The sequence below is a fragment of the Lepidochelys kempii genome, chromosome 1, assembly GCF_965140265.1.
Source record: "Lepidochelys kempii isolate rLepKem1 chromosome 1, rLepKem1.hap2, whole genome shotgun sequence".
Classification (NCBI taxonomy): domain Eukaryota; kingdom Metazoa; phylum Chordata; order Testudines; family Cheloniidae; genus Lepidochelys; species Lepidochelys kempii.
Window position 1 is genome coordinate 311,545,082 of NC_133256.1, and position 533,749 is coordinate 312,078,830.

At 40.9% G+C, this 533,749-nt stretch overlaps 1 protein-coding gene across 7 annotated transcripts; it reads right to left on the reverse strand.

The window, feature by feature from the left end:
- Positions 1-23,838: 23,838 nt before the first annotated feature.
- Positions 23,839-479,001, reverse strand: GRM8 (glutamate metabotropic receptor 8). Of its 7 annotated transcripts, none has more exons than XM_073328250.1 (11): positions 478,907-479,001; positions 469,409-470,256; positions 387,561-387,777; positions 255,458-255,593; positions 254,845-254,999; positions 254,213-254,350; positions 192,044-192,244; positions 109,626-109,762; positions 81,710-82,645; positions 35,482-35,728; positions 23,839-24,390 (listed from the first exon to the last, which is right to left on the reverse strand). In XM_073328250.1, the coding sequence occupies exons 2-11, from the start codon at positions 469,916-469,918 to the stop codon at positions 24,341-24,343; spliced, it is 2,727 nt and encodes a 908-aa protein (XP_073184351.1). In that variant the 5' UTR covers positions 469,919-470,256; positions 478,907-479,001; the 3' UTR covers positions 23,839-24,340. The 7 variants fall into 7 exon arrangements, with proteins under 7 accessions (XP_073184351.1, XP_073184349.1, XP_073184350.1 ...); XM_073328248.1 differs by having other exon boundaries at positions 35,427-35,728; XM_073328249.1 differs by lacking the exon at positions 478,907-479,001 and adding an exon at positions 478,298-478,380 and having other exon boundaries at positions 35,427-35,728.
- Between the last annotated feature and the right edge of the window lie 54,748 nt (positions 479,002-533,749).

Consider the following 533,749-nt stretch of genomic DNA (forward strand, 5'->3'; position numbering starts at 1 on the left):
GCAGCCAGGGCCTGCAGCTCAATTATGCAGACTGCCTCAGGGCCAGGAACCTCCGAGCTTCTTGATGCAGAACAGAATTTTTTATCCCAGATCACTGTGAATAAAGCAAAGGAGGAACTTGAATCTGAGCTGCCTATATCTTAGCCCCATTCCCTCTCCACCAGCCTATGGAGTGAGAGACTTAGGGTTTTTTTTTTTCTCCCACTAGAAGTGACCAGGGAGCCCTGGGCCTGAAAAAACTTAATGCAAACCAGACATCTCTGCAAAACACTTGGCCCGAACACCAAATGTTCCAGCCAACTCCAGGCACAATAGACCTACTGAAAGGTGGCACAGCAGCTGTACTGGAAGAGGCACTGGGTCTCCATGAGCCTAGGTGCCTCTAATTGCTCGTGCTGTTCAAGTGCTACTAATGCACAATTTTCTCCAAAGGCCACACTGAAATGCAGTTGATAGATAGAAAGCTTGACAGAGATCTTGTAGGTGTTTGTCTCTGTCTGAGGGGTGGGAGCAAATGCGGTTGTATCGCAGAGCTTGGCTGTAGACGATGGATCGTGTGGTGTGGTCAGGGTGAAAGCTGGAGGCATGCAGGTTTATACACTCTTACAAACTCTGAAATACCAAGGATCAAAATATACATGCTTCAACACTCCTCTGCAAATAGCGTGGTCAGAAAGATCAGTGACGCCATCGAACGGTCTAAGCAAAGCCGTTCGTAATAAAGGCTGTCATGCCGATGCACCATCTGAACTGCGGACGCTTTTGTAAATGGCATTACTCCCATAAAACTATATTGCTTCCAATCTAAATACTGACTTTAAATTATGAAGTCAAAAGATTTGTAATAATGGGATTTTGTGAAATAAAAACATTGTACATAATTCAAGGACACTGTAAAATTCCTAATTACTCAGGCAAGTGAACTGGCATTAATATTGACAAAGTAAGGGCTACACTATGACATGCCTATACAGGGTAACACGAAACCCCTTTTATTGTGGGCTACCTGGATGTGGGGACTGGACACCCCACTGCACCATTCAAGGAACTATCCTGAGATTGTTATTTACCTACATACTCATGCTATTGCTGAAAGCCACAGCTCTTCTGGTGAGTAGTTGCTACACATTGCAGGGGGTGGGGGGAAGGGAGGCCACTGTGAATTTGGGGGATGGAGATATGGAAGGGGAGTGAGGGGAAATACTGAAAATGGGCCATGTGGGAGAGCCAGCCTGGCTGGGAATGGGCATCCAGGCAATTTCTTGGTAGCTGGTGTCCAGTGCTCCCCCCCTTCAAAGCTTGGTGCCCTGTGTGTTGACACCCTTCTTCCCCCACCCTCGTGCAGTGCCATGTCCCATTCCCCACCCCACCCCCACCTCCAGCTCAGGTATCTCTGCCTGGACAAGTGGTGACTGGAAAACAGGAAGAGGAAAGTTATTCCTATCTGCTTTCTATTGGCCAGACTGATTTCATGCACCATGGCAGCCACTCCAGTCCAGCCTCTAAGTCCCATTCTCACCTCCGCCTTTCCCACCCTAGCCTCACCATGCATGCACTTGGGGGTGGAACATGGCCTGGTACTGCTCTTGCATCCACGAGATATTGGGAGGGAGGGGCAGAAATCATTGAGGGGAAGAAACATACATCACCCCTTTCCCCACAATATTTATGTTTTGGGGTCGCTAGGTCCCGGCACCTAACCTCCAGTTCTGCATCCCCTGCTACACAAGGTTAATTTTACATTGTTCTGCGGGAAAACATATAAGACACCAGAAATGTGGTTTTACTGTGCTGCAGCTTTATTAGATAACACATCTTGGAACTATCCAGCAGTAACTCATCCAGTGCAGCCATCCTTCCTTGGTAATCCACATCAGCTGGTGTACAGACTGCCATCAGCCCCCCCACCCCATTCCACCTGGCCCCAGCACCATTACTGGAACCTAATTACTCTGCCCTCATACAAAGGTCAAGGGAATGGGGAAGAGGAGACTGACCACATGATGTACGAGATGTTAGGAGTCTCATATCTATTATCCAATTTCTTTAGGAGATGCCTTCTCCCAATCCAACCTAACCTACCCACTGGATCCCTGGGATGCTAAGAAGAGGGTGAATAAATCTTACAAAGCCCAGGCTTATCTGGCAGGAACAGAATAATTCCTTCCCAGCCCCAAAAAGGCAACTAACATGATGACAAAGCAAGGCCACAAAATCCAGTCCTACACTAATGATAACAGGGTGGAGGTGGGAGCTTTTCTCCCAGCACAGAATAGCAGCCCCCAAGCAGGAGGACGGTTTTAGAAATCCTCTCCTTTGGTATGCAGGAACCAATAGGTTTATGTAGCACTGTTTTGTCCAGCCAATCAGGCACAGAGTCCCCATCCTTCAGCCCACAAGGAGCTGAGTGTCCACAAGGAGGGGAGGGGGGATGCAATCATTAAAGCTTTTCTTTCCTCTCCTGGTCCAGACAAAGCTGCCCAACTTCTGAGGCTGCTGAAGGACTTTGTAGCACTGTATGATCTAATTGTTTTGTTCCATGTTTCCAGGGCACCTTCATAACACTCTGCGAAGGAATCTGTTTTGATGACACAGCTAGTATCACCGACTTTAATCCTTCTTATGTCTACAGTAGCTCTTGCTCTTTAACTCACGAGGTGGGAGGACTTAACATTAGGTCCTTCATGTTGATCAGCTACATCATTTGCTTATCATGCACTGAAAAAGTTAATAAGTTATGGCTAGAACATTCATAAATAAACTTGTGATGTTTCTAGACTACTTATGATGTTCAGCAATATTTTTTGCAAAATACAGAAATCATCAAACACAAAACATCAACTGCTACATACAGGCAATTCTTTGTGGGAAATGCTAATTATTTATTTTCAGAGAATGCTGGATATTTTGTTTTATCTTAATATAAGAGACTTTTAGCTTTCTTGTAGTGCAGGAATTGTGCCTTTTTAGACTCATCTAATTGTTCAGTGAGAATGTGGCTGACTGTAGGAGTTCTTTGATCTCTTTATATATGTCAGCACATAGTTATTTACATAGTACATCTAAGCAGAAAACAGCAATAGCATATCAAGCAGGCCTTTCTTTCTAAATAGGGAAACTGACTTTCATTACACAAAAGGTGATATAAAATGTGCACGTGCAGTGGATGTCTAAATTGTAGTTTCCCTATTCACGTGCATCAGGCATATTACTTATGTCAAAGTCAACCTTCATCATTGTAGCTTTAAAATTAATTTGGGGTGCAAAGCTCACTTGTCACTAATAAGACGTTCATTTTTTGGTGACTTCTTAGGGCTAAATTAAGAAGATGATTGGCCAGACACGCAGAGGGGATTTATGTTTTATTAATACCATGATCTATATAAGCAAATTCACAGAACTAGAAAAACAAGATAAGAATAACAACAGAATCCGCACCACATATACTCACAACTCTGTGGGATTGTGGGTTCCCCTTAAGCTGACATTAAGCATAGACCTGTTATGCTGAAGTCCTGCTGACAGTTGGTTTGATTCCCTTTATATGCACCTATTCCTTACACCAACATAAGAACAGCCATACTGGATCAAACCAATGGTCCACCTAGCCCAGTATCCTGTCTTCCAACATTGACCAATGCCAGATGCTTCAAAGGGAATGAACAGAACAGAGCAATCATCAAGTGATCCACCCCTGTCATCTGGTTCCAGTATCTGGCAGTCAGATGCTTCGGAACACCCAGAGCATGGTGTTGCATTACTGACCATATTGGTGAATAGCCATTGATGGACCCATCCTCCATGAACTTATATAATTCTTTTTTTAAAACCAGTTATAGTTTCAGCATCATAACATCCTCTGGCAATGAGTTCCACAGGTTGACTGCATTGTGTGAAGAAGTACGTCATTTTGTCTGTTTTAAACCTGCTGACTCTTAATTTCATTGGGTGACCCCTGGTTCCCTTTTTATATGAAGAGGTAAATAACACTTCCTTATTCACTTTCTCCAAACCATTCATGAATTTTTAGACCTCTATTATATCCTCCCTTAGTCATTTCTTTTCTAAGATGGACAGTTCCAGTCTTTTTAATCTCTCCTCATACGGAAACTGTTTCATAACCTTTACAATTTTTGTTGCCCTTCTCTGTACCTTTTCCATTCCTAATACACCTTTTTTGAGATGGGGTGACCAGAACTCCATGCAATATTCAAGGTATGGGTGCACTATGAATTATATGGTAGCATCATGCTATTTACTATCTTATTATTTACCCATTTCCTAATAGTTTCTAACATTGCTAGCTTTTTTGACTCCTGCTGTACATTGAGTGGATGTTTTCAGAGTACTATCCACAATGACTCCAAGATCTCTTTCTTGAGTGGTATCAGCTAATTTAGACCCCTCACTTTGTATGTATAGTTGGGATAATATATTCTCATGTGCATTACTTTGCATTTATCAACACTGAATTTCATTTGCCACTTTGTTGCCCAGTCAATCAGTTTTGTGAGGTCCCTTTGTAACTCTTTGCAGTCAGCTTTGGACTTAACTATCTTGAGTAATTCTGTATCTTCTCCAAAGTTTTCCATCTGACTATTTATCCCTTTCTTCAGATCATTTATGAATATGTTGATACCAGTACAGACCCCTTGGGGAGATGGCTATTTACCTCTCTCCATTCTGAAAACGGATCATTTATTCCTCCCTTTGTTTCCTGACTTTTAAGCAGAGAGGAACTTCCCTCTTATCCCCTGACTGCTTAATTTGCTTAAGATCCTTCAGTGAAGGACCTTGTCAAAGGCTTTCTGAAAATCCAAGCACACTATATCCACTGGATAACCCTTGTCCACATGTTTATTGACTCCCTCAAAGAATTCTAATACATTGGTATCTTTACAAATGCTATGCTGACTCTTCCCCAACAGGTCATGTTCATCTATGTGTCTGATAATTCTGTCCTTTATCATAGTTTCAACCAATTTTCTAGGTACTGAAATTAGGCTTACAAGCCTGTAATTACTAGGATCATCTCAGGAGCCTTTTTTAAAATTAGCATCTCATTAGCTATCCTCCAGTTAGCAGGTACACTATTCTGTCATTCCTATATATTTTGTACCTGGTATTATAGTGTCTCATTAACTGCCATCATTCCACCAAGTTTCTGTGATGCCTGTTATGTCAATATCCTCATTTAATACCAGGCACTCAAGTTTACACCTATTTCTGAGACCTTATTTCATTAAGTCTTGGCCTCTTGTCCATATTTGCCATTCCTTCTATCCATTTGTGGGGGTTCCAACAACTGTCATAAGTACTTGTGTAGATAGAATGTTCTCTATGCAATGAAGTTAAGAAAGTCTGGCTAAATAAAACCATACAGTCTACACAGCTTATCACAAGATATATATTGTTAATTCTTCTGACCCAAAGTTACTTACTAATGCTAACTTTTATTAGTCCAAATGTGCCCTAATTTTTATTAGGACTTTTATTAGTCCTAATGTGGCATAACTGTTACTACCACTGGGCCTCAAGGTAAATACTAGGTTTCAGGCTTACTCCAAAGCCCATTTTAAAATAAACTGTGTGGTTTTTTCCTTATTCCTACTTGCATCATAATTTTAGTTTCATTTACAATAATTTAGAAAGCATCTTAACTCTTTCTAAGATATATATAATTATTTACCTGGTCACCAGAGCTCAGATCAGGGGGCAATGGACAACACCATTGTCAGGGTTCCTTCCTTACTCTGAACTCTAGGGTACAGATGTGGGGACCCACATGAAAGACCCCCTAAGGTTATTCTTAACAGTTTAGGTTAAAAACTTCCCCAAGGTACAAACTTTGCCTTGTCCTTGAACAGTATGCTGCTACCACCAAGCGTTTTAAACAAAGAACAGGGAAAGAGACCACTTGGAGACGTCTTTCCCAAAAATATCCCCCCAAGTCCTACACCCCCTTTCCTAGAGAAGGCTTGATAATAATATCCTCACCAATTGGTACAGGTAAACACAGACCTAAACCCTTGGATCTTAAGAACAATGAAAAAATCAATCACGTTCTTAAAAAAAGAATTTTAATTAAAGAAAAGGTAAAAGAATCACCTGTAAAATCAGGATGAAAAATACTTTATAGGGTATTCAGATTCAAAACACAGAGAATCCCTCTAGGCAAAACCTTAAAGTTACAGAAAACAGGAATAAACCTCCCTCTTAACACAGGGAAAATTCACATAAAACAAAAGATAAACTAATCCGCCCTGCCTGGCTTACCTATACCTGTTGCAATACTGGAGACTTGGATTAGGATGGGCTGGAGAAGATGGATTTCTTTCTGGCCTCCCTCAGTCCCAAGAGAGAACAATCATGTAAACAAAGAGCACAAACAAAAGCCTTTCCCCCCACAAGATTTGAAAGTATCTTGTTCCCTTATTGGTCCTTTGGGTCAGGCTCCCGCCAGCTTAGATGAACTTCTTAACCCTTTACAGGTAACAGGATGTTGCCTCTGGCCAGGAGGGATTTTATAGCACTGTATACAGAAAGGTGGTTACCCTTCCCTTGGGTAAAGAAACTTTGGAAGGTTGAAAGTGACCTGGCTTCAGTCTTCTGAATCTGTAACCTCAGAGGAATCTTGATTGGTATCAAGTCACAATAAAGTTAGCTTAGTATGTTCAGGTGCTGGAAAGACTTTGGCAGAGCAGAAATCCACAATTATTCTACCAAACAAACAAAAAAATAAATAAAGAGTACCAATTGGTCACCAAACAATGTGCAAGACAAATAGTTTAATATCCATGTTATATATCTCACTGTTGAGCATGTGTTGCAGATTTCTTCCCCGACACCCCTGTGCCAATCCACAGAGGGTGTGAGTTCATATAGCCAAGGGGATGGCTATCACACTTACATTTACCAGCAAAGGCAATAACCAGATCTTGACACCATATCTGAGAGCAATATCCCAGATGAAAATAGTTTCAAGAATGATGTTGCCACACCACTTTGCTGGCCTTTGAGAATAACGTCAGACAGTAGATCAGGAGCTTTGGCAGGCACCTTGCTATTAAGAGGAGTACCTGCAGGCACTCAAGAGGATTCAGTAACAAAATACTTACAGATTTCTATCTAGGACAGCATCACTTTGCTTAAGTGGGGAAACAAGATTAATTATATAATAAAATATATATAAATTCCCCTTTCTGTTCTTGAAAGTTGTGTTTTAATTAGGCATTATTAGGGAAGATTTTAGCATAACCTTTAAATGAATTTAAAATACAAGCCATAAGTCAGAAGTAAGCATATAAGAGCATTTTAGAATGAGAAGAAGTGTATGGTATACATTTTGCATGCAGACCATTCAGAAAACATTGTTTTTGTTGTTGTTTTTAAGTGTGTTATTTGCATCATCTCATTTATATTTCCTTGGCAAAGCAATAAACATAAGTAGTAAATGAATCAAATTAATCTTACTTGCTGAGTAAATAAATGGCTCCTTTTTTTCCCCATAATATTTGTGCTGTCATTGCCGAAGCTGCGTTTTTTTCTCCTTTCTGCTTTTACATTCTGCCTGTTTCAAGGAATCACAGTTCATTTTCCTAAGTGAAGAAATAGGTTCTGAAACACCATCTTTCTAAACTATCTCCAGAACACACTTTCAAGGCAGCTGTCCAAAACATTCAATGCTTTAGGCAATAACTTATAACCTACCATCAGTCTGGCATTTGAAATAATCACATTTTTGTTATTTTACCTTGCAAATTGTGCATTTCATAGCTGTCATTCAGAGAAAAATACCCCAAATTCCAGATAAAACTAATCATTCTGTCATTCCATGTTCAGCGTCACTGTGGAGATGATGGTGACAGATGAAAAGTCTCACAAGGATTGATAACCTCTGCATAGAAAAGCGATAGCAACTTATTTTGTATTGTCAGATAACAGCATCAACTATAGAAATGAAGAAATCAGCATTGGGGCATCGTGAGAAAAGTCCATCACTTGATATTCACTAGTGAGGAGTAAACAGGAGTGTGGGAGAAATACACATACATTTCTGTTTGTATGTATATAATATGTACAGTATACATACAGTAATGATTTTATGTATTATATACATATACAGAAAAGGTGTACACAATATGAATCTGAATTCTAACCTCATACTTACCTACTGGAAAATACATCATACTGTTCCCTGTTGTATGGATATCTAAGAGATGTATACTGATGCTGTTAAGGCTGGGAATAAGGTTTTACATTGTAGTGTATGGTATGTATATTTTATTGCTGTACACATTGGAGGCATATGGGACTCATTTAGAAATGGGAAGAGTCTGACAATAAATGTGGTGAATATGATGTGCTTAAAGCATGTTAAAGAACGATACCTTAACTGCAAGTTTCCTCGCTTTTAAGAATTCCCCTGAAGCAATATCACTGGTTGTTAATGATAGTTGGTCTTTGTGGGAATACATATATATCACTGTTGAGACACCCAAAGCTTGCAAATGCAATGTAGCTCATTGTAAGCAAACATTTTTATTCAGCTCCAAAACTTATTTTATCTCTCACACTCTCCCACTCTCTCTCCTCTTCTTTTTGATGGTATGTTTCCTTTAAAACTAAATATATATCATCTAGGCTAGGGTTCAAGGGTTAACTCAGCAGCTGTTAAGACTCATTGGGAAAACCGGAAGTCACTGAAGAAGACCCATCTGTCACAAAGATTTATTGTATCAACAGTTTGTGGATGCTATTCTTAAGTTTGTTTGATAACAATGTTTGCCTTTCATGTTAGCTGCAATCTCTCTCTCAACAATCAGGCAATTTCTCACTTCTTGTCCTATTTGTCTTGTCCTGGAGTGTAGTGTGTTTTGTTTTTTTTTAAGAGTTTCCAGGGCCTACTCCACTTCTTGGTCCTATTTGGCAAGCATTTCCAAAAATATGTTCTCTTCCATACTGCTGACTTCCCACTGGGGTCAGAATAGGTCTGTATTTGGATGGGAGATGTGGAGAAGAAACACATAGGTGCTAAAAAAGTGATGTTGTGATTAAGTAGGTGAGCAATTGATATATTGCCACAAGTATATTGGAATACAAAATGCCCAAACATCCTAGAGGGTAACAAAATATTGTTTACATGGAACATAAATAGTGTACTTTCTGGCCAGCTCTAAGAATTTGCTTCCCCTCCTCAACTGTTGTGCAACACTTAAGGCTGTTAAAAAGCTGCAAATTTTCACCTCAGAAATTACTATATTTCAGTAGATGGTGATGTAGCTCCTAAATAGGGCATGCAACAAACAAACAAAAATAGAAACCTACTGAAAGCAGACTTTTTATAGCCTGAAAAAAGAAGACGAGACAGAGACATCATGAAGTTCTGTAGGGACTTCAGAATTGTGAATCTCTGTAATCTGGAGGGTGTTCAGATACTATTGTGGCAGGCAGAAATATCAAACCAATAGAGATGAGATAGATTCTAAAACACTTGTGTGTTGGGAGGGCATGCTTACCAGTGGCATCACCTAGTGCTTAGATCATTGGGCCCTCAATTTCCCTCTCTCAATATCTGGTGCCTCCCACCAGCAACTCCTCCAGTACTGGGCTAGCCTACCGTTAGGTGGGTGAAGACTTGGCTCTCCAGCCAGGTCACCAATTCAGGTCAACCCCCCTTTTCAGGGTAGTGGTGTGCAATGAAGTAGGGGGTTCAGTAGAATATTAGGGTTGCAAGAGACTCAGGAGATCATCTAGTCCAATCCCCTGCTCAAAGCAGGACCAACCCCAACTAAATCATCCCAGCCAGGGCTTTGTCAAGCCGGGCTTTAAAAACCTCTAAGGGTAGAGATTCCACCACCTTCCTAGGTAACCCATTCCAGTACTTCACCACCCTCCTAGTGAAATAGTGTTTCCTAATATCCAATCTAAACCTCCCCCACTGCAACTTGAGACCATTGCTTCTTGTTCTGTAATCTGCCACCACTGAGAACAGCCTAGTTGCATCCTCTTTGGAACCCGCCTTCAGGTAGTTGAAGGTTGCTATCAAATCCCACCTCACTCTTCTCTTCTGCAGACTAAATAAGCCCAGTTCCCTCAGCGTCTCCTCATAAGTCATGTGTCCCAGCCCCCTAATCATTTTTGTTGCCCTCCGCTGGACTTTCTCCAATTTGTCCACATCCCTTCTGTAGTGGGGGGACCAAAACTGGATGCAATACTCCAAGTGTGGCCTCACCAGTGCCAAATAGAGGAGAATAATCTCATTCCTTGATCTGCTGGCAATCCTCCTACTAATACAGCCCAATATGCTGTTGGTCTTCTTGGCAACAAGGGCACACTGTTGACTCATAGCCAGCTTCTCGTCCACTGTAATCCCCAGGTCCTTTTCTGCAGAACTGCTGCTTAGCCAGTCTGTCCCCAGCCTGTAGCAGTGCATGAGATTCTTCCTTCCTAAGTGCAGGACTCTGCAATTGTCCTTGTTGAACCTCATCAGATTTCTTTTGGCCCAATCCTCCAATTTGTCTAGGTCACTTTGGACCTTATCCCTACCCTCCAGCACATCTGCTTCTCCCCCCCAGCTTAGTGTCATCTGCGAACTTGCTGAGGGTGCAATTCATCCCATCATCCAGATCATTAGTAAAGATGTTGAACAAAATCGGCCCCCGGACCGACCCCTGGGGTACTCCACTTGATACTGGCTGCCACCTAGACATCGAACCATTGATCACTACCTGTTGAGCCTGATAATCTAGCCAGCTTTCTATCCACCTTATAGTCCATTCATTCAATCCATACTTCTTTAAGTTGCTGGCAAGAATACTGTGGGAGACAATATCAAAAGCTTTGCTAATGTCAAGATATATCACATCCACCGCTTTCCCCATATCCACAGAGCCAGTTATCTCATCATAGAAGGCAATCAGGTTGGTCAGGCATGACTTGTCCTGGGTGAATCCATGTTGACTGTTCCTGACCACCTTCCTCTCCTCCAACTGCTTCAAAATGGATTCCTTGAGGACCTGCTCCATGATTTTGCCAGTGACTGAAGTGAGGCTGTAGTTCTGTAGTTCTCCAGGTTCTCTTTCTTCCCTTTTTAAAATATGGGCACTATATTTGCCTTTTTCCAGTCGTCTGGGACCTCCCCTGATCACCACGAATTTTCAAAGATAATGACCAGTGGCTCTGCAATCACATCACCCAAGTCCGTCAGCACCCTTGGATGCATTAGGTCTGAACTCATCCCTTGAAACAGGGATGGGCCCTCATTCTGTCTCCTGGCCCCTGGAAGTGGCTTGTCCTTGCCATGAAGCTTTCAGGGTCTCTTGCTACTCATGAGAGGGGAGGAAATGAGGTTTATGTCCTTATATGGCAGGTTGTTTGGTACGGGATCCTGGACCCTCCCACTCCATAAGGCTCTGGCCATATGAGAGGCTAATATCAGGCACCAGAGTATGTCTCAAGACTGCCTCCCTGGGTCACTTTCTACTATCTACCACCCTCTGCAGCCTCAAAGTCCAACTTAAGCTAGCAAAGGGGAAAAAAAGAGTAACTGAACTTTTAGCATGGCTGAGCTCAGATGTAGTCGCCAGCGGCAGCTTCTGTGGCAGGTTTGGTCAGGAGGTCTCAGGGTAGATCTGCCCTTTTCCCACATCTGAGGCATCTGGCTCCCTTTTAAGATGTAGTATGCTCTACAGGTTCAGGGCGATGAATGCACTTAGGCCCAGAACTGCTACTTAACCCCTTCAGTTCTAGAGGGAGTGGTTTACTAATCTATTTTTCTGGATAAAATACTATATAAATGTTAGCTGTTAAGTAGTAGCCTACACTACTGATTTCAGGGGGTCCCTTGTTCAATTATTATTATAGACTGATACCTTAGTAATCTGCCAAAGGTGAATACCAAGTCTGAAGTCTTCTAGTTGGGGCATACTTTAGGCTCTGTGGTAACCTTCAATACTCAGGTCACTTAAACACTTGGTTGGATGACCTTGAGCCTGTGTCAAACAAAACCACTTCAGATTCACCATTAAAATTACATAGTACAGTGGTCACTGTTGAAAAATAGCTCCTCCACAGAATTCCTCTCTCTTTGTGACTAGTTGTGGGTAAATGCTTATTATATATTGATGGCTGACTACTGTACTTTTAATGACTTAAAAGTATATCATCTCATGTAATTAAAGAGTTTTCACTCTTGTTTAAAATGGACATTATTTACATATATTAATATCTTAATAGATTATGGTTTTTTTTTAAATTTGTTTTTAATCTCAAGGTGTGCTAATAGCCCAGGAATTTCACCTGATAAAGTTTTGATTGCTGTTGCACAACAGAATAACTAATATGTCGTAGGTACAACTTCTGTTTGATTATTAAGTTGACATTTGTGGTATAATTTTGCTAATTACTATACAGATATATCCTTCCCTTGGTTGCTTACGTCCTTCCATATAAACTTCATGGTGAATCTCCTTCTTTACCAGACACAGCCTTCCTCCATTTAATATACAGTTACTTTTTGTAGAGTTGGTCATACTTACTTAAAAAAACACCACCACCAAGAGTGGAATACTTGTTTTTCAAAAAGACAACACAGTAACAGAAAATATTATGTGGGCGTTGAAAAGAGAGTTGAGAACAAAAAGGGCGGTTTAATTTTGAAGTTGCCCAACTTTTGAAAAGCATAATTTTCAAATCACATTTTTAAAAATATATATTATTTGATTGAAGTAGTACCTAAGAAGACCCAGTCATGGATTACGGCAGTCTTGTGCTAGGTATCATACAAACAAAGAACAAAAAGACAGGCGGTTATACTCAGGTACCTCACTATTAGTGAGAGACACGGAGAGAACTGATTGAAAAATACCCAACAGAATCATTTTTTGTTTGAAAGTGCTGCATCAGCTAAATCAAAATAGTTTGCAGGAATGTATTGATTTCATTTTTATGGAAAATTATAGAAATGTTTCATTTTGATAAGGTTGTTTTGATACTATCAACATTTTTGGTTACTGTTTTAACTTAATATATAATTACCAGTATATTATATCCTTGTCTTTATCAAAATGAAACATTTCAATAAGGTCAAAAGGACACTTTTTGGAATATTTCATTTTGCAAATAATGCCGCAATGTCACAATAGGGGATGAAACCAAATTCAGAAATCTCAGAATTTTTCATGGGACATAAAATCTATCTTTTCATCAGCTTTAGACAGGGCAGAGCTGTAGAATTAGGACCAGTTCTCAAAACAAATGTCCATGAACTTAGATCAGAGGTTTGATGCCAAGGTTTGGCTTTTGTTTTCAAATCCAGTAGCTCTCTCCTCATTCACTTCACCAATAGTCAGTACATTGTGTGAAAATATTGTGGCATGTTGTGCTATTTGATGCTTTCCTGTGCATCCCAGACACTGTCATGTGTCTCTACTGCTCTGGGAGACAAAATACACTTTTTTCTTTCCCTTACTTAAAGGCATGGCAGTTGGTAGACAAGAACTATTGCTATAGCACCAGAGTTTAGAGTGTTACTGTCCCTCCCCTTCTCCCTCCCACACAATTATGTAATGCTGCTAAACATGGGTGAAATATTGACCCCTTTGAAGTCACGGGAGATTTGACATTGACTTCAATAGGGCCCAGATTTCACCCATTGTGTTTCCAGAACTCTCTGCAGGCTATGTCCTCAGCTCGTATAAATTGGCATAGTTCCACTGAGTCAATGGATCTACCCTAATTTAAAACAGCTGATGAGAGGGCCCTTACATCCCAGATGCACATTTCCTAATGGTTTCTCTGCGATCAATTTTATACGGTCCCTGATCGGCAGAGTTAAAGCCCCAGTTGAAGTCGCAGTCCCTTTTCTTTTTTGTCTTTGGGGAGCCTGCAAGCATCTTCTTGAAGATCCAGACAACAGCACTCCTTTCACCATTTCCCGAGTACTGTGTCTGGAAGCCGAAGCTGTAGATTGCAACACATCTCCAGGAGGTGTTCTCCTGTGTGTAACACAGGAGTGTTCCTTTAGTAAAGAGGCCTACAAGTGGCGCTGCTTCACCTGATGTTTATGGGGCCCAAACTCCTGATGTCTGGTATACAGGACCGTATTATTTAATAGACCTGTGGGGCCTGAGCACAGAGATTTTGGAGACACTGTTTTTGTGATGCAGCACCATCATGGGAAAACAGACACAAAGAGCCTGAAACACTTTCCAAGCAGAATATATGTAGCACTGCAGTAGAGTAGGCCATTCTAACACTAAAATTGTAGCTACATGCCAGCTGATACATGGGTGGGAGGATGACAGACAAGCTAGGGGAATGAACTGCAGAGGTGGCCCTTGGAAAAGAAAGGGTGGCATCCTTATCATCATGTTGCAACATTTGATCTAAAGGTTAAGTGTTGAGGGTAAGGGGTCACAATAGTGACTGGGGGCTGGACAACACTGTGGATCCTGTGCATGCTGGTTGTATGCTCCCAGTAACTTTTCCTTATTTGCTCTCTCCCCAGGACAATCAGAGTGCATGTTCATCCTACTACCCCATCAACTATTAGCATTAATTATCTCCAATCAATGGTTCTCTCCTGCTTCCCCTTTAAATTATGGTAAGTTCTAGGTAGTGTATATGGATGAACACTCATGCTCCAGGGAGGTTTCTGTGCCCTTGATGGAAGTTGTTATGGACCTTTTAAGGTTAACAGGATGCTTTTAAAGGAGGTGGTTCCCAATATTTTGTTCTCTTTTCATTTGGACTTTGATTACCACAACGGCGTCACCAGTCCTTTTCCTCTTCTCTTCATACACCTCTGAGTATGCCATGTGTGCTACTTCCTCAGTGGTACTTGTCATTTCTGTAACATACACATAAGGTTGACTTGCCTTCCAGGATGTTGTGGATCCTACTGTGCTTCTCACCGTTGTTTGGTTTAGCTTTGGGAGAAATGCTGCTTGCCCTTCTCTTCCTACTGCCTCACTACTGAAAACGAAAGTTCCTGGAGCTTACTACTTACTACACACCATCATGCCAAGCAAGAAAATGATTCCATTCAGTATTGCAATATGATGGGGCAAGTATCAATATTCATGGAATGTGTCAGGAATTTTACATGGAAATTTTGTAGGTGACCCTTCTGCAGATTTCTTCAGACTATTTCTAAAGCCAGTGTAGCACACACCCAACTTTGCAGAATTCTTTTACCATTATATCTAGCCCACAACTGTGTCTGATTAGATACAGCTTTTGCTTCCTTTACATTATTAACCAGAAATATTGCCCAGTGAATGTGTTCTTTCACATCAAACACATGCCCTTTGCTTTCACAGCATAAGTGTAGCAATTCAATTCTACCAGCAATATACTTTCTAAAATCCATGACATGACTCAGACATTTGGGCCAAGGAAATAGGTGAAATGGGCCAAACTACAGAAAACAGTTCACAAATGAAGACTTTTCTTCTTAAATATGCAGTATTAACTGGATCCCATTAGTCACAAGGGCAATTAGTGCACAGTGCATTTCACTTTCTATTCTTAGCAATCATGAAAGTATATAGTGAAGTCATGCATTAGACTTCTGCCAATTACATGAGTTTGGCTCCCTTCTGAAGCTCACCTGAATATAAAAGAGGAAGAAAGATCCAATTGCAATGGAAACCAGGCAGCAATCCTCTCCTGCCCTCTTCCACCTCCCCAAGAGCACCTCTCCATGTAACCTTTGCCTTTTCAGTGAAAATAAATAAATTAGCATTAAGTTGAAGCTGTCATTGGAGCAGATGGTATGGCTATATTCCACTTAGACACATGTGGCGGGCCTGTGCTCAGGCTAAGGGACGGTTTAATGGTGAGGTCGATGTTCAGGATCGGGCTGCAGCCCCAGCTCTGGGACCCTCCCACTTCACAGAGTCCTAGATCCCGGCTCCAGCCTGAGCCCAAACATCTACACCGCAATTAAACAGCTCTTTAGCCTGAGTCCTACGAGCTGGAGTTAGCTGGCACAAGCCAGCCGCGGCTCTTTAATTGCAGCATAGACATACCTCCAAAAGTTGTGATCATGTCCACAATGACTGAATTTTTGGTCCTGATTCTGATATCCTTTACACCAACGTAATACCATTATAACTCCATTAAAATGAATAACGTTAAACACTTGTGTAAGCGAAATCAGTGGAAAACGGGTATAAGAGAAATCAAAATCAAGCCGGATGAGACTGTGCTTTTCCATTCCATGCTCAAGCTTTGCCCAGTGCAATTTTTAACAGGCACTAGTTTGCAGAGACATATTTGTTTGTCTTAAGCTCACCCTATGATAAGCAGCCTATCTGCAAATGTGTTACCATATTAAACCATCTTTCTAAATTAGTGGCTGACACGATGTTGCAATAAGCTGCATCATACAGGTGAATTTTAAAATTAGAGCACAATAAAGGAACACTATAAAAGAGACATTTTCTCTTTATACATCATATTATGTCCGCCACTTTCATGTTCTGCTTGAGATACATAAAGAAGGTAATTGTATTTTAATACACCATATTTACAAATGTGAGATGTTAAAATGTCTTCTAGCATTTCTTCCCTTGGTTAGTGATAAAAATTATCTATTCATTGGGAGAGAATTGATGCTATTCGTTAAAAACCCTACTGTGTAAATTGCTATTTAGGCATTTCTTGAAAAGTGGATTTTTGACACAGTGGTCCATTATCGTTTCTACAGAATGTTTAACGTCTCTCTCTTATAAATCCTGTTCAATTTCTGGTTCATTGGTCTGATACATAGCACCATTAGAGTCCATTGTATCTATCCTGCAGTCACAAAACCACATTAAGGACCGGTATCTGATTTTCAAAGTATAATAGTATAAGTCATCTGTCCTGATGAATTAGCTTCCCTGTGCACACATGCATGCACAGTAATTGAGTTTTTAAGCTATGGTCTCTCGCTTTTCTTCTGTGATCAGAATTGAGCCCTAAAAGTCTGTGTGATAAAGAACCCTTATGGATTTTTTTTTTTGGCTGAAAACGTTACTGTGCCTATGTAGCCATTTATCTTTTACACATTAAGAACTCAGATGAGGCGGTTAAATTTTTAGTACTCTGGGAATTGACTGGATTGAAATCACTCAAGACTGAAGCACTTTGCGTAACAAAAGCCAACGGGAAGCATGGGCAGCCACAGTTCACACACTGCCTTGCTGACGTGCCTGAGTTGTGGTGTGAGAGGCTGTGCAGATACAGCCGTCCGCCTCTTTGCTGAGACAGCCTGCCAGGGGCCCAGCTAGACTTCTGCCAATTACATGAGTTTGGCTCCCTTCTGAAGCTCACCTGAATATAAAAGAGGAAGAAAGATCCAATTGCAATGGAAACCAGGAAGCAATCCTCTCCTGCCCTCTTCCACCTCCCCAAGAGCACCTCTCCATGTAACCTTTGCCTTCTCAGTGAAAATGAATAAATTAGCATTAAGTTGAAGCTGTCATTGGAGCAGATGGTATGGCTATATTCCACTTAGACACATGTGGCGGGCCTGTGCTCAGGCTAAGGGACTGTGGTGGCTTCTGAGGTTAAAAATTAGGAATGGACTGTAGACTGACGTATAAGGCATGTGTGATTCATAAAGGCCATATTGTGGCATTAAGCCCAGGGCCTGGGCTGAGAGTGAGGCGTTTGCAGGAGTGGGCCCTGGTTCAGCGTAGGCACACCCTCCCCATATTTTGACTGACATGGCAGGCTCTCTGACCCAGCTCCTCAAAGGCATTTAGGCACCTATCTGCCTCTTTAGGTGCCTAATCCACCCCTTAGGCACCACTGACATTTTCAGAACTGATGCCCAGCTGCTACCTAATTATTTAGGATCCTACATCCCCTAGGTGCCCACGTTTCCACCAGTCAGCATTCACAAAGCTGGGTGACCCCTGACACCATCCCGTAGCTAACAAGCAGCTCAGAACCTCAGTTTAAGCCCTGGAGGTCCCAAAGCAGCATTCTCAAACCAGTGGCAGTCAGGTTTTGTAACAAGGTGGGGTGGGGTGGGGAGGGTGATGGGTCATTAGTAGTGCCTCCCTATTCAATGGGAGCATTCCTCCTTCCCTGACAAAGGGGCACCAGCAGCACCGTCTGCCCTGTCACTGCAACCCTCATTTTGGACTGGTGCAGAGGTGAGGCCCCAGACTGGGATGGGAGCATCAGTTTGAAAAGCAAGATGGCCCTGCATTCAACAGGCAGTGGTGGCTCCTGTACCGTGAGGCTGAGCCTGGCTCCCCACTCTGGGCATTGCAATCTGGTGCCCAGATTTGCAGCATCGCTCAGGTTTGGCCTGGCCACCCCTCCATCATAATAAAGGAGCAACCATCCAAAAGTGAGCAAGTGGCGCTGTGACAAGTTGCATAGGGTCTCAGTGTCACATGGCCCCATGCACCATGGCACACCGCCCAGAGCAGGGAGCCAGGTCCAGCCCCGCAGGAGAGGAGATTGACTTGTATATGCATGTGTGGTTTTTCTGGGTCAGTGCAGGGTGGGCTCGCTCTCCAGCCCCATGTGAAAAGGCGCCACACATATTAAACATCACCCTGCCCCGCATTTACTCCACTACTGTCTCAAACTAGGCAGGGGAACGCCTATCTCAGCAGTGGAGCCCAATCCTGTAGACATGCTGTGAGCACAACTGAGAGCTGATACCTATCAGACCCTGCAACAGGAGGGCTGGATGCAGCCCATAGATGGCATGGAGGTCAACACAGCATCCATGCAAAAGATAGCCAAGGGCACAGTGAAATATAGGGTGAGCAAGAGACAGATATTGAGTGTAAGCAGGAGAGAGAGAGAGAGGGAGGTAGGGTGGTTTGACTGCTAGAGCAGCGGTACCTAACCAGAGTGCCTAACTCCAGGAGAGGGTTCAAGGATGAGGATCTTGAATGGAGGCAGGTACTGATTTCCAGCCCATCATCCCAGCACCACTGGTCAGAGACTTAGGTGCCCATGCTGCTTGCTCCTCTTCTCTCTCCTGTCCTTGCACGTCTCGACATTTCAATCCTGGCTAATTAGGCAGCTTCCTGTTTGGCTTGCTGGCTTCTAAGGATGCCTTTCTTAGGTGCCTTATGCTCCCCATACATTGTATGGGAACCTGGGCACTTAGCTTAGGGCTGGGGATTCCACTAGGCATCAGCTGGCTGTGGGTTAGGCATTGCAGTGCTGCTGTGGAGCAAGGCCGAAGTACTTTTGAGGACTGAGCTTTTGTCTCTGCTCCCCCCTCCCCCGCCATTGGGTCAGCTAAACCAATTCCCTAGCAGCCTGATTTTCAAGACGAAGCACCTGCAGAGCCTAGTGAAGCCAATGGGATCTGAAAGGGTGCTATGCCTCTGAAAATCTGGCCCATATAAGATGCTTAGTACCCATTAAACACTAATTCACATGTAAGCAAAGGCCATGTAAACACACACAGTTTATGCACCTGAATTGCTCATGTGCATTAGTGATGGTGGGATCAGCTCCTAAGAATGCACACATAATATTTAATGTAGCTCTCAGCATAACTCTGCTCACAACGGTTTACACAGTGTTACTAGGTGAGAAAGCAGTGACCTACATTATTGATTAAATCACATGGAGCCAAATCCAAACCCTATTGAAATCAATGGGGAAGCTTTTATGGACCCTTAAACAAAGAAAAAAACATACACTGAAGATGGGTCAAGGATTATAGCTTAGTATGTGTCTTTTACATACTGTGTAAACCTAATTCTTCAAACTGTAGCACAAGCAATTGGAAGACATTATGTGATAATCATTGGCCAACATTCAGGTTTTAAATTGCTACCGCCCTTCAGTTATATGTGTTTGGGAGATACGTTCAATGTATAAGCTTTTCATTTTTAACCTACATAAAACTTCAATGGAAAAAACGATGATGATGTTTTTGAAGAGAGTATTTCAGACCCATTCTTAGACTATACATGCCAAGTTTCATCCTGCAGCGTCTTTGTAAGGCTGTGTTAAATAGTAGAATTTATAATGAAAAATACTGACAGGTTTAACTACAGCTTAATGACTGGCAAGGCTATAAACGAAAGAGTAGAATGGGCTAGACCGAGAGAAGAAGGTTGTGAAAAAAGCAATGTGTTTCCTGTATAAAAGGAACGAGTGATGGTTAATTCCAAGAGAGAGGGAGAATGTGTGGGAGAAATTAAGAAGCTTCCTGAGTATTCACAGACACAATAAGCACAGATCCTACGGGATTTTCTCTTATTGCTGTCCAACCTCCTGATAAAAAGGGACCTGGTAATGTAAAGTAAAAAGTATAGCAGAAGTCATTTTTCCATAGCTCATTCCATTATATTCCCATGCTCCAATTGTAGCAATTTTTTCTCCAACCCTGTCATGACATTGCTCTTTTTATTGTTTTATTTTTATTGGTTAGTCTCTAAGGTGCCACAAGTCCTCCTGTTCTTTTTGTGGATACAGATTAACACGGCTGCTACTCTGACACCTCTCTTTTTAGGAGCAGAATTTTTATAGTGGTTAAATTGGGGAGAAAGAACCAAATAAGGTAAGAACAAAATAGGTAAAAAGAAGAGGAGGACTTGTGGCACCTTAGAGACTAACCAATTTATTTGAGCATGAGCTTTCGTGAGCGAAAAGGAGTACTTGTGGCACCTTAGAGACTAACCAATTTATTTGAGCATGAGCTTTCGTGAGCTGCTCACGAAAGCTCATGCTCAAATAAATTGGTTAGTCTCTAAGGTGCCACAAGTACTCCTTTTCTTTTTGCAAAGACAGACTAACACGGCTGTTACTCTGAAACAAAATAGGTGTTACACCATGGCCATTGCAAAAAAACCCCAAAAAACCTTTCTTCTGTTTTGAGTTAGTTTACTAGTAACGCTGGCATATCTCTGAGAAAGTTGTGGTGCTCTTGTATGGACTCTATGCTGCACTACAAAAATTCCAGTAACTTCACTGTGTGTTCTGCATGCTGAGGTAAGCAGGATCTGGACCAATATATCTTAATAATGTATGGTGCCCTGTGTTTTTGACTGACACAGTGCTAATATGAGCGAACAAAGAAGTTCCTTCCTGACTACTGTGACACCCCCCCCCCCATTCAACAAGGTACATAAACAAAAGCATAACTTAAAAGTTTGTGAAGTCAACGGGACTACTCACATTCTGAAAGTTAGGCATGTGTGTAAATAGCCTGTTGAAGTGAAACCAATACATCAGTAGTGTAAGTTAGACATTGCAGGCTAGATTCACAAAGGGACTTATATTTAGGTACACTGATGACTAGTGGACTTCACAACCCTGAGTGAGGTGCTCAGGCTCCCTATACATTGCATGGGGACAGCTAGGCACCTAAGAATGGGATTCACAAAAGCCAGCATGATGAGCAGAGAGGTGCCTAAGGTAGCCAATAGGAAATGGCAAGGAGAGGGGTGTGATCTACGTCCCGCCCCTCAAAGGGCTGGAAGGAGGTGCCTATTTCCACTTGGGATTTGCAGCCATGAATCCACTCCTGGAGTCAGGCACCTAAGCCATTTTTTGCAAGAATGATGTTGATGCTTCCCCTCCCCCCCCATTTTTATAACTTTTAGTCCAGGGGACAGGACACTCACCTAGTATGTGGGTGATGCTGGTTCAATTCCCTGCTTCTCCCTGATGTGGAGGAGTGATTTGAATTTGGGTCTTCCGCATTGCCGGAGTATGCCCTGACCACTGGGCTAAAAGTTATAAAGGGGCTGCCTTCACTCCCCCACCCCACCTGCGGTGCGCATCCCAGCCATAAGATTGGCTTTTTTCACATCTCTGACGTTAACATGTTTGGCCTGATCCTGCAAATCCCTACTCACAAGAGTAATTCCACTGTGGGTAATGGATTGTAGGCTCATTCATCATAATAACATTGCCTCTTAGTGTTCTTCTTCACAACAGATTAATGGGCTATTTCTTACTTTACCTGAAAATTCACTAGCTTCAATCAGCGTCACATGCAGAGAACAACTTCAGGATCAGGCCCATTACTGATTAAGGGCTTCGCCCAGCAAACACTCATGCAGATCTTTTGAGCAGGCCGGAAGACAACAATTCCATTTCATGACAACTTTCAGCATTTGTTTTCATTCTGCACTGGAATGAAATCAAAACCTTTTAAAGGTTTTTGCAAACTGCAATTGTGTTGAAATGCCTGTTTACAGTTAGAAAACGTCAGGTCTCTCTGACTTTCTCTCTCACATCCCCCTGAACTTGAGAAACTGTCCCATTGAAACCTTAGTCAAAACTGATATATTTTGGTTTGGACACAGTGGCATTCTCTGCAACTAAACATTTCATCAAAAAGTTTCCAAGCAGCTCTACTGAACTTTAAACGTGTGAATACTGCCCATTGACAGCAACGGCACTAGTCGTCCATAATACTAAGTGTATGTATGTCTGTAGGGTAGGGACCATAGTATGCTTAATGGCTTTCAAGCATAGTCAATAGAAAAAGTAATTAATCCCTGGTTCTTTATTTTTTCATTTATAATAATTTTGTAGTTTGGTGAGTGGTCAGTCATAAACATTTCAATTACACTATAGTGAATGATACATCATCAGTAACTCAGGCGTCCAAATATTGGGATAGATCCTTCCTAACTGTACTTTGTTGAAGTGCTTTGGAACATGGACATTCACTGAGGCGATAGTTGACTGAAAACAGTTTGCTGGCTGCACAAGAGGGTAAAGTACAGAACTGTAACATGTAGGAGATTCAGTTTCAAATAAATTAACCTTCCCTTATTCAATAATGTAATCCAGGGTCCACTGCAGCCTCCTTGGAGAAGGTATGTTACAAAGAGATAGCGCCTATTGGAAAGAAGAACAATGAGCCGTCCAGGCTAAATCAGCAGAAAGAACATTTAATAACAAACTGATTGCGAAGACCCATTGACTTGATGAATGGCAGATATTGTATAGAGTAGAAAAAGTCTCAAAGCGCATCATAGACATTGGTGACAGAGCTGAAAGCCTCTAGCAGTCTGCTTTTAACTTGTCTAGAGTGGCTTATTAACATGATAGATCTCTACACTGGTTCCAATCTCTCTTGTTTTCTCTCTGTCTTTGGTACAACCATTTCTAATGGCATGGCACCATTAACTACTGAATAATTTAATTCTGAAAATTAGAAGACATCAGAATTGTACTCGAATAGCCATTTCCTTTGCTTTTGAAAGGTTTGATAAGTTAGTTCATATATCCACTTTACTGCTTTCCAAATATTCTACTGATTCCTTTCCATGTTATTTCTAAGGCATTCATCAATAAGATGTGATTGCCAGCAATGGCACGTCATCATAGCTGATGGGGGAGTATCAGCAACATAATACTATTGTACAGGATAATAAGATTAACCTTTTATTTCAGTTTGCTGGTTCTGATTACTATAAGAAATCCGAGTTTTTCGTTTTTATCATCTTTGCTATAATTGTCTGATAATTTTTTTCAAAAGAAAAAAACCAGTTGCTGAATCATAAATGATGAGCACAACATCAGAAATCCTTCATTTCACAAAATCTTATAAAATGTATTTACTTTGGGAAAAACTCCCATCAGCAATTTTAAAATAATCACAATTTTTAAAACAAATAAAGTCACCCACCTCGGAGGGTACACACACACACACACACACACACGGACACCTCCGTCAACATGCTTCGACTTTACACTGCATTCTTCTGACACCATTATTATTGTTTTATTTATACCTGCTCCCCCCTTTACTGCACATTCTAAACAAACAATAGACAATACTGTCCGGACTTAAAATATTATTTGTTTTTCCTTCCTTAAAACTGCAACGAAACAAGTCTGAACATTTGCAAAACATTCCTTTATTATTAGAAATAAATTATTTTGTATAAAAATTTGCATGCGTCAATCATTGCACTTATTTTAGCACAACCCAGGGCTTCAATTCAGTCAGTCATCACAAGAAACAAACTCATCTTCTTATACAAGTTCAACAATGTGGGACAGGAATGGAAATTCTCACAATCACAAAAAAGTACTTACAAGTATAACATCAGACATGGTTTATTTCAACAGCATTTTTTTTTCACAAGCTAACATTTACTTCCTTTTGTGAGTAAACAGTTCAGAAGTTTGACATTCGGTCTGAAGTGTATAAAACTGAGCTTTTTCCTTCCCCACCCTTCCTGCTTTTGGCTCGTGGTTAATCTTTGTCCATTAAGAGACTGACTATTGATTCGATTGTAGTCTACAGCTCTTTCCAAGACCGAGGTTTTGGTGGTAGTAAATTCATTGTTTATTTTTTTTTATTTTCACATACTTCAGGTGCATTTCATTTCCCTGCTCAGTTTGCATGATTGCTGTAGCTGACATACGTTGTCTTGGTAGAGGAAGCTGCAAAGCAAAAAAGAAGAAGAAGAAAAGAAAAGAACAAAGTTACATTTCAGGTTTTGGAATCAACATAAAGCACTTTGTGTAGCAATAAGAACAGTTGTACTTGTGGCACCTTAGAGACTAACAAATTTATTAGAGCATAATAAATGTTGTGTGGTGTGTGGTTGCTGGTATTTGCTTCAGGTTGGGGGGCTGTCTGTAAGCAAGGACTGATCTGTCTCCCAAGATCTGTGAGAGTGAGGGATCAGACAGACCAGTCCTTGCTTTCAGACAGCCCCCCAACCTGAAGCAAATACTCACCAGCAACCACTCACCACACAACAAAAACACTAACCCAAGAACCTATCCTTGCAACAAAGTCCGATGCCAACTGTGTCCACATATTTATTCAAGTGACACCATCATAGGACCTAATCACATTAGCCATGCCATCAGGGGCTCATTCACCTCCACATCTACCAATGTGATAGATGCCATCATATGCCAGCAATGCCCCTCTGCCATGTACATTGGCCAAACCGGACAGTCTCTATGCAAAATAATAAATGGACACAAATCTGACATCAGGAATCATAACATGCAAAAACCGGTAGGAGAACACCTCAACCTCGCTGGCCACTCAGTAAAAAATTTAAGGGTGGCAATTTTGCAACAGAAAAGCTTCAAAAATAGACTCCAAGGAGAAACTGCTGAGCTTGAATTGATATGCAAACTAGATACCATTAACTTGGGTTTGAATAGAGACTGGGAGTGGCTGGGTCATTACACATAGTGAATCTATTTCCCTAAGTTAAGTATCTTCACACCTTCTTGTCAACTGTCTAAATGGGCCATCTTGATTATCACTATAAAAGTTTTTTTCTTCTGCTGATAATAGCTCATCTTAACTAATTAGTCTCTCACAGTTTGTATGGTAACTTCCAACTTATCTGTCTCTCTCTCTCTCTATATATATATATCTATATCTTACTATATGTTCCATTCTATGCATCCAATGAAGTGGGCTGTAGCCCACGAAAGCTTATGCGCTAATAAATTTGTTAGTCTCTAAGGTGCCACAAGTACTCCTGTTCTTTTTGTGGATACGGACTAACACAGCTGCTACTCTGAAACCTGTGTAGCAATGAAATTAATTTAGTATTTAGTCAGCATTCAGCTGTATAATCAACTTCACCAAGGTTCCAATTCAAGAAATCACATGAGCATATTCTTGACTTGAACCATATGTTTAAGTGCTTTTCTAAATAGCTTGCTGGAAACAGGGCCCAAATACTGTGCTTTTGATGACATTTTATTTGTGTGTGCTTTAGGGGTAATATGATGGCTGCTGGGTGAGAAAAAGACACACAGCTCTTTATTCTACAAGCTATTCGGCATATTTCATATCTCTTCCTGGCTAGTTGTGTTTTTTTTAAATATAGTGTGCTGTGCCTTAGTTTCAACATTTTATTTGGCTAATTTAAAAAAAAAACAAATTAGCAAAACAGTTGCTGGCACATCTGGGGCTTGAGTCACGCTCCAATTTCCACTGACTGAGGCCGGCTAGGCATCCACTGGTGGAACGGAGACCTAGGAGGGAGTTACAGGCATACAAGACATCCACAACACCTGTTATATGAGGGGAAAGAGGCCAAAGGTGGCTGATGCAGCCCTGAAAGTGGCAATGCTGGCTGATGAAGGTATGTGACCAGCATCCTCAGGAGATGCTCTGACATAGAACATCTCTCTTCCAGGAAGTGTCCACAGGCATGTTTACTAGAAAGCTCAGACTGTACTTTAAAACTGCCCTCCTGTGGTGATATTCCTCAGGCAGATTAACAGCATCAACTGCACCACCCTTTCTTACAAGTGAATTTCCCCTTCCGGCAGATATTCTCCTGCTTGTTCAGAAAGGTGCAATATGTGAGGATGAGTCAACTCCTGGACTACTATTAAGGTAAAATGGTGACAAGTCACTGAACCTAAATATAGTACTGGGCATTTCTACATGGCAGCCACTGTCCCTTATTGTTGTTAGAGATGTAGCCAGTTCTCCATTACGTGTTCAGATAGAGTGGGCAGTGGTGGCTTCAGAGAGCCACCTGGAGCTCTCTGATCCCCAGCTGCATGGACCCAGCAGAACTTAGAGCAGTAGGGTGCTGACTGTATCTTCCACCACTGTTATAAAGTCTGTACGGCATCAGGTGCAGAGGGACTCGGCTTCAGCATACCCCTTTCTGCCTCTAGCCTGCCTCTGACATACTCCATTTACCCCAGTGGGTGGAGGCAGCTGGCAGCACAAAATGAACGTAGTGGTCTAGAGAATCTGGCCCATATAATTCTATACGCACGCCAATTTAAATCATGAGTAACTGCACTGACGTCACTTCTCCATAAGACTGCAATTCTCCAAAGACTTAGGCCACGAGTAGTCACATTGTCTTCATTTGGATGGCTCATATGCTTAAAGTTAAGTAGCGCAGGATCAGGCCTAAATCTATAACTCCATTGAGGTCAATGAAGTTACACCAGTGTAAACTGGTGTGAACTCAGAATCAAGGCTAACACAGTATCAATCAAGCTTTTTTGCTCTCTCTCTCTCTCTCTCTCTCTCAAGACAGTCCTTTGCTATGTTTTATTGGATAGAAATCCACTGATGTTTTTACATAACTGAAATAGGAAAAGAAATCCTCACACTGTCTAAACCTGACCTGGGAATCTGAAGGTGATGGTGGAAGAACAGAAATACAGAAGCAGGGAAATAAAATCTTCTCTGGGTATAAGCTTTCATGGGTAAAACATCACTTCTTCAGATGAGGAAGTGGAGTTTTACCCATAAAAGCTTATGCCCAAATAAATCTGTTAGTCTTTAAGGTACCACCAGACTCTTTGTTTTTGCGGATACAGACTAACACTGCTACCCCCTGAATCTTCTCTGGCCCAATCCCCAGTTCCACTACATTATGTACAGAACCGTATTATTGTAAGATTTCTAGGGAATGTGACTCTAATCCTGCAGTTGCAGCTTTGGAAGATACCAGGGAACCAGCCCACGGAAATTCAAATAGGATTTGACTTTTTCCATTAGGATATTGGAATGCATAATCATGAGAACACACACATCAAAGAAACTGTCAAAGAGCTTGTTGTTTATCACCACACATACAGGTACCTCCAGTTTTGGAGTTTCAGAAGTATGACCCCTGGGAAGGTTTGGATCTGAGAAAATGAATGTGAATTCTAAAACTCAGCTCAGTGGAAACTGGCAAGCAAATTGTGTTGCTTACAAAAATAAGAGACCAGTGGCCATCCAAGTTCAAGAGAAGACTACTCTGAGCAGGTGCTGGGCAAGGCCTTCATATGACTCTGCCTAAGCATCAGAGTACCGCATTCCTGAGAGGAAATAGCCCTGCTTTTGGAGTACCAGGACTCTTTAAGCAAGTATAGGCAAATTCATGTTTTTTCAGAACTTTCGCATGGGACATGAGACTCCTTTGTGAGCTCGCTCTCATGCTCCCACAGCTGGATTGGTGAGGAGACTGTTCTCACTCTGCCCTGCATTCTCCCATCTGGGAATATACTAGGATTGCTGAAACTGGACCAATTTCTTTAGAACATAAAGTGATTTTTTTCGCAGTAAAACATGAGTAAATAAAGCACACGTACTCAAATTGGACAGGTTTCTTTTTTGTGTGTGGGAAAAGAAGTAATGTTGAATTATCTGCCAGTCTGAATACATAGCTTTGATGCATCTAGTGTTGGATGAGTCAAGAAGAAGAAAGTAAAAATCAATAAATAGGTGTATTCCTTACAGTATGACTTTGAAAATAAAATCAGATTTATTCCAAAGTATTCCCATGGAGGGTTTATATAGTAGTTCATACTGCCAGACTGGAAAAATCAGACCACTGGCATATTCAGCTTTTCTCTTTTTATTTGATTAATACCTTACATATCTATACAGTTTATGCTAATGAGCCTGCAGCTCCTGTTTGGAATTTAAGAGCCTCAACATCTAGTTTCTTGGTCTTTAAGACTGTGAACATTTCAGAGTTGTTGCATAGACCACACTCAGCAAGCTTATCTGGCCAGGGAGGGCAACAAATTTGACTTATCATGCTCCTGAAAATAGCCTTTTCAAGGCCCATTTATTACTCTGCTCTTGGAATGAGACAACAGAAGTAAACCAAAACAAAAGGATTTAGAATTGTATAGAAACACTATCATGAAATGTCCTGTACATATTTAAAATAGGTGACATAGTTGTTTCTTCGGTTGACCCATCTGCACATCTTTTTTTCTTCACTTCCTGTCCTAGACAGCTGTCTAATTTGTTTGACACTGGTAAATGTGCACCATACTCCACTCAACAAGGACCTGTGTTTCAATGAGGGTGAAATGGAGCTGGGACGGAGGGGATGTAGAGTACAGGGGCCTTGCATGGGAGATTAAAGGACTTCTGACCCCTGTCTCCTACTTTCTGTAAATTTACTGAGGTATGCTGGGAGGAGATTCCCCAGTGTCTCTTGCCCCTTCCTTACGAGCAGCAGGATGTTTGATAAGACCTGCCTAAGCACGAAGATTTAACCCACCACCACCGAACTTTAAATGCCTCATTAGGACCACACCCAAACCCCCAAAAGCCTTAACTTGTCCCCTGCCAAGCCTGTTTTGGATCAATCCCTAGCAGAGGAATTATAAACTGATTGAGGTTCATTTGGGGCTCAGGAGCCAATCTGGTCCTTAGGAGTCTACAAAACCAGTTTGCAGAGTCCAATGGTATGTCCTCACTTTGAGCTGAGGGTGTGATTCCCATCTGGAGGAGACATACTAGCTTTGGTGGAGCTAGCATGCTAAAAATATTGTGTAGACATGGTGGCACAAGTGGCAGGAGTTACATTTGCTGTTATTCATTTATTTTATTGATTTTTAGAGCAGCTCTTGCTGTAGCAGCCAGACATTTATTTACACAGAAGGATAAAACTACCCCAGGATTCAATCAGGGGTATTTATGGTGTAAGTCATGGACAGGTCACAGGCTGTGATTTTTTTTATTTCTTGTCCATGACCTGTCCATGACTTTTACTAAAAATACCAATGATTAAATCGTAGCCTTAGTAATGACAAAGCAGCACATCGAGGCCCTAAAGTTGCATGCGTCCCAATGTGGTTCAGTCCCTGCACTCCTGTGGAACCCCCCGGGTGTGGAGATGTGCCCACATGAAATAGCTTGCAGGATCAGTGCCTTGGTGTAGAGACATCTATTAGTGAAACAAAGTATAAAACCAGCATCCTGTGGTGCACATTTTCCTTCCCCTCCATGCAAATAAGGAACAATGGTAGGCTAATATTAGCATGAGTTCAGAGATTTGGAAGTCTAAGTGCCCTGTTTGAGAAATGCAATTTCACTTCTGCATTTCCCAGGTTTTGAATGTTTTAACTCTTTCGAAAAGTAAAATGTAGTCAAACCATTGATATGTGCTTGAACCTTAATGACAACTTAAAAAAATAAAAAAAAGATAAAAGATATCTGTCGGAACATATATTTGCATAAGAGTTTCATAGTAGAGAGGAATAAATGTACAGTTGTGGTTACCTATGAGAACCACAATATTATTTGGAAAGCAATTTAAAACCTATATTTTATTAAAACCAAAGGAAGGTTGTGTTTAGTCCAGTTATTACAGCTGGCCAAGATTCTCCAAATATTGAGTTTGTTATGCAATTTTTGTAAAATAATTCAGTGAAAGTCGGGTTTTTTTAACCATCTCTACCTATGATTTAGCATATAAAGCATCTGTGATTAAGTTGTCTTGGATGAAAGTTACTACATAGAGATATGGTGCTATCATTTATTTTATTTTCATACTGTATTACAAAACCTCCACGTTTCTTCTTCTTACTAGATGTTTATCAGTGGCATCATTAGGATAAAAAAAAGGCACAGGAAACTCCTTCATACTTGTTTGAGTATTTTTTTCTTCCAGTTTTACCAGGCAATGCCAATTATGGAAATTAGCATTGAATATTCAGGATTAGCTTTGTGAAAATAGACTGGGAATATATTAGTGGCTTTGTCTCAATAGTTCTCTACTGAATACCAAGTTATTGATGGGCCCATATTGATTCCCATAGCTTGCTTCAGCTCACTGCAACTTCTAGAAGGACAGAAAGAGCTTGTTGCAAACACAAACAAAACAGAAGATAGAGTTTTGGGTCATAATCCAACACAAAATAAAAACAGAGAGTGAAATCACAAACATCAAACAGAGAGGGCAGAGAAGTAAACAAACATGAAGAAAGAAACAAAGAAAGGAAACACAAAAGAATGGGGGGAAAACTAACAGAGAACATGACAGTGAATCAGTTGACGCATGTGACTGGGAACAGAGAAGCTAATGGAAACAATCAGCATTGGAAAGGGCTAGAATACCTGGTCCCTTGGTGCCTGGAAAGAGGACAAGGGGTGAGGGGCACTGAGATTCACTATTACCTGTTGTGGGAGAAGAAGATTCTGATATGAGCCATGTAGAGTGCTCTGTTAGGTATAATGTGTTTGATCCCAGCCCAAAAGACGCTAAAGTAGAGGACTGCTTGGCCTGCCCTGAGTGGGAGTAGCATGGAAGCTTCAACAGAAATTGTTTAAGCCCCTAGGTCATCCCTTGCTCTCTGCAAAGGTTTGGTGAATTTGGATGAATGGAGGTTGAATGAAGACTAAGAACTCCTGTTTAATCAAGCCACTTGAGGTGTCCTGTTAGGCAGTAACAACTAAACTGCAGTGAGTGATGCTGTAATATATGAATTTTGTACATGACCACAGAGAGATCTCATTTAGCTCAAGCAGTGTGGTTTCTCCTTTGTAGAACTGAAGGATAAGGGTTCTACTCCCAGATCTCAAGAGTTGTGTGTAATTTATCTTGCATTTTTTTCTCTGCTGTCTGAAGCAAATGGCTTTGGTTCAGTCTATGGGTGAAATCCTGGCCCCACTGAAATCTGTGAGTTTTGCCATTGACTTCAACAGGGCCAGGATTTCAGTCCATGTGCCTAGAAGATTTTGACAGAAAAAAAATGATTTGTGAATGGTCAAGCACAGGAGTGTAGGGGAACAGATTAAAAGAGATGGACCCAAGAAATGTAAAAAAAAAAAAAAAAAGATATAAAGGACAGACCTAAAGCACAGAATAAGGGCAGCCAAAAAGGAAAAATAACAAAAGAGTAAATGGCTGTAGTGAGTAAAATATAAACAAACAGGACAGAAGACAAAGAATAGGAAGGGAAAATAAAAAATAAAACACTCAGTATATAAAAAGCATAGGAAGAAGAATAATTTAAAGAGAGAAAAAGTGTGTGGAGGAGAGTGAGTAAGGAATTGCAAAGCACCAAAAAGGGGGTCGGGGGGAAGAAAATGCACCAGAAACAAAGACACTAAGAAAAAGAAAAAGGCAGAGAGCAAGGAATGACAGAGAACAGAACAATGAAAAGGTGGACTATGGAAAAATCAAAATATATATGACAATGAAAAAAACAAAAAGGCACCTGAGAAAGACAGCAAGAATAATACAGATCATGTCAGAGGAATCATCAGAATGAGATGGGTAGGAGAGAAGAAAACCAAATTTGGTGACTGTCTGGTTTTAACCTCCTTGTCCCTCTGTTTATTGCCTAGTGTTCACTTGACCACATGCTGACTTTCACTCTGCCCTGTCTGCTCACTCTCTGCTGGTGACTGATCAGGCACACCTGATCCCTGCTTTGGACCTGATCTTGCAGACCTTTTGAAAGAAAAATCTTCTTTTGATTTCAACAGGAATTACTTCTGCATCTAGGCTGTTGAACCAAGCCTTCTGGGCCAGATCTTGAACTGGTATAAATTGGTATAGCTCCATCAAAGTCCATGTTTTACAGCAGTTGAGTATACAATCCTGTTGTAGTTATCCTGATGTATCACGCCTACTGATTACTCTCTCTTGCCCTCCTGCCTCTTCAAGTGGCAAATTTTGTCCTCAGACACATGCACACAGCTCCCTTTACTTTAGCATATACAGGTATATATAAATGGAATCAGAATTTGGCTGCGTATCTTTAAATAAGAAATCCCAGAATGCACCATTGATGCCTCCCAAAACTCAGCACAGAAATTCACTTCTTCCTGTTTGTGCTTTGGTGGTAAGTTGTGGTTGTTGTCATCAGTATCAGCATTGTCGGGGTAAGGGGAGGGAAACTTCTCTCTCCATTTCTGGAGTGCTAGTGATACCCTGATTTTGTATATTCTGTAACTTTCTCCATTTTAGGAGTTTGAGTAACACCCTGCTATTCTCTAGGTAAGACTTACGTGCTGGAACTGTGATCACCTAATAACAATTTGAGACTGGGTTACAGGTGTCAGTTCGAAGAGACATTTTTCTGTATTTTGTGGGTTATTACAGCAGATCTAGGGGAACAGATTTATTTTAATGTGTCCTTCACTACAGCCTCAAAAACTTGTTGACAATAATTATTTCAGCAGAAAAGAGAAAAGTTAACAAAATCTAATGGATATAGTATATTTTTGAAAGCCTAACAGCCCATTCTTTTAGCCAAGCCAGCTCAATTACATGGGGCTGGCTCTCTAGAATAGGGCTTTGTTGATTTTTCTGAACACTTGCCTATGGAGTATAACAGTACATGGATCAAAGCCTTGAAGAGATGTACTACTGAGGCACTTGAAAATTATAGGTGTGCTAGTGTTAAATCAGGTTTAGAATATGGTAAATTGATACTTCCCTGCCTGCGTCACACTGCTGGAGAAAGCATATTTGCTTCTAGTGGCAGCTGTTTTCATGAATTATGCATAGTCATAGTTAAAAGAATACCAGACACAGCATTTCTTCTTCATTAGGTACAGCTGATAAATCTCAGGTACACAGGACTTTCTTACCATCTTCCTATGTACCCCATTGTGGAACTATATTTGACCTTTTTCTCTGATGTTGATCATTTTGCCAACTCAGCAAGGAAACTCTCTTTCTCCCTCCTCCCTCTCTATTTTCTTTTGGTGACTTCTGAAGAATTGTAAAAGATGTAGGGGTTTTCGTATTTACAGGCTGACATCTGATCTACAGAGAATTTCATCATGATTTCTCCCTCTGTCCCCTGTCATAGGTTGTAGTATGAACCTATCGAAATCCAAAGGGCAGTGGCTCCATTGCTTCATCTGGTAGTTACACACTTTTGAATGACCATAAGTTTTGCAGGCGAATTATTGAATTTTTAAAAGATAATCTGTACCCAGTATCCTCCAACAAGTGAGTTATGGAACAAATCTAAGATCCTCACTCACTTTTTACACTGTACTTCACTCTGGTGAACTCTGACTGAATTCATTCGGAGTTCCATGTGAAAGGAGTAACTTTCACAATCATACATGCAGTGGTAACGTGCAGGAGTAACTTTCACAATCATACGTGCAGTGGTTTGTCTGCATGTACAAGCAAAATATTATTATTCAACTTTCCTTCAACCTCAGGAGTAGTAATAATTCAGAAAACTCTAGAGGATCCATTTGCAGCATAATGGCAGGAATTAGTCCTTAACTATAACAGGAACTACCATTTCACTGAAGCTCTAACTATAACATAGGGTATGTCTTCACTACCCACCGGATCTGCGGGCAGCAATCAATCCAGCAGGGATCGATTTATCGCGTCTAGTCTGGACGTAATAAATCGACCCCCAAGCACTCTCCCATCGACTCCTGTACTCCAGGGCCTCAAGAGGTGCAGGCAGAGTCAACGGGGGAGTGGCAGCAGTCAACTCACCACAGTGAAGACACCACGGTAAGTTGATCTAAGTACGTCAACTTCAGCTACGTTATTCACGTAGCTGAAGTTGCGTAACTTTGATTGATTCCCCCTCGTGTAGGTCAGGGAATAGAAACTTATGTTCTATTACCACCGGATTTGGGAAAGGGGATTCATTAGCTTTATTCAAAACTTTTTTATTATTTTTGTTCAGAAGTACAGTTAATCAGGCTTTATTACTAGAGTTGGGCAAAACATTGATTTTTCAATTTGCTGGCAATTCCAAAAAATGTAAAAAAAAATCTTTAAAACAATATTTTAGGTTGACCCAACAACAACATTTTTGGTGAATCAAAGAGTAAAATAAAATTTGTTTGGAGCTGAATGAAACATTTTGTTTTCATCAAATTGAAACGTTTCATTTCAGTTTTGACCATTTTATATGGTTTTGATTTTTTAAACGTACAATTAAAGGAAATGTTCAAATGAAAAGTCATTTCAAACTAAAAAATCAAAAGAAAATGTCAAAATAAAACACTTTGGGTTTTGTGGAAATTTTTTTAATTTCCAAAACAATTTTGGCAAAGCCAATATGAATTCACTAAATGTTTTGGTGTCACTGAATCTGCGATTGTGACTGAAAAAGGCCAAGTACAGAAAACATTCACTCAGCTCTATTTATGACATGCTGCTGTCTGGAAGTTATAATAATTTATCAATTCCTAAGAGATGTGCCAGGATTCAAAGACCTTCCAGATGTGGAAAATACTCTCTTCCCACTTCTATCCTTTGGTAACTCTAAAAATATAGTGCCTAATCTATATGTGCATGAACACTTGGAACATAGATACTTATGTTAAATTTTTGTAAACTTAAAAAGAGATCCAGTACTATTTGTACAAAATGAAAAACTACAGCAAAGATTTGGGTGATGGGATCATGCGGTACTTTCTCCCAAAAGTCCTCACAAGGTAGAGGCAGGCAGCTAAATATATCCTAAGAAGCATCAGTATATAATGAGACTACCATAGTAAAATCCGATGCAACAAATTAGTGCTTGCTAGGCCAGATCATTTAAAAAGATGTAGTTTTTTCAAAATGTGTTCATTTTTTTAATCACCAGTTGTCACCCCTAAAAAAGATTTGCATGTAGGCAAACCGTAGGCATTTCTGTGCTCAAAGGTACTTGAATTCTGACACGTCTCTGCATTCATGCAGGACAAGCAAAGAAAAGAATAGCGTTTACAATTAAAAGTGAGTGCATTCTTGCGAACGTACATCTATTAGGAAGTGTTCCCACTCTTGACCATGGGAAAGTCTACAGATGACTTACTGTTGGTGTCAAGACTTTCACACAGTTCAGTTTTGACCTCGCCATTTGGTCTGTCGTTTCCTTTTTGGATCAGTTTGCTTTGCATTGTGGCAGCTGTCACAACAGCCTTGAAGCTCCTCTTCCGTTTTTGAACATTCTGCTCTGGATGAAAAATGATAATATAAACCTTGGGCATGTACAGCATGCCCAGAGATACTGAAGCACTTAAACTCATGGAGACAGTAAGTGTTGTTGTCTGGATGTACATCTGTGGGGGGGAAAACAACATAAAAAACAATGTTTGTAAGACTGATAGAAAATGCATAGGCAAATGCAGTAATTATCTTAAAAATACTAACTGAACATGGAAATGGTATCATGCTGTCACTTGACTGTGTGTACATTAGAAGGAAGCTTCACTCAGATTGTCTTTAATTATAGTCAAGCGTTCTTTTTTCTTCCACTAAAGAGTGGGTGGTAGAAGCAGCTAATGCTTATTAAACTCCATTCCCCTAAAAATAATTAAGCCTCTGAACCACCTCCATTTTCAGATTATAAACAAATGTGTCTGTGCAGACATAATATACAACAAAGCTGACAACAAGGTTAGCCCTGTATCATCTATTCTAATAAACTGAAACTTCTGACATAATGTACCATTCCCTGATGCACCAGTGCATGCAATACTGTTCAACTGGCAACATGCTTAACACAGAATCTAATGAGAAACATTTGATTTACTGTTTGACTCCTGTGCCTGGAAGAAAATGAGTTTCTCCACAGTAAAGCCTGAATACCATTTCCTTTAACATTTGTACATTACAGTCGAATTCTAATCATACTATTATGTGGCACATAACAAATACTCTTATATGCTATGGACTTTGTAAATAGGAAATTGGAATATAGTGTCTCCAGGGAACCAGTTTGAAATAGACCTCTATCCCCTATAGACAAACAGAAAGAATTACCATTTCAAAGGGAGTGTTCTGTCTATCACTTATTACTTTGAAAACCAAGCTATTCTGATCTTTTCCTGCTGCCTGGGAAGAAAAGGTGATGATGGCTCCATGGTAATAAACACCAAGTGCAAATATCTATTCAAAAAAGCACATTAAAATACTCATTGTGGCTTTGTTCAACATTTACCTCTCATAGAGGATTTTATATTATTAAACAAGAATTTTACGTACAATTCTGCATGGTTTACTCCAATTTCTCTTTCTAGCTCAGCAATACTGTGACTGTATCAGAAGGAACACTGAGCCCACTCTATGGGACAGAATAAAACCTATTCCACCTCCTAACAGAGCTTCAATAACATTTAATCTCAGTGTGGGGTGTGTTTTTATGGCATAGCGACTATCATCATGAGATACAGTACTAAGAATCTGTCAATAATGTCAATCTCCAAATCACCTGTTTTCACTACAGCCAATCCCTCAGTAAATCGGCCCTAAGCAGAAAACTAATGATATAATAAACTGGCCTAGAATAGTCCAAACAAAAGCACATTTTGAGTATTCTTCAACTCATGAACAATGTTTTTCCATTAGCTACTTTACCCTTAGAGATCACAAACAGTGCTATCACTTAAAACACCATTACATGAAAAGTGTAACAGATTTGCTTAAGTGGTGTGAACTCACACCATGGGGACACTCCACAAACTATCTGTGTTATTCTATAGATAATGTGTAAAATCTCACCAAAAAGCCAAGAGTGCCCTGTGCAATTTACCACTTGAGTAGAGATCTGGCACTTTTAAACCTGACAACACTAAGCATACTAAATGTAGAGTTGTCATTCTCCACGGAGTTGTCTGCATGCAACTGTCAGGATAATAAGGTCCAAAGGATTTCGCATTTTGTTACTGAAAGTGGTATGCAGCAATTCCTTCATTTAAATAATACATCACTATAATAGCTCCAAAAGTGGATAAACCCCAATTGTGTACTCACACCAGTATAAATCTGGAATAACGCCACTGATTTCAATCCAGTTGATCTGGATTTACATTGGTGTAACTAAGAGCAGAGTCTGGCCCACAGAATGCCTTAAGATTTGTCCAGGTAACGTTATATGGAAGGTAACCTTAAAATAACTGGAAGGTTTTTCCAACCTTATATGGAAAGATGTTTGCACATACATGAAATGCATATTTTACATACAAATGGCATCAATGCCTGTTGGCTGCTTTAAATAGTGAATGGTTTCAGAGTAACAGCCGTGTTAGTCTGTATTCGCAAAAAGAAAAGGAGTACTTGTGGCACCTTAGCGACTAACCAATTTATTTGAGCATAAGTTTTCGTAAGCTACAGCTCATTTCATCAATAAATTGGTTAGTCTCTAAGGTGCCACAAGTACTCCTTTTCTTTTTATAAATAGTGAATATAATCTGAAGACAAAGCACATTACAGACACCTTTCCTGCCAGTAGGACTATTCAGCAGCTAACAATTGTTAGTCCTTTCAGGTTCCATTTATTTGGTATAACTAATATGCCCAGTGTTTTACCGACCGAGGGAAAGGGGATTGCATTCATTGCTGGAATAAATTTAAACCCATTGTTGGCATAATTTAAACCCAAAGAGTTATAATTTACACTCCAAGGATCTTATTACTGTGGATTACATTGCGCCACTTAGATACAGCCCTGGGCTAATGCAACCCCAGTGTCTTCAAAGGGTTTGGATCAGGCCCTCTTATAAAATGTATCTGTTGCTAAAATTGTATCTACCTGCAAATTTTCTCTGGATTATGCTAATCTAAACTTCAATTAAAAAAAAAAAAAAAAAAAAAGCTTTTGCCTTTCAGGTTGCAAAGATAACTTTTAACAATAAAGTATTTATAATGACTGTTGTGTTTTTGAATCAGACACCAGGCATACTGAAACATTAGCACTAAAATAGGCGTGACCATAGCCTATTGTTCTTAATGGTGCATTGCCTCTGAAACTTAATTATGGCTACTTAAATGCTGAGATTGTCAAGCATTTTACTGCTAATTATTTTACCAGGAACATTGAGATGCTGTGATTAATACAGTGCTGCTGAACATATCTGTCAAATTCTCATGTCCCATTAATAAAAAGGTTTCATGTTTTGATTATGGAAACAGCAAATGATTTTTAATGACATCATTTGATTATTTGGCTAATGTTGGGGTAAAGGTGGTGTTTTCTAGCATCTAAAACTTATCCCACTAACAGAGAAAACTGCCTGGAGCCCTGAGTGGAGGAATCCCCTGTGAACAAGTATGTTGTACCCATGATTTGAGCATTGCGCTGGCTTCCAATTAGTGTCTGGCTGACTTCAAGAAAGACATTGCTGAGGTGTCCTGTTCTTTGCAGGTCCAACCCTGCAAGGTGATAAGCACCAACTCCTGCTGAAGCCAACTGGAGCCGAGGGCACTGAACAACTTGCTAGACTTGTAAAGGCAGTCTCTTGATCACTTTACTGCATACCCCCATTGCAGCATTCAGCTCCGCTAGGAGAAAGTCTGACAGCCCCTGTGCTTAAACACTCCGGGCCTGATTCTCCGTTCTTCTGCACCTTGTACCATCATTTATACTAATGCAAAGCAAGTGCAAATGACTACACAAGATGAAGGGCAATGGGAAAAGAGCCTCTCCATGTCTAGTGACAGACTTTTCTCTTATGATGGTCTTTTCAATCTTTAGAATTCACTCCTTTGGCACCCTGCCAGAGCCCAGGTCTAGTGAACTGCAGAGCATTATGTATTTGGTTTAACTTTTGTCTGACTCTTACCTTCTGTTTGATTTTATTCCTGACAAAAAGATAGCGGTTTTTTAATTGCTATGCATTGTGGGTAGTTTTATCCTTCTGTGTAAATAAATGGCTGGCTGCTACAGCAAAAGCTGCACTAAAAATCAATAAAATAAATGAACAGCAGCAAAGACAGTTTAGTTTAATAAGCTAGCAAATACTGAATGATCCTCCATGTGTCTCACAGTGGTAGCTAACCTTAAGATATAGAAGTCTAGGAGCTAGGCTGCCACCGCTGGGGTAAGTTTAAAAGAACTACACACACACTTAGGCCGTAACTACCACTTACTTCAGTATAACTTACATCACTCAGGGGTGTGAATAAGTCACCCTCCTGAGCGACATAAGTTACACCGACCCAAGCACCGGTGTGGACAGCGCTATGCTGGTGGGAGAAGCTCTCCCGCCGACATAGCTACTGCCTCTCACGCAGGTGGATTCATTATGCCGAGGGGAGAGCTCTCTCCCATCGGCATAGAATTTCTTCACCAGACGTACTACAGCAGCATAGCTGCGCCAATGTCGCACGTGTAGTGTAGCCTAGCCCTTTAGACCCCTCCCAAACTACACCCCTTTTGTCCAGCAAAGCCCCTTCCAAAGTCCACACATACACGGTTCATGGTACTGCGAAAGCAAGATCCAGCTTTGCTTAAAAGAAGGCATTACAAGTGTACCCATTACATTTAAAGATATCATGATTTTCATTATTTTGCCCAAAGATACATAAAAATACAAAGCCAGTGTCCGTGGACAAGATTTTGCTTTAAACTTCTTTGTGGGTTAGAAAATATGGGGCACTAATCAATTTTTTTTTTATCCTTATTAAATAATCTTTTGCCAAACCTATCAATTAAAATCAGGCTGTGAGAAAAATGAAATCTCTCCCACCATGTTCATTTGCTTATTATCATTAACAGTAAACACAGATTTGATTCTGTGTACTGCACAGAAGATTGGGAAAACCAATTCTGGCTCCTTAGCTGTACATTTCAGTAGCTTTCAGATTTTAAGGGGAAGGAAAGATCTGAGGGTAGATTTGAAATTAAATGTGTATGAATGCATGACTTGGTATAAAGCTGAGGTGACATCATGAGAGCTATGGAAACCTATAGCCTCACTGGAGCCCATGTGTACCTGCGCTCCCCAAAATTACTGATGGTAACGGCTCCACTGTCCAGATATTTTTCATTTAAGTCATATGTCTATAAGCATCCCATTTTTATCTAAAAATTCTTCTGTTGTGACAAGGGAATAGCTTCTGAATGGCTTCTTTATTTTCTTTTCATATTTTCTTTGTTATTTTAAATAACGTAACAATATCAAGGGCTCGAATTTGCAACCCACTCTTGGAAGGCTGTATGTCCAGTAATTGTAGATGACAAATATTACATAGGTGATTCATATACTAAGTAACAACTACTATTAATTGCCAGTATGTTACCAAAAATGCTTTCCCCCCAGGTGCCTGAAGCTATTATATGATGGGGCTCTCGAGCTAGCTAAAACAAGTCCCAGAGGGTTTTTCCCACTTCAGCCTGCCACAAACTTTGGGTACATCTACTCTGCATCTTGGATGTGTAATTCCCAGTTTGGGTAGATGTACATGCACCAACTCTGCTCAAGCTTGCGGGCTAAAGCTAGAAGTGTGGCCACAGCAGTATGAGCAGCAGCTTGAGTTAACCACCTGAATGCGTACCTAGAATCTCATTCAGACAGCTAGCCCAAGCCACCACCTGCACAGCCACAGCCACATGGCTATTTTTAAGATGCTATCTAGCAGAAGCAGAGCCTACAAGATGGGAATTACACCTCCCAGCTGCTGTATAGACATCCCCAGGGTAGCTTCCGGAGATAGTTTCTAATGAAGAGGAACCCGAACTTCAGAGTAGGACAACTCTAGTCCAAACAAACATACCTCCCGGAACCCACTCAATGAGGGACAAGTGAACTCCCGTTCCCTCACCTAGTCCCAAATATCCAGTCATGACTACCCAGCAGCACCCCTTTCCCTGTTCCTCTCTGCCCAGTCATGGTCATCCAGTGCCCCCTACAAATTCCCTCACTTCATACACTACCACCTGTACCTTGCTTTCTCTACTCCATTTCCAGTAAAGGGGCCATCTGGACACCTTCTAATGCATCAAAGGAAAGGAGGGATAGCAGGCCACTTGGATTTCTCTAACCCTGAAAACAAATAAGGTAAAGGGGAGTCTGGGCCTCTAAGAGGAAGGCTGTGCAGGGAGACAAAGTACACAGCAGCATGAAAATTGCCCCAAACTCAGTGGAAACTCAGACCAGTTTTCATGAGTTGCTTTCATAACGAAACCCCAGAAAAGATGTTTTCCCCTTCTTTTTGTTACAGACATTGTAACCTCTGGAGACCGAGCCTGCGGCCTGGTAGGTAACCTATGGTAAAGGAAGCTGTACTTAAAATATTGTATTGCAACATGTGGGGAAAATTAGTAAGAGACATCAAATGTTGTGCTATCAAATGCTGTGATCATTGGAAATCCCCAGAAAAAAAGCTAGGTTAAAACAGTTATGGTTCAGATTTGTTTAATTTACAATGGTTATTATGTTTTACTTAGAAAATAACAAATGTTTGAAAGTAAAGCTACTTAAAGTTTAAGTTCCTTCTACAACTACCTTAAATCTTGCCCTGCAGCTTGGTCCATCCTCTCTAACATTCAAATGCAAGCTCACCCCACACACTCAGAGAGAACTCTTCAGATTAGCTTGCAAAACTCCAGACTCACTTATTACTACTAGGTGGAAGGTTTGACTATTCTCCCTTCTCCTGACACAGATCGGATACAACAGCATCTCACAGACTACATTCCATGCACCACACCACTTCCATCCATTACACCACTGTGGGTTGTCCATCCTACTGTAATCCATTCACCCCACAATCCGTATTGTGAAGAGGCCCTGCTGTGTACACACTGGTTCGAGATCAATCTCTAAAATTCCCATTCTACACAAAGATCCTGATACTCAGAAGTAATACGTTCCCAAACCTTAAATTACACACAGTGGGAGCTGTGATTCACCCCATCCAAAAAATACTCTGCAATGCTCACCACCTCTGAAAAATCAAGCCACTCTGGGGTGAAAATCTCCAAACACTAGTCGCACCATTGCATTATTGGATTGAGATCTGCAGGCACTACAGGCCAGAACGGTTGGTGCAAGTTATATAGTTAAAAAAAAAAGGAAGAACATATGTACTAAAAGACAGAAAATCCTACCATTAAGTGAGGGGTGCATTGTGCGAAGAGGGCAGAGTTCTATAAGAGTGAGGAGTTTCTTTGGTATTGAACATTTAAGTTTTACTTTTATCCCAATTGCATTTTATTTGCATCATCTATAAAAGATATATATTCACAACCTTAATTATTTCCAACTGAAGCCTTTTTGGGAAAAGGGATACAGGGGAAAGATGTAAAGATTATAGTGGCCCTGCTGCCTCAGCAATGCACAATGATATACATTTTTAAACTAACAAACTCTCTTACATGCAATTGAGGGCTATTCTCTGTCTTAAGACACTGTGAATTTCAGGTTTCAGAGTAGCAGCCGTGTTAGTCTGTATTCGCAAAAAGAAAAGGAGGACTTGTGGCACCTTAGAGACTAACCAATTTATTTGAGCATAAGCTTTTGTGATCTACAGCTCACTTCATCAGTACTCCTTTTCTTTTTGTGAATTTCAGATATTCACAGTGGGTGAAATTCACTCCTGAGGCTGGGAAGTAAGCAGTACTTTAAGCCTTGTGCTGGCTTCCTACATGGGTGTGAATTTCACCTTTCATATTTCCAGTTGTCCTTTCACAGTCAATGCTAGAGACTTTCCTGTACAGATATGTTCAAGTTCACAACACATTTCCAACCTCTTTTCAAAGACTTGAAACACGCTATCTTCTGTTCTGTCTTGTTCATACTTACACTATCCACGTGGATAGATAAAGCTAAACAGAACACAACATGATTTAAAGAATCATTTTATATTTGCTCTTTTGGAATTTTGCAGAAAAACATCCTTTTAGAGAAGATGCTAGTCTGTAGTTAATTCAGTTTGCAGGTATCTTCTCTCAATGCAAAATGTAATAGCTGTCCAAAAGCTAAACCAACTAGCAAAAGTGGCAGATGGGCAACTATTCAAAATAAATTCATGTACATTGGCACATCTTCAATTATAATCCCTTTGAAAATATGGGAGATGACATTTTGGAACATTCAAAACTCAAGAAGCCAGTTGGCAATACCAAAGTTGTCAATTTCATATGCATGATTGTCTTGTAATGGAAAAGAAAAAAAATGTTGATTTAAGGAGAATTACAGAGATATGAGCTAAGTGAAGAAATGTGGATTGAAATTGATTTCTCCATTTTCATGATTTTAAAAATGAGTGGTTTCCCACAGCATAAACTGACCCTTTAATTGACTGGCACAACCTTTGATCTGCAGTATTCTAGCTGAACAGCAAAGATTATAATTTCTTGTTCAATTATGAAACATAAAGAATGTTCCTGTTCTGCATATATTTGCTAAATGACCTAACCAACAGTAGTGGAGTTCCATTTCCATGTCTGAAAGACACAGAAAAGAATTATTAATCCTGCTGATGCATAATGCTATTAATTACATTTCACTTCCTAATTTCTGAAACACCTAACCTGCAATATAACTTCACTAAACAAATAATGGAGAGCACTACAAATACTATAAAACAATCTGGAGTCCGGTGGCACCTTAAAGACTAACAGATTTATTTGGGCATAAGCTTTCATGGGTAAAAACCCACTTCTTCAGATGTATGGAGTGAAAACAAAACAGTCTTCAAAAACAGACTTCAAAGAGAGACTGCAGAACTACAATTCATTTGCAAACTTAACACCATTAATTTGGGCTTGAATAGGGACTGGGAGTGGCTGACAAAAGCAATTTTCCCTCTCTTGGTATTGACACCTCCTCATCAGTTATTGGGAGTGGACCACATCCACCCTGACTGAATTGGCCTTGTTATCATTGGTTCTCCATTTGTAAGGTAACTCCCTCCTCTTCATGTGCCAGTACATCTATGCCTGTATCTGTACCATAATTTTAACTCCATGCATTTGAAGAAGTGGGATTTTACCCACAAAAGCTCATGCCCAAACAAATCTGTTAGTCTTTAAGGTGTCACCGGACTCCTTGTTGTTTTTGTGGATACAGACTAACACGGCTACCTCTCTGATATAAAACAACCTCTGATTATATAATAATTAACCTGCTAGTAGGTTTGGCTTTAAAATGTTTTTATTTATTTTAATGCATATGGCACAAGTGACAGAGTTCAAGTACTTGACAGAAAAATATTAAGTGAAGTACATTTGTTCGGAAGATAATTTTATTTAGCATCTTTAAGCAGGGCATAATTAAGATACTGTGTCATACAAAATGATTGAGGCTTACGTAAGTAACAGCTGGTTACCCCAATGGCTGTACAGCTGCAGGGCAGCCATTCGCAAGAAAATCTGTGCAAACACAAATAATGTACTATGCTAATGGACACAATGTAATAAGCAAGGAAACAGCTAAAATGGAAAGACAAAAAGAAAATCAAACAATCAAACAAATCCCTTTAGACCTCAGCATGCATTTAAATTGCAATTAGTACATGAAAATCTTACAGAAGTACTACCCTTATTTGCAAATGTTAGTAGAGTAAATTTCTTATGTCGGCTGAAGTTTAGTGACAATAAGAGCGCTCCTCAGCTGCTGTAAATTGATATAGTTTATAGACTTCAATTAAATTAGAAAGCGGCACCAATTGAGGTCCACTGATTATAGGGGTAATTAGGATATTTTTCACAACTGTCCTCTCCCACCTTTTAGAAGGAAAATAAGCAAGCTGCAATTTAAATGGTCATAATTAGACGAAACTATGTCCACGATGGATTTATGGCAGAAAATCAAAAAGGAATCCTACAAAAACTGGAAATGTGGACAAATTGCTAAGGATGAGTACAACAGAATAGCACAAGTATGTAGGGACAAAATCATAAAGGCTAAAGTGCAAAATGAGTTATACCTAGTAAGGAACATAAAAGGCAATATGAAGTTCTTTAAATACATTAGAAGAAAAAGATGAAGGAAAGTGCAGGTCCTCTACTTAGCAGGGAAGAGGAGCTAATAACTGATGACATCAAGAAGGCTGAGATGTTTAATACTTAGTTTGCTTCAGTCTTTACTAAAAAAGACATTAGTGACCAGATTATCAACACAATTAATACCAACAACAAGGGGGATGGAATGCAAGCCAAAAGAGGGAAAAAACAGTTAGAGCAGTGGGAATAGCATATTGCTATTCCCAGAAGACTGTGGCGGGCGCTGGACACCCCGCTGCCGAAATGCCGCCGCAAAAAGCGACAGTGGGAAGAAGCGTCACTGCTGAAATGCCTCCGAGAAACGGCAACGCTTCTTGGCAGCATTTCGGCTGCAGGGTGTCCTGTGGGCACGCAAAAATGCCCCGGTGGGCACCATGGCGCCCACGGGCACCACGTTGGGGACCCCTGAGTGAGAGAATATGTAGATAAATTAGATGTATTCAGGTTGGCAGGGCTTGATGAAAGTATTTAGAATATGTTGCATGTAATATTTATACATTTCTCAAAAACAATCATCATAGGTATGATGGTAAAGCGAACAAGTTTTATATGAGGGTCCACCTTTGTAGCTCTGCTGCATTACCTTGTCATTTATTGTACAAACTTTTCTGTGGCCTCAATTATTACAAAAAGATTACATAAAACCCATCTGATTTCACATTCAGCCCCTGCCATACACATTGCTCCATCAATGACATTAGTCTTAAGAAGTGAGCATTTTCCCATTCCATGGGAATTTCTGAGATTTAAAAAAATGTTTCTCAGCACAAATGGCATGAATAATTGAAATCTCAATTTTTGGAAAACCAAAAATCCACCCAAAAAATGCAGTTTGGATCAATTGAGCTAAAACATTTCCTTTCGATAATTTCAAAATGTTTCATTTCCATTTCAACTTTTTGATTTATTTTACTTTTTTTTTAACTATAAATTAACTAAAAAGAAAGTTGTTTCAAACAAAAAAATGGAACTGTTCATTTCAAAGAGGTCACACTGGGACATTTTGACAGTTTTGAGTTTTTTTTCAAAACATGTTTGAAATGGGAACTTCATCAAAACTGACTTTTTTCCATGAACAGTTTCAATTTTGAAAAACTGGCAATTTCTGACAAGAAAATTGAGTCAAAAAATTCTGACCACTTCTAGCCAATCTCTTCTTTCATCTCCTTCTCTCACAAATACCTCTGTGCCTTCTTCCATGCTTCTGCTGGGGACATTCAATTCAAATCTATTCACTGAGCCACCTCCCTCTGCTTGTGTAAATCCCTCAGAAAAATACAGTTATGCTATGTCACCGACAAGAAGTTAGCAGGAAGGAAAGGTTATGATAATAATAATGAGTCATGATCATTGACTGGAACTATCAAGATGTGTTACTGAGTTATCACATGGTCTTACTATAGTCAGCTTTGGCCTTCTTTTTCCTTTTCCGACAGTCTAGTCTTTAAACCTCCCTTGTGTCTTCTTGAATTGAGAATATAAGCACTTCGGGGCAGGGAGCATATTTTCATTTGTTTTTGTGAGACGCCTAGCACATTTTTGAGTAATCAAATATACAATAACTAGTAGCAATAATTTAAAAATAGTATTCAACCTTAAGTGCTAAATTTTGGTTCCACCTATATAATATACATACAATTTAGGCCTGCCTAATATAATATTTTGTATTTATATGGCACATTTTAGACCTTGCACAAAGGTCTAAGCTCAGTGGTTTGAGCATTGGCCTGCTAAACCCAGGGTTGTGAGTTCAATCCTTGAGGGGGCCATTTAGGGATGGGGCAAAAATTGGGGATTGGTCCTGCTTTGAGCAGGGGGTTGGACTAGATGACCTCCTGAGGTCCCTTCCAACCCTGATATTCTATGATTCTATGATTCTATGAAAAAGTCCTATCCCAGAAGGTACTCTATAAATTAGGGCTGTCAATTAATCGCAGTTAACTCATGCGATTAACTAAAAAAAGTAATTGCGAGTAAAAAAATTAATTTTAATTAATCCCACTGTTAAACAATAGAATACCAATTGAAATGTATTAAATATTTTTGGATGTTTTTTCACATTTTCAAATATATTGATTTCTATACAACACAGAATACAAAGTGTACACTGCTCACTTTATATTATTATTTTTATTACAGATATTTGCACTGTAAAAATGAACAAAAGAAATAGTATTTTTCAATTCACTTCATACAAGTACTATAGAGCAATCTCTTTATCATGAAAATGTAACTTACAAATGTAGATTTTTTTTGTTTGTTACAGAACTGCACTCAACAACAAAACAATGTAAAACTTTAGAGCCTTCAAGTCCACTCAGTCCTACTTCTTGTTCAGCCAACCACTCAGACAAACAAGTGTGTTTATATTTATGGGAGATACTGCTGCCTGCTTCTTATTTACAATGTCACCTGAAAGTGAGAACAGGCATTCGCATGGCACTTTTGTAGCCCGCGTTGCAAGGTATTTACGTCCCAGATGCGGAAACTACAGAACCCTAACCACCAAAAAATAAAATTAACCTTCTGCTGGTGGCATCTGACTAAGATGATGAAAATGAACATGCGCTGGTCCGCTCTGCTTTGGATCGTTATCGAGCAGATTCCATCATCAGCATAGATGCGTGTCCTCTGGAATGGTTGTTGAAGTATGAAGGGACATATAAATCTTTACCACATCTGGCACATAAATATTTTGTAACGCTGGCTACACCAGTGTCATGTGAATGCCTTTTCTCACTTTCAGGTGACATTGGAAACCAGAAGCAGACAGCATTATCTCCTGCAAATTGTAACCAGACTTGTTTGTCTGAGTGATTGGCTGAAGTAGGACTCTGTTTTACGCTCTAAAGTTTTACATTGTTTTATTTTTGAATGCAGTTATTTTTTGTACATAATTCTACATTTGTAAGTTTAAATTTTATGATAAAGCTGTGGTGGGCAACCTGCGGAACCATGGGCTGCACGTGGCCCATCAGGGTAATCTTCTGGCAGGCCGTGAGACAGTTTGTTTACATTGACCGTCCACAGGTACGGCTGCCCGCAGCTCCAAGTGGCCGCAGTTCACCATTCTGGCCAATGGGAGCTGCGGAACAGCGAACCGTGGCAACTGGGAGTTGCGGGTGGCTGTGCCTGCAGACGGTCAATGTTAACAAAATGTCTCGCAGCCTGCCAGCGGATTACCCTGATGGGCCGTGTGCGGCCTGCGCGTTACAGGTTGCCCACCACTGTGATAAAGAGATTGCACTGCAGTACTTGTATTAAGTGAATTTAAAAATACTATTTGTTTTGCTTTTTACAGTGCAAATATTTGTAATCAAAAATGAATATGAAGTGAGCATGGTACACTTTGTATTCCGTGTTGTAATTGAAATCAATATATTTGAAAATGTAGAAAACATCCAAAATTATTTAAATAAAAGGTATTCTATTCTTGTTTAACAGCGGGATTAATCACGACTAAGTTTTTTTAATCGCTTGACAGCCCTACTATAAATATTAATCATTAATCTTAGATAAACCATTTTCTATGGTGCTATGATTCCTATGCTGGATTTAAATCCAATACACAACAGATCGCTCATTTTCAAAGTGATGGCAAAGCTTTAAACCTGACAGACAAACCTCTTGATTATGATTTTTCAGACTATTCGGAGTGCCTCTACAAATCTATTGTAATGATTAAATAAGAAGACACTCCACCTCTCAAGGAAACACCGGTTCAGATGTGCTAGCAGGCAAATGGGTACATTTCTCCCCCGTTGTCCCCACACACTCATTTTTAGAAATAATTGACATTTCTTCTCCCTATTTATTTGCAAAAAGAAAAGGAGTACGTGTGGCACCTTAGAGACGAACAAATGTATTGTTTTCAAACTTTAATGAACACTTCTCATTATATTACTGAATGTATAGGGAACTGTTGCATGCTACCAGTTGTACAATATCCCAATTACTATTTACTAAATAATTATTTTCTATCATCATAGACTATTAACAGTCAACAGGAATTATTAGTTACAGTTCCAAAGCAGCTAAATGAGGAACACAAGACCAACCTTTTCTTTCAAACTAATGAGAAAATCTAGCTGCTTCCCCATGAGTGCATTTCACTCAAGGAATTGGAATGCAGAGTCTCAAGACTGCAAACTGGTGGCCAGATAATGGAGCCAATCTCACCAATTAGCCAGTTCCTCCAACCCGTCACAGGACTCACCCAAACACATTTTTCTTAGCTGACAGGCCACAATTTGTAAGTGCAGTATTGAGAATGTTAAAAACGATGCCTCCAAAACATGACAGAAATGGAAACCCATGTGATGGATTTGCCTGTTATGTCGCCCAGGCTTAAATGTGGACTTTCAGGGTCCATAGGCCTTGGCTTGATTATGTGAGAATAAAGGTGCCTTTCCCTGCCAGTAGAGGTCGCTGTGAGCTTGTTTCAGCTGGAAAATGCTGTACATATATCAGGGAGGAAGGATAGTGCAGTGATGAGGTTGCTAGCCCAATACCTGGGTTCAGTTCTGTGTGTGACCTTAAGCAAGTCTCCTAACACCCAATGGAAGTTAGATGCCTAGCTGCATTTTTTGGTGCCTAAATATCTGCCTAAAAAACCTGTCTCTTAGTCTCTCTGTGGCTCAGTTTGCCATCTGTAAAATGGGATAGCATCTCGCAGGGGTGTAGGGATAAATTAAAAGATTCTGTGGTGCTCAGATATGAAGGTAATGGGACCACTGAAGTAGTGAAAACAGATGATAGCTCACACTGACTTCTCTCCTGCAGAATCTCATCAAATTCCTGCCTGACTCTGGTTGGAATTTTACAACATTTCCACCTCTCATTCTTATTAAACCTGAAGGATTTTTTAGATTAATGGCTAATAAATTTGGACTGTGCAGCAGAAAACCCCAACATTAGTCTTCTGAGGAAAAGATGGGTTTTGTTTCATGCTCTGCAATCGGCATAAACAGCAAGCAGGAAATATTCATGGCACAATCAGATGTAAACTATTATTTTATTCTCCTTCAACTTTATCACAGTATAAATAATCTGTCTTGAAGTCGTAACAGTCCACTGTGGAATTTAGCACACTACTGATAGCAAACAGTGGTGGTTTGAGTAAATTGCGCAGAGTGACAGGCTGTACTACTGCGAGGCAATATTTCAGAGAGAAGTACCATGATAACTTGAGGTAAAATATATCTGTGGTGTAACACAGATAATAAGCATACTGTGTTCAGTCTACTGAGTTTCAGTTGAGAGGCATAATAATACATGGTTGGCCTTAAAGCAAAATTCAAAAGTTTAACCCCCTTCATCCAGCAGCTTCCCACAGCCACCCCTTTCTCCTCACTCAGACAACATGTTCACCTGACTCATGCCATATTCTCTTGACTCCTCCTTTATTAAATTTTCTTCCTACATTAAATCCTCTGGTGTCCACACCATTTCCCTTCTCTTGCTCCCCCTTCTCTCTTTATTTCCTCACCTTGCTGTCTGTTTCCCCAATTCTTTTAGAGTATTTTATATTTGTAATTTGATATTCAAGGCATGAGACTGGGCACCTAAGTTATATGGAATGGTATTGTCTTTCCCTGATTGGAATACTTAATTTATATAAACAGGAGCAGCTTTATATAAACAGGAGCAGCTTCCCATTTCTCACTGGCGACGGCAGTGGGATTGATTTTCCTCCCCTTTGACATTGTGGTGATGGGTGACGATCATGCTGAAAGTTGATATACTTCTCCCTGGACCATGGTAGATGCAGGGGATAATCCATTTTTGACCACATTGTCTTGAGGCTGGACCTCATGTAAGTGTCTCTAGGCAAGGGACCTTTCTGCTGCTCATATTTTCGTTCCCTTCACCCACATTTTTCCCTCTCCTACTTACTAGTGCTCATGCTGATGATGCCTTGATTTGGTTGAGAACACCAGTGATTTTACAATAGCCTTCTTGTCTCATCCCTTTCTCTTATGCCCTGACTCACAAATATGTAAAGCAAATGTGTACAGGAGCAGGCGTGGTAGGATGCTGAGTTGAAAACCCATATTTACGTGACTATTTGCTCCATCACAAATGCACTTAAATAAAAAAAACAGATGTTTGGGAAAAAAGTGATATTTAAAAAAAAAGAGTATAAAGGTGTTTGAATTGAATCAAAAATCATATTAAGTGAATACAATCAGAAATACATTTTTCTATTATTCACCCATCTTTAAGTCTCTTAGCAAATAACATTTTGTCGCATAAGATTGGAAATCCCATCTTCTCTCTAAATCTACCCTCCTCTGTCTCTTGTATTTGACTTACACTGAACCAACAGAAGAAAGTGACAGTTAATGCTAAATTGCTCCTCCCTGTGTTTAGGGATTGCAGGGGTCTCCCAACAGCAAGTGGTTTTCCTCAACATATGTGCTTCTTTGTCTTGGCCCAGCAAGACTGGAAAACACATTTCACAATTTTAAAATCTATATTTACTATTTAAGTATTGATTGCAATGATTTGCTGTGTCTTTCCTTTCACTGTAAACACTGCAACTCGATACAAATGCAAAAGTGAATTAGTGTGAGACCAAACCCCAGATTATGTATTTGTTGCTGACAGGCCACCCAGTTTATAAGTGTAATATTGAAAACCTTACCCACAGTTACTACAGTATATGACAGAAATGGAATAGCATTTAAATTTGTTGGTTTAAACAATGGGTGTTCAGTTCCAGGTTTCATAGACTGGACTGTAGTCAGTCTCTGCATGGGTGCACTAAGGAGGAAAGTGGGAGTGTATAAGGAGCATACTTTCTGTATTGCATCTGCTATACAGCTAAAACTGCAGCCCTTGTGCATTAGGTTTGGGGGAGACAATATGCTATCATCAGGTATCGTACTTTTTCCCCTTCTTGTACCTCAGCTTACCTTTCTGCTACGGTACAGGCCAGAGTTTAGTCTTTTCAGGACTTTGATATCTATCTGTCTATATTATAGAGAATTAAATTTCTGTTAGAAGGAGAGTGACCCAAACTCTCTAAAGGAAACTGTTTACTAAATCACTCACTCACTGTCTCTCTCTCTTTGAATATGTAAGAGTTTACTTGTATCTTGAAACAACTGTGAATATCATCAATAACAACTCTTTGAAAGACAATGTTTTGGGGAAGGGGTCCTCCCAATTTATAGTACTTGTTATTATCACGAATTCAAATGCAAAATATAATTATGCATACACCTACTTTCCCAGGGCTCTTCTCTGGGAGGATTTACTGTCTAAGGCTCTTTGGAATGCACAAGCTCCTTAAAGGCTTGGAAACAAATGATAGTCCCACTACTCCTTCACACTCCCTTTGAGTCTCTGTAGTGACAGCCTGAAGCAATTCTAGTTGTCATCTTCTCTCATGGGGTGAGGGAATCTGCAGTTTAAATCAGCAAACTGGCAAAGTCCCTGGAACACAATCCGGACAACAGACCCTTCTGATCCTTGTTGCACTGCTCCACTGCTGAGTGTTCCAGTCAGGCTCCCACTCCCATTTATAAGCTCCCCACTCTCTCCTTGAGTTCCCATTCATTCCACTCTCAGAGAGTGATTCTGGATGTGTCCTGTCACCCTGCTTGCCCACAATGGAAATCAACTAAGCAGTTTTAAACAACTAATGAGCTTCTCTATCCACTTTCTGGATGATTCTAGCTCATACAGCGGAGTCAATTCCCTCCCTGGCTCCAGCAAGTCTGCAGGCACACAAAGTCCCCCAAAACAAAGAACCAAGAACTATGTATTCTCCCTGCGATGTCCTGCACCTTTAAGCACTTCTCCCTCCCCACTGCAAAGCCTCCCTTTTATGTTAATTTCAGTTCTGCTGCCTGAACAATATAGTGAACCATCACAGCAGAGAGCTGTGTTTCTATCACCTCCCTCTGTGTTTGTGTCTGTCTCCTTCTCTGCTGGGTCCAAATATAACATTCCCTACTGTTCTGTCCCTTATTTACACCACTAAAAACTGCAATGCAAACATGTGTTGCATTTGTATTCTCCTGAGCAAGAGGGCATGTCCCACTGAATGCTGTTACTGAAAGGGGTGGCATGGGGAGATGCTGGAGCCATGGACCACCTCTCTATCTCCACTGTGGCCAGCACAGATTACCAACTGCAGAGAGAAGCAGCCTTTGCACCCATTAAAGCAGATTTACTACCTTTGCATACAGGGGTACTATGAGAGGCCTTCTACTAAAAGGCCATCTATAGCTCCTACGGTATTCCAACTCCACACCACCCTAAACTTGCGGTAGTACTTTAAAGGCACTATATATAGTCTATAACAGTGGTGGGCAACCTGTGGCCCATCAGGGTAATCCGCTGGCGGGCCACGAGACAGGTTGTTTACATTGGCCGGGAACGGTGAACCGCGGCCACTAGGAGCTGCGGGTGGCTGTGTCTGTGGACAGTCAATGTAAACAAACTGTCTTGCGACCTGCCAACGGATTACCCTGACGGGCCGTGTGGTTGCCCACCACTGGTCTATAATGAGGGAGGAAGCCCTTCTACCTAGATTCTTATATTGGCACCCATTACTGCTGTATCAAAGTGCCTGGAGATTCCTGAGGTTCTAATCTTTTACTGGAGAAAATGTGGATTTTAAATGTAACTCACAGCTTGCCTATTAGATTTAGGCCCCTCTACACAAATCTAATTCAGGCCCTGGACTAATTCATATCATGTTCTTCATATCATGGGTCAATCAAATATGTACAGAAGCTGTTTAACTTCAGACATGGTCTCATATTGCAAGGCCGCTAATAGTTTCTCAATGTTCACAGGGCCCCATGAAAATCATGGTCCTGTCTAAATCCACTCTTTTTTCCACCACCATTCAAAAAAATAAATCATAAAAAATACACCCCAAAACAAACAAAAGAGCAGCACCCTCTTCAACCCTCCCCAAAACCCCTTATTATTGCAATAACATAAAATCACCTATGAACTTTCTGAAATTCTTGACTCACAATCTCCCAAAATAACAGATATCTTTGCTGTCACTGATTACCTGATGGTACAAAAATAAAAGTAAAATAGATTTTTATTTATACTAGTTAGCCAAATGGTGAAATAAATTTAAAATGAGCAAAAACAGGCAGCATTTATTTTAGCTATGTATCTTCAAACCATTAAAGGATTAGTTTATATTTTAGTAGAACTCATTAAAGTCTAATCATGGGTGGCAATATATTTTAATTTCACACTTGTCTCCTTCTTGCTTCTCAGCCAAAACTTTGTAAGTTAAAATACTTCTGAAGATTTTTTTCCCTAAGAAAATCATTCTGCGAAGTCTTGCGGCAAATTCTTTTGTTGTTGTAGTAGTAGTAAAGTAATTTAATTTAATGAAAAGGAACAGTAACAAACTCATTTGAAAAAAAAAGCTTTCTTTATCATGCCAAATTAACATAGCAGACCACAGTCCTACAAGGAAATTATGTCAATGGAGCAAGAAAATGAACATATAGTGTCTAACACGAAATGTGTTCTATTTCTTCTTAGAAAAATTACTGTAAATCATGCTAACATTGCCTTCAAATGTAAAACCTACAGAACCCAAAGTTTATGACTAACATAAGTGAACAGAATTGGTTTGACATTAGAAGTGTTTAGGGAAAGATTGTGTGGTACCGTAATTTGCTTGGTCTACACTAGAAAATTAAGTCAGATTAACTATGTTGCTCAGGGATGTGAGCGGCTTAGTTAAACTGACCTAACTCCCAGTGTGGACAGCTCTAGGTCAACAGAAGAATTCTTCCATCAACCTAGCTATCACCTCTCAGGAAGGTGGATTACCTACACCAACAGCAAAACTCCTTCCATTAGCATAGGTAGTGTCTACACTGAAGTGCTGCAGCAGTGAGATTTCACTTGCTGAAGTATTCTCTATTTATACACCACTGAAATGCTTTATATGTGCAGTTACAGCACGTTTTATTTTCTGTTTTTTCCTTGTGCAACAAAGAACTGCCATGTATTTACTCATGCATCACAGAGAAATCTCCTGCTGCTATGCTGACAAAAGTTAATAATTGTGGTTGAAAGTTTCCATATGCTGCAAATACAGAGACAAGAGTCAATGCAATATACACATTCATGACACTGGTAAATGTGAACATCTTCTAGGGATGGTCAAAGATGGAATTCCACAATATAACATGTAGTTTTCGAGTCCTGATTTGTGCTTGGAGAAGGTAGTTTCTGACCAGAGAAGTGGTGTCATTTTTGTGGCCCTTGTGTCCACATCTAGGGTGGAGATTCAATCTACTGTGTGTTTTGTGTGGCTGGGAACAGAAAACATCTGAAAAAATCTCATAGGGGTTTGGATGGAAATGTGGGGCAGGGGAGTGTCCTGCGTATTGTCATGGTCAACATGGCTATTAAAGTCTCTCAGAGATGAGTTTTGGGGATTCTCTGACCATTGCAGACCCTTGTTAGCTTTTCTAGAAAACAGTTTCTGTGGTAGCCTGTAGACCATTTCTCCAGTGTTGGCCTTTTCAATGATTCATAAATTAAGTAAACTGACTTGCAGGACATTGTTTTTTGTGGGGTCCTTTCTGATACAAGCTGGGTTGGTGTTGGTATTAGTCCATTACAAGATGGAAATACAAAAATAATCAATAATAATGCAGGAAAGACAGAGTGTTTATTAAATATTTCTGTTCTGTATCTGGGAAAAAACAAATTACGCAGCCTTATCGTATGCTGCTGATAATACTCTTTCAATTCCGGTAGTATTGCTGGAGGCTGTTATACAGAAGCTACTGAAGATAGACATTTTAAATCAGCAGGTCCAGATTACTTGCATCCAGGAGTTTTAAAAGTGATGGCTGAGGGGCTTTCTGGACCATTAATGTTGATTTTCAGTAAGTCTTGGAGCACTAGGGAAGTAACAAAAGACTGGAAGAAAGCTAATGCTGTGCCAACTTTTTAAAAGGCTAAATGGGATGACCTGGGTACTTATAGGCCTGTCAGCCTGACATCAATCCAGGAAGAAAGTGGAGCAGCTGCTACAGGACTCAATTAATAAGGAATTAAACAGAGGGTAATGTAATTAATGCAACTCAACCTGGGTTTATGGAAAATAGGTCCCTTCAAAGCAACTTGATATATTTTTAGATGAGATTACAAGTTTGGTTGATAAAGGTAATAGTGTTGATGTAGTACACTTAGACTTCTGTAAAGTATTTGACTTGTACCACACATGTTATTGAAAAACTGGAACAATATAAAATTAATATTTTTGTTTTCAATGTTGTAGCCATGTTGGGGTCCCAGGATATGAGAGAGACAAGGTGGGTGAGATAATATCTTTTATCAGACCAACTTCTGTGGGTGGAAGAGAAAGAGATATATCTCTGCTGCTATGATGATCAACAATCCCAACAACACTTTTTCAAAATCCGTGGGTCTTACACAGGCCTATCACAACATGTCGTGTAACTCATCCAGTGCATCAAATGCTATGTGGGTGAAACTAGACAATCACTCTGCTCTTTAATGAACTCACAGAGGAAAATGATAAAAGACAAAATCACCCTATCACTAACAATCAACAAAACAATCACACCATATCTGACCTCTCAGGCTTCACCTTCAAAGGAAACCTGAAGAATACCTTCAAAAGATGAGCCTGGGAGCTTAAATGCATAACTTTGCTTGACACTAAAAATCATGCACTCAGCAGAGATACTGGTTTTATATCTCCTTGCAGCAATCTGTAACCTACTAACCCTCCCTTGTCTTAGGACTGCAGAAGTGTTAATGGCCCACTTCAATTTGTATGGTCCCTTACAATGTGTTAACTCCTATGCATGTATTTATAGACATAGACTTTAAGGCCAGAAGGGACCATCATGATCATCCAGTCTGACCTCCTGCACATTGCAAGCCACAGAACCTCACCCACCCACTCCTGTAATAGACTCATAACCTCTGGCTGAGCTACGGAAGTCCTCAAATCATGATTTAAAGACATCAAGATACAGAGAATCATTTACACTACTGTAAACCTGCAAGTGACCAATGCCCCACACTGTGTTAGCTATAACATTCTGATTACTTTCCCCAGACCTGAAGGAGAGCTCCATGTAGCTGGAAAGTTTGTCTCTGTCTCTTCCACTGACAGAAGTTTGTCCAACAAAAGACATTATTTTACCCACCTTGGCTTTCTCATAAAGTCATATGGCACACACAAAATGGATTAAAAACTGGCAAATTGATAGGTCTCAAAATGTAACTGTAAACTAGAATGATTGAGTGGGTGTGTTTCCAGTGGGACCACACAAGGATTGGTTCTTGGCCCTATGCTATTTAACATTTTTTATCAAAGAAGAAAACAAAATAATCACTGATAAAGTTTGCAGGTGATACAAAAATTGGGGGAGTGGTAAATAATGAAGGGGACAAGTCACTGATCAATCTGGATTGCTTGATAAACTGGGTGCAAACAAACAATATGCACTTTTAATATGGCTAAATGTAAATGTATACATCCTGGAATGAAGAATGTAGGCCATACTTACAGGATGGAGACTCCATCCATGGGAAGCAGGGACTGAAAAACAGTTGGGGGTCATAGTGGATAATCAGGTGAACATGAGCTACCAGTGGGATCCTAAAAGAGCTAATGCAATCCTGGGATGCATAAATAGGGGAATCCTGAGTAAGAATAGAGAGGTTAATTTACCTCTATATTTGGCATTGGTGTGGTCACTGCTGAAATACTGTGTCCAGTTTTGGTGTCCACAATTCAAGAAGGAGGTTGATAAATTGGGGAGAGTTCAGAGAAGAGCCATGAGAATGATTAAAGGAATAGAAAACATGCCTTATAGTGATAGACTATAGTTTAACAGAGAAAAGGTTAATGGGTGATTTTATTACAGTCTATAAATATCTACACAGGAAACAAATATTTAACAATGGGCTCTTCAATCTAGCAGAAAAAGGTATAAAACTATCCAATGGCTAGAAGTTGAATCTAGACTAATTCAGACTGGAAATAAGGCATAAATTTTTAACAGTACAAATAATGAACTACTAGACCAATGTGAATTCTTCATCACTCTCAATTTTTAAAACAAGATTGGATGTTCTTACAAAAAATGTTTTTCTAGGAATTATTTTGGGGAAGTTCTATGGTCTTTGTTACACAGGAGGTCAGACTAGATGATCACAATGGTCCTTTATGGCCTTGGAATCTATGAATCTTACATTGGGCTTGTTGTAGTTGATATTTTATTTTAAAGGGGTTGTTTCAGATGCCTGAATTTGTTCTTACTACTGTTGCTGGGCCAGTTCCTTCTACCAAAGACAAAGACACTGAAGTATATCGGAAGAGAAGTGGCCAGCATATATAAGTTCTTGTGTAGTAGTAGCTTGCCAGATACCTAGGTTGCTGCATTACTGCTCTGCTGTATCCTTCCAGACACTGGCCACAAGTGAGGGAAAGGAGCATTTATGCAGAAGTGGAGTGCAAAGTAGAGTGAGGGAAGAGCGAATGAAAGTGGAGGAAAGTGTTAGAGCTAGCATTTTGGCTCAAAGTAACAGTATGTGTGTCCTGGGTGTTATGCTCATATTGGAGCTGTTTTCCTCTGTCCTTTGGTTATGAATCCTCTTTCATTGCTGGTGTATGAGTGTGGCATTTTGAGGGATTGTGGAATTAGTGTTACTATGCTGATACTATACCAGGGACGAATCTGGCCTGCCAGCATTTTCTTAAATCAACATTTTACCATGCTATTGAACTTTGTTTTCTTGTTTCTCACTGCGCTGCTGGAACTGATTTATTTTTTTTTTAATTTGCCAACGTAAAAAGTGTTGTTAGGAGTTGCATCAGTAAAATGCAGAAACATCCATGTTGAAATACATCAGGCCAGAGATGTTTCATGGCAAGTTAAACTGGCAAAAATTTCAATAAAAATCAAACTATTACGTTAGAACATCATTCCCCATTAGCTTTTGTGATCATAATAATAACATATTCTAAGGGTTAGATCCACAGGGATTTAGGTGCCTATCTGCCATTTTAGTGCCAAAAATGTAGAACTTCAAAATCGCCACTCAGCAACTGCCTAATCCTGTAGGTGCCTAACGTCCATTTGGCACCCAAGTTCCCATTGATAAAGCTCCTTAGGTGCCTAAAAGTCTGCTAGTGGACATGCACACAGCCACCACATTCCTGAAAACCCAGGCTATCTATCCTATTACTAAAATGAAGCACGCTCCTCAAACTAGGCATTCCTCCTCCTATCTCACCTTCAGGGCCCAATTCTCAGATGTCATCTAACAGATTGGGCCCCACACAAAACAAGGGGAGGAGTTGCTGCTGCCCATATCACCTTTACCCCAGTGAGCAGAGCACTTGCCCAGGATGTGAGAGACCCATTCAATCCACCCCTCTGCTAATGGGGAGCATAGACTTGAACTCATATCTCCCACTTTCCCCAGGACTACCTTAACCACTAGGCCACTGGGTATTCTGCAGTAGGGTATTCTCAGTCTCTTCTGTTGAAGCCATTCTACTTTGTAGCCCAAAAGAAACAAGTCTTTTCTACTCTTTCTGCCTCTGCTTCCATTCCCATCCTTTGCCTGTCTTTTCTATTTAGATTGGAAACTCTTTGCAGCCGGGACCATCTCTTACTATGTGTTTGCCCAGTGCCTAGCACAACAGGGCTCCAGCTTTGGTTATAGCCTCTAAGTCCTACCATAATAGAAATATGAGGCAATTCATAATTATGTACACAACACACAGTCCCCCACCTCCCACACACTTGTAATACTCCTATATTCGTTTTTCAACTAAAGTATAGATGGAAAGTAATTTACAAGTGTTTTGTTGTTTTTTTCTGAAAACTACCATCTCTTTACTCTGATTTGTTTGGAGGACATTCTCAATTTATTAAAAACAAAATTGAAACATGGCCCATGAACTGAAGTTAAAGGTGCTTCAATTTTAAAAGAAAAAAAATCACATGCAAATTGCACTGAGTTTTAGTGGAGGTATCAGCACTATGATACAATCTATTCAGGCTCAGCTATAATGCTCATAAATTACATTTCAAAACAAGTCCCAGGTTGCCCTGTGAGCTATGTTATGGAACTCAGTGTAATTGTTGGTGCAGTATCATTATGTTTCCACTAATCGTCTGAATTTATATTATCCAATATATCCAATTATCCAATATAATAACAAATTATCCAATATAAATTCAGACCAACCATGTGCTGAGTGCCATGCCATTTCACAGGAGTGTTCAGAAGAAAGAGAAGAGGAAGGACAATCTTTTCCTTCTGCAGTCTTTACTTCCAAACTTGCAACTAGGCAGCTCATTAGTAAACACAGCAGTGCTTTCTCCTCATTTAAAACGACAGGAAGAGGAGAAAGGAGTAGCTCGGAACAGAACTATACACAGGTAGCCTCATCTACGTGAAGAGGTATTCTGTAAACGGCTGATGCCTTAACAATTATGTCAAATTAGGGAATCTCACTAACTGTGTGAAATGCAAAAGCCTCTGTTAGGATGAAAAGTCAGACATTATGCACTTAGAAGGTATTAAACATTGTGACTTGCATTATCAGATGAAAAGAACTTGGTAATGAGGAGAAATCAAGACACAAACCTGCAGTATTTCTCTTTAAGAAGTACACTGTTGGTATGCAAGTGGGATATCACAGCAGGATTATAGATGCAGATTTACTTAGCTGCATGAATACAAATGTATTTAAAACCTTCAGGGACAACCACTATACATAGAGAAACACCTTTCTTGTTATAACCAGAGACACTTAACGAGGGATTTTTGCAGCACTTTATCTTTCACACAGAATAAATGACCAGATCTCTCACATACAGAATAAATGGAAAAAACAGATGGTGCACAAATTTACAAGGTTGCACATCAAAAGACAGTCTCAGAAGCTCAAGAACTGAAAGAAAACTGCCTTAGAGGTAGATCCTAGGAATGCCACACTATGAAGGGGGAGAGGCCAGAGACATAAGAGAAAAAAATATTACAGTATCCAGACTAATTTATTTTTAACAGCTGCTGTTTCTTCTGGGGAAAAAAAACACATAAAATATTTTGTCCTTAAAATGTTTAAGAATGTATCAGCATAGGAAATGTCAAATTGGATCAGACACATGGTCCATCTAATCCCGTGTGCTATCTCTGACCATGGGCAGTGCTGGACTCTTCAGAGGAAGATGCAAGAAACCCCACAGTAGGCTGATGGTGAAGTTTTCATCCTAATCACTAATATTCTAAGGAGTGCATTAAGGTCTGAAGCATGATGTTTTATATCCTTCCAAAATTTGCACTAGCATTAACAAATATGAACTGGTATTGTTATTAATTTAAATCTAGTCCCTCTTTGAATTATGCTGAATTCTCATCAAGTGGGGCAGGAGTTCATTTTTTGTATAATTCTCAAATGACATAACTCTGTTTTGGGGGCCTACCCAGTGTTTTAGCAGCAGTATAAAATGCTATTATGATGGGCATTAGAATTAAGAATTTGAGCTCAGTCCCTCACTCCTCAGCTGTCAGGATCAAGGATTATTGCAGCAGCAGCATACTCAGACTCTGGGTGCACAAAAAAACATACTTCACTCTACAACAATGAAGGCCAGCTCCTGAACTACCATGATTTACTCTAGCTGAGAATCTGGCCCTGTATTTTTTATCTTTCTATAGTCCTGGACTCTGGCTGATAAAGCCTTAATTGCTTGGCAATAGAGGCATACAATCTGCATCGCTACAAGGATACAGGTAGCCCAAATAATAGGTGTTGTTGGATGTCAAAGGATGCAATTAATCTATGCATCACCTCACCAGCCTCTGCTGTAGCAAGTCTCCTACGGAGCCAGCCGTGAATTTTGGAGCTGTCCCCGTTTCGGAGAAACTCTAAAGAAGGGTTAGATCCTTCTTAGATGCAAAGAGGTGTAATTTAAGAAGAGATAACATTCATTCTTCAAAAAGAAAAGGAGGACTTGTGGCACCTTAGAGACTAACAAATTTATTTGAGCACAAGCTTTCATGAGCTACAGCTCACCGATGAAGTGAGCTGTGGCTCACGAAAGCTTATGCTCAAATAAATTTGTTAGTCTCTAAGGTGCCACAAGTCCTCCTGTTCTTTTTGCAGATACAGACTAACACGGCTGCTGCTCTGAAACCATTCATTCTTCAGACTGTTTCATTGGTCTTATCTCACAAACAGCTTGTCCTATTATCCCATAGGTTTTCAGACAATCGCCTCTACTAGAGGAGTATACCTTGTAATTTTCAGACAATCTTGGTCAGTTTTGGTGAAGACAGAGGAGTGGAAGGTCAATGTCCAGCTTGTAACAGTAAGCTGGCTCCATTCTTAACAATAGTGAGACTGCGCACTCTCTCTCTCTTTCTCTCTCTCTCCATAATACAAAGAAATGTGTCGCTACTGATCCTGCAGCGTGTCCACAAGCCTGTTGCAAGGATGATTAGTGAAACGTGGTGTGAAATGAATGAGATAAACAGTAGTATCATAATACTTGCTAAAGTGTCTCCAGGATGCAAAGGCAGGGATAATTGCAGTGCTGACAGCCTTTCTCTCTAGGCGAAGGACCTGTGCTGATCTTATGTGTTTGCTACATTTTAGTCATGGGTCAACACTCACTACTGACTGTAGCCAGAGGCTGGTTGTCTCTCCTTTAGCTCATCTGGAGAATAGTATACGCACAATGGCCTTGGAGGAGGATTGTAAGAGAGGAAAAAAGAGAGGCCCTGAATGAAATCCTAGTAAGAACGCTAACTCACTTGACTGCTGCACTCTCCCCTTGCACAGAATTTATAGAAGTGAAACCACCCAGCCTCGTATTATAGGCTGGGTCAATCTGGAAATCAAAAATAATCATATTCACATTCTAAGGTCATCTGCTTTAAATTACAGTCATGTTTTACAAAGCAAACTGCCCTGCTAGTAGCTGTACTTGTAGCATGTGGGGTTGTGGCAAAGTTGTAACTTCTGACAGTAAGTAGTAGGGCTGGGCAAATCTCTTTTGTGGGGAAAAGAACTATAGAAAACCCTAGCTAGATTCTGAGTGTTTCTCCATAATCAGTGCCTCCCAGAGTTCCCAGGTGCACAAGGAGAGCATGCCCCTAACTCTACCACTGTTGGGGGCTTTGGGGGAGGAGGGCATTTGGGGATGCTGAGTGCAGGGTGAGGGGGCCTGGGTCCTGTTGCAATTGAGCTGAGCAGCTCCAGTGGGAGGGTTGTGGATGGGGAGTAAGTGCCCAGCCCTGGGGGTAGAGGAGGCTTGGAGAGGGTTCGGAGGGGCCGATGGGGGGGGGGTTCCCAATCCTGGGGGGTGGAGGATAAGGCCGGGGGAGTGGCCCCGGTCAGAATTAATCTCTTTTGTTTGTTAGAATATGTTTCTCCTAATCAGGCTAGATTCACTAGGGCACTCTAGTTCCTATGCAACATTTTGACAATAGAAAACCATTGTCTGATCAGCCAGGTAAATTGAGTTTATGGAGTGGCTCAAAAATAGCTGGAGCATACCAGTGAATCTTGCCCCATATGGGGTAGGATCAAACCTTATCTGAATAGCATGTGTGTCTTAGTGGTACTTAAATGTAACAGATGGTGCTGAGGACTGGCTTTTTATCCAGCTCAGGTAACATTTCTATGTTATGGAAGCAGACATACCATAAGTCCCTGATTTAGGGTTTCTCTACCCAAGCATTTAGTTCACAGTAAGCTACAGTGTGAATTGAGCCCACATTAGCCTGCTGCAGACTAACTGTTTGGGTGCACCTTGCTGGTGCACACTAGCAGTCCGCTAATATGCTTTTAATCAAGTCCTGTTTCTAAGAGGACTAGATCAAAGCTCTCCAGCAAACTGTTAACCCACGTCAGGCTAACACAGGGTAGATTCACATGCCAGCTTGCCACACTCTAATTGTTCATGTAGACAAGACCTAAGTAACATAAAATGGACGAGGTATCGTGATCTTTGAAAAGTGCTGACGATAGAGTTCTTTTAAGAGGTTTTTGTTCTGCTTTGTTTTATTTTCATGGCACTATGGATTCCTGTGTTTGGTTTCTGAGACACAGAGACCACATTTTCAAAAATGGTCTGTCTATTTGTGACAACACTTGCTTGCTTTTGGTGCCCAGGCTCATGACTGGTGAATGCAAAACAAATGCGGTTTTGCAAACGCAAAACAAATTGCAAATTTTTCCATAGCAAAATTATGGGTTCAGTTATAAAGTTTTGAGGCTTGATTCCCCATTGCATTACTTCCTTTTACAGCTGTAGGTCCATTAGAGATGCACCAACTTGAAACTGGAGTATCTACGTGGCTCTGGGAAGAAGGATAAAGGAGTTTGAGGCGCAAGTGGTGTTCTCGTCCATCTTCCCCGTGGAAGAAAAAGACCTGGGTAGGGACCGTCGAATTGTGGAAGTCAACGAATGGCTACGCAGGTGGTGTCGGAGAGAAGGCTTTGGATTCTTTGACCATGGGATGGTGTTCCATGAAGGAGGAGTGCTAGGCAGAGATGGGCTCCACCTTACGAAGAGAGGGAAGAGCACCTTTGCGAGCAGGCTGGCAAACCTAGTGAGGAGGGCTTTAAACTAGGTTCACCTGGGGAAGGAGACCAAAGCCCTGAGGTAAGTGGGAAAGCGGGATACCAGGAGGAAGCACAGGCAGGAATGTCTGTGAGGGGAGGGCTCCTGCCTCATACTGGGAATGAGGGGCGATCAGCAGGTTATCTCAAGTGCTTATATACGAATGCACAAAGCCTTGGAAACAAGCAGGGAGAACTGGAGGTCCTGGTGATGTCAAGGAATTATGACGTGATTGGAATAACAGAGACTTGGTGGGATAACTCACATGACTGGAGTACTGTCATGGATGGTTATAAACTGTTCAGGAAGGACAGGCAGGGCAGAAAAGGTGGGGGAGTAGCACTGTATGTAAGGGAGCAGTATGACTGCTCAGAGCTCCGGTACGAAACTGCAGAAAAACCTGAGTGTCTCTGGATTAAGTTTAGAAGCGTGAGCGACAAGAGTGATGTCGTGGTGGGAGTCTGCTATAGACCACCAGACTAGGGGGATGAGGTGGATGAGGCTTTCTTCCGGCAGCTCGCAGAAGCTACTAGATCGCACGCCCTGGTTGTCATGGGTGACTTTAATTTTCCTGATATCTGCTGGGAGAGCAATACAGCGGTGCATAGACAATCCAGGAAGTTTTTGGAAAGCGTAGGGGACAATTTCCTGGTGCAAGTGCTAGAGGAGCCAACTAGCGGGGGAGCTTTTCTTGACCTGCTGCTCACAAACCGGAAAGAATTAGTAGGGGAAGCAAAAGTGGATGGGAATCTGGGAGGCAGTGACCATGAGTTGGTTGAGTTCAGGATCCTGACACAGGGAAGAAAGGTAAGCAGCAGGATACGGACCTTGGACTTCAGGAAAGCAGACTTCGACTCCCTCAGGGAACGGATGGGTAGGATCCCCTGGGGAACTACATGAAGGGGAAAGAAGTCCAGGAGAGCTGGCTGTAGTTCAAGGAATCCTTGTTGAGGTTACAGGGACAAACCATCCCAATGTGTCGAAAGAATAGTAAATATGGCAGGCGACCAGCTTGGCTTAACGGTGAAATCCTAGCGGATCTTAAACATAAAAAAAGAAGCTTACAAGAAGTGGAAGGTTGGACATATAACCAGGGAAGAGTATGAAAATATTGCTCGGGCATGTAGAAATGAAATCAGGAGGGCCAAATCGCACCTGGAGCTGCAGCTAGCGAGAGATGTTAGGAGTAACAAGAAGGGTTTCTTCAGGTATGTTGGCAAGAAGAAGAAAGCCAAGGAAAGTGTGGGCCCCTTAATGAATGAGGGAGGCAACCTAGTGACAGAGGATGTGGAAAAAGCTAATGTACTCAATGCTTTTTTTGCCTCTGTTTTCACGAACAAGGTCAGCTCCCAGACTGCTGCACTGGGCATCACAACATGGGTAATAGATGGCCAGCCCTCTGTGGAGAAAGAGGTGGTTAGGGACTATTTAGAAAAGCTGGACGTGCACAAGTCCATGGGGCCGGACGAGTTGCATCCGAGAGTGCTAAAGGAACTGGCGGCTGTGATTGCAGAGCCATTAGCCATTATCTTTGAAAACTTGTGGCGAACGGGGGAAGTCCCAGATGACTGGAAAAAGGCTAATGTAGTGCCAATCTTTAAAAAAGGGAAGAAGGAGGATCCTGGGAACTACAGGCCAGTTAGCCTCACTTCAGTCCCTGGAAAAATCATGGAGCAGGTCCTCAAAGAATCAATTTTGAAGCACTTACATGAGAGGAAAGTGATCAGGAACAGTCAGCATGGATTCACCAAGGGAAGGTCATGCCTGACTAATCTAATTGCCTTCTATGATGAGATTACTGGTTCTGTGGATGAAGGGAAAGCAGTGGATGTATTGTTTCTTGACTTTAGCAAAGCTTTTGACACGGTCTCCCACAGTATTCTTGTCAGCAAGTTAAAGAAGTACGGGCTGGATGAATGCACTATAAGGTGGGTAGAAAGTTGGATAGATTGTCGGGCTCAACGGGTAGTGATCAATGGCTCCATGTCTAGTTGGCAGCCGGTGTCAAGTGGAGTGCCCCAGGGGTCGGTCCTGGGGCCGGTTTTGTTCAATATCTTCATAAATGATCTGGAGGATGGTGTGGATTGCACTCTCAGCAAATTTGTGGATGATACTAAACTGGGAGGAGTGGTAGATACGCTGGAGGGCAGGGATAGGATACAGAGGGACCTAGACAAATTGGAGGATTGGGCCAAAAGAAATCTGATGAGGTTCAATAAGGATAAGTACAGGGTCCTACACTTAGGAAGGAAGAACCCAATGCACAGCTACAGACTAGGGACCGAATGGCTAGGCAGCAGTTCTGCGGAAAAGGACCTAGGGGTGACAGTGGACGAGAAGCTGGATATGAGTCAGCAGTGTGCCCTTGTTGCCAAGAAGGCCAATGGCATTTTGGGATGTATAAGTAGGGGCATAGCGAGCAGATCGAGGGACGTGATTGTCCCCCTCTATTCGACATTGGTGAGGCCTCATCTGGAGTCCTGGGTCCAGTTTTGGGCCCCACACTACAAGAAGGATGTGGATAAATTGGAAAGAGTCCAGCGAAGGGCAACAAAAATGATTAGGGGACTGGAACACATGACTTATGAGGAGAGGCTGAGGGAACTGGGATTGTTTAATCTGCAGAAGAGAAGAATGAGGGGGGATTTGATAGCTGCTTTCAACTACCTGAGAGGTGATTCCAGAGAGGATGGTTCTAGACTATTCTCAGTGGTAGAAGATGACAGGACAAGGAGTAATGGTCTCAAGTTGCAGTGGGGGAGGTTTAGGTTGGATATTAGGAAAAACTTTTTCACTAGGAGGGTGGTGAAACACTGGAATGTGTTGCCTAGGGAGGTGGTGGAATCTCCTTCCTTAGAAGTTTTTAAGGTCAGGCTTGACAAAGCCCTGGCTGGGATGATTTAATTGGGGATTGGTCCTGCTTTTGAGCAGGGGGTTGGACTAGATGACCTCCTGAGGTCCCTTCCAACCCTGATATTCTATGATTCTATCACCATGAAGGCTCAAGCCCTTGGACTTTTTGACTAATGACGTGTACTCTGGATGTGCCTTGCTACTTGGTTTAAAGTTTGGCATTTAAACACTGAGTTATGCATGTTTTATGTTGGTACAATATGTGTATTTATTACTAATATGTAAAATTTCATAATTGCTGTTATGCAGATTTTCAATTAGCTAACTTTTACTGGAAAAACGTTAGTTACGTTGTGAGTATGGGTGTTTTATCTTATGATGACATCACACATATCTATGTCTCACGTGACAGAATGACCAACTTGAGATCAATTCTGCAGGGTTCTGGCACTACATGTGTAGATAGCCTGCAAAAATTTATAGACAGAACCTGCATATCATGTTTGTGTAGGTGTGGATAAGATGGATATATTCTGATTTTCCAACATGGTGAAAGGAAGCAAAATTTTAGATTTTGGAATCAAGAAGGGGGCCCCTAACCTATTTTTGCAACCGGGTCTTCTGGGGTCTTGTTATGCCCCTGAAACCAAGTACATAGGGAGGCATGTTGCCGATGGAAATCTCTTCCCTTATCAAAATGTCCTAAAGTATCTATAATAGAGATGAAACTTAGAATTTTAGATACATTTAAAAGAGCTCTATAGAAATTACTGTAAAATCCTATACACCTTAATAGGGAATGAGATCCTTTCCACAGGTGTTATAACCTGTCCTGTAGAATTCTATAGCACGGCTAGCATCCTGTATTAAATTCCCCAGGATAGTCAAAATCACCTATAAAAAATTATCTGTTTTAGTTAGATATTGTATTCAATTGACTAGAAGTTTTCCATAAGGATGTGCCTCCACAGAGGCCCCACAGAGTGAGAAATGAGTTCATCGGATTTCACTCTAATCACAATTTTTTTTTTAAAAGTGAAAATTAGCATTGTGAATGTCTATCCTTCTGGCCTTAACAAAACTGAAGCCACTAGCTCCTTTCCATGCCTTCTCTTCCTGTTCTCATCCCACAAAACCATCTCCCGCACAGGACCTGCCCCATTAGGGTTGCCAACTGTCTAATCACACAAACCCAAACTCCCTTGCCCAGCCCCATGCCCTGCCCCTTCCCCAAGGCCCCAGCCTGCTCACTCCATCCCCCCTCCCTCCGTCGCTCACTGTCCCCCACCCTCACTCACTTTAACCAGGCTGGGGCAGGGAGTTGGAGTGCAGGCTCTGGGTTGGGGTCAAGGGATTCAGAGTGTGGGAGGGGGCTCTGGGCTGGGGCAGGGGTTTGGGGTACAGGAGGGGGTGAGGGGTGCAGCTGGGCAGCATTTACCTCAGGTGGCTCCCAGTCGGCGGCACAGTGGGGCTAAGGCAGGCCCCCTGTCAGCCCTGGCTCCGCGCCGCTCCCGGAAGCAGCCAGCATGTCCCTGCATCCCCTGAGAGGGGGTCCAAGGGAATCCATGCATTGCCCCTGCCTGCAGGCACCACCCCCGCAGCTCCCGTTGTCTGCAGTTCCCGGCCAGTGGGAGCTGCAGAGTCGGTGCTTGGGGTTTAAAACTTCCTGCCAGTTGATGCAGCCAACCCTGTCATCTCCTCTTCTTCTTGCTCTCTGAAGAAACTGCACTCCCTAGTAGTCATCTGCATATTTATCTGAAAATAATCAGACATGACTAGATAGCTGCAGACAACTGCATTATTTTAATACAGTATAATTATGGGTGCTTTGCCTGAGGAAAAAAACTAAGAACTGCAAGATTTGGCTTAGAAACATCCTTGCACTGTAGAGGTCCTTTAATACTCTATAATAAAAATAAGTATTTTAGTCTTTTCAGAAGTGACATTATCTTTTTTTTTTTTAGACTTAGTCCAGCCATCACTCATGTAGTTTTCTTCAAAAACTGCTTGAGTGCAAAATGCATAGTCCTATAACATGAATATAAAAACAGATTGTCACATCTAAAATCTCTGAAGAACAAAAATGCACTCGTTCTCCAAAATAAATTAAAGGCTCTGAAAAACAAAAAAAAGTATATAAATTGAAACATGGATGAAATGCAATTTCAACAAGAAGGCAATAAGGCATTGACCATGGGGCTTCTATGAAAATATTCTTCACCCAAATGGATGGTTTTGTAGGAGGGAAAAGAATATTGCTTAGCAGGGTTGACAAGCGGGGGAGGGGAAGACTCGAGGAGAAAGAAGAACACTGGTGCACTGAAATGCATAGCTGCTGGCTAACCTGACAGGCTAGATCTAACTTACTTGCTTACATACTGTCATTTTAAACAGCATGCTAGTGCTAACTGCTGTAAAAATAGGTCTTGGCATCGACTTTTAGGCATTACATGTGTTGGAGAGGTGCCCAGTGTTTCATTTTGCAGTCATAGGCATCTATTCTCTGTGTGTGTGAGTGCATCCATGGGCAAAGAGACCCCAAAGAGCTCACTTTAGTATTCAGGTAGATTCAGGTAGCATAATTAATAAGGCTGAATTTATAATTTCCACTGTATAGATAAAAAGTCTAGTATAATTTTATAAAAGCTTTTATTTCAGGCATGCACAATAGATAGAAATTATTATTTAGGCTCATAGTTAAACAGTAAGATTAGCATTTTCCATATAGTATTAGTGTATTCTGTGTGATAAAATCTACATAAAACTCTGCATTTATTAACTTTTATCTTATATGCTGCAGTAGCTGATCTATCTTTGCACATAGCTAATCTCTAATTACTGCAGCTCTCTTGAAGCACTAAGAATAATATCCCCCCATGCTCTTCAGTATTGGTGTTTCCCACAGACTGGAGTAGAAACTATGTGAATTTCCTCCTCTATCTTCCATCATACAGGAGAGGCTAGTTTGCCCCCCCAGACATGCAGCTCCTTTTAAACCATGGTGCTCTTGGGAAATCCACCAGTGGTATGGGCCATCCACACTCCCCTTAGACCCTGCATTGCTATAGAGAGTCTCTGGCTCCCTACAGCAGCTAGATATGTCAGCTCCATCGGGAGCCATACCACTAGTGGCTTACCTGACTATACTGCCCAGAAGAGGTGTTCCAGAGTCCAAAGAGGAAACCCATACAAGCACCACAAGAGTCAATGTTTCTTGGCAGCATGTGTGTAAAGGGAAAGCATGGCCCGAAGAACAGCCATTCCCCAAGACTTGCCTCTTGCCACCTCATCCCAACCTGCAGATATGGTTTCCCTTGGACCTCTTATGAAGGGGTTGCCATAGGATCTAAGAGAAGGAACAGGGAGCGTACCATGAAACCCGCTTTCCTACTTCTGTGTGTCTCCCATCTCAAACAGAGATTTCGGCTGCCCTCCATTTGTAAACTGGAGAGATGTAGGAAACTCTATATTTTAAGGATAGGACACATTTAGTACTCTTTACTAGTAGGGATGTTTAGGAGACCAAACCTGCCTGGAGAGTAATTTTTATTTCATTTCTTCTTTTCTCAAGGTGTATACTAGTTATCGTATACTAGTTGTGAGCAGAACTACAGAAGGTTGCAGTGTATTTATTGGAAACACGCAAAAAAGTATGGTAGAATATTCTGCAAAGCAGCTATTGGTAAAGTTTGGTTAAATCAGATTCAAGCTCTTGGATTTTTACTTTCATGCTAGATAAACAATGAAAAATACAACAACAAATTCAAACTTTTCATTATTAATTGTTACTAGTATAGTGCCATTGGTGTGCAAAATGCTAGCACATAATTTAGATAGATCCTTGCCTCAAACAGCTTGTAATCTAAATGGGATGGATGTTTTGCAAACAATGAAAGGATTCAGGGCACTGGTAGGAAGAGATAGGGCAGTGACCTACGTCAATGGTAAAATTTCCATTGGCTTCACTGGGGCCAGGATTTCACTCATAGTCTGTCAACTATGAAAGGCTAAACAAAAAGAAGTGGGTCTTGGATAGATTTGACCATGGAAATGATGGGTGCTAAGTGATCAGTGGCATGCCAAAAGCTTCAGGGGTTCAACAAGATTGCCAATGATGGACACAAGCTGAATATACAAATAAACCACCTTAAGCAACTTGTCACACACTGATCTGGGTGGCATTTGATTTGCCTATGGGATTTGCTATGACGCGATGATGGTGATGATAGTAGATGGAAGGAATGGAAATTGTTTTAACAATAGCATAAGACTAGGCATGAAGTTAGGAGTGGGAGTTGGGAATAAAAGGAACATTAAGGAGAGAACATTGAGCAGAGCATAGTGTCCATGAGGGAGAGTAGGATGAAAGAAGAGCTGGATTGTAGGCAGTGCATGTAAAGTTTTAAAGGTGAGGATTAGGTTTTTGGATATGAAGGGGAAAGATGTGGAAGCCATTGGCTGACATGGTTAGGACAACAGCAGAGGAAGGTTAATTAATGGTGGTATTTTGGATAAACTAAAATGAAGTGGACTGGAGACAAGAGAGGAGGATATTAGAGTAACTGAGGTGAGGGGTAATGAGAGCATGGATCAGGGCTTTGGCATTTGGGAGAAAGAGAGTTGACAAGTCTCCCTGACTGCAAGGACAATGCAGAGAAAATAGCAACTTAATCTGTAATTAGGAAATCTAGAAACTTTTATGAAGTTGGATGACTTTTGTTGCAAAGTGAAAGCTTATCATAACAATTCAAAAAGGTATAAGACAAAGCATTCTGGAGGATGTAAGCCCATTATATTGAGTTTTATCTGACCATATTGTACCTAGCATTGCATGTGTAAGATTTCTATTTCTGCATCATCACTTCAGCAGCTCAACTTTAAAGGAAACATATGGTACAAACAAGTCCCTCACAGAGACGGTGTGAACAGCACTCTGTTGGCAGGAGCGCTCTCCTGCCGACAACACTAATGCTGCTCGTTGGGAGTGGAAGTTTTTTGTCCGTAGGAGAGCTCTCTCTTGCCGACAAACAGCGGCTGCACTACACACCTTTTAGCAGCACGGCTGTAGCAGCACAGCCATGTCACTAAAAGCTGCGTAGTGTAGACATAGCCTGAGTGAAATGCGAAACAAAGTCAAAAGCTGTCGAAAGTACAGACGAACATTTTGTGGCAACATATATGAATGAATTGGTTTTTTTACAGTAACAACTAGGTCACTGCTTAGTCTTGAGTGGTTTGTAAAAACTTTAACCGTTGTAATAACATTGTGTCTAGCTGCACAACCATGTTGGCTGCGACAGGTGTTTCTGTACTCTATCATTATTCTGAGCAGAATGGCCAACAAAGCCACTGATAGTTTTGCATAAAAAGTAATGGCAGGCTATGGTCCAGACAGTACACCTCACTCTTCGTTTTCAATCACTTTGTGCTCCAGTGGTCTTGGCATGACAAACACGCCCTCCTTGCACACTGCATCTGAGAAGGATCTTCAGCAATTCTAACAGTTTAGTAAATGTGGGTTTCCCTTGCTCATTTACAAGCCTAGCCTCAATGTGTGCACTGATCAATGTCAAGGTGATCCTGGTAAAGTGTGTATCATAGGTCAAGAAAATGGATTAAAGGGCAAATCCAGACTCCACCTCTTGGTAGTACAAGCAGTGCAGTTCTGTTATGTGAGGCGAGCACTAGATGTGTGTGGAGGTGTGAGTTTGTATCCAGCAACATAGCACAGAGCCCATCTCCACAGAGGCTCCCTGTTGGGCAGTGTTGATGTTCATGTAAATCCTCCAGCTCTCCCTTAGAGGAAGTGTGTTGGGACCAAAGCAGGATGTTGCACTTCATGCATTGTCTCATGACACCTGTGTAGAGTGTTCTGCAAAGCTACTTCATTGCCTGAGGGAAGGATTCTCTTCCCCCCAGTCATGTTTAGGGGTAGATTTAAGATTTGGCCTATGTGCACTATGTTCTTTTATATTCTTCTTTGTCTTGATAAGAATAGGTTTATTTTGCGCCACTTTTAATCCTGTTAACAGCTTTTTGTCCTGAAAATATGGCTTTAGTAATTGGCAAACCTAAAAGAAACTATTGTGTAGAAATCAGGATGGAAATCTTGCTGGAACAGCCTTTCTTGTGAGATTCCTGGTACTTCTTAGTTCCTGCTGAGTTGGAAATAGAACAGAAATAGCCTTTCTTGTGGCATCACAGTATTTTTACTTTGGTCATAAGTAGAGAAGCACATGTAAAAAAATGCAAAAGAGAAAAAGGTTCACACATTAAAGAAAGCTTTTGTCTGAATTTTGCATGGAGATTCAGGTTATTTTTTATTTTTATCCACCCCTAGTAAGAACGCTAATTCTATATATGCTTTGTAACACTGAACTAGCCTACCTAGATTTTGTCAATATTGTGCAGTTTGATTATTTGAGAATTTCTATTCATCCCTGTTTATATGTTCAAGAAGCCGCAAGAGCTAAAGCAGGAAGCCAATTAAAATACAAGATATATCCTTGGAGCTTCATTGGGTATTGGCAATACTGTATTTTAGTCCAGATTTTACAAATCTAGTCAAATATTATAGTCTGTTATGGAGGATATTAGGCATTAAAATGACATCTCACACTCATTATAAAGATGGTAACATTGAGAGTCAGATAATGAAAGAAATCTGATTTACACTCTCGCTGTGTGGGCTTAATATTTACTATTAAAATACAAAATTATTTTCAGGAATATAGTTACTATTAAATTGCTACCACTGAATATATTTGTTTTCTATTTTACACTTCTCATTACACTATTGTGGTCAAAATAGACAGACTCTTTTCTCTGTTACTAGAGAAAAAAGAGTCTGTGCCTTTAAAATGGCCAAGAGGCTGTAGTTCCAATCCATATTTGGCAACCCTCCAAGAAACAAAAAAAAAGTGTAACTGGGCTCAATGAAGCTTACGTTTTAATAGTTTCCTTGGAGCCCTCTTATGAAGAGATAAAATGAGGGTGGAGATGTCCACAGCATCGCTTGTCATCGGCAAAACTTTTGTCTTTTGGGGGTGGGGGGGCTTTTAACACCTCTGAAAGACAAAATTTCTCAAGCCTCAAGCTGCCCCAATAGCCTTGCTTTCTCAGAAGCTATCTGCAGAGACCTGAGAAGCTGGTGCCTAAGACAAAAAGATGTCATTTGAGGTGAATTCCACACTTTTGATCAACAAAGACCTCGAGCGTATGCAGATAGGGTGAAATTCTTGTCTATGCAGAGGACCAGCACATGGCCTATGCACCATATACATCCCACTACGGATATGTCTACACTCCACAGTTTGGACGAAGAGCGTGTGAACAGCAGTGCACACCAAAGTTCCACTCTGTAATTCCCACTGTGGACACTGCAGGTGCAAACTTAACGGTTCCAAGTTCATATGGAGCATAAGCACTCCCTTACTGACTTTCACTGGTTATCTGGATTGTGGGTGGGAAAGAAAGGGATAATAGCCTTGCAGTACTTCTGCATTCACTAGTTGAACATGTGGACAGAAGTGGATCTGGTCCACAACTGCACAGGGGAGCTTCACTGTCTGACACATAGCGGGAAGTGTGCTGCTCCAGGTATGGACCTGGAGCAGGGAACTTCCCCCACAGACCTCACGGAGCCTAGATTCTGAGTCAGACCATAGGTCCCATTCTGCTCCTGGAGCATCGTAAAAAACACATGGTCTCTTGCTCAGCCCTTTGAAGATATCAAATGTCATGATTTATTTGAGATTACTAGAAAAAGTTTAAAACTGAAGAACTAATTTAATTAATAAAACACTTTTTGGAACAACAAAAAAACTTAGGGCCTGATTCTCTTCTCACTTATACTGGTGCAAATCAAGAGTAATGCCACTGAAATCAACTGAGTTCAACTGGAGCAAAAATAGTGAAAGTTAGAGGAATATCAATCCCACAGTCTGCTAAGTGTGCACACCCGAGCACTGTACACTGATGGGTCTACCAAAAAAGTGTTCATCACCGCTAGCTGAATTCTTATGCGGTTTGTTACACTGGAACAAAGGATTCAATTAAACTCAATACAGACATTATGAACAAAATGAAATAAATGTTAACATGATGAGTTCCCTTTCTCAAGATCTGCTTTCTTTCTTTGGTGCTGTGACGTGTACACGATGGACAACCTTCAGAGACACATCTCTGAATATCATCTGAACTAGGGGGATGATACTTTGAGATGAAGAAAACTCTCAGTGCAGGCTGGTTCATTAACAAAGTCTGAAGCATTATCAGACATTTTGTTTTCTTAATGTCACCTTCAAATCATTTTGAATTCATCGTAAGTGAAATAAAAATTAGAAGAAAAAAATTTGACCAACATCTCCAGAAATGTAGGGGGGGCAGAGGGAATTTACCTGCACCAGAGTTTTCAAGCTTTTTCATCGTTTGGACCACATTTTAACAGATAGTCTCCTGTGGTCGCCTCTCCCTCCCACTGGAAATTGAATAATATCCTTATTACAAGTACAGCAACAGTTTGCATGGACAATTAGTATTATGAAATGATCAGATGTATTTGTATCTTCTTTTAAGTGACTTAGCAGCTGGTAACAAATAGGAGAGCCATGTTATGTGACCAGCAAGTTCTCTACCCACTCCCAGCTATTGCTCCCTCAGTCACCTTGAGTCTATGTACAAGAGCTTAAGAACTGTGAGACTAGTAAAGCCGCAAGAATAATGATGTATTGTAACACTCATATGATCTGTTTATGCCATACTTTTTAATTTGCCTTTACTCCACTTGTTGGAGAAAAGATCAAAGTTGTAGGCAGAGTTTGGAAATATGCTGAAATGTTCCTGTCTCTTTAAATTACCCCTTTTGGTTATTTCACTGCTTCCAGAATGGGGAGAAGAACAGGAAGGGGGGAGAATGACTTAGTGTTTTCTATGGGTCCTTTTTCCTTATCAAAAAGTTCAGCCTCCTTTCTTTTGCAAAATGGAAAACAAGTATTCGTATGTTCACTCAAAACAGAAAAGTACTAGGCTAATATAATAAATTATATCTTCATTATCTGAATGAACATGATTCATCCACCTGTCAAAACTTGTAAAACAAGTAATGCAAGGAAATTAAGTAGATCTTTTCATTGAATAGAGATGTATTTTAGACAGTCATTTATCCTCTGCCAATTCTGGTGCAGTCTGCCGTTGTAACATAATTTTACCCAGTGGTTCATAAAACATCTGTTTTAATCATTCAGCCAACTTCACTTTTTATTCTACAGCATTCCAACCATCATGACATTTAAAGAGATCTCTATTTCAGAAAATCCCAGTACTTTAACACTCTGCCATGCAAATGTGAGGTCAAAGGATATGCAGGCTGGAATGCTATCTTGTACAGTTTTGCCACTTTCCACTTCAAGCACCTCAGTGACATTTACTTCTGTGCAAAGGATATAGTGTTTTATGTCTTGAGGTAAATTTTCTCCCATTATCCCCATATAGCTTCGAAATATCTTTCAATGCTTTTAGTAGGTTTCCTTTTTTTTATAGTAGAAGACAACAGCATAATCATGAAGTGACAAAATAAGAAAGAGAAAATTAGTCCAAAAATACTCAGCAGAGTCATTGCCCTTTTTTGCTCTTACACTTAGGCTGATGATGGAATCTGCTGATGAACAAAACCTGCATACTGTTCTCGTCTGCATCTTTTGAATCCCGCTAGTAGCAACAACCACAAACTGAAATGCTACAGAAATAATAATCAGAAGAAAGGCTTTCTTAGGCATGTATGTTGGTTTGATGTTCTGCTGGTTGAGATTCAAGATAACTGAAGTGTCTGGAAATTTATAAAAACCATCAGACTAGGATGAAGGGAGGTTCAGAAGGTTTTTTTGTGCCTTTGCTTATTTGCTACTTTAAATTTACTTCTTTTTCTCATATGTTTCTAAATCCTCCCAACTATGTTTTATTTTTACACCTACATAATTACAGATAACCAGAAGGTGAGTAGAAAAACGATCATAATGGGACTATTAATAACAAACTACATACGTTGGGCCTGAACCTGAGCGGGGGTAATCAGCCTAGCCCTATTGACTTCAGTGAAGTTACGCTAATTTCCACCAGCTGAGGATTTGGCCTAGTAATTATAATCTTGAATACCCACATAAGCCTTTTCTTTTCCTCAATCTCCAGTGTCCCTTACATATGTCTAAAGTCCAATCCAGCATCTTGCTCATTAAGACACTGATGCAGCAAATTCAGCAAAACACTTAACCACATTCTTAACTTTCGGCATGTGTTTGAGTCCTATTAACATCGGTGCTTAATTGTTGACTTAATTAATCAGGGTCCAAAGTTTTTGTAATAGTTGTACATTCAAACTCAGCTTCATCCTGTCCAAAATCTCACTGGACTCTTATATCTTCTAGGATTTCTTCAAATACCATGAAAGTCAATGGGCATCTTTCCATACATTAATTGACTTTGGATCAGGCTTTCTGTTAGTTTCAAATAGCAAGCTGTTTAAATTACCTTGTCTCTCTGTTTATCAGTATAAATATCTTGGGAGTGGAAGAACAACAGGAGATACTAAAACATTTTCTACCTAAATTGTGTGCTCATTAGTTCTTGGAATGGGCAATTGTGTATATGATCCTTCCAGAAAATATATTGGTTTCTGCTGCTTGTTGTGGGTATCAGTAACATTTAGGGGACAAAGAAGTGCCCATCAGGAAGCAGGGCCTGCAGCAGAGCCAGTCTCTCGGCAACCTGCCCCAGTACAGCTGGCCTGTAGTAGGCTGCCTGAATTGCTACACCACCTGATTGGCTGGAAAAGTCAGCAGACCGGCTCTTAATCCCCATAGAAGCACCACCATCAATAGCACCACAGTGACTGCTCAAAGTGTATCCCATGGCTGCAAAAGCTCCTGTGTCTGCTTGCCCGCAGCCCTGCTCTGGGCCTGTTTCAGTCTTGGACCCAGCCTTGCCTGTCTTGCCTCACTCCAGGTTAACTGGTTCTGACCCTTGACTCCAATTCCTGACTTCTGACTCCAGCTCAGACTCCTGCTCAGGCCACTAGGCCCCTGATTCCTGCTCACGCCCCAGTTCTGACAGTGCCCCAGAACACTTTCAGAGATGTTTTGACTATTTATTATTATGATTTATTATTAATTATTATTATTATTATTAATAGGAACATGTCTAGAGATACAGATGCTGTAAAATACCAGTTGGGAATAGATTTGGGATGTAAAGACTGCCTTGCTCAATTTTATTCCTTTCAGCATTTCAAGAATGCAACCCTTGCTCTTATTCTGTCCTTTAAATTCCCCAATTTATAGCTAGATTCCCTTTGAACAAGCTCAAGCCATATAGCCAAATAATATAAGGGCTCTAAAATCAACTGCAGATAAGGTCCAGGGTGATGAGCATCTCAGAAACCACCACTTCATTTAATTTATCCCATTATTTCCTTATTAGATAAAAATAGGTGTACAAAAAGCAATTCCAATTACCAGATTTTATAGTGTATTAGCTTTCCTTAGAACATGCGTCTTTAGAAGTTCTATATTAACTGAGAAAACTACAAGTAACTTTGCCTAAGTATATTCAGAGACTTATTATATATGTGAGCACTAATCATTACATTTTTGTCCCATTTAGAGAAATAATTTAATTGCATGCATGCTTGAGCTATTGTGATGATGTCCATAAGGCTCAGTGTGGAAACATGTTTTTATTTACAACAAGAAGCAGAAGGCTGAAAGAATTATTTGAATTGCAAAACTACTGTATTAACATTTTAATTTGTTTTTTCCCTCCTGAAAGTCATTATATGAAGAACAAGAATAACTGATCATTTTTTTAAAAATGCAACAACTAAATAACAGAGTTTAGTGCCAGAACCCAGGAGATTTAGTTATGTTCATTTGTCCACTTTGGGAGTTCACATAAGAAACCAAACAGAGGGGTTTATTATTCTCTTCTTTCGAAGTGGAGAGCGTGTCATCTCTTGCGTCAAATAAATGAGAACCTATTGTGTAAATTAAAAGTCATTGCGGAACCACCGGCCAATAGCATTTTCCATTATCCAGAAATACATGTGTTTAGTCACAAATACCATGCCTTGCTAAACTCAGCATGCCCTGAATGGTAAAACATTCTCTTTCAAATAATAAGTATTGCATCCCTAGCCACACAAGTTTTTACTGACTTAAACCTATACATAAAAGCATCAGCATTTAAACTCTGTTCACACATACGATTATCAGCTAAAAGTATTTCCCTGTTCCAATTATAAGTGTCAGAATTCTTCAGCTTTACTTACTTCACCTATGCTGTGCCACTACCTTAGGGTTTAATTCTCCATAAAATATTAATGGCCTTTCATTCTGAACAAGGCCATGCAAGTCATGACAGGTCACAGATCTTGGCTTTGTGGCAGCCTGACCTATTCAGCAGTGAGTGTGCTTAGTACTTTTTTTTTTTTTTTTTTTAAGAAAGCTGGCTGAAAACCACATTGATCTATGGAAATGAAAAAAATCATACTAATGAGCTCTGCTCCCCCTGAAAACTTTTATGACTGAATCAGCAGGTGTTTTATTTAGTCACACATTACCACTTTTTGAATTTTGAAGCCAAGGGGGTTATGCCAGCCGAAAGCATGTGGCTGTTTTGCATATACGTTAATGGGGATAGATTCTGTAGTCCATTTTCTGAAAAAATATTTTGGATAATTTAAAAAATATTTTTTTTAAAAATCACCCATTAGGAATGGGAGTGGGGGGAGGCTCTGGTTCAGAGATTCACACCCTACATTTCTGCTTTTCAAGATTTTCCAAACCGTCTTGGCGATTGATCTGTGTTTTATTGCTCTTTCCTGGCAGATTTGCCATCTTTCCCAATGTCAGCTGGAGACAAACTCACATAGCTGACATGTGTCTCTGTCTTCCCATTAGAAGCACGAGAGAGAGAGTTAAATGTCTGAGATATTGTATATGGTTCTCGCTGACTGATATTACGAAAGGATCTTGTCAACTGAACAAGGAAGAACTGACCTCTGAACATGTTAGACTGAATCTCTCATCAAAAGAGCTCATTTTCCTGAGCCTAATTTCCTCAAAAAGAACAGGAGGACTTGTGGCACCTTAGAGACTAACAAATTTATTTGAGCATAAGCTTCCGTGAGCTACAGCTCACTAACACAGCTGCTACTCTGAAACCTGTAATTTCCTCAAGGCGCTATTAATTAATTAACTGAGCCCTTATGTAAAGTTTTAAATGAGATAAATATTCAATTTACTGGGTATTTTTCTCTCCATATTTGTATTTATTTATTTATTTATTTGTATGTGTGGCTGACAGGTAAAGGTAATGACTTTCATTCTACCCAAACATTCTTCTTCATTATTTTTGACAAGTGTAAGTAGATCTTGGTGGAGTTTTGAAATATATCTATTTACATCAGTTCTGTGCTAGGCAGCAAACATTTATAGCATTTTGTATAACAGACTGGAGCATCATGAATAATAACAACACCCATTAGTGGAAGCAGTCATTTAAGGAAAAGATGTATCCAGAAAATAACTTGGTCATTTTGGCAATCATGGCAGTTATGGCAGTCATGTCATAATCAGATCCCAGATCTTGTTACAAATCCCAGGAAATGTACCTCTCCAAAGACACATGCCATTACCTTCCATTTCTTAATATTCTAGCAATTTGTGTTCACATTCAGAATTAGTAATTTATAAGACTGAATTAATGTAATGTTACAAATATTGTAATGGAAAAAGGCAGGTTAACATTTGATTCTTAATTTTATTGTCACTTACCTTCTCTGTGGACTGCGCAGTACCAAAAAAGATTGGAATAAAAGCTAACCAAATTATGCAGGTGGTGTACATAGTAAATCCAATGGGTTTTGCTTCATTGAAGGTCTCTGGAACCCCTCTTGTTTTAATAGCATACACAGTGCATGTGACCATCAAGAGAATACTGTATCCAAGGGAACAAATGAGAGAAAGATCAGAAATGTCACATTTGAGAACTCCCCTGGCATTTTCAGGATCTAGTGTCCTCTGCTCTCCATAGTCTACTACGATATGTGGTGGATCAACAGCAAACCAGATGAAGACTCCAAGAAGCTGCATGGATATGAGGCTGAAAGTGATCACCAACTGGGAAGCTGGGCTAATAAACTTTGGAGCTGTGACAGATTTTTTACCTTGCTCAAATATTCTGTGGATTCTATTAGTTTTTGTGAGCAAGGCAGAGTAACTGAAGCACATGCCGAGTCCTAAAAAGAGCCGTCGAAATGAGCAGATCACTGTGTCCGGAGCGGCGATCATTAAAAAAGTGATAGAGTAACAGAGAAAAATCCCAGTCAATAGCACATAGCTGAGTTCGCGGCCCGATGCTCTGACGATGGGTGTGTCATTGTAGCGGACAAATGTCACGATGACAAAGGTGGTTGCAATAATTCCGAGAATAGCTATGAACACAGGCACAATGGCCCAGGGAGAATGCCACTCCAGTTTGATTATTGGGATAAGCTGGCAATCTGTGCGGTTGGCATTTGGTCGCTTATTAAATGGGCACAGTTCACAGGTGAGCTCATCCACTTGATAATGGTACCCTTCACAGCGTTCACAGTGCCAACAGCAAGGCACTCCTTTTACTGTTTTCTTTCTTTCCCCAGGTTTACAGGGCAGGCTGCAAACAGAAGCTGGATGTGTATGATCTCTGTTAGCCCACTGCATGTCTTCTACCTATGGGTATAAAAAATTAATGAGCCTTCCATTTTCCTTCATTTATAATATCCTAATCCTGGCCACAGGTTTGTTATAAATCATGGTTTGCTGACAGTACAAATACAGTTTACCATAATAAGCAACCTGTTTCTTTCCCTTATATTGACTTTATGAAAGTGTTAAATGATCGTGCCCAATAAATCATTCATGCCATGGGCTTGATGAGTGTCATTTGTTTCTATTTACCTCTTTACTGCCGACCAAATTGACATCTGTAAAGAGATTTATTGACTCCAGGCTAGTTTAAAGGCAAAATGTCCTACAGAAAGAAGTGTATAAACTAATCACATGCAAGTATAAATACCAGTAGTTTTCCAACATTTAATTAGGAAATGTGGATGATGTGGGTTTTGAATTAATTTCTGGTACAGCAAAAGGACAGATTAAAATCTCCATGCATCAACTCTGACAGAATAAAAAGGACCAGGGAAGGATCCACTTCCATTTAGACATAATGCTATCTCTTCCAAGAAGAACCTGTTATCTGTTCATATGTTTTCATCCTTCAACTTTTGCTCAAAATGCATAAGAATATCTTTTTTTCCCACTTCTAGTAGGTAAAAATGTGTATACACCACAATATAATTAATAATTTAAAGAGATGTCACAGCTGCACTTCAGTCCTCCTGGTTTAAAAATTCCAATTTTTTTTATAATTTAAAATTCATACACGCAGTGCAACCTTGTTTCAAAGGGGGCATCAATCCTGGATCTCTCCACAATGACATATAACAAAACAGGAAGTCTCCCCCACAAAAAATAAAATAAAATCTATAAAGAAAACTAACGGATCTAACAAAATTCTTGCTTAACTTCTGCAGCTTGGCCCAGATTCTGCCACCTTTACTCAGGTTGAGTAGCACTTTGTTCCACAAGGGATCCCACTGCTTTAAATAGAGCTACTTACAGAATAAGGTATTATTGCAAGGATGGCAGAATCTGGCCCTTTTCTTTGTGCTGCATCCATGCCCCATCCTTCATGTGTACATTATTTAATTAGATTGTAAGCTCTTAAGTGCAGGGACTGTGTCTTGATCCTTGCCTGTAAAGTGCCTAGCACAGTTCTGGATTTATAAATAAAACAGCAATAATAAACCTTTGTGTGGCATGGGTGTTTTCACCTCCCACTGGCAGAGGACAGAGTAAGGCCAGGTTGGCAAAGGTGATCATTTTGGCCTTAGCAGTTCCAGCAGTGTTACCACAAATTTCAGAGAGCAGCACACCATGTAAGGCAGCTGCTTCACAGCCCCACTCCTCTGCCTCCAAGCAGCCAAGCACCAACCATACAGCCATGTTGACGTGACAGTGGAGCCTCCATTCCCTTCTTCTGTGCCATAGGTGACCTTCTGGTTCATTTTATTCTTCACAGCAAAAGTGCCCAATTATAATGATGTGTCAAACATAAACACACTCATAAAGTCAAGTCTCTAAGGCCTAAATCTTCAAAGGGATTTCGGCATCTAACTCCCATTACAATCAATGGGAGTTTAGGTACTTAAATATCTTTGATGATCTGGGTCTAAGGGCCTGATGCAAAGCTCACTCAAGTCTATAGGAGTATGTCTACACTGGAATAAAACAGCTGTAGCTAAACTGTGTCAGCTAGGGTTGCCAGCTTTCTAATTGCACAAAACCAAACACGCTTGGCCCAGCCTCCTGCCCTGCCCCTTCTCTGAGGCCCTGCCCCACCACATCCTGGCCAATGGGAGCTGCAGCCCCAGCCTGCCTGAGCCCCACTGCGCTGCTGACTGGACTTTTAACATCCCGGTCAGCAGTGCTGACCAGAGCCACCAGTGGCCCTTTTTGACTGGGTGTTCTGATCAAAAACTGGATGCTTTGCAACCCTAGTGTCAGCTTACTCAAGGTCATGAGCAGTGTTCCCTCTAATTTTTCCCACACATGTATGGAATGAATTTTGTTATGTCACACATCACCTCCATATAGGTGCACATAACAAAATTCATGTGGTGGGGGTGGGGCCAAGGGGTTTGGAGTGTGGGAGGGGGGCTCAGGGCAAAAGCAGAGGATTTGGGTGCAGTGGGGAGGGTGAGGGACTCAGGACTGGGGCAGAAGTTTGGGGTGCAGGGAGGAGGTGAGGGCTCTGCCTGGGGGTGCAGGTTCTGGAGTGGGGCCGGGGATGAGGGGTTTGGGATGCAGGCTGCCCGGGGGCTACAGCAGGGAGAGAGGACTCCCCCCAGCTCTTTCTCCCCACAGAAGCACCTGGGCTGGCAAGGGGAGAGGCACCTCTCCCCTGGCTGTGGCAGGTACATGCTGGGGCACGGTGGGGAGAGGCACCTCCCCCGTCACGGCAGGTCCCTGCTGGGGCTGGCAGAAAGAGGTGCCTCTCCCCACCATGGCAGGTCCGTGCTGGGGGAGAGGCATCTTTCTCCACCACAGCCCTGAGCCCTTGCGTGGGGCTTAATAGGCAGCTGTGCAGCTTAGAGGGAACTTAGGTAATGAGGCTTAGGCTACAGGGCTGTAAAATTGCAGTGTAGTCTTTTGGGCTCAGGTTGGAACCCGGGTTCTGGGACCCCACAAGTGGGGAGAGTCCCAGAGCCTGGGCTGTAGGCCAAGCCCAAACGTCTACACTGCAGTGTTATAGCCCCACAGCCCAAGCCACACGAGTCTGAGTCAGCTGACATAGGCCAACCAACATGGGCCAGCCATGGGTGTTTTATCACAGAGTAGACATAACTGTGGAGTCTTAAGCTATTCTACAGTCCTCTTGATTCTCAAGACCAGCAATCATACTATTTTGAGCAACCTAATTCATCCAATAGGAATGAAGGAAAAGTGTTGCTATGATTCTGAATGATAAGTACAGTATTAGCACTTTTCCCTCACATCGGTGCTATGAAGATAAATACATTAAAGACTGTGGGTAGAATTCTTTGAGGGGTCAACAAGCATGTGGACCAAGGAGATCCAGTGGATATAGTGTACTTAGATTTTTAGAAAGCCTTTGACCATGTCCCTCACCAAAGGCTCTTATGCAAAATAAGCTGCCACGGGATAAGGGAAGGTGCTTTCATGGATTGGTAACGGGTTAAAAGATAGGAAACAAAGGGTAGGTATAAATGGTCAGTTTTAAGAATGGAGGGAAGTAAATAGTGGTGTCCCCCAGGTGTCTGTACTGGGACCAGTACTATTCAACATAATCATAAATGATCTGAAAAAGGGGGTAAACAGTGAGGTGTTGTAGATGATACAAAATTACTAAAAGTAGTTAAGACCCAGGGAGACTGCAAAGAGCTACAAAAGGATCTCTCAAAACTGGGTGACTGGTCAACAAAATGGCAGATTAAATTTAATGCTGATAAATGCAAAGTAATGCACATTGGAAAGCATAATTCCAACTATACATATAAAATGATGGAGTCCAAATTAGCTGTTACCACTCATGAAAGAGATCTTGGAGTCATTGTGGATAGCTCTCTGAAAACATCAACTCTATGTGTAACAACAGTCAAAAAAGCGATCAGAATGCTGGGAATAATTAAGAAAGGGATAGATAATAGGACAGAAAATATCATGTTGCCTCTATATAAATCCATGGAACGCCGACGTCTTGAATACTGTGTGCAGATGTGGTCGCCCCATCGCAAAAAAGATATATTAGAATTGGAAAAGGTTCAGAAAACGGCAACAAAAATTATTAGGAGTATGGAATGGCTTCCATATGAGGAGAGATTAATAAGACTGGGTCTTTTCAGCTTGGAAAAGAGACGGCTAAGGGGAGATATGATTGAAGTCTATAAAATCATGACTGGTGTAGAGAAAGTAGATAAGAAAATGTTGTTTACTCCTTCTCATAACACAAGAACAAGGGGTCACCAAATGAAATTAATAGGCAGCAGGTTTAAAATAAATAAAAGAAAGATTTTCTTCACATAATGCACAGTCAACCTGTGGAACTCCTTGCCAGAGGATGTTCTGAAGGCCAAGACCATAACAGGGTTCAAAACAGAACTAGATATATTCATGGAGGATAGGTCCATCAATGGCTATTAGCCAGAATGGGCCAAAAATGGTGTCTCTAGCCTCTGTTTGCCAGAAGCTGGGAATGAGTGACAGGAGATGGATCTGTTCATTCCTGTTCTGTTCATTCCTTTTAGGGCACCTGGCACTGGCCACTGTCAGAAGACAGGATACTGGGCTAGATGGACCTTTGGTCTGACCCAGTAGGGCCATTCTAATGTTCTTACATAATAGTAAGGTAATGGGTGGGCATACAAATACATCATTCATATTATATAAATCACTCGGGTACTTCTGAGTGTTTCCCTTGTTCAACTGGGCAAAATGGGCATGGTTTATTTTAATCTACTACTATGCAGTATTTGTTCTTGAATGTCCCTCAAAACTCTTGTGGTTGGTGAAAACACTTGAATGTCTCACAAGTTACATGATCCAGTGACAACAGAGGTAATAAATGCCCATCTTGAGAAGGTCAGTAGTAATGATTCACATTATAGTTTTCATTCCAGTAGATCTGGCACACAAAATATGTACCACATAATTCATATTATGACAATATAACGTTACAAATATTGGAAAAACTTCCCAGAAGAGCAAACTTGCTTCTTATTTTCTTAAAAAAAAAAAGTAATCATTTAAATCTTCTAAGCCTAGAATTATCTAAAACAGAGTGATCTTTCAAGGCTCAGAAAATGTATGTAAAAATAGGAAATATTCAATATTTGAGGTGGGTTGGAATGTTTTATTCCCCTATTTCACTTTATTTCTCCCAATTTTTTTTAAGGCTAATCTGATTATTAGATTCATAGATCCAGATTGCCCCAGACATGGAAAAAAGGTCCCTAGCAGACAGGAAATTCTGTGAGTCCCTGCTTATGGGATTTTCATTGCATCATTAAACCTTAGGAGAAAGAAGAAGTAGTAAGCAACTGGGCCTTCTAAATCCAAGGACACCCAGTAATCTTCAAAGTTGTTTTCCCTTCACAGAGTTTCACATTCAGCACTTCTTCTATACTTGGATATTCCTTTGGGTCTGGGGAAGGGTACAATGCTGCAGAAAGCAACTGTTCCCCCAGCTTTGCTCCATCCCACTCTACCACCCTCTTCCCCCCCCCTCCACTGCTAGGGATCCCTGCAGATCACTCAGAGACCACTCCCATGGAGGCAGAGTGAGAGCAGGATGATACCACAGAGCAAGCGTTACTTTTCTTTGGTGTCCCCAGACCTGCTAGAGGTCCCCTTTACTCGCAGAAAGGGAAGCGGCAATCCAACTCACATAAATTAAAGACTGGAAAGACATGTTGCTGTAGGTCATCTAGCTGAACCCCCATGTACCTATAAACTTCCAGTATGCTATGCACTTCATATGTTTTAAAAACTTTATTTTACTTAATATGAATGTATTGAAGTAACTCAGTACATTTCACAATGGCCAGAGTCTTTTACAACACTCTCAAAAGCCCTTGCAGTTTTTCTAACATAAAGTGAACAATATAAAAATGGATTAAGCACCCCAAACCTCAAGGCATAATCAACCCGTAAATTGACAGGATTGCATTTTTCTCTGAATTTAACTGGAGACCCACTGGTTATAAGAAAGGATAGTAAGATACGAAAAGGAGAGGGAAGAAGACATGGGACAAGACTTTCACAATTGTTTGCCTAAAGCTAGGTTCCTAAATCCACACTGAGGCACTAAAATAAATGGTCTAATTTTCAGAAGTGTTGAATGTCCATAACTTCCACTGAAGTCAAAGGGAGCTGCTGGATGCTCAGCACTTTTGGTAATCAGGTCATTTATGTTGGTGTGTAAATATGGATTTAGGGGCAGAATTTTCAAAAGTGCCTAATGGAATGCATTTAATTCAATTCATTGATTTAAATGCAAGTTAGTCTCCTTACATGCTTGGGTGCTTTGGAAACTCCCTCATGGGTCCTATCTGCATTTTTAGATGCCTAAATGCCTCTAAAAATCTCACAAAAAGTGATTTAGGAGCTTAACTTTACATGCCTATTTTTTAAAAACTTGGTTTAGAAGAATAAAAATAAAAATAAGACAAAAATAAGATAGGAGAGAGGAGAAAGAAGAGAAAGTCCCAGTAAGAAAAAATAATAATTATTGTGTCACTTCTGGGACTATTTTACCCAGGGTGAACAAGAGGCAGACCTTCTGTTGCTCAGACTCTGCTAAAGCTGGCTGAGGTCACTCAGATTATTTGATAGTCCTTGGTAAACTTTATTTCTGGTAGGCTCATTTTTGTTACTTACGTTTGTGTGTGCCAGCTTCTTAGTGCTCTCAACTACAACATCAGCACACGACCAGGCAAATTACTATTTTAAATCCATCCTAATCTGTTGCCCAGGTTAGGTGAGTACAGAATAGGCTAGCTCAGATTTTATTATTGGTAATAGTTTAAACCTGATTATCAATTTTATTTCAGTGGCTCCTCTGAATTTTCAAACCAAACTCCTTGATGGAATTATGTGCTACCAAGATGTGTCTAAAGTTCCCTTAGCAAAAAAGGCATTAGATGATGAGCTGCCATTTTCCACTCTCTTAATGATTATCCGCATAATAACCAAAAACAGAGTTTATAATAATTTCCTTAAATTACAATATTTGTTCGTTTTAGCACTAATTTGTCCGGACAGAGAGAATGTGCCTTCCTTGCTATTTAATCCGGAATAACCATCATAAAAATCAACTATGTAGGAGATGTATGCCTGATGGAGTTGTAATTTGTTCAGATTTACAGCCCTAAAACTCATTATATCAGCTAACTGATATATATAACATAGACTGAATGCCGTTTCATAACAACGCTGAGTAAATAGTGCCAGCCTTTTATGAACAGTACAACTACATTTGTTCTTTCACCTCTAATAACAAAACTAAAAAATAACGCTGAGAGAGCTGGGTTAATACAAGGCATGATCTGTACATGCCGCAGTACAGCATACAGCAGGCATATTCGCAATCCAGCACCTACGTTCCTTTAGCTACTCAGCAACTAATTTAATTAGCAGCGCTCTTAGACACTAAAGGAGACCAACCATTAATGTTCTTAATAGGTTCCATAACAGGTTTTTTGAAGCAGACTTTCCATTATTAATGACAATAGTATTTGAGGGAGGGCCAAATTCTGCCCTCCCTCAAATACTACAGTAACCAATGACAATATCAGAACCTGGACGAGAGAGAGAGAGAGAGAGAGAGAAACAGATTGATCTTATTGCTGGGGCAACCCCACTGACTTTCCTGGGAAGGACAGAATCTGAAGAATAAATCATGATTTTATAGGTGTTCATCAGGGCTCTAACTAAATATTATTGCAAGGCCCATAAAATTGCTTCAAGATATATAATATTATAACTTATCATTAGGAAATTACCTTGTATTTCAACTTTTTAAAACATTAGTTCAGAACCTGATATTTACTCAATGACAATTCAATAACAGAAAGATATTTCTTTAAGGATAATGCTGTAATGAGCTGAATAATACTAGCTATAGACAGAGGAAGTCATCAATCAGTAGTATCTCTCTAGGATATAAATGGTGTATTCTGGTGGCATTAATTGAACAAACAGGCTAATGTTTTCATTTAGAGTCAGGCAACTCAGTTCTTCAGAAGCATCAAGACTTCTGGGTATCAGTTAATATGCTTTTAAAACATATTCTAATCCTGATTTATAAAAATGACCAAGAACTAAAATGTTACCCACAGCTCTTTCCAAGAGTTTTGCTTAGTTCTGTCACAGATCCCTACAATTATGTCTTTTCTGACTAAAGGTTCATCACTGAAGCAAAACAACTGCATGATATAATACAATTTAGTCTAATATTTAGCCTTTTGCATTCTATAATGTATCTATAACTCCCAAAGTACAAGTTAAACTCTCATGTACCTTGTCCAACCAAGTAATTTGAACCATTACGTTCAGAAATTAAACTGAAACTGACTCACCAAAAGTGAATGTTATTCATTACAAGCCTAAATATGATGATCATTGGATTTGGCCTGCTAGCCAGTTTTTATAGCTCCCAAGACAGGCTGGTGTACTTACAGGCTGAAATTACAAATATTTAACTATGGATGTTTAGACAGGAAACAAGTCAAGGGCAACCAATCCATCAGAAAGCAAACAGAGTCAGAGATAAAAACTGTCAGGAATCTGGTTTGCCAATGGCAGTGTCAAGTCAGTTTCATTACTAACTTCATCATGTTTGCTGTGAAATGTAAGCCCCTGACCGCACTGCCTGATGTTTTCCTGCACATTGAATATTGATTGTCATTTCCTGGATGCCCAGGTTTAGACATCTGCCTAAAGCTTGACAAAGTCTTCTACTTTACTACAATCAGTTATAAAATAATCCAATCCTAAATGAAGCAGACTGAATGAAGATTCTGAATAACAGAATCAAATATAATTATCACTAATGCACCAGCTTGGAATGTTGTGAGAAATGTCATTATCTCCATTTTAAATCAGGAAAAAGAGAGGCATGGAAAAGCTAAGTCATTACATACTGAATCTCTGTTAGAATCAGGATGAGAGATTAAGACTCCTCTTAACACATTAGCCCACAATCCTTCCTAGGCAAACCACTGAACCTCTCTATGGGTACATCTACATTTTGTGCTGCAGGTGTATATTCCCGCTCAAGGAGGCATACTTGCAGTAGGTCTGACTGAGCTAGCATTTTAAAAACAGAGTGTAGCCATGGCAGCACAAGCTGCAGGAAGACTAGCTGCCCATAGTACAGTCTCGTCTGGAATGCTAGGCATGTACTCAGGGTGGCTTGTCCACTTGTGCCACTGTATTTTTAAGCACACTAGCTCAATCAGCACTAGTGTGGATATGTCTCCTCAAGTTTGTCTACACCTCCAGCTCAAAGTGTAGACAGACGCTACTACCTCTCAGTTTCACTAGTTATAAGATGGGGCAATGATATTTACCATATCTGAAACCCTGAAAATATATAAGATTTAAGATATCCCCAATTACATGTAGGTAGGTCAATTATCCCCATTATTTGGGAAGAGAGATACAGAAAGATGAACTGACAATAATGTGTTCTAAAGGAATTTGTATAGGACTGACAGTCAATAGGCCTGGTTGTGTGATACTAGTGTGATGTTGAACCCTATAAGGCTTTATGGAAATATGCTTATGAATGTATATATGACCTAACTGGAATATATTTTATGCTACATATGCCATGTAACCTATCTCTGTAAAGGTTATGATTTACTGAATCTATTCATCCTATTTGTATGCATGTATCATTTTTGTATTCGAAGTTATGAATATTGGCTCTGTACTGGTTTGATTTTAAGTAACCTTAGTAAGGCATTTCGGCAGCTTCTTTAGAAAGGAATTTGCAAGTTAAGTGCCCAGTCAAGAAACACTTAATGGACAATGGATCTTGGAAGGCTCTAATCCACATAAGAAGACTACTTGAGGACATTCAAGGTAGCATGTGAACCATGGCTGCTACCTGTAAGTTCTGAATCATGCATGGACATGTGACTTGCCCATGTGACTCCAAAACTCCATTTTGTAGCTGGATTCTACACAGTGGGAGGGAGGGGTGTCCACCCACAAGAGAAAGTCTATTTAAACCCCTGGGAGACTCCTCTATTTGGTCTTCAGCTGGCTCAAGAGGTAGCAGCTCCACCCCAAAGGATACCTTAAAGAAACTGGAACAAAGGACAGTAACTACAGGGGGTGTGAATGATTGCTGGATCCAGACTAGAAGGAGACTAGTCTGTAAAAGGAAGCTTACTGGAACACCTTTGTGGGTGAGGTTTTACCTGTATTCAGTTATCTTACTGGCATAGACTTGTGTGTTTTATCTTATTTTGCTTGGTAATTCACTGGGAAGATCTGAGGGTGCAAGGGAGCATGGCCTGCAAACCAACCCTCAGGTTTATAATCCACCAAAGCCATTGGTGCCCATTGACATCTGCATTGGAACAACCCTTCTGGGTACTTTGGGGTGATAACCTCAGCTAGATAATAGTTTTAAATAAAGTTGTGGCCTCTGCATTTAACCATATTATGATGTCTGTCTCTTATTGTTGCTGTGTCCATATAAATAACAACATCTACCAACTTGACTAAAAAATATCTGTAAAATTCTATATCAGAACAAAGTACTATTAAAGCCTGACAGGGATAGAGTAATTCTGGAAAACGTGACTCACAGTTGGGTGTTTAATACATTAGACCCCAAGACCTCTCGAGACCACCATGTTCTCTTGTCTTTTTACAAAACTATTTCTGTATTTTCAGAACAAAAATGATTTTCAATCTTTCTCAAGCATTCCAATAGAGTAAAAATAATGTGCATGAAATTTTGAAATAAACGTTGATTATTTTAAATGCTCCAATTTCACACGCTTTTTTTTAACTTATAAACAGAAAAAAAATGTAACAACAACAACAAACATGAGTTTGTGTAAGAAATACTTCTCCCAATATTACCACAAAAGCAGCTTGGGTAGATAAGGACAGTTGTGGTACTGAAGCTGCTGACAGGAACTGGAAGTCCTGGCACAGTCAAGGAATTATGATGTGATTGGAATAATAGATACTTGGTGGGATAACTCACATGACTGCAGTACTGTCATAGAGGGATATAAACTGTTCAGGAAGGACAGGCAGGGCAGAAAAGGTGGGGGAGTTGCACTGTATGTAAGGGAGCAGTATGACTGCGCAGAGCTCAAGGATGAAACTGCAGAAAAACGTGAGTGTCTCTGGATTAAGTTTAGAAGTGTGAGCAACAAGGGTGATGTCGTGGTGGGAGTCTGCTATAGACCACCAGACCAGGGGGATGAGGTGGAAAAGGCTTTCTTCCTACTCACAGAAGTTACTAGATTGCAGACCCTGGTTCTCATGGAAGACTTCAATCACCCTGATATCTGTTGGGAGAGCAATACAGCAGTGCACAGAGAATCCAGGAAGTTTTTGGAAAATGTAGGGGACAATTTCCTGGTGCAAGTGCTGGAGGAACCAATTAGGGGCAGAGCTCTTCTTGACCTGCTGCTCACAAACCGGGAAGAATTAGTTGGGGAAGCTAAAGTGGATGGGAACCTGGGAGGAAGTGACCATGAGATGGTTGAGTTCAGGATCCTGACACAGGGAAGAAAGGAGAGCAGCAGAATACAGACCCTGGACTTCAGAAAAGCAGACTTTGACTCCCTCAGGGAACTGATGGACAGGATCCCCTGGGAGAATAACTTGAGGGGGAAAGGAGTCCAGGAGAGCTGGCTGTATTTTAAAGAATCCTTACTGAGGTTACAGGGACAAACCATCCTGATGTGTAGAAAGAACAGTAAATATGGCAGGCGACCAGCTTGGCTTAACAGTGAAATCCTTGCTGATCTTAACCACAAAAAAGAAGCTTACAAAAAGTGGAAGATTGGACAAATGACCAGGGAAGAGTATAAAAATATTGCTCGGGCATGCAGGAGTGAAATCAGGAAGGCCAAATCACACCTAGAGTTGCAGCTAGCAAGAGATGTTAAGAGTAACAAGAAGGGTTTCTTCAGGTATGTTAGCAACAAGAAGAAAGTCAAGGAAAGTGTGGGCCCCTTACTGAATGAGGGAGGCAACCTAGTGACAGAGGATGTGGAAAAAGCTAACGTACTCAATGCTTTTTTTGCCTCTGTCTTCACAAACAAGGTCAGCTCCCAGACTGCTGCACTGGGCAGCACAGCATGGGGAGGAGGTGACCAGCCCTCTGTGGAGAAAGAGGTGGTTAGGGACTATTTAGAAAAGCTGGACGAGCACAAGTCCACGGGGCCGGATGTGCTGCATCTGAGAGTGCTAAAGGAGTTGGTGGATGTGATTGCAGAGCCATTGGCCATTATCTTTGAAAACTCATGGTGATCGGGGGAGGTCACGGACGACTGGAAAAAGGCTAATGTAGTGCCCATCTTTAAAAAAGGGAAGAAGGAGGATCCTGGGAACTATAGGCCAGTCAGCCTCACCTCAGTCCCTGGAAAAATCATGGAACAGGTCCTCAAGGAATCAATTCTGAAGCACTTAGAGGAGAGGAAAGTGATCAGGAACAGTCAGCATGGATTCACCAAGGGCAAGTCACGCCTGACTAATCTAATTGCCTTCTATGACAAGATAACTGGCTCTGTGGATGAAGGGAAAGCCGTGGACGTGATGTTCCTTGACTTTAGCAAAGCTTTCGACACGGTCTCCCACAGTATTCTTGCCAGCAAGTTAAAGAAGTATGGGCTGGATGAATAGAAGATAAGGTGGATAGAAAGTTGGCTAGATTGTCAGGCTCAACGAGTAGTGATCAATGGCTCACTAGTTGGCAGTCGGTATCAAGTGGAGTGCCCCAAGGGTCGGTCCTCGGGCCGGTTTTGTTCAATATCTTCAAAAATGATCTGGAGGATGGTGTGGATTGCACCCTCAGCAAGTTTGCAGATGACACTAAACTGGAAGGAGAGGTAGATAAGCTGGAGGGTAGGGATAGGATACAGAGGGCCCTAGACAAATTAGAGGATTGGGCCAAAAGAAATCTGAAGAGGTTCAACAAGGACAAGTGCAGAGTCCTGCACATAGGACGGAAGAATCCAATGCACTGCTACAGACTAGGGACCGAATGGTTAGGCAGCAGTTCTGCAGAAAAGGACCTAGGGGTTACAGTGGACGAGAAGCTGAATATGAGTCAACAGTGTGCCCTTGTTGCCAAGAAGGCCAATGGCATTTTGGGATGTATAAGTAGGGGCATTGCCAGCAGATCGAGGGACGTGATTGTTCCCCTCTATTCGACATTGGTGAGGCCTCATCTGGAGTACTGGGTCCAGTTTTGGCCCCACACTACAAGAAGGATGTGGAAAAATTGGAAGGAGTCCAGCAGAGGGCAACAAAAAGGATTAGGGGACTGGAACACATGACTTATGAGGAGAGGCTGAGGGAACTGGGATTGTTTAGTCTGCGGAAGAGAAGAATGAGGGGGGATTTGATAGCTGCTTTCAACTACCTGAAAGGGGGTTCCAAAGAGGATGGCTCTAGACTGTTCTCAGTGGTAGCTGATGACAGAACAAGGAGTAATGGTCTCAAGTTGCAGTGGGGGAGATTTTAGGTTGGATATTAGGAAAAACTTTTTCACTAGGAGGGGGTGAAAAACTGAAATGCGTTACCTAGGGAGGTGGTGGAATCTCCTTCCTTAGATATTTTTAAGGTCAGGCTTGACAAAGCCCTGGCTGGGATGATTTAGTTGGGGATTGGTCCTGCTTTGAGCAGGGGGTTGGACTAGATGACCTCCTGAGGTCCCTTCCAACCCTGATATTCTATAATTCTATGATATCGAATCAGAATGATAATTGAGTGTATTCATTTGACACATATATTCATCAGCTATATGGCATGTTACTAGAGGATATAAGGGGTAAATTGTTTTTGGTTGTTGGTATTTGTGTGGCTTAATCTTTTCAATAGATCCATCAGTTAGAAAAAATAATATGCTTTACTTCATGTTAAAGTACTAAATGCTCCTGCTAGTTGTTTTTCCTTTGTTGCTGCTTGTTTGTTTTAAAGTTATATTTGTGTGGGTGAAAAAATCTGTATATTCATTCCTCCCACAGCAAAATAACTGACTGCAAGTATACAATGAATATATTCTCATGCATTCCACTTGACACTGTATTTCCATTGTGTTTGAAACCCTTGCTTAGAAATCAGCAACTCAAAAGGCAACTCATTTTGTTGAAAATAACCTGTGAAAGAGGGGAAAATTTTAGGGGGGAGGGATAGCTCAGCGGTTTGAGCATTGGCCTGCTAAAGCCAGGACTGTGAGTTCAATCCTTGAGGGGGTCATTTAGAGATCTGGGACAAAAATTGGGGATTGGTCCTGCTTTGAGCAGCGGGTTGGACTAGATGACCTCCTGAGGTCCCTTCCAACCCTGATATTCTATGATTATGATTCTATGAACTTGAAGCATTTCACCTTGCTAAATCCAGAGATTTATATATTGATATTACTTTAAGTGCTATCAGCTGTCACTATAATAAGTCATATTTCTTTTTTTAACTACATGCCAGTTCTTTTTAGGGAAAAGTCAGATCTTCCTACTGTAATTAGCTCCTGATATGTCAGTTCTACATAGACAAAAGAAAATCACATCGGCGTTTTAAACATGATTCCAGTGCTGTGTGAACAAACTGGATCCAAACATCTGAAAACCTGAACTGGTTCAGAACTGTGAGACAAATGTTTGTTTGTATTTTGAGACATCTAGCTGCAAAGGAAAAGCTTGTTTTCAGGTCTGTTTTGCCACTTATATGAAGAGTCAATACATAATTTGAAAATTCTACACTTGGACTTAGTGAGCTGCGAACACAGAAAACAAGCAAGAGAAACAAATTTAAGCTACAGAAAATACTGTCAAGAAGATTTACTAGAAGAAATATCTTTTTGCTAGGGATAAAAGACAAACATGAACAAAAAAGTAGAGAAGACTCAAAGCATAAAACATTTTGAGCTGCAATAAAAATTAAATAAAGAGAAACAGTAGTAAAAGTAAAACATTTGATGTCACATTGGAGACCCCCAGTTAAAAGGTTTCAGTATCTGACTGCTGGGACACTAAAGACCAGATATATCACAGAGATTGAAAATTTTGTTTCCAAGGGGGGAAAATAAGAGGGGATTGCTGATGATCACACCATTCCTCATGATTTCCCAGCCACCTGATTATACAGCATTAGAGATATCAAAAGTAGAGATGCTGGATTCATCCCAGTTATCCAGAGGGAAAGTGCTGCTGTGAGGGAAAGCAAAGGAAGGGCTCAAAGTAAATGAGAAGGGCCCCAGATTGTAGGCATGGTTTTTGGGGTAAGCTGTGTACCTACATCCCACCCACAAATGAGGGGAAATGCATCAACATGTGTGTCATGGACATATTTCAGTTTGGAAAATAATTAAGTGGGCTTCATATATTGTCCCACGTGAAGGAGCAAAATCCAATCCGGAGGTAATAAAGGCATGGGTTACCATGGTGAATTCTGTGTCTGAATGTAAAGATCTTATGCATCTAGCAAGGAACAGATCTAAAAGGCACATTTCACTACTGAAACCCTCTGAAGTGGCATCAGGTATACTGCAAGTTAGTGAATGCATAGTGCAAAAAATGGAAAACAGCCTCAATATTGAAGGCATTAATCTTCTCTACTATAACAGCCCTGTCAAATGCTTCCTCCACACCACGAACATCACCTCCCTCATATCCAGACTGAGCTTCAACTTCACTATCATTCAAGTACTAATCTGGAGAGATTCATAGATTCTAAGGCCAGAAGGGACCATTGTGACATCTAGTCTGACTTCTTGTATGACACAGGCAATAGAACTGTCCCAAAATAATTCCTAGAGCTTTTTAATAGAACATCCTGTCTTGATTTAAAAATGGTCAGTGATTGAGAATACACCCACAACCCTTAGTAAATTGTTCAAATGTTTAATTACTCTCGCCATTAAAAATGTATGCTTTATTTCCAGTCTCAATTAATCCAGCTTGAACTTCGAGCCATTGGATCATGTTATACTTTTCTCTGCTAGATTGAAGAGCCCATTATTAAATATTTGTTCCCCATGTAGGTACTTATTGACTGTAATCAAGTCATCTGTGAGGGAGCAGAGGAACTGCCACCTGGCACAACAGGGTTAGAGAAAACGTGTGTGCTCAGCTAGCCCCACCCCAGTATACATACAGTGGATGCCAGGCCTGGAGCAGGGAGAAGAGAAGGGAGCCTGGCTCAATTGGGGGCTGACTGGCAAGGAGGCGGGAGCTCTCTGTTTGCCTGCCTGAAGCCAACACAGCCACTGGTGGCAAATAAGCCTTCCCCTGCCAAGGGGAGCCTGCAGGTATGCCCCAACTGCAGGGTAATTGAATTAGCGGGGCCAGGACCCAGATTAAAGAGACTTTAATTGGATGTAGCCCAAGGAAATGGGTCTTGAACACACACCCCGGCCAAGAGGCAGACCCATCTCTCCTGTTAAGGGGTTGAACTACACAGGGCCCTGGGGAGGGTCCAGGTCCCCCTCCAACCCCTCTGACCAATGGTATAGCCACTAGGCCACCCAGTCACCAAAGGCCCCTATCACATTATACCTTAAACCTCTTTGTAAAGTTAAATAGAATGAACCCTTTTAGTTTATCACTATAAGGCATGTTTTCCAATCCTTTAATCATTCACATGGCTCTTCTCAGAACCCTTTCCAGTTTATCAACATCCTTCTTGAATTGTGGGCACAAAAACTGGACACAGTATTCCAGCAGCTGTCACACTAGAGCCAAATACAGGAGTAAAATAATCTCTCTCCTCCTACTCAAGATTCCCCTATTTATGCATTCCAGGATCACATTAGTTCTTTTGGCCACCGTGTTACACTGGGAGCTCATGTTCAGCTGATTATCCACCATGACCCTCAAATCTTTTTCAGAGTCACTGCTTCCCAGACTAGAGTTGTCCATCCTGTAAGTATGTTCTTTATTCCTAGATATATACAGTAATAATAAAATGTATGCATTTACAATTGGCCAAATTAACGTGCACGTTTGCTTACACCCAGTTTACCAAGCGATCCAGATTGCTCTGAATCAGTGACCTGTGCTCTTCATTACATATCACTCCCCCGGTTTTTATGTCATCTGCAACCTTTATCAGTGATGATTTTATGTTTTCTTCCAGGTCATAGAAAAAGTGTTAAATGGTGTAGACCCAAGAACCAGTCCCTGAGAGGTTGATGATGATTCCTCAATCACAGTTACATTTTAAGACCTATCAGTTAGACAGTTTTTAATCTATTTAATGTATTCCATGTTAATGTTCTATTGTTCTAGTTTATTTATGGAACTATTGTGTGGTACCAGCCAAAAGCCCTTATATATTATGACAACACTATTACCTTTACCAACCAAATTTGTAATCTCATCAAAAAAAATACCAAGTTAGTTTGAGTGGATCTATTTTCCATAAACCCAGGTTGATTTGTATTAATTACATTATCCTTCTTTAGCTCTTTATTAACCAAGTCCTGTATCAGTTGCTCCATTATTCTTGCCTGGGATTAATGTCAGGCTGACAGGCCTATAACTACCCCGATCATCCCATTTATCCTTTTTAAAATTGGCACAACAATAGCTTTATTCCAGTCTTCTGGAACTTCCCTAGTGCTCCAAGACTTACTGAAGAGCAACATTAACAGTCAAGCCAGTTCCTCAGCCAGCTTTTAAAAAATTCTTCGATGCAACTTAAATGGACCTGCTGATTTAAACATGTCTAACTTTAGTAGCTCCTGTTTAACCTTGTGGAATGAAAAGAGTGTTATCACTAGCATATGATGAAACTATATAATTTGTTTTCCCACAAATACAGAACAGAAATATGTATTGAACAGTTCTGCCTTTTTTGCATTATTATTGATAATTCTACCATTTCCATCTAGTAGCAGATAGATATCATTGTCAGGATTCTTTTTGTTCCTAATGTATTTTTAAAAACTTCTTATTGTCCTTAAGTCTTCTGGTCATAGATTTCTCCTTGTGTCCCTTGGCTTCCTTATCAATAATCTACATTTTCTAACTTCTGATTTATATTCATTACTATCATTACTTCCCCTTTCTTCTGTTTGTTATATATATTATTTTTTACAAACTGCCTTCACTTCCCTCTAAATCAGGTCTTTTGTCGTTGTTGTTTTTTTAACCACCACAAGGGCTCTTCCTCAGTTGTAAGATTGTGGGGTTTGGGGAATCTAATAAGGTGTTCTTAAATGATTCCCAATTATCATTCACATTTTTCTGATTAAATTCTTCCTCACAGCTGATTTGTCTCATAATTGTCTTCAACTTTGTGAAACTGGCGCTATTAAAGTACCAAGTATGTATAAAACTGGTCTGGACTTTATTTTGCTTGCACATTATAAATTGATCCATGAGCACTTGTATACAAGCTACTATTAATTTTTAATCATGGGATCAGTTCATGTTTATCTGTTAGGACCAGGTCAAATATAGAATTCCCTGTGTTGACTTCAGCACAGCAGAACTAAGTGTCATCCACGTACAGCTGCAACCACACCCCAAATTGCCCCATAGTTCTATACCATCCCCTATTTCCCTACACCCCAGTGACCTCAGAACACTTCCTAAAAAGACTTTCCTAAATTCAGCTAAAGTTTCAGTGCAATTTGGTATTCTGTCTTCACTTCCTACTCTAAACTGTAATGGTGAATAAACTGTTAATTAGTAACTCTATTTTTCCCAATGTTGGGTGGTTTCCAGAAATACTCAAAGGGATTACTTTGCATATCAGTTAATAAAATTTGCTTTGAGATTGATCTGGATGAAAGACGCTATATAAATATACAAACATTAACAATATTTTGTGCTATAAATTAGTTAATACTATTGTGAGGGACATAACAAGCCAGGACAGAAAGTATGATAAAGTAAACAGAAAGAAATATGAATTAGTAAATGAGCTGCCACGTGATGGTGGTTCTCTTTTACAAGACTCTATCCCCTGAAAATTCTATTCCAGAATGTTTTCTTTAATTTAATGATTTTTCATTTAGTAGTAGAGTTCAGTTATTTAAAGCAAATGCACAAAAATTAAAGGTAATTTAATCAACTACCCTGGCTGTTAACAATAAACATTATACCTCCAGATTTAAAGTACAGTTTAATTTTCAGCGACAAAAACAACCAACCAATGCTGGTGGCCTTAGCCTACTTTTTGCCCCATGTTCCACACTGCCTCACAATTTGCTGCATACATACTGTTGGCAACCCATTCACTGAACTACTTGTTATACCTGAATAGATGTTTCTCTGTGTCAAATTCACATTGACAATAATCACATTGACAAGTTCCATAGAGCAACTTACCCAACACTCGATGGCTCTTAGTTGCTCTATCATTGTACAGTGGCCTTACGTGTGAAAGAGGAATTACTTATTTAAAAACCGAATAAGATTATTTAATTTATCATATGTCATAGGGGCTCTTTATATTTCTTGAAATGATCAGAAGTACATAAAAATAATCTGCAATCCCTCATGCTATGGCTATTTAAAGTGTAGTTCTTTCAAAGCGTATTTGTTCCTGTATGTAAGGATCACAAAAATGATAGAATACTTACTGCTGAAGCAAGAGGCTTGTGACAAATTCATAGTCAAGTTTTTCATCACACTTCCCAGTGTTTTACTGTGTAAGCAACCCCATACTTCACTGGAGAAATCTGACTTTCACTGACCTGGACAAGGTGGGAAAAATCTCTATTTGTCTTAGCTCTGGAGCAGAGGCAGTTTTATTGGCAATGTAGCATCTTTCTAATGATGAACAAATGGTTATCCAAGTCCAGGGCATTTCCTCTGCATCTCACTTTGTTTCCCCTGTACATAGCATTTCATGGAAGCCTGACTTCTATTTCATTGGGGGAAAAAAAGACTATTAATTCTGTCACACAGTAAGCTTTCGAGGAGAAGATATGTTCTTTTTATGTATCTTTCTATTCATTGAACCCTGAATCAAAGGTCTGTTCAGGTGTTCAATAATGTACTATATGCTTCCTAATCTAATAGAAGTACTTCTCCAAACCAACTGCTGTCTTTTCTACATCTATATTCATTTTGCTTTTTTCTTCAAAGGTAAAATGTTTAATAACATTGGGATGTGCAGTCTCCCAATGCTACAAATGTTCCATTTTCCCACTTTTTTCCTAATTAGGCAATCACAGAAGTGCTACTTTTAAAAATAATTTCTTTTTGGCCCAACCTACCTATTTCACAGACTGTCCCACAGACTACATTAATTGTCTGCTGTTATTGATTGGGCTGTTAAGTCTGGCATCTGCACTTCCTGCGAAGAGGCTCCCTGATGTATTCAGACTGTTAGTGAAGGAGAACATGAGTCATACTCATCTGTCAATTCTATTGAACACCCAGGTCTATTTTAGTGGAGCCTAGCAACTGTCCCCAGCATTATCTAATGGTCTTTTCCTGCCTGGCTTTGAGCTACCATATACTACAGAGAAAGTCAATGGAACTTTTTCAGGAACAGTAGAGAAAATTCACTTCTTCGTCCATCCATTCAGTATTATTCTTAAGACATCCTGACCAATGTCATGATCATTTGCATTGTTGGAAAGCAAGGCTGAACTGTATTGCTATGAGATTATTTGCATGCAAAAGCACACCCATCAACTACCCTGGTCACCATATAGTAAAATATATTAGGATGATGACGAGTGGTCCAACTTTTTATTATCTTCCATTAGGTGCTCCTACTAGGAATTCTTGTTTTGTTTTTTAAATTTTTCCAATGTTATACTTCGAGTTTGGATTCAGCAATGTTCTATAAAATCAAATTTATATTAGCCATCAGAGGAAAATAGATTCTTTGGGTCCTTTAATGAAATGTAATGGCCTAGAGCAAGTCCTGAATCATGTTTACTACAGGTAGAGAAAACATCATGACCATCTTATATCATTTGCTTTTGCTGCAGGTAGACAAGAAGTCAGTATAGTTTTAATTCTGACTCATAAAAATTGAGGGATCTCAATTCTGATCCTCTCCTACAGGGCTAGGCTTATAATTTGTGAGGCCTCTAGCCACTGGACAGAGACTGAGCAATGACTCACCTCCTCTGGTGACATTACTGCCAGAAGGTAAGTTCTGTCTGCTCTCTAGGATTTCCAGTGTTCAACTGTTCACCAAAGCTTGTGCTTCAGGTCAGCACTGTCTTCTTATGATTACGACTATCTCTGCTAGATCTTCATATCCACAAAGGTTTAATTTAACCCTTCCTTAGCTGAAAAGCACTGCAAATTAAGATGCAGCCACAGAATAAAAGCCATAAACAAGTCACTTAACATTCTTGTATACAGTCTCTGATAATCTGAGTGACCAGGCTTCTTCTTACTGCTAAAACAATCTTGTAAATCTGTGATGCTTTTTTTTCTTCCCTAACTTCTATTCAGTGTAGGAGGAAAGAAATCTAATGTTAAGTAGAGTTTTTCATAAACCTCCCTGTGTTTCACTGAAAAGTTTTATTATGTTTAGATGTCTTCTTGTCTTGCATCTCAAAGATGGTGATAATTCCAGTGTGCCTTTGCTTCAGCTTTTCATAGCCTCAACCAAGCCCCAAATATTAGCTGTTCTAAATCCTGGGTCAAACCAAAGCCCAGGTCAACATGACCAACTTCAAGTTCAGATTTGAATCTGATCTTCCTGGCTCAGGAATTTGTCTAGTTACTGCAGTTGAGAGAAGCGGTCAGTAAGCATTTCTAGCTAGCACTCATGTTACAACACATACTACTAAGTGACACAAGTTCTAAAAGGGGATTCATTATTAATCATAGAAGGAAGTACATTTGCCAATTCATAAATACCAAGGACTGCTAGCTTGTTTTTAACAGCTTTCCTCCTGTGGAGATTACATGGCTGAGGGCTCAAATTTGCTAAACCCACACATTTGTTGGGAAGTACTACATCTGACCTGGTATGCAGAGTACTGTAGCTAAATGAATAAAACATGATTTTCTGGTGGAAATAAAACTCCCGTCCTTTATGTGTTTCTTATTTGTTATGAATATGAGCACCTTTTTATGCAAATATTACTTCTTTCAATGTTTGCTCTGAAATACCTTGCCTGCTACTAGTAATAAAGAAATGGAAATCACAAACAGACACTTAACTTATTGTCAAAGATCATACTTTATAATAGCCCTAAATTTCTGTCATCATAATATAAAAATCAAGTGCTTTGTGTCTGGTTATTATTTATACTGAGCCCCTTTTACAGGAGTCTGGGAGTGTAAAGGGATTTTAAAGTGGGTGTAAATGTACACTGCCACAGCGGTAAAACATGGCCTTATTGTGAATGAGAATCAGGCTCTTTGGGTTTGTGATATTCATTTGACAGCTTTAAGCATCTGCATTCAGATTGGTCTGGTAAAGGTCAAGTGTCTGATGTCTCCAAGCCAAAGAAAATTCTGTTCTTGTTTTCAAGTGTATATATAGGAGCTAACTATGCTTTTTTATATTTTGACTTCTATATTGTGTTTGCCAGATGTTTTGCTTCCATATTAGCATTGTCAGGTTAAAGTGTTTATTCTTGTTGGTTCAGTGTTGAGCAGTAATCATAAACCCTGATTCTGGAAGCTATAGCTGCTGCAGAGGGAATCTGAAAGGTCAGTCAGCCTGAAGGAAAGCTGAAGATTAAAGGAAGAAACCCATATCATAGCTAGAAGAAGCTCTGAAGCCGGTCAAGTCTGCTAACAAACAAACCTTTAGGGATTCGATATAGAGTCTTTATCTAAATACTCTATCTAAATACTAGTGTTAGTATTTTCTGCACCATGTGAAAGCCAATATCACACAAAAAGAGGGACAAGTTGCCAATGAGACCCTGAGGAACCAGTGAAAACTTTTGAAGAACCAAAGGTCCCAGCACACAAATCCTGAAGGTCTGGCTTAGAGTCAGGACCAGACAAGAGGGTAGTCTGATGCACTGCAGCCAAAATCTGATAGAAAAAATATCGGGGACAATCCTGAAAAAAAATTCTAGTTCAATACTCCACAACAGAGAAATGTACTAATCCTTAGCTAAACTTAACAGTGGCTATTGATTGTTCACAGAGAAAGCCCTAAGAATAGACACAAAACTTTTATGAAGTTTCACTATCCTGCTCAAAAAAATATAGTTCATTGAAGTATGGCATTTACTGAATAAAGTAGATTTATGAGAAAAGTGTATTAGCTTATGAAGCAGTTTGAAATGAAAATGTCGGCAAAAGCTGGAATAGACCATATGAACAGAAGTGTAGCATCATGCATCAAACGTTAGAGTGGCACAGCAGGGACCTGAGTTCTAGTTTCTGGCCTGCTGGGTCCCCTTGGGCAGTATTCCTTCTGTAAAATGGGGGTGATGATACTGTACTTACCTCCTTTGTAAAGCACTTTGAAATCTACTGATGAAAAAATTTAGTGTTAGGTATTATAGATGATATTTGGTTAATATTCATTAAAAATCGCAGTCATTTAACAACTGGGTATGTAATGTAGCTTCATTAAAAGGAAGGTATCCACTCTGGAGGGTGAGAAAGATATTGAAATAAAAAGGCCTGTCCTTTGTAGGTCAGTAATGTAAAAAGTTGGTCTATTATCTTACACCAGTATATTGCCTTTGATACACCCATTGCCATCAATGGAAATTCCACTGGGGATCAAAGACTATAATATGGTTTGCAGTGTGATGATTAACAGTGCTGGTAATTATCAGTAAAGGTTACCCAGTGCCCAATAAATGTTGTCTAGTGAAAGAAATATATTATTTTGTTACAATAGGTAACCAGTAGATAAAATAACACCCACCCATGAACTAAGCTTGGTGAAAAAGGAAATAGGGCCTAAACAAAATCTATCATCATCATCAATAATTAATTTATTTCTATTGTGCGAGTGGCTAAGGATCCAAACAGGGATTAGGACCCATTGCACTAGGCACTTTGCAAACACGATTACACGGAAACAGTCCCTGCCCCAGAGAGTTTATAATCTAAAATTTAGACAATATGTGGCAGGTGAATAAGAAATAAATAGGAGAGGAAGTAGGAGAGAAAGAGATGGGAGGACAAGATTGTAGCAGACACAGGTGTGCTTGTATTCAGTGTTTTCACTTGTAACAGTGTTTTCAGTACTCCCTGGTACTTGCCAGCCTCACCTTATATTTCACACACCATCATAATTACCATATGACAATGACATACAGGCGCTATATAGAAAAGAACAAACAACCAGCAGCAACAGGACTGAAAAGCTAAAAGACTGAATGGGAGCTTTAGTCATCTTTTTCTGGAAGAAAACATGAATGCAGTTACAACTAAATCAAACAGAACAAAGCACAAATAATTATGAAAAGTGTAAATATTTAAATAGAAATATTTCTCTTCACCGACAAGCTATATCATGCTACCGAAACTGTAGCATTTCATGGAATATGGAATCTATCCCAAAACTGTAAGGAACACAAATTTAGTTTCAAGTTCTTGTTCTCATGTGTTCAGGACCTGGCTAGTACATTTCTCCTTATGTTGTTGAGCACTTCTCTTTCACGTCTCCTATTTCTCTTACACTACTCAGCAGACTGATACAAAGAGGAACTCTCCCTTTCATAGAAGACTACAGGAAGGAGATAATACAGGCACATAACCTGTTGTCAAAGGCTGCATATTTGTAGGCTTCTATTTGGGCCCCAAAAATAAACCAATAGTGTCTGGCCAAGCAGCAATAGAAACTTAATAGTAGATATGGTAAGGTGATTTATCAGAGCTGTGGCTGAAAAGGGGAAGCTATAATATTGGTAGCACTCTGATAATTACTGCAAAGTAGTCTCAAAGGAACAATAATTTGTAAATACTTATAGCTTTGTTTTTGTTATTATTTATGTACCTGTTATACTGAAAACCAGAGCTGTGTGAAACCAACTCTTTGAGGTTTGCATGATATCAGGATCCAATGGGTGGATCCAGTCATCAAGGTTCACAATTCCTTAAGTTCATTTTGTGTTTCACGTTTGCAGAGACCCAGAGCTTAATTTGTAATGAAAGAAGTACTGGAGCTCAAGCAATTTTTTTTTACATTCATAACTGATGCAGCAAGCCCAGGGGTACTGAGGCTATGAATGGTCAAGTTTAGAGGTGCTGGGGCTCAGCCCTCATGAGCCCTGGCACAAATTAAGCACTACAGAGACTCCAAACCAACCTCACACCAAACCCTGTAAGTTTTTTGGGGGTTTACACTGAACCTGGTGAATTTCAGCACCCTCCTCCTATGATCATAATTTCCCCTCCTCCTTACATTGTGCTATTTTCTGAAGGAAAGGTGATGTTCCATGGCCTCTCCTCTTTAGGTTGTAGCTATCTGCATCTTTGGGGTGTGCATAGCTGGCCCTATCCCTTGTTGCAGGGATTCCCCATTTGATATGGTGTTTTCTGCTGAAAATATACTCCAGAGGGAGGTAAAGTGTCTTCAGTGAGGCAGCAATGGATCTTAAGAGCAATTCCAAGTTTAACTACTGATGGTGACAGAATTGGCTGCCAATTCACCTGCATTTTATGGATTAGACTTAGATTTCCACTCAAAAAAACCCAACCAAACAAAAAACGTGCTAGATGGGGAGCAGACCAGCCAGCCAGCCATTTTCTGAAGATCTGATGGCGTGGGGAAAGGATTGTTGGCCTTTTCTTCACCAGCAGAGACCACCAGGTAGGGATGGTTTTGGGACTACCTGAATTAAGCAGGGTGCATGAAGGGTATGAAGGGATTTGGTATCTATTGGGAGGGTGGATATAATGAGGAGAACAGCATTCTGTGAAGGGGAATCATAGAATCATAGAATATCAGGGTTGGAAGGGACCCCAGAAGGTCATCTAGTCCAACCCCCTGCTCGAAGCAGGACCAATTCCCAGTTAAATCATCCCAGCCAGGGCTTTGTCAAGCCTGACCTTAAAAACCTCTAAGGAAGGAGATTCTACCACCTCCCTAGGTAACGCATTCCAGTGTTTCACCACCCTCTTAGTGAAAAAGTTTTTCCTAATATCCAATCTAAACCTCCCCCACTGCAACTTGAAACCATTACTCCTCGTTCTGTCATCTACTACCATTGAGAACAGTCTAGAGCCATCCTCTTTGGAACCCCCTTTCAGGTAGTTGAAAGCAGCTATCAAATCCCCCCTCATTCTTCTCTTCTGCAGACTAAACAATCCCAGCTCCCTCAGCCTCTCCTCATAAGTCATGTGTTCCAGACCCCTAATCATTTTTGTTGCCCTTTGCTGGACTCTCTCCAATTTATCCACATCCTTCTTGTAGTGTGGGGCCCAAAACTGGACACAGTACTCCAGATGAGGCCTCACCAATGTCGAATAGAGGGGAACGATCACGTCCCTCAATCTGCTCTCTATGCCCCTACTTATACATCCCAAAATGCCATTGGCCTTCTTGGCAACAAGGGCACACTGCTGACTCATATCCAGCTTCTCATCCACTGTCACCCCTAGGTCCTTTTCCGCAGAACTGCTGCCTAGCCATTCGGCCCCTAGTCTGTAGCGGTGCATTGGATTCTTCTGTCCTAAGTGTAGGACCCTGCACTTATCCTTATTGAACCTCATCAGATTTCTTTTGGGAAGGAGGATCCCCAGTCAGCTCAATTCTTCTTTGATGTTCCCTAAAGCCTGAACAGTGGTTTGGATTCATACTAAAACCCAGGATCTGGTAAAACTGCTCGCTTTCAGGTTTTGATGTGAAATGTTCCCACAGCCCAAATGAACACTATGTACAACAGCTAACCACAGAAGAAATGTATATTTTCATTTCATGGCACCTTAACGCATGAATCTGGGCTATTTATTGTTCTTGTTGAATTGTTATCCAAATTAACAGTATAAATATATAGCCATAACTTCATTCCAGCCTCTCCCTTTTTTATGTTCAGAAATTAACATTTTATTGGTCTGGCGGCACAGTAGCCCTGTACTTCGCTTTCATGTGGGTGATCTGAAGTCAGGAGTGATTGCTGGACAAATCTGCCCCTTGACTTCAAGGACATTGCATCCATTTGCATCAAGGACATGAGTGGTGTACATCCAATCTTTTTGTGTAATAGCCTACTTATGAAGAAGAAACTTCCATTACCCCTACCTGGCTATAGAGAAGATTCTACAATACAGTTTAACAGAACAGAGGAACACAAGGGGAAATCTGTGCTAAAATACAAGATATTGTTTTAGCTCCCTTGCTTAGGAGAAAAATGGGAATTTTCTTGCTGCTGACAATTATAAAAAATAATATATGTTTTTTAAATGAAAGCTCAAATGCTCTAACTTCTCATTAATGAGAACTATGTAATCAGCCTGCTACTTACAGTTAGGTGAAGTTGATTTGTCCAGTGACCAATTACTTTGTATTCTGCACTTTTGTTGGTCATTTGATACTGAAATATATCATAGCGCCCAGGTGCATCTCCATTTTCATTGAAAATAACAGGCGTTCCAGCACTCCCTACAAAACAGTTGAACAACAATTGATATAAAGTTCCTCCAAAAATATTCTCATAAATCTACTTTAGCTTCTATTTTTTTTTCTTTAACATGTGCTGGAAAAAATGAGACAATATGATATAATTACATCAAGCAAGTTTTCATGCAATGTTGCCAGCATTATAATAAACCTAAAAAACTTGTAGAGAAAGGCCATTGTTACTTGTAGAGAAAGGCCATTGAAAGGACGTTATTACTTGCATCACAATATAAACTGTCCGTCAGTGCCAGCTAACCTATGTAAAATTAATCAAACCAAATTACAAAGGTAAATGTTCAGTTAAATGTTTAACACTGATTAACATTAGATGGCTATTTTAAGAAGCAGGGATAAAATCCTGGCCTGTTGAAGTCAATGGCAAAACTCACACTGACTTCAATGGGGGTCAAAACTTCACCTCAGGACTGAGTACAGTGTAACAAAAGTGCAGGCAATAGTCAGGCTGTGTCTGGTCAGCTGAGAGTTCCACAGGCATAGGGGAGCTCTCAGCTAAGCTGGCATAGCCTGGTCTTGCACCACACACCCCAAGGCCCATCATATGGGGCATGCTAACAGCAGCAAAGGGTTTTGCTGGAGTGCTACTGGACTCTGGCTGGTCTCAGCTAGTGAACAGTCACTTTGGGACAATTGCCAACTGGCATAGAGTTAAACCAGCATAGAACGGGTGTAACTCAGTGACGAATAAAGCCCAGAGTTTCTCAGCAATTACAATTGTCAGGAGTGGTGTACTGAAGGAGTGGCGAATTCCAACTCCCTCCACCCTGAAAATTAGAAAATGAGAGAACAGTCAAAGTGTTGGAGGAAGAAAGCAATGTGGGATTCCACTTGTGGAAGTGAGTAGCTACTTGCTATGGTATAATGTTAAAAGACTTTGGGGGCCTGTATCATGACTTAGCTAGAATATCTAGAATATCTTCAGCGGAGGATGAGGTTGGAGATCCACATCTGGGAGTTGCCTTTTGGTGGACCTACCTGTGTGAAATGACTTGGGTTGGTTTTGTGAAAATTTTGCAATATTGCAAAGCTCTGGTGGCTGAAAACAATGGCTAAAACAACATGGAAAACCAAGTCTCAGTTCTCTGCACGTTCCTCTATCCCCACTCCGGAGGCAGCGAGGCATTCAAACGATGAGAGGCTGCAAAGAATCTCAGGTGCCAGGTCGCCAAAAGGAAACTGGACAACTCTCAGTGTGCACTTATAACTGCAGAACACTGACGAGGGAGGAATCAATAAACCATCTCATGGAGGAAAAGGCAAAAACAGCATGCGATGTGCTGGGTGTTTGCGAAACATGAGGAAAGAAGGAGATGGAGGTCAGCTGGAGGGATGGAAGCATAACATTCTAGGAAAAGGAGAAGGCACGAGGACAGTTGGAGGAGTCAGATTCATCATAAACAAGGAATGGTCTTCGAAAATTGTCTCATGTCATTTTAAGTCATTGTGTATCGGGGTGCTTTACCTCTGATTGAACCGAAATAGTACCCTCAAAATCATCCAGATCTATGCTCCCACAAGTGCATGAGAAGACGATGATGTGGAAGGATTCTATCAGCAACTGGAGGAAACCCTCGTTCAGAGTTCCACATAAACTATTGTAATGGGAGATTTTAATGCCAAGGTTGGAAGAGGGAGAGAGGGTGAAAAGTTCATAGGAAGGTATGGTATCGGAGAATGAAACATGCAAAGAGAATGACTAGCTATATTGGCAGAGACGAGGAAAATGTTCATTGGTAACACCTGGTTCTGAAAGAAGGCCAACAGAAGATGGACCTGGATTGCACCAAACGCGATGACAAAAAATGAAATCAATTACTTTCTGATCGATAGATGATGCATCGTGCAGGATATATCAGTAGTGCCATCATTCAATATTGGTAGCGATCATCGCCTACTGAGAGCCAGACTCACGTTCACTGTGAAGGTGGAGAAAAGAGCGCTGTGTATGGTAAACAGAAGGTGCCAACCAGTAGCTTTCGATGAGGCAATCCTGAAGGAAAACATTTCTAGGGAAGATTGGAGCCTCCTGGACGACTGCAACGATGATTATGAGAACTTCAGTAAGAGACTGAAACGGTGTGTGAAATCAGCTGAGCATGAAAGACCAAGAAGAGCTAGCGGAAGAATCTCGGAGAATACAAAGACTTTATTGGACAAGAGGAGGAAAATGAAAAGAAATGGCAGTGACAGGCTTGAGTACTCCCCTCTCTGCAAGCTCATATGAATGAAGTTGAAGGAAGACTTTGAGAAATTTTGAACTGAAAAGCTCCTAAAGGCTGCTGAAGATCGCAAAAGTCTCAAAAAATGCAAATGGGAACTGGAGTTGTAAGGTCATCATTATCGGCTTTGAAGAACAGGGACGGAGAATCAGTAACCGATTGAACAGAGGTGGAGGCAATTTCTATACCCAGCTGTTTGCATCCCATATAGATGTACCAAGGCCATCACTTCACCAAACCGATGAACACATACTTCCGGTTCTCATCAGCAAAGTCCGTCATGCAGTCCATCAAAATAAAGAGGGGAAGGCTCCAGGCAAGGACGGTCTGACAGCAGAAGTGCATAAGGTGGGAAGTCAGGAACTTTGGAAAGCTCTCACCCAAAGGTTTAGCTGCTACCTGGAAATCCAGAAGATAACGTCCAGTTGGAAAGAGTTCAATACCGTCTTGTTCCATAAGAAAGGCGATCGAGAAAATCTAAAGAACTATCACCCAATCTGCCTGCTTTTGCATATCTATAAGTTGTTCACTAAAATAATAACAAATTGACTGTCACGAAACCTGGATGAACAGCAACCTAGAGAGCAGGCCGGCTTTTGAAGGAATTACAGCATGAGAGACCACATCTTCACTCTAAACCAACTACTAGAGCATTCAAGGGAATACAAGTTCCCTTTGTGCATTGCCTTCGTGGAATACAAGAAGGCTTTCGACAGCATAGAGACTAACGCCATTCTTGAAGCTCTTTCAGAACAGGGCATCAGCATGAAATATATCACATTACTAAAGGAAGCGAACTCTGGCTGCAGCACGGACATATCGCTGTTCGATACTCCCCTCCGAATCCCCATCAAGAAAGGTGTGAAACAAGGAGATACTGTTTCACCAAAATTATTCACAGCCTGTCTCGAATTGGTTTTTCAACTAGCAGACTTGAAAGGCTGGATTAATATCAACGGCGAGCGGCTAAATCATCTCAGGTTCACAGATGATATAGTACTGATAGCCGAAAATATAGCCCAGCTTGAGAGAATGCTTAAAGAACTGAATGCGAAAAGTAGTCAAGTTGGATTAAAAATGAACTAGTCAAAAACAAAATACATGAGATCAGATGTTCTGCCAAGAACCCAAATAACTCTTGGAGGAGAGCAGATCCAAGAGGTTGATAAATATGTTTATTTGGGCCAGGAAGTCAACATGCGCCATGATCAGAAAGGCGAACTGTCGTGCAGAAAAAAAGTTGGATGGTGCACATTCAATAACATCAAGGACATCCTCCAAGGAAAGATCAGCAAAACAACTTGTGCAAATCTTTTTAACTCAACCGTGCTTCCAGCGATGTTATATGGCAGCGAAACATGGTCACTGACAAAGACTGAAGAATATCAACTGTCTGTCACACAGAGGGCAATGAAACAAAGATTTCTGGACATTTCGCTCCACGATCACATCCCCAGTGAAATAATTAGGCAGCAGTCTGGAGTGCGAGACGTTGTTGTTGAAAGTAGGCTCAGCAAAAAGCAGTGGGTGGGACATGTGGCCTGACTCAGCGACAACAGATAGACCGCAGCTTTTTCCGAGTGGTATCCGTGAGAACAGAAACGGCCATGTGGTCGGCCTCCAAAGAGGTGGGATGATTTCCTAACAAAGAGATATGGACAAGCATGGTGAAGGATGGCCAGAATAAGAGAAGATTGGAAGACGTGTTGTGGTCGGCTCAGTCTCAACTGATGAAGGACCGACAGTCTATGCAGTCTACGCAAAGCTCATACCAAAAATCTCTAGACATTCTGTTCAAACTACAAACAATTGTTATAAGTTCAAATTCATTTTATGATCATTTGTCAGCAACCATTTAACACTGTATTTTAAAAGTAAGTAAATGGAGGCTTTCCATGTTTTATCCACTTATAGTGTAGTTATGCTGCAATCTATTATTTTAACCTATGATTGATGCAGGTACTTATATGCAACATGTCACCATTGTAACTATATTGAGTGCTTCACAACAGAAGGTATATGGTAGAAATCTTAGGAATGAGAGAACTGGTTTGGATAAACTTAGAGCTTAGCTGGACCTTCACCTGACCCTCAAACCAAACTTTTTCTGAGGCTCAAATGCATTTATGTTTTGTTGTCCATTTCTTACTCACTTTCAGAACCAAAAGTATCAAAATATTTCAAGAAAGTCTGTATTTCTAGCCTGCCTGGAATCAGGAAGTACCTCAATCTCTATTCATAAGGTCTCCAGACCATTTTAAAAAGCCCAAATGGGAAGTATGTGGAAACATTACTCTAACCAGTCTCCCCCACATGCCAACCAAAAGTGAGTGGGGTGACTATGCTGAACCTTCAAAGAAGTGCAGCAAATTATATTCTTCTCAGCGCAACATCAATACTTCCCAATACTCCCCCTGGGGGTGCAGCGGTGCACCAGCCCTTCTGTAGGACTGTAGTTCAATCGTGATATAGCCCTAAAGAGTCATACAGAAGGACAAGCAGATGGGCTGGATATCTGAACCAGTCCCCTGAACTTTGCACATCACTAACATAGTCCTTTTTAGGTGTGCATTTTTCAATTTTTAGCATCCTTTTAAAGGGAGTTTCTGTGATTGACAATGCATATTGTAAGTATTCTGTGGCCTCCTAACGTCCTCAGAGCTCTACAGGGGCAGTGGGGCTAGAACTCAGAACCACCTCCTCCCACCTGAACAAGAAGAGACTCTTTCTTAACATGACACATAGCTGGGTAGTTCTGATTGCATCCAGCTGAAGGCAATGTATATCAGACAGTTCAACACAAAATAAAGGGAAAGATTACCATTTATTAAGGCTAAAGTCATATTTCCTTATCATAATTTGAAGTAATAATCTAGTACTGAAAAATCCCATCCACCCTGGGTAGCAGCAAATGACTTTTTGTGGTCAACTAGCATATTAGCGAAACAGTATTAAATAATGGCCTTCTGACCCAATCATAGGTGAACCCTTCAAAACTGAGGTCGTTTAAACAAGGCCAACACTGTGATTCAGGAAAAACAAAAACAAAAAAAAAAACCCATAAATGAGGTGTATGTATGAGAGAGGGGAGCAAAAGGAAGCTAACATTATAGAAGAGTTTGATTTTTTTAAACCTTTTGGCAAGAAGGATTCTTTATGGTAAACAATTGTTTCACAAGAGATTCCTTAGACATGAAACATAAAGTCAGTGAAAGTGTAAAATATCACAGATCCACAAGCATGATACAGCTAGCTGAATATAATGTATGACAATACATCCTGTAACACATTCGGTGTTAATATTACTGAATCTGAGAGGAATTAAAGAGTCCTTAATGAAAATGAATGTGTGTGGTGTTGTGTGTGGAGGACTCTGAACAGCAAGAAAAGCAGATACTGAGATAGTGGTTGACTCTGATAGACAGGCATTGATTCCCCAGTAAAGGACCTTAAAATTAGTGCAGTGGTCAGCCTTTTAGATATGTAATTGGCTTTTTGAGAGAGGAAAAATGCTAATTTCTATCATAGTCCTGGGATTCCTCATATAGAAATGTTTAATGCTTCAGGAACTTGGTGTAAATGCTAAAAAAAAAAATGGCTGTGATGATAGGCTGAATCAGGGCCACATACCAACAATTCCAAACTCTCCTGCAGCAGATTCAGTACAACGATTTCCATAATATTCCATCAAATCTCAACACCTTGCCATTCTTATCATGCCAGCATATCAAACTGTATCTATTTTCTTAAAGACAGGTTTCAGAGTAGTAGTCGTGTTAGTCTGTATTCACAAAAAGAAAAGGAGTACTTGTGGCACCTTAGAGACTAACAAATTTATTTGAGCATAAGCTTTCGTGAGCTACAGCTCACTTCATCGGATGCATTCAGTGGAAAAACTGAATGCATCCAATGAAGTGAGCTGTAGCTCACGAAAGCTTATGCTCAAATAAATTTGTTCGTCTCTAAGGTGCCACAAGCACTCCTTTTATTTTCTTAAAGTAAGTGTTAATACAGAAAAGCCTCATTATTGAAACCCTAATCCTGGAAGCTGATCCATGTGGGTGGATCCTTTTTTCCACTGGAAGTCCCACTGAAAATGAAGTCTCATTGTGGGGGTATGCCCAGGTAGATCAGCGTACAGGACTGAGTCCTTTTGATGCATTCAAATATAGACAATAGACTGGTCTACAGAGAAAATCTCAGAATGTACTATAGCTTAAAAAATGTGTTAGAATTAAGACATATTGGAAGAGTGTGGCAGTTTATAGGATCATCAGTCATTATGATTAATAATATAATCAGTTTTGAGTGCTAAGGATTTTTATATAGCTTCTCTTTTTAATTAACTGTTAAAAACAACAAAGAGAATGTCTGATGTACATTAATTAAAATGTGATTGGGAGAGTAGCAAAGAAAAAGCTCATATTTGAACTGACAATACTTAGAAATCCCAAAAGGGAAGGAAGTATCTTTAACATTTAAAAGGAACTATTTGTCACTGATATGCATTTCAACAAGACAGAAGAAAATAGAAGGGTTAAATGAAATCAACTCAGAGAAAAAAGAGGAGTTGTTAAAACATTTTATACTTGGTTAAGGGACAGAAACGGCAAAGAATTATCAACAATTAGGTAGAACTGAGGGAGTCTAATTTGCGAATGTTAGGCTGGAAGACAAAAGAGCAATATGCACTGTATCCAGTTATGTAAGGTTCAGTTATAAATGCAGCTATTATCTATGCAATCTCCATACAGAAGATCATATTCAAACAATGAACAATATGGTCTCTAAAATAGCAAACAATTATTGTTCTACAGCTATTAAAATTTGCATTTTCAAACAAAGATCTTTGATAACAGCACTCTAGAATTACTGATCATGAGCTGTTTCAAAGTAGCAGCCGTGTTAGTCTGTATGAAGCCAGTGAACCATTCTCCCTTATCATGTGAGATGATACTGTTGCCAAGTGGCTGGCTCACAGAGAAGATAAGGGGCCCAGGTACTACAGTTCACATTGTAGAAGCCTATTTTAGGAGGTGCTGGATGATTCTAGTTCTGATTCCACAGAGGTGGGGTAATTTGTCTGGTGTCTGTTGCCTGCAGCATATGGATTCATTATAAACCTGCTGCCCATTACATTTCTGCACAAGAGACAGCCAGAATCCCACACCCTTCTATTCCTATGCACAAAGGGGAAGTGTTAGTGCCATGAGTGATAACAGATGTCCAGAAGGGAGCAGACTAGAGCTACGGCTTCACTGCCTCCTGCACTATCAGCTATATCAGAGCTAATACTGGGACGAGCACTCTGCACCCTATGTGCACGCAGGGGCTGATCCACATGTGCTTCCTTCTCCCAGCAAACCTTGAGGCATTCTGCCAGTTCTCTACATAATCAGGAAGTGTATCAGAGAAGCTTATCTGGCTTACAGCTGGACTGCACAGTAAGTTAACGGAGAACTACTAGAGTCACACAGTAAGTACATCGCTGTATTCCTATGAAAATGGAAACGTACAGAAGAATCCATTAAAAAGTCAACATTTTCCTACCCACATAACTCCTATTCTATTTATATAGAAAACCAGTGGTAATCTCACCTACCATGTGACTGTTGGCAAATCACATGGATACAGTGAGACATCAGAAAAAAATCAGTTTTTGTGCAGCAACCACAGCACTAGGATGCATCAGAGACACAATGTTGCATTTGTGTGAAAGAATGGGCTGGAGTCTATCAAAATGTCAGTGGGCAGATAAAATTCATTTTTTAAAAATGTAAACAAATACACAATGATTTTAAAAGTTGGGGTTTTTTTAACATATCTTGCACCTTCAACAGTAGCTGGTGTATTTTTCACAGTCCTTCTCAGAACAGCTAATGGTCCTGGTGTTCTGCAGAGGGAAAATGAGAGCTCTTTTGCCTTAAATGAATGCCGGGAACTGAGTGAGTCGAGAACTGCTAGGGAGCCTCTGTCACAAATATAACTGAACTTCATTTGCAGTAGTGTCAGCAAAATAGTACATAAAGCTCAAGAGAACAGTATAGTTGTCACTGACTCCCTCCCCTCAGAAATCACATATCCTCCCTAGCTCTCACTCCTCTACCATCCTCTCACACTCATTTTTCCTGAGCCACCTTCCTCCTCCCAGGTCCCATTACCAACCTTCACTTTTCCACTGTTTTCTTTCATGCAGATCCACCCCACTTACCTAGAAAGATATACTTATTGTACCATAATTACTTCTTCACTGCTGGCCCTCCATTGCCCTTTGCTACGTTGTCATTCCATTAGGACATTCCTGTTCGGCAGCACAGCAGGTGAATTCTCCCTAGAACACTTGGTACTAATCAGGAGGTAAACATGATACCCTGATGACTTAATTTATAGCCCAAGATATTCTGGAGCAGTGGTCTCATTGCAAAGTAAATAAATAAATGAAAAAGTTAAAAGGAGGGGGCATAAGTGTGGACCTTACAAAGGGCTCTATATGAAGTTAAATGTGCAACTCATGATTTTATAAGACTTCTTCATCTCCCATTGGTATCTGGATTGTTTCCTCTGAACTGAGCCCTTGTGGTGGGTTGTATTCCACAAGGATGCTTTCAATGTCACTTCCATACTACACCCTATTTTCGACATGTGCACACACCCTTAACTTTGCAAATAAAGACTTATTGAGCTGAAAATTGGTAGAATGCTTCTTGGGCCAAGGTAGAATATTTCCTACCAATTTACCGAGATACTGAAAGTGGGGAGGAGGGGTTCTGGAATTACTGTCTCTTCAAATACAGGGGGTGCCTATAGTTTGAAAATTCTTCTCTCTTTTTTTGCTCACTCATAATTCCAATATTAGAGGTGGTGCAGACATAACACACACCTATCGGAGGACTCCCTTTGGGCACACACTAGTGCCAGTATCAGACCAATAAAAACACAGAATTCATTCAGATTATTTTGGGGAACAACCTTTGGAAATGTCAGCAAACAGGAAGTTATTGCACAATCACTGGAAGAAGAGATTTCTTCTTCTGATTCCAAAAAGCATGGCCATGGGGAGCCAGGGAAATGACAGTGTGTGTTGTGAGGGAGTGGGAGAGGAGCAGAGATATGGGAGTACATGAAGGGCTCAGTGGAGGGCATAAGCACGGAGTTGGATCATGCATAGCGTCACAGTACAGTACAAGGGGCTCAACAGGGAGTTGAACTGGGTGGGAAAGTTGTAGATGAGATGAAATCCACAGAGCTATCTATAGCCATGTGGTATTGCCCAGAGATGAGATTCAGACTCCTGAGTAGAACTTCCAGGCTCATGGACTCCTGGAGGCTTGCCAGAGCATAGCTGCTCTCTGGTGAATCATGGTGGTTTGTTAGAGGGAGAAGCTACTATGGTTCAGAACAACACCTGTGTGAGGAGCAGTGAGCACCTTTGGAGTCTGGCGGACTGTTAAAGTAGCATTACTGGGAGGACTTAAATGTCCCCCTAATGTGCCTCATTCCCATGACTTGAGCTTCTACCCAGTCTCCAGTGATACCCACTGCCTGTGAGTCCAGGTCTTCAACCTCCCTGCCAGATGATCCAGTCTGATGAACCAGTTCTTCAGCAAATTTCTACTTTTATCTGCCAGCCTATGGGACAGCTGGTGGTAGCTGGGGTTTTGACAAACCTTCAGCTATCAGGCTCCTCCTCTCCTCTGCCCCTTCCAACCAAAATAAAGGGCATGGAGGAGTGAGTTGGAGGGGAGAAACTAATAACTGAAACTCTGTCAGAGCCGTTAGGCTCTCCTAAACCATGACCACACCCTTTGAAGTCTGTACACAATACTTTAATTTCATAATTTTATTAGTACTTACGTTCAAGGAAGCATATATTTGATGGCATATTTACTCTCTCTGTCCTGTCACTCCTCTCAAAAATTACACTGTCAGGAGTAAAAGAAAAATCACTAGGGAAATTGCAACTCTCCAAAATTATGTTACAATGAAGTTGAGGTTTTGGCCATCATGACCTTCCTCAATGCTAGTTTAAATCCTTGAAATGTTAGGACAAATCAGGAAATATTTATCTTCCCTTGCACCAGTCCTGCAAAAAGTTTTAGAGATTTTTGTTTTTTGAAAATGTGAGAAATGTGAGAAAAACAGGACATGAAGAGAAAGTTTTATTCTTCTCAAACAAGACACAGATGTAGCCTTAATTCCTCCCCGTTAGGAATGCTAGTAGGAAATCAGAACATCACATCAACTTAGCCCATTGTAACAAACATCATTTTTCTGTATGTCCAACACAACTCCAGTTGAGGACTCCTGTTCATGCAATACAACAGGATCCCAAATAAGAACAATGTAATACCATTAATCCATAGATCAACTAGTTATGGTTCAGCAAGATCACATTAGACACACTGAGCTCTCTCTTCTTCCCACAGTATTCTTGCCAGCAAGTTAAAGAAGTATGGGCTGGATGAATGGACTATAAGGTGGATAGAAAGCTGGCTAGATTGTCAGGCTCAACAGGTAGTGATCAATGGCTCCATGTCTAGTTGGCAGCCGGTATCAAGCGGAGTGTGCCAGGGGTTGGTCCTGGGGCTGGCTTTATTCAACATTCATTAATGATCTGGATGATGGGATGGATTGCACCCTCAGCAAGTTCGCGGATGACACTTAAGCTGGGGGAGAGGTAGATACACTGGAGGGTATGGATAGGATCCAGAGGGACCTAGACAAATTGGAGGATTGGGCCAAAAGAAATCTGAAGAGGTTCAATAAGGACAAGTGCAGAGTCCTGCACTTAGGACGGAAGAATCCCATGCACCGCTACAGACTAGGGACCGAATGGCTAGGCAGCAGTTCTGCAGAAAAGGACCTAGGGGTTACAGTGGACAAGAAGCTGGATATGAGTCAACAGTGTGCCGTTGTTGCCACGAAGGCCAATGGCATTTTGGGATGTATAAGTAGGGGCATTGCCAGCAGATCGAGGGATGTGATCGTTGCCCTCTATTCGACATTGGAGTACTGTGTCCAGTTTTGGGCCCCACACTACAAGAAGGATGTGGAAAAATTGGAAAGAGTCCAGCGGAGGGCAACAAAAATTATTGGGGGACTGGAACACATGACTTATGAGGAGAGGCTGAGGGAACTGGGGATGTTTAGTCTTCAGAACAGAAGAATGAGGGGGGATTTGATAGCTGCTTTCAACTACTTGAAAGGGGGTTCCAAAGAGGATGGATCTAGATTGTTCTCAGTGGTAGCAGATGACAGAACAAGGAGTAATGGTCTCAAGTTGCAGTGGGAGAGATTTAGGTTGAATATTAGGAAAAACTTTTTCACTAGAAGGGTGGTGAAACACTGGAATGTGTTACCTAGGGAGGTGGTGGAATCTCCTTCCCTAGAAGTTTTTAAGGTCAGGCTTGACAAAGCCCTGGCTGGGATGATTTAGTCAGGGATCGGTCCTGCTTTGAGCAGGGGGTTGGACTAGATGACCTCCTGAGGTCCCTTCCAACCCTGATATTCTGTGATTCTATGATTGTTGTTTCTAGCTGTATAATAAGCTGTGCAATAATTAAACAGGCTAACAATACATTAGGAAATCTCCTCATATGATTTTCCAGTAATTGACACAGGTCACAAAAGGCTTCATTTTCTAACTATGCTGGAAGGAGGAAAAGAGACACTGGATGTTGTTTAATTAGGCCACAACTTTATTCCCAAGGCTTTGTCTACACTTCCAGGGTAAATCAACATAAGTTATTCTGCTCCAGCTACGGCTATGTCTACACTTCCGCAGGACTGATGCTGCTGTGATCGATACACCAGGGGTCGATTTAGTGGCTCTAGTGAGGACCCGCTAAATTGATTGCAGAGCACTCTCCAGTTGACTCCGGTATTCCACTGGGAATGAGAGGAGTAAGGTGAGTCGATGGGAGAGTGTCTCCCATCTACCCAGCATGGTGTAAACACCGCAGTAAGTTGACCCAAGCTATGTCTACTCCAGCTACATTATTTACATAGCTGGAGTAGTGTAACTTAGGTCTACTTACTCCGGTAGTGTAGACATAGCCTACGTGAATAACATAGATGGAGTTGACATAGCTTAGGTTGACTTACTGCAGTGTCTGTACTACACTGGGTTGACAAGAAATGCTCTCCCATGGACTTACCTTACTCCTCTTGCTCTCGATGGAGTACCAGAGTCAACCGGAGAGTGCTCTGCTGTCGATTCAATGGGTCTTCACTAGACCCACTTAATTGATCCCCGGTGCATTGATTGCAGCAGCATCGATCCTGCGGTAGTGTAGACATAGCCTAAGTGTCAGGAAGTGTCCAGCCAATAAAAGTGTACTATGCAGGTAATTCCATAATCATTTGCATATACCTAGAGGTCTTCTGTCAGCCCTCCCTCTTTACCCATCCTGGTCTCCAGTCAACACGCCGATGGGACCTCACCATACCCTCTTAAATGAGGGTTAAGGGAGCTATAAAGGAAGGAGAGTTTGGCTCCCTGCCATATCAATCAGAGGAGCCCCAAACCCCTCATGTTTCTACTCCTTTAAGGAATACCTCCTTTAAATCCTTTACCAATCCATGTTATGTGACCACTGTATCTATTCCCTAGAAAGGACATGCACTGGACATTCACCACAAGAAGGCACCAGCAATTAGTTGGCTGCCATCCTCCCTCTGCCCCCCATACCTAGCTGGGTTTCCAGACTTCTACTAAGTGCCCTCTTTAATATGGACCAAAAAGGAGTCAGCTCCAAAGTCTGACAAGTGGACCCCAACCTCCCTGAATAATTCTGGTGCCCTGTATGCTATGTCCAGATTAAAAATTACCAGCCCGCCCCTCCCCCGACTTTGCCAACTGTAAATTTGGCCACCTCCCTATTTACATACCTCCTAGCCTTGTCAACCTGAGGGGACTTCACAACTGCCTGCCACACCCGTCATGTCCAACCAAATAATTTTTACTCCTAGGAAAAGTTCCAGGATCTGCCCCAAGTCCTTCTGAGCTCTAATCATTAAGTACACCACTTTAAATGTTCCCAAATTATTTTCCCTGAGGTGAATCACAATCATATCTGCTGTAGGCTCAGGGGCCATAATGGTGTATAGAAGGGGCAAGAGCTTGTCTCATAACATGCCCTTCCTCCCACACCAGCTCAAGACTGCTTCACCACGAGGCCCAGCAGTGAACCTCCCGACAACCTGGAAGCCTACCTATGTGCCCAGTAAACAACAGCGTGACCGCAAATCCACACCATCAGCCAGGCCCATGTGCCAGCATCTGGAATGAAAGCACAAAGGAAAAGGAATGCTGATTCCCCAACTGTGGTCTCACATGCATTCAGTATGCTTTATGTCAACGCCCAATTGCCTGAATTGCACTAGCCCCCAGAACCAGCTTAGTCGCTTCTGAATGAGTGGGAACCAAATTCATGCGCTGGAAGCCCCAACTTGATCAGTCCCCGTCTTAAAACTGTAACAAACTGGTATGTTGTGAGGGGACTCCCATCCTGGTGAATCAAGAAGGGCCCATCACACCCTGACTTATTTCCATATATGCCCTCACAGTCTCCACAGGGCACATCCCAAGCTCACCACCCTCCTGTAGAATAATGGATGCACCCAAGCCTCCTATAGAATAATGGATGCACCCCCGTATTTCACCTCCTTGAGGTTAATATCACAGATTGCCTCTCCCAATATGTATCCCTCAGTTCCAAAGCCCATCCAGGAGAGTCCCTACAGGACCCAGGTACTAGTTCGCTGATCCTAAAAGCTCAAAAAAACACTACCAGAAATGCCACCCCAAACAAGGTTGCATCTTGTTCACAATAACACACGGCTCTAGAATCCATACCATATCCCTGAGCATATTACCCGGGATGGGATGGGTATCTTCTATAGGGCTGGTGCCTCTAGACCACCCTGTTAGAAATCTCTGAACTAAAAACCCATTAGCAGGATCTGGGTAATCATTCAGCCTACTGGCAAATGTAAGGGCTGCTAGGCAAGTGGAGATGGTTGTCAGGTTGCTAAAGGGATGTACTGCAGCCCCCATTCCTCCATAATGGGCTATATCGGTGACAGGCCCTCCCACTCCCAAAATTGCACAAAATCATTAAAACTTCTCTCATAGCTCCACAATGTTTATGGAGCCACTGATCTCCGCACTATCCTGACAGCCATCATATTCCAAGTTTCCACAATGCTAGTGGCATCCATTCAGGTTCCTTGCTAGCTCCTGATTCTGGCTCCCAGAATCTGCCCATCTGAAAATGAGACAAATTGTCAAGGTTCCTTCCCCACTCTGAACTCTAGGGTTCAGATGTGGGGACGTGCATGAAAAACCCCCTAAGCTTATTTTTACCAGCTTAGATTAAAACTTCCCCACGGTATGAACTATTTTACCTTTTGCCCTTGGACTTTATTGCTGCCACCACCAAGCGTCTAACAAATATATTACAGGGAAAGAGCCCACTTGGAAACATCTTTCCCCCCACCCCAAAATCCTCCCCAAACTCTACACCCCCTTTCCTGGGGAAAGCTTGATAAAAATCCTCTCCAATTTGCATAGGTGAACACAGACCCAAACCCTTGGATCTTAAGAACAATGAAAAAGCAATCAGGTTCTTAAAAGAAGAATTTTAATTGAAGAAAAAGTGAAAGAATCACCTCTGTAAAATCAGGATGGTAAATACCTTACAGGGTAATCAGACTCAAAACATAGAAAATTCCTCTAAGCAAAACCTTAAGTTACAAAAAGACACAAAAACAGGAATATACATTCCATTCAGCACAGCTTGTTTTATCAGCCATTTAAACAAAACAGACTCTAACGCGTATCTAGCTAGATTGCTTATTAACCCTTCACAGGAGTTCTGACCTGCATTCCTGCTCTGGTCCCGGCAAAGGCAACACACAGACCGAGAGAGCCTTTGTTTCTCTCCCCCCATTCCAGCTTTGAAAGTATCTTGTCTCCTCATTGCTCATTTTGGTCAGGTGCCAGCGAGGTTGTCTTTGCTTCTTAACCCTTTACAGGTGAAAGTGTTTTGCCTCTGGCCAGGAGGGATTTAAAGGTGTTTACCCTTCCCTTTATATTTATGACAGTGAGCATCTGCTATGCCGTTATCAACCCCAGGCACATGTTTGGAAGAGAAAAGATGTCAAAGCTTAAACATTGTAGCATAAATGCCCTACCACCAATCTCATAACTCTGTTTGATCTGGACAACTGGCTATTGATAACATGTATCACGGCCATGTGGTCCCGTCAGAAACATACCTTTTTATTAGCTAACTCTATTTCCCAAATGACCAAAATGGAGGAAAAAAATCCAGAAATGTTAAATCCTGCACTATTTTTGTATCCAGGTGGAGCGCCATCTCTGGGCACATTACCTCCCTTGGTAAAATACCCCCAAACCCATACCTCCTGAAGCATGTGAGTGGATCTTTAAATCAGCCTCAAGTATCCATTCCTCCCTCCCCACAATAGACATTCCACCAAAATGGCTCAGAGACTGCTCCCACACCCCCAAATCCTCCTTCACCCTTCTAGAAACTCACCACAAGTTGCCCCAGGGCTACCATCCAGTAGGCAAAATTAAGAAGCCCAATAATGGATTGAGCTCCCAAAGTGTAACTTTCCTAGATGCTCTGCCTCTCCTAATCAAGCCTGGGAGCTCTTGAAGCTTATCCTGAGGGAGTCGTGATATACCCATTAGTGTGCCTAGTTCAGTCCCCAGGTAGGTAAGAGTTGTGGAAGGCTCCTCTGTTTTTCCTTTGCTAGGCGTACCTGCAATTTTTTGCCCAGGGTCAGAAAGAGATCCATCAGGCTAACACACTTATCTGAAGAGCAGCAGAATATGGACCCTAGACTTCAGAAAAGCAGACTTTGACTCTCTCAGGGAACTGATGGGCAGACCCCCTGAGGGGCTAATATGAGGGGGAAAGGAGTCCAGGAGAGCTGGCTGTATTTTAAAGGAGCCTTATTGAGGGCGCAGGAACAAACCATCCCGATGTGCAGAAAGAATAGCAAATATGGCAGGCAACCATCTTGGTTTAACAGAGAAATCTTCAATGAGCTTAAACACAAAAAAGGAAGCTTACAAGAAGTGGAAACTTGGACAGATGACTAGGGAGGAGTATAAATATATTGCTTCAGCATGCAGGGGTGTAATGAGGAAGGCCAAAGCACAACTGGAGTTGCAGCTAGCAAGGGATGTGAAGGGTAACAAGAAGGGTTTCTACAGGTATGTTAGCAACAAGAACAAGGTCAGGGAAAGTGTGGGACCCTTACTGAATGGGGGAGGCAACTTAGTGACAGATGATGTGGAAAAAACTGAAGTACTCAATGCATTTTTTGCCCTGGTCTTCACAGATAAGGTCAGCTCCCAGACTGCTGCCCTGGTCAGCACAGTCTGGGGAGAAGGTGAGCAGCCCACAGTGGTGAAAGAACAGGTTAAGACTATTTAGAACAGCCAAACATGCACAAGTCCATGGGGCTAGATGCAATGCATCCAAGGGTGCTGAGGCAGTTGGCTAATGCGACTGCAGAGCTATTGGCCATTATCTTTGAAAACCCGTAGCAATTGGGGGATGTCACATACGATTGGAAAAAGGCAAATATAGTGTCCATCTTTAAAAAGGGGAAGAAGGAGAATCCTGGGAACTGCAGACCAGTCAGCCTCAGCTCAGTCCCTGGAAAAATCAAGGAGCAGGTCCTCAAGGAATCCATTTTGAAGCACTTAGAGGAGAGGAAAGTGATCAGGAACAGTAGGCATGGATTCACCAAGGACAAGTCATGCCTGACCAACCTGATTGCCTTCTATGATGAGATAACTGGCTCTGTGGATATGGGGAAAGCGGTGGATGTGATATACCTTGACATTAGCAGAGCTTTTGATAGGGTCTCCCACAGTATTCATGCCAGCAAGTTAAAAAAGTATGGATTGGATGAATGGACTATAAGGTACATAGAAAGCTGGCTAGATCATCGGGCTCAACGTGTAGTGACCAATGGCTCAATGTCTCGTTGGCAGCCGGTATCAAGCAGAGTGCCCCAGGGGTTGGTCCTGGGACTGGCTTTATTCAACATTCATTAATGATCTGGATGATGGGATGGATTGCACCCTCAGCAAGTTTGCGGATGACACTTAAGCTGGGGGAGAGGTAGATACACTGGACGGTAGGGATAGGATCCAGAGGGACCTAGACAAATTGGAGGATTGGGCCAAAAGAAATCTGATGAGGTTCAACACGGACAAGTGCAGAGTCTTGTACTTAGGATGGGAGAATCCCCATGCACTGCTACAGGCTGCGGACCGACTGGCTAAGCAGCAGTTCTGCAGAAAAGGACCTGGGGATTACAGTGGACAAGAAGCTGGATATGAGTCAACAATGTCCCTTGTTTCCAAGAAGGCCAACAGCATATTGGGCTGCATTAGTAGGAGCATTGCCAGCAGATCCAGGGAAGTTATTATTCTCCTCTATTTGGCACTAGTGAGCTACATCTGGAGTATTGCGTCCAGTTTTGGGCCCCCCACTACAGAAAGGATGTGGACAAATTGGAGAGAGTCCAGTGGAGGGCAACAAAAATGATTAGGGGGTTGGAGCACATGACTTCTGAGAAGAGGCTGAGGGAACTGGGCTTATTTAGTCTGCAGAAGAGAAAAGTGAGGGGGGATTTGATAGCAGCCTTCAACTACTTGTAGGGGGAGTCCAAAGAGGATGGAGCTAGGCTGTTCTCAGTGGTGGCAGATGACAGAACAAGGAGCAATGGTCTCCAGTTGCAGTGGGGACGGTATAGGTTGGATATTAGGAAACACTATTTTACTAGGAGGGTGGTGAAGCACTGGAATGGGTTATCTAGGGAGGTGGTAGAATCTCCATCCTTAGAGGATTTTAAGGCCTGGCGTGACCAAGCCCTGGCTGGGATGATTTAGTTGGGGTTGGTTGCGATGTGAGCAGGGGGATGGACTAGATGACCTCCTGAGATCTCTTCCAACCCTAATCTTCTATGAGGCTCTGATTATATGAATTCACTCTGCCCGCAAACAAGAAGTCATCTAAGTAATGAACTACCTGCCGTAAACCAACTTCTCGCATCACTGCCTAGTGTAGCATTGTACTAAATTTCTCAGATGCTGAACAGATTCCATGGACACCGTTTTATCAAAATAAAATTGTCCTTCAACAGAGAAATCCAAAAGGTTAAAGTCAATATGCACCGGCAGCAATGGAAAAGCAGACTTGATATCACACTTGGCTATCAGCGCCCCTGGGTGACAAAAACTAAACCATACGCGCAGCCTCATCAATGGATAAACACAAGGCTGGGTCTATTCCATCGTTAACTGATCTACCCTGTTGGTGTGACAAGTGGTGAATTAAGCAGTTTTCTCCCAGAGCTTTCTAGGGACCAAGCCAAAGGAGAATCCTGCAAATTCTGCATAGGTAGATGACTGCATGGCCATGCTACCCTATTCTACTTTATTTCTTGTGTAATCTTTTTCTTTACCCCAACCATTCCCACTAAGGATATCAATTATTTGTACATCACATGACTTCTTTCCCCCATAAAGAGGATCCTAAATCCTGCAGTGAACCCATCCCACAAATATACCCCTTTCATCTCATCAGGGTAATCCCACAAGAGCACCCTTAACACCTCCACCTTAACTGGAGATAGTACTCTTGTCCAGCCCCCCGTTTCAGTTCACCCTCCATCGCTTTCTTTGTCTTGGCCCTCATACCCTGCTCCTGATCCCATGGATCTGTGGGAAGCGCCTGACTTATCCCTCTTTACGTTTCCCCCCTGAGGCCTTCCCAAGTTGCTGTGGCAATTGCTGGCTGTATGCTCCCCAAAGCACATTTCACACTCAGGCCTACATTTGCACATGCCGTGAAAACAACAACTTCCATTAAATGCCCAGCAAATGTCATTATGAGCCTCGGGCCTCTGGCAGGCTTCCTGCAGAATGAACAGGACACTATCAGTATGGATACCAAGCTCCTATCGTGTCATCCACTCTAATCACAGTGTTTAATGTGGTTTGTGCCACCGGATCCCGGTTTGTGATGTCACTCTCAATTTAAACGGTTTGTCATAGCTAACCCAAGCCAGGTCCCCAAATGCATTATATGCATATATTTGAACAACACTGGGCTTCGGTCTGGATAGGCTTCTGCAATAACACCTTCCTAGATCAGCAAGGCAGCTTCCACATTTTCTGATGTTCTAACCTCCCTGGCCTAGTTGGGCATTTCATTGCCCTGCTTGCTCTGTCCCGACTTACTCTCTGTCATCAGCTCCCTGTGCAACAGTGACAATATGTCTACATATTCACCTCTCAAAATGTTATCTTAGTAGTACTGTGAAGGTGAATTCCCATTGGGTCAGCCACCCCAGCATACTCACAATCAAACTGACCATTGGGGCACCCTCTGTGCTCTGTTGCCCCCCAGCTATCCCTGGGGCAGCAATTCTACCCCACAAATTCACATTCCCTACCAGTGGCTGAGTCGTAGGGTGCTCATAAGTCACCCCCACGCTCACATTAAGGGCTATCGCCCCTGGTGAGAGATTTGCCCCACTTGACTATTGTCTGTTTCCTAAATTCAAGCCCAGGCTGGATTTCCATTATTACCACTTTCAGACCCCACCACAGTACCCATTGAAGCTCCCAGCTGCTGCAACAACTTAGCTTGCAAACGCCATATAATGCCATTAGCTTCTGTAAAAGGTGTGTGTAGCCCAGACAACTCCAACACAGGTCCTAGAACACCAGATTCTTACTCAACTACCCCCACACCCTTTAGCCTATTTGCTAGTTCTGCTACTGTTAGGTTCAATGTCTCCTGCATTCCATGTGGGGAGGGGTAAGTGACCACCCTCCCCTCCCCCACTTAGGTCCTCCAAGAGAAAATGTGGGCAAGTTCCCTGAACCCCACCAACGTCATCCTTCAGACACCTATTTCAGCACTGGATGGAAGAGAATCACTTTCACACCCTGCCCCTGCAACCTTCATCTGGTGCTGGGTACACTCCCCCCTGCTAGCCGTGTCACTCTCCTATCCTGCAATCTGTTCATTCAACTGTCCTGGCTCTGGTTGACACACTACACCTTGTAAGCCTTGTAGTGCTGCAGTAACAATTACAAAAACAACTTCCCAGATTACTTGAATAAATTCTCTCCTGGCTCCCCTACCACCAAATGCAGCTGGCTCACCACCAAGAGAGTTTGGTTCCCCATGATCCAGCTTACTTCCCATTTGAGGGAAAGCATTTGGCAGACAGATAGAGTAGCCTGGGATCTGCCCATCATGGTCCTGTGACCAACTCCTTGCCCATGTGACGAGGATCCTATCCTCTAGTCTCCCAGGGCCCCTCGAACCCCACTCAGCTGGGTTTGGAACTCCCTCCCCATCTGCTCTAACACACCTGCTATGGCTTGCTGGAAGGAGAGGGATACCCTGTTTTCACTGGTTTGCTATGGTCCCACACCAATGAGTTTGAAAAGGCCTCCCGTTTTCCTCTTTTGCTACAAAATACCTGCTTCTGCCACTGTGGGCTGGAAGGGTGGGTGGGAGACTTCCCCACCTCCCTGTTCTCACCAATCTGCTATGGTCCCAAGATGAGTTTGAAACTCCCTTCTCTGTTGCCAGATGCCTGCTTCTACCACTGCAGGCTGGAAAAGTGGGAGTGGGCGGCCAGAAGTGGGATTGGATAACAAGGGATTGATCACTCTATAAATTGCCCTGTTCTGTTTATTCCCTTTGAAGCATCTGGCACTGGCCATTGTCAGAAGACAGAATACTAGGCTAGGTGGACCACTGATGTGACCCAGTACGGCCGTTCTTATGTTTTGCAAGTCTCTCTCTGACTTAGCCCTTAAAGGGACCCAATGCTTTTCCTACAAGCCAGACAATGGCCTCAACCACTTAATGTGCAGTTCAGTCACTCTCCAAAGAATGAATCTTGCATCTTCTTTGTGAATTGTAACTTTTAACTCTGCCTTTTCCACTTTTTCTGTGTATTATTTTAGATTTCATTTTGTCTCTAATGTTCTAGCATGGATTTTGCATAGGATATTAGCTCAACCTTTTCTGTTTCTCCAACTTTTCAGTTGGAGAATTTAAACTCTTATGTCCAGGAAGAATGAGGAAGACCTTGATGAACTATGTACCCACACTCTTAACACCATCTTAGCAAAGCATTTTGCACTGGAATAATGTTCTATATCAGAACCTGTTTTTCCTTTATAAAATCTATGCCTTAAAGAAATGAACTTTTTTAAAAACTAACTTTAAAGTTACTCCTTAGTTACCAAGAAGCATATAAAGAAGTGTCATGCTGAGATGTCCCTGTTTGAATCAGTGCTTCATTTCTCTCAAAGTATCCAAGGCATTATGTTCTCTCACTGCCACATGTCCTTGTCATGTCTTGTTGTAGATGTTTCAGAAATGTTAAGTTTTCTAAAGTTATTCAGAATTAATACCTTTTATTAATTCTAAGTAGTATTACTTGTGTCATATAGACAGGGCAGGCACCACAGGAGCAGATGTTGAGACGTTTGAGGTACTGCATTCAAAAGTAATAAACTAAAGTAATTATAAAAATAAAAACCCTGAAATGCCATAGTCTCTCAGCAGTTATTGCATTAAAGTAGGGCTGGTTTGTCCCTCTTTACAGCTAATAATTTATAAATTAGAGACTAAGAATAACAAATCATTTCTGGTTTTAATAATCTTGTTTCCTTGCAATTACTGCAACTGTCCATGAATAATTGGTCAGTGTAACAAGTGCTAATTTACGGGTTATTTCAGGCTGTATTGGTAATTCTCAAAGGCATCAAGCAATATTCAACCCATCTATAAAACATTAAGACAGCATTTTAATTTACAAGGATTTGGAAGTATATTATTGGTTACAGCTCTATTTATGAACTGACAAATTTGGAATGGTGATTGTTTTATACTTCTATCAGCTACAGATTCACTTCCTCACCTCCAACCTTTATGGGGGGACGAAGAGGTAGTGGGGATGAAGGAACTCCAGCTTTGGAGATCATCATGTTCCTTTGTGAAATGAAGTCTTTAGAGCTAAGTTTGGAGAAGCCTATACAGGTGTTACCATTTGGAGTTGGTGTATATATACTGAAGGGCATGCAGCACACCAGAAGGAGAGATACATGGGGAGGTAATCTGCTTCCATCCATGACAAATGCACAGAACTGTTTTTGAACAGCAAACAGATGGATGACTGTGCCTCTGAATACCTGTCAACAACAGTCTGTAGATTGCCATTCAATGGAACTAGCTGAATAAGGTTCTTTCACTAACTCAGTTTACAATATCCGAATGTACTTTGCTTTGCCGTCAACATATGTCACATTGCTAAGGCACTAAAGACAGAGACTGCGAGTTCAGGAGTTATACACTACTAATCTTAGTCTCTACACTACCCCCAATTTAACCTTTTGATTTAGACAGTCATATACAAATGGAGTTACCAGGAGGAATAAGAAGCCAACAGTGTTAACATACCATGCAATTTTATTGCTAGTTGCATAATATTTGGTATTTGTCTGATAGTCCCAGGTCCTGAAATCATGTGAATTTCTGACAATCTGAGTTTTCATTTAAAAAAAATGTTTCTAGCCTTCATCGTTGCAGAGAAAAGCTTAAAAAATTGACCCACATGTATACTGAAGACAAAAAATAGAACACAAATAAAATGAGTCCAAAATGTTTTTTTAAGTATCATGATTATTCTCTAGTTTACAATATCTGCAGCACAATATTGGATATTGAAGGTAAATGTTTATTTTCTAAATTAAGAGACTACTTAATGTATTTATAGGTCAGGTTTGCCATCATGATTTGCATCCTAAAACTTCACAGACAGATGAAGTCCTTACATCCTTCCACTGTACAGTGAATGTCATATGTTACTACAATTCCAAATTTCCAAATTTGGCACAGTCATCTCGGATAATAATAATATATATATTTAATTCTGTCATATTTGTCCCAAGTCCTAAAAAAAGTGTTATCACAACAACTGAAGGAACATCTGTACAGTGATAATATATATCATTACTGTCTGAGTTTAAGCACATACATAGCAATGACACTGCCCTCATGACCCACTTTTCACAATAGATATGTTTCAGCTGACATACATGTTGCTTTAGGTCTATCTGAAGCTTCCAATACATAGGATTATAAGGTAGTTGAATTGCCTAAGGAGCAGATCAAATGTGTTGAACTGGGTACGATCATACCTGACAGAAGAGTTCCAGTCAGTGATACTTGATAATATGAGTCTGTTTTGGTTCTGGTGCTTTTCAGAAAATATTATATATTATATTATTATAATTAATTATATTATATTATATTATATTATATTATATTATATTATATTATATTATATACACACAAAATCACAAGCTAAAGATATAGATATGATACCCTACTTTTCAAGAATATACTGCTATTAGGAATGTATGCAGATAATACTCAGACAAATATTTCTTTATCTTCAGAGTCTGAGAGTAATATATTGTACCTAAAAGTCTACATCGCTGAGATGGGATGTCTAGGAACTGGCTAAGATTGAATCCTAGCAAACAAAGTAAGTAGATTAGTTTGGTTTCAGAGTAACAGCCGTGTTAGTCTGTATTCGCAAAAAGAAAAGGAGTACTTGTGGCACCTTAGAGACTAACCAATTTATTTGAGCATAAGCTTTCGATGAAGTGAGCTGTAGCTCACGAAAGCTCATGCTCAAATAAATTGGTTAGTCTCTAAGGTGCCACAAGTCCTCCTTTTCTTTTTGCGAATACAGACAAACACGGCTGTTACTCTAAAAACTGAGACTAGGATGCTGTTCAGTCTGAATGAGAGGAGCGCAGTGAAACATTATGAATTTCCAGGAGAAAACTATTGGTTCTTAAACACAGTCTACATCATGCTGACCAACACCCCTGTGATTGACCCACAGCTCTTCAGAGACATAACACATTGCATGAGGCTAGAACTGATCTGAATATGTTGAAAATTGTAATGATATGACTATACAAACTATACATGCCTTAAGCAGATGTAACATATAGTCGGTTTCAGAAAAATACTAAATCATCAAAAAAACTCAAGTTTTGGTTTGATTTGATTTTTTATAAACACCAATAAAATAAATCAGTTTATATTATTTTTATTTATTTACCAGTGTAGATTTCATTGCAATAGAACAAAAGATGGTTGCTAACCATCAGCATCAAGGAGTATCCTTTATAAATAATAAAGAAGTTGATTATCACACAGCAAAAAAGTTAGGGCAGTTGAAGTGACTCTTCAGATAAACCAAAGAGAAATTGACTCACTTAATGCTTATTACTTTATACTTAGACTCATGGAGGCGGGAACTTAAACTCATTAAATGTATTCAGAAAGGTGAAATTTTTACAAAACCAGATAGAGAGCCATATCATTTCAAGATATTTATTCAGTTGCCTTATCAGATTCAATTTTAGGTCTATCACAAATTTTAGATCAGTAAAACTATCTGTCAATTAAACTCACAGCTCAGGACAATTCCTGGCAATATTCATTACTGAATGCTGCAACAGACACTTGTGGACTTCGAGTACTACTGGGTTAATTTACCACCTATGGCCTAGATTTCAGATTTATACACTTGCTATCCGCCTCCAGTGTGTGAGAGACTGGCCCATCCATTCAGGAAAGAATATATGACATTTGCACATTACTCTGAAGATAAACATTTTGGGGGGGGGAGGAGTTGGTGGAATTTTGATTGACATTTACTGATTAACAATTTCAGTATAGGAAAAGTGCATGGAGATCTATACTTCATGGGTCGCTGGGAACTTAAATTTGGTTGAAAATATGTACTGTAAAAAGAAGACCAATATAAATGTTTCCATATTTTTTTACACTTAAACAAATAAACATTCCCTTGCAGTGTCTGAAACCCAAACATTTCAGTATTAAAAGCTTGCAAATGAACTAACTAAACAAAATGGAACTATTGTTTTTCATTGTTCAGCACTGAAAGAAATACAAACAAATAAAGACAGGAACATTGGATTTTTTTAAAAAATCATCTTCCTTTAGGGTCAGATTGTGATGGGCTTTTACACAGGTGCATGTGGTAGAAGGGGAGTGCAAGGATGGTGCAACTCCACACATCACTTGTGGGGGGGGAGGGGCTTAGGGGAAGGAGTGAATTGTGCCCCAAGCTCTAAATGGGGTACTCTGGTGCCACACTATACACTAACCCCAGCACAGGCCAGTGGCTAAATACCACGATTAGACCCATAGTGATTAAAAGTGTTATTGATGGCATAGATAAAAAATGTGTTTGTCATCAACATATAGATCTTGATTTTTGGCTGCATCTTCAGAGAGACGCTGCACAGAAGGTGCAGACCAGGAGGAGAGGGAGAAAGGTTGCTTTGTGACATTTTTGGACTGCCCAGATGTTAGGATGCTGATGGAGCCAAAATGGTCACCAGTATAACTCAGAGCAGTCAAACAGCTTACCCAGAGCACTCAGGCAGCTGCTACACCCATGTGTAACATAGAGTAGCCCTGAGGCTGTTCTGAGTAGCCCCAAAGACCAAATCAGTTTCCAGACAGACTCAAGTTCAGGGAGGGAGTAAGGTGATGTACAGTCATCTTCCTATCTCTCCCCCACCCCAATTCTTATATCAAATCCTGCACCAAGAGCACTTTAGCTGGGCCAGAGGTTTGGGCTTTCTGTTGCAGGATAGCTTTGTTGATACCATTGTAATAATGGTACAGAGTCAAATCATTATAATTTAGAAATGAAAGAATGTAAGAAAGCCATGTTGGTTTGTGCTTTTAAGGAACATAAGAAAAATCTAAAGTTTGCTATTGAGTTAATATTAACCCACAGTTTGCTACACAGTACAATTTCAAGGTGCTATACAAGAAAAGACAAACAGGAAGGGAAAGAATACTATGCGTTTAAAGTGATATTAAAGCTCTGAAGAGTAAAAATAACTTTACAAAAATATTTCAGAGTTTACTGTATGTCTCAACAGCTTCTAACCGCTTCTATCTGTCATTTTATAGCCACAATTACTTTTGTCCCACGCAAACTGCTGTTATCTCAGTTCTATAATGGCAAATTGGCAGGGAAATGGACAGGATGATCTAATAGGTCTTTCCATCTCTAATGTCTTCAGTGAAATTATTTATATTACTAATGATGAATCTTGGAACTGAGGTCAAAGAAAAAGTTTTTCTATACCAAAGGAATTATTCCCACACTGTTTTAAGCTTCCTGAACTATTGCTTTTCTTTGTGCTTCTCAGCTTGCATCTTTGCCTGAAATCTAAACTGTTACTGTAGGATAAGGGGCATGCTATTAACCATTTCAATGTCATTAAGCTGGATCTTTATCATGTCAGAAAACAGAGTTGTAGATTCATTGATTCCGAGGCCAGAAGGAATCTGATTATTTAGTCTGACATCATGTATAACACAGGCCACAGAACTTTCTCAAAATAATCCCTAGAGCATATCTTTTAGAAAAACCTCAAATCTTGTTTTTAAAATGGTCAAAGATGGAGAATACACCATGATGATTGGTAAATTGTTCCAATGGTTAATTACTCTCACTGCTAAAAATGTAAGCCTTATTTCCAGTCGGAATTTGTCTTGCATCCATTTGTAACCTGATATATAGCTTACATAATTATTATAAAAAGAAAAGGAGTACTTGTGGCACCTCAGAGACTAACCAATTTATTTGAGCATAAGCTTTCGTGAGCTACAGCTCACTTCATCGGATGCATACTGTGGAAAATACAGAACATGTTTTTATACACACAAACCATGAAAAAATGTGTGTTTATCACTACAAAAGGTTTTCTCTCCCCCCATCCTACTCTCCTGCTGGTAATAGCTTATCTAAAATGATCACTCTCCTTACAATTGTATGATAATCAAGGTGGACCATTTCCAGCACAAATCCAGGTTTTCTCTCCCCCTCCACCCCCCACCCCCGACACACAAACCCACTCTCCTGTTGGTAATAGCTTATCTAAAGTGATCACTCTCCTTACAATGTGTATGATAATCAAGGTGGGCCATTTCCAGCACAAATCCAGGGTTTAATAAGAACGTCTGAGGAACAGTGTGGGGAGGGGGGGGATAATAAACAAGGGGAAATAGGTTACTTTTTATAATGACTCAACCATTCCCAGTCTCTGTTCAAGCCTAAGTTAATTGTATCCAATTTGCAAATTAATTCCAATTCAACAGTCTCTCGTTGGAGTCTGTTTTCGAAGTTTTTTTGTTGAAGGATAGTCACTTTGAGATCAGAAATTGAGTGACCAGAGAGATTGAAGTGTTCTCCGGCTGGTTTATGAATGTTATAATTCTTGACATCTGATTTGTGTCCATTTATTCTTTTACATAGAGACTGTCCAGTTTGACCAATGTACATGGCAGAGGGGCATTGCTGGCACATGTCACATTGGTGGATGTGCAGGTGAATGAGCCTTTGATAGTGTGGCTGATGTTATTAGGCCTTATGATGGTGTCCCCTGAATAGATATGTGGGCACAGTTGGCAACGGGCTTTGTTGCAAGGATAGGTTCCTGGGTTAATGGTTCTGCTGTGTGGTATGTGGTTGCTGGTGAGTATTCGCTTCAGGTTGGGGGGCTGTCTGTAGGCAAGGACTGGCCTGTCTCCCAAGATTTGTGAGAGTGTTGGGTCATCCTTCAGGATAGGTTGTAGATCCTTGATAATGCGTTGGTTTTAGTTGGGGGCTGAAGGTGACGGCTAGTGGTGTTCTGTTATTTTCTTTGTTGCACCTGTCCTGTAGTAGGTGACTTCTGTGTACTCTTCTGGCTATATCAATCTGTTTCTTCACTTCCACAGGTGGGTATTGTAGTTGTAAGAATGTTTGATAGAGATCTTGTAGGTGTTTGTCTCTGTCTGAGGGGTTGGAGCAAATGCGGTTGTATCGCAGAGCTTGGCTGTAGACAATGGATCATGTGGTGTGGTCAGGATGAAAGCTGGAGGTATGTAGGTAGGAATAGCAGTCAGTAGGTTTCCGGTATAGGGTGGTGTTTATGTGACCATTGTTTATTAGCACTGTAGTGTCCAGGAAGTGGATCTCTTGTGTGGACTGGACCAGGCTGAGGTTGATGGTGGGATGGAAATTGTTGAAATCATGGTGGAATTCCTCAAGGGCTTCTTTTCCATGGGTCCAGATGATGTATATTGTCATCAATATAATGCAAGTAGAATAGGGGCGTTAGGGGACAAGAGCTGAGGAAGCGTTGTTCTAAGTCAGCCATAAAAATGTTGGCATACTGTGGGGCCATGCGGGTACCCATAGCAGTGCTGCTGATTTGAAGGTATACATTGTCCCCAAATGTAAAATAGTTATCGGTAAGGACAATGTCACAAAGTTCAGCCACCAGGTTAGCTGTGACATTATCGGGGATAGTGTTCTTGATGGCTTGTAGTCCATCTTTGTGTGGAATGTTGGTGTAGAGGGCTTCTACATCCAAAGTAACCTATTTCCCCTTGTTTATTATTCGCCCCCCCCCCCCCACTGTTCCTCGGACATTCTTGTTAAACCCTGGATTTGTGCTGGAAATGGCCCACCTTGATTATCATACACATTGTAAGGAGAGTGATCACTTTAGATAAGCTATTACCAGCTGGAGAGTGGGGTGGGGGGAGAGAAAACCTTTTGTAGTGATAAACACCCATTTTTTCATGATTTGTGTGTATAAAAGCAAACATCTTCTGTATTTTCCACAGTATGCATCTGATGAAGTGAGCTGTAGCTCACGAAAGTTTATGCTCAAATAAATTGGTTAGTCTCTAAGGTGCCACAAGTACTCCTTTTCTTTTTGCAAATACAGACTAACATGGCTGTTACTCTGAAACATATAATTATTATACTGATTACTTAAGAATTCCCTGTTATTACTTTGAGGGTTGACAGGTTCTTGTCCCAAGATCAGGCCCAGTATTATTCAAATTATTATATAGTTCGGAACCCCGATGTACACAGCTGCAACACTCACATTATAGGAACTCTTCTTACAAATATTTTATTAATATATTTATCATAGTCAGAAACACCCCAACTCAGTAAGGTAGATCGAGGTACTACAGAATGTACATCTGTACATCCATATACTCACACCATCCCAATCTGAAATATTAGCCATCTTTTTAATCACCATCATCTTCTCCCTCATCACCACTGGCCATCATTCTGGCACCTCCCCAGCACTGTATCTCTCTCTCTCCTACTGCCCCTAGGCTGGGATGCCATTTTTATAATATTTTTATGCTGTCAGATGCATATTCAGTAGCGGGTTTTCCCTTTTTCCTTATTTGTATTTCCTCACCTTACCAAGGTTGGAGTGCCCTTCTCCTCTAGGTTAGTATATCAATTATCTCAACTTATTATCATATATGTTAATTTGTTGCCATGGCCCTCTTGTGATTGGTCTCATGTTCCTATGGTCAAAAGTTCCCCTTGAACACTCTATTTTCAGCTCCCCAATACTTGGGGTTTTCCATTGGGCCATATATCTGTTCCAAGTTCATAGGCCTCAAGCTTTATGCTAAGTTGCTGAAGCTAATGTCTTACAGGATACAAACCTGTAGGTTCCTTGCATTACTGCTGAATATAACAAAGTCAGAAATCAATGAACACAAAGCAGTGAATATAATAAAGGCAAGCTAGCACTAAGGGCTACACATTGGTCACGTTATACCTTTTCTCTACTAGACTGACGAGCCCATTGTTAAATATTTGTTCCCCATGTAGTTATTTATTGACTGCAATCAAGTCCCCCTTAACCTTCTCTATGTTAAGCTAAATAGATTGAGTCTACCACTATAAGGCATGTTTTCCAATCCTTTAATCATTCTTGTAAATAGGAAAATACAAAAACCTTTAGCTTTGTCATAGCAAAAATACAAAAGTAATATTTTAAAGATCATGACAAAATATTCAATTAATTTTAAGGTTTTTTGTTATGGAACCATTTTGAGATGACTCATATAAATGTTTTAAAATAATGTTTATCTAAACCAGGGATTGGCAACCTTCGGCATGCGGCCCATCAGGGAAATCCGCTGCAGGTTTGTTTACTGGGAAGGTTTGTTTACCTGCAGCATCCACAGGTTTGGCTGATTGCAGCTCCCGCTGGCCGCGGCTCCCACTGGCCAATTGCAGCTCCCACTGGCCGCGGTTTGCCATTCCAGGCCAATGGGGGCTGCAGGAAGCAGTGTAGGCCAAGGGATGTACTGGCCGCCGCTTCCCACAGCCCCCCAGTGGCATGGAACAGCGAACCGCGGCCAGTGGGAGCTGCAATTGGCCGAACCTGCGGACGCTGCCGGGAAACAAACTGGCCCGGCCTGCCAGTGGATTTCCCTGACGGGCCGCGTGCAAAGGTTGCCGATCCCTGATCTAAACTATTTAATAGCACTTAAGCAGGGTCTGAATGAGCTCTCCCGTGACATCTAGTGATGAGCTGGGGGAAAAGATTTCAGGAACGGACTCTATTTGCAGAGACACACTGATTCTGCCTAGGTGCGCAGAACGATGGAGCTGCTTTGCCAAAATAACCACTTTTGGCCGGTGTTGGGTTACAAATAACTTTAGAATTGAGTGCAGGGTAATGAAATGTTGTTATCCTTATTGTATGAATAAAGGGCAGCAGAACTTTACTTCGCGTGCCCTGATTGCGGGGGTCCCCCTAAATGGAACCTCACTTACTAAGCAGGGACTAGCGATGCCAACTCTCACTAAAGAAGAGAGAAGAGAAAGGGTGGGGGGCCACGCGTTCCTACCTGGTGCTGAGGGTTCTGCCTAAGGAGTCCTAGATGCACCAATCTGACCCACTCCATTGTTTAAAGACAGAGCTGATTGTATTCAGCTGAGAGTCCTTGTTTTGTTCAGTGATCACTAGACCTGGGACCAGGTGCTGAGCCTTAGACCTGGTATGGGATAGTGTTGTAGTGAAAGACATTGCACAGCCTGCACTAGTAGTGAGGTTGCCCACTACCTGCTGAAATCACTGAGAGCTGGATTAAATGGTGGACCCTCAGACTGTGATGTCGCAGCAGCAACACAGTGGTAGCAGAGGGCGCTGTCAGAATGAACAACCGCAGCGGTAGCAACTGAGGCGTTGCTCAGCGCTTCCCTGTTCCCCTGGGATAGGAGGGGAACTCACATGAATGTACCTCTGAACTCTGGGTCTCGTTTGTTGGACTTTCACCGACCACACTGAGCAACACGGCTGAAAAATGTAGGCCAGTGTTTCATTTACATGATGCACAGAAACGTTACAGAAAACACATGAGATAACAAAACAGTATAATAGTATATTGAATTTCTTTAATATGTCTACCCAATACTTTCCAATACAGTTGGAGGTACATTCAATAACATAAACACCAGTTCCCAGCTTCTCAATGTTTGGCTGAAATCATCACTGGGGGGTTGAAAGTTGAAGTTAGACAAATTCAGATTGGAAATCAGTTGTACATTTATAACAGTGAAGATAATTAACCAGAGGAAGAATTTATCAAATTGTTGTTGTGGATTCTCCATTATAGGCAACTTTTAAATTAAAATTGAATTTTTTTTTTAAACATACACTCTATTTCAAACAGGAATTATTTGGGGGAAGTTCTAACATCTGTGTTATACAGGAGGCTAGATTAGATGATCACAATGGTCCCTCTGGCCCTGAAATCTATAAATCATCAAAAATCAATCTACAATGAAAAGAGTCTACAAAAGCTCCAAATTTGGGGGGGAAATTGGTCAGCTCTTAGTAGAAACCAGCTAACACCGGTGTCTTATTATCATTTAAATATGTCATTTATACCAAACGTTCTGGATTGCAGCCCTTCAAAAGCCTGCCTCCCATGGCCAGTTTTAACACTAGGCAGTTTTTAACACTAGTTTGAGATACATATACTTAATATATTTGCAGTTGCATTGTGCAGAAGTGAAATGAACCTTTCGGTGCTAAATAATGTGGAAAACTAATGTTGCTGTTTCCATTCAGAGAGATGTGGCCACCAATCACTTGTGCTAATTCCTCACAGTACTTCTTGGAATCATGTAAATTTAATTTGAAAGCAAAAACAATATTAATTAATGCAGTCATATTAGCAGAAAACCAAGTTATGAATGTCTTAAACATACATTCTATCATACCAGATAGGCTGTTTTCCTTCTCCCTATGTTCTCCTCTGGTCATATTGCATTTGCAGGGCATATTTGTCTGGTTAATAAAGTGAAACTGGATGATACAATTTGTAATCTCAGGATGAGAATCTGAAATCTCCAGTTTGAAATCTCAATTTCACTGGGGATTCAGATGAAAATCTGAACCCACTGAAACACCATGTATTCATGTCTCCCAAACTAATCCCAGATTATTGCAAACTCATATTTGGTAAAGAGAAATGTCATTGCTGTCAAACATAGAGAAGATGTCACCCAAGAAGTTTCATGCTGAAGGAGCCTGACTCTGGGACACAGACATAAAAAAGAGGCTTTGTCTGAGCATTTGTAGTTAACACAGTTCTGAACCCAAACTTCTGGTTTGGCCTTATCTATCTTGAAGGAACATTGGGACTGCAGATTAGATAAGTAAAATCCTTATCTCCAGTGGTAACAGCAAACTTTCTGTGAACTTGGGCCAGCCACTGCTGAGCGTAATTTAGTGTATGGATGGTTTGAGGTTTTCTTTATCAGTCCATAATTGAGTAAATCTATTCAAGCTAATTAAATTTGCATTTACATCAAGGGAAACACATTTTCTACATAAAAGATACACCTACAATAGTGGTTCTCAAACTTTTGTACTGGTGACCCCTTTCACATAGCAAGCCTATGAGTGCGATTCACCCCCCCCCCCATATATTAAAAACACATTTTTATATATTTAACACCATTATAAATGCTGGAGGAAAAGCAGGGTTTGGGGTGGAGGCTGACAGCTCGCAACCTCCTGAAGGGTCCCGACCCCCAGTTGGAGAACCTCTGACCTACAGAAAGGTTCTCTTAGGCTTCTGAGGGGATGTCACATCACATACTCTGCTCTGAGATAAAGTTGTTTTGTAGACAATATGTCATCCATGAACTGGAGAAGTGAAATCCTTCTAATGTTGCTAGTCTGTAATTCTTGTACACTATGGGTGGTTCTATTACTTGCAAGAACAGAGGAATATTTCTAATTGACAGTAAATGTTTGCCCTAAATGTTTGAAGAATACATTATTGCTTTCCAAAGGCAATTCCTACATTTATTATCTCTATAAATAAATGTGTTCATATGTTTAATGTATAAATAATACATGTATTCATTATTTTTATTAATGATCTGTGCTCAAAAAGTAGGATACATTTCCTGAAATGAAATTAGCTGATGATACAAAGTTGAGAGGCATTGACAATACAGAGGAGGATCAGAACAGCACACAGGAAAATCTGGATGACCATGAAGACTGGAATGACAGAAATGGGATAAAAATCAATAGTGCAAAGTGAAAGGTCATGCGCTCTGTGTCTAATAATAAGAACTTCAGCTATGCACTGTGGGCTCATCACTTGGAAGTGACAAAGGAGGAGAGAGACATGGGTGTATGGGTGGTTCATAGAAGCCACCAATGTGATGTGACCGCGACAAAGGCAAATGCAATCCTAGGATGTATCAGGCGAGACATTTCCACTCTCAATAGGGAAGTTTTAATGTCATTGTACAAGGAACTGGTAAAACCTCATGTCATAAATATACAGGGAAGGGTAACCACCATTCTGTATACAGAACTATAAAATCTCTCCTGACCAGAGGCAAAACCCTTTCACCTGTAAAGGGTGAAGAAGCTAGGATAACCTTGCTGGCACCTGACCAAAATGACCAATGAGGAGACAAGTTACTTTCAAAGCTGGAGGGGGAGGGGGGGAACAAAGGTTCTCTCTGTCTGTGTGATGCTTTTGCCAGGAACAGAAAAGGAATGGAGTCTTAGAACTTAGTAAGTAATCTAGCTAGATATGCGTTAGAGTCTGTTTTGTTTAAATGGCTCATAAAATAGCTGTGCTGAATGGAATGTATATTCCTGTTTTTGTGTCTTTTTGTAACTTAAGGTTTTGCCTAGAGGGATTCTCTCTGTTTTGAATCTGATTACCCTGCAAGGTATTTACCATCCTGATTTTACAGAGGTGATTCTTTTACTTTTTTTCTTCCATTAAAATTCTTCTTTGAAGAACCTGATTGCTTTTTCATTGTTTTTAAGATCCAAGGGTTTGCGTCTGTGTTCACCTATGCAAACTGGTGAGGATTTTTATCAAGTCTTCCCCAGGAAAGGGGGTGTAGGGTTTGGGGAGGCTTTTGGGGGGAAAGACCTTTCCAAGCGGGCTCTTTCCTGTTATATATCTGTTAGACGCTTGGTGGTGGCAGCAATAAAGTCCAAGGGTAAAAGGTAAAATAGTTTGTACCTTGGGGAACTTTTAACCTAAGCTGGAAAAATAAGCTTAGGGGTTTTTCATGCAGGTCCCCACATCTGTACCCTAGAGTTCAGCGTGGGGAAGGAAACTTGACACCTCATTTGGAATGTTGTGTACAATTTTGGTCACCCATGTTCAAGAAAGATGAATTCAGACTGGAACAGGAGCAGAGATGAGCTATTAGGATGATTGGGGAATGGAGCGTTTAGCTTATGAGAGAAGACTGGAAGAGGTGGGCTTCTTTAGCATTGCAAAAAGAAGACAGAGGGAATATGAGTCTCTGTAAAAACAGAGGAGTAAACAGCAGGAGGGTGAAGAGCTATCTAAGATAAAGGACAATGTTGGCACAAAAACAAATGGATATAAACTGGCCATGAGCAAATTAGAAATTAACTGAAAAGTTTCTAACCATCACAGGGATGAAATTGTGGAACAGCCTCCTAGTAGGATTTATGGGGGCAGACAACTTAATTAGTTTTAAGAGAGAGCTGGACAAATTTATGAGTGCATTTGTATGATGAAGTTGTGCATGGTTAGGGGGAAAGGCTCAGCAGCCCCAGGGCTCGTTTTCTAGTTTATGTCTTATGTTCCTAGAATCTCATGCTTCAGGGTTTCAGCTGGCCCCTACGGGGACAGAAAGGGATTTCTTTCCCCAGTGTATTTTAGGGTGGGATTTTTTGTCTCCTTCCTTGAAACATCATGGGTAACCACAGTTGTAGACAGGACATTGGACAGCAAGGGATGTGGCTCTGAAGTGGCACCAAGAATGGTCTCTTTCGGGTGCTCAGCTGGGTGGTTCTTCCTCACATGCTCAGGTTTGAACTGAGTGCCATATGTAGTGTCAGGAAGGAATTTCCCCACAGGTAAGATTGGCAGTGACCTTGATGGGTTTTCACATTCCTCTGCAGTGTGTGAGTGGGGGTCACTTGCCAGGATTATCTGGGTATATATCACTTAATCATTTCCCTGCCATTGCAGGAGCCTCAGGCATTGTTGCACCTCAGTCCCTCCGATTCTCTCCCTGAGGCACAGAATAGTTTAGTCTCTTGTGATCTAAGGGGGGGAGGGATAGCTCAGTGGTTTGAACATTGGCCTTCTAAACCCAGGGTTGTGAGTTCAATCCTTGAGGGGGCCACTTAGGGATCTGGGGCAAAAATTGGGGATTGGTCCTGCTTTGAGCAGGGGGTTGGACTAGATGACCTCCTGAGGTCCCTTCCAACCCTGATCTTCTATGATCTGTACTACTTTGGTTTAATTTCAGTCCTGGGTTTAGTGTGGGGGTTCTAGGTGGTGTTGGTGGCCTGTAATATATAGGATGTCAGACCAGATGATCTGGTGGTCCTACTGGCCTTAAACTATACGACTCTACGACTTTATTTAGGTGTCCAGTCAGACCTACATGGTATAAGTGATTGGAGTAGATGGGTTATTGTATCCAGATCCTGGTCTAAAAGTGGAACAGTTGTGAAATTCCATCCCAAGTCAGGTGGAGTCATGACGTCTAACATCTGAGGTGGGGCACTCAGACAGACCACAGAAAAGGCAACAGGGTGCAAGCTGCCCCAATCCACGACAAAGATATTGTTATTTTGTTCTCTGAAACTGGCACGACACTCAGATATTTGAGTGATGCATGTGGTACATCATCACTAGCTAGATAGGCAGATAGTAATAGACATGTCACACTGCATGTTTTATAGATTCAGTGATTTTAAGGGCAAAAGTGACCACTGTAACCATCTAATCTAAATAAGTACACTGAAAGACTGTGAGGAGCTGAGATGGTATGGTAATGGAGGTACGCAATGAAGATAGATGGTTAGTCTGATCTCCTGCATAACACAGGCCATACACTTTCATCAAGTGATTCCTTTATCAAGTCTATAACTTCTGGCTGAGCTAAAGTGTAACTTTTAGAAAGAAATCAATCTTGATTTAAAGACTTCAAGTGATAGAGAATCCACCAGACCCCTAGGTAATTTAATGTCTAATTACACTCACTTAAAAATGTACACCTTATTTCTAGTCTGAATGTGTCTAGCTTTAGCTTCCACCCATTGGATCTTGTCATGTCTTTGCCTATGAAATTAAGGAGCCCTCCAACTCAGAAATCTTCTCCCATGTATCTATTTACAGACAATGATCAAGTAACCTCTTAATTTTCTCTTGAATAAACTACATAGATTGAGTTTCTTAAGTCTCTCACTGTAAGGAAAGTTTTCCAGACCACTAATCATTGTTGTAGCTCTTTCCTGAACTCTTTCCAATATGTTAACATTATTTTAAACAGAACTGAATGCAGTACTCCAGTCATGGGCTCACTAATGCTGTATACAGTGATATTAACACCTTTCTACTTTTAATCAATATTTCCCTGTTTATACACTAAAGGATCACTTTTGTTCTCTTAGCCACAACATCGCACTGGGAGCTCGTGCTCAGTTGGTTATCCACCATGACCTCTAAGTCAGTTTCTGAGTCACTTCTCTCCAGGATGCAGTCCCACATCCTTAATGCATTTTTTTTTCCAGGAGTGCGGAGCTGGTTAATTTATTTATTCATTTAGGGCCCAGTCCAAAGGTCATACCCAATGGGTTTTAGATCAGCTCCTTACCCTTTAAAAATGCTTTTTAAAGCCTTTATATCATAGTATGGAAAATGTTTAATTACGTTTCCTGGCTTACCTGGGCAACTTGTGTCTCCACAGGATGCACAATAAGTATTTTATAGAAAAAAAAAAAGCGCCAAGAAGAATATTGCTGTTTGACAGTGATAATTCTGTTTGCTTTACTTCAAAAAAGCAATAATAATAATTCCAACATTATACAGATGTTTAATGTTAATAGGTTTAACTGATATTGATACCTCTAATGTAATATAATTGTTTTGTAAAGTTTTACTGTAGCTTATAATCACCATGAAACAGATTGGGATCATTTCAGTGTAATAAAACATTTTAAATAACCAGATTATTCAACATTTTATATCATGTAACCTTCCACTATAGATTCATTTAATGTACTATATACAGTATATTCATATAACCATGCTATTTTTATACCAGGGCAAGTTGGGAAGTCAGCTCTTTAAAAAAGTTTCATAGATTTCCAAGCCTAGGGCAAGTTTAATCACAGTCAATGAAGGATTTCAAAGTGAGAAGAAAATTCAAGTAGTAAGAAATGGGGGAAAATGTCTACTAATGCATTTGAAAGTTGTCCAGGAGAAGTCAAAAGGATCAGATGTTAATGATCATTGATTAAAAGGGTGGAATATGTTAAAGGTAAGAAAAGGCAAATGGAAACTATTCTTAGGAAACCTGACTTTAGAATATGTGTATTGGGCTGGGGGGCCATTGGAAAAGGAATTTTCTGCTGAGAGTGTAGAATGGATTGCTACGAAAGCTTGTGTATTAATATCTGGTGCTTGACACTGCGGAAAGAAAGACAAAAATATTACAAGATCTTGTGTGTTTCTTTGATTTCCCATTGTGTCCCTTAATCTAGTCATTATCATCTTGTCTGTATGAAATAAAACTCATCTAGATGGTGGAAAAACAAACAAATGGACCTTTGGTTGGAACAAACAGTTATCTTGAAGTTAGTTTATTCTGTCCATTATCTTTTCTGTATATTGTGCCATATCCCTCTCAGGAAGGATAGAGTTCTTTAATTCTGTTCTTATATCTTTGGACTCCTTTTCAGAGGATTTCATTTTAGGTGTTTATTTTGAACTGAAATGACACATTCTCTTCCCTCCTCAGTATGAGAATCTATTTCACCACCTCTGACTGTATAAGTAGCTAGAGTTATGTGAAAATATTCTAATATCTGTAAAAACTGGTGGAAAATCCCATTATCATGGTTTCGGCAAATTGTTTTTATCCTTCAATTTTGCAGTTTCCCCTCAAATATTTACACTGCCTTGTATAAAATAAATGGTATTTTTCACATGTGAAAAAAAGAAGTGCATTTTGTTCACAAGAACAGATTACTCTATGAAAAAGACAAACTTTCTTCACGGTGAAGCCAAAAACAACCACAAACATCTAACACTGCTTATTTTTTCATTTGGGATATGAGGAGATAGCAGGTTTTACAAGGACAGAGGGAAGGCTGTTCAAGTGATGTTAGTGCTATATTTCTATCCGTTCTCATGTTTATTTTATTTTGTATGAGAAGTCCCTTGAATGGATTGTCAAAGCAGTAAAGCAGTGCCAGTAGATTAGCAATCAGCTGTTATTGCCCATAGCAACGGCCAAGCCAGGTATTTCAAAGATCACCAGTTTCACTCTTCCGTATTGTTTTTGTTTTGCCTGTTGGGTTGGTGGGAGTAAGCTTTTTCTGCTTTCTGGTGATTTTGATTATTTTTGCTACACTGCACTCATCTGTGGACTAAAACCAGGCTCAGCTTTGATACAGCCAGTGATAATCCTCAACCCCTCTTAGCCCAACATTAATTAAAATGTCACGTTGTATCATGATCTTCTTTCTTTATGAATTTTATACTATTTTTAAATCCTTGCTTCCTGAATAAGAAATACTAATAAATATGAATGTCAGACCTACTGAATAAGGAAGCCTGGTCTCTCTTTATCAGCATTCCCAGATGTGATGAAAATCTCCTCCCTAAGAAGACATTAATTTCAACAGCTGCAATCATTTATTATCAAGGCTCCAAATCCAAATTCTTTTAGGATCCAGGCAAAGGTTAGATTTCATGCAGCTTTAAAGTAATCTTTCACCACAGAGTTCCACCACCATGTTTCAACAGTGCATGTTTTCTCATGTGCTTTACTGGCAAACAGCAATCACATTTGGAGTTGCATGTCAGCAAATTGTCTATTCATAAAAAAAAAAAAAAAAAAAAACTTTAAATATTGTCAAGTTTTGGTTGTGGATTTTTTTGTTTCTTTGTTTGTTTGGTTAGTTTTTTGTTTTGTTTTTTGGCTTTTTGTTTTATTTTTTTAATGAGGTAAAAGTAATATAATGTTGGGAGTTTCAAAGGCACCTTCTGGGATTTGGCTCTCCAATCCCTATTAGAAATCAATGAAAATTGGCCATCCAAATCCCCTAGATCAGTGGTTCTCAAAGCCGGTCAGCCGCTTGTTCAGGGTAAGCCCCCTGGTGGGCCCGGCCAGTTTGTTTACCTGCCACGTCCGCAGGTTCAGACAATCGTGGCTCCCACTGGCCGCGGTTCACTGCTCCAGGCCAATGGGGGCTGCAGGAAGTGGCACGGGCTGAGGGATGTGCTGGCCGCCCTTCCCACAGCCCCCATTGGCTTGGAGCAGCAAACCACAGCCAGTGGGAGCCGCAGTCGACCGAACCTGCAGATGCGGCAGGTAAAGAAACCGGCCCGGCCCGCCAGGGGCTTTCCCTGAACAAGCGGCAGAACACCTTTGAGAACCACTGCCCTAGATACTTTTGAAAATCCCACACTAAAAATAGATGAAAAACCCCAAACCAGAAGAAATTTAGGCTTAGAAGTACAGGGTAAACTAAAAGCATCTGACCACATAGACCAGTGGTTCTCAACCAGGGGTACATATACCCCTGGGGGGATGCAGCGGTGTTCCAGGGGGTACACCAACTCATCTAGATATTTGCCTAGTTTTACAACAGGTGACATCAAAAGCACTAGCAAAGTCAGTACAAACTAAAATTTCATACAGACAATGACTTGTTTATACTGCTCTTTATACCATACACTGAAATGTAAGTACAATATTTATATTCTAATTGATTTATTTTATAATTATATGGTAAAATGAGAAAGTACGCAATTTTTCAGTAATAGTGTGGCTGTGACACATTTGTATTTTTATGTCTGATTTTGTAAGCAAGTAGTTTTTTAAGTGAGGTGCAACTTGGGAGTATGCAAGACAACTCAGACTTCTGAAAGGTGTACAGTAGTCTGGAAAAGTTGAGAACCACGGATATGGCAAATACATCTCAGTGACTACAGTATGTCTACTATAACAAAAGTTACACCATCCAGGCAATATAGATATTGGTCTACTCTATACCTGGGGATTAGGATTGTTCAAAAGTCTTCCTTACATTATTCATACACCAAAGCCTGTAATACTTTGTCCCTTTTGATCAAAGAAAATGATCACATAGCTAAACTGTGACTGCAATATTCTTTCTGAAAATATTAGGCATCAAAGCAATCTTTTGGGGTACCCACATTTCCAATGACAAATTGATACAGCAATTCAGCAGGCAGGATTGCTATCCAGAACAGGCGGTGGGGAGGAATATTACCTGAACAGGCATATTTACCAGGTATACTGAATTTATAACAGATCCAAAGAACAAGAGTATTTACAGGGTATGTCTACACTGCAGTTAAACATGGTGTCTGGCCTGTGTCAGCTGACTTGGGTTCATAGGGCTGCAGTGCAGATGTTTGAGCTCAGGATGGAGCCCAGGCTCTCGGACCCCGTGAAGGGGAATGGTCTCAGATTCTGGGTTCTAGCCTGAGCCAGAATGTCTGTACTGCAGTTTTACACCCTGCAGCCTGAACACTAGACGCCTGAGCCAGCTGACATGGACTAGCCACGGGTGTTTTATTGCAGACATAACAGTGTCCAGATAACTCAATTATACATGGAAATACTGTCACCCAAATGACTATTATCGACGTTTTGTTCCATTAGTATATGATCAAAGTTCTCTGTTGTTTCTTTTTGTGCTTCACCCAATCCTGAAAAGTTATATGAAGACAATGACACTGAGACAGGATAGGCATTTAGGCCATTAGCAAAGAAGCCTCCCAGAGAGATGACTACTTTACCTTTGTCATAACTTGTTGAGGAGTAATCCAGAGTAGCCTTGAGAAATAAAAATGCTATGAGGGTTTTTTTTCTTCCTTTCTTGGTTAATCCATTAGAAAGTATATTTGCTTTCATCTATTTTTTATCGCCTGAGAGCACACGTTGAATTTTGTAAAGATGAATGTTGCGTACTCAGTTTTTTTTTCCTCTCTCTCTTCACTGATTAGTGCCTGGGATCCTGTGTAAATTCCTTTATAAATACTAACCTGATGGAGAATTTCTGATGTAATCTTCAGGTTTGCTCACCTCTTTCTTTTATCTTTACTTTTGTATGGCATCCCATTGTGGTACAAGGATGTCTCACTTTCTCCTGATCTCAGTGAAGGTATTTATTTATAATCACAGGGCCTTAACTTTTTTTGATTTTGTAGTCCATATGCCACATTAATTGTGATTGTGTTACTATTACACAGTACCTGCTGAATCCAATGAATAATACCACAGTTTTTATCTGAAGCTCACATTAGTGTCCTCCATTAACTATATATAAATAACAAATCTAAATAAATTTCTAAGAACAAAATATTAAAGCATTTTGAAGAGATGTTGCACTTGTCTTTTCTTCTCCTTCATTTGGTTCAGATATATGAAAGGCAAATGTCACACAGATCTCCCAAAGTTTATCAAAATTGCTATTTTGGTGGTCAGCTCTTGCCCTCCTCTTCTGTCCTGTTTCATCTTTTTCTGCTCCTTGTATGTTATTCTGACTATTCCTTTTACAGTTCACCATCTTGGTTGGTTTCTGTGCTTGGAGCAATATGAATTTCCTTCTGGCTCAAGAGCACAATTTTCATTGTCTCTTTAGGCTCTGTCGTCATCATGATTTTAACTAACATGCTTCTCCAGGCTTGAGAGGAAAAGCAATCCTGCCGTGCCAATGGCAGTAAGTCCACAAGGGGTTTGATAACCAGAGATTGTAGCTTTTTTAGTTTTTACGTTATGCATTATAAGGAGCAATAATAAATATGATGCCACAGCAGTAAGTAATGGAAAATATGCTTATCACATACACTTGATCTAATTCGGCCCAGAGACAGAAAGATGTTTTGCATACATCATATCATCTGAGTTGACTAGTGCGAGGAAACAGATTAGACTGTGTGGGGAGGGAAATGACTGGTACATAAGGCGTGTTATGACATCACGTGAACACCAATATTAACACCAGAGGTTTACAATAGCGGTTTTACTTCACATATAGTGAACCTAACTAGATAAATACAAGCAATGTAGCAAAAGAGTATTGGTGCTTTTTTCGACAGACATCACACAAAAGAATTTCTTAGGATTATAGTGGACAGTAGCACATAGCAGAAGGCTACCCTCAAAGCTTGAATGGGAAAGTGGGTAAAAGTGAATGTCCCCAATGTGTGTTTGGGCGGGGGGGGGGGGCTAGGAGATATCCACAGGTAAGCAATGGGTGATTTGGTCTTGCATGAGGAGAGGAAGGGTCCTGCAGTTATATATGGGAAGGTGATTGTAGGAGGGGAAGATGTTCTGGAATAAGAGAAAGGGGACTCCCAGGAATGTATGGGGGTGGTGGGAAGGGAGAGTGTTCTTGGGATAGGAAGTGTTACAAAAGGGATGTTTAAATCCACAACTAATTGGTCATTGTGTACCCTTTTTCAAAGAATTACTGCACAATCATGATCATTACTCACACAAATTATCCATGTGAACTTTTGCACAAAAATCTTAAAACTGGTCCCATGTATTACATTTGCTCAATCCTGCTCTATTGAGGTTGCATTAAATATACCAGTTTAAAAGAAATGTCAGTGTATTAAGAAACCAAATCACGATTACCAGTGTAAATTTCCTATGTATTAATCTGAAACACTTTAAGTTTTATCAAGATGTCTGGCTTTTAAATCTGAAGCAAGTGGAGCAGCCCAAAGTAACCATTAAATTTATCACTGGAAGATAAAATGTAGATAAAAAGACCATTATTTAAAATAGAGGAAGAAAACACAGCATTGATCCTAATTTTAATGCCATTTAAAGTATTCTTTGTGGGAGGCAGCAGCTTGCAGGAAACATCTGATGATTTTGGCTTCTTAACCCCTTTTGGTTGAAACTCACCATGCTACCAAGAAGAGTATATTAAACTTCATATTTAGAGAACATCATAATTTAAAGACAGCAAGAACTAAATGTGACTCATAAATACTTTGCTGTTTTATTACTGTACCTACACAATATTGCGAAGAGTGAATCATATAGGAGCTATTTTTTGTCTAGGGAGCATCAGAATCTTAACTACTCTAAATTCCCCTACTCAGTATCCCAAATATGATTTGAGGTCATTAAAACGGCTATCCATATCAATAAAACTGCATCTAGCATCTTGCTATTAATTTGAATATCCAGGGACAATAGCCAAGTTGCAGCTCTTGTACAACAAGTCAGGTATTTCCATATCCAATCTGCTGATTACAGGAAATGTTCTGGCCCAGCTCTGCCTTTGTGTGCTATGATATCTTGTTAAGTTTACACACCTGAGGTGAATAAAGTGTTTGTCATTTCTGCCATAGGAAAATGCTTGTATCTTAGAGACCTTGGCAGTTCTTTGAATGGTAGAACACAACCTAAAATACAGGACAAGAATCAGGCAGAAAGCTGCTTAATTAGACCTGATTCTATGGTATGTGCACACAATTCCCATTAAAGTCATGTGTGAAAGTACTACAGGTTCAGTCCCCAAAATAATACCACAGGCAGCAACCTATACTTTAAACTGGAGTAACTGCATTGACTTCACCAGCATTACTCCTGGTTTACGGTGGTCCAAGATCAGAAGCAGGCCAATCTGTATTTTCTCTGTAACACGGTAGCACTGTCCTGGCCAACTCAGTGCTGCAGGGATGCCTCACATATTACTAGATCACCAAGAAGTATGGAACTTGAAAGCAGATAAGCGAATATCTACGGAGGGGATGTAGCTTTTCCAATAGCAGCTGCTAAGATAAAAGGCAATCTCATGCCTGAGAAAAATTCAGGCAAAACATGCTTTTTCTTCCAGTGTTGCCAAAAATGTCTCCTCCTCCCCCGAGCGCTCTAATCCTAGGAATCTTAAACTTCAGGCGTCCGGATGGTGATTCATTCATAGAATTATCTTCATTGCTATCTCAGCATCAATTTGTGATAATATCCACAGCTTCATTTAATAAACAATGTGTGCAATCAATAGCCATTACAGCATTCACTTTGTCTTTTAAAAATGCTTAGTAATCACTCCAGTGACCTCACCTTGTATATCAGAGAACGAGGGACTTTACTTTCAATGCAGTGAACTAATGACATTAATTAACCGTAAGCCTTGACAACACACATGATTTTTACCCGAGAGCATAACTTCTCCATCAGAGAGAGGGAGGGGAGAGTAACAGCAACCTGAAAATCAGAAAAAAATTCATCTAATTTAATGTGTTTCTGGAGGAGACATGGTCAGATGAAATACAATTGGCACTGTGGAGATCTAGACTGCATTCCTGAATTTAGGAGAGTTACTCCAGATTTATTCCTATGTAAATGAGATCTGAGTAAGGCCATTTGAGCCTCAATTTATCAATGTGAAATACATGTGGATTCAGTGCAAAATAGGTGTGAAGTATATATGTTTTGATATGAAACACACACTAGTCTGTTAGCAAAATAAAGTCAGACTTCATCTTTTCCACCTTTCACCCGTCTCTACCCTCCATGACAGGTCTCCTGATTTTTCACTTTGGAAATACAGTCACCCTATTCTTCTTAATGTCTTTAAAAGGCCCAATTTTCAGTCATCCTCAAAAACAGCCTTTGAGTTTATGCACACAGATTTTGTGGGAATAGATGTGTATGTAAATTTGGTAAGTGTGTGTCACATTTCCCAGTCGGGACACACAAATTCTTGCCCTTCTAAATCCTCAAGTCTAGATTTTCCCCATGCAAAAGATGGATGCATTTCTGAGGTTGTAAGAATTAGAAGATGCCATCAGAAGTATGACCCCATGTGACTATGCAACTTAAAGAAAGTGTTTTAAATGTGCCACCTACGTTGGACCTTCAATTTTGTTCTCCATGCATCTAAATATATATATTTTTATTAAAATCTAATATTAACTCCTGGCAAAGAGACTGACCACGTGCTTCCAAGTCCAAACACCTTCCTACATTTTCTGAGCCCACATTTAAGATTGGTGGATAGAAAAGAATCCCATTCAAATTAAAACACTAACAATGATTGCCCACTATCCATCATTATAATGTGGATGTAATTACAGCAAATGCAGATCTATTTTTCAGGTACACTTCAACTATTTTCATGAGGGGTAAGGACACATGCTTAGGCCTGAATTTTTATTCTCCTTGAAGTCCTATCTACATATACTCTCAATAAACTAGGTTTTTGTGATAACAAATGCAATAAATCCTGTAAAAACTATAGAGCACAAAAAAAAAAAAAAAGAAAGGCAATAAAGAAGATTATTAATGATGATGGCAGCCTAACAATAAAGTGCATCTGTTGGAAAGTACTCCCTACAGAAATCCAATATGTTATTTTATTTAAGTAAGTCTGTCTCTATCTCTGCAGAGTAAAAGCAAAAGTCTCTTAAACTGTCCACCTAAGAACAACTGATGCTTCAAGGATATATGACATAATTTTCTTGCAATTAACTAAGACTTTTTGTTTCTTTCTTCTTTGTTTTTAATGCTACCTTCCTAGAATGAACATGTTTATAAAATTTAACACATGCTGTCAAGACTGAAGTTATCTTTTAATGATGTTATAATACTAGGGTGACCAGATGTCCCGTTTTTATAGGGACAGACCTATGGGGACTTTTTCTTATATAGGCGCCTATCACCCCCCACCTCCTGTCCCGTTTTTTCACAGTTGCTATCTGGTCACCCTATATAATACAGTATATTAAAGACAATCTGTTGTACTGTATAGAAGGGAAACCATGCATGATTATATTTGCCAGTGCATCAGCATTATCAGGATGAGGTCCAAAGAAATGTTTCAAAAGGGTGATCTCACAGAGAACTCAGTCTTAATTTCTCTTGTTGCAAACTCTCCAAATGTTCTGGTGCTATGTACTCAGAGGAAATGCTGGTCAAGCAAAATCTAGACAAATAAAAATGCTATTATGGACACAATCATTTACCTCTGTCTAGTCATTGTGAGTTTTGTTAAACTGATGGATGAGTGTCACTTCACATTTCTCTTTCTCTTCCCCTCCCTCACACACGTGCACATTTAGAGCTTTGTTGAGTGCATTAAAATTCTCCTGTTACAGAGATTGTCAATATTCAACTTGAAGTGGTTTTGACAGGTGGATTGGCTTTAATGATGGTAACCCTGATAGCTGTGAAATTTAAAATCATTTTGCTTTTTTTCATTTCAGCCTTCTTTTTCCACCCCAACTCAGTGATGGTCCTTCATTATTCCACATACATTAAATGAGATATGAAAAGTATAGGAAGTTACAAGTGGAGGACCTTTCATTACTGAATGGTGGACCATCAGGGAAATTTACAAACCTGGAATAAATACATGTTAGCCACCTTGCTCGGTAATGAAATACAATTTTATGTCACTATCAAGCTGCAATATATTTTTGCCTTGTAATTATATTCCAGAGTAAAAAAACGAACAGTGGGCTTAGGAAACATAAGGGTTCCATTTTTTCTTGCTGATAACTTCTAGCTGGAGAATTCCAGTTCAGGACAGTTGATACTGTATATAGCTATAATAGTATGGGCTTCTATGGATTTGGTTTCATATTTAAGCTGAATAAACTTTGAATGTTGAGAGTATTTTTAGGCTATTTGTCAATGCATTCTATGTCCTTTGTGGTGGAATGATTTTAACCAACCTTAAGACATAGAGTTTGATCTTGGTGACTTAACATAGAAATGTTTCCTATTGACTCTGCTAACAGTTCAAATTGTAGAAAGCATTTCCTATATAAAATGTACACCTGTACAAAATCACCTGTACAAAAAATACATACTTCTTTTTAATTAGATGGCATCAGTAATGTGAGTCATTGAAAATAAGTGGGTCATGCCAGGGGTTAAAATTTGTTCTCAGTTCTGCACTTGACTCTAGATCTTGACTCTAATATTCTGGGAGATCTATTTAAGCAGGGGGAACAGAATGCCAATATTAAGATAGTCTGGGCAGACTATAGTGGGAACTTTTGCTCTAAAGGTCTGTTTTCAGAACTACTGAACAACCACAACTCCATCTGAATTCAGTGGAAGCAACAGGAGTTCTGCACGTCAGACAATCAGGCCCTAACTATATAATCTTCGGCACTGAAGATGACTACTATGCCTTCCCCACCACTGTTTCTTCTAGGATTCTTTAAAGAAGTTTAAAACATAAATATTTTCTATACAAATCTTAAGCATTTTCAAACCATTCACTATGTATATCAATTCTTCTGAATTAGACACATGAAAAAACTTCTTCTAAGTTGGCAACTATATAATATTTATATATACCACCAAACATTACTCCGAAGAGTACATAAATAAGGTAACTATACCCGAACTGAAGCATTTCTAAACAAGTAAACGCAAATTATATATATTCTGCGCAAAACCCTCTGACACCAACATACAGATTTTTGAAATTATATTGATAACGCTGCACAATTAGGCTACTAAAAGTATCTTGCATTGTGAAGCTATATCATTCAGTACTGTCCATTGACTATATATCGCTATATGAACAACAGCTCTAGCAGAAGACCACAAAGTACAGCAAGGAAAGCAACCTATTTTTGAGACCTTTCTCGAAAAACTATTTGGCCTCTTTACTAAAAACTATGCCCAGCTACCTGCTGATACTTGACAACAAGGGTATCTGCTGATAGTATGAACAAATGAAAGATACAAAATGAGTACCTGAAGTTTTAATATAAAAAATAGACTCTGGGGTAAGCATTTGAACCCAGGAGCATATACAGCAGGTATTTCTGCTAAAGGATATAACATGGCAGTTAAAAAAAGTCATTCTCCCTTACAGTTAGAGTCATACATTACAGCCTAATGTGCTGTAATTCTGATCCAATGAAAAAATATCAGCTATTTTCAGTTTTAAATATTTGGAGACTCACAATGTAATGTGCCCAAAATGGAGATTGATTTGCAATACATGTGCTATTAAAATGTTCCACTTTTCACTTCATACCCAGCAGAAGCCTCTCTGACAAGTTTTAAAAATGATCCTGGATTAGACTTCAATCATAATCACATTGAAAACCCAAATGCTTCAATGTGTGAGCTGAGTCCAGGGAAAATATGTTACTCTGACCGAGCACTGCCTTTCCTTTGTGGTGGAATTTAAGGCTAAAATCTGTGCATTTGAGGCCTTTCAAAATTCATGTCCCTGCTTTATGCATCCAGATTTTGTAATGGGCTTCAAACTGCTTTTCCATTAATAATAATTATATTAAAGTATTTGTATTAGAGGACCGCCCAAAGACCCCAGTCTACTTCAGTGGGACTCTGCAGGGGCACAGAGGCCTACTCATGCAATTCTCTTACAAGGATCAGGATCTTACATTCCAAGACCCCGATGCTGCAACTGGAACATTACAGGTGTACCTTTAAGTTTGTGTGAACTCCTAGTAAAGTAATGTGCATAGATTTGTGTGAATCCAAGGCAAAATATATTTTTGTTTGCTAGGTAGTCTGTTTAAATAATAAATAAGATCATTTGAAAGTATTATCAGTCTCCATTTATTCCCACCAGTCTGTGGGTGTGTGTATGAACACTTGTAAACCCTAGCTATTGCTGTTGATTCACACATCTTTTGTTATTTAAATGTTTCAGGTGAGTCTTCAGGTGACTACTTCTAGAAACATATAGGGAAGCCTTAATTATTTCCAGAACTTTTTCCACATATCCTATGTCATCACTTATTACAATACTAGTTAAGATGGATTTTTCAGGAGTTGCTAACAAGCTCACCCCTTGAATGCTAACATACAGTAGCACTGAGGACTGGATCCAATGAAGCACTTGAGAACATGTGTAATGTTAAGTATGTTCAATGAGTCAATGGAATTACTTGCATGATTATACTGTATGCAGGTATTTCAGTGCTTTGCTGGATCAGGGTCTATAAACTCGGCTTCTAAATCTTGTTTAATATTACCTTCCAGTTCATTTTGCACAGCATTGAACGTTTAAGCTATTCACAAATGCTGTCGTACAAATGATTTTAAGAGACAATGGTATCAGACTCAAGGATTGCCTAGGAAGTGCTGGTAGGTAATAATATCATGTGAGTGGTTTTTCTTTTCTCTTTTAAATTGTAGGTAAAACAATATTACACATAGAATCCTCCCTCCATTCTCTCCACAAACAAACTGGAGCTCCATTCTCTCCACAAACAAACTCGCAACAAACTCCATTCTCTCTACAAACCTCAGGACCAATGAGGTTTTGCTTGAATAAATTCAGGATTGGGCCTATAAAGTATTTTACCAATAGATCCAATTTAATATCAATGCATTATTTTAACAAATCTCAGTTCCCTCACATTTTATATTGAAATATAATTACTTTGTGAGGAAAAATAAGGGCCAGATTCTGCCACCCCGATGATCTCTGAGTAGCACTTTACTTAGCAATTAGTTCTATTGAAATCAGTGAGCACAGTAGTATTCACCATATGTAAGAGTGGACTAATCTGATCCCATGTGAATACAAAATCCATATAACAATTTCCTGTGACATGCTGATGTGATTATGTTGCGATTATTATTATTTCAATACTTCAAATATTTTTAAAAGCAGTGGCAGGAACATAAAGAATCCTTCAACCAGCCCTAAATGGGTAGATAAGTATTCCCCTGGCATGGATTCCCACCTCCCTTCAGAGTAAGGGGCATATCAAGAGTGGGAAGGGGTTAAGAAGAGGCAATTCAGGCCAGGAGACTGGCAGGACAGAAGTATATGCTTCAGTGATCTGGAGCTGCTGGAAGAGTCCTGAGATGACCATCCCACTTGGCATAAGTAAGAGCAGACATGTGGCTACACAAACACGTACCAGTGGCCAATATGGCCCCAGGAGTAGAGCGGAAAAAAGTGGCTTAGAGCCACCTTGCCTTTCAGCTGCTGAATCCTAAACTCAGGGCAGCTGAGGGTTCAAACCATTACTTTTCCATATGAATCGCTAGTGTATGAGGATGTTTTGTAATTATAAATGGCAATTCAATGTGGTTTACATAATCATGAATGGGAAAGGAAGTGGCCTACAAAACACTCTCTGTTAAGATATTGCCTACATTGTAGAAAAGTTTAAGAACCCCTGCACTAACCAGCTCCCTATTAAAAATCTTAACACGGATCAGTTACTCAGGGTGTAGTACATGTATCACAGCTACTTAAGGACACTCTTGCATATTCATACATGATCTTTCCACGTTTTCTGGCATGGCTACAAGTGATGTTTCTGCTTTAAAAACAAGCATAATTAGTATGGAGGACGGGATAGCTCAGAGGACTAGTACAAAGAAACAAGTCCTTTCACCTCTCTAACAATTTCAAGTCTAGACCAGGCTGGTAGTGATCAAACATCCTTACCATGTGATGGCAATGTGCCAATCCATGTGAAATTAGCTGGTGGTCTTCATCCGTGGACATCAGAAATACTTCTAACACAACTGGAACTAACTGGCATGCTCATGGGCAATTTCAGCAGAGGCCAATGAATGAATACACAAAAACACTGAGCTAACATCTCACATTTTGGACTGATCCTTGCAAGTAAGGTTTGAGACATATTATAAGCACAGAGTGAGAAATCTTTGCTGCCACTCCCAACATTATATCTGTTATAAAAATAAATAGAGAACTATATCTTCCTTACCTTTCCTTGATACACTGGCCCTAAATACCACATAGTACTTTCAGGAATATTGGTACATTGTCAGAAATGATTATACCTTTTAGATTTGGGAATAATGGCACAGTTCAGTACAACAAGCAGGGTTCTGGAACTACGGCAGCTGGGGGTGCAGCAGTACCCCTTGGCTTGAAGTGGTTTCCATCATATACAGAGTTTACAGTTTTGTTCAGTGGCTTTCAGCATCCCCACTATAAAAATTGTTCCAATGCCACTGACAGTAGGATTATATTGCAAGTTCAATTGTACCTCTTTGGGGACTATCGAGTGCTGATGGCTATCAAGTATTACTGTAATAGTGCCTTCTCTTGTTTGTACTAAACGGTGCTTTCAGCATTAATTTAGAAATTAATTACAACCCCCACTGGATATTATTACTGCAACAGAAATCTAAATCTCAGATTAAGTTTTGCCACTGCTTAACAAGGAATTATTTTTTAGTTACCGTACTAATTGTGACTCTAGTGTTAATATGAAATTCATTAAAATGTCTCCAGATAACACAAATTCAATCCAGTTTGCCAACAACCAGTGCCAGCTCTGAAATTAGTGCTTTTTGCAAATCTTGGCAACTGCCCTATGTGATAAAAAGTACATCATAGAATCATAGAATCATAGAATATCAGGGTTGGAAGGGACCTCAGGAGGTCATCTAGTCCAACCCCCTGCTCAAAAGCAGGACCCATCCCCAATTAAATCATCCCAGCCAAGGCTTTGTCAAGCCTGACCTTAAAAACTTCTAAGGAAGGAGATTCCACCACCTCCCTAGGCAACGCATTCCAGTGTTTCACCACCCTCCTAGTGAAAAAGTTTTTCCTAATATCCAACCTAAACCTCCCCCACTGCAACTTGAGACCATTACTCCTTGTCCTGTCCTCTTCCACCATTGAGAATAGTCTAGAACCATCCTTTCTGGAACTACCTCTCAGGTAGTTGAAAGCAGCTATCAAATCCCCCCTCATTCTTCTCTTCTGCAGACTAAACAATCCCAGTTCCCTCAGCCTCTCCTCATAAGTCATGTGTTCCAGACCCCTAATCATTTTTGTTGCCCTTCACTTGACTCTCTCCAATTTATCCACATCCTTCTTGTAGTGTGGGGCCCAAAACTGGACACAGTACTCCAGATGAGGCCTCACCAATGTCGAATAGAGGGGAACGATCACGTCCCTCGATCTGCTCGCTATGCCCCTACTTATACATCCCAAAATGCCATTGGCCTTCTTGGCAACAAGGGCACACTGCTGACTCATATCCAGCTTCTCGTCCACTGTCACCCCTAGGTCCTTTTCTGCAGAACTGCTGCCTAGCCATTCGGTCCCTAGTCTGTAGCTGTACATTGGTTTCTTCCATCCTAAGTGCAGGACCCTGCACTTATCCTTATTGAACCTCATCAGATTTCTTTTGGCCCAATCCTCCAATTTGTCTAGGTCCCTCTGTATCCTATCCCTACCCTCCAGTGTATCTACCACTCCTCCTCCTAGTTTAGTATCATCCGCAAATTTGCTGAGAGTGCAATCCACACCATCCTCCAGATCATTTATGAAGATATTGAACAAAACCGGCCCCAGCACCGACCCCTGGGGCACTCCACTTGACACCAGCTGCCAACTAGACATGGAGCCATTGATCACTACCCATTGAGCCCGACAATCTAGCCAACTTTCTACCCACCTTATAGTGCATTCATCCAGCCCATACTTCTTTAACTTGCTGACAAGAATACTGTGGGAGACAGTGTCAAAAGCTTTGCTAAAGTCAAGATACAATACATCCACTGCTTTCCCTTCATCCACAGAACCAGTAATCTCATCATAGAAGGCGATTAGATTAGTCAGGCATGACCTTCCCTTGGTGAATCCATGCTGACTGTTCCTGATCACTTTCCTCTCATGTAAGTGCTTCAGGATTGATTCTTTGAGGACCTGCTCCATGATTTTTCCGGGGACTGAAGTGAGGCTGACTGGCCTGTAGTTCCCAGGATCCTCCTTCTTCCCTTTTTTAAAGATTGGCACTACATTAGCCTTTTTCCAGTCATCCGGGACTTCCCCCATTCGCCACGAGTTTTCAAAGATAATGGCCAATGGCTCTGCAATCACAGCCGCCATGGGTATATATATATAACAATATTATATGTGAAGTTATGAAATCCACCTGACGATGCTATTAGCACATGTTCAAAACTACCACAGCCCAGCCCAAGCAAAAGGTGTTAAACGGGTCTGTCCTAAACAAAGGAATGTGTGTTTACCTTAGTTTACATAGAAGTAGTAAAGAGGGTCCTCAAGACAGCAAGGAGGGAGATGGCAGGAGACTAATCAAATTTGCATTTCAGCAAACATGGGTGAGGCAAAAGAACATGGAGCCTCCCTCACCACCAGACTCCATGTCACCCTCTTTACTGCTTGAATAAACTTTATTTTGAAGGCTAACACTCAGAATCCACTTCAAAGGTTCACTGTACTACAAAAGAGAGGGGCAGAAAATCCCAAATTATCTCTATTTCACCTAAAAAGACAATGGTACCAGCACATTTGTGCCTCTGGGAAGATTCTGACCAAGGAAAAGGTCAGTCACCATCTTGCTGGGAGTCTGGGGTTAAGAAAGACCATTTTAAACAAAGCCTTGAACCAAAACTTGCTAGATTAAGTTTTAGACTTTTAGATGTATGTTTTCACTTTTATTTGCTTTTCCAACTTTCTTTCTTATACCTGAATTCACTTAAAATCCTGTCTTCTCTTGTTAATAAACTTGTTTTATATTTTTAATCTAAACCACTCTGGTGCTGTTTTTAAACTGAACTGTTTGGTAACTCCAGATACAGTAAAAAACTGTTGAATATTGACTCTGTACAGAGCAACAAACCTTAATATCCGAACTGTCCGGGAGAGGGCTGGACATTGTGTAACACATGCTTTTGGGGAAATTTGCAAGTATGTTGCAGTCACTCTGAAAATAGTAACCAGGGCTGGTGGAATCCAGAGTGTCGCTGGTGTGTTGCTGACTGGCTGCTGTGATCAGCACTTCTGGACCAGGCTGCAAATATACACAGACACTCGGAGTGTGACCTGCAAGCTGGCAGACTTTTTCTGAGTGGTCCAAAATGGGAGCTACAACAGCAAAGCATTGTGAGGCAACCAAGGTTACAAGGCAGTATCATAAGCCTTTACTATCTGGATTGCACCCACAATGTGACACCCAACTATTTAAAAAAATCCACCAGGTCCAGATTTTCTGACACACTGGACTGCATTAAGCAACTGTTCCTTCAGTCTTTTCAGGAGACCATGCTTGTTCTTCACAAAAACTACAATGAAGATTGTAAGGAAATTACCCTGGCAGCAAAGAAACCCATCATAATCTCAAGAAGTTTTTAAATCCCATATTATCCCTCTCTTTACTGTACTGTCTATTATCTTCTTTCATTCCATCCTTCTTGGATATTCAAGGTATCCATAAAAACATCCATGCACATTAAGAACTTATTACTTATTGCCTTAAGTATGTCAAAGTCTTTCTCCTTTATATTTGTCTCTGTATTTGATAATTACTCGGGACTTCTTTATTTTATCAGCATATCCAAATTTACTTTACAAACTCTCCTCCTTCAGCTAGAGCACTTAGTCTTGGAAGCATTTTGATGTAGTGGTACATCAATTTCCTAATCAGGCCACTGAACTAAGTCATGCCAGACAACCTCTTACTAAAGCAGTAAATTCATCTCTCCTAAAACTAGCTTTCAGACTTACACACATTTTCTATATCAAGGGATTTTACATACTTTTCTCATAATATATTTTGTTCTCTCTAGGAAATGCCCAACCATTTAGACTTGACAGACAGATGCTATTATGATAGAGTCGGTGAATACTACAGAACAGTGAACTATATATTTTCATCTCACTTCAATAGCCATAGTTTTCAGGATTTCTCTCTTCCTCGGCAATATGTTGACAACTGTCAAGATGCTGACAACTAAAAAATTAATGTATCATCCCTTTCGTTTTCTAATAGCCTCCAGAATTAAATGAAGAGCATTTCTACCACCCTCTCATTCTGTTTCTCAAATAATATCCTTAATATATGAAGTTCCTGAATTACAAATAATCTGACAAATACTAACACTAGATTCCATAACCTACCTCCCCTTTTCCTACCTTTATTTCTGCAGTCTCATCAATACCTACAATTTATTGCTTAACTTATTCCAGTAGTTATTGGATCTTTTCTGCAAAGACCCACTGCATTTACAGGGTTCCCCCCCACCACACACACACATCCTGCTCTACCCTTTGTCCTTTTACGGGCTCTTTTCAAGGATATAATTTTATATTAACCTTTTAAGATTGGTCCTTTCTCACCTCCTCCTTGGTGCTTTTCTTGTGTTTAACCTTTACAAACTCCATCTAACTTTTTAGAGGCTCTAAAAGGCATGTTCGCACTGCTACAATTTAAAATAATTTTTAACCAACACACTATATCTTAGTCAGCATTGATGTTGTTGCAGTGTCAGCAGCCTATCTCTCATGATACTATATTGTTCAAATATATTTTAGTTAAAATTAACACATTGTAAGAATGTGAATTTTTAGGAAAGAACTGAGTATGTGTGAGAGAAAGAGCAAGAGAAAGGGAGAGCAAACCCATACAGAGAGCAAACCCATCTCTCTTTCACTTCTTTTAAAGCAGCAATTTGTACCATCAAATATTTTTCCCGTTAAATACTAGACTAACTCCATGTTTAACTAATTTATGCTAGTTACTCCTCTCAATAATTTGATTCTTATATTAACCTATTCTATATTCTTCTTGTGTCTGTTCATTCCTTAGCTTAAGTTCGTGCCCCTTTTATCTTTTATGTAGCAGTTAACTCAGATGTCTTAGAATATCAATACTCTCTATTCCCTTCAGTGTGCTGTGTACCTCAATGACATCTCTGCTTAATCTCCTTCCCCACCTCCCACCCCCAAAGAACAGTTTCTCTAATCTTTATGAATAACTAAGATCCTCATGTCCCTGTATCTTTCTGGTTGCCCTCTATTGTGCCTTATACTTTTTATAATATCCTTTTTATAACAAGGTGAACAGAACCGCTCAGAGTACTCCAGATAAGATGTTTCACAATCCTAGAATAAACTAAGCCTTACAGTCTCTATCTTTGTTTATGCATCTGAATATTGTTTGCTCTTTCCCCTTCTGTTAAGCATTGTGAATAAAGCTTTAGAGTTTCAGCCAAGATTTACCCCAGATCTATCAAGTGTTCACCATTTGTCGTATGTTACTTGTTGAAGGTATAATCCCTCCCCTTGGTGTTTGTGCCTAGCCTTACTACTTTATACTTTTTTGCAATGAATCATGTAAGTCAGGTACCAGCCTCTAACCCTGCTCTATGCAAGTCATGCTCACTTGCTCTCATCCTCAGTGATCTGGCCCCTGATTATTAAATATCATCCTGGCAATTCAGACCAAGGCCTGTGCTCACTTCTATTAAACATTCCATTACAAGTCACTAGTAAGTCATGGCCACCAACACAATATATTTTACATTTTCAAAAATATTCTGTCACTGCTCTAGATGTTATGGGTTGTGCCAGAATGATCTCCAAGGAAGTACAGGATGATAAAGAAGCAATTATGGCTGTACCAAAAAAGCATACATAATTTTTACAACAGCTGTACAACACAAGAGGAGTAGCAGATGTATAAAGTCAGTCTGGAAGATATTTAAGTTGAAGTTAATATAAACAGGGCTAAATGTGCTTTTCCGCACAGCCCTCAGTAAAGGATAGTGCATTGCTGCATCACCCTCAGGGTAGCCCCAGCAGGCAATGTACCTCACAATAATTATTCCCTCACAAGGCCACTACATTAGGCACAATCTATTTATCTTCAAGACTTTTATGGTCCCCACATCCAGAGTATCTGAGCGCCTCACCGTCACTGTTCCCTCTAAGCTGTGGGTGTGTGCGTGTGCACACAGATCCTAAACCCCACGCACATGGCGAAACGCTGCGTGCACAAAAATTTGCACAGCCCAACAATTTGCAGAGGAAATTTTTTTGCGGACACAGCCTGTCAAAAATTAGAGGGAACATTGTCCACCATCTTTAATCTATTGAGCCTCACTGATACTCCTGGGAGGTGGGTAGTAACATTATTGTCATTATACAGATTGGGGACTGAGGCACAGGAAGGCCAGGTGACTTGCCCAAAATCAAGTGGCAGAACACGGACACAAATACAGGTCTTCTAACTCCTAGTCTAGTGCCTCAACTACTGGATCACCCTGGCTCTGCTCTTTCTCTGAATATGAATACTAAGTTCACCGTGAATAGTTTCCCAAACAAACCAGAGGTGGTTTCTCAGTTTTAACCTATGTCAAACAGTTAGCAAATAAAAATTAAGCCTCTTTTTTAAAAAGTGGCATATGTAGATATTACACTGGCTACTGACTGATAATGAAGTTTACGGATTATAATCAGGTCTGGTTTAAAGAAGACTGGTTTAAAGCTGAAACATCAGTGCATGTACACATTGCCATTATGCCAATGTAATTCCACTGGTAGGGGGCTTAGGCTGCAGCAAAAAAGGCAATAACTATGCTTGGAGATTTTTTTCAGTAGACGAAAGATTTGAGTGTCGTGAGCTCAGCCAATATAATTGATTACAATCTTTGTCATAGCAAAGGATTATTGTGTGTGGTCATTTATTTTCTAGCTGCAATCTTTACCATAAAAATGGAGTACAAGATATTTAGGGGCTTGTTTTTAAAACCTGAGAAGCCCAGGGTCACACGGAAAAACACATGCGCAGATGCATGCCTAATCTAAATGTGAAATTACATAATTGCATGTACAAATTGCCATTTAGTCATTTCACTAGCAATTTGCAAATTCAAATACAACTTGCATGCACGAACAAGTCAGATTTAGAACTGCATATGCATTTTCCACATGGTCATAGGCATCTCAAGCCTAGTAATCAATATATTATACAGATGGATGCAATACCATTTAGACATTTGTAGTAATTTATTTTCATTCCTGCTGTGAACATAGTATATATTTATTTGTATATTATGAAGGAAAAAGGGGTGCTCTGGAAGAGATAAAATGAATGAGGAGATTTCATTACAATGAGTCTGTATGCTCTGACCAACATTTTATTAGATTTGAATCACATCATAATTTCTTACATGGTAATAGAACCATTTTTATTATTGAAAACTAATGGACTTCAGAAGAGTGTTAATAATGGAAAATCCCATAAACCACAGGCATGAAAGCTCAGGAAAGACAGCTTTTTGGGTATCCTCTGCTAGCAAACCTGACTTCAACAAAATGCATTAGAAGCATATATGTGGTCTCTTGGCTGCACATACTCTGTTCACATGGCATTATAGTCACTCATACATTTCTCAGACCCTTCCCATGAGATACAAGAGTCATGCAGTTCTGGGGTAAATGGGCTGCTTACATATCAATACAAATGTTATTTCTGTTACATCAAGTCTTTTCTTTATGCCCATTTGGAAACATTGCTTCTACTTGAAGTGAGCTGTAGCTCACGAAAGCTTATGCTCAAATAAATTGGATAGTCTCTAAGGTGCCACAAGTACTCCTGTTCTTTTTGCGAATACAGACTAACATGGCTGTTACTCTGAAACCTGTCATACTTTTCTTCTGGCACTGGATTTAAACGTTTGATATTTATGTGCTAAAAAGGAATGCCTGGCCACTCCTGTTAGGGGTTGGTCTACATAAGAGAACTTGAACTACTTTAACTGAGCCTACTTACACCAATGTAAATCCCTCAATGTAGATGCCCTTAAGCTGCTTTAAATCAGTTTAATGTAATTCAGCAATTCACTGCTTTAACTACGTCAATTTAAGGAAGGGTTAAATAGTTAAAATCCATCCACATTAGGGGATTGATTTAAAATCGATTCAGTTAAAGTGGTGCATTAATTTTCAAAATTACCAAATTAAACTGATGCAGACTAGTTCTTAGTCTGGCCCTGTTAAATCTACTTTGCTGCTCAAGAGTTGCAAAGCAGATTAAAAGGCCACCTGAGGATTTTCCTGGTGTAGGGTTATCCTCCAATGCTGAAGAGAAAGCATAGCCATCCCAATACCACTCCTTCTTGGTGAGCACAGCAGAATTTGGACTATTAACTCTTTATGTCAGGGATTTCCTTTTTACTACATGTTTGTACAGCACCTAGCATCACCTCTGATTGACGCCTTTACTGTAATATAAATAAAAAATAATAATAAGAGACCCATTGGCATCTGTTGCAGCTGGGGATAGCTTGAAATGGTCTGGCTGGCCCAAGGACTGGGGAAGGACAGGAGGCATACAGCCACCTATGCCTCAACCCTTCATGTACTGCACCAAGTGGAGCTTAGACAGACCTGAGATTTGAGCCCATAGCACTTATGGGCACCTGTGATTAATCAGCTGAAGAGCCTGCAGCACCTGAGGCTGCCTTGAAAAGCTATGGGGTTGTCTTGAGGAGTGTCAAAATATAATTAAAATGAAGTAGTGTGATAGTGTGACAGTAATCCAATGACACAGAATCACCAGGAGACCAACTGAACCTCAAAGAAATAATAGTGAATCTCACAAAGTTCAGGATTAGCTATGGAGCAAAGCAGATAAAATAAGAAACCACCTGAACCCCATGCAACCATAACTGGAACCACATTTATTAGAGGTTATAGAAAAATTGCCTGAATATTGTGGTGGTGGTGTTTTCTTTTTTCAGGTGCCTCTCTACTTCTTGATTCCTCTGGATTGGGAGGGTAATCATGAAAATACTCTGACAAGGGCTCTTCTCACATTACTTTCCAGATAACAATTAAAAAAGCTCTACAAACTTTCCAATGAGTCTTTTCTCATGAGATTTCCTACTTAGTTTAGTAGGCTAGAGGGGTTCAGATACTTTGAGTAAGGTTTAGAGAAGTATTCAAACTTTTGTTTATCCAAACAAAGCGTCTGAATATTTGGCTCAAGATATACTGTACATTTTCCACTGAAGGGACATAACCACAAGAGAAACAAGAAAGTGTGTAATGCATCTTTTCAAAAATTTTGATTAGGGATGGCATAGAAACAGTGTCAGTAAACTTTTGGCTCCTGACTCAGGATTAGGCTGCATTGAAGCACTATTCGACATTGGTGAGGCCTCATCTGGAGTACTGTGTCCAGTTTTGGGCCCCACACTACAAGAAGGATGTGGATAAATTGGAGAGAGTCCAGCGAAGGGCAACAAAAATGATTAGGGGTCTGGAACACATGACTTATGAGGAGAGGCTGAGGGAGCTGGGCTTGTTTAGCCTGCAGATGAGAAGAATGAGGGGGGATTTGATAGCTGCTTTCAACTACCTGAAAGGGGGTTCCAAAGAGGATGGCTCTAGACTGTTCTCAATGGTAGCAGATGACAGAACGAGGAGTAATGGTCTCAAGTTGCAGTGGGGGAGGTTTAGATTGGATATTAGGAAAAACTTTTTCACTAAGAGGGTGGTGAAACACTGGAATGCGTTACCTAGGGAGGTGGTAGAATCTCCTTCCTTAGAGGTTTTTAAGGTCAGGCTTGACAAAGCCCTGGCTGGGATGATTTAACTGGGAATTGGTCCTGCTTCGAGCAGGGGGTTGGACTAGATGACCTTCAGGGGTCCCTTCCAACCCTGATATTCTATGATTCTATGATAAGTCCTAAAATGGCTTCAGAGCCAAACAAGAGGAATCAAATGCTGATCCAAATGGAGCTCGGTGTGCAGTAGTGTTTCTTCAGTGGTTATTCCTATTTGGTTAGCCTTCCTGTAAAATGTAAGTAATGCATTAGTAAAGTCCTAGTGTTATCATTTTATCAAACACAGACAGACTAGAATTTCTATTTAAAAGGTGTGGTCAGGAATATATGGCAGACCTCCAAGGAAATAAACACCCACAGGGCAGCAGGAAATGATGCATCATTTTTCCATCCACTGAATCTGTACTGACACTATGCCATACAAAGCCAAACCGAGATCTTCAAAAAGTGGAGGGTTTTCCATCTAAAACATTCAGCTCCCAAAGGAATGTACCTAGTGAATAGCAAAGACTATGTCTTTAACAGCACCAAGAACAATGGGACCCAAATACAGATTGTGCCCACTACACACTACCAGATCACAAATAACAAATACCACTAATGTGTGACACAGAGCAAATCTCTGAACACAGGCATGTTCTGAAGCCCACAGATAGGTCAGGTAATTATTACGCCTCTCTGATCATTTCCAGTCCAGTGTGAATGACATTCTTGTACTGATTTGTCTAAGCATTAATTCCAATAGTGAAATTACAGCTAGAGCTAGAAGACTAAAGGCAGGTGAACTACTAATTATGAGTAATATTATAAATTTTCCCCTTGTTTGGTTAGCATCTGACCTTGGTTTTCTTTGAATTAATTCATTACCAATATTTGACCAAATAGCTGGAACAAATTATCTTTAGACTATGGTTTATTTACTTTGTCTGTAAATTATTCATAGTGGGTGATATCTTGAACCAAGAAAGTTAACAGCAAACCTTCCGCTGACTTTAGTGCTGCCAGGATTTCACCCAGAGTGTTATTGGTCAGGTAAATTAAATGGTATTGTGTCATTTCCCTGACTGGATGAAGAAAGCTTGTTAATCAAACAACAAATAACACAGTTTGGGTATGATTTTCAGACAAATAAGCATTCTTGTTAAAATCTGTGACACTCATAAGATTTGCAAACATTTTCACAAATACTTGTGACTGAGTAAAATCATTTTTCCTTTTATGTTGTTTGTATCTGATAGTACTGAGGAATGCAGAATGCATTTTTTTAAAAAAGAAATTAAAAATCCTCCAATATTTAAAATAAATTAAATCACTTGGGGAAAAGCTACAATGAAGAGGTAACAAAAGCATAGAGTGAGTTCCACTTGCAAGAACAAAGAAGTCCTGCAACTGCTGTTTCATATACAGTGTAAAATAAACAGAGCTCCTTACAATTCACTTTTCCAGTGATCTTCACAAAAATGGACTTAACTAATGACTTCTATTTCTGATTATATGTTCACCAGAAAACTGTGAACATTCTTTTGATCACAGTGCTAACTAATCAAGCTGTATTCCACACATTGAGAGGGTGTATTATAGTAACTTCGAAACACAGTCATTTTATTTTATTTCATTTTGACTGAATTAAATTTTCCTATGGGACAGGGCAAAATGCCATATATATAAGCTACATTAGATCCTCAAATCATTTAAACATAGTGCTGACCCATTCCCAGGCTACAGCACGTCCTGATGTAATTCTACTGCTGTAAATGTAAATTACATATTTTAATTTGATTGTAAACCCAAAATATTACAGGCTTCATTGGCTTTTTTTGTTCTTTATTTTTACATACTGAAATTTAAGAGCACTTCACTCATTGTTTATAGTGAACATGCATCAAAACTATTGCAATAAAATCCAACCACCCCTGCAGCCAGTCTCATGCACAAATGGCAGTTAGTTCACCCTTACTTCTGCACAAGGCAGGTGAAAGATATTTTTTCACCAGATGTCTGTGAACTTACATATTTTATTTTTATGTTGGCTGGGGGTGGGAAGGTGGGGATGGAATTGTACTGATCACCTTTGCTCTGATTCTGCTTTCACAGAATTTAAAATGCCGTTCGTTGACAGTATAGTCCCCAAACATCTTCATAACACAGAGTCACATTTTTCTGTGCCTCCTCTCTTTCCCCCCAGTTTCTGAAATAAGGTTAATCAATTGGCAGTCTTGGCTAGGGTCACTAACTGGCTAAATCCACAAAGGGACCTAGGTGTTGCAATGCCTAACTTTTAGTTGCTCTGCCACCTAGTGGAATCCTCAGTCATGAGTTATTTCAGAGTAGCAGCCGTGTTAGTCTGTATCCGCAAAAAGAAAAGGAGGACTTGTGACACCTTAGAGACTAACAAATTTATCTGAGCATAAGCTTTTGTGAGCTACAACTCACTTCATCGGATGCATTCAGTGGAAAATACAGTGGGGAGATTATATACACAGAGAACATGAAACAATGGGTGTTATCATACACACTGTAATGAGAGTGATCAGGTAAGGTGAGCTATTACTAGCAGGAGAGCGGGGGTGGAGAGGGGACCTTTTGTAGCGATAATCAAGGTGGGCCATTTTCATCAGTTGACAAGAATGTCAGAGGAACAGTAAGGTGGGGGGGAATAAACATGGGGAAATAGTTTTATTTTGTGAAATGACCCATCCACTCCCAGTCTTTATTCGAGCCTAAGTTAATTGTATCCAGTTTGCAAATTAATTCCAATTCAGCAGCCTCTCGTTGGAGTCTTTTTTTGAAGTTTTTTTGTTGAAGAATTGCCACTTTTAGGTCTGTAATCGAGTGACCAAAGAGATTGAAGTGTTCTCCAACTGGTTTTTGAATGTTATAATTCTTGATGTCTGATTTGTGTCCATTTATTCTTTTACGTAGAGACTGTCCAGTCTGGCCAATGTACATGGCAGAGGGGCATTGCTGGCACATGATGGCATATATCACATTGGTAGATGTGCAGGTGAACGAGCCTCTGATATTGTGGCTGATGTGATTAGGCCTTATGATGGTGTCCCCTGAATAGATATGTGGACACAGTTGGCAACAGGCTTTGTTGCAAGGATAGGTTCCTGGGTTAGTGGTTCTGTTGTGTTGTGTGTGGTTGCTGGTGAGTATTTGCTTCAGGTTGGGGGGCTGTCTGTAAGCAAGGACTGGCCTGTCTCCCAAGATCTGTGAGAGTGATGGGTCATCCTTCAGGATAGGTTGTAGATCCTTGATGATGCGTTGGAGAGGTTTTAGTTGGGGGCTGAAGGTGATGGCTAGTGGCGTTCTGTTATTTTCTTTGTTGGGCCTGTCCTGTAGTAGGTAACTTCTGGGTACTCTTCTGGTTCTGTCAATCTGTTTCTTCACTTCAGAAGGTGGGTACTGTAGTTGTAAGAATGCTTGATAGAGATCTTGTAAGTGTTTGTCTGAGGGGTTAGAGCAAATGCGGTTTTATCATAGAGCGTGGCTGTAGACAAAGGATCGCGTGGTGTGGTCTGGATGAAAGCTGGAGGCATGTAGGTAGGCATAGCGGTCAATAGGTTTCCGGTATAGGGTGGTGTTTATGTGACCATCGCTTATTAGCACTGTTGTGTCCAGGAAGTGGATCTCTTGTGTAGACTGGTCCAGGCTGAGGTTGATGTTGGGATGGAAATTGTTGAAATCATGGTGGAATTCCTCAAGGGCTTCTTTTCCATGGGTCCAGATGATGAAGATGTCATCAATGTAGTGCTAGTTGAGTGGGGCATTAGGGGACGAGAGCTGAGGAAGCGTTGTTCTAAGTCAGCCATAAAAATGTTGGCATACTGTGGGGCCATGCGGGTACCCATAGCAGTGCCGCTGATTTGAAGGTAATACATTGTCCCCAAATGTGAAATAGTTATGCGTGAGGACAAAGTCCAGCTACCAGGTTTGCCTTGACATTATCAGGGATACTGTTCCTGATAGCTTGTAGTCCATCTTTGTGTGGAATGTTGGTGTAGAGTCGTGAGTTAGGCACCCCGGCTCCCATACAATGCATGGGAAGAGTTAGGTGCCTAAGAAAGGGATTATCAGAAGCCAGAAAGATAAGCAGGGAGCTGTCCTAAGATAGCCAGTAGGAAACACAGCAGTAGCCAGTTACCTGTCTCTGCTCACGATTCACAGGCATGAACCTCCCCACTGGAGATAGGTGCTGAAGCTAGGTCACTTACTTATGGAAAAACCAGAGAGAAATACCTACCTCATTATAGCCCAGTAGTTATGGCACTCGGCTGGGATGTGGTAGGACTCTTTTTGATTCTCCTCTCTCTGCCACATTTGGAGGAGGGACTTGAAGTTGCATCTCCCATATCCCAGAATGATTTTCCTGACCACCAGGCTATTGGATTTTCTGGAAAGGATTTCTCAATCTCTGAGATGTTCCGCTTTGAGAAAAGGAACTTGAAAACAGGACTCCCACATCCCAGGTTTGTGCTATAACCACCTTCCTATTGGATATGCTGGAACAGTGGTCCTCATCCAGGGGTACGTGTACCCCAGGGGGTACGCAGAGGTCTTCCAGGAGACACATCAACTCATCTAGATATTTCCCTAGTTTTACAACAGGCTACATAAAAAGCACTAGCAAAGTCAGTACAAACTAAAATTTCATACAGCCAATGACATTTATACTGCTCTGTATACTATACACTTTTGAAATGAAATGTACATACAATATGTATATTCCAACTGATTTATTTTATAATTGTATGGAAAAAATGAGAAAGTAAGCAATTTTTCAGTAATAAGGTACTTTGACACATTTGTATTTTTATGTCTGATTTTGTAAGCAAGTAGTTTTAAGTGTGGTGAAACTTGGGGGTACGTACGACAAATCAGACGCCTGAAAGGGGTACAATAGTCTGGAAAGGTTGAGAGCCACTGTCCTGGAACACACACAGCCAGCCAGCCAGCCAGCCCCAAAATCTCCTGAACGTCTCATCCCCTGGAAACGTAGGCACCTACAGAATTTAAGCACCTAGAGAGTTAGGCAGCAGCTGAGTTAGGCAGCAGCTTAGCAGGGGTTTTAAGGATATCAGTGCCACCCAAATGTTGAACTGAAGTGTCTAAGTGGCAGTTACATGACTAAGCCCTTCTGAGGATATAGTTCTAAGGGCTCAGGCTTGTAATCATTGGTCACACTAAAGTATATGTGAGTTTTCCCAAAGTAAGGACTTCAGCTAAGGGCCCCGAATTTAATCTTATTTTCACAAACATTTCTACTTTAGGTTTGTGGAAAAATTTATGGACCAATTATGCTCTATTTTAGCAAGAATGAAAGATGACATCATGTTCAAAATTGGATAGTTTAAAGTAGCATTAGCAGAGTCAGGATGAAACACGCCAGCCGAATCACCTGAATTCCAGCATGCTGATGTGGAACATTGATTCCTGATGGGTCGATGTCCCTTGGGCCACTAACCCCTACTTGTGGACTCCCCAGCCTACGAGGGATACATCCATGTTCATAGTTCTTATCGGGAGCGAGAAACTGAATAGAACTGTCCTCCCACAAGCCAAAGTCCAGGACCCTTTGGGGAAGCAAAACTAGCAAGTTGAGGCTGTCTGCCCAGGGCATACACAGCCCATAACCATGTTTGCAGGAATCTGAAGTGGAGCCTCACTAACAGGGCCATGAAAGTGCTTGTGCCCACATAACCCAAAAGGGCCATTTGCTCTATTAGTCCGCTTATGGCTAGAAAGAGGTTGTCTGGCAAGTATTCCTTGGCTAACATTGCATCCAGATGCACCTCAATTAACTCTATAGTTGAGTGAGTTCCAGGATAGACTTGTCCAGGTTCACCCGAGACCCAGTCTCTCAGAAAAGCCTAGGAGCATGGCTGTTGCCCCCGTGCCTTCTGGCAAGATCATCCTTTTAGGAGCCAATCCTCCGAGTTGGGGTCAATTACTGCATCCTGCCAGTGACAGTGCATTGTCACCACCAAGAGCATGTTGGTGAATACCCTTAGCACAGTGGAGTGGCCGAAGGGGAGAACCTGACACTGGTAAGTACTTCTAGCTAGTGACAAGCATCAGGAATCTCCTGTGTGCTGGATGGATGTCTATGTGGAAATAGGTGCCCTTGAGATTGGGCTTGGTTCCAGACCATGAGCAGTGAGGAGGAAGTGAAATGGTGGTGATCTGGTAGTCCCCTTTATACTTTGGAGTGGAGCAGAACGAAAGCAGGGGCACATGTGTGGACTGAGCAGACACTACAAGGAAGAATTCTCTGGTCCTGGGGTGCATGTGCAAGCTGAAGAGCACCACACATAGGGCCAAGCGCTTGAAGAAGCACTATTATTTCTGAAATGGCAATTTTCCTTTCGGCCATTTCTGAACTTGCAGCTATGGTAATCGGTGAACACAGAAGAGGGGTAATTGTGAGTTTTTAGAGTTTGACACACTAGTTTAAAGGTTTGCACCCTGGTGCAAGGAATGGTATCCTTGAGGTTTGTAAGGCAGAGTCACAGAAGTCAGCATTATAAAACCTGTTTTATTCCTCTGATAATCTTATCTTTACAAAAAAGTCCAACTACTAGCAAATCAAAGTAGCTGTAGTATTCTAACAGTCAAATTGACAATATTGCCACTCATTAGCTGAGTTGTAACTAACAAGGAGAAGCACCCTTTTCAAATTCACCCAGCTATGCAGGCTTCTAGGGCAGAGTTTGGAAGACTTTGGGCCTGCAACTATAACTGCTAGTGAAGAGGCCTCTGTATTTCCCACATTTCAAACTAATTTATTAATTAAACTTTAACATAATTATAAAAGTTAATAACCTTAAGAAATTAGCATAGATTGAGTCATGCTGAAGTGAAACTCTCTAGTGCATAATCATCCTGATCATGTTCTACTACCCATAGAGGTTATAGAATTACAACCAAATCCTTGCTTCAGGATGATTTCACTTTTCATCATGTCATGTAACATTTGATTAAGGCAGTAATAGAAGAACTCAGAGAGAAATCTCCTCACTAACTGAAATAGGAAGCTTCAAGGACTTTCTGCAGCATATAATTTTTATTTCATGTTAAGATGATCAGGCTTGCCTAAATCTCTGGTGCCCAGTCTTCAGGTCCAGTCAAGCTATGCTCAGTACAGTTCCTAAGCTGGAGGGTTGGCAAAGATGTCTGGATACCAAGTTTATGAGCCCCTAGTCATGGGGTACAACAAGGGATGATTTCTCCCATGAAATAAATTAGAGCAGATTCGAAGATATCCTAACTTACCTTCAGTTACAACAGACCCCATGTAGCTACTTCAACAAGTACGACTGCCAGAGCAAAGCAACATTCTGGCCACATCACTGGAAAGTGCTGTGAAGAGGGTGGCAGCAGCATCAGGCCACCTATACTAATTCTCCCCACTTAGGACACTAGGCATAGAATCCTAGGTCTCTTACACTAGGGGAGTTCTCTTATCTTAGAGGAATCCTCAATGGGCCCCAGACGCCAGCTTTCAGACTCCTTTCTGACACCAGATAAATAATAATCAGATTCAGTGTAAACCTAGATCTGACTGCTGGACTCTTGGGGGGGGATTTTCAAAAGCCCTTAAGTCACTTAGGAGCTTTTGAAAATGTTACCTGTGTTTCCTGGGTGAGCCAGGTTGTTTGGTTAAGTTCTCTTCATTTGGTCTCACTTGAGATCACACCTGGTAACAAGGTTAGCTAAAGCTGGGTGAATAACTGATTTTTCAGTTTGCTGGCAGTCCCAAAAAAGGGAAACAAATAATTCAGTTCAATCTGAACTGATTCTAACATTTTTTCAGAATTTTTAGTTAATTGAAAAAAGTCAGTTTCAGGTTGAAAAAAAATGTCACTCTCTCCAGTTGAAGGTGTTTCACTTTATATAAATAATTTAATATACATTGGATCAGGGACTTGAACTTGGGTGTCCCACATCAGTGCCCTAACCAGCAGGCTAGATAGTCATTCTCACTCTCTCACTTGCTCTCTCTGCGCCAGTGACTATTCAGGTATTTAACACAAAGTGGAAGAGCTTCAACAAGAGAAATTCAAGGAGACCCATCCTGGACTACCCTATGCCCAATGGTTAGGACACTTACCTGGGAGAGGAAAACCTGAGTTCAAATCCTGCCCCAGTGTGGGGATTCAACTGGCTCTCCTGCATCCCAGATCACAATCACAGGACTAAGAGTTATGAGGGGGTGAACTACCTCCTCCTCTCTGTGTTGAGTGTAGTGCCTAAGGGTATGTATATACAGCAAAGAAAACCACATGGCTGGGGTGACCGGGCTTGCAGGGCTTGGTCTGTAGGGCTGTTTCATTACTATGTAGACTTCCAGGCTTGGGCTGGAGCCCAAGCTCTGGAGTCCTCTCATCCCGCAGAGCCCTAGAGTCCAGAAGTCTACACAGCAATGAAACAGCCCTGCAAGCCCGAGTCGGCTGGCATGGGGCAAACACAGGTTTTTCTTTGCTGTGTAGCTACATCCTAAGGTCCCTTGCAAATCTAGCCTCCCACAAAAAAATTTGGCCAAAACTATTTGATGAACCTGTGTCAAAGTCATGACTAGTTTTGGGTCAACCGAAACTGCATGAATAAATTATTTTTCTGAAAAATTTTGCCCAGGTACAGGTCTGACCCATTTCTATCTTGCTGTCTTACCCAATATTGTTTTGATTACTAGCATGAAACTCAGTTAACTGCTAGGAAATACTGAACTCCACTAGAGAAGTTAAAATTAAACAATGTCTAATAATATAGGCAATGTCTATTAATCATACATTTCTTCTAGTTCCCTCTGTAATTGTTGCTCTAGAGAATTAAGTCTACCTGATTTCTCTGTCATTCACTTTAAGATTGAGAAGCTGCTATTTTCCTCTTCAGAAGGAAATCTGAGAAGACGTGTCAAGTTTATTTCACTGTTGGTGACCTCCTTAAAGGATGGCTTTTCATTTTTGTTGAACTGGTCACTTGTCAGTTAATCAGTAAGATTTTTACATAAAATGACCTATAGATGAAGGCTAAGATCCATATCCCTATTTTAATTCATAAGTGAGGGTTATTTTTAGACCATGAAAAAGGCCCACTCTGCTACATAAAGAGATATAGATACTGAAAATGTGCATTTCACTTGTGATCACCCTCCTGACTTGAGCAAGTGTTGCCTTCCCAAATGGGGATATGATAGATGGGGGATATGACAAAGGCCTATACAATCATGACTGGTGTGGAGAAAGTAAATAAGGAAGTCTTATTTACTGCTTCTCATAACACAAGAACTAGGATTCACCAAATGAAATTAAAACTGGGCTAGATGGATCATTGGTCTGACCCAGTATGGCTGTTCTTATGTTAGGACTTAGACAAATATATGAAAAGAGAAACATACTGCATAATCCCTGCTTGCTTGATTCATGGAATCAGAGTTGATTGTTTGAGAAGATTCTTCCAACTTAATCTATCTCTCAGGCATTCTGCTAACAATAAGTTTGGTCCTGAAACATCTTGAGGACCCTCACCTAAGCATGCAGGGTGCTCAACATCTGTAAAGCACTTAGCACCTAAAAGAACTGTACCCAGCCTGAATAAGACACTTCTTAAATTTGCCTAAGAAAAAGATGTCATTCCGGATGCACTTCTTTGGTGCTCAGAACTCTTCTCTCCATATGAGGTGGGGATTAATATTCATTGCTCTTCAAAAATGCGGGGCTTTAGTCCTTCTGGTGATCACATAGGGACAATGAATTTTAACCTGGCTGCATCCCCAGTGATGACTAATGGTTGCATTTCAGGTTTTGCATGCACATTGGAAACAATAAGGACTGTCCTATATCACCTCTCCTTTATGCATCAAGTATTAAACAGCTGCTGAGAGAGTTTGATGCTGTTCCTCTATGGCATGAAATATCATGTGGAATATTAGGTAAATTAGATTAGATTAGATTAGAATTGATAGATAATTCTGCATATAATCAATGCTGCTTTTCATATCCATCCTTAAGAGTTAATAAAATGTTTTATGCTATGCCACTCTATCACAACCTATCATTCTAGTCATCTAGGTTCATTAGGTATCTAAGAATCACGGTGTCTCCAAACTATGTCCACTGTAAAAGCTTAAAACCACACGTTATATAAAAGCAGCAAGAGGGATTCAGACCACTGAACAATATTATACCCAGCTGGATTAATTCCATTACAGTAATTAGCATGTCAGAACTGAATTTATTTGGAGTCACCCCCTGCTACGTTTCCCAATAAGGTTTTAAGAGATCTAATCCTTGTCCAGTTTACCACAGAAGGACAGAAAAACTGGACATCAGGTTTCTGTGATACAAGCTAATAATTATAATAATACCACCTTGCTCTTATATAGTGAAAAGGAAAGGCTGATACAGAATTGCCTGTCTCAAGCACTCAAAAATCTAAAGTTAGAACCCTTCCCCCCCCCCAAAAAATGAGATTTAAAATAATAAATTTGGGGTCCTTTTTATTTGCCCTCTGGTTTTTGTGCTTTCCGTTTACACACCAGTCATACTTTCCAACATTTCTCTGCAACCATAATGGCTAGAAACTTAAAAAAAAACCAAAAAAGCAAAAACACCCCTAAAGTTAAGTTTCTTATGTAATCAACAGATTCCAGAGCTGGGGCTATAAAAGAACACAGATCACCACAAGACTGGTGATAACATCACAAGTGTTAGTATCACTGCTAATAGGCTTTCCTCTTCTGCTGCTTCGCCATCCTGCGGTCCTCAGGTTTCCCTTTGCTTGTCCAATATCCAGGGTACTGATTGATTCAGCTGATGTTTGGCACAAGCCAGCAAGAACAATATGGATGATCCTTTTCCCTGTTACCTTGTGCTCTCCCATCTGCCTATTGTACCCACCTGTGGTCTCTCATTTTATACTTAGATTATAAGCTTTTCAGTGTCTAACATAATAGGGCTGTGGGCAGTAGGAACCAATGAACTACAACTTAATAACAGCAATACGAATAATTTGTTTTCGAAAATATAGACTCTTGGTGTCTTGAGCTGCCACAGCAAACCTTTATTTCTGTAGTAGTAACTCTTTGGAGTTGGATTTTCAAAAGTGCCTAAGTGAGTTGGGAGCACAGCGATTTTCAGTGGAACTTGTACTCCTAAATCACCTACATGGTTTTGAAAATCCCATCACAGAGTCCAGTCGTATGAAATGCTAAGTATCCTCTTCTCACACTAATTTTACTGGGAGCTAAGATTACTCAGCACCTCCAGAAGGCACCTGGCATCCTGCAGAACTGGGCCCCAAACATCATGTGGATTAATTCTTCCATTGTGCTAGGTTTTCTTCTTTAAAAATCAGTGTATGAACTGTGTTGATTTAAAACCATGATTTCCTCAATATTTCTTTTTTTCAGTGGTGTCTTTTTCACATTAGAGCCTGATTTCAGACCCAGCCTCAACTTGTTCATGTTCACTTGTGTGTATGTATATGTCTGTTGATGCACTTTCCCAGAACTAACATCTGTGTATGTAGAAAGTAAACTCCAGTATTAACTGATTTCAGAGTAGCGGCTGTGTTAGTCTGTATCCGCAAAAAAGAAAAGGAGGACTTGTGGCACCTTAGAGACTAACAAATTTATTTGAGCATAAGCTTTCGTGAGCTACAGCTCACTTCATCGGATGTATATAGTGGAAAATACAGTGGGGAGATTTTATATACACAGAGAACATGAAACAATGACTTTTACAATGTAGACTGTAACAAGAGTGATCAGGTAAGGTGAGCAATTACCAACAGGAGAGTGGGTGGGGGACGACGACGGGGGACAGACCTTTTGTAGTGATAATCAAGGTGGGCCATTTCCAGCAGTTGACAAGAAGGTGTGAGTAACAGCGGGGGGGGAGGGGAAATAAGCATGGGGAAATAGTTTTACTTTGTGTAATGACCCATCCACTCCCAGTTTTTATTCAAACCTAAGTTAATTGTATCCAGTTTGCAAATTAATTCCAATTCAGCAGTCTCTCATTGGAGTCTGTTTTTGAAGTTTTTTTGTTGAAGAATTGCCACTTTTAGGTCTGTAATCGAGTGACCAAAGAGATTGAAGTGTTCTCCAACTGGTTTTTGAATGTTATAATTCTTGACGTCTGATTTGTGTCCATTTATTCTTTTACGTAGAGACTGTCCAGTCTGGTCGATGTACATGGCAGAGGAGTATTGTTGGCACATGATGGCATATATCACATTCATAGATGAGTAGGTGAATGAGCCTCTGGTAATGTGGCTGATGTGATTAGGCTCTATGTTGGTGTCTCCCAAATAGATATGTGGACACTGTTGGCAATGGGATTTGTTGCAAGGATAGGTTCCTGGGTTAGTGCTTTTGTTGTGTGGTGTGTGGTTGCTGGTGATCATTTGCTTCAGGTTGGGGGGCTGTCTGTAAGCAAGGACTGGCCCGTTTCCCAAGATCTGTGAGAGTGATGGGTCGTCCTTCAGGATAGGTTGTAGATCCTTAATGAATCCAATGAATCTTCCTACAGTATGTATTAACAATTTGATGCATGAGAAAATGAAACTTGACTTGGATTTTCAAAGTTTCTGAGTTTTAAGCCAAGAGTATATTTTCATGCCTAATAAAAACACAAATATTGGAAAACAATTTGCAAATGAAACATCATGTTTTGAGTATACTTGAGGAGAGCAATGGAGGGTGAAGATTTATCTGAGAAAAGTTTTGATATGAAGTGTGATCTGCATATTAACACTGAATGAATTTCAAGATTCAGGTCAATCTAATAGTAACTGGAAGTAACTGGAGTGGCATATGAATTATGCAAACAGCTCATGCTATGGTTATGGCTCACTTGTTCGTTCAAAATCCTTTCTGAAATTTCTGTCTTCATTCATTAAAATTTGTCTTCTGTAGATGAATATTTACTTTATTTTTTCTAAAAATACTTTATATAATTACTTTTTAAAAAAATTAATTCCATGATAGCAGCTGCAATTATATGTGGGTTTGAATATTCATGTCCATTCTTGCCTTCAGTCGCTCACCATTTTAACGTTTCAGGATGAAATTTTCCATGTTTGTTTTTTTTTAACAAAGGATGATCTTTTGTGCATTTGCTGACAAAATTAATTAAATAAATACCTCAGACAAAAAATAATTTACCATATTACAAAATCTAAGTCAATAAAGATATGCTGGCCAACTATAACTAAGAAATTAGTTCAAGTATAAAAAGAATAAAGAAATGTTACAAGATTCTACAATTGGTTATCTAAGGTTGTATTATAAAAAAACTGTCATACGGTATTGCACTGTACTAGTAGCCAATTACTCTTTCCTTATGAACTGGCTCAGCTTGCTCTGCTGGCAGAGTCAATGCTCCTCCCATTCCCTGTTCCTTCTGACCTATTCCTATTCCACCCGTGAAGGAGGCAAAGTCGCTGTTCTTTGGAGGCTGATCTCCACCCATGCCATGACCCCTGGGGCCATTAGCCTATGCAGGAGAGTAAGGAATATCCTTGCATTCCTGAACTCCCATGCGTGAGCATGCAGGTCACGTCACGACCTTACCCTTAATGATTGTGTAATTAAACACTGTATTGTAAGGTTTGCAAAATGGATTGAGTTAAGGTGCAGCCATAGTTTTGGCATTTCCTGAGTGCTTAACCATGTAAATGTAACATTCTTGAAATGTAGTTTTCTGCACTGAATATGTGAACACTTAAATTAAGGTGGTTAGCAAAGAACAGTTCAGGTGGTCCACATAATAACAACACACTAACTATAAAGCTAAAGGAAGACTGAACATTATTCTATTCTTCAACCTGATAATTAAAGAAGTTATGTGAAAATTGGGAATTATGACCTTTACCTTTAGGGTGACAGCTACATAATTCTAGCTTTATTTTTGCAGAGGAACAGCAATGAAAGAGGACAATCTGATCTATACTATGTGTGTATGTTTTACCATTGCCCAAAAGAAATATCCATTGCATCCACCTCCTGCTTTTCCTATACGTATGGCAGGAGGTTCACAGATTAATCACTTTCTAAAAAATGTTTCAAAATGTCCTCAGAAATGTGTATGATCTGGCAAGGTTGTGATTGCCTCCTCCTGACTTCAATGGGAGTTTAGCTCCTTGCAAGAAGCACTAAGTATGTCACAGGATTGTGCCCTTCAAATTCCTCTGTTTATTTTGTATAATGAAGTGCTGTTGTAGCCATGTTCGTCCCAGGGAGACAAGGTGGGTGAGGTAATGTCTTTTATTGGACCAACTTCTGTCTCACCAATAGAAGTTGTTACAATAAAAGATATTACCTCACCCATCTTGTCTCTCTATTTTGTATAATACCAGCCAACAAAGGGGATATATATTGTATAACTTGGAGTTGTATTATTTCCCTCCCAACTTTATGTGTAGGACAGGGATCGGCAACCTTTGGCACGTGGCACGACAGGTTAAGCCCAGTGGCTGGCCGGGCCGGTTTGTTTATCTGCCGCATCCACAGGTTCAGCGGATCACAGCTCCCACTGGCTGCGGTTTGCCACTCTAGGCCAATGGGGGCTGTGAGAAGTGGCAGCCAGCACATCCCTCGATCCGCGCCGCTTCTCGCCAAAGGTTGCTGATCCCTAGTATAGGAATTGAGGATTGCGAAGGGGACAGTGACCACAGAGCCCAGCCACCACCCGCTTTCACCCTTTCAGATAGCCACTGAGGGTATGTCTACACTGGGATGGGAGCAAGCCTTCCAGCCCAGATAGACAGACTCACACTTCAGGGTTTGAGCTAGTGTGCAAAAAAAAAAAAAAAATAGCAATGTGGATATTCCAGCTTAGGCTGGAGCTTGGGCTTTTCAGCCTAAGCGGTCAAGTGGGGTTGAGAGCCCAAGTTTCTTCTTAAAAGGCTAGAGCTTTTCATGTCATCATGAGACACGTTCCAGAACCCTCCAAAATCCATCACTAGTCAAAAAATTCACAAGAATTGGCAATACTGCCATAGTTTTGGCCTGCAGATAAAACAAGGCTCTTAGGATTTCCCAGCTTTCTCAAACTCTGCATTTTCCGATGACATTGCAAAATGCTGTAAAAATATAGCTGTTCAAGGTTCCCTATCAAACCAAATTAACTACTAAACTTCCACTATATATGAAAAGCAATTGATTTTTCTTTCAATATAGCTTGTTTTGTTTGACTGGTAGGTGTCCCAAGAACCAAATACAATAATAAGAAGAAGAACAACAAATACCCACTCATGCATTCCAGAAAAGGTTGAACAATTCATTAAAGTGGATTCATATGCCAAGCTGACACATCCATCAAATTTCCTCATTCCCATTACAAGTGTAAAGGTGCTATCCCCGTTACGATCACATTCTGCTATGTGATATTCTGGGTTTAAAATATAACTTGTGGAAGTTCATCTAAGCAGAAACTAATGTCATATCAATTACATCAATACACTGTGCTCTGGAGATTATGATGACCCTGCTGTCATGAAAGTGTCACAGAATATTACATGGATGAATCCTTCAGGGGAATAAAATCTTCTTTGCAATATAAATATAAGTAAACAAAGAGGCGTCAAAAATAAACACTTTTAAGACTGATTACCTGCATTCAAAAGCCGAATAATTATCTCCAGGTAACAGAAAGTTATATTCTTCCCTGTTCATCAAAGCTTTCTGGGTGCTTTGAAGGTATTCTTCACATAATTCATTATGTTTAATCAATTTTAACAAACCCATATCTATAGGACTCAGTGTGACAATATACTAATAGCAGTTACACCAGGATATCCCACTGAGGTCAATATGGTTGCATGGGAGTAATAGAGAGGAGAAAGTGACCCAACATCTAAACAGTCTGGACATAACAGAACAGGGATACTCTCAAGTCAAACCAAAAAATAATCTACATAGATGGTAAAATACCCATCATCCCTGGATATTGAAAATTGCTACATTCTTGCAAAACTGGGCCTGATTCTGTCAGCCTTCCCAGCAGGAAGAGCCATCTGAAATCAGTGTGAGCTCTACATCGGAGAGCTTGCAAGATCAGGCTCTAACTTTCTGCCTTTTTCCCCCCTAATGTTGCTTTCAGTATATTTATGTACTATTTACCAACAAGAATACTGGCAATTTTTATGAAAGTAACTAAAATACCACCTTTTATGCTTGTGGGTCACAGGAACACATCTCTGCAGATTATTTCCTTAGTATTTTATAGACTGTATTTTGTCTGAATGTGAAATGTACTTCCCCACACTGCAGCCACCATCACAAGTGACCTTCTCTCAGATAAGAGGCTAGCAAAATCCCTTGGAGATATGTGCCATCCCCTTTTTTCCCCTTTTCCACCCATTTCCTTATTAAAATATTTAAGGACTTTTTAAGGCAGAGTGCGTTCCTTATGACCAACCCCAGCATTTGTTTCTAAGCTTTCTAGAATCAAGAGCTTTAATACATAAAATTATTTAAATAATTAAAAATAAATTTAATAATATAAAAATAAATTTATTTTGCATTTACTGGCATGGGCACTTTGTTACATTTAAATTCTTGTAGTTCAGACTATAATATTTCACATGTACATATCTCAGCCACAACAGAAGGTCCATGAAGGTGTCTGAGATGTGTTAGGTTTCAGAGAGGTAGCCGTGTTAGTCTGTTTCAGCAAAAAGAACGAGGAGTACTTGTGGCATCTTAGAGACAAACAAATTTATTTGAGCATAAGCTTTTGTGGGTTAAAACCAACTTCATCAGATGCCTGAAGTGGAAAATACAGTAGGAATGGGTGTTGCCATACCCACTATAATGAGACTGATCAGTTAAGGTGAGCTATTATCAGCAGAAGAAAAAAAAACTTTTTGTAGAGATAATCAGGATGGCCCACTTCCAACAGTTGACAAGAAGGTGTGAGTAACAGCGGGGGGGGGGAGCAAATGGGGAAATGGTTTTACTTTGTGTAATGACCCATCCACTCCCAGTCTTTATTCAAGCCTAATTTAATGGTGTCCAGTTTGAATATTAATTCCAATACAGCAGTTTCTCGTTGGAGTCTGTTTTTGAAGTTTTTTAGTTGTAGTATTGAGACTTTTAGATCTGTAATTGAGTGCCCAGCGAGACTGAAGTGTTCTCTGACTGGTTTTTGAACGTTATAATTCTTGACGTCTGATTTGTGTCCATTTATTCTTTTGCGTAGAGACTGTCCGGTTTGGCCAATGTACATGGCAGAGGGGCAATGCTGGCACATGATGGCATATATCACATTGGTAGATGTGCAGGTCTTTTACAGTCTCTACGTAAAAGAATAAATGGACACAAATCAGACGTCAAGAATTATAACATTCAAAAACCAGTTGGAGAACACTTCAATCTCCCTGGGCACTTGAGTACAGACCTAAAAGTCGCAATCTTACAACAAAAAAACTTCAAAAACAGACTCCAATGAAAAACTGCTGAATTGGAATTAATTTTCAAACTGGACACCATTAAATTAGGCTTGAATAAAGACTGGGAGTGGATGGGTCATTACACAAAGTAAACTATTTCCACATGCTTATTTTTCCCCCTACTGTAACTCATACCTTCTTGTCAACTGTTGGAAATGGGCCATCCTGATTATCACTACAAAAGTTTTTTTTCTCCAGCTGGTAATAGCTCACCTTAACTGATCACTCTTCTTATAGTGGGTATGGGAACACCCATTTTTTCATGATCTCTGTGTGTGTGTATATATATATATACACACACACACATATATATATATATATATATATATATATATATATATATATCTTCTACTGTATTTTCCACTGCATGCATCCGATGAAGTGGGTTTTAGTCCACGAAAGCTTATGCTCAAATAAATTTGTTAGTCTCTAAGGTGCCACAAGTACTCCTCGTTCTTTTTGAAATATGTTACTGGCCAAAGTGAGAGCTCAGCATCCTACATGCATGTAGGGCAGATCCAGGTACTTTCTACAGAGTCTCTGGAGCTTTTCCAGCGACTGAGACTCATAGAATCATAGAACATTAGGGTTGGAAGAGACTTCAGGAGGTCATCTAGCCCAACCCCCTGCTCAAAGCAGAACCAACCCCAACTAAATCATCCCAGCGAGGGCTTGGTCAAGGCAGGTCTTAAAAACCTCTAAGGGTGGAGATTCTACCACCTCCCTAAGTAGCCCATTCCAGTGTTTCACTACCCTCCTAGTGAAATAGTTTTTCCTAATATCCAACCTACACCTCCCCCACTGCAACTTGTGACCATTGCTCCTTGTTCTGTCATCTGCCACCACTGAGAACAGCCTAGCTCCATCCTCCTTGGAACCCCCCTTCAGATAGTTGAAGACTGCAATCAATCCCCCCTCACTCTTCTCTTCTGCACACTAAATAACCCCAGTTCTCTCAGCCTTTCTTCAGAAGTCATGTGCCCCAGCCCCTAATAATTTTTGTTGCCCTCTACTGGACTCTCTCCAATTTGTCCACATCCCTTGTGTAGTGGGGCCCCCAAAACTGGATGCAATACTCCAGATGTAGCCTCACCAGTGCCAAATAGAGGGGAATAATCACTTCCCTCAATCTGCCGGCAATGCTCCTACTAATGCAGCCCAATATTCCGTTAGCCTTCTTGGCAACAAGGGCACACTGTTGACTCATATCCAGTTTCTCATCCTCTGTAATCCCCAGGTCCTTTTCTGCAGAACTGCTGCTTAGCCAGTCAGTCCCCAGCCTGTAGCAGTGCATGAGATTCTTCCATCCTAAGTGCAGGACTCTGCACTTGTCCTTGTTGAACCTCATCCGATTTCTTTTGGTCCAATCCTCCAATTTGTCTAGGTCCCTCTGGACCCTATCCCTACCCTCCAGCGTATCTACCTCTCTCCACAGCTTACTGTCATTCGCGAACTTGCTGAGGGTGAAATCCATCCCATCCTCCAGATCATTAATGAAGTTGTTGAACAAAACTGACCCCAGGACTGACCCTGGGGTACTCCATTTGATACCGGCTGCCAACTAGACATGGAGCCATTGATCACCACCCATTGAGCCCGACAATCTAGCCAGCTTTCTATCCACCTTATAGTCCATTCATCCAGCCCATACTTCTTTAGCTTGCTGGCACAAATACTGCGGGAGACCGTATCAAAAGCTTTGCTAAAGTCAAGGTATACCACGTCCACTGCTTTCCCCATATCTTCTCCAGACCAATGGCTGTAGCTGCTTAAGGCCCTTATTCAGCTTCCCCTACTATCACCACCACAACAGTTAAATGATGGAAAGATTCATATAAGTCTTCTGGTCCTGGCCCACACAGCCTTGTGTCCACTTTTCCCTGCACAGTACCCTCAGAACCACATCAATTCCACTTCCTAGGGAACCTCTACACTTAGAGAAGAGGCTGAATTTGGTCCTCAAATTCTCCTGCACACTATTTGTCTGACCTCAGTATGAGTTCCACAGACCAAAGGGCTGAAAAGCGCAGTTTACCTTTAATAGAGTATGTGGACTAAACCAATATAAGGGATTAATTAACACAATTATTTCTTAGGGTTTGAAAAACTGACCTCATCTGCATTTTTTTCCACTTCTGATAAATCACTAATGTAAAAAAAAGATAAAATGTTCTCATGTCCATCATGATACTTATAAAACACGCCACATTTCATCTCCTTGTATTTACAGCAACAGTTACAGCAGACCAGAGAAATCACAACAGGTATTAATCATATACATCAATCTTTAGGGTAAGAGTGGTTTGAAATAAACTGTACAGCTTATGTTTTTATGCTAAACTTCTACACCAACCAAATGAAAATGGATCACTTTCTTTATGCCTTAGCAACTTAGATTCAAAAGAATATTTATTGGAAACATCATGGCAAACCTTTCAATATCCTGCATACTTTGTCATCATAACACTCCCCATTTGTGAGTTACCTATTTTGCTCAAGGTTTTCTTTACAATCATTAAAGAATCATTCAAACCCACTTGAATGAGACAAGGATTCCCTGTACAAGGAAATTTCAGAGGACGAAAAAAGAAAAATCTTTTAGGAAAGAATAAATATATTGCAAACTATGGACAATGTTCATATCAACCAAATGGTCTGGTTTATTACCTGAAGCAAAAACAGCTTCCACTTGGAAGCTAAATTGAAAATGACCTTGTGCTGTTTTATAAAAGGCTGGCAGCTGAGGTCATTGGAGTATATTGTGATAGACAGTGCTACTCTGTGTATGGTTAGGAGGCATGTCTGTTATGTGGATTACAGCCAAATGTGGGTGTGCGGGGGGAATCCAGTGAAGAACACCATATCAATTCATTTAAAAATAATGACAGATGTAATTACAACAATTATGACTTTCATGAAAGAACATACATTGTCAGTAACTTTGTTTTGCCATGAAGTAATTCTGTTCTTTTAAATTTAATACCTATAAATTAGGTATATTCTTTAGCAGCCTCTTCTGACAGTGGCATAAGCATCCATAACTATATTTCTCCAGCAGGCAGATCCCAGCTGAACAGAAGCTTATGCAGTGTAGGTTGTTGTGGTGGTGGTTTTTGTTGGGATTTTTTGGTTTGTTTTTTTAACACCGTGCATGGCTTAAAATTGACTACATCACTGAATCAAAACCAATGACACAGAACAGAACCCAGAAGGGTTAGAAATTATTTAATCAAGTTTTAAATATGTAAATACAAAGCAACCTCCAAATTATTCACTATTGTAGGAAAATCATTAAACTGATTTTAAAATAAAATAATTTGCAAAAAGGCATTTTCCACAATTCATTCCTTAACAAATGCACAGACAAGCACCATCACAGGAATTTAATCTGCCAGTAGGACTGCATGAGTCCTCTAGTTGTTTCTATAATAGCAGTTTTCCACCAGAATAGTTTGATTGACAGATTCTTATTTTTAAATGTCTGCCTCTTTTAGCGGCAGCTTAATGTTACGATGGGGTTTCAAAGCAGGTGGGAAAATTCACACTTCTGATTAAAAAGAGAACTGCTTCTAATCCTGTGTTTTCCACTGTGACTGAAAGTGTCCTATATATAGAAGAAATCCTGTCACTTCTGAAGCATTTAGAGAAGAAGAAAAAAATGCTTATAACTTACCATTAAAGTTTACAGCCCGGATATAACTAAGTAGCTCTTTACCATCAATCGTGCTCATCCTTGGACACAGACCAATATAGCCAGGACAGAGATCTTTATGCATGCTATGTAGTGCATAGGCCATGGAATATACAGCATCAATTACAAACTGGACCTTTCCTTCTTGCTCATAGGCTGAATCTCTAGCAATTCTTTCCAAGCCTATGGAAAAGAAAGAAAAAAAAGAGTCAGATCACTTTGTGCGTATGTGCATAATCCTATGTGAATTCCTAGAGTTCATCAAAAACAATTAGAGTCAATTGATAGATCAAATTAGGGCCCAGATATCCATCAGTGGAACAAATTAAACAAGATAAAATATGGCCATCTGGTTTCACCTCTAATCATTATACACTAAGCCAGGTTTATAAACTGTATATTGAGTTCTGGGCTGGGAAAGAGGAGAAAATATTTGATTACAAGAAAAATAGAAAAAAAAAGTAGATTTGTATTTCCAAAATCTCTCTTTCTGGCTTACTGACTCCCATTGAACAGTTGGTTACTGTTATTTATAGGACACTTTTACAGCAGCTTGCCATTCTGGTTTAAATGAAATTTAGTGAATACCTTGATTTTTATCTACATCTATTGTTTGATAAACATTATTTAACCATGTTGAAAAGAAGGTGAATATTTGCCAAGTGCTGCTACCATCTGTTTCTCTGTTTAAGAATGCCTATTTTGAAGTCTTTTCCCTATATTTAACACTAAGTTATTTCTCAAATTGAGAATCCTGTATCTTATTCTAATTTATTTGCTTCTTTTTCTCATAAAGCCTTTATTTTCCATAGAAAAAAATTCAGACCAAATGAGTGCGCACATGGATCACATGAAGTAGCTTGAGGTATGGGTGGTTAGGATGGGCAGAGGACACTTAACCAAGAAGAAGAGGTAGATGAAGTTTTATTTAAATAACTAACAAAATCATCCAAAACACAGGACTTGGTGGTGATGGGGGACTTCAGCGACTGAGACATCTGTGGGGAAAATAATACAGCAGAGCATCCAACAAGTTCTTGGAATGGACTGGAAATATTTTTTTTATTTCAGAAGGTGGAGAAAGCAACTAGAGGAGAGGCTTTTCTAGATTTGATTCTGACAAACAGGGAGGAACTGGTTGAAAATTTGCAAGTGGAAGGCAGCTTGGGTGAAATTGATCATGAAGTGATAGAGTTCACGACTCTAAGACACAGGTGCAAGAACAAGGGGTGCTGCCGCACCCCGTGGCTTGAAGTGGTTTCCATCATATACAGAGTTTACAGTTTGGTTCAATGGCTCTCAGAACCCCCACTATACAAACTGTTCCAGCACCCCTGCTCTAAGGAATGGTAGGAGGGAAAACAACATAATAAAGAGAATAGACTTCAAGAAGACCGACTATAGCAAACTCAGAGAATTAGTAGGTAAGAGTCCATGCGAAGCAACTCTAAGGGAAAAAAGAATTTAGGAGAACTGGCTGGTTTTTAAAGAGATATTATTAAGTGCATAAGAGCAAACTATCCCAATGAGAAGGAAAGATAGGAAGTATGGTCAGAAACCACACTGACTTAACCAAAAAATCTTCAGTGACCTGAAACTCAAAAAAGAGTCATACAAAAACTGAAACTAGGTCAAAATACAAAGGATGAATATATATAAAAAAACAAAACAAGCAAGTAGGGATAAAGTTAGAAAGACCAAGGCACAAAATGAGATTAAACTAGCAAGGAATATAAAGGGTAACAAGAAAAGATTCTATAAATGCATTAGAAACAAGAGGAAGACCAAGGACAGGGTAGGCCCATTATTCAGTGAGGAGGGAAAGACAATAACAGAAAATGCAGCAATGGCCAAAGTGTTAAATGCCATTTTTGTTTCAATTTTTACCAGAAAAGTTAGCAGTGATCTGACAACTAACATAGTGAACATCAGTGTAAATGGGATAGCATCCAAGGCTAAAACAGGAAAAGAACAAATTAAGAATTACTTAGACAAGTTATATGTCTTAAAATATGCAAGGGCTGATGAAATTCACCCTAGAATACCTAAGGAACTGGCTGAAGAGATTTCTGAGCCATTAGCGATTATCTCTGAGAACTCACAGAGGATGAGAAAGATCCCAGAGGACTGGAAAAGGGCAAACATAGTACCTATCTATAAAATGGGGAATAACGACAATCCAGGGAATTATAGAACAGTCATCTTAACTTTGGTACCCAGAAAGATAACGGAGGAAACAATCAATTTCTAAGCACCTAGAAAAAATAAGGTGATAAGTAACAGTCAACATGCGTTTTTCAAGAACAAATCACATCAAACCAACCTAATATCCTTCTTTGACAAGATAACAAGCCTCGTGGATGGGAAGAAGCAGCAGATGTGATAAAGCTCAACTTTAGTAACTTTCGATATTGTGTCACATGACCTTCTCATCAACAAACCAGAGAAATATAGCCTAAACAAACCTACTATGAGGTAGGTGTGCAACTGGTTGGAAAACCATACACTGAGTGTAGTTATCAATGGTTCAAAATTAAGCTGGAAGGGAATATTGAGTGGGGTCCTGGAGGGATCTGTCCGAAATTCAATAGCTTCATAAATTATTTGTATAATGGCATAGAGCGTACACGTATAAAGTTTGTGAGTGATACCAAGCTGGGAGGGGTTGCAAGCACTTTGGAGGGCAGGATTAGAATTCAAAATTATCTTGACAAACTGGAGAAATGATCTGTAATAAATACGATGAAATTCAATAAGGACAATGCAAAGTACTACTGTTAGGAAGGAATACTCAATTGCACAAATACAAAATGGGAAATGACTGCCTAGGCAGGAGTAGTGCAGAAAAAGATTTGAAGTTTATAATGGATCACAAACTAAATATGAATCAACAGTGTAATACTGTTGCAAAAAAACACCAGACATCATTCTGTAATATTTTAACAGGAATGTTGTAAGCAAGACACAAGAATGAATTCTTCCACTCCACTCAACAATGATAAGGTCTCAACTGGAGTATTTTATCCAGTTCTGGGCACCACGGTTCAGAAAAGATATCGACAAATTCAAGAAATTCCAGAGGAGAGCAACACAAATTATTAAAGGTCTAAAAATATGACCAATGAGGAAAAAATGAAAAATCCTGGGTTTGTTTAGTCTGGAGATGAGAAGACTGAAGGGGGATGTGATAACAGTCTTCAAATGTGTAAATGATTATTATAAAGAAGTGCATGATAAATTGTTCTCCTTAACCACTGAGCACAGGACAAGAAGTAATGAGCTGAAACTGCAGCAAGGGAGATTTAGGTTAGACATTAGGAAAAAATTTCTAACTGTAAGGGTAGTTAAGCACTGGAACAAATTACCTAGGGAAGTTGTGGAATCTCCGTCATTGGAGGTTTTTAAGAATAGAATAGACAAACACCTGTCATGGATGGTCTAGATAATACTTAGTCCTGACTCAATGCAGTGGACAGAACTAGATGATCTATTGGGGTCCCTTCAAGTCCTACATTTCTATGATTTCTATGTCTTAGACAGAGATTGATATTTTAAGCAAGAATTAGCAAAATATGGAAGGGAAAATTAGTTAATGTAAGTAGATATCAAGATATCATGAAGTTTATTGAAATTTTGCCTTTGACATCAAAGGAATTAAAATTTCTCCAAATACCAGGGTGAAATCCTGGATCACTGACATCAGTGGCAACACTCCCGCTGACTTCAATGGGGCCAAGATTTCATTCACAGATCTGTTAATTACCAGCATATTCAGTCAGCCACCATTCCATTCAAATTCTTTCAAGAGTGTTTTCAAAACAACAAAGGTTACTTCCTGCATCATTGATTTCTTTCCACTTATTTTGCCCACTATATTCAATTTTCTAAACAGAAAAAACATTTCTTGAAAATATCTATTTTGTTCCATTTTATCTTAAATAAAACAAGTATATTATTTATGTCTGTTAATACATTGAGCATAAGGTCTCTCAGACCTGCCATATCTCTGTGTTGAATCATTTTCTTTTTAGTTGTAAAGATACATCACGTAAACAAAGATTAACTGAAAAATAGCCAGGGATTATACCTGCAAGCATTTATTCTATTAATCCCACAGGCCTGCAATGCAATTTTCCTATGGTACACAGAACACAGAGAAGATTAGACGACTCTGTAGAGCTGGACAAATTTATAATTTGACAATCAGTGGTGCTGAGGGCCTGCTTGTCCTATAGACTTCTGTGGGAAATGTGGATACCCAGTACCTCTGAAAACCAGCTCACTACCTTCCTTATCTACTAATGGAATATTAGTGAGAACATTGCAGTTTCTTCAAAGGTACTAGTTCTTTGAAATAACATACATTTTGGGCACGTTTTGGATTGATTGTAAGCAATCGGATAGACACTTTCCAAGCTGTGTTACTTAGTGATTGGGGGGTAAATCACATGGTACTGCACCTGTTCTCTGACTGGATGAGTTTACAAGCTCTTCCTTGCAAATACTCAAGCATGCACATTTAAAATTTATGCTCTAGAAATAAATATTAGGGCATAAAACATTGAAATTCACAAACATTTATGAAACTAAATCAATGGCACAAATGTGCAAACAGCAAACTTTCTTTTTGCTAAACAATTAAAGAAAAATACGTAGTCCAATTCCCCTATCTTAGATTATGAATGCTCATTATTCAGAAATCTAGTTTCTTATCCATGCACATGGGATTTATATAAACAGCCCCTATTTGCTATAATCTTTCATTTTTATTCCTCAAAAATATGTGGTCATAAATCACTTTACCACCATAAATTTAGAAACAGTTTTATTATTTTAGTAGTACTGTACGCGTTTTCTTAATTAAAGGTGGGAGAATGACATAATAGGATTACTCTGTTTCAAAGATGCTAAAGACCTTTAGCAAGTAGCTCTTAAACCAAATATTTGACACCAAAGATCTATGCTTTCCATGATTAAGCGCAACAGGAAAACTGCAAATCATGTTTATGTTCAGGTCATTCTTCTTGAGATTTTCACCAGTTTTCTCTTGCTAGCATTCTCAAACATCTAAAACAGTAATTTACAAAGATGACAGTGACTCATCAACTTAAATTGGCTGTAAAATTTGACTACGCTGTACTTCCCAAAGTAAATATTAATGTATAGCTGTAAAATGGTGCATATCGTCAATGCTATAAATATGGTAACCACTCACAAAAAAGTCACACCTTTAGTAGTCATTATTATCAAACATTGTTTTTATTAAGCCATGGGTATCAAGTTACAACATTTTCATTTATAGCTAGAAACTAAGGTCTACAGGGCATCTTTCTACATATAATAGAGCCTTAATGAAAGAATACAACACTATAAATCTTGCAGCAGAATTTTTTAAAGATTTCATTAATGAGCTCTACAGTTTGTGATCTTGCACTGTATATTCAGGCAAAATTCCCATCGCACTCAAGAGGACTGCAGAATTTTATCTTCACAGAGACAACAATGTAAATACATCTTGGACAAAATAATATAATGTTGGCTAGCATATTAAGTTGTTCAGATATTAAGGTGATGATAATTTTGTTAGTTTTTTCTAACGAAATATATCATAATAGAGTTAGTATGTTGGCTGAGTGGGTGACTAAGTTCACAAATAGCCTCTAAAAGTGCTTCACACAGGAAAGATGCCAAATAAGAAGCAATTCTGAGAAGAAGTTAAGGGTTGAATTTGTCTTTTCCTGACTCGTTGAGAGGGAAAATTGGGAAAGCAACAGCAATGCAAGCAGAAGGATGTGAACGGACTGAGTATTCTCCATCAATCAATAGATGCCATTCTTTGATTTAATGAACTTGTGTCTGCTGTAACTTTTTTTTTTGTAGGGATTGTGCCTGCTTGTGCTAGTTCACCAAATAATGGACTGTGAGAATACTTCACAGCAGAGCAGGACAGGAAATGGTTTTCCCATCCTGTGAACATTTTTGAGATTTCAAACATTTTCCCTATTCTGAATAAGGACAAAAAGTCAAAATCTCAAAAATACGTATGAACCAAATAATAAAATCAGTTCAAGTCAAGCAAAATGTTTCCCTTGGGTAATTTTGAAACTTTTCATTTCTATTTTGACTATTTTTTTATTTTTATTTTGGTACTATAATTAGCTTACATTTCAAAACAAAATGTCATTTGAAATCAGAAAAACAGATTTTTTCATTTCAAAAACTGTCAAAATGAAATGTTTCAACCATTTTAAAACTTCAAGCTGAAAAATTCATCAAAACCAACCTTTCCTTCAAAAAGTTTTCATTTTGATAAATTAGCATATTCCAAAAAAAAGTCCTGTTGAAAAATTCTTGATCAGTTCTAGTTAGCAGTATATACAGAAGTTTAGTTAACATAGCGTACTTCTAGACACATAGCTTTTATTGTTTTTAATACTGTATGTGACATTATTAACAGTTTCACATTTTGTAATCATGTAGACACCCACAGGAATTAAAGTCTCATCACTGACATGTGATCATTTATTTTTTCAGGTTCTCTTCATTTTCTAAGACTCTCTGAAGACACATTGAATTTTCTAATGTGGATTTCAGAAGGTTTCCCCTTTTCTAGTTATCTGCCTTCATTGTTCATTGCAGCCCCCAAAACACTAAACCACTGATTAGATTGATCATAACTGAGGCTACGATTTAGTCATGGAGGTCACGGTGGTCATGGATTCCGTGACTTTGCCTGGCTTCCATGACTTCTAGGGCTTCAGGAGGAGGAGATGGGACTGTGCGCCCCTGCCCTGCCACTGGGCTGGCTGGAATCAGGACCCTGCATCCTCAGCCCTGTGGCTTCCTCTGGGGGCTGCAGCCAGGCTAGGGGCTGCAGCCAGGGCATGCGCCCGAGCCACCCAGTTTCCCAGGCTTGGCAGAGGATGCAGCTGGGGCTAAGCGCCTCATCCCCCTGGCTTCCACCAGGGGCTGCAGCTGGGACTGTGCACCCCTGCCCGGTGTTGTCCTGGGCTTGGCGGGGGCTACAGCCAGGGCCATGCGCCCTAGCCCTGCAGCGTCCCGGGCTTGGTGGGACTGCAGCCAGGGCCGCATGCCCCAGCCCCGCAGTGTCCTGGGCTTGGCAGGGCTGCAGCCAGGGCCATGCACTCCAGCCCCATGGCATCCCTGTGGCCATGCACCCCTGTCCCATAGATGGGCCAGCTCTGGAGCAAGGGCTGTCTCTCCCACCTCCCCCCTTGGCTGCAACCCTTGCTGTGGTCACTGGAGTCAGTGCTGTGCCCCCTGCCATGGTGGGGGGCTCGGCCTGTCAGTCCTTCCCCACCTCTTCATGGGACTCTATTTCTTCCCCCAACCTAGCCTGGTCCCCGGTTATTTTTAGTGAAGTAACGGACAAGTCACGGGCTTCGTGAAGTTTTGTTTATTGCCCGTGACCTGTTCATGACTTTTACTAAGTCACATGAAAAAAAATTAGCCCTTATCATAATAAATGAGAATATAACCCTTGGTGTGTTCTGAACCCCTGCATCTATCATATCCTCCAACTTTTGAAATGCAGTGAAGAAGAGTGATCAGTAAATTGGAAATTCACTATGATGCATATGCTATTTCTAGTAATAATAAATGTGTTCAAATAATAGTCTATCATCACAGTATCTGTTTGATACAATGTCTTGAGCATGAACAATTGTAAATCAATCTATGAAGTGCATTACACATAAATTGTCTGTTGCTGAAATTACAGTGGGTCAGACTATGCCACTCTTATTCACATTGATTAGCAGTTAGCAGTCTGTTTTCTTCAAGGAAACTACTCACGGAGTACTACTTACCCATTGAGAGTAAGAACAGCAGAATCTTTCCCTGTACATAAAACTGGTAATAATGAAATTGTACTTGTTCTCAGTAAATTGTAGCACTTTGCCTGTAGATCAATAGCTAAAGATACCTTCAATAGATTCCTCATAAAAGGAATGTGACCCTGGAGTTTATCAATATATTTCTACTGTTTACTTCTAGGGTAGGAAATACTGTACTTTGTGCCTGATACAGCATATTCACTCCAAAAATTTGTACAGAAGCCATAGGAGACATTGCAGGAGTGGGTTATAAAGTAAAGAAGAAGTTGGGTTACATGGAAGGGAGTCATAGCACTAAAATAAATCTGAGACCATAGAGGACATTTACAGTTTTTATCCAGTTATTATGCCAAAGAGCTAACTATCATCAAATCTGGTGAAAATGTATTTGTAATTCAGTCCATGCCCTTTGCAGCTTTCTTAACCATTTACATAATCACTTAAACATCACCGAATCGCATCTTGTTTCCTCCATTCCTGAGCTCGAAAAAAAAGACACTTAAACCAGAGATTTGTATTTCCATTCTGATTAAGGGCCTTGGTCTTGCAGATTTTATATCACAGGACATTTAGAAGAGTGTTAATGATTCATAGCCTCTTTCATTCTTTCTTTATTCCAGGGCTTAATGCACATTGAGTGAATATAACTGATGTGGATCTATATTATCATGGTGCTACAGTTCTTTAGCCCTCCAGTTATCACTGCTGCAACTTCTATGAACATAAAAGTTCAACCCAGGGTTATAAATTTAAATAAACACTGAATCAAGTTTCACAACTGTCATATTTAAGAATATTATGGAGTAGCAGCAATCACTCTATACTTAGGTTGCTGTAACTAAGTTTCTATTATAAGCCTCAAGTTGAATCTCCCTTCCCTAATAGCTACCAAAAAAATTGGAATATTGGTCTCAAAATTAGTTGGTTTGGCCTGGGAGTGAGGCAATTTTTTTAACCAAAGATGAAGTGAAATGACCAAGGAGCTCTTGAATCATGACAATCTAAAAATAGATTCTGCCTTAATTAATAATAGCTCAAAGCTATTCCCCCCCCCACACACACACACACTTTATAGCAAACAACAGAAAGGAAGCAAGAAAGTAAACCTGGTTTACTAAACTCGTTTACTAACACTGCTCAGGAGCAAAAAGAAGTTGATTAAAGACCCCCAGAGAAAGGATAACATGTAGAGAGATTTCACCAAAGAAATTTGGCTACAGTAATGGCAGAGGTTGGTAATTAGGGGATTGTGTGGGTTAGGCACACTCTTTAGTCTGACTGGTAAACCCTAGAGAAGTAGACTATGCCTGGCTGAGGCAATTGTATGTTTTGCAGAGACTCTGGACAGAAGCTTCAGGTGGGCTTTAATGCTAAATTACACCTGGACTAACAGTACTTCACTATAAATCTGGTGCCCTCCCACCAACTACTCAGTAGTTTGGGGTCCATTTCTCACTGTGAGTGAAATAAGTTATGCCAGACTCCTTGTATTTCCTCCCTATTTTAGGCACAAAATGCACATATATATTGTTCACCTTGAACAGATAAGGCAAAGCTACACATAGATCATCCCCTTTGTAGAAATCCAGCTAAGATACTGCTGAGCTAGATTCACAAAAGAACTTAAGTGCCTACCTGCCACTGTAGGCACCTAAATCCCAGAATCAGACCCACAGGGATTCATAAATCCTCCTCTCAGTTGAGCAGGGGGCTGGATCCTGCTTCTCCCACCTCCCAGGTGAGTGCTCTAATGCCCAAGCTACCAAGTCACACAGTGCAAAAGCTTCAACAGGAGAAACTGAAGAAGGCCCACATCAGAATACCCCATAGTTCCAATGGTTAGGGCACTCACCTGAGTGATAGCAAAGCCCTGTACAAATCCCTTTTCCCCCTCAGGTGGAGGGGGGACTTCAACCATGAGACTCCCACATCCCAGTGGAGTGCTCTAACTACTGGGAGTGATTGAGGGAGCACTAATTTCATTGTCTTATTCTGTTCGCCACAATGGTTTTTATGGGTTTTTTCGTTGCATTCAGCTGTGCTATACTACTGCATACTGGCGTCTGCTTCCTTCGCTTAATAGGATAGAGATTCAAATCCAAAAGGAGACGATGGTATACACATGTATAGTTACACATGCTAATTGTGTGGTTACCATGAGAAAATAGTGTCCGTAGTGTTTGTATTGATTTTCAGGACTGCACACTGTTGTTATGGAGACAATGGCTTGTGATTAATGCAACTTGTTACAAAGGATCTCAGCAAAAATTGCCATGAAAGAGCCAAAATAGAACAGAATAGCATCTCACCCTGGGTATACAACTAAATTTGGTCACTGATCTGTCTGTCTTAAAATAAATGCTTAGTCAATACAAAGGTACCTGGTCTCCAGGAGAAAGGCACCAGTCAAATGGCTGCATTCAGCAACTTGGCAGGAAAGAAATGGCAGTGAGAGAGTTAAGCACTTGAGGATTAAAGGTACTTTTGTCAGGAGGAAGCAAAGGGAGGAGGAAGAAGAAATAGTCAGCTGCAAGCAGGGCCACAAAGAGGTTTTGGAGGACTGGGGCAGAATCTGAAACTGAGGATCCTTATCCTTCCCAAAAAGTTGCCATGGCAATGAAAGACTCAGGAAGTGTCTCCTGTCCAACAGGGATGGGCCTGGCTCCCTGCTCCAGCCACGCAGGTTTGGCCCAGCCACCCCTCTGACATTTGAGTGAATGGCATTGTGACCAAGCACAGCGCCACTCAGGTCGACAGAGGGCCAAACCTGAGTGATTCTGCACCAGGTCGCAAAGCCATTAACTCAAATTCCACATGCTTGGGGGCTTTCTCAAATGGAGAACCTGGGCAAACTGTCCCTTTTGGTCCCCCTTCTACCCTCCAGGGTTTCTCTGGGAGAACATGGGAGTACGAAGGATGGGTGCTTGTCAGGAGACAAACAGAAGCATTTGGTGCTGGTATCTTAATTATGGAAATTATTATATTACAAATATTTCTGTAGAATAATTTGGAAACATAATTATAAGATAACTTTTCTATGCACCAGAATCTTCCCACTCCTGATTCTAGGACCTTAATATTTTATAAAAACTGGAGCTTAGCGAAAAAAAATCAGCATCACTGTTGCAACTAATAAAAAATAAAAATAATTAAAAAAGCCTATACAGGTTTGTGAAAATTTAAATATTCTACCTTTTCACCTGAGGGCTTTTTTTTGGGGGGGGGGGAGGTTTCCATACAGAGGAAGGCAATTTTTGAAGGCCAAAATGGGAAACTTTGTAACAAAAGCTGTGAACGATTCCAGGGTATGCTTTCATCATTTATTGCAGCCAAAATAAATACATCTGCCTTGCTGGAAATGGAGAAACGTCGCTCATCTCTAATCCAAATGAACACATCTTCACAAAAAAACTTTGAAATAGGCAGTTTTTCACATGTGAATATTCACAAAGTGAAAATCTGTAATTTCTCTGCAGCTCTAATTAGAGTTATTTTTTTCATCTCTATTTAAAGTTATACTTTTGGCTTAAATCTAATGGACTTGAGTCAATGCCACAGACTGCATGCCTCTGGTGGAAGAAATTTTGCTCAGATGGGTGCATATTGGTGCAAACCACCCACAAATGCTGCTCTGCCAAAGGGCCTGGAGCCAGCTAACGCTGCTCAGAAAGTGATTAGGGCTGACTGGGAAGTGTTTAGGGCTAGGGCAAGCAGGAGATGCGCTGATTCAGTTCATCTCCTGCAGTTTCCCCTGGCAGAGCTCTTATGGAGCCTTGGCTATAAAATTAAGCTGTATAGAATTCCCTTCATTGGCTCAGCTCTCCCTTTCAGGCACAGAGGGTCAGTTTTCACCCACAGTTCCCATGAGGATGAATCAGGCTCATTATCTAGAAACAATGTAGTTTATGATAGAGAGATCGAGTTGGTGTTTCTCAGGGCTGGCGATGATGTGCCGGCAGAGTGCTTGCAGCAAATTTTAGTATGATTTGTCTGAGACACACTGAATTAGGCAGCGCTGAATAAGATGATCATGGCTAATCAACAAGTCTTCAAATAACACATGATTTGAACACTTAAAACTGTACCTCACTGTACCCTGTTACTGCATTTCCACCTCTTATGCATTGCTACTAAAATTAAACAGTATTGAAACTCACTGGTATGCTCTTTGCCAGTACTGCGTTCTTGAGAGAGGGCTCTGTGGTCTGGGATCAACTACTTTAAGCAGTCTACCAGAGGCTAAGTTTGGTGACTATCTGAATGTGATGCAAGAGGCTTCTGTTTAATCTTACCTTACCTTAAGTGTAAATGGGGAAATGCAAGGTTGGCAGAGGGAAACATCTGGGTTATTTACAGGTGTTGATTCCAGTTATCCAACTAAATTACCCAGATGTATGTAGACGGTCTTTTAGTTCTGGGTTTGTTTAATGCCTAACAAAACAGGGGTCTGTCAAATAAATACATTATTAATAGTAAATAATAATAATCAGTGCAATACACAGAATACTGTTAAATGAAGTATGATCATTCACTTGATGCAATATACCCACAGTGTTACATTTTGCATATTGATACCAACAATACTTGTAGAAGGAGTTCTAGCCAGCTGCACCATTTTAAACTGTTATACCAGTATGCAGTGCATTATTGGATTGGAGCTGTATTTTTATCAATGATTTCTAGAGCTAGTATGAACCCAAAAGGCTAATCTTTAGTGGCTTGTACATATCACAATAAACTTGAGGCAAACATACAATCTTAGCTTATAGACAGCTTCAATCTACTGGGTTTTTCTGATACATGGAGAAATCAAATGAAAAAGGACATGTCACTTTAGACTTTCTGATGCTTATGTTTGAAGGAAAAGACAGCTTGTTATAGTCAGTCTGATACTATACACTAAGGAAAAGCTGGTTAAAAGTCAACTTTCAGCTTGTTCCCGATCTCATTTTGAATTTCTCTTGCCACTTTCATGTAATGCATTTTACTTCTACTAATAGTCTTTTGTAGAACTCTTCAGTAAAATAATGTCACCTTGTACAGTTCATGTTCCAATTCAGCAAGTGAAACTTTATCTCATTTCCAACCTTCGCTTTTCACCTGTCACTTTACTTCCCATCATTCTAACCTTCCATCCTGTTTGGTCCTGCTCCCTGAACTCCCACTGCGGGATCACCTATTCCAGCTGTCTCTAGCAACCAGAGAAATCCTAAGCTTGTTTTCTTCTACTGGCCAGCTGCCACTGCTATGCCCCAGAATTCTTTGTTCCCGTCTGTCGCATCAGGAGCATGCTGACTTTAAGCCCTACACCTGCTGTGATAGAAAGAAGCAAAGTATTCTCAGCCAGGATAGCTAATCCAGCTTTGGAAAACAGACCCTGGGGCTCAGCAATACAGGTGGCAAGAGTTAGACAGACAAATGAAAGTAAGAGAAAAAGACAACTAGAGGCAAGTCTACACTATGCTGCTCCACTATGGCGCGTCTGGTGAAGATGCACTATGCCGACAAGAGTGCTCTCCCATTGGCATAATTACTCCATCTCGGTGAGAAGAGAGAAATTAAAAAACAGAAGGATTTTTTTTGAGGATCTTATTCATGATCTTTGAACATCTATATTTGTCAAGGCAAAGCTCTTCAGCTGGAGTAATCAGCCCAGCTCCATTGAAGTCAATAGTCCTGGACTGATTTACGCCAGCTGTGGATCTGTCCTCATACCTCTCGGATTGCACTATTGTAACCATGCCTGGAATGTTATATTGAGAACTTTAATTTTCAGGAGAGATGAAGTAACTGCCTTCTCTTGCAATGCAAGACAGTGGAACAATTTCTTCATTTTCTTGAGTGTTTGTTTTTAAATCAGAGGCCCAGAGATGTGATGGAAATTCAAATACAATTAAAAAAACCCTAGAAATAGGGTAGCTCAGAGAAGTTTTGGTGACTCTCTCACTTAACACCCTCAATTCTAATGTATATGTATGTTTAGATATAGATATATAACAAATATGTAATTCACGATACAATCATCATTGTAAACATGTCAGCCAGATTATACTTATTTTGTAATTTCAGTTTCCTGAAAGCTACAGTAAAGGCCAAAATAGGTCTAGTAATGTTCAGAAAGAACAGCAGAAAGGGATGGAAGTGAAACACAATAACACAGTAATTACTAAAAAGAAAAGGAGTACTTGTGGCACCTTAGAGACTAACCAATTTATTTGAGCATATGCTTTTGTGAGCTACAGCTCACTTCATCAGATGCATACTGTGGAAAATACAGAAGATGTTTCTTTTTATACACACAAATCATGAAAAAATGGGTGTTTATCACTACAAAAGGTTTTCTCTCCCCCCACCCCACTCTCCTGCTGGTAATAGCTTATGTAAAGTGATCACTCTCCTTACAATGTGTATAATAATCAAGGTGGGCCATTTCCAGCACAAATCCAGGGTTTAACAAGAACGTCTGAGGAGGGGGGGCGGGGTAGGAAAACAAGGGGAAATAGGTTACCTTGCATAATGACTTAGCCACTCCCAGTTTCTATTCAAGCCTAAGTTAATAGTATCCAATTTATAAATGAATTCCAATTCAGCAATCTCTCACTGGAGTCTGAATTTGAAGTTTTTCTGTTCTAATATTGCAACTTTCATGTCTGTAATCGCGTGACCAGAGAGATTGAAGTGTTCTCCGACTGGTTTATGAATGTTATAATTCTTGACATCTGATTTGTGTCCATTTATTCTTTTACGTAGAGACTGTCCAGTTTGACCAATGTCAAATGTCAGCTATTACCAACAGGAGAGTGGGTTTGTTTGGGGGGGGGGGAGAAAACCTGGATTTGTGCTGGAAATGGCCCACCTTGATTGTCATACAAATTGTAAGGAGAGTGATCACTTTACATAAGCTATTACCAGCAGGAGAGTGGGGTGGGGGGAGAGAAAACCTTTTGTAGTGATAAAACCCATTTTTTCATGATTTGTGTGTATAAAAACAAACATCTTCTGTATTTTCCACAGTATGCATCCGATGAAGTGAGCTGTAGCTCTCGAAAGCTTATGCTCAAATAAATTGGTTAGTCTGTAAGGTGCCACAAGTACTCCTTTTCTTTTTGCGAATACAGACTAACACGGCTGTTACTCTGAAACAGTAATTACTATTCAGGGTCAAGAACAACTGAGACATTTTTCCTAGTTGTAATCAGTTTATAATTACAGTCCTCGAAACTAGGCAACACAAAGACACTGATAGAAAGTACCAGCCAGCTTCCATGCTATAAATGTATAGTCTCTTTAGACTCTTTATCTTCACTGCCCTCAGAGGCAACTGGAAATCTGCAGTTTGGGGCCTAGTGCTCTCTTCATTAGTAACAGCATCCAGATGTACAGGTTAATGTTCTGGAGAAGCTAATTTATCAAAAAAAACTCCATGGAATATAACAAACACCACATTTTTTTAAACATATATATCTAGCAAAGCATGAAGAAAAAAGAGATTTCCTATTTAGTACGTGACATCTAACAAGCCTGAATAAAATGAAAAATGTTTTTCACCAGATGAAATTAACAACAGCAACAATCAGGTATTGCAACTCATTCAGTCAAGTTAAAATGGAAAGGACATACTGCCATTTTCTGTCGATGATATTAACTCCTTCAGTGTCATGACTCTAAGAAAGGCATGTCATTTAAACAGGGTTAATAATATTTTCAACTGGTCTACCTGGTGAATTAAATATATTTGCAAAGCCATTTGCTGGACTACGGTCTATAGACATTATATGACTAAAGTCTGGAGGAATTAATCCCAATGAAACCTAAGTGGCATCCTCCCACATATCTTAATGGGAGAATTATCTGTTAGCAAAATCAGACCATGGATGGAAAAAGCATTTGATTTATTTACCAATAGCCCGCAATGAGTTGGTCTATCATTATTTAGTTAATATCACCATTGCTTACAACAGATAGAAAATGACAAACATATTTGACATGAAGGATGTTAAAAGTGTGTATGCTGATGATCAGTTAAACAAAACAAAGTTGTTTTATGACACATTTGTGCATTGCTATGAAAAGGAAATCATAAATCCTATTATTAGCATTGTGGCCATATGAAGTAGGATGTTAAGTTTAAATATGTCTGGTCTATGTTCCAGAACTTTTTAAAGTATACAGAACCCAATTTTTGGTCTGAACTTGGCAGCATCCTTTTAAGCAGAAGCGCTATATTTGGAATTGCTGAATCCAGATTTCTCACCTTTCTGAAACCTATGAACAATCTCTTAGTATTGGAGTGGAAACTCATTGAAAACATGCCAATATTAGAACTAAACGGCTCCTTAAAAAACCATAGTCTACAGAATATTGTCCAAGCCAAAACCTAGCATCATTACGAACATGTCAAGGGACAATTTATTCAAGACATCTGACCTTAAGAGAAAATGATGATATACTGAAAGATATATTTAACAATCCTCACAATGCCCCAGTGAAAAAAGATGCCTTTGCAACCTTCATGGGCCATCATTCCCCTTCTCCCCCAACACTCCCCCACACACACACACACATAATTTCTGGGGAATATAAAGAGATTGATACATTTTGCAAGAGACTTAAAATTTCTCAACCAGACTAATGAAATGATTTGGGCACCAACACCCCCACATGGCTGAATCATCTCCTTTGGCTGGCTGAGAAAGTTTATATCTGGCCAGTAAAGTTTTGGAACTAGCATGATCTTAGCTTTCCAAAATATTAGGAGGGAGAAATTGTGAAGCCTTGCACCACCTGGGGTTTTCCTTGCTGGTCCTAATCACATCAAAGTGCTGCCTAGTCTCTGCCGTGCATCAGTATGGAACCTAACAAGCTCATAGCCAAGCTGGTATAGTGCTTCTGTCATGGATCAGGCAACACAGCAGTTCAAATCACAGCAACACGTACTTTACTAGCCACCTGTGTCACCTAATCCAGTAGGTGCGATGTGTACGAATTTTTAGCCTTTAATAAGCATCCCAGTCCAATTATATTCCTCTTAGAATGCTCATCATTATAACTCATGGTGAGCTTTCCTCTCACCTTTGTTATGACACTCAAATTAATACTTCCAGTTTGAAGGAACCCAATTCAATTAAGCTTTTTGTTTGTTTGTTTGTTTTGTCCTGAAGGCTAAGTCAAAAGGTTGGTCAAGCCAGAAACAGAAGTAGAGCTTATTCAGGAACTCATATAACTGTAATTCCTTGACACCAAAGTCAGCAAATTTGTTTAGATGTATATAACTCCCACTACAGTAAATGGAGGTTAGCATGTTTATGAGTTGCAGGATCAAATAATATATTAGCTGCAGTACTAAAGCAGAAGATGTATTTAATCTTGTTACATTTAAAAGCACTAAACTTCTTTCATATAGCAAAAATTATTCTGAACTGATAGTCTGAAAGATCTCAAAATGGCTCTTTATGAAAAAGTAGATTTAATCAATGTTTTGCTTAAGTATCCCAATGAATAACTGTGTTCCAAAATGTTCCTGTGAAGGAAAGAATTTACCAGTTGAGGACTGTTTTTTCCTGTCTAAACAGCATATTAAGATTTGTAGTTTGTCTGTGTAGAATTCAGAGGCCAGATGCTGACTCCAGTTACACAAATATAAAGCCAGAGTAATTCTATTGAAGTAAATGGATTTCTACTGGCATAGCTGTGGCCAGAAGCGGTCCCTTACTATTTCTTGGTAAATCAGAATATATCCTGAAGGTGGCATAACACTAGTGGTCCCTTCCTGCTATACGTTCCATGTCTGCCAACTCCTGAGAACTCAATCACGAGAACTGGATTTCTAAAGACAGGCATTCAGGGGGGTTGTTTACTATGCTCCTTCGCATTTCTCCTCATAATGAAAGATTTCATTTTACTGAGGTAAGCAAAGTGCCTTCTTGAAAGGATATAGTGCAACTATGTTGGGATTATTTACTTGCCTCATCAGTTGCACTTTCCCCTGACTTTCTTTTTGACAAAGTTCCCTTCCATCGTCTACAGTACACTAAACATCAGATTCAGTCCTTTGCATGCCTTATAGCAAATAACCGTGCTAATCAGCAGGTAATTCAGATGGTCCTGAATTTTTGCTCAAGTATTTTCAGCTTCCAGCCCTCCAAATCTTCTGACAAAACCTTGGGGGAGTTCGACTTCTTTGGTCCAAAAAGAATAAGAGAGAATGAGAAAAAGAGCAGGAGAGAGAGATTCCTCTCAGAAAAGAGAGACTTCAATTATTAACTGCTTGACACATAACATTAGTCAAAGTTAAGATTACCAGGGATTTCTCAATTTTCACAGCTTTGCCCTAGGTAAACCTTTTCCTCCATTAAATCCCGGGAAGAATAATTTTAGATCCTTAGAGCAATGTCAGGTCATTAAATCAATTAGATCTAAATATAATTTGCTATGTGATGTAAGCTTAGTGCTCAATTATCTTAGTAAAGTTGATAACAATGGGTCTTTGAAAGATTTACCAGGACCAAAGGAGTATAAATGACATACAAAGGGCAACCCTTGCTCGCTTATTTTCACTCGACCACTTTTTATTCTGTTGGTGTCAATTAAATATATCAATTGCCATTAAAAAGAAAAACATAAAACTCTAACTAGTGTGCTATTCTTCCCAGTATGTCAAAGGTAAGGATATTTTTGAGGAATGGGGATGAGGGGAAAGCAACATGGTTGTCACAGGTAAGCTTCCCTGGGTCTCAACAGGCTGAACCACTGTTTCCTCCCTGGCACATTTTCTGCAAACCAACACACAGTCTATTCCCTTTAGCCCTCAGAACCAGCAGTAACCTCCAAGATACCTTTGTAGCTTAAACACACCCTCTCCAGAACTCTACCTAAACATGTGAAGCTTCTGGTTTATCTGGTTGGCCATGTGTTAAGTGTAACATATCTCATAAAGACACTCTGCACAGAATTCTAAAACCATTGTTTTTTACTTAACAGATAAAGCACAACAGAGCACAGATAATGTAGAAACATCCTGAACACAATGCCCTTCACTCTAGTGTACAGCTGTGGTGCAGGCTAGCTGCCCAGAATACATACCTCCCCTCAGATTCCCCCCCACCCCCCAAGGATCCTGGTGAGTTTGTACATCAGGCAACTAGCCTATGACACTGCTCACCACTGCCCATGTTTCCCTGGCTACACTATTATATTTAGTGCACTAGCTCAATGACAATGAGCCTGAGTACATCGTCTTGAATTCATGAATTATACAGATCGATATCTCAAATCATCATAGTGGCTTTTTCACATAAAATATGGTAAATTAGTATACTCACTCTGATAATGTAATGCACATTCTAGAAATTGTGACAGGCACACAGATGTGGCACAGACGGTTTTGAAAATCTAAGTAAGTTTCCCAGACTTGAAGAAGAGCTTTGTGTAAACTCAAAAGCTTGTCTCTCTCACCAACAGAAATTGGTCCAATAAAAGATATTACCTCACCCACCTTATCTCTCTGACTCTAAGAAGTTCAGTTATGTGACCCTAACTTCAGTCATGTTTTTCATTAGTTATAAAGTGTTGTGTTGACCTATAAGGCCCTTCAAAAACAGAATTTAGTTTAGCTTTGTGAATTATTGACTCTTGCTCATCTTGTTGTCAACTCATCCAAGCCTCCTTGTATCTTTATTTCTGAAATGTATCATTTTGTGTGGCTGTCCATAATGATATTAGAACCATTGATAGTATAGCTTGGAAAAGGCACATTAGGTCACCTACCCACCCCTTGCCAATGCAAGATTATTACAGTTATTTCTCAAGGAGAACTCATTGCCTACTAACTAACTACCTTTCCCTTATTTAAACTAAAGGCAGATTTATTCTCATCAGCTTTTAAATTATTTAATTAGCATCCTGCAGGGAGGGTTCATTTTCAACTGTATTTATTATTTATTTATTATTAATTATTGTTATTATTATTGTAAAATGCCTCAAGTTTCTGTTAAACTATGCAAACGTTTAAATTGCTTTTGATACAGTGTGCATTGTACATGAAGGACCAGGTCCTTTCACATGCAAAATTCCTATCAACTTCATCATCCAGTCATTGTGTATTCACTGTTTTCCAGTTTCAACCTTTGTGGTGTAATAATCCAGTTATTAGATCCTAATAAGGCATTTTTTCCTTTAGTCATGAAATATAATAGACTCCTGTTTTGTTAATCTGCTTACTAAGGACCCAGTCCTGCTCCCATTGAAGTTTTGACTCTGACTTAGATGGGAAGTGGATTGGGCCATGATTTAGAACAAAATTATTTCCTGGGATCTGACCTGAGGATCTTTCATGTGCAGTGTGGACCTTATTGCACATTCTGCACTTGATCCCCAAATAGAATTTCCATGGAGATTATAGTCACTTGGCGACAGAATATGGAGAATGTACAATGCTGAAATGTGTCCTTTAAACAGAGGCACATAGTGCTCAAGCTGAAAAGTCTCTTCCTCCTTGAGAATTATCCCCAGTTACAGAGGTATTGGCAGTTGAAGCATACGGAATCTCTGGTATAATTTTTCAAAATGGCGGGAATGCTCAAAGTGTCACCACTTGCACATAAAGGCTTTGTCTCTTTTCAATCTGTTCCTCATCCCCTCCACTCTGCCCAAGCCAGGCACCTAACCATCCCTTTAGCTCTCTCCCTCTCATTATTATTGTCATCTTATATTTGATCCCCTTTCCCTACCATGGTTGGAACTCCCTTTCAGACCCAGTCACATGTGATTCCTCCTAATAGCATGCTTCTCCCTAAAGGACTCATAAGCCCTAGTTCCCTTAATTCTCCTGAAACAGCATCATAACATGCATACATAAAGAAATAACCTCCCAGGATACATGCATTGGTAACCAATCAACATCATCTTCTTACCTTGTCCTCCCTTTCCCCTTCTCCTGAGTGTTTATAACCAGTTCTTTTAGTGTAATGTTTTCTTAACTCAGGACTAGATCATGCTCCATTGTAAAGCTAGTGAAAAAACTCAGACTGACTTTAATATGAGTAAGATCAAGTCCTTAGACTGTAAGCTGTTTGGAGGGTGAACACTATTTTTCATTGTTTGTACAGTTCCAGACACGTATATTCCACTGTTAAAGTAATGCATTTGACTGCAATGTCACTCTGCATCTCAACTAATAAAGGAAGTAGGCTGAGACTTGCAAAACAATCTATGGAATATAGATGCCCTATTGCCATACATTTTAATGGGGATTGGATATTCAAATCTCCAAAATAGCTTTTAAAATCTCAGCCATAAACCACAGATAGTAATAGTGCATGGTATTTCCAGCATGCCCATTCTGTACTTGCGATGGATCATTACTGTAGCTTCAACACAAACTAATGGAAATGAATGTTTAAAAGATTGAATTTCAACAAAGGAGATGAATAAAGGGGTGTATTTTTAAATGAACATTACAAAAGGAAGAGGAATAGACACAGTGAATCTACCCTGCTCCTCAGAGCCTCAGTCTCTATCTGTCATTTCAGTGAGAAAGGCACTGAAACAATTCATTGTGTCACCTTTACATTACTATGTAAGATCATAAGTCGATTCACCAAAGGAAAAAGGGGAACAAAGATAAAATGGAAAAAATATGAGGTCCAGAAAAGGATAATTTGCAGATAAAATACTGCAAAAAGAGATGGCAATGGTGAAATCCTGAGTGTTACAATATCTGAAGGTCAAACAAGAAGTGCTGATCCCCTTGGCACCTGGTACTATCAGCACTAGTGCCCAAATACTTTACATTTAGGAATTCAAAGTGACAATTTATTTTAAAAAACCACTGGGCTAGCTCTGTCTCTTTGCATCACTGAGCATGATTGTTGTTGTAACCTTCTCTGCCTTCACTGCATATGATGATTTAAGCAGAAGGTACAAAGGAAGTAGGATAAAGTTTCAAAACCTTCTACCAGAAAAAGAGAAATGAAACCAGAGATCATCATGTAAGAAACTGTCTGGCCAAGGGAGCAGTCTATTAATACCTTAGACTGTCTCAGTTAAGCTAACACCTGACCATCCTACCTCTGTCCACACTGCAATCCACATAAATTTAATCCCTGATAACCCATACATGATTTATCTTGCCCATGAATTACAACATAGCACCAATAAATACCACAAGAGCATTTCAGTGATATTCCACCTATACTGAATGGTGGCTTTTGAAGCACTCAGGAAAACAATATCAGGCAAATTGGAAGAGATTGTCAGAAGGGAAGGGCTGATCCAGAGTTCAAGAAGGGCAAATCTAGCTAGGGGTAACAGCATCTGAGGAGAAGAGGATCAGCTTTGGGGTACAAGGCATCAGGGGACAGAAGAGAAGGGAAAGAGCAGGGTCAATGGGGGAAAGGCATGGGCATGGGGATGAGAGGAGTAGGAGCAGCAGTAATGAATGGATGAAGGTCAAATGAAGTAGCAAAAAGGGGGAAAGTTGCAAGCTTTTGAAGGGCATGGTTCCAGGTATTGACTTGAATCTATGCATTATATAAAATAAACAAGAGGAACATTAGTACTGTGTTGTAATTCCATGTAAGGCGTTGAGTGACTGCGTCAAGCAATGGCACTTTACTATTCTGCTTTGTACAATGACTAGAACAGGAAAATAATAGAATGGCATTGACTAGAAACAGTTGCTCACGATTAAGGCCTTGGTCCTTATTATTTATTTATTTATTATTTGTATTACAATAATACCGGGAGACCCCAAACAAGAACAAGACTTAAATTGCCTAAATGACTTTGGAGCCTAAGTCCCATTTTCAAAAGGGACTTAGGCAGTTAGGGCCAGAGTTTTTAAAGTATTTATATGCCTAATGATGCAAATAGGTGCACACTGGGATTTTCAAAAGTACCTAGGTGCCTAACTCCCAATGGGTGGCTTTTGAAAATTCCCCTACATGCTTACCTGCATTAGACCCCTTTGCAAAATGTTACCCAAGGGCCCCATTGTGCTAAGCAATGTTCAAACACTTGGTGAGTTACGATCCTTATGCTACAAAGCTAACAGGTTAAATAGACAAGGCAGACAAAGGGTTGGAGGGGAAATAGAAAGGCAGTGACTTGGCCAAGGCCAAACAGTGATGTGAAAACCAGAAAGAGAACTCAGCTATCTTGAGTTCCAGCCCAGAGTCCTATCCATTGGACCTGCTGCTTCTCAATGGGAAGAACTTGGGGATTGGTCCTGCTTTAAGCAGAGGGTTGGACTAGATGACCTCCTGAGGTCCCTTCCAACCCTGATATTCTATGATTCTATGAACTTTACCGATCTGGCTAGTCCCATTGAGTTCAAGGGAGACCGTCCAGTCAAGTTACTCGCCTGGATCACTGTATACAGAACAGATCCTAGACATGAACAAATGTAGTAGGTCTTAGTATCTCTCATTCCGTTTGTGTGTTCATTTTTAAACAAGGATCCAGGATCACAGCCAAGAAGGCAAGTGATATTATTTTCTAGCATTTTAGAAAACAGACAAATTTCAGGGGGAAAGACAGGTTTTTTGATTTATTGTTTATGATTTTACCAGATAGACATTGTACAGATGAAACATTCAATTCAAATATAAAAAAAATAAGTGGTACAGGCTGATAAAAATCAGGCCACGGAAGCAGGAAGCTTTAAAATGAAAAAGCTGCAGAGCTGTGTAAACTTGTCAAACCCCTTTTCATTACTGAGCCACATCAAAAAACTCCTGATGGCAGAGCTTATTTTTAAAAGGTCCTCAAATTTCTGAGCTGAAGGAATGATAATTAAAATCAATTTACACAAATAAAATAACCACTAATGAGGGCTTTTTTGAGGCTCACAAACCATTGGCATGTCAAAATAAGATTATCTGAGGGGAGGATTTTACTTTGTTTTCTGAACTTTATTTTGTGTTGACGTATATTTTGCTGCCTTTGCTGCTTCTAGGCCAAGACTGCAAGGTGCGGAGCATCTCCTGTGAGGAGCTGAGACTGTCATTGCACATTAGCTAGAGGTTTTAGATAGACAGTTATAGGTGTGAATACAATTAAGGTCATTGGGACGCCAGGGTGCTGCACATCTTACAGAATCTGGTCCTTCAAGAAACAAATAAACATTGAAGACAAAAACATAACTTCATTGAGCAGACTTGGATCAAAGTATAGGAACTATAGGTCTGTGCCTAGTGCCCCAGACTTTGGAATCACATAATGAGATCAGAATCCTAGCTTTCATTAAAAACCTTGTTTTTAGTCTTCATGGATGCAAAGAAAAGCTTGAAAACAATTACTCAAGTGACTGAGTCTGCAGATAGCCTAGAATAATAGCTCCAAGGTGTGTGAACCAATTCATTCATTTTAACATTGAAATCAGTACCTGCCCCAAAGAGAAACAGGGCCATGCCCAGGAGAGTCGGTTCATGCAAAGCTGGGGCAGAGCTTTGGGAGCCCACTGTAAAGGGTACTTAGAGCCTTGGATTGTCTTAATTTGGTCCTGCCTACATGAGTTATTCTGAATTCAGTCCATTCTTACCTCCGTCTTCATGATCTCTGTATCTCCACCATTTTTATAATAGTAATTGCACTTGAAGTGCTATTTTCAGCGTTCTGATTCTCAAAGCACACTTCCTTCTCCTCTCTCTTTCTCAGCTACATACCTGTTGATTTCTACATGTTATAGCTGAGTTGGGGAGTGAGTATGCTTTAAAAACACTATATTCTTTCTGTTGTTTTGGGAGAGAAGGAAGTTATGGTATTGTGGATAGAAGGGAAAGTGAAGGTTGTGGGATGGTAGAGAAAAAGAAAATAATCCCACACAGTGAACAGGGGCAAAGAACTAAAGAAGATAGAAACAACAATGGGAGAATAAAATAAATTCCTCAAGTCCCAAAGTGCCCGAGGTCTAACAAAAAGAACAAGCAGCAGGTGAAAATGTGTTATCAGCAGTAACTTCTGTCCTTATTCTGAATCACAGCATGACAAAATGCACCAAACTGACCCAGATAATGACATTTATCTATGTTTGCAAACTGAATGGGACTGGCTATCATTGTTTTACCTGGTACTGTAATTCCACAATTTTCACTTGAATTTTCCTCCAGTTTCAAAAATAATGTCTAAACAAAACTTGTAAAAATGATTTTTAATGAAAAAAGCTCAAGGAATATTTCCACTTTTAGTAGTGCCTTGGATACTAAGTGGTGCCAAAGATGATCAGAATTTTATGAGATTTAACCATGCAACTAAGGCCTCAGCCTTTAACAGCCTTGCACATTTGCTTAATTTTCCATACCGTGAGTAGACCCACTGAAGCCAATGGGATTATTTACAGAGCAGGAAGTTAAGCATGTGCACAGATCTTTGCAGGGCAGGGCAGCTAAGCCCCACGCAATTCTCTGGAAACAAAGATTGGTTCTAATTCATGCATGTTCACTAATGCATCAGGGAAAGTAAAGCACTAACGAAACAATGTGTAGGAAGAAGAAAAGGAGTACTTGTGGCACCTTAGAAACTAACCAGTTCATCCGATGAAGTGAGCTGTAGCTCACGAAAGCTTATGCTCAGATAAATTGGTTAGTCTCTAAGGTGCCACAAGTACTCCTTTTCTTTTTGCGAATACAGACTAACACGGCTGTTACTCTGGAATGTGTAGGAGGAAATGTCTAAGCATCATTGGGTCAACAGGCCTGTCTCACCTGCACAATATTTGAGATGCTGTATGATATTTGAGATGCTGGTGTATGTCAGTGACTGGGACATGGCTGGTTGTGCCTAGTGGTTTGAGCAGGAGTCATGAGTCAGGAATCAGAGTCCAGCATCAGAACCAGAGTCAGAGGCCAAATTGCAGAGTGAAGGGTCAGAGACAAAGTCAGAAATCAGAGCTAAGTGTCAAGACTAGGTGTGCCAAGACAAGGGCAAGGCTGGGTGCAAGGCGAGAGCAAAGCTGGGAACAAGTTGATATAGGCGCTATCACACCCATGGGAAAATGTTCTGAGCACCCACTGGACTGCTACTGCTGCTGGGTTTAAGAGCTGGTCTGCTGACCCTTCCAACTAATCAGGCAGCAAAGCCAATCAGGCAGCCTACTACAGGCCAGCTGCAGACCATGCTTCAAGACCAGCTCTGCAGAGGACCCTGATTACGTATGACATTAAACTTCAGCATTCATTGCTAATGAACTTTTGTGAGCCCTCTGGAAGGTGCACCCATTCACCTCAGATGATCTTAGATGTGCTTTGAAAAAAAAATAGAAAAGAGAAGAAATTGGGTCCAAGAAGAAAGTGTACTAACCAGAGACAGAAACAAAGACAAACACGCCTCTCCCAATTCTGCATGTATAACCTCATAAAACACAAAGTTAGTTTGACTCATTAAGGAGTGACAAACTGTCATTAGTGATAAACTAATTAGAGCCTGACTTGCCACTGATACCCAAAACTGTTATTGACATTGGTGGGAATGCCACATGATGAATGAGGGCAGGATCACACCTCCAATGCAGGGAACTCTGCACAATTTTAGTCCCAAATAAGCACTATATAAGGGAAGTGAGCAGAGCAGCCACATGGGGGTAACAGCTCCTCTCCTCTGCATCACAGAAAGAGTTTTCGTGGTAACTTCACATGAGCCAGAACAAAAGGCCATGATAGAGAAAGACTGACTAAGGGAGGATCAATGAGATCCATATTTACAGACACCCAAAGGTTCCAACACCTCATATAATCCCCCTTGTGTGGGGAGATTCCACCTGTCCAGCCCTACCACATTCTAACTACAGAGAGCCTGAATACTTGCCATTTATGCAGGTGGACTGAATTTGATCCATGAAGATTTAACTTAACTGCTATTCCTTATAACTGACCGAATCACTGGGACAATTTAAAATCAATAATAAGCAAAATCAAGAGAATGAAACCAAAGAAACCTCAAGAATGCACAATGTCCATTAAGCTTCCTTCCCCTCCTGCCTAAAGCTAGGAAACTGTTTACACATGAGCTCTTTGATGGTCTGGATGTCTGAGTTCTTTTCATTATAAACTAATAGGAAAGCCCTCTGAAAGGGCTGATTTTCCCAAGCAGCTATTTATTCAAGCAACACAAAATTATATCAAAAGGAAAGCAATATTAGTTTTGTGTTAGCATTCATTGTAAAGCAATGAGATACACCAAATGAAGGTTGCTGCCTGCTCAGGACAAAGGGCATTAATTCAATTTTTCATTTATCTGCTCATATAAGTAGATGTATTTATTTTTAATGGGTTTTTGAAGGAAAAATAAGTTTAATTTGCCTGAATCATTATTGATTATTTTACAGCCATCAAACATTTGCTAGAAACCACATATAAAAAGACATGGTCCCTGTATTAATAGTTTACAATCAGACCTGACTCAGTGAAACAAGTCAACAAAATAGTAGAGTAGGTTGGGAGGTTACACTTCTTTTGGTTGCAGAAACATATGTAGAATGTAACCCACATCCCCTTTTGATATACAGTGGAACAGATCCACCTCTCAATTTCACCCAGGAAACATCAAACAAGGGGATTAATGGCTGTATTGACTGAAAATTTGTCCATGTAATCTGAACCTGGACAAAGAAGTGGCATATCTGGCAAATATAAATTACAAGTCATTTTCAATAAGAGACAGAGCGGGTAACGCTCAATCCATTGAGTTCAATAGAAATGTTACCATTGACTTCAGTACAACCAGGATTCCGTCCAAAATGTTATAGAACTATAGAAATGTAGGGCTGAAAGGGACCTTGAGAGTCCCTTTTACTCAGGCAGGAGCTAATATACCTAGACCACCCTTGACAGGTGTTTGTCCAACCTGTTCTTAAAAACCACCAATGACAGGGATTCCACAACATCCCTTGGAAACCTATTCCAGTGCTTAACTGTCCTTATAGTTAGAAAGTTTTTCCTAATATCTAACCTAAATCTCCCCTGCTGCAGACTAAGAAGATAACTTCTTCTCCTGTACTCAATGGACATACAGAACAATTGATCACCTCCTCTATTTGAAGACTGTCGTCAAGTCCCTTCTGCCTTCCTAAACTGTGTCAGCGAGATCTCAGAGACTGGCGCCTGTCCATGGACCAGTCATTGGAAAAGCTGCTCTAGACTCTCTCCAATTTGTCCACATCTTTAAGTGTGGCACCCAAAACTACACAGTACTCAAGCTGAGGCCTTACCGGTGACAAGTAGAGCGGAACAAACCCCTTCTATGTCTTATATGTGAAGGTCTTGTTAGTAAATCCAAGAAAGATATTTGCCTTTTTTTGAAATGGTATCACATGTTTTACTTATATTCAATATGTGATCCATTATAATTAGGGTTTCTCATGTTCAGTTTTAACCACAAACTTGGATAAAACACCCTCAATTCAAAAAAAAGAAATCAGCATTTATCCAATAAACACCAGAAAAACACTGAAAATGGTTACTTGTATCTAAGGGCTTTTCCACACAGAGCAATAATATACAGGTGTGTGATTTTTAAAGAGAACTAATATGTTGTGCATTAACAGCCCTACAAGACCCTTCTTGTGTGCACTAAAGATTCTCCAGTGCATTTTAACACAGTGCTATTTGAAATATGTTAAAGTGCACTGGGGACCATTACAAAGAGATTACTCATTACAGTGCGTAGGACAGTAACGAGTAATATATATTATAAAAAGTATGTAAAGTGAAAGACTCAAAAACCCAACTTTTGGACATCTACATAAACTTCAAATATTGCTAAAAATAACCCCCTGAAAAGGAAATTAATAATCACCCCCAAAAAAATCTCTTAGTACAACCCCCGGATCATTTTCAGGGTAGTACTGCTTAGCCAATTATTCACCATTTTGGATTGATGCAATTGATTTTTCCTTCCTGAGTGTAGGGCTTTGGACCTGTCCTTATTGAATTTTATCTTGATTTCAGACCAATTCTCCAATTTATCAATGTCTTTTTGAATTCTAATCCTATCCTCCAAAGTGCTTGCAACCCCCTCCCTACCCCCCACCACTTGGTATCATCCATAAATTTAATAGTATACTCTCCACTTCAATATCCAAGCCATTAATGAAAATATTGAGCGGCACTGAACCCTTCCCTTTCTTTACATTACATTAAAAAGTCATGCCCTAGAAATCATAATTACAGCTTGGGCAAAAGTGGTGAAAGACGTTTTGTGAAAATGAAAGATTTGTGAACTTGAAGATATGCATGTTCCAACCAAAACAATATCAACCACATTTTATTACGAATGTTTTGCTATCACTGGTCATAAGTGACAGGCAAACAGAACCTTTGCTGTGAGGACTGTAATTTGAAAGGATAGCTGCTTTGTTTTTGCAGGGCTGTCTTAAAAAAATTACATTTTAATCTATCAGGTTAGTCTCTCTTCCAAACATTGTCCGCAGGCAATTCAAACAAATGAATGCAACCATATTATATTGCATTAAACAAAAGGAATGATATAACTTTGAATACAGTCCAGCGGACAAGTAGTAATTGAATTATCCCCCAATAACACATTATGCTCACAAATACATTCTTCATCTTCGTTGCAGCAGGGTCCCTTCATAGCACTAACCATTCTAATCTTAACATTAAATGAAGTTGATAGGTTTTCTTCAGATATAATGACTGTAATCTAATATTGTATTTTACAATGGTAGAATACTGAAACCTCAATTGAGATCACAGTGCATCTGGAGCAAACTGAAGTAGCTTCCAAGCTCTTTGTGTACTTTCCTGGGAAGAGTTCAAGTTGCCCTTCAAATCTGAGTGGCTGAAATGGCTGTTGTTTAAAGTAAATCCAAAGTGAATAGTTTTATTTGTAGTACTACTCATTATTAAAATAGTTAGGTCTTTCCCTGCACTTAACCATGTTTTAGAAAGCAGATCAATTAAATAAAAACAATTGTTCAGTACATACAGAGGTAAGCTAGTTGTTCTTCAGTGGTGTCCTTAAAAATGGAAGCCAGTGTGAAAACCAAAGATTAGTTCTATAGAAAAGGTTTTCTGTGAGCTGTTCCTATTTCAATACACTCAAAAAATGAAAAGGAAGCCCATCAGATAATGGTACTAGAAAATTATTATCTGTCTGACTGGTTAGGTAATAGAAAATAGGACATTGGCTAAAAGAATTTAAAATTAAAATAGCTTTTAAAACAATGAAATAGTGAGGATTCTATTTATCCAATAAATATCACTATTATTTTAGAGTTTGGTATATAAAAATAATATTGAAAATACGTACTATGGTACCCATGTTAGGTTGCTTGTTAATGAGATATGAATACTGTCCCATAGCCATAAGAAAGGAAACAATAAATCCTTAGGATACAAACAAAAATGGAAAGGCACAAGGGACTATTTTTTTTTCTCATCTAATTCCACTGAGTTCATAACTTTTGATCTTCCAGTTGCTAAACATATTTTGTTATGGAAGAAGTGGGTTTCAAACAAGAGGTTTCCTTGTGGAGCTGTTATCACTTTGCTAAGGGGATAGCATTTGTAAAAGCAGCAGACATTCCAAATCAGTGCTCGAATTCATTAGAATTCTATGGACTAACACTTTTTAAAATAGTAATCGTCTCTTGGAATGTTTTCCACATCAGAAAGGGCTAGGCAAAAATTTTCCATCAAAATTGTTTTTTTGGTGGGAAATTGGAGTTTTCACTGAATGAAATTTTTTGTTGAAAGTGTCTTCTTGTGGCAAAGTTTCATTTTTCACTGAAAAAACAAATATCTGAAAATCTAAATGCACAGGCCCCAAATGTTGATGTGCTGCTGTGGTGCCTCCTGGGAGCTGTAGTTCAACTGCCTCATGTTCCCCTTCTCCTCTATGGAGTGAGCTACCCAGCTATACATCATCTCCCATGATGCACCACCATGGCCATGCAAATCCCAGGCTACACTGCCTCTCCTTGCCAAGAGTCCAACCAAGAGCTCAACACATACAGGAGAATGGGAGTATGAGGCACCCAAACGACAATTCCCATGAGACATCAAAGTGGCATCTCTCTATCAATATATTTCTGGTTTTAGGTGAAACATTTCTATTTTCAATTTTTACCAATAAATCAAAATTTTTCATGGGAAAAAACAACATTTTATGATGCGCTCTAATGTCAGCACTACATCTTCGTCCAGGCTGAAAGAGTCTACCCTGTTAGCAGATGTTGACTGAAGGGAGAATTATAAGTAGGTTCTACTCACATACTAAGGCAGGTCATTGTTACCCCATTTAGATATAGGGGATGTGGCAGTAGTTGTCTACACAAAGAGGATCGAAGGTGTGGATTGAGCAGTCCAAGGAGCAGACAAGCCTGGATAAAAGGTTTGAGCAGAATTTTATCTTATTTGTTAATTCCAATTGTGATAAACGAACTCCCTAGGAATAAGCTGAGTTGGACTCTACACAGTGTGTGAAGTGTTAGAAAGAAAGCTGGAAAAAGCACCTGCTCACATGCCCAGTGTCAGATTGCAGCCCTCCAACAATAATTATTGAGCTTTGTGTCAAATTCTTTCGTAACTGTTATTCCACCGACCTGTCTTAGATGGATCAATACAGAATTATCGTTCAGTTTCTCATGTAGGCATAGATTCAGTAAAGTGCTTAAGCATGTGCCAAACATTAAGGATAGTAGTAGTCCCACTGAAGTCAATAGGACCACTCACCTACTTAAGTACCTTGTTGAACTGGGATGTTAATGGACAAAGCACTTATCTGAAAACCCCTAATAACTCACTAGTTACTTAAAATTTTTAATTTAATTTAAACGGAAATTTCAAAATGTATCTAACAAAAAGGTCTATTCTCCAATTGCTGCCTGAAAAAAAAGTGTAACTTCCCCTCATACTGAAAAGATGCTTGACAAGGAAACTTCTTTGAAATACACCCATTTCTTCAACTCGGGCAAGCCATTTTCAGCAGCTGCAGAGATCTTCACACATTATTTACAAATGCCTGTTCTAACAATGGAACTACTTTTTTGGTAGAATGCTTTGTGACACAAAGATTGTATTTGCCTTTTCCTCAATATTTAGGGCATGTCTATGCTGCAGTGTAAATCCTGGGTTGGAACTCAGGCTCAAGCCTAACTCCTCCTTCCATCTACATACAAATCATGCTAATCCATAGTTTAGACCCACTGTTCCAGGACCCTACGGAGGGGCAGGGGCTGAGCATGAGTCAAGCTGGAACCCAGGGTTCAAGCCCTATTGCTTTGCATTGTAGATGCAGCCCCACTGCACTCATACTCTAGGAGTCTGCCAGCATTCCACAATCCTATGAGCCTACTTTCTTTGTCTTCTGGACTGTCAAGTTTGGGGGACAGTCAAGTTTTCCCACAATGCATCACAAACAAAGGGCTAAAGCAGTCACATTTTGGGAGGGTGCCAGGGAGTTTGGAACATGGGTGGGTGGACTCAGGCCTGTATAATGCAGTGTCGATGCTGCAGCTTCAGGTTGGGATCCAGTGTACAGCAGCTCCTAAACTGGAGTTACAAATAAGTGTAGATTCTCAAGCCCAAGGCTGACAAACCCAAGGCTGCTAACTCAAGTTCTACTACCCCTTTGCTTACATTGCTTACATGGGTCCATCTACACTGCAATAAAAATCCTGCAGCACCGAATGTCAGAGACCAGGTCAGCTGATTTGGGTTTGTGGAGCTCTGGCGGTGGGACTAAAATGTGCAATGTGTAGACATTCAGGCTCGGGCCCAAGCCCAAATGTCAACACTGTAATTTTATAGCCCTAAAGCCTCAGACCCACAAGCCCAGGTCAGCTGACCCAGACCAGCCATGGCCTTTCTGTGGGTCTTTTACTGCAGTGTAGACATACCCTACATGTTCTGACTAGTGCCAGATGTTGCTTTAAAAAGTCAAGCAATCTCATTCTGCCAGAGGACAATTATTGCACACCTGATCCTGAATGGCTTCTGGTAAAAGCAGGTGATGAACTATTGAACATTCAGTTCATTAGCTGTCAACCAGCTTGACATCTCCATCTTTCAAGCAGTTTTGCAGAAAATCAAAGACCCACAGGGCCATATTTAAAAATCTGCAAAGGGAGCCAACTCTCTTAAAGAAAAGGAACCGTGAAGGGCGGGGCGCTGGAACAGTTTCTATAGTGGGGGTGCTGTGAGACATTGAACCAAACTGTAAATCCTGTACATAATGGAAACCACTTCTAGTTAGGGGGTGCTGCAGCAGCCCCTGCATCCTGAGTTTTAGCACCTATGGTGAAGGCTATCTCTAATGGAATGTAAAAGATAACAGTTACCAGGTAAAAAGAAAAGGAGTACTTGTGGCACCTTAGAGACTAACCAATTTATTTGAGCATGAGCTTTCGTGAGCTACAGCTCACTTCATCAGATGTTTACCGTGGAAACTGCAGCAGACTTTATATACACACAGAAATCATGAAACAATACCTCCTCCCACCCCACTGTCCTGCTGGTAATAGCTTATCTAAAGTGATCAACAGGTGGGCCATTTCCAGCACAAATCCAGGTTTTCTCACCCTCCACCCCCCCACACAAATTCACTCTCCTGCTGGTGCTAGCCCATCCAAAGTGACAACTCTTTACATAATCAAGTCGGGCTATTTCCTGCATAGATCAAGGTTTTCTCACATCCCCCCCACCCCCATACACACACAAACTCACTCTCCTGCTGGTAATAGCTCATCTAAACTGACCATTCTCCAGGTTTAAATCCAAGTTAAACCAGAACATCTGGGGGGGGGGGGTAGGAAAAAGCAAGAGGAAACAGGCTACCTTGCATAATGACTTAGCCACTCCCAGTCTCTATTTAAGCCTAAATTAATAGTATCCAATTTGCAAATGAATTCCAATTCAGCAGTTTCTCGCTGGAGTCTGGATTTGAAGTTTTTTTGTTTTAAGATAGCGACCTTCATGTCTGTGATTGCGTGACCAGAGAGATTGAAGTGTTCTCCGACTGGTTTATGAATGTTATAATTCTTGACATCTGATTTGTGTCCATTTATTCTTTTACGTAGAGACTGTCCAGTTTGACCAATGTACATGGCAGAGGGGCATTGCTGGCACATGATGGCATAGATCACATTGGTGGATGTGCAGGTGAACGAGCCTCTGATAGTGTGGCTGATGTTATTAGGCCCTGTGATGGTGTCCCCTGAATAGATATGTGGGCACAATTGGCAACGGGCTTTGTTGCAAGGATAAGTTCCTGGGTTAGTGGTTCTGTTGTGTGGTATGTGGTTGTTGGTGAGTATTTGCTTCAGGTTGCGGGGCTGTCTGTAGGCAAGGACTGGCCTGTCTCCCAAGACTTGTGAGAAACCAGGTAGAAATCATGACAGAATGATCATTGCAATACTACATGTGCCCAGGTGACTCCAGAAAATAACCAACAGAGTAAATGCAAACACAGTGAATTGCTTCAAAGATCTTTTTTGTATTCTGGTATTGTGCTATGGTGTCTTTTAATGTCTTATTATGGAGGCATAATCCTGTATATGCATGGATACAAAAGATACCATGATAATTTACAGACAGCTTCTTGCAACAGACAAATCTAAAAGATTATTCTTCATCAACCTAAAAATCCTGCATGTCATGATTCTCAGACACTATTACCAGCATATAAGCAGAGGAAATGATTACTGTTCGCGCTTTCTGGTGGGCTGCCTACACAACATCAAAGCTCTAAAACTCTTATTTCTATATTAGGGAGGCTTTTTTCTCTTCTTGATGTGCACACAAGCCTCTTGGACTAAGACTAACGGAAAGTTCTGTATACATATTTTAAAAGATATTTACCCCTAGAACAGGCAAAAAGATGCTTTTGATAAAGTTTAATAGCTCGCTTTCCTCAGCACCTCCAGCTTACAGACTCTGATCTGATCACCTTACTCACACAGGGTAGAATCATACTCCAATAATAATCCCATGGACTTCAATGGGACAGTTGGTAGAGTATTTAATATGAGCGAGAAATCAGAATCTGGCCCTAAAATGGTGAGTGGGCAAAAGCACATTCTTATGTTCCTATGTTATCCTTCACGCAACCACAAGGGACGAAAAGGGCACAAGGTGTCCCTTATTCCCTTATGCCAGTGCATCCTACTGCTGGTCCCTGTGCTTAGCACCTAGCAGGCCCTGCAAAGCCATGGCATCCTACCCTTGCACAAGGAAGCAGAAGGGGGCAAAGAGTGGGTTAGGAGTTCTGTAAGTGTAACTCATGCCTGCTTGGTGTGGCTCTCTGTCCCCCTCTAGTGGCACCTAAACTCTAGAGCAGTGATGGGCAACCCGTGGGCCGCATGCAGCCCATCAGGGTAATCCGGATTGTGGGCCGTGAGACATTTTGCTGACATTGACCGTCCCCAGGCACGGCCTCCAACAGCTCCCAGTGGCCACGGTTCACTGTTCCCGGCCAAATAGGAGCTGTGGGAAGTGGCAGGCCGCAGCTCCCATTGGCCAGGAACGGAAAACCGCGGCCACTGGGAACTGCGGGGGGCCGTGCCTGCGGATGGTCAATGTCAGCAAAATGTCTCGCGGCCTGCAGATTACCCTGGTGAGCTGCATGTGGCCTGCAGGTTGCCCACCTCTGCTCTAGAGATTGATGGGCATGCTACAGCCGTGGTTTACTGACATGTATCTTTTAGCTCATAAAGTAAAGGCTCATGCATAAAGCTTCAGTGGTCCCAGGTTTGATCCCAGCCGACGACAACTGGAGTGTGTCAGCATTACATAAGCACATCAGGGATCCTACACTGTAACAAATATATGCCTGTTGCAGTTTACTCCTTCCCCAAATCAAAGGGAGTCAGGGAATGAGATTGTGACTTTCCGTGTCATGGAACAACAGAACAATAATGCGCTGCCCCTTCCTAGAGGCTATATCGCACACTAATGAACTAACTCAATATGAGCAAGTCAACTATTACAACATATTAAACAAATACCAATAATGAGTGACTTTTTCCTTATTAAATCAATTTCTATTTTGTGCTGAAGGCTGTTTTCTTGAATATTATTTTAAGTAGTATTTTTAAATTATTCCATATTTAAATATTTGCTTTCTCATGAATAGTTATATTTTATTATGAAAAAATAGATTTGTTTGCTTTTTTAGTCTATCTTGATAATTTATTTCTTAAACTAGTTGGTTCCTTGTGCTTCTCTATGACTATAGAGATGAGTAAGTCGTTATTTTTGGAAAGGCTGTTTTTAATATATTTTCTTATGACTTAGCTTAGTGCCTTCATCTTTTTGGGGGGAGGGTTGGGTGCATCCTATTTTCAATATGTATTTTTTCCTCTGTACAATATGTTCTGCACTTGTAGATCTGGTAGACAGTCATTCTATTAAAATGCCTTTTTCTGCTTTTTTCAATTAATTGCTGAAAAAATTGGGTTTCATCTAGTAAATACTTTAAAAATTCCTCGCCGCAGACTCTCTCCCATAAGTAAATTGCCATAAAAAAACATTTTCCATTTTCATATTATAAATGAAAGGGGCTAAAAGACAGCCTATCTAATAAGTGTTTTGCAATTTTTTTCTTTACACTTTTATAATGTAAGAAAGCACACTAATTTTATATTATAAATGGAATTACAAGTCTTATTTATGTATTAGCCACCAGATCAACCAAGCAATTTCAGAGGAAGAGCTTATAAATTTAATATATAAGGTATATATCATTTTTAGTGAATATTCATGTGTGAGAAGATTAAGAATACTGCAATGCATGAAAACAAAGCCTTTTGTTTGCAGTAATTATCTATGGAGTCATACTGGGTGATATTTACAGAGGTGTGGATATCCCATTCAAAGTCCTTTACACCATTGATCTACCTGTCTACCTATTTCCCTATCAGTTTTCTAAGGGACCTACCACTACAGTATCCAAAAGCCACTTAATCTCCAAGGTGCAGATGAGTGGCTGCACATGAGGGGAAGCCCTCTGAATCCCTGATCTCCATGGCAGTCCACATATGCCAATGTGGAGGGTAGGCTGAAAGACAGGTGAGGAGAGACGACATAGCATCTACAACTATATAGTTCCAATTATCGTAGCACTCTCGGCCCGTGAACGGGGTGCCTACTTTCCCACCTGCAGGAATGAGATGAAAAAGCAGCTGCAGCCCCATGCCCTGGCCCTGATGTAGTTTTCCTCATAAAGTGTGATTAGACAGGCTTTACTGGAAGCACAGAGTATGTAATCCATATTGTATGCTACAGCCTTCTGTCATTTACCCTAGTGACCACCCTCTAGACTGAAAATCGACTCATCTTGTACATCAGTTCAGTGTTGGGCCTTTCCTTACTTGAGACTCTCAAATTCATTGTGTGGCCAGCAGCGAGTGGTACTCCCCATTAAACGTAGTGCCCTCCTTTAAAAATAGAGTTAATATAGGAAGATAACTACATTTAGTACCTCAGACTGAACTCTAGGCTCCGTAGTTACTGCAGTTGTCTATATGCCCTTCTAGCTAAGACGTTAGATCATTTTTTCCACACCCAGCAAATCTGAGTGTATAATATATGACCTGGACACCAGTTTTTACTTTGATTTCCCAAGATAAAGTTCATTAAACTAAAACCACTCCCAGTTATGTCCATCATGTCTAAGAGACATGTTCACATTGTCAAAGTATCTTCCATTTCTCTTCTGGTTAAAGCTGCTCCTTAGGTCTCAAACCTCTCACTGAGCTCTTCTGCTTTCCCTATGCCAGATGTAATGCAGATGGAAGAGACAGGATACTGAGATACTTCTGGGGGGACTATGAGCAGTGGTGTAATAAAACAAGAGAAACATTAAATATTTCCAAATGAACTTCATCCCAGAAGGACAGAAAATTTCTAGGTGGGAACTTCCTTTGTTTGTGTACAACCTTCCTGTGTACAAGATCTTTGACACGGAACATTTTTCATGGTCTGAACTAAAGAAAATATCGGTATCAAATCTATAAAATCCTGATGGGAAACAACAGACTTTCATGTTAGAAATTAATTATTTTTAATCTCATGCTCAATCATGAGGTCAGCCCCTTTATATCATCCCTGCAAATTTTCAGGAAAATAACAACTGCGGAGGTAGAGATCAACTCCCACCCCCTAAAATTGTTTTATGGCAAACGTATCACCCATAGTAAATACTGTCTGAATAAGGCATGTGAGTGGGAGATTAAGAAGTGTAATTATCATTTACTATTAATTTATGGTTCTTTTTAAATATATGAGATTTGGTGTTACTGAAAGTATGTACAGACACACACTATGTACATTGCACAGTTCACGGGAAGTGATAAGCTTGTTATTTTGTTTTAGTTCAAGTGCCAGGTAATAGGTAACATTTTCAAAAGAGCCTAAATTCCATTTTCAGAAGTGACTTAAGGCCAGATTTTCAAAGGCATTTAGAAACATAAAGATGAAGGTAGTATCTAATAGGATTTTCAAAAGTACCTAAACCAGTTAGATGCCTAACTTCTATTGAAGTCAAAGGCAGAAAGAATCTGGCCCTTGTTATTCAAATGTACTAGGTGCCTTCCAAACACAGGGAAAACATAGTCACTGCTTAGGGTGACCAGATAGAAAGTGTGAAAAATCAGGACTTTTTTTTATGGGGGGGCGGGGATTACAGTTGCACATATAAGACAAAACCCCTAATATCAGGATGGTCCCAATAATATCTGGTCACCCTACCCCTACTCCAAAGACCATATAATTGAATGTCTTTGCCCTAGCAGGACTCAAACACCGAACATTCAATATTGTAAGCTAGGTCCTTTGGATTTAACATTGATAAGTTAGCAATTTTATTTCTGGTGCATGGAGTTCAAACAGTTATCTACCTTCAGACAGTAAAAAAAGAAACAAACAAACCAACTACAACAAACACTACAAAAAAGCCTTTATTTTATCTCTGTTTTTAAACAAAAGCACTGTGTTTGTGTTTACTTCAGGCACAAATAGTGCTGCCTGCTACTCTTAGAACCCTGGCATTTGGTTCTTGTTAAATGGACTTCTATCATCAACATCTCAGTAATAAGGGCTTATACCCAAGCACTGTTACTGTGGATTCCAATGCACTCAGCATTCCACAAGGAATTTAGCACAGCATAGCAATTAAGCATATTCCTATGTGAATTCTTGCCAAATCCATGGTACTATTACCCTACACCCTGAATGTTTGTTACAGCCTGCGTAACTACTATTAGTATTGCTAAAAGTATTTATTAATAAATTTTAATATCGAGTTGCTGTATAAGGGAATCAAATCCGCAATTCTAAACACACTGGCAGAGTTAATGGGAATTAGTCACACAGTCAAGCTGCAAAGAAGAATGAGACTCAACTGATCAAACATACCCCATACATTAGCTAGTGACATCTGTAAGTGGAAACAGGCAAAAATATGCAGCCTTCTAGATCTGTGTAGGAGGCTGTTTCCTCGGAAAATAGATACAAAGAAAACTGGTGCAATGTATTCATTTCAACGATGCATTATTGCACGTAGAAGTACACTGTGACCATGGTACACAGTTTATATGGTGTGTGACAGAGCAGATCTAGCCCAAGGCCAAAGCTCCTGACAGAGGTGCACAAAAGAGCCACATCTCAATCAGCTCTAAAGAAAAAAGCAGTGATGGAGAAAAGGAGCAAAAAAGGAAGTTATGGGGGAAAAGAAAGAACAATAAAACAAAAAATGCCAAAGGGGAAGAAATAGGAGAAATGGCAGTAATGATTGCCAAGAAACATTTTCCCTTGCTACCTTAATAAAATAAAAAATAAAGCAATAGAAAAGTTCACACCTATTGTGCTTTCTTCTATAGTCATTACTTCTTTCTTTCTCTCTTCTTTTCCATAAAGTTTATAGGATGGTATACCTCTGCCCTATCCATGTCAGGGCCAACCCACTCTACTCCACACAAATCTTCCACTCCAAGATGAGGCTGGGTTCTTTCTTTCCCACTTCTCATCTTTGACCCCAGGTTATGTCCCTCTTCTTCCCACAACCTGTTTTCACAAGATCCTTTCCCTTTATCTGCCTCCAGGAGGCTAAATTTCCACTCTCACATCCAGCTGCTCATTGAGCTATGAACACTACAAGAAGAGCTTCCCTCATAACATTTGGCTATTCCAAATCCAGTGCTGCTCAACAGTAGGAACTTCAGAGACGTGAGACCATGAAAAACCTTTTCAAAACTTAACCAACTTTTAATATCTCAGAAAGGATATGTTCATGTAGATAAATTCAGGTTCTGAGTTAACTTCTGGCACATCTTAAATTATCTAAAGTGCTTTGTCATTGTAGAACTCACTTGCTAATATCATCTCTTCATCCTAGGATAATGACAATTCAGTGTGGCTAGGGATATAGCTCTTCTCAGTCAAAGGAAGACCCAGTGCCTGAGGTTGAAGGGACTTGTCATTGCAATGAGCAACAGGCAACATGGCACAAAACTGAACACTATAGGCCAGGCATCTGCTGGTAAGTCCATGCAGTGATGAGCTGCCAAAATCTTAACAACCAGTTCCTTCCTCACCCCACGAGGGGGTCGTGGCCCACCCCTGCCCCCCGGGGACTCCTGCCCCATCCAACCTCCCGTGTTCCTTGACACCCCCCTCTGGACCCCTGCCCCATCCACCCCACTCCCCTGTCCCCTGACTGCCCCAGAACTGGGCAGGAGGGTCTCATGGGCCACCATAGTGGGTGCCCACCCTGCCCCTAAGAGCCAGAGGGACCTGCTCGGGGGCGAGGCGGGGAGTCCCAGTGGAGCTTACCTGGGGCAGCTCCCAGGAAGCATCTGGCAGGTCCCTCTGGCTCCTAGGAGCGGGGAAGCGTAGCATCAAAAGTGGTGCCTTAGGTGCCAACTCCCTGGGTGCTCTGGGGCTGAAGCACCCATGAGGAAAATTTGGTGGGTGCAGAGCACCCACCGGCAGTTCCCCGCGCCTGGCCCCAGATCACCTCTGCTCCGCCCCTCCCCTGAACGCGCTGCCCCGCTTTTCTTCTCCGCCCCCTCCCCTGGCTTCCCGCGAATCAGCTGTTCGCGCAGGAAGCCTGAGAGGGCTGAGAAGCAGGCGGCAGCTTCACACTCAGGCCCAGGGATGCGGAGGTGAGCTGGAGTGGGGAGCGGTTCCCCTGCCCCCCGACCCCGGGTTACCTGCTGCGACGTGGGCGGCCCTCCTCACGCTCCCCCCCCCCCCCCCGTCCCAGCTCACCTCCGCTCTGCCTCCGCCTCCCTGGGCCTGAGCGCGAAGCCGCCACTTGCTTCTCAGTCCTCCCCAGCTTCCTGCGCAAACAGCTGATTCGCAGGAAGCCGACGGTGGGGGAGAGGGCAGAGAAGCAGAGTGGGGCAGCGTGTTCAGGGGAGGAGGCAGAGGTGATCTGGGGGCTGGGCAGGGGCGGGGCGGAACAGGGAGCTGCCAGTGGGTGTTCTGCACCCATCAAATTTTCCCCGTGGGCACTCTGTGAAGCCCCCATGGAGTCAGCGCCTAAGGCACCACTTTTGGCCAGTTGTTAAATTTAGAAGCCCTTTTAGAACCGGTTGTCCCATGAGGGACAACCGATTCTAAAAGGGCTTCTAAATTTAACAACCGGTTCTAGTGAACTGGTGCGAACCAGCTCCAGCTCACCACTGAGTCCATGGTGCTCTCTCAGGCCACCTCATGACTTAATAACATAGTTAGCGTTTATATGATGCTTTGTACTTTCAAATCACTTCACAAAGATTAATTAATCTAACTAACATGGCCTAAGGGAAGAGACAGAGAAAGGACATTATATGAGTCTGACTCAATCAGCACGAGAACTGTCCATTACTCATTGTCTGGAAGCATAAGAGATAGGGATTGAGTCCATGTATTTGTAATGCCGACAGACCCCAATCGTTGTCAGGATGAAACCTGGGACCTCTGAAGCTTGTGTACAAGCCACTGCTGCATGAGCTAAAAGCCATAGCCTTAGCCAAGGCTGTAGCAGACTCATCAATCTCTAGGTGGTCTAGTGCCACTAGAGGGGGACAGAGCACCATGCCCAGCAGGCATGGGTTACACATAGTTTTAATCGACCCCTACACTCAGTGGGGAAGTGATAAGGGAGACAGCCACTGAAAGGGACTGGATATGCCTGATTTAGAAAGTAAAATATCCTCTTTCTGATCTGCAAAAAAATTATTAATGAGCCGCACTCTATAATGAGTGGGCTGATGTATCTGTCGAACTGTACTGGTACAAGTAATTACCTTAATAAATATCATGCCCTAAAATATTTCCATTTTGGGCATCTCTTTTAGTAGCACTCTATAAATCTGCTGTCACTTTGTAATCTTGAGGGAATGCCTGCATCTTAATAATCAAATAACTGAAGTTACACTGGAACAAATGTATGACTACAGTGCATAAATTTTATATGTGCTTACTCCCAAAACCTCCCTTCTTAAGGTAGCAAAGTCCACACTGACCTGACTATGGTCTTGCCCCAACTTGTCAGCTCTGTCAATCACTGGTTACTCCACTTCCACTGAAAAGCCTGCCAACTGAAATAATTTCACAGCTATGTTGAAAACTATGCCCATCAAACTGAATAAATTATTACTTGGGGTAACACATGAATTATGTGAATTTTGTGAATTTGTCTGTTGCATAGCATGAGAACTTTGTTGTTCACTAAGCTACTGAAAACCAATCTCTTATTTTCCCCAGGGTATGTTACAACTGTTGAAGAAAGAAAATTTATTTTTTGAAGAAAGAAAATTTTCCAGTGTCCATTGCATGAGAGAGAGGCAGATTCTAATGTTTGGAGTAACCTGTCACAAAAAGGCTCTCCATAAATGTGAAGGGCTGGTTTTTGCTAACTGACAAAACAAAGCAATTTTGTGTGTTTACAAAATGAAGAGAGAAGATTGAGGGATCTTCCAAACAATAAGAACATAAGAATGGCTATACTGGGTCAGACCAATGGCCCATCTAGTCCAGTATCCTGTCTTCCAACAATATCCAATGCCAGGTGCCCCAGAGGGAATGAACAGAACAAGTAATCATCAAGTGATCCACCCCCTGTCATCCATTCCCAGCTTCTGGCAAACAGAAGCTAGGGACACCATCCCTGCCCATCCTGGCTAATAGCCATTGATGGACCTATCCTCCATGAACTTATCTAGTTCTTTTTTGAACCCTGTTACAATCTTGGCCTTCACAACATCCTCTTACAAGGAGTTCCACAGGTTGACTGTGCATTGCGTGAAAAAATATTTCCTTTTGTTTGTTTTAAACCTGCTGCCTATTAATTTCATTTGGTGGCCCCTAGTTCTTGTTTTATGAGAAGGACTAAATAACACTTCCTTATTTACTTTCTCCACATCAGCCATGATTTTATAGACCTCTATCATATTCCCCCTTAGTCATCTCTTTTCCAAGCTGAAAAGTCCCAGTCTTTTTAATCTCTCCTCATATGGAAGCCATTCCATACCCCTAATCATTTTTGTTGCCCTTTCCTGAACCTTTTCCAAGTCCAATATATATTTTTGAGATGGGCTGACCACCACTGCATGCAGTATTCAAGATGTGGGTGCACTATGATTTTAGATAGAGGCAATATGATATTTTCTGTCTTATTATCTATCCCCTTCTTAATGATTCCCACATTCTTTTCACTCTTTTGACTGCCACCACACATTGAGTGGATGTTTTCAGAGAACTAGCCACAATGACTCCAGGATCTCTTTCGTGAGTGGTAACAGCTCATTTAAACCTCATAATTTTATATGTATAGTTGAAATTATGTTTTCCAATGTGCATTACTTTGCATTTATCAAAATTGAATTTCGTCTGCCATTTTGTTGCCCTGTCACCCAGTTTTGCAAGATCCTTTTGTAGCTCTTCCCAGTCTGCCTGGGACTTAACTATCTTGAGTAGTTTTGTATCATCCGCAAATTTTGCCACCTCACTGTTTACCCCCTTTTCCAGATCATTTATGAATATGTTGAATAGTACTGGTTCCAGTACAGACCTCTGGCGGACACCACTATTTACCTCTCTCCATTCTGAAAACCAACCATTTATTCCTACCCTTTGTTTCCTATCTTTTAACAAGTTACCAGTCCATGAGAGAACCTTCCTTCTTATCCATGACTGCTTACTTTGCTTAAGAGCCTTTGGTGAGGTACCTTGTCAAAGGCTTTCTGAAAATCTAAATACACTATACCCATTGGATCCCCCTTGTCCACATGCTTGTTGACCCCCTCAAAGAATTCTAGTAGATTGGTGAGGCATGAGTTCCCTTTACAAAAACCATGTTGATTATTCCCCAACAAATTATGTTCATCTATGTGTCTGACAATTTTGTTCTTTACTATAGTTTCAACCAGTTTGCCCGGTACTGAAGTCAGGTTTACCGGCCTGTGATTGCCAGGGTCTCCTCTGGAGCCTTTTTAAAAATTGGTGACACATTAGCTATCCTCCAGTCATTTGGTACAGAAGCTGATTTAAATGATAGGTTACAGATGACAGTTAATGGCCCTGCAATTTCACATTTGAGTTCCTTCAGAACTCTTTGGTGAATACCATCTGGTCCTGGTGACTTATTACTGTTTAGTTTATCAATTTGTTCCAAAACCTCCTCTAATGACACCTCAATCTGGGACAGTTTCTCAGATTTGTCACCTAAAAAGAATGGCTCAGGTTTGGGAATTTCCCTCACATCCTCAACCGTGAAGACCAATGCAAAGAATTTGTTTAGTTTTTCCGCAATGGCCTTATTGTCCTTGGGTGCTCCTTCAGCATCTCGATCGTCCCTACTGATTGTTTAGGCAGGCTTCCTGCATCTGATGTACTTAAAAAAAAATGCTAGTACTTTTGGAGTCTTTGGCTAGCTGTTCTTCAAATTCTTTTTTGGCCTTCCTAATTATATTTTTACATGTCATTTGCCAGCGTTTATGCTCTTTTCTATTACCTTCACTAGGATTTAACTTCCACTTTTTTAAGGATGTCTTTTTGACTCTCACTGTTTCTTTTACTTTGTCGTTTAGCCATGGTGGCTCTATTTTGGTTCTCTTACTATGTTTTTTTTAATTTGGGGTATACATTTAAGTTGAGCCTCTATTATGGTGTCTTTAAAAAGTTTCCATGCACCTTGTAGGGATTTCATTTTTGGCACTGTACCTTTTAATTTCTGTTTCACTAACCTCCTCATTTTTGTGTAGTTTCCCTTTCTGAAAGTAAACACTACAAAGTTGGGCCACTGTGGTGTTTTCCCCACCACCGGGATGTTAAATTTAATTATATTATGGTCACTACTACCAAGCGGTCCAGCTATAATCACCTCTTGGACCTGATCCTGGCCTCCACTTAGGACTAAATCAAGAAGTGCCTCTCCTCTTGTGGGTTCCAGGACTAGCTACTCCAAGAAGCAATAATTTAAGGTGTCAAGAAACTTTATCTCTACATCCCGTCCTAAGGTAATATTTATCCAGTCAATATGAGGATAGTTGAAATCCCCCATTATTATTGATAATGCCTTAGATTGCACTAAGAAATAAAAATAAGCCAGGAAAAGCATGTTTTTTTCTGATGAACATGTCTCAGTAACAGCCAGTGTAGAATCAGAAATGCCCTTTTCGTGTAAAGGGACCTGCTGAAGTGACAATACAGTCTCTCAGAAATGCATGGTAAGTCATCTTTGTGATTCAGCTACAATGATTTGTCATAGTTTTCCTGCACTATTTTTTCCTGGGGTTAATAGAACCCAGGCAAGAGGAAAGGCACTGATGCAGAAATTTTTGGTAATAAATAAAAATGTTCCCAGTGTGTCCCAACCTCCCTTTGTTACAGACATAACTGGATGTAAGGAAACATACATGTATTAACTTATGTGCATTGCTACCCCTTCCCTGACATGACACTCCTCAGTACTCTCACTTTTTTATTTATAGGAACTGATTAAATAAATGAATTAGGTATTTTCTTATTTTAAAAATGGCTAATGATTCGTTGAAATGTAGATCTATTGACTTGAGACTTTCAAAATTAATTGGTGTATCAACTTTTTGCATGTGATTAATCATAATTTAAAAGTGTATAATATATATATACACATGTGTGTGTTTATATAGATATATATTATTACAGTATTATCATCATCTATGTGTATTTATTTGATATATAAACACCCACAAGGTCACACACTCTGGGAATATTTTATGCAATGATCATGTAAAAAATTATTTTTTTGTGAGCCTCAGTTACCTTCTCCCATTCTCATCATTGTGCTTTCTTCCTTAGCACTGTCTAATTCAGAAACTATCTCTCTCTGCTGAACTGCCATACCACTTAGGACTCCTTCCTATCATTCCTTTAAGCAAACTGCTTTTATTCGGACTTTCAGCAATGGCCTCATAATGATTTTTGTACCAACTCAAGTTAGTATCATCATTTGTTGGGGCCATAGCCTCAGCTGTGGTTAACCATCACAGATTCATTGATGTCAATAGAGCCACACCAATTTACACCAGCTAAGGATCTGTCCATTAAAATGTCTGAACTAGATTACAAATTCCTTGGGCTAGAGCTCTGAGCACACCGTCAGTGCTCATTAAATACATTTTAAGAATAAAGATTTCATTTAGGGATTGATTAACCTGAAAACCATTCTGAACCATCAACCAAAATTCAAACTGAAACTTTTTCAAACTGTGGCATGTGACCATTGGCACAAATAAAGAGGAATGCAGTGCCACACTGCCTCAAGGACAGCTCAACAAGGGTATGATGGGGTGTTTACCCCATACGCAAGTGGAAGAGGTAAAGGCAGGCCCCACGGTCCTACCATACCCTGCCCCAGAAAGGAGCAGTGGAGGTGAGTCCTCCAAGCAGCACAGAAAGACTGCCTGGAATGCAGCCAATCAGAGAAGTGCTGCAGAAAGCAGCCAATCCAGGATCGGCAAACCCAAATAAGAAGATTTGCAGTGCAGAATGGAGGCAGTTGCTGCTGGGAACTTAAGGAGTGAGGACTGTGTCTCTAGCAATCTGAGAGACCTGCTGGTAGGAACTGGGGGAGCAAGAGGGAGCTCCTGGGTGATTGCTGGGGCTGAGTAGTTGCATGCCCTGAGGCAAGGGTGAAGAAGGTGCTGGGGCTGTGGGGAAGTAGCCCAGGGAGACACACAGCATTTGGGAGAAGTTAAAGAGTTGCAGCAAGAGGCTGCTATCTATAGGGTCCTTCGGTTGGGACTCAGAGTAGTGGGCAGGCCCGGATCCCCCCCACTCACCACTGAGGAAGTGGCTGGACTATTGGACAGTAATACCCACCACACTCCCAGGAAGGGAGAAAAACAGAGTGACCTAGCTGGAGGGCTGGGTCATGAAGAGAAAGTGTCTGAGAGAGGGGCTATGGGCCAGGTGTGCAAATAGCAGATGGGGGTGTTGGCATCAAACAAATCCCCAGAGTGATCAGGAGGAGGTGTCAGCCCAGTGGTGAGAGGTTCCCCCATGACAGAGTGACTGACCATGGGGACAATGAGAATGACCCAGTGTGCAGGGGAATTGTGCAGGATACATCACCTTTTATGACATTGCCACTTGCTTCCTGCAGTGTAAAAAATTCCACAAAAGCCTGCAAAGCTCTTTGTTTTTCATATTTTCAGGTGTTGTAGGTTATATATTTTGCAAGAGAGCACTGTGAATTGCAAAGCTTATTTTATACTCTCCAAGGCAATGCTTATATTGTGACATTCCTAAATACTACTGTTTTTGTGCTCTTCAGTACCCCTTGATGACTTAATGGGAATACATCAGACTACTGAACTAGAAACAAATTTATCAGAGACAACCAAAAGCCATGGGAGAAGACATAATAAACAAATAATTCAATAATGCCACCTTGAGGCACTGCTGCAGCTGCTGATAGAAGTGAATTTCTCACCTCAACATAAGAGAATACTTCTTGCTCTTTGTCTAGATGGTATTCCTTAAAGAACTGCTCTGTTGAGGATATGGCACAAGAAATTTTTTTACCAAGAGCCAAAACTGAGCAGTGAGAGTGAAATACATCCTGATGGAGATGGCCAGCACAAGACCTATGCATCGCTTCAGTCCCATTTGACCCCTAAAATAGATTTTAAAAGCATTTGTATAGAGGGTCAACAAATTATTAACATCATTCATTTGCACTGTGGTAGCACCTAGGAGCTCAAGTCATGGACCAAGACCCCAATGTGCTAGGTGGTGTACAAACACAGAAGAAACACATCTTCCCTGCCCCAATGGGATTACTTACAGTTTAAGTGTCAGACAAGGAACAACAGATGGATACAGACAACAAACATAGAAGCAAAAGGAAAAATGAGGCAAATATTGGTCAGCATGACAAGCAATAGTCTCAGCACACCAGCTGTCTAATCACTACTGAGTTATTTGTAGGCCTGTAACCTATGGACTACTTACATCCAATTTAAAAACTATGTTGAAGGCTCAAGTGGGACTTAAGTGTTGCATAGTTCTGCAGTGTCCTTCTTCACAGAAGGGGTGAATCCATGGAAAAGTAACAAACCACTAACACTTTTCTTGACTACCTCCACTTTAAGAGAAGTTGCAGTTGTAGAACCAAGTGACATAAGCCACCTATTGTTTATTAGAGTGCTGCTGAAGTTATTACAATGTCACTTTAATAAATCTGAAAGTGAGTTACTCTTTGCAAGATATGAAACATTTGAGGTCAGAACAGTAGCTGTTCTTATCTAAGTGGCAGACTACATATATTACACAGGCATATCAAAGTCTTAAAAGTCTTATTTTGTTTACCTCCTTGGTTTCTCTCATCACTGGGTAAAGTGACCACAGCTGGGAACACAAAACCCTTCATCTTAGAATCTATTAATAGTATAATGAATGTGGCAATCCAAATTAACACTTGAAAATTCACATCCACTGGAAACTTTTAGGGTATTCCACTAAAATGCTACATGCTGAACTATTTTTTGAAATAGTCATCTAAACCCACATTCTCAAACTCTCTGCTGTCACATGGTGTTGGCTCTTCTCCTTGTTTCCAGCTATTTAATTGCATTAAATAGTTTTCTGATGTTACCCTTCCACGGAGGCAATTGCTGTAGTTCCCATGGGGATGTTATGTCATCACAAGTGGGTCAGGAGAGGGCCCGCTGTATTAGCAGAGTGGTGATCCATCTAATCATGAATGGCAGGGGTTGGTGTTGACAAGACAATCTCTCTACTAACATGCAGCCCACACTTTGAGAAAGTTTGACAAAATAAGTAACATTATAAATCTTGATGATAATGTGCTGGAGAATAGTGACCACATAGCTAATGAAGTAAAAAAGTATTTTGACTAAATACACCCTTCTTCAGATAAAACTTGGGTTGGGGAATGAACTGTATCCTAACTCATAAGCTGGGCATGAGATAGTTAGACAGGCCCTGAACTGCTACTGTTGCAGCACTACAAATGGGGTTGCAAGTTCCACTATTGGCCACCCTAAATCTATGTACTTTGAATCTATGTAATCATCAACCCAGAAGACACCTCAGACATTTCCCCAGGATTCTGATTTGAGGGCACCCAGGAACTTCCAATCTGAGCTTTTCTATTGAGATTGTACTATCGTGTTTCAGTTGCTAAGTAGTTTAAAAGCTTAAGTTGCCTGTTTCAAATGTTTTATTCAAATATTATTTGGAACAATTTTTGAAATATTGAAGAATAGTTCATTAGTGATCCATTAAGGGCAAAATTCTGACACCCTTTCTCATACTGAGTAGCACTTTAGAATGCCTTACTTTTAGAAAGGCTTTTGACTTTCTCATAAACAAAGTAGGGAAATTTAGCCTAGATGAATCTACTAAAGGTGGGTGCACATCTGGTTGGAAAACCATACTCAGTAAGTAGTTATCTACACTGGAAAAGCGTATTGAGTGGGATCCCACGGGGATATGTACTGGGTCCATTTTTTTGATAATTTCATAAATGATTTGGATAATGGCATCGAGAGTAGTTTGCGGACAATACCAAGATGGGAGGGGTTGCAAGCACTTTGGAGGTCAGGATTAGAATTCAAAATGATCTGGACAAACTGGAGAAATGGTCTAAAATAAAAAGGATGAAACTCAATAAGGACATATGCAAAGCACTATACGGAGGAAGGAATAGTCAACTGCACAAATACAAAATGGGAAATGACTGCTTAGGAACGAGTACTGCAGAAAAGGATCTGGGAGTTATAATGGATCACAAACTAATTAGTAGTCAATAATAAAAAAAACATAATTCTGAGATGTATTAATGGGAATGTTATAAGCAAGACATGAGAAATAATTCTTCCACTTTACTCAGCAAGGATAAGGACTCAGCTGGAGTATTGTGTCCAGTTCTGGGCACCACACCTCAGGGCAGATGTGGACAAATTAGATAAAGTCCAAAGAAGAGCAACAAAAATAATTAAAGAATTTAAAAGCATAACCTATGAGGAAAGATTTAAAAAAATGAGTTTGTTTAGTCTGGTGAAGAGAAGACTGATTGGGGAAATGACAATAGTCTTTATGTACGTAAAGAGGAGGGTGAGACATTGTTCTCCTTAACCACTGAGAACAGGACAAGAAGAAATGAACTTCAATTGCAGCTAGGGAGATTTAGGTTAGACATTAGGAAGTTCTATGATTCTATGCACACTGTCCCACTAATTTTAATGGGACTGCTCATGCAGTAAAGTGCTACTCATGCTGAGGGTTAGAAAACTTGTATTACTGTTTACAAAGGACCACTGTGAAACCTTCACCCTCAGGGGTGAGTAATAATTCATCATTTCAGTCTCATTGAAGTCTGTACTAAATATTATTACAAGTGTAATTTAAATATGGATATTCTTTGGATATCAGTGGTGTCTAAAATGAAACATAAATCTGAATATGGAAAAATGTTTGTTTTCAAAATGTCAAGAAAAATAGGTAATAAGAAGCTTAAAGAATTATCTTTTTTCTTTAGTGAATCATATTTTAGAGTAGTTGACATCCTGCAAGTAAAAAAATGATTAATAAAGAAAATGTTGTACAATATGAAGTTTCTTAGATGTGCCTCAAATATTTATGGTGTAATTGAATCTGTAACTTAATTTATATGTGAAATGCCTTGGTTTTCTTTGTAGTTACATAAGGGGAACTGAGAAAGACCAAGCTGCTTTTTCCTGTATCTATTACTAAAATTGCATTGACAGATTTGAATATGTATCTTGAATCATCTCATACTGCCAGAATATTAAGAAAATATTACTCTACAAAGGTTGAACAGAATATTAAATGGCTTATTTTTCTCAGAACAGTTAGTCAATGGAATAATATAGGGCTAGTTGACAATCTGCCAGGAGTAAAGGACCAAGGACAAGTGTTCCACCACATGAGCAGATCAAGGAGAGAATTGTGGCTCCTGACTTGTTCCAGAAGAGAAGTAATCTGCTATTGAACTATACCTAGTAGATTACTTCCCCTGCCACACTGGTTCAGGTTGCACTGCTGGCATGTTGGCGGGCACCAGAGCCAGGGTTCCATCCAGTCTCTGTGTCCCAATGCCTACTTGTGCAGAATGGAGAGTAGTAGCCCCCGGAGGCTGCTCTCCCCCACCATTCTGGAACCTTCCAAGTACATAGTCCTTTAGGGAAGTAGGACAGTAAGACACTCCCAAGTGCAGATGTCTAAGACATGGAACAATTGTGGCCTTTATGCCAGATACTGGAAAATACGTAGATAATGATCATTTTCAGAGACTTTCATTGCCTTTTAGTCTATGTTTCATGTTGCTATATGCTGCGGTTTAGTGGAACAAGCACTGGAGTGGGGGTCAAAAGCCCTGGCTTATAGTCCCAGCTCAGCTACTGGCCTGCAAGTCACTTTACCTATCTGGGCCTCAGTTTCCCCATCTGTAAAATGGGGAGAATAATACCTCCTTTGTCAAATGCTTTGAGATCTATTGATGAAAAGAGGCAGGCATCCTATGACTGTATGATTAACCCTTATTCTAAGGGTGTAGCTAGTGAAGGTGGGTGGTATGTCATGAATACATAATAAACATAATATTTTATATATAGACTGGAACCTGGAATTCTTGGACAATACCATGTAAATAAATGAAATTAAATAGTATAACAGTTTACCAGTTCCTCTCATGTGGCTAGATTGTGATCCTGACTACATACCCCCCCAGAGGAGAAATACAGAGTAAGAATCTTCCTTAAACCTTACAGATATTGTTACCTTGGGTTTCTCAGAACGCAAAGCAGTGGTAACTTAACTGTTTCTTTCTAGGCAGCATCAGGAATAAATCAATGGGGGGCACAGCTCAGCTGTCTGATAAATAACTGATACAAACCAGAAGTGCTTTCATCTAAAACTACTTTTTTATTAGATCTCACGCACACATGTTGTCACAGTAGGGTTAGAGCATTTCAAAACTTTTATAGTTACCCAAAGTTAAAAAATGGTTCCAAGGGATCAGCAGCCAGGCTTCTGGAGGGCCCTGCCTTCTGTTTAGCTGCTGGGGAACTTAGCTATCAAATCCTTGCCCAAAGAAAGCTTCCTTGGGCTGCTCCAAAGCATATTATTTCACCTAATCTTCTATAGCTAACTTCAAACAAAGCACATAACCTGTAGTGACTCCTAGGGGGTCACCAATTCTCCTAATTTTAGCAAAACTACTCATCTCTTATCATCAAAATATTTCTAGTCATAACAATGTGTCAGGGCACTTAAAACCAAGGTGGCTATTCACTCGCTCTCTTCCATACTGTTAACTTTCTGTTCCATCTTCCCATTCTGATTAATAAACTGCAAGTATGCAGCTGTCAGACCTTGCCTCACAAAGTTCTAAGATTTTCCTAGCTATGTGATGTTTGTTTTTTCAGCTGGCAGTGGCTGAACATACAAAATGGCTGACTGCAGTACTGTCAAATTCTGGAGTACGTGCAGGAATGTCAAATTCTGGGGTAACAGAAGGTCTACACTGCAATAACACACCTGTGGCTGGCCCATGTCAGCTGATTCAGGCTCACAGGGCTCAGGCTGGAGCCCGGGCTCTGGGATCCCGGGCCCCAATGTCTACACTGCAATAGCCCCACAGCCTGAGCCTCATGAGTCTGAGTCATCTGACACAGGCCAGCCTCAGGTGTTTTATTGCAATACAGACATACCTTATGTGCACCTTGGGTCCAGGCATGAAGGAGTAAATTATAGTTATTCCAGAGGGGTGGGTAGAAAGTATGTGAGGATGGGTTAGGAATGGTCTGGGCCTGGGGCTCCTTCCCTCCTATTAGCACCTTGTCAGTGTAGCTGAGAGCATACTGCAGGTGAGGGAGCAATTTACTACTTACCCCCAGGAACAAGGAGTGAGAAAGGGAGGCGTTGTGAGATGTGTCTGAATTACAATGCTTCCCAGGGCTATGCCTGAGATGTTACACTTACAGCCTTTGCTCAGCGCTGTGCTTAAAGTAACAATTGGCCCAGCTTTCACCAGTCTTGCAGACCATCTCTGAAGAGTACAGCTGTCTTTATGAAGCACTGTATACATACGTGTTCCAAGTATTCAAGCCACAATTTGTCAGTAAGAATATCAGTTTTAAATGGGTAGGATCAGCTGTTTTCCAAATGCTTGTGTAATGGGGCATGGCTCATAACAGAGGGGGAAATTACAAATCTAAAAATGATACTTTTACTGACAAACAGGCTTGAATTCTTGATCCTGAATACAAATTACACAGAAACAAACAGCAACCCTTTGTTTTGTTTTAACATATTATAATAAGCAACTTTTTGAAATGTTATTTGTAACTGTTTCTGAGGCTTGAATACTGTGTCTTACAATGAATATATATTGGACCAAAGCTAGGCAACCTTTTTCCAACTAGCCCCATGCACTATAGTGCCAAAAAGGAGGCCAGTAAAGTGTGGGCTGAATACTGAGAGGTGAGGTCCATGACAGCTGTAAATGTTCAACATTTCTCAGGGCATCCTGTTGTACTTAACTCACACTAGCTGTCCCCAGTATTAAATACTACTCAACATGGGTAAGGTTTGCACATTCATGCTTAGGATTTGCCACTCAGAGCAGAGGTTTGATGGTATACTATTTGTGACTGACTTTGTGTCAAATACGCATTTACAGTGGAACAAGTATGTTCTAATTTAATATGGTGTATTTCAATGCATTCTATTCTATTAAGGCTTTTACAGAAGAAAGATGATGAAAACCTATGTGTCTGAATTCTGCTGTTTAACTCCCCACCATCATGAGAGAAAACCAGCTAAACAAACATTCTGATCTGAAATGGGGCACAGGGAGTCCACATTACAATCCTTTTTTTTATTTTGACAGAATGCCACGTTCTTAAATGTCAGCCTTCACAGTTGGACAGCAACTTTTCATCTGGAGTTTACTGCCCAGGCTTCTGAAATTGGGAGCCAGACAACATCTGCCAACCTGGTGAATTTATGACCCAAAATATAATGCAGTAAACAGATTAGGCTCTAATTAGATTATCAGAAGGGTTGGCAGGGCCACCTGGGACATGATCTGTTGTAGAAAAGGCAAAGTTAAATGCTCTCCAGCTCTATAAATTACTTAAGGACATATTTTACATTAGTCATTTGATTTAGTGTTACATTAGACAGCATGGGACGTCTGCACTGTAAGTGCCTCTGTCTAACACCTATTTTTTTTAAGAAGTCTGAGATAACTATCAAAACTAGAGTAGCGGGCAGTTCAGATGAATCCAACAAATATGCCAAATAGCCCCCCAAATCCTGCTTATTGTGATACAGTGATAGCTATGACGACTATAATTTAGTATTACTTCACAGCACACAAAGGTGCAACAGACATTTTTCAGAGCAATACAGAAAGAGTGGTCCTATCCACAAAGAACTTACAAGCTGAATGTCAGACATGATACCCAAGAGGATGACAAAGAATAGCAGAGGAGGAGGAGTAAGGGCAGATACAAAAAATGATCATATTAGCCAGGCACAGAGTGAAGTCAGGCAAAGCAGGGAAGCCTGTGCACCATCCTTCTGTATGCCAGAAAGCTGAGAGGGAGAACCTCCTGAGCCATAATGCCTCTTGGGCAAGACCACTGTGCAAGTTACACACAATGTATTCCTCCCTGAGCGACTATATGGTGCTTTTCACATCCTGGGTGGTTTTCATTCCATTGAAAAGCATACTTAAGAAGAGTACATTAAATAGGATTGGGACTATTACCCAAGTTAAATAGGCAGCAACTGTGCACTAAGAACGTTTACATTCTGTTAGTGAACTTTCTAATGTGTCCTACAAATTTCTCAGATCATGGTTCAGGACTGTGATACCAATGAGTAAATCTGTTTCTTTTCCCTTAATATTTTCAGCCTGCAATTGCGTTCAGATAGAACTTAGTTAAAAACAAGGAGAATTTAACTAATGCATGTCTAAAGTTCACAAATATGCAATAAATAGATTTAAAATCTGTTATACTACGCTGTGAATTTTCAGTGAAACAAATAACCCAGTTTGATAGAGCAAATTCAAATTTGCCTAATTTGCACAGGTCTCTATATGCTTCTGGAATCTTTTCTCCCATCTCTATTTTTAGCAGTGCAGTCAGTCATTATAGGTATTTAAAGGCTGATTAGGTTTGCAGAATAGTTAAACAAAATGCTAACCAGAAACAGAAAGATATTTCTTCTCTAACAGTAAAAGTTATGCATAAAAGAACCCTTTTAATTAACATTGCTGTTGAGATATGTTTTAGAGAACCAGATTTCTCTATTCAAAAAGACTTAAAGTACTATGTTAAATGCTGGCCTGGAAGGGACATTATGAGGCAAATTCAGACCTTGAATCTCAATGGAGTTGCAACCTCTTATGTCATGTATGAATTTGGCTCTACAATTTGATCCATTGAAACATAATACACTGCCCTTTACGTTAACCTACATTAAATTGCTGGATATATGTACTAATGGTTTCAGTTAAAGTAATAACCTTGACAAACTTCTCTCCATCCCTAGAACTCCATCAAGTCTAAACATCAATTTCAGTTAACCCCAATAACTTACCTCAGCCCTTTCAACCTTTAATGGTAGTATCCTCTGCTGTTGCACTTCACATCTTCCTCATTAGTGACTCCAGGGCAACCAACCCTGAGCATTCAAAAATCACGAGACAGGTCCCCCAAAATCATGAGACTGGATTCAAAATGGTAAGATTAAAAATAATAAAATGTGGATCTTTTTATTGCCTTCTGGGTTTGGGTCCTTTAAATTCATGTTTTCAAGCTTCAGCAACCACCATGGCAGTTAGAAACTTTTTTTTTAAATGAAAGCTGAGATTTTCAAGTAATAACATGACTCCAGGAGCTGAGGTTTTAAGCAAAATTTCAAATTTCATGACACTTAACATTAAATTGCCAACATCAGACACCTCACAATACACATTGCTCCCAAGTTATCCTAAGTCTTCAGTTACCTGGAATTTCTCCATAAACGTGTCGCCTTCCAGGTATTTCGGTTGGAAAAGCTCCAGATTGTAGTATTCAAAAGTGGGGCAAGAGGCCCATTACCTCTGCCACTTTCTGCTACTGTTGTGGGGAGGCACAAAGCTTTCCTCCTGAAGGATGTGGGTGAGAGGAGGGTCTCAAAGCCTCTCTACCCTAAAAAAGATAACCTGTTTAAAGTTACATTTTGAGATCTATCAGTTAGCCAATTTTTAATCCATTTAATGGGTCCCCTGTTAATTTTATTAACATCTATTTAGCATTCAATCTATTTAGAATAAAAAAGAAAAGGGTAAGAGGTAACTTTATTGCAGTCTACAAGTACCTACGTTGGGAAGTTCTGTGACGTGTGCTACACCAAAGGTGAGACTAGATGATCACAATGGTCCTTTCTGGCCATATAATCTATGAGCTCATTGGGTCTCTCTCTAGAAGGTAGGTTCTCTAATCTTTTTATCATTCTCGTGACTCTTCTCTGAACCCTTTCCAATTTATCAACATCCTTCTTGAATTGTGGACACCAGAACTGGACATAATATTCTAACATCAGTCACACCAGTGCCAAACACAGAGGTAAAATAACCTTTCTACTCCTTGAGATCCCCCTGTTTTTGCATCCAAGGATCGCATTAGCCCTTTTGGCCTCAGCATTGCACTGGAAGTTTACGTTCAGCTGATTATATACCACAACATTCAGAGTGATTGCTTCCCAGGATAGAGTCCACCATCCTGTAAGTGCAGCCTATATTATTTGTTCCTAGATGTATACATTTACATTTAGCCATATTGAAATGCATATTGTTTGCTTGCACCCAGTTTACCAAGCAATCCAGATCGCTCTGTTTCAGTGACCTATCTTCTTTATTATTTACCACTCCCCAATTTTTATGTCATCTGTGAACTTTCAGTGATGATTTAATTTTTCTACCAGGTAATTGATAAAAATGTTAAATAGTGTAGGGCCTAGAACTAGTCCCTATGGGATCTTGCTAGATGAGGATTCCCCATTTACAGTTACATTTTAGGACCAGTCCATTAGCCAGCTTTTATTCCATTTAACGTGTGCCAGGTTAACTTTATATCTTTCCAGGTTTTTAATCAAAATATAATGTGGTACCAAGTCAAATGCCTTACTGAAATTTAAGTATATTACAACAACATTATTACCTTTATCAACCAAACTAGTAATCTCAGCAAAAAAAAAGATGTCAAGTTAGTTTGACAGAATCTATTTTCCATAAACCTATGTTGACTGGTATTAATTATATTATCCTCCTTTTATTCTTTATTAATTGATTCCCATATCAGCCTCTCCATTATCTTGCCCAAGATCAGTTTCAGACAGACAGGGCTATAATTTTCCAGGCCATCCCATTTATACTTTTTAAATATTGGCACAACATTTGATTTTTTCCTGTCTTCTGGAACAACCCTAGTGTTCCAATACTTCTTAAAAATCAACATTAATGGTCCAGACAGTTCCTCAGCCAGCTCTTTTACAACTCTTCGATGCCAGTTATCCAGTCTTGCTTATTTAAAAGTGCTAATTTTAGTGGCTGCTGTTTAATATTGTCTTGAGAAACTAGTGAAATGGAAATAATGTTATCATATAATGTGACCATATCATCTGTTTTTTTTCCAAATACAAAACAGAAATATTAATTGATCACTTCTGTCTTTTGTGCATTAGTATTGATAATGATAGAGGAGCTTTCCCTCATTCCACCCTCGCAAATTAAGTCTCCTATGTGCAGGAGAAACAGCTGCCAAGCTTCTCTGACAGAATTGTCCCTTCCAAAATATTGACTTGCTAGGAAGGAAAAGCTCTGCTACCTTAATGAATATGCCAAATGGTCTCCAGATAGCCTTCATGTGTGGGTCAAAACTGTGAATTGCACCACTCCTGCACATTAAATTACAGCAACAGAGAGAACCATCTTTATGCATGATTTTTCCTTCTTTCAATGAAAGGATTTACGGATAATTTTGTAATTATTGTTCCATCCATGCTAAGTTAATGGTCTGATTTGATAACTTTTTATTCCAGGAAGGTTTTCACAAGAACAACCTCATATCCTTCAATATACCATTCTAGTCACTATCACTTGATTCATACATACAAACACTCAGAGTCCTGTTGCTAAAGTTAACAGCAAGAAAAAATAAATATTTTTTGCAGTATCGAGGTCAGGGATCGGCAACCTTTGGCACGAGGCCCTCCAGGGTAAGCCCCCTGGAGGGCAGGGCCGGTTTGTTTACTTGCTGCGTCTGCAGGTTCGGCCGATCGCAGCCCCCACTGGCCAATGGGGGCTGCGGGAAGCCAATGGGGGCTGCGGGAAGCAGCGTGCGAAAGGTTGCCAATCCCTGATCTCGGAGAATGATTGCTGAATGTGAGTTGGCCAAAAAAGGGCAGTATATTATCAGGAAAACTTGAAAGGAAAACTCCACTAATTTCACTCAGCTCAGAAGCCTAAAATGTTTAAAAGGTAAGAAAGCAATAACAAACATGTCTAAATTGTGAAGTACAAAACAAAGGCTTGAAAACAAAGGCTGCTTTTTAAGAATGCAATTTTCATTAAACAGAGTATGATCTAGTGAACCATAACTATAATTAATAAGAATAATTAATATTGTTAGAGGCCTGAGGGAAGCACGAAGCACTCTGAGCGGTATATAGTCTTTTAAAATATCCTCTCTCTAGACCTGAATGGACATCTGATTTTTCAGTTTGCTGACAGTTCTAAAAAAATCCACAATAATTTGTTTCGAGTCAAACTGAATCCAATTTTTTTGAATTTTCAGCAACTTGAAAAAAATATTTGACCCAAAATATTTTGTTCCCAGGCATTTAATGAAGGTCTACATTCACAAAATAGGAGAACAGGTGGTGAAGGAGGAGCCTCCTTCACCTTCTTATAACCTGTAGCACAGTAGTTAGGATGCTCACCTAGGAAATGAGACACCCAGCTCCAAATCTCCACTCTAGAGCAGGGATCTGAACCCTGTCTGAAATACTTCGCCCAGCTCTATATACCACTATTGTGATGTAGGGCAAATCCTGATCAGGAGATCTGTTCCAATGGTAGAAACCTGGTGAACCCAGTTTGTCTTTTTCTGGATTACAGTTGAGCTTTTTTCACTCTAAAGTGGTTTCTATTAACTTCATGGATCAAACTATTTGGATTAGATTGGCAGAGGCCTTGGTAGCAGACCGATGTAATAAAAATCTGAAGCCTTATTTGAATTCCATCCAGTTTCACTCACTCTAGAGGCATAGGTGCCGACTTCATGGGTGCTCTGGGGCTGGAGCACCGAGGGGAAAAAAAAAAGGCAGGTGCTGAGCACCCACTGCTGGCCCCAGCAATCAGCGCCTCTCCCTCCCTCCCAGCACATAGATCAGCTCAGAGGGGGAGGAGAGAGGGTGGGGCACACTTGGGTGAGGGGCAGAATGGGGCAGGAAGAGGCATGGCAGGCGTGCAGCAGAGCCGGGAAGAGGCAGGGCAGGGGTGGGGTCTTGAGGGAAGGGATGGAGTGGGGGCAGGGTCTGGGGCAGAGCAGGGTCAAGCACCCCCTGGCACATTAGAAAGTCCGCGTCTCTGTCTCTAGGTACTTCAGGCTATGAGCTGATAACAGGGCCACACCCCACGTGGGTCGTTAAAATAGTGTGGGAACATTTATTTCATTATTGGTGGAGAATATAGATGCTTCCCCTCAGAAGAACGAAGCACCCACATCTCTTAAAAGAGAGAATGAGCAAAGGCCTGGTAACAAAACCATCTTCTGAGGCTGATAAACTTGACAATTATCACCCTGCCAGTAAATTTCTTTGTCGAGGAAGATTATTGAGAGGGTTGTGTGGAGGCACCACTGGCTATATCTGGAGCCCTCAGATTTACTTGGCCCATCCCTTTGGCATTGGCATGGCACAGAGATTGGGCTAGTCCCTTTGGTGGATAGTAGACAGAGATCACATACGGACAGCCTACATTTGCAATATGGCAAACTGCAGCTGCATTTGCTTGTCTCAAATTTAAAGGGACAGCTAGCAGAAAAACAAGAGAGGAAAAGTTTCTATAGAAGACTAATGTGAATATGCAATTGCAGACGCAATAGTTCCAAAGGGAAGAAACTGAAATCCTAACTTGGGGCTGAGGGAGGGAGGGACAAGGGATCTAAGTGAAAGCTATCCTAAGATTTTCAAAATTGAAGTTTTGCAAAAGTTGTATTCATACATTTTCCTTTGATATTCTGATTCTAAAATCAATGTCCTTGGTTAGGACATTAGCAGCTTTTATTGCTTTAACGTTACCACCATTGTATCAGAACACACTTAACCATGAGGTATTGTTAACACATCTCTGGACCTGAAAAGGCCGAGATGAAGTCATGCTTCAGGCACTCTATTATTTAGTCTCTGAGAGGAACTAGAATATAGTAATGCGCTATGATTCATTGCCTCAAGGGCTCTCTTATGGGGGGTAACACAAGATTCTAGTCTATCATACTTTTTTTGCATTGTGCATGGGAGGCCATAATGAGAGAATGAAATAGTGTGTGCTGCAGTGCCACCAGGAAGCTGTTCTGTGATTCATCAGATCCAGATGGACTGGTCATTCAGCAGTCCCAGTGTCTGGCCAAAGAGGAGATTTCTGCTCCTTCATATGCATAACCAGGAGTTATAACTAAATGTCCCTAGTCTAGGGGCCCGGTTAGATCTTTGTCTGTTTCAGGATGCGCAGACAATATTGGTGTCCAAGAATACTTCATTCCACCTTTTGCTTAGCAAAGAGGCTCTCACTTTTTCTGTTAGAATGCAGAATGTGAGGTTCCGTAGCAATAATTCACACATGGAGCACATTACATGTGTGCTCCATAAACTGCACTGGCTCCCAATTTGTTTCCATTTGCAATTGAAAGTGTTGATTTGAATTTATAAAGACATGTATAGCTTGTATCGTGTGCATCTCAGAGACCAACTCGTGGTGCTTCAAATTCATAAATGTGATGAGCTGGGACACCTGAGCTAATAGTCCCTGGTTAAAATTAGAACCATGCACTAGATGTATCAAGCTTTTTGTTCAGTGTTCACAAGAGTATGTCAGAAAATGACTATTTCCTTCCCACAGGGAGCTCTTTATTCAGTTCTTATTCAGTCCTTAAACACAGTATATAAACTGAGTAAGGACTTCAGGATCTGACCCAGAGTGAAGACGACAAGTAATCTCACTCATAGCTTACATGTGTCAAGAGTGAAAAGAACATCAGTTTTGTATTCATTTGCATATAGTTTGAAACAGTAGTTCAGTGAAAAATAAGACCCAGTCTGAACTTCAGTCCAAATATTTACCCAAACCTGAACCATCTTTAGATGTGGATCAATTAAATACCCCCTTTTGCTCCCCAACAGGCCTCCTTTTGCCTTTGCTGAAACTCATCACATTTTCTTTGCAGGTGTAGCAATCGCTGTTGGCGCAGTCTTCAAATCTTGTAAGTTCCACAGGGTAAAAGATATGGTACTCTCTTAAAGTGAGACACGCTATAAGGCTGTCTAACAAACATGTGACTAAAGCAACACCCTAATAAGAGTTTGCACCCTCCAGTATAGACAAGAAGGTATCAGAATTTATATTTCAAGGTGGAATGAGATTGGTATAAGAATACAGTGAAATTTGTCTTAAGCAACCTCTCAAGGGACAAAACAAGTTCCTTACCAGTCTGTCTTGTAATAGATTACAAAGAATTTGAAGAAAGTATTTTATTCTAGTGTGTTACCTGTGCATTTCTTAATATTGCTGTTTCTTTTTCCATGTGATCCTAACTTGCATCCAAAATTCTCCTCCCAAAATTCTGCAAACCACACATTTCTTCGATTATTAGCCAGGGTGCGGCTCCGAAAATATCTATCAAATCCTAAAATTAAAAAACGCATACAAATATGACACAGGATGCAGAAGAATACATTTACAAGTTTTTGGTGGATCTGTTTGGTTTGCATAACAAAAATGCAATGCATATCTCCATTGCATAGGGATATAAGCTACCTAGGTACAGATTTTTTTAAAGAATAAAGTGGTATTTGGGAATATAAAAATAACTACATTTGCTATTAATATTTGTTTTAGAAAGCTGTTCTTGAAACTGCTATAGCAATTATTTGATGAAACCCAATCGATAAGGCTGCTGTGAAATACTACAGCTGAAAAAAATTCAATGCAGGTGGTCAATAAACCCGCCAATTCAACATCAATATACAGTAAAGGCCCAATCTTGCAAGGTGCCAAGTGCCCTCAATTCCCATGGAGGTCTGCATTGCATTCAATACCGCGTGAAGTAAATAGGAGATTCTCATCAACTAAATGTAACTCTTAAAGTGTATCTTTTGTGTCATTACTATAAGTTCTTACCATCGATCGAAGCTCTTTTGGGCAGAATGGTGACTGCTCCTTCTGCAATCTCTTCCTGTTGGTAAACGGGTGAAATTTTTGACCCCCAACTATCTGAGCCAATCCAAAGAAAATGTCCAGTTTGATTAGTTTTTTTGGCTGCTTCTAATATTCGCCTGCAAATAAACCAACGACTAATTAGATATAACGCATTTATCAAGAAATGTTACTGACTAGAGTCCCCCTGCAGCATTGGTTCTGGTTATACATAAATAGCCTGTCTTTAACCAATTGGTCAATTGTTCTGACAGTCTAAAGCATATTTCTCAAAAGACAGAGTTCAGCACTCGAGCTACAGTATGGTAAATATTAATTTGCCTCATCCTTACCCTTAAACATATTATTCTGTCTATCATTCTAATTTGCTTCATCTTTTTCCGTCCTCAAGTTACAATATACACCATCTTCATTCTTAGGAAGTTTGGGGTCTCTGTGGAGCAGTGGCATAGCATAGGGTATAATGGTAACCTTACATTGGACTGAAATCTGTTAGGAAATCAGACACGGGCTCCCAGAAGGGGACTTTCTGCAAAGAGGTAACTTCTTCAACATAAAAAATTACGAAAACAAGCACCTAATATCATCCTCATTTGCAAACATAATCACTGCTCGAGCATTAGGAGTTTCCAACAAGCGCTTGACGATCTTGTCAAATTCTCCCAGTCTCGGTTCACGGGGGATTTTTAGCGACTGAGCAATGCAAACGCCACCTGCATGCACACACACAAAAAAAAGCAAAACTAATTAATTGAGGTGAAACTCTGAACTGTTTATTAATATTTAACTTAATAAACCCATGGCAAAACAGACAAGGAAAACAAGATACCAGTTTGATTGGAGGAGACAGTTCAGCCAAAAAAACTTTATCATGTTTATCATGTCCAGAGGGAGTGTCTAACTCATCTAACCAAAAATCAGCAACGATTACATGCAACGAAAAGCTTAAACATGATGACACCTGGTGCAAGTTACGTATGTGTTTATCATTCACTGTATCCAAAACTTAAAAGAACATATCAAGCCAGATCCTCAACTGGGGTAAATCAGCAAAGCAGTGATATGTACCTGTTGAGAATCTGGCTCATCATTTTGTCACAGGATTGCATTTAGCCTAGGAAAATACCTGTGGGTTGACAGTTATCCTGCATTCAGAACTTCTTTTCCAGGGGTGGGTAAGCTGGACAATGATTAACAGTAAATATTATGGTTAGAGGAATGACATAGCAAACTTGTAGTCCTTTCAAGGGAACCATACACTGAATTTTTCCAATTGCTATTACAGCATTTTTAATTAAGTTGTCTTAATCATTTAACCACCTGTGTTGCCAATGGAAAGTCTAAATTATTAATCGCTGAATAAACACAAACTCAGAGGCAATATTTATGGTTTTTTTTCCCCGACAGGAGCAGAACTGGAGATAATTAGAACCTTTACATTTTAACGGTGCTGCAGGAAAGGATCCTTAAACTCAGTGTTATCCAATGGAATAAATCCTGTAGGTTGGGAAACTCTCTGCAGCACAGGTGGAATTTTGCGACACCAGGGTTATACACATTTTGAGAATACCAGGCAAGAAATTCACTGAGAGCCTGTCTTATGGCACACTTAGTCAGGAAGAGCACCAAATCATTGTACCTCAGGGTATTCAGCCCTTAGGGTTTTGTTGCGGGGGGTTAAAATATTATTTACAATAATTACTTTCTCCTTAAGAACTAGCTCCCTAATATCCTTCAATCCAGTCCTAGATCTTCTGAAGCACTTCATTGTGAAGGTGGTACAGTCCATGAGTAATGGAATCTGAAGAGGTGCAGGATCCAGACAGTGACAGCTAAGGTTTTCTCATGTTAGGGAGTTTAAAAGAATAACTTTTAGACCTTAAAAATAGGTTATGACCTGGTGTTTTTTGCTCAAATATAGATTTATATTTGGACCACATACCACTATACTATGCACAATCCCATTGATCTCAATTGTTCTCCACTCAGGTAGATCACAGCGCAGGGTCAGGATTTAAGCAAGTCACTAGCAGCTAACGCAGTGTGAAACAGTATGAAACTATCAATTGTCATAAATAAATATGATTTTTTTTAAAGTTCTTATGAAAATCACTGGATTTGGTCAAAGACAAAAATGTCACCTTTTTCACCACTGGTCATGAACTTCTTTATGACAACAATCGTAATTTCACCAGTTTGGTGAAAGCAAAACACCGTGTTTTACCTTCAACTTTTCTCTATTTCACATGAAAACAAAAACACATTTTTGCAAGTGAAAACACCTGCCATTTTACTGCAAAAACAATGTTTGTATAGAAGTGTAACAGACTTAGACCAGAAGGATATAAGAGAGTAGTAGAAGCTTCAGAATGAGCAGGTCCCTGTTCCCTGGATAGCCAAACAAAGGCTACTCCAGGCTAATCAAGACACCTGACATCAATTAACCAGTTAAGGCAGGAGACAGGTGGAGACAATCAAGGTCTCACTCATACTGCTTAAAAACTCTCCTTTCCAGTTCCCTCAGGGGAAGCCCAGGTGAAAGGAGTGGGAAGAGAGGAAGCATGCACCTACTGAGCTCTAAAAAGCAACAGAGACTGGGGGTATTCCATCTTCCCACCTCCCATACTCGCCTGTGATGAAAGTAGCTCAATAAGCTGTGACCTTTGCCGCTATACTGAGAAAAGGGAGGTCATATTGAGGGCCTAAGGAAGCTTCTGAGGCCACTGAATCTGTCTGGAAGCACAGGACCCACCAGTACAGGCTCGGAGCTTTGTCACAGAGGGTAAAGATGTAGTAATTTACAATTTATTCTATTTGTTTCCAGTGGGATGTTACCATTTTTGCTGACAACAATTTTTTCTCTCATAGCTGTATTAATAACCAGGTTCTCCACAAAAGACTGCTATTTTGTCAGTAACAAGTGAGAACAAATATTAGGTGATCCTAATATCTACCAGGTATTTATGATGATCCAATGGTGATATAAATGACAAGGTGCTATGAAAATGTTTGGCATATTTCTAAAAATAAGCTAACCTATTCTAACGTACAACCAGAAAATAATCCCTCATTCTAAGCTATTTCTGAGTTAACAGTTTTGCACACCTGACAACAAATGCTAAAAAAATTTTAACAGATATACTATACATTTCTGTCATTTAAGTAATAACCGTTCTCTGGTTTTAAAAAAGTAAAGGCTTGAAAAAGAACATTAAGCTCTCAACAGTACCCAAAGTCATCCAGGCATGGGAATGAAAAATGACACATAATAATAATTTGTTACCTCATACATTGCTTGAGTATAATTTTGAACCCTTTCTACTCATGCAGTGGCTCTTTGGGAAAAAAACATTCTCTCTACATGAAATGCAACCTCAAATATTACAATGCATATATATTATATAGTGCATATTGCCATCTACATGGAATGGATATCAAGGAATGAAAAACTACAGGAGATGAAAAGTTATTTTCCTAGAGTCCAAATGGTATAGCAAAAACACCTTTCCATCATTATAGCATTAAATTTAATCATGACTTCACAGTGCAACTTAACATCTCTACACTGAAGATCTATTATGAACAAAACAAGATACATTTCAACCTTATTGTTACATTTATAATTTCTGGAAGCTATCTTCTGATATATAAAACATTTTGTGTATATCCATATCAATTTATTACTTATATTATTGTGACAAACAAGTAACAGCATATCAATTTACAATTAATGATCAAATCTCCAGTTTCTAAAGTCAGGTTTCAGAGTAGCAGCCGTGTCAGTCTGTATCCGCAAAAAGAAAAGGAGTACTTGTGGCACCTTAGAGACTAACAAATTTATTTGAGCATAAGCTTTCATGAGCTACAGCTCACTTCATCGGATGAATTCAGTGGAAAAAAGTATAACAGAACAACATTAAGGTGATACCCAATTATGTATAGGTATTGCAGATTTGATCCTAAAATGCAAATATCCATACTTCATTGATTTAAGTCCAAAACAACATTAGATCAGTGTAGTATTTTTGTGTTTCTTATGTTTTGTTTTTTAGTATCCTTTAATTATGAAAATCTGAAAATATCAATCTCGTAATGGACGAATTGCCAGACTCCTGGCGTGATTTCATGTAAGGCAGTCTTCACTGAGTGTCCACAAGTCCTATTGCTGTAAAATGGAAGTTTACTTATTTGATTTCCTTAGATTTAGATAAGCACATGCTCAGAAAGCTAAAAGAATGCATACTCACCTGCATGTGCCCTAGACAAGAATTCAAACTACAATTATTAAAATGCACACGTCTCTTGGTTTTTCCTAACCAACAGTCGCCAGACAGAAACTATATCCTGAAATTGAGTTTCAGGTGCTCACCCCCTGTAAGATCAGATTCTAAACTGGTTTCTGCTATTGAGGAAAAAGCCAAAGGAGCAAATTATCTAACCAGCTCGAGGAGTCATTTCAGGCATGCATATTTACGCCTCAATCCTGCAATGAGAACTGCACAAGAGGATCCAAGCAGAGACCCAGTGAAGTCAACAGAACGACCCTAAAGGTTCTCAGTGCAGGACTGGTAACTTAATAAAGAAATGCCAAACTACAATCTGTGAGAACTCTCAGTATGGTCAGTGAATTATAGCTCTTATGGGCATGTGAGCAACTTGGTCACTTACAAGCCCAGATCCATAAAGCTATTTAGGCGCCTCTCTTCCATTGATTTCAACTGAAGCCTAAATACCTTTGTGGATCTGGGCCTTCCTCTCTCATTCGCTAACTATTGTGAGTTATGTAGCTGCTACCTAAAATGTCTAAACCAATGACTTATCTTCCCATCTTGTATTTATTAATAGCATTTGTGCACAAAAGCTGAACAGTTACAATTACTGCCTGCCATACTCAGGAGGAGACCTTTATACAAGGCATACAAATCATGTTTCTTTCATGACACAGGCTGATTACTTGTATATCCTTATGTTTAAGCACTCTCTTTACCCAAGAATTCCTCCTGCACAGAAATTCTCATTTCTCTTGAGAGAGAGTTCTATTTTAATTAAATTTACAACATACCATGACAAATATGATTTACAATTTGGCCTTGGTAATGGAACAAAACTGTGATGCCTCTTGACATACTGTAGTTGGCTGTAAATACGGCTGGGTGAATAACAGATTTGGGTTTGCTGGCAATTCTGGAAAAAACTGTTTCAGGTCAAATCAAAAACAAAATTTATCAGTTTTCTGTGATTCAATGTTAAAATTGTTTGGAATCTTTTTAATTGGATTTTGAACGTGTTTTAGGGTATAATATATGTATACTATATACACTGTAGGAAATTTAGAAATGAAAAGTCTATTTGAACTGAAAAATGGAAAGGTTTCATTTCAAATTTGCTGAAACAACCTATTCTGGCTGTTTGGAATTCGTCTTTTTCCCCAAAACGAACAATTCAGCAAAACCAAGACAAATGTGCAAAAGATTTTGTTGTCACTGGACACATATTTTTGTCAACAAAAAATCTCAGGCAATAAATTTTACCCAGTTCTAGCAGTAAATGTGTTCACATGTATTTTCAAATCTAGTCCCCCTATCCCGCAATCATTTGCACATGTGCTTGACTGTACTCCCATGAGTAGTAAATTAATGTCCATAGGGCTTCTTGGGTGTTTGAAGTTAAACAACTGTGTAAGTGTTTGCAGAACCAGGGCCCTGGATACAAACCACAGGTCAGCTGGAGACTAAAATTGGCTAAAACATTACCACTGATCTCTCTCTCCTTTCATAATATTAATATATAATCAAACAATACATACTGTGTTCAGAATATTTCATTTCTAAATAAAGAGCACTAAACCCAACATCTAATAAATGAATTCTTCCCGTCTTCTAATCATCTTCTGATTTTAAAACCAGTGTTATTAAAAATGATCAATGAAGTTGCTATACAAGAAGGCTTTATACAGGGTTGCACTGATAGACCTATACAGATGCACACAGTTTGTACTGCAGAAATCATGACTCATCCTTGGTGCATTACGTGCCTCCATGGGAGTATGAGAAAGAGCAGTCCCTGTGCTCCCTTGAAGAGAGAGAAGAGATGCCTCCATCGCTCCACGTACTCTCTCTTTCTGTTTCCCCATCTGTAAAATGGGGATAATACTTAACTACCCAGACAGGGTTTTGTTTCACAGGAAATTTTGACTTTTTGGTTTCAGTAATTTTTTTTTTTTTTTGCAAATCTGAAATTTCCTGAAAAATGGAGATTCCAAAAAAGTTCACTTCAAAAACACGAAAACATGGGGTTTCTGAAACAAAATATACTCCCCATAATATCTGGCAGAAGCTGAATCACTCACTGTTCCTGAGAGGTGGGCGGGAGTGAAACTGACAAGAATCATGTCAATTTCACTCAGCAGCTCCAGGGATTCCAGCACTACCAACAGGGGCCAGCTGACTCCCCAGTTTGGCAGCCTAGGAAGTCTGGAAGCCTAGAGACTCAGGCAGTCTAAGGAGCCAGCAAGCCTGAGAATGTACCAGACTCCCAAATCAGCATCAGGGAGCCCAGAAGCCCTGTGAGCCTCAACTACAGGCAGGGGTCCCCGACTCCCCTGGCCTGGGGCAGTCCACATGACAAGGCTGCCCTGGAGCCAAGGACTCTAGAAGCCTGGGCTGTCCAGAAGCCTGCCAGGGGAAACGGCAGGGAACCAGACAGGGATCCTCTCAGGGATTGTTGAGCCCATATTGTTCAAAATCATTTTGGGTTCAATGAATTGGCACTTTCTGAAGAAACTGTTTTGGAGAATTTCCAACCAGCTCTAGTTGTGAAGATTATAGCTGGTTAATGTTTGAACAGTGCTATGTAAGTGATAATTACTTTCTCATTTTGTCTTTCACTTAACAGCTAATAATCTGTGTGCTTTTAAACATAGGATACAGTTAGATCTGCATTTACAAACAATGCATTGTTTAGTTTTGTTTTGTTGTGATTAAAAATCATGTCATAAACAAATTTTCAGTGTCAGACTTGGCCAGTTTACAGGTACTATGTATAACAGCTGTGGGAAACATGATATGAAGCCGGCAATGCATGTTTGTGAGATACTTTGAGTATTGTAGATTTGGAAGATAACAGCAGTACTTGGGATCAATAGCTTTTGCCTTCCTTTGTGCTTCAATAACAAGGGCAAAACTCTGATAAAATGGTAGTAAAATGCCTATGTCATTTTGGAGGTTAATCTTATTGTGTGTTAGAATGGTAAATACTTTTAGCTCTCGTGGATAATTCACAAGGTGGAATTCTCACTGTAAACAAATATTCAAGAAAGTAGAAGTGGATGTTGGTGGAAGTGATACTAAATGGATATTTAGAAAATAATAGCAGACACTGTTGTAAACCTGTGACTGCAAAAATGAACAGGACACAGGGAACAAGCAGAATGACTGACATTCTACCACTCTCAGTAGTACCTAAGCACAGCACATTTTAGACCAACAGCATTGAGATCAATGGGAGTAAAGTATTGCTCCAGTTAAGGGTGGAAGAATATAGGCCTGAAGTTCAAGCTTATTCAGTTTTGGGACCATAAGCACCCAGCTCAGAACTACTTAGCTTTTTAAACTATTTTATTTTCCCATTTATACAGTCAACGGTAACACTGTAAAAATGAAAAAGCATAGATCAAGGTCTGTACTTGCTTTGACATAACTTTGTTTCTCAGGAAATAGAGGCATTTGTCTCATCCCTCAATCATCACTTATGACATAGTTTTTTCACAACATCTTTGTAGTAATCCATATTTTTTCTTACAGACTCACTAGAAAATAACAGAAGCATTATTAAGGGCAATCCTGCCTTTGTATGGCCATTCTTTGCCCTCAACTGCTCTCAATTACTCCTTTTTGTTTCTAAAATTTACAGATCATAGAATCTGCATAGCAGTAGGCAAAAGAAGGCAATAAATTCTTAATACATATGTATGGATAGTCTCCAGTGCACTCTTCATAAATATATAAAGTCAGATTCCAAAGTCCTTGTTCCAAATTGGGGAACTGGCAGCAGGGACTCCGAATAAGCTTCAGCCAGGCACCATTTTCGGAGACAACTGGTCCCTTATGCTGAAGGCTTTTCACTAGACCTCATTGAATGGTGAAGATTTGGGGCAACATGAACTCAATAAGATTGCATGTAGGCACAGAGTATGCCCACAGAGAGGTAGCAGGATGGTGATTTACAGAGACCAAAAAAGATGGGAGAAATGAAAGATTATTATCCGAATGAGGAATTGTGACACGGATTAAATGACTCTCCCACAGTCAGACAAGAAGTCCACAGCAGAGCCAGGAACTGAACCCAGATGTTCTGAATTCTGGATAGAAAGAACAACTGGATTGAGAATTGATTTGCTGGCAGGGTATGCAAGCTAAGATCAGTGCTTAACAGCAGCTGTGGTGGTTTACTTTCATAATAGAGGCCAAATTGCTCGGGGGGGGGAGGGGGTATATTACTAGGCAGAGGTTTGCCTTAATTTCTGTTTAAAAAAAACATACTTTTAATATATACAATTATTTTTCATTTTTCTACAGGTTCTAAGTACAGCCCTTCAGATGTGAGGAAATTGACCTGTGATAAATGAAGTGGAGGGTAGCTCCCTTTTATGGACAGCCAGCCAGTTAGCTGTAAAATCCCTCTTGGTAGCTGTTCTCTGCTTGCTCTACCTGTAAAGGATTAAAAAGCCTCCCTGCATAGGTACCAAAAAAAAAAAGTGGGCACCTGACCAAAAGAGCCAAAAGGAGGACTAAAACTTTTTAAAATTGGGAAAAACCTTCTTTGTTTTCTGTTTTCTCTGGCTGCAGGGACGCAGAGCAGCAATGCTATAAGCAGGAATGCTGTGTGAAGTTTGAACCAGGTATGAAAAATTATCTTCCATACCAAGAAGTAATCATTGGGACAGAGAATGTTTAGATAGACATGATTAGGTTTATTTCTTTATTTTGGCTTGTGGATCCCCACTGTGCTAATCCCAAATGCTTTTACTTCCTTGTAACCTTTAAGCTGAACCCCAAAGAGAGCTATTTTGGGTGCTTAATTTTTGGAATTGCTCCTTTAAAATCAAGATGTATTTTCTTCCTTTTTGTTTAATAAAATTTACCTTTTTTAAGAACAGAATTGGATTTTTGGTGTCTTAAGAGGTTTGTGCATATGTTTAATTAGCTGGTGGCAACAGCTAATTTCCTTTGTTTTTTTTCTCTGCTCTTCTCTGGAGGGGATGAAAGGGCTTGAGGGTACCCCACAGGGAGGAATTCCCAAGTGCTCCTTCCTGGGTTCAAGGGGTTTTTTTGCATTTGGGTGGTGGCAGCATTTACCAAGCCAGGAGTGTAAATCAAGCCTGGAGTGTAATACAAGCCTGGAGTGGCCAGTATTTTTAAAATCCTTGCGGGCCCCCACCTTCTGCACTCCAAGTACCAGAGTGGGGATTCAGCCTTGACAGGACCAAATCCATTTCCCAGCAAGATTACACATGTACCTATTTTTAGGTCAAACAGGGTCAGACCTGCAGGAACACCGAAGCTGTTATGGCAAGCCTTGGTGTTACCCTAGGAAATGATCTTGAACTGCATGGGCCCTTGAAGTAGGGTGACCAGATGTCCCATTTTAAAGGGACAGTCCAGTATTTAAGCCCTCCTGCAGGTGTCCTAACTTTTTCTTAAAAACGGGCAAATTGTCCTGCAAAAGCATGGGCCAGGTCATCCCTTTCCCCTGCCTCCTCTGTAGCTGGAAGGAGCTCCCATCCCTTCCCTCCCACACAGTGTGGAAAGGCTGCTGCTGGCCACATTTTGGTGTGAACCCTGTCAGAAATCTGGGGAGGGGGAGCATGTGACCCTACATGTCACCCCCCCCCCCAACACACACACGTGTTGCCTCAGGAAGACATGGCACCAGGTACCAGGAGAGGTGGGTCTGTCCTGGGGGCCCAAAAAGGCATGGAGGGCAGACAGCTCTGGGCAGGGAGGGTCAGGTCAGTCATCCCTCATGTGAGAGAGGTGTACGGGAATGTGTGTCACCTCTCCCCAAGCATGGGAGGGGTGGGTGTGGGGGTGGGTGTGTGTAACCCCTCCCTGTATGAGCCTTAAAGATAAGGTAAATAAAAAGAATCCAACTCCACAGTATTTCTTTTTAACAGGGGCTCAGTCAATGTGATAATTTGAATGTTTGTACTGCATCGTTCTGATTGCTGTTGAACTCACTTGAATACAAGTAATTTTACCAGGTGTCCTATATTCAGCATAAGGAAATATGGTCACCCTACACTGAAGGCCTTCAGTTTAAGGAGGCTGTTCAGATCTTGAACAGTGAGGATGCTTAGAATTTGATATTGGAAGGAGGGCAGGCAAGTGACAGTTTAGGGTAGCAGCTATTCTCCTGCTTGCACTGCTACCAGGGCAGAGTACCTTTAGGAATTGTCTTATGGTCATTTAAGTTGCAACCACTTGGCTAAAAATCAGCTGCTTGTATCTATCTTCACTAACTCCAACCATTTGCTATTGTAATTTACATTTGCAGTTCAAGTTTAGGTAGGTAAACTTACAAACTAAAGATTAAAGTTTATAGGCTTGTTTTTCAAAGTAAGTGTTTATCTTCTTGTAAAACCAAAAATCTTGTGGCTTATCATTCCCACAAATTCCTGCACAATACCCCAGCAGACAGCTACGACATTAGCTGATTCTGCAGTCCAACATGGCCATGTTCTTTGATGTAGGTAATAGAAAGAAAAACATTTAATAATTTATAATACTTCGCTTTGAAAGCTTCAAGCAGCACTCAGTGTCTAATATACTAAAACATATTATGTTTTGATGGATGATATGTAATTTGGTTGTGATCTATTAAAAGCCAGAAAGGGGGGCATGTTTAGACCCATAAGTTTCTGGGGTTTAGTGAGAATGCACATATTCTTTTGCAGAAATCTTTAATAGCTGAATGCTAGTGTGTTCAATACCTACATGAAGTCATTAGCTCCCCTACTCGTGGCTAACAACAACAGTGAGGTCAAAGCTTGTGTCAATTACTCTCTTGTTGTTTCAGTAGATGGTCTTTTAAGGATGAATTATCAGCTTTTCCATACTATCTTATGACTTGTGGCATTGGAAATGTTTAAAAATGTATTTGCTTAAATTGCATGTGGTCATCAAAGAGCATCCATATTTCTGATAGGTGTGAATAAGAAACCAGAAACCCAGATATCTATAGCTGTAGATATCTATTTATCTAGACATAAAATAATAGGCAAAACCAGTTTTAAAGCAATATTTAAAGAAAGGAGGGGGGGAAGAAAAGGCTCAGCCTTGCTCCCATAGACAACTGGCCATTGACTTCAGTGAGCAGAATCAAGCTCTAATATAACCTGAAGAAAAGGAAAGTGTTTTTCTTTGTACTTTTATTTTGAATAGCAAAAGTTTCTACAGCAGCAGTATTGAAAAGTGTGACCAGCACCATTATCCACCCCGACACCAGAAGAGAAATAACTTCAAGGGATTTTAGCACCATAAGTGAAACTAACAAAAAATCTCATTTTTGCAGGTTTGCAAAAAAAAGCAACACATTTTTCATTCTTGCTTTGACTCTTCACTGCTATTTGTGAAAATGAAAGCCAGCTTTTATCGTCCTGGAAGTGAGAGGCTGAGAGAAGAGCTCATCTACAGTAAGAATACTTATGAATGGGTGAATATCTCATAACCTGCCAAAAGACTGAATAAATGGGTTTTTCAAAGGGTTGCGAGGTTGTGGGCTTGGAATTTTCCCTACAACTATGAATCAGGGTCTGCAATAGCCTCATAGGTGGACGAAAGTGGACACAGGATGCTATGTCAAACTCAGGCACAGTCTGTGGCCAATAAATTCTGATTGGAATTTGTTTTCAGTTACAATTGCTATTCATTTGTTGTAATTTTTGAGTCCCTTTGTTTTTTGTAGACATAATAGCTGATCTGAATGTCTCCTCCTCAGGATAAGTGGTACTTTCTACTGCTAGTACATTTGGAAATTGGAGAATATGTTGTACTTGAATACAGCGTGTAAATAAAGGGACAATGCCACTATTTGTGGTACCACTTTCTTATTGGACACTGGTAATTTTTTAGTAAAGAAGGGAGAATGTGGTTGGTTTGTTTTTTAGGGGGTAGGGAAGTTGTGGACAGTAGGGATTTCAAATCCCCCTAAATTTAAAAGGTTTGCAAAATGTATTGGGTTCAAACCTGGTATAATCAAATCAGCTCAAAATAAGGCCTTTGGAAATGTATGAAACATCTTCTTATTAATTTAAATCATTGTTCAGTTGTGTAAAGATCAGGCCCTTTCTTTTCCACTCCTCCCCACACCTTTATGATTATTACAAGAGATGTGTCTAAGTTATAAAAATCAGATCTGGATCCAAACTGTCCCAAAGTTTCAGGGAGTTCAGATCCAGGATTTTGATTTAACCTGTTACAGAGAACATGGTCCAGGTGAAGAAAAAAATCATTTCCAAGCCTGTGTTTGTGTGTGGTTGTCTGTTTGTTTGTTTTTGTTTTAAATCCATTTCCAAGTATAGAGGCAATCAGAGCAGATGACTCCACATGCTCCATTTTCTCAGTTTTCATTTATTTCAGACACTTTTTTTTTAATCTGGTCCTACTTACATGACATGGGACTAGGTGAATATATCCCTGTCACATGGGGTCAGTATCATATCACCTCCATTGGCTACTGTACATTCCTCAGCATACATACAAGCTGATTGGTGGGGCTTGACAGGCCTCTGGCTGATAGAACATGCACAATTGGTATTATAGGCCTGACACAGGGGCTTCTAGCATTCATAGAGCTGTTTGTATGTGGTTTGGGAAGGAAAGCGGCCCCTACTTGGGAAATGGCTGGATTTTGCCCAAAGCCTTTAGTTATAAAAATGTACTCCTTTCCCTCCTCTAGGCTAATCCATCCCCGGCAGGAAGCTTTGGTTTAACATTTTTTAAGTTTCATTTCCATCCCCTGCCTTCTGTTTTATTTTTAATATTTAATCAGTCATACATGAGGGCTTTGTTGCTTAAAGTCTCTAGACTGTGTGTTATCAATGGCTCCCTGGTGACCCATTTTTCCTGCATGCTTCTTCTTGCTGTTGTGATGATCAGAGACTGACCTCAAATTGCCTGTTGTATTTCGTATTTTTTTCAGTCATCCCAGACCTGTTTTTTCTGATGCTTTTAACAAAAATAACTTCTTGTTTTGGATCTGTTTGGCCTGTTTTTCGCAGCCTGTGGCTTCCTTTAAGTAACAACCACCAGGGACTCCAACCACCGAGCGCTCAGTCCCCATGGCCTTGCTTCTGCCCTTCCTAAAATAGCAGGACTGTAACAGATGCATTGCTTATAGTGGGTTTAAAGTATAGCAAAAAAGGCCCTTCTGTCTCACTTGGTCCAGTTCCCAATCAGTCATTTCTGGCATGCAAAAATGCAAGATCAGACCCTCTGTCTCTATCTGGCTTGAGGGTGTGCATTGCTGGAGTCACAAGTGGTGAAATATTAACAGTAGGACTGTTGATTAATCGCAGTTAACTCATGTGCTTAACTCAAAAAAATTAATTGTGATTAAAGAAATTAATCACACTGTTAAATTTCAATTGGTATTGTATTGTTTATTAAATATTTGGGATATTTTTCTACATTTTCAAATATATTGATTTCTATTACAACACAATACAACCTGTACAGTGCTACTTTATATTTTTGATTACAAATATTTGCACTGTCAAAATGATAAAAGAAATCGTATTTTTCAATTCACTTCATACAAGTACTGTAGTACAATATCCTTATCTTGAAAGTGTAATTTAGAAATGCAGATTTTGTTACGTAACTGCACTCAAAACTAAAACAATCTAAAAAGTTAGAGCCTACAGGTCCACTCAGTCCTACTTCTTGTTCAGCCAATCACCAAAACAAACAAGTTTGTTTAAATTTACGGGAGATGATGCTGCGGCTTCTTATTTACAATGTCACCTGAAAGTGAGAACAGGCATTCACATGGCACTTTTGTAGCTGGCATTGCAAGGTATTTACATGCCAGATGCGCTAAATATTCATATGTCCCTTCATGCTTCAACCACCATTCCAGATGACATGCTTCCATGCTAATGATGCTCGTTTAAAAAATAATGTGTTAATTAAATTTGTGACTGAACTCCTTGGAAGAGAATTGTTATGTCTCCTGTTCCGCTTTACCGGCATTCTGCAATATATTTCATGTTATAGCAGTCTCAGATGATGTCCCAACACATCTTTCTTTTAAGAACACTTTCACAGCAGATTTGACAAAATGCAAGGAAAGGTACCAATGAGAGATTTCTAAAAATAGCTACAGCGCTTGACCCAAGGTTTATGAATCTGAAGTGCCATCCAAAATCTGAGAGGGATGAGCTGTAGAGCGTGCTTTCAGAAGTCTTAAAAGAGCAACACTCTGATGTGGAAACTATAGAACCCAAACCATCAAAAATGAAAATCAGTCTTCTGCTGGTGGCATCTGATTCAGATGATGAAAATGAACATGCATCGGTCCGCTCTGCTTTGGATCGTTATCAAGCAGAACCCATCATCAGCATGGATACATGTTCTCTGGAATGGTGGTTGAAGTATGAAGGGACATATGAATCTTTAGCGCATCTGGCGTGTAAATATCTTGCGACACCAGCTACAACAGTGCCATGCGAATGCCTGTTCTCACTTTCAGGTGACATTGTAAACTAGAAGCAGGTAGCACTATCTCCTGCAAATTGTAACCAAACTTGTTGGTCTGAGCAATTGACTGAAGAAGGACTGAGTGGACTTTTATTATCTAAAGTTTTACATTGTTTTATTTTTGAATGCAGGGTTTTTTTACATAATTCTACATTTGTAAATTCTGTTTTCATGATAAACAGATTGCACTACAGTACCTTTATTAGGTGAATTGAAAAATACTATTTCATTTTTTACAGTGCAAACATTTGAAAAAAAAATAAATATAACGTGAGCACTGTACACTTTGTGTGTTGTAATTGAAATCAATATTTGAAAATGTAGAAAACATCCATAAATATTTAAATAAATGGTATGCTATTATTGTTTAACAGCACAATTAAGCACTATTAATTTTTTTAATAATGAATTTAATCACTATTAACAGCCCTAATTAAAATAAATAATTGGTTTATAGGAATTTTAAAAAATCTTTTCTTCCCATTACCATCATCCAGGTTACTAACTGGCAAAGATTTTCTTTCTGTGTGTTCTTATCCAAGCAATTCAATCCCAGCAAGTCATATAAAAAATGGTCCAAGCAAGGATTGATGCAGTTTAAAATGCTTTGTGTCAATATTTGAATTGGGTTTAAATAGATGGTTTGGTTTTGTGCACATAAACATTTCCTTTCACTTCAATAAGTATAAGTTTGTGTTTTCACTGAGTTTCATTGGAGTTCAAACGACATTCCAAATCTCAAAGTAAAACTCAGTAAAAACCACTCAGTTTCATCTGGTTTTCTGTCAAAATCGTCCAAAAACAAAACTTTGTGTCATAGTTACTCCAAATCATCAGACCTCTTCATCATAAAGAAGGTCCACAAGTGATTGCAAAATCCTTTCACAACCCTGGATTTGATTTGAATTTGCAATGAAATCTGTTACCAGCAAGGCAAATTTCACATCGTTGCAATGTCTGCTGTAAAACATTTAATGTGAGGCTAACTGCTGCCAGTATTTGGTTTCTCCGAGTAGCGTTCCTAGTACACTCACTTACAGGCTTGTACCCAAAGGATTCAATATGCTTTCACTGATGTTGTTGTCAGACAGGATCAAGCCCTAATTGCTCTTGCATGTCATATTTATCTCCAGCAGTGCTAACATTTAAGACAAAAGTGTGGTTCTCTGTTCACTTATTAGATTAATAAATTCATAGATTTTAAGACCAGATAGGAGTAGTGTGATCCTATAACCTGACCTGAATAGGTTGAAGAGTTGAGAAATTTTCCTTGGAAAATGCAGTTTCACTGATACTGAAAAATTTCATTAAAATGTGTTTTCAAAAAAAAGAATGGAAAATGTCAAAATGATTTTTTTGCCATTCTTGTTTTGTTTCAACAATGCTGAAAAGTTTCACTTAAGTAAAAATGTTTCAATTTTTCTTCATTTTGATTCATATTTAGACTTTTATATTCTATTAAAATATTAATATATTTACTTCATATTAAGTTTCAAAATTATCAAAACTAAACACTTTGACATGATCAGAATGAAATTATTAGACATTATCTAAACAAAACATTTCAAGTATCTCAAATGACATTTTTGGGGAATTTTCATTTCACAGAAAATTATGAAATGTCAGTTTTTCATTTTGATTTGGAACAATTTTTTCTGTAAGGTCAGAATTTTCTGTGCAATGGAAATTCTATTTTCTAACTAGTCCTATAAAACAGCACAAGGCAAAAAGCCTCACCCAATAATTTCTGCATCAAACTCATAACTTCTATTTGAGTTCTAAATATATATTTTAGAAAGATACCCAGCCATGATAAAAAAAAGAAAACTTCAAGGGATAGAAAGTCCACCACATTCCTATATAAGATGTTTCAATGGTTGTTAACCCTCACTGTTAAAAAATTGTCCTTTATTTCTAGTTTGAATTTTTCTAGATTCAGGTTCCAAGCATTGGTTCTCATTATACTTTTTTCTTCTAGTTTAAAGAGCAATCTCAGAAATCTATTCCCTGCAGAGTTACTTGTAGAGTGTGATCAAATCACCTATTTTTTTTTCTTGGATAAACTCAATAGATTACAGTTAGCAACTAAAAGAAACTGAAAGCAGGTTTTCCAGCCTTCAGATCATTCTTTAAGCTCTTTTCTAAAATTTCTGAAGTGTGAACACCAGGCTATACTTTACTTCAGTTTATAAAACTTTCTGAGCTGAAAATTTGGGTAAGAATAACCCCTTAAATCTAAACATGTTAGTGAATTTTCATTTGCCCACTTCTTCCTATTGTTAGTTATGAAATATGAAGAGAATAAAACTAAATCTGGTGTATTGCTTCATTTCTTTATATTTCTAGGCACTATCTGAGAATCTAATGATATTAAGAAACAGCAATACTTCTTCCATAACACAACAGCAAAAGAGAGGAATGAGTTACTGAGTGGGTAAAGGAGGCATTCAGTACCCTTTCACCTAAATAATCCTACTGAAGCCTAACCGTAATTTTAAAAACATAATCAACTTGGAGCAGGCTTCATCATACTGCAGGTTTAAAAGAAGCTGGTAGGGCTTTGTTATGACTTTTGGTTCAGAGAATAAAGTTTGTGAGTGGGTTTGATGTCTCCAAGGCTATGGGCATGTCTACACTTATCGGGGATCGACACTGCTGCAATCAATTCACTGGGGGTTGATTTTGCAGGTCTAGTGAAGACCCACTAAATTGATCGCAGATCACTCTCCCATTGACTACGGTACTCCACCAGATAGAGAAATGTAAGGTAAGTCGATGGGAGAGCATCTCCTGTTGATGCAGAGTAGACACCACAGTAAGTCGACCTAAGGTACACCGACTCCAGCTACATTGTTCACATATCTGGAGTTGCATAATTTATGTCGACTTACCTCCCTAGTGTAGACAAGGCCTATGTCTACACTGCCGTGTAATTTGGACTACAGGGGTGTAAACAGCAATGCACACCAGAGTGCTGCACTGTAACTCCCCTGTGTGCACTCTGTGGGCATAAACTAAAAGATTCCTATTTTGCACTAATGTAGTCCTGTTTGAAGAGTACTACGTTAACATGAACTGGGAACCTTTTGGCTCCCACCTGCAGCATTCACACAGGGAAGTTACAGTGCAGACTTTGTTACGCACTGCTATTCCCACCCTTGTAATCCAAACTGCTGGGGCAGTGTAGACAAGCTTTACATGTTTAATACGAGGAGGTGAAATATCCCTGGGGAAGAAGTTTAGAACTGAGTGGATCCACTAATTAGACTGAATTGTGTCTTGTTGCAATGAATGATTAGCTTAATTAATAAAGCCCTAAGAGTTGGAGGCACTAGTTGAAATATGGTGAAAGCGGAAATGTGTTTTTGGAAGACTATTGTGATTTCCATGACTTGGAGGCAAATGCATTAGTAGAAAAGTGTTCAGGAACTCTAAGCATGGTATCTTTGAGAGAGCTTGTAGACTGGAGGTAACACATGGTAGTGTGCTTTAAGCCATGAAGTGCCATTTTAGGAAAAAGGCGGGTTTAGATCAAGTTTCCCAGTGAATCACATCTATCCCTGGATGAAAAGCACTAACACTCAGATTCTAAATCAATGGAAGTTAGGAGCCTAAATACTTTTGTGAATCTGGGCCAAACTGTAGAAGTGCAAAATAGAATGGGGCAAATGTAGCAGTGTTTACTCAGACAAAGCGTCGTTCAGTTTCTACTCTTAAATGTAGCAGTGTAAGTCTAGAGTAACTCAAAGCAAGATACACTCAAGGGAGCAGTGACTCTACATGACCCAGACTCCAACCCCAAAGAAGGAAGATGTGGGGAGAGCTTGCCACTTACCAGCCAGGAAGATATTGAGGAGGTAACAACCTGGGCCCATGAGGTTACAGGAGAGGACTCGGCTCACCTCCCCAAGAAGATAGCAAAGGTAAAAAGGGATGACTTAGAAGGTGACTTAGAGGGAAGGAGGAAAGAAGAAGAGTTTCAACCCAGCTAGGCCAAACTGCTGTTTATGGACCTCTGCTGACAGTGGTTGGTTTAGCCCTGATCTCAGGGGAATCCTACCAAACCAATTCAGTGACCTCAGGTGAATGTGAGGAACTGCAAGCAGAATTTAGCTCAGTGGTATTATTTTTATTGTGAAAATACAATAGGTAGGTCTTTCAAACGCACAAGAACAATTGACTAACACAGTAGAGGTGTAATTCTGAAATTGTCTCCAGCCTCGATTTTTGCATGGATTTTAATTTGTTAAACTTACAGAGACAGGCAGGAGAGTTGCAAGTGCCCTGCTCCCTCCATGCAAATGACAACCATTCTAGAAGGCACATCTATCAGTAGGAAGAGAGCAAGGCAGCAGTTTGTGTGGCTTCTCTGGGATAGGCTATCAGCTGGAAAAGTAGCAGTGGTGTAACAGCAAAGAATCTTGGTGTGACCAGTGATTGGTCTGCTGCATTTAATAAACCGCTAACCTGAACCACCACACTCTGCAGACAATGCACCCAGAGATGAGCTAAGGATCTGAAAAGCCTGCAATCACTAGGTATACAATTACTTTTAAAACAGAATGTGAACCCTGTGAATTCATGAAATTGATGCTGAAATAAAAGCCTATTTTACTGCGAACCTAATCTCCAGGTAGATCTTTTTACCAACTACTCACCTCTTTTATACTCATCATCTGATGGATAGACGATTCTCCATCCATGCTACCAGGCTGCTCAGCTGGTAACAGGTTTCAGAGTAACAGCCGTGTTAGTCTGTATTCGCAAAAAGAAAAGGAGTACTTGTGGCACCTTAGAAACTAACCAATTTATTAGAGCATAAGCTTTCGTGAGCTGACATCTCTCCCTTTCTATTACACATAACACTTGTCAAACATTCTTATTTTTAAAGAAAAAAATAATACTACATGGAGGTCTATTGTACATGGAGCATGTACATTCTGATCATTATCAACTCAAAAAAAAGCTGATCTGCAGAGGAGTTGGAACTGGGAGTGCTGCCGCACCCCCTGGCTTGAAGTGGTTTCCATCATCTACAAGGTTTACAGTTTGGTTCAATGGCTCTCAGCGCCCCCTACACTACACAAATTGTTCCAGCCCCCCTGCAGATATGTACATGTTTTCAGCATTATTAATTCTACAAACATATTATCCTTTCAACCTTGGCATAGAGGTAATGGAAGAAATAATAAGGTACTTCAATTTGCCAGGTATAATTCTTTGAATAAAGAAATATGATTAGCACAGTAGACTCATGAGAAAGAAGTTCCTTGTTGCAAACAGTAATAAAAGTCTATCCTACCTTACTAGATGAAGTTAGGGGGTGGAGATGAAAAATGAAGATAACAAAAGAAATAAAAAAGCCAGAGCTTTCAATGTTCTGAATAATGCACAAATAAAGCACTGGTCCTAAAATAAAACCTTCACCAATTGCTTAGCATTCCAAACTAAAATATTACCATTTGAAATATTATGCATTTGTTTGCAATGCCTTAACCTTAATCACTGTCAGATTTTGAAGTGGAAAAAATATTAGTTGGACTGAGTCACCTTGTTCTCAAAAAATTCTACATAACTTTCTCCCTTTGCTTGTTCAAGTAGTTCCATACAATAACGCCAACAAATTTGTACAAAGCACAGTAGAGAGAGTTGAGCACTGCACAAGGGCATTCACCAATACAGCTAAAACTTGCCTGGTCACTTTGTTGATATTTGTGACTTTTTTTTTTTTTTTTGCTTCCTTACTCAGGAACATTTGAGTTAGAAATTTCTTTTATTTTCAGGTCAAGTTAGTGGAAATGTTCTGAATTTAGAAAATTTTCCTTGAAATCCCATCCAAATTTTGAATGTTGATGCAAACAAAACACACACAAAATTCCTTCCCCATTTTTCAAAGCAGCTCAACATGCAAGGGCCCTCTCCAACAGTGGATCATGCATACACACGCCCGTGAAATAATATTCAAGAGTATTCTCATCTGAAGCGCTCGTGTAGACATTTTGCGAGCTCTTTGTGGGTTGGAAGATGGAAGGGCAAGGGAGGAATCAGGCCACCACAGAGGACCAGGAGACAGCATTTTTCAAAATTAAAAATGAGAAAAAGCAGTGAGGAGAGGAGATTATTCTCACCCATCTTTTTTTTAGATCATGTACACAGAGCAGTGGTGGCAACCTGCAGCCCGTGCGCCACACGTGGCCTGTCAAGGTAATCCTCTGGCAGGCCACCAGTTTGGCCAGGGTTCACCGTTCCTGGCCAATGGGAGCTGCGGGAACCGGCACGGACCACAGAGACATGCTGGCTGCCGCTTCCCACAGCTCCCATTGGCTAGGAACGGCGAACTGTGGCCACTTGGAGCTGCAAATGTAAACAAACTGTCTGGCAGCCTGCCAGTGGATTTCTCTGATGGGCCGCAACAATCCCGTGGGCCGCAAGTTGCCCACCACTGACACAGAGGGATCTAATTACTGTGTAATCAAACAAATAAATGGTCTCCAGGAAAAAGGCAGTCTGGATTCTCTATTTCACCCCTGTGCAGAGGACCAACATAAGGTCTACACACCACTTTAGTGACCCCTCTTCTTGAAGACATAAATGGATTACAGGCTTGTGATGGCCCCCTGCACAGGGGTGAATGTAACCCAACGTAAATAAAACTGGCAGGTTTTCACCAAGAAACATATTTTGGCTTACGAAGTTATCAGTGCTCTATGTTAACCTCCTCCTTTAACCCATCTTCTATGTTGTTGTGGTCTGCCCTGTCACTGCTAATCATATGATTTGGCATTCAGTTATTGATGGAGTCAGGTATTCATTCATTCTAATGAAGCCCAACCACTCCCCATTGCCTATGGACTGGCAGGTATGCCTGTTGGAGACTACAATATCTGCTATGCTAAAAAAGTGTTTGGTGCAGTGATCCTCAGACTGAGGCTCACAAATGGCTCTTTTCAGAGCAGCAGCCGTGTTAGTCTGTAACCGCAAAAAGAAAAGGAGTACTTGTGGCACCTTAGAGACTAACAAATTTATTTGAGCATAAGCTTTAATGTGTCTCCTGTGGCTCTTTGAAGTACATGATAATAAAATACTGTGGTTTAATTATTAACCAATCGAAGTTATTAACCAATCAGGATGCTTTTACTATGTTATTAACCAATTGCAGTTGATAAAATAATAATACTTGATCAGACAGTTTGTGTGAGAATTTTATATATATATATATATATATAAAAATTCTCACAGCAAACTGTCTGACAAAGTGTATATATATATATATATAAATATAACCTAAATATTTCCTGTCATACTGTTTAAAATGAATATATAGTACCATAGTAAATAAAACAATGAATTCACACTATTGTGGCTCTTTTGGGTAATGCTGATAGCTAATTTGGCTCCTGAACCACTGAGGTCTGAGTAAACCTTTATGTGGGGGGGGAAAGAGATGGGGAGTACAGCCTGCATTACAAAACTATGTGAAACAGAACCAGCCATAGATCCTTCTTGAGTTGCCAATACAGTAATGGATCTGTATTGGAAGATATAACAATAGTGTCCTACAGATATCCATCCACCATCTGTGCAGCCTCTAGCTTCAGCTCAGTCCTCCAGGAGAGAGGACAGCAGCATCAAGGCCAAAGTGCTAGAGACTTTCACACAGGGTCCTCCCCAGTCTTAATTACCACTGTGCCACTTAATTACCTTGCACTTCTTTCTGAGTTGCATGTCTCTGCTTGGAATTTTGAGCTGGGCCCTGACAAATAGGCAGTAATAGTGTGATTTAAATCAAAGCCAGTGGATTTGATCCATATCCGAAATATGTGCATTGTTGCTGTATCTGATAAGGGAGAATACCGGCTGGCCAAAGCCCCAGAAAAGAAGCTATTAAATGAAAGAGAGAAGGATCTAGTTGAAACAAGCATTATATGTAAAAGCTGATGCATAGCAAATAACAACAACTGAGAGACAGTTTGAGAGAAACCCCCCCTTCGCTGGAAATTATTTTTACCAAAGATTGATTGACCGATTATGAATACCGAACAAATTTATAAACATCAGAACCTGTTTGTGGATAATTTGCATGCCAAAATAAGGGTAAATTCACTGAATAAATTATTTGTTGCAAATTGTTTACCCTCCTCTAGTACAGAACCACAGCTTCAGAGTCGTTCTTGGTAAAAGCCTGACTATTGAACACTTTTCCCTTCTGTTAAAAGAGCATGACACAGACCACTGGACAGAAGGACACAGGACAGAAGATTTCTGTTCCCTCACTAGTGACTCTCTTCACACAAGGCATTTTTCAAGAGTTGGCAGCATTTCTGTGTAATCCATGCTTGTTTTCTTGTTGAGTCTCATCATAGGAATTTGGCAACATGTTTCCACTCAGATTGGTTGTTGTTACATATTTGAGCCCAACAGTTCTGTGAGTGATGTCAGTTTAGTTCAATCTTCCTGACAAAACTCCATTCCATTCTGGCAGGGATGCTCCAGACTTGAATGTTTCAAAACACTCAAGTTTTCATTCCATATCACAAAACTCTGAATCAGGCAGTCTTTAAAGATATATTTTCTCCTGGCTTTCTCCATTATTATAATTTTCTACTCAGCGGCTGTCAGTCAAAGTTTAACTCTGCTCAGTCAGTCAGTGATCAGGTCTGTCAATTCTGGCAGACAGTTTTCAGCTCTCTCTTGTAACAAAGATGGTATCCCATGCATGCCGCATATATGCCTTATATATATTTCCTTTAGCGAGCACATCTGCAAAATGTATATATCTGGAAGCATTTCTGTGGATTGCCTCATCAAAGTATCTGCGTATGTCTAAAAATGGGAGCATAATTTTGTGCATGCATTTGTGAGAACATGGTAAACGAGGCAGAAGAGGGAATAAGATCTAATAAATTATGACCTAGATTCAAAGCTATTTAATCGCTTTGATCCAAAACTGGACTTTGCACAGGGTCTGTGCCGATAAACAAGGCTGATGGTAAAACATGCTTGACCAAGAAGTCCTGAAAAGATGCAAAGAATATTATGAGTCCACACTTAACCATCTTGAAGTGTTCCATGTCCAGCTCTGGATGCTTTAGCAGTAGATACAACACCTGAACCCAAAACATGTATAGATGCAGCTATGTTGGAAGAGGTTCACTCTGCCATAAAGAACCTGCAAAGTGGGTGTACTGCCATATCCAACAGCATAAAATCCCAACTTCTCAGTTGCTCCACAGAGCCCACAAGTGTAGCATTACACCAACTTTTTGCCCACACTTGGACTACTGGAAAGATACCAATGGCGTGGAAGGAAGGAATCAATTATCCTGCTCTAAAGGGAAAGGCTCATAAACCAAGTGCAGTAACTACAGGCCAGTAACTCTGCTTTCTGTTCCTGGAAAAGTCTTCACACATATCCTACTCACCCAGCTCTAGCCTCCCCTTGTGAAACACCATCTGCCAGAGCAATCAGGCTTCACAGCCAGGTGATCCACAATGGACGCTATACTTGATCTCTCTGTCTTTGATCTGAGTCCATCATAAATTTAGCCAGCCTTTGCTAGTAGCATACATAGACCTTAAAGCAGTCTTTGATTCTGTTGATAGAGCTGCCTTGTGGAATGCTCTATGGAGTATCAGTGTTCCCAACATCTTCCTGAGACTAATTCAAGATCTACACAATGACTCACGGGCATGGGTACATTGGGAGACCCATATGGCTGACAGGTTTTATGCTAGATCCGAGGTGAAACACAAATGTGTCCTGGCCTCAGCCCTGTTCTCCCCCACAGTGGATTGGCTCTTTGAATATATCTCTGGAAATATTGGTATAACCACCAGTTCAACCTCTTTTACCAACCTGGATTATGCCTATGATGTTATCCTCTTTGGGCAAGATGCAAATGATCTCAAAACTGCATTAGAAAGCTTCCAGCATGAAGCAGCTGCCCTTGGGCTAAGGGTTTCTTGTGCAAAACACAAAAATTCATAGTGTCGGCTCAAAAGTTGTGATACAAGATGTCTGTGCTTCCAGACAAACTGTGGAAGTAATGGATAACTTCATCTTCTAGGCAGTAAATGGTCAACAAATGGAAGCAGCCAGCCGGACATCTTAAGAAGAATTGGCTTAGCAGCCTCAGCCATGAAAGACCTACATAGGATCTGGAGCCAAAAGAACTATAAACGAAAGTACAGATTTATCAAACTTCTGTACTTCCAATCCTCATATGGATTTGAAACACAGACACTGCATAAACAAGATATAAGGGGGCTGCAGGCATTTTCTGTGGATTTCCAGCAGCAACTACTGGGTATAAAATGGTTTTACTTTATCAGTAATGTGAGAGGGGACCTATCATTGAGAAAGGGCTTTGAGCGGACTGAAGTCATCACTGGCCACCACTGGCTGGCCCTTTTTGTTCATGTTGCCCACCTCAGGAACGAAATCCCCACACATCGAGCCCTGAAGATGCAGGGCTGCACCAGATTAATAATAATCCTGTGGAACTCTTAGACACACAAACTGTAGTCATGGACACTCAGCACTACAGACCTTCACCGTCTAACCGTATTCTCGGTGGTGGTGTGATGTGTGTTCATGCATAGCTTTTTCATGCCTCCCCCCTACAAAAAAACTGGCCATGAAAAACAGCACGAGCAAAAATTTGAATTCAGAGGTATGCTTAAAGCTTTAAAGGCTGGATGGAAGTTCTTGTAAAATACTGGCCTTTTACAGTCGAGTAGACAACATATATGGAGTGATCTACTATGGTAGTCAGAAAATTTGGTGCTCTAGCACAACATTAAAGAAGTGGGAGAACCATATTTTTATAGATGCCTGAAAATAACAATCCTAGAATGGATTCAGAGCTATTCTACCAAGTGTATTAAGGATAGTCCAACTCAGAGTCAATGCTGCTTCCGACAGTGGCCAGCCTCTTTCTATTTCCTTCGATTTCTATTAACTTTACAAATGCTTATCTATTTCCTGCAAAAATCTACTTTCCTGTACCTATCTACAACAACTGTGCTCTTTATATAGTTCTCATATGATACATGTTTGGTATCCTCTCCCCTCTAGATGGGAGCTGACTACATCTGTAACTATCAACAGCAGAAGGTGAAATAGTTTTCCGGTCTACGTGCCAGGTAATTGTAGGCAAATTATCAAATTTATTAAAAGCTTGTTACTAGGGACTAGGGCTGGTTGTAATTTTTTTTCATCAAAATGATATTCTGGCAACAATGATCTTTTTACAAAACCAAAATTTTCCATGAGAAAATTTTGCTGAAAAAAAATCAATTTTCCATTGGGAAAAATCATACTGGTGACTCTCTGGCTGGCTGCCTGGAATATTCTTGTGAATTTCATTTTCTGCCAGTAAAACTGACAAAAACTTTCCTGGATGGTTAGTTCCAGGATGGCAAAGCCAACAGCCAGAGCGCTCAGCCTCCATTTCAGCTCCAGGGGATGGAGAGAAAAAGAGCCTGGACATTCAGGCTCTCTGCCTCTTTAGCTCCCAGTGCTGCATGGTGAGGCTGAGTGCTTGGACCTTCCACAGCAGGGGACTGGAAGGCTCTTGTCAATTTCACGAATGACACTGACTAAAGCCTTCCAGTTGGCAGCAATCCTGGTGGGCAGCCAGGAAACTAAAAAAAGTCTATTTAGGTTCTCCTGCAAATAATTTTTTTAATTCATTTTTTGCAATAAAGAAAGAAAGAAAGTTTTGGCAATTAATCCCAGTTCAGGATCATTTGAAAAAAAAAAAAGCACAATTTTTTGCCATAAAGGGTTCCTTTTTTTCAGCCATCTGTAGTAGGGACCATATTTTTCCACCATGCAATGTGAGTAGTTCCACTGAGATCATTTAAAAGGCTTGATTTTCCTTATTAGGCACCTACATGAAAAAACAGAATATTCATTGCTACGTTAGATAGGATAAAAATAGTTTTATTGGGCATTAAAATCTCATACTACAGACCGCCCCGACCCAGGAAGAAGAGGTAGATGAGGCTTTTTTTAAACAACTAACAATCATCCAATGAACAGGACTTGGTGGTGATGGGGGACTTCAACTACTCAGACATCTGTTGGGAAAACAACACAGCAGGGCACAGGTTATGCAACAAGTTCTTGGAATATATTGGAGACTTTTTTCATTTCAGAAGATGGAGACAGCTACTAGAGGAAAGGCTGTTCTAGATTTGATTTTGACAAATAGGGAGGAACTGGTTGAGAACTAGAAAGTGGAAGGCAGCTTGGGTTAAAGTGATCATGATTCTAAGGAATGGTAAGAAGGAGAACAGCAAAATAAAGACATTGGATTTCAAGAAGGCAGACTTTAGCAAACTCAGGGAGCTTGTGGGTAAGATCCCATGGGAAGCAAGTCTAAGGGGAAAAACAATTGAAGACAGTTGGCAGTTTTTCAAAGAGACATTATTAAGGGCACAAGAGCAAACTATCCCACTGTGTAGGAAAGATAAGAAGTATAGTAAGAGCCCACCCTGGCTTAACCGGGAAATCTTCAATGATCTTTCAAAAAAGAGTCCTACAAAAAGTGGAAATTAGATCAAATTGCAAAGGATGAATATAAACAAATAACACAACTATGTAGGGACAAAATTAGAAAGGCCAAGGCACAAAACGAGATCAAACTAGCTAGACACATAAAGGGTAACTAGAAAACATTCTACAAATACATTAGAAGTAAGAGGAAGATCAAGGACAGGGGAGGCCCATTACTCAATGGGTGGGTGGGAGGAGACAACAACAGAAAATGTGGAAATGACTTCTTTGTTTTGGTTTTCACCAAGAAGGTTGGTGCTGATTGAACATCTAACATAGTGAATGCTAGTGAAAATGAGGTAGGATCAGAGGCTAAAATAGGGAAAGGACAAGTTAAAAATTACTTAGACAAGTTATATTTCTTCAAGTCACCAGGGCATGATGAAATGCATCCTAGAATACTAAGAAGCTGACTCATGAGATATCTGAGCCACTAGCGATTATCTTTGAAAAGTCATGGAAGACAGGAGAGATTCCAGAAGACTGGAAAAGGGCAAATATAGTACCAATCTATAAAAAGGGAAATAAGAACAACCTGGGGAATTACAGACCAAACAGCTTAATTTCTGTACCCAGAAAGATAATGGAGCAAGTAATTAAGCAATCAATTTGGAAACATCTAGAAGGTAATAAGATAATAAGGTAACTGTCAGCATGGATTTGTCAAAAACAAATTGTGTCAAACCAATCTGATAGCTTTTGGATAGCAGGGAAGCGGTAGACATGGTATATCTTGACTTTAGTAAAGCTTCTGATACTTTCTTTCATGACCTTCTCATAAAAAACTGTTTATTCTGAAAATTCCATTCAATATTTTCATCAATGATTTAGATAATGGCATAGAAAGTACACTTATAAAGTTTGTGGACCATACCAAGCTGGGAGGGGTTGCAAGTGCTTTGGAGGATAGGATTATAATTCAAAATGATCTGGACAAACTGGAGGAATGGTCTGAAGTAAACAGGATGAAATTCAATAAGGACAAATGCAAAGTATTCCACTTAGGAAGGAACAATCAGTTGCACACATACAAAATGGGAAATGACTGCCTAGGTAGGAGTACCGCAGAAAGGGATCTGTGGGTCATAGTGGAGCACAAGCTAAATATGAGTGAACAGTGTAACGCTGTTGCAAAAAAAGCAAACATCATTCTGTGATGTATTAGCAGGAGTGTTGTAAGCAGCACACGAAAAGTAATTCTTCTGCTCTACTCTGTGCTGATTAGGCCTCAGCTGGAGTATTGTGTCTAGTGCTGCATGCCACATTTCAGGAAAGATGTGGACAAATTGGAGAAAGTCCAGAGAAGAGCAACAAAAATGACTAAACACAATCTATGAGCGAAGATTGAAAAAAACTGGGTTTGTTTAATCTGGAAAAGAGAAAACCGAGAGGGGATATAACAGTTTTCAAGTAAATAAAAGGGGAGAAAAAATGCTCGTGTTAACATCTGAGGATAGGACAAGAAGCAATGGGCTTAAATTGCAGAAAGGGAGGTTTAAGTTGGACATTAGGAAAAACTTCCTGTCAGGGTGGTTATGCACTGAAATAAATAGCCTATGGAAGTTATGGAATCTCCATCATTGGAGATTTTTAGGAGCAAGTTAGATAAACACCTGTCAGGAATGGTCTAGCTAATACTTAGTCCTGCCATGAGTGCAGGGGATTGGACTAGATGACCTCTCAAGGTCACTTCCAGTCCTATGATTCTACAATTCAGGGCATAAGCCAACCATTAACTCAGTGGTCCCCAAACTTTTCAGGGTTGCTCCCCCTTACTCCTGTCTGCGCTCCCCCCCAAGCCAGGGCTGGGAGAGGGGATATGGACAGGGGTAAGGTGGGCAAGGCTGGGGCCCCAGCTGGGGTTGTGTCTGGGGCTGGGAAAGGAGCCGCAGCCAGGGACTGAGGCTGGGAGCGGGACTGGGGTTGGGAGCCGGGGAAGGGAGCGGGCTTGGTGGTGCTCCCTCCCTGCACCCTATGGGGGCTGACCCGGCCCCCACCACACCCCCACAAACATTCCTCCGTGCCTTCCCCTTGGGGGGCGTGCCCACAGTTTGGGGGCCTCTGCACTGATTGATGGATTTAGGAAAAAACCTCACTCACAGGCAAAGTATTTCAAAACTGAACACTACTAAATTTCAAAATCTTTACTATATCTTCCTCTGCAGTATTTTCTGCTATTAGAGACAAGATACTGGACCAGGAAAACTACTGCTCTGATTTGGTATTGCAATTTCTATGCCCATATGCCTGCTCCGGAGCTCAAACATCCCATGAAGCTGACTGCCTACATTATGGTTCCCAGCACTCTGCTACATGCTGTATTCTCTCTCCATCCACATCCAGACTCCACCTAGGCTTCTTTGCAGGCTCAGGTATCAATCAGTTCAGCTAATCATAATCTTTTCCACATACTTCGCACTCTCCAACAGGGTTTTACTGCTGCACATCAGTTCATTGAATTTCACACCTCCTCCCATTTCTTAAAGGCAAAATGACAGTTTTGTTCTCATTTTCTTAAGCAATCAGGTACATTCTTCCATTATTCTTTGAACCCAAGACACACCATCATGCTGCACCAGCTAAAAGTAAGACTGTAAATTATCTTTCTCCTTCATTTGCATGTTGACTTCGATAGTTGTATCATTGATCCAAAGCATGGAAATGTGCAATGTCAAACTATATTGAGCTAAATTATCCAAGGCTTGTATTAAATGAAGATAAGGGAAATCCTTTTTAAATGTAAAAAGATTAAGCATATAAAACATGTAAGATTATCAAGTTTGCTTTTAATATGCTTTGCAAAGAAACTATTGGAAGACGCGAAATCTGTCATTCACTGTAGATGCGGCTCAAAGGGCCATTACAGAATTCCAGGTTTAATTGTTTCAAAAATGTTCATTAGTCGGGCTGTCATTTTTAATTCAAAAGTTCTTTTGATTTGTTTTAGTGAAATTTACAGTACATGTACATCACTGTTTAACACCCTTAGATCTTCACACCAACTTCTTTGTGAATATATCATTGAATTTCCTAAGTCACTCCCCTTTGGATGTGTTTCACTCCTGTGAGAGACACTGCAGACTGGTGCTAGCATTCAGATACTCTAGGGATGAGCATGGTATATTTATGATCTTCATAAATGATCTGGAGGATGGTGTGGATTGCACTCTCAGCAAATTTGCGGATGATACTAAACTGGGAGGAGTGGTAGATATGCTGGAGGGGAGGGATAGGATACAGAAGGACCTAGACAAATTGGAGGATTGGGCCAAAAGAAATCTGATGAGGTTCAATAAGGATAAGTGCAGGGTCCTGCACTTAGGACGGAAGAACCCAATACACAGCTACAGACTAGGGACTGAATGGCTAGGCAGCAGTTCTGCGGAAAAGGACCTAGGGGTGACAGTGGATGAGAAGCTGGATATGAGTCAGCAGTGTGCCCTTGTTGCCAAGAAGGCCAATGGCATTTTGGGATGTATAAGAAGGGGCATAGCGAGCAGATCGAGGGATGTGATCGTTCCCCTCTATTCGACATTGGTGAGGCCTCATCTGGAGTACTGTGTCCAGTTTTGGGCCCCACACTTCAAGAAGGATGTGGATAAATTGGAAAGAGTCCAGCGAAGGGCAACAAAAATGATTAGGGGACTGGAACACATGAGTTATGAGGAGAGGCTGAGGGAGCTGGGCTTGTTTAGCCTGCAGAAGAGAAGAATGAGGGGGGATTTGATAGCTGCTTTCAACTACCTGAAAGGGGGTTCCAAAGAGGATGGCTCTAGACTGTTCTCAATGGTAGCAGATGACAGAACGAGGAGTAATGGTCTCAAGTTGCAGTGGGGGAGGTTTAGATTGGATATTAGGAAAAACTTTTTCACTAAGAGGGTGGTGAAACACTGGAATGCGTTACCTAGGGAGGTGGTAGAATCTCCTTCCTTAGAGGTTTTTAAGGTCAGGCTTGACAAAGCCCTGGCTGGGATGATTTAACTGGGAATTGGTCCTGCTTTGAGCAGGGGGTTGGACTAGATGACCTTCTGGGGTCCCTTCCAACCCTGATATTCTATGATTCTATGATTCTATGATAAGAACTGAATAGACTGCTACATGGAGAACAGTCTTAAAACACTAGCGTGAATCTGTGCAGGCTGCACACAACAGTAAGATGAAAGCGCCTCACCCAGCACCATTAAAATCAAAGATCCTGAGTTGAAGTGAAGTCCTGTGTACTAGGAGAAAGTGGCAGCTGAAAGTGGATCCATCTGCTCTTGGAGCCTGTTGCTCCTTCCATTTCCCTCAGGAAAAGCAAGCTAAGTGGGAGGTTGCGGGAGGAAGAGTGGGCCATAAGAAAAAGAACAACACAGCCGAACAGTCTGGAAGCAGAACGAGGAGAGTTGACAGAGAACTTTTTTCAGCCTCTGCCTCATCCTACTGTCCCTTCAATCAATGCTCTCTCCACACTGGGGAAGGAGAAAAGAAAAGGAGACCATTTTAATGGGCCCCAAAGCATAAACTCCTTGCTAGCACTTAAATACAGAGGTTCTGTGTCAGTTCACAGAAATTCTGCCTGTATTGCTGAGAGAGAAAAAAAAATATTGCTAACATATAGAACATGGATTTAATTCCTTTGGGTGCTGAAGCAATCTTTGCCTGTGGGGCTGGCCAACATGTTCCAGTTCTTGAAACAGCTCTGTTTCTGAAATAGCCAACTGACCCTGATATGTACCTTAGCTGTCTTTGTGAGTAACTACCCACTGTCCCAGCATAAGCAGCCTGCAGCCATAGGTCTACTTATTTAAGGCCTGATTCTTCCACCTTTATTTGCATTGAGAGGGACATTTGTCCATGAGTAGTCCTTACTCACAGAGTACAGAGTAACAGCCGTGTTAGTCTGTATTCGCAAAAAGAAAAGGAGTACTTGTGGCACCTTAGAGACTAACCAATTTATTTGAGCATGAGCTTTCGAGAGCTACAGCTCACTTCATCGGATGCATGCCATGGAAACTGCAGCAGACTTTATTTATACACAGAGAATATGAAAAAATACCTCCTCCCACCCCACTGTCCTGCTGGTAATAGCTTATCTAAAGTGATCATCAGGTGGGCCATTTCCAGCACAAATCCAGGTTTTCTCACCCTCCACCCCCCCACACAAATTCACTCTCCTGCTGGTGATAGCCCATCCAAAGTGACAACTCTTTACACAATGTGCATGATAATAAAGTTGGGCCATTTCCTGCACAAATCCAGGTTCTCTCACCCCCTCACCCCCCTCCCAAAAACCACACACACAAACTCACTATCCTGCTGGTAATAGCTCATCCAAAGTGACCATTCTCCCTACAATGTGCATAATTAAGGTGGGCCATTTCCAGCACAAATCCAGGTTTTCTCACATCCCCCCCACCCCCATACACACACAAACTCACCCTCCTGCTGGTAATAGCTCATCCAAACTGACCACTCTCCAAGTTTAAATCCAAGTTAAACCAGAACATCTGGGGGGGGGGGGGGGGGGTAGGAAAAAACAAGAGGAAATAGGCTACCTTGCATAATGACTTAGCCACTCCCAGTCTCTATTTAAGCCTAAATTAATAGTATCCAATTTGCAAATGAATTCCAATTCAGCAGTTTCTTGCTGGAGTCTGGATTTGAAGTTTTTTTGTTTTAAGATAGCGACCTTCATGTCTGTGATTGCGTGACCAGAGAGATTGAAGTGTTCTCCGACTGGTTTATGAATGTTATAATTCTTGACATCTGATTTGTGTCCATTTATTCTTTTACGTAGAGACTGTCCAGTTTGACCAATGTACATGGCAGAGGGGCATTGCTGGCACATGATGGCAGCATGATGGCCATCTTCCTGATAACACCATCCTGGCCACTATGGATGTAGAAGCCCTCTACACCAACATTCCACACAAAGATGGACTACAAGCCGTCAGGAACACTATCCCCGATAATGTCATGGCTAACCTGGTGGCTGAACTTTGTGACTTTGTGCTTACCCATAACTATTTCACATTTGGGGACAATGTATACCTTCAGATCAGCGGCACTGCTATGGGTACCCGCATGGCCCCACAGTATGCCAACATTTTTATGGCTGATTTAGAACAACGCTTCCTCAGCTCTCGTCCCCTAAAGCCCCTACTCTACTTGCGCTATATTGATGACATCTTCATCATCTGGACCCATGGAAAAGAAGCCCTTGAGGAATTCCACCATGATTTCAACAATTTCCATCCCACCACCAACCTCAGCCTGGTCCAGTCCACACAAGAGATCCACTTCCTGGACACTACAGTGATAATAAACAATGGTCACATAAACACCACCCTATACCGGAAACCTACTGACCGCTATTCCTACCTGCATGCCTCCAGCTTTCACTCTGACCACACCACACGATCCATCGTCTACAGCCAAGCTCTGCGATACAACCGCATTTGCTCCAACCCCTCAGACAGAGACAAACACCTACAAGATCTCTGTCAAGCTTTCTTACAACTACAATACCCACCTGCTGAAGTAAAGAAACAGATTGATAGAGCCAGAAGAGTTCCCAGAAGTTACCTACTACAGGACAGGCCTAACAAAGAAAATAACAGAACGCCACTAGCCGTCACCTTCAGCCCCCAACTAAAACCCCTCCAACGCATTATTAAGGATCTACAACCTATCCTAAAGGATGACCCAACACTCTCACAAATCTTGGGAGACAGGCCAGTCCTTGCCTACAGACAGCCCCGCAACCTGAAGCAAATACTCACCAACAACCACATACCACACAACAGAACCACTAACCCAGGAACTTATCCTTGCAACAAAACCCGTTGCCAATTGTGCCCACATATCTATTCAGGGGACACCATCACAGAGCCTAATAACATCAGCCACACTATCAAAGGCTCATATACCTGCACATCCACCAATGTGATATATGCCATCATGTGCCAGCAATGCCCCTCTGCCATGTACATTGGTCAAACTGGACAGTCTCTACGTAAAAGAATAAATGGACACAAATCAGATGTCAAGAATTATAACATTCATAAACCAGTCGGAGAACACTTCAATCTCTCTGGTCACGCAATCACAGACATGAAGGTCGCTATCTTAAAACAAAAAAACTTCAAATCCAGACTCCAGCGAGAAACTGCTGAATTGGAATTCATTTGCAAATTGGATACTATTAATTTAGGCTTAAATAGAGACTGGGAGTGGCTAAGTCATTATGCAAGGTAGCCTATTTCCTCTTGTTTTTTCCTACCCCCCCCCCAGATGTTCTGGTTTAACTTGGATTTAAACTTGGAGAGTGGTCAGTTTGGATGAGCTATTACCAGCAGGAGGGTGAGTTTGTGTGTGTATGGGGGTGGGGGGGATGTGAGAAAACCTGGATTTGTGCTGGAAATGGCCCACCTTAATTATGCACATTGTAGGGAGAATGGTCACTTTGGATGAGCTATTACCAGCAGGATAGTGAGTTTGTGTGTGTGGTTTTTGGGAGGGGGGTGAGGGGGTGAGAGAACCTGGATTTGTGCAGGAAATGGCCCAACTTTATTATCATGCACATTGTGTAAAGAGTTGTCACTTTGGATGGGCTATCACCAGCAGGAGAGTGAATTTGTGTGGGGGGGTGGAGGGTGAGAAAACCTGGATTTGTGCTGGAAATGGCCCACCTGATGATCACTTTAGATAAGCTATTACCAGCAGGACAGTGGGGTGGGAGGAGGTATTTTTTCATATTCTCTGTGTATAAATAAAGTCTGCTGCAGTTTCCATGGCATGCATCCGATGAAGTGAGCTGTAGCTCTTGAAAGCTCATGCTCAAATAAATTGGTTAGTCTCTAAGGTGCCACAAGTACTCCTTTTCTTTCTACTCACAGAGTAGTATTTTAGAGGCTTTTCAGCAAGGTGTCCCAAGGATCTTTAGTAAGATCAGTTTTGTTTACAATAATTATTACAGATAATAGGGAATGGGGATACATAGTGTTGAGGCAAAATTTGAAGATAAAAATGATTAGAGTAGTCAAGACTAGAGAAGGTTCTGGGGGTAGGTGAAGGAACAGGATGATGGCAGATTAAAAAATTTCTTATTTTATGTAATGAAGGGCTCATTGAAGTCCTTTCCCCCTATCTTTTCTTTGACATTCCTACAGTACTGGTGTTGACCTCTTAAATCCAACATACAGCTAGCCCAACAACAGGCATTATATATAATCAACATGACCACCACTATTTTATCAAAAATCAGGTACCTTGTGTTGTGTTTCACAGGTTGGAAGGAAGATGATTTCTCTTTACCTCCCAGAGATGCATAGGCAGGTACAGACATGCCACTTGTTAAGTTAACTGGGATTCATCTTACAAATCACACCGAACAAAATAATTGAAGTTTGCAACCTCTTTTTATTCCACAATAGTCACAATCCTGGGAAATGTACAGTACACGGAGAGAAAGATCTTGAGAATAAATAAACAGACTGCAGCTCAAAAAGTATATTGATTCACAATCCATTTATCTCTGAATTTGTTCCACAGCAAACAAAATAATTATTGGAGCCACATATAACCCAGACTTAAGTTGCTAAGTTTTACATTGTCATAATACACAAAGGAAGTCCAATACAGTAGGTCTGCTTCTAGAAGGCTGTTGGTAATGTCATAATGTTTTTTAGAATAATTGTTTTACACATACTGTGTTTTAATAACTCATGAATTCCTATTGCAACCAAGTCTTCTTTAATAAGTGTTTGCTCAGAACATAATAATAATTTTTGAATACCTGTCATAAGAAAAAATCATGCTATCTACAGTAACTGGCTAAGCTCAGCCCTACAGTAAATGTCCTCATTTAAACCATGTGTATCATCTCTACCCCACTTCATGGATTCGGCAGGTAAGGAAATGCAGTTGTGTTCATTACACAGTAGACTACAAAGTATTCTACAGAAAGAATGTCCAAAACACACAATACAGGCATTCACTGCATTATCAATCAACTTTATCGCAGCTGTCTGCTCAGATTCCCATTTACCTCTGTTGTCCATAATGTTGGCATTATCCAAGATCCTGAACTCAGCTCCTCTTCCCAGCTCTCCCTATGTATTAATATGGAATATAACTAAGCAGGTGAATAGTCCCATTAACTTCACTGGGACTACTAGTGTGCTCAAAGTTATGTATATACTCATGTACCTTGCTGCATGTGCCTAAATCTGCAACATATTCTTTGAATGACACTGCCTTGACCTGATTTGCGTTGAAATCCTGATACATGCCTTCATCTCCGCTAATCTTCACTATTAAAACTCCTTTTGCTATGGCTTCAGCAAGTCCCACCTTTACAGACTCCAGCATATGTGAAGTGCTGCTTCCCACCTTCTCTCATATTAAAAGGAAGAGCAGCCACAAGCGAAACCTGTCTTCTAACAACATTTCTGGTTCTTCATTTGGCAGGCAGGGCTATCAGATGTAATGACTTTTGAGGGAGGATGGATGTTTTGTGTTCAAGACAAAGGCCTGACACTCAGGCGATCTGGGCTGTATTTTTAGCTCTGCCATACACGTCCTGAGTTATTCCAGACATCACAACTTCTATCAGCTTCAGTGCTTCCATCTGTAAAATGGATGTAATATGTATTTATGACTTCACAGGGGTGCTATGAAGGTTAATGCCTTAAAGTCTGTGACAATTTCTGACATTATAGCTATGAAGATCTACAAAAGAATAATGAATATGAGAATTCAGTACAAAACTGACTGCTATGTTTTTAAAACCCTTCATACGCTTTCTCAAATCTGCTCTGCAGATCTTTGCCCAGAGTCATCACTATGCTCCAGCTGCTTTGAATCACTAGAGAAATTGATTAGATGAGCCTGGTTGATGGCTGTTTACATCACCTGAGCAACGCAAAGCATACTGGTGAACCTGGTCCCTTGATTTAAATGGAGTTGTCCCTGCATATACCAAGAGTGAATTTGGCCAAAGTATTACTAATTCCCTGACAGTTCCCTCTGCTGTTCTAACACTGTCTTAGCACTTTTGGGAACAAGTGCCTTCTCGTATTTCTGCCATGTGGAATAGATATCTTATCTCATAACCTCATTAACTTGCTATTTCTTCTCAAATTTCATTTCCCCCCATGTCTATCACTGTTCTCTCTCTTAGTTGTAGCATCTACTCTCATATAAGCTGCACTACAAAACACATTGTAAAGATGCTACACAATATAAGGGCCTGATCTGCTCCCAACTAACTCAACGCAAGCTTTGCCAGTGATTTCAAAGGGAGCAGGATTGCATCCTCATGTTCTATATTAGATCTGGGGAAACTATTTCAACTGAGTGCTTTGTACAGGAATATGGGTGACACCTTTTTGACTATATAAAGCTCATATCATAAAAAGGAACAGACATTTTACAGGGTATCATGTTGTAATGAACTGGGTTTTTCGTCTGCACCCCTTCTGAACTGTGGATGATTTAATCAAATGACAGTGTCCTGGAAAGTCTATATGGATGTGGATCCACTCTGACTTAGCAGAGTTGTGTCAAGTTTCTGCCAGGTCAGAAACAACAGTGAGTGATCAGCACTCAATGATTGTCTACTCTTGGGACAACAGGTTTGCATTCACTAGGAAAAGATGTTCCCTCCTCTTGCCTGAAGGGGAGCTTGGGGAGTAATGGAAACCCACCAGGACAAGAGTGATCAGGTGATTAGGAGGCACCCGTAGGGACAGGGGCAGGAAATGTGAGGCAGGATAGAGTGATATCATAAAGCTGGGTCAGAAGGTGCATGAGGGAGCGAGACCAACTAGCAGGCAACAGCCTGCATAAAGAGGGGATTCCTTGGCTGCCTGCTTTCCTGGACCTGGATGGTTCGCCAAAGAAGCCCAAGGGAAGAGTGAATTAGTGAGGGACATTGCTTTGAGGACACTTTCCTGTTTTGTATGGTCGGTACTCTGCTGTGCTTTATCTGTTAAGTAAAGAGCATAAAGTTGTTAGATTGTGCAAAGTGTGTGTGTGTGTGTGTGTGTCCGCACATGTTGCATATCCTTGAGAGAGTTAAGCTGTAAACCAGAAGCTTTGCACCTTTGGGTGGAGCTGTGGGAGAGGGGTGTGGTTAAGTACTGGGGAATCTGAAGGCTCTGTGCTGTGACCAGAGGGGCGACATGGCTGAACAACACTCACTGGCAGACAGATGGTGTGCACCCTGAGAGTGTGCCTCAGGACCCTGAGATGGGGTCAGTGGCTGGACTCCATTCAGACTCCAGGAGCTGGAAACCCCAGGGACCCCAGCACAAAGGCTCCCCTCAAAGCAGTCCTAGTGGGTGGCCAGGAAGGGGCACTCACTAGGATCTGTGACTCGTGTAAAAAGCATTCATGAACCTAAGGGAGTCACAGGAAATGTGCAGGTCAAACTGTTCTAGTACAGCCTGCAGATTCCAGTGCTCCTGGGGCAGCCATTTCTGACCCCGACAGGGCTGTTGCCTTTCTACACTGTGCTGCAAGTGGTAGTCAAAACCCTTGGGAAATAGGGTCTTCTGGCCATGAGGACAATCCACCTTCCACTAAAAGAACAGAACTTTTTTCCTAGACAACAGCCACAACCACTACAGTAATCCTAAAGGGAGATAATCCCAAAGGAAGAAAGAAATGAGGAGTCAGAGTCTGCTCTCCATTATTACAGGTCTTGGATATTTTGAGAGGGAAGGAAATACAACAAGGGCAATAGTGTTTTGCTTATATGATCATTAATGACTGTGTTAAAGAAGAAGGGGAAAAGACATGTCTGCTCAGTGTTAAATAGAAGTATTGGCTTCCTAATTAATTGAAGACTTATTCAAAACCAGCCCAGCAATATGAAAATGATTTCTGAAGATCCAAGTGATAAGGCTTAGGGGGCTAAATATTGCTCACCCTATCCATGCAAAATTCCCACTGTAGTTAGATGGGAGTTTTGTGTCAGGATTTGGACTGTGGTCTTTGGCTCACTTGGTGGTGGCCATACACCTGTAAAAGCCGTCTCTAAAATGGTTAATTTGCACATCAGTTTTTCTCAAAATATCAGATTTATTTTCATGGGCCACTTTCCTCTCCCCTTCCCCTCCCCCCATTCTTTTCTTCCATTCCTTTTTAATGTTTTATTCCCACCCACCCCACCTCAATCATCCCATTCTCCTTTTGCTCAGTTGGCAAGTTACTTGACATGCACACAAAATCTAGGAGAGAGAATACTAGTGCTGCATAATTTAAGATAGGCTGTCATTACACTGCCTCTTCATATCAATTGCTTCAGCTTCTTATGCACCGCAAGGCATATGTGGGATCCAAATCAAGACCTAACAGTACTGCTCATGTTGTATTGCTCTCTATTGAATGAAATATCTTCATACCAACATCCAGAGAGTTAAACTAAGAAATCATAATCAAGCAAACATAGTTCTCAGGGAAAATACCTTGTAAATTACTCTGGCTTTACAGTTCTGTATCACATATTTGCAATAAATCTTCTCTACAGTATAGCTCTTATACCTACGTCTATAACGAATCATTTTTTATCATATTTATTTTTCCAGCGATACTTATTAAACTTAAAATAACCACTGCCAGCAGCAGGCGGTGCAAGGTATAAGACCTCAGTGCCATTTAATATGTTCATCGCCAAAAGCAGATTAGAGATTTATGTGTTCTGTGTGTCATGTTCCCTTTTCACTACCACATTTGCTTTTTATGATAGTCAAACATTTAGGGGCAGGATAAATACATTCTAGTTATTAATGGGAGGCTAAAAAAGATGTAAAGCTTTGACGCTGTCATCAAAGCCAAAAAAGATGGCTGCAAAATGTTCAGTGTCTCCTATTAACCCTTCGATACCAGTGCTTTCTGCAGGTCAGCTGCACAGAAAGGGCACTGTGCTGGAATTACCTCACTCCATGTGCAAAAAAGGATTTAAACATCAAGCAAACTCCCCTTGGTGAGACTTTTTAGGAACTAAGAGGCCAAAACCTCAACTGGTATAAATCAGCATAATTGTATTGAAGTTAACACAGCTACATTAGTTCACACTAGTTGAGGATCTGGGCCAATTTTTTTTTTTAAACTATGCAGTGGCTTGTATTGGTCAAGATTTTCAGAAGTGATTTGGGGGCACCTGTGTTGCTTTATTTTGAGACGCCCTAAAAAGGGCTTGAAAACTGAGACACCCAAAATCACCGGTTACTTCTTAAAATCTTGGCCATTGGCTTTACAATTACTTCCCAGTATTCGTTTGGGACAATCACGATAATAAACAGAAAAATAACTGATACTTCTTGCGCCCAAGCCGCCTCCTGCTGTGATTTTGTTACCTCTCAGAAAATAAGCAGGATCGCTAGGGGTCAAATTTGGAGGGAATCCTTCTGGAACTTCCTAGTGGTGAAGGCATGGGGGCCTATGTGCTGCATAGGGGTAGCATATGGGGTGTTGTGAGAATTAATGAATATTTGCAAAGGGCTTTGAAGAGAAAATATCTCCAGAAATACTCAGGCACAAATTCTCACCGAGTTAAACCTCAGGAAATCAATCCTATTAAGGTCACCAAAACTGCTTGGAGTGCCAGAATTTGTCCCTAAGTAAGATTAAGAAATCAGGAATACCCTGCCACAGATCTAGGAGGCTGTTTGAAGCTGCAAGTGGAGGTAGAAGAGGACGCTTGGCCCAGTGCTTAAAAGGTGCTATCTTGGGATTTGAGAAACTTGGGTCGGTACCATGCTCTACCACATGTTCCCTATGTGACCATAGGCAAGGCACTTAGTTTCTCTGAACCTCAGGTCCCCCTAGCTGTAAAAAGTGTTGTGAGGATAAATGTACTGAAGATTGTGAGGTATTCAAATACTGTTGTAATGGAGGCCATATAAGTATCTTAGACACAAGTCCCATATTGCATCAGACATGTAGATGTAAAACTAAAGTTCTGCCCATATGAAATCATTAAAGATCCTATGGTACTTTTTTAATTGTTTGCTGTCCTGGCCAAATTCCTGTTTTGATAGTTAATACTTTACCCACCTAAATTCATCCTGTATCTTCACAGTTAGGTTCTGTATACTTCTTCATAGATTCATAGATATTTAGGTCAGAAGGGACCATTATGATCATCTAGTCTGACCTCCTGCACAACGCAGGCCACAGAATTTCACCCACCACTCCTGCAAAAAACCTCTCACCTATGTCTGAGCTATTGAAGTCCTCAAGTCATGGTTTAAAGACTTCAAGGAGCAGAGAATCCTCCAGCAAGTGACCTGTGCCCCATGCTACAGAGGAAGGCGAAAAACCTCCAGGGCCTTTTCCAATCTGCCCTGGAGGAAAATTCCTTCCCAATCCCAAATATGGCAATCAGCTAAACCCTGAGCATATGGGCAAGATTCACTAGCCAGATACTACGGTAAATTCTTTCCTGGGTAACTCAGATCCCACCCCATTTAATATCCCATTAGTTCCCAAAAGTGCCCTACTTCTTCATTTCCTTCCCAAATGTTAGCTAGTGTTGTTGTATTTTGTTAAATGCCAGTTGTGTTTTACCTAGTGGTGGGTGATTTGGGATGAATGGCACCACAACAAAAATAATAACAAAATATAAACTGAGATCAGTAAAAGACTTATTGAAGAAAACTGATATTCAATACTGTCAGTGGATTTTGTTATACTTCTTGGGTATAAAATAAATATCGACCAATAAGTAATGTTTAAATATTAGTTCTGTGACTATATTCAGTAGTCCCTATCCCTCTCTTTTTTTTTCTATAGGTCAACAGTCTTGTTGCATTTTATTCATTTAGCTTGTTTTTTATACCTCATTGAGAATATTGTACATCCAGCTTGTTAGCTTAAAATTTATAGAATGGCTCTAGTGTTAAACTTCTTATTTTAACAGTAGGCTCAGTTTTTGGTTTATTGTAGAAGCAGAAGTACAATATGAATCCCACTGGGGTGTTTCAAAGGATAGTTCTAAATTAGACAACTTCAATATGAAAGGCCAAGATGTTTTTAAAGAAAGCTTATAGATGGGTGGCAACTGGCAAGCAAGGGAAAGCCTTGGGGAATGCAGGAAAAATATGCTGCATTCAATAGTCTCCAGAACAGAATGGGACAATGTGCACTTACACAATGTTATATATAACAGATAATTATTCAGACTAGAAATGGTCCAGACCCACAGCTGGGTCTGGATTTCAAACATCCCAGCAAAGAAATTAAGGTCAGCTAAAAATGCATAGATCAATCTAGGTCTAAATTCCAAACTCCCCTCCCCCTTCACAAAAGTTCAAGGATCTAGTGTTTTTGGTTCAAGCCCATCTCCAATTAGCATCAGAATTTAAAAAGCTTATGCTCTAATAGATTTGTTAGTCTCTCAGGTGCCACAAGTACTCCTGGTTTTCTTTTGTTTTTGTTTGTTTGTTTTTTTGCGGATATAGACTAACTCGGCTGCTACTCTGAAACCAGAGTTTAAAAGTGTGCATGGTGGTAACTGCAGGGAGCAAATCCTTTCCACAATCACTTGCACAGTGGTTATGTCGGAAAAGTGTCCTCCTTTGTAGTTTGCTACAGTAATTCTCACAATAGGATTTTTTTCCTTATTAGAATCGAAAGTCATTTACCTTGGGCCCAGTTCTATTAAGTGCTGCTTGCCTCCTGAGAGGTGCTTGTCCTGAGCACGCAAAACACTCACTGCTAACAAGTGGAATACAGAGCATTCAGCACCTTGAAGAATTCATCACTTTTTTCCTTAATCGTGTGAGCGCTATCAACTTTTTTATTCTGCTTAAGTAAGCAATTTCTTTGTGCTACAAAATTCTGACTAAATTCTTTAATCAGCTTTTGTTCAGAAACTGTTTATTACCATCTGCATTACAAATGTAGGATTTAAACAATCTCTCAACACAGCGTAATGCAGCCAGTGATCTTGTCAGTATGTCCTGTCCTCTTAGGGATACAGATACTGTACTCTGTACTTCCGAAGAAAGGAATTAATAGGATTAGAAAAACACTAAGGTCAAGAGGTTGTCAAACAGAAGAAAGCATACTGCAGTTCTAAAGCATTTGTATCCAGTTTTGGGAATTGTAATCCATTTGTGCTAAAGACTTTGCCTTTGCTCATTATACAAAAAACATGAAAGCCTACTATATTTTGATACTGCAGTTTGGCCTACTGGGAACCATAATTAAAACACATTTGAGCAAATGCAATTGTAGTCATTATTAAGCAACCAAAAGTACAGTCAACCTAGCAAATATGGCATTATCTGAGTATTACGACATGTGAGACAGCAATCAAATAACCTTAATAGGTTCTATATTTATACAACATATCAACTATTACTTAATATATAATGCCCAGGTGGTTTACAAAAGCAGTTCTATGCATTGATGAAAGAAATGTAAAAACGTAGTCAAGAGTATCTAATTTTTAGGTGCACTGACAGCTATTGTGCAGAACTCGGTTCATTATGCAAATAAATAGCCTCCATTATTTTGCATAAAACTCCAGGCACGTGTTTTAAATCTATATATCTAAATCCTTCTTTTGTAGCTCCAACAGACAATTGTTTAAGCAGCAGAATAAGCACATTATACATCAGATATTCATTATAACTCTTCACAGCAGCTTTTTGCTCCCTGAATTTCTTTGTTTTTTGGAGATATGTATCACAGTTTTGTTTTGACAGCTTTTTTGCCTTACTACAATTTAATATACGAGACTAAATAAGCATTCACTTGAATCTCTTTTTGTTCTATTGATACCGAATGAAAGTGAGGAGCACAGACCTCCACTATATACAAAAGGCTAAGCAAGAAAGGTGAAAAAATGTGTCTGACCTTGTAAAAGACTCTACTTTCTAACTAAACCTATCCTAAACAAGCTCAAAGTTGAGGAGAAATTGAGCACAAACAATTACTTACTATATTAAAGATTTGCCCTTCTCTCTCATACATTTGTAACCACCAAGCTCCACCTGAGTGAGCTACATTTAAGTACAGGTAGGAGAATCATTTACAAAATAAAAATAAATAAAAACTCACACTGAACTTTTGTTATTTGTAGAAGCAAAATCAAACTAAACTTTTTATAAGATTCTGAAATATTTAGTTAAGGGTTTGTGTTATTTTTCCTCCTGCTTCCGATTCCCTGGGGCCGGACGAGTTGCATCCGAGAGTGCTGAAGGAATTGGCGGCTGTGATTGCAGAGCCATTGGCCATTATCTTTGAAAACTCGTGGCGAACGGGGGAAGTCCCGGATGACTGGAAAAAGGCTAATGTAGTGCCAATCTTTAAAAAAGGGAAGAAGGAGGATCCTGGGAACTACAGGCCAGTCAGCCTCACTTCAGTCCCTGGAAAAATCATGGAGCAGGTCCTCAAAGAATCAATCCTGAAGCACTTGCATGAGAGGAAAGTGATCAAGAACAGCCAGCATGGATTCACCAAGGGAAGGTCATGCCTGACTAATCTAATCGCCTTTTATGATGAGATTACTCGTTCTGTGGATGAAGGGAAAGCAGTGGATGTATTGTTTCTTGACTTTAGCAAAGCTTTTGACACGGTCTCCCACAGTATTCTTGTCAGCAAGTTAAGGAAGTATGGGCTGGATGAATGCACTACAAGGTGGGTAGAAAGCTGGCTAGATTGTCGGGCTCAACGAGTAGTGATCAATGGCTCCATATCTAGTTGGCAGCCGATATCAAGTGGAGTGCCCCAAGGGTCGGTCCTGGGGCCAGTTTTGTTCAATATCTTCATAAATGATCTGGAGGATGGTGTGGATTGCACTCTCAGCAAATTTGCGGATGATACTAAACTGGGAGGAGTGGTAGATACGCTGGAGGGGAGGGATAGGATACAGAAGGACCTAGACAAATTGGAGGATTGGGCCAAAAGAAATCTGATGAGGTTCAATAAGGATAAGTGCAGGGTCCTGCACTTAGGACGGAAGAACCCAATGCACAGCTACAGACTAGGGACCGAATGGCTAGGCAGCAGTTCTGCGGAAAAGGACCTAGGGGTGACAGTGGACGAGAAGCTGGATATGAGTCAGCAGTGTGCCCTTGTTGCCAAGAAGGCCAATGGCATTTTGGGATGTATAAGTAGGGGCATAGCGAGCAGATCGAGGGACGTGATCGTTCCCCTCTATTCGACATTGGTGAGGCCTCATCTGGAGTACTGTGTCCAGTTTTGGGCCCCACACTTCAAGAAGGATGTGGATAAATTGGAGAGAGTCCAGCGAAGGGCAACAAAAATGATTAGGGGACTGGAACACATGAGTTATGAGGAGAGGCTGAGGGAGCTGGGCTTGTTTAGCCTGCAGAAGAGAAGAATGAGGGGGGATTTGATAGCTGCTTTCAACTACCTGAAAGGGGGTTCCAAAGAGGATGGCTCTAGACTGTTCTCAATGGTAGCAGATGACAGAACGAGGATTAATGGTCTCAAGTTGCAGTGGGGGAGGTTTAGATTGGATATTAGGAAAAACTTTTTCACTAAGAGGGTGGTGAAACACTGGAATGCGTTACCTAGGGAGGTGGTAGAATCTCCTTCCTTAGAGGTTTTTAAGGTCAGGCTTGACAAAGCCCTGGCTGGGATGATTTAACTGGGAATTGGTCCTGCTTTGAGCAGGGGGTTGGACTAGATGACCTTCTCGGGTCCCTTCCAACCCTGATATTCTATGATTCTATGATTCTAAGGTCAGAACCAGAAGAAATGAAATACTACAAGAAAGACTTATTGTTGTAATTCTGCCCATGACTGGAACAGGCATGCTGGAAGTCTCATGAGAAAGTCTCTCCTCATGGGATGTCCTGCTCAATCACAGAGGCTCAAAAAGTTTAGTTAACTAAGATTATCATCCACTGTTTCTGAGGTTATCTAAATTCAACCCAAACTCTGAACCTCTTGAGATTCTATCACCATTATCTTTGACCAGGCCAACACACATATTTTAGAGGTAACATTTATTATTCTGAGAATGTATTTTTCCTTGTTATTCTAGAGTTCTTGTGAGCATTAGCCTATGATACAATAACGTCAACCTGACGTAGGTGCACATCTTCCTCAGTGCACATTCAAACTGGACTTGTGCAGTTATGGGTGTGATGCTGACATACCAGCTCAAGCCAAAGACGTAGGCCAGTTCACTGGTATGTGAATATCAAAGAAGTCTGAAGTGTATTAATGGCCATACAGACTAATTCACTTGTATGCTAATAGAAATCAAAGCTGTGTCAAAAGATATTGTAGTGTAATCAGGCCAGTTATTGTGTGTTAGTTTAGTTTAAAGGAAATGTTAATGGTATTGTCTTCACTTATCTATAACCTGTCGATTGCTATCAAATTCCATTATGTATATGCCAGTAACTTGTTAGATCAAAAGTGTGTGTTAGTGTTAAGATGAGAATGTACTTGATATATAAACTTCATGAAAACTAATGAAGGATTGTTGTTTGCTATTACATTACCTTTTACACTGTGTATATCCCTGTAATTAAAATTACCCATCAAACACAATTGGAGCCTTGGAAATGTAAATGAAGAAGTATGCTAAGTTTAAAGCAATTGGTCATTGTGAGTAAAAACACTTATCAGATTGTTGTCTGGAGAAGAAGGTGATTCAAAGACAGATCCTTTATCTTCAACTGTTTGGACTCTTAAGATTGGGAAGATACCAAATGCAAAATAGAGATCCCCAGAAACGTCTGGATTTCCTGAAAAAACTTTTGGGAAACTAGCAGTGTATTACATCAACTGCTATTATTTTGGACTTACAAACTTTGACTCACCTGTTCTTATATTTTACCTGTTTTAACCTCTCAATAACTCTCATTCTCTTTTCTTAGCTAATAAACCTACAGTTAGTTTACTAGAGAATTGGCTGCCAGTGTTGTTTTTGGTGTGAGATCCAAAGTACCAAATTGTCCTGGGATGAGTGATGATCCTTTGGGATTGGGAGTAACCTGATGTGGTGTCATTTTTGGTTTATATAACCTTTTTATCACAAAGTCCAGATTGTCCGGCTGGCAAAATAAACTGGATAGTCTAAGGGGACTGTCTATGATTCCATGGTAAGACTGGTACAGTGATCCAGGAGTTCACCTTTGCTATTGACTTGGTGAAAACTAAATGCATAATATACCACCAGTTTGGGATGTCTGCCCTTTTTTCTGACAGTCTGGCCTAAGATTGGCATTCACAGTTGTGAGCCACTCCAGACAGCATGACAATGTGTATGCACAACTCTGGGCAACATACATGAATCTAGAATGACTGTGAGTAAAAAGCACATTCACACACTTGCACACATATCCATTTGAAAATTTGGGCCCCCATGTTTAGGGTCTTTTATTCACAGTGGTAGATATAGGCCAAATCCAGCCATTAGAGGAGTACAAAGCTACCACTGGAACCTTTGGGAGTGTGTGTGTGTTTCTGAGGGAAGATTTTAATCTCTAAGGTGAACACTGCCCTGTACTGTTTACTTAGAAATTAAAATACAATTAGAAAAAATACACCTACAATTATGGCTGTCTTATTAAAGATTGTTCTATGTCGCATGTATCACATCAACAGCAAGCCTTATAAATTAAAAGCTTCTTTTTATTTACATAATGCACAATGTTTTCTGAACAGGAATATGTGCATGGTCAAGTGGTGTAAGAGGTGTGCATTCAATATGGTTGAAATGGTGGGTGGTACATATTGAGATGGGCTGAACCTCTTCTTTTACAAGGTAGGCAAATGGTGGAGACTGGGCTGGAGCTTCCAGCTTTTTGCTTGAAAAAAATAAATTGAAACTTACTGGTGGGATTTTCAGAGACGCTCCGCACTGGCCTAACTCTGCTCCCATGGCAGTCAAAGACCAAATTTCCATTGACTTCAATGGTAACAGAGGTCGGCCAAAATGAGTGTTTTTTAAAATCCTACAGTATAGGATCAAAGCCTTCCTGTAATCTCCAATCATCAAATTTTGTCATCTTTGTCATCAGATGCTAGTGTATGTGGCTGCCACTGAAGTCACTAGATTATTCAGACATGCATCTAAGGGCAGATTTTGGCTCAAAGGAATAGATCAGAATGTGGAGTTTTAATAGTGAATGCTCTCAAGCTCTGTTCAGCCAACTGTTGTAACTTCCAGTGCCCTGAATCACTGAGAATATTATTGCATTAGTCCTAATTAGCCCAATTTTCAAGCATGGGTCCTTAATAAAACATTCAAAGCTTACATTTCAATGCTACAATTGATTCTTAAGTGTATAGATTCCAGAACTGAAGTGCCAAGCTGATCATCCAAATGCAGAATGTACATAGCCTATTAAAGCGCCCATATATAAAAATTGGTCCCTGTTGATTCCCTTGAAAGGAAACAGGTGGTCAGTTGGGTGTTCAGAGTTCTGATAATAGACTCCTGTCTAACTATGAAGATGTAAGGCTTTACAGAGCTGCATCACTGTGGCCGGTTTCTCCACTGCCTTGTGTATTTCATAGACATGCCTGTACAAAATGAGTGTAAATCAGAATGGTAGCCTTTTGCAAATTTGCACAGATGTGGAGGACTACACAAGGGTTAGGGCAGTGGAGAATCAGGCCACACAGATTTAGATTCAAACTTCCCCAACATATAAGCATCTGGGTTCAGAATTTTGGTCCAGTATAGACATAGGAGACAATCTGTTACGTTCCAGATCTGTGTCAGAGCTTCCTCAGAGTTCAGGGGTATTTGCATCTGGGATTTCAGTTCCAACCCAACTCCAGATTCACAAAGCCAGATCCTCACCCTGCTAAAGCTGCTTTGCATGGCTCCATTGGTATAAAGAAGCCTTAAACCTGAGGATTCTGCTATGCGAATCCAGCCCCACTCCCTTTCTGGAAAGAGTATGGCTAGAGGAAAGGGGATGTGACTGGTGCTCTCTGGCAACCAAAACAGCCCTTTCAGGCTCTACATTATGCTAGAGGAGTAGTGTCCAGAGACCTGAGTTTCAGGACCGAGCAAAGGTGGTTTTCATCTGCCCTATCCTGAGCTGCTCTAGGTGCAGAAAGACTGGACCCTAAGATCTGCCCTACAATATCAGCAACATCCTTCCAAAACCTCTCATAAAATTTCTTGGTCACTTCCTCTAACTGACAGCATCTAGGTCAGGGGTTCCCAAACTTGGTTCACAGCTTGTTCAGGGTAAGCCCCTGGCGGGCCACGAGACGCTTTGTTTACCTGAGCATCCGCAGGTACGGCCACTCGCAGTTCCCAGTGGCCGTGGTTTGCCATTCCCAGCCAGTGGGAGCTGCGGGAACCTGTGGACGCTCAGGTAAACAAAGCGTCTCGCGGCCTGCCAAGGGCTTACCCTGAACAAGCTGCGAACCAAGTTTGGGAACCCCTGATCTAGATCATATTTTAATCCAATCTCAAAGCATCTGTTTTGTACATCAAGTTCATTTGAAAGCTTACATGCATTTCATGGCCTCAACACTGCAGTTAAATCTAAGCAGGCAGGTCCCTGCGCCTGCATGAACTCCCATTGACAGGGATCTGCCTGAGCAACTTTGACTGAAGGACAAAGGCCTAAATTATTGGCCTTTCCTTATTCACACTTCTGGAAGCCCAAAAGAAAGCTCCTACAATCTCTCTTCCACAGGACACTGAAGGAAGCCAAGCAAAAAGCCAGACAACTGCTTAACAGAAAGTTCATAATAATACTTAGAAGTGGGTTAATCTTTTATGACATAGTGATGTTAGTTACAATGTAGTTACACTGCAACTGCCATGCAATTACACTGTAGTTTTGCTTTTTGATCTATAGGATTAGCACCACACTAGTCACACTTACAATATTTCTGACCATTTGAGAGACTTAAAGATTCCATTGGAATTCCTTATTATGGGCCTGATTGTTCAGAGATGCTGAGCACTTGCAGCTTCCATGGACTTACATTGGATTTATAGGTGCTCAGCACGCCTCAAACATCAGGCTCACGATGTACAGGAAATACCTCTTCAAATAATCAAAACATAGGTGTGTTGCCCCATTTAAAAAACAGAGACCCTGGAGGCTTTGAGAGAGGTCTGATCCAATAGCCATGAAAGATTACAGCCACTTTCAGCTTGTGAAAGCCAGGTAATAACAATCAGGCCCATCACTGCCCTCAGATAATCATTGTCCCCTCTTTCACAAAAGGGAATCCACATACCACCCTGCAACAAACAACAGTACATCTGAAACCGAAACCTGATGCCAACAATCTCATCGTCGATCATTTAGTCGTCAATCTCTCTTTCCTAGGGAGACTCACAGTGTGTTGATCACCAAACTCCAAAAGCACCTGGCCTTTGTCAATGTCTCAGCCTTTTCACAAGCCAGAACAAAGGCTGGAAAAAAATAAATTAAAAAATCCAAGAAAGAATGGCTGATCTGAAGATAGATGTGGGGATTCATGGGACCTGAAGCTGCAGGACTCCAGGTGGGTGGGGAATCCACACTGTCACAAGGCAGCCTTGGCAGTGCTACCATCAATGTACCATACTTCCTGGGAGACCAATCACTGCAGGAAGTGCCATCCACACCATAGATGACTGGCAGCCCCTCCCAGACCTGGTGTAGCAGGTGTAGCAGGTAACTACAGGTAACTAGAGGTAACTGGTGTAGCAGATCTGTGTAAAAAGACAGATCCCTGACCAGTTGCTGAAATAGGCCCTCCCTGGCTCCTGCCTCCTTACCCTGCCCTCTGGTTCCTAGCTACTGATTCTAGACCCCAGCTACCAACTCTGGCTCAAGACCTCAGGCCTGATCACCTACAGCTTTAATCACTAGACATGACTGCCCATGTCCCAGTTTCTGACAGCAGGGAGCAGATCCCTTTATACACATACACAAGTCAAATATTTGTTTCAGATGACCAAGTCTATGGTGGTGAATGCAATAGAAACACAGGAGATAAAACAGATTGGTCAAAACAATAGAAGAGAAATTAAAGAAAAACAAATAAAGCTCTAGGGTGGGATTTCCAGAAGTGCCCAGCTTTGGTCAAACTCTGTTCGCACTGCAGTCAAAAGTAAAATTCCTATCAACTGCACAGGAAGCAGAGTTAGGCTAACAATGAAGATATGTCTACACTATAATCAGAATTGCAGCATGGATAGGTATACCCAAGCTAACTTTGATCAAACCTGCTCACTAAATAAAGCAGTGTAGCCATAGCAGCGTGGGCTAGACATCCACGTACATACCCAGAGGTGATTGTGTCCAGGTGGCTATCTCATGCCACCGCCTGTGCCACTGTGATTACACTGCTATTTTTGAGAGCTAGCTCCATTGAAGCTAGGCCAAGTAAGCCTACACATGCTGCAATCACACCTCCTAACTGCAATGCACACATACCCCAAGAACTCTGGAAAAACACACCCAACAATAGGGTGGCTTTAAAAAAAAAGGAAGTAAAAATATTTTGAGATGTGAAGGAAATAATAAAAAAGAAATCACACAGAAATACAAGACACTGCATCTTTCTCACCCTCTCACATGCCAGGAAATCTGTAAACTAAAACTCTACATTAAATTAGCATGGGAAAAACCCACTGCCAACCAAATGCAGCATACAGTGTATAGTTGCTTCAAAATGGTGTCACATCTTTTCAGGCAAATGAGAGAAATTTTGTATTAAACCAGGATTGTCATTTTGTGCTTTCTGTGGCCTCATCATAAGGTGTCAGGATACTACCCAGGTTTTCTGCAAGATCCCTACTGTGGGTGTCAGAGTGAAAGTGCCTCTTCATTATTCTGTATCAGTGCAAAAGGTCATTAATAGCCTGCATAGGTCTATTGTTCAGAGTCACTCAAGGCAGAGCTGGTGGAATTCCATCTGGTTAGCACCTACTGTATCTCTTCTTTGAGCTGGTGCACAGACAGATTCCTTTGCATGTGCAATTGTTGGAAATTTGTAGGATAACAATGGAAATGTGGGATGTATCTACACTAATTTCAGCTCCTTCAGCTGAAAAAACACCTTTTGGAATATTTTTCTAATAAATTTCTGTCTCTCCAGTTTCTCTTCAACCTTCTCTCTCCCACATAAATATAAATAAAAGGCTTTTGCTGCTAAATTATTCTGCTCACTAACAAAAACAAAAGAATCACAAACAAGTTTAGTTGTAGCTTAACTAATTGTGTGTGTTTCTTCTGATTTCTGCCCCTACCCCACGCCCAAGGCCACTCTAGTTCCCACATAAATCACAATCTCTCCACAGAGACAGCAAGTATGGGTGATTATTTCTATTCACATTTAAACATTTTGTAACCCTTCTGCCAAGTGGAGTCAGTAGCAACAAGGGCCAGATTCAATATCTAGGGCTTCCTCTTAATCATACAAAATAGAACTGACTCAAGCCAACACCCCGCAACCTGGGAAAACTTAACACCACTCCTGGGCACCTAGAAGAGGCAATACTTCCCCACTGGCAAGCACTGAATCTGTGTATAACGAGAACTTTTAATGAAAGGGATAGGGAGCCAAGTATTAATTTGGGAAAAACAACACAACCATATTCAAAAGCATAAGCATGCCCATTCCCACAGTGCATTGGCCAGTGTTCTTTCCTGCAGTTTCCCACCACAAGGTGGGAAACTCTAATGAACAAATGTCCCTTTAACACATCACTCCCCTCTCCCTCCACTGCATCTCACTCATCATTGGCTGTCCTTGGTTAGCAAAGACCCAGAGTAGAAACACCTGCTCCCACCCAGTCTCATCTTCACTGAGCTTCGGCATCCCCCTGCTTAGCAAGTGAGGTTCAGTTTAGTGGTCAGTAGTTTGGGCAGTGGTCCCCAAACTGTGGGGCACGCCCTTCTAGGGGGGCACAGAGAAACATTCAGGGGGAGCCAGGCCAGCCCCCACAGGGGGCAGGGAGGGAGCACCACCCAGCCCCGCTCTGCCCCCAGCTCTGCTCCGGCGCCAGCTGCTGACCTCTGGCTCCCAGCCTGGCTGCGGCTCCACTGATTTAGGGTGACCCCCTCAGTCAGAGCATGCTAAGCTCAGTTCTGTTGCCCTTTACCCAAACAATAAGGATAACAACAGCAACTATTACTCCTGCATTCAAATACTACCGGGATGTGTAGCCCCAAATCAGCCAAAATTGATTATTTTGGCAAAGCAGCTCCATCTGCTGCATACCTAAGTAAGTAAGCATATCTAAAATCTCTCCCCCCGAGTTCATCACTAGATATCAGGGGGGAGCTCATTCAGACCTTGTTTACATCCTTCTTGCAACCAAGAATTCGTCATCCCAGCAAATCACACTCCATATTATACCAATTCCACTAGTTCTCCCCAAAGAGTCCGAGGACACCCACTATGACTGCCACAAGCCTGTGAGCTAAGTGTATTGATTTTTTTCACTAAATCACCCCCAATAAATAAGGCCAATAAATTAAATGACAGATGTCCAGCATGCTACTTCAGCTTTCATCGCAAAACTAATTTTGATGATGGGCCTGAAATTCATTTTTTGGTAAAAATTCATACAAGCAAAGCTCCATTCATATGAAAGTTTGCCAAAAGCAAACACAAAGGGGGGACAAATTTGGCAAACCAAAATGTATTTCCTAATTCTCTGAAACACTTATAAAACAGTTTTCTCACTCTGGTATTTGTCTGTCTCTACTTCTTACACTCAAACTCCCACTGATTACTTATATAATTGTAAGCTAACCAACACATTCAATAGGAGAGCTGATAGAGCACAATATGCAAGCCTATAATATATATGCCACATAACAGAGTTATCAATTAGAGGACCATAGGGGGATGGGACTAAATGACTTCTTGAGGTCCCTTCCAGACTTAGATTTCTATGATTCTCTGATACTAAGAAATGGAATCATCTTATTTTTAGCAGCTTGCACTCTTTTGAACTTATACATCATAAAGGCTAGAGAGTGTACCCATTGAGCTACAGTAATGTGAGGAGTCCTTTCAGTGCTGATGGATACTCTTAATTATCACTGTTATCAACATGTCAATACATTTTTCATGTTTTTATTAATCTGTTCTTTTATACCCATTGATTTCTACATTAATAAAGGCCTGGTCAATGTCAGCAACACCCTTGTGATTCTTTCAGAGCAGTCCCATCTCTCTCCCTGATACACTAACAAAACATATTGATTCTTAATGTTCTTAGAGCACAGCCCTTCATTTTGAGGATAGAGTCGTCACACACATTTGGATGCCACAAGCCCTGTCAATGTCTGGGTTTGGAAGACGGGGGTTCAGAATTAAGATTTACCCTTTGCATTTTGGATGGGAAGCAGCTTTGCCAAATGCCCAAGTCATTACAGTAACTCAATGCATCTGGAAATATTGGATTTGGGTGTGAATGGTTCCCTACTGAGGCTGCTAGGCTTCCTACCTCGGATCCTGCTGAATCAGCACTATCTCCAATGACAATGCTTGTTAGAGACAGAAATGTTTCTATACATGCTGATTCACCAGGACAGGGAACTGAATGCCCAGGGGGACGTGTAGGAGAACTTTAACAGTATTCAGTTACTAACTTTATTAATTAAAATGGCAAACATATTTAGAAGGAGGGTTCATCTCGGCCGGGGTGGGGTGGGAGGGAGAGAGAAGAATCGCTGAGGAAAGGAGTATCTGACTGTACTACACCCTTATCATTTGCTCCAGTGCCCATATAAAAATCTGACTGTTCCATTAACAAAATCTGCTTTAAAATAACGATTTTTTTTCTCTCAAGGCTTATGATTTGCATATTTTCCTTTCTTTTCTGCACAGCAAATCTAAAGGCAAACATCGACTGGATGCAAATACTACAGAGAATCACTAAATATAGGGCAATATGGAAATATGTTGAACACATTTGTCAGCACTGTATTAGAACAGAGCTGCACAGCAGAAAGATTCCCACACTGTTCATAGCTACTGATTTCAGCACCATTCTTAAGGTGTGAGCTCCCACGGGATTTTATAAAGTGAGGTTTTCGCAAATTGTTCAGGGATCCCCCTCCTCCAGCCCAGAAAATGCATACCAAAAACCTATTAAGGAAGGTTACATCAGTTCTTCATATTAGAATATTTTCAGAAATTAATTATTTCATTTCACACTAGGGAAGTCTGAATCTCCCTTGGCTGAAGTATTGCCGGCACACCTGCATAAAACGTTTCAGATTAAATGTGAGCCACAGCTAACCAAGTGAATTACCCCAGCTGAGATTTTCTATCCAACACCCACAGCAAGTAAACAATTGCAAACTTCCACATTTTTTTCTGCAATGTAACGTCAATGCCCATGACATTATGATGTTATGTAGCAAGGGACGTCAAACACAATATGTCACATCAGCAGAAAATGCAGAAATAGTGGGGAGGAAAAATACTTTCACAGACTATTTTCAGCCTTCACAGGAAAATCGCTGTGACACTGTATGAGAGAGCTCACAAATACAGCAGCTTGCAACCTACCAGTCCTAAGGCAATAATGGAACAGTGCTATTTAATGAACAGCCTTTCAACCTTTAGCTACACAATAGTTCAACAGAATAGAAGAGGGTCCGAGAATCTCTATGATCCCTCAACCAATGGGTATTGCTAATGAGATTACTCCATCACTGATTTTTTCCTATTCTTCTTTTTCCTGTGAGGCTCATGTTATTTCCTTAGATCCTGTCTTGCATCCAGAGCTAAAGTGACAAACCTTTCCTTCTCCAGTTTGCTCCTGTTGAACCAGGTTAGTCAGTTTCATTCCTTACAGATAACAGAAGCAACAGTCTATTTGCCAAGAAGGCCAACTATTGTGAGTGGGGAGTAAGGAAATGACAGATTTAGGTAAAGCTGATCTAGATGAAAGTAGCCTGTGTTGCCATCAAGAAATAGACAGCGAGAGGATAACTCAGAAGAATAGTAATGGGTTATTGCAGCTTTGAATCATTGTCTTAAATCTAGCCCTGATCTGCAGTGCCTGAAAGCAATTACCATGTGGTGACTGTGTAAAATGAGTTGGTAATTCCAATTTAGTGCTTCATGAACACATCACGTCACACAACACCCCCACCATCACTATTATTAATCATATTTTTATAGCTGTGCCTGGGGCCAACGAAGAACAGGGGCCCATTGTGCTAGGCATCATACAAACACAGGATAGGAGACAGCCCATGTCCCAAAGAGCTTACAATCTAAATAAAAAATACAGACATAGTGTGGGGCAGATCACACAAGTGGAATGAATAGTAGGATGGTGGCAAATGTATTGTCAGTTCCATAATTATTTTTTTGGTTGGGGTGGGTTTAGTTAGGAAGGAATAGACTAAATGGGAAAGGAAGCATCCTTGCTGGAAGTCTCACTGGATAGAATAAGTGCCAAATGGGTGTAAATACCCAGGGCTTATTTACATGGCCCTGCAGTTCAGTCTACGAGGGCATAATTTTGATTTTTAAGACTGACTTTTAAAAATGGATTACTACTTCATATCTGCCTATACTCACATATGATCAAGTGTAGACTGCAGTTTATTCAGAAATTTTCTGCCCATAAGTAATAAAATTATTTCTTCCAGTGCTGGAACAGAATGATGAAGTGTATAGTTTCTGGAATGTAAAAGCATCAGACATGTATTTATCCATTCACTAACCTGGGAATCTGAAATGTTATTTTGTTTGTTTGTTTTTCTGTCTTATAAATTTTGCTGGTTTATCAGCATCCATTTATTTCTCTGTTGTAATCAAAAATAATGGACCATACTATTTTCTTCTTGACTTCAGTGAATCTGCACAGATTTATACCAGCAAAATTTTGAAAAAATTGGCCCACTGTAAGGTCTTTTTAATAATATCAGTTATCAGCCAGACTTCTGAAAGACAGAAACTGAGGTTTTCATTTCCATTGGCTTTCCTTATAATGAAATGGCCATATAAGCCTGGTTTTAGCAGGTACCTATCCTACTGATTCCGTTTGTTTGTTTTACATTTACATCAATAATCCCTTGGAATCTAGGTAGTCATTCTTAAAAAGTGTACATATCTCTGGTAATTCACAAAAATGAGTAATATAATAGAAATTCAATGCTATCCAAAAAATCTTACTGATATAGCGACATTTATATAGAGGTGGCAGGGTCAGTGTCATGTTCAACCTTTGGGCTAAAAAACAGCTTATCCTGTTATCTGATTTATTATTTGAATTCCATCTCTCGCCTGCACCTTGTTTAATTCTCTGAATGCCTGCTAACAGAAAGCTTGTACCAAGGGAACTAATACTTCCAAAAGGAGAGGAAAAAAGATAAATCATGTGCTAGAACTGATACTAAATTCATCTTTCACTTCTTTCTTCCACCTCCAGTCTGATCTCCTCTGGTGATCTTCTTCATACCATTAGCTAAGCGCTTGGCTGTCAAAAAACATATGAAATTAAACAAAGCAAGATGAAACTTCCTAAATACCTCATGCCCCTAGATATGAGGAGGCTACAGTACTGAAGTAACTCTCTACCCCAGGAATATTTTAGCTTACACTGTCTCTACAAGCATGGAAAGGCTGCCTTGCTTTCATTCCCTTTAGAGGAATCACTTCTATGAAATATCCCTTAGCAGAATACTTTTGACTGTTTAGTACTTGGTTTCTTGCAACCTTTTTTCTCTGAACAAGCTAATATAAATTTCTATCCCCACTGAAATGAGTCATCTTTATTTTTCCATCCTACCCATCCTCCTCCTCTATTTTTGGTTACAATTCTTTTATTCCTCCAACTTACTCTCAACTTCTGCCATCTTAAAAACACTGCTTTGTCCCCGGTGAATTTTCATTCTATTTTCAGACTGCAGCATAACCTGGGAAATATTACAAAGTTTATAAAAGATGGGGGCCACTAATTTTTTTCTGTGAGAAATGCTCAGGGCCACGTCATCTGCTTTACATCTACAAGGAAGTTAGCAAGAGTGTTTTGATATCAATCACAAAAGAAGCAAGAGATACTGTTCTTCAAAGCTGCACAAAAGGGATTTGTAGAATGCTCCGGTATAGGATACTTTAATGTTAACCTCCATAATTAAATGTTAACTTTTCAATTATAAAAATTATTAGATTAAAGATGGGTGATGAAGAATTTAAATTTAATTGGGCTACTGCTGAATATGGGAGACATGCTATTCAGAATCAAACCACAAGTACTTAAAATTAAGGGCAGCTCAAGAAATGCCACATCACATTTCAAGCCAGAGTCTATTCTGCTTATGTTACCTACCTTATGGAGAGCGAAATTCTGCCCTTTTGAAAAAAATGCATATAAGAAAAATTTCTGCTGATCTCTGCAGGCTACGAGAGCAGGAAAAAGTTATATAGTATCCTATCCTTTGAATTTTCGCCAGTCTAATTGCAAGTTACATGCCCATAGCCATGCTTCTGGCACATATGGTTTAACCAATACCTATACCAATGCATATATTTAGTCATTTAGGGGTGAAATTTCTCCCTGTGCAGAGGATCAGTCCAAAGTCTAGGTACAATTAAGCCCCACTTAAGTCACCAGAATAGGGCTTAAGTGGTACATTGGGCTTGTGCTGGGTCTCTGCACAATGGAGAATTTCACCTTTGTGTGTCGACCAACTCCTTGTTCAACATATACAATATCTTCACACTAACCTGTGCAGAGGGTTTTTTTAAATAAAGGACATGGTCAGACTACTTCAGCATTCCTGTCTCAATTTAGCTAAGTATCTATACAATAATACAATGTGCAGAGTACACTATGAGGGATGCTCTTCATTTGAAAACATATTAAATGGTAAGAGAATTGTATCCCCATAAAAGAACTAACTATGTATATCTTAACTAATTAGTGGGAACTAGATTTGGCCCTAAGTGAACAAATGAGCAATTAGTCCATACACCATTGTTTCAAATACCACATGGACATTCTCAGCTTAACTGTGTAACTGGTATGCTTTTGAAAAATAATTTTTTCCATTACATTTATGGCAGATTTGACCAAAAGCTAGGTAATTTGCTTGCTCATGTTCTCACCCAAGCAAATGCATCTGTCAGAAATCATTTCACACCTATTTTGGTTTCCCTCACTTTTCCTTTTCCCTTTTTGAAATGGTGTGACATGGAGTAGCTGTTCATTTCATTCACTTAGGGCCTGATCTTAGGGTTCTACTGAAGTTAGTGGAAGTTCAGTGGAATTATTTGTATGAATAAATACCATTGAATGTAAGCAAGAGTTGCAGAATATACCTTTAAGAGTTTAATTGGAGATGAGCTAAAATAGGAACATTGGATCTTAGTCGCATCAAGTTTTGGAAAAGTTCAGAATCAAATCCTTGGATCCACCTTGCCTATGAATTCTGGATCTGATCCAAAAATAAACTTAAATCTGAATCCTAGATCTGATAGGGCATCAAACCCAAACCCCAAAACACAGGGTAAACGTAATCAATAACCCAACCCCACATTCTTAGTTTATGTTTTGAGTGAATTTACAAACATTATCAAGGAATTTGGGGTGCAGTATAATTACAGAGAATTTAGCAAAATTCCCCACAGACCTTAATGATAATCAGATACAGAGAATGGGATGGTATATGACTAACTGTCTACTAGTATGTTAACGGAGAAATAGCGAGAAGAGAGATATTATTTAGGATGGTCCAAATGGGGATTAATAGGGTAACTTTAAAAGAAATGTAGGTTGAATGTCAGGAAAGATTTCATAACACAGGGAGGTAATAAATTGTAGAATGGTCTCCTGAGAGAACTAGCAGAAGCAGCATGTCTTGAGCTGCTTGAAATCACACTAAACAAAGCAGTCTTGCTGTGGGAGAGAAATGGATATGATCCTATAAAAAGATTTTCAAGTGACCTTGACTTGGTCTCCATTTGTGTACATGCAAATACTTCCCCCTGTCATATACATGGTGAGAATGCTGAAAATGCACATTTAAGTGTTGTGCAGACAAAGTTGAACATGAAGTTATGGAAGCCTTTTTTTAAAAAAGTTTGCCAGCTCTAATTTATGAGATAGTGTTTCTTAAAAGAGAAATCTGTGGATGTGTGTGCATGCCAATGCCAAAAAGACTGTTTTCATTAAACACCTGGTTGATAAGCAGTGAAAAATGTTCTGCTGGCCCAGGCTAATGTTGCTTTTTCATTCTACAAAATGGCACAACTTGAATTCTCAAGAGGCCAGAATTTTTGCCATTGCTCCATGGTTCTTTCAAGGGAAAATATTAAAGTAACCGTAGAAAACAATAAATCCTTACCAAAAATGAGAATTGTGAGTCTTGGGAGGTAAAAGCAGCTATGTGGCAGATGTTCAAATAGTAAAAATTAAGAGCTTCGTTATGTGGCAGCAGCTTGTTGTGCACTGAAATCATATATATCAGACAGTGCATTTTCTTTCCCTCTTTACCTTCCCATCTGTCTTTTAAATTCGTCATTGGTTATTGGGCATTATTGCCTTTTAGAAATTTTCTGTGTCATTATAAATTTTATGCAATTCTCAGAAGCCGACGGAGTTGAACCTATTAAAAATAAACATTTATTCACATTATTACTATTCTAGTACCAAATCCTGAGGGCCCAAGCATGCTCGTGGAAGCTTGAAAAAATGTGGGACTGTTGGACCAGGGAAGGGGGGGAACAGCTAAGATCCCATGCAGTGGATTCTACATTCTTTTTGTACATGATGGAGATCTATACAGCATTTTGTGGAGTAGGAAGGAATGTGGACATTTTGAGGTTGCAGAAAGGGGCATGGCAAGTGGGTCCATCCATGAAGAGACCCATGACAACAAAATAGACATAGGGAAAGAGCAGCCAGCCATGCCCTCTATTCTTCCCCATGTAGAAGGTAGTTGTGTGGGTGCACCATACAGGTTATGAGGTAAGGATTCTATCCCTTTCAGCATCCTCAATTTCCACAAGAAAAGAAACTATAAATTGGACTTCGTTCAAAGGCTTAGACTGGGTGAGGTGTTTTATTGTTTTGTTCTTTCCTTCCTCTCCTTTTTCTCTTTTTTACTTCATCTATTGTATCCCCCTGTTTCTCTCTCTCTCTCTCACACTTCAATTCAACTCTTTTTCTTACTTAACCGATCCTCTTCGGTGCTAAACTTACTCCTCCCCCCCCCCCCCCCGCCCCGCTTCCCACAGACTCAAGTTGGGAGGTGCTTGAAGCTAAGACTTTCTCACTGTTGCAAAAAAAAAATTGTAACTGCTGCCCTCTCTAGCTCATCTTTCCCATAATTCATTGTTCTCCTTTTCTTCTCATCCAGAATTATTCAAAGTACCAGCTTCATGTCACAGAGAGAAGATAGCCAAAAAGTGTTGAAAATAGCTACTAGAAACAGACAGTTGTGATATATACTGATTATTGCAAAATATAGGAGAGTTATCACTCCCGTAGTTTTTCAAGACTATTGCTCATGAATCTGCCTCTTTCATGGGATTTTATTGTCATACTATTTGCTATAACCTAAATAATTGAATGAAACAATTGTCTTATTTGGCATGTTTAATATATACATGCTGCAGCAATATTTAAGCACTAAGTAAGAGTATTCCACCCTTTGGGTAAACATGGCACCAGGAGCACACTAACTTGTCTTTCAGCAATTTACTTGACTAGAATCCGGAAACCAGAATAGGTGGCCTCTAGTCATCTTCCCATCTTCAAACAGGAGATCTCATGCTCCCTAGTTCCCATACAAAGATACTTGAATGGATTAAAACCAATAAAACATCAAGGCATCCACTTGAAATGTCAAAATTTTAAATCTGGAATGAAAAAAACAAACTACAGTTCTGAGCACCGTTAGTACGGTGACCTAACCCACAGTGTAGATGCAGCTAGGTTGATAGAAGAATGCTTCTGTCAACCTAGATAGAGTCATTTGAGGACATTGTGTTCCAACAGTGACAGAAAAACCCATTTCATCAGTGTAGAATTTCTTCCATGGGGTTATGACAGCATAGCTACTGTGCCATAACTATATATTATCATAGAATCATAGAATATCAGGGTTGGAAGGGATCTCAGGAGGTCATCTAGTCCAACCCCCTGCTCAAAGCAGGACCAATCCCCAGCTAAATCATCCCAGCCAGGGCTTTCTCAAGCCTGACCTTAAAAACCTCTTAGGAAGGAGATTCCACCTCCTCCCTATGTAACCCATTCCAGTGTTTCACCAACCTCCTAGTGAAAAAGTTTTTCCTAATATGCAACCTAAACCTCTCCCGCTGCAACTTGAGACCATTACTCCTTGTTCTGTCATCTGCTACCACTGAGAACAGTCTAGATCTTGGAACCCTTTGGAACCCTTTGGAACTCTTTGGAACCCCCTTTCAGGTAGTTGAAAGCAGCTATAAAATCCCCCCTCATTCTTCTCTCACATCCCTCAATCTGCTGGCAATGCCCCTACTTATACATCCCAAAATGCCATTGGCCTTCTTGGCAACAAGGGCACACTGCTGACTCATATCCAGCTTCTCGTCCACTGTAATCCCTAGGTCCTTTTCTGCAGAACTGCTGCCGAGCCATTCGGTCCCTAGTCTGTAGTGGTGCATGGGATTCCTCCATCCTAAGTGCAGGACTCTGCACTTGTCCTTGTTGAACCTCATCAGATTTCTTTTGGCCCAATCCTCCAATTTGTCTAGGTCCCTCTGGATCCTATCCCTACCCTCCAGCATATCTACCTCTCCTCCCAGTTTAGTGTCATCTGCAAACTTGCTGAGGGTGCAGTCCATGCCATCCTCCAGATCATTAATGAAGATATTGAACAAAACCGGCCCCAGGACCAACCCTTGGGGCACTCCACTTGATACCGGCTGCCAACTAGACATGGAGCCATTGATCACTACCCTTGAGCCCGACAATCTAGCCAGCTTTCTATCCACCTTATCATCCATTCATCCAGCCCAGACTTCTTTAACTTGCTGGCAAGAATACTATGGGAGACCGTGTCAAAAGCTTTGCTAAAGTCAAGGAATAACATGTCCACTGCTTTCCCCTCATCCACAGAGCCAGTTATCTTGTCATAGAAGGCAATTAGGTTAGTCAGGCATGACTTGCCCTTGGTGAATCCATGCTGACTGTTCCTGATCACTTTCCTCTCCTCTAAGTGCTTCAGAATTGATTCCTTGAGGACCTGCTCCATGATTTTTCCAGGGACTGTGGTGAGGCTGACTGGCCTGTAGTTCCCCGGATCCTCCTTCTTCCCTTTTTTAAAGATGGGCACTACATTAGCCTTTTTCCAGTCGCCTGGGACCTCTCCCGATCGCCATGAGTTTTCAGAGATAACGGCCAATGGCTCTGCAATCACATCCGCCAACTCCTTTAGCACTCTCGGATGGAGCGCATCCAGCCCCCTGGGCTTAGTACAGTAGACATATCCTGTGTATACCAAATGTCAACGTTCTAACTCAGTAGAAATATAGAAATATATTGTAATTAAGTCAGTGACCTGTTATAAATATCTGTCTAGTATCAGATACACCCTTTAATCAAGATGCACTTTATTAGGAAATCTGCTTAACTCAGGATGTCTCTCAAGCAGACACATTTAAGCCCAGTGATACTTATCGGCAATGACTGCTTCTTAATGGGGACAGTAACCCTGCTTAATTGGGACGCATTTGGGCGATTTAGTGTTGCTGAGGTCTGTGCATACATCTCAATCTTGCATTAGTTTTGTGTGCTGTGATACATACAGAAAACATATGAAATGCTTCACCATTACCTCCTTCCTGCCGCTAACGTGTGTGATGAAAATAAAAGTGGAGGGGTTAACACAGCTGAACATATACCGAAACACTAGACAAAGATAGACATGCAGCAGTCATGCAGGGTGAAGAAGAGGTTCCTGATTTGAGGGGGGAGGGAGTTAAGTAATCACAAGAAAGACTGGAAAACCTAAGTTACACTTAGATTTGCGGGAAGCATCACTGCTTGAAGACTGATATGTGAAAGGAGCACTCTGCAGGCATCCTGGAATAGACCTGTGCTGTATAGACCATATTCTGAGAACGATTCCACTTTTTATTTTAATTAATTACTTGGAAGGAGGGATTATATATAGTTTCTACTATTTCAAATAGCCTACTGGGACCAGTCAGTATTCTCTGGAACTACCATTCTTCCTCCTTACTTTTGTGAACTGTGTAGACCATTCTTGACTCATTGGTTACATATCTTACTGTAAAACAAACATCTAGATATTTTTGTTTGTTATTTCTCACCACTTGTATAATTTAGACTTCAATACTGTTTTGGGATTAAATTGGAACAAAATAAGTGGTGGTACTTTCCCAAACTCCACCTTCTCAGGACTCCAAAATGAAATGGCACAAATAGTAGATCGTGAAGTTCTTAATCCTATATTTGTGTGTGTGTGTGTGTTTGATCAGCAGTGAAATACATAAGAATGCTGACATTTAAATCATTATCATCAGGATTCAGAGATCACACCCCATCAAGATGAATAAGAGCAGTTGACACCTTTCTCAGAGCTATAGTTAGGGTTGCACAAAACCAAACACCCCAGCTCTGCCCCTTTCCTGAGGCCCCACCCCCACCCGTTCCCCGAGGTCCCGCCCCCACTCATTACATTCCCTCTCCCTTGGTGGCTCCCCCATCCTCACTCACTTTCACTGGGCTGGGGTAAGGGGTTGGGCTGCAGAAAGGGGGAAGGGCTCTAACTGGGGGTGTGGGCTCCAGCATGGGGCCAGAAATGAGGGGCTCAGGGTGCAAGAGGGGGCTCCAGGCTGGGGCAGGGAGTTGAGGTGTGCGCAGGGGTGAGCGCTCTGGGTGGGGCTGGTGATGCGGGGTTTGGGGTTCAGGAGTGGGCTCCAGGCTGGGGGTGAGGCCGAGAAATTTGGAGTGCAGGAGCGGCTGTGGATTGAGGTAGGGGGTTAGGGTGCGGGGGGGTATGATTGCTCTGGCTGGGGGTACAGGAGGGGGTCTTCGGATTTAGGGGGGGCTCAGGGCTGGGGCAGGGAGTTGGGGCTCGGGGTTGGGGCATGGTACTTACCTCGGGCTGCTCCCAGTCAGTGGCGCAGCAGGGCTAATGCAGGCTCCCTGCCTGTCCTGGCACCATGCTGCACCCCGGAAGCAGCCAGCAGCAGGTCCAACTACTAGGCGGGGGGACCAGGAGACTCTGCGCGCTGCTCTCGCCCACAAGCACTGCCCCCCCGCAGCTCCCACTGGCTGTGGTTCCTGGCCAATGGGAATGTGGAGCTGGTGTTCGGGGCAGGGGCAGTGCGCAGAGCCCCATAGCCCCCTGCCTAGGAACCAGACCTGCTGCCACTTCCGGGCGCAGCATGGTGCCAGGACAAGTAGGGACTAGCCTGCCTTAGACCTACAACACCGCCAACTGCACTTTTAACAGCCCGGTCGGCGGTGCTGACCAGAGTCTGCAGGGTCCCTTTTCGACTCGGCGTTCCGGTCAAGACACCGGACACCTGGCAACCCTAGCTACAGTTTCAGTCAATCTGCAGATTCGTGTACACATCAATGCAGTGATCATCAGTTCATGCGTACAAATTGTTTTGGTGTGTTGGTTGGCTTCTTTATTTTGGTTTGTTCTTTGTGAGCCAGTCCATTGCAACCCTTGGCAGTGCCCTTTCGAAGAGCATTGATTGTTTATACAGCCCAAAGCAGTAGCTCCTTAACATGCTAGCAATAAACTGCTGCTGCTTCGTATTCCATCCCAAAATCCTTGTGTAATAAATACCCACTTCAGTTTCCAGTTTTTATCCTTCCTTAAAAAAAATGTATTATGGAACATGAAAATCTCTTCCGTGAATATTAAACACTATTGCCACCACTCTTTAGTCTGTGCTAAACTCTGATCTGCATTTCAGAATATAGCCCTCATCAATATGTTTGCACCCTATCCTCATTAATGTTAGGGAACTGAAATACTTTTCTGATTTATTACTTTTATATTTCCTTGACTGATTACAGTAAATTCCTGGATTAAAATATTCCAGTGTCCCATAACTATATTGGAGAAATTTCAGGAGGATTACTTTACTTTGGGGAGGGTCAAAAATCACTCTTGTACAGAAAGCTATAGTCACTCTCATCCTTCATGATATATCATATCTCAATAATAATACTATCGGGTCCTCCATCTAACATAACTTATGTTGTTTCCATTTTACTACAGTTTGCAATAATAACCAAAGGCTTGAAGCTGGAAACCCACAGGTAAAGCATCTTTTATGAGAGGGTTAAATACTTGGGCATCAAAAATTAAGCAGTCTCAGTTAACATGAAAAGCTCTCTCAGAATCTCCTCTTTCTACAAATAAGGAAAACAAACACAAAGAAAACACAAATTATTCCATACACATTGCTGGAGAAGAAAGTAATTTTCTCAGTAAAAAATATAACTCCATGTGCCATACGTAAATGCTTTGCAAGGCTCCTTCTGGGACTTGGGTGCCTGATAGCTGCTTTGGAAATTCCCAACCATACAATATATGTCTGAATGTTTGGGTTTAGTCTACACCCATAGGTCCAATACTGGTAAAAAATTTGTAATAGGTACAATACTGCTCAAAAATTGGACATCCCTGCCTCAGAGTCTTTGGTCCAGAAATATCTACTTAACTGATAGCAAAAGAAGACTGCTATAGTGTAAAGTAAGCAGCAGCTGGGCTAATAATGTTTCAGTGGTTGAAACCAGAGAAGAATTTGCACAAACTAATCAAGGACAGAAGGACCGTCAATTTCAGCTTCTGTCCTGTGAGGTCCTGAGCGCTCTCATCTACGAAGGTACTTGAGAGTGTTGAATAATTCAGAAGAGTTATTGAACATCACACAGGAGTAGGACCTTACTTGGCAAAAATACTTCCTTTTACAATACAAATCCTACACTATAATTATTAATTACTCCTACAAATTGTATTTCCTGAAGAATTTGCTGTTTGGGGAAACCTTCTCGTAAAATAGCAAGACAATGTGAATAGGATTCCTATAGTTACTTTCAAAGGTTTACTGTAGATATTCCATTGCTTTGTTTAGACCAGATATGTGATTTCTTACATATTATTTATAAATCCTATAAAAGCTAGCTCATTCCTGAGTTAGTTATATAACTGCCACCACGAACAGTGCTAGAGAGCTGCCATTTTATCTATTTACTTTATTAAATCTGTCTTGAAGATATCAAACTTCAAGGCAGAAAATACTAATACAGGGCACTTTTACTTTCTACCTATATAGAAAATTTCCTTTTAAAATATGAAATATTAATTTGAAATTATAAGTGACCTTTTAAAAACTTGCACCTTGTTGTTTAGTGTTCTAGCCTGACACAAATTCCTTACATCATCGTAAATGACAAATTCTTTTGATTTCTGGAATGTTCTCAATTTTAGTGGTATTTTTTGTATATTTAGTTGCAATTAAAAATCATGTAACTGTCAGTTTTAACAATATCATATCAACTGTTTTAGAAACCAAACCAAAAATAGTTTCAGCCTTGCATTTTGAAAGTGAAACAAAAAATAAAATACTAATGTAATAATACTGGCATCCTATTCAGCACACCATTTATAATAGTTCTGTGCTTAATTTTAAGCACTTGAATAGTCCTATTAACTACATGTGCTTTGCTGGATTGGAGCCTTAGTTTAGTCCATACTGGACATTTATGAAATTACAAGAACACATTGTATATATTCATACATAATCATTTAATAAAATATTTGTATATTTGACACATAGGAATGTATGGGTCCATCGAGCTAAATATCCTGCCTCCAACAGTGCCCTGTATTTGATTTTAGAAGAAGGCATAAAATGCCATAAATGAATTTAAGCAACTGATTTTATCTGGGGGAGAAATTCTTTCCCAACTCCTCCATGTAATCATCTTAAGCCCTAAAGCAGAATGGCTGTGCTCCATTATCGTGCTGAACTAACCTAGGGTCTCCGTTTAACTGCTTATACTGTTGTAATTCACACATTCATCCAGCTCCCATTAAACTATTTGATTCTATTTCCGCATGGAAGTGAATTCCACCCATTAATTATGTTGTGTAAAGAAGTATCTTTTCTAAATTTGTCTGTGCTAAATTTGCTACAAATCAATGTCAATGAATGTCCACTAGTATATTATGAGACTGAATGAAGGGGAATAAGTAATCAGTCTTAACTAAGCCCTTCATTGTTTCAAACTATTTCTATCATGTCACCTTTTAGTGTCCTCTCTAAACTAAATGATCCAAATCTCTTTAATCTGTCCTCAGATATAAATCTGGCCTAACCTTTCATCATCATACTTCCCCTTCTCTGAACTTTTTGAAGTTCAATAGTGAGAGGGCCTTGTTTTCATTTCCAGTAAGGCCAGTAAAGCAGTCTTTAAAGTGGGTATAAAAGGAAGTTACACCCACTTTAGAGCCCTTTAGGCTAAGTCTTCACTGCACAGTTAACCAGGATGACCAGTAAACTTAGGCTTGGTGCGAGCATCCCACAGCCAAGCCCTACCCACCATACTCTCTCTTCACTGTTTCTGCACTCAACCACGTGTGTCTTGGTGTATATCTCATGGTTCTGGGTGCTGAGACACTCGAGGTTGGAGTCAACTGTGACAGTCATGGAAAACTTGTTGGTCCTTCAATGGGAATTGTGAGAAAGCTTTTGGTGGACTATCAGCACTCGAGTGATTTAGCCTGCATCTTCACAACAAAAGTGGGCATGCTGCAGCCCAAGTTAAACTGGAGCATGGGTACTAATCTATATCCCCAGCCAGGTAAAATACACTGGGTTTGCAGCACCTCCCAGATTGAGACAGAGTTTTTTGTATGTGAATTTTGGGAGTAGTGGGGGGAGTGAGCTTGGACTAAAACCTGGGTAAGGATCTGCTTTAACTGTGCATTGAAGACATACCCTTCCGCTGCCAGAGCAAAGTAAGAGGGCTTAGTCTAAATGAGAATCACCCCCATTGTCTCACTTGCATAGGGTTGCAGGCAGCATGAGACAGGTGCTGAGGAGCCGTCCCCCTTGCTCTCCTGTGTGGGCACCTAGGGTAAGTTACAATCTCACACCTAATTTGTCCTGTTATTTAGAGGCCTCGTCATCACTGGTCTTTCAATCCTTTTGAAATTCCTGTCACCCAATTTTGTGACCACCCTAAGCAATCACAGTAACGATTACAATAATTGCTGTCAGCTCTTAGTCAGAGGAAACTTCCAATTTGAATACCAGGCTTTCCAAGTGAGATAAACACACAGAGTTGTGCCTGAAGAAAATTACATAGCATGTTCATCAGCACAGTAGAGGCGGAAGCAAGCAGCTGTGTTACATGCATCAGTAAAAGCGCCTGTATTATTCGTAGCAGCCTCTGACTTTCGGAAACGTTACAGGCAATTTTTGAAAAAGGAAACAAGATCTGCAATCCTTGTGCACCCATCTTCAGATGCCATCTACCAGCACTACATCTAGTGATATAACAGCCCATTGAAATACATGGCCCCTTGACAATCTGAGATAACCAAGAGCTTATTGATCCTCAATCCCTCTCCTCAGCTAAGCAAAAAAGAGTGAATGATAAAGAGGTGCTGTTGAGGTAAAAAGCACTGAAGAACTTATAGCAAGTGTTACACATGAAAACACCGAGCACATGACTGATTATCTGTGCTGTAAGTTAAGTTACAGATTCTCTCGTCTAGGCAACATCTATGGATGATTTTCCTCAACCTGCTACTACCACCTAAACATATGACTGCTGGCAAGATAGCAATGTTAAAACCAATCATCCATGTCCCACATATGCACAACGATACCATGTATGTGTTATTGCTGATCCCCATAGCACATGTTGGGATAGAGGTTCACAGAGTCCTGGATTCTCCTTTCACTTACGTTCTTGTAAACTAAAAAGTAATGCCACTAAAGGCAATTGAATTGCTTCAGTGAAATTCAGGTGTAAGTAGAGCTGGGTGAAGAACTGATTTTTTTGGTTCACTGGCAGTTCTGAATAAATAAATAATAATAATAATAATAATAATAATAAAAGTCAATTTGGGTTGAACTGAAAATTTCAAAATCCAACAGTGAATCAAAAAAGTCCAGAGCAAACAAAACATGTCAGTCAACCTGAAATATTTCATTCTCGGCATTTTCAAAGGTCTAGATTCAAAAAATCTTTGGAGGAGGAGACACCTCCTCCCCTGATAACCCAATAGCAGGCAACTCACCCAGGTTGTGGGAAGCCTGGGTTCAGTTCTCTCTTCTCTCTCATATGGACAAGGGATTTGGACTGTGGTCTCCTCCATAGCAGGAGTGCACCCTAAACACTGGGCTGTAAGATAGTCCAGGGCATCTCTCTCCTGTTAAAGAGCTGTTTCACTTTGTGAAAGTAATTAAATATTCATTGAAGCACAGACTGGACCCAGGGTCTGCCACATCCCAGGTGTGTGCCTTACCCACCACACGCTCTTTCTGTCAGTCTCAGTGACTATTCAAGTATTTTATACAAAGTGGAACAACTTCAACAAGAGAGATTTAGCAACACCTCCCCAGGCTTTTCCCTATAGCTCTGTAGCTAAGACACTCTCTTACAATGTAGAGGAACCCAAGTTCAAAGCCTCTCTCCTCATCAAGCAAAGCAGCCTCCTCCATGACTATCTGGCAAATTCATGACTAGTTTTGGGTTGACCAAACTGTTTTTTTTTTTTTTTTGGCAAATACTGTAAGCTATTCATGCAAAATATTTCACCCAGCTCTAGGCATAAGTGAAAATAGAACCAGGTCCAGTAGCATCTGCAGCATGTATTTATTCATCTCATTGTTCTCTTGTTCCATTTGTCTCCTTTCCTTGCTTCTGTTTTTTCCCTTCAGTTTACTGCAGTGGGAATGAATGCTAATGACACAATATCTGGTCAGACTCTATGCGCTGATGTTTGAGCAATTAATACTTGGCAGCATATTAAAACAGCACTTAATGGTTCTGATTTTCCTGACTAGGAAACAAATTACTAAAATCCAACTATAATATTAATTTATTGTCAAATTGTATTGGGATATTGCAGAGAGGTTTCTTGAAGAAGGGCCTGATCCTGCCAGGGACTAAGCACTTCCTAGAAGCATACCCTCAGCTCTCATTAGTTTCCCTGGAAGTTAAAGTTCCTCAGCAGATTCTAAGAAGTGCTCAGCAACTCAGTGGATCAGATAGCTAATTTATTGTCTTCTCTAACTGAATGTGCATAATTTCATAGACAATTAGATCACTGAAGGCTGGACTAGTGATAGCATGAATAACAGAGGAAGCCTTAAGGATAGAGCTGGGTGAAACATCAAAGAGATGCACAGGAGTTTATAATACCTTGCACTTCTATGATGCCATCTGTCTGAGGATCTCAACCTTCTTTGAAACATGAATTAGTTAAGACTCAGAACAACACTGTGAGGTGAGTATTTTTGACCCATATTAACTGATGCAGAAACCAAGGCACTGAATGTTTTAATGACTTATGTGTGGTCACACAAGAAGTCTGTGTGGAGCTGGGAGTGACTATAATCCAAGGCTCCTTGCTCTTAGTCTTGTACCTTACAAAAATACAATTCTTTCCATGAAGATTATAGGAATTTCTTAAGATTTCTGAAATTTCATATATTCAGAGAAAAAAAAAGAGGTGGAAAAGATAATTAGGTCACCTACTGCATCCTTTTACCACTGTATAATTGCTCCCTGTAACATATTTCCTACTGTTTTATCCACTCTGCCTTTAAATGTTTCTGTGACACGGCCTCCCTCATTGCCATTAGGCCACTATTCCTTAGTCATAAGGGTTATATCTACACAGCAAAGAAAAACCTGAGGCTAGCCCATGCCAACTGACTCAGGCTTGGGCTGCGGGGCTGTTTCATTGCTGTGTAGGCTTCCAGGCTCAAGCTGGAGCCCGAGCTCTTGGACCCTCCCGCCCCACAGGGTCCTAGAGACCGGTCTGCAGCCTGAGCCTGGAAGTCTACACTGCAATGAAGCAGGCCTGCAGCCCAAGCCTCACAAGCCCGAGTCAGCGGGCACAGGCCAGCAGTGAGCTTTTCTTTGCTGTGTAGACATACCCAAAGATTTCTCAATTTTGCAATTTCATTTTACAAAGTGAAACATGGAGGGCCAGATTTTTCAGCCCCCATCCATCATTTCTTCATACCATGAATTGTATATATGCAAACATGCACCTGCATGTTGCAGTTTCAAACACTTGCATACACTAACATCTGTATGTTCCGATTATATTTGCCTTGCAATTGTGCAGATGGTAACATTTCTACTTCTATACCCATTAAGGACCTACATGATTTTGCAGGTGAAAGTTCTAACACATTCTCCTGCACAGGTGCTATTTAGGAGGGCAAGGACAGAGCTAGAATTTTTAGCAAGTGCAAGCTTGTGCATGCACAATGTGAACAGAGGATGGAGAAAGGCTTGATAGAAAATTTACCCACCCCCACAGAAATTTCGTATTAACAATGTTGCTCTTGGGTGTTCAATATTGCAAAAGGAAGAACCAGTCAGTGTCTTCACATAAGCATTTAAGCACAACCCTGTTCATCATAATGAAAAAGAAAACAAGTGACAGGTAGGGGGCCAAGATGAAGAGACTAAACCAATTAGAGAAAATTAAATACATAGCAATTACAGACACAGTGCTTGCAAAAGCTGCTGGTGAAGACAAGCAAAACTACACCTGTGAAAAGTGACTTTTATTTTGGCTTTTTGAAAATGTAGCAAGAAGCCAGAATCTTCCACCTTCATTTCATGGATGAAATGGTTCCACACAGTCGTAATTAAACAGAGTATGGAACAGCTCCTCAGCTGATATAAATTGTCATAGCTCCATTTATTTCAATGGAGCTATGACAATTAATAGCAGCTGAGAATTGGTCCTAATATTTTGGGAATTTTTGGTTTGGACAACCAGATTAGATCATTTGTCCATCAAGCTGGTCTCCTGCTTCTGGCAATGCTCAATACCAGATGTCTCAGAAGGAGAAAAATCCCCGAGAGACATATTTTTATCATTTTGGGTTTTATTCTTAATAGTTTAAAATTCAGAGATGTAAAAGCAAAACTCAACTGCCTGTATAATATATACCAAAGAATTTTACCCAGTAATTTCTGCATTAAGCCCATATCTTTTTGTTCAGACACAGAATTTTTTTTTAGAAAGATATCCAATTTTGACTTTAAAAACTTCAAGCAAGTGAGAATATTATTTCCCTTAGTAAGTTGTTTCAGTGGTTAACTACCCTCACATGTAAAAAAATGTGCTTTTTCCCTCTATAATTAATTGGGCGAGCACCAACTTCCAGCCATTGGATTTTGTTATGCTTTGCTAGATTAAAGAGCACTCTAGTAAAAGATTTCAGAGTGGTAGCTGTGTTAGTCTGTATCAGCAAAAAATACGAGGAGTCCTTGTGGCACCTTAGAGACTCCTTGGGTTTTTTCTAGTAAAAGAGATCTTCTCCTTGTGTAGGTACTTACAGACAATGATCAAGTTGCCTCTTAACCTTCTCCTCAATAAGCTAAGTAGATTCAGCTCCTTAAGTCTCTCATTGTAACATATATTTTCCAGACTTTAAAATCGTTCTCACCTCTGAATTCGCTCCAATTTTTCAACATCTGTTTTTCACCGTGGACATAAAAACTGAACACAGTATTTCTGTCATGGTCTCATCAGTGCCATATGCAGAAGTAAACCCCCCTTGCTCTTCCTACACAGTGTTACTCCCTTTATACATACAAGGATCACATTAGCCCATTTAGCCTTAGCATTTCATTCACAGCTCGTGTTCAGTTGGTTATTTACCATGATCCCAAAGTCCTTTTCAGAGTCACTGGTTTATTTGATACAGTCCTTCTTCTCATAAATGTGACTTGCATTTTAATTTAGCCAAATGCAAGGTCACATATCTAGGAACAAAGGATGTATGTTGTGTGATTGTGCCCGTCTGAACCATGTGATCCAGATAATTTTGTAGAATTGAGCTGTACTAATCAATATTGACCACTCCACCCATCTTTGTGTCACCCGCAAATTTTATCAGCCTTCCAACTCAGAAGTTTCAAAATAAACCATTTTTTCCTTCTACATTTGGCAAGTATTTTTCTTCTCTTTTTCCAGTGCAACTGAAACTATCGGGGGGAGGGATAGCTCAGCGGTTTGAGCATTGGTCTGCTAAACCCAGGGTTGTGAATTCAATCCTTGAGGGGGCCATTTAGGGATCTGGGGCAAAAATTGGGGCTTGATCCTGCTTTGAGCAGGGGGTTGGACTAGATGACCTCCTGAGGTCCCTTCCAACCCTGATATTCTATGATTCTATGAAATTAAAGTGGCTCTTTAAAAAAGCAACAACAACTTCCTGACTTTATTGGGACTATTCACCTGAGCGGCTTGGATTTGGTCCTTCAGTTTACATACATTATGACAAAGCATCATCAGGTGATGCCAGCACAGCTCTTCTGCTACTGGACAGCTAGCCAGAGATGCAATATAGGACTAGACTTCAATAGGCCCTTACACAGGTGGACAGGAGAGAAGCATGCAAACAGCATGCTTCGTCTTGTAGGGCTTTCACAAAGGTCTGCCACAACTGCAGTCCCTCTTCCAAGGGAATGCAAGGTCTATACTCTTGGTGTGCTTTGAAAGGAACTAGCCCTCTCTGAAGTATCCATGGCTTTATGCAGTTCTGCACTGCTCAATCAGGCGGATGGCTACATCTCACCTGTGCCCCCTAGAGTTTTTGTAAAACTGGGTATATTTCTGCATTCCTTCCTGAGCCAAAACATTCTTTGAATTCAGTGGGCATGTCATCTGAATGATGGGTGCAGATTCAGCTGCTATTTTAAAAGAAAAGCCTTTCACTAGAGTGGTAGATTTAAAAAATAACAACGCTAGCTATTCAGGGTCTGTGGACTTTCACCATCAGATACACAGTAACAAGTGATCATGTGTGGGGTCTAAAGTCATGTCCATGAACCCTTTAAGTTTCAAATTATTAATTTAGCATTTCAAAGCAACTCTAGCTCAGCAGCCATCGGCTATGATTATTTCATCAAGTGAAAAACTGTTAAACTGAATTTAGGAAGAGAGAGCAAATAAACTGGTTGGCTGTCAAAGGTTCCATATTTATTACTCGTGTTTATATCTCATTAATGTTTGCACAGCTCTGTGTGTATTGGTTAAGTATTGCTGGACAGCCAACAGAGCACACCCAGGAGAACATTTTATTTTTGTAGGTCCTACAGGAGCACTGGAAATGGCTTTTCAAAATAAGAGCATTTGTTGATTCAAAGCTAAATCTGAAAGCACTTATTAAGCGATTATGTAGTTTTCTGAAATAAAGACACTTCTGAAAACACCTGTGATTTTGAACAGCCTGCCAACTTGCCTCATCAGAGCAATTCAGATTGTGGAAAGCAATTGCAGTATGAAAGCTCAATCCTGCAAGGGGCCAAGCACCTCCTGTGAGCTGATGAACATCCTCAACTCTCACTGAAGTCAATGGGAGTTGATGATGCTCAGCACCTTGACAGAAATGCTCAGCACTCTGTAGGATTGGCCAGTGACTCCGCTGCAGCCTCTTATGTGGATATACAGAGCTAACAAACTGAACGTAAACAACTGTAAATAGAAATATAGAAGGGAAAAATAATCAGAAAAGGTAAAAAATAATACCTTTTATGGGGCAATACTGCTGACTGTATAAAAACTAACTTTCTTTAACACACACAACAAATTTTAAGTTTTATTCACTTGCGCACTTTTCTAAATAACCACTTTTAAAAAACAGTAGTACATTCCAGGATGCACAATGCACAGGAGTTTCCTGCATCTCCTGACATGCTTCATCCCTAATCTTGCTGCTATCAATTTCAACTTTTGCCCTACACTAAATATGTTGCTTTTGGAAATGCTAGTAAAGACATTTCCATTTTATTATCTTAACTGCATTGGAAACTGCCCACGAGTTGCGATGAACAAAACACCAACACCCCAACACCTCAGTTAGGTACTAAGCTTGTTCCTACTTAACCCACAGTGGCTTGAAGATGTTGTGAGGAAGGCAAAAAAGGCCCTACTCCTCTGCCAATTGGCCAATGATAGAAAAAATTCCTTCCTGACCTCGTAAACAGGTAATCAGCTATACCTGCAGTATCTGTCAGGCTGGGTTCCCATTCCTAGTTCGGGTGGTCTGCTGGAATGGAGACGAAAGAGAGTCCACATGGCTCCCACACTGGGTTAAATCCTGGGAACTGAGGAATGCTGACCAATCAGCACTCCTTTCCCCCAAGTGGCCAGTGGGTGCCAGAGACTCCCAGGGGGAGGAGCTACCTATTGTCCTTAGCAAGTATCTCCCTCCCTTGCTTCTCGGACTGTCCCACTTTCACCAGCAGCCCCATCAGGTTCCCTCATCCATTAATGCAGGTGGGTGGCATTTGGTCTACAGATAACACAGCAATTATACATTATGTGGGCTAAAAACACTCTTGTAATCTTGCTATTTTAGTACTTTAATGACAATTAAACTCTATACTCTGTTAATGTTCATTTAGTACCTTAATTTTGGCTATACTTAAAAAAAATCAATAACAATCTTAATTCCCACTACAGATAAGTGGTCCAGGTCTTTAAGTATGTATGAACCCAAGAAATTTAAGCAAATATATAAAGGCAATTTGGCTCACTACATCTTACTTCATTTTCAATATATGTTTTCCCTTGATGCTGTCCAGTTTTTTCAATGAAGCTAGTGTTTTTAATTGACAACTTTGCCTTGTAGGCAATTCCATACATTTCTGAGCTCTGATTCGGAGTGGGGAGAGAAAGTATCTGATTGTTATGCTGAAAAACAGTAACTCCAAACAACTTTCTTAACAAATCTGGATATATTATATGGCCTCAGTGTACTGAGAAACCCTTTACTGATGCCTGGGCTTCCACTAATACCTTGATAAGTAAGTTGCAATCTTCTGGCATGGTTAGGATGTTACAAATATGTTAACACTAGGAGGTTTGTATACTCACTTCCATTTAGCCAGAATACTAACTTTTGTACTGTGAATCAGTCAGCAGTATTACTGATTCATCAAAAAGTGACATGAAAAATTCTTTAGATTGCACATGTAAGGGGACTATTGTCCTTACTAAAACTCATTGGGGGGTTGGTTGGCTAGCTCCCAGTACCAAAAGAAAGGGGGAAGGGTTGATGGGAAATCAGGACCCAGAGACTGACAGTCCCCAGGAACAATGGGGAGAGGCCAATGCTCCAGGTCTGCTGGCTGTGCTGAGGCAGAGTGGAGCTGGAGCTGGGACTGGAGCAGTCTGGAGCTGGGTGCGGTGAGCAACTGAGGAGAGCGAGGGGGACCCTGGGCAGCGGGCTCAGTGTAGGGAGATGCCCCCAGCCAAGAAGCTGTGCAGGCCACTCTTGGAGGGGTGACACTGGGAAGAAGGGTCCATCCATCTAGAGCCTGAGGACATGTGGCCACTGCCAGAACAAGCATCTGACCCGCAGCATTTCTGCGGCACAGCCAGGGCCTGAGGAGGTGGTCTGGGACTTGTGAGGAAAAAACTGAATTTCCCTTACATTCCAGAGATGCTGGTTGTGATGTCCCCGTGCCACAGAGCAGGGTGACAGGTTTTCCTTTAACCTTTCCGATTTTTTCCTAATTTTTTTAATTGATTGCTGTTTAATAAATTGCATTTGCTTTGAACTGTATGTAATGATCAGTGGGTCAGGGAAGCATCCAGTGCAGAGAGAGTACTCTGGAGTGGGGACACCCTAGCCCCTGCCCTAAGTGTCCACGACAAGGTTGGAGGTCAAGCCCCCCAGGAATCCTGGGCCCAGCCTTGTTGGGGTTATGAGGACTCTGCCAGACAGGAGGGTTGAAGGGGAGCCCTTGAGGTCAGGCAGGTCTCTGGGTAAAGGAAGTGGGAGCGAGGACTCAGATCCTTTCGCTAGCCCACTTCACCAGGGTAGTGTATAAGCCAGGAAAGTTACCCACAATAGCGGGATCATTCCCCTGCTTACACACAGTTGAGCACTTAACTCTGATCTCTTGTTTATATGCATTACGATAAAAGTATCATGTCCCCCATTCAAATCCTCTTTTCCAAACTAAACATACCAAGTTCCTTCAGCCTTTGCTCATATGGCTGGCCTTCCATCCTTTCGATCATCTTTGTCACTCTCCTTTGGATCATTTCCAGTCTCCTACATTCTTTCTATACATTGGTGACCAAAACTGGACACAGCACTCCAGCTGGCACCTAACCAGCACTGAGTAGAGCATTACTATCACTGCCTGTGACTTGCATGCCATGCCACTATTAATGGAACCTAAAACTGCATTTGCTTTTTTTGCAACAGCATTGCATTACTGACTCATGTTGAGGTTGTGATCTACTACAACTCCCAGATCATTCTCAGTAGTGCTGCCGCCAAGCCAGCTTCCCCGCATTCTGCATTTGTGCATTTGATTTTTCTTCCCTAAGTGTAGCACCTTACATTTGTCTTTGCTGAATTTCATTTTGTTGTCAATAGCCCAGTTCTCCAATTTACAAGATCCCTCTGAATCTTACCTCTCTCTTCCAAAGTGTTAGCAAACCCACACCCCAGCTTTGTTCACCTGCAAATTTGATTAGTATGCTCTCTATTCCTACATCCAGGTCATTAATAAAGATGTTAACCAACACTGGACCCAGAACAGATCCCTGTGGAACCCACTTGAGACCTCCCTCCAACCTCTAATCATTCCATTAATAGTTACTCTTTGTTTGCGGTTGTTTAACCAGTTAGATATCCACTTAATGGTAGTTCTGTCGAGCCACATTTCTCCAGTTTATTTATCAGAATGGTGGGACTGTGTCAAAAGTAGAGGTATATTAAGTCCACTGCTTTTCCCCATCCACCAAACCAGTTACCCTGTCAAAAAAGAAAATCAAGCTGGTTTGTCATGGTTTGTTCTTGGTAAATCCATGCTGGCTGCTAGTGATTACCCCTTCATCCTCCAGGTATTCGCAAATTGAATGTTTTATTCATTGCTCTAGTAGCTTTCTGGTATCAAAGTCAGGCTGACCGGTCTATAGATCCCTGGCTCCTCCTTTTCCCCCTTTTTAAAGATGGGCACTATGTTTACATTGTTCCAGCAAAAATTGGATATGATTGGACAGAAATCAAAATCAGACCTCATGCTTTTGCAATAAGTGGTACAGTTTTGGAGAGACAAAGGTTATACTGTACATATATATATATGGAATGAACTAGGGCTCCATATGAGCCTTTCCTTGTTCTGATCCTGTTCATTCTATTGATTTCAACCAGCATTGGATCAGTCCCCCTTGGCCCATGTAAGTATGTATCAGATCATGCACTTTTATAGTAAGGTTGGCAACCGTACAATGTAGGAAAGAACGATTTCCTCAGGTAAAACTTGAAAGTGCACTTTTTTGTATGGTGCACTCTGAATATCCCTGGGGAGTTCGGCCCTGTTCAACGTACACCTTGTATGGTTTACTTTGTATATTTGAAGCCCTACCTCATTAACTGCTCATCTTCTATAAAAAAAACTTGTTTTGACTGTTGGGCTTACACGGGGGAATGAAATAGTAAAAAATGCTATATATAGGTATCTGTGTATGCTGTGCATAGATTTAGAAGATTCAGATGACTGGGGCTTCTACCACTTCCAGTAAGAGTAAGTTTGACAGTCTAGCATAGGAGGCCTCACTGTAGGAAATGTTTCCCTAAAAATCAGCCTAGATTTTCCTATGTTTTGTTACCTGAGTGCTTTTTAGCTTACCCCTTTTAGGGCATATTAATCAATTCTGCACCCTCAGTTTTACACACAATTTCAGTTAAATTCACCTCACAGATAGAAATGGCTGGAAAAATGGAATTCCAACCTTACAAAATTTGTTTTCATCCTGAATTGGGATAAAAAAAATCAAACTGTTTCAAAGAATGGAAATTCTGAAAAGAAAAAAAAAATCTATGTGGGAAAGGCAAATGATCTTGTCAAAACATTTCATTTAGATAATGTTTAAACATTATAATAGACTATATGTATATATTTTAAAATTAATGTGGTAATATAAAAGTCTAAATAAAATGAAATTAAATGAGGAAGTCAAAACAAAAATGAAAAAAATCCAAACGAAACAAGAAAGTAGGAAGAAGATACTCCATTTCAGTTCTGAGGCTTTTCCATCAAAATTGACAATGAAAATATTTCAGTTTCGACACAGCTGCATTTTGTTCCATCAAAACCTGTTCCATCCAAAAAAACCCCAAAACCTTTGACCAGCTCTAACAATCGATGAGTTTGGTTATTTTATTCTTTCCTCCTAAGCCATTCCCTTAAACACCTCATTCATTTTTTTTCTCTTCCTTGAACCTAGTTTGTTTTCATATTTTTGATATAAAGATGCCCAGGACTGTATGCATTTTATTATGTGTAGTTTTACCAGGACCACACAGAGAAGGGAAAGATCATCTCCCTGTCCTAAAACATAATCCTCTAAATATGCTGCATCTCTAGCCTGCACTGGCTTTTTATTGCTATATTGCATAGCAAACTTATATCTAATTGTCTTTTATTGCCTATAGGACTTTCTTCCATGTTATTGATTTCCATTAATCTTCTTCCAGTTGAATATATGTGTTTGGGATTATTTTTCCCTTGACATAATCAATCTTAGTTCATTTCCTGCCCATATTTCAAAGCCTCTCTAAGACTGCATAAAATAATATGAAGCACTGTATCAATTATACTACATGACCACTCCACATTCTCTCTACCCAACTCACTGCTGTTTAAAATTTTTATTTTTTAGTTCTGTGCATGAAAAATAAAGATGATTAGCTGTTACAACAGTAGCAACTGGGATAAAAGACTGATTTGGTGCCAGCTTTTGCCATCCTTACTCAAAGCAAGTGATCCTTATTCTTCAAGTAGTTCAGCTGAAATCATGGGAATTACTCCAGGTGTAGCACAGAATGATAGAATTTAAAGGCAGAAGGGACAATCAGATCATCTATTCTCACATCCTGTACACAGCAGCTTACTATACCCCATCCCATTACCCCTGTAAACTAATACCATGCTCCATGGGAGTAAAGATGGCACGATCTGGTCTTTCATTTGTCAAAATTTCCATGGATACCTGATATTATGTGACAATGTTAAATCAGAGTTGCATTTTTGATGCTGAGGAACATTCTTTGAATGTTATTTAGCTGTTGAACTACATACTCTACACATCTTGTAGCTGTGCATTTTTACAAAACACAGTACCTGTATAGTGCAAGAAATGGGTTTTATGGGGTTTATTTAATCTGTTGTTGGTTGTGGCAATGGAACTTTATCAGGGTATTATTGTGGTCAATACTGTGGTGCATCGATCTTATTTTGAAAACTTCCTATTCTAACATCCCCGTAAGTGTGACTTGAACAAAAAGGTTAATCTTTTCGCCTTTATTTCCATTTTTCATTTTCCTTTGTGACCTAGAAGTTATTTTTCAGTAATAAGGTTTCAGAACCTTACAGAGGAAATTGTATTTCTAATGCCCAAGATTGTGACTTACAAAGCAGTATAAAAATCTAGTGTGAGTAGTTTTCATACAGATTTCCATTGTGGGGTCTCTGTTATGATTCGAATCATTTTAAATAATTTAATAATAATATTAGGCCAGATTGTGACTCACTTATGTCAAATAAGGTACGACTCAGTGTAAAGGGAGCACAGTCTGTTCCATATGGAAGATTGGTATTAAATTTTGTTAATAATATTGGCTCAAATACTGTGAGAAACTCAGTCTCTGCAGACTGCTTTCAAGAGGCTTCCATTAAAAAAAGAAAATAGAGACGACATTTTTTATTCTATTATCTTCCATACCTCCCTGGCTCATGGGACACCATCCCTGATATAAAAAAACCCCGTAAGGTGGCTCCTTCCTCTCTTCCTTCAAGTCCCTCCCCAAAACTCATTTTCACTCTACTACGACTTGAGAAATCTGCCAGCCAGGGATGTCTTGGCTGGGCAGCCGTTGGGGACCAGATGATTTTATATTGTTATTTTTAAAACATTCATATTATTTAGAACAATCAAGTTGTGCATATAGTTACAGTTTCATGCAGATAGGCTACATAGCCTTCATTTCATTTTCCTCCTCTGCCCTTCCCTTGCCATTATACCTTCCCCATTTGTTATACTCACGTCTTTTATCTTGTTTCAAGAGAAACTGGAAGCTCTTGGGGCAGGAGCTCCATCTGTGAATGTGACTAGTATGAGAAGAGGCCAATCTTGATTGAGCCCCTTGAGCACTATTAACTATAATACTATAACTCCTTTACAGAACTGAAATGCAACAAGGTACAATTATACTATTATAAAACAGTCTAAGAAAAGGACTGAATTGATTGACACACTATGGGGTTAGGTCGAATTTAGCCGCATTAGGTCGATTTAAAAATGACTGAGTCCACACAATCAACCCCTAAAGGGCTATTAAAATCAACTTCTGTGCTCCTCCCCAACGAGGGGAGAAGCGCTTAAATTGATCTTGCTGCTAGTGCTGAAGCAAATTGACGGTATCGGCCACCGGAACCTATCCCAGAGTGCTCCATTGTGACCGCTCTGGACAGCACTTTGAACTCTGATGCACTAGCCAAGTACACAGGAAAAGCCCCAGGAACTTTTGAATTTCATTTCCTCTTTGGTCAGCGTGGCAAACTCAGCGGCACTCAACAGCACTGGTGACCATGCAGTGCCCCCAGAATCGTAGAGCGTAGAAGTGCTGGATGAATGGACTATAAGGTGGATAGAAAGTTGGCTAGATAGTCGAGCTCAACGGGTAGTGATGAATGGCTCCATGTCAAGTTGGCAGCCGGTATCAAGCGGCGTGCCCCAAGGGTCGGTCTTGGGGCCGGTTTTGTTCAATATCTTCATTAATGATCTGGAGGATGGCGTGGACTGCACCCTCAGCAAGTTTGCAGATGACACTAAACTGGGAGGAGAGGTAGATATGCTGGAGGGTAGGGATAGGATCCAGAGGGACCTAGACAAATTGGAGGATTGGGCCAAAAGAAATCTGATGAGGTTCAACAGGGACAAGTGCAGAGTCCTGCACTTAGGACGGAAGAATCCCATGCACTGCTACAGACTAGGGACTGAATGGCTCGGCAGCAGTTCTGCAGAAAAGGACCTAGGGGTTACAGTGGACGAGAAGCTGGATATGAGTCAACAGTGTGCCCTTGTTGCCAAGAAGGCCAATGGCATTTTGGGATGTATAAGTAAGGGCATTCCCAGCAGATTGAGGGATGTGATTGTTCCCCTCTATTCGACCTTGGTGAGGCCTCATCTGGAGTACTATGTCCAGTTTTGGGCCCCACACTACAAGAAGGATGTGGAAATATTGGAAAACATCCAGCGGAGGGCAACAAAAATGATTAGGGGGACTGGAACACATGACTTATGAGGAGAGGCTGAGGGAACTGGGATTGTTTAATCTGTGGAAGAGAAGAATGAGGAGAGATTTGATAGCTGCTTTCAACTACCTGAAGGGGGGTTCCAAAGAGGATGGATCTAGACTGTTCTCAGTGGTAGCAGATGACAGAACAAGGAGTAATGGTCTCAAGTTGCAGTGGGGGAGGTTTAGGTTGGATATTAGGAAAAACTTTTTCACTAGAAAAGTGGTGAAACACTGGAATGGGTTACCTAGGGAGATGGTGGAATCTCCTTCCTTTGAGGTTGTTAAAGTCAGGCTTGACAAAGCCCTGGCTGGGATGATTTAGTTGGGGATTGGTCCTGCTTTGAGCAGGAGGTTGGACTAGATGACCTCCTGAGGTCCCTTCCAATCCTGATATTCTATGATTCTATGATTCCCCCTATCATCTCCGTCCCTGAGGTTATCGCAGATTTGAAGGTGAAAAAACCGCACTCGCGATGACATGTTTTCCGAGCTCATGCAGTCCTCCTGCACTGATAGGGTACAGCTTAATGCATGGAGGCATTCAGTGGCAGAGGCCAGGAAAGAATTAAGTGAGCACAAAGAGAGGAGGCAGGACGTGATGCTGAAGCTAATGGGGGAGCAAATGAACATGATGAAGCATCTTTTGGGGGAGCAAATGGACATGATGAAGCATCTGTTGGAGCTGCAGGAAAGCCAACAAGAGCACAGACCCCCACTGCATCCACTGTATAACCACCTACCCTCCTCCCCATGTTCCATAGCCTCCTCACCCAGACACCAAAGAACACGGCATGGGGAGGCTCCGGGCACCCAGCCACTCCACTCCAGAGGATGGCTTAAGCAACAGAAGGCTGTCATTCAAACAGTATGATTTTTAGTGTGGCTACAATAAGCAATGTGGCCTTGTCCTTCCTTCCTCCCCCATACCACCCAGGCTACCTTGTCCGTTATCTCATTTTTTTTAATTAATAAAGAAAGAATGCATCTTTTCAAACCAATAGTTACTTTATTTTGAAGGGGGGAGGGTGGTTGGCTTACAGGAAATTAAAATCAACAAAGGGGGCTGGTTTGCATCAAGGAGAAACACACACAACTTTCACACCGAAGCCTGGCCAGTCATGAAACTGGTTTTCAAAGCCTCTCTGATGCGCAGCGCACCTTGCTGTGCTTGTCTAATCACCCTGGTGTCTGGCTGCTCAAAATCAGACACCAGGTGATTTGCCTCAACCTCCCACCCCGCCATAACCATCTCCCCCTTACTCTCACAGATATTATGGAGCACACAGCAAGCAGCAATAACAATGGGAATGTTGGTTGCGCTGAGGTCTGACCTAGTCAGCAAAAAGCGCCAGCGAGCTTTTAAATGTTCAAAGGCACGTTCTACCACCATTCTGCACTTGCTCAGCCTATAGTTGAAGTGCTTCTTACTACTGTCCAGACTTCATGAGCCACGGGAGCAAGGAGTAGGTGCGACCATGTGGTGCTGCCGGCTGGGAGAGCAGCCTGAGGCAGAAGCCTCCAGCTTGCAAAAGAGCAGGAGAGCAGAGTTGCAGCGGAAGCAGTGGAGCCGTACACCATGCCCTGGAGGTTGCTAGGAGCCGGGCAGAGAAGATGTTCCCAGAACCCCCGGCCACGCTACATGTCCAACGAGGATGGCTACCAGTCCTACTGCACCGTCTGCTGCAACAGCAGCTGTGACGGTGAGCTGAGCAGTCTCCATACTTGCCGTGGTATGGCGTCTGCACGGGTAACCCAGGAAAAAAGGCGTGAAACGATTGTCTGCCATTGCTTTCACGGAGGGAGGGGCGACTGATGACATGTACCCAAAACCACCTGTGACAATGTTTTTTCCCCATCAGGCACTGGGAGCTTAACCCAGAATTCCAGTGGGTGGCGGAGACTGCAGGAACTGTGGGATAGCTACCCACAGTGCACCGCTCCATAAGTCAATGCTAGCCATGGTAGTGAGGACGCACTCCGCCGACTTAATGCCCTTAGTGTGGACATACGCAATCGACTATATAAAATTGACATCTATAAAATTGACCTAATTTCGTAGTGTAGACATACCCTAAGGTTCTAAGATGGGCTGATAAGGAACAATAGACACAGAACTCCTTTCTTCGTCATGGCCAGTTCAGAGGACAGCCCAGAATAGGTTGGAAGCAGAAGGGGAGTTTATGAAGAAGTTCCATTCCCTTTTGGTCTCTCACTGCAGCACTAGTCTTTTCCTCTCCATCCTCCTTCACACCGTTCCATTTTGATTAACATGAAATGTTGATTTCTGACCCTACTTCCAACCAAAGTCTCAGGGATGGCACAAGAAGGTATGTTTTTTCAATAACTCCCAAACCAGAACAAGTAGGGTAGCAGCATTAGTATTTGCTATTTACTATTCTAGTGTCCTGCTAGCTATTTTAAGTATTTTTAACACATCTTTAACCTCAGGGCCTGATTTTCCACTATGTTCCCTGATTCACCATGACATTGAAACCAATCGAATTTCAGCAGTGTAGAATTGGAGTAACACAGCAGAGAACCAGACCATCAGTAACTAAAAATGCCACTTTGGTATCTAATCTAAGAGATCTGCTAGGATGTTACACCACCCTCATGATAAAAATATAATAATCTGGATACCTATGTGAAGGTTCCTGAGGAATATCATCTCCCCTGACAGGTAAGATTCAGAAACTTTGTGTGGATGTGACAGCACAGATGGGAGCAATGTGTTCTCAGGAGTAACCTTGGGACAAGTCTACCAGATGGCCTCAATTGCCTAGGATAACCTAGGAATAATAGCCACTATTCTAAGAATATGCATGCTAGGCCACATCAGTGTCTTGGAGTTTTACATAACTGGCTCTTTCTTCAACAGAGCCCCTGCTATGCCTTACACAGAGCCCTGTCACAGTCGTTGTTCAAAGAAGAAACCCTGCAGGTGGTCATAAAAAAAATGGTTGACAATTACGATACACACAGGGCCTGAATTTCAGACGTGCTGGGCACCTGCAACTCCCACTGACATAACTCAAGTCACAAAATGTTACGGATCTGGAGTTTTACCCCTGTAAGATGAAGGTACATTCCCTTTGCAAAATATAGAGCTGGACCCAGGTCTGGCTACCTCTTTCTAAAATATATATTTTAAACTACAGAGTTATATGTAGCCTCTCAACCAACCTTTTCCATCCCCCAGGCAACACTGCCCATACAAATGATGAAACTATTACTTTTAAAACTTCACAACAGGGACTCCTAGGCAAAATCTGTTTCGCCTGTAATTCATTTTTTCTAAGTATATTTTAAAAGGTCTAGTTTTTTTTTTAAAATGGGCTTACACTTTTGCTCTCTAGACTCCATTAGAGGAAGAATTACGTTTTTCATTACATGGTAACAGAGGTCTATTGCCTGCAGGATGCATCACTCAAAGCAGCTTTACCTGGATGATGAGCATGAGCCTGTTCCCAGGCCACACTAGCTCAGCAGTGAGAGCCCTAAGCTACCTCTATACTACGAGCGAGAGGTCTGATTCCCAGCTCACGTACACGTTCTCATGCTGGTGCCCGTTTAAATAGTAGCGTAGCCACTGGAACATGGGCAGCGATGGCACAGCTTTGCCATGCCGAGTGCATATCCACAGGGTTGAGCTGGGTTTTCATTCGGCCCAGCTAAGCCATGCCGCTGCAGTCGTGCTATACTCAGGTGAGTTCTCATTGAGTATGTGTACACGAGCAGGGAACCACATAGCCTTAGTGTCATACTGTACAACTTCAACTGATGATCCTGTACGGACCACAAAGTGCTCAGTCTCATGTTGCAAAATAATTTGAGTGAAATGAGGCCACTCTGAAGGGGGGGAACCAAACTCCCAGGGCCAAATTTTCAAGCTGAACTCTAAAATTAGGCCTGCAGATTTTGCATATGTTCCCAAATGTATGAGCAAATCAGGTAATTACATGTCTAACTACTCTATTTGTATATGTAACCGATGTGGGCTTTACTTGTGCAAATGCTCATGGTTATGTGTCCCTTTAAGCAGACAGAGAAGGGAATGGTTGTTGTATATGGTATGGAAAGGAATTATTATTATTTATGTGTATCACTGTAGCACCTAGGAGCCACAGGCATGGAAGGGTGGTACATTATATTGCTTTTTTTTTTAACCCATTTCAATGGTATTTGGAATAACCTGCACATCTAAAATATCATCATCAGGAAAGCCATCTGGATCATCATCATAAACTCACATTGCACTGCAGTTTTCTAAAGTCAGTAGGTGCTCAAGGTATTATTCCCATTTTGGCAGTGCCCTGGGCGTGCTGTCACTGTACCATGGCATATATACAAAACGTATATTTTAACATGATCTCTGCCCCACTGACCCTATTATCTAAGACAAAAAAACAAACCACAACAGGCAAAGGGTGGGGAGCGAGGGTAGAATATGCATGCAAAGACTGGTGTGCGGATAGCCCTCATGTTTGTTTTATATAAGAAACTTGGTTTTATTTAATTATGTATTGTTTGTATTGGAGTCAGAACAAGGGAATAGGAAAAAAGACGAAAGGGGTAGAGGGACACTGAGGGAGAGGAAAGAATGGAGAGAAGAGGGAGAGATGGATGGAGAGGAGCGTAGAAAGGGATTGTGGAGGAGAGGGAGGTGGGCAGAGGCTGGGGCAAACCACCAACCAACCAGCAGGCATAATTTCTAGCATTGAAATTGCACAAAAGCAGTCCACTGACAACAGCCGAACTGTGAAGGCTCTGCTTCCCTAGCCCATGTGGCTGGGAGCAGGGGAGTTGCTGTGAACAGAGCCCCTGCATAGGGAACCTACATAACAAGGGGTCCCATTTCTAATATCCATGTCCTCAGGGGGTAGGGAGGCCGAACTGGGTCTTTCCCTGCTGCTCCCAGGGGCTGGCTCCAGGAGAACTGAGTACAGCGACGGTGAAGCTTTTGATGCTCCACTGCAGTGAATCAGGAGCCAGCCGTGCCAGAGCACTGAGAAGAACATTTTAAAACATATTGGATATTCTGTGCCTTAAGCACTTTCTTAAGGATGTGTCTGTGCTCTCAGTGTGGGTGGAAATGGAGCAATGGTCCCCAGGGTGCTTAAATTCCCGCCACCCATGGTAACAATGTCTTATTTCAATTCCGCATTTTTCTTTGCTCCCTTCGCAATGAAGGGTTTTACTGTACTGTTAGTGCAGTGAGATGGAAATAAAATCTCCAACCATGGACAAAGCATACAGATGGTTAAGAACTTTCAGACAGTGCCAAAATGTTTATTTCTTCTTTGCTTTCTCTGTTACTAACTTCATATGTGACTGAAATTAATGGTAGTTGCCAGTGCACCAAGTTGCCCAGTGTGCCTATATACCACAGACCTTTAAAAAACAAACACTCGATAAAAATAATATATTCCTCTTTCACCTTTACTTTGTATTAAAGTATAACTAGACTTCAAGAAGCCACTGAGACACCAAAATGAGAAATATTTGTCCAGAGATACACTGATGGCATAGAAGCCAGGCTGTGTAACTGCACTTTTAAGTGGCATCAACTGAACTGGTGATGTGGCCATGTCTGGAACAAAGTTTACTCTGCGTAATTTCACCCTGCCTAACTAAATTTTTTCACTTCCAGCTGAATGTGGTATGTTTTTTCCCCTAAACTCCTGTATAGTGTTGGTGGGAACTATAAAACTGTTGTTATGCTCCACCCTAGAAGTGGTTGCATTTTAGTGATAGATGAATTGGTTCCTTTGTGTGTGTTTGTGTATATAAATACATCTCTCTCAGACATGCACTTTAAAGAGTGCTGAAGCTCTTTTAGGATGAAGAGAGCTTTATAAAGGTAAGATTTTATATATTGCTGTTTGTAATAATATTCATCTTAGGCAGCTAGAAGACAACCACGTATAGATATCCAACAAAAAAAAAAACCTTTTAGAAAGTTTGTTATTTGGTTTTTCTTACTTCTGAGTAGAAACCCAAGGCAAATAACTGATTTTCCAATTCATGGGCAATTAAAAAAAATAATGTTAAAACTTTTCACAAATCAAAAAGTAAAAGAAAAATGTTTCAGGTCAGACAAAACATTTCATTTTGATTGAGCATTTTTGAATTTTTTAAAGGAAATTATGAGAAAAGAAGTAATTTTAAACTGAAAGAAATCAAAATATTTTATTTCGAGAACGTTAAAATGAAATATTTTGATTTTTAATTTTCCTCAAAGTGAACAATTCAGTGAAACCAACAGAAATTCATGAAATGTTTGTGTCACAATCTCCATTTTTCTCAAAAAAACCCACCGAAGTTTGCCAAAAATTTCCACCCAGCTTTACTTCTGAGCTTTTCAAAGCGTCTTTTGTACAAAGTTCTTCTAGTGCTAGTTAATGCACATAATCCACGCCAACAGATGTAGTAGCAGAGTAGGAAACACTCGGAATAGTAAGATATCCTCTTGATCTAGACAGACAAGGTTATGTTTAGAGATGCCCAAATATTTTGACATGTCAAGTCCATTTTCAATTAAAGCTGTATGCCATTTCACTATCCAAACCTGTACAACTCCACTATTCACTTCTTAAACCCATGTGGCTTTAATATAACATTACTTACATGCTAAAACAAGAAATCCCATAGTCACCCAGGGTTTTCTTTGCACGTCTGATCCAATCTTTGTAGCCCTTATTCATTGTCCAGCTGTCTGCTTTAATAGCTCTCTTGTTTACAACGGTCTTGGTGATAGTGAAGGGAACTAATAATACATCATGAGAATGGGAATTACATGGTTTGTGTTCTCAAATATATTTTAAGAAAAAGAGCATAAATAAAGCTAGTGAAGATTGGCAAACAGCAAAAGTTATGTTAGGTTTAAACAAAGACCTTGGCTAGCCTTTGTTTAGGGAGGGCAATCTCAGTTAATAATGAATTGCACTAAGTTTCAGAAAACTCCAGATTGCAGTTTCAGACAATATATTTTTTGTATGGGTCTCTTCAGATGAATAAATGTTGCCCCAACAGGTGGGACACAGTAATAACAAACACACAGTCAGTCCCTCAGAGACTTTTCAGGGAAAGAGGGAAGTATTTTTTCCAATTGCAAGAAACTGCCTCCAATATTTTTTCTCTTAGAAGTCTCCTTTCAACAAATATAATTATTTGTCATTTATCTTGACATCAGAAAAATAACAATGCATCCACCCATGCTTCCAGGAACTTTGGGCATTATTTAAATCCAAAGGATGGAATCTTAGCTTCCATAGAAAACAAAGGAAAAACTCCCAACAACTTAAGTGGAGCCTGGATTTCACCTACAATTATTTGTTTCACCGATGCCCCATACGGTCAGGCAATAAATAAATAAATAAATAAGCTCCACCATTCACTGCACTCAGTCCTTGCACCTTCTTTCCCTACCATCCTCCACACAGACATCTCTGAAAGCCAGAGAAAGTCTTGGAAACAATCCCTTTGAAACAAGGAGAGAGAGAATTGCAAAGTCTAAAGGCTCCCATAGAGAACATCTTGCCAGCTGTCCCCCTCTTCTATACCAATGGGACTCCAGATTGAGTGGCTCCACTTTGTCTATGGCCTAGCCATCTTGGCTTGTTGTTGAATTCAGATGACTTAACCTTTTAAATGTTCTGCTCTTACTTTTCTCTACATCAGATGCAGGGCAATACAGAAACAGAAAAAGGAGGTCACAGAAACTATATGATACCCAGAGAACTGCCATGGGCAGGATCCTACCTTTGAATGTGCTAGATGGGGGCATAAAGGAACTTTTCCCTTCCCACCAACCAGTACAAACAGCAGTGCAGAATAGTTCCTATCACACAAGAGAGAGGATGCGGGAAAGACATGTTTCTGGGTACTGATCTTGCCATGACTCCCCGTGGGTCCTTGCAACTCACCTTATCTGCACAGAAGAGCCATGTCTTGCCACAAAATCAAGGGTGAGTTATGCCAACATCAGAGTGTTAACACCTGCAACATAATACTTACCTTGGATGTGTGAATTGCTGTTCTCGTCACTTTTCAAAAGCATTCCCCAAATAACAGAGAGGATAAAGAGCTTGTCACAGTAACCAGCAAACTGAACAATGGGTGAGTGGACAATTTTGGTTTCACTTTAGGCAGAACTTGCTCTGATTCTTATCATGTAGTGACATCTAGATACTACGCTTACAGATCCTTCAGAACTGCTGACAGTGGGCAAAATCACAGCGCCTGGACATGAATTTGGGTGTTTGAAATCAAGATCTGAATCTTAACTCTCCCAAATTTCTGTGTGTTCCGATTCTGTGTGCGGGTTTTTACTCAATATATAGGTTCTGGGAGAGCAAACTTGGATCTCAGCGGAGGTTCAGATCAGGCCAGCCTCTACAATAATACAGTGTTTTTTAATGATCCCTTTAGTTCTAACAACTTCCACAAAACCCAACAGCTCAAGGCCAGACTTGGTTCAGATATAGTCCAACTGAATCTTTAATATCTTTTCAAGCTCACCAGAATGCATAGTTCTTGATCATACCATCATCTACACAGAGATGTTTTTATGGCTCAGTTATAAGTTAGCCCCAATCAAGACTTCCTATTCATCATCTCCATTTTGTTCTTTGCATCTAAACCATGTTGCTTTAACTTAGCATTAGCATTATAGGCTTGTGGGGCAAGGACTGTTTGTCTAGTGTGTAGCACAATGGGGCCCTGATCCCTGACTCGTGTTTCTAGGCACTACTATGATAGAAACAGTAAAATAATAAAAATTAAAATTGCATCTGCACAAAGCACATGCTAGGAAACCATTTCAGTCTTAATTCATGTTTGTGCCAGCATTTTCATCACCGGGTATCAAGATGTGTGCTATTTGTTTGACTGCCAAGAGGTGTCAATTTATTACAGTTTGTATTTTTCCAGATTCTGTTTCAGTTCTACGTTGAAATTTAGTCCCAGTTCATGTTCTGTAGTCAAAAGAGAATTTGTTCTCAGTGACTCCATGTGACAGCTGCTGCACATGATGGAAAAGTGTATGCTGACTACTGTAATTGCCCACAAGAAGAATAAATGCTAAGAAATGGCACAAATTCGCAATTTGTATAATTGACCATTTGTATGAATGACAGAAGCATTAAATGCAATGAAATGGTTGGAATTTGCAATTTATTTAGTTCTGCAGCTCTGCACCTCTCTGTTCTGGAGCAGTATTGCCTCACACAACCCATAGTTTAACTAATTTGGGGTGTCCCCACAGCAGTAATTATATAAATCAAACTGAAACTGTAACAGTCACAATATGTGTCATTGAATTAATCCTCAGGAAGCCACAAAATAATTAAATCACAGTGTTCTGACAGCATGTTGTGATAACTACATCCTAACATTATGTTCATCAGTAGATCTGGACAAATAACTCTTGAATAACTCAATTCTTGAAGATTGATTTCTTCTTCCACACCAACAAGAAGCTAGCCTACACTGTGATCTATTTACAAGTGCATTTATTTATCCTGTAGATGAACTGCCCACATCTGTGAATCCAGGAAGGAGGATTAAGATGTGTAAGAACACTGGAGGTGCCCCATGCTGGGCATTGGTGTGGGGAAACAAATGGAGAGAAATTAATTATGACAGGAGTGAGTGGGGAGGAGAATTGAGTAAATTCAACTTGTAAAAGTAACCTATCAGCAAATGTGTAGCAAATAAGGTACATGCCTATCACCCTGATTGTGTTGCCTGTGTGTTATGCCTCTTTCTCTTTTGTGTGACTTTGGCTTTTTATACTGAATTCTCTTTGGGACAGGGACTGTTTCTTCTTCTATGTTTAGAAAGCACCTAGTACATTTTGAGTGCTACCACAATCTAAACAATTATAAGGAATCATTTATTCACTGAATTTTGCCTCTTTTTATGTTTGAATACAGACACCATTAGATCGCAGTTCTCTGACTTATTGTTCAAAATTATGTACTCAATTGTTTTCTGTGAATAATTCTCAATGGACAGCTTGCTCATGAGCAGTTCACTGCAAGTATCAGAACACCAGGGTTTCAACAGGCAGACAGAATGGACAGATTATTCAATGTTCTATGAGATAAAATGTTTCCAAAATGGCCCACTTTCAATATGTGATAACTCCTTTACTGAACTGTCCTTCATGTCATTCTTACTGTCATCAAGATGTCATATTCGAAAACAAAGCAATACAGGCATCTGAATTTTGATATGAACATAAATGGGAAGGAAAATTAATGTCATATGCCCCTTTTTGGCTGATACCAAGTTAAGTGATGTCATTCCTAGCTTGTTCCCCATTGTATCTGAGAAGCAGTTATGGGACATGTCTTATCTCAAAGGTATGCATGGCACTAGTCATGAAATACTCCAAAACCTCTCCATTTTTTATTCTCACTAATGGGTTCAGAAAGACCTCTCCTCTCATGAACACAGTGGATCTCTTCGTTTTGGGGCAGATATGAAGATACCATATTGGCAGAGCTGGGTCCCAATCATGCATAGCCTAGCTACGTATATACTGCTGCTATAACTGGTTTTTGGCAACTGCTAAAACATAGGACACAATAAGTGCCGTTGCCGGGCTCACAAATTATTTCAAGGGTTACCCCCATATTCCTGTACACTATGAAGTAAGAGGATAATCAAGCCTGGCGAGTTTGAGCCCTGGAGGGTAAGAGTAGGAGCAGCACTGGTTATTTTATGGTAATGCCCAGGGCCTACACTTGATTTCTACAAGCATAATGCCACTAGATGTACTGGGCAGAGCACACTCACTAGCAGCACTTCTACATAGAAATAGATGACAGAACTGAAACAGTGTTTCGAGTGGATGGTTGACATCCCAATCCCAATTATTAACTGCCTGGCTTTTTGAGGCAACGGAGTTCTTATTCACAAGACAATCCCCACCCCTCTAAAATCCCACTGAAGAATCCAAAACGGACTCAGTGGCGGTCAAGTGGGCATCAGTGGGTTGATCCCCTCTGCCTGTCTGCTCCAAGCCAGGGAAGCCCATACCACCAGATCCTGTTTCAAACTCGTGGCTACATGGTCCAGCTCCACCAGCTCAGCTGCTGCCCGCTCTAGTCTGGTCTTGTGAAGTCATTTCTGTCACCACTGGTCTGGTCTTGCAAAATCAGCTCTGCTGTTGGTCAAGTTTGGTCCCTCTGAGGCAGCTGTACACAGAACTCAGTCTCTGGATAGAAAACCCAGAGCAAAACAAGACCCCAAAGAGAAGCCCATGTCTTTGCAACAGAGATGCCTTGTTGTTAAATATGAATTCCCTATCCAACTTGAGTCCATTACTTGTCAGCTAAAGGTGACCTAATTTCCCCACTTGCACACTTGCCATATACCATAGATTTCCAAAACCAGACAAATTCACTCCTAACCGTTAGAACTGGTTGGTAAATTTCTGACAAAATGGATTTTTAGTTAGAAAGTGCTGATTCGTTGAAGCTGACATGTTTTGTGGAAACCTTTTGGGTTTGAGGGACTTCCACTGAAACACTGGCAGGGTTCCCTGCCAGCTCACTTGGCAGGCTGCTAAGGAAACCAGGCTTCCAGGGTCGGTGGCTCTGGGGCAGCCATGGCATGCAGATTGTCCTGGAGTCCCTTTTAGGACCAGTACCCAGTTCCCAGGAGACTGAAAGCCCTCAGAGCCCCAGCCAGACCTAGGGTTCTCAGGGTTTCTACACTCCCTGTTCTGCAGTGGAGGACTCTCCTGACTCCTGGAGACTCCTCAGGAGTGGGGACAGCCTCCTTCTCCTTTTCATTTTTGAAAAATATATTGAAAACCTTTTGATTTTTCCAAAATGATTTTTTCCAGCATTTCCTTCCTACAGAATATTTCAAATGTTCAAGTTTTCATTCCAAATCAGAATGAAAAACCTTTTCAAAGCTTCAGAATTTCCTAAAAAATTCAAATTCCAAGTTTCAACCAGCTCTACTAACTATACAACAAGAGACAGTTCAAAAATGCCCTAGGGCACAATTGTAGTTCATATAAATGAAGCCTAGCCCCTTTCTTTCTTCCTACATGGAGAGTAAAGTTCTTCTTCCTTTAAAGCCTTCTAACTCTGAGGCTTACATTTAGTTGGCCAAAGACACAAACACCCTCTTCCATGAGGAACATCTGGCCATCCTCTGATGTAACTGAAAACAGAACCTGCATCTTCTGCATGACACTGTAGAACAAATTAGTAAGCAAAGAGGCAAAGAGTTGGTTATTTTCATCCATTTTAAAATCTCAGCATATTTTCTGATTGCAGCTAGGTAACATATAATACAATTAAGTGGTGTGCAAAAGTAGTAATAACATCACTTAAAAAGGGATAAAAACCTCTTTAAAATGCTGACTTGAGAAAACTGATTGAGGTCATCAATATTTCTTTGACTCACCTGAAACAAACAGATTTCTCCTGAGAAATCCCAATGACGCCGGTATTTCTGGCCAAATCTCTCATGCTTGCCCAGGAAAATTGCTGCTACTTCGCTAAGGCCAGTATTGGGGCTTCATGACGTACGGAAGACAATGCAGCTCAATTCTGTTTATTGGTTTGTGCAACAACGTATCTCGTGAAAGTATGAGGGTCAGACCATTGCAAAAATAGTAGCCGCTCATTACAATATTTCATGTAGTGAAATAGAAGTAAATAAAACCACTTGGTTACATCTTGCCTTTGGGATTAACACTCAACAGGCAGGTGGTAAGCAGAGAGGAGAGAGAGCAGATTGTGTTTTGTGCCCTCCAGAACCCAGGGCAAAGAAGGAAAATGAAGGAGATATGAAGTGCAGTTTTGGAAATGGACTTAGCAGTGCTGCAGAAGTACAGTTTTTCTCTATAATACTGGAGAATTAAAGGCAGGTGGGAAAGGTATCCTACAAGAATGATCTGGACGGAAGACAATTCTGATTCTTCATCAATAATCTGTGCTGCAATAGGAGGGAGGTAAACACTAATACAAACAAAAGTGAATCCCAGTTTCTCTTGCATGGGCCTCACTGATTAATATATTTGCTCAATAAAATAGTGGCTGAATCAAACATGCATAACTAAACTGGTGAGAAAGGGTGCCCGGGCTGTACTTAACCCATTGCTGAAATTTTTCCAGGACAGTGTTAACCTCATGAAAAATATGTCCCATCTCTTCGAGACATGTGTTACCTTAGCTTCTACATAAACAGTGCTGCATCTGTTAGAACTAATAATGGAGGAGTCAGTCAAACTTGTCCTTGTCCAAATTCTGCTCTCTCTTAAAATTCTGCAATTCCACTGAAGCCAACAGATTAACAAAGCAGGTGCCCAGTATATATATTATATATTTCTCAGTATTTTAAGCACCTTTAATATTTGTGTTCATTTGAAGTCTTTGACAAATGCATTTATAAAAACATTATATTTGTATCCTGAAGACTTTGAGCATAATAAGAAGAAAATCATAATATTTCAAATTACATTGCAGCAGTGACAATTTATTCAACTGTGCTGTTATTATACTTCTGCACTTGCGGGAGTGACATTACCACCGAAAACCATTTCTCCTCTTCTTTTTCCTCATTCTCTACCCCACATTCCTTGTTGCATATCCCAAAGCTACCACCAACTAACTACTTCATACATTGAACAACATCAGGTAAACTATGTTGACAAATCCCTTCGTCATATAACTTCCTGGGGAGATGCTAATTACATGCCTGTCCCAAACAAGCTATAGAAAACCCATGGTATTGTGGGTGCAATTAAAACTTGACATTTACCACATACAGTAGGTAAAAAGAAAAGGAGTACTTGTGGCACCTAAGAGACTAACAAATTTATTTGAGCATAAGCTTTCGTGAGCTACAGCTCACTTTATTGGATGCATTCAGTAGAAAATACAGTGGGGAGATTTATATAGAGTACATGAAACAATGGGTATTACCATACACACTGTAAGGACAGTGATCACTTAAGGTAAGCTATTACCAGCAGGAGAGTGGGGGGAACGGGGGGGGGGGAGGAACCTTTTGTAGTGATAATGAAGTTGGGCCATTTCCAGCAGTTGACAAGAACGTCTGAGGAACAGTGGGGGGTGGGGGCGGGGGAATAAACATGGGGAAATAGTTTTACTTTGTGTAATGACCCATCCACTCCCAGTCTTTATTCAAGCCTAAGTTAATTGTATCCAGTTTGCAAATGAGAGACTGCTGAATTGGAATTAATTTGCAAACTGGATACAATTAACTTAGGCTTGAATAAAGACTGGGAGTGGATGGGTCATTACACAAAGTAAAACTATTTCCCCATGTTTATTCCCACCCCCCACTGTTCCTCAGACTTTCTTGTCAACTGCTGGAAATGGCCCACCTTGATTATCACTCCAAAAGGTCCGCCCCGCCCCCCCCCCCCCCCCCCGCGCTCTCCTGCTGGTAATAGCTCACCTTAAGTGATCACTCTCATTACAGTGTGTATGGTAACACCCACTGTTTCATGTTCTCTATGTATATAAATCTCCCCACTGTATTTTCCACTGAATGCATCAGATGAAGTGAGCTGTAGCTTACGAAAGCTTATGCTCAAATAAATTTGTTAGTCTCTAAGGTGCCACAAGTACTCCTTTTCTTTTTGCGGATACAGACTAACACGGCTGCTACTCTAAAACCTGACAGTAGGTAAAGTTACTGTCGCATTTACAGTATGCCACATTCTGAGTATAAGGAACACCACAAATACTATGGGGAAGGTAAATTCTGCAATGCACCAAATATGACTGTAACGAAGCTCAAGGTATATATGGTGCATAATTCATGATAGTCAAATCCTAAATTAGGTTCCTCTATCCTTTCTTTATCTGTTAAGTTTGGGTAGAGGAATTAGTCTCTTTTTCTTCCCTAAACAAACCTTGACTTCCAAGAGAAAAAAGAGCAGTGAACATTTTGAATCAATCTTTCATTTTCTACTGAACAGTTCTGACTTGGGGGAGAAAATGGATAAAAAAGGGGCTGTTCATTTAGCACTGCAAAGTGGATTTTGACATTGTCCTTTGCACACATTGATTACCTTAATTGGTTTTATTTTCATGTTCAGAAATAGAAATCAGCAGTTTAGGAAACCCCAAGCCATGTATCTGCTCTGTCTCAGGAGCCAGTGAAAATACCTGATGATTTTTCTTATCAAAATGATCTTTCACTTAACACATCCCTTTCAAACATGTTATATAATCACCTGTGAAAAAATAGCTTAGGTATTTAGCATCACTGTACTTTTAAAACAATATAATTTCTGGTATTCTGTATTCATATATATGATGTTAAATGATATTTTTTTCAGTGGACTCAGCTACAATTCCTAGAGGAAGGGCTATCATCAAAATTTCTTATTCTAGCATGGAGTTCATATAGTTTCTAATCCTAAATCATCTATTTTCTCTCTTTTGTCCTTATTCCTCTCTCCTTCCTGTGACCCAAACCGCCATCTTCGTTTTGTCTGAAATAATTCAATAAGCAGCTCTCTCAGCAACAAAAGCTTTAATTTACCCAAGAACCTAATGGTAGGCATATAGTATTATACACCATCAGTGGTACTGCAATTTCCCCAGGGTTTTTTTTTCATCATTCATGGGATTAGGAGCTCTGCATCTAGTCTCAACAGGTGCCATTCCCCACCCCCAACCTCATTAATTTTAATGATTTCTGCAATAGTGACAATGCATCTAAATCATTATCTGAAAGCATCTTGTTCTATAAAAAAATCAAAAGTTACTTTATAAAAAAATCAAGGGCTTAGAGTAACTAACAGAGGATGCCAGTAGTCTACAATGAAAAAAAAACCTTACTAACTATCTTAGAATAACTTGCAGAGGATGCTGTAATAAAATCTAATTTCACTAGCTAACTAACTATCAGGATAGTTAAGGCCTGGAACAAATTGCCTAGGGAGGTTGTGGAATCTCCATCATTGGCGGTTTTTCAGAACAGGTTAGACAAACACCCGCCAGGAATGTTCTAGTTATTATGTAGTCCTACCTCGAGTGCAGGGGACTGGACTAGATGATCTCTCAAGGTCCCTTTCAGTTCTATGCTTCTATGATTAGATGCCAGCAACTGAAAATGCAGTTAGACAAAACTGACATTTTATAATAAATCTAAATGCAATCAAAATTAGAATTGACTCTAATCTATTTCAGCATTTCTAATGTGCCCATCACCTTATTATCTAGGGACCTGAATACAGGAGCAGGGCTCATCTATATTAGGGTTATAAGTATTTAGTACAAAAATTATACTGTCATCAGCCCCCTGAGGCTGGCTATACTATGGACTGATTGCTTTCTCCTCAGTTTGATCAATGCTTATGGAAACAGGGCATTAACAATGTTAAATATGCTGAAAGGATAGGTAGCATATAAACTTTCCCACAACACCTTCAATAATGCACACCACAGATTGCTAACCATGCTGAATTGTGCAGTGATTTTATTACCAGAGCAACTATCCAATGCACCCGTAAGGCTTGTAGAGCACCAAAACCTCTTGATTTGTCACCCAAATGGGATTTGAACCCACTCCCAGAGGTGAAAAAAGTAGTGTACTAAGTAACCCTCTATAACACCAATGAGCTGTTTTCTAGGTTTAAAAAATTTAGCAGAGATTAACAGGTAATTCAACAGAGCATTCTGGGACAAAATTTGATTTATCCTACATTCCATGTAACTGCATTAATCTCAATAAGAAAATGATATTATTTGTATTATAAAGATCAAATCTTTACTAAAAAGTGACTGAATCAGAAAGGCACCTTGTAACTCAACAGATCTGCTCCTGGGTTATATTCCCGGTTCTCATCTCCTCATTTCAGTGACACAGCCAACCAGTGCGCCAGTGTTACCACTCTCACTCACCCAGATGCATATGTGGGTGATTTCAACAGCCACCACACTGACTGGGGTTAGTCAGAGCCAGATGCAGACGGCAAACGACTGGTGGATTGGTCATCAAACAACAACCTTGACCCAAAACAATGGGTACATTTCACTCAGCTACATGGTCACATGCTTACTCACCTGACCTCTGCTGGTGACATCACTAAATGGTCACCCCCAACCAGCATTGTGTGTGGTCCTGGACAACTTTTCACATAGTCAACATAGACCATCACTCATCCCTGACAGCTGCCGATTGTTAGAAACTTTAGGAAAAGACGATGGAATTTCAGAAAAACTAATAGGGAGACATTCAGTGAAACTCTGGAATGAAGTACCATTACCATCCAATCACATTCCATCCCAATCAATGAAGCCTACAACCATTTCCACTGAGTCATCATCAAGGCAGCCTGTGTGTCCAGGTTATCGCCTTGTCTACATTCCTTGTTTAGATGCTATATGTTCAGAACTGTTGAAGCTGTATAACTGTCTGGAAATCCAGATATTGCTGACCACTTAGAGTCGTTCGATGCTGTGAGATGAGCAAGATGGGAGGAAACAACAGGGAATACAAATTTCACCCATTCCAGATGGAAATCCTGGAACCTTCTGGCACAACAACCACCAGTGCTGCCCTGTCCTTCTGTCACTCCAAACCAAGTTGCTAGTCACTTCCTTCAGGTTGCAAAGGTTCCTCTGAATAATCTCATAAAACAGCAGATTTGCAATGAATGGTGGCAATTCAGATGATATAATCTGCTTTGTCAGTGCATAGCACCCTTCACAAGCACTGAATTAGACACTGTACTGAGCAGCATCAAACCCAGAATGGCAGGAGGATATCACAATATTTCACCAGAGTTCATGAAACACCTTGGAATCAATGCCCATCAACGGCTATCCAAATACCTAATGCGGGTTGTTAATGAGGGTAACCTGCCAAGGATCTGGAGGATGTCAAGGACCACCCTTCTAAAATCCGGAAAGGACCCACACAATGCGGCAAGCTACCAACCAATCTCTCTGCTATTTGTGGTCTTCAAAGTCTATGACCAGCTTGTCCTCCAACGTGTATCTCCAGAGGCGGAGACAACTCTCAGCACCAACCAAGCTGGCTTTCAGAAGGGTTGAAGCACACACAACCAAGTCCTAGCCCTCGCCTCCATATGTAAAAAATGGGTTTCAACAGAACTTGAAGACAGGAGCTGTTTTCTTGGACCTGACAGCGGCCTACGATACAGTATGGCATACTGGTCTTCTGGCAAAACTGTTGAGAGCTCTCCCAGCATGGTGGTGGAATTGTTGAAATTCTACTTTATGACAGGCATTTTCAGGTACATATGAGAGACAGAACAAGTTCATGAAGAACACAATCCAACAGCTTACCCCAAGGCTATGTGCTTGTGCCCCCCTGTTCAAACTGTATACAAATGACCTGACTCAGTCATGCCAGTTTATCTATGCCCAATGACACCTGCTGCAGTGAAACTCTTTCACCAAATTGGAGAACATCTTGAATGCCGACCTGGTCAAGACAGCGGTCTACTGTAGCACTTAGTGATTCCAACCAAGCATGATTAAGACAGTTTTGAAAGTCTACCACCTCTACAATGCAAATGCTAAATGTGACTTAGATGTCTTCCTCAATGGAAAATGACTGAAACATGAGGCAAAACTGGTCTAGCTTGGTATTACTCCGACTTTCCATGATTATCTAAAAAAGACTGCTTCCAAAGTCAGGACCAGGAATAATCTAATCAGGAAATTACCCAGTTCATCATGGGGCACAGGAGCAGAGACACTTTGCACATCGGCTTTGGTGCTGTGTTATTCCGTCCTCAGTGGAATACTGTGCCCTCTGAAATGTCATCTGCCTCAGATTAAATTGGTTCATGTTGAACTGAACTCGACAATGTGTATCATCATAGATACTCTGCATCACACTCCTATTCCATAGCTACCAGTTCTGAGCAGCATAGCCCCTCCACACATTCATCATAGAGAATCTACAGCCAGACTGGTGGAAAAACTATGTGCCAACCCAGGTCTTCCACTATACATGGACATTTCCATTCACCCCAGAGCATGACTTATGTCAAGGTATCCATTGTGGTCTCAACTGCCAGACTGGAATCTGCCAGCAGCAACCCTATGGCATGGTGAGTAGTCAGCTAAAGAAGTTTGGAATTGTTTCCTTGTCACTGATCTGACCATTCAATTGCTTGATTTTCACCTGCCACATCATCTTGGGACTCTGCTGAACAGGTTCCAAACTGGCCAAGGAATATGTGCAGCCAACCTCTACACATGGGGTCTGTGTGATGATCCACTTTGTCACTGTGGTTTCCGTCAGTCAATGCCGCATGTCAACAAGTGGCAACTTGTTAGATTTCATGGTGGCCTTAGGACCCTTCATTGTGCCGATGAAGCTGCTGTTGGGTGGCTTGGCAAGCACTGCAAATGCTAGAAATGACAAAACCACATTTTTTCTGTGTTTTATTGCTATTGCCACCACAGAGCCAACAACAACTAAGAGAAAGTGAGCTGGAATCAGGTTCTCCTTGTGCATCACCAGAAGGACTATTTCCTAAATTCCAGTCCGTTACATCTGAGATAACCCACTGGAATCAACAAGGACATAATATGAAAGGAGTGAGATTCATAGGTTTAACAAAGGGTATAATGGGTTAGTGGTGGAGATAGGCAAGAATGAATGAACCAAGCTTGTTTCTCAGAGTTTGCAGAGTTGACCGAAAATTAACTATATGGACTTGAAAAGAGAGCATACTTGATCTGGAGTTATTGAGAGCCAATGACTGGTGAACCTCATGATACCAGAGTAGAACCACATTGTCAAAATGAATATAGGGGAGAGATAAGGAATTTACCTACTGCTCAGAAAAACTATCTTTAGAACATCATTCTCTCAGAAAATGTAGCCAACATTCCAGGAAGTGTTTCTAAAATGCTAAACACAAATTATAATTAGGTGCTGCGGTAGGTCATAAGAAGATTGATCCTGGAATTTTCTCCTTATTTAAGTCCTCTTTCTCCCTCCCCTTTCTTTCCTCTGTTTTCTTTTATCTTCTTTTTAGATTCACTGTAATTTTGACTAGATTCACTGTAATTTTGAAAAGCTATTTGTATGTAATGTGAGTTTTTTTCCTTCAGAAACTGTCTGTGTGTGTCTATTATTTCAATACAATAAATATATCCAAATAAAAAGCATAGAAGAAAAGTTAATTCAGAAGAAGATAGAAGTGGCTTCCTGTCAAATACAAAGTCTTTTGATATCCCCAAGAGTGACCTAAAACGTGTAAACCATTGGGAATTTTCAAGAGTTAGCTGAGCCTGCAGGAAGCATACATTCACAAATCCTACTTGTGCCCTTCCATCATCAACATGTTTCCTGAAGACAAACAGCTTCCCTTTGCAGAAAGTTGTTACCCTTTTAATTATTTCTCTTGGAATCACAGAATCATAGGACTGGAAGGGACCTTGAGAGGTCATCTAGTCCAGTCCACTGCACTGAGGCAGGACTAAGTATTATCTAGACGAGTGATTCCCAAACTTGTTCCGTCACTTGTGCAGGGAAAGCCCCTGGCAGGCCGAGCCGGTTTACCTGCCGCGTCCGCAGGTTCGGCCGATCGTGGCTCCCAGTGGCTGCGGTTCACTGCTCCAGGCCAATGGGAGCTGCTGGAAGCGGTGCAGGCCGAGGAACATACGGGCCACCGCTTCCAGCAGCTCCCATTGGCCTGGAGCAGCGAACCACGGCCACTGGGAGCCGCGATTTGCCGAACCTGCGGATGCGGCAGGTAAACAAACTGGCCCAGCCCGCCAGGGGCTTTCCCTGCACTAGCAGCGGAACAAGTTTGGGAACCACTGATCTAAACCATCCCTGACAGGTGTTTGTCTAACCTCCTCTTAAAAATCTCCAATGATGGATATTCCACAACCTCTCTAGGCAATTTATTCCAGTGCTTAACTATCCTGACAGTTAGGAAGTTTTTCCTAATGTCCAGCCTAAACCTCCCTTGCTGCAATTTAAGCCCATTGCTTCTTGTCCTATCGTCAGCGGGTAAGAACAACAAATTCCCTCCTCCTTGTAACAACCTTTTATGTACTTGAAAACTGTTATGTCCCCTTTCTGTCTTCTCTTTTCCAGACTAAACAAACCCAGTTTTTTCAATCTTTCCTCATAGGTAATGTTTTCTAGACCTTTAATCATTTTTGTTGCTGTTCTTTGTACTTTCTCCAATTTGTCCACACAATTCCTGAAATGTGGCATGCAGAACTGGACACAACACTCCAGTTGTGGCCTAATCAGCATGGAGTAGAGCAGAAGAATTACTTCTCATGTCTTGCTTACAACACGCCTGCTAATACATCCCAGAATGATGTTCACTTTTTTTGTCCAATTTACTGGACTTACCACATGCTGTAACACATCTAGTTAGAGATCTCATATGCTAAGTAAAAAGTATTACAATGACCCAGCTATTGTCTGCCTATTAGATAGACTTTCCTTTAATGGCTAGAATCAGAACTGCTCAATTGCTAGGCACTTGTGGTTTTGAAGGACAGGGATTTGTGTTCTATCCCTGCTGTCCCTGGGAAGTTCCAAATAGCCATTACTTGCAACAGCCACAACTACGAAGGCCTAGAAATTGAGGATTTGTTACATTATCTCGCATTCCATTTTTCAAGATGTAGTTTTCTTGGTTCACAGTATCCATGCCATGTCTGAGCTCTAAGTTTAATAAAACTAAGGCTTTTCATTTCTTTGGACCACAAAATATACTCTTCTTTCATCCTTCAGGGACCTTTCCAGGAAGATTACGATTGTCTGTTTCTCTATATCTCAAGTAGTTATGGGTGACCCTCAGTTTGAACACAGTTTGAATTTAGTTCTCTCAAACATTATAGATATGAAAGTTTGACTCTATTTCAGAGGTTAGTGGGTTCACATATTGCTTAGGAGAGATTTACAAAATCAGTGACAAATTAAGGAGAAAATGGTGCAGAGCGCAGGCTGAGCACAGGAGAAATATTAAGACTGTGAAAAAAGGGGGGAAAGAGAAGGAGACAGAAATACCAACACAGAAACATAATATAGTACCAAGTAGCTGAGATAACACATCTGTTAAAACGTGGTGTCTCAGATAACACTGTGGGTAAAAAAGGACTCTTTAAAATGGTGGACTTGTACTGGTGAGAGCGTAGTTGGGGGCTCTTCTTCTAATCCTAATTATAGCATGGGTTTCTTAGCAAAATAATTAGGTCATTTTGTTTACGTTCTTACTTTACTTAGAGGTTGAGCCTACAAACACATATGCACATGCTTAACTTTAAGCATGTTGACGTCAATGAGACGGCTCACATGTGAAAGCAAACACAAGAGTTTGCAGGATCAGGGCCTTATTCTTATTTCTGGAAGTGACTGGACATCTATTTTTTCCATTTGCTGTAATTCCATAGTCTGCCTCCGCATGGGGAATTCAGTGAAATGTCTCACTTTAGAAATAAGCGATTTCCTTGTTGCCATCACTTATGTACTTAAAATTTGCTCGGCCTCATGGGACACATATTTTTGTAAGGGAGCCATGAAGAAGCAGCAATACAAAATCACTTAAAAGTACGGTACTTGTTACATATAATCAATATATATTAGGCTGCTTTCTACTCGTATAGTCTCCAATAATGCATGGGGACTTATCTGATGGATAACCACTGCTGTTCATGGATATTATTTTATAACTCCAGTTCTTGATTAATTAATTCTACCAGTCCAAAGGTCCTGCTTGGGTTATTGGATGTAAAAGAGACAGGCCAATATTTTTTGGTAGAATTTCAGCAGTTGAAACAATTAGTTCCAGTTGAATTTCTTCAAAACAGAAATCAGAAGTGTAATCATTCCATATTAATGAGACACTAAAGAGAGAGAACAAACAGAATGGCCACAGCAGAAAGACTAAAAGAGAAAGGATTTTTTGACTAAAAAAATCATTTGTATCCTAGCAAGGGATAAAAACTCGCTCTCTCTCTCTCTCTTTTTTTTTTCTACAAAATACGCATACTGCTGCCATCCCAATTTATAGTGATGGTATCACAGCTTGTAATTTGCATTTAAATCAGGCATCTTTTTAAAAAAATAGGTGTAGCAGTCTTTCCAAATATTACTGAAGCACACACAACTGCCCATTTTTCCTGAGTGAGTAATGATAAGTGATGCAATTATTTTAGAATTAGCCATAATTCTCTGAAGTTCCATGTACAGTTAACTAGGTAATGGAAATTTAAGGGACATGTGGGTAAATAAATAGGTTATACCAAGTCTCTCTCTCTCTCTCTCTTTCTGTGTGTGTGTGTGAGAGAGAGAGAGAGAGTGCAATGGTGTTTACAAGCCGCACACTAAGGCCAACTGAGGGGAAAGGCTGGAGAAGTTCTGGACCCCAGAAAGCTCCACCCTTCTGGCACTGATGACCATACTCTTGAGGAAAGGAACTGTATAAAGACAGCTCCACAGCCCAGGAGGCAGAGGAAAGAAGCCACATACAGGAGGAGACGGCCTGGCTGTGAGTCTCTCACCTTTGAGACATCAGCCCAAGGGTGGGAGGAACCATCCAGGGCACCAGAGGGTTACCTGCATCAGCCCCGAGACTCTGGGCATTTGGAGCCAAGGGCTATAATTGAACAGCAACCACTTCCAAACTGAGGTATGGGTGGGGTAGGATGTGATGCAGGGGAAGATGAGCAGGAGGTAGGCCATCCCATGAAGTCACACGTTCAGGACCCTGGGCCAGGATCTGGTGGAGCCGGAGGGCCCAGGTCCCCACACCCACCCCAGATTCCCCTACGCCAAGCCCTGGGATGGGCAGGAAAAGAGGGTTATCAACAAGGAAACTGATCCAGCTGAACCCTGTTCAGGGGGACCCAGACACACAGAACTAAAAGACTGGGGCAGCAGGCCCCAACCACTAAGAGTGCTGATCAAACAGGCAATCCTGTCACAACCACACACAACTGAATTATTCTATTAGTGGAAGGGGGTAGCTCCCATAGACTTCTATAGCAGACTTGTGCCCACTCTGACCCAAAGCAGAAGTTGGCCTCTCGCCCTTCTCCATAAGAAAATAAAAGAAATGAAATGGAAAACAATGTTGTTTTGACATTTCCAACCAAACACTCTAATCTTGTAATTTTACAAGAGCATTGTCATCATTGTAGCATTCAACTCATTCAACCGTTCTATATCAAGCAGATGAGCAAAACTGAAGTGTCTTGTATTAGCATACAATATTAAAAATAACAGTCAGTGAAAAATTTCCGCTAATCCCTACAGGCCCTAGATTCTCATCTACTGTAAAAAGAAGAGAGAGAGAAAATGTCAGAAGGAGTGGAGAGAGCCATAAAGAAACAAGTTCAGTTCTGTAAAACTAGGAGTGAGGATCCCAGTGACAAGGCTTGCAACACTGTGGGCCTTTATCAGTACATTAAGGAAGAGCAGCGATAGTTATGACCTTTTACTAGATCATGGGGTATTATTGTTTTGTTTTTATTTACACTATCAGTCCTTATCTTTCAGATTAAAGAACACTAGTGAACTAATCGGGATGCTAAATTTGGCATGTGCCAATAGATTCGTTCAGTCTTGAGGCAGCTGCCAAGCAACTCAGACACTGCAGGCTGCAGCAGTTTGGCTATGGTACATCCTGCTAAAGAGGACATAGCCATATGTCACAGCGCTTGCCACATTGTAACGTGTGTAACGTCACATGCCATATTATGCAACTAACCCACATCAGTACTGTAGCAGAGAGGCGTGACCATCCCCAGAGATTGACAGTGACGGATGGCCAGATGATCCTTGGTGGGCGGAACCAGGAAGGCCACGCTCTCCTCGCCAGAAGCAGAGGGATGGGACAGGAACAGGAAGTATAAAAGAGGGGTCCTGTAGCTCAGTTGGGGAGCAGCTGCCAAAGAAAATGGATGCATTCTTCCCACTGCTGATGCAGGAACCCGCACAAGACTTCTGCTGTCCCAAGGAGGCTCCCGAGCTACCCGAATGGCCAGACCCACCTGACACTGAGGAGTTGCTGGGACTGCCGCTTGCAGTGTATCCTGGGAAGACGAAGGACAACCCTTGGAAGCAGATACACCTGAGGGGGAGTATAGGAAGCAGCCTAGAGAAACCAGACTACCATCTGGCTGTGGAGCTGCCGGAGACACGGTCAGCGTGTTGTGGGTGGATTCCCCGCTGACCCAGTGACAGACCACTCTGCCACTGTTAGGGCCACGGGCTGGGACACGGTGGAGCTGGGTGGGCCCGCGTCTCCTCTACCACCCCACCCCCTAGGGTGGCAGTACTCCTGCCTGCTGTCCTCAGACACCTATGCCTGAGCTCCATAGACTGTGGTTGGCACACAGTCTTGGGTTGGCCCCTCGACTGCTTGGTGCTTGCCCCTGCCCAAGGGCTGGAGCACTAGACTGCAAGGTGCCCCGCCCAGTCTGATGGCCTGGGCACCTGAACTGTGCACTGTTCTACCCTGCCTGAGGGTTGGAGCTCTAGACTCTTTGGTGCCCCACCCTGCCTAAGGGCCTAGGCCCCTGAACTGTTTGCTGCTCTACCCTGATTACAGGGTGGAGCCCTAGAGACAGCTAATTTCCCCCTTGTACAGATTGCCATTCCAGGTGCATGACAGCAAAGAGGCATGGCTGCCCTTGGAGATTGACAGTGAGGGACAGCCAAGCAAGCTTATAGGTATATTTCCTTTTTTGTTATAGTTACCTTTTGAGGATAAATAATTATCTGAATTAACAGCTTCCCAGCTCTTAAAACTAGTAGTTTTGTACTTAAGATGGAATGACATGCTAGAGCCACACACCAGATTTATTCATCATTCTAAGAACATAATTTTGCCCGGGACATGGAGAGGAAGGATGATCCAGTGGTTAGGGCTGGTCAGAAATTTTGGGATAACAGCACTTGCTACCTCATGTGGGTGTTGTGATGACAAATGCATTTAAGACTGTGAAGTGCTCAGATACTATGGTAATGGTGCCCTATAAATACCCAAGATAGATATATAATGCAAGTTGTTTTGAATTAGAATAGAACTGAATCAAATTCAATTGTAAATTACGTAATCAGAATTTAAACAGAAGATACAATAAGTGAAGTTGTCTTTACGTGATGGGATTTTGCCTCCACTACCCTCCACCCCAGCCCCACCAACACAATGTAGAATTTAGAAAACAGAGCATAGGAAGAAATGGTGGATTTTAACATGGGAAAAGGTTAACAGTGCCCCGAGGATCCATGCTATGATTAGTGCTGTTGATCAAGAACAGAGCAGTGAGGTGGCCACATCTGTAGATTGCACAAGATTATATAGGATTTACAAGAAGAGAAGAGTGAAAAACTCTAAAGGACATTCACAAACTAGGTGAATGGGCAAATGATGGCAGATAAAATTTACTATTGACAAATACTGGACAGAACACATCAGAAGGAAAACAGAACTATTCATACACATCACTAACTTCTAAATTATCTGTAGGCATTCAGCAAAAAAGATGAGTGCTATTGCAAACAGCTCAACGAAATCCTTTGCTCAGGGCTCAGTAGTCATCAAAAAGCTAGCAAAGAGTTAGCATGTATAAAAACGGAATGGAAAATAAATATGAGATTATAATAGCATTATATAAATCAATGGTCTGGCCTCGTTTTGAGTACTGTGTCACTGAGTACTCGTTTCAGTTCTGGTCACTTTATCTCAAAAGAGAGAACTGGAAAACAGAAGGGGTCCAAAAGACAGATAATGAAAATTATTAGCGGTATGGAGAAAAGTACGGTCTGTGGAGAGACTGAAAAGGTTGGGACAGTTTACTTTAGAATGAAGGCAAATAGGAAGGAGTGTTATGGAGAAGGTAAATGGGCACTCCTAATTAACCCTGTCCCATAATACCAGAACAAGGGGACAATCAATGAAACCGAAAGGTGATAACATTTGAAACTGATGAAATATTGCTGTGGCTAATGCATAACTAACCTATGGACAGAGGTGGATTAAGATCTCCTAGGGTCCTGGGTCAGAGCGGGGGGGGGGGCCCTCCCCACCCCTTCCACCTGCAGGCCCACCCCCATTCTGCCCTTTCTGCCTGTGGCCCTACCCACAGCCCCACCCTTTTCTGCCCCTTCTCCAGGGACCCACCTCTGTTCCAACCAGGGTCCTCCCACATTCCACCCATCCCACAACCCTTTTGCTCCTTTCTGAGCGCCCCCCCCCCGCCCTCCCCGACTGCAGCCCCAACACCAAAGAAACTCTGGCTAGATTGTCAGGCTCAACGGGTAGTGATCAATGGCTCCATGTCTAGTTGGCAGCCGGTATCAAGTGGAGTGCCCCAAGGGTTGGTCCTGGGGCTGGTTTTGTTCAATATCTTCATAAATGATCTGGAGGATGGTGTGGATTGCACTCTCAGCAAGTTTGCAGATGACACTAAACTGGGAGGAGTGGTAGATACGCTGGAGGGTAGGGATAGGATCCAGAGGGACCTAGACAAATTGGAGGATTGGGCCAAAAGAAATCTGATGAGGTTCAACAAGGACAAGTGCAGAGTCCTGCACTTAGGACAGAAGAATCCAATGCACCGCTACAGACTAGGGACCAAATGGCTCAGCAGCAGTTCTGCAGAAAAGTACCTAGGGGTTACAGTGGATGAGAAGCTGGATATGAGTCAACAGTGTGCCCTTGTTGCCAAGAAGGCCAATGGCATTTTGGGATGTATAAGTAGGGGCATTGCCAGCAGATTGAGGGACGTGACCGTTCCCCTCTAGTCGACATTGGTGAGGCCTCATCTGGAGTACTGTGTCCAGTTTTGGGCCCCACACTACAAGAAGGATGTGGAAAAATTGGAAAGAGTCCAGCGGAGGGCAACAAAAATGATTAGGGGTCTGGAACACATGACTTATGAGGAGAGGCTGAGGGAGCTGGGATTGTTTAGTCTTCAGACGAGAAGAATGAGGGGGGATTTGATAGCTGCTTTCAACTACCTGAAAGGGGGTTCCAAAGATGATGGCTCTAGACTGTTCTCAGTGGTAGCAGATGACAGAACAAGAGTAATGGTCTCAAGTTGCAGAGGGGGAGATTTAGGTTGGAAATTAGGAAAAAACTTTTTCACTATGAGGGTGGTGAAACACTGGAATGCGTTACCTAGGGAGGTGGTGGAATCTCCTTCCCTAGAAGTTTTTAAGGTCAGGCTTGACAAAGCCCTGGCTGGGATGATTTAGTCGGGGATCGGTCCTGCTTTGAGCAGGGGGTTAGACTAGATGTCCTCCTGAGGTCCCTTCCAACCCTGATATTCTATGATTCTGTGATTCTGTCCCCACATCATGGCCCCAGGGCAACAGCAGGCAGTAAAAGCTCCTGCAGTCCCAGGGCTGCAGCAGGTGTCTGGGTGCTGGGGCTTCTCCCAACACCCCTGCGCTTCTGCAGGGGACCAGGATCGGAGTGCTGGGGCTTTTCCCACCCCACCCGCTCAGTGCTTCTGCCGGAGAGCGGGGTCGGGCATAGGGGCTTCCCCTGCTACCTTGCGGCTTCTGCCAGGGACAGGTGGGGGCACCGGAGGTTTCCTCTGTGGGAAGGGGCTGTGCGGGGCTTCCCCTGCTCTGTGGCTTCTGCCGGGGATGGGGTCGGGGGGAACTACTGAGGGTGCTTCCCCTGTCCCACGGCTTCTGACAGGGATGGGGATCAGGGGGATGCTGTGGGGGCTTCCCCTGGCTTCTGCCAAGGAGTGGGTCTGGGGATGCAGGGGCTTCCCCTTCCTGACCTGCCGGGCAGTGGAAGCTGGGGCACCCCAGTTGGCCGGGGCCTCTGGGCAGAGACCCCGTGGGCCCAGTGGCTAATCCACCACTGCCTATGGAATCATTGCTGCAGGGTTCAAAGAGAGGCTAGACATGTATATGGTTAATATGAACTTCCACACTTTTATTAGAGAGGATCAAAATACGTCAGGGATATAAACTCTTGTGCATTTGGGAATAAGTTAATAAAACACTATGGGCAGATCCTTTAACTGTCCATTATTGAGATTGCACTGTCCTCTTGCATTTAGTTGTGGCCACCATTGGAGACAAGACACTGATCTAGATGGTCTAGTTCAATTTGTTAATTCCCACATCCCAATGTATAGTTGTAGATATTGATAACTAAAATGCAATTAGCAAGAACAAATTACTCATACTAATACTTTAGTCAAGAAATCTTGTCTTGCTTATAATATATAAAAGCAGGTATTTTCCTGATTTGATCATGACATTGGTTGGAAAGCAAAGCTGTAAAACTACTAAGCACAACACTGGCCCTATTCTTTTTTTTAAACCAAGAGCAAAAGTGTTCTGCACAGGAGCAAGAGGCATGACATATAATAAATTTATCCACAGATGAGACTTTTTTGGTACACCTACCCACAGGCCCCAGGTTAGTGGAATCTAGCTGAGATTGTAATACTTGGAATCCTCTGAGGAGTTAACAAAAGATATAATTAATGTAAATGCAAACCAAGCCAGTGTCTTTATGGTCCTTCCTGTTGTCTGTGCTCTGAGAATGCACTTAACCACAGACGCACCTGACAAAGACTTACATGCTACGAAAGCTAAAATATTAGAGGCTATATTGGACAGGTTCAGTCACACTGAGTCTGAAGAAGGCCACAGTGGCTTGTGTATCTGAGCCTTAATTTAAGATGTACCGCTTCAGTGATTGTTCATACTTGAACAATACAAAAGGCGCCATATTGAAACTTTGTCTGGGGGACAAAGACAAAGGAGCTGTTTGCAAGCCCTTGATGAAGGGAAACAAATCTCACTTAGGAAGTAGTACAAGTCTGTGGAGCTGTTGGGACTAGTTATTCCTGGAATCTCTGAACAACCTACAACCACTGTGGAGACTGAGCTGTCGGTGCGTATGGCAAAGTCCTGTATCCCCTGCATCACCATCCTTATGGAATGATGAAAACAAGACACAAGCAGCCTTTCTGTAAGGGGACTGTTGCCCCCTTACTAACAGGCAGTGGGGGTGTTTTGGTTGGCTAGTTCCCAGTACTAAAAAGGGGGAAGGGTCGATGGGGAATCAGGACCCTGAGACTGACAGCCCCCAAGAACAATGGGGAGAGGCCAATGCTCCAGGTCAGCCTGAATGACAGGACGAGCAGGCTAATCAGGGAGTCAGGAGGCCAGGGGGGTCCCGTCCTCCATGTGAGCTGGATTTGCCTGGGTCAGACAGAGTGGGGCTGAGCTAAGGAGAAAGCAGGGGCCCAAGCTAAGCCGGGAAGCAGAGCTGTGCCAGATGCAAAGGGACCAGAAAAGCAGCCCAGAAAGGGCAGACACTGTCCTGGGAGCACAGCTGCAGCCCCAAAGCCAGGCACAGCCCAGAGAGAGCAGACTTGCCCTGGGATCAGAGTTGCAGAAACCAGAGCCAGAGGGGCCAGAAAAGCAGCCCAGGAAGCGGGTCAGTGCTGGGAGCAGAGTCACAGAAGCAACCTGCAGAGCAGACCTGCCCTGGGAGCAGAGCTGCAGCAACCAGAGGCAGAGTGGCCAGAGAAGCAGCCCAGGGAGCTGGAGGCAGAGCAGCAGCAGTGCAGAGACAGAGTGGTGGAGCTGGGGCTGGAGCAGTCCGGAGCTGGGTGTGGTGAGCAGCTCGGAAGAGCGAGGGGGACCCTGGGCAGCGGGCCCAGCACAGGGAGACGCCTCAGCCAAGAGGCTCTGCAGGCCAGGCTTGGATCATAACCCCGACAGGGCGGGGGCGACACTTGGAATAAGGGTCCTACCACTTAGAGCCTGAGAGCTTGGCCACCACCAGAGCAAGTGTCCAACCCACAGCATCCCTGCAGAACAGCCAGGGCCTGAGAAGAAGGTTTGAGACTTACAAGGAACAGACTGTGAACTGCCCTAACATTCACGAGACACTGTTTGTGATGTTCCCTGCCACAGAGAAGGTTGATGTGTTTCCTTTAACCTTTCCCATTTTTCCTTATTCTTTTTTAAATGAATTGTTGATTAAATGACTTGCATTTGCTTTAACTAGTATGCAATGGTCAGTGGGTCAGAGAAGTGCCCAGTGCAGAGACAGTACCCCGGAGTGGGGACACCCTGGCCCCTGTCCTAGGTGATCACAGCAGGGCTGGGGGTCGAGCCCCCCAGGAATCCTGGGCCCAGCCTTGTTGGGGTTACGAGGACTCTGCCAGACAGGAGAGTGGAAGGGGAGTCCTCAAGGGTAGGGAGGCCACTGGGTAAAGGAAGTGGAAGCGAGGACTCAGATCCTTTTGCTAGCCCACTTCACCGGGGTAGTGCAGAAGCCAGGAAAGTTCCGCACAAGAGCGGGACTATTCCCCCGCTTACATTTCTAATATTGTAACTGTTATATTGTTATCCCTTGATGCTTTGCCCTGCAGTGTTCTGTCTGTGAGTCTCTCAACTTGTGATAGGAACATCTACTCAGATCAACATGGCGGTAATCCAGTGTCCTGACAGGCTTTCATTTTTAAGATGCAGTTTGTCCATAATCACCTAAAAGAATGACATTTGCTTCTAGACACTGAAGCTCTTTGGAACAAGGAGTGTCCATCCAGAGTGAGAATGAGTGTGAGTGCACACGTGCATGCAGTGCCTAGCACAAGAAGATCTCAACCCTTCAGGGGGGCTTCTATGGAGAGCTGGGCAAAAACTTTTGCACAAATAATTTATTTGCAGAAAAATAGAGTTTCGTTCAACGCAAAATGAAATTTGTCAGATTTTTTGGATTCGGTGAATTTTTTTTTAGCACTTTTGGTTTTGGTTCAAGTCAAACCGATTGCTCTTTTCTTTAACTTTTTGGAACTGCCAATGAACCAAAAAAAAAGGAAATCAGTTATTCACCCAGTTCTACTCCTAGGTGAAAATAACAATGGAGAAACTTAATTTCTATTATGATTAAGTCCTGACTTAAATACCTAGGTATTAATATTACTTTATTATAATATATTTTAAAGCTAGAAGGGACCATTTTGATCATCTAGTCTGATCTCCTGCATAACATATGCCATAGATAGGGCCCTACCAAATTCATGGTGCATTTTGGTCAATTTCACGGTCATAGGATTTAAAAAATAATAAATTTCAAAGTGCTGTAACTGTAGGGGTCGTGACCCAAAAGGGGATTGTGGGGGGAGGGGTCCCAAGATTATTGGGAGGGTTCATGATATTGCCACCCTACCTTCTGTGCTGCTGCTGGTGATGGCACTGCCCTCAGAGCTAGGTGGCTGGAGAGTAGCAGCTGCTTGCCAGGAGCCCAGCTCAGAAGGCCATGCCAATGCCAGCAGCAGTACAGAAGTAAGGATGGCAGGGTATATTATTGCTACCCTTACTTCTGTGCTGCAGCCTTCAGAGCTGGGCCCTTGACAGGCAGCCACCACTCTCTGGCCACCCAGCTCTGAAAGCAATGCAGAAGTAAGAGTAGCAATACCACAACCCCCCTACAATAACCTTGCAAACTCCCCCCCACAGACATACACACAGAACCCCTCTTTGGCTCAAGACCCCCAGTTTGAGAAACACTAGTCTCCCCTATGAAATATGTATAGTATGGGGTAAAAGCACACAAAAGATCAGATTTCACAGTAGAGACAAGATTTCATGATCGGTGACGTGTTTTTCATGGCCACGAATTTGGAGGGCCCTAGCCATAAAGTTTAACCAGTGATTCCTGCATCTAGCTCAACATTTTGTAACTTAAGTAGAGCATATATTTTAAAAAGATCTCCAGTCTTGATTTAAAGACCACAAGCAATGAATAAATCACATCTCTTAATAATTTGTTCCAATGGTTAGTTATCCTAAATGTTATAAATGTACATCTTATTTCCAGTTTGAATTGCTGACTTCAATATACAGACACTGAATCTTGTAATCTCAATTCTTTGTCTACTACATTAATGAGCCCTTCGTTTTCAAAACCATTTTATGAACACGTTCAGTATTAAATACCTACACACTATATTTCAGCTAAACCACACTTTTAATCTAATGGCAGTATTTGCTTAAAATTAGCATTAATATATGGTTAATTTAGTGCAATTAAGATTATAATTTATCTGTTAACTAGTTCAAAATTCTTAATGATGTACCAACAAGATATTGCATTTAAAGTACTGCTAAAATAAATGTTTGCTTTCTTTCCATTTGACCTCTCTGTTGCATTTGCATTAGTTATCATCATTGTACGATCTGATGTTCAAGTGAATTAAAAAGAAAAACTATTGCCTTTATCCTGCAAACACATACATGCTTAACTTACTCAAGTGAATAGCTGCAGCTCTGGGTCTACTTACATGAGTCAAGTTAAAGAAATGCATAAGTTTTTGCAGGAGTGGGGGCCTATATATCATCATCATTTAACATTTATATTGTGAGAGCGCCAAAAGGCCACAACCAGGTTGCACTTCATTGTGCAAAGGACTGTACAAACACAGTAAGAGTCCTCACTCCAAATAGCTTATATTTGTCATATCAGGTCTACTTCACACTTGATGGAAGTTCACAGTAACTTAAAATATGAAGCCAGGTTCAAATCCAATATGGTATAGGAGAAATTGGAAGTCAGTGGCATCTGCTGGGGTTCAGGGGGCCAATGTGAAATTAGTTGGTGGTCTCAGATTTGACCACTGTCCACATCACAGCTGGTATCCTTGTGCGCAGTCTCACAAGACAGGCCAATGATTAAATACAAATGAAGACAAAGGCCCACAATCCAGGAAAGCACTTAAGTACATGCTGAAGTCCCATTGTAAGCATGTATTCAAGTGCTTTCTTGAATAGGGATGTTTTCCTGAATCAGGGTCTCAATTACTTTTTTTCTCCCCCAAAATGAACAGGAACGAAACCCAGTGGTGGGGAAGCAAGGGAGCTTGCACCGCTGATTCTTCTGCTGTACATATTCTGTGAGGACTAAGTCTCCAGGGTACCCACTCTGTCAGCTTTCATGACCACCGAATTCACTCTAAAATTAATATATATTTAGAGCGTCACTTGGAAGGACATCCCTATGGTGTCGTACCACGCAGAAGATGGAAGATAACACAGAACAATGGGAAAAAATGTATATAAACATTTTTAAAATATGTCATAATACTATGTTTTCCTTAGGTAAAGAGCCCATGAGAAACCCTAATAAGCTTGTAAACCATAGATTCATAGATGTTCAGGTCAGAAGGGACCATTATGATCATGTAGTCTGACCTCCTGCACAATGCAGGCCACAGAATTTCACCCACCACTCCTGCGAAAAGCCTCTCACCTATGTCTGAGCTATTGAAGTCCTCAGATCGTGGTTTAAAGACTTCAAGGAGCAGAGAATCCTCCAGCAAGTGACCCGAGCCCCATGCTACAGAGGAAGGCAAAAAATCTCCAGGGCCTCTTCCAATCTGCCCTGGAGGAAAATTCCTTCCCAACCCCAAATATGGCAATCAGCTAAACCCTGAGCATATGGGCAAGATTCACCAGCCAGATACTACAGAAAATTCTTTCCTGGGTAACTCAGATCCCACCCCATCTAATATCCCATCACAGGCCACTGGGCCTATTTACCATGAATATTTAATTACCAAAACCATGTTATTCCATCATACCATCAAACCAGTGTCTTTGGAGTTTTATTATTGGTGAGACATCTATCTTCTCGTGTAATCTCCAGAAACCAGATATTGCTGCTTAATTGGAAATGTATTAAGTTGCTTGGAAAGAATTAAGCACTTTAAACTGAACATAATGTTCTAGGATATGTTCACAAGCTTGAAAGTTCATTTTGTGTCTTTTCTTTGTTTACATGGACAGAGGGAATGGGAGGTGCAGGGTTAGTTATGTTGCCTTTATCAGTACAGTACGGTTCACAATTTTCTGTTTGGGGAGTATAAAAACAGTCTAACAAGCTCCGATTGTGGTTAATGGGAGCACTACATATAGACTGCTTGCAGCATAGCATCTTGTGCCACATTTATCAAAACAAAACACATCAAACAAGCAAAAAAATATATTTTTGAATGGATAATATACATCATTTTCTCTGGAGCTGGAACATAAGGAATACACATTCAGCACAGGAATTAATGCTTCCCACAATTAATGGTATTTGGGTCTCTAAATCCCTTAGTCAACTTCTAAAATCTTAGCCATAATATAACATTCACAGAATGTAGGTAGAAATCCAATTAAGTTGGACACAAAAATGTTGTGATATTGTTTTAATAGAGAAGTAATATGCCCAACTTAATACAGTTAAGAGAAAAAACACATATTTATTAGCACCAGTGAAGATAAAGAATTAAAATGGGACCTTCATAATAAGCCCTTAAAATTATGCTGTACTTTATCTGTAAAGGTTCTCTAAAAGTTGTGTAAAATTATTTTAAAAATTCTAGAATCTTTTTAAAGATTGCAATATTAATGCACCTACAGTTTGATATTGCAATTTTCCAAACATTACAAGTTTTTGTTGACTATTATATGGTGTTAGTACTATAGTTTGCAAATTCAAATGCAGTATTATCAATAGAGTTCAGCTGCATAATATATATAAACAAAAAATTCACAATTGAATTAAAATATTTCCCTTTTGTGACAGCATGTTAGAATATTGTTAGTTTTATCAAATTAATTTGTTAAGCTTGAATCCATTTTTAAAACAGGAAAATTCCGTGAGAAGAAATAATACAATGTGAAATGTAACCTCTTTGTCTTTGCACTGTTTTTTTAGTATAAAGTCAGCCACATACTTTCCAAGACCAAAAAAAACTTGAAATTAAAAGATAGCTGCAGGAAATGTGAGTGTGAGCGGTCTTGTTTATTTCAAAGGCATCTGTTGCCCTGGAGCTAAGGGCAATAAGAATCTTCTAAGTGGAAGGGAAGGGTTGGTTTTCTTTGCCCTATTATTTGGATACCAAACAGTTTCACAGATCAGATGACAATTTAAATAGTTTGACAGGGTGTGTGTGTGTGTGTATTTCTAGAGAGAGATTCATTAAACTTTGTACCTTCATTTTTTAAGGAGGGCTGTTCGAGTCCAAGAGATGTTAAAAGGCAGCTGACAATGTAGTGGTTTAGAAATATTTACAAAGCAAAGATACAATGTATTCACAGGGCCATATAAACCATTTGCAAAAGACAGATGATCCAACAATTTATGTGCATATCTTTTTTTTCAATAGGCCATTCATTAAGATTAGGAAAATGTGATAACTCATCTATGTCAGTCGGTCTTTGAAATTACATAAAATGTACATATCAAAATTTTAAAATACACAAAAACTGTAGTGTCATCCATTCATTAAATATGTACAGTGATCGGTGTGATTATCATGACACCATTTTTTGTGGTAAAAAATTATTATATGAAGGACCACTGTCCAGTCACTGAGGTCCCTCACAGAAGAATGTTATTTTAGCACAAGAATCTATCAAGATGACGGGAGTAGATAAAAATTCCACCACCAGAATCCAGTCTTAAAACCAAATGAATGGGGTACCCATCAGAACAAAGGGCAGTTGGGGTAAATCTACATAGCTGTATTCAGTTCAGTGGAGTTACATTTATTTATCCCAGCGATGATTTGACCCCCGTCAGTGGCAGGTATAAGAGTCCAGGAGAGGCTAAGTCTCCCCAAACAGCTGACCCACTGCCTCTGGAGAGCATCATCACCAAAAGGGCACCTTGGATGTGGCCCCGCCCATGCTCAAGCCCGAGGCCCTGCTCCCACTCGTCCTTTTCCCCCCAAGACCCTGCACTCCCTCCACCTCTTTCTGTCCCCTCTCCACCCACATGGGAGTCTCAGGGGAGGGGGCAAAGAGGTGCATGCAAGTGATGAGTGGCCAGCTGGCTAGCGGGAGGGTGGAGGGGACAAAGAGGCATGCGGGAATGGTGAGTGGCTGGCTGATGGGTGGGCAGGGGTGGCCTGGGGGAGAGGGTGAAGATGCACATAGGAGTGGTGAGCAGCCAGCTGGCGAGCAGGGGCAAAGAGGTGCAAGGGAGCGGTGAGTGTCTGGCTGGCCGGCGGGCAGGAAGGGTGAGGGGGGCCTGAGGGAGGAAGTGAAGAAATGCAAGTGGTGAGCAGCCAGCTGGCTGACCAGCGAGTGGCTGGGGATTTGGGGGATGAAGTGAAAAGGCATGGGCAGGGGGGCCTTCATGGGAAGAGGCGTGAGAGGTGGGCAGGGAGGCCTCAGGAGAGAGAGCTGAGAGGGACAGGTTGAAGCATGGGCAGGGCTTCAGCAGGAGGAGGCTGAGATGGGGTGGGCCTCAGGATGGGACTCCCAACTAGAGGAGTCACGCACTGCCCATGTTTGGCCCTACACTTCTCTGTCTCTCACTGCTTCTCTGCCTTCTCTTCCTGGCAGGATATATATGCTATTTTTCAGACTTATGAGCAAAAGGGACAAAATGCTAAATGTTTTCATCTGTCCTTAATAAGCTACAGTTTTCTGCTTTTATCATTTTTATTGTCTCCTTTAATAGTCTGCCGTAAGAAACAGCTACTTCCTATCAGGATGCATGCTGATGCTTCATTGGCCACTAGTGGGGTAAACATATCCTCCAGCATTCCACATCCCATTAAGGCATCTGAGGAGGTTTTGCAATATAAACAGGGCACTAGCTAAACCAAGCAAGAAATCTGACCCCAAAAGAGACTTTTCTTTAATCAGTTTCCACAGTGTATTGCCATACCCTGGAAAATAAAAGCCCCCCCACACACACACACAGTTGCCTCTCTGGTGGTGAATTTGTGGTCTGACTAGGAATACACTATGCCTGAGTGAATCGAGCAGAAAGATGAAGCTTATTAGAGAGAAAAAAACCTTGATTTACCAACAAACATTTTGGGAAGCAGCACTGATGGGAAAGGAAATACAAAAAAAGAAGTACTGTGCTTCACAGCTTAATGGGAACTTGGTAAAATATGTTTGCTTTTGTAAAGTTGCCTTGAGCAAATCAGTGATTTCTTAAGCATTATATTTTTATATCAGTTCATTCTTGGGGCAAATATACTAACATGAACTGAACTCAACACCTAAATGATAATAATATCATTGGGAAATTTTGTGATATGAGAACCAAATAATAAAAATCTAATACATTGCCTTCAGATGATAAAAGTACAGTAAAAGAGAGTTAGAATTACGACCATTTCCCATTCCAATCATTGTCATGTAAAATATTTAATTTTCATCTATGTTTTGTACCAGATGTTATATTTGTCTTTAAAATGAGAGACAATTTTGACACTTACTATATTCTGTGGCATATTAGTGTGGTACCACTTTGACATTTTCATTATTCTTCATTTCAACTGAAAGGCCATTACTCCCTGTCTGCGCAAGTTAGTGACTATGGACCAGAAACTGAATGGACAGCCAATCAAATTTGAAAATAAAAAAAATAAACTAACTGTAAGAGCGGGTGATTTTTGGTAGCCCAAAGCCCAGTAACATGCTTAAACCACTGCCAGCTGCTGGAATACCAATTGTTATGCTCATTGCTAAAGCAGCTAGAAAAGTCATTTCTGAGATCTTAGCATGACTAGCAGACCAGGTTGGGAGGGGGAAGTGAGTGACCATGAGGAATAAACATGACCCCGTGCACTCTTGACTTGAGCTTTTTGCTGAAGCATGCAGTTGTATAAATGGGAAGTCTGACAAGAGCTAACTATTGCTATGTAAAATATCGGGTTAACGGATGGAAAATTCCCTGCCTGACAGGCTGGAAAATTCCACATTTATCCCAACTGCTGAGCAGAAGTTTTTGTTTTGTTTTTGATGAACAAGCTATGTAATAAAAACAAATAGGGTAAAAAAAGCGGGGGGGGGATCTGAACTCTGGAACACTTGGGACGCTTTGGACATTTCTTGGACTCCTCTTGAGTTCCTCTGCAGATGGAAGGCTGGCCACTGGCAGTCTACAGATATCCACTGAAGACCTCCTCAAGACCTTGGGTAAATATTAATCTGGGGTTAATTTGGGGTGCTCTACTAACCTACTGTGGACATGTGTAAGTGCTAGAGACTAAATAAAGTTGAAGCTTTGAGTGAAAGCACTTTTGTTTGCCTGCTTGCATCAACTATCTGTTGGCTGAATGTTCCATGTCCCCATTGATTTATTTCCTGCCACTACTTTGCAAAAAGATTAAAGTTACCAAGAGCTTTGGGTTCAGCAAAACCCCAGGTAACACAGCGACAAACCAAACACTGTTCTAACCAACAGATATACAAGGCACTGAAAATATTTTCTATTTTAAGAGGACTAAAAAAAAACCACCAAGCACACAGCACTTCCTAACTCCATTCTCATTATAGTAATTCCTACCAGACTGGAGAAAGTTTTATTAAAAAGATGGGAACTCATTCTAGTTTAGAGTTTGATGACTACAATCGTACACATTCCCTCCGGTGCTGAACTTCTAACAGTAATGAAGACAACAATTTGTCTCACGTTCTTTCCACAAATTAATAATTTTCCACTACTGATAATAGCCTTATTACTATTACCACCTTTTGTGTCCATATGCCCACTTTGCCTCCTGCTGTTAGTGACACTTACCAGTTTTAAGTTAGTATGTAAATTATTCCAGGTAGGAATTGTGTCTTTCTGAATTCATACATCACCCAGCATAAAGGGTCTGTACAAGAGTCACTATCCCAGAGTGCCCTCTTGCAGCACAGTGTGGCACTGCAGTTGCTCTGACAGCTTCCTCACCACACTTTTTGGCCAACTCCAGTCACAAAGATGACTTGACTCTCCAGTCACACTGCTTTAGAGAGTTCCATCCCTTCTGGGGCAATGGAGTCCTCTAAATGAAATCCAACAAAATTCCAAAACCAAAGGATTCAAATGGGATCAGTATCCAACCCCCTTCTTTCCAGGCAGACCCCAGCTGCAATGGCCTGTCTACCCACTAATAGGTCTCTAGGCTCTAGTCAACCAATCCAATCTAGGCTCACCCTTCTACAAAAGTGCTCTGGGCAGTCACAGTCCTCAAACAGTTCCTGTCCCTCAACCAGGCTTCTTGCCCCAAAGTATGAGCAGCACGTCCATTCTCCTCCCAAGCCAGCCTTCTGCTGCTTCTTCTACTACTACTACTTCTTGTATTTAATGGTGTAGCAGACTCACATTCTATGACCACCAAGGGCGGGATTTCATTATGTATTGTTACAAACTCTCTCTTTTCACAGTATTTTTAAAAAATTGTAATATTGCTTTCTGAATGGTGCCCCATATTCCTAATGCTATTAACCAGGTATTTTAGTGTGAACTTTGTCACTTTTAGGTATTTGAGTTTCTCATACAAAATCCCCCTATTGCTATTGCACTCATTACAACCCCAGAGGTTGTGACCAACTATTTCTTTGACCTTGTATGTCTCACATATCCCATCATTGTATCGGTTAATTAAGTCCAAGTTACTGTTTAAGTCACTGTACTCAGAGTAAAGCTGTCTCATTCTTTCTCTCAGGTGCTTGCAAAATGTCAGCATTTTTAATTCTAGGGCATACTTCATAACATCTTTTCCCCCTTGTTTCTTTTGTCCATACTTCCTGCAACTCCTCTCTTAGTTCATTTTAATTAGATTTTTATTTGCCTGTTTACTTAGAGGAATCTCTGTCAATTTTTTTTGTTTTTACAGCATTTTTTGCTACTTTTTCAGCCATGTCTTTTTCTGATATCCCAACATACTATTTCAGTGTTTATACCCATCTCTGCCAGTTCTGTTAGTAATACCATTTCTACTATCGGAATCCAATTTTTCACAGCCACTAGTCCTGATAGTGAATCCGATAAGATGACAACTGAGGTAGGTCACACATCTAGTATCCAGTATAATGCCAGCATTATTCTTAGAGACTAACCAATTTATTAGAGCATAAGCTTTCGTGAGCTACAGCTCACTTCCTCAGATGCATATCGTGGAAACTGCAGCAGGCTTTATATATACACAGAGAATATGAAACAATACCTATTCCCACCCCACTGTCCTGCTGGTAATAGCTTATCTAAAGTGATTTCCAGCACAAATCCAGGTTTTCTCACCCTCCACCCCCCCACACAAATTCACTCTCCTGCTGGTGATAGCCCATCCAAAGTGACAACTCTTTACACAATGTGCATGACAATCAAGCTGGGCTATTTCCTGCATAAATCCAGGTTCTCACATCCCCCCCACCCCCAAACACACACAAACTCACTCTCCTGCTGGTAATAGCTCATCCAAACTGACCACTCTTCAAGTTAAAATCCAAGTTAAACCAGAACATCTGGGGGGGGGGGTAGGAAAAAACAAGAGGAAACAGGCTACCTTGCATAATGACTTAGCCACTCCAAGTCTCTATTTAAGCCTAAATTAATAGTATCCAATTTGCAAATGAATTCCAATTCAGCAGTTTCTCGCTGGAGTCTGGATTTGAAGTTTTTTTGTTTTAAGATAGCGACCTTCATGTCTGTGATCGCGTGACCAGAGAGATTGAAGTGTTCTCCGACTGGTTTATGAATGTTATAATTCTTGACATCTGATTTGTGTCCATTTATTCTTTTACGTAGAGACTGTCCAGTTTGACCAATGTACATGGCAGAGGGGCATTGCTGGCACATGATGGCATATATCACATTGGTGGATGTGCAGGTGAACGAGCCTCTGATAGTGTGGCTGATGTTATTAGGCCCTGTGATGGTGTCCCCTGAATAGATATGTGGGCACAGTTGTGCATCTGAGGAAGTGAGCTGTAGCTCACGAAAGCTTATGCTCTAATAAATTGGTTAGTCTCTAAGGTGCCACAAGTACTCCTTTTCTTTTTGCGAATACAGACTAACACGGCTGTTACTCTGAAACCTGTCATTATGCAAGGCACTGCATTTAGCCGTATGGAGTGGAAATCTATCAACTGCATGAAAAAACTTGTACAGATACAGACAGACATCATCTTCCTTTCCAAATGCAAACAGATGGACATCGTACCAAAAGGACTGAAGGTAAAAAATCCATTACAATCTACATACCACACAGACTATGCTGACAGCTTGTGCCACACGCTCTCAAAGAAACTGCGGAATCACCTGATCAACATCCTCTACAGCAAACAGGGAAAGATTAAGAATGAGCTCTCAAAAATGGATACTCTCATAAAAAACCAACCTTCCACACAAACTTCCTCGTGGCTGGATTTTACTAAAACTAGACAAGCCATTTACAACGCACACTTTGCTTCTCTACAAAAGAAAAAGGACACTAAACTTTCTAAACTACTACATGCTACAAGGGGCCACAGCAATGGTTCCCTCAACCCACCTAGCAATATTGTTAACCTATCCAACTATACTCTCAGCCCAGCAGAAGCAGCTGTTCTATCTCGGGGCCTCTCCTTCTGCCCCTCCACCCCCACGAACATGATACAGTTCTGTGGTGACCTAGAATCCTATTTTCGACGTCTCCGACTCAAGGAATATTTCCAAAATACCTCTGAACAGCATACTAATCCACAGAGGTCTCCCTACCAACACTACAGAAAGAGGGATTCTAGGTGGACTCCTCCTGAAGGTCGAAACAGCAGACTGGACTTCTACATAGAGTGCTTCCGCCGACGTGCACGGGCTGAAATTGTGGAAAAGCAGCATCACTTGCCCCATAACCTCAGCCATGCGGAACGCAATGCCATCCACAGCCTCAGAAACAACTCTGACATCATAATCAAAAAGGCTGACAAAGGAGGTGCTGTTGTCGTCATGAATAGGTCGGAATATGAACAAGAGGCTGCTCGGCAGCTCTCCAACACGAGTTTCTACAAGCCATTACCCTCTGATCCCACTGAGAGTTACCAAAAGCAACTACAGCATTTGCTCAAGAAACTTCCTGAAAAAGCACAAGATCAAATCCGCACAGACACACCCCTGGAACCCCGACCTGGGATATTCTATCTACTACCCAAGATCCATAAACCTGGAAATCCTGGGCGCCCCATCATCTCAGGCATTGGCACCCTGACAGCAGGATTGTCTGGCTATGTAGACTCCCTCCTCAGGCCCTACGCTACCAGCACTCCCAGCTACCTTCGAGACACCACTGACTTCCTTAGGAAACTACAATCCATCGGTGATCTTCCTGATAACACCATCCTGGCCACTATGGATGTAGAAGCCCTCTACACCAACATTCCACACAAAGATGGACTACAAGCCGTCAAGAACACTATCCCCGATAATGTCACGGCTAACCTGGTGGCTGAACTTTGTGACTTTGTCCTTACCCATAACTACTTCACATTTGGGGACAATGTATACCTTCAGATCAGCGGCACTGCTATGGGTACCCGCATGGCCCCACAGTATGCCAACATTTTTATGGCTGATTTAGAACAACGCTTCCTCAGCTCTCGTCCCCTAAAGCCCCTACTCTACTTGCGCTATATTGATGACATCTTCATCATCTGGACCCATGGAAAAGAAGCCCTTGAGGAATTCCACCATGATTTCAACAATTTCCATCCCACCACCAACCTCAGCCTGGTCCAGTCCACACAAGAGATCCACTTCCTGGACACTACAGTGCTAATAAACAATGGTCACATAAACACCACCCTATACCGGAAACCTACTGACCGCTATTCCTACCTGCATGCCTCCAGCTTTCACCCTGACCACACCACACGATCCATCGTCTACAGCCAAGCTCTGAGATACAACCGCATTTGCTCCAACCCCTCAGACAGAGACAAACACCTACAAGATCTCTGTCAAGCTTTCTTACAACTACAATACCCACCTGCAGAAGTAAAGAAACAGATTGATAGAGCCAGAAGAGTTCCCAGAAGTTACCTACTACAGGACAGGCCTAACAAAGAAAATAACAGAACGCCACTAGCCGTCACCTTCAGCCCCCAACTAAAACCCCTCCAACGCATTATTAAGGATCTACAACCTATCCTAAAGGATGACCCAACACTCTCACAAATCTTGGGAGACAGGCCAGTCCTTGCCTACAGACAGCCCTGCAACCTGAAGCAAATACTCACCAACAACCACATACCACACAACAGAACCACTAACCCAGGAACTTATCCTTGCAACAAAGCCCGTTGCCAACTGTGCCCACATATCTATTCAGGGGACACCATCACAGGGCCTAATAACATCAGCCACACTATCAGAGGCTCGTTCACCTGCACATCCACCAATGTGATATATGCCATCATGTGCCAGCAATGCCCCTCTGCCATGTACATTGGTCAAACTGGACAGTCTCTACGTAAAAGAATAAATGGACACAAATCAGATGTCAAGAATTATAACATTCATAAACCAGTCGGAGAACACTTCAATCTCTCTGGTCACGCGATCACAGACATGAAGGTCGCTATCTTAAAACAAAAAAACTTCAAATCCAGACTCCAGCGAGAAACTGCTGAATTGGAATTCATTTGCAAATTGGATACTATTAATTTAGGCTTAAATAGAGACTTGGAGTGGCTAAGTCATTATGCAAGGTAGCCTGTTTCCTCTTGTTTTTTCCTACCCCCCCCCAGATGTTCTGGTTTAACTTGGATTTTAACTTGAAGAGTGGTCAGTTTGGATGAGCTATTACCAGCAGGAGAGTGAGTTTGTGTGTGTATGGGGGTGGGGGGGATGTGAGAACCTGGATTTATGCAGGAAATAGCCCAGCTTGATTGTCATGCACATTGTGTAAAGAGTTGTCACTTTGGATGGGCTATCACCAGCAGGAGAGTGAATTTGTGTGGGGGGGTGGAGGGTGAGAAAACCTGGATTTGTGCTGGAAATCACTTTAGATAAGCTATTACCAGCAGGACAGTGGGGTGGGAATAGGTATTGTTTCATATTCTCTGTGTATATATAAAGCCTGCTGCAGTTTCCACGATATGCATCTGAGGAAGTGAGCTGTAGCTCACGAAAGCTTATGCTCTAATAAATTGGTTAGTCTCTAAGGTGCCACAAGTCCTCCTTTTCTTTTTGCGAATACAGACTAACACGGCTGTTACTCTGAAACCTAGCATTATTCTTGCCAGTTTGGCCACCCTAGTGGTTACAAAATTTGATACTCTTATGGATTCCTTTATTTCAAGTGTTAGGACAGAGAATGCTGGCCCCACTCTCCTGTTTTTTCCTCTCTTTAGACCCATCTGTAAATATTTAGCAATGTTTGCCCCATGTATCATTTTACATAGAGAGAGAGATTTGCTAAATTTAATACATTTAGCTCTCCTTTTAATTTCATTATATAGTTCCACATTTGTATCGGGGGTACGATTTTACATCCAGAGAGCCATGGAAAATGTGCATTATTTGCTCATTTCTTTTAGGTCTTTCTTTTCTCTTAGTTCCTTTGTCTATACTTTAATTCTCTTCACGTGAAGTATTTTGGAGTCCCCCTCACCCAATGTTGTCCACTGAATTCCCAGTATTCTTCATACATTTGTCTAGTGTTTCCATCTTCCCTGTGACCTTTTGGGTAAAAGATGAAGTCCAGTAACTTCATTCTTAACACAACAGGCACTTCACCAACTCCTATCTTCATTACACACACAAATGTTGTGATGAGGTAATGCCTGGGCTTTGAGTGAGTCTAGCTTCCTGGGTGCATTTTTGATGCTGAACTAAACATGTGGCCTCCATGCTCAATGTTTGGTCTTATTGATGCTCTATAAAGCATTACCATTGCTTTCTTATCGGTGCCCCAGGTGATTCCAGAGACAGTGTTAAGTAGACCGAGTTTACGATTACATTTATCTACAATATTTTCAGTGTGATCCTTCCATGTTAGTTTGTTATCAAACGTCACACCCAGGAATTTGTAGCTTGTAACTATGCCTGTTTGCTGTCCATAGAGACACAGTTTCCAATCTTTTTAAATTTTCATTTTACTGAATATCATTCCTTTAGTTTTGCTTATTGAAAATGTAAATGCCCTCCTGTTTCCCCATTCCACACTTTTCCTAAGTGCTTAATTAATTCACTTTTCAGTTATTTCCTGGTTTCTGTTTTTAGTCCCTTCGGCACAGTCATCTGCAAACAAGGAAAAGCCTACTTCTGCACTCATCCTTTTTAGGAAATCATTTATCTTTACATTGAATGAAGTAGGGCTGATAGCATTCTGCAGAGGAGTGCCATTTGTGAATGTGTATAGAGTTGGATTTCCCTACTGTGACCTGCATAGTTCTTTTACTTAAGAAATCCTTTATCCACCTGTATACAGCCCTCAGCTGATGCACTTTCTTTCCTTTAAATTCCACATCCTGCACAGGTGGGGCAGGGCTAATTTAACAGTGCTGGCTGGTCGAATGTCTCCTGCCCTTAAAGTTGCAGGCCACCCTATTGCAGGATCCCACTTCTAATTCGGGCCTTTGAGTGTCACCGTAGAAGGATTATTATTATAGTGTTGCCAACCTTCACTATTATCTGGTGTGTCTCATATTTAGTAGTTTTCTTATAGCTCAAGGTCCTGAAGCCCAGTGATTATGTGAGCAGTTATGTTTTCATTTTTAAACAAAAATGATTCTATGGTTACAGAGAAAAGCCAATGTCAGTGGGAGAGGTAGAGGTGTCAAGGCAGAGGTATTTATATCTTCTGGGAATTCCAATATTTAAAAGTTTTAAAATCATGTAATTAGTCATAAAATGAAATATTTGATAGATTTCACTGACCTTATCTAAATATTTCAGGCTCATAAAGCCAAAACAAAATGTTTCAACTTTATCATTTTGAATTTTATAAATTATAACATAACAACATGTGTCCAGCTTATCAAAACAAAACATTTCCATGATTTCCCATTGAAAATTTGGACAAAAATCAATACATTTTCATGAAATGTTTAGATTTTGTCCAATCAGCATTTTCTCACAGAAAAATGTTCCATGGGACATTTTTTGACTAGCTCTAGGCAGTATTTATGTTCCAAATTGAATAGATTTTGACAAAGAATTTTTGAACTCTTGTGCTGTGGTTATGTTGGAAACCAAGAATGATTTCTTCTCCATCACAGCATCTATGAAGTCTTGATCAGCAGAACTGTACTAGGTGGTAAACAGCCTGATGAATCTTCACTTGGTTATAGAGACAAATGTTTATCAGCAAGAGATTTCTGTATACTCTGCAAACAAGATATCCTGAACTAGGAATGATTTGTTGGCCTCTGTGGTGGTAGAGCTATACTTGGGATGGACAAATATAAAGTCATGTAAAGGAAGACTGAGAAAGTTATTCTGTCGATCCAGAGAGTCAATGAATTTCCTTTCAAACTAGTTTTATACTAGTACATGGCAGGGAGACTGCACTTCTATCTAATACACACACACGGGATGTAGGTAAAACACCCATACTGTTTCACTTAGATCTAGCAACTCCCTTTGAAACCATTGACAGAGAGAGTTGCGGTTAATGAGCCTGTGGTCCCTGGCAGATACACAATACTGCCTGAGTCACTCTGTACTATTCTTTCCAATAGGATGTATTAAGTGATTATGAGATGCAAAGGTTCTATCATGTGGGGATCCTGCCGCATTTTCAGGTGCTAATGGAAATCCACATTGCATCACTGGCAAAGAATATTCTACTATTAGTGCTTAGTGTGAAAATTGCAGTATTGTCTTTTGAAAGCAGACGTCACCAAAGTCAACCAAGCCTTGGTCCCCTCCTGATCAAATAATTGGAAGGTACTTTATTTGGGTTGACATATGAAGACCACTTGGAAACTTCAGAGTATACTCAATGAAAGTGGTGTAGTTACTTACTGATGGTTCTCACATGGATCATTATATACTGTATAGATCCAACACATTTTAGGTTGTTGATCCATAAGGCCCTCTATGGTTTGAGCCCTGGGTAGCTAGGAGATGCCTCTCCCTTTGTGCCTTATCTAGACAGCTGGGAAATTCAAGCTGATGGTCTCTAAATCTGTATGTGGAAGTTGGGGACAGGCTGGAACTCCTGCTCTAGAATTCTCTTCTCCCCGTCCCACCACGAATTTGTCCTGACAAAGTCAGAGTTTGTTGAGCTTCAAGGCATGCTACAAGCCCAATAAATTAATCCACGCCATATGGGGAGGAATAGCAAAGCTGTTTGAGGTTTTAGTACAGAAGGGGTGTTATCTGTGTTAGTTAACATTGGTTTAGTTGGTGAAATAGCAATACCAGACATCTACTACTCTCTCCTTCATACCACCTAATACTCCCCTCCATGGAGTCTAAAATCCATTGCTCCTGAAAAACAGCCAATTTTGCAGGCCAGAAATAACTACTGCACTGAGGAAAGATGAAACAGACCTTAAAAATACTCCTCATCATATGCCAATGTTTATATAACACATTTCATGCTGAAATAAAAACAACCAGGGTATGTCTTTGTACTTTATAGAATTTTTAGAGCAGCAAGATTAAAAACTCCATGAACAACAGTGAGAAACATTTGCCAGGACTTTGGGGTCACAAGATTAGGATTTTCTAAAAACAACTCAATCATAACCTCTCTGGCTAGAGTCCAGCTGCCATTTTTTTAAAAAGGATGACAATTTGCTAACATAAGTTTCAATCTAAAATGACCATATTATAGCCATTTATCAAACCTGTAGAGTCTCTAATTTGTCAAAGAGCGTCTCCTTTTCAAAGTGGGTGATCTTTTTGTATTTCTTACCTTTGTCAGGAGCTCTCCTTCCTAAATAAGCCCCAAAGTGTCACCTTGACAAACCCATGAACAGCAAAATCATTCATAATATTCTCCACTTCTCTCAAGAATACAGTCTAGGTCATGCATCTGTAGGAGCTCTAATTATCCCACATAGACCAGACAGTGTTTCAGGATGCTCAGACTTTGTAACCTGTCAGCTATAAATACAAAATCTGATAAATGTACGCTTACCAATTTCCCTCGAGATCTGAGTAAATGCTTCTACACCACTCTCTCCATAGTTTCCCTCTGAAGCCAGTGTTGACACGTAGTTCCATCCAAGTGCTGTCACAATATCGACCATGGCTTGGGCTTGATATGAGTCAGGTGGAACCACTCGAGAGAAAAAGTCATACCTGGTGTTATCACTTAATTCTGGAGCTGTAGATGCATAGCTGACTTGAGGTATCTGCAAACAAAATGACAAGTAATTCAAGCCAATCTAAAATAATTTTCAGTTTAAAATAGATTATGCACAGGAGCAGCACAGATCTGAATATCTTGTCATAATTAAAGCAACTAATCAGAAACCATTTCAGATATTGTAAAATGTCAGTTAAGTTTCATTTTCATTAAAGTTTTTTTCCCCCAGTGAATAATGAATTCTGCTATTCCCCAGATGTCATGAGTCATGACTCCTGATGACACACCAGAACAACATTTTTCCCCATTCCAGCCATATTAAGAACTGATGCAAAAGTGAAGGAAGAAAGGAGGACTTGTACAATTCACAAATCAAGAAAAAAGGTCACATCTTTGAGGAGCTTAATGTTTAAATGTTAAATTTCTTCCAACTATAAATGTTAGATTATTTTCCCTAATTCATAAGGTTTGTCTTGTTCACGTTTTGTTTTGATTTTTCATGATTTAACACGGCATCATTCATAGCATCACACAAGAATACAAAGCCTAAGTAATTGGGTTATGCATGAAGATCTTTTAAAAAAAGATATTAGCTTTTAGGAAATAGATATAGGAAAAAATAGGGCCTTAGTGACTTTATACAGTCTGTTATCAGAATTATTTTGCATGCAGAGAGCAGAAGAGATTTTAAATAAGTGCAAAGCAATATGGTTATGCTATTTCTGAGGACTAGTTAAAATATTTAAAGAAACCTTGCTTTTATGCATCTAGAAAAGGTTCAGTCATAACTTTGCTTGCTGAACTAAGTAAAGTTTGGGAAGGTTAAGAAGTTATTGTCTAGAGGTAACGTTTATTGTCAATTCTGTTGCATAAATATTTCTTTGATGAAAAAATGATAATTAATGTTTTTGATATTTTATAATGAGTATGATTTGAAAACAGTGGTGATGGGATACACTTGAAATATTCACCAACTAGTCATGAAAGTTACCAGAAAATACTTTGAGTGGGGAATGTGGAATACCAGCTAATTACCCCAAAATTATTGTCTGAGGCCCAATGAAATATTGTGTCATTAGCACAAGAAGGAAGGATGATTTCATGATTAAGGCAAAAGGAATGGGATTTAGGAAATCTGGTTTCTTATCCCAGCTCTGTCAGAGGCTTTTTGTAACTTTGAGCAAGTTACTAAATCGCTTCTTACTTAAGTTAGCCTTCCCTTCCCTCTGCTGCTTTTAAGGTCTAGTCTGAAAGGCAGGTTACTAGTTTCAGCTGACTGAGGGGGAACAAAGCCATTTAGAAGATGGGCAGAAGGACAAAATAATCTCAAAAATATAAGATATGGGTGATCTCTCAAAGAAAATGCTACTATCAACAACGCAAAGCTCCATCAACTGAAAGGAAATACAAATTCCTTCATGGGATATTCTGAAACATTTCTAGCACTTTAAAAAGCAATAGGTAGATACCCGCTTGTAAACATGCTTGTTATATTTGCCATTTTGCTCTGTGAAAAGTTACATTTATCCATGGGAGGGGGGGAAGGAAAAGGGGAAATACAGCCTTAATCATTGGTTTCCTCATGTTGGATCTCAGAATGCCACCTTGCAAATCCTCAGGGGAGGCTTCTTCAGTGAACAGTTACTCAGTGGTATTCATCATAGCACCAACATTAGTAACCGCTGGTAATTTTAACCTAGCGATGACTTTGTTGTTACAAATCCTAGGAGTAGGACCCATACCACTTATTGCCATTAATTTCCTCAGTTCTGGTTTCCCTTCAGATATAAGGCAAGTGTCAAATCCTAACAACATGTTTGTTTGGGAGCTGATGGTGTCATGCAGTGACATGAGGTTTCAGCCCAGACAACAGAGGTATGCTTTGTGCATCCCTGATTGAGCCACTGGAAAAGCCAGAACCACCAACCATTTTCCAACACCTAATAGAATTTATTTTAGAAAAGGGGGCTAGACTAAGAAAATTATGAGACTGTAAAGAAAACATACATGAATAATGAACTGAAATGAATATACTTTGGCCACGAAGAACCTGAACCAACATTGGCTGAAGTCAACAGAAATCTTTCCATGGATTTTAATAAGCATTGAAATGGGCCCCATGCTCATTGTCTGACACAGAAGAGTACAGTGCAGTGTTACACCAACAGATATACTTAATGAGCTTGATTCTCCACTGCTTTACATCGTGCGTACCCATTTACAATGGTGCAAAGTGGGTGTAAAATGCCACCATTTTGATTTGGCAGTGTTTTAGTGCCAACTTTACACAGATGTAAGTAACTATGACAGCTCAACGGCAAGGGAGAACTATGCTTACTCTAGCCACTTAGCCATGAGACAAAGAACAGCCTAAAAGTCAAGAACACTTAAATAAAACACTCTTAGAACTCTTTTCCTGAATCATTAGATGTCTCCCCTGTTTCTTTTTCTATTGACCTCTCAGGACGGAGCCCCTGAACAAAGCTATTATTCAATTTTCTTCTCCCCAAAAGTTCATAATCTCTATCCAGGACTATATTGTAGATTTTCCTTAATAAAAGCCTATTTTGGTATTTTGAAGTTACCAGGATGAAATTATTAAATGTAGCTTCACACTCTTATTTTCAGAAGGAAACAAACTCTTTGTTTCTTATAACCTGAACTTTTGTATGCAGGAAATCCATGAATGTGGCTAGACAGCTCAGGTGCTTTCAAATACAGAATTAAGAGGTCTGAGGTTTGGGGGATGTTAAAAGAGAAAAAAAGTAGCTAAAAAGACACACTAACTCTTTTTCAACAAAATTCAAAAGAATGTTTAGCATGCAGGCAAGTTGTTAGAATGCACTGGATCAATAAACCATGAACTAAGAATTTATACTTTAACTGTAACAACTCTGGTTATGGACTGTAGATTTAATAAACCATATTTTACATATCCCTAGAACATTTTTACATGACAAAGCACAATGCTTCCTATGCAAAGGAGTTGTTATGGTCTATCAATTCAGTAATATATATTTTCAAAACTTCCTAAATATGGTCTGTATCTACACTATAGATACAGATTTTTACCCTAGTTACAAGTAGTGTTTTGAAAGAGACCTATGGGGATTTTTTCTTATATTTATCCTTTATTGTCCTTTAAAATTAAACACAAATACATGTAATAATATCCACATTGTATTCATACAATATGCAGTCCTAATAATTGTGGGGCAATAGTTTGTTTTTTGCTTTGCTTTTTAAGAAAAAAAATGAATAAATGACTGCATAACTATGCTGAAGTCAGCTGTTTTACAAACTGCCAAAAGCTATACTTTTTAACATGAGGATTCATGCTCCCATCCTAACTGATGGGATAGTTCCCGCACGCCACCCCCATCTGTCTGCCCCATCCCGATTTACAGTGAGTCAGATTCTGCCACTTTTACTTGGGGAATGGGGTAATATTCAATGTGCATAATGGTGACAGAACTGAGCCCTCTGAAAGAAGGAGACACACATGGGGGAGCCTTACTATTGAATTTAATAGCTTGGGCTGGTTTATGCCACAGCCTTAAAGTTATTTAACTACATATATTTCTATGTTCATTCCTTAGTGCTTTGTCGCTTAAAGCTATAGTGTACCGTTTTGAAAGACCCACAGGTTTTAGTATGTATGCTCTTAGGTCTTGATCCTGCAAAATGCTGACCTACTCCTCCTGGAAATACCAGCCACCCTCACATCAGCATGGGTAGGACAACATTAATGCCTCAGGCAGCTATCAGAGATACCAGTGAAAGGTCTTATCCCATTAGATGAAGAAGACACATGTGAAAAAAGGAACCTCTCCTTAGTGCCAGAAGCAAAAGACCAGTGCCTTTTATTTATTTTCAGGCAAGTGGTGATCCACATCTAGTGTCCTCCACTGAAGGAAAATTCACCACTTTCTGATCCAGGGACCACTGAATAGGGAATGTTACTAACGGATTTATTCTGGTGTTCCCAACATAGGGTCCAGACTAACCTAAGGGAGGCCCAGGATAGAGAAGAATAGTATAGAAAACTGCATGGCACTGGAGAAGCACAGAATTAAGGGTAAGTGTCCAACTTGCTCCTAAAAGTCCTTCCCCTCTGCACCTGTTCAGTTCAAGTCTTGGACAAACGTTCAATGGGTTCTTGCCCACTAGATTTGTCAATTTAAAATACGGTATTAGCCAAAGCTTTCATATGAAATCTCTCTAGATCCTTTCAGGCAAAGACCGATGACTTGTGAGCAGTTTACCAGATATAGGGAAGTGAGTTGAGATAGAATGATCCTATAAACAGAATCTTAAGCCAAGAATCTTAAAAGTTGTGGATGAGGAGTTACACTGACATAGCTAAAATAGTCACTGATGCAGCTGACTTCCATCCTGTCCTCAGTATTTCAGCAATGACACATTAAAAAATAGTTATTATAGCTAACATTGTTGGCAACAGTTCAATTTCAACTGGCATTTTGCTACCTACTAATAAACAAAACAATTTTGCTAAGGAGTACAAATGCTTAGATAGAAGTTTGCATCGTCAAACATTTTCATGTTGGTGATTTCTCATGTTTTATGTCTATCATTAATCATTAAAAGCCTTGTCTTTTCAAAATTATTACCACCTCTTCTGTACAGAAGAGCTTTGTGAGCACAAAAGCCTCAGTGAAGTGAAATAGATCCTTAGGGCCTAGATATTGAACACTTGCTGGATGAGAGCCGAGGTCACTGTCTTCCAGCTATTAGTCACATCTGCAAATTGCCATCCCTCAGATCATCATCTTAGTCTGCCTTCACTGAATAAAAGCTTCCATGGTAAAGTAGAGTTAAATTCACTTGGTATGGATAATCAAGACTCAAGTGTTTGATCTGTGCTAATACTATCTCATGCGGTGATCAAACAAGGTCAGCAGGGTTGTGTGTTGTTTTACTACTTTGATCAGAGATCTCAAATCAGCATTTTGGAGATGCAGTAAGTTTTACTAGTGATTCAGTAGGGGACATTCTTCCCACTCAGACAGTAGTAAACCAGTCTCCCTGTGCAGCTGCAACAGGGTCATCTCACTTGCTGCTATAGCTTGGTAGCAGGGAAAGAAGGCAATCCTAACCCATCTGTGAAGGGGTCGGCTCACCACTTCTGAGGCATCAGCTTGTAAAATGAACTCTCGAGGAGACGGAACTGAACAGGACAGACTCTTTACATAAAAGGTCTTTCAACATCTGAAAGGCCTTTTCACAGGCCTTGACCAGTGCACCTTCTTGGGGCACCTGTCCTTAATCAGGTCTGTGAGAGGGGTTGCTACTGTTAGAAACCCAGGAACAAATCAGCAGTAGCAGCCTGTGAGCCGCAAAAACCTTCAGACTCGCTTTTTCGTGGCTGGATATGGGCATGCTTTGAGAGCCTGGAGGCGTGGCCAAGCAGCTCTGCATGCTGCCTCCCCTGCAGGCACCAGCCCCGCAGCTCCCATTGGCCAATGGGAGCTGCGAAGCCAGCACTCGGGGAGGAAGCAGCACGCAGAGCTGCCTGGCCAAACTTCCCCCTAGGAGTTGAACCCTTGGCCCTCCAGTCAGGTCACTTCCAAGTCTCTCCTTGTAACAATCTTGATGTTCATTAAAGTACAAACCAGTGAATGGGAAAGGAATAAAACTCTAATAAAACAGACTGTAGTAAACTGCTGCACACAGCCGTGTGGTGTTCCCAAATCCTGCCTCCAGGGCACATCTCCAAATTCCTATGTTCATAATACTGTCCATTATGAGGGAGCATCTCTAAATTATAATCTTCTACAAACATATCTCTACACGCCCATTCTGGGTAGTCCATAGACAAAAAGCAAGGGAAATTAACACAAACAAACTGAGTTAGTGATAGAGAGGAGAATGCCTCCCTCTCAGGGTGTATCAGGATTAGGGCATCCCTTCCTTCAGGGAGAGACCTTCAGGCAGTTGTTGGGGAAGCTCCTGGCTTTCCTCAGCAGCTGAGGGATGAAGGTGTGGTCTCTTCCCTGGTCTGGCCACAAATGAGCTGTTTTTCTCCCCTTTTAACTCCTCCTCCAGCCTGTGCATGGCTTGCAGATGTGGTGGGCCAGGGCAGGGCTGGCTGAACCCACAGAAGTTCCTTAACAGCTTGTTGTCCAGTGGGAAGTTTGTACACCCCATCACACCATCCCACACTTTAGTAATGCAATCTCTGGCCCTGGAGCAAAGCAATAATCTAGGTTGTCCCTCTAAACTCTCCTGGATTCCAAAGATTCCTTCTTTCCTACAAACACATTCCCTCTTCCTGAAGCGGATCACCCTGGAGTAAAGCAAAGCTCCCAAAGCATAGCACAAGCAGTTTCTGGATCTTCTGTTTTTAGAGGGAGACTAAAGCTTTCACAGGCAGGAAAATAAACATCCCTGAGATCCTTTCCTTAAAAAGGAGACTAAAAACCCTCAGAGGGACTGAATGAAAAAAAAATGAAAAACCAATGCCTACACAGGCTTTTAAACCATCTGTACTCACCTACCAATACCCATTGATACCTGCTTCATGATCGTTTCACCTCTGTCATTAAAGATCTCGTGTCAGGTTAAAAATTGTATTTTAAAAAGACCTTACCTGTGTTACTCGTGACACTTCTGATTTTTAAAAACTAAAATAATTGTACTGGCCTGATTTACTTTTCATGTTGTGTTTGGGCCTTTCACTCAGCCTGAAAAATAGTCTTACCAGTGTCACTGCTGTGTAGTCATCTTTTGTTTCTCACGCAATATAACATTATCAGTGCTCCATTGCTTGAATTGTAAACATTGAAAGGGTGGGGGTTTGCTTTGGTTTTTAAATCAGTTTCCACAGAAATTAAAGAAAAATTGATTGTAGCCGTGCTGCCTACCCAGTCTGGCTTCAGGCTAACCTCTCATTCAGGTTGGATCCCCCAACCTTCTCAGACCAAGTCTCTTTCCAGGCACAGTTGTATTCTTCAAATACAAAACTTAGGCAAAATGTCTAAAACAAAAGCAGTCCCTGAGCCCACAGTGGGCTACAGTTTTCAGGGCTCTTCCCCTTGACTTTCTCAGTGCTGAAAGGAGAACACACTCTTCTATGCGCTTTAGGGTTTGTAGATGCCAGTGTGTCTGAAACCTAGAGAGGAGCCAAATTTGACTTGCGATGCCCTTTTACATCTTTCTGAAAGGGGCTGAAGAGTCTCTTTGCTCACATGAGAGCTTTGTCAGGAGTAACGTCCCCTGCCCAGGATAAGGCCACTCTCTTAGGGCTCCACACACCCATAGGTATGGGGCTGAGGTAGATCAGCGAAGCAGCCAGTGGTAGTACCACTGGAAAAAGTGTGACCAGAGCATCAACATAGAGCCTTCCCTCTAGGATGCCTGGCATGTCCTGCTCCATAGACATCTATGATCTGTAATGTTGAGAAGTATGGCCCCCTGCAAACTCCAGGGACCACAAAACCCTCCTCCCATTAAGAGACACATCCACACTTCAGATCTCCTTTTATGGGTTTTACAGCGGGAGCAGGTAATCTGTCCCAAAGATTTTTTAGCGATGGATTCCCTGTTGGTAGAGCATTTATACGTACATTTTAGAAGTACAGATATTGGCTGTTCATCTAAATTGAGGTGTGTGACATAACTGGCAGGATACCCATCAACCACAGAAGTAATTTGGGTGTCCAATAATGCATCTGGTTCAAGAAGTCGTTATACATTTACTATGAAAAATATTTTACCAATATTAGCTAGAGCAAAAAAAGTTATGCCCCATTTATGCATCTAAATGACTGCAGTTTAAAACCCATTTTGGTTAGAAAAAATAAAGTTTAGTATTTGAAAAGTGAAGTACAAAAGTATAATCTATATGCTGCCATTAGCTGGTTCTAAATCACTCTGATTCCCACTGGTTAGCAATACACACTGCCCTGTTTCCTGTGAACAGTAATATCTTCTACATCAGTAGTTAATGGTCAGCTACTTTCAGGTCCTCTGGAAGGTCCCTATGCACTTAAGTGTTGCTGTGTAAAAATAACGTTTATGCTAATACAGAATGTCAGGCAATTAAACCTTTGCTCTTTATCGGTAGAACAAAAACATTTTTCTCTAAAAAATGAGGATATGATTCATAACAGTTTATTTTGAAACTCCAATAAAATTTGTCAGTTTGCACTTGGACACTCCCATGGGAGAAGAACAGTTTTAATGTGCTAGGTACCTCACAGTACACAGAAGGCAATGAGGTTCCTGCCCTGAAGAGTTTCCATGTAAGGACCTGATCCCTCTTTCCTCACTCATGTACCATACCTTGCTATTAGTGCCATTAATTATGCATTAGCCTCTTCTTATTGTTCTGTTGCCCTCCTCCTTTATCATCTCCTCTATGGTCCAATTTTTGCACCTTTATTCATGTTGAATAGCACCTTACAGCTCTGTTAGTCCCATGAGTTTCAGGACATAAGTGACAGCAAAAAATTCAGTAAAGGCTCGTGGGTAGTTTGGTGGGGCAGGGCATTTGTGTGCATGTGTATACATGTTGTTGGCATCACTTGTGCAGGCATCATGAAGATGTATATCATGCTCTGTCACATCTTATATGTTTTTGAGGTCGGAAGCGTATATCATTACTACATTTCTTTTCATTATCTATTCTCTTGCCTGGCCTCCCTCCAGCTGTCTTGACTAATGGCTAACCCCAGGTGTCCCTGAACCTGAGCAGGTGTCAGTTTCTAGATGCAACACTGCTGTATTCATGAGCACAGAGCAGAATTAAGACTATTAATGGTTGTTTGCTGATAACAGTGTTATTATTTCTATAGATGTCCATGGAACATCACAGAACAAAAGTGAAAACATAGTCCCTACCCAAAAGACCTTACATGCATAAGGCCAATCATCCACATCCTTACTCACATCAGTAGGTTTACTCAAATAGATAATGGTCTGCCAGATCAGGCTCTTAATAAAATTAAGATAAACTTACTGAATTTAATATGGGTAATTGTTTTGCAGGCTGTGGATAGCAGAAATTAAGATACTTAGCACCACCTGAGTTTTATCCATTAGCTAGAAAGTACGTTTTTTTAAAGTTTAATAAGTGACATCACGGCAAAGCATGTTAGTTTTCATCATCCGCTGTGCCAACATGGTATAATAGGATATAATCAAGAGGGTTATCTTGTACAATGTGAAGTGTTAAAAATTTGGAAAGTAGTTTTTTTCTAATGGGTTGAAGTAGGTCAGGGACTCATTAGAAGTCATTATTTGTAATTACTCACAAGGAATACCACAAAGGAATATAATTTGATACCAGAATCTTGAATCCTATGTAAGACGCAGCATCTACAAAACAAATCAACCAATCCTGAAACATACATGTTATGACGTTGAACTCCATACACTTTATGAAAATATGTTTATGAACGTGAATATGATGTAACTGGAATATGCTTTATGCAAAAGGTCTCATTACAAAGCTTATAATCTACAGAGTGTGTTCACCTGACTTGTTTGCATGTATTATTTCTATGTCTGGAGTTCAGAGAATAAAATATAAACTTGTATCACTGATGTAAACATATTAAGTGGAGACCATTAAGGGTGCTCCAGAAACAATCAGTTGTAAATGGCCTTAGTTACTTGAAAACCTTCCTGTGTATGTGTGGGTCAGCAGATGCGGAATGGAGACTAGGAGTCTTACAGTGACATGTGACCATGTCACCTGATTATGAAATCCATCTTAAATCTGGTACTTTTCTATTTAGAAGGAGGGGTAGGGACCCAGAGAGACAAAAGATTCCTGCCTTGTGCCAAAGCCATAAAAGGGGCTGGAGCAGGACAAAGGGGTGGCCAGTCATGAGAAAACCCCTGTTTTCCACCTAAGATGTCTGCTGGAACTAACAAGGACTGTACCAGGGGAAAGGATTGGGCCCAGAAAAGGAAGGAGTCTAGTCTGTGAAAGAAGCTGATTGGAATATCTCTGAGAGTGAGATATTACCTGTAATCAGTTTCTTAACGTATTAGGCTTAGACTTGCATGTTTTTGCTTTATTTTGCGTGAGGACTTACTTTGTTCTGTCTGTTATTACTTAAACCACTTAAATCCTACTTTTTATACTTAATAAAATCACCTTTGTTTATTAATGAATCCAAAGTAAGTGATTAATACCTGGGGAAGCAAACAGCTGTGCATCTCTCTCTATCAGTGTTATAGAGGCTTGACAATTTATGAATTTACCCTGTATAAGCTTTATACAGAGTAAAATGGATTTATTTGGAGTTTGGATCCCATTGGGAACTGGGTGTCTGGGTGCTGGAGAGGTGACCTGCTGAGCTGTTTTGGGTTAAAGACTGCAGCTTTGGAGGTATGGCCCAGACCCTGAGTCTGTGATGCATCAGGCTAGTATTTCTGGCTCAACAAGGCAGGGTTCTGGAGTCCCAAGCTGGCAGGGAAAATGGGCTCAGAGGTAGTTTCAGCACATCAGGTGACAGTCCCATGGGGGTCTCTGTGACTGAACCCATCACACATGTCTCTATGCACTGTGATGTACTTAAGGGGAAAACATTAAAAAGGTACTTATGTATTATGCACATTTTTACATCTGAAGCAAATATTGTCACACTGTGCACTGCTATGGGAACTCCAGGAGGATGAAAATCCATCTAAGGACAGCTTGAACTGTCAGTGTTCTATGCAACAAAAAAATCTATTGATAAATGTTTAACGGTGGCATTTTCCCAGTAAGGGAGCTCCACTGATATATTCACATCACTTTACATCATGTCTCTTGCCTCTCTGAAAACCAGCTACATTAAGTTATCCTTCCATCTGAAAGCAACTTTCTAAATATTTTAAATCCAACTGAGGTTTAAACCCAGCCTCTGTATGATGAAATGAAGAAACTGTAGATCAAATGGATAATATTCATGCTGAAATCAGAGCACATGGGGAGGAGATTTGAGCTTGGGAATGACTTAATTCTTCTTTTGCCATTTCACACATTCTCCAATGAGTAGATCAAACAGAAAACTAAGAATGGCCAGACAGCCTTAGGGACTTCTTAACCCATTCAAATTCCTTTTTCTACTTATTGGGTGTGGGGGGGGAGATTTAATTATGTGTATCGGTTTGTTCATCTTGCTCAGAACTCTGAGCTCAGTGTGAGCTCTGATATTTCAAAGCCCTCTCAGCTGTATTTACTTCATTAGGGTCTGTCAAGCTACCCACTTTTTCAAGAATATAATTGCTTGTGATGAATTATGAGAATATATAAAAAGAGATCAGTCTCAGGATGAGCTAGCACTGCTGCTTTTCTAATTCAGGGACAATAAAGTAATGTGGTAGCTGGAAAACTGGATTCGGCTCCAGTCGGCTCTCTCTTTTGAAATTCATTTGCTAATTAGTACTATAGAGTCTATAGCTAGTAATTTAAGGGATTTAGGATCTCGGATTGTCCGCCGGCAGTTTATCGACTTAAGAGAACTTCCTGAAGAAGTGGGAAATCCCTTGATTTATAGGCAATTCTGTTTCTTTTAGTCAATAGGAGAATGAGCTGTCCTGGTGGTTCTGTTGACTAGGGGCCAAATTCAGCTCTGCAGTAGCAAGGGAATCTCCACTGAAGTCAGTAGGAGTCACACACACTTATGCCAGTGACTTAAGTTGATGTATTGACCCTCTTGCTGCCACCAGATCCCCTTCAGAGACTGGAAAATTTCTGGAAATAACCATTAGGATGATTGTCCTTTCTCTTCCCCAGCCCTCACCTCTCCTCCTACCCTATAGAAGTGAAAACAGATTTTGTATCATTTTCACACACTGTTGATCATGAAGTATTGGCTAGGTGGCAGTTGTTGTGGTACAGTAATATTGAGGAAAATATAACTGAGGGAGGTGGGAGAGAATTACAAGTGAGGGTGAAAAACATAAATGAGGTGTTAGTATTAAATCAAGTCAGATCGCTCACTTTTAAAGAAGTGTTTGAAACTTTAAGGGACAATATACTCCCTTCAATGCACTGTAGTTGCCTCCTAGCTTCCCCAGCTAGCACTTGTACACAGATGTAACAACCATCATCTTGGCTGTCGCCATGGATTGAAGAGCTAAAGTCTGAGCTTCTACGGTTTGAGGTACAGGTCTAATAGGGACAGCTATTTAGGCACCTAAAGATTCAGATAGCAACTGTAGTAAATCCCACGAGGCACTAAGCAGGGTAAGTGCCTAACTCCCATTGACTTCAATAAGAGTTAAGTACTTAACTCACTTAGATGAGTAGGGAGATTTTCAGACATGCCTATCTTCAGATGCCTAAATACCTTTGTAAATTTGGCTTCAAGTCTGCTAACTGGGAGCTGTAGCACACTTACAGTCAAAAAAATTAGTATATTACACCCCAAAACTGAAACATTTTGGTTTCTTTTGTGGAATTCAAAACTTTTCTGTGACTTTTACAAAGTTTTTTGCCTCTTTGAAAAATCCCTGCTTCTCACCAGTGAGAAGTAAACACCAAATTTAAAAAAAAAAAAAAAACCAACAACCTACCACCAAATAAGAATGGCAGCATTTCACACACAGTTTGCACTCACTGTGCCCTGGGGAAATGATTACAGCTACTCTGTGACAAGAACTGTACAGAAAGGAAAGAGTTAATATTTACCAATCCAGTCTGGATAGCAGAGACTCGCTATATGTATTCAGAACTAGCTGTTCATATATAGCATGGCTGTGTTTACAAGTTAAAAGAACATTCTATATGTCACTCAAGGCTCTAAACCCACCAATCAGCTTTGCCTCATGTTTTTCTGTATCAGCTTGCTCCTTTCTTATCTCTGCTTTGGATACCACTTTCTAGGCGCCAAGGGTCTGTGAAGCCTTGTTCCCTGCTTGTACAGGATGTAGAATGAATGTATCTTGTCTCTGACAGATTTAGTATTTGCCTGTGCCAAGATCTGAATTCAGCTATGCAAAGTGTTGTGGGATCCATATCTGGGCATGGGTGAGTGGGAGTAAACAGCATTGTGGGGAAAGCATAATAGAATTCAGTTAACACAACGACTGTAACTTATGTTCATATATGGTATAATGTATGCAATATTAATATTGTGCCTGTAACACATATTAGTGGGGTGTGCCCATATATATATTGACTAACCACACGCTACATTTTACCTGCCATTCTTCACATCTCTTGCCTCTATTTTCATCCCTCTTTAACCGTAGCTCCATCATCACTCCTTCTTCCATCCTGCCATCTTGTTCTGTGAGATTTTGGCAAACCAGTAAAGTGCCTAAACCACTATCACTTGTTGCTAACAGTAGCCACGTTAGCAGGCCGTACTGAACCACTATTGTGTGTTGCTAACTGTAGTCAAGTTAGCAGGCCATACTGAACCATTCTTGCTTCTTGCTAAAAGTAGCAAGTCAGCAGGTCGTAAATTGGTCATGCAAAGGCCTCAGCGTAACCAAGACAGGAGGGGAGGGGGTTTGGGGTGCCACAGGCAGGGCAGCTCAACCCCGCGTCCTTCCTGCTGAGAATATGGAACTTGTTGATCTATGTATTTTAGAAAAACAGGAAGTCTGTCTATATGTGCCCCCAGGAATGTTTGTCAGGGACCTAAGGCATGGATGTTCTGGAGGAAAAAAAAAAACATATCTGGTAAATTGATTACCGTAAGAAAATCTCTTGCTTGAGCTTTAAAAACTGCTTGCTTAACAAGTTTTCTTTAAGGGATATGTCATTGTATTACTAATGTATAAATTAGGGGGAAAGTTTGAGGCAATTGGACTTCTCAGGAGGTACTCTTCAGGGACGCTCCCTCTGGGTCCCCACTGGCAGATAGAGGCCTGGCCAGCTGAAGCCTGTTATGGTGCCACTCGAAAGCCACACTCAGCTTTGGTAATTATCGGGGGTTGGGGGTGTTTTACTAACCTGTTGCAGATGTGTGCAAGTGCTTGAGACTAAGTAAAGTTTAGCTTTAAGTGAAAGCACTCGTGTTGTCCTGTTTGTGCGAGCCATCTATCGGTCTCCCTTGATTTATTCCCTGACACCACCTCGCACAGAGTAAAAGTTACCAAGAGCTTTGGGTTGAAAGAACCCCAGGTAATAATGTGTTCTCTCCTCCTTTTAACTTCTCCCTCCATTCCTGACTCCTGGTCTCCCACACCCTTCATCACTTTCCCCTCGGTGCTCCTTTCTCAGTGACAACAGGCTGAAGTAATAAAGAACAGTGGCTAGTGCTGAGGTGTTGACATGTGCTTCACTGCTTCCCATCTCCCATTCACGGATGCTCAGTGTTTTCACTGGGACCAGCATGAAGGCCAGAGGGATTCTGCTGTGCTGCTGCTGAAAGATAAGCCTGGACAGGGCCACTCTCCAATGGACTACTGGCTAAGGCAGCTTCTCCATGCACACATGATCATGCTGTCTGCCTGTACTGGGAGTGCCTTCATGATACCAGAGAGAACAATATGCAGTGCAGGAAGGAAGTAGTACCATATGTTCAGACCAGCTCACAGAATTTCTATAAAATTCCCCTTTCCCCTATTTTCATTCAAAGAATTCCAAACCAGTTTAAACCAAAGTCAAACTACATTTATCACCCTTCAGATAGACTTCTGCTTAAGTGTGAGGCTCAGCCTGAGCAGTAGGCCAAAGGTTTCCTCCTTAGCTGTTATTCCCATATACGTATGCATGTGAAAGCACACGCACAAAAAACAGCTTTCCAGTCAGGTGATTCAGGTGCACTTTTGAGGGCTTCTTTAAACATTTTGTCAAGTTAGCCTGATCCTGCCAGTCTGGCTTTGCTGGAAAGCACAAAGCAGTACTTATGAAGCTCAGACGCATCCACATGGGATGCATGTTTGTGTTCCAGTAGCCATGGGCACTACTCATTGTGATAACCTGAATGTCCTTTGCTCTGAAGAAATAGTCTGTCAAATCTCCTCTGTCTTGCTTTTGTGTGTATATGTTGGCAAATCTTGCCTCCCTCCACTCCTCTTAGGCAAGATGGAAACATACGACACATTTTGTCTTTCATCCCAGAGGATCCCAAGAATTCTGTAAATCATACACATAAAGGAAATCACATCTCTGAAATGCAACCACCTTTGGGACGGAAGTTTGTAGCCAGGCAGATGACCAGAACATGTAGCATAGCATATCAGAGGAGTGAGAAGGAATGTTGGTCGGGGACCTCCATGCAAACCCTACCCCGATAAAAAAGTATCATGAGCATTTTCCTGATCACTCAGAGAAGACAGAACCTCATTGTTTGAGATTGGTTTCAGGATATCCACACAGTAAACTTTATGGAATTCCTTTTCTCTACTTTTGTAGAACAAGGAGCTGTTCTGGCCCTGCTATGATTTAAACCTGCAGGAGTCTACAACATGCTTTAACAACCTGCAAAAGGTTTTGATGGATGAAGAAATTCCAGATTTCTAAACACAATTTTATCATCACTCTCTGTAAAGAGACCTCAGACAGAATAGCTTATGTCTGACTTTGCTAGTAGATACACCGTGCCAACAATCTGCATCTCTCTATGCCAACAATCTTCCTCTCTCTAAAGAAGTATTTCTGTACACAGTGCACAGTTGATTTGTATTAGGGACTCTATGCTGTATCATTTATGACTATCACAGCAGATTTTGATGAACGAACATCTTTTATTTTGAAATGCTCTTCCTTCAGTCTGTGGCTGCATATGCTAAAAGAACTCATAATAAACAAGATTACACCAAACCAAATTGAAATGTGCCAACTGGGAATTGGTCCTGCTTCGAGCAGGGGGTTGGACTAGATGACCTTCTGGGGTCCCTTCCAACCCTGATATTCTATGATTCTAACTGCATTGAATAAATATTGGAAACATCAAAAACCGAAGTGGTAGCTTCTGAGGACAAGTCGGATTAGTAATGCCAAGACAACCTGTGTTGATGCACATACAATTTGATTTTCACTTGCTAATATAAATTATTCCCAAATGCATTTTTACACGTTAGTTTCACTTATCCATTTTCAGTGGTCACCATAAAACTGGTTGAACTTTTTCAGAAGAAAGTTTTCCATCAGAAAATCCTGATCTGACAAGATCAAAAAATTATTGATGTGCTTCATTTTGACTTCTTTGTTTGATTTTTTATATTATAAATAATAATAGAAAAGCCTCAATGAAGCACTTCAACCTTATCAAAACTGAAAGGCTCAATAAGGCCACTTCAATATATTTGAAACGAAACATTTTAGAATTTTCATTTTGCAGGAAGTTTCAAAATTTTGATCTTTTGTTCCAACTCAGGACAAGAGGAAATTTCGAAATGTCAGAATTTCCCGCATAAAGGAAATTCTAGCTCCAGTCAATCAACTCTAGTCATCAACCTACACTAGCAAGCCTAGCCATTCATGAATGAAGTTGTTTTCTATAGACTTTTATGTCACTCAGTCTTTATAAATGTATGCTACTTCTGATGCAAGTCTTTTCACACTCCATAATACATATCCTTCAAATAGGCTTAATTTGGCTGCAGTATACTGAAACAACTATTAACAATAAAATTACTGAGGAAAAATGAAAATGTTGGCTTTATAGAAGCAGATGTCACAACAGTCGGATACTAACAAAAAGACTGGCTGGCTTCAAACATACTCTTCGCATTCAGTTTAACGGATGAATACAGTGTGCCAGACATGAGAATAAAATCAGGGCTGTGTAGCAATAATCTCATTCCATTCACTCAGTTGCTTGCTACACTAAATGGTCTTCGAAAGATGAATAAATTACTCTGTCATGTAGATATTTAAAATACATTTCCTTACACCTAATTGTCATAGCATTGTGATTCCAATTTCCTCAGTTCATGGAAAAGCTTTTTAACTAGGTTTCTGTCACAGAGTTTTTTTTCTGTGGTGGAAATTTAAGAGTTCTTTACATTTACATCTACAGGTATTCATAAGTATCTATTAAGAATAGAAGAAAAATATATATACTTTATTCCCCAAAAACTGGTATTTAATTCCATCTGAAAAGAGCTATGATAAGCAAATGTAACGGTTGCATGTTTACACACGTAAAGTGTCAGAAATTTACAGAGTTTAAGTTGCCAATGCAATCTTGATTCTGCCCAGATCTCTTTCGAGAGCTATGGATAGGTGAAGTATATAAGTATTATGAAATAGTTGTTAATTACATTATCACATTGGTCATATATTACAATAGAGCTTCATATAATTCTTTTCTACTACCTTAGATTCGCACGTTTAGCATTTTTTTCATTCTTTTGTATTTACTTTATTTTTATTGCCATAATGGTACAAAGTATCTTTCTTGACCTAGGTCAATTTTTCAAACCTGGTGTTCCAATGTATACATGGCCTCATTTTAAAAAGTAGAAGAGCACCCATAAATCCCACAGAAATCAATGAGGGCTGCAAGAGGTGAGAAGCTTTGAAAATAAAATCACTTATATTTAGGCACATAATTATGGATTTAAGATCCTAACTTTATATCCTCCAGGTTTTGAATGTGTTGGCATTAGGGTTATTAGGATACTCTCTCTTTGCGCTAAGGTATGTATTTTAATAACATAGCTCTCAGTTTTGCCTTGAAGCAGTATTGCCAGCAAATGTTTTGAGTGGCACAAGGTCCCATCTCTCCTTCTTAGATGGTAGCCTAGTGGTACTAACCCTGCCCAGTCCTTTCATACAGATTAGCAGAAGGAATACAGCTGTAGCCCAGGGGGAAAGGGTGAGCTAAAAGAACAGAAGAAACGCTTTTTACTCTATTCTTCTTGTCCACCCATAGAGACACTGGCCACTATCTGCCACTGAGACAGGAGCCATGTATTGTACAAATTCATTTCAATCAGCAGCATGGCCATCCTTAGGAGATGAGGCAATTAGCCACAAAAATAACTTACCAACAATTTTGGTGATCTTCCTATGCCAGCAAGTTTTCACCATTATTCTATATTATATACCTACTATGCAGTGTATTAGGTAAGAACAGTACACCATGTACTCTTCACATACACAATTTTAATGCAATGTATCTGACAGACATGCAGTGGTAAATAGTATTACAAGAAGCTTCACATATGTATTAAGAATGTAGATTTTTTTAATGATATACTGTAATATTTAAGAAATAGTATGTGATCATGTAATAAACTGAATTGTAGGGCATATGTGCAAGGGGGAAGAATTAAGGCTGTGCATGCATTTTCCCAACAGTTATTTTAAATGGAATTTCCTAGATTTTCTTTAAGAGGAAAATAATTACTCTGCGGTACTATTTAGCTAGCCATCACCAGAACACTCTATATCAAATATCTAATGAGGTTCACAGAAGAGAGCCTTAGAAGGCCTGCAGCTTTTAAATTGCAAGACATGCAATAAATGAGTTAAGGCTTTCAAGATTTCATGGAAGCCCTCGCTTCATTCACTGCACTCCATCACTACACTTTTCACTGTGCATCTAAAGTAACCACACTGCATGCACAATGTAACTTTTCTTTGATACATACGTAGAATACAATATTCTCTTCCACAGGCCTTAACTAGTCACAATAAAGCAGGTGTTTCTGAAATACTTGAGGCCGTTTCCCCTCAATCAAGGCTGTTTTCATGCTAGATTTTAACTCTGTCTGTAGCAATTTCAGCTCTAAAACTGTTCAAAAAAGGTTACGAGAATTTGTCTTTTTAATAACGTGAGACTATTTCCCACCCCCCACCTTACACTCCTTGACTAGATTCTACTCAAACTTTGAAACAATAATCTGCCTTTGAGCAGATATTAAGGTGAGTAATCCTGTCCACATGGAAACCAACAGAAGCTTTGCAATGATTTCCAGGGGGGCAAAGCTGGAAAATCTCAAGGTGAATATTTGGGGAAGTTATAAGAGACAGATAAAAAGGAAAGTCTTGGCTAATATTCAGGTTACATGCCATCATCGCTTTATTGAATTTAAACATCATATTTCTGATGTCATGTAAATTCACATTACACAGTATGAATACTTAGAAAATAGGAGGTCCAAGGACCCCATTCTGCAAGTTGTTCTGCGTGAGCAGACAAAAGTGAAAAGCACCAGTGAAATCAATGGGGCTCCCTGCAGGCACAGAATTCCACCTTCATAGAACACTAGAAGGCTCAGAATAGAACATAAGAATGGCCCTACTGGGTCAGACCAAAGGTTTATCTAGCCCAGTATCCTGTCTACAAACAGTGGCCAATGCCATGTGCCCCAGAGGGAATGAACAGAACAGGTAATCATCAAGTGATCTATCCCCTGGCGCTCATTCTCAGCTTCAGGCAAACAGAGGCTAGGGACATCATTCCTGCCCATTCTGGCTAATAGCCATTGATGGGCCTATCCTCCATGAATTTATCTAGTTCTTTTTTTGAACCCTGTTATGGTCTTAGCCTTCACAACATCCTCCGGCAAGCAATTCCATAGGTTGACTGTGCGTTGTGTGAAGAAATATTTCCTTTTATTTGTTTTAAACCTGCTGCCTATTAATTTCATTTGGTGACCCCTAGTTCTTGTGTTATGAGAAGTAGTAAACAACACTTTCTTGTCTACTTTCTCTACACCAGTCATGATATTATAGACCTCAATCATATCTCTGCCAAGCTGTCTCTTTTCCAAGTTGAAAAGTCCCAGTCTTATTAATCTCTCCTCATATGGAAGCCATTCCACACCCCTAATCATTTTTGTTGCTGTTTTCTGAACCTTTGCCAATTCCAATATATCTTTTTGAGATGGGGCAACCAAGTCTGCACACAGTATTCAAGATGTGGACGTACCATGGATTTATATAGAGGCAACATGATATCTTCTGTCCTATTATCTATCCCTTTCTTAATTATTCCCAGCATTCTGTTTGCTTTTTTGACTGCTGCTGCACGTTGAGTGGATGTTTTCAGAGAACTATCCACAATGACTCCAAGATCTGTTTCTTTAATAGTAACAGCTAATTTAGACCCCCATCATTTTATATGTATAGTTGGGATTATGCTTTCCAATGTGTATTACTTTGCATTTATCAACATTAAATTTCATCTGACATTTCGTTACCCAAATAGATCAAATAGATCATCAGAAATTTGATCTTCTGACTCTATCATAATAGACGTAAAAGCTGAATTCACAGTATCATCTTTGTTTTATTTATTTATTCTTACTTCTAAACACACTCCCCCATGTTCTCAGGAAACAAAAGCCACTTGAGATTCTTCTCACACTGCATCAAAACACAAAATTGCATCAATTCCCCCATCTCATCTCACTTCTTGTTCATACTACCGCTGGAATGAAATCTAAGAAGCCAAAAAATAAAATTATATGTCAAAACCTACCAAGCAATCACCAGTTTTGCCTACATATCATGAATTTATTAATTCTATTCTTGTTACTCCAGACTCAGAAAGCATCAGGTGAAATAATAACATAATTTTTACATTCTGACAAAGATTTAATATTTGATATCCCTTCGATTGATTATCCAAAGAACTGTTACAAGGTGGACTATTCCTCCTTTGGTAACAGTCTACATACATTGTTTAGAGTCCAAACTTACTTGCTCCTTAGGTTTTGGCTTTATTGTTAATTCAGACAATAAGAATAAAATATAAGCGTCAGCTTTCTCCCCAAACTTGGCTATTCATAGGGTTTCCTTACATAGGGTTTCCTCTGTCACATTATCTAGTTACTTCTGCCTTGAAAGTCCACAGAATTTGTTATACCCCAATTGAGTTAATGCATTCCACCTGCCTGCACCAGTTAATACCCGCTCTTTTTATGGAGGTTTCTAGCACCTGAGCTGGGGGTGAATTCAAGAGAAGGTTAAGAGGTGATTTGATTGCTGCTTATATGCACTTAGAGGGGAACAAGATTTTTGACAGTAGAGGGCTCTTTAATCTAGCAGCCAAAATCATGAAAAGATCCAATGGCTGGAAGATAAAGGTAGAAAAATTCAGAATGGAAGTTGCAATTTTTTTAAAAGGGGCGGGGCCTCATGCGGGAGGGGAGGGGCTGGGGGGGTCAGCATCCCCCGGCCAGCCCATCTGCGCTGCCTGACCCATGCCACTCGGGGCTCCAGCAGCAATTTAAAGGGCCCAGGGCTCCGGCTACTGCTACAGTAGTGGCAGCCGGAGCCCTGGGCCCTTTTAAATCGCCGGCCCCAGGGTAGCTGCTCATTTCCCCCTCCCCCCCACATCGGCAGCCGGGGCGGGGGGGGAGGGGCTTGTGCTTTAAGCAGGGTCCTTTGCCATGACAGCACTTTAAGACCCAGCAGGACTGGCGACGGGGGGCAAAAAGTGGCAGCGACGTTAAAGTGCGGCCGCAGCAGCACTTTAACTTTGGCTGCATACCGGCCGGTACCGGCGGCCATTTTTTACCAGTATGCCATACCAGCCCATACTGGCTTACTTTCACCCTGCCATGATCCCACTTTAAAAATTTATTAATCTGAATCAACAGGAAGCCTTGCATTCCTATGTAGAGTCCTAGAAAATGCAATCCTATTACAGAAACTGGCATATCAATAGTAGGTCTTTTGCAGGGTATTATTTATATGTTGTAATTGTATCAATATAGAGCTGGTGGACTCACTTTCTACACAGAACCTCTCAAATATTCAGGCATATACCACAAGCCAGCCAATATCTGGCTGAATTCATACTTGAGTTTAAATTTTAAGAAGTAAGCAGGAGTCACCCGATTTAACTTTGGACGTTTTCTAAGTCTTTACAATAGACAATATGTCTTAGTCAATGTTAAACATACTAGATTCAGTGCATCAGCAGGATCTGTGCCAACGGAGGAAGCTGCAGTTGTGGCATCCTTCATTCTTGCGTTTGGTTTATAAGGGCATTTTCTTTAAGTCTTTCCGTACAAAGAAGAGCAAGTACATTTTCGTTCAGCAAAGCACGGAAGTTCTAGAGGAGAGAGTCACAAAATGCTGCCAAGTTGCATTATGCACCAGTTACACCTAAAAAAAGTTACACATCAAAAAAGGCCATGTACTCCATGAAAAAAAATTGGGAACTACTCAGCAGAGTGTGTAAGAAACTCATCCTGAATTAGCACAGTAGATCTGCTTTGCATTCCTCCAAGTAAAAATGTTCATGAACTGAAAGGTGGGTGTGTGCATGCACACACAGACCCAGGACAGAGAGAAAGGGAACAGTGAGAACTGGGGTCCAATTCTCCATTGCGCTAAGCCCCCTTTACAATACTCTGGTGATACAAAGGCTCATAGAAGAGGACAGAATTACACAATATTAATATAATACCCAGGGAACGTTCCCTGTGTAAGTGCTCTTCTTCGCCAATGTACAGATATTGAGGCAGACCTTTACCAGCCCTACTCCTTATCCCCAGCACAAGGAGCATATTGGGGCAGGCCAGAGGCACATTGCACTCTGCTAGTCTCTGCATCTTTAGGCCCACAGCCCTGAGGTTACTCTAAATCAGTGGTTCTCAAAGCCGGTCCGCTGCTTGTTCGGGGAAAGCCCCTGGCGGGCCGGGCCAGTTTGTTTACCTGCCATATCCACAGGTTCGGCTGATCATGGCTCCCACTGGCCGTGGTTTGCCTCTCCAGGCCAATGGGGGCTGCAGGAAGGGCAGCCAGCACATCCCTCAGCCCGCGCCGCTTCCCGCAGCCCCCATTGGCCTGGAGCAGCAAACTGCGGCCAGTGGGAGCCACGATCAGCCAGACCTGCGGACTCAACAGGTAAACAAACCGACCCGGCCCGCCAGGGGCTTTCCCTGAACAAGCGGCAGACCGGCGTTGAGAATTACTGCTCTAAATGACACTGGGGGCTTCCAGAAACACAAACCCACCTTTCCTAATCCCTCTGTGCTCAGCACAGATATGGATATCCTGAGAATTAGGGCTCTTGCCTTCCAGAGAATTCAAGACATTTTGGCAATATATATTCCTTACATATCTGTAACAGACTATCTAAAATGGACATCTGTTCCATTAAACAGCTAAAAAGGTCAATGTCACTTCAGCAGAGAATGATGAAAAACCTTATCTACATTTCTGCCCTTTCCCACAGATTTTTGAAGATGGCTCCCTTTCACAAAGCCCATCCCTTCTAATCAATTTCTTTTCCTGAATAAAGCTACATTAAACATCTTTCAGAGAACTTTTTGCATTTGATTAACTTTCATTAGCATTCTGCGCTTAATGAAGACTATATATTTATTTTTCAGTTTTATTCCGCTTCCTCACAGCAGCCTTTGTTGTTCCTGTTCCGGAACAAGTATTGATCCAGTTCCATGCATCGAGACATTCAAGCCACATATCAATGCCATCGATAGATGGACATCTACAGTCTTTCAAATCCTCTATAGTTAGAAATGTGTTCCTTTTAATTGACACTAAAGGGAGTAAATTATGGCTGATTTTGCCCAGGTGCATTGGAGTGGGACCCATAACTTGGCTGCACGCCCTGAGTAGTACAAAGGGAGATGAAACAGCTCTGCCACCAGCACTTACTAGCACTATAAAAATGTGTCTTGTTGGAACACGGGCATTGCTGTGGCTCCATCCACCCTGAACATTAGGAGGCACTGGCAAGTCTGCAGTGTGAAGCACAGAGTGCTATATCTCTTTAAAGGTGCGCAAGAGCTAGCATTCACCATTCTGTCCACCAGTAGCACTTTTTATGCAGACATAATACCTCCTTCCCCCTTGCACATCCCTTAGGAATGATAACTGTGCCCTGCCCGCACCCATGTTGCCCACATGACCCTAATTTGACTCATAGTAAAGACACTTCGTAAGATATGTTTAAAGAGCTCCCAAAACTTTGACACTAGAAAACAACTTTCTTGTAATTTTTTTCCACAAATCAACATATTAAGTATGCTACAAATAAAGCTAATAAATTACCATTCTTAATTAAGCATAACAAACAATAATTAAACAGATGACATTTTAAATTAATTTTCTCTACTGGAGAAAACATTGCTGATTTCAATGCTAGCCATGTAGATATTACTTCAAAAACAATGACATTCAAAGCCAGTGCAACATTTACAGAAAGCGTTTCCATTTTTGTAGCATTTGAGTCATGGTTTGGGCCAGGTTTGAGCAATTACCAAACTTTCTATGAACGGCTTCAGTTTCGTAGTTTCTGTTTGTCTCCAAAGTAAATAATTGCTGAACAGCTGTACAGTCATACTAACCAGTGATAACAAGACAATACAAACATCTAGGTGAATCATATTCATATCACATAGTATTTGAAGCCTCAGAAAAGCAGGAGTACTTCAAGGCCAAGTTCTGAAAATAGGACAAGAGAATCCTGAGAGAGACTATAGTAAATGCTGTAGCAGCAATGAAGCCTGCAGCTGCCTGAAACTCAACACTCATAGAATATATTGTTAAATTCCCTGATTTTGACTTTACTCTATCCGTTAATAAAAGGATTACCACCTGGAGGTTGTTCCAGTAAGAGGTGAAAATACTGCTCTTTAAGGCCCCAATCCAGCAAAGCACATGTTTAACTCTGAGCACATAAGTAGTCCCATTGACTTCACATGCTGAAATACTTAACCTGAATCAGGGCTTAAAAGACAGTTTAGTCAGCCAGCAGAAGTGTGTGGATGCACTAGTTTCCTACTTCTAAAACAGTGATTCCCAAACTTGTTCTGCCGCTTTTGCAGGGAAAGCCTCTGGTGGGCCAGGCCGGTTTCTTCACCTGCCGCGTCTGCAGGTTCGGCTGATCGCAGCTCCCAGTGGCCGTGGTTCGCTGCTCCCGGCCAATGGGAGCTCCTGGAAGCAGCGGCCAGTACGTCCCTCAGCCCGCGCCGCTTCCAGCAGCTCCCATTAGCCTGGAGCAGCGAACCACAGCCACTGGGAGCCGCAATCAGCCGAACCTGTGGACGCGGCAGGTAAAAAAACCAGCCCGGCCCACCAGGAGCTTTCCCTGCACAAGCGGCGGAACAAGTTTGGGAACCACTGGTCTAAAGACCTTGGCTTGATTCTTCATTCATATTGGTTTAAATCAGAAATTACTCTATTGAAGTCAGGGGACGTAAGATCAGTATGAGAGGAAAATCAATAAGAATGCACTTACACACATGTTTTGCTTAGTAAGAATTGTCAACAAACCGTGCAATTTTTCTGGACAGTACTGAATGCTAGAAAGGAAGCAGCGAATTTTCATCCTCACTAAAAAGTGACTGACAAATTTAGTAATACTGTAAAATGTAATTGAGCATTTCACCAGCTAGCACCAGAGAAATAGGAAGCCAAAAAGTGGGAACATTGATCTAATTTGTGTTCCCCTGGTCAAAAGAGCCAAATATACAGTGATATGCTCCTGCCTTGATTATATGCAAAACTCCCATTAGCGGTAATGAGAGTGATGCATGTGCACTGCGGGAGGAGTAATTAAATACTGCACTCATAAAATATATGCTGTTTGGAGGGGGGCGGTTCTGATTCAGTTGAAAGAATTGATGAACTGACATGACCATTTTTGTTACTGGTACACAGTTAAAAATCCTAAGTAGAGGAGACAAGGTGGGTGAGGTAATATCTTTTGTTGGACCAACCTCTTTTGGTGATGGAGACAAGCTTTCAGGCTTACACATGGGCTTTCCTTGCTTCAATACAGAAATAAAAACCTCCTTGAACTGCACACCCCTAGTTGTCACCTACTACTCCACACTGGAGCCCATGCAGGGTGCCAAACAACAAAAACCCATACTCGATGGGGACCATATCCTGAAATAAATCTTTCCTGAACCCCCTCTTCTTGCCTTCAAACTCTCCAAGCTCATCAGAAGAAGCAAGCTCCCCCCAGACCAGGACAGACCAACTCAAAGCTGCACCAGACCCTGCCAGAACGACAGAAACAAAACCTGCAGACATATCTCCACTGTTACATATCCCCACCACACACTTTTCAAGATCCATGGGTCTTGTGGAGTACCTCCTCCAGTGCACTACATGCCCCAACAACAACTATATGGGTGAAACAGGATAATCACTACACCCTCGAATGAATACACACAAGAAAATGATAAAAGACTCTGAAGAAAGGCTCTTTGTAAGCTTGACGCTGTCTCTCTCTCCAACAGAAGTTGGTCCAATAAAAGATACTAGAGAGACAAGGTGGGTAAGGTAATATCCTGAGACCAACATGGCTACAACACCACTGCACGCAACTAAGTAGAGAAGGAAGCCAGAGCACCCCAGTGTGGCATGTGGTAAATAGGCACTTTCAGGCTATAACTATTCTGTGCTGCAGCATTTTTCTTGCAGAAAAAGCATGACACATATCATACAAAAACAGAACATGCTTTGAAAACAAAGATATTATGCCATAAATGAGTCCCCTGCTAGGGAAGAAAGCCTCAGGGGAATGCAGACAAACCCCTGAAAGAGAAAATGCTTCTAGGGAATGCCTCCCTAAATAAATCTCCTGCTAAGTAAAATGCCTCCGGCAAAATGCTCTTGGTAAAATGTTTCTGAGGGATGCCTCTCTTGACAAAACCTGTGTTAGCTCTCTGACCTCCCAGAGTAAGCCTTTCATCATTGCAAGCAGATCCCCAACAGCCGATCACTGAACAAAGCCTGCCTAATAGTAATACGCCATCTCAGCGGGGCCCAACAAATCAAAAATAGACCCAGATGCTCTCTCAGTCTGTTTGACTACTGTAATCATTGGTGACTAGTCTGCCACTATGATTACAGCAGCCAATCAAGCAAGTGATTTCCATAGTCACATTAGGGTTATTCAGCAATAACCCGAACGTGATTATGCAAATACCTGGGCTCTGATTGGCTAATAATGGCAAATAACTATCAGAATTAAGGGTTTCAGAGGAACAGCCGTGTTAGTCTGTATTCGCAAAAAGAAAAGGAGTACTTGTGGCACCTTAGAGACTAACCAATTTATTTGAGCATGAGCTTTCGTGAGCTACAGCTCACTTCATCAGAATTAAGGGATTTACATACAGTAGAGTTATTGAGAAATAATCATGCAGCAATTATGCAAATCAGACCCCCTTCAGCCAGTCTGGCTGCAGGGATTTGCATAAATGTTATGCATCGATAACTGTATAGTAACCTTGGGCTCTGACTGGTTGAGACACTACTATTACAGTATAAAGCTGAGTTGACTGGACAAATCCTAGTTACTCTTGTACTGAAATGCACTCTTGTTCCTTTCATCTCTGCTTTCATTAGCTCTCATAAATATGCCTGTTAATAGGTGTACTGGCCTCAGAATTACAATTCATATGCCCCACAACAAACATTGTCAGCCTTCAGCAGTTCGTCTTCTCTAACCACTTCCCTCCTGCCCCAATGAAAAAGCCGAAGAGTAATTCCTTTTTAAAATTCAAATTATACATAATATCTGGGGCTAGGTAAGAACACAGAGTGGAGAGGGAGTCAGAAGTTGGAGAGGGCCATGTTTATCATGGGCATGTAAGAAAGAGTTCTGAGTCCAGGGTATATGCACTCTATAACTGTCCAGAAAATACCATTTAGTTATTACTTAGGCAAATCAAACCTCCTCAGCCAGTCAGAGTTCAGCGCTTTGCAGAAATGAGAAATAAGCAGGACAGTAACAATTAAGTATCCTGGTATTCCATGTAGCTAAGGAGAGTGAATTTCAGTTTAATAATATAAACTATGCCTATACATTATATTTAATAGCAGCCTCTATATTCAAATTAGAGCTGGCAGTAAAATGTAAATCTCCTCCCACAGAAACTTCCAGTTTTGCAAAAAGACCATTTTTCCAATGAAAAAATGCAACCAGCTCTCATTCAGATGCCTCTTTCTTCCAAAGGTTTATATCTTTGAAAACATTATTTTTTTGGTAAAGCAAGATACTTTGATTTTTTTCCCCATCAAGTTTTAAAAACTATATTTCCTGGTACAGTTACAAAGAGTACTGTTCCTACACATGGCATTTGAATTAGAGAGTCTGATTTTCATTTGTTTTTGTTGTGCAGTTCCTTTCTGTTGTGGGTGCAGAAATTAGAAACACAGAAATCTGCGCAATTAGAAATACAGCTGATGAAAGTTGAAGACAATTAAAAGACCCTTAAGGAAAACTCCCCACATTGGAGACAATGAATAAAATATTTTCAGGCTTGTGCATATAAATACCTCTACATCAGGAGCTGGTATCCTACTGTTGATACAATACTCTTTTTTTTTTTTAATTGTTAATGCAAAGGGATCATTTGTCAATCAAAATTAAATTTCAGGTGATTTCAATCTATGGTACTCGCTCATTATAGCTAACTAATTAGACAGTCAATTTAATAGCTCACAACCTAATAAGATCTCCCCTTATAATTCTTGTAAAAAAAAAAAAAAGGCATGGGATTAGTTTACTTGAGAAACTCTTATCCCACTGTGCACATCAAACCAATATAATCACAAGATCAAAATGAACCTATTAAAGGGTGTGCTATATAAAGACAACATATTAGACCCTAGTAGAAAATAGTGTGTAGTTAGTCTAATATTAGGACACCATTCCAAAAATCACTCACAGATTTTCCATTTCATTCATTTATTAAGTATAGAATTAATCTCATGTTTTATTTACAAAGACAGCAAGGCTGGTTTGCAAGGACATCAAACCTCTTTCATGCAAGCCACTGGCACAAAATTATAAACAATGTGATTGATATGCCAAAATCACAGCAAGAATAATATGAATGTCCATAGATAGTTGAAAATTGCTGGGTATTGCAAACAGCTGTCAGTTAAGTCCATCCATTTATCCTGGCATGTGAAAGAGGCCAAACAAACGGTATTATCCTTCAGTGGAACGAAAACAATTTTTTGTAAAGGAATAGCTAATGTAAAGGAATATGCATTATTAAGACTTAAAAATCAAGTACTCAAAAGTATGTAAATGCACAGCTAAAGTTCAAAATGTAACCTTAACTCTCCTTCTGTGTGCCGATCTCTTAAAATATGCTCTCCTTTTGCTAAGTAAGACTATATATAATGTAATACATCATTAAGTTACGGTACATACAGTCTTCAAGTAGTTGCTTGGACCCACATTTTCAAACTTGTGTGCACAAAACTAGGCATCTAAATACATGCTAAGGAACCTATATAAAAGTGCCCTGATTTGCAGAAATGTTGAGGACCCACAGCTATTATGAGTTAGGAGTGCAGAGCACCTCAGAAAATTAGACAGGTTTTGTTTAGGTACCTATATGTGTATTTAGACTTCTAATGGTGACATTTTTTTACCTTGATTTTATGTCAGAGACAGTGCAATCTGTGGAACAAGCCAGATTTCAAGTATCTGTATTTTCAAAGGTAAGAATGTTTGCAGCTGAATGGCCCAGAGACTAAGGCCCTCCTGAATTTGAGATTCCCAACTATAAGAAAATGATCTCTGTTTTGTGACAAACTTCTACTTCTGAGGTGTCATAGATTAAGATTGGCCCAAAGGAGGGCTCTCAAATTTGATATAATCCAGAGTTTGAGACAGGCCAGAATTTGTTATTCATAATAGTTTTGAATCAATTTTAAAAGGATTATGAAAAAAATTTCAAGTTGATAACTTTAATTTCCATAATTTAAAAACAATTGAACCAATTAATTTAATAATTTAAAAACAACTGAACCAATTTTCTTCAAATTTAGTTTTTGGCGTTTGAGTTTGAGTTTTTGCCCTGTGGTGACATTAACAGCGGATGAAGGCAGGGGGCATAGAAGCCAGCTCTACCCTTGCTGGGGACTGCCCCATGCCTGGGGAATCCCCATTAGGATACTTGCAGCCAGGGTCCCACTCCTTTTACACTGCTTGAGTGGTGTAAAGTCTAGCCCCTTATTTGGAAAACCTCACACAGTAAATTGCACAGAATTCACTCTCTCTTTCTCAAAGATGAAGGAATGAACCACACTTGCCAACATTTCAACCAGGGGCACCAAAGAGGCTAAATATTTCAAACCTGATGCCATCCCATTATTTTTCAAAACAGAACACTCCACTCAAGTAGATTAATAGATTCTAAGGTCAGAAGAGACCACTGTGATCATCTCGTCTGACCTCCTCTATAGCACAGGCCATAAAACCTCCCAAAAATAATTCCTAGAGCATTTATTTTAGCCAAATATCTAATCTTGGTTTAGAAATGCCAGTGATGGAGAATCAATGGAGAATTGACCACAACCCTTGGTTAATTACTCTCACTGTTAAAAATTAACACCTTATTTCCAGTCTGAATTTGTCTAGCTTCAGCTTCCAGCTGTTATACCTTTCTCTGTTATGTCAGAAGAGAACAATATCAAATAGTTATTCCCCATGTAGATACTTATAAACTGTGACTGGCATATCTTAACCTTCTCTTTGCTAAAACAAACAGATTGAACTCCTTGAGTCTATACCGATAAGGCATGTTTTCTAATCCTTTAATCATTCTCATGGCTCTTCTCTGAGTCCTCTCCAATTTATTAAAATCCTTCTTGAACTGTGAATACCAAAACTGGATGCAGTATTCCAGCAGGGGTCACACCAGTGCCCCATATAATGAGGTAAATAACTTTTCTTCTTCTACTCAAGATTCCCATTTATGCATACAAAGATCCCATTAAACCCTTTTTGGCCCTATGTTGCACTAGGAACTTATGTTCAACTGATTATCCTCCACGACCACAAAATCTTTTTCAGAGTCAGGCTTAGCTTAGGTCCAGCTGAAGTAGTGTGTGTGTGTGTGTGTGTATTTATTATATACATAAAATCTCCCTATGATGTCCAGTCTGTTCTACATGAACCTTGAACGCATACACAGAAAGAAATAAGGGACATGTGATTGTCCAGCATGAGTCTCTTGTTTTCTGGCCACTGCTCCGCAGGTGTCTCCGCACCTGCTGCTGTTGCATAGTGACACATTCCAAATACTGAGTAGGACTAAGGTTTTAGAGTAGCAGCCGTGTTAGTCTGTATCAGCAAAAAGAATGAGGAATACTTGTGGCACTTTAGAGACTAACAAATTTATTTGGGCATAAGCTTTTGTGGGCTAAAACCCACTTCATCGGATGCATGCAGTGGAAAATACAGTAGGAAGATATATATATACACAAACAGAGAACATGAAAAAATGGGTGTTGCCATACCAGCTATAATGAGACTAATCAATTAAGGTGGGCTATTATCAGCAGGAGAAAAAAAAACAATTTGTAGTGATAATCAGGATGGCGCATTTCCAACAGCTGACAAGAAGGTGTGAGTAACCGTAGGGGAAAAATTAGCATGAGGAAATAGTTTTACTTTGTGTAATGACCCACCACTCCCAGTCTTCATTCAAGCCTAATTTAATGGTGTCCAGTTTGAAAATTAATTCCAATTCTGCAGTTTCTCATTGGAGTCTGTTTTTGAAGTTTTTTTGTTGGAGTATTGTGACTTTTAGGGCTGTAATTGTGTGACCAGGGAGGTTGAAGTGTTCTCTGACTGGTTTTTGAACGTTATAATTCTTGACGTCTGATTTGTGTCCATTTATTCTTTTACGTAGAGACTGTCCAGTTTGACCAATGTACATGGCAGAGGGGCATTGCTGGCTCATGATGGCATATATCACATTGGTAGATGTGCAGCTGAATGAGCCTCTGATAGTGTGGCTGATGTGATTAGGCCTTATGATGGTGTCCCATGAATAGATATGTGGACAGAGTTGGCAATGGGCTTTCTTGCAAGGATAGGTTCCTGGGTTAGTGTTTTTGTTGTGTGGCTTTTGGTTGCTGGTGAGTATTTGCTTCAGGTTGGGGGGCTGTCTGTGAGCAAGGACTGGCCTGTCTCCCAAGATCTGTGAAAGTGAGGGGTCGTCCTTCAGGATAAGTTGTAGATCCTTGATGGTGCGCTGGAGAGGTTTTAGTTGGGGACTGAAGGTGACGGCTAGTGGCGTTCTGTTACTTTCTTTGTTGGGCCTGTCCTGCAGTAGGTAACTTCTGGGTACTCTTCTGGCTCCGTCAATCTCGTTTCTTCACTTCAGCAGGTGGGTATTGTAGTTGTAAGAACGCTTGATAGAGATCTTGTAGGTGTTTGTCTCTGTCTGAGGAGTTGGAACAAATGCAGTTGTATCTTAGAGCTTGGCTGTAAACAATGGATCGTGTGGTGTGGTCTGGATGAAAGCTGGAGGCATGTAGGTAAATATAGCAGTCAGTAGGTTTCCGGTATAGAGTAGTATTTATGTGACCATCGCTTATTAGTACTGTAGTGTCCAGGAAGTGGATCTCTTGTGTGGATTGGTCCAGGCTGAGGTTGATGGTGGGATGGAAATTGTTGAAATCATGGAATTCTTCAAGGGCTTCTTTTCTATGGGTCCAGATGATGAAGATGTCATCAATGTAGCGCAAGTAGAGTAGGGGTGTTAGGGGATGAGAGCTGAGGAAGTGTTGTTCTAAGTCAGCCATAAAAATGTTGGCATACTGTGGGGCCATGTGGGTACCCATAGCTTGAAGATATACATTGTCCCCAAATGTGAAATAGTTGTGGGTGAGGACAAAGTCACAAAGTTCAGCCACCAGGTTTGCTGTCACATTATCGGGGATACTGTTCCTGACTGCTTGTAGTCCATCTTTGTGTGGAATGTTGGTGTAGAGGGCTTCTACATCCATAGTGGCCAGGATGGTGTTTTCTGGAAGATCACCAATGGATTGTACTTTCCTCAGGAAGTCAGTGATGTCTCGAAGATAGCTAGGAGTGCTGGTAGCGTAGGGCCTGAGGAGGGAGTCTACATAGCCAGACAATCCTGCTGTCAGGGTGCCAATACCTGAGAGGATGGGGCATCCAGGATTTCCAGGTTTATGGATCTTGGGTAGCAGATAGAATACCCCTGCTCGAGGTTCTAGGGGTGTGTCTGTGCAGATTTGTTCCTGTGCTTTTTCAGGGAGTTTCTTGAGTAAATGGTGTAGTTTCTTTTGGTAACCCTCAGTGGGATCAGAGGGTAATGACCTGTAGAATGTGGTGTTAGAGAGCTGCCTAGCAGACTCTCCTTCATATTCCAACCTATTCATGATGCAGGCTCGGGCTGATGGCCAGCCACTTTGGGTAGCATAGAATGCTGGGTATCTGCTCTTGAACCCAACCCCAAATACATTATCTTTTCTGTCTGTGTAGGTTATAGTAGTTTGGAAGCACATAAGGTTGGCATAAGGACTGATTTAGTATTGAGCACCCCAGTATGGACTATGGAATTGGGTTTGCTCCATACAACAGAAATTACTACTCCTCTAGAATGGTGAAAATGGCCTGCTGCAAAGGCCATCAGTATATGTATTTCATTTAAGACAAATGGGACCTGATTTTCATGGATACTGAGCACTTACCACTTCAGTGGGAGTTGTGTGCACTCAGTACCTCTGAAAAAAAATCAGGCCGGGATGTATAACCAGATAGGATAAAGCCATCAGTCAGAAATGTTTTATGAGTCTCTTTTTCTTTTATCTGGGTTTCATCTAAAAATACTTTAAAATATCCCAGAAGGTTACAAATCTGCTGACCATAGTTATTCACTGCTATCTCTAGGAGCTCATTTGTGAGATACTTCCCTGTGGCAGCTTGTCTCCTAAATCTTGATGCTAGCATGAGATTTGTTTACAAGACAAATCATATCTTTGGGTTTTTTTTCTTGTATAACTCTTATTGCAGTCCTGACAAAATTCAACTGAAACATAATAGGTCCTCAAACTCAAGTTAGAAAAATAAGGTAATGGGTCATCTGGTCCATTACACTGATCATTCCAACCCCTAGAACTTAGTACACATTCATTCAGACATCACATATGAAAATCATTTTTATAGATACTCTATTAGTAAATAAATTATAGGAAAATTGTTTTGTAACACCTTCCTCTAAGGTTCAGGATAAAAAAGCAAAATCCATTACAATATCATTTTCATAAGATGTAGGTCTCCCATATCCCAGGGGAGTGCACTATCCACTGGGCTATAGGGTATTCCACTCCATATCAGCATTTTGTGAACCATGCTTAAGTCTCCTTGTATACTCTACAGAGCATTTTCTAGTCCTTATATATTTTATTAAAAATTATATTTTCCTTTGCCCCACAATGTTTTCATGTGAATTTGACTGCTGCTGAGACTGCCAACAGGGTGCCAATGTGTCCCCTTGAAAATTGGACCGAGATCACCAAACTCATTTCATATATGCCACCAAATTGCCTAAGGCTAAGAACTTTCATTCACAACTGAAATGAGCTGAATTAGAATTTAGAGGTGAAAGTGTCTATGTCCCATAACAAAGCCCTAAAACATCCAGGGGATTTATTAACATTTCCTTATAATTCTCAGTCAATGTCTACGCATTCCTAGAACAATATGGACACCCTCTGGTGGCAAAATAGTACCTTTAAATTCTTGTGGATTTTAACTGTAATCCGTTAGTCTAGCAGAGTGGTTTTCAGCCTTTTTTCATTTGTGGACTCATAAAAATTTTTGAATGGAGGTGCAGATCCCTTTGGAAATCTTAGACTACTCTGTGAATCCCCAGGGGTCTGCGGACCACAGGTTGAAAACCACTGGACTAGCATATATAGGGCTAGTTTCTGCCCTGTTACATCGGTATAAAGGTAGAGTAACTATATTGACATCAGAGTTGTTATTCTGGATTAACAGCTGATGTAAATGATAGAAGAATCTCTTATATTTCCAAGTATTGGACCTAATTCTGCCCTCAATTACATGTGTGCAGCTCTCATTTAGTAAAATACAGGGATGGCACCCATGTGACTGAGGCAGATTTAGGGCTCTACCGTTCAAATCCAGCTGGAATGTGTATGTTACACACACACACACAAAACATAAAAACACCTGCAACCTATCTCCTCTCAACACAAAGTGCAAAGCATATTTTCAGTACTTAATTATCTCTACCATCAAAAATACTCTTAATTTAAAAGAAGCAATATTTGTTGATATTAATCCTTAGAATGTTGATATTTTCCAAAGGGAAAAAAACAAATGATTGATTAGGAATGTGTATTTAAAGAATGGCCAGATTGTGAATGGCTCTTCCACCAGTCATGGTCACGCAAATAGTATTTGCAGCTCCCTCCATATTCCATGGACAAGGGCCAATCACATTAGCTGTCCCTGTGATGTAACATACTGCTCAGCCCTTCCTACCCCCAGAAAGCAAATTGCTTGAAATGGGGCCAGGAGTATGACATGCTGTGCTCTACTGTGAGGAACAATCAATGCCATCCAAGTCTTTCACGTGCCGGGTGAGTGCCTTCACCACCACTTGGTAGTAATACTTAGATATCCATTGGTCCAGATAAAGAGAGTGAGAATGACTCTATAGTTTGGGATATAGGGCACTCCCCAATGAAAGGTAACACCCAGGATCTAGTCCCTGCTCCAATTAATAGTTAATTATTAATACAAAGTGGAACAACTTCCACAGGAGGGATTGAGAGAGACCCATTCCTCATAACCCAGTAGTTAGAGCATTCATCTCCTGAGCAGAGATTGAAATGTAGGTCTCTCGCATCCCCAGTAAGTTCATTCTGCACTATCCACTGCCATATCAGCTGTGACAGGGTCAGGCCAGATGGCCACAGGAGAGTGACAGAAGTCAGATATATTAGCCCCAGGTTGAGTAGGTCCCTTTTCCCTGGGTAAGGCAACAGGGAAAGTTCCAGAACAATCAGGAAATTTCTGGAAACAATTAAGACAGACAGGCTGATTAGAACAACTGCAGCCAATCAAGAAGCTGCTAGAATCAATTAAGGCTGGCTAATCAGGGCACCTGAGTTTAAAAAGGACCTCACTTCAGTTTGTGGGGTGAGTGTGAGGAGCTGGGAGCAAGAGGCACTAGAAGCTGAGCGTGAGAACGCATACTGTTGGAGGACTGAGGAGTACAAGCATTACCAGACACCAGGAGGAAGGTCCTATGGTGAGGATAAAGAAGGTGTTGGGAGGAGGCCATGGGGAAGTAGCCTAGGGAGTTATAGCTGTCGTACAGCTGTTCCAGGAGGCACTCTAGACAGCTGCATTTCACAGGGCCCTGGGCTGGAACCTGGAGGGTGGGCCCGGGTTCCCCTCAAACCTCCCAACTCCTGGTCAGACACAGGAGGAGTTGACCTGAACTGTGAGTTCACGAAAACAGCCAAACTGAGAGCTGCCATGAATCTCCGAGGTGAGCAAATCAGCCAATAAGCGCAAGACCCACCAAGGTAGAGGAGGAACTTTGTCACACAGCATTTTGTGAATGGTGCCTAAGTCTCCTTGTGAATCTAGCCTGGAAAATCTAAATGTTTTATTTGACCTGAAATGTCAATTTTTTTGGTTCATTGTCAGTTCCAAAGGGAAAAAAAAGTTATTCACACAGCTCTACCTAGAAGCTCGAGGAAAGACTGTGCCTTCTGAGGTACATGGTGTCCTTGTGCTTCCCTACAGGTCGTGTGGTTTTGCATTGTTCTGTATGCTGGCCTTTGTGCCAACTACTCTAGACATAGAGGACTAGAGGGTGCAGTCTGCTGTGGAAAAAAAGTATTAGTCTTTCCATAGGGGCCTTTCCATAAAGGCTGGGGGTGCAGCCAGCCCCACTCTCTGGCTCCCCACCACCACCTCCCATCCAACACACTGGACCATGGAACTTGCCCTTTATCGGGGGAGAGGCGGGGAAGCAGACACTGCACTCTTGGAAACGGCAGCTATTGTCCATCATGTGTTCCCTCGAGTTCATAGAGGCAGGCATGGGGTTTCATCAACAGCCAGCTGAAGTCTTTGGAAGTCTTTCCATTGGGCTTTGGATCAGGTCCGTTGGGTCTAAATCAGATACAGAGCCTCCAGAAGCTCCTGCTGCGTCAGTGGTGCTCTGTATTTCCACATTACAGGGTTGTGCTTGAGGAGTCAACTAAACCCTAACTCTATGAACTCTATAGCCAGTGCTTATTTTTGTCAGTATAAATATATTAATTTTATTCACAGACCTAAATGGGCTTTGCCATTTTTGATGTCATTTCATTGCATTCTCTTACCTTTTCTCCATCATTGCAATTACAGATCTTTGCCATTATATTAAACAAAGAATAGAAATGACAGTTAAACAAAAACATTTTGTAAGTTTAAAAAAAATCCAGTTCAGAGAAACAACAATTCAGATACACAAAAATGGGCTAATCTAGAAAAGCACCTGTGTTAGAACAGGGTTAGTCATTTCAAAAGTCAAATTCAACAAGACACAATTAGGGCTAAGGCAGTCTTTTCTCTTCTGTTCCAAGCTACCAACTGCAGTGGTTAAAATAGATTGAAATAGGATCTCCCTCTTCCAAGGGAAACTAAATGTCTATCCTCCAAGCTTCAGGCTTATTCTCAAAAGTAGCCTAATTACTCAGTGGGATTGCTCTTTTGAGTAAGATTTGCAGGAATGGTTTATATGTTAATCCCTATTGTTTTTAATTTTTTCCATTTAAACAGCTAACTTTTTTTTAATATGGCTGCTTTTGTCACTATATGGATGAACTGCTTGTTTATTTAACTTGGGTCCAAGATCCTCAGCTGGTGTAAATCAGCAACTAATACATCAATTTGTACCAGATGGAGATCTGACTCATGGACTTTTGTGCATGAAAAATATTTTAAATCAGAGTTGTGTCTCTCTAGATGCAACTACTTTTTAAAAGAGCCATGAATAGCCTAGGAGTAAAAACAGAATGGCATAAAGTAGGTAAGTTTTGTGAACTTTCAGTGTCTATAACAAATGAATGATCTTGCATTCAGCTGAGCATTGGATAAAATATTATAATTGTCATCTTTCAGTGCCATTCATTACATTAGAGGAGGAGAACTATTTTACTTTGAAATGCAGTTTTTAATATCTTACCACTGCATGACTTATTATTTTCTTCTGTCATTTCAGCAAAAAGGATATACTTTAACTGTGCCTGCAAAGAATTGAATACTGTACAGCAGATTGAGCATGAGCTGTGACAATAAGAATAAACATTCATGTGTGTAACTCAGTCTAGTACTCTAGGAACTAAACTCTGCCATCCTGCAGCTACTGGTCTGTTAATCAGAGCAGAAGCCCTGAACTAATACAAATGGAATATATAGATTGATAAGCTAAATAAAATAGTCGATATAATAAAACATACAAATCATTTTTGTAGCTAAAAACTGGTTCCCAGATGATTTAACAGTTCAATACTGCTTACTTCAGATGGTTCTCTCTTTATTCTGGAGCATAAGAGATGATTCCACAGGCAGGGCATAGCCAGTTAAGAAACTTGGCTATTTGATAATACTTTCTTGAGATCAACCCAAAGACAGAGGCACATTTTCCATTGACTTCAGTGGAATCAGGATTAGACTCATGGAAACAATGAACATTTTGAGAACTTTGAGTCTGCTGAATTCAGCAGCATTTGCTGCTCTTTCTTGCAGTCATTTCTTGAATCTTATAGAAATTTGTTATCCTATTCTACGTATGCAAAAACAGAAGACTTCTGTATTTATTCACAAGTAGTTTTGTTTCATTTGATGCTAATAAATCCTCATCCTTTGTTTACAAATGTTCTTTATTTTTATATTTCCCAATAGCAATAGAAGTCCCCATTTTAGTTTCAATATATCCTTTACAGAAAAAAGTATAATTATTCTGTATTTAATTTAAAAAATTAAAGTAAATCCTGAAGTCGTTACTTAGTGCCAGATTCAGATACCCTCGTTGCATTTCTACTCTACAAGTTGAGGTTGTCAAAGGTGCATGCTCTACGAGCTTCTATTCCACAAGCAGTTCCACTGACATCAACAAGACTACACATGATGTAAGGTACTACTCATTGGGAGTAAGGGTATCACAATGAGGCCCTTAGTGTTTGTTCAGTTCCTGTTCAGACAAAACTCCAATGGGTAAAAAAAAAATGAGTAAGGACTTTAGGATTTGGCCCAATTAATGGGATTTTTTGAAATGTCTATATTAACATAAATGTTTCTCAAAATGTCCAGACAAGTGTCTTTACTGAGGGCTGATGCAGAGTTTAAATCAGTATTTTCCCCCCCATAATGAATCATTTTCCCTAAAACTCAGAAAAAGGGGGAGTGGCAGATGCAAATTCAAAGAACCACTTAAGACTTTATTCTTCCTGACAGAGCGGAGATGACATTTTTCATTAAATACAGCAGCCATACACAGAGGTCACTTTTGGGAGACTATCTTTCTGAAGGATATATGGACACAGTCACCTTCAAATACTTACTACATCAATGAATACCTGTAAAAGCCTTCCTTGTTTCTGGCCTGATGCAAAGATTTGAAAATGCTTTGAAAAGACTCAAACTGACTTCACTGTGCTTTGTACCCGACCCTTGGATGAGTAGGTTGTAGTAGTAATAAATACATTATGGTAGCCCCGCCCTAAGCTCCAATCAGAGTCAGGGCCCCATTTGTGCTCGGTACTGTACAAACACAGAAAAGAGCAGATTTCTGCCCTGAAAAGCTTACAGCCTCCTGTGGAATCTCTTGAAGTTTTGGTCTGGGAGTTTCCTTCAGAATTATTGCTGGAATTATCTAGCCTAAGCTGCTGTGAATACCAATGCATCCTTCTTTAAAAGTGATACAATGATGATGCTAGAGAGGACTTGAAGTACAGCATTCAGTGTCCGACCACACTAAGCCCCCAATCCTGTCCTCCTTCCTCAGGCACATCTCCCATTGAAATGAAATTTTACCCTGAACAACAAGGGCAACGTTAGGCCTTTAAGCAAGGGTCCAGTGCATTACTGTAGCTGAGACTCCAGCTCGGATGTGTGTGGACCACAGCAGGTGGCACTCACAGATGACACGGTGGTAACCCTCCGGCTGAGTCATTAAGAGTTATGCTGAATTGGTAGTTGCTCTTTGCCCTTTATTACGAACAGATTTTTAGTTGTAATCTGTAATGTAATGTAATCTGTTCTTTATAAAGTTTTGTTCAAAATGTCGCACAAGGAGTTCCCTGGGAGACTGTTTCTTAGACAACAGGCTATGAGTTTAGCCAATCCAAGCAATCCAGACCCTTTTAGCTAGCCAAATTTGCAAGTGTCTCTGCGGCAGCAGTTCTGAGGTTTAAAGTGCATTTCATATTATGGGACATCTGGATGCACTGGCTATATCTGATGTCATTGAAGGAACACAGTTCTCAGAAGTATTTGCTCAGGACATGCAGGTAAATGAAAGTCAGACACTGCAGCAGGCCACAACTTTACTAACTGACTGTTGGGCAGAGGCAGTATATGCATACCCATCTCACTTACTAGGCATTTCACTGGTTCCAGCGCAGGTTTACAGGGCCCCTAGCATATAACCAATATCTCACAATAGACCCTCCCCGGCCTACTGCCCCAGGACTCAGCTCACATCCAAGTCCTCGAGCTCTGCCCCCCACACCATGTAAATAGAGTGTACTGAGGGAGATCCCAGTCTGCAAAGACTTCAGGACTCCTCTTATGTGCACAAGGTACACATTTATCTCTGCAGGCTGGTCCTTTTAGCCTTTAATTGAATTCAACACTGGCCACAAGTTGTGACAAACTAAAAACATTCTCATATGCTCTCATATTAGGCTTCTAAATCCTATTCTTCTTTACACCAATGCTGTGAGGAAGGCACAAAAATCCATCAGACTTCAGCCAATTTGACCCAGTGGGAAAAATTCCTTCCTGATCTTGCAAAACCGATGATCTGTCAGGCCCACAACATCCTGGAAACTACAGCTCACTGCCTATAGCTACAGGAAGGGAGGACAAGGCAGCTAAAAAGGCAAGAGACGGAGCAGCACAAGGAAAGATTTAAATTATTGGTGGGGGAAATAGGAGAGTGGGAACCAATCAGCGACCATCCTTCTTCCTTGGCTGGCCAATGAGATGCACTGATACTTGAGTGGGAGGGTGACTTCTGCATGTGCTATTCTACTTTCCTATCCTCTCCTTCCTGGGAGCAGCATATCTCCTTTCTTGGCCCAACCCACAGCAATCCCCTGACCCGATGTAGCAGAGGGAAGGCATTTTTCAAGTACCAGCTCTCCTCCCTCACACACACTTCCTTTCCAGGGACAATACATTCTCCCTGCAGTCTGACCAAATGCCCCCACTCCTGAGTTAGAGCATAAAAGAAGTTAAATGAGGTGCATGCTTTAGAATATCCACACATGGTGTTTCCACTCTCTAAGTGAAGGTTTCCTGTGCCTTCAGTTATAGCCACTGAGCAATGCAATACTTTATCTCTGAACTAAGTGACTTGAACAGAAAGATAATTCAACTTTTGCCTAAGTTTTCAGCTCCACACAAAAAGCAAAGCCAGTATTTGATTTGGAAGAGCTTAAGAGGCTCTTTTAGAAGGAAGTATATACCCTGCTTTTAGTATATGGGACTAGAGTGTCACCTGTCTTACTTCTCTGAGAAAATATTCCTGCTTGTAAATCAGCATTCAGGAAGTTGTAGGGTAAGATTGCTCGAACAACTGAGAGTTGGAGCTCCTTCCCTCCTTTTTTGGAATCTGCTGTGATCGATAGAAATGCTTCTATTCACATCCTCTCTTTTTCATTAGCTTTTTTATTATATGTAGAGCCTCAAGTCACTCAGATTAGGAAATGTAAAAGGCTTAGGTATTAACTTCTTAAGAATTAACTTCTTAAGGTTTAACTTCTTAAGACCATATAAATTTAGAGTCTCTCTGCTTTGACACTACCCCAACAACTCAAGTAAATGTACCCTCTGATAAAAAAAATCAGCACAATTCATAATGTGAATTATCAAGCAATAAACTCTCCAGCTATACCTTCCAGTCTCTTTCTTTAAATTTACATATAGAATACTATTTCATTCATCTTTGATAAAAATCTCTATTTTGTTAGCAAGATGAACAAACTCACAGCAAAGCTGATAAACAATAGGAGTCTTCCAGACCTTATGTTTCGTCCACAGCTCTATATACTGGGTCATTAAACAAACAGAAGTGCAGAGTCAACAGTCTCTTTCCCCTCATCATGACTTCTTCTCTAATCTACTACAGACATGCACATACCTTCTGTAAGAAACTGCTGTAGGTGTGCTGGGAGACTGTAACATGAGCAAGAGCCCAGGACAAATGCTCTCAAATAGATTAGCGCTTGTCATGCTGATTTCAGATGCAGAGGCATCCAGTGAAAAGCATTTTAAAGAAGTGGTTTATTTTCACAGAAATCTGAAAGTTTAGCTCATTTTCATTTCCTGTTCGATACATTGTCCTTGCTGGAAGCAGATTCACAAGCCTTCCTCTTTTGAATCTAGCCCTTTAAGACTTGAAATTGTTTACATAAAAGATGAGAAGGATGTGCTTGAGCATGATTGAGTATAAACACCCTAAATACTGAGGAAACATGCCTGAACTGAATGAGGGAAGCAGAATAGAATTGTAGGAGCTGAGTCTGTCCTCAGATATGCAGGTACAATACCCACCAACTTCAACAGAAGTATCATATTGAATTGTAGAATCAGACACATAGAAATTAAAGATGAAAAATGTCCATCTTTAATAATAATAAGTATTATTACTATCCAGTCCATCCCCCTACCACTATAGGATTATTCCCTACAGTACAACCTCTAGTGCTTTGTTCAGTATAGTTGTAGATATGTCAAGAGAGGGGATTTTCATGCTCGGTTTGGGAAACTAATTTCCCACTAATAACATCACAGTATTAAGATAATTTGCTTGATATTCAAGGTCAATGTTCCATTTCTGAATTTTGTCTCATTATAAACCACCTACCACATTAAATAACAGTAGGTTATATCCAAATACATAATGGGTGGAATCCTGTCTTCACTGAAGTCAATGCAGAAATTCCCATTGACCTCAACGGAGCCAGGATTTCACCCAATATCTCATTTTGTAATTATCTTTTTTAAAAAATTCTCTCCTCCCCTGCCCACCTTTGTGTTTACAGCTTTCAAATATTAGACTATCATCCTCTCTCACCCTTCCCCAATGTTATCACCTTGCCAAATTACAGATAATGGGCTAAATTCAGCCCCGGCATAACACATTTTCCTTCTGTGCAACAGTATGGCTGATACCAGGAGTGAACTGGGGCCATTAACTTTTAATCTTTTTTTATAATTTTTATACAAATTTCTGCTACTCTTCTCTGAATTGTTCCTTATCTGAAAATAGCTTTGGGGGGTCAGAGGTGCCCTGAACTGAAGGCAATATTGCATTTGCAGTAGCATCACAATATAGAAATGGAATTATTATTTCCCTGCTCTGTGACTTGGTGCCACTGCACATTCAGTCCCAAACTGCACTGGCCTTTTTCGCTCCCTCACCACACTGCAAACTCACATCAGATTTGCTGTCCACTGTCAGCCTGGATCTTTTTCCACCTGAAACCTTTCTAGGTTTCTCTCCCCCTATGGAATATTTGTACATTTGAACATATTCCCTGAAATGAGCTAATTTGCTTTTTTACCAAATTACTCACATTTCATTTTCACCAATTAAATCAAGACTTTCTAGGTCCACTTGCATTATTTTTCTATCAGTGATGTTTGTAAAACTTACCTTTAGGGCTTGTCAAGAAGTTCCCATCAAATCTTGTTTATTATTTTTGACAGAAAATGGCTTTTCTGACTAAATAGAAAAATTCATGGACAAAATGTTTGTTTTCATTTTTAAAGTATCAGGGTTTTGTGCACATTTTTGTTGGGAAAAAATGTATTTTTCAGCCATCTTTAACTCTTGTCTAGCTATTGGTATTTATTACAGTGACAATTATTGTGATATCTGAGTGCCTCCCAAATCTAGAAATGTTCTGCAGCACAATTCTCCTACCTAGTTCCACACAGCAGTTGGGCAAATATTTCTATTTTATTTCTTGTTTGTTTTATTTTTCTTTGAGTTTTTATTTCCATCTCTCTGTCATGATCCAGGGGTCTCAAATGTGGGTCTGCAGGAACAGGCTCCCTCCAACACTCCATCTGGCATCCTGCTCACCTGGGATCAATGAAGTCTAGCCCCAGTTTGAGGCTCCACCCCTGCAGTCCTATTGGCGGAGTCCCAGGGCAGCCAATTGGCCTGCTGGCCCTACTTAAGCCAGCAACAGGAACAGGAAGCTGTCTGAACAATAGGGCTACACCCTGTACTGAACTGTGTGCCTTGTGCTTCCTACTCTAGCTCCCCTAGCTTGATTTTCTGGCAACCTGACCTGGCATGACTCCTGGCATCTGATTTGTGGTTCTGATCTCCTGTTTTTCTCCTGACTCTGACCTTCTGGTATACTGACCCACCTGACTCCTGTCTTGTGACTGTGGACTCTGACTCTGACTACTAGGTCTGCCTGCCCACAACCCAGCTGACATTCTCTCTTCTCTGCATTTTCCTACTATTCCTTCTTATCTCTCTCTTCTTGTTCTCTACATTCTCTTCTTCCATTTATTAGCATCATCTGAAAATGTTATTAGTTTGCTGTTTGTCCCCTCTTCTAGATATTGATGGAGATGTTACATAAGATAGGGTTTAAATCCATTCCTTGTGGCATTCTGCTAGACAACTCCTCAATTCATTACATTGCCAATTATTATTGCCTTTTGTTTATGGTATAGCAGATAAGTCTACATGCCAGTTCTCATGACTCCATGCCATCTTGAATTTGCTTTGAAAGTAAGATTTCATGGGACATTGGACAAAATGGTTTACTAGCATCCAAACACATTGTGCCAAATTCTCTTCATCCTCATTGTGCAATTCTATCAAAAACAGCAATCAGCTTTATGTGGCAATTCTTGGGATTGAGGGGGGGGTTGTTGTTGTTTTTATTAACCTGAGCAGTAAATTGCTCCTGGGCCAATAATCTTCTAGCTATTTAGAGCTAAACTTTAGATTCCACTACTCAGTTGGAGTAGCCAGGCTATGCAGTGGGAGTCTCAATGGGTGCTGGGTGGAAGGAATCTGCCTCCATAGCGTGCACAGGGCTGCTACTTCTGTCTCAGGGAGGATGGGAACTGAATGAATGGGTGGTGGATCTGTTTAGATGGAGATACAGCTGCCCGGCCCTATTCCTGTCCTTCATGCTGGGACACAGACCTTCCCCATGGAATAGGGACTGTGCATCCTGCTGAGGCATGGGGTGTACAAATCCTGTCTACAGGTCCTTTGGGGTAGTATCATACTAGTTCTGATGGTTCTGCTAGTCTAGGACCCTCTTATGCTCCAAAACTGGAGATAGGATTTGGGCCTTAGAAATTTCTTCTCTTACTATTTGTTCCAATATTTTCCCAAGAGATAGAATCATAGGGGTCTTATTCATCATTCTCTTACCCATTCATGCCTCTACTGAAATCAATGATGCCGCATGCCTGTGAAACTGGAGTAACAGAGTGTTGAATCAAGCCCATGGAAGTTAGAGCTGGAAAAGACCTGTTGGATTATCCCGTCCATCTCCCTGCCGATACAGAAAGTTACAACAGCGTGGTTTTTTGTCTGGTTGGGGTGGGGTGGTTTTTTGTTTTTGTTTTTGTTTTTTTTTGCGGGGGGGGGAGGTTGGTGTTTTCTCTGGCCTAATGAGTACCAAGCAATTGAACTTTCTCCACGTCCCTTTGGAAACGGTTTCTCAGCTGGTGTCTCATTCTAAACATGTCCTCTTCTGTTTTTACATCTTTTAAATAAACAAAGTCTGTTATTGTATTCCTCCCATTTAGTCCCACTTAACGAAGGTATACATATTTAGCTCTTTTAATCTTTCCTCAGAAGTCTGTCCCTCTAGACCTCTGATCAGTCTTCTTGTTCTTTGATTTCCCTCCAATTTTTCAATATCTTTCTGATATTCCGAACAAAATATATATGAATAATTATACAAAAGTATAGACACAGGAATGGTTACCTTCTTGCTGTGTAGTGTAATGACTTTGCGTATAGACTAAAAATCACACTGGCCGTTTTCTGCTGTTTTATCACATCGCAATCTTATGTCTAATTAGCTGTCCTTATTGGGTAGTAATTGCCATTATCGCTCTTCTTTCTTTGTCTTGAGGGGATTATATTTTTTTTTCAATCTATGATACCACCTACGTTCTTAGTGACTTTTCAAAACATTGAGGTGTTTAGAGAGTTTGTTTGCTAATTCCCTAACATGCTACATTTGTGTAACCAGGAATGATTGTTTTGCATCTATTTAAATTTTCCAAGTATGTGTTTCCCTGCTTTTTAACAATAGGAAATCATGAATGCCTTGTAAATTGGCTATCTAAACCTCTTTTTTTAATCTTTCTTGTTAAAGACAGAATAAGAAAAACAGTTCAATATCTTGGTTATTTTGGGGTCACCATTAATTACATCCTCCTCATTTATTAATGGCCTGACTTTCTGGATGCAGGGCAGGAGCAAGGCTGGGTGCAGGGTCTGAAGTGAAGCAAGCACAGGGAGGTACAGAATCCACAAGTGTATGCGTTGAGCAGCCACTGACCCTCTGCAGGTGCTGGGCTTAAGAGCAAGCCACCTAACTGCCTTAGCCATTCAGGGAGTTCTCCTGTGGCACAACTCCATTTGTTGGCTGCCTGATGACTGAACAGGTGCAGCTGCAGGCCCTCGGTCCTGACATGCATCCTGTGCACCTTAGGTGAGAAAGATAACAATCTGAGGTCTATTAGTTATTTCTACAAGAGAAGCACCTACAGGACTTCCCTGGCTAGACAAGGGTCCAGAGAAAGTGGGGCAATATACAAGTGTCGTGATCAGGGTGAGGATGGGTTCAAGTCTTGTTAGAACATTCTTTTGCTCCCCTGTGTTTTAGTCGTGGTACGAAAGCACATCTGTTGCTGAAAACAACATCCATTTTATCTGATCAAATGCTTGTAGGTAGCTGTTTAATGGAGGCTTTTAAGCATCCAATAAAATACTTCCCTTAAATGCATAGTGGGTAATCCTCCTATTTGTACAGTATATTGGCCTGATCCAGATTCCACTGAAATCTATGAGAGTCTTTCCATTATCTTCAATCGGCTTTAGATCAGGCCTTGTAAGTACAAATGAATGCTAAATATACCTGTAAAATAAAAAAACTCCAAAAAGACCTAACTAACAATGAAAGTACATCAGATCTGCAGACTCAAGACAGATCCGTATGCAGTAACATGGCCCAAAACCCAGCTATCTGAGTAATGTATGGTGTTTGGGGCTATCATGAGCACTATTATGGGCAGGGATCTATGAGAAAAGTTCAGTAAGGCCTTTTTTAAATGATGAGGGAGATAAATATAATTGGTTTATTTGAGATGGAGACAAACCAGGGAGTGAACCAGCCATTATGTAAAGTAGAGACTGTGGAGTAACACAGTGCTGCTAGTTCAGAGAGAAATTCTTTTGACAAAAAGAGACCCAGACAGTTCAGTGGAATAACATTTCACAATGAAATGATACATGTTATTATTATAACAGTCTCTCCTGAATGCTTTGGTACATTTCATCTGCTTTTTGCTTAGCAGAGACAAATCTATTTTCAGAAAGATACTTTTTAAGGGAAAAATATACTCATCATGTCACAGCAGTCAGTCATTTTAATTTCAGACCTGTGCTCTTTGACTATATGAAGGATCAGAGCAACACGCCTACCACTGATGTCAGAATTCTAATATCATTTTTATTATTATTATCAGAAGGAAGTAAACCAAAAATAACCTTATTTTTCTTAACATTTGCAGACTGGAAATCACTCTATTTCTCTTTACTGCACTATCTATCTCATCATTCCCATCTCTCTTCCCCTCGCTACTTATTTCAATCTACCTTGCCAAGAAAATACCCATCAAAACCCTTAGGGCTGGTCTTGTGACATTCACCCTTTCCTGCCAGTTGCTACTCAGCAAGTAATCTGTAACAGCTAGGATTTCAGCTCTGTACTCATCCAACAGCTAAAAGCCCTAAGTATTCCCACGTCTCTAAAGAGGCAAGCTGTCTTTGACTTGTGCTTTTTCTTAAATCATCCTATGAACATTAGGTTGAAAGTGGCTGAGAGCAAGTACTTTGTAACTCCTACATGAGCTGAATCACCAAATTTCCACCTCATTTCCAAAATTGCCAGTGCTCGTGGAATAATACTTGGAAATAACATGGCGCTTACAGGAACGCTCGCTGACTTTATGACATCATCCCTGAGCAGTGGCCTCAGCAGTGGCATTTTAAAGGTACCTGCGGACATCAGCAAGTAGTGGCTATTTTCTGACTCATCTCTACAAATTGGTTTGTTTATTAACTGCAAGGGACCCCAAAACCTTGCTGCTGGTGATGTTCTCCATAAACAATGGTAATTCTCAATGCCCGATCTGTGTAGGGTGACCAGATGTCCCATTTTTAAAGGGACAGTCCTGTTTTGCGGGAGTTTTTCTTACATAGGCACCTATTACCCTTCACTCCCATCCTGTTTTTTCCACAGTTGCTATCTGCTACCCTAGATCTGTGTACCTGATGACTCATCTCCAAACACCAAAATCACTTCATTTAGAATCAGCCTAGAAGGAGGGGGCTTATTTTCAAGTCAATAAGGAAGGTCTATGACATTCTGTCTTATCCCCTTTCTCTGGCAAGTCTGATTCTGTTGCTTCATTCTGCAGTGATTTGAGTACACATGAGTAGCGGACAAACACCCTGCAATGGATACTTTTCTAATTTTCCCGATATGTTCTTCTAACTCAGGGGTGGGCAAACTATGGCCCGCGAGCCAGATCTGGCCTTTCAGGGCTTTGGATCCGGCCCGTGGGATTGCTCCCCATGGTGCCGCAGGCCCAGCACAGCTCTCAGAAGCAGCCAGCACCACGTCCCTGGGGCCCTGGGGAGGGGAGAGCTGAGAGGGCTCCCTGCATTGCCTTTGCCTCCAGGCACTGACCCCTGCAGCTCCCATTGGCCGGGAACAGCGGTCAGTGTGAGCTTCAGAGGAGGTACCTAGAGGCGTGCAAAGGCAGCGCACGGAGCCCTAGCCCCAGTGCACACCACTGCCACCCCGGAGCTGCTTTAGGTAAGCGGCGCTGGGCCGAAGCCCGCACCCCAACTCCCTGCCCTAAGCCCCCCGCCGCACCCCTCCTGCACCCCAATCCCCTACCCTGTGCCCCCTGCTGCACCCCAACCCCTGCCCTGAGCCCCCTGCCTCACCCCACACTCCTCCTGCACCTCAACCCCCTGCCCTGAGCCCCCTGCTGCACCCTGCACCCCATGCACCCTAATCCTCTGCCCTGAGCCCCTGCCACACCCCGCACCCCTCCTTCACCCTAACCCCCTGCCCTGAGCCCTCTCCTGCACTCTGCACCCCTCCTGCACCCGCACTCCTCCTGCACCCCAACCCCCTTCCCTGAGCCCGCTCAGACACCCCACACCCCTCCTCTCCCCCAATCCCTTGCCCTAAGCCTGTTCCTGCACACCGCACCCCCTCCCACACCCCACACTCCAACCCCCTGCCCCAGTCCTGCATACAATTTCCTCACCCAGATGTGGCCCTCGGCCCAGAAAGTTTGCCCACCCCTGTTCTAACTCCTGCTGACAGCCCTGAACACACAGTTGCTGTCAGGTAGTAAACCACTTTGCACAGAAAACACCAGAGAGAATTTTTTGCAGATACTTAGCAGGTCTAGTAACCTCTCAAAATGGGTAATTTCTTCTAAGAAGTGGCCAACTCAGAAGCTGTTTTTACTTCAGCACATGTGTTTTAAATGTGCTGGGCCAAGGATAGCACATTAAAAATCAACTTCTGGGCTTGCTAAAGGGGGAAGTATTTTTGCAACTTATATTAAGACAAAATTAAAACAATACAGACTACAATTCATCTTTCTTAACAGATAAAAGAATATTTGAAGTGATGTCAGGTTTTCTTATTTGACTTGAGTAAATGGGAATCAAAAGCCCATGTTTTAATGATTTTCTATGAAGACACTAGTTTATTGGATGAAGCTCAATATTTTTGCAGCTGGGGCTGTGATTTAAGTATGGCCTGAAGTCTTGAGTATATAGATACTGAATTCCAGCTCAGTCCCAAACCCCAGCCACCAGGCAAAAATTCATGCAGTTAGATTTACTTAGGAGGAAAGCTCAGAGTAAGGTATTAGAAAAAAGAAATCTCTTCTGACCAAACAAAAGAGGAGACCGCTCCACATATAATTTCATCTCATCCAATGGCTTTAAACACTGATTCCACTGCACGCGAGGGGAAAAGTAGGTGAATAAATGGAGAATTTCAACTTCCTGTGCCTTTAGCCTTCTTGAGACCGTATCTTCCAAGAAAACATAAACATACATAATAAAAAGGGTCATTGTTCAAACTGTAATTAATTAGGCAATTTTTCAATTAATTGTGTTTCTTAAAAAGCCCTAATCTGTTCTTCCTATTTATATTTTAACCAATAACTTACTGCAGATATCATAACCCTGGTATCTTCCTCTCATAGTGGACAATTACTTGTTCAATACAATTACCACAACCAATAAGTTAATATAGTCTCATAACAGAGATGCCATCATTACACAGATTTATGAGCAGAGCACTAAACATAAAATTGAGGTAATTGCTTGTGTGCTTCCCGGCTATTTTGCCAGTTAATATAAATAATATAATTCTCAGCATGAGCCACCAAAAGGACATCAGCCTTAAAACTAATTCCTCACCTGCCTGTGTCAGGTATTCTCACTATAAACTTAAAAAAGAATGTGTTGCTAAGTGATACTGACAACCATATATTACCAGGGAGAAGTGGTTTCCTCAAGAACCCCAAACAATCTGTTGTTTTGGTTTGTTACCACATAACATTGATTTAAGGCTGCAATTTTCCATTCCTCTCTGGAACACGAGCTGCTAAATTTATTAGTGTCACATACACCGAAATTTCTACTTTTTCATCCCTGTTAAAATTTCCATAAACAAACTGATCAAATATGTGTTTTGTTTTGTTTATTTTAAGACACACTTAAAAACAATGATTATTTAACCACTGCTCCTGGTATTATCGGACATGCTAAGCAAAGCAATGTAGAAAGCTATACAAATGATCCAGATTGTGAAATGCTATCTGGGGCACACAATATTTCGGTGAAGTGTCTTTTTCTACTCCCAAGTAAAGATTTACAAAGCATCAATACATAAGAGAGGAAAATATGTCTTTGCTGGCAAACTGCAACATTATTTTGAATGGCTGACAAATTTAAAGAACTGGAGTTTCATTTAAGAACATAAGAACAGCCATAATGGGTCAGACCAAAGGTCAGTCTAGCCCAGTATCCTGTCTTCCAACAGTGGCCAGTGCCAGGTGCATTTAAATCTCACCCCTAACTTTTCTTCCTTTGCAAATTCCTGTAAAAAGGGCTGCATAGCTGACAGAACAAGTCCAGTGTGTTGGTTTTTGGTTGTCTGGTCATTCATTTTGTTTTATCCTTTTTTCCCAGAGCTGATACGAACTATAGCAAAACTGGGCCCTGAGAGCTCATGAGCTTTAATCAGTGACCTATCAGCTTTTTACCCAGCAGGTTCACTGATTATCATGAGTCTCAATGAGTCCATTGAGGGCTCAAAATGAAGAGCAGCATAAAACAAGGGAAGCAAACCAAGGGAAATTTCAGACTTTATCAAGAACAAGGGCCAGTGGAGCTGCTGAACTGTAAGGTCACTTTCTGAACAAGATCACTATATCATGATCTCATTCTCCGCGGGTGTTTTCAGTACGGTTAGATGAACCTAGCGATTGCCTGGTGCCTGTGCTAAAAGTAATAAATAATCATAACAGATATTGCACGTATATTGTATCGGTCTTCCAGAGGGATCACAAAGTGCTTTAGAAAATAATTAATGTGTCAGCTGGATGCTTCATCCTCCTGTGATATGCAGCTGCCTCTAGAGTTGCCCATGGTGCTTTACAACACAACAGCTTTTAGGAAAGTTAAGAAGTATAAATACCTTCCATTAAAACTGTGGATACAAATTTGTAAGGGTCCTTTGACTCCACTGGGTGCTACATCAGGCCCTATGTAATTACTCATACTGAAAATGGGTTAGGACAGTGCAATTAATAATATCCCAATGCTTGTAAAACGTCCCATGGGGGCCAGATGTGATTTAATCCCCAATTTTACATAACATAGTCCAAAATCTCCCAAGTAAAGTGAATAACAATAAAAACAACACCTCAGAGGAATACCACTGATTCTTCCAGTAGATACTTTCAAGGCAACTAATTTTCAGTGAAGTAATACATCTGCCCAAAAATGTAACGTGGACAGTGTTTGCTGGAAATATTAAGTGTGTATGTTCATGTCTGTCCATTCCCTGTGGTTCTTCATAATATTATGTTTGACAATAAATAAGCACAGCTTTGGTACAATTCTGGAAATACAGTGTTCCCAGCCTGAAAAGCCTTTTCTGAGACATTTCAAGTGCTGAGAAACATAGGTTTTATCAGTCCAAGAGTCAAGATAGCAAAGGTAGGATTTCAGGTAACAGACACATTATGGCCAATTAATCCTTTAATAGGCGCTACAGATTGGAAACCTGCATGACCCTATTATTGTGATACTGAGGTACCATGAGGTCATGTTATATATCTTGACTGAAAATGCATCTATATTTAATAGGAAATTTAGAACTGTAATTACAGCCCACTGTTCAAATAGTGCTAATAGCCATTTTCACCATACCATCCTTCTTTCTCTGCTCCTTCTTCCCTGCCTGTCTTTCAAGAATATTTTCTATGAAAAAAGACTAAGTCCCAAATCTACCTCCTGACTATTCTTCCCCAACCTTGTATTTCCTATTGACCTTTAGGGTCAAAGCATGAACTAAGCAGTAGATAATCTTCTAATCTCTTGATAAAACTATCACGTTTTTTGGATGAGCTCTCTAGAGGACAATTTGAGCACTATCCTTCCCGTAAAGCCTGCTTTTGCTTGATCAATTTTTTTTGAAATACAAGTAATATAGCTAAGTCATTATACTATGTTCAGCTGCATACACCCCCTGCACTGGCATTGCATAAATACTCCCAACTCATAAATCCCATTTCCTCAGATAGATAGGGTGTTTCTTTCTTGAAACAATTCAGAAAACTCAGCCCACTGGACTCAAACCTGGGAGACAACAAATTCAAACAATGTAATACATGTTGGGGAATAGCTTCCTATGTTGATACCAAGTATCTGTTACAATCATATGGAAAATAAGAAGTAGAGTGCACTTTTGCATTAACAGTGAGTCAAATAGAGGACAAGGCAGTTCAGACAGTAAATCTATAGCTTAACCACATGGCCCACCATCAAGCAACTACAGAATGCCAACAAAAGTGCCTGAGGATTCTGCCAAGGATACAGATGCTCCTGATGGAAGAAAATATTGTTTCTGGGTTTTATAACCAACCAAAGGGAAAGACTTAGAATAACAAAAACAATGAATACCTGACTTGATAATTTTGACTTCAGAGATAGAGGAGGAAAAAATGTTTTTTTTATACATATAACTTGAAGTTAGACCCTTTTGAAAAACACAATGATAATATGTTAAAAAATAATATTCCATCCATTCCAAATTTGTCATGTGTGTAATTTCTTCATTAAAGTTTGGGCAGACAGTGACACTGATAGATGATGCCCTTAGCTAATGTGCACTTTTCAGAGCTGGTTTCATAGATTACATGAGATAGAAAATGAGCACTTTTTAATGAATTGTTATGCTTATATTTGAAATGAAATGCATGAGTCTGGAGCATTTGTAGGTTAGCTACATGTTCTGCAAATTATAATACTGCAGATAACCAAAAGGATACCACAAATGTATTCCTCCTATTCACAGTGGGGGAACTGTAATATTTTATATTTTTTTTTTATGTTTTTCAAAGTTCTTTTTGCTCTTCACTATCTTCAGCAGAACTGGATTGGCTTTGTTAGACTCACTGCTCCTATTTTTCTGGGTTTTGCAGCTTGGGCGATGAAGAAAACTTATTTTTTCCATTCTCCCATGGTTCCCTCAGTCTACTCCTGATTATATTCTCTCTCTTTCTGCATGTTTTCAGCAGACACAAGGGATTTGCAAGCAAGATGCCAGTCTCCTTCAGCACTCAGCCCCACGCCAGTTGTCCTCCCTGTTCCAGTCCCCAGGGACACATTCCGGGAGAGATTAGAGCAGGGGTTCTCAGACTGGGAGTTGTGACCCCTCAGGGGGTCACAAGATTACATGAGGGGCGCAAGCTGACAGTCTCCACCCCAAACCCCATTTCACCTCCAGCATTTTTAATAGTGTTAAATATTTTTTTAAAAAAATCTTTTTTATTTATGGGGGGGGCACACTCAGAGGCTTGCTGTGTGAAAGGAGTCACCAATACAAAAGTTTGAAAACCACTGGTTTAGAGGATAATCTGCGTAGAGTACATCATCTACTCCAGCCCCATATCCATGGGAAGAGGCTCCTGGTGGCACGCAGCTACAGGCAGACCCCACTGTCTGCCCCTGCGTTGCTAATTTTTTGTATAATCTCCCTTGCTGATATAGCAAATTGATAAGTAACTTTGAAATATCTAAGCTAGATAAAATAGATAGAAGCCAGGATTCCTGGCTTCTATCTCAAACCCCAAAACACCAGCTGGCATGAATATTGGGGAATGGCATCCAGAAGGCCCAAGAATGAACCCTGTGAGTCTCTCAGATCAGGTGGAGGCATCCTCTTGTTAAAGTTCAGGAAGATATTGGCACAGGAGCAATGGCAGCAGAAATTCAGAGCAGAGGATTTTGCAGTGTGCCCCCCCCCCCAAGCAGAAGCTTATTCAGCTAAACCCTAAAGCCATCATTGACCCCATTGCTAAGAACTGAATAAAATAGGGGTAGGGGTTTTCAGCAAGGTTCTGAGAGCCCTTAAAGCAGCAAGGTTTAGGATTAGCTCAGCACTTCACAGAATGCCGTGTGGTACTAACAATGCCCTAAAGAAGTCTAAATGTTTCACATCAACACCTTTACAACCAGAAGTATAAGTAGTTCATCTGACAAGAACTACATTCCAAACATCCATGTTGACCGGCATTCATTAAATTCCCATCCTTTAAGGATAGCATCTTATATCATCTGTTTTATTATTTTGCCCAGGACGGATGTCAAGCTACCCAGCTTATCTGTATCTAAGTCATTCCTTTTACCATGTCTATATACTACTGGCTTTCTTCCACTTGTCTGACTTCAGCTGAACCATTTCTGAAGTAAGCTAATACTCAGCCAGAGTAAAGGAGGCAGATTCGGGTCCTCAGCGGGTAATAGACAATGGGGAGTAGAAACAAAAATCCATAAATTACAAAAAATTACTGAGTAGTGCCTGACTCTGCCTCTTTCCACCACTCCTGCATCACAAAAGGAGTGGAAGCTCCTGAAACTCCCAAATGGAGATTCTTTCCACATGGAGGACTTCCAAGTGAGCATAGAGCCAGTACGGTCTGCTCCTATGCCCCACATGTTGGTGGAATGAGGAGAGGTGGGGAAGTGATGCAACCTGAGCATGCTACGCTCCAGCAATCTCCCACTGGTGCTCGCTCATTTGGGGACTACAGCCAATTTGCATGCGTTAGAGCAGTTTGAGCTAGTGCAGATCAAACCATAAGCCCAGGGAACCATAACAGGTGCTACCCTCCTCTTTGTTCCTGCACCTACTGGATCCCAGTATTAGAAAGAATCTGGGTCAAAATATTGTAGGATGACAGAACACCAGTTTTTAGCAGTTTAATTCAGAGTACACAGTTTTCTCAACTAAATTACACTGAACATTGAAATGTGTAGGGCATAAATGACGGGAAAAGGAACCTTATTATTTATGTTCCAAGTATTCCTCTCTGGTGAGTAATAAAAAAGCATGATAAAACCCTGCATCATAACATTTGCAAAATGTAATTGAAATCCAAGTGCACACATTGTGTTTATATACTTATTTCTTTGCTGTGCTAATGTATAATAATTGATATCTATCTACCTATGCCTCTTGTTACATTGATTTATATGGTTACATAAGTATGTTCTCACTGTCTTAGTGAAAGAAAGGTTCTAATGGAGTAAATGTCAAGATGATTGCTTGGATGTCTGCTCACACCAGGATCTGATCTCTTGCTTATGTTGTTTAATATTCATAAATTATGGCATATGTTTCAGGAACAAGTAATTACCCTGATCATTCTGGGTGTTAAACTTGTAAGTACTTTAGAGTGAACTCCATGATAGATTGCCAGTTCAATGATCATTTAGTGTAATGCTTTCAGATAAGGGACAAACACATGTAGCTCTGTAAAATGGTCAGAGATGTATGGAACTATTGTTACTGTCTGCTTTCCAACTCTTTACTAGCAAGAGAATTGTATGACAGTGTAATGTTAAACTACTGCTAGTGTCTATTTGATACTCCCATACTTAAAAAAATACAATATTCCTGAGCCTTTCTAGGCCAAGTTTATAGCTGGATATTTTCCGAAGTATGGTGAACTTGTCTTAGTGACGCTGTCAGTTTCAATATCTGTTCACTTGCTTTTAAATGAATTTTTCAGTTCTCGGAAAACGAAAGTCAAACCTATTTAGGTTTTATGTTGAATTAAGCAGTGTATAGGTCTTGTGTTCTCCTAATACAGAGGATGAATTTCATCCAGACTTTACTGTATTTCTTTAAGTACTAGGTCAGATGCAAAAGGTTATTTCTTAATTTACATCATTCTAGAACTCTTTTGTCAATTACTTTCTAACAATAACCAAATGAAGAACCAATCTGCACACATGGACGGCAGTACATCTTAATGGACCACATCCGTCCCTCAGACCCACTTCAGAAGTTCTCACTGATTTCCATGGGAGTTGTTTAAATGCCTTCAAGAGCAGAACTAGGCTCAAAATACTCAGAGCAAAATCTTGCTCTGAGCAAATCCAGTGGTATAGTGCTGGAGGCTTGGCTGGCACAGAAGACAGCCTGCCATTGTCAGTAGGATGGGCAGTTTCCAACATGTTGTCTTAGGATGGGCAGCTCAACATATCAAAGGGCATATATTGCTACTTCTCGGAATCGTAGCAATGTCCGTATTTGATATTCTGCCAGACAATATTTGCTGCTAACATAGCATATGCATAGACCGATTTACGGCCTAGGATATCACAATTTTCCCCATGACCACCACGCCTCAGGCCATGGGCTCACCATCTTGCCAGCTATTTCTCCTAGTGATCTCTCAAGGGATTCTGGGTGGCAGCAGAAACTGGGTACAGCACTGCTGGGGTGCTCATTTGGGACGATCACTATGATGTTCCCTCTTTCCCAGTGTGTGCCCCAGTGCAAGCAAGGACAGCAGTTATTTATTCCTACTTGGTAAAAGCTATGTATGTAGCATTTCTTAGCAAAGTCTTTTCCTTAATCTTTTCAATAGGAGCTTTTAGTAACATCCGTGAGATTCATTTAATATTGACATGTAACACGTTTTTAGTCACTGGGCCTGAAAAAGTATGCCAATTAAATTCATAACTACTATAGTATTTCATTAGGGCTTACAAGAAGATGTTAGTTACAGGGAGTATGTTTGCCTCTCCATGTCTCTGTGTCATGCTGCCCCCAAAGTTAAGAAATGCCAGACTTGTGCTGTTTAGAGAGAGAGAGATAAGCATCTTTTATGTGAAAAAGCTTTTGGCACAGCCCAATTATTTTATTTATCCATGTGGCATTATTATTTATGGTTCACTGGCTCTCTGTTTTAACGTTTTAATGGTTTAAACTACGTTACTTGGAAGTGCCTGGAGTGCTGCAGCAGATAGGCATCATAAAATAAAATGTAGCATTATTTATTACCATTATTACATTAGTCCACCTAAGTGACTTCAGCACCAAGAGAAGTCACAATATCCTAAAGAAAGGAGGAACAATAGCCTGTCTATTCTATAATATTGCAAACTGTAAATGGAGAAATCTTTATGGTCCTTATAGAAAGCTGTATATAAAAAAACAAAGCCAAGAAACTTAGAGTCTTATCCTGAGAATAAGGAGCATCTACATTTATGGAGGGGGTAGTTATGTACCTATGGTTCAACAATGCAAGGTGCTGAGCACTCTGGCCATTATCCAGCAAAGCATATCAGCACATGCATAGGTTCACTGAAGCCATGGAACTACACACAATCTTACAGTTAAGCAAGTGCTTTAGTGCTTTCTTTGATTGGGACCAGAATGCTCAGAACCAGGATCAAACCCCTTACATAAACTGTGGTCTTCAGACATTTTTTTCAACATTTTCACCTGAATACCAAAAGATAGTCTCATAAATCCATAGTTAGGCATCTAAATATGTGAATATCAAGTGCCCTGATCTCCAGAAGTGTTGAACTCCCAGAATCTCCCATGGGCAATCAATTAGTTGGATTTCTTTTAATGTAGAGGGTTTTCAATGGTTCTGGTCACTACAGTACCTGAATACCTCTCATGCACTCATGAGTTTATCTTAACACACGTGCACACACACAAGCTACAGAAGGAGAAATGAGGCACAGGAGACTAGGGCCCCAATCCTACAATCCATGCAAGCAGATTTTACATCCACGTGGAACTTCATCAGAGCCAAAGCCCAAAACTGATCTAAAAAGGGATGTTGCAAGTTCCAAAACCCTTTATAAGGAAACAAAAAAAGAACATTTTACAATATATCCACAACTGTTAATTTTTATTTATTTACAGTTTGGGGGTGCAGTTACTGTTTGAGCATAAAATATTATGGTGAACTTTTTCAAAAATGAGTGATTTTGGATTCCCCACTTAAAAGGGCCTGATTCTCACATTGTTTAGCTCTTGTGACACCCAAAATCACTAGTCTCTTCTTTTTTAAAAAATACTGGCTTGTTTTTGAATAGGTGAAATGTGGAGAGTTGGTTTGCCAAAAAAGATCTAGAGCGATTGCTTAGCTAAGCGGCAACTGGATAGGGAGATGACAATAATCTACAACTCCTCGAAGTGTGTACACACCAAGGATGAAGAAAAATCATTTAGGATGTAGCATACAAGGGAGTATAGTTAAAAATAATAAGCTGAACTAAAGAAAACGACCATTTAGGTCACATAGCAATGAGAAAATGTTCTTGCTATCACTCATCTTATTCGTTGTCTAAAACTAAAAGCACTGGAAAAGAAAGAGTTCTGAGTATTTTCTGACCAGAGACTATTAATACTGTATTAGGCATTTTTCAGGTTAATTAGCCTTTTAGTTTCCTTTTCAAAAACCAGCCTCATTCATGTTCAAAAAATCCGTCTACCAAATCGTGATTTAGCTGTATCAGAGCCTTCTAGATGACTGCACACAGTAGCTTTGGGAACCATATTATATTAAGTGTACCAATGGCTTATGTATCACTGTGACCCAGGGAATCTATGCCACTCCAGTGAGGGAGAATCACCACATCTCTATCAGGAACTAAGAACAGGGGACGGGCGGGGAATTAAGGTGAACCACTCACATTGTAAACACCTCCAGAGGGGTATCATCCTCTGGGGATGCTTGATTATACAGGCCTGAGCTGGGTTTTCAGAGGCCAAAAGACAAAGAAAGGACATTTTGGCATAAAAAGATGGCATTTGAACTGACTCAGGGCATTTTTTTCTGATTCAACAGACAGACAGGACTTTCTGTCTAAAGGAGGACCAACACTTGCAGAAGTGTTGTAAAGATCTTGGCCTACTAGGGTCCCATAAGACCGATGGGTGACTTCTGGTAAGCTTTTAGCATGCATATAAAAACAATAAAAGTTCCTTTTAGAAAGACTGGCTTGCTGGAGATACCACAACGTAAGGCAGGGAGCTGTGCAGCTTTAAAAACCTCTGATCAGGAGATAGAGACACACACACATCTCCCTCCAGGAAAGGTGATAACTTGGAGCCAGGTTTCAGAGTAACAGCCGTGTTAGTCTGTATTCGCAAAAAGAAAAGGAGTACTTGTGGCACCTTAGAGACTAACCAATTTATTTGAGCATGAGCTTTCGTGAGCTACAGCCGAGCTGTAGCTCACGAAAGCTCATGCTCAAATAAATTGGTTAGTCTCTAAGGTGCCACAAGTACTCCTTTTCAACTTGGAGCCAGAACTTTAAGTGGGTGCCTCAAGGGAACACAAGAGGTGAATACAGGTTCAGTTATGCTGAAACTGTGACAGATGGTTATGATCTTATGGACAGATTCCGGCTGGTCATATGAAGGTACACAAATCTTCCTCCTCCTTAGATTCATACACATGGACAAAATGATGGTGAACCTGGGGAATTCAGGTACCGTACTCAGATAATGCTGCCAGTGTCTCTAGCCTCCTCAACAGTAGGAATAGGGGGGTCATGGATGAAGTGACATATCCAGGTATATGCAGAATGATTTTTCTGCTACACACTCATTTGGAGCCCCCAGGAGGAATTCTGGCTAATTGAAGTCTATAGAATTGAACCCACTTACACCAGCTCTCAATTCCTCCCAATATTCCTGCTTAAAACATCGGTGACAGATTTTTAAAGTAGGGTGGTTTCTTGTGTCAGTTATTAGATTTTGCAATTAAAGTTCAATTATCATAGGACAGATCCCTTAAGATAGTTATAAATGGTGAAACAAGAAAAAATAGAACAGTCAGGCTTTTATTTTTCTGAGGAAAGCATTCACATTGTTCTTCAGCATGGATAGAGTATAACATTCAAATCCTGAAAGCACACTGACAATTAGCAGCCAACGTTGTAAAGGGCCCCCTCACCTAGCAATGGCAACATATACAGCAGCTTTAAAGTTGTGCACCTGCTCTTTTGAAAGCTATTTCCCAGTTTTCTCGCTCTGAATGGTATATGATTAAGGGCCTGATCTTGCAACAGCTCTGAGTGAAGAACTCCCATCTGATTCAATAAACATTCTGTGCACAAAAGACTTGTGTAATGAGACCCTATATAGGACAAAAAGAACTAAGATGCTGGAATTTTGTTATGAAGCTTGAAACCATGGTACGCTCACCTGGTTTCAGATTTCTTTAAAAACCTCACGCCACCAACTATTTTAATCTAAGAACCACATTTTCTGCTGGTATAAATGGGCACAGAACCATTGACTTCAATGGAAATTTCCATGGAGAGCTTGGTTTTGAATGTTTATTATGGTCCTCCAATCTTTTGAGCAAACCTGGGCCAACTTACATTTTCCATATGAAACTGAAAGAAAAACTTAGCAATTTCAATAGAGTTTCATTTTGAATTTCTGGTTGCATTTAAACCTCAAACTCTAAATAAAATTCAAGAGGTGCAAATTCCACCAACTGAAATTGAAGAAAAGATTTACACTGGCTCTTCTGAATTGAATCTGTTGCTTTTACACAGCTCTACTCAAGGGTTAGGTTGGACACTCATGTTCAGCAACCAAGCAAAACCTTTGTTCAAAATGTGATTCCTAACTGGGGTTTTTTTCTTTGAGGTTTGTGGAAAATTTTGAAGCGGTTTTCTCCATTACTTTATATTGACACTGTCCTCAGTTCTGTCAGGCAAAAGTGCGAAAATAAGGCAAGAAAGGTTATTCTCAGGGTTCTTCCAGTCTAGTTTTGCAGATGCAAAAATTTCAGATGGTTCAGATAATGTTTAAGGATTGCCCTTTAGTAGCCTGACTAGAGCGGGTCAACATTTCTTGAATTTTGAAATTTTGCCAAAATTTGTTTTTTAATTCAGAACTTTTCCAAACAATTTTCCCATTAATTTCCCCCCCCCATTCTTCCAACAGCTATAGACATTCAACAATTAGAAAAAGGGAGGGAATTTCTGAAACAAACTGTGAACACTGGCTTTTGCGGGGATGGAGGAGCTGGCTTTATTCTGAACCCACTAGATTTTTGCAGGCCTGATCCAAAGCCATCAAACCAAATCAACTGAAAGAGCCTCATTGAGCTCAGCGGGCTTTTAATCAGACCCTAAAACAGAATCCTCTTGTAATCTACCATATTGTTATCAACTGCCCCTTCAGTTCTACCAGTTCACCCAATACTTAGCTAGAATAATAGGCACAGGGCTTTTCTCAAGGTGTGAATATGGAACCAAGCTCTGAACTGTTCCTTAGTTGATGTACAATACTTTCCCAAATGTATAATTAATGGCCAAAAGAACTATATAGTGAATCTGACATTGATCATGTAGTAGTTCTGGATTAGTCTCTCCTTTTCCATACAGTGTTATTGGTTATTCTTAGTAGACTGAACACTGACTGTTTCAGTAGAAATATATTTGTTATGTTGAATAGCTTGAGCTATATAAAAGGGAAAGGAGTTACACCAGCGTAAGTAAAAAAAAGAACTGTACCTCATATTTGCTCATAATATTGCAGTGATGCTTTTTAATTCTTGGTAACAATAGAAATAGCAGAAAAGTAAATATATGAAGCTATATTTTCTAGAATGTATCAGAGTTAGTCTTAGGGCTTAAAACACTGTCATGGGGCAGCTACACCACTGTAGCACTTCAGTGAAGATGCTGCCTATGCTGATGGGAGGGACTCTCCCATCGGTATAGATACTTCACCTTCCCAACAAATGTCAGCCTAGCAGGGTCTACACCAGTGGTTCTCAAAGCCAGTCCGCCACTTGTTCAGAGAAAGCCCCTAGTGGGCCGGGCTGGTTTGTTTACCTGCCTCAATCACAGGTTCGGCCAATTGCAGCTCCCACTGGCCGTGGTTCGCCACTCCAGGGGCTGCAGGAAGCGGTGTGGGCCGAGGGATGTGCTGGCCGCCCTTCCCGCAGCCCCCACTGGCCTGGAGCGGCGAACCACGGCCAGTGAGAGCCGCAATCAGCCAAATCTGCAGACGCGGCAGGTAAACAAACCAGCCCAGCCCGCCAGGGCCTTTCCTTGAACAAGTGGCAGACCAGTGTAGACCAGTGGTTCTCAAAGCCGAAGATTAAGTCGGTTAAACTGCATTGCTGAGGGAGGTGGATTTTTCACACCGGAGTGATGTCGTTATATCGACCTAATTTCCTCATGTAGACCAGGCTCTAGTTACTGATACATTCCATTCTGACTAGATCAGTCAGTCATTTGACTTCCAGGGGCTATGCCTTATAGGGATTCATTCCCCAGATACAGAAAAGCAAACACTTTTAGTGAAAACAAAATATTTTTTTAAATGTTTCCGAAGGCACAAGAGTGAATTTGAATAATTGTCATGCAAGTCATTTTCAAATCCTATTTGACTGTCATTTTTCTCAAGCATTTAAGGAAAAAAAGAATCCACTTGGCTAGGTAGAATTAATGTAAATTCCGCTACACCTATCTTAATCTTCTTTTATCACACAGTATTTAATATCATGCTTTGTTGTAGTAATGACAGCCATTTGTTCTTCCAGTGACTTAAATCTCAGTGCTGATATCTATATTAAACAGTTTTAATTTTTCAGGGGCAGTAATCTGAATATTTTTTTCCTGTCAGTTGAGCTCTTTTTCTTTGACTGTCATGCTTTTCTCTTGGGGATATACAATCTGTAATTACAGTTCATGTGGGATTTCAAAATTTGCTTATAGCAACTGATAATTTGCACTTTAACACCCTATAGTGGGTCAGACCATCCTTTCCCACACGAAAACCCATGGCAGCCAGGGCTATGGCGGAGGAATCTCAGTTAGGAGTCTCTTATCAAGAGCTTTCTGTCTATTTTAGGTACTTATATGGCACCCATCACCATAGTTATCAGAGTACCCAACATTCTTTAATGTATTAATGCTCATAACACTACTGTCAGGTTGGGAAATATTACCTCTATTTTACAGATGGAAAACTGAAGCACAGAGAGAGGCTAGGTGACTGTGTGATGAAGGAAGGAATTGAACCTGAGTCTTCCGAGTCCTAGACTAGCACCCTAACCATCCAGACCCATATCATCCTTCCTCTCCAGGTACCCATGCATACACCATCCCACCAAGGAGGAGGTGGTTTGCCCCACCCAGAGAAAAGGCTGCAGGGCCTGCCCCCAAAGAAACTGGGTCCTTTAGGAGCCATGGGCTATCAGCAGGATGACCCTGTGTTTCCTTGTGGGCACCCCCACCGCGCCTTCCCAATCACTCCTCTTTACCAGATACAAAAAGTTTTCAACTATAAATTGATGAGGAAATAAAATAAGTAAAGCTTGAACTGTGAATTTCAGATGCTTATCACCAAAGTGTAAGTCCTTCATTATTGACAGTAAGTGTTTTATGTATATTAATTGGCCTTTCCAATCAGTGATACCTTGATTTCAGGACATTTTTATGACATTCCAAATGGGCAGGTCTTTTGTGATTCTTCCCCTCCCAAGTTCTATGATTAACCATCCCCTCTGTACTCTAATGACAGTTCTAGTTACATTTTGACATTTTCCAAGAGCAGCCCCAGGCATAACTTCCACCACAAAACACTGAAAAATCTTCCCATTATACACACATTCCAAACCATATATTTTTTTCCTCAGGTTACTAGTCAATTTGTCTTGAGTCTCCTGTGTATCTGTTTTTCATATTGTTGTTCAGTTGGTGCTAGAGACAGCGTCCCTTCTCCCCAGAATGATAAAGTTTTGTTTTTCAGAAATTTCTAGATATAGTTGGCCAAGTTGTTCCCTGTAAGTTGATCCAACACCATTAACTTCAGTGAGGTTGCAGAGGTGTAACTGAAAAAAGAATATAGCCCTTTTTTTGTAACACTGAGAAAGACAAAGACACATTGTTAATGAGATCAATGTATACACTTAAATGTTCAAAGGGTACTATCATATTCTAGCCAGCAAAGAGGATTTACAGACTGGTTTCTTCCTTCATGCTTTATAATAGCTTTTACTTTCATTATAAACATTTCAGTTCTGCCTCAGCAGAGCACAAAGAGAATCAGTCCTTTAATCCTCCAGACAATATGTATTGCCTTCAGACTTTGGCAAGTAAATATTGCAGCTGGTAACTTTTAAGTCCTGGGCTTTGTTATGGAAAGACTCTCATTCAGAATCCAAGTTAGAAGTGGAACAGAACAGTCACTCATCTAGTCCACTTTCCAGGAATGTTCCTTACCTGGCATTTTTGTACTTTTGCCTAGTCTAATTTTAAAGATTCTAAGCAAATAGGTTCCCACCTCTTCTCCTGGAGGACTTTCACACAAGCTATTGCAAATGAAGAAAGCCCTAGACAATGCATAATAGGGAACATCCTGGCACATGTTCCCTGATATTCAGCCCAAAATTCTTTCTTAACTTGTGTACAGTTTACTCCTAGTCACCGCATATATTCTACACTGATTCTTCTTCCTTTTTAGGATTATACCCTTCAAATATTCATATGGACCAATGCAAACACATTAGAGAGAGAGAGTACATGCACACACACACAATTAGATTGAGGTGAGTTCAATTTTGCTCTGAAACACAGATGGAACTCCCTATGAAATAAATGAGATCAGAATATAGCCCACGCATCTTCTATCTTGCCAGGAGTACAAAAGCCATTTCTGAGGTGATATGTCCTTGAAGTATACACTAGTCATACTACTCTTACAGGACCAACAGCTGACCTTCAGAAATAAATCATCATCTTCTGCTCCCAAGGGAGGCATCTGTATCCCTCTCAGCCTAAGATAAAAAGAGGATCATCAGATCATAGCATGATGAAATAATGAAGGGACTACTTCTGCTCTTGCTGCACTTATTCACATGGAGTAGAACCTGACTATGCCAGTAGTCCCACTGAAAGCAGTAGAAGTTGAGTGCTATTTTTCATACTTATACAACTTGACTCTGTTATCCTGATTTTTCTCTCAAATCCAATTTTACATCAGTATAATTCCATTGGCTTCCTTGAGGTTACTTCTGATTGAAAAGAGACTCAGACTCCATATTTGTTTTGACTAACTGGAATTTAAGAAATTACTGTTCTATCCAGCCAAGGAGGAGCTGAATTTTTTATGCTAGCTGCCTGCTACTGCAGACAAGCCAGCTACTCTGCGAGGTGCCTCTTTTGTAGTGTAAGGCTGGATTGGCAGCCCAGCAGAGAAGTTCTGATACAGCAGCAGGCAGGGAAGAGAAAACTGATTGCCAGGTGGATAGGGGCAAGCTGCTCCTCCTGTGGAGTAGAGAGGAGTCAGTTCCGCTCCTATTCCACCATTCTGGGTTAGGAAGTAGGAGACAGTGCATGAGACAATGGAAGATGAGGTATAGTAGGTGCTATTTCCCTAACACTCACCCAAACTGTTTTGCTATATCTCAGAAGCCCCAGCTAAAAGCAATTCTCTTCTGGTGAGTGTTAGAGTAAAATGAAGTTGCAGACAAGAGAAAGTCAGATTTCTCCCTCCTCCCCATTAGCAGTATCATTCTGACCCACCTCCTCATGGCAGACCTAAGTGAAAATCTTTTACCTCTCTGTTCCATGAGGGCTCAATCTCCTCAACAAGCATTAGTATTTTCCATCACCCCCATGAGGTTGCCTTCCCAGTATACTCAGCTCCCAGCCCTTGACCACAGCACATATGTGGTCCCCCTCGTTACCCAAATTCCAGTTCCTCCTTCTGAGATTCAACACCTGGCTTCCTCCACAAGCTGAGATGAAGTAGAACAAGGGTGGGCAAACTTTTTGGCCTGAGGGCCACATCTGGGTATGGAAATTGTATGGCAGGCCATATATGCTCACGAAATTGGGGGTTGGGCTGTGGGAGGGGGTAAGAGGTTGGTGTGCGGGGGGGGGGCTGGGATGAGGGGCTTTGGGGTGAAGGAGGGTGCTCTGGGCTGGGACCAAGGGGTTCAGAAGGTGGGAGGGGGATCAGGGCTGAAGCGCTGGAGGAGGTCGGGGTGCAGGCTCCAGGCGGCGCTTACCTCAAGTAGCTCCCAGAAGCAGTGGCCTGTCTCATCTCTGGTTCCTATGCAGAGGCGTGGCGCCAGCTAGGCAACTCCATGCGCTGCCCCATCTGCAGGCACCGCCCCTACAGCTCCCATTAGCCACGGTTCCCAGATAGGGTGACCAGACAGCAAGTGTGAAAAATCAGGACACAGGGTGGGGGAGGGGGGTAATAGGAGCCTATACAAGAAAAAGACCCCAAAATCGGGACTGTCCATATAAAAATGGGACATCTGGTCACTCTATTCCCAGCCAATGGGAGCTGCAGAGCCAGCGCTTGGGGTGGAGGCAGCATGCAGAGCCCCCTGGCTGCCCCTACACATAGGAGCCAGAGGGGGGACATGCCGCTGCTTCCGGGAGCTCCACGACCCTGTTTCCCAGGGGGATCTCGAGAGCTGGATTAAAAGGTCTGAAGAGCCGGATGCAGCTCTCAGGCCATAGTTTGCCCACTCCTGAGGTAGAGCCTCACCTATTTATCAGAGCAGGGCCAGGGAACATTTGCCTGAATGTGATTGGAGAATGTTGACTGGAATATTCTCTTGTGAAGGTGTTGGGAATGGTGGTGATAAAGTAAGATTTTCTTTTAAAAAAATAGGAAGATGATGACGGAAGAGGGACCAACAAGAATCTTCTGAGGGAGGAAAAGAAGGCTGGATTAAGAAACAGGCACATGCCCCCCATATCAATACATAACCTTCCAGTAAATATATCTAAGACCTTCTTTGCCTTTTATGGTATGGAATCTCAGGCTCTGTTCAAGCCCTCCATGCGTGAAGAAGTTCTGTGTGGGGAGGGGAGCAAGTAGAAGAAACTTCCATTCTCCTCTCAAACAGTATAAAGCTTTTCTGATCAGGGTCCATATGCAGATTATAGCCCAGAGAAGCATTTTGATGTTCATTGTTCAATTAACCCAAGTAGAAATTGTGCCTTTCAGTAAGGCTCTTGTATGGCTGACTATTGTTCACTGATAAATGCTACCAAAAGAAGAAACATTTAGCTAGTTAGAAGCCAGTTTATTGCTAAACGCACAGTGTGCTTCAGAAAAAAAACCCACGCTCAGTTATTTTACTAGTTGGCTGTAGCACACAGTAGTTCTTGTTCTCCAATGACTGTCAGAACGCAGGAGGTCAGTAATAATATTGCACAACTGTTGCTCTACTACAGCGGACATCCTTCAGAAAAATAAGGCTTCATCTATATCATTTGGGCTAATAAAAATAAAATCATTGCACTAAAACACTGTCACAGGATCAAGGTCTCCTTTAAAAATAAATGTCTTGACTTCACCTCACATTTACGTAGCAGCAGGAGACCTCTATACTGAGAAAATCTGTCAATAGAATACACAGTCTCTTAAAAAGCTTCCACCATGGGATGCATGTTCCAGTTCAGAAACTTCCCCTTAGTGGACTGTGTACCTTAGCCTTTGGGCCTTGTTTTTGGAATTCTTTGTGAACCTAGCATTTATTTGCACTGTTACAGAAAATATAAGTGACGGGGAAATAATTCAGTGAATTGTGCTGTATCTATGTATTTTTATTATTATGGACAGGGGAAAAAAAAGTCAGCTTTAAAAGAGTACGTAATGGGGTGGCACCGACCTCTCACGAACGCTCCCTGGTGGACTGTGTGCATGCCTGCAGTTTTCTCAATTTCTCAGCTCACCATGCCCCTTGTCAGCCACTGCACTTGTCAGGTGGGTCTTCAGTGACTCAGTCCTCTGGCCAAGGCACCCACAGTCCATGTGCAAACAAACCCCTCCTGGAGTACATTCTCTAAAATGTCCTGCAGCCTTCCCTGGGCTCAGTCCTTTAACAGTCCAACTGGGTCCATCATGGTACCCCTCTGTTGGCAACATCTCTTTAGCTCTCCCCAGGCTCCAATCCTCAATCTGACCAACAGGACCTATCTCAGTATCCTAGCTCACAGCTTAGGTGCATCCTGCTCCAGGGTGGAGCAGCATCCCCCAGGGCTTCCTTCCAGAGGCTTTTCACCTGCCCTTTAGTCCTCTGATCCCAGCTCTGCAAGTCTCAGTTCATCCCCCTGGAAGGGGACTAATAGGTCCACATGCAGTCACTTCCCTGGACCTGTCTAAACTCCCTTCTCTCAAGCACAGCCACTTTCCCAATGGCTGTTGGAAGTGACAGGATGCAGGCCCACCCACTACTCCAGGACCCAGCCTAGGGACCCTCTAAGTAGCAGCCATGGGCCATGTCCCTTTAACTAACTGCTTTTCCCTGGGCCACTTCCCCATAGCCCAGATTAATAGAGTCCTGACAGCCAGCCAGAAGCTATCCCCTTGCTTCCCTGGTCCATGCCAGTAACTACCTACCTTAACCCATGCAGCCTGCCAGAAGCACCTCTTGCTGCTAGCAGACTGAACTCACACTAGCCCTGTAGCTCCTTTTATATGAGCCTGCTAGGCCCTCATTGGCTGCTTCCTAAAGTCTCTCTGATTGGCTGCTTCCCCTGCAGCAACTCTAGCCTGCTTGGATGACCTCTCCACAGTTTCTTTCTTGGGATGGATGTGGCAGGACTCTGAGCCTTCCAGCAGGGGGCCTTTGGGCCTAGTCTACCCTGTCACAGGGTAAAAGAGCACTTTCCACCTATGCAGAGCCCTTCATCTGAGAAAAGAAAAACAAAACAAACCACATTGTCCCATTTGCCCAGGAGGAGTCGGAAGGAAATTAGACCATTGGCCTTTCCTCTTTGTAAAATGTTCAGATACACAGGTTATGGAATGATATAAAAACCTAACCAACTTAGATTTATTTACAACAACAACAAAACCATTTTATAAAAATTAATTGAGCCTCACATGACCTTTCTATAGTATTAACTATTATAAAGATTAGGAAAGTGAGGCACAAAGAGACTGAGCAATTTGCCCATGGTCACATAGCGAATCAGTGGCAGACCTGGAATATAATCCAAAATGCCTGACTGCTAGGCCTTTCCTGTAGCCCCTAGTCATTACTACTTTAGAAGCATATTTAAATTACTAATATACTGTAAAACACAATGTATCAGGTTGATTTTTACTCCCTCACCTTGAGCATCTTAGCACAAATTAAAATTGATGCTAATCACTCTGAACAGTTTTCATGGAATCTGGAAATCCATTATTTCCTCTGGTGGCAGTTAAAATATTTCCAAACTATTTCATTATTGATAGTTGTAAAGTATTTGCTGTACACTTCAGTTATCTGTACTGTTGCCCTGGCATTTTATTTCTCACCCATGACACTTAAACCTGTCACGGACAGCATACTCATAGTTGAATCTTAGGGTTTTCTAAGGTGATCCAGGTATCTATTACCATAGAAACATAAAGAGATATAAAAGCTGTTTTATGTAATGGCAGCAGAGCTGTCAAAACAAGGGGGGAAAAAATCAAATGGTTTTCAATGGCATGTTCTAACTGATAACAGGCAAGATGTTCAGGCACTAAATAGATATGGGCTTGTAATAAGGTAGAGAAAATACTGTAAACATAAATGAGATATGTTGGCTATGGCTTCCTTTTATAATTAAATATTTTCAGAAATTGAAAATATCTAGAAAACTGAAAACAAGTCTGTTCATCTTAAAAAGTTGATTTTAAAACGGGATGGAATAAAGATCATTTTTCTCACATCTCAGATAAGATTTTTTCCAGCTTGGTTTTAACTACGGGGGGGAAAAATAATCTCATCCTAATTAATTTTAAATTGCTAATTATTTCAACTATCCTGCTGCAGAAAATATTAATGACAAATATAGGATGATATAGTAAACTAAACACTGGTATGGTTTCATCACCACATTTTGATGAGTATGCCAATGTCTTGGGTAGATTTCTAGAGCTTGCTCTTACTCCCATCAAAGTTAATGGCCAAACTCTCATTGACAAGAGAAGTAGGCCTTTTATAAATTTCAGAAACCATGGCCTTAATATTGTAGTCAGGTTTGGGTGGGTCTGGCACCTACAAGTAGTCTCTGAAGTCAATGAGACTTCACAAGGACACAAATAACCCCCCTGTGGATTCAGGATCAGGGCCCACACAATTCAAATTGCCACCAAAGTGCATATATTTTCTTCACACCAACTTCTGATCATGGAGAACATACACACAGGACATCCAGATGTACTGATATGGGGGCCCTATTGGGCAGGTCTCTATACAGGTGCAGTCCCTATGTTCCATTTAGTTCAGGAACTGCTCCTTCCTATCAATTGTTGGGATCCTGCCTGGGCAATCAGGTAGGGATTGAGACACTGTCCCGATTATTCACAAAAAGAAAAAGGAGTACTTGTGGCACCTTAGAGACTAACAAATTTATTTGAGCATAAGCTTTCGAAAGCTTTCGAAAGCTTATGCTCAAATAAATTTGTTAGTCTCTAAGGTGCCACAAATACTCCTTTTCTTTTTGCGAATACAGACTAACACGGCTGCTACTCTGAAACCTGTCCTGATTATTGTTCCCACCGCAGCTATGTGCCCAGTGCAGGCATGTGTTAAAAAGTCAAACGAGTCATTTAAATACACACACACTCACATATCATGCATGTCTTAATCAACGTCACAGTAGGAGCAGCACAAGGCTGACAGCTGAGGGTATTCATGCAAAACAACACAAGGCAAAGAAATTGCCAGAACATGCTTGGAGAACTGCAATTTCAAGCTTTGTGATTATTTGCAAAAAAATACCCCCTGAATTTCTGGACAATCATATGTAAAACCAAAACAGAAGCTCCTGAAAACCACCTGCATTTTATCGATATGTATGCATATAATCCACATAAGGTAAACGTGTATTTGTCAAGGTTCCTTCCCCACTCTGAACTCTAGGGTTCAGATGTGGGGACCTGCATGAAAAACCCCCTAAGCTTATTTTTACCAGTTTAGGTTAAAACTTCCCCAAGGTACAAACTATTTTACGTTTTGCCCTTGGACTTTATTGCTGCCACCACCAAGCGTCTAACAAATATATAACAGGGAAAGAGCCCGCTTGGAAACGTCTTTCCCCCCAAAATCCTCCCCAAACCCTATACCCCCTTTCCTGGGGAAGACTTGATAAAAATCCTCACCAATTTGCATAGGTGAACACAGACCCAAACCCTTGGATCTTAAGAACAATGAAAAAGCAATCAGGTTCTTAAAAGAAGAATTTTAATTGAAGAAAAAGTAAAAGAATCACCTCTGTAAAATCAGGATGGTAAATACCTTATAGGATAATCAGATTCAAAACATAGAGAATCCCTCTAGGCAAAACCTTAAGTTACAAAAAGACACAAAAACAGGAATATACATTCCATTCAGCACAGCTTATTTTATCAGCCATTTAAACAAAACAGAATCTAACGCATATCTAACTAGATTACTTACTAAGTTCTAAGACTCCATTCCTTTTCTGTTCCTGGCAAAAGCATCACACAGACAGAGAGAACCTTTGTTTTCCACCCCCCAGCTTTGAAAGTATCTTGTCTCCTCATTTGTCATTTTGGTCAGGTGCCAGCGAGGTTATCCTAGCTTCTTAACCCTTTACAGGTGAAAGGGTTTTGCCTCTGGCCAGGAGGGATTTAAAGGTGTTTACCCTTCCTTTTATATTTATGACAGTATTAAGTAAATATTATGGGCCAAATTCCTCTCATACAAGAGGCAGCTGAAGTCAGTAGGGTTGCACTAGTGTAACAAGGAGAATTTGGCCATACAGGGTAAATAAGGCTTCCATTGTGTAAACAAAAATATTTTAAAGGTATATTTTGGCAAAAAAATAGAAAGCCTAACATCCCAGTTCTCCAAGCATATTGTTCACCCGTCTTGATTCACACGCAAACCATTGTCCCTGGGCTGCTCCCACTGTGACATTGACTAGGACATGTGTGAAAGTGACAGATGGAATGGCGCTGAGATGATTAGGGATAGCTTGAGATTTTTAGATGGGAGGAAACCAGTGTAGGCAAATGTCTCTATTTTCCAGCAGACTTTAACCATTTAACATAGATTCAGACATTTTAAGACTAGTCTTAAATGCATGGAAACACAAGGAGGTGAGCTGAGCTGAAAGATTAAACCTATTGTTTCCTCGGCGCCCAGTCCTGAGAAAGTGAGCGTAGCTTGAGGAATAAGAGCTGCCCTCATGTGATACTTCCGGAGTCAAAGGCCATGACTCAGCCCAGCCTGATTGCCATATATGGCAGCCAAGCTCTTAGAGAGGCAAAGTCAGGGGAGGCACAGCGTGAGCGGTTTCTTCTAGATGTTCCATCAAAAGCTGAGTCTCCCCGCCCCCCCCCCGCCAACTGGCAGTCAGCCCAGGAGAGAGACAGACACTAAATGGTCTTTCCAGACTGCACAGAGGTCTCCGTGGGAGACAGCTGAGAAATGGAGATTTTGGCCTGGAAGAAACAATGCGCTCAGAGATCTCTCCTCCCATTAACCAGAGGAACGAGTGACCTTTGACCCACCAGAACAATGGAAGGGCCCTGGTCTCATCCCATCTCCCCAGTTTCTCGAGCCACTACTCATGGGAGCTGCAAAAAAAGTTATTCTAGAGCTGCAGGAGCTCTGGTGGCAGCCTCAGCTGGGGAACGCCTGCACTGGAATCCAGAGGAGTAGGTAGCTGTGCAGCTCATTTACTCTATTGTCTGCCACTACAGGTTGTCTCCTTTCCCCACTGTGTTCACAAACAGAACATCCCCAGCATCAGTTTACGCAGCCGTATGGAGCTATCAAACTCCTTATTACCATGGAAACCAGGCCCAGAATTTGGCCGCCTGTGTGTAAGTAATAATTGCAAACAGGCAGGCTGACGCGCTTCAAGATTCACAATGTTATATAAGTTCCCTATGGCTTGCCCAGAGATGGAGTGATAGAGTACCTCTCAGCAGCGAGGAGGCTCGGGGAGAGGGGTAGGCTATTGAAGATCCTCTGTCCTCATGACAGCCAGAAGAGTCTGGAGGTGGGAGAAGGAACAGAAAGCTCTTTCTGCTTTACAGCAGCAAGAATGAGATGGAGCTTCAAGTGTTTCCAATACTGACCAGCCAGAGGTTGCTATGGGAGCTGGAGCCTCCATGCAGGATGCTGGACAGCAGCCACAGAGAAAGTCCAATACCCTTACTCAGCAGCTGTGGATGGTAGGAGCTCACCATTTGCATCTCCCTACCTTTGGCTGGTAAAGTTTTTAAACTCTGTGCAAATTTGTTTTCTTTCAGTATAAAAATTGAGTTGACACCTAGATACCCCACATTAGAAATTCTCAACAGAGATGCAGAACCCACACTTTCTCTGTTGGAAGAATAGGGGATGCTATGCTATAAGGTAGACGTACCTGCCTTATACCTGTAGCCAGTAATAAGATCTACCCTTACCACTAGAAACCCTAAACCTTGAAATAAAAAATAAATGCACACTATGCCCTAGCCTTCACTCAGGAGCTATGACATCATATTTTGTAATCCACCCTTCTTTTCCCCACCAAAAAAAAAAAAATCCTCTCTAATGTTCATTATCCCTCTTTGTTATGTCCAGAATTAGATTGCAAGCTTTTTGGGGCAAGAATCATGGGCGAGATCTTCGCCACTGTTCCAGACATTTTATATCAAGTAAAAGAGCCAGAGTAGCCTACAATCCAGAGGGTGCATAGGTGACTTAAATCCATTTTAGGCCACCTCCCCCTGGGCTGTGAGTTCTCAAAGATGCAGTTTAGAATCTCACCCCATGTCTTATTTGTACTGTGAAATCTCCAGCCACTTTCAGGAACTGAAAAAGAATAAATAGACAACAATTAACCCTGGGCTACGAAGGATGTTAATATATTGGAGGGAGTTCAGAGAAGAGCTAAGAGAATGATTAAAGGATTAGAAAACATGCCTTAGATTGTGCTTCTTGGGTCTATCACTATATTTACGTAACAAAGAGACAATTAAGGAGTAACTTGATCACATTCTGTAAGTACCTACGTGGAGAAAAAATATTTGATAATGGGCTTTAATCTAGCAAATGAAGGCACGATAAGATCCAAAGGTTATGTTAATAAATATTAACCTTTATTATTTTATATGTTAAGCTCCCAGAATTCTTGTATATGTTAACCAAATCCTTTTTATGTTGTGTATCTATATATTTAGTCCCTTGAATTTATGACGCTAAAAAGTGCTGTCCTTAAACTGAACTTAGAACATGAAAATGCTCAGGAATACATGTAGTTAAGTACTGGGTTGTACCTAAATATCTCCTAAACCTCTAAGTCTGTGAGAGTCCACACATCCAGGGAAAGAGCACCTCAAAACTAATGAAGGGACCTACAAAATTATATTACAGTAAACTAGACTGGGTAATAAATAAGAAGGTGCTTATAACTCAATTATCCTTTGTAATTGATAAGGGCTATTTGTTACCACAGATGTTTTCTGAAGTAATGACCCATTGCAAAATGGTAGGAGGTCTTAACACAACAGGTGTTTTGAATAGTAATGGAACTGGAAATCCTTTAGCCTATCAATCACAATCACAAAAGAAATTCCATTAATAATTAAGTCAACTGAGATATTGAAAACAGTAACTATTATGGGAAAGTAATTTTTTTCTCCAACAGGAATTTCTTTGTCTCATACCCTATAAAAGGAAAGAGGTTTGGAGAGTGAGATTGGAAATGAACACTGACAGAATTCCTCCAGTTACATAGGGAAGGAACAGAATGCCATCCTTTCACCATTCACAGAAGGTGGTGAAATATGTTTTCTTTCTGTGTCCTGCGTAGTGCTCTATTAATCTTTGATTAATAATTCCATCTGAGCCTGTTATTTTTGACATCTCACATTGTTATTAAAGTCAAGCATGTAACAGTTGGAAGTTGAAGCTTGATAAATTTGGGCTGGAAATAAAGGCACAAATTTTTAACAGTGAGGGTAGTGAACCATTGGAACAATTTGCCAGGGTCCTGATGGATTTTCTATCACTGGCAATTTTTTAAATCCCAAATGGATATTTTTCTTTTAAAAGTTAAGCTCTCGTTCAAAAAGGAGTTATTTTTGGGAAGTTCTGTGGTCTGTGATATATAGGAGGTCAGATGCAATCAGTGATCCTTTCTGGCCTTGGAATCTATGAATATGTCTACACTTTAAGCTGGGGGTATGATTCACAGCTTGAGATGACATATTCCTGGTAGCTCTCAGCAAACTGGCACAAGAATGGCTCCTTGGTCTGGAAATCACATCCCCAGCTTGAAGTGTAGATGTACCCTATGTATCTAAACATCATCTTTCACATCCTCTCCCTTCCCTTCCTACAAAGATAAAGACAAGACAAAGTTTGCACCAAGCACCTCAAGTAGTATAGAGTGTAACAACAAGCAGCCTCATTGCAACAGCTGGGATCTAACACCTAGTCCCTTGGACAAACAGCTGACAGAAAAGAAAAAGAAAAAAAACCCACCTCCATATGATGTTGGTGGAGATATATAAACATAAAAACCCAGAACTGTAACTTGGCTAATTTTTCAGGAAACTGGCCGAGGATCAGGGCCTCTCTCTTTGGTCCCCAATCTGCTTAATTCTTGCAAAGAAACTGAGACAGAAGGATCCTATGAATATCAATCAGTTTATGTTGCCAACCAGCTTATCAGCTAGGCTTATCGACCCGTGTGTTTTGTGTTGTTGAATCAATTCTTTTTTAATTGAGCAACAGCAGCATAAAAAAACGCAGCTACTGTTCAGAATCTTTTTGTAACCACTTTATACGTATATTCATACTTGAACTATCTAATATATGACCCATAATTTCATCACAGATTTCCACTTGATAAGTTGCACATGCAGATCTAGCAAAGTATGCAGTCCTTGCATTTAGTAGTTCCAGAGTGCACATTAAGGTAATATTGGACTTCAGACTACAGGTTCAAGCTGTTAAATAGAACTGTTATGGTTGGAATATAGGTGAATAACATGTATCTTGAAAATAGTGTGGAACACAGATTTGTATGGTGGTGATCACTGACTTTAATAAAGCTACATAGACTTCATCAGCTGAGCATCTGGCCCCATATGTAGTGACATTTATTGAGCACTAATTTCTTATCTAGAACACAAACTTCTTGGGGCAAGGACTATGGGCCTTATCCTCAGCTCTGGAGCTATGTTGATTTTCACCAACTGAGAATCTACCCCAAGTCTTCCTGTAAAGTATCACCAACCCCTATGGTGTTATATTAATGTTAAATATTAATAATTATTATTTTTCTCTTCTGCTTGCATAAAATCAGTGGGAATATTTCCTAAAGTGGCACTGAAATAGAGTCAGATCCTGACGCCTTTAATCAAGCAAGTTGTCCTACTCATGTCAATGGGCCTACTCATGTAAGGGTTGCAGAATCAGACCTTTTGAGTCCAGTCCAACATGCAAACATTAAAAATCATCCTATGTAATTTGTACATTAAGGGCACTTGTGCAGGGTCTATAATTAAACGTAAGAGAGATGTCTCCTTCTTTCAGCAGCAACTGTGTTATATCAATTAAATGGGTAAATAGGAGCTTTCCCCAGAGGGGTGCCATGTGATGCTATATTGATTAAGACTGCAGCGGAACGTTATTTGCAATCTTATTGCATAATGGAAATCAGGAGTTAGCTGTCATGGCTTCAGAAGACAAATTAGTGGCATCTGAGACAATTCATAGGCTTCTTTCCTTCTTGCTGTTCTCAATTCACAGCTAATGCATGTCTTACAAGGCTTAGTTTCTTAAATCAGTCTACTACACTGTCTTCAATAGTAACAAAGAGTGGAAGTGGTAATCTAGGTGACTCTGCATTAAGAAAGGCATTAGAGTGACCATTACTTCAGAGCTATGCATTATTTAATAGGTTAACAACTTCAAAAAGGGCATCAATTAAAAAGACATCCATTCAGCAGCCAGTGTGATTATTGCCAGTAAAGACAGGAATTCAACCAGGCATAACTCAAAAGACTGCTATCAATATAGAACATTTTAAAATCTCATTTGTGTTGTGTGTACCTTGACTTTCAGAGCTAGCTAATAATTTGATGGGTGTAAGTCTCACGCTCTCAAATTTTCATAGTGACCGTGGCCTGCGATCAACCAATTGCCTACAACACAGACTTAACCAGTCTCCAGTGCACAGGCTGCTTCTCAGCTGAAGTATAAAGCTAGAAGAAAGGACAGAAAGAAATCCCCCTTAAAATGATTGAAAACATACTTCTACTCTGGCTTCAGAGTGGCTCAAAAAGACAATCAAGTTCTACTAGGGTGACCAGATGTCCCAATTTTATAGGGACAGTCACGATATTTGGGGCTTTGTCTTATATAGGCGCCTCTTATCCCACTCACACACACACACCTTGTCCTGATTTTTCACACTTGCTAGCTGGTCATCCTAAGTTCTACTCAAATTCCTTCCTTCCTGAATGCATCTGATGAAGTGAGCTGTAGCTCATGAAAGCTTATACTCAAATAAATTTGTTAGTCTCTAAGGTGCCACAAGTACTCCTTTTCTTTTTTCCTTCCTTATGATTTTTTCAACAATCAAACATGCACCAAAATTAATAAATAACAAGGAAGATAATCATTTTCAAAATTGCTATAGTAAGCAAATTGTTGTAGCCATGTTGGTCCCAGGATATTAGAGGGACAAGGTGGGTGAGGTCATATCTTTTATTGGACCAACCTCTGTTGGTGAGAGAGACATGCTTTCAAGCTGCATGGAACTCTTCTTTGAGTCTGGGAAAGGTACTCAAAGTGGGGAGAGCCCCAGAGCCCCAGGCTCCAGCCTGAGCCCGAATGTCTACACTGCAATTTTATAACCCAGAGTATCACAGGCTTTGGGGCATGTCTACGTTGTGATAAAAGACCTGCACCACAGCCACATTGGTCCAGGTCACCTGGCTGCAGGGATATATAACTGCGGCGTAAACATTTGAGCTCAATGGTCTCGATAACATGCAAGTGCCTGTTCCCGCACCACTGAACTCAATGGGTTTATCATGTGTTTCAATGGGCACCAAGTCCTAAGGAAATGAGATAAGATGTTTTAATGGAAGGAATCAGCATGACTATTAACAGGCAATGGGACAGTAACAGTTTCAGACATACGCTACAGCCATTGTGTGTACTGGAAGCATTTAGCGTTCAATTTACCATTATCTATTTAACATCAAGCAGACTTTAAAATTAAATGTTAGCTGCCCAATCAGTTCCAGCTGAGTTTATTGATTAGAATTCATTCATCCGTCCATCCAAATTGACAAGTGTAGATGTGGCAGGCTCACCTTTCAACTGTTTATACTGTAGAACATAATGAAGCACAATGAAGACAAAGAATAGTATGTCAACACAACTCTTAGATTGAAGTGATCCACCAAAACTGGTAACTAGTCTGAATGGAAAAGATATCACCTTGTGAAATTTACCAGGAAGATTAAGATTTCAAGAGAAGAGACGATGCTTCGCTACACTTCATTTGACTAGACATGCAAATCAAATCACTAGTTAATTTCTCTAAATGAGAAAATATACTTGTAATAATCTGGTCCTCCTACAAATGGATTTATATTTAAACCTTTCATTTGTTTGTCTTGGAAATATGCAGAGTGGGTCAATTCTAGTACTGAACAACATAGAATTAAATACAGAAAAAAGATTAGCAATGACAAAAAATAAAGAATTAAAATGTATGGCCAACATGCCATTCTCTCCTCATTCCAACAGATTATTTTTCAGCCATAATCATCTTATTGACAAAGAACTACTTGTAATGTTTTGGGGGTGCTTGTCACAGTAAGAGATAATGGGCCTGATGGTCTATTGTCTTGCAACTTTGCATAGTCATTTATACATGTGTAGAGTGAGTGTAAAATGGTATCACATCAGAATGGTAGCATTTTACAACCACTTTGCACATACATAAATAATGCCACAAGGTTCAAAGCAAGAGTGAATCTGGCCCAAGTATAATTTTCATGTTATTTTTATATTTAACCTCCTTTTTTCACTAAGACCAAACTGAAAATATTTCTAGAAAGGTTATTGTATCCCATTAGGTGAGGATATGTACCCTCTTTGCATATTGGGCCTGACCCAAACCCTTTGAAAGCCATGGAGGCAGGCTCATTTTGCATGAATACTGTATAGCCTGTTATATTTTCAGACTTTCAGAGTCAATTTCATCCATGGTGTAATTCCATTTAAGTCAGGGGAGTTAAACCAAGGAGGAATCTGGAAAGTATAGTCCGTAACTAGTTAAACAAAAATTGGACCCATTATGTTCATCCAACATTTGTGAAACTTCACAAGTTGATGACATCAGTGGACTTTGGAATAGGCCTCATGTGAGAAGGGGTCACATTAATCACTAGCATGTGACATATCTCATTGAAGCTAAAAAGGCACAGTTCCTAATTCAGCAAGGCACTTCAGCACATGTTTAAACATGTAAGAAATCTGACATCTATTCACTATTAACTTTAAGTATATGTTAAATGTCAATAAAATGTCAATAAAACTTCAGACCTTAATCACTTTAAGTGCTTTTCTGAGTAAGGCCATAGTGCATACCTCATTTTTATATAAAAGTATGTTTACGCCAAGAGATGCTTCTTCCATTTGGAATTTTTAGCACAGTAGATTTTAATAAACTGTATGATATCACTTTAAATAGCATGACATACGAGGATGTGACTACATCTGTCTCAAACTGCTCCCCAAAAAACTATATGGAACTAAAGTACTCAAGAGTATGTGCCAAGTCTGTCTTACATTCTTGACTACAACTGCTTGTGTTTAAATTAAAACCTTTACTTTAACAAATGCATGTCTGCAGATACAGGTATGGAACATTTACAGTAACTGCACTCCAGCTGAGGACGATAAGTAAATGTTTCAAGTGAACTGGCCTAACATTTATCCCAGGCTTTGAACAGTGAGTTCTCAACTGGTGGGGCAACATACTACAATTGTCCCCTTTTTTATTCAAAACTCTTCCTAGATGAGGGTCCATTTGTCCAAGTGTGGAGCAGGTACACATCCAATAGAAAACACTGGCCTGCGAGAGTATCCCAGGGATTCCCTGTTATGCCTTTCAGCTCTCAGATCTGATGGTAAAATAATACAGGTGTGATAACCAATTTATAAAACTTCATACCCTTAGAATTTTTGTTTTCAAAGTATCCAGCATGATTAGCCTGATTTATGGTCTAGTTACTTGCCAGATACTCACCCCAGGATAGAAGAAATTCTTAAAAGGACAACTCTGTTTTCTTTTAGAAAGATCATATATTTAATAATGTTCCTAACTCCTAGCAGATTAGATGAGACTCTATATATGGGTTTAACTCCTGGCAGAATTTTTCCTTCTAAGAAAACAGTTTCCCCGAGATGAAATTTAACTACTGAGTTCTAGACCCTTGAAAATACTAAGTTATGAAGCAAACATTGACAATCCTGGGCATCTTACACACGAGTAGCCCCTTTTGCTCTATTGCAGTCAGAGGTGCTATACATGTAATCTGTCCCCTGGACTAAACAGTAGGGCAGTCATGATATTAATAAGTACACAGTTTGAGTGAAATTCCATTGTGTTTGCTCAGGGCTGATGTACTGAGTGATTCGTGCAAGATGCTGAGAACTCGCAATGCCTAGTGTAGCCAACAAGAGTTAAGGGTGCTTAGCACTTCGCAAGAGGCACCCTGCATCTAGAAGACTAGTGCCTTCTGTCATTGCTCGATGTTTTGTCTGAGAAATAACTAAGAAAGAACTTCTAATTTTGGCCCTTTATTTTTGAAAATGGAAATACCACAGTCATATTACTTATCATCATGATGGTTGGTATTTAAATGAAGAGTAGAAAACTTTACCTACCTTAAAAAGTCTTAAAATATTAGCAACCATGATGGATACAGAACTTGCAGCAGCACCTATTACAGCTGATATCTTGTCTGGCTTAGTGAAAATAGGTGGGTCTCCATTAGCACATTTCACATCTGAACCATCTTTCTCTATCAAAGCTTGCACAAACGTTAAGGACTGCTCCAATGCATAAGTGTCCCTGGAACAAGTATCTAGGATCCGGACACCTAAAGTGATATTGGCAAGAAGATCAGGGTCCTTATTGATCTGATCTATTGCATATAGCATTGCCTCTAGTCTGTGGATCCCCTTCTCCTTCTTCAGCTCCCCACAAGGCACCCCTCTATCCCCTTTTGCATGGACAGGGAACAGTCCTCCCAAGATGATGTCCCCATCCAATCGAATAGAGTGGGCATATTCCTGGCCATGAGTTCTTTGCATCATACTGAGTATCCAGTAGAATTTGGCTGTTACTAGGAAGAAACAATGGCAGGAGACGAGCCGCTTTCCTTCGTATACCATTTTTCCTGAAGATGTTGTTGCTATCCAAGACCCGAAGTTCCTTCTTGCTAAAAGAGGAGGTGGACCATTTGAAGCAGCACCTTCTGAAAGCTACCATCAGTGCCCAATAAGTAACAATATAGAATTGTGCCACAAGTAGAAAATAGATCTCAACAAAAGTTCTTAAAATATGTTTTACAAAAAATGTCCATCAGTACCATGGGTTAATTTGTTTTGTGGTGAGGTGTTTTCAGCTATTGTAGATTGATGTTGAAATACAGATTAATATCTATGGCTCTGACGCTGGGAGGAAGTCAACGACTCATGTCCTTGCATTTTGCCCTGCAGCTGAGGTACTCCTGAAAAATCAGTGAAAAATATTATTAAGTTCAGCAGTTTTGCTCTTGTCAACAGTATTTACTTTGGAATATGAGTTACATTGCCTAGGTTTTACTTTCCACATTATGTAAGGGACTCATTCTTGGCCCACTGTGAATTTGAACACCTGGCTGTACTGTACTAAAAGCTGAGAGATTGAGGATACCAGCAAAGCAGAAGCAACACTGAGGTAACAAAACCTAGCTTGATGCTCAGTCAGATCAGTAATATTTATTTACAATTGCACTGCATGAAACATTTAGATACAAAGACTATATACCTCTTTGGGTTTTATTCTGCAATATATTAAATAATATATTGTATTGGACCCATTCATTCTATTACAGTCTAAGGCTCTTCCCCTGCAAAGATTTACACTTACTAGTCTCATTGAATTCAGCAGCCTATTAATGTGCATAAAGTTAAGCACACACTTGAGTTTTTGCAGCACTTGATAGTAACTGTGTTACTTCTCTGGCACAACTCACTTTCTGTTCAGGTCCATGTATATCTATAGTGCTCCATAAACAATAATAATTTCAAACTCTGAATATATTTAATGGAAAAATAATAGAGTTCCCAAGCAAAAGTTTCACACTATATTTTACCAGATAAGGTATATATTTCACTTAATTTGAGCCCCAACATTATCAGGGCCTCCATTTTGTGCTTGCAGTTTGTGTGTGCAAAATTGGGGTGAAATCCTTCCTTCACTAACATTAATTGAAAAACTCCCACTGATTTGAATGGGGCCAGGAATTCACCCTATATCTAAAAATCAGAGTGACACTATCTTAAATATTTCTAAGGTACCTATTATCTTGGTATCTAAGCACCAGTAACTAAAAAACTAACACAATCAAGTTAACAAAGTTAGACATTTAAATTACCTAATTAGCACCCGTATTTTAAAAAGTCTAGCTCCAAATGCATTTTGTTACAAGTACCAATGATATCATATTTGGGGGGCAGGGGTTAAGCCCCCTTTGTCTTAATATGACATGCTATAATATATTATAATTCAAAATGTGATTCTATAATCCCTTTAATGGATCATCTTCCACTAAATATTATTTTGTTCCCCAATTTTCTCAAAACAAATTTTACTCAAATCACAGAAGCTACAGAAGAATTCTAAAATAATGGATGTTTTAAGGCCTGTGAAAAAGATTGGTTGTGGAGTGTCACCTACGTAGACGTATCTCCCCATGATCCGGTAACAAAACAAAGACTTGAAATTGAACTATGTATAATTGGTGTGAATAAAAGCACTGCCATTGGGAATATTAAAGTGCCGAAGTGTATGAAGCACAAGACTTTCAATGCCTCTAAATATTTAGTTTGTTTGAGTTTAGTTGGGGATTGAATCTAAATGGATCAAAATCTGCGCTGATTGACATAATCTCATTGGCCTCTCTGTAAACATACAAGGTATAAATGAGTGCAGGCTTTAGCCCAATGAGTTTACTTCCAGCTGTAAAGATGGTAGGACAAAATTTGCGCTCAGTTACCCAAGTACAAATCTGCATCAGCTTCAGTTGTGTTGATCCTGATTTACATCAGAATAACTGAGGGCAGAAATTGGCTCAAAATATATTGATGAGTACAAGAGCACCATTAACCAATCGGAACTGATCATCTTAACCATCCAGAGAAAAGAGCTTCTCTACATCTAAAGTAATCTACAGAGATACTTTTTTACTGATCCCTTGTTCATTTTGAACAGCCGAGTCTTTAGACTAGACATACTAGCACCACTTTTCAAGGATTTCAGAATCAGTTCTTTGAATTAACAACATTTAAAACAGCTCATATTTAACAATATGCTGAAATTTTGGAGGCAAGAGTAGAGAATTTAAAATGTCTCAGAATATTGATAAGAAAACTGCTGCTTTTTTTCTGTGTGCCGTTTGGTGGGATGGTTAGACCAAAGTCCATTTCTAATGAAGAATATTCTACTCAGAAATGGAAGCTTTGAAAATAGGTATCAATCCTTATAAACATGTACAGTGGTAGGTCAAACACAGTGGGCTTGACTTCTAAAGGGTTTTTGGGAGTACAAGTGGGCCCAGTAGCTTATCTAGGATGAGTAAGTTTAGAATAATTTGAAGGTTAAAGAAATCTCATAAGCAGCATTTTGCAATATTATGTAATACTTGAGTATTAGTCATCATGCATTCTATCGCTAGATATTGTTAATTTTCAAAAAAAATGTGTATTTCATGATGTTAATGCCATAACTTACCTATAAAATGGAAGGGACATTCTTCATAAAGCATTAATTTTAAACTTTAATAGATTTAGTCTTATTGTATGTCTTCTAAGAAATCAAAGCTTGTATTATATTGCTTAATTTATTTGTATCAAATCACTTTGGCTATATTGATAAAGTTTTACAACTATGTTTTGTGAGCCTGTATAGCTAAGTTGAAAGTTTTATCTAAATTCATGTCATTTTTATCAATGCTTTTTAGTTATATGAAAAATATTGACCTTCTGTGCCATAAATCCACACAACTGTGTTTCATGTTCAGCGTTTCCATTCAAAGTACAATATAATCCCTTTCTGTATGACCATAAATCTGAATTAATCCAAATGTGTTCCCAATTTACCAGGTTTTTTATAGTGGTAGTCAGTGCTCACTGGGAAATAACTTCAGAGAAGAAATGTACACATCTCCTCAGCACTGAGCATATAGATTCAAGAGGAAGTGCATCATGGAACTTCACTTCAAGTCAACATAAAAGATCACAGGTTGCTTGCTCTTAATTCCCTTAAAATTGTATCTGGTAGTAACTGAATTTAAGTCCTTTTTAAAGCAAAGTTTACAGTACAAATTTCTATAGATTATCATGTACATTCATTTTAATACATAAATAGGTGGGGTTAGGGTGAAGGGGGGAGGTGGAAGCTTTTATAATGGAACTAGGATAATGTTTAACTTCTGAAAGTAGTTCCTTCAGCAATCACCCAGATCTTTAAGAATATTACTATTTCTTGATGGGTAAAGCATGGTTAAAGAAGATTTAGGCTCAGTACATACTGGAGTTCACTCTTGTTCTAAGCAAGGTCTCATGAATACTACAATGACAGTGTGTGCGCATGCGTATTATGTAATAGGACTGTTCATTATTCTGATCACAAACTCATTACTTCTACACTAGTCAGTCTCGTTACTGGAGTTCTTTATATTAATGAACTCTAAATAATGAGCTGAAATGATAAATAATGAAATGGGTTAATAATGAAGTGGCTATATTTTGGAAACAAAACTACTGAAAGAGTGACCTTTAATTTACAGTAGTGTCAGCTAAAATGAATACAAATATCATGAAGAGATCCTCCCACAAAAAATATTCTTAAAATCACTTATGCCCACGCTGTGATTTCAAGCAGCACTCTATGCATTACAAATAGGGAAATATGTTTCCTCTAGTACAGTGGTTTTCAAACTTTTTTTCTGCTCACCCAGTTGAAGAAAATTGTTGATGCTCACGACACGAGCTGGGGATGAGGGGTTTGGGGTGTAGGAGGGGCTCAGAGCAGAGGGTTGGGGTAAGGGCTGTGGGATGGGCCTGGGAATGAAGGCTTTGGGGTGCAGGAAGGGGCTCCTAGTTTGGTGGGGGGCTCAGGGCTGGGGCAGAGTTGGGGCGCAGGATTACCTCAGGCAGCTCCTGGTCAGCAGCGCAGCAGGAGTGCTAAGGCAGGCTTCCTGCGTGTCCTGGCATCACGGACTGCATTGCGCCCCGGAAGCAGCCAGCACCAGGTCCGGGTCCTAGGTGGAGGTATGCAAGTGGCTCTGCATGGCTCTCAGCCGCAGGCACCACCCCACTCCCTAGCTCCCATTGGCCAGTGCTCGGGGCAGGGGCAGCGCGCCGAGCCCCGTGGCTCCCCCGCCTAGGAGTTGGACCTGCTGCTGGCTGCTTGCGGAGCACGGCATGGTGTCAGAACAGGTAGGGACTAGCCTGCTTTATCCAGGCAGCATCGCCGATGGGACTTTTAACGGCCTGGTCGGTGGTGCTGACCAGAGCCACCGCGACCCAGTGCCTTACGTTCCATGACCCAGTTCTGGGTCACAACCTGCAGTTTGAAAACCACTGCTCTAGTTTCATGGATCTTTATCTCGATGACCTGTTAGACAGTTTAACAGACATGACTCTACTGGGACTGTGTGAAAAGAGCAATTTTTTTCTATTAGAAAATATTGGCAATTATGTTTGAGGCCATTTCACATTTCCCTGATTTCACTTTTCATAGCATTTTGAAGAGTTGATGAGGTTTTCATTAAGTCATATGGAATTTTGCATATTTTAATGGGAAATTTGATCTACATCAGAATAAAACTGTTATATCAAAATTTTGTTTTTAAAAAAGAATATTTTTTGAGAAAAGGAGAGGCTTTTTGCACTCAAATTTACCTTCTTTTCAAGTGATAACCCACAAAATTGTTCAGATTTATGAGAACCTGAAATGAAATGAAAATATAAAAACCTTCCTTTCCAAAATTTTGGGGAGAGGGTCTTGCAAGTATTTTTGACTTCCCTCTTTATAATATGAAAATAAGATTTGTACAGTAACAGACTGTTATCTTCCTCCTTTTTATGCTAACACTCATTTTCTGGGAAATATTTTCTTTTGTACTGTACTATAATCAGTGATGAGAAAATATGTGAATATCACGTAAAGGTGTTGCCAGTTGAACACTACAATTCGAATTTCATATAAAAGCAGATTGCTAACAAAAAGAATCAATGTAAGTGGATTGTGGAAGTCTTAGGCCCAGACTTTGAAAACGCTAACTTAAAGGAGTACCTTAGGTCCTTGAACTAGAGGTGCTGCTGCACCCCCAGCTTAAAGTGGTTTCCATCATATACAGGGTTTACAGTTTGGTTCCATGACCCTCAGCACCCCTACTACACAAATTGTTCCAGCACCCCTGAGGAGTACTCCTTATTTATGGTAGTCCCATTTACTTCAGTCCTATGGGAAAGGATGTATCACTTCTTCCTGCTGAGGGAACCCTTTACACAATAAAAAAAACAAGGCAAGTCATCATCAGCATCCAGTCCACATGACTGGATTTTTTCATTGTACGGCATGGGAGAAATGTCTCAGATCAGTCTATTTCAGACTCTTTTCAAGGCAACTTCAAGTACCGCCAGAGCTTCTGCCTTCACATCCTACCCTGTGAATCTCCATCTTTTAAACAAGCTATCTGTAAAAGTCAAAACAAATCCTCTGGAAGTGTGGGCCTAATATAAGTTTAAAGCTAATAGATAAATCTTCCAAAGGAAAATCATAGTAAGCACTTCTCTCTGTCCCTGACTGGTCTTACAACTGAACAAACTCGATCAATATTCACACCTTTCAGACTTGATTTTTCACCCCTGGTCTAACAGGTGAAGAAGAGCAGGGAGATTTTCCAGGTCAGCCTAGAGGAGTTTCTTCACCAGAGTTCAAATCTCTGGCCACCAGCTGTTGCTGTAGTTTAGAGCAAGATTCTGTGCTTCATCGAGGATCTGGAACACCCTAACAGGGACAGTGGGGAACTCAAATGTAAGTGCAGAATAGGATTTTTTTTCCCCCGCAACAGCTCTGAGAAATATATTTGTCCACGAAAAATAATTTGGTGGCACAGGAAAGTTAATATTAAAAGGAAAATCTGCTTGTGCCTAAGGGACTGCCCAAATCACTCAAGAATCATGACATCCCAACATAAAGATTACCATCCTCACACTGCCACGGTCATTGCCAACTTGGGTTACTGGCTGCGCAAGGGCCAAGACGCAGTCAAAGCTGTCTATCAGCAGCTTCACTTTGCACAGCCAATATCTCAGCTGAAACATCCAGCATCCTCATTTGCTTTCTTTGTGGCAGATCTTTCCTTTCCCTCTTCTTTCCTGGCTGCCTTCATATGAATAGCAATACTGGGTACTTCTGTAGCTTTTGTCATCCCAGCACCTAGAATCATAGAATATCAGGGTTGGAAGGGACCTCAGGAGGTCATCTAGTCCAACCCCCTGCTCAAAGCAGGACCGATCCCTAATTAAATCACCCCAGCCAGGGCTTTGTCAAGCCTGACCTTAAAAACTTCTAAGGAAGGAGATTCCACCTCACCGTGCTTAAACATAAACTCGGTCTTTTAGACTTGTTCCACCTGGAAGGGTCCTCTACTGCCCAGTGAAAAGGTCCAGTAACCCTTTCAGCCGCGGAATAGGATAAGCTGCGTTTCACCGATTTTTCCTGCTAAATGACACACACATCAACCACTACCTAGGGTGTGAGCCTTCTTAGCAGGGAGCCCTCTATTGTTCTCTACTTTTACTAAACTAAGCCATTTTTATCTTCCCACGCTCACGTCGACCATACCAATTGGCTTCTGTTATTGAGGAATTCTATTAACACACTAAACTAAGCTATCCCCACTACTCCGGCGTCTTTCATTATCATTAGCGGCTGTAGTATTTTAACTATTTTACTACCCACCAGTCTTCCTTGGAACCTAAATAATCGCGTGCAAGGTAGTTATGCAAATGACCAGATTAGAACCGAAGGCTCCTGTTGTTCATTACAGTTAATTAAAAAAAAAATCTAACGTGAAATAAACTTTCCGCCATTTGGTTATACGTGATCACTAGCCTCTCTGCACAGCTACAGACTATTTCATTTTCTCCTTAAATTAAGTGGTCCCTTTTAATGGGCTAGGTTATTATTGAGGGGAAAGCAAATATTCTTTTAACGAATCCCCCAACCCGCAAGCCCAAAGGTCAGAAGCTTTCCAAAGCCAAATGTCAATGCGGTGTCGGGTCTGCATGCAATTCGGATCGGTAATCGATTTTCATGGGGGGGGGGGGGAGGCGGTTAATGTGTTATCCATGCAGCCCTTGCAAACACTTTATGACTCTCACATTAAACACATGCACAATGCTGTGAAAAGACTCAGCATCCAGTGGGAGAGCTAACACTTCCGAAACAGAGGTGAGATTACTTTGGAGAGGTGCAGATTCCTCTCTATTAACAGCCTTATTTTGGGTTGAGTATTGTGCGAAACATCAAGGGAGCAGAGGGATTCCCCCCCCCCATCGTGCCCCCCCAGATATCTATCCCCCCCCCCGCCCAAATAAACCCTTGCAACCGGATTGAAGTAATTCGTGCTGGCTCTCAGGGGGGTTCTGTCATATCTTGCGCAGTTTGGTGGCTGTTTCATTGACACAAGCCGGCACTTGTCAGCCAGCCGGTATCTTGTGGGGCTCTAGTATATATTTTCAGCAGTTTTGAACAAGCTGCGAGGGATCTTCGCACTGTTTCGCTGAGCAGATGGATTTGGGTTCAGTATTGCTAAGGGGGCTTTCTGTCTTCTAGCAAACATTGCGCCCCGCTCCTTTCTGGTGGTGCCTGGGATTCGAATTACCTAACGCTGGGGAAAGGGGACAGCATCAGGCTGCTTTAAAAAAAAAGGGGGGGGGAAGCTACTGAAAATAACAGAAAGAAGGGAATCCTTGGTGCCCTTACCTACGCGTCCCAGCCCTGCATATTCCCACCCTGCTAGAATCGAAGTTTGTGGCAGAAGCTTCCTGCACTCACCCAACGTTTATTACTACGCACTGAATAAACAGGTTAAATACTTAATGTGATTTTATCCGCCCAGCGCGCAGAAATTGAAGCAAATAAGGCGCTGGAAAGATCAGGTGCTTGTAAGGGAAAATTGCTCCTCTTTGTGGTTTATAATAGGCGACATTTAAAGGAGGAAGGGGGGTGGAATCTTGAAATTCAGGGTTACAAATGTCCTTGTTAGGATGGTTCTTTGCTCATTGTCTTTTTAACGTGCCGTTTGATTCGAGCTGGCTTTAGGAGGAAATTGACAATAAAAGTCCGGGCTATTTCAAGCCCCACAAATCAGGCAGATACGAGTCTCTTCTAGCAGAAGATATTAACTAGGACAAAACTTGCATTGACGGTTATTTGTTGACTTCCCTCTCTCCTTCCCCCGCCCCCACCAAAAAAATCCCCGGTACAAGTACCTTGAGCCTCCAATCGATGAAAAATAGTTGCATATCCGTATTGCTGAGAAACGGTGGAAGGAGTCCCCGGAATTAATCAAAGCTGCCCTAACCTGCCGCTGGGAAATAGCATTCGGTAGTTTCTCTACAATCCGAGTCTCAGCTATCTTCCCCGGGAACGTCAGCTGAAGGGGCAGGAGCTCAGACCGGGACAGGTAGCCCGGAGAGCGATTTCCATGCTGCTGCAGAACACTGTCGAGCAGCCAAGCAAAACCAGCCTCCTCACCCACCAAAAACACCCCGGGAAAAAAACTTTTAGGGGACCGCTTGTAGTGTAAACCTCAGTGCCGATCTCTTAGCCCAACTGCTTTGCTGAGCTCTGGGTTGCCTCCTCTTGGCATTTGAAATAAACCTAAGCAAAGGACCATTGATCTACTCTCCCCAGTCTCCAGCCTGTGTTTGGATACACCAATTAATTCCCTCCCCCTCGCAGTACATCAAATCACCAAACTCCAAGAACGGGCCAACTTGATGCATCCAACACTTGGACAAATAGCTGCAGCCCCCGCGCTCCTAGCCTAGCGGGGGCTTTGGCTCCCTACGCACACACGCTCCCCCCCGGGGTCTTACCCTGGCTCCGGAAGAAGCTGGTGGAAAGGAGCCGGCTCGGGGGCTCTCGACCCCATGTCAGTGCATGCCGGCGCGAGAGGAGCTGCACTTGTGGCTGTTCTTGGTGCTGAAAGAGGCAGCGATTCCAGAGCACGACGCGAAGTCTCTTCCATGTGAATAACAAATACACCCACTGGCAGCCGCTATTGGTCTGTCTAACTCTCCTCCTAATCCACTGCTTATCAGGCACTCAGCCTGGCCAGGGGCAAAGGGAGCTTTCCCTGCTCGGGAACTCGCAGGCTAATCCCCGCCGTTTAGCGCCAAGCAAATCACATCTGGGATGCAGACTAAACCAACCCCACCGGTAGGAAGCCCCCTGGATCTGGCTATGAAGGCTCAGATTGAGGTACCCGGCCTCCCTTACAAGCTTTCGCCTCCTTTTGCACACACTGCAGTTAACACACACACACACACACACACACACACACACCCTTCCCCAGGGCAGCGGCCTGAGACCACAACGTTCAGGTAAACAAGTGTTTCTATCAGGTTTGATTTGCAGTGAAAGCCAATTACGGCTGGGGGGGAAGGGAGGGAGATAAGGCGGGGGGAACATATGGGCTCCTAAGGAACATGGCTGTTAGCTCCAGCTAGGGTGACCAGCTGTCCCGATTTGATAGGTACAGTCCCGATTTGGGGGGTCTTTTTCCTATATAGGCTCCTATTACCCCCCCCCCTCCTGATTTTTCACATTTGCTGTCTAGTCACCCTCCTAGCTTCAGCCCAGGGAAGAGCTGTTAAGTCATTCAGACACAGCGAGGGAACCCTTTGGGCGGGGCACTCCTGAGGCTGCGGGTGGTGCTGGTCTGTGATCAATAAATAAGACTCACCGGGCCATCGATGAACACGTGGCCCGCGCGTGGAAACTGACAAGCAGCTGGCCGCAGGCCACTGTCAGAGCAGCGCTGCTCTCCCCTTAGTTGCCCGTCAAAGTTTGCAGGTGCCTTGAGTGGCCGCCTCTTGGTCTGTACCCGAGGCTCCGCAGGGCAGGGGGGGCTTTTCTCCAGCACCAGCGTTAGCGGGGAGGGGGCTCCAACGGGACGGGGAGGAAGGTGCTGGCTGGGACACAGGGGCGGGGTTCTCTATCTTGTATCGCGGCCCCCCGCCCCTGGTGCTTGTGCCCGTTTGGGGGCTGGCGGGCAGTAGCGGGACGCCCCAGCTTTGCTTTGCGGATTTCAGAGTTCCCGGGGGGTGGGCGTCGGGCGGCTCGGGATGCGTCCCCTGGAAGCCCCGCGCCAGGTTGCTCCCCGCACTGCGCGCTGCGGGGTCTTCTCCTGGCTCCCGCTGAGCCGGCCGGGCCGGGCCTGGTGAACAGGCGCCATCTGGAGGCAGCGGCTGGGAATTGCGCGCCCGGGAGCTGGCTGGCCAGACTTTCTGGGGGAATGTGACGCAGGGAAGATCCCTCCCTGCACCGAGCCTGAGGCGGCCACGCAGGCGGGAGGGGGCAGCGGCAGGGCTGCAAAGGGGAAGGAGGCAGCGGGACAGGGCACCACGGAAATGAAAGAGCAGGGCTGAGCCGGGGGGCAGCTCAGGGGGCAGCTCAGGGGGCTTATGGCCACAGGACAGGCAGCGGTGCAATGGGCCGGTGGCATTAATTACCGCCCTCCTCCTCCCCTTTGAGCTCAAGTGAGGAGCAAGAAACCGTTATGAAATGCTGGTGCACGTGCTGGGAAGGAGCTGCAGGGCTCCGTTCCAGGGTGGTCTTGCGCGCTGTGCATGGCGGGGCTGGGGGAGGGGGGGTACATATAATGTAATGAGCTGTAATGAGGCCAGCTGGCGCTGTCATCCTGGGCTTTGTTGTTTGTTACTGCTCGGCCTTGTGCAGTAATGGCCTGCCCCAGGCAAGCGGGAGGGCACTGCCAGCCCTTGCTGGGTCTTCTGAGCCTGCAGTTGCTATCCTGTAATGGTTCACAAATATCTTCCCTGGAGACTTCCTGCACTGTTATCGTGAATATGTTGTGCATTGGGGATTTGGGTGTCAGGGAGGGTGTTAATCCATTCGCTAACAATGAGAAAATCGGGGTGCTGGGCTAGCTTCTGTTAGTGATGTCGTGTGTTAGAAATCTAGGACACGCTTATGTGGGCTAAAGTAGCATTTCTCAAACTTGGGTCCTGACCCAAAAGGGGTGAACAAAGCTATGGTAGGGGGGTCACGGTGTAGGGGGAGAATTTTCGTATTTCTGTTCTAGTTGTTAATACCCACGCGCCATCTTGAATTCCTATCAATAACAACTAGGAATCCATCTTGGCTGCCTTTCTTCCCCCTCCTTAGGGACAGTTACCTGCCCTTTTTGCCGAAAGGCAGGAAACCGGGCAACCATGTGACATGCGATCTGCCCAGTAACAGCAGGGCATCTAAGGGTTAGCGCATCTAAGGGAGAGTGCTGCCCATCTGAGTGGCAGAGTGCTGTACTCAGGTGCGAAAGACAGAACACCGCGCCTTACGTTTGTGGGAGGATTTAACACACTTGCACGCAAGGGAGAGCTGCTAGCTGCCACCCTCTCATCCGCATGATGCCGCAGGGAAGAAGGAAGAAGAATCACCAGCACTAAGCAGAGTTACCACGTACCTGTTGCCTGAAGTCCACTTCTTACCCTGCCAAGTCACCTGGTCGGTCCTGGACCTGGGTGCCATGAGGTCAGGAGGCTCCAGACAAGCTGCAAGATATGGTAGAGACCTTTTGAGTCCTCCATACCCCTTACCTGGGACCTGTCTTGGGGAGGGAGTAAACCCTTTTGGTCACAGTCAGTATACTTAGAGTGTCGCCTTTGCCAATTTACTTTACTTACCTGTGTTAGGAGCCCTTTATAGCATACCCAGTTTACTTACCTTGTTGAACTGTTGTTAGTCTAATAAATGTACCTGAGTTTTACTCCTGCACTCTTTTGGGGGGGAAAGCTTAAATCCCAATGATAGATGTGGGTAGGGAGACGAATCTCTTGGCTGGTCTCCGGCCATCCTAAAACCAGTCAACAGCGGTATTGCCACCCTTACTTCTGGGCTGCTGCCCTCAGAGCTGGGTGGCTGGAGAATGGTGGCTGCCGGACGGGAGATCAGCTCTGAAGGCAGAGCCGCCGCCAGCAGCAGTACAGAACTAAGGGTGGCATGGTATAGGGGTTGAAGTGGTTTCCATCGTATGCAGGGTTTACAGTTTGGTTCAGTGGCTCTCAGTATCCCCACTATAAAAAGTGTTCCAGTGCCCTTGCCCTTATAACTTTTAGCCCAGTTGTTAAGGAACTTCTCCAGGATGTGAGAGGCTCCAGCTCAGTTACCCCTCTGCCAGGTGAGGAGAAGGGAACATAGGTTTCCCAGACCTCAATGACTGACCTAACCACTGTAATAAGCAAATGTGCAAGTACAGAGCTGTGTACTAGATTTCTCACAAGTAGAGGCACAGAATATAAGGTTTCCTACCTTCTATTTTTCAGAAAAAAATAAGTTACAATGGTTTTGTTCAGTGAGGTTGAATGATAAATTCTGCCTTTTGTATCTCTAACTATTTAGACACTCACACACACACACAGACACCCTCATCCTGCTTCTATTGCAGCTAATGACAATTGGAGCAAGCCCTTTGTAATTAGTACATTTGGGCAAATCTTCTCTTTGCCTGATTCAAAGGAGGGATTTGAATCCACATCTCTTATCTCCCAGGTGAGTGCCTTAATCACCCAGCTATAATGTCATTCTCCCTCTCGCCTTTTGGCCAATGTGTTTATACAAGAACATAAGAATGGCCATACTGGGTCAGCCTAACGGTCCATCTAGCTCAGTATCCTGTCTTCTGACAGTGACCAATGCCAGATGCTCCAGAAGGAATGAACAGAACAGGTAACCACCTAGTGATCCATTCCCAGTCACCCATGCCCAGTTTCTGGCAAACAGAGATTTCTAGGGACACCAACCCTGCCCATCCTGGCTAATAGACAATGATGGATCTATCCTCCATGAACTTATCTAGTTCTTTTTTGAATTCTGTTATAGTCTTGGCCATGACAACATTCTCTGGCAAAGAGTTCCACAAGTTGATTGTGCATTGTGTGAAGAAATACTTCCTTTTGTTTGTTTTAAACCTGTGCCTGTTAATTTCATTTGGTGACCCCTAGTTCTTGTGTTATGAGAAGGAGTAAATAACACTTCCTTATTTACTTTTTCCACACCAGTCATGCTTTTATAGACCTCTATCATATCCCCCTTAGTCATCTCTTTCCCAAGATGAAAAGTCCAAGTCTTATTAATCTCTCCTCATACGGAATCTGTTCCATACTCCTAATAATTTTTGTTGCCCTGTTCTGTACCTGTTCCAATTCCAATGCCAATATATCTTTTTGCGATGGGGCGACCAGGACTGCACGCAGTATTCAAGATGTAAGCATACCATGGATTTATAGAGAGGCAATATGATATTTTCTATCCCTTTCCTAATGATTCCCAACATTCTGTTCACTTTTTTGACTGCCTCTGCACATTGAGTGGATGTTTTCAGAGAACTAGCCACAATGACTCCAAAATCTCTCTTGAGTGATAACAGCTAATTTAGACCCCATCATTGTATATGTATAGTTGGGATTATGTTTTCCAATGTGCATGACTTTGCATTTATCAGCATTGAATTTCATCTGCATATCATTCATGAATTTCATTTCATTTTAGTTGTCCAGTCACCCCCATTTTGTGAGATCCCTTTGTAACTGTTTGCAGTCTGCTTTGGAATTAACCATCTTGAGTAGTTTTGTATCATCGGCAAATTTTGCCACCTCGTTGTTTATCCCTTTTTCCAGATCATTTATGAATATGTTGAATAGTACTGGTCCCAGTACAGACCCCTGGGGGACACCATTATTTACTTCTCTCCACTCTGAAAACTGACCATTTATTCCTACCCTTTGTTTTCTTTTAACCAGTTACTGATCCATGAGAGGACCTTCCCTCTTATCGCATGAGAGCTTACTTTGCTTAAGAGCCTTTGGAGAAGGACCTTGTCAAAGACTTTCTGAAAATCTAAGTACACTATATCCACTGGATCCCCCTTGTCCACATGCTTGTTGACCCCCTCAAAGAATTCTAGTAGATTGGTAAATTAGAACAGCTTCAACAGGAGTGACTAAGACTGGTGTGCACCTAAAATGTAGGTCAACCTAGCTACATCGCTCTAGAGTGTGAAAAATTCACGCCCCTGGGAAATGTTGTTAAACTGAACTAATCCCTGGTACAGACACTGCTAGGTGGAAAAATAATTTTACCATCTATCTAGCTACCCACTCTTGAGGGGGTGGATTTACTACATTGATGGAAAACCCCCTTCCATTGCTATAGCAAGTGTTTACACTGCGGCATCGTAGCTACAGCATTACCACTGAAGTACATATAGTGTAGAAATACCCCGAAAGCAAACCACCTCAGACTAGCCTGTGAGAGTCTGGTGTATAGGATACTCATCTGGAAGGGGGACATCTGAGTGTGTATCCCTGCTGCACAGTAGGGATTCAAAGCTGGGTCTCCCACATCCCGGGCAGGTGCCCTAACCACATGATTAAAGGTTATAATAGACACAACCATGGACACAGTTTTCTGAAGCCCAAGACAGACTTTTCCGATTGGCTGACAAGTTCCAAACCTTTTAAGAATTGAACTTTCTGATTTGCTGACGTTCCAAACATTTTCAGGCAGAGGTGCTGGAACTATTTTTGTAGTGGGGGTGCTGAGAGCCATTGAACCAAATTGTAAACCCTGTATATAATGGAAACCACTTCAGGCCAGGGGGTGCTGCAGCACCCCCAGCACTCCTAGTTCCAGCACCTATGTTTTCCGAACTGAACCAAATATTTCCCCTGATTTTTCAGTTTGCTGGCCAAACTGAAATGTCAACTATATGTCCAGCTCTAATTATTAGTGCAGGGGACTAACCCATCCTGGGTAAATTGGCTAAACACCTGGGTGAAATCCATTTCTGGGTTGATGACTAACACAAGGCCTACATTCCACTTAAGCATTACTTTTGAGCACATTTAACTCCAAGAAGGCCCTTAATTACTTTGTGCCTCTATTTACTGTTCTATAAAATAGGTATCATACCTACTTACATCATAGTGGTACAGTTAGTACTGATCAGTTTATGCTTATAAAATAATAATACTATTATTATAAGGACCTCAGTGGTAATTATTACTATGGCTGATTTTTAGAAACTGAGATGTGCTTGCTGATATTAACCCCCTCTTGAGTATCTTTTATGAGATTTAATTTTTCAAGCAAATATCATTATTTGAGTAGAGAGGTCGCAACATTTGCAGGCTCAACACTTGTGTGTTATGTATTCTAACAAATTAAGGTTTTCTATGAGATGAAGCATAACAATAAAAAAATGTTTAAGAATTTAAAAGTGGGGGGAAAAAAAGAGAGAGGGAGAGAGAGGAAATAGAATGGGATCTATACCCAGAGTGTGGTATCTGGAAGCAGACAATCTTCTAAGATAGAATATACATCTAGAAAACCTTGATTGGGACGATTGCAGATAATTTTTTCAGAGATGGCTGAGATACCAGAGTTGGGAGTGTAAAGCAGGGAAATAGTCATCAGGTCGCAGAGGTGCTGAGCACCACATAGCTGAATCAAGATACTTTAATGAAACAGAATATTTTTAGTGCCTAACTCTCAAACTTAAATAGCCTACAATCTACAGCTTTTTAAAGGTTTCAGCTATTGGAAACTACCCCTCTGTTAGAAAAAGCAAAAATACACTCGAGCCCACCATTCAGTAAACGGGTTTTGAGATTCTGATGTATACTGGAATATATCCATTCAAGGATCTCTGGGTTTTGGTTTGTTTCAAATGCACATCACTAGAGTCAGACTTGCCATCTTGAGCACTGTGACATAACTCGATGCATTTTCTTGCTACAAAAGTGAGGATTTGAAACATATGCCTCTCCATATGGTTTAAATCTGAAGGAGTGACCCCTCCAGAAGTAGAATACAGTGGGCTCATATGAATTCAAGTGAAAGATGCATGAAGTTTATGGATCAAACCTGGTCCTTCCAGAAAATGGGAGTGTTGCGAACTAGTTAAATCCTCTCCAACACAAGCCAGAACTCTGCACTTTTATTTTAACCCCTATAATTACTAATGAAATGAGAGCCAGATTTTGATACGCTTATTTCTCTTAAATACTACCTTACTCCGTAAGTGGTCCTATTGAAATCAATGGGGACACATGGAGAATTGCAGAGGTTCTCAACCAGGGGTCCGTGGCCCTATGGGAGGCCATAAGCAGGTTTCAGGTGCTCTGTCAAAATAAACTAGAGAGCAGGGCTGGCGTTAGAGTTGCTGGGACCCAGGACAGAAAGCCGAAGCCCGAGCCCCGTCTCTTGGAGCTGAGGCCGAAGCCTGAGCAAATTAGCTTTGCATGGCTCCTTGTGGTGTGGGGCCCCGCGCAGTTGCCCTTCTTGCTACCCCCTAATATCAGCCCTGGCTTTTAATCTACTGGATATGCAGAAAAACGGTTGTTGTGGCACAGGTGGGCCATGGAGTTTTTAATAGCACACTGGGGGGCCTCAGAAAGCAAAAGGTTGCGAACCCCTGTAGAATTGGGCGCTATTCAGTAAGAGGATCAGAATCCAGCCCTAATTAATTAAGCATTGCAACACCCAAGTAGTACATATTATACCTATTTCACAGCGACTCTCCAGTCCAGCTCCTTCTAGGATGGTGCCGATGTGGTTCTATATATATTTAATAACTTCTCTGTGTATGTACCAGCTTCTGAAAAGAGTCTCCCATTTTGTTTTTATATTCGTGAAAAAAGGAAATGTTGATATAGTGATTTTCATCCCTGAGCACTTCACAAAATGATATAAAACTAGAGAGAGTTTCACTCACCACTGAACTGCAGCCATCCTTGAGGTGAGACTCAGCAACAATTTATAACTCAGAGAATAAAGCCACATTATTTTTCCCCACATGTGGAGTCTAACCTTAACTTGTACATGGCATCAGGTGGGCAGCCCTCCATTCCCTGCCCAAAAGAAAGTCACTATAGATTGCTACCCTTCGCTGATTTTCTCATCTAACATGCGCTTCAGCTGAAGACTTGTGAGCCTCTTCCCTCCCACCAAATTCTGCGGGAGAGTCACTGACCCTCAGTGGTTCCAGCTGCCTCTTAGGATGTGACCTCAGATTGGCTTATGTGCCCTAGTATTCCCACTGAGGTTAGGAAGAGAATTTGGTTTGTAAGGGCATGAAACTACCTAATATTCAAGCCTTTCGTTCTTGTAAATCGTGTACATAACAGAATTTATCAGAAGATTGTTTGCTACACTAGCTGCACAAAATGCCATGTACTTTCAGAGTGGAAAGTGTACTTAGCTCATCCGGAGATAAACTAGGTTCTACTTTTATTGCTGCCTATTCAATGGCAAGAAATCTAACATAAATCTGTCAAGTACACTGCGATGCACTACACTGCAAAACCAAACATTACTTTTCGTGGCTTAGGTAATATCTTTTATTGGACCAGCTTACAGTAAGCTCAGTAGTTTGTCTCTTTCACCAACAGAAGCTGGTCCAATAAAAGATAGGTTTCAGAGTAACAGCCGTGTTAGTCTGTATTCGCAAAAAGAAAAGGAGTACTTGTGGCACCTTAGAGACTAACCAATTTATTTGAGCATGAGCTTTCGTGAGCTCCAGCTGACTTCATCGGATGCATACCGTGGAAACTGCAGAAGACATTATATACACACAGAGACCATGAAACAATACCTCCTCCCACCCCACTCTCCTGCTGGTAATAGCTTATCTAAAGTGATCATCAGGTTGGGCCATTTCCAGCACAAATCCAGGTTCTCTCACCCTCTGCCCCCCCCCCCACAAACTCACTCTCCTGCTGGTAATAGCCCATCCAAAGTGACCACTCTCTTCACAATGTGTATGATAATCAAGGTGGGCCATTTCCTGCACAAATCCAGGTTCTCTCACTCCCTCACCCCCCTCCAAAAACCACACACACACAAACTCACTCTCCTGCTGGTAATAGCTTATCCAAAGTGACCACTCTCCCTACAATGTGCATGATAATCAAGGTGGGCCATTTCCAGCACAAATCCAGGTTTTCTAGCCCCCCCCCCATACACACACAAACTCACTCTCCTGCTGGTAATAGCTTATCTAAAGTGATCATCAAGTTGGGCCATTTCCAGCACAAATCCAGGTTTTGTGCTGGAAATGGCCCACCTTGATTATCATGCACATTGTAGGGAGAGAGGTCACTTTGGATAAGCTATTACCAGCAGGAGAGAGAGTTTGTGTGTGTATGGGGGGGGGGGGTGAGAAAACCTGGATTTGTGCAGGAAATGGCCCACCTTGATTATCATACACATTGAGAAGAGAGTGGTCACTTTGGATGGGCTATTACCAGCAGGAGAGTGAGTTTGTGGGGGGCGGAGGGTGAGAAAACCTGGATTTGTGCTGGAAATGGCCCAACTTGATGATCACTTTAGATAAGCTATTACCAGCAGGACAGTGGGGTGGGAGGAGGTATTGTTTCATGGTCTCTGTGTGTATATAATGTCTTCTGCAGTTTCCATGGTATGCATCTGATGAAGTGAGCTGTCGCTCACGAAAGCTCATGCTCAAATAAATTGGTTAGTCTCTAAGGTGCCACAAGTACTCCTTTTCTTTTTTCAGTAAAAGATACTGCCTCACGCACCTTGTCTTTTCAATATCCTGGGACTGACACAGCTACAAAACTACTGGGTTTTCATGGATTTTCACACAAGCAGTAGAAATGTAATTTCAGGTATAATTCCAACTCAGGAATTCAGACTCCATTTAAAGTAATAAAATACTGTAGAGAAAGTGATTTATAGTTAAACAGCACAGATCCCAGTCACCTTAGATCACAGTTGTATTGAGGTGTGAACATCTCTTAGCCTCTTAGGCCTACACTAGGAAATTAGGCCAGTATAACAACGTTGCTGAGGGGTGTGAAAAATCCACTGAGTGACACAGTTAAACCAACCTAACCCCCAGTGTAGACAGCACTAGGTCAATGGGAGACTCCTCCTGTCAGCCTAGCTGCTACCTCTCGGGGAGGTGGAATACCTGTGTGGAAGGGAGAATCCTCCCATTGGGGTAGGTAATGTCTTCACTGAAGCACTGCAGCTGCACCATTGCAACAGTGTACACAAGCCCTTCGTTGGGAGGTATATTTAAAACTTAGGTGCTTTTCCTCAGCTACACATATTGCTTACGTGAGCATGTGTGCAAATGCAGGTGCCAATACTTAGGCTGACTTACGATATTGGCCCCGATCCTGGGCTATATCTGAGTTGCAATATTTACATCATCTTTACATCCCAGGATCTTGAGGCTAACCAGAGACCGGCCTTGTCCCTGGCATAAGCTAGAACAGCCTCACGTCTTTTACTAGTTTCTAAACTTCTCTAGCTGTAAGTAATACAGTCTCACTATATCGATTTAGATTCCAAGATCTCTTTTGAAGTTCAGTACCTTTCCTCCATAACTTAACAAGGTCTTCCATAGCCAAACCTTAGTAGGAGAGGTGTCTGGACACCACATTTGTGTCACACACACAAGGCAAGCTGCAGTCACTGGCTCTTCATCTTTCATGCAGAGGCTCAATAAGAACAGGTGACTGGAATGAGGGAAACAGACATTATTGTTATTTGAATAAACCGTATTAGTGCTCAGCCTAGAAGATGGGGTGAATTTTTTTTAAGAAGGAAAAGTTATTTCTTGCAACAATGCCAAATATCAGAGCAGACCACACATGTCCTGCCACAAAGGAAAGACTTACCTCCAGATGGGCAGTGGAGGGCCTCGGAGACTGAGGACAACTTTTCCCCTCCAGACTTCTTACTCAACTGGGTCTCATCATAGGAGACCACTAAGACATTCACCTAGGAGCAGAGGTCACCACATTGGCACAGGCTAATTGGCATTGTCCTCTTCTCTTTTCATATTGTCTCTTGTTTCTTATTCGCACCCCAAATAAAATTTTATAATATTTGTGCATAAAGCCAACATCAAACCCATTATACCTGAGAGCAATAGGGTTAGATATTGAAAGAGAAAAATCTTTGAAAAAACATTTGTGTAAGTTTACAGACAGACCCCAGCTGGAACTGACCAGTTCACTGACCAGCAACCACAGCAAAAACTAGTCTATGGGCCAAATTACTTGCAAAACAAAAATCTTTTCTAGACACTAAAAAACATGGACTGAATAGAGACACTGGATTTATGGCTCATTACAACAATCTGTAACCCGCTAAACCGCCCTCCTCCCCTTGCCACACACGCACACACCCACACCTTTTCCTCATCCTCATTTCCCCCTGTGACTGGAGAATTGTTAACAGGCCACTTCACCTTGAATGGTCCTTTGAAATATGTGTTAACTACTGTGCTAAACAATCTGTTCCATCTTGTATTTAGCTGTGACCACATATCTATTCAGGGGACACCATCACAGGGCCTAATAACATCAGCCACACTATCAGAGGCTCGTTCACCTGCACATCCACCAATGTGATCTATGCCATCATGTGCCAGCAATGCCCCTCTGCCATGTACATTGGTCAAACTGGACAGTCTCTACGTAAAAGAATAAATGGACACAAATCAGATGTCAAGAATTATAACATTCATAAACCAGTCGGAGAACACTTCAATCTCTCTGGTCACGCAATCACAGACATGAAGGTCGCTATCTTAAAACAAAAAAACTTCAAATCCAGACTCCAGCGAGAAACTGCTGAATTGGAATTCATTTGCAAATTGGATACTATTAATTTAGGCTTAAATAGAGACTGGGAGTGGCTAAGTCATTATGCAAGGTAGCCTGTTTCCTCTTGTTTTTTCCTACCCCCCCCCCCCAGATGTTCTGGTTTAACTTGGATTTAAACCTGGAGAATGGTCAGTTTAGATGAGCTATTACCAGCAGGAGAGTGAGTTTGTGTGTGTATGGGGGTGGGGGGGATGTGAGAAAACCTTGATCTATGCAGGAAATAGCCCGACTTGATTATGTAAAGAGTTGTCACTTTGGATGGGCTAGCACCAGCAGGAGAGTGAATTTGTGTGGGGGGGTGGAGGGTGAGAAAACCTGGATTTGTGCTGGAAATGGCCCACCTGTTGATCACTTTAGATAAGCTATTACCAGCAGGACAGTGGGGTGGGAGGAGGTATTGTTTCATGATTTCTGTGTGTATATAAAGTCTGCTGCAGTTTCCACGGTAAACATCTGATGAAGTGAGCTGTAGCTCACGAAAGCTCATGCTCAAATAAATTGGTTAGTCTCTAAGGTGCCACAAGTACTCCTTTTCTTTTAGCTGTGACAGTTTATTTCCCAGACCTGAGTAAGAGCTCTGTGAAGCTCGAAAGCTTGTCTCTCACCAACAGAAATTGGTCCAATCAAAGATTTTACTTCATCCACTTGTCTCTTTTGCAAAACAAATGGCTTTTTCTTGCCTTCAAGTGAGTGAGTCTCACTTGTTTGTTCCCTGTTCCTTGAAACTCTAGAGCCAGTGACTTTCAGAGCCTCTCTTTTAAAGCTCAAAATCCTCTTACTTAAGGGAACAATCATCTCCACCTGAGGTCAGTCCCATTCCCAGTCTCCACAGTCTCTACAGAGAAAGCAAATAATTTCTAAGCTAACTTTTTTCTCTCCCTTGAGATTCCCTTGCTCGGGGATAACAACACTTTAAAACCTTTTCCAACCAGATAGGAGGGTCTATACAATGCATCCTTGCCCATAATTATTCTTGTTCTATCTACAAGAGAAAGGGAGAGTCATGTATCAATGTAAACCTCTTTTCTTCAAACAAATAATGTCATTTTTCCCATGTAATTTCTACATAGAGAGAAGCCACATAGCGTAATGGAGCACAGGACTGGGACTCAAGATCTGATTTCTATTCCCAGCTCTGCCACTGACTAGCTGCTGAATGACCTTGGGCAAGTCACTTCACCTCTCTGTGCTTCAGTTTCCCATCTCCTTTGTAAAGCCCTTTGAGGTCTATGGATGAAGAATGCTCTAAGAGAGCTACATATTATTGCTACTGAAGGGATAGTATGATCCCATCTATCTTAATCCTTCTTTATTACAGTCACAAGGGACATTCATTTCACTTATTCATTTTCACACTTGACATTTACTGTTGATTTGAAAATGCATATACACACACACACGCGCCCCCATCTCCTCAGTGGTCTGATCGTGCACTACTGAAATAAATAGAAGTTTTACCATGGACTTGGTGGGAGCGGGAGCAGGAGCAGGCCCATAGTGAGGCAAGACTCATCTCCGAGCCACAAAATAGTTCCCTGTTCAATTTATGCTCTTATCCACAAAACTCTTCAATTACTCTCATTTGTGAACGATATGGTGAATTCATTAAGCTGATGGTTTTGTACTTAAACTTTGCTTTAAATACAAACCAATCAATGGTCAATTGTAATAAATTGCGACAATGCAGGCATTTTTTCTTCTAACAAACTCACCAAGGACGTTTAAAAGCCACTCACTCTTGTGGCTAGTATTAAGGCTAATGATTCTTGCATTATTGTGTTTCATTGCTTAACTGTGGGCTAAAAAAATGGTAATCACCGATTAGTATAATTAAAGACAGCATTTAGACCAGCTATTTACTGAACAGGAACTCTTCTATGGTGGAAACATTAACAATTATTAACTATTACTTCATCTGTCATCCTAATGGGACAGTTTGTGACTGACAGTTGATGTGTTGCTGTTTGATATGAACTCTATCTGCTATAGCAGTAGGTTAGATTTATGTTTTTTTTCTATGTACTTTAGCATTCCAAATTGTATTTAGCTAGGAAACAAAGAGAACCCCTTGGGTAAAGTGTTCATCAACATGCTAACAGAAATAACTCCAAGTAGGCCATCCACTCAGACCCAAAAAGGGAGGTGGGGGATCCTTAGAAAGTTTGACAATTTTGTACGCACCTGAAAGGTCTCCTCCCTTAAATGCGTTCAAAGAGTTCTTTTGAAATGGCTGAAAGATCTTTGAAATGCGCAAAAATATGCAGGCTTCTAATTCGTATAGGTGTATGTGAAGAAAAAGAATGGTGAATGGAATTGTAGCACGGAGGGCACTCACCGCCGCAGTGCCTCCTGCTGGTTTTTCGGGAATTAGCTCAGTTCCAGCCTCGGAGCACCTCCTGCTGGCCGGTGTCTTCCTACCGGTGCCTGCTTCCTCCTGATCTACACCACTTATGGTACTTCAGGTCCCGTGCCCCTCTCGGACCCCGGTACCCCTTACTTTGGGGTGCTGCCCCACAGCAATGTCCCCACAATCTGGATCTCCCCTCCCCGGGGAACTCCAATCCCCTAAGCCCACTTCACCTCAGTGACCTACTGCCAGTCCTCATCTAGCCCCTTTACTCAGGGGCAAACTGCATTCTGGAATGGCCACTCATCACTGGCTAGGGGGTTGGACCTGCTGCCTTTCCCTGCAGCCCCAGTACCTCCTTAGGCCTTTCTGTCGCCTCAGCCTGAGAGGTCACCAGGCCTGAGCTCCACAGCTCAGCCCGCCTCTTCCTAACCGGAGCAGGGTGACTGCCCCACTACAGGAATCAAATGTGTTGTTCAAGGAAATTTGTAGGTTAAGGTTGCAATGATTGTCTGGACTAAATTATTAGAGCTGAATGAAATTTTTTGAACAAGTATTTTATTGAAAGCTTTCTATTTTCCTGCATTGACATTTTAAATGAAATTTGCATTGAAATATTTCATTTTATTTTTTACTCTTTATGAAATGAGAAGAGAGCCATGTAGTGGATTAGACCTGTTTACAAATAATCTACTTAACCATGAGGGGGAATCAGCAATCAATCAGTTGATTAAATAATTGATGTATGTGTCCTTTATTCTTGCCCTTCAGAAAAAAATATTCATCATGCTATCATCTCACCACAAGGAGTAATTTCAGGAGGACCTCCCTCAAGATCCCCATTTGTGCCTATATTCTCACTCGCCAAATCATGGGTGAAAGGCGTCACTGCACCAGTTTCCACTTGGCGCACATTCTGAAGGTTATCATTGCTATACTAAGGACTAGAGAGTAGAGCAAGAGACTTGTTTTAAATGCAAGCTTAGACTCTGGAGCACAAATGGATAGCCTCTTCCCCACCACCACTCCCTTCATTGTCCCCCAAAAAACAATTTACTGAAGTGCCATAAACCAGCCTTGTTTGACTCCTGCTGAAGAGGAAGAAGAGATTGAAGCATCATCATGGGGATGCCTCTTAGTGCTTTTTCCTGACTGGTTTATGAGTGCTCTTACTGGAGGAAAGCATGGAACTTCTGGAGGCATGGCTGAATAATGGGCCGGCATGAGCACATAATAATGACACTTCATAAGGTTCCTACTTCCTGCCCATTAGTGCTGACTGAAAACTAGGCCAGGGAATGGATGAGAAGGGAAGAAGTCTGCATTCCCCCCCCCCCCCCCCCGCCACACACACACACCTCTTTTGGTCAATATTTTGTAATTAAAGGTTTGTCCAGTACTTACACTGCAGACACTCAACCAATAGGCTCCTGGACAATGGGAGATAGTGTGAAGATAAGTTTTCCCCTTCCCATTCCATGACAAGGTTCATTATTGCAATTAAGGGAATCCAAACCCTCCCTTTACTCTAGGCTTTATGTAGAGAAGCAGCCATCTGCTCTGGCTTCCATCTACTACTTCTCTTTTCATTTCATGAAGGCTTCTTACCCCAGCTCTGTCGCAAGCCTCTTTCTCCAGCTCCCTCCCAGCCATAAACCCAGAGCTGGTCCTCTTCAAACCCTGCCCCCTGTCATGCTCTGATATCTTCCAGCTGCCTGCTATTCCCCTCCAAATCCCCTCCTCACACACACTGAGAGCACCCAGTCACATGTTCCCACTCAATCAGAGGCCGTCTCTTAAAACTAAAAGTGCTCTGAAATCCTGACCTTAAAGGGACTGATATGCTGTAAGAGTAGGGCGTAAAGGGCCTGTACAGCCTGTACTTAAAAGTAGGTGATGAAAAAAATGCAGCTAGCCAACTGTGCAGCAACTAGCCAAAGGGGCATAACCAGCCCTGAGCCAGTAATGAGTTTTGTGTAGGCAGCCCTATGCAACCACACGTTGCTCACTGCAGGATCAGAACCCACGGTGGTATGGCTGCAAGTCTATACTCACATGCCACTCAGCCTAGCACCGAAATGAACACATGCCCTACAATTAAAACAAAACAGTTCTATTTTTTTATTCTGCTTGACACATTATTTAACCTGATTATTTCCTGTACGAATGACAGCATACATTATAGTGATACTGAAAGAGTGAGTCACAAGAATGTTATCAGATTGCTTGTCAGAAATAAACCTCTTAGTAAGACTTATAAAAATAATTTCTTTGAGTTAGCAAGTGGATTGATGTTGCCAAAAATGGTCAGAAATGTCCAAAGCAGTTTCAAGTTGACACTGAAGGATGGTCCAGCGGTAGGAATGCTAGCGTCAGATTGGAAAAAACCCTGCTCCTATACCTCATGTGTGACCTCAGGCAAGTCAAACATAAAATGGGGCTAGCAGCAGTTCCCTATTTTCCCCTATTACAGAGGTGTTGAGCGACACTATACTATGATAATGAGACCCCTAGAAATATCTAAGATAGGAGTCTGATAAAATGGAAATTCATGTTCTATTAATGTTCCTACAATCAGTCCATCATCACAGTCCATTTGGCCAGACGACATGGCCAACACATTAATCAGTGTCTGATAGATAGGGCACCACCAAAGCAGAAAAAGGAGTGATTAATTGCCTCCTCGCCAGAAAAGGCAGAGAAAGTCCCCTTCGGGGTAGGCAGAGATTGAGGAAGGCTGGTGGGAAAGAATTGATCACTATATGTGTTGGGCTCCCTTGAGACCCTCTTCCGTTCGGTTTCCAAAAATTCAGTTTGACTCTGGAATTTGTCACTGGGGTACCTTTATTTGGCATACAGCAACATTGCACCCAAACTGGCCTGGCTCAAGCACAGGGCATTTTGGTACAGGCTGATACAGCAATTCCACATCACGTCACATGCTACACAGTGTGTATACATTTTTCTTAGCTACTGACACCTATACTTCTTGAATGTAATTGCCTTTGACGTCATATGGATCATGTAAGGGCCGATCACTTATGTCAAGTTTATCCGTTCAGGGTTTTCCCACTTAATGAGTCCAAAAACACTGTCTCAAGCACACAGCCTTTCACACTGTTGTTTACAGTTTAACCTTGCACTCAAATCAAGCTGCCTGTCAGACCCCTGTTTACAGTTTAATTTTGCACTCACATCAGCCTTTAGGTAAGTTTACTCAATGCCCAACAAGATCTATGCCTACATGGTGGGCCCTGGAAAGTGAGTGGGATCCAGGGAGAGACTACAGAGGAGGCAGGGCCCCCCTACAGAGGAGAGTAGGCTCCTATGCGGGGAGGCCCTGAGTTAGGGTTTGAAGTAGAAACAGAAGACTTTAGTAGCCCCAGAATTACTCAAATTAGTTTGGAATTTTTCATGATACCCCAGAGGGGATTTGAAACTTACATAACTTGGCCAGAAAGCTGAGCCACAGAAGACCCAGAACCAGCTGCAGATGGCTTGCAGGAGGTGCCAGAGTTGAGCATACCATTGATGCACAGATGCAAAGGGGGTACTCCAAGGGTGAACGTTCCCCCTCCCAGGCCCCATAAGGCTGATGGGTAACTTCTGTTGAGCTTTTAACATGCACATAGGAATATTTATTGTTTTCTGTATATTTTTTCTGTAATGCTTTTTACCTGACAAATAAGTATGCTTGCTTAGAAAGAGCTACATGGTAACTTGTAACTGCTGGCAATACACTAGTCATAGCCCTTGGAGGAAAAGCAAAGCACAGGTGCTGATGTTTTAGGCCAACTGGCTAGCTGGGGATATCATCCTGCAAGGCACTGGATTGTGCAGCCTTAAAACTCCCAGTCATGAGGGAGTGAGGCACAGGTCTCTGCCCAGGAGAGGTGACAACTGGAAGCCAGAAACCTTTAAGTGGTTGCCCTCAAAGGACTACAGGAGACTACAAGTGCTGTTACCTTGAAACTGTGACAGTCAACACTAGTGGAATGTTTGAATTTCATCCCCAGTGTAGTGCAGGATTATGGCTTGGACCTTTCTTGCTGGACTGAGAGTCCACAGCAAAGCAAGACTCTTGGTGAGAGTCTCCATTCTCTCTTTTAACTGTTGAACTTGTTCAGCTATCCAGTCTGAGTCCATGGGCTATGAAATCCGGATGTCCAATGTTCTCCATATGTTTAGTTACATAACCAATTTAACACACATTCCTATGAACAGAAAGACACTCCAAGTAATACAATTTTAAACACTTTATGAGGATATTGTATTGACGCAAGCCATAATTTTACAAATTAAACCTCCAAGAAGCTAGATGCCCTTCCAATATCCCCCTTTGCTCCTTTAGGGGGGGCTAAAAAAGCTCCCATTATCTCTAAGCTTCCTACTCCGAAGGGTGTGAACCTTATGTGACTTGGCCTGAAGGCTGAGCCACTGAAGACCTGGAACCAGGTACAGATGGCAGGGGAGTAGTGGGAGCAAAAAAATCCAACTTGTTTCAAGACTGAGTTTGATACGTTTATGAAGGGGATGATATGATGAGGTTGCATACAGTGGCATTTGACCCATCCGTGTCTGCTATTAACAAATATCTCCAATGGCCAAAGATGGGACACTACATGTGGAGGGCTCTGAGTTACTATAGTGAATTCTTTCCCAGGCGTGTCTCGGGTGGGTCTCCTAACTGATCGCCATATTTGGGGTCAGAAAGGAATTTTCCCCCAGGCCAAATTGACAGAGATCCTGGGAGGTTTCACCTTCCTCTGCAGCATAGGACATAGGTTTACTAGAGTAAATGGTGGATTCTCTGTTACTTGGAGTCTCAGTAACCTCAGTAACTGAGCCAGAGGTTATGTAGGCCTATTTCAAGGAGTGGGGAGGTGAGGGTCTGAGGCAGGAGATGAGTAGGGGGGCAGACTAGATGATCATGATGTTCCCTTCTGGCCTTAAAGTCTCTGAGTTTATAAAAAGAAAAGGAGTACTTGTGGCACCTTAGAGACTAACCATATTTAGATTTTTAAAATAAATTTTTACCAGTACTTTGTCTAGCAACCTACATGCAGAAAATAGAGATTTATGGACTATCTTGGTCCAAGTTCTGATTCTTTTATACATATGCACTGATTTTAGCAATTCATTAGCTGCAGAGGTGCCAGACAATAGTTTTGCATTGCTTTCTACGTATACTATCCAGGGAAAAGGGAAAAGCCCATTCCATACATTAGAAGGGAAAAGTCAGCTCCAAAATGGAGAGCTGTGGACCTGCTCAGAGCTTGTGTAACTGCCCTTGGCTCCTCCAGTGCATTGCAACTCCCAAGCTTGCATCCCTTCCCAGAGATTCCCCTCATATCCCATTCGGGGCTGAGCTTGACCCCTCACTCAAGAAGTTACCAGGCTCCCACATAACACAAACTTGTGGATCTCAAAGTATATGCAGGAAGCCACAGCCCCCCAGATGGGTTATGTCTCTACCCTAGCCTTCCCACTCCCCACTTCTTCCATTGGAGCCATAATGCCACAGCTGCTCCTGACCACAATTACCTCAAAGACTTGGCTGGTCATCTCTTCCCTCTGTTGTGGCCCTAGACTTGCACAAAGGCTCCTGCTAGGTTTTGAGAATGGTGTGGGATAGGGATGGTGGCAGAAAATGGTGCTGTAAAGATCTCTCTCTCACGCATGTGTGCACACACCTACCTGCAATATACCTGTATTTGTTTACGTGAGAGATTTCGACCAGAATGATGAGGAAATGCCAGATACGGTCAGGGAGCTGGCCATAATTCATTATTATACTCAGCTGCTATTCTGACTCTATTAATGAGATAAAAATGGAGTTTGTACTGCTGCTTAAATGCAGGTTTTCTGTAAAGAAAAAAATAATACGTTTGATTAAATGATAAGTCATCGGAGGAGAAATCACAAATATATTCATTTTTAAAACATTTGTAAATGCGCAATTTGTTTTATGGAAGGTGTTTGAATCTCCTGTAGTTCTTGGACACATGTAAAGGTAATTTTTGATCCCCTAACACATTTAGAAGAGCCTAGTAGTTTATTGTTGTGGGGTTTTTTAAGGGATTGCTATTTGCATTTTGATTATATAAGAAACTAATCTCTTATCAAGTATTGATATTACTGTTTTGACAGAAAACGTATTATCCCCCTTAAAAGACCCATAATATTGTAAGGTACTTGCATCAATTAAGAGAATCAGAAAGGAGACAAGGTTTGCAAATGGTGCAATTCTCTAAAAAATAGATATGTAGTGTTACAATTGTTGTAACTATAAACCTGGAGGACGAACAAAGGAATGGAGAAACTGGGAGGTTGAAATATGCTAAGGGACATATTCTGTACTCACTCGCTGTTCAGTTCCATTAATGCTAATAGAATTGCACGCAGAGCAAGTTGGTGAAGAATTTGGCCTTAACTAGGAGTCACAATGAAGATTAAAGCCTAAATTACATCAGTCATTGGCAAGTTTAGTATATGATCATTTTTAGCCTCTCAGGACTAGATCCATAAAGGTGACTTGGGCTCAACCTGTTGCTAACTTGAGGCTCCATGCCACTTACTGGAAACCACAGCCCCTTAGTTAGCTGCGCAGACTCCCCACGTAATGCATGAGGAGAGTTAGCAACCTAAGAACATGATCCACAAATGCCAACCTGCTGAGTGGGGAACTGTCTAAACTAGCCAATAGCAGATGCCAAGGAGAGGGGTGTGACCTAAGCCATGCCCTTAAAGGGACTTAAGACACCTAAGTCCAGATTGAAGGGAGGCACCTATCTGAACTTGGTTTTCACGGCCATGAACCCTCTCTTGGAGTTAGGTGCCTAAGCCCTTTCTCGCCAAAAAATGCCTCTGTCCCCTTTATAACCTTTAGCCCAGTGGCTAGCGCAGTTACCCAGGCTGTGGGAGACCCAAGTTCATGTCCCAGTTCCAGTGACTGTTTTATTGTTTGTGCAGAGTGCAACAGCTTCAATAGGAGACACGCCCCAGAATATCTCAAAGCCCGGTGGTCAGGGCACTCTCCTGAGAGGTGGGTTAAAATCTGTGCTCCAAATCAGGCATAGGGGGGATTTGAAGCTTGGTCTCCCACATCCTGGGTTAGTGCTCTAACAGCCAGAGTAAAGGTTAAAAGGGGGTGCCGCCACCCCAACACACACACCCCATTTTGGGCAGGGCCTCACCTGGGAGGTGGCCTCTGAGAATGCCTTCATAGAATATCAGGGTTGGAAGGGACCTCAGGAGATCCTCTAGTTCAACCCCCTGCTCAAAGCAGGACCTTCCATATGGGGCTCTGCAGGGGAGATAGATGGAGGGATGCCCAGCCTGTAGAGTGTGATGATGGAGCCTAAGTGTGAGATAGGCAATAAGTGGCAGGATTTAGGTGGCCACAGGTATGTTCTCTGGCAGATTTTTAAGTGCATTGGGGACTTTATCAGCCAAAATTTAAGCACTTATGGAACTGAGGCACCTAAAGGGTTAGCAAAAAGAAAAGGAGTACTTGTGGCACCTTAGAGACTAACCAATCTATTTGAGCGTAAGCTTTCATGAGCTACAGCTCACTTCATCGGATGCATACTGTGGAAAGTATAGAAGATCTTTTTATACACACAAAGCATGAAAAAATGGGTGTTTACCACTACAAAAGGTTTTCTCTCCCGCCACCCCACTCTCCTGCTGGTAATAGCTTATCTAAAGTGATCACTCTCCTTACAATGTGTATGATAATCAAGTTGGGCCGCTTCCAGCACAAATCCAGGTTTTCTCCTCCCCCTCCCCCCCCCCCCCCCCACACAAACCCACTCTCCTGTTGGCAATAGCTTATCTAAAGTGATCACTCTCCTTACAATGTGTATGATAATCAAGGTGGGCCATTTCCAGCACAAATCCAGGGTTTAACAAGAACGTCTGGGGGAGGGGGTAGGAAAAAACAAGGGGAAATAGGTTACCTTGCGTAATGACTTAGCCACTCCCAGTCGCTATTCAAGCCTAAGTTAATTGTATCCAATTTGCAAATGAATTCCAATTCAACAGTCTCTCTCTGAAGTCTGGTTTTGAAGTTTTTTTGTTGTAATATCGCAACGTTCATGTCTGTAATCACGTGACCAGAGAGATTGAAGTGTTCTCTGACTGGTTTATGAATGTTATAATTCTTGACAACTGATTTGTGTCCATTTATTCTTTTATGTACAGACTGTCCAGTTTGACCAATGTACATGGCAGAGGGGCATTGCTGGCACATGATGGCATATATCACATTGGTGGATGTGCAGGTGAACGAGCCTCTGATAGTGTGGCTGATGTTATTAGGCCCTGTGATGGTGTCCCCTGAATAGATTTGTGGGCGCAGTTGGCAACGGGCTTTGTTGCAAGGATAGGTTCCTGGGTTAGTGGTTCTGTTGTGTGGTGTGTGGTTGCTGGTGAGTATTTGCTTAAGGTTGGGGGGCTGTCTGTAGGCAAGGACTGGCCTGTCTCCCAAGATTTGTGAGAGTGTTGGGTCATCCTTCAGGATAGGTTGTAGATCCTTAATAATGCGTTGGAGGGGTTTTAGGTGGGGGCTGAAGGTGACGGCTAGTGGCGTTCTGTTATTTTCTTTGTTAGGCCTGTCCTGTAGTAGGTGACTTCTGGGAACTCTTCTGGCTCTATCAATCTGATTCTTCACTTCTGCAAGTGGGTACTGTAGTTGTAAGAATGCTTGATAGAGATCTTGTAGGTGTTTGTCTCTGTCTGAGGGGTTGGAGCAAATGCAGTTGTATCGCAGAGCTTGGCTGTAGACGATGGATCGTGTGGTGTGGTCAGGGTGAAAGCTGGAGGCATTCAGGTAGGAATAGCAGTCAGTAGGTTTCTGGTATAGGGTGGTGTTTATGTGACCATCATTTATTAGCACTGTAGTGTCCAGGAAGTGGATCTCTTGTGTGGACTGGACCAGGCTGAGGTTGATGGTGGGATGGAAATTGTTGAAATCATGGTGGAATTCCTCAAGGGCTTCTTTTCTTGACTCGAGCAGGAGCTTGAGGGCCTGATGAAAACATCTGAAGGGCTGGATGCAGCCCCCAGGCTGTAGTTTGCCCATCCCTGCCCTAGCCCCAGGCTACCACCCTAATGATGGACCATCCTTCCTCTTACCTGTTGAGACCAAATAAGAATGACAGTTTGAAAGTCAAGGGAAACAGGCGATGCTGTCCCACCACACAATGTCTGTCACTCCTGAGCGTCTCTGAGGAGGAGCCGGAAGAAGGCTGGAGTAAGCTAGAGCAGGGGAGGAGGATTTCTGATTTCACAGCTCAGGCAGCACTGACACACAAATACACTCGGTGTGAATTTACCATTGAATGAGCAGGAAAGGGAGGAGTAACCGTGACAATACGCTTTTTTTAAAAAAAAAGGGGTTATGGCATCCAGACAAACACGTCAGTGATTTACTTTAAATGTTGAAGGCCTGAATCATTGCCGAAAGCAAAGACTGCTTAGGTGGGAACTAAGGTCCACCAGCCATTGCCCCACACAGAGTGGGGTTCTCTAATTTAGAAAAAGAGGTCAGGGTTAGTCAACAAATGTTAATTAGACAAGATGTAGAGGTTGAGAGAGGGAGCCTCTACTGGCCAAACTAGCATTAGCTCAACGGCAGTAGCAGATCCATAAACCTCTCTATGTGGTCAAACCAGTAGGGAAGAAATGAGCCACCCCATGTTAGCGTGGGTCGTACTTATGTTAACTAGGCCCAACCTAACCTCAATCACTTGCCTTAGGCTTTGTTTACACTTAAAACACTACAGCTGCACCACTGTAGCACTTCAGTGTAGACAGTCACTACAGCGGCAGGAGGGGTTTTCCCACAAGCGTAAACAGGGGCGGCTCTACCCATTTTGCCACCCCAAGCAGTTGCCGCCGAATTGCCGCCACCGCAACAGCGGCAGAGCTGCCGCCCAAAAGCCGCCGCGGCAGGAAGAGCCGCCCCATTCTGAATGCCGCCCCAAGCACCTGCTTGGAAAGCTGGTGCCTGGAGCCGGGCCTGAGTGCAGCACAGGGGTTCTCAAACTGTAGGGTTGTGACTCCTCAGAGGGTTGTGAGGTTATTACGTGGCGGGGGGTCACAAGCTGTCAGCCCCCACCCCAAACTCAGCTTGGCCTCCAGCATTTATAATAGTGTTAAATGTAAAAAAACAAGTGTTTTCTGATTTATAAGGGGGCTCTCACTCAGAGGCTTGCTGTCTGAAAGGAGCCACCAATACAAAAGTTTGCGAACTACTGGTGCTGGTAATTCACCGCCCAGGAGGCAGTAGCTAGATCAACGGAACGTAGCTGTGTCTGTCAGGGGGTGGATTTTTCACATCCCTGAGAGACATAGCTATGCTGATGTAAGTTTTCTGTGTAGAGCAGCCCTTGATCTAGACAAATCCAGCAAGGGTATAGAAATTCTTACAGCCTCAGAGCTGTAGTAGCAACATAGCCCATGGAAAGGAAGATCTTTCTACCAGGCCAGGGAAGAGGAACAGCATCCAGCTTTGCACTGGGAACAAACTGCTACCTTTATTCCACACAGAAGTCGTATTCTTTGCGCGTAAGTTTTGATTATGAAGACCTCACTACTTGTATAAAAATTAACTACTTGTCTGTACCTCCCCTTTTTTTTTTATACTTTACACCAGGCCTGTGAAAATTTCTCTGTACTCAAACCTAATAACAAAATTGAAATTTAAGCAAGCTGACATAAGTGGCTCACGCTCTTAAATCTCCAGACGCTTGACAGTACAAGTACAAGCATCTGAGAGGCTGAATTTTCCTCTAGGGTTCCTAGAGGATTCCCAAAGCGTGGGATCTCTCTAGTACTTCCCATGAATCAGTTCTTGTAGGGTTTTCATGTCTGATGTTCATAATTCTAACAATTTCACTAGAGTATTAAAATCAGGACTCTAAAATGCTTGTATTTACAAGATGTAGTACTTAAAGTCATGCCACATGGACCATGAAACAGAACCTAATTAAATGAAATAACGTTTGATATTTTTTTAAAAAATTACTGAAAGAAAATTAATCTGATATTGTCTTTTTAAAATATACCCATTATAATCCATATTAAAGCCCCAAAATAAGATAATTGGGTTAATTTGGATAATCTACTTCGTGGAGGCCATTTTAATTTTTTGATTCAATGTACAGCTAATATCGCCATTCAGACTTTTCCCCCCTCATACTTCTGATGTTTGCGTAAGGACTTTTCATAAGAATCCCGTATAAAATAATAATGGCTTGAATGAATCTTTAGACTACATGTGACTCATTAAAAATGTAAAATAAGATCTGGGTTATATTCACATTTATTAATGCCTTCTTTCAGAGATTACTTTGCTAGAATAGCATGTTTTCATCTGATGGCAATACTTGGTGTGATAATAGCTACAGGGGTGCTATTGCTATTTTTAGCAATAAAAAAGTAATTTACAATCAGCAGCTATTGTCAAAATGCCAGGCAGCTAATACCATTACTATACATCCACACCTTATCTTTTATGTCAAAGCACTTAGTATACATAACTTCTTGGGTGTAAGGAGCCATTACACCAGCATAGTGTACAAAAATGTGGCGAAAGGGAGAACTTGGTCTGAAGACACTCATTCTTCTGAAAATTATCAGAATGTTCCCACAGAGAAGAAAGGATCTTACCTTTTCCTAACAATTTAGTTGAAACACCAGCAAATGTTGAACTTCATAGTACTCAAGTTGGCTGCAATATCTCGGAAGGCTGAAGAACTGAGCTGATTCTGGCATGATTTGTTTAAGCCATCATTTTCCACATCCGGTACTCAGTAAAGTTTCAGAATTGCCAACCAGAGTCGGTCAAATATCATGAGAGGTTTTAAAATTACGAGGGTTTTTTTTTAAATTGGGAGTTCATTTTATTTGTCATCTGGTTTCTGAGCCTTTTAGATATACTCAGGTCACATTTTCAAGCTGTTCTCTGCAACCACGAAGGCTAGAAACTTACTTTTAAAAAAAATGAAAGCTGGGATTCTCACATAATCAAATTAATCCAGTAACTGGTGCTTTAAGAAAGGCACCAAATATATAATGATGCTCCCAATAAAATACTGAGGATTGCTAACACTGCAATTTACCTGCTCCTCTGGTCAGCTTTACATGGTGTCCAATTACAAATTAGATAATTTGATAATTAGAAACTTTAAATGGATGAATTGTTATTTTATATTTCATGTGTTTAGTCTATGGTGCACTGAGGAGCAGGAAGAAAGAAACTATTGCAAGTTATAGCACATATAGATTACTTAAGCAGGGTCCAGAGCCAGCTGAAAACAACCATGATATCCCAAGCTATACACGACGTGGAAAGCTGCCCATGCCAAATCACAGTGAAAACAATTCTAGCTCTGCAGCTGCATGTTATAGAGTTAGCGGTGGAAGGAAGGAGAAATTATGCCAATCTGCCACCCACTCCTTTACCCCCTTGGTGCCCATGCAGGCCACACAAGATTGTACAGCCATAAAGCTGGAGAAATCGCCTTTCTTGGATGTTCCTGGGGAAAAACTACTTGCATCTGATGAAGTGGGTATTCACCCACGAAAGCCTATATGTCTGTTAGTCTATAAGGTGCCACAGGACTCTTTGCCGCTTTTACCGATCCAGACTAACACGGCTACCCTTCTGATACTGGGGGAAAACAGTAATTCCTGAACAAGGCTCTGGCTGGCCAGATTTACAAAAAATCAAAACGTTTTGGGATTGGGTTTAAAACTTCTGTGCCCTCAACCCTGAAAGCAGGTCAGCAGTGTTGGACTCCTGATGATCGAGGCCTTTGCTCATTGTTGGTTTGCTTAGAGAGCATGGGACAGGTAATTTTCAAGAAGGCATGTCTAACATGTCCCAGAGTTCAGCCCTAATCTGTACATTTTGTATGGAGTCCAAAGTATTGAATTTTAGTAGTCTGAGTCATCTGTAATTCTGTATTCCATTGCCCTCAATGCATCCAGCCAGAAATATCACCATAAAGAATAGGTATGTGGTATTTATACTCCTTTCACAGATAAATTACATTGGTAGTGAAGTCCCAGATGAAGTTATACAAAGTTGTATAGTTGGGAATTCTGATATTTCTTCTTTTCTTCTGTGTGTGCTGATCTAAGAGTTTTACCACAGGTGATCCTCCCTCTGAAGTGAAATCCAATCATAAAACAGAATGGTAAACATTAAATTTTAGTTCTGGGGCAGAATAAACAGAATAACAATTCATAAGGAAAGCAAAGTGACAGAAGGAGAAATCCAACAGAGTTAAGGGCAATAAGTAGTTATTTTAAGTATATGAGGAACAACAACAAAAAAATCTTGACAATGGTATTGGTCCATTTATTAGATGGAAATGGTAGAATTATCAATAATAATGCAGAAAAGGCACAAGTGTTTAAATATTGCTGTTTCTGTGTTTGGGGGGAAAACGATGATATAATTTCACATGGTAATGATAACTCTGTTTCCATTCCATTGGTATCTCTGGAGGATGTTAAATAGAAGCTACTTAAGTTAGACATTTTTAAATCAGAAGCTCCAGATAACTTACATCCAAGAGTTTCAAAAGAGCTGGCTGACCTCCTTAGTGGAAGATTAATGTTGATTTTTCAATCAATCTTGGAGCACTGGAAAAGTTCCAGGAGACTGGAAGAAAGCTAGTCTTGTGCCCATTTTTAAAAAGGGTAAACAGGATGACCTAATAATTATAGATCTGTCAGCCTGATATTGATCCCAGGCAAGACAATGGAGTGGCAGTTATGGCACTACATTAATAAAGGATGGTAATGTAATTAATGCAAATCAACATGGGTTTATGGAATATAGATCCAGTCCAACTAACCAGATATCATTTTTGAGCTGGCAAGCTTGGTTGAAAAAGGTAATAGCGTTGATGTTATATATTTAGACTTTTTGAAGGCATTTTACTTGGTACATCATGACACTGTGATTAAAAAACTAGAATATAAAATTAATCATGGCACACATTACATGGATTAAAACTGGCTAACTGATGTGTCTTAAAATGTAATTGTAAATGGGAATGGCTATTGAGTGCGTGTGTTTACGGTGAGGTCCTGCAGGGATTATTTCTTGGCCCTACTCTATTTAACATTATCAGTGACCTGGACGAAGGCATAAAATCATCACTGATAAAGTTTGCAGAGGATACAAAAATTGAGGGAGTGGTAAATAATGAAGAGGACAGGTCACTGATTCAGAGTGATCTGGAACATTTGGTAAACTGGGAGCAAGCAAACAATATGCATTTTAATATGGTTAAATGTAAATCTCCACATCTAGGAACAAAGAATGTAGGCCATACCTTCAGAATGGGGGACTCTATCCTGTGAAGCAGTGACTCTGAAAAAGATTTAGACATCATGGTGGATAATTAGTTGAAGACGAGCTTCCAGTCTGATGCAGTGGCTAAAAGAGCTAATGCAATCCTGGAATATATAAACAAGGTAATTTAGAGTAGGAACAGAGAGGTTATTTTACCTCTGTATTTGGCACTGATGTGACCTCTGCTGGAATACTGTGTCCAGTTCAGGTGCCCATAATTTGAGAAGGATGTTGATAAATTGGAGAGTGTTCAGAGAAGAACCACAAGAATGATTAAAGGAAAACATTCCTTATAGTGATAGACTCAGGAAGCTCAACCTATTTAGCTTAACAAAGAGAAGGTTATGAGGTGACTTGATTATGGTCTAGGAGTGTGTATATATATATATGAAATAAATATTTAATAATTGACTCTTCAGTCTATCAGAGAAAGGTATAACACGATCCAAAGGCTGAAAGCTGAAGCTAGACAAATTCAGACCGGAAATAAAGTGTAAAATTTTAATGGTGAGAATCATTAACCATAAGAACAATTTACCAAGAGTCTTTGTGGATTGTGCATAATTAACAATTTTTAAATCAAGTTTGGGTGTTTTTCTAAAAGCTATGCTCTAGGAATTATTTTGGGGAAGTTCTATGGCCTGTGTTATACAATAGGTCAGATTAGATGACCACAGTGGTCCCTTCCAGCATTGGAATCTATGAAAAAATGATCTCAACACCTCAACTTGAAACCAATCGGAATTTTGTTTATTTAAACTAATAGATCATCTTTAGGTAAAGGAAAACAACAAGCAACTAACACTTCACTTATAATTACTTTTTCCCATGGTCTTCTGTGGGATTGCACAGATGTTTACCGAAGGAAGAATTTGATCCTGTTTTTGGAGTATTGCATATATCAATATTTAAACCTGTCGCTTCATAAAACAAATACCTCATGTGCACATACATTCAGTGTGTTGTTCAACTGTCATCCAAAAGATAGTCTCGTTCATTATACAGCATGAAAAAGAGACAGAACAAATATGATCTGATAAAGAGTTTTAGATTTTTGGCAATGTGTCCATTTTTAACAGGGCTTATTTGGAATATTAATAATTAGTGAATGCCAATTCTGCCCCAGTGCATAGAAACAGAGGAAATAATCCTTGCCCTGAGATATCTATTGTGCAGGAGGCCAAATGGACACAGCACTGTATGACCATTTGGTAGAAATACTTAGTAATGCAAAAGTTTTGTTATTGTCTTTTATGAACCATAACTCTCCTTCCTTCTTACAGTTTTAACACAGGAAGCTTCATGGAAGAGCTGCATTTTGAATGGAAGTAGTGATTTTTATTATAGATTTGTCATTTTTATATTTTAAATAAATATTTGAGGTTTCTTTTTGTTCCAAGTATATTAAAATATTTTCTTATCTGAGAGAAATACAGTTTGGATATGGTCAATAGAAATAACTATGACAGATTTTAAACAGATGTTGATTTGATTTTAATCATGTTTATTCTTCCTCTCATGTTAAAATTTATTGTGGATCATTGCTCCAGCTCTTCCCTAGTGTGTTTTATAGCTGGAAGTAAATCAGGCCAAAGTCAATACCGATTTATTTCCAATGAAGAGTGTTTCAAATCAGCACAAACATTTAACCCCATTTTCAGATCAATCCTAGAGCTCTTCAGAGTTACTGACAATCTAGCCTATTATCTTCAATTATGTCATCTGGACCTTTTTTGTTTTCATTTCTACATAAAATGGACCAGATTCTTAATTACATTAAGGCACTGCTAGAACAGTATCAAAGTAGAACAGTACCTTAACAGAACTGAGAATAAGGATCCCTATGATTTTGGGTATCTACTTCAAATTCCATGAAGAGAACATGAGTAAGGGAGGCAGAGCTAAAGAGCATCATCTCAGATTTAAAATCAGTCATTTTATAATCACAGAATATAACTTCTACAAGAACATTAATAAATTGTGGAAGATGTTTCTGGATCTCCAATCCACAATAAAGTTCATCAACACATAGCAATATATATATGGCCTCTCCAGCATTTCTCAACCAATAGGTTGCGACCCCCTCGGGGAGGTCACAAATGACAATCAGGGGGTGTTGCAAGGATTAAGTTTGATTACAGTCAAAAGCAAAGAAATCTTGTTTCCCTGTTACCACAAGAACAGACTCAGAAATCCCAGAGTAGCCCACCTATTGCTTACTTCCAGGTTCCCAAGATGTTGGCCTATTAATCTGTTCCTGCAAGGCCAAAGGAGGGGGGCCTGTAGAATTGCCAGTATTTACCAAGGAGCTCCCTATGCCCTTCCAGAAACTCACCAGAACAGACTAGATCTGTTCACCCTGGGAGGATATGGGTACAGCCTTCCGCTCAAAGGATTGACACCCAGGCAGTACTTTTCCAAAACAAGGTATTTTCTTTATTTAGTGTAACCAACCTTTCCTGATACAATTTGTCTAAACCTAAATAAAAACAAACATAAATCCCTTACCAGAGGTATACAAGTTACAATATCCAAGACTGTGGTGTCATACAGTTGGAATGGCTTAAGTGATTATGTTCTGCACATGGTGATCAGTCATACGCAGGACACTGACAGCAATCTTATAAACCCTAAACTTTATACATAATAACACACCACAGACACTCATCTTTATTATCCCAAGCATACACATTCATTAACTCTATTTCTATTCTATATCCTATGCTATGACTGGCATGCTTACTCTCTGTACTCTCCTCTCCCTCTGTTCTGTCAGGGTCCTTCTGCTCGTCCCCGCAACACCTCTTCTGCTGCTGCTTCTGATTCCACTGCTCTTTTAGGTTTCTTCTGATCTTTTTCTGTTTCTCCTTCTTCTTCTCTTGCTCCTAACTGGACTGACTTTTGTCTGTTTGCTCTCTGCCTTATATACAGTTTTTGGCCTGTTCTGATTGGCTTATTTTTCATTGTTCGTATTAGCATGCCTATCCCCCAATCACCTTCAGTCCTTCGCTGATTGGTCCATATTTATAGCCCAATCACAAGGGCTAAATCTGTCAATCAAAGCTGTTGCACAACAAGTTTTAATATTAGGGACTGTTTACTATTATGGGATGTTGAGCCTCACCTAGTTTTGGACTGAGGATGCCTAACTGACCCATCCCTGCAGTTTTTGGAGTGACCTCTTCCTAACCTCAGTCCACACTCTGCCTATCAACACACTGGCCATAGGTTAAACTGCTTAATCTGCCATCTCACTATCCTTAGCTGTGTGCCAACATTGTACACACACTTAAATTACCAAACATTTAAACTGCAAACCATAATCTTATTTCTTTAGTATATGCTTAATTGTTAACTTATGCACCTTGTGGTCTACTGCTGCCACCCCATTTCCTACCACTTTAATTAACTTTACTTCATTTTTTCCCCTTGTGACACATAGCCAGAAAGGATTAAGCAGCTTGCAGGCTAATTGACCCAGAGTCAACCTTTAGGGACATATTAGAAAGGTATGTAAATGGTAATTAGGGCCATTCCATGTTAGGATAGAACTTTGAAATGCAAACCCATATAGTTAGAAATATTTGTATGAAATACTAATTGTATGTGTTTACTTATCTTGCTTATTGATTAACCATGTAAACAGACAGCTCCTGTCATTATAGCTATTAATTCAGAGATCAAAAGAGAATACTAACATTTAGATGAATGTTGGGTGAAATAACATCTTTGTCTATATGTCTCTTTAAAGTTTGTGATAGACTGCTTAACGGATAAAGTATTGTATATGAATGCATGTAGTTAATTACCGGTGAGGTTTGGGAAACTGAAGGTTACATCAAAAGCCTATTGTTCACCCAGGAGTGTATGGTCAAGTTGCTGCTAGCAAACTGTATAAAGATACCTTGGGTCCCAATTCTTTTTATCTCAGATCCGCTTGATGCTTCAGGCAGGGGTAGCTTAAGCCACAAAGCTGAGAGGCCAGTCCTGACTGGACCACCCTGAATATAAACATTTGGGCTATAACCTATGAACTAATTCTGAAAGAACTCTTTGCAACTACAAAGCTCACCATCTCTGCTATTAATCTGAATCTCAAAGAATTGTACTCGTGTCTGTATCTATGCTGATCTTTTAACTAATACCCTCTCTCTTTACTTTAATAAATTTTAGTTTAGTTAATAAGAATTGGCTATAAGCATGTATTTGGGTAAGATCTGGAATATTCATTACCCTGGGAGGTAATATGTCTGATCCTTTGGGATTGGTAGAACTTTTTTATATGATGAATAAGATTTTCAGTAATCCTCATCATATTTGACTTTGGTGTCCGGATAGAAGCCTAATGCTATGTTACTTTGAGGGAACTGTGTTGTTGGCTTCTGGGTAACCAGTGAGGTATTATAGAAGCTGTTTTATGCTGGCTTGGTAAATCTAAGTATTGGAATATCCACCAGCTTTGGGGATTGCCTGCCCCATTCTTTACAATGCACCCTAATTGAGGGACCCCAGTCAAACCCCTCTTTTCAGTTAATGGCGGCAGATCAATGTTTTCCAGTGCTGTGCTTAAGAAACAAAATAGAGCAGCTCAAAATCCTTTGTATTATCCTCCCTCCCCTGCCCTTCAAGATCCAGTATTCTTTGTCAACTTCTCAAAGCAGAAACAAGTTACATATGGTTACCATTTATACTTTTATAGTAAATGGCAGGGCAGGGGGGGAGGCTGAACATCTTCTACTTCAGATCAGGGATAAGCAACCTGTAAAGGTTGAGAATGCTTCTATAAGGAAATAGGCATGCCTTTAACATAATATCCTCTTACAGGGCCCTCTGAGGAATTCAACATCTTTCAAAAGAGAGAAGCATTATCCTTTATTGTTCCACGAGGGAAACAGAAAGGTTAAGGGACTTGCACAAGGTCACACACTGAGCCGGTGAAAGAGTTGGAATTTGAGCCCACGTGGCCAGGCTTTGGGCCCTGCTCTAAGAACTCAACCGTGCTGCCTCCCTTATGTTACCCCTTTTTATTTTTCTTATATCTGTCAGTTCTCAAGCACTAGTTTGAACATGAAGTGATGGTGGGCAGACCTGCCAAGATCACTTCAGGAAGTTAAAGATATTAGAGCCCGCTTCACTTCTTCAAATTACAGTCAATCGAGTTTAGTTCCACAGCCATAGGAAAGTTTTACCTGGACCACATTTCTGTACTGTGTATGATTGAGTGATATGCAACTACCTGTCAAAAGGTTACTCAGCATCTGATAATAAAACCTGAGAACAATTCATAAGGCCTTGAGGTTCCTTATGGATTTAGAAGCGTCTTTTCTTGAGCTCATTCAGGGAGCAGAAATGTTTTAGGGGAGGAATGATGCTGTTTTTTAACAAATCTTGAAACAGTAGGGAAGGACTGATAGACTGGGGAAAGCTAAGTTTGCTAATTAAAATGGATACATAAGCTGGTGAGCTTGACCTTGCTCCTGGGAAAAAAAGCATGGGAAGGCTGATATGGATGCAAATCAGTAAAAAATTAAAGGCCTGTGGCATAATTAATGCCATTCAATGAGGATTATGGAAAACAGATGTCCCACACACACACACATCATTTTTTGATGAGATTAAAAATTTGGGTAAAGGTACCTGACAATATAATTACTTAGACTTTGGTAAGATATTTAATTTAGTACTGCATGACTTTCTGATTAAACAGTTAACATTATGCAGAAATCACTGTAGCACATATGAAATGGATTAAAAATGACAGATCTCAGAAAGTGACTGTTAAATGGGGAATCACCGTCTATTTAAGTGTTTTTAGTGGGGTCCTACAGCAATCTGTTCTTGACCCAATGGTATTCAATATCCCTATTAATGATCTGGATATAAAATCACGAGTATGCAGTGACAAAAAATGGTGGAGTGGTAAATAATGACAAGGCAGGTGAACACAGCTATCTCGATTGCTTGGTGAGCTGGGCTCATTAGAACAGGTGTTTTAATACAGGCAAATGGCAAGTCAAATCTAGAAACAGAATGTAGGTCACACACTCAGATCCTTTTCTATAAACCAGTGAAAAGGATCTAAGTTCACAGTGGATAGCCAACTGAACATGAGCTCCCAGGATAATGCTGTAGTTAGGAGGACTATCGTGAACCTTGGATGTGTAAATAGGTGAATATTGTGTGGAAGCAGGGAGGTGATATGACCTCTGTATTCAGCATTAATGAATGGTACTGGCTGGGGAGTATCATTAGAAAATAATGACTTGTTGAAATCAAAACTCTTCAAAACCAGTCCATTCCCAGGAACAATCTCCCAATTTGAAAAAAAAAAGTGTAAGTTGTCAAAACATCCTGTTGTGATATTTTCTAAACAATTTCACTTTCTGGTTTGAAACTCCTTTTCATTTCACTATTTTAATTATACTAAAGCTTTTTTTTTTTAAAGGTTGAAATCTAAATTAAATATTTCAACACGATAGGTATGAAACATTTTCATTTACCCAAATCAGACATTTTCCCAGTGATCACTTCCTGAACATTTGAGATTGATGGAGGGAAAAAAACCTGAAAATCTTATTCTTACAAGAAGGGGAAACTGTTTTCCACCCAGCTATTAATGAGATCATTACTGGAACACTGGAAGTGAGAGTCCACATTTCAAGGAGGATGTTGAAAAACTGGAAAGGTTTAGAATAGAGCTGAGATCTGGTGTATCCTGGAGAAGATTTAAGAGGTGACTTGGTCTTTGCCTTTAAAATTCTACATGGCATGATTTCTGAAAGAAGATGGCTCTAATTTAGCAAAATAGAATCCCACACCAGGAAGCTGCAGCTCGAAAAATTCAGACTAGAAATAAGATTTTTCACACAGAGAGGAATTAACCATTGGAAAAAACTTACCTAGGGATATGCTGGATTCTCCATCACTTGAAGTATTTAAGAGTGGATGTTTTCCTAAAAGAGATGCTGCAACTCAGGTAGAACTCATGGGCTTGATGGAGGATTTTACTGGGTGAAATTTTATGGCTTGTTCTATGTAGGAGATCAAACTAGATCAGCGTTTCTCAGATACGGCCACTTTTCTTACAGCCACAGCCTCCTGTACTACAATTGGGAGGACGTGGGGGGAAGGGCAGTGTGGCGCAAAACAGCAGCCCATCCCTCTCCCTGTTGCTCCTGGATGCACTACCTTGGTGATGTCTGCTGGGGCTGCAAGTAGGGGTTGGGCCCTGCTCCCCTCTGGAGACAGCTGGGGCACAACCCTGGATGAGCAGACAACTGGTGAGTTCCCCATCATAGCAGGGGTGGTGGGGCTCAGGCTTTGGGCTTCACCTCTGGGGTGGTGGAGTGTCAGGCTCCGACTTCAGGCTCCATCCCCATCCCCTGGCCATGGGTCTTTGAGCCCTGGACCCCCAATCTCCCCCACACACACCCCCACAACTCCACCGCCCCTGGCCCCTATTGCCTACAGTGACCCCCCATCCAGGGCTTAATTTGTCCCCAGGCTTGCCAGGGCTGAGTAAGTCTTCTGTGAAAAGTGACACTTTATGTTTGTTAATATCACTTTTTACAACAGACTTACTAGCTAGCAATAAACAAATTACAATGATTTTGACGTGTATATGTGCATATTTATTTGTTTTTCTTAAAACTAACAAAGTATTTTAGTGTGAGAGCGGCCACGAGCAAGAGTTGGTGGCCACACACTGAAGCCACCAAAAATTTTCCCTGAGAACCCCTGAACTAGATAATCATACTAGTTCTTCACAGCCTTAGGATCAATGAATGTAAGATTTAGGAAATCAACACATCCTGCCTCTCAAACAATCTTGAAGGCAGGTTTCTAAAGACCCTACTGCTACCCAGACTTCTGAAGGCTCAGAGGAGATGGAATGGGGATTGCACTATCCCAGAAACCCAGTATGTGTGCGGCAAAAAGGAACAAACCAATAGCCCTCCATTTCTTCCCCCACTTCAAATGAAAAAGATAAGATAGGGAAGTCTTTGGCTTTGCAATGAAAGAGTCAGCTAGAAAAGAGATTAAAGACAAGCTGTGTAGGAGGGGAGAATCTGAAATAGGGGCAACATTAGGTCTACAGGAAGGTAGTGTAGGTAAAATTGGGGGGTTATACCCCAGCAGTCAATGAAAAATGGCCAGCAATACTTTTTTAAATGTTCATACATCAAATCCTAAGAGCAGCCCTCCAAAAAGGGCCAGGTGGCTGGAAAGATTCAAGTCAGCATCTCAGCAGTATGCTGGGCGACTGGGGAGGAGGGAGACTAAGAACTGCATTCTTAAACCAAAACACAGCAAGCAGTAAACATCCAGCAAAAGAGTACATCCCCCCTGATATCTGCATTCTTTCTCCCAGGTCCCACTTTGTACAGTCACTTGCTCTATATAGGTCAGACTTTTTATTTAAATATAACAGTAAGCTTGAAATTTCTGGCTTTCTGATCTTCTTAAACAAGCCTACAGTGTTAATCTTAACTCCACTTTAATATATTTCATAGTGAAGTTTTCCTAGATTTTTAAATATATTCAAATTACTCACTAGAATGTACATTCTGGTTCTGAAATAGAGGATAGTGATAAATCTATCTTTTGAGAAGTGTTGTGTGGCAAATCATAAGTAAACTGTCTCTAATTTCCAGCAAAAACTGTTCTTAAACAGATTAGGCATAAACAGACTTTTGCATTTCAAATACCAGGTAAGCAAGCCTTCTTTTAGACCTAGCTGAAATTCAGTAAAGATACCTAATCTCAATCTACTTCTCTTGTCTGACCAGAGTCTGTGAGCTCCTCAGCAGGGACTGTTCCTTCTAGGGCTGTCAAACGATTAAAAAACTTAATCACACTGTTAAACAATAGAATACCATTTATTTTAAATATTTTTTGATGTTTCCTTCATTTTCAAATACATTAATTTCAATTACAACACAGAATACAAAGTGTACAGTGCTCACTTTTGAAAAATACAATTTTGTTTTTTTACAGTGCAAATATTTATATTGACCTCATACAAGTACTATAGTGCAATCTCTATCATGAAAGTTGAACTTACAAATGTAGACTTATGTACAAAAAACTGCATTCAAAAATAAAACAATGTAAAACTTTAGCGCCTACAAGTCCACTCAGTTCTACTTTTTGGTCAGCCAATAACTCAAACAAACAAGGTTGGTTACAATTTGCAAGAGATAATGCTGCCTGCTTCTTGTTTACGTCACCTAAAAGTGAGAACAAGCATTCAAATGGCACTGTTGTAGCTGGCATTACAAGATATTTATGTGCCAGATGCGCTAAAGATTCATGTGTTCTTTCATGCTTTAATCACCATTCCAGAGGACATGCTGCCATGCGGATGATGGGTTCTGTTTGACAACGATCCAAAGCAGTGCAGACCGACGCATGTTCATTTTCATGATCTGAGTCAGATGTCACCAGCAGAAGGTTGATTTTCTTTTTTGGTGGTTTGGGTTCTTGCTCCACACCTTGTCCCTCTCAGATTTTGAACGGCGCTTCAGATTCTTAAACCTTCTTTGTGTTTTGTCAAATCTGCTGTGTAAGTGTTCTTAAAATGTACATGTGCTGGGTCATCATCCGAGACTGCTATAACATGAAATATATGCAGAATGCAGGTAAAACAGAGCAGGAGACATACAATTCTCCCCCCAAGGAGTACAGTCACAAATTTAATTGACTGATTTTTTTTTTTTTAAACTAGCATCAGCATGAAAGCATGTCCTCTGGAATGGGGGACGAGGCATGGAAGGGGCATACGAATGTTTAGCGTATCTGGCATGTAAATACCTTTCAACGCCTGGCTCCAAAAGTGCCATGCGAACACCTGTTGTCACTTTCAGGCAACATTGTAAATAAGCACCAAGCAACAGTATCTCCCATCAATGTAAACAAACGTGTTTGTCTTAGCAATTGGAAGAATAAGAAGTAGGACTGAGTGGACTTGTAGGCTCTGAAGTTTACAGTGTTGTTTTTGAGTGCAGTTATGTAACCAAAATAATCTGCATTTGTAAGTTACATTTTTACAATAAAGAGATTGCACTTCAGTACATTGAATTGAAAAATACTATTTCTCGTTTTATAATTTTTACAGTGCAAATATTTGTAATAAAAAATATAAAGTGAGCACTGTGCACTTTGTACTCTGTGTTGTAACTAAAATCAATATTTAAAATGTAGAAAATCAAAAATATTTATTTAAATTGGTATAAGTGCAATTAATTGCGATTAATTTTTTTGAGTTAATTGCATGAGTTAACTGCCATTAATTGACAGCCCAAGTTTCCTCCTGAATGTCTGAAAAGTGTTCAGTAGATTGTGGGCACTGCCATAAATAAATAATTCCATAGTCCTTGGGGACAGTTTAAGAGAGAGTATAACGTTCTTTAAGTATTATATTTCTCTTCCATAATCCCAGGAAAGCAACACTATTCAGTATCTTAGTTTGCATCCCTTTTGTTTTTCTGGAGGGCCCTTCTGCAAGATACTAGTGCCACAAAGAAACTGGTGTGGTGAGTAAGGTTCTACCATGATAGCTGCTGTTTTGTGGATGACAAAACAGTCATTCTTTTCCAGCTGCTGCCCAAGAGAGAAGATATAAAGAGAACTACTCTGCATCACAGAAGCTAATCAGAAAAATGTTAACTAATGTCATCTTTTCAATATCTGAAAAGAGTTTATTTACAAGACATGTCACCAATAATCATTTACAGATTTGTCTGTTTTTGGTTTTTGTTAACTGCCGTTGGTCCATAGAGCATGTAACCTTACTCTTCCTCCTATGTGGTATATTACTTACCAATCTTTAAAATATTTTAGAAGCAACATACATAATTCAAAATGTAAATACCATACAGCTAAATAATTTAAGCAAATTCTAGACACTAACATTTCCACTTTTATTTATTTTAAATTTTCAGTGGGCAGGGACAATGGGTACTATTAGAGAAGCAGGAAACAGGACCAGAAATCAAAGCCAGGTTTCTTGCAATGCAAGGTCATCATAGTAGGCCACCAGCCCTCATTTTTCAGCTTCGAATGGAAGCATAGTGCCTGGTATGGAAAATAATTTTAATGTGATTGTGGTTTATAACAGCTTCCTGTATGTTTGACTTATAACATATCTTAAATGTAGGATTCTTAAAGTCTCAGTACAGAGAATAATGGATGTTTTCTCCTAAACACACACACCAAGGCTAACACACACACAATCCTATTTCCACACTGGAAAAAAAAATTCAAACCTTATGAGAACAGCAAAGTAATTAACTAAAGATTAAGGGAACTCCAAAAGGTATGGCGGATGATGGAAAAGGACAAGAGGTGCAGGAGGGTGGTAAAAAGAATATAATAGAAAGCTGGAAAATGAGAACAATGGAAAGATTAGTCTTTAAATCCAGGTTGGATGTTTTTCTGAAAAATATGTTCTAGCTCAGCCAAAAGCTATGGAGTTGATGCAGGATTCACTTTTGTGAAATTCTATAATTGCGTTATGCAGGACTAGGATAATCATAATGGTCCTTTCTGGCCTTAAAATCTATAGGAGTGGAAAAGATTTAAAAGTATCTATGTGAAAACAGAAGTGAAGGTTAAAGTAAGGCATAAATCAAGAAATGGTGACAAAACCCTGAACAGCTAGAGTTATGTCACCATGATAAACTAGGGGGTCTCACATTTTGTAGCTTCTGTCAGCTGAGCTCTTTGCACATGCCATAGGCTCTTACATTCCTCCTTTCCACCCCACAAGCTCTATGTGGGTCAAACTCCCTTTTCCCTTTATTTCAGGGACTCTGGATCTCTCCCACTCCCTCAATTGCCTGCTTTGCCATATACCGGGGCTCCATGTGTCCCCTTCCATCCTCTCCTCCACCTGTATACAAGGGAGTATTTTCCCCCTTCCCTCCTCTCACCCCCATTCCAGGAGCTGTATCCTCCATTTCACCTTTTACCCATACTGGGGTCCCCATTCTCCCCCTTCCAGGATCTGTGTACCCCACTCCCTTCCCCATTCCTGCCAAGGGCACTGTATTACCCTGCCCCCAATTCCCTGATACCAGGGTCCTGTGTGTTCTCCTCCCGCTTCCCCATTATTATTTCTTGTCTACCTGGGAGATAATCATTCAGGGCATCAACATGTTGAACTGCTGTGGAGCAATGGGCAGAGCGTAGATGGGGGTATTGTTACAGTGGTAGGTATTAATGACTGGTGCATTGATCATTGCCTCAATTTTTGGAAGTGACTGGATGCAGCATACAAAAGTTGTCACGTTACAACCAAAACAGCAAATAAAGAAATGCCATCAAGTTGAACTCAGACCCGGCTTCACTTGGCCAATAAAAACAGAGGTAGTAATTGGAAGGAGAATAGGCTGTTGCTAAGTGTAGATAGAAGGAATTAAATATCAGTACACAATATAAGGAGAGAAACTCAGGCCTTGTCTGCACTAGAAAATTAGGTCAGTTTGACTACGTCACCCAAAGGTGCAAAAAGTCCAGGTAGACAGCACTAAAATTCTTTTGTCAACCTAGCTACCACCACTTGGGGAGGTGCCTTACCTACATCTATGGGAGAACCCCTCCCATCAGCGTTTTACTGTAGATGCTACAGCAGCTGTATCACTGTAGCATTTCGTGTAGACAAGCCCAAAGGATTTGAAAGCATGAAGCTAGTGTACAATAAGAAAACGAGAGCTTGACTACACTAGGGAAGCATAATGTACACTGGTGAAAACCCCTAATTTAACCACACTACACCAAATACAGAACACGGCTTCCACTGGTCTGACTCCCCAGTAAGTCACTAGAGAATCAGTTAGACTGGTACAGTCCCCATTATACACTGGCATATTGCATGTGCACCTGAGCTTTGCACTGGTATAGCTACCCCATGGGCAAGTACAGGCAGAGCCTTTTCAGATAGGGTAGGAAGAGTATGAAGTCAACAGAAAAGAGTGGACACAGGGGCAATCAAAAACCAAAAGAAGAAAAGACCATGCGGTAGTCAACAATGCCCCTCTGAATACCACAAACTTGTAATATTTAAATTGTTTCACTCAGTTATTAAAACCATCTTCCCAGTCCAATTAAATCAGAGGGTGCAAAATAATATAGAGGGGAGACAAAATGAAATGGAAAGATTGGTGAAAGTTACACCCAGGCTATATAAAAATCTATACTTCACTACCATGTAAGGTGAACTATATTTTTTATAGGTTAGAGAGTGAGAGTTAATCACACAGCTAGCTGTGAACACGGGTTTCCTATACTGCAGATAAAATGATCACCATTAAAAAAAAGCAAGTATTTACCAATAGGCTGAGATACCACAGGTTTTCCCCATCCTTAGAATAGCAAATGGTAATAAGTGCCTAGTATTTCTTGGCAAGGGTCAACTTCTTAAAGGCAACCACAGTAAATACATTACCAATTAACTCACAAGTGTACAACAGATAAAAGCAGGTGATGCAATGACAGTTCAGTAGTTACAGTATCTCAAGGCCCTCTCTATCCCACAATTATGCAGCTGAATCTCCCTTTCTTGTGAAATTTCTGCTTACATTCCTATTTGTGCGTCAGAATTACTCTCCCTTCTACCAGGGTGGAGAATGTCAGTTGGCTCTCTCAATGCCATGCACTTCAAGTGCTCTTAGAAAAAAGTTGCTAAATATTGTTACCCAGAAAACTCCTAGGCTCCTCAGGAAGTAACTTGCCCTTTGCAGCAATCTATGTACTCCTTACCAGTGTTTAATGTGTGCCAGGGCTGAGCCTCAGCACCGCGTGGCAGTTCCTAGCCCCAACACCTCTGGGCTCGTCCGTTATGAAAGTGTAAAAAAATTAAAAAAATTGCTTGAGCCCTGACACCTCTTTCATTACAAATTAAGCACTGCTCCTTACTGTGGGACACAGCTAACTGCCACTGAGCAGGACCGTCCATCTTATTAGAAACAATGAGCAACTGGACTGGGGGAGAAGCAGATGGTTCTAGCTCCAACCTGGTAGGTCTGTGGGCAGATAGACATTAGCTTGTCACAGGCAGGAGGACTGAAAGGAAGCACTGGCTCTTTTACTAGGTGTTGCTGGGAAAGAGATACTCATGTGTAGAGTACCTCTAGTTGGCTTTTAGGGCAAAAAAGTGGAAGTTTCTAGTTGAGATTTTTTTCGCCCCCCCCCAAAGGAAAAACCTCTGCATTTTGAAAGGGAGATCATAGAATCATAGAATATCAGGGTTGGAAGGGACCCCAGAAGGTCATCTAGTCCAACCCCCTGCTCAAAGCAGGACCAATTCCCAGTTAAATCATCCCAGCCAGGGCTTTGTCAAGCCTGACCTTAAAAACCTCTAAGGAAGGAGATTCTACCACCTCCCTCTTAGTGAAAAAGGTAACGCATTCCAGTGTTTCACCACCCTCTTAGTGAAAAAGTTTTTCCTAATATCCAATCTAAACCTCCCCCACTGCAACTTGAGACCATTACTCCTCGTTCTGTCATCTGCTACCATTGAGAACAGTCTAGAGCCATCCTCTTTGGAACCCCCTTTCAGGTAGTTGAAAGCAGCTATCAAATTCCCCCTCATTCTTCTCTTCTGCAGGCTAAACAATCCCAGCTCCCTCAGCCTCTCCTCATAACTCATGTGTTCCAGTCCCCTAATCATTTTTGTTGCCCTTCGCTTCATTTTTGTTGCCCTTCGCTGGACTCTCTCCAATTTATCCACATCCTTCTTGAAGTGTGGGGCCCAAAACTGGACACAGTACTCCAGATGAGGCCTCCAATGTCCAATAGAGGGGAACGATCACGTCCCTCGATCTGCTCGCTATGCCCCTACTTATACATCCCAAAATGCCATTGGCCTTCTTGGCAACAAGGGCACACTGCTGACTCATATCCAGCTTCTCGTCCACTGTCACCCCTAGGTCCTTTTCCACAGAACTGCTGCCTAGCCATTCGGTCCCTAGTCTGTAGCTGTGCATTGGGTTCTTCCGTCCTAAGTGCAGGACCCTGCACTTATCCTTATTGAACCTCATCAGATTCCTTTTGGCCCAATCTTCCAATTGGTCTAGGTCCTTCTGTATCCTATCCCTCCCCTCCAGCGTATCTACCACTCCTCCCAGTTTAGTATCATCCGCAAATTTGCTGAGAGTGCAATCCACACCATCCTCCAGATCATTTATGAAGATATTGAATAAAACCGGCCCCAGGACCGACCCTTGGGGCACTCCACTTGATACCGGCTGCCAACTAGACATGGAGCCATTGATCACTACCCGTTGAGCCAGACAATCTAGCCAGCTTTCTACCCACCTTATAGTGCATTCATCCAGCCCATACTTCCTTAACTTGCTGACAAGAATACTATGGGAGACCGTGTCAAAAGCTTTGCTAAAGTCAAGAAACAATACATCCACTGCTTTCCCTTCATCCACAGAACCAGTAATCTCATCATAAAAGGTGATTAGATTAGTCAGGCATGACCTTCCCTTGGTGAATCCATGCTGGCTGTTCCTGATCACTTTCCTCTCATGCAAGTGCTTCAGGATTGATTCTTTGAGGACCTGCTCCATGATTTTTCCAGGGACTGAGGTGAGGCTGACTGGCCTGTAGTTCCCAGGATCTTCCTTCTTCCCTTTTTTAAAGATTGGCACTACATTAGCCTTTTTCCAGTCATCCGGGACTTCCCCGGTTCGCCACGAGTTTTCAAAGATAATGGCCAGTGGCTCTGCAATCACAGCCGCCAATTCCTTCAGCACTCTCGGATGCAACTCGTCCGGCCCCATGGACTTGTGCACGTCCAGCTTTTCTAAATAGTCCCTAACCACCTCTATCTCCACAGAGGGCTGGCCATCTCTTCCCCATTTTGTGATGCCCAGCGCAGCATTCTGGGAGCTGACCTTGTTAGTGAAAACAGAGGCAAAAAAAGCATTGAGTACATTAGCTTTTTCCACATCCTCTGTCACTAGGTTGCCTCCCTCATTCAGTAAGGGGCCCACACATTCCTTGACTTTCTTCTTGTTGCCAACATACCTGAAGAAACCCTTCTTGTTACTCTTGACATCTCTGGCTAGCTGCAGCTCCAGGTGCGATTTGGCCCTCCTGATAACATTCCTACATGCCCGAGCAATATTTTTATACTCTTCCCTGGTCATATGTCCAACCTTCCACTTCTTGTAAGCTTCTTTTTTATGTTTAAGATCCGCTAGGATTTCACCATTAAGCCAAGCTGGTCGCCTGCCATATTTACTATTCTTTCGACTCATCGGGATGGTTTGTCCCTGTAACCTCAACAGGGATTCCTTGAAATACAGCCAGCTCTCCTGGACTCCTTTCCCCTTCAAGTTAGTCCCCCAGGGGATCCTGGCCATCCGTTCCCTGAAGAAGTCGAAGTCTGCTTTCCTGAAGTCCAGGGTCCGTATCCTGAGATGTAATTTTGCTGCCACTAAGTATTTTCCTATTTTAAAATGCAGAGATAAAAGGTAAATGATGCTTGGAGCTGGTAACAGACATTGATAAAGTGCAATTCATATGTTGCTATTCACTAAGGAATTACGCAGCACCACTGTCCTTAAACTGAACTACAGCACTGATGACAGAATGAATGCTGTTAAGGCCTGCCAAACATCCCATCCCAAAAATCTTGATTCTTGGAGAGACATTAGTCATGAATTTCAAATGTCACAATCTAGAAAGTGTTTTCCATAAACACATTAATGACTAACTTGTTTGTCAGACTCAAGCACCATTGACCTTTCTAATGTAAGTTTTCTTCCCTTTTAGGTTGCTAATCTTACTTTTAAGAAAGTGTAAGTTTTATACATAAACGGATGGGGAAAAAAATCTATAGGAATTACATGTCTGATAAAAATAATGAGTGCTGCCAACTTTTGGATGTATAAAAGCATGACATGCATTAGTAAATGTTTTATGTGAATTAGTTGTACAGAAGACCACTATAGGAATTTACAGGATAGCAGCATTCAGAGGTTCTCTCAATTGTCACTTGTCTCATTGTCACTCAAGCCGATAATACTGGCTTCATCTTTCACTCAGCCCTCTTTCGATCATGCATGCAGGTCACTTCTAAATCTTGCCACTTTTTCTGCACAACAGCTCCAAGATGTGATGTGTTCACAGAGCCAAAATTCTTGTCCAAGCCCAGATTATCTCACACTTTGAGATTCTCCTACTCCATTACCAGGTGCTGGACTACAATACCCTGAATATTAATTGTTCTTATCCTGCAGGTCTGAGTTTGGACACCAGAAGTTTTTCTTTAGGGTGTCTGTGACCAGTCATGGAGAGTGATCAGACAAAATATAATACTCTTTATTTCAACAGTAGAAACCAAGGCTTTTGAGAAAAGTCTACACACGTGTCTACCTTACCCTACCCATCCTTTGACGACGACCTAGGCAGGTCTAACTTTTCCAGAAACACTAGTGAGGTTCAGGAAACAATTACTCCCTTTCAAGCCCATGGGAGTTCTTTTGTTCTATATTTCCAAGTTTTCTCCTGTTCTGGTCCAAACCAATTTGTAGGTTGACTTGATAGAAGGTGAAATCAAAGCTAGTAGTTGTGGCATTGTCCCTTAACAACGTAAGTATCTGACTGAAGATAAGCCAGCTCTCAGCATTCTCAGTCTTGATGAGCTATCCCAATACAGTCATACAGAAAACACCCCAACAAACAGGCTAGCACACAGTATTCATAAATCTGTCACAGTAACATTGATAGAGACTTCAACTCTTGGGAATTGTAAACAAAAGTGTAGTACATTTGCTCAGTACAACTGTAGTGTTTTAATGGCAATTACACCTGAAAAAATATTTCAATTTTTGTAAAAACAAATCTCATTCATCAGCTGAAAAATAAGTGTTTAATCTCAAAACAAGATTCTATTACTTTTAGAGTTTATTGTACCTTTTTGCTATTATGTACTAAAGTCTCATATGCCAATTCATGACTAATTTAAAATTGAAAAGCATAAAAACTTGGCAAACTAAGCATTTTCAAAAAAATCTTACATAGAACTTTTTGAAAGATTTTCGACTACAGTGGGGAACAGAGATAAGTGTTTTAATACAGCTATACTACAGCAAAGGACAGTCAGCATTTCTGTTATAGCCTCATGTTTCCAGGGTTTAACTTATCCATTGTTCACACAATGCTGAAACTTGGCCTAGACTCCAACATCGTATTTCAGTTACCAACACACTGAAATTACATAAGTGGCTCCAAGATATTTAAAAAAACTAGTTTCTCTGTGTTCAAGTTTTAAGCCATTTTAATGTCAAGAATGCTAACTGCTGCTTTGTTCACTGGCCAATTTCTGCAGTATTTAAATCCATAGCCTTCAGCCAAGTATACTCTGAATAGTTTAAAAGAAATAACCCAGCACTTTCCAGGGTATAACTCCCTTTGCAATATGGAATTTCTTTTAAAGGTGACCCAACTCTCTCCATGTGATTACCTGACGCTGCATTGTTGCAACCAGCCAGTTGCCTCTCATTGAAATTCAAAACACAACAGAGGACAAGGGAATTGTGTAGGAGAAATTACACACTTCAATATAATTGCAGCTGGCAAGCAACTGACTACCATGAGAACACTTTTTTCAAAAGCTAAAATTTGAACAAAAATTGCCAAACTACTAGAAATTTGACTCCAAAATAATCTCAAGTAGCAAGGTAGCATAGATGAAGCAAGTCTTATAAAATTAGGACTGTGAAACAGTAGTACTAATTAAACTGGTTTCAGAGTAGCAGCCGTGTTAGTCTGTATTCACATAAAGAAAAGGAGTACTTGTGGCACCTTAGAGACTAAAATTTATTTGAGCATAAGCTTTCGTGAGCTACAGCTCACTTCATCGGATGCATTCAGCGGGGAGATTTATATACATAGAGAACATGAAACAATGGGTGTAACCAGAGTGATCACTTAAGGTGAGCGATTACCAGCAGGAGAGCAGGGGAGGGGGGGGAACCTTTTGTAGTGATAATCAAGGTGGGCCATTTCCGGCAGTTGACAAGAACGTCTGAGAAATGTCATCCTTCAGGATAGGTTGTAGATCCTTGATGATGTGTTGGAGAGGTTTTAGTTGGGGGCTGAAGGTGGTGGCTAGTGGCGTTCTGTTATTTTCTTTGTTGGGCCTGTCCTGTAGTAGGTGACTTCTGGGTACTCTTCTGGCTCTGTCAACCTTCAGCCCCCAACTAAAACCTCTCCAACGCATCATCAAGAATCTACAACCTATCCTGAAGGATGATCCCTCACTCTCACAGATCTTGGGAGACAGGCCAGTCCTTGCTTACAGGACAGCCCCCCAACCTGAAGCAAATACTCACCAGCAACCACACACCACACAACAGAACCACTAACCCAGGAACCTATCCTTGCAACAAAGCCCGTTGCCAGCTGTGTCCACATATCTATTCACTATCATAGGGCCTAATCACATAAGCCACGATATCAGAGGCTCGTTCACCTGCACATCTACCAATGTGATATATGCCATCATGTGCCAGCTATGCCCCTCTGCCATGTACATTGGTCAAACTGGACAGTCTCTACGTAAAAGAATGGACACAAATCCGACGTCAAGAATTATAACATTCAAAAACCAGTTAGAGAACACTTCAATCTCTCTGGTCACTCGATTACAGACCTAAAAGTGGCAATACTTCAACAAAAAAAACTTCAAAAACAGACTCCAAGGAGAGACTGCTGAATTGGAATTAATTTGCAAACTGGATACAATTAACTTAGGCTTGAATAGAGACTGGGAGTGGATGGGTCATTACACAAAGTAAAACTATTTCCCCATGTTTATCCCCACCCCCCACTTTCCTCAGACGTTCTTGTCAACTGCTGGAAATGGCCCACCTTGATTATCACTACAAAAAGGTCCCCCCACCTCCCACAGCTCTCCTGCTGGTAATAGCTCACCTTAAGTGATCACTCTGGTTACACCAATTGTTTCATGTTCTCTATGTATATAAATCTCCCCACTGTATTTTCCACTGAATACATCCGATGAAGTGAGCTGTAGCTCACGAAAGCTTATGCTCAAATAAATTTGTTAGTCTCTAAGGTGCCACAAGTACTCCTTTTCTTTTTACTAATTAAACTGAGTATCTTGGAACACTGACAGAGTAACATTAAGTACAATTTATGAGGTGTTTGCAATTTGACAGCATGCAACAGTGCCTAGCACAATGGAGCCCTAATCCTTGATTGGCATCTCTAGGCACTATCGCAATAAAACAATACAGTCCATTAAATCTTTAAAGTGTGAAAGAATGGACTGCTTGTGAAGACTGGAAGAGTTAGTAATTTTCCCATTTGCTACAATTTGTTACGAGTTCCAAGCATATATTTTACCTGACCTCCACAGCAATTATGCAAAAATTCTCACTTAAGAATCCACAATATCAAACAATTTGTTTTGTTTGGGCTTTTACAATAGTAAGGGTGTTTAGAAATCCTTTACCATTATGGAAAGCATACCCTCAACTCTATCCAAAATCCCTAAACAAACAGATGTCTTTTGCAGGGTGCCTTTTTGGGCTATTTCAGACAAATGGGGAAGCAAGTTCCAGAGTCTCAGGGCACATCTACACTACACACTTACGGTGGTGTGGAGAGTACATACACTGCATGCCCCGTTCCCCCGGCACAGGCATAAGTAGCAGTGTAGATGATGACACTGCGTGAACAAGTAGAGACATGCCTGAACCCAGTACCCTACAGGGTTCTGTACATGCCCAAGCAGCACCTCCCCCATCTAAACTGTTTTTAGGAGAGTAATGTCCCAGTGCCAGAGCCTTTCCCCACTGTCTCCCACTGCCAGAGCCTTTCACTGCAGCATGTAACTACGCATGCCACTGCCCTGCCAGGGGTGTGCAGTGTAGACATAGATTAGAGTTCTTAGAGCATGCTGCCAGTCACACCCTCTCTTTTGTAACAAGGAGAATCCTATTCAGGCACCCCTGCTGACTACAGCTATGGTATTATACCATGGGTGAGGCAGTCCATCCAGTAGGCCAGTCACAGGCATTAAGGATTTATAGGTCATAACACCTTAAATGCCACCCAGAAATCAACAGGCAGCCAGTGCAGATCTCAGAGCACCGGTGTTATATGCTCCTAGCAAGATGCCCTACTCAGTAAGCCAGCTAATGTTTTCTGCACCCACTTCCGTTTTTGAATGGCTTAAGGGTATAGTCCACGTAGAGCCCATTGCAATAGTCCAGCCTTGAGGTAACAAAAACTGGAACAATGGCAATGACCACATCAGAAAGGAAAGGTCTCAACCTTCTAAAAAGGGGACTAGGTTACTGTTTAATGCTTCTTTCAATACAGTAGGTGGTGCTGATTATCTCCAAAAGCAAGGGACCCAATAATTCACCAGCTAGGAAGGGCATTGCTTCAAAAACTGAGGGACAAAGTTCTCTCAACATCTCCAGTGCCTCAGGGAGCACCAGTTGAAACTCTAGCAGGCAAGATGCTGCCCTTGTTCCTTCAAGATTTTGCTCTGCCACCACAGACGCAGACAGCCCATCCATAATCTGATTAATTTTTTTCTACAAAATGACTAGCAATTTGCTTACAATGGGGGGCAGTCAGACTAGTGACTGAACTGAGATTGTCTGGATTCACCAGATTATCTACCATCTGAAACAAATCTGTACTCAGATTTTGTGGATATTGTGGTGGAGAAAAAAATAATTTTTATTTGCCTCCTAAATAGCCATATAAGAGTTTTAAAAAAATCTTTATGCTGCAACTGATCAGCCTTATTATGAGACTTCCACCACCAGCACGCTAGCTACCTTGTCTCTCAATTCATCACTGAACAGCCACAAACAAGATGACCTATGAAAATGAAGTCAGCAAAGAGAACACCGAGGGGTCACCTCACTAATGGTGGAGGACAAAAAGTATATTGTTCTACCAGACCACAGGGAGGGTCTTTTAGTGAAACCAGATTCTCCTTCAGAGCAATCTGGATCTTTTCTTGTTCCATTAATCTGAGGACAAATCATCGAAACAGATCCTTCACCTTGACAGGAGATGAGCTCCAACCTCAAACCACAAGAGTTAATTGTTGGTCCTTGACACAAGCTTAACAGCCAATTGTCTAAACTCCGATCTCAATCCAAAAACTGGAACCAAAGTGTGGCCAGCTATATGAACAGAGTCAGTAACTACCTGGAACAAGGTCATAGTGACCAGGAAATCCTGAGCTACCCAAGAATAGTCATCATCTACATGCAAATTGAAATCAGAAAACTATTAAATTTTGCCACTGTAGCAATCAGTTTAGTCAGTTCAAAATGGCATAGTAGTGCAACAGGTCAAGCAACAAACTGAAACCAGTCCTATCTTAATCCCAACCTGGGACTTTCCTACTAAGTGAACATACTATCAGATCCAGTTTTGGAGAAGATGCCCTCATTAGGCTGGATGCAATCAGCATGGCCATACCTCCTCCCTGCCGAGTCCCACTAGGTTTATAATGTACCAAATGTCCCACAGGTGGTGTTAACTGTGCTATCCCTAGACTAGCAGAATCATTCATCTTGATTTCAGTGATACACAGGATCGGGAGTTTAAGCTTTTATTAAAACACAGATTGTTGATGATTTATTTCCCTCTAAGGGTTATCATCATCAGGAACTGAAGACCTTGTCTCTTGACAATTAAGCCTCCTGAGGCGACACCAAAAATAAACAGAAATTAAATATGTTGTTTCTGTCTTACACCATCTCCTTACAAAATTTTTACTCCCCCACCCCAATTGTCACTGAGATCAAGGAATCAAGCCCTGCAACCATGCCCCATCCTGGGCTTCCATATTCCAGCATACAGCAGCACTGTTCTGTGATTTTGTCCATTTGACAGTAACCTCTAAAGGAATTCAGCCGCTGCAACTAGGTACCCCAAACAGCAAGCCCCAGGGCTAGCTGTAAAAGACATCTTAAACTCTTCCTAATCCATCATTACTTTGCACCACAACTCACTACTTCACACTGACAGTCTCTTACATCTTAGGGCCCCCCACACCCTATAATGCCATCCCTCTCAAAACATAAATCCCCCTCATCATTACAACCTGTTGTCTCTCCCCACCATAGTCACACTCAGTGCAGCTCAGCCAGAAGCCAGCGAGTAAGGATACTGCCCATTGTTGACTGCCCTGCAGTGAAACCTGTTACACTTGGTGTGAGATCATTTGGCTTGTACAAGGAAACTATAATGCCATCTTTCCATTCTGCTAGTACTTTACCCTCTGGTTTCCGACTCAGCTGCACCGAGAATTTAACTGCTCTTTCATGTGGCACACAACGTCAAAGCAGCTTTTGGTTCAGTTGACAGGTCTTCACTTTAGCTTATGCCAAAAAGAGTTGGTGTTCAAAATGTTGCGCTAACTCTGGAGCACAACTTTCACACCAGTACCAATTCACAGCTTTTGACATGTTACTGCACAATCTCAGGCATGCAGCAGGGATTCACTCTCACCGTGGCACTGTTCTGTCAAGCTATTGACTGGATATTAGGACTTGGCATGCCACACATTGGAACCAAGGCTAGTCAAGAAGTGTTTACCAACCAAGACTACGCCAGTGATGTCACCCTGCTTGTGGAAAAGTCAGACTGAATTTCAGACCTGCCCTCCAAGACACCACCTGCACTATGGGGTTGACAATCTCATGGCAATAGATCAGGTCCAGAACCTCAGAGCTGGGCTACCAGAACCCCAGTGCAGGTGGGATTGAGTACCATGGAGAGCACTGATGAGAGTTCAAATAGTAGTAGCAAGCCGGATGTTCTTCAGCAAATAGGTCTTGCTGCCTCTTGTATGAAGTCTCGCCTATGGATGCAAGTCTTTGCGCTGAGACAAAGTTCAGGATCAAACCTGTGTACTACCTGCATTGTTAGAAAGGTCAGAAACTTGGACCCTCCTACAGGCAGACTTGGAGCAGCTATACGGAGCCACCTGGGAGGTCTTCTCCAGAGATTCATGGATTTGTAGGATCTTCACTACAATACCATCACCCATGGTCACTGTGGCTGGTGCACTGATCCCTGGCAGGTCTATGAATGCGTGTATCGTCACTCTGTTGCTATTGCCAAATATGGAAAGCAACATCAACACAATCACCCACTCCCATTGTCTCTGCATCCCAGTCCAACCAGTCCCACTTCCATGAAATTAGCTGAGAGAATTCAAGATCATCCCCACCTCATAACCCCAAGAACTTGTTCTCATAATGGTACAAACCCTTTCATCCATCCTCTCAAATTTCAAGACTCATTCTCAAAAAGACAGACTGCACTCAAGTTTATGACACCTCCTGGCTACTCACATTTCTGATCTCATCACCACCTATAACCAGCGTCCCTGCCAGAGTTTAGACCCATAGGTATCTCACCAAGGGAGTCTTACCTTAATGATTTCTTATCCTGCTGGCCTCTCAACCCAACAGGGAGAGGCGGGGGGGAGGAACAAAAAAAAAAAAAACAAAAAAAAAACCCACATATACAGCATACTACTTTTCCTCCATCTAAATCCCTCAACATAAATGATCCACTATTAATACCTTTTTTAAAAAGTAACTGCCTAGCTAATTCTAGAAGTTAATTATTTGATTAGGTTTAAACTTATAAAATGAGTTAGGTGAATTGGAAAAATATTTACGAAGTAATCTCCTGAATAGTACAAATAGTTCTGAGAATACTGATACTTTTAAGTCACTTGGAATCAGAACAAGATACCAGGAAAGGCAAGGAGAAAAATTGAGATATCTATGGTATAGAAGAGAGAAACTGTACTGGAAGTAGGCTCTGGGATAATAGATCCTGTTATATAAGCAAAAGAAATATGTAAAAAAAAAAGTCTATGCCTTTGGATAATTTAAAATCTATTATATTTCAAGGTCCTTTTGTTAAGGTCCAGTTATAAAATGGCACTTAACACAGAGTTTCCAGTATTAAAGTGCATGTTAAAAAAGCAACACAAGATCTATAAAATCTTTACGAAGACTTCAATTTTTTTTTCCTAAGGCAGACATGAAGTACATAGCACAGTAAAGCACAGCAGAAGCCCTGAAATAATACAATGTTTAGAGCACGAGTGAGAAGCAGTGATGGGGCTGTACATTAAAAAGGAGCTGTCTACCTCAAATGAGAGAGTAAACTATTATTGGTTTGTTTCAAAACACTAATTGGAAAAAAAAAGACTGCACTGTAACGAACATAAAAGGTTCCAGGAGGAACTGGTTATCCTGGAACACAACAGTTAATATCTGAAAGACTTGGGGCCCAGTCCTGCACTCCTTCCTCTGATAAATCCCCCCTCTGAATTCAATATGCATTTTGCAATGGTAAAAATAGGTTGTTGGTTTTTTGATTTTTTTTTTTAAACACCACTAGTTTAAAATATTGACCATTTATATAAAGATTATCTAGTGTTCTACAATTTGAAGTTAGAAAAATGTGATGCCACTCCACACTTTAAACTGGAAGCTTCATTAAGTCTAACACTGCTACTTCTGAAGACTTCTGTCTGCACTTTGTGATGGTTTTCTTTCACTTCAGAATAAATTTGAGTCCCACAGGGGCCCTGAATTAATATTTAGATGGCCACAAAGCCTCACTACAACGCACTGGCTCTAACATGTGGGGAATTTGCACGCAGAATGATTAGAAGATACTAAAGTTTTGCTATGGGATCTATAAAATCCAACCAGAACCAAAACAGGCAAATTTAGATTTGTGTTCATAGGTTATTTCAATCAAGACCAGGCAAAATCCAAAATGAGATATACTGTACCTAGGACTAGACCTGTACAAGGCAACAGCCTCAGCCATAACTCACATCTAGACCCGGCAATGACTATCTCAAGACACCACAGACAGCGATAAATATCCACAATGGCTATTGATCATATTCAAGGCAGCATTATTAAAAGCACTGGGTTGCTATTTCACATTGAGAAGGAAAAAAATACCTAGACAAACAAGACAAATTTTGTGACCTTCCATCTCTCCCAAAATCTTTAGTGGCAATATAAACTCAAGATTCAGTAAGTGCAACAAATCTTTTATACATCTAGACAAACTTGTTTATTTTCTTTGTTTGAAATAAAGGAGGTAAAAAAAACCTCTATGTAATCAGAAGGAAAAGGAGACTTGAGCTTCAGAAAGAGCCAAACAATAGACCTCACCCCACCACAAGATAAAAAGGAACCAATTGTTGAGG

Coding starts and splice junctions, on each gene's coding strand:
- GRM8 (XM_073328250.1), bottom strand. CDS start 469,918: ATGGTATACGAAGGAAAGCGGCTCGTCTCCTGCCATTGTTTCTTCCTA. Junction 35,729..81,709: donor CTGCGCAGTCCACAGAGAAG/GTAAGTGACAAT, acceptor TCCCCCCCACAG/ATGTACATCCAGACAACAAC. Junction 24,391..35,481: donor TGAAAGTCTTGACACCAACA/GTAAGTCATCTG, acceptor TTTGCTTTGCAG/CTTCCTCTACCAAGACAACG.